We start from the raw sequence: 531711 nt of genomic DNA on the forward strand, positions 1-531711 counted from the left end.
TATGTATAAATACAATTTCTACTACATACATTCCTATTAAGTAGGTAATTCCTATATATGTTGGGCTGTACCTGCCTACCAAAGTATAAGCTCTAACTACCAACGGCAACATACGATCCGACCCACCTACATATATACCCACCGCGGTAGGTACTATAAACACTTCCCCAACAAAAGCTTCAGTGTTTTGTTTATCGCCTAATAAGACTAAAATTAATGGATCCTAACATAATAGAAGTTGCAAATGCCACTGATTTCATAACCTCCCAAGGGACACATAGCAGCATTGCCCCAAAAAATTAATATTCCGAAGCTTACGAATTCCCCCTGTATTGTGTGAAAGTAGAGTCGAGAATCGTTTAAAGGGAGTTTGTGTTTTGCTAATTTAAGCGAAAAATATATACAGGGTGTGTAGATAGATTTCAATTTTCTGGGCGTGGTGAATCAAGCACCGTGACGCGATGTATTCAAGGCGCTAAATATTCGTTGGCGAAACTGCACTATAAATTAAGGGACCTTTAGGAAACTTCGTCACTGTGAGTCTGATAGCGATAGAGTCCGTAGCTCGAGGTGCTTGATATCGAGTTATCGATCAGTGGTGTCCGTGGTGTAGGAAGACCCAAGTATGTTCGGCGAGGGTAAATATAAATGATGCATGGCTAGCATAGCGTGATAGTTCAAAGTACGTACGAAGGCGGCGGCGGCGTCGGCATAGTAGCGGGCCCGGTCGAGCCGCCTTGTCATTACGATCATTGTTCCTACACAACTTCTTCGCTATATGTGTGTATAATTGGTGTACTTATAGTATTGGTGTAAGTAGTTCCTAGTGTAACGTTTACTGAAGTAAATTTCTGTTGTTGCAGGGCCGAGCGCCTCTGAGCCGCGCTCGCCAAGTGCCTACTCGTCTAACTCCTCCAGTATGCTACTGCTGCAGACACAGGTAATTGTCCCTATGTGTATATGTGTAACAAATAATAATAATCATTTATTTCATGTAACCATAAACTAATAATATCGTTAATAATATTTTGTCTCATCGTAATACCCCATAGATCTCGTTTTCATTCTACTTACGAAGCGTAAATGAGAATATGTTTACATATTTAATACCCATGTTTCACAAGCGGGACACATTATGATTGAACTAGTTATTTTAATGAGAGATTGATTACGGTCGGAGGGCCCCTAATAGTGGCAGCAGTAGGCGCGGCTACCGGGGGGCGGCGCCGCGGGTGCCGCCATTGGCGGGCGCGGGCCGCCTCCGGCCCACTCGAACTCACGCTTATCGATTGTCCTTTCTGTTACAGAGCAACTACGGTTCGTCTTTCAGTGATCTACTGTCGCCTCAGTACCACGAGGATTCTACGGAAATCTTAGAAGAAAATCTCGATCCATTCCCGGACGTGGAGTTTCACGCTCCGATCCCCCCTGAAGTCAAGTCTCACCGCACCACCCCCGTGAGCGAGAGCTCCTCGCCCACCCTCGCCCCGGCCCTGCCCAGCTTCGAGGAAACCTACTCTGTTCGATACCCAAAACAAGAAATGGCTGAATTCGGACTAAAGATGGACGAAGACTGCTACAACGCGTACTCGCACCCCGGGCACGCGTCGACGCAGCTGCTGTACCAGTACCACCAGCCGAGCCTGCCCTACGTGCCGGCCACGTACTACGCGGCGGCGCAGCCCTGCAGCCCCACGTTCGACACGGGCGGTGCGCCCGCCGCCGACTCGTACTCGCTGCCGCCCTTCCCCAGCGCCATCGAGCTGCACGTGTCCACGGAGCAGAGCCGCCAGCGCCGCGCCTCGCTGCCCGTGCAGCGCTCCGAGTCCAGCAGCTCCACGGACAGCCCCAAGCTGCACGGCGCGCGCATGCACTGCATGCAGTCCTCCACGCCCAGCTCGGCCGCCAGCTCGCCCGGCGGGCTGCCCGCGCCCGCGCCGCCCTCGCCCAGCCAGCTGTGCGCCGTGTGCGGCGACACCGCCGCCTGCCAGCACTACGGCGTCCGGACCTGCGAGGGGTGCAAGGGATTTTTCAAACGGACTGTTCAAAAGGGATCTAAGTACGTTTGTTTAGCTGAAAAATCGTGTCCCGTCGATAAGCGGCGGCGAAACCGGTGTCAGTTTTGTCGGTTCCAAAAATGTTTAACGGTCGGAATGGTTAAGGAAGTAGTACGGACGGACTCGCTGAAAGGTCGCCGAGGGCGGCTGCCGTCGAAGCCGAAGTGTCCGCAGGAGTCGCCGCCGAGCCCGCCCATCTCGCTGATCACGGCGCTGGTGCGGTCGCACGTGGACACGTCGCCCGACTTCACCAACCTGGACTACTCGCACTACCGGGAGCCGAACCCGATGGAGCCGGCGGTGTGCGAGGCGGAGGTCATCCAGGAGTTCTACACGCTGCTCACGAGCTCCATCGACGTGATCCGCGCCTTCGCGGAGAAGGTGCCGGGCTACGGCGAGCTGTGCGCCGAGGACCGCGAGCAGCTGTTCGCGTCCGCGCGGCTCGAGCTGTTCGTGCTGCGGCTGGCGTTCCGCACGCGCCCCGACGACACCAAGCTCACCTTCTGCAACGGCTGGGTGCTGGACAAGCGGCAGTGCCAGCGCTCCTTCGGCGACTGGCTGCACGCCGTGCTCGACTTCAGCACCTCGCTGCACTCCATGGACATCGACATATCCACCTTCGCCTGCCTCTGCGCTCTCACTCTTGTAACAGGTAAGGATCATTGCTTTTTTTCTAACAGTACCTAAGTATATATAAATAAATCCTTTTATTAATATTAGCATCCATACTGGTCATTACTAACAGTTAATTTGTTTGCAGAGCGCCACGGGCTGAAGGAGCCACATCGCGTGGAGCAGCTGCAGATGAAGATCATCGGCTGCCTGCGCGCGCACATGCCGGCGGCGGGGGGCGCGGGGGCCGCGGGGGCCGGGGGCGCGCCGCACTTCAGCCGCGTGCTGGGCGCGCTGCCGGAGCTGCGCTCGCTGTCCGTGCAGGGGCTGCAGCGCATCTTCTACCTGAAGCTGGAGGACCTGGTGCCCGCGCCGCCGCTCATCGAGAACATGTTCCGCGCCAGCCTGCCCTTCTAGACCCCCCCCCCTCCACACCCCTCCACCCCCGAGGACCACGCCGCCTTCACACTTCTCTACTGTCTTAGCGCCGACTCCGTTATTTTTATAAGTGCTTAGAGTAACATATTTTTCTAGAATGTAGGTGGACGCTTCGTAGAGTTCGATCTCCTCCGGAATCGGTATGTGCTATCGTAAGAATCATCATTTTATATGTATAAGAAGAAGACAATGATAGGCGATTAAGAATACTCTTAACAAATTAATGTTGTAAGTTTAATTTATTGTAATTGTTAGTCTATTTGGGTGTGATTCTGTTTTATACTTACGTATTTTGAAGTCTTTGCATTTGAGTTACCGCTCGTGATCGATGGCATCTCGTCGTACAAATATTCCTATGTTATTTACTTACGTTATGCATTACTTACGTAGATAAAAAATCTAGTCAAAAGACTTAGAAACGTTACATTATTGGCTCGTGAACACCGAGCTTTTTTATAGTTAATTTTATGTAGATTTTAAGGTTTATTTGTATCGGACATGTTGATCAGTAGCGCGGCTGCAGGTGCCAAGCACCCCCGGGCCCGCCTCGGCCCGCCGCCGCCGCGCGTGTCTGGTCAAATAGTTGTTGGAAGTTACCTTTTAGGTTTAAATTATTTATATTGTAACTTTAGAAGCTAGGACATTAATGTAATTTGTTACTGTAATTAAAACCAGAGAAAAAGTTCAGCATCATTAATGTTCTTGTAACTCCTATAAATTCCTAACAACGTGTCTTAAAGAGTACCTTTTTAGATAGCGTAGATTTTCCTGTATGTTGGTGAACTTGCCATTTTATAAAAGAATATTTGTAATGAAAAAGACCACTGACGTAGTTGAATTGTATCAGCACCATAGTAGCTAGGAGAAGCGTGCATGTATGTATGGACAGTTCGCACATGTACCTCCATTAAAACAAACGAATAAAGTTAACTTAAAGTGATATTTGAGTTAAACCTAAACGCTACATATTATATTTCAATATTAATATATAAGAGGGCAGTATTTTTGTGAAAGAATAATAAATATATTTAGGTACTAATGTACATGAAAGAGTTTAACTTTACTGGACCAGAAACGATCGTATCGTAGGTTAAAAACGACAGACTATAGAGTGAACGTGTAAACGTGATGATGACTGTTAAATTAATGAAAGCACTTTTCTCTAGAGGCTGAGAGATTGGATTAATCTGTGACTGTTAATGAAAAAGTAAGTAAGTAGGCACCTATTATGATCCCATATATTTTGTACTTAGATGTTGGAGTATTGTTATTGCTTTCATACTTTTCGTACTTTATAATATGAAACCTAGGCTCTGTCTGGAGAGTATTTTTTGAATAAATTATAAATAAGATAAGTCTTACCAGGGACAAATAAAGTTTGGATGTCTAAAGAATAAGTAATACTACGTCGTTAATTATATAAATCTTTCCTTTCGGATAAAACTTAGGGTTTTATAAATGCTGGACTTTTTACTCAATCCTGAGCTCCTCTCGAACTTTAAGTTATTTTAATATCTTTGTAAGTGTCCAAAAGAGCATATCATATTTCTTGTTACATGTATGAATGACTATGATGGATGACCCTTGAGTGGCTACATTTAATTTTCCTTTGTATGTACCTAATAAATCTCGGTTGTGCTTCACCTATTGTTACCCAGAACTATTATAAGCAGGTTACTTTAATGTAAGGTAGTAGTTACAATAATTAACTGTACTTTGTCAGTAATGATACGCAAAACCAAGGTCCAGTGTAATGAAATACATTTTGTCTTGTATAAGCACGCCCCGTACCTGCCCTGAAACTTTCAGTAGCACTGTGTCTCCGTCTATAAATAATAGGTAATGCACCTTTTTACTGTTAGTAATTTAGATATTTATAAATCTTCAAAATGGGAATCATCATGAGCTTGGTGTCGCAACTGTTGTAAGCTCGCCCATTTTGCCCATTTTACCCATCAGAATCCGTAATTAGTGACAAAATGAAATAATTAACGTTATAAGTACTTTAATATTTTGATCAATGCATTTGTTTTTACAAGGATAATTCGATGTGCTTTTGTTATTTTACAAAGTTATTTTACTGTGTAAATAATTCAACAGAAATATACGGACGCATATGCGCCAATAAAAAGATTGTATTTTTATTATCTGCCATCATTTTGGTTTATCATCTAGTGAAAATTAGAAAACAACACCAAAATTCAAAACGCTTCATATGGCCCACTGCTTTAAGGCTGTCACTAAAGCTGGAAGAAAATCAGAATCTGTCAAATCTAGTGAGGGGGGGTTGAGGTATGCGGGGCGTTCTACGGACAATGACATGAAATTTTAACATAGTACTCGAAAACATAAAAGTGAAGACATGCCACTTTGTTAAAAATATACTAAGTAAGTAATATTGTTTTGTGATACGAAAATATTTATTTTTATTTGAAAGTATTTTTAATATTTAATAATTAATTATATATAAAGTCGTACCCGTGCCGATATTTATACAGGTTGTTGCAAAAAGGGTTTAATACTATGCCGAAACCTACGTGTGCAGCATGTTATTGATGTTATTTCTAAGCCAGGAAATGAAATCAGAATGTAAAAAAATCGCGAAAATATTATCAGAGTTTAATAGTTCAGGGTGTTGTATTAAACTCTGCCCCCGTGTAATAAAAAAAGTATAGTTAGCCGAAAGGGCGTTACTCAGGCGTCACTCTGAAAAACTTTTATCCTACGTAATTTTTTATATTCATGAAAAAAACGCTTCTTCATATAATTTTTTTTTTGGTCACGTGACCTTTTCGTTAGACGACCTGTTTTTTTTTGGTGTTTCAAAAGCAGAACAGTAGTTTGCAGAACTCTGCATATACAGGGTGTCACAAAAGGTTACGTAGCTGGCAAAGGGATATGGGGAGGTCACCAGAAAAATAATAACATGTAAGTACCCCCGCAAGGGAGTACATTAGTACAAGGCGAGAGTGTGTATTTTTTTTTTAAGTACTTATGTGTATTTGGGATATGATAGAAATAATATTTTTGTTTCTTAAAAACCAAAAAATTTACACCTTGCTGCGCTCTTTTGCTCACTGTAAGTACACCTACAAATATTGCTGTATTAAAAAAAACGGTTTTGTTATAACGATTATTAAAAAAAAGTTATTTTCATGTCAAGGAGTCATTTACCTAATTACGATTTCACTCAACAGCAGGTGAACTGAAAAAATAAGTTCTAGTTATATCATCACTTTAGATCGCAAACATTGTAACTCCACTTTTCTCGGCGAAAAGTACTCTTTGGTGTCAATAGAAACGTTTTTTGAATTCACATGTTTTCCTCTTTATTCGAAAAAAAAAAACTGTATTCCGCATTTTACCATTTGTTTTCCTCTAAACCCCAAACCGTGATTTTTAAACAAGAAAACTTAGTAATTATACCCTTTATTCTCATATACAACGTGCGATGTAGGCGAACGTGAACGAAAACTATGCAATAAGCCTTTGTTTTTATTACTACTTTAGTAAATTACAATAACATACTCAACAATGTTAATTTTTTTTTGCAATGTTATGTTGTTAAATTAAGATCTAATATTTTATTAACATGAAGTTACTTTCAACTTTTTTTTGCATCTATGCGTCGAATCACAGCATGACGGCTGCTGCAGCTTCCTGCTGTCCTGTCCTCCAACCAATCCCACCAGTACTGCAGGTTGCGTCGAATACGAGCCATTCTCTTCGACTTGACAAGACAGGTGCTCCCGGAAGGATCATAGATCGCACGGAACTCGTACCGTATAGAGGCAACGGACTCCTTTGCAACAGCCCCCCAGATTCGGAAGTAGCCCATGCACTGCATGGCGAGCACAGCTGCAGCAATTTTTTCGTAATGAATCATTGGGATGTCATCCCCGAAGGAGGCTCTCAGCCTACCTCACGACCTGTGTGACATTAGAAAAATGCACTGTGCTAACGCCGTTTGCGAGCTTGATTTGCAGGACCGCGTTGTATGCCAAGTTCCACAGCAGAGGGGTCCAAGACCTACTGTGGAACTCCGCAACTGAACTTCTTCAGTGAAAACAAACCCTCTCTTTTCGCATCCTTAATGTACTTGTTAGACACGTATGACCTCTGTCAATTTTCTGCAGATAAGAAGACAAGTGATGGTATACAAGAGCCGCCCTAAAGGTTCGCCCTCTAGGGGATAGAGTTGAACGCGGTTACTATTTTTAAGCAAACAGCCAGCGCAACAACTCGCCCGTGGTTCTTATCCTGCTCCGACAGTGAACGAACGCAAAGTATTGTACCCACTATTCGAATCCGCATTTCGGATGCCAAACTGACTGTCCGAAAGGTCGAAACCGTACCACCACAGAGGTATGACTCGTTCGAAGAGCTTATCAGGCTCTTACAGCAATCAGATGTGTCGGTACACTGAAAGATAATCTACAGGCCTGCTTTATTTATTTAGGAGCACTAATGGCCTCCTTTCAGTCATTGAGTCACTGGCACTCAGGCTGCGGTTGAACAGGAAGATAGACTGTCTAATAGAAACAAATCATTTTTAGGCTAGTTAAAAAAAACTTTAGGTGGGTAGTATGCCAACTAGAACTACAAATAAAACAGTATTTTTGTCTCCTCTAAAATTTGGTCACGAGGAGTTACGATGATTACGATCTAAGGTGACGCTGACCATATTTTATACAAGGTATTGAAAAAAGGGTATAAAGCTTAGCCAAAAGTGGATTTAGGTGCCATTCTGATCCACTTTTCTTCTACAATTTTGAAAATTCACGTAACAAAACCTTTTACATAGAAACTTATTCGATCACGTGACTTTTTACTATAGAGACCGAATTTATTTTTCGAGAATTTCCAAAACTTGGAGAACAAAAGTTGTTCAGAATAACCCCTGAGTCAAACCCTTTCGGCACAGTATACCCTTTTTGCAACATCCTGTATAGGTAATATCAGGTTTATAAAAGACCTGGGCCTGTAGAGTGAGACTCGGCATGGGGAGTCATAATTTATAGATCTTTTAGGTTGCAGTGGCGAATGGGCACTGGTAGCCCTGCCCTTTTCTATAACTATAACTATAGGTAATTTTATGGCAATTTAAAAATGGTATAACATTTATCTATTTGAAAAAATCATTAAAAATATACATTACCTATCACCCTAATTTAAAAAAAAAATTCAGCCCTTACTTTAAACTTATAACACCCCTCTATTTCCTTCAGGGGTTAAAAAACCTGTGTATTTAATATTTTCTTATGAGTTTTTTTTTAAAAACTAGGCTCTTACATAGTTGTACATAATATTATGCGGTATTTTATTCCACTTGTAACGCATAAAATTCATAGCTACAGTAAACATTTCATTTTTTTCATGGCGAGATACAGTCGCACTTAACCGCTTTTTTGCAAAGCTTGTTAAATAGATTTAAAAAATTATGTAAATTTTAGATCTTCAATTGACAACATTTCAAATAAAATGCTCACTGATTTTATTTTATTTTCGACGAGATATCATAAATTTAGATGACACGTATTTTTTTATTTCTTCATATTTCTATGTTTTAATATATTTTTTTAATTTCAAAGTTCAAAATATTTATAGTATGAGTGACGTCACGTCGAGGCTTTGGACAAAAATATTTTCGTTGCCTGCCTAAACTAAAAAAAAAAGTTGGATGACATTAACTTGACATGAACAAGGACCAATCAACTTCAACTTCAACTTTATTTTGTGGCAAGGACCAATCACGAACTTCCGTTATTGACAAGGACACATAAAAGTGACAGACATTTGAGTGATGTTTGTCATTGTCATTGTCAAAGTGACATAACATGTTTTTTTTTGTTCATGTTTTAGAAGTAAAAGCGCGTTTAATTATTATGCCACATCGTGATGTCACGATTGATAATTTAGATTTTTATGTTTTTCTCTGAAATAAATCAATATAAAAATCGGAAACATTTTTTCTTGTGAATATTAGAGCCATATCTCTAAATGGTTTTCGAATTTCAACTGTATAAAATTTTGAAATGTTGTCAATTTTTAAAAATACTTACTTATTTTTAACAACCTGTAGTGTACAGACTGCCACATCTTAAAATATATATATATTTTTAATTAACTACGGTTTTTGGTTTCAAATAAAACAAATTATGAACTTACTTTTCAACACCCTGTATATTGTGTAGCTTACCTACCATACACAACCGTTAAAATAAAATAAATTACCCCTCAGAATATAAACAGGCTCGCGCTTTGGCATACTGCATTGACCGTATAGTTCTTATTCGGAGAATCTAATAAGTGTCACTATGTGCAATGTTTACCTTTATCTATGCATCTGTAACTCTATAGTAAAAAATGTAAACAAATCGAAAAGGCGAAATGTTTTCTAAGAATTTTCGGCTTTTCTGCATCTAAAATGATTAGAAAATTAACTTTCCATAGCAAATGCATATGTATTATAATACTTGTAGTCATAATTTGTTGATTTAATCAGTTTTTGTGAAATATTTGATAAAAAATAAAATGGCGTGGGTATCGCTCCTAACAGGCCGCCACCAGGGCGACGACTGAAGAAATCTGAAATCTGTCACGGTGTCATCATTTTTAAACCGGAATTTATTAGTTTTTTGCAAAAAAAGTTGACTTCTGGTCCATTAAATCCAACTCTTTAAGGTAACTTTGTTAAGAATTTAATTACCTACACATACATATAAGATTCCATGAAAATGGGCCCTCTGATTTCGAGGGTTTTTTCATAATAAGTCAAAAAATGGCAAAAGACATGGTGTGTTTGCAATTTTTTTTAACATACTTATTATAATCCTGCACCAATTTATAAGCAACTAACATGTTCAGTATACCCTCTGCTACAAAATATATTTTTATCAATGTGATAGAAGCCACCGTTTTTCCAATCTAATCAAGTATATCAAGCCGACTTTAGCATTTTAGCTTTAGGGATCCCCTTAAGGCGCAGGGAATTATTTCTCATTACCTAAAAATCCCGTGAGAAGTACTTACCAATTATTATATTCATTAAACAGCGGAAGGTCGATATAGGATAAGTAAGTACCTAACTACATTAGGTACCTACTAGGAGTAAATCTGGATGAAACTTGACTAGGTTCTACGTGATCAAAATACCTACCTAGTATTATGTAGGTAGGTAAGTATAAATTATAATACATATACACATCCAAACCCAGAGTTATCCGCAACCGCTCACGAATGCTACCCATCCACTGCGGCAGCGGATATCTATGTGGTTTCAAGAGATCCTAATAATGTAGAGTGGCCCATATTTATAAGGTACAGCACATAGTAGAACAGTGCAAACTAGAATTTTTTTCTCATTCCGTCCATAGTCCTGGCACTCCCGACTGTAAAAAGTCCATTGTAAAATGGCCATGGTAAAATGATGTAATGCCATTACTAACTAGTCAGGAATTTCTGGAGTGGGGAAGGTAGGTCTCAAAATGCTTGTTAGAGAAATCATCCTCACGAAGTCACGACCCATTACGTCCCCTCTGCTGGGGCACGGGTCTCCTTCCAATGCAGATGTAAGGCCTAGTCCACCACTATACTCAGTATAGTGTTCCTAGGCCAGCGTGGTGGAGTATAGTATACTCTCTACCGAGAGCTAGTGAGTCTCCCAACCCTGTATGTTTCCAATTGTTCAGAATAATAACGTCCTCACACTATCGACCTACTATCACCTCGACTACCGACTAAGCTACTCTGTGGACTAAACTGACATTGACAGCTGGTGACAGCGGTGACGTTTACACTTGTGTTATTGTTGGGTGTGTTGGTGTTTTGAAGATTTATTTTAATTTAACTTAAAAACCTAATTAAATTAATAATAAAATGGTGTAATTCCTTGGTCAACATTATCATTCAAGATAAATTTATAAATAATTCGAACATGACTGATTCACCGCACGACATAAAAGAAGTTTTAGACAAAAATCTAGAAGATGACGAAGTTCAAGAAGTCTTACGAAATGGAACAGATCTTAGGGAGTATGCACTGCAAGTGGACAAAGGTATCAAGGAAGCTGAGAAAAATTCTGTTGCAGATTATTTAAAGGAAAGTGAAAATATTGGTTTACTTCACCATCAGATAGAAGACTGTGACGATATCCTGGCTAAAATGGAAAGCATGCTTATGGTTTTTCAGGCAAGTATACATAGTCTTAAGGAGTATCTGGCGAACAACTTAATCCATAATATGCGTTAAGAGTACACAAGTAAATAATAATTAGTATTTCTGTTTTAGAATGACCTAGGAAGTATCAGCAATGAAATCATAAGCTTGCAAAAACGCTCTGTTAGTATGTCCGTCCAACTATCCAACAGACAGGTTCTGAAAGGCCCTCTTTCGTCATTCATTGAAGATATAGCTGTTTCAGAAACATTAATACTGTAAGTACCTAAATATTGTGACACATTTAATGTTATTGAACCAAACATAAATTTAATGCATATATTGTAGTAGTGGTAGTAGGTAACTGATCATTGTCGTTTTTTTTTGTAGAAGTATCAACAGTGTTCCTGTTACTGACAAGGAGTTCATGGTGCAGCTGGCCATCCTGAATCAAAAACTAACCTTTATGAAGGAGCAAGACTTCAAAGAGACCAAGTCTTGTCACGATGTGAAAGACGTACTGGAAAAGTTAAGAATTAAAGCTGTTTCAAAGATAAGAACATATATTCTGGAACAAATCTACAAGTTCCGGAAGCCCATGGCCAACTATCAAATGCCGCAGAATGCCATGTTAAAATACAAGTTTTTCTTTGAATTCATACTGACTAATGAAAGGAACATAGCCCAGGAAATATGCAATGAGTACATAGACACGTTGAGCAAAGTGTACTATTCCTACTTCAAGTCTTACTCCTCTAGATTAGATAAACTGAAATATGAAGAGATGCCGTCCCGTGACGACCTGATGGGAGTAGAGGATGGCTCTAAGGGGGGCTTCTTTCAGAAGTCTAATCTGAAGAACAAGAGTACAATATTCACTATCGGCAACCGAGGAGACATCTTGGCACAGCAGCTGGAAGCACCTATCATTGTTCCTCATGCACAGCAAAAAACAAAGGTATTGAAATCTTGGATACTGTAACACATTTATTGTTGAAAAAAATATTTTATAAGTACTAAATACTGCAACAATTTAGTAGTCTTTCAATGTTTTCAATGCAGCACTATGGGGTCCATTGCTATCCTCTATTTGGCTTCTTAAGGTCTTCGGATTACATTTAACCAATTAATAAAATTCCATGTAATTTTTCCAGTATTCGTATGAAGCACTGTTCCGCAGCCTGCAGTATGCGCTGGTGGACAACAGCTGCAGAGAGTATCTCTTCACCACTGAGTTCTTCCATGTGAAAGGAAATCATGCCCAGGAACTGTTTGATAGAATACTTGGAAAAACTCTATCACTAATGGTGGTATGTATTCTATTTTACTTTTTGAAGTCCTAAATTAAAATAAATAAAAAATGCAACAGCTGTATTTTAAGATTTATCACCACCATCAAACAAAAGTCCATTGCTCTCCTAAAGCCTTTCCAAAAAGCAACACAACACTCTGTGCTCAGCCTTCCTCATAGAGTAGAGTAATACAGCATTTTCCATTTAATGACGATTAGATACCAGACAAATTTTCAATTAATAATATTCGAAATACCTATTAATATGTTTCTTGTTCCAGAAAAATGTAGAGAACTATGTTTTGGAGTGCTACGATTGTCTAGCACTGTTCCTGTGCATACAACTAATCAACAGATACAGGTGGATGTGTCATAAACGTGCAGTAGCAGCTCTCGATAGGTAGTACTCGATAGGTCGATTACTTTAAATTATGAGATTTATAATCTTGCTTTTGATTTCTCCTCCTCATTACCAAGTTTTTGCTCATTTTTATTATAATTAAATTCTATAAATAAATACTTATTCATCATTTGTTTCAGTTATTGGGACTCCCTGCATAGTATTATATGGCCGAGACTAGAGCATGTATTGAAAATGAACACCCAGAGTGTAAGGGATTGTGATCCTGCCAAACTGTCGAACAAAGAATTAGGCCCCCATTATGTAAGTTATTTTCATTGCCTATTGAAGTTAAACAGCGCCAAAAGTAAAGGTGTTGAAGAAAGGAATACCATGCCACTCTTTCTTTTATCCACTTTTCTTGGCTTCACGATAAAACTTTTATTATCATTCTTATTTCAGATAACTCGCAGATACGCAGAGTTTTCGGCGGCAGTGCTGAGCCTCAGTGAACAGTTCCCCTCAGAGGAGCTGAGCAACCTCTTACTAACGCTACAAGAGGAAGTCCAATGTTTCTTACTAAAAATGGCGGCGGAGTTTCATCAAAGGATCCAGCAACTCATATTCTTGATCAACAACTACGACATGGTACTGAGCATTTTGATGGAGAGAACCAGAGACAATACAAAGGAAGCTGAGAGTTTCAGAGAGCAACTGCAGGCTCGCAGCGCGGAGTATGTAGAGGAGATACTGAGTCCGCACTTCGGAGGGATCATGCAGTTTGTGAAAGAGGGAGAGCACTTGGTAGAGAGTGACAACAAGGCTGCGCTGGCCAATCTCGAGAAGAAGTCTCTTTCTCTAGTGGCTTCCTTCACCGCCGGGTGGAAGCAGAGCCTTGAGGAAATACACAGAGAAGTCCTTGTCTCTTTCCCTAACTTAGTCACCGGGTCTGGACTCCTGCAGATGGCGCTCACCAACTTTGTTCAGTATTATCACAAGTTTGTGAAGTTATTAACTCCAAATGCTAGAGCGCAATTAGTCAACATTCACGTCATTATGGTAGAGATAAAGAAATATAAAACGAACTATTAATTTATGTTGTTATGTATGTTGTATGTATATTATGTTTTACGTCGTGATAAGTGAGTATCAAATAATCAATAAATTTTGCAATGCTTACTACTAGCGTTTTAAAGTTTATGCCCTCTTTACAAAATAAAATATTGTATGTCCTAGGCCGTAGGCATTGTATTACAAATTACTACTTTTACGGCAGAGTAAATAAAAACAACTCAGATTGTTTTATTACTTTTTATATTGTTTTTCTTCGTTTGAAGAATTTAAAATCACATTCAAGTAATTAGTAGCAGTTTCAGTGTGCTTCCACATTAACACATACTTAAAATATAAGGCTTAAACTAACAGTAACTATTTACAATAACTTAAAAGCATCTAGATTTTAAAGCTTATCTTTACACTGGTCCTTACAGACTACTTACACGAATATTCTCGACTCAAGTCGATAGCGTTATTCGATAACAATATGATACCTTGATCAGCGCCGCTGTCGGTAAAGTCAGATACTAACAAAACGCATACTAAATCCAGTGCCTGCCTATCGACTAAAGTCGTCAATATTCGTAAAACGCACAGTGGTGCAATTTCCCCACTTTACGTGATCTTGGAGAGCGTTCGCGTCCACACTTTGATTGGCTTCTCTCGCACGAAGTCGGCGAACCGCTGCTCGAGCTCGTACGATATCGGCCGCGGCGGCCGCCACGAGAGCAGCGCCTTGGTCACGCGCTGCGAGTTGTGCTTGTTCATGTACAGCAACGCCACGAAGATTGATTCTTTCGTTTCTTGCGAATCTGGAAGTGTATAATAAATCGTAAATATCATTTGGAAAGGCTACATATTGAACACGATAATAATATGGGTATTGTCTTGTACGCCTATAAAACATGTTACAAAAGGATTGAACTTAGGGTCAATTTATACTGGGGCAGAGTCGAAGCGCAGCGAAGCGTCAAATTCTTCACAACTAAAGCAAAGCCGCACGAATGGTTAGTTGCGTTGGTCACGCGTAGACGCGCGAATCGCGAAGAATGCGCGCGACTTTTTAAAATCTCAGTAGCGTGTGCGTTATGCTGTGGAGTTAATGTTGTATTTGTAATGTTCAGTATTGAATATACGCTTCGATGCGCTTCGACTCTGTACTAGTATAAATTGACCCTTAGGAAACTCGCTGACTACCCTCAGCGATCAGGATCAGGGTTCTCCGGAAGTTTAAGGTACAGTTTATAGGTACGTCACTCAGGGAAGCACCACCTTTCATAATCACGCAATGCTGGGCATAAGCCAATTTCGGAATCATACAGCTTATAAGCATCCAGAAATAGTTAGCAATCTGCATTATATACCTAGTAGCAACGTAAGATTTTGCCGACATAAAAAGAGCTAAGGGCGAGGATACACGTAGATACCAAATAGAATACTCACTAGTATGTTCCAACATGTCGAACAATTGGTTCATGACGATTTCGCAGTAGACCTTCATGTCGGCGGGGAAGGGCTTCATCAGCGGCCCCAGCGTGGAGACACAGAAGTTGCGCACTCTGGCCGGCGTGGCCCGGTCCTCGATCAAGGGCATCAACATACTCTTCACGAGGAATTTCTGACACCACTTGGCCCCGTTCCGCTTCCCGAGGATGATCAGAGACAGCCTCAGCATTTTTCTCTCGATTGGTATGTCTGAAAGAAAGTAATAAGAACAATGGGTTAATCAAAAAAACAGCATTCGTTTCAGTGCGTCATAAATAGAGAACAATCAGGCCAAGATTTTATCAGACTGAAATGAATTATGTAGTTACTTACCACGTAACTGCAATATCGCTGTTTTGAGACATTCCAATATTCTAGTCTCATTCCACTCAGCCATATCATACGAGTAGCGTTTGCTCAGGAGGTATCTGATCTCTTGCACCCGGTTGAACATATCGTCGCACTTGTAGAAATGTAGCAGGTAGACCATACACATGACTAGAGGGGTCTTAGCTGCAATAGAACATACATATTAAAATTTATTACTAAATACCTACACTATCATCAAGTCTACTTGGCACAATGTGAACATTTTAGCTTATTATATGAAAACATGAAACTTACCTAGTTTTACATAGGCGGTTGGAACGATATGGCCCCAGACATCCAGACACTGTTTTATTAGTGGTATAGCCTTGAATGAAATGCAGTACATGGCATCCAATACAAACACTCTCAGTCTGTTCTTAGTCCTCAAGTACCGACACAACACTGCGTAGAAGTGAGACAAACTATCGATAGTGTTAAACTCAGGCGTGTGGTTTAACCGGAATATATTGTATTCAATGTTCTTCATTATTTCCTCTGTGATGTTAATGGAAGGCCATAGCTTTCTGAGCTTACCAATGACGTAGAGTAGTACTTGTTCACTCTTGGTCATGGGGGGAGAAGGCGGGGCACATGTTTTGGAAAACAGTTCAGTTTTCCTTTCCGGGTTTCTCAAGTACTGCATGAGGCCAATCAGGAAATGTTTATAGTTCAAACATTGTATGCTGTCGACCAGTTTGTCCATGGCCTCTTTGCAATCTCCCTCTGTCTCTATAATTTTCTTAATACTATCCTCTATGTTATTGCAAATACTGTTGGTTATGTGTTCTGTAAAGTAATATTATTATGTTTAATTAGATAATTATTATATATGTAAGTCTTTAATATGTAGAGATATACATAAAAAAGCTATTTTGTGAAATCTACAAAAAAAGGGGATGAAAAAGTCAGAGAAGTGATAGCAATGGAGACGGCTATCAATATTGGACTATGTTGGGCTTGGGCGTAAGTGAGAAACATAATTATTTTAAAACAACTAACCTGGTACTTTCTTCATATTTTTCCAGCATGAATTGTTGGAACCATATTTATCAATCATTTTACACAAGATACTATCTTTAGGCTGAACGTCAGACGAATGCTGGTGATCTTCGGTTTCAGAAGTTGACTTCAGTCTTTTTTTAATAACTTCTAAATTAGCTTTCGGCACTAAGATCTGCACTTCTTTTAATACTGGTGAATGATCTGTATTATTGGTTTTGTTTTCTTTATCCTTTCTTCCTTCATCGGAAACAATTACATTAGAACTTCGCAATACCCGCTTTGGTGTGAAGTCCAGCGTATCTGTACTGTGACGTTTTAATGAGCTTCGCCTACTTTGCGGTGTGTTTGGTGCTGTTCTTCTAGCAGCATCATCAGAAAAACATACTTCTTCTACTTTACAATCACTACTAGTAATAGATTTTTTTTCATTTAACAATAATTGCCGTCTTGTTTGTGGTTTATTCCATGGCGTTTCTTCAACGGGCTTCGATTTGTCATCAGTACCAGCTATAGACTTTTTATCAATTAAGGATTGCCGTCTAGTACGTGGTGTATTCGGCGGTGTTTTCTCTGCCATTCTCAATTTATCCCCATCAGCACTAGATTTTTTGTCAGTTGATGAGTGTCGTCTTGTCTGAGGTTTATTCAATGTCATTTCTTCAATGACTGTTTCACAAGAACCTACCAAGTTTAATTTATCACCGCTATCAGTAATCGGTTTTTTGTCAAACGATCTTCGTCTAGTTTGAGGATGATCTGAAACTTTTTCTCGAGCGGCTTGTTTACAACCAACTACTGGTTCCAATGTATCAGTGTTTTTTCTAGTAACAGTTTTTTTGTTGGTATAACACCTTAGTGGAGTTTGTGATTTATACATTGGTAAATCTTTGGCTACTTGTTTAGAATTTCCTACAGATTCCAATTTATCAACACCATCAGCAATTTTGTTTTTATCAGTTAATGATTGTCGTCTAGTCTGCGGTTTATTCAATGTTTCTTGCACAGCTTGTTTACAAGTAGCTGACGATATTAATTTATCACTAGTCGCAGCATTTACTTTTCTGTCGGTTAATGACCTTCTTCTAGTTTGTGATTTGTCGGGAATGGTTTCTTTGACGGCTTGCTTACAAGCAACTACTGATCCAAATTTATCACAATCCATGGTTGGTTCGTCATCACAATCATTTCCAAATAATCTTTTTATAGCACTTTCTACTTTACTTCTGCTTCGGGTAGTCACTGAACCCGTAGGCGAATTGATTGTAGATTCTCCAACTTTCGTTTTTTCAGGTGAACCTTGCAGGCATGTTGATGTCGTTGGTATTGCACTTTCTTCCTTCATGGATCCTGATATAGGAACTGGACTTTTTATTCTAGCATGGGGTAATTCGGCATCCTTAGATTTAGTATTTTCTTGTGTGTGGTCTTTGTTATTCTGTTTTTGTTTTAAATCGGTCTTATCAATTTCTACATTCTTAGATTTACTATTACCTTTCTTAATAATTTTATTGTGTTCCAACATCTTTTGTTTTTCTCTAAATTCGGCCACGACAGACGCAGCTTTTTGGTAATATGCTTTATTACTAAGTATTTCTAAAGGAGCAAGTTTACTACTTCTCTGGGGCAGTGCTTGTAACTTTGATTTTGCCTTTTTAACTGGCAAATCATCAAGCTTTATTTTATTTCTCGGCACTAATCTCTTCCTTAATTTTTGCAACTTACTTTGTTTCTGTTTTTTAACTTTATGATTGTTTTCTATATTATTGTTGTTGGATTCATCTAGATTAGTATCACAGTTTGTTTGAAGCGATGAATCCACAGGTTCCAATGTGTTATTTGTACTGTTCACATTGTCTTGGTCAGAACTGTTTGGGCCATCACTGCAAGGTTCATCGAACTGAAATCCGTCAACGAGTCTGGGTGGCCGTCTATCACTGGGATTGCTTACAGGTTCTGGTGTTTGATTTACATCACCACAAATTATAATGAGATCAGTTTCTTCCTCAGACAAATGATCTTCACAAGGAATCACTAATTCTTCTTCATGCATTTCTTGGATTTGATCACTATTTTCTGGCTCTACATTATCTGGATCGGGCTGTGTATAGGTTATATCAGGTAAAGAATTGTATGTTGCATCAAAAGTGTTTTGTATTTTTGATACAGTCTGATTATAAATAGTGCCAAAATCATTTGCATTTTCATGATCATTTGTTGGTAAAACAATTTCATTTTTGCTGTGAGAACTAACCCCATCAAGCTTCATTTTTTCATTCATAGCAGAATAAACTATGGGCTTTACAATATCTGGGAGAGATGCTTGGAAATTCACTAACATTTTTGTAAGATCTGATATACTCTGTAATATTTTGTCATGTTTATTAACATTAGGTATTTCCGGGCTTTCACAGGACTCTCTTTGTGGCGGCATCACTGGTAATCTAGGGCTCAATGGTAAAGGAGTAATTATATTATATCGCAGGCTCATTTTATTCAGTATATTGGATACTTCAGCATCATCTATACTGTTTTCGTCACATAATGTATCGTTACTGTTCAATGTTACACAGTGTGCCTCCTCATTAACTTTTTCACAGCTTTTAGATGCCAATTGGCTAAACTCTACTTTGCAATTGCTTAATATTGTTACCGGTTTTTTATTACTTTTCACTGGACTTGTTTCAACCTCTACACTAGCACCTTGTGTCTTACATTTGGGGGATGTCATTAATTCATTCTTATTATTTATCTCAATCAGGTCTTTATCAACTGGACTTGTAGTTCCATCATTAAAGTGGACGCGTTTCAGTTGCATAAATTTATCTGCTGTTTGTTTCACTTCTGGGATTTTGAAGACTTCATCATTTGATACAACAGGGCTAGCTTCATTTGCAACCTCACGAACAATACCAAGGTTTTCCTGCGATGTTGAAATATGATTGCTATCTATCAGCTTATCTGTATTAATGAGATTGCCAGTCCTGCAATGGTCATGAGATTTATGAGTGTCATCTGAAATCTGAATAGGGGAATCCGGCCCTATAACCACTTGTTTCTCTAACGGAATATTGAAAGTTTCATTTGACGTAATTTGTAGTGTGGATTTACAGTCATCATCAAGTATGATGTTAAGAATGTGTTCCTCTCTTAAAATTTGCATATCATTTATCGTTACTTCGGTATCCATTGGACTAACAGACCTACCATCGTCTGGACTATCATAGCAATCATTATTGTCGTCATAATATTCAAAAGGAGAATCTCGCCCTCTCAATGTATCTGTACCTTGTTTCACTTCGGGAACTTCGAAAATATCATTCGGCATAATAAGGCTTGTATCTTCATATTCATCTTGGAGATTTTCAATCTTTGAGATTTGTTTGTTATTTATAATTCCTTCAGTAGTCGTAAGGTTTGCTTCCCCACTTGTTACTTGCTTGTTAGTGATTATAATATCAGTATTGATAGGACTATGGTTACTGTCGTATTCAGGACTGTTGAAGCACTTATCATTGTCATCTGAGAAGTGTAGGGACGATCCCCGCCCTGTGTCTTCACTTCCAATAACTTCATTACTGTTTTCGGAATTATGATCCATGATGTCATTTAATACAGCAACCTCTGGTCTTTTTTCTAGAACAAAGGACAAAAGTCACTTATAATAACTTTATAAATTCAGAGCTAAGATTACAAAACAAAAAAGTTGCATGAGAAAGTAACATATTGTAAAGGTGTTGGTTGATAAACTATAAATCGCCTGAAAGGAGCCTGAATGCATAGTAGCCTATGTATTTTTTTTTGTATTGCTGTACTTATCATAGAACAACGAGGACATGAGTGTACCCTCTACTCATTGTGCTGTATGGTTAAAACAAACATTACATACCTTCTTGATGCTCAGTAAGTGGAGTTGGAGTGGGAGATGACGGGCATGTTTTTATAGTTGATTCTTCTTCTTCGGGTGAGTTTGGCACCATTTCAAAGATAATTACTGATTTGCATTCTAGCAACTCATCCTGGAGATAAAAGATTAAAACATTATCTATTATGACGATCATTTTATTTACTACCAAATATAGTATGGGGTTAAAAGCAGCTAAATGAATCAAATTATCATTACATGACTAAAATATTTACCTGGACTGGAGGATGATTATCATCATCAATTCCTTGCCAAGAGGCTTCTTCCATGTTATAGTGTGGGTTTGCTGTTTCTTCTTCTTCGTCTTCTTCTTCCTCAATAAAGTCATCTCCTTCAGCTTCTGAGAGCTCCTTTCCTCCATTATCTTCTATACCATTATATTTCTTCATTAAAACCTTCACCTCCTCATCTATTTTTTCTGCAAATATAGCAAAGTCAATAATTTATTACATAAATTTTATAATAATGCATGAGAATTATGTATGTAAAACATAATATAGTAAACATGTAAGGATTACTTACTTTTTCCTAGTGCAATTTCTTTAAATAAAGAAACATCCTTTTCTAGATCAGATTTTTCTTTTTTTAATGTTGATACTTGCCCTTCTAAATTTTTTAAACTGTTTTCAAGAGAACATATTTTCTTTTCAGAATTCTTCTTACTACATTTTTGCAGTTGGTTTTCAATTTCCAGAGATTCAATTTTAGTCTCTTGCTCTTTTATAAGTGACTGAAAAGATAATGAATTGTATTAAATCACACAAATATAACAAAAATAGTGGAAGGCATGTTAAAAAGGCATCCTTTATGTTCATTTTGATCTAGGTTTCAATTGGTTTCTTACCTGTAATTGGTTAGCATGACTTTGTATCCCCTGGCATCTGCTCTCTGATAGTAAATACTTTTCTTGATATTCCTTGTTTTCTCGGACCAATTTGTTATCTTTCTGCAAAACGGAAACATATTTTTTTTACTATATTTGTTTTGTTTCTTACAAAATGTGAAGAGGTAAAATTTTTGCACATAATTTTTCTAATCACAGCTACTTAGTTATTTCGCATTGCTATATAATTACATTTGTGTATGTTGATAACAGACTAGTGCAACAGAGAATGCACATGAAAGATTTAGCAATAAAAGATCACACAATTAAAAAAAAAACTATATACATATAAAGTATTCTGAATGTATACAGCAACACATTCTGATAAAAATTACACATTGGTTTTATCTTGCAACAACAGCATTCAAACATTACATATAGGTATTGGTTATTATTTACTAAAACAAACTTACCTCCTCCAGTTGTGCAAGTCTGTGTATAGCGTTGTCATAATTGATGCAAGCCTGCTTGCACTCTTCCCTTGATTCCAGAAGCTGTTTCTCCAATTGATCATTCTCTTCCTTTTTCTCATAATATTTGCGAATGAGTGAACTGAAACATTGCAATCATAAAAATCACATTCACAAACATAGTAGTTTTAACAGCCTGTGTAAAATAAATTGATTCAAACAATTCACATACTATAGGAAAAGCCTCTGCGGTCTTGTCCTCGTGAGTCTCTTATATTAAATCAAGAGAATAAAACTAGACAAAATAAATAAGGCATGCAGTTTTGCTGATCCTTCTAACAACTATTCTATGTGTAACTATATCTAATCTAGACATATAGGCCTCTCCCACATTTTACCGCAACACTCATAATCAAAACATCTTCTGCCTGGGTAAGGATATAACCTGCACCTATCTAAAGTTCATGGTGGTGGTTGTACTTATTATGTATGTTTAGTTAGATGTATTTTATTTAATACTTTTACATGATTACGGTGACCAATAATATTAAATTACTTACTCAACTGCAATTGTTCTTTTCTTAGCAATGTATACTTGTTTTTTCAGTTTATCCAACTTCGGAGGGAGCTATAAATACAAAAAAAAAACAGTACTTAAATAACATAAAATGTTAGTGAGATGTACAGTCATGACTATTGCAATCACTATCATAAAACATATGTAATTTTTATTTATTTATGGAAATATACGTAGAACAAGTCTAATACATTTATATTAATCAATCAATATACAATGATAATGTTAAATCAATACTTGTATTGATAACCAAAACCTACCAACATGTGTTTTTGTTTTGTTCAATAACAACATCCCAAGTAACCCACTGAACATAATTGATAAATAATTAACGTGTTATTGTTATTATCAATAATATCACTCCCATAAACTACTAAAAACGATTTAAAAACAAATATTGTGAAAATCATATAACCTATACTCACCACTGAGGCATTATTAGTTTGATGTAAAAAATCCAAGTCAAAGTCTAAAACAACATCACCAAACGAAGACGCCATTATTAATATACTAAAATACAAGCAATAAATCCTTTTAATAACATTATTCACTGCATTATTTAGACTATTTTATCGTTTTAGAGCGAAAAATAACGCCGGCAACAGAAACAACCACACGCACTGACATGACATGACAGCAGACAGAAATCAATACAAAATCTTGTTCTGTGAACAATTCACAGATAAACTTATCGCTCCACAGATAAAAAATCCTGGCGAGTCTCAAGGTGCCGACACATTAGCGGACGTGGCTTACGGACGCGGCTGACAGCCGCGAGCGACTGATAGTGTGCACGGTCTTTTGGGACAGTTCGTGCCAGATCGCAAGTCGCGGACGTAACCTTGAGCTGACCTTGAGCGGTCAGACGTCTGAGAGCGATCTGGCGAAAACGTCCGCGTACGGTGTGCACGGGTACGGGGCGCGTCCTGCGTCAGATGGACGCGCACAGACTAAATAGAGATTGAGGACGCGGTCCACGCGAGAGGTTGCTCTCTTTTGGGCTGACCTTCAGATTTCAGACGTCCGAGAGTGATCTGGCACGAACTGTCCCAAAAAACTTATCAGTCGCGGGTGACAGCCGCGTCCGATGGTGTGTCAGCACCTTGAGGAGTTGATATAAATGTAGAGGCAAGATGCAAGGTGATGCGCTGGTTCGTGCGCCACTATCCGTAGGTGGGAGTGCGTGCGGTCCAACAAAATGTTGGTCCTCAGAATATTTTTCATTTTCGTTGTGTCATAGACTCAGAATAATAACGGCCTCGCTCTGGTGAAACTGTCACCTGTCAATGTCACTGAAAGTATTGTTGTTATTGTTTGTTTTTATTTTAAGATTTCAATCTTTAACAAATTGACGAGTAAATAATAAAAATATAGCTAGTTATAAATACGTTTTTGGTGTATTGAGCGGCTTTGTTACAAATATTTTCAAGTGCCCTATCAAGAAGCTTTGTACATTGCGCACAGTCGATACGTAGGTATCAAGCATTTTCAAGATCAAGGTTACTGTTAGCCCAGAGTTCATCGTCATCAGCACGAACCACACGCTACCACTGAGAACAGGTTTGACCAGTTGCATATATTAATATTATACACATTGTAATTCATCAAAGAGTAGTAAATTTTCAATTAAATAACTCATTGGTTTTCATCTTTGCCTACAGATGGTTTTCACAGAAAGAAATAATATGATGCAGACAAGTTTGTATGGAAGAGTCAGTAAGCTATTAGAATCCTATGAATGGAGTGACTGCAGTTTTTCAGTCAGTGGAAGGAATTTCAAAGCCCATAGACTAATCATGGGCATTAGCAGTCCTGTATTCAAGGCTATGTTCTACGGACCATTGTCTACCAGTGATGATATCATCATAGCAGATATTGAGCCAGACATATTTCAACTGCTAATTGTTTATATTTACACAGACAAAGTGGAAATATCATGTATTGAGCATGCCTTTGAATTACTTTATGCTGCAAAGAAATATCTGTTGGAAGATCTAAGGGAAAAATGTATTGACTACATTAAAGCAAATCTCAGTGTTGATAATGTGATATCTGTATTAAACTTCTCTGAATATATTCAAGAAGATCCACTGATTACAGATTCCCTTAAACTATTTTGTGAACATGCTAAATATTTATTCAATGAGAGTTTGGAGAACATCACAAGCTCAAGTTTAAAAATAATTCTTGAAAGCAATGACATCAACATATCTGAGAGGGATCTCATTGTATTTGCATTTCAGTGGGCTAAAGTTACCTGCTGTTCAAATGGAGTTGCTGATACATTTGAGAATAGAAGAAAGTGTTTAGTAGATAATCATCTATTTAAGTTATTAAGATTTTCAATTCTATCTGATAAAGACTTGGAGATTATTCTCAATGAGGATACCAACGCAAAAGAGGCTATTGAACTTGCAGAAATCACTAAGATGAATATTTGTAATTTGAATGATTCTAGTTGCATTAAGATGACAAGAAATGCTCTTAAAGTAAGGGAGCATATCTGTCACCGCCGCTTCCTCAGGTCCTCTGCACCTCTGATTGTTGATGGCCAAAATAATACAATCCATGTGAAGATGCAAGTTGACAAAACCATCTTTATCAATTCACTCTGTGTTCCTACAAGAATGTCTCCACAAATTAATTTCCACAGTGATAATGCCATGTTGTATTCAGAACAATTTTCTGTGACTGTAACTTGTGAAACTGATAACTGTATTATTAAATCTACTAATTTCATGAACACAGTTGAATATGATTCAAATGTTTTTATAGAATTTTCTGAACCTTGTGTCTTACAAAAGGACAAGTGGTATGTAGTAAACTTTTCTTGGCCTAGTGGTGGGTGCTACTCCAACAGATACATTGTGGTCCAAAGAGATGTTGTTGTGCATCAAAAAGTTAAGTTCCACTTTGAAGATACTGTATCTGATGGAAGCTTCTTAGAAAGTTTGAAATTTTCCTTGTAAAAAAATTGACTCATGTAAAATTATGGTATCTTTGTAGAATCTCCCATTTTCTTGATGGTTTATACATAGAATATTTAAGGGCTCATCAATATTATATTGTTAGAAATATCATTTAAACTTACTATATTACTGTACTTATTTAATTTAAAACATAATAAATTAATTCACACAATATTAAAACCCAAATATTTTAGTTTATTTACTAATGGTAGCCAGCCGATGTAGCCATACCATCCATACCATAATAATAATATACTCATATAAACGAGTAAGTACATCCTACAATACGGAATCCCCATATGACCCAAGTTACGTTCGCACTGTGCCTGTTTCTATAGGAACCTTCTATGTCATGGAAATTATATAGGTAAATATAATTATAATTCTTATACCTAATTTATGTTTAACGATAAACTTGTTTCACGGGGAAAGACATCTGACAGGACCCTTATTACATTCGAATAAGGGCAGTTTTTGTTTGTATCTGATGTCTTTCCCCGTGAAACAAGGTATAATATAGGCGTAAGTATTTGAAATAATAGTTTTGTTGGATGTTTGATTAATGTTTTGTTATTAACAAAGAAAAAAATACGACAAATAGTATTCAAAACTGCAATAGTATAACAAACAGAATATCACAATAAAACTGATGCACTATTTATCTAGTGGCGGACCTTCAAACTTTTTTGTCAATAATATGATTCGTTCAGCCTCACGGATTCCGCTGAGTCTAGCTCCGTGCACTGTTGCGAAGTATCCAGGTACAGTGGCCTCGCCGGCAAACAATAGTTTCGGTGCCTGAGGGTCGCAGGGACCCGGCACTGGAGTGCCGAGTTCACACTGATGACTTACTGTAGAACAACAGCCCATGTATGAGTATGCTCCACAAAAATGCGGGTCAGACGCCCAACGAGATCTTAGCATCATCTGAGGGTATGGTAGACATGGGTTACCAGTAAATCGTCTCAATAAATTGGTTATTCCTTCTGCTACATCACCGTCGGCCATTGACTCCATCATCGCAGCTTCTTGGCCAGAAACCGTCGCGCATAGTACATGCTTGCTGCCAGACATTTCATCAACCGAACAAACACCACGAGTCCAGTCCGATCTGTTGCACAGCTCTTCTGCAGACCAGGCCATTTTTAGACTCCCTTCCTGAGAAACCCAGAATGGTTCTACGTATTCAAGGAAAATTTTATTAGTTAATCCATATCCCAAATTGGAGATGGCGTCCATTTTGCATACTGGAAGAGGGGGAGCGAACAACTTGTCTGCTTGGCATTTTAAGCACCCTAGTGACATTGTGAGAATCACGTAATCTGCCGTCATTTCTTCGCCATCACAGCATTTTATAAGTACTCGGCCGGCTCCAGTTTGCCCATTTCCCCATCGTACAACGTTTACTGCTTTAGTGTATCTAATGCTATTATCAGGTAGACCTCGTAACAAAGGCGCCATGACAGCCACATAGCCCACAGGTACACGGACGCTTCCCCCCGGCAGCTCTATGTAGCTCCCGTACTGATCTGCACTGATGAGAGACAGGTCTTCTCCGCATCTATTCCTTAAAATGTTGGATAATCCAAACATCACTCTAGCAGCATCATAACGTTGATCTTCAGGAAAGTTGTGAAGTTCTTGTTGAATTCTTAAACCGATGAAATTTAAAAGTGTACCGTGAGATCTTTCTCCTCCGAGTCGAAATAAATTGGCGGCTTGTTGTTCTATTTGCCGAAACGTATGGTAAGATGTTATAGTCACCGGCAAGTCTATAGCACGGCCTTCGCTTGTACAAAACAACCCACGGGAAGCGTCTAAACGTGTCAATGGTGTTTGCAAGAGCTTATCTGAAGATGCCAAGGTATATACAGTATTTGGCAAGCAAGCACCATGAATCCATTCTGCTCCCATTTCAATCACAGCGTCTCCGAGCCAACAAGAATGTATTCTTCCTCCTGGCCTGTAAAACACAATCTTTACATAAGTAGGTAAGTACACCACCCGTCGCTCCATCATTACAAAGGGTGTAGAGGAGGTTCAACTGGTATGCAATCACGAAACTTTCAAGATACAAAGCTGCACCAAGAATTTTGGCATTATGTTGCTAAGTATACTTAATAAGTAGGTAGTTACTATTAATAATGGTAACTACACCGTAATAGCAAAATACCTACTAGTAACCAGTACCTACCTAACCTAAGTAGGTAGTTACTTTATACACCCATATAAACATGTACCTACCTATGCTAGTAAGTTATAAATACATATTACGAATTTAAAATAAGAACCTTTCTTTAGCTTCTAGAACGACAAAGTTTCTTATTCCGCATTGAGTCAGCCGGTGTGCTGCAGAAAGGCCAGCCATTCCCGCACCGATGATGATGATGCGTGGCTCCCTGTGGCACGGGTCGAGGTAGCAGGAGTCTCTGATGCACTGCTCACGCACTGAATTGCTCATATCTCGTCTGAATATTACACTAGGCTTTTTGCCTAAATATCCCAACCCCCTCCTCAAAAAACCTAAACCGAAAGCCATTTTATAAAGTCAATTTAATCATTCGTTCTACTAAGTATCGTCTTTCATCATGGTTGTAGTTGTTTTCAACCCCAAATTTGATTTATTAAATTTATAAATAAATACAATAAAATTTACTGAATATTCTTATGAATAAATTACTAAAATGATGATTGATGACAGAATTTTCTTCTGTTTGAGGTTGAGTTGATGTTTTGACTTTTACCAAAATAGCAAAGACAAGAATCTGCTTTTATTTGTTAAATTGTGCACCTAATATGCTTGCAAGCTTGCAAGAAATTTGATTCCTTTTTCCGTTGCTGGTATTCGCCATGTATCTAGAGTAGTTCGCTCCGGTCTAGCTTGTCAAGACCAACCCATTTTATCTGAGCTTTACCAGTAGGCATCCTGTACGCGTGTGTCCGTGGTCTGCAAGTGGTCTAACTGTGAAGAAGTAAGGTGACTGTGGTGCAGATACCTACTAACATCAATACCAATACACAGCCAATACATAGGTTTCTGAACCAAACGACTCCAACCCTGGAATGTAGCGTGAAGTTTCCTTAGCCTACTAAAAAGCTACTAAAACTAGGTACCTAACTATTAACTATGCACTACCATTATGTACCTTTCTACATAAAAATTAATTCCTCGCGGTGCGGCTGTAAGCTCCATATAACGTCAAACAGTACATAACATAAGGCACATAAGCTCTCTAATCTGTGCGTCAAACTGTGCGGCGTGCTTAATATAATAAGAAAGATGAAGATGACACGAGGAACTTTTTTCCCGACAAAGTAATTTCCCGCGCAATTTTTTTTTGTTGTTGGTACCGACATTCGACTTCCCGTTTCGGTGAGCGTGTTTCAAATCAAAGTTTTGTTTTGAGGTGTGATAAACAGTACAGATTTTTGCCATTGTGAAAATGATTTTAGTATTTTTTTCGACAAGTTTCAAATACTTTTAGGTTGGCTTGCACGTTTTATTACTTATATGGTTCAGATGATCAGTTATACCTATGTAGTTAGTTTTGAAATCGTTCAGTAGAAAAGCAGCTATTCCTTTTTTGACTGAGCAAAACTAGGGGTTACTTTGTGCGTAAACGACATAAACACCGGTAATGAATGTATGGCCCGTGTCGGAAACTCGGTATAATGTCAAAGCAAACCGTACCAAAACGAAGACGAAGCCCATTCGTTGCTTCGTTGCCCCAGCATTAACGCAACGTCAATTTAGACATAATCTGTGAATCTGTGTGTTTTTTTTTAAATACTGAAGTGTGTGTGTGTGTGTGTCGGTCGGTCGGTCGCGGGTTCAAAGTCTGAGTAGAAAATTATTACATTATTCCTAGATAGTACTGTTATTTAGCTTAAAAATCTTATTAAAAGTATAATCATGGCGAACCACAAGTTACTAGGTGCACTAAAATTCTTGAAGAAACGAGAAAGCTTAAAGTTTGTAAATGGTAAGTGTGGTTTGATCAGCTACTTTCAAAGTAGTTTGTTGCTGTCTACGGAGGTTTTTAGGCCTTAATGCTTAATGAGTTACGTCTAGCATGTTACATGTTTTTCTATTTTAGGTCTGCAGACGCGATCATACGCTGCTGGTGCCAGCCAAGTTCATACAAGGTGCAAGAATGTCAATGGCGTATACGTTGTCACTTTAGACTCTCCCAATGTTAAGGTAGGTAAATTTGAAAAAGGAATAACAAATGCCAAATACCTACCTATTAGCAAAATCAAAAGATAAATCTCAGATTAATGGAACATAAATACTTTTAGTAGTACATAATATTATTACTTATATTATTAGGTAGGCTCTTCAGAAATCCAAAGGGTTTTTAAGTTAATGAACCACATATCAAGTAATTGGCTGGAGGCCTGCCTTATACCTTAGAACCATTTGAAGCCTTCCCATCTGTTGTTTCAATGAATTGCGCAAGTGACATGGTTTTGAATTAGGGCCAGCATGCATTTCTCTGATGGCACTACAATGTTCCTGCAGGCTACTTATACATATAGGAATAATAAGGTCAAGGCCTTAATAATCAAACTTTACACAAAATTTCAGGTTAATTCATTGAACACTGCGGTTATGGATGAAGTGAGAAATATTGTAAATGAAGTTGAGTCAAATCCCGCCATTGAAGCTGTGGTTCTGATTTCTGGTAAACCCGGGGTCTTCATAGCCGGAGCTGATATTGGCATGATTGAAAGCTGCAAAACAAAGGAAGAAGTTGTTACATTATCAAAAAGTGGTAAGTACCTATACATTTAAATCAACAACATAATAATATTTTTTACTTAACTCTGTATAAATAGAAGAGAAGATCAGAAACTATGTATAAGAAAACTGATAGCAAAAATTTTATGAAAATTCATGTGAAAGATTAAAAAAAAAATTACAGAACAAATTGTTTGTATAATAATTATGTAATTATTACTATAAAATGACAATTTAGAATGAAACCTTCTAATTACATAGGGCTATTCTATTTAATTTTATAGACATAAATACACACCTTACAATAATAATTCTATTACAGGTCATGAAATCTTCCGCAAGATAGAAACCTCACGCAAGCCCTACATTGCCGCTGTCCAAGGCTCCTGCCTGGGAGGTGGTCTGGAGACGGCCCTGGCATGCCATTACAGGATTGCTGTGAAGGACAGCAAGACTGGCTTCGGTCTACCTGAAGTCATGCTCGGCCTTCTCCCTGGCGGTGGTGGCACACAAAGGTATGACTTGAAATTTTGTTACTTGGTACTATATAAATGATCTGAAACTACTACCTATGAAGTTTCTTTAAACTGCTTTGATGAATATTGAAAAATTTAAAAGGTCAACATTTTATTTGTTCAAGTAAACAAAAAAAAGGGAATTGTAACAAAAAAAAATATAAGCACTGTCCCAATCCACAATGATACTTTTCAATTAGAATAAAATATTTCCCAAACATCCTTTTATACATTTTATGTTTGTTTTTGTTTTTTTATTTATCCAGAATGCCCAAACTCACTTCTATACCGACCACTTTGGACCTAGCACTGACCGGCAAAACAGTTAAAGCTGATAAAGCGAAAAAATTGGGAATTGTAGATCTGATAGTCTCTCCTCTAGGGCCTGGTGAGTTCATTATTCTTTTCTACTACTATACTACTGACTACTGTTATGCATATACACATGCTAGAAATTTCATAATTTTAATATAGGCTAATTTTAGACTGAACTCATTATTATACCATGACCTAACTTATCATAATTGTCATAATCTTGATATCTCGTTATTTATCAAATTTATTTACAAATTTTAAACTAAAATACACGAATTTTATATATCCTAACCTTCAATGCAAGCCATTATTATTTATTGCAATTTAACAGAATGTACTTATTTTCACTCTAAAAAGCATCAGTATAAAGTATTCTGTTTGTAGGCAACGGAACCCCAGCTGAAAACACAGCCAGATACCTGGAACATGTTGCTGTTATGGTCGCCAAAGAAATAACTGCTGGCAGAATTAAGATTGACCGCTCAAAGAAAGGCCTTGTTAACAAAATCACAGAGACTGTTATGGGCTTTGACTTCATCAAGGACATCATCTTCAAGAAGGCCAAGGAACAGGTCATGAAGGCTTCCCGCGGACTCTACCCTGCACCATTGAAAGTGAGCATTATTTTTAAATAATGTCATTAGGCAACTAGCATTCTACATTGAGGGAGCACACTTACTGAAATACTTCATAAATTATTTATTTAAAATGGAACACCCGTGATAGTGTGAACTGTACTTACTACAATTTTATCCACTGAGTGTAATAGTTCCTGCCCTTTTCTTACCCTTTCTAAGCACATTGTACTCAGTATTACCTACATATTACACTGTGTTGAGTGTAGAAAGAAAACTCTTACAATAAAATAAGAATTTAAAATTCAAAACCCAATTTCGAACGAATTTCAACGTAATTGAAGTACAAACGGCGGCCTATGAACTTGTAAGGTAACCTAACCTAAAACAAGGGCTTGATGTGTGCTATGGGGAGTTTCTAAAGCTGCGTACAGACCGGCCCAACGAACGCCCAACGATGGATATTTATCATACATAATACAGGGCAAATTGCAGCAACGAAGGTCAACGAAACCCGTTCGTTTGGCCGGTCTGTACGCAGCTTAAGAACAATTTGTTCCTTGACAGAGAGGGACAAAACAGTTCAATAGCTAAAATAACCTAAAACTTTTCTATTAATAAGGGTGAGTTTAGAATGTTTGTTCCTTGACAGAGAGGGAGAAAACAGTTCAATAGCCAAAACAACTTTTCTATGAATAAGGGGGTTACTCTCTATTATAGATCCTAGAAGTGGTCCGCACAGGGGTGGACAAGGGCGCGGCGGCGGGCTACGAGGCGGAGGCGCAGGCGTTCGGCGAGCTGGCCATGACGCCGCAGAGCAAGGGACTCATCGGCCTCTTCCGCGGGCAGACAGAGTGCAAGAAGAACAGGTTCGGCAAGGCACAGGTTGATGTGAAAACGGTAATTATGAATTTTGATTTTATACCTCCCATTTTTTTGTGCAGAAGAGTTTTTACCTATGATTCCAATAACGTTTTTTTTTGGAAAACAAGAATATATATTTTTGTATAATTAGGGTTTTTTATGAGCACAGTATTCTATTGTATAATCTGAGAGAAGCCAAAGTTCCTGAGTGTGGCTCTCTCGAGCCAGAGAGAAACCTTTATACATATCCCCTTAATATCAGCTCAGGCAGCCTATCATAACGCTCTATCGAGTGGAACCTTTATACATATCCTCTTAATAGCAGCAAGCCTGAAAGCATAGTAGTAAATCCACTATTTATTCCCAGATCGGCGTGCTAGGCGCGGGCCTGATGGGCGCGGGCATCGTGCAGGTGTCCATCGACAAGGGCTACCACGTGGTGCTGAAGGACGCCACCAACGCGGGTCTCTACCGCGGCGTGGGGCAGATACAGAACGGACTTGTGAATGCTGTGAAGAGGAAGAGGATCTCTTCGTGAGTTTAAATGCTAGTTACTAATAGTGTAAAAGCAGATGTTTGTGATGGATGTTTGTAACTATTTCACGGGAAAACGACTGGGTCTGTTGAAATTTGGTATGCAGTAAGCTATATAACATATAGGGGAAGTAAAGCTCGCGGAAACAGCTTACGAATATCTAAGAAGCTCGACTTGGTGGGGGCTCGACCAGATATTAAAAAAAAAAAACAAAACAGAATTGTCGCCTCAACGGGTTACATATTCATTATGTCCAATTAAGGATCATTAGTACCATCTCTTTCCATTTAAAAATGTGGGTCACTGGACTTCGCTTACGGACGCTACGTTTCCTTTCGAGATATACGAGATTTGTAACTTATATACCTAATACTTAAAAAACATAATTATTTATTAACACCTACAACTATTTCAGCCTACAAAAGGACATGTTCATTGGCAAGCTCGTCCCTACCCTCGACTACGCTAAGTTCAGCACCGCCGACTGCGTCATCGAGGCCGTATTCGAAGACATCAACATCAAGCACAAAGTCATCAAGGAGATGGAAGCAGTAGTCCCTAAACACTGCATCATCGCGACCAACACCAGTGCCATCCCGATTACTAAGATTGCCGCTGGTAGTAGCCGCCCTGAAAAGGTTATCGGTAAGTGGAGTAATAAACCATGGGTCCCAATTTGTGGCCCCAAAATCGATTTTAATGCATCGCTAAGAACTCTTCACAATCCTATTACATGGCAATAAAAAACGCATTCTAAAGCCTCGTACAGACCGGCCAAAGGAACGCCAACGAACGGGTTTCGTTGAGCTTCGTTGCTGCAATCTGCCCTGTATTATGTATGATAAATATCCATCGTTGGGCGTTCGTTGGGCCGGTCTGTACGCAGCTTAATAGGAGGTCCATTCGTTTCGGAGTAACCTATTATAGAGCCAATGTACTAAAGTTACATGCAATTAAGACATAAAGTTAGTTTATCACCATTTCGTTATGCTTCTTTTTTATCTAAAGAAGACAAGACAAGAAACTTCAAATACCCTAAAGCCGACTCTAACCTACACCCGTCCCGCAGGCATGCACTACTTCTCCCCCGTGGACAAGATGCAGCTGCTGGAGATCATCCGGCACCCCGGCACCAGCGACGACACGGCCGCCGCCGCCGTCGCCATCGGGCTCAAGCAGGGCAAGGTCGTCATTACTGTCGGTGATGGACCCGGGTTCTATACCACGAGGATACTGTCCACTATGCTGAGTGAGGCTGTCAGGTGTGACATACGCGATTATACTCTAGCTTGACAAAAAACTAATGAACAGAGCTCGAAATAGAATGTGCTTGGCTGCAGCACTCTGAAACTTGTTTATAGTAAGCTGGTTTGACAACATTTTAATAATTCGATGGTACGCTGGTATGCTGAGCGAGGCTGTCAGGTATAAGCATACGCGATTTGAGGGTGATCCATGCGGAAAATTTAGCATATCGGAGGAAATGTTAGGCCATCTGTTGAGTAAATACAAACAAATAATATCTAGTAAAAAACAGTTTCTTAAACTTACACGTGTACCAGAATTTGTTACAGATACATAATTATGGTAATAGGTTTGTCTTAAATTCAGACCCAGTGCCGGCATAGTTAGTCTTGGCATTAACTTCTATGCCTTTTAACACACATTTATTTTTAGTTAAATACTTATGCAGCCTTGGAATGCATAACCAATTTTAATTTCATAGTATTATGTAAAATATTGAATATGTTATATAATAATTTAAAAACAAAGTAAGTACCGTCACGTCCAAAATCAAGATTCGCCAGGCTGTTTCTTGATTTTTGGTCGAAACCGAACCTTCGGTCGGACATGACTCAAAAGCCTTTTTTTTACGAATGCTAAGTCATTTAGGAACGCCGTCTTAAAATTACTGATAAGATGAACAAGACCAGCTCGTTGCTGTAATCACCTTACCTGATGTTATCAGTTATCTCAAGCCCTCTTTTTACCTCCAAACTTCAATTGACCGCTCTAACCTGACCCCTCTCCCTTCAGACTGCTGCAAGAAGGCGTGGACCCCAAGGAGCTGGACAAGATGACGACGCAGTTCGGGTTCCCGGTGGGCGCGGCCACGCTCGCGGACGAGGTCGGCATCGACGTCGGCTCGCACATCGCCGCTGACCTCTCCAAGGTTGGTTTCCTCAACCCGCTTTAACGATTAAGGCGGAGGAAATGAGAATATTCTATTGGTTTCGGACCTTTAGGGCCAGAATACAACAACGCGTTGCGACGTCTCTAGCATCGCACAAAATGTACGACTGTTTTTCAGGGCAAATTCTGGAAAAATACTGTCGCAGGTTTTTGCGATCCCACTTCAACGCAGTGTTGGTCTGAGCCCTAGTCAAAGGCATTTTATAGGTCCGTAATTTTTGTCCTCATTAAAAAAATCATTGATGTGGCAGCTACCGTAAAACCCTTTATTGTCATATTCATATTGGAAATAAATATTATATTGCGGTTGCATAATAATGCTATCCATTATTTATAGAACCATATTTTTGGCGTCAGACCAATATTCTTTGGTTGAACTCAGTAACCCAGTCCATTCCTTTATGAGCCATAAATATCAGACGTCACATCAAATGTATTCATAACATGGGTACTCGTACTATAATAATAAAGAGCAGTAAGACATTTTGGAAAGATTCACTGTATTCATGTCTATGCTGAATATAGATAACTGGGATTACTTTTAGGTCTCATGAACTCTACTCTAGACCCATCAACTTTCCCACTAAGAGTAAAATAGAGCTATGGAAATTGTACCAAATATAATCCGTTCCTCAGGCATTCGGCGACCGCATCGCTGGGGGCGACCTCGGCATCATGCAAGACCTGGTGAAGGCAGGCTTCATGGGCCGCAAGTCGGGCAAGGGCTTCTACGTGTACGAGAAGGGAACCAAGAACCGCGACGTCAACCAGGACGTCATCCAGCTGCTGAAGAGCAAGTACTCGCTGGAGCCCAAGGGAGCTAATACGGTGGAGGACCAGCAGCTTAGGATGGTGTCGAGGTTCGTTGTTTCTTCTTCTTTTTCAGCGTATGTCAATCGATTAAAGGGTATAGACCTGAATATTACGTCGAGTTCAACAGTCCTCCTGAGTAACACTTATTTTTGGAGCTACAGGTCGGCGTGGCGGTCTTTTGGATCGTAGAGTGACGCCCTTCCCTTGCCCACCACTTGACTTTTTGATTCAAAATAATTAAAACAACAATTTAGGAAAAAATACAATAATAAGGTGCAAAATGTGGTCTGTAAAGAAGCCATATGCCTTCCTTCTATTAAATCGAAAACAACATGACACGGGCTACAATATACCTAATGATGACTACAAAGCACTAACCATTACGAGCTACAAACCTACAAAGTACTACCTTATATTTCAGATTCGTGAACGAAGCAGTATTATCGTTGGAGGAGAAGATCCTGCACAACCCGCTGGAGGGCGACGTCGGCGCCGTGTTCGGGCTCGGCTTCCCGCCCTTCTCCGGGGGACCATTCAGGTGAGGGTTATTGTGTGTAATATCTGCCACCGCGGTGTGGCATCTTTTTTTTTACTGTGTGCGATCTGCTTCAAACACGTTGATGTGATTTTTTCATAGTAGATAAAGGGTGTCACAGGCTTTGCTTTGCTTTCCTGGTAGTATTTTAAACAATGAAAGACTATAAATGTATATGATTGCTACTATTTTGTTTTTATTATTATTAAAATTATTAATTGTACATAAAATTAAAGTACTTTTTAAAACATAAGATTTTTGGTAGTTGGTCTGAGACTGAATTGAATGTTTTTATATTCCTCTAGGGCCGATTTCATTTAGCTATCTTTATTTCAGATGGGTGGACCAATTCGGTGCTGACAAACTGGTGAAGAAAATGGAAGAGTTCCAGGAACTGTACGGAGCTCCCTTCAAGCCTGCCCAGACCCTCATCGACATGGCCAAAAACAACACCAAATTCCACAACAATTAAATATCAGTGCCTTCCCTTTCAGTGTGTAGTTGAGATTTTGTGATGGTAAGAGTGTATGAGATTTTTAGAAAAACAAATTTTAATATTTTATAGTCTATTTTACTGTATTGTTATCATATCACTTTCATTTAATTTTAGAAGTCATAAATGAAAACTGATATCTCATCCGAAATCATGACAATCGAAATATTAATCAAGCTTCATTTATTTCGACTATTGTCTTGTGTTATTATTGTTGCTGCGAATGAATCTGTAATTAAGGTTTAAATGTGAAAATAAAACTATTTATTTTACTTGATCTATGTTATTTGAATCACCTAGGGAAGCAACTATAATAGCAGCGTTTTACCTTACCAATAAAACGCATATTAAATACTTACCTTATTCGAGGCTTAGCCAATTGAGATAGACTATACATATTTCCCGCTCTAAACCACGTGATTCCCACGTGATACCCAAGTGTTGCTGTCTCGCTCGCACACCTCCCACCCGTGTTTCCCTCCACCTGGCAGGAGCGCGGAGCGCCGTCCGCCATTGCGTCTCTATTATAATAACCAGGCAGAAATTAATGCTAAGCCTCGAATAAGGTAAGTATTTAATATGCGTTTTATTGGTAAGGTAAAACGCTGCTATTAAATAGCTTGCCCTTATTCGAGGCTTAGCCAATTGAGACGTGTTTGTTATCGCCTGGTGGAGGGAGATGCCAATGTGATTAAATACCTAATAAAATATGTAAGTAGGTATTATTCGATTTCCTATAACCTAATAACAGGGTGTACAATAAAACTAGGTCGATGTGTATTACTATAGGTGTATAATCAATTATTCCAGTAAGTTAATGACAGTGACAATGAGAAAAGGTATATCAGCCTAATAGGAACTTCATAAGACAACAAGAAAGTAGCTAATTTAATCAAGCATTCTAGCGTGAAATAAGGCCAAAGCAAAGCAAGCTCTAATTAGTATTAAATAATAATTTTATAACAAGAACAATAGCAGCATGGGCAAGTCATAACAAAAATAGGTTTAGAGCCAGGCCAAGGTAAGTTTTTATAGTATACTATGGGTTGATGATACAATCAATTATGCGTAGCAATATGATATAGAATAAAATTTGTATGAGACCCATGAAGTAGGTAAGTGTAGCAACTGTATATAACATAGATGTAGTGAGAATAATGAATTTAACAATAATTCTCAGAGCAAGGTACGCTTAAGCAACACTCTTAAATAAGATAATTATTTTTAGAAAATCAGAAGTAACTAGGTACTTTAAAAAGATTACAGTTAATATCTGCTTAATTCACAGATAGTGTTAGGTTACGATCTTGCACATTTTTGACAAAATGTAGGTATTTAATACCGTATGATCCATCTAACTAATCTAATTATCAGGACGAAACAAGTTTGTGATACTGCATACTGAATTAGCAGGTAACACTTCTCGTCTATAGAACTTGGCAAAGGTGTTACCAGACCGCCAATTTCCTCTGGCTAAAATATCGTCAAGTGGATAATTGTCAAGCCAATTCCTGGAGGCAACGGCGGAGCGTACACTACCCGGTGTTGCGTTAAACCGGCTTCCGTCAGCAAAGTTTTTATCCAACCTGCAATTATAGCTCGGCTGGCGGCTTTAGGTTTACCTCTAGTGGAAATAAATAAATTAGAACATCCAGCCGCATCACGTCTCTCCTTAAGCATGAGCACAGTCTGTTTTATCCAGAAAACCGGATCTAAATTTTTATTTTCACTCTGAAGTAATCTCCATCCTGATTGCCTTACTTTAGAGCAATCCGTCTTAGACCCAAAAGCAGGCCATAGCGTAATTCCAGTATCGTCTACTTTGTAATGGTCTGAATCCACACGTAAGAGGGTCAAGTCATGAACACGTCTCCCTGAACAAAGTAATAGTAGCATAGCTGTTCGACTAGATGCTATGAAATTCGTTATATTGGGATCATCTTTCGGATTCCGAAGATATTCAACGACTGTATCAATGTTCCAAACTGGTAATTTGTGTGGAGTTGGCCTTTTTAGGGAAATAGCCTTCAACACATGTTGTATAATCGGATCAGAACTTAATTAATTTGAAATTTTTGGATCGGTTAGGGTAGAAACAACTGATTTATGGAGCAAAATAGTGTTGTACGACAAATTTTCTACTAAGTACAAATCAGACAAAAATTGGGCAACTTGTGAGGCAGAAGGATCTAATGCATTAACCTTATGCTTTTGTGACCACTTAGACCATCGTGCCCATGCAATTTTATATGTCTTTAACGTCGATGAACGCCAAGAAGATTTTAATAAATTTAGCTGCTGATCATTCCACCCTACAAGGCTTTTAGACCACCCCCACATGTCCATACTTCCAGCGTCATATTGTGGACTTCCCGAGGCGCTACTCCTGTGGACGTGTCCACTAGATGGCGGTGTAGATTGTGTATTGTGAACGGTGCCGCTAATGCTCTGGCCTTCAAGTCCGCTCTCCAAAAGACGCGTTCCCAGCGAGGACAAACTATCAGATACACGCCAGTGGCTTGGTTCAGGTGAGCTAGTACCCTGGGGATCAGAAATGATGGTGGAAATATCCACGCCCGGGAGAAGTGCCATGTCCGAGAAAATGCATTGTGGAACAACGCTCTGTGATCGTTCAGGTCTAGTGAAACATAGTTCTCTAAGACATGGGCCGTTTCTGAAGCAAACAGATCTACTAGAGGCATCCCCAGTTTCTTGAAAAGCATCTCTGTACATTGTGGTAGTAGGTGCCATTCGGGAGGACGTCGATGTCTCGACAGATGGTCTGCATGTGCATTGTACTTGCCTGGTAGATGATAAGCGGTCAAATTTATCTGATTGAAGTCTAGTATTTGAAAAATTTGATTCGTGTAACTTAATAGGGGTAAAGATCGAGTTCCCCCCTCGTTCCGAATATATGATACAACAGTCTTGCTGTCGCATTGCAGAAGAACTGAGCTGTGCTGCAGGCGAGGACCATGCTCCTGTAAAACTTTGAGAACAGCTAACATCTCCTTGCAATTGCAATGTAGATATGCTTCGGTCAAGGTCCAAGGTCCCGATATTGGAATGTGGTCTAATTGACCTGCCCACGCTTGATCGGATGCGTCCGTTGTCAAGAAATGAGTTGGGGGCGGAACATGAATCTGAGACACACGGTGGCAATTCTGATACCACCATATTAGATTGACTCTTACTTCTCCTGGGAGATAGTATAGTTTTGTGGACGGTTCCTCCGGTAGGGAATTCAGGAACACTAATAGATCTCTGTAATTTAAGCGACCTCTTGGAACAGCAAAACTCGCAAAGTTTACGACTCCGATCAGACTGCGTAGGGCCCGCGAGTCTATTCGATTCGTCTTTAGTATTTCTGAAATCCTTCCCCTTAGGGCGCTGACTTTGTCTTGAGGTAAATACTTTTGATTTTTCCACGGGTCCCAGTGGACGCCTAAAAACGACAGGTTCTTTTGGGGGATTAATTGTGACTTCTGCACGTTCACTAGAAAACCTAAGTGATTTAGGCGATTTGTCAGCAGGTTTACATGCTTGACCAGCGTGTCCTTGTCCTGGTGCGCCAGAAGATAGTCGTCTAAGTATACTATTATTCGAACTCCTTGGTCTCTTAGTGATTGGGCGATCCAATTCGTTAAGCAAGCAAATGTTTTTGGTGCTGTTCTGAGCCCGAACGGTAGGCAAGTCATTTCCATGAGTTGACCCTTGTAAATGAGCCTTAGATATCTCCGATGACTCTTGGAAATAAGCTGGTGGAAATAGGCCTGGGATAAGTCCACCTTGCACAGCCAGTCTTGCGGTTGTAGGAAATCCGGCACTTGGTACATGTTCAGCAATTTGAACGGTGTGGTTAGAACATAATCGTTCAGAGCCCTTAAATTGAAGATTGGACGAGCAGAGCCGTCGCTCTTTGGCACCAGAAACATTCTTGAGATGAAGCTTGGTGAAAGGCTTACTGGTTCGAGCACATCCTGAGTTACCAGCTTTTTTTATTGCCTTTGTCATTTCGACTGATACTGGTGTAGCGAGATTGGTTTGATTGAGGTTTGGCATTATTAAAGGTGGTTTTTGCATGAAAGGTATGCGATACCCTTTTATAATCTGTAGTAGATGCGATGGTGCACCTAGGTCCACCCACCGTTGGTAATGGTGAACTAGCTGACCCGCCTTGAACGGAGTCGAGTCAAAATCTCCTCCTCTTTCCTCCGCGGTTGTCCGGAAAGGGAGATGCTCCTCGTTTGCGGACAGTCTTGTTGCGGCCATTTGTAGTTAATTGTTGAGGAGCCCGTGAACGAGAAACATTGTTCGATGAACCTCCGCGGCTGTCATTATTATAACGTCCTTGCGAAGGACGATTGTATGACCCATAGTGGTTAGCACCCTGCGAGGGAGCATTGTAACGCTGGAAACCAGACGTATAGCCTGTATGCCTAGAACCCTGCGAGGGCATGGCAGACGGCGTAAACCTTTGCGGAAGGTTTTGATTCTTGGCAGTCTTGTTTGTTCCTGCTTGCGGAGCAGGGTTTTTGCTGCTTGATTTAGTCGGCCAAAAAGCTTTTCTTACGCCTCCAGCCTTTTCTACTGTGTTTGTGAATTTCTCGGCATTAAAAACATGTTGATTGGATGGTGGAATCTTTCGAATGGCAGCCTTCACAAGTGGATCACGGACCGAGTTCGTTATGCCGTCCCTCCTCATCTGAATAATTTCGGCCCTGTGGCCACAAATTAATTGTAAAAGGTCTGCAGAAACTTTTGGAAATTCTCCATTTAAGAACAACTCATTTAATTTTTCACTAAATGTATCAAAGCTGGTATTTTCATTGTTACGATACCATGACAACAGACTACGTAAACTAGTTTGCAATACTTCGCGTTGCTGAAGCGCACAGAACGTTAGGGCAGCAAAGGTTTTATCAGAATAGGCTAAATTGCGAAGTGAATCATAAGCTTTAACTTCTTCGTTAATATCTAATTCAACGAAACCAGGTGAGAAATTATAGTTATTTTGGGTATCGGCATAACGAACTTCACACCATTCAGCTGTGTTAAAACGCTGCAGCGTATCTAAAAGCTTCAGATGCTGCTCCGGCGCTTTAGGAACTGCGGGTTCCTTTATCTTGGTGGTAGCTTCCAACTGGAGCGACTCCTCAACAGTTGGGTTGGTCTCGTGGTTGTCGCTCTCCGCATACAACTCGCCGCTTACATTTGGATCCACCGACACAATATCTTCCTCCATATTTACACCGGAATTCGACATAGGGTGCATATTGGACAAGTATTTCCGGAGCTCACTTACCTCCTTAACTAGTTCGTTAACTCTTCGTTCACCATGGCGCTTGGTACGGCGGCGACGGCGACGGCGGCGTCGTGACTTCTTGCCCTTGCGCGAGGAATCGGATGAGCTCTATGAGGAGGTCGTAGAGCTGGAGCTGGAGCTGGCGCTGCTGCTGGACGAGCTGGAGCGCGTCCGCTTGCGCCGCTTCTCACGCACTGACCCAGAAGCCATAGCCTCTGGTTGTAGGTTTTGAGTATCATCGGTAGGATTTGAATCCATATCCTAGTTTAAAATACAAAATTATAACACAATATATTCACTCGTAACCTATGCTTCACTTGGGCGTAACATAAATAATAAATGTTTGCATTAAAACACAATTATTTTATCGAACGGTAAAACCGTTAGTTAATACATACTTACAAGAAAGAAATTTGCTTCAGGTTTCCATTACCGACTGTATTTCTACAGGAAAATGTAAAACATTCCTCCAAATAAAGTTTTCAATTCGCAATCGCGATAATAAAAATAGTGGGTAGCATAGAAAAAATAATTATTTGAAAATTTTCAACGTGTTCCAATTTCAAAAATGTATAAAAGTGGAATTAGGTCACCGCTGTGGCGACTTTCGAATATAGAATTTAATTTTAGCAAATCTTTAGAATTTGAAAAAGGAATGCCAGCATTCGTAATAAAATAATTTGTTTCTACTCACGGAAACTGAAGAACTCACTTCCACAGCCTTTTAGAAATACAGTATCAGTGCACTTCAATAAATTTCTTGATGATGTATCTATTATTACACTTTAAATGAAATATAAATTTCAAATTTGTAAAGCGGTTGCTAGACTGAACCGGCGCTTGCGGGAAATACGATGCCAATGGCGGACGGCGCTCCGCGCTCCTGCCAGGTGGAGGGAAACACGGGTGGGAGGTGTGCGAGCGAGACAGCAACACTTGGGTATCACGTGGGAATCACGTGGTTTAGAGCGGGAAATATGTATAGTCTATCTCAATTGGCTAAGCCTCGAATAAGGGCAAGCTATTTAATACTTATACTATTATTAGGGGATTATGGATTTATGCAGCTGTTGGTTTACGTGCGACACGTTGCGAGATTAGTGAGCAGTGCACCCTAATCTTGCACTGAATACAGGTTCTGTTGAGGTAGAATCTACCTTGAGCTGGACCTGTAGCGCTAGCTGGCCTTGGGCAGGTAAGCACGGAAGAATTAATGAATGGATATCGTTATAGGGGGAATAAATTCAGAGTATTGAGCAGCTTTTTCTTCACTGGGTAGACCTTGGGATAGTAAAATCCAGTCTGTCCTACGTTTCACTTACATTTTTACTCCTAGAAAAATATAAACAGTAGGCTCAAAAGATTGAGTGTCCAGACCCACACTATAAAAAAAATGATTCGACACAGATTAACTGAACTGACGGCCCAAACGTCATGCCCTGTCACATGACAGCTATTTGTTTACGTTTTCATTCAAGAGATTTACCTGAAAATCAATAATATGAATTTTATGTAAAATTTATTAACTAATGCGTTCATTATTTCTTGATATTATACTACAGGTGACTCTAGTTTGTTACGTTCTACAGCCTAAATCAATATTTTATGTACTTAAACTGTGTTACAATGAAAATATAAAATACCAATTTGTTTTCAGGAAACCCTAAACCCAAATATTACCATGGCATGATACACACAAGGAATATTAATTACCAATGGCGTGAAGTCATTTGGAAGCACGTAACAGCATTTCCATTATAAGAACTACACTTCATAACTTATTAGTTTGATAGTGAATAACCTCACTACTTAAAAATGCTTTTAAAAGTAGAATCAATAAGGAATAAGTCTTTAAAACGTATTTTAGAGCACAGTGTTTACATATTAATATTATTGGTTTTCATACCAACTTTCTTGTTTTTTGAAATTCTTGTTGTGTTGCCTACAGTGGCAGAACAATGGTCAGTGGCATACTTTATACATTTGATATGTATAGCATTTTTGTTAGTGAATATTGTAGGCAACATGTTGTTTGGCATGCTGGTCGACACTAGTATAAAAGGGAAACTATTAGGTTCTGATAAGACTAACTGGTCATTTTGTGCTGCATGTGAATGTCTGAGGCCGCCTCGATCATGGCACTGTGAGACATGTGACATATGCATCTTGAAAAGAGATCATCACTGTACATTTTTTGCTTGTTGTGTTGGGTATTTCAATCAGAGATACTTCATTAATTTTGTCTTGCACATCTTTGTAGCTATGGTGTATGCATTCTATTACAATACAAGATATGTGGCCTCATTTATGCCCTGGGACAGTGGTTTACTAATTATTAAGTTTATATTTCCTTTGTTATGCTTCATGATCGATTTTGGTCTGAACAGTCTTTATGTGTTTCTCATAGATATTAACTTTATAGTGGCACTTTTCACAGGATATTTATTTCTCTTTCATAGTGACAACATTTTGAAAGGAAGAACAACTCCTGAGGCCAAACACAAAACCAATCATGATAAAGGTTGGAAATATAATGTAATTGATGTGTTAGGTTCCAGATGGTACTTGACTTGGATATGTCCCTTCATTAGCAGTCCTCTCCCTGGTAATGGTATTGATTGGGAAGTGGTAGATAAGCAGGAATAATTCCAAAATAATTATAACTCATAAAACATTAGACCTCAGATGTGCCTTATAGTGAGTTTTAAGACTGTTGTAAGCAATCAGCTTTTCTGTGTATTATTTTCAAGTACAAATTTTAATTTAAGTTATACCTACATAAGCATAATGTTGTACTTAATAAATATTTAAAAATATAATTATCTGTTTTAATACAAACAACATGTACAAGTCATAAAATGATTTATTAAAAATACTTACTAAACTAAACCTTCGAACAGAACTGAATTATACATAAAAATAGTTTATACATTTATTCATTTGATCATATAGGAGATTTCATATATAACAACTAACACTTAATTATATCATTGGAATTATGTCAGATTATTCATTTAGTATTGTAAGTATATAAAATATATTCTATTTACAAGGAAATTTTCTAATGATCTAAATATTTCGTCATGTCAGTTACTGTCGGTCCGTGGGTAGTATTTGTGCTAAGTACCTGGTGCGTATTCGCTCTGACTGCGCGAGCGCCGCGTCTCTTGAAACACCGGAGTGCTCCGCGTCTGAGTCGTCGTTGTCAGCGGGTCCGTCTGGCTCTGATTGCTCTTCGTTGTGCAGTAGGTTTGCGGTCTCATCACCCTCTTTGAATCTATAAAAAGAGTTGAAACATTTTGTCAGCTCAACACAGTAAGAAAATACAGTAACTTCAAAAGAGGTTTACATCAGGTTTATGGGTTTGTGTCAACTGTAAAGAAAGAATTCCATCGTTACTTACTCTTTGATGCAATCTCTTTTGCTTGGAGACATGTTGAGAACACCATCACCGGCCGAGTCTACTATGTAAATAAGTACCGCAGCAATTAGGGATACTGAAACAAAAATAAATTTTATTAAAATAGATTTTTAAATCGCGGTACAAAACGTCGCACGCACACGTTAATGGATTAACATAAATACTGGAAATGCGTCGTATTATGATTAGTAATTCTAAAACAATAGACCGAGCTCTAGTAGGTTTTCAAAATCAATCATTTAAAAAAAAACTATGTTTGTTTTGCTTACTGAAGAGACATCCGAGGAAGAACATTTCAAGCATCAAATATCCGTAGTGGTCCACAATCACTCCAGCCAATATGATGACTGTGGCCAGTCCTAAGTTCTGGACAGCTTGACATCTGTAACAAATAATTAAATATCAGGAATTTCAATTAATTCAGAAGGCTCGCTGCACTTAAAAGTCGTAATATATTATTAAATTATCAAAGACTTTTAAAGATAAAGTCTTGTTGCAACTTACATTCCGTATGCCGTTCCCAATTGACTTTCAGGAACAATCAAAGCTACCAGCGGCCATAATCCACTCGCAAGTAGCGAATATGACACTCCCAATACACTCTGGAAACAATATTGTTATTTATTATTTCAGATAATTATAATATGCAACTACCTAAACACAATCAAGTAAAGTACCTACAGGTATTAAATTTTATTCCAACACTTAGCTGAAAGAAATGTAAGCTAAATCTCTTATCCATTACCGTATTCATTTATGTAAAAAAAATCAAAACATTACAAAAAATATTTTATAAAAGGGGGGCACATAAGTGTTACTCACAACGCCAATATACGGATTGAAGAAAGTAAATGCCAACATGAAATGCGCGCCGATGGTGCTGATGATGCTCAGGATGACCCACATGACGTTGCGGCCCGTCTTGTCGATCAGGATGCCGAAGAAGGGGCTCAGCGCCGCAGATATGAAGTACACCATCGAGTTGGCCGTGTTGGCGTCTTGCGGCAGAAAAGCGAACTTACGCTCGAAAAACAATCTGCGAAAAAGGATTTCTTGTCGTAAACGGCAGGTGATATCGATTATTTATTTATTCAAAACTTTATTGCATGTGTAAATATATTAACCCTGAACGTTAACGTATGTCGGAGTGACCTAAAGCATTGTGTTAATCTGAAATTGCATTTCAGGTCTTTTTGCGCCTTGTGCGTATCTTAGAATCCAGTGAGGTTAAGCAAAAGGGTCCTTCTAAGACATAGTTATGGACAGCATGAGTTATGCATAACATTGACTGCGGTACTCGATTTAATTCAATTCGAAGTGACTATTTTCAATATAGGCCATTTATTATAAAATGCTAAACACCTAAATAATATGTAAAATTATGCTGTTTTATTCATATCAATTGAACTACATTGGTCAAGGAGCAATCAGAAATCTGGTTATTTTAGATATCGCTGTTATTTTTAGGCCGTGCAATATATGCCCACGTGGATTCATTAACTTAGAATTTATCTTTATTAAATCTTTATCTATTTATTAAATTGGACTTTTGGAAATTCGCAAATAAACTAAGCCTCATAATTACTATAAATTCACTCACTTCCCCAAAGCGATGAACGGGAATATGGCCAGATAGTACGCGACGCATATAACCGACACGAGCCAGAACACCGACTTGAAGTGCCTCACGTCCATGAGGTGGAAGGGCTCGTCGGCCGCCTGCCCGTCCGCGCGGCCCAGGATGCGCTCGGCTCGCAGGTCCATCCAGCCCAGCAGCAGCCCGCACGCCAGGGACAGCAGGCACGTCAGGGAGGCTGGAATGGGAAGTGGTTCTGTTGTATTATCGTGGTAACGTTTGTGCACATTCCCTTGAGGTCTAAAACAGTCTAGAAAAGCTTGGACCATTTTTCTCATCATGCTGGTCCACTGTGGGTTGGTGGGATCACACATCTAGTGTAGAGATGACTAGCGGTGCAGGTATCCTCTAGATGTCTTTATTTGATGTTATATAAGTTAAAATTTATTTGTAAATAATTCATTGTGAGGATTTTAACCCACATACCGCGTGGCGGCGTTGCCGACGCGATGTGGTTGCGATGTGATCGTATTACACAGGTGGTCGATGACAACGGCAAAATGTGGCACGTGTGAATTGGATTATTCATTTTCAATACAAAATATACGCCCGACCACACGGCGTGGTTGTGGTGTGGTTGTGGCTGTGGTGTGGTTGTGGTACGTCTGAATTGACCCTTACACCCCACAGTTGTTTTGGGAAGTGGTTGGGTGTAGGTTATATTAAAGTATAGATAAAAAAATACGCGAATTAACTGATTATATTGTTATCTTATTAAATTTTGCAGGATACAGCTGTTATGTGATACCTATGTTCAGATTATCTCTTTAGGTGTCTGTTTATACCATTTGGAAAGGTATAATAAAGATATTCCTGAATATTTTTGTATGGTTTGATAGTTATAATTTTCCTTACTCATTTAGATTTACATACAGGATTTGCACATCAATTTACTTACCCAAAAACAGAACCACGCCCAGGTGTTCGTAGCCAGAGTAATAGGCTCCTACCCAGTTGTAGATGGGTTCCATGATCCAGAAGTTGACGGTGCTGCCGAACCTGGAGAAGGACAGCTGCAGCCCAAACACCATGTTGAGCTCCTTGCCCTTGAACCAGAGCACCACATAATTGTTCACGGCCACTTGCAGAGATTCTCCACCAATTCTGAAAATGTGATTGTGGTTTGTAAAGCTTATTAAATGCGGAATTACTAAAGTAGAATACACTGAAATTTTATGTTCTTACTTTAAAATATAAAGATGCAGGAAAGAGTTTATGTTTCATAAAATAAAATTGGCTTACCCAAAAATAAATCTGCCTAAAATCATAAGCCAGTATGCATTTACATATACTCCTGTTGCAAACACCACTGCTCCAATAAATACAAAGGTCATGTAAATGATTGTTCCCAGCCTAACACCAAAATATCTGTAAATTTAAAAATAACATAAATAAATACTTTTAAACTATTTCCAACAATGGTGCATTTTTATTAAGTTTAATTATTACTATTAAGTTTAATTTAATCCAGTGATATAAAAGAGGTGTAAATGATTAAATTATTGTAATCAAAGCATTAACATTCATAATACATAAATAATAGTCTAACTGTATATCAATAAGAATTTAAAGTATGTGTTTAATCACTTAGTGCAGTAGAAGATTGAGCACATGCATTTGATTCCTACACTAATTTATCCTTATCAATTTGTGTCAATACATAATAAAATTAGATGTATAAATCATACAGATGTTCATAGCAACACTCATTTACTTATAATGTAACCTACTGTTATTATATATATATATATATATATATATACTGTTACTATAACATTATACAGACCTGTCAATTAGATAACCCCCAATGAAACATAATATAACATTTGGCCAGGAGTATATTGAGTACAACAAAGCAAACTGAGATGTGTTTAAATGTGAGTCATTCTTGAAGTTATCCGCTAAAGCAGCTGGTGAATCATAACAGAAATAGGAACCTGGAAATTGAAAACATGCATTTCTTGTTATTTGTATAATATGTGCATAAACATAAGCTAGGGTTAAGTCAGTAAATAGGTGACAAAATCATATGACAAGTTTCAGAAGCTTCAGAATGTGGCTGTGAATATCATGGATCCTCAAAACAATTCATGGCATTATTAGGCGCACAGCATTACTTTGAATATTGTTAAAAATGATTTAAAATATAGCAGTAAACCAAGATTCCACAATAGTAGGTGTAGGGGAGACAGAGGTTCCCCCTACAGTATTTAGGTCGGGTCGTGATGGAGATTGAGTGAAAGACGCCTGTTACAAGTCTATACAATCACTGCTTTATTTCTATCTTATTACGGTATTTAAATATGTGCATTACGTGCATCAGCATCATTATTACTATCTAATGTTATTACTAACTAATCTAGTGTACGATTGTACGTGATAAACCGTACAGTAGGCGAAACTAATTTAAGAACTTACCAAAACATAGAAAGCACATTAACATCAGGGCTATGAAACGGTGAACTTTGTTGGCTGGATGGCACCATGATGTTGGTGCCACCTGCGGGCTCCTGCTGCTGCCTGATTCAGGATTGTCCATATTTACACAACTAATATAAATATTTGAATTAAAACAACATCAAGTCATAGCAATTTCTGTAACAAAGAAAAAACATTTAACTATCACCATTACAAAGAACACCAATTGAATCAATAACAGGGCCCTCCCTGACTATCGCAAAAGGGAGAGCTTCATATTACATGTAATTCGATAACAATAACATCATAGCTCCTTCATTATGAATACGCCTACGTATCTTATCAGCTATTTAATATAAATTTCGACGTACCCAGCTTATTTTTTATACATTTGATGGAGATGATACAGTGATTCCGAAACGCAGAAATCCCAAACGATCTATTGGTTTTTAATGTGGCATCCCGTATTCAAATTATCTGCAAGAGGAAATGCAAACAGGCACAACAATTTTACAAAATAATCACAAAACAAAGCCAAATCGTAAACCCATCAAAAGTCAAAAGGTTTTTTTGTTTGTCGCCGATATACTGTGTCAACTGTCAAAAAACTGTTCTGTGGGGACAGATTGTCAATCGGTGCGCCTTTAAAAAGTTATTCGCTACGAAATGAACGGACTCACAAATAGAGTGTCGAGATCAGAATAATAATACCCATACAAAAGTTAGATTAGTTTAGTTATAATAGAGACTTTGATTATAGGATTATAGAGATTTCGAAGCAAGGAACATAATACTCTCTACCGAGAGTTTCGGAGCTTCTCGTCAGAGAAGTAGGTACTTATGTTCCTTGCGTTGGATTAAATAACGAATGGTAAGAAAGGATGCATCCTTTCCGCAATAAACGAATAGCGGCCAGACTGGTATAAATGGTATTAATGGTGGTAGTAAGGCGTTTTACCAGTGCCACACCATGCACTGCCAAGATAACCAAAAAAATTCTTCTGCGCATTGATCAAGTTACTTTATTCCTAGTGGTCCTTCTTATGCCGTACGTAACTTTAAAGTTGCTTCTAGGACATCCGGATTTTTGTAATTTAAATGAGCTTCATAACTATGAGACCTTACAAACTTCTTAAGTCTGTTGCAGCCAGCTTTCAGATTTTAAGAGATACGCTGCGTTACGTACCTACTTAGCAGCATTACTTAACACTAAAGCTGTACTAAGATGTCAGTGGCTAATTGCATAGAATCTGATGTAAGATTTATAAGGCTGTTCCTTGGGGATACTCCTTATGTGTTTGAGACGAACAGGGTCATAGTAATGTAGCATTTTATCTTTTATCTTTTTATCTTATTCCACAGCAATTTGAGCCACTTTATACTTCTGCAGGTAAGTAACAAAATATTATTTAGTGTGAACCTATGATGATAAGCTAATTTTCGATGATATGTTGAAATAGTTAACACATATTTCTTCTCGGTACAGTCACACTCGGTACAGGAGCAGGTGCATATAACACCTGGGTCAAAAGTAGGTGTAGCGAATAGAGTCCTTCATCGCCTACCCAGCAGGTGTTTTACCCATCCTGCCTTACCTAATAGAAGACTACGGTTTGAGACGGTTTAGCGAGAAACACTTTTTTCGGAATGTTTGTGTAGAGAGTACTTTTACCTTAGGTTTTAAGCAAAAAACCTTGGTTCCAATAAATAAAAAATCTACTTAAGTATACATATTATACAGTTCATGTGGTATGTGATGTATGTCGGTAAATTTACTTAGTTAAGTAAGTAAGTACTTAATAAATATAATATCGTATTTGGTATTATCTAATAAAAAAATGATTTAATAAGGTAAGTATTTATTCTTATTATGGCAGGTACTGTTGTATGGCAATGTGACCTCCACATGCCGAAAATATGATGGTACTTAAGTATTATTAAAGTAGATGTAGTATATAGGGTGTGGGGTCATCGAAACATAATTTGTCAGCGGATCATGCAGCTGATGTCATCGAATGACGAGTTCCGCGGCGTCCCGCGCATTGCGGCCAGGGCGGGCGGGGGGCGCTCGGGCGGCGCGGGGCGGGCGGGCGCGGGGTCGGGCGGCGGCGGCGCGCAGTGCTCCTCGCGCAGCGGTCACCGGAGCGGCGTTCACTCGGCGGCGCGCCGCGGCGCGACATGCCCAGCTGATGTTTATTTATACCGCGAGCTCGGCGGAGGGCGCGCGCGGGAGGCCCTCCCCTCCGCGGCACCACCGCGTAGCGTGATGCAGACGAGCGAGCGAGCCGACGCCGCGCACGCCGGTAGCGGCAACAACCCGCAGCGCGGCATCAACGGTGGCCGCTTCGACTTTGACGACGGTGGCACATACTGTGGTGGCTGGGAGGATGGCAAGGCCCACGGTCACGGGGTCTGCACCGGGCCCAAGGGGCAGGGTGCCTACGCTGGATCATGGCACTTTGGATTTGAAGTCTCCGGAGTCTACACCTGGCCCAGGTGAGGTGGTGCCTGAGCCCGGGCCTCGCACATGCTCGAGCGCAAAACCGCGTCCGAAGCCGCTCCAAAAATAGGCTGCTATTAATAATTGAGTTCGGTGTTTCGCTAGAAAACGCGTGTAACGGCGGTGAAAGTGCCGCATGGCCTGCGAGCGGGACTGTTCATATCGATCTGTGATAGCGACACATGATAACAATATCACGCACTCCCCGACGGCTCTATCATTGTTGCCATTTCCGAGCTACACCAGCCGTTACTAGGTGCACCTGCTTTCCAAAACCAGAGGAAATCCATAAGTTATAACCATAACATTAATTTGCTTCTATGTATACCTAACCATACTTAAGGATAATAGTTTCATCAAGCCTGAAATAAAATATTATTTTATTAGTTGTAGTCACAATGTATCTGATACTTGAGGCTTATTAATAATTTATGTATTTACCCAGAAACAGTTTAAACTTACAGTAAACAGTCAAATACATGGTAATACTAATGTACATATAGTTTTCCTGAAAATTTCTGACTTCTCAGAGCTTTTATTTCACAAAAAATGTAAAGCAGATAGTAGGTACAGTAACTGCTTTATCAAACAAAAACATTGGCCCTACCGAGCCACGATCTGACGATTGTGAGATAGATATCTACGCATATCCTACAACATTTAGCAGTATCTAGTATCTGTTGCCAGAGCTTTCGTTTAAATCGTCCAGTTAATGCCAAGCACTTTCATCGGGTCATCGCTCCATCGGATCTAGAGCCGTGGCGGGCTCAGACGCCTGACCTCCATTCGAAGACGCCTCATCTCTCTCTAATGATATTTACTAGTCTAGAGCCTTTTATTGCTTACACGTGTTTTTCAGATTGCATACTCCGCCCTCAATATCGATCTGTACTTACCTGAGTGCTCTACTATTGCATCCCGCGAGCATGATATTCCTTTTCATGTTTTTGTTGTGAAAGATAACTTTTCATATACAAACAACCTAATGATATGATTTTTTCCTGGTCTAGATAAGCCAATAATAAAGTGCTAGAAAAGTATTTAGCAGTATTTCCTAGCACCTTATTATGGCTTTATCTAGACCAGGAAAATTCATATCATTAGCCTGATACTAAAGTAACAAGTTGTAATTTCGGAACTTCCACAATTTTGACATATTTTTGTATTGACAGAACAGATCCTGCAACTTTCCGATAAACTTATATAGGGTAAAAAAATATGTGTGTTATTATTCATGCTTCGTGAACAAATCCTTATAGGTCCAAATTGCTAAGAATCTAAAACCAGACAGATAGCCTCTAACTTCCTCTAGTTTACTTATTGCACACCAACAAGATTTACAAATGTATGTTTTAGGAAACATTCAATCTTCGTCCTTATATTACTATACATAAGTGACGATTAATCCATCTCAAACAGCTCTGTTTTTTTACACCCTTTGGCCTGTATACGGGTCCAGCCAGACTCGTCCCATTCCACACTCGACCCGGCCACACTCGACCCGAATTTCTAAAATACGATAAGGTCTAGGTACTTTTGTTGAAATGTATGAAATGTACTGTCAGCCACAAGAGTTTTTTTTACTGAAATTATAGTTAGGTGTTTTATGTGCTGATTAATTCAAACAAAAGTAATAATTTGTACTTTTAATCATTTATTTATCATTTTCTATAAACATTATTAGTAAGTAACACATGTTTTGAATTATAAACGTAATAAGTAATAATAAATATTAACAAAATAAGTAACTATTAATAATTATGTGTGCTAAAATCACAGTTACACAAAATATGTTTACAATGAAATATGTATAAAATGCTTTTTATAAAATCCGTTTGCTGTTTATAAAATTATAATTACTTCGCAGTAGCTCTTGCTTATCAAATGTATAAATTACAATACAATTAAGTGCGCGAAAGAGATGGATGCAGGCCATCCAAATCTTGACCATTGTTATCGATAACCCGTTTATTTCAGGCTAAAACAATGAGAAGGGTAAACTACCTCTTTATGTTACTGAGGTCAAACTTAGGCTAGTTTAGTCAACATACTTCTTAAATTTAAGTGATAATCACTTTATATACAATCAATTAAGAAATCCATAAACATTTTCTGTCGGCTGTACTTTGCGATAAGAAAACAAATACAAACAAAAATGAACCTTATCGAAATTATGAAATTCGGGTCGAGTGTGGCCGGGTCGAGTGTGGAATGGGACGAGTCTGGCTGGACCCTGTATACGGGTCCAGCCAGACTCGTCCCATTCCACACTCGACCCGGCCACACTCGACCCGAATTTCTAAAATACGATAAGGTCTAGGTACTTTTGTTGAAATGTATGAAATGTACTGTCAGCCACAAGAGTTTTTTTTACTGAAATTATAGTTAGGTGTTTTATGTGCTGATTAATTCAAACAAAAGTAATAATTTGTACTTTTAATCATTTATTTATCATTTTCTATAAACATTATTAGTAAGTAACACATGTTTTGAATTATAAACGTAATAAGTAATAATAAATATTAACAAAATAAGTAACTATTAATAATTATGTGTGCTAAAATCACAGTTACACAAAATATGTTTACAATGAAATATGTATAAAATGCTTTTTATAAAATCCGTTTGCTGTTTATAAAATTATAATTACTTCGCAGTAGCTCTTGCTTATCAAATGTATAAATTACAATACAATTAAGTGCGCGAAAGAGATGGATGCAGGCCATCCAAATCTTGACCATTGTTATCGATAACCCGTTTATTTCAGGCTAAAACAATGAGAAGGGTAAACTACCTCTTTATGTTACTGAGGTCAAACTTAGGCTAGTTTAGTCAACATACTTCTTAAATTTAAGTGATAATCACTTTATATACAATCAATTAAGAAATCCATAAACATTTTCTGTCGGCTGTACTTTGCGATAAGAAAACAAATACAAACAAAAATGAACCTTATCGAAATTATGAAATTCGGGTCGAGTGTGGCCGGGTCGAGTGTGGAATGGGACGAGTCTGGCTGGACCCCTGTGGTCTGTATACTGTATTGTTAGGAAAGGTAGGGGTACTTATAGTACTGTCTGAGCTATTTTTTTAATAATACCTCATCTTCAAGATTTAAGGATTTCTTGTAGTTACATCCACCGCAATCTATTAAAGAAAACAGAGATTTGCTATTCATACCTAAACCAATAACCAATCCACGTGATATAATTATATTGACAATATTTTAACTGTAACTAAATTGACTGAGAAAAAAATCAGGGTATTTGCAAAGGTTCCACACAAGTGAGCCAGGTGTAGAACCTACCACACCAACTCCAAATACCTAGTAGCACAAAAATTATCGGTACCTTCTATAATCTTAGACATTTTCTTTTCAAAGTTAGGGGATGTTAATGATGACAATTATGTACTTTAACAACACTTATGGTATGTTTTTCATCAAAGCTTACAGTCAGGAATATAATTATGAGGTATTTCTCTAAGAATCTGTGGTATGGTATGTTAGAACTTTAAACTCGAAAAAATAATATAAGTACTATTGTCGCATTATGTTAGTTCAAATATTTTATTTTCCAAGGGGCAGGGGACTTTTCCAAGGATCATGGGACACTTGAGGACAGACGTAGTTGCTGCTTGTACACTAATGCACTTTGTTTAATGTTTTTTTAAACTACTTTTTTACTTATTTATCCTTTTTAAACTAGGCAACAGACGTTATAAGGAAGGTTAAAGTAAGACAGCATCAAATTTCGAATCGATAAGACTAATGGAAATTATAAAGTTAGATTCCCTCATCAGCCTATTAAAGAGCTGACAATGTTCAAACGGCTGAACAGGTCACCATTACTTACCATATAGTTTCAATATCCTTGAAGTAGGTCGGTACGAAATTTTAAGTCGATCATAAGAAAGTTTATCAGATCTCCTCATGCACTAGAAAAGAGCGTGATAATCTTGAAACGGCTGAACCGATTTTCATTAAATATAACTATGAACTTTCGGGGTAACATTGTAGGTACCCTAAAAAACAAAACGAAAATCGGGTTGAAGTTGAATTTCATGATGTTTTTTTTTTCTCTGTGTTCACGTGACTTTTTTAGCGCACGTGAACTAAAAAACCAAGGAAAAGCCGCATAAACTTTCACAAACTGTGTTTTACTGAAATATGTATTGTGTTGCAGGGGCCTTTGTTTCTTCAAAAAACCGACTCAAGTTCGTAGACTGAGGTTTTTAGGGTTTCATCCATCCCATGATGTGAACTTACTAGTTAAAATCGAAAATGTATAATACGTAGGTAATTTTATACCTCAGTAACTCTAGCCGAGTCCTAGACATTGGACGATCAAGCGTGACCCGTCTATAGGTGCACAGAATCGATGCCCGGCAGGTAGCTAGATATTCTAGGTAACCTAGACTCCGGCTAGGTCAGGTTACTGTATACAGTGCGAACTGAATGCTTTATACACCGCTAGTTATCACATTTTATGCTATAACTTCGCTTGGATATATTCCGTATCGATTTTTTTTACTATTCGGAGCGTTATGAAACTAAACGAAGTACCTATGTATGTAGGAGCTTATCTTGAAACTGTAACTTATTTTAATAAAATATTTTCAGATTTAATATTTCAGAGGATCCATAAATTAATATAGATTAACATTTCTCCCTCATTCTTATTCTGCGCCCGGTGCGCAGAGCGGTGGTAGCTCAGTCGGGTGAGCGCCAGCTTCTCAATCAAGAGATGCTGGTTCGAATCCCGGCGCTGACATGTACCAATGAGTTCTTTGAATTTATGTACAATGTATACCATCGCTCTTACGGTGAAGGAAAAACATCGTTAGGAAACCTGCATATCTAGATTTAGCACATCAATCTAAATATGTGAACCCACCAACCCGCATTGGACCAGCGTGGTGGGAAATGGTCCAAACTTAGGAAGGCAGTTTAGACCTTGGGGATATGCACAAAGGTTCCACTCGAGAGAGCCAGGTGCAGGTACTTACACCCCCACAGAGAATAGAATAGAATAGAATATTCTGCGCCCCATATTCTTGAATACTTACGAAAATAGGAAAGTAAATAACGGTTACTAAAAATATTTAATCAACATATTTTTTTAATAAATAAAAACCCTGATTTAGCCACGTGCTTCTACAACAAGGTTACGACTTGTTGACTGTGCATGCTTGTTGCCTATCAGCTTACATCATACAACAGTGAAAATCGATTGCCTACATAACTTTTTAAACAAGGGTAGTTTATAGCATTGAACTTCTGTGCCTATTAGAGGTGTATACTTATACGTAGCTATAGCTAAGTGTATGATTGGTCTGAGCTTTTAATGTCAATTAATGATTATCACATGGATGACCATGACCCTTTCAAGCATGAAACAAGCATCTACATTTGTTTTTATATACAGGATGATTGGTAAGCCGTCGTAGGTATTCCTTTAATTCCTCCTATCATATAACCTTGTAGGTAAGCATTATAAAAAAGCGTTTCAACTATTTTGAGGCACTAAGTCTTAACTTAAGTTGAATAAGTATAACTTAACTTAAGTTGTATTTAATTATTATTAATTGATTGTTTGAGGTGTTACTAATTCATGCAAAACAATAAAAAAATTGCTAAGTAGTCTTTTAAATTTTCGCTTTTAAACATAAAATTATTTCAAAAACAAAAAAAACACTCAAATATCTCAGAAATGGTTGATTTTCGGATAATACATTATACTTCAATCGACTGCAAATACCTTCCTCTACCAACTATTTAAAGGAATACATCGACTTACCAATCACCTTGTATACTATTTCCCATGTAGTACTTAAGTAGGTAGGTAATATATTTCTCATTCTATCAGCTTTACCAAGGGATTTTTTTCCTTACCCATAAAGTTCTAGAGTCGGTGACCTACGTATCACCATAGTCATGAATTGGAAGGAGATTGGAGTTAGAGTGGTTAGCACCACAAGCAAGCTACTCTACTACTTTCCTTCCGTCACATGCCATGACATGCCGCTCCCACCCACTCTTGTACTTCAAAAATATAACGCAGGCGCCAGCCATTATAATAACGGCACCTCACATCAAGTATTCTTGGTGGCCAATTTCTAATCAAAGTCGGAAAATGAACATGAACTTTAAAAAAAAAATGCTATATGTTAATTATTTTCAGTTTTTTCTACCCTACATGGCGTTTATATACACGACTTTCCTCTATGTAGAGGAAAGTCGTGTATATAAACGCCACTTTTCGGAATAAATGCCGAAGTCAGGAGTGGACGAGATCGATTTAGCACCTAGAAACGTACACGGTCACACAGCAGGCTAAAGTTCGTCTGAAAGACGGGAAGTCTACATATACATGTAGGGTAGAAAAAACTGAAAATAATTAACATATAGCATTTTTTTTTTTAAATATATACATGTAGGGTGGAAAAAACTGTAAATAATTTACATAGCTTTTTTATGAAGTGATACATAGCATGGATTTAAGTACTCTTATTATTGCATTCAGACTTCGGTCCCGACATTTGCACTAAATGAGTTTGCATATTATCGGTCTTATTCATAAAAAAACCTTAAAGTACGTTTACTGAGCTCAATAACTACGGAACACTTTAAGCCTATTTGACGTTTCTTAAAAATCTCTATTCATAATCGTTCCGTAAACCTTCAATAACTAAAGTGATGCTAATAGATTTCACAGACCAAACATTTTGATTTGCCGGTTAAGTTGCCGGTCTGACGAAACCATAAACAAAAATAGCGAAAACTTTCATTCATTTATCAATCTCTATTATCTATGTTAGCCACGGCGCGGCACTTAAAAAAGTTTACGTTGGCTTAAAGGCGCAGTGGCCAAGCCAAAACCCACAAAAAACATAATTAAATTTTTACGTTACCATGGCAACTTATTTTCAGCAAATATTAACTCACAACAAATGTCAAATCGTCAATAAAGCAGAACAGCTGTTGACCGGCCGCCATGTTTTTGTACAATAGGAGGTTTTACGGAAGGTGTATAGTAGGGTCCAGCCTACTTTAGCATATCAAGGTTTTACGAATCAGTTGGAGAGTTCTTTAGCGCTATTGATCGTTTATGAATAAAGTTTTTTTGACATTTGCTTATAGCAGGCCTATAGGTCTCCCGTAACTTTTTATGAATAAGACCGTATGTGTATAACCGCACGAGCTTAATTTCCCGATAAAAAAATACAATGGGAATTAAGGGATCACAAAATCTTCCTAGTTCTCCATAATTAATAATACCGCATTTAAGTACGTTGTATAGTTATAAAGATCTATAAGCTTAATACAATACTTTATACTACACCTACCTTCAATAGACAGTGATACCACATAGTTTTTTATTTTTATTTTCCGTGCTTTCTTCAGTACACGCTTTCAAGTCTTTCAACTTCTGGACTGATCTAGTTCCTTCCCCCAGCTGCTCTGACAAAATTGAAAACGCCAAAATAGTGCTTACTCTGATCTAATAGTACTTATATTATTTATTTATTTATTTCATTGCAAAGTTTACAAATTATTTTTCGTTTAACCTAGTGATTGCTTGGCCTATAAGCTACTATTGAAGTTTATCTTCGTTTAGTAACAATCATAAAGTAAAAGCTCATTACGTATCATCTGCATATCTGCATGAACCACTCTGACAACTGAAATAATAAACCCAGTGCAGTGGTTGACAAAATATACCCCGTATTATAATGCATGTTTGTTTTTGTCCTCATTTATTATGATATAACATGTTTAGCTACTTTTGTGACGATATTCTCTGAGTCATACCCATGCTTAATGATATTAAAATGCGCTTGGACTTTATACGGCTTTTGTATAACCTTCAAGGTATGTACTCGTAGGTAGTTGCGGGAATTGGTGAGTCACTAAACTTTCAGGATGTTCGTAATCACAACGTGTTTATGCCAATCTGAAATATTCAGGTAGGAACTACTGTAAAATAAAACTCGATTTTAATAGTCAATGCTGTTAAGAAACATAATGATGATAACTTGATGATTATGATGCAAACTGCAGATGTTCGTTTATTTTAAATTTTCAATTTACCTATAAATGTATAGTATGTATAGTAGTATACCCTCCTCAGTTGCCGCTTCACGGGTTCGTTATTTACGTAGATAAATGTCACTATATCGCGATTCGCGATAAATACACCGCTGAGATTGGAGGAACGCGCATTAAATGACCCGTAACGCGGCCGCTGTTGATTTGAAATCTACACGTCTATCTAATCAAACCAGCACTGAAATATTCACGATCATTCTTCATAACTATACAGACCTACCCATATTGCCAGTTTGAAATACCTAGCTAGGTATACACTCATTAATATGAAATACCACAGCATAGAGGAAAGGAAACATAATCAATAACAGGTGCTTAGCCAAATGAGTCGGCCTGATTCCGGACAAGGTCGGTTCCCATTATGTGTCGGTTGATTTAACTTGCATTATTCAGTTAGAGCGGCGCAAGTGTGTAACTGTGCGGTACAAAAATAACCTCACGCGGCCCGTGCGTGCCTCGCTCTCGGCCGACCCATTATCTTGCCGCGGGGAATAAAGCGAAATGAATCTCAGATGTGTAATGTCTATGGTATGCTTTGGTACGGCTATAAACCACCGTTTCCTGGTATGTCTGCTGTACATCAAGCTATACGTTCGATTAGCACGTTTAGTAACTGCGATAAACTTAATCACTGAAACAAAGTATGTACGTAACTACGTATGTACGTGTACCTTCATAGTTACTTATTCTAATTGTAAAATTTCTCTTATCAGCGCGTTCGGAGCAGTAGCCTCGTCAATAGGGAACTAATAGTAAATTAAAATGACGTTGACACGCTAAGCTTTAGTGAGTTTTATTTTAGCTCAGCTGCGAACGTGTGTTGAAGCCAAAAATAATGACTAGATTTCATCTTCAGCTTCTGAACTGCTTTTACTTTCAAATTATTGGAATAAAGATTGAATTCTTTCATCACTGAACTTTGTAGTTTTCGGACAGTTAAGTAATTAATTTCTTTCATTAAAATATGTATTTAAAAATATAAGTAGTTAGATCAAACCAAACTACTTACAGATATTATTTTTGATGTTAAAGATATTAAAAAAATATGAGGTAACGATACAATTTTAAGTGTAGAACTAGAATAAACGCAGCTCCTGGCCCTAAATTGTAAAATTATATACTTATATATAATTAGGTAATACTGAAAGGTACAGAAAATTGTCTGAACTTGTACCTACTTATATATATATATAAGTAGGTACAAGTTCAGAAGTTAAATTTAAATTATATATATATATATAATTTAAATTTAACTTAATAGATTGTTCAAACAAACAATTTACCGATCCGATTTTAATGAATATTGAATACACTTGTGAAACATGAATGTACCATAACGTCTTATTTAGAAGGGATACTGTTGTTTTGACCTTTGTGAGTTAACGTATAACGCTTTTCTTGGTGCCAATAGTTATTTTTCGTCGCGTCGGCGTCGCCTATATGTTTTCTCTTCTAACTATACTATAGGTACTCTTTAACTGGGTCAATTTAATTTTCATATAATAAGTATATCCTGAATACATACACTCGTCAATCAATATGTGATGTTCAATTGAATATAATTACTTACTTAGTTATTAAATTTATGCTTTCATTCATTCGTAAGCCTTATTAATTCCAATTCAACCTTATTAAAAAGTTGCTTAAAAATACAGTTTTTCAGCCATTCAACCACTTACCTATATAGCTATGTACCTATGTGTTTAGTAGTTCGTGATGTATCCAAACATCTCAGTCTCACTTTACAAATCCTCACTATACTTTTCCATTCATGAATGACGCACATCTATTTCCCTTCCAGTGGTAGTAGGTCTAACGTAGTTTTTTTTTCCTTCCAGTGGCAGCTCATTCGAGGGCCAATGGCAGAACGGCAAGCGGCACGGGCTCGGCGTGGAGACGCGCGGGCGCTGGCTGTACCGCGGGGAGTGGTCGCAGGGCTACAAGGGCCGCTACGGGGTCCGCCAGAGCACCACCAGCAACGCCAAGTTCGAGGGCACCTGGGCCAACGGGCTGCAGGATGGATATGGCTCTGAGACTTACGCGGATGGCGGTAAGTCACATTTGTTATGAAAAGCCTGGCAAGTTAGTATAGAGATGTTTTGTTTTCTGGGCTGGCTGGCCTACTCACGCCTTTGAGAAAACTGTTTGGGTCCATGTAACTATGAGGCCATGTATTAAGAAAAGTGGCGCCCCTATTCATTTCTGTCTTTCTTGCCAGGCTGTACACGTATGCGTATACGAGATTAGTGGTAATATTTAAAATGAAAAGTTCCTATGACTCCTTGATTGAAGGACGCCTACGCTTGATAAATTGAAACACCGATACTTCGAAAGCAATTATTTACCTACCTGTGTTATTTACAAAGGTCGTGACAGTTTATAAAGCAAATTGGTCACAAATTTCGGGGGGAACGGTGTCTTATCACGATTTTCACGCAGTATGAAAGTTCAGAGTCTAATTTAGTCGAAACTGACTCAGTAGGTATCTTGGAAAACTGTTGACTCATCCCTTGTAGTATACTTACGTATGAAATAGAGTGTAGTACGCAGTAAGTTGGCGCATGACCTACAATAATTAAACACTTACCTACCTAATGACCTGCACACATGGCATGGCGGAAGCACTGGCGTGCAAGTTGCTTACATTCCGAATTTATTATTAACAACACCATGAGTGCAGTAAAGAGGGCTGCTAAGTAATAAAAGGCATAAGTACCTAATTATGAAAAAGTCAAGTTTCCTAACATATATAATAGTCTGACAGACCCGAACAATAGAGTTTTCTCAGCATGGTTTCAGAATCCAAAATGAAACCTGGGATAATGGGATTGTTGGTCGTAACCGTAACCTAATCAATCGTAGTAATTAATAGCTATGACCGCACTAACCTATAGTGGAGTCGAGTGGTCTCTTTTTATTCGTGAATTTTATATAAACTTACTATTTCACATGGATGCTAGTTAACCTGAAAACAAAGTTCCACGCTTCTAGATTTAAAAACATATACGAGTTCGCGTTGATCTATATCGTTTACTTGTCTAAAGTCTATGTCTAAAAATTACGAATGAAGAGAATTTTCAAAATCCTTTATTTACTCACTAGCTGTTCCCGCGCGCTTCGCTTCGCCTTAAAAAGTTTTCCCGTGGGAATTCCGGGATAAAAAGTAGCCTATGTTCTTTCCCAGGGTCTACACCGTATGTATACCAAATTTCATGCAAATCCGTTCAGTAGTTTCGGCGTGAAAGAGTAACAGACAGACAGACAGACAGACAGACACAGTTACTTTCGCATTTATAATATTAGTTAGGATGGTGTAAAAATTAGGTCATAAATACCTAATTTTTACGTGAGCTGAATCTTTGCTGAATCATTTAAACAACTTTTGTTTTGAGACTTTATTAAATTCGTTTGAAATACTCTTCTGCACCTTTAATTGAGTGAGCGTTACGTATATACAGTTAGTTTTTGCATGTGAAACGGCAAACGAAATACTGCAGTTTCACATTATGTTTTTACAAAAACAGTCAAAATCTAAAAAAAAAAATATCAACACCAAAATTATCGTTGCTCTTAAAATTAGACAGTTTAATTAAATATTAGCAAATTTCGTTCAGTGTGGGTTATTACGGGCTGATAGTGATGATGATGATCATGATAAATCGATTGCTGTTCCATAGACATCTAAATAGACTAAAATACCTTCTTTGTTTCTTTAGGCAAGCAGATGTATATTAGTAGGCAGTGGCTTCAACTGTTAAATTTAGTCGCAAAGTATGTCTGCCAAGAGATTGAAGTAAAAACCATTTAGAATTTCGTTCGTTGTTTGCAATATCAATTTGCTAATGGCACATCGACATTCGTTACCAAGAATTGGTCCGTTTTCTACGTAAAATAGTAAGGCACTAATGAGTAAGAAGCCAGAATTGAGACCGAGAATTAGTGAGGCGTCATTATTTCTGCGCCACCTTGAAAGTCTTGAAACAAAATCTTATTTCGAGACTTGTTGAACTCACGCAACAATGTAGTCACCGGCCCGCCGCGGAGAAATGCGATCATGACTCACTATAAATGAATTGTTATTTTATATTTGTCCTAAAGAAGCATACATACCTAGGTAGTACTAGAAAATAATTATTACGAAGACGATACGTCATCACAAACTGCCTTAAGAAAACTGAAAATAATGTAGAAATAGAAATACACTTTACAACTCGCTACGTCATCTTATATATTTCAGCAATACTTCTACATTCGCCTGATTTTTTACTAATTAAAAGTTTACTTTACATGATCGAAGATATCGTGTTTGTTCTAAACTTTAAACGCCGGTTCATTGACGATTATAATAAATCAACATCTTAAACCAGTGCAAATGTTAAACAAGTCTTGTGTAAGTTGGTACAGTTTAAATACAGCTCTACATAAGTCGGTCAAAGGAGTGTATAATATCGGACCGGCAGATCCCGTTCCAGATACGGATGCAGTAAGCATTTTTCACAGATTTAATTGGTGAATGGTCGGAGACGGCTGCAGCGGCGCGCGGCCCTCGCTGACGAATATAGCGCACGCGCGCCCGCCACTGGCTACTCAGCCACCGATCATTCTCTCATAACTTGTATTCCGAAAAGAGTCGAACTTACCATACGAATAAAAATATCAGTATGTTATAGCAAGCTTTTCAAGCTCGATAGCAGTAGCACGCAGTCTGTTTCGCTATACTTACTTACAATATATTATAGTCTAAAAATAAGCTATGTCATCATCCACGTTATAACAAATGGCAGAATCCCTGAAGTTTTCCATTCATACAAGTATGCGTACGCATTCCATTGAACTGGCGTGCGTGTATGTTTATGACTGTGAATTAGCCATAAGGAATTTTTGATGGTTTTCCCTTATGAATATATTCGCGCTACATTGATTCAGTGGTTATTAAAATCTACGATTCCTCTCCTACGAATTAACTATTGCGGTGCGCGGTGATACTTAACTATAATTACATATCAATATTATTAATGTTCAAAACTTCAAATGCCCAAACCTTAGCCAAAGTATTATTTGACAAACAAATAGCCAAAACTGCGCCTTGTGAATGTATAAAAATTTAAAAGATCTGAACAATGTATTTTGTGATAAGACACGCGTTAACTGGTGCTTGATAAATTATCAGATTAACTTCGCTATACTCTCGGTTTTGAAGATTTTGAAGAGCTTGGCTCTACAATATCACCTGATCAAGATCACGATAACAATTTACCTAACATACTAGGTCACTGAAAGAGACTCCTTTCATGCAAGTCAAACTAAAATTCATTTTCCATAGAAACTTTGTTGGTCACGTGACTTTTTTAATATGGAGAATGTTTTTTTTTCGCGAATTTTGAAATTCTGATTTCAGTTTAGGGCTTAGATATACCATGCTGCACATGTAGGTTTCGGCTTAGTATACCCTTTTCGCAACACCCTGTATACCTACCGTTAGTTGTGTGTTAAATTTATTAAAGAAAAACTAAAGCATATTATTATTTAAATGATTATAAATTATACTAATTATTTAGTTTTAATTATATTAATAATTAGTATAAAGTTTAAACTTAGGTTGTGTAATTGTATGGTTTGAACCTATAGGTTCAAACCTATACATACAAAAGTATACTTAGTTCGTTCACGAACAACTTGTATTTCCTTGACAAACATTGTTTTATGTAGGTAATTAGGGTAAAATTACTCTACCCCACCTATTTCTCACACATAGTTTACTAACTACTTATGCTAATTGCTATCCTTGCCCCTATTCTGTAATTATACTTCGTACTTGATTCCTTGTTAGACAAGAAGGTACGGTTCCTTGTAAACAAGTACGCAGTTAAATTAAAAATATAATGATAGGAGAAGGAGCCCTTTTAATGGTAAAATGACCTAGATATCCATCCGTCTCGTATATCTGTCGGTGGTTTGCATTTACAGACGGCTCTATATCCGTCTCGTTCTTGCCCATTTTCGTTTCTATCTTTACAATAAATATAAAATACAGGCAATAATAAACATTAAATCCACCAATTTGTCTTTTACTTCCAGGCACATACCAGGGCCAATGGTCGCGCGGCATGCGGCACGGCTACGGCTCCCGGACGTCCGCCCCGTTCGGGTTGGCGTCCCACTACCGGGGCGCGGCGGCGGGCGCGGCGCGGGACGCCCGCGGCTCCATGTCGTCGCTGGCCGAGGCGGGCACCCCCGACCCGGCAGAGCGGAGGACCACCCGCATGGACGACGCAAGGGGCGGCTTCGTGCTCAAGGCTTCTTCCGACGAGCCCGCCGGCCGCAGGGGGTCGCTCGTCGAAAAAACTAAGAAAGGACTTTTCTCTGTGAGTGCCTTTGGTAGCCACAGCCAGTGAAACAGTGATCAGTGTGAAAGTTAAAAGTGGTTTGCCGGTGAACTTCACATGGGACGTGACCACACCGCGATGCTATTTTATAAGATTTCAGTATTTCAGCTAAGGCGGACTAAGTTAGGCCTTCCTCTGTAGTTTTTTTAAATCTGTGCACCCTATAGATTGTGTTCACTCCAAATCTATGACAAAAAAAAAATTAAATCGTTTATTCATTTTCAAACAAGACATATACATTTATGCATAACACCCCAAACAATACAATTGTTTCTCGGGGTAGTACACTCTAATTAGCTAGCTATTTTTATAACGCTTAAAGTAGGTATAAATACAATTAAATTATATGAAACATGCAGCCAGTTATGTACTATAGTTTATACAATCCCAGTAAAAAACACAAGACAAAATGAATATATTAAAATACACTTACGGAAGCAGCACTTATATAAATGCCTGGGAACTACGTTTTCTTGACGAAATACGAAGTTTCGAAAAGTTGTATGTCTAACGGAATCAAATAGAGTGGTTACCACAACAGCTCTCGGAAACACCGTATTTGGTCAATCCACCAGGGTCACTCTAGCTTACGAAAAACAGACAAGCGATAGATGCCATGCAATCGATCGTAATTAGCGCAGACGAGCTTAAAAGTTCTGTTTTTTCGAAGCTACAGTGACTCCCCTGAGGTCCCCCCTGTAACGTTCCTTCTGTTTCCAGAAGCTCCGCAAGCAGCGCAGCGCGGGCGAGCTGGACAAGCGCGGCACCAGCTCGGTGCGCTCCGGCGGCTCCGGCGGCTCGGGCTCCAGCTGGGTGTCCTCCGTCGACTCCACGCACTCCGCCATGACGCACGGCTCGCTGCACACAGACTCTAATGCCAGTTTTATGGTCGAGGTACGGTGTTCCGACGCATGGCTAACGAGATTTTGAAGGGGCCCGTAACGAGCATATTCTTTGGCCCTTTTGGTACCTCATCTCATCCTCCCTGTCTAAATATTCTGTTAAACATCCCGTGTTACAGCACTTGTGGATTTGCCACATCTTCGATGTTAGCTAACTATTTAATAAATACACGAACATTTTTAGTAGATCTAAAAACGTTTGTATAATGACTTAATTTTTCCAGGATGAACATCTGGATGCAAGCGTAACAGAGACATACTTGGGGGAATGGAAGAACGACAAGCGCACGGGGTTCGGGGTGAGCGAGCGCAGCGACGGACTTCGCTACGAGGGCGAGTGGTTCAACAACAGGAAGTACGGCTACGGAGTGACCACGTTCCGCGACGGCACGCGAGAGGAGGGCAAGTACAAGAACAACGTGCTCATCACGAGCCAGAAGCGCAAGCACATGTTCCTGATGCGCTCGGCCAAGTTCCGCGAGCGCGTGGACTCCGCCGTCAACGCCGCGCAGCGCGCCTCCAAGCTCGCGCTGCAGAAGGCAGATATCGCCGTCTCAAGGTAAATATAATATTCTTTTTGTATGGCCATAGTTTCAATGGTTTCAATTTGGTAGTAATGAATTAAAACATTATTTTTTCTTCTTTTGTAGAATGGCGGTGGCCCGGGGTAAATCGGAACAAGCCGACGAAGCGGCAGACCAAGCAAAAGAAGACTGTGATATAGCACAAGTGACTGCGAAGCAGTTTGCTCCAGATTTTAAGCACCCTGGCTTTGATCGAATAGGCTTAAGAGATAAATATAGACAGAAAACTTTCGACCCTCAGGTGACGATGCCCGCGCCACAAGAATCAGAAACGATGTTAGATGGAAAGAGCATTCCAAATCATATCCCTCCGATGCATGCACAGGTGCCCCAAATGAATAAACAAATGTCTAACGCTGTTGGTTCTAGAAGGCCTTCAAATCAATATCCGAGACCGCCACAATCGATAGACCCACGACTTGCTAACAGTCCTAACAACTATAACACTGACAACCGAGCATTAGGACCTCCCTACGGCTCGGGATACAATTCTAATCAAGACACATGGGCACCCGGCGCAGCTCAGCCCTCGGCAATGGACAATAAGATGCCACTGAATGAACAGCAGCCATATGGAACAACACAACCTGACTCGCAGCAGCAGCAGCCTCCATACCGTAGGACAGATGGGATACAACCACAACAGAGCATAGATCAAGCCAATCCACCTTTTATGCAACAATCAAGACGACAATCGGCCGCCATGAGACCCACTTTGAATTCCAGAATCGCTCAACAGGAATGGAATCCTACTCAAGGAACTGTAAGAAGACAAAGTGTATTAGCACAGCCGACGCTGGACGCGCAGGGGAACCCCTACCCGGACGCCGTGGCCGCCAGCTACGGACGCACCGAGCTGCGCACCGGCGCCGTGTACTCCGAGCAGCCCGCCGACCCGTACCGCCAGAACCAGGACCAGGGCGCCGGCCAGGGCTACCGACCCAACTTCGACCAACAAGGCTATCGACAAGACACTGACTCACAGATGTATCAACAAACGCCATCGCAGCCCCAATCGTATCGACAGATGCCATCGGAGCCCCAAACTTATCGACAACCGACGTCACTCGACCAAGATATTGCGAACGGCACGCAAAACCTCCGACAGAATACGTCGCGGCCGTCGATAGACTACTTCGATCACTACAAGAGGCCGCCGAGCCGGGACGGCAGCGTGGACCGGTACGGGCGGCGCTCGCGGCAGGCGTCGGTGGAGGCGACGCCGGCGCCGGCGGGGGCGGGCGCGGGGGGCGCGGCGTCGCGGGCGGGGTCCCAGGCGCCGCAGCCCGCGCCCGCGCCCGCGCCGCTGCTGGGCTCGCGCGCCGCCACGCCCGCCGCCGGGAACGGCCACCTGGCCTCCGGGCGCGGCTCCATATCGCGGGCCACCTCACGCGAACCCGCCTTCGAGGAGTCGCTGATGCGGAAGAGGAACCTGGGCCAGGACATCTCCCCATCCCTGTACCAGCCGAAGCGTACAGAGAGCCTGTACGTGGCGCAGAGCCCCGCGCCCGCGCCCGCGCCCGTGCTCGGCGGCGGCGGAGGGGGCGGACGGAAGGTAAGAAATACAAATACATTACATGTCCTTAAGTACACCCTTTAGGTTCTGGTTCCATTAATTTGATACAATTATAAATCTATGATCGCGGCTAATTTCGGATACAAATACTTCATCTTTCCAATTATTCCTACACTACGCTTGTGTTGTCCCAATGAATTTACTCGTATTACTATGACAGCAATCTGTATACTAATATACAGATTTAGTACATGCCACTAATATCTTCTTATTAAGTTTAAAGCAACACATTGTGAGTCTGTCTTTTACTAAAAATAAACTTTGAATCAACAAGCCTACGAACTCATGCTACGCAAGGTCTGCGTAGCGCGCAGCATCGTAGCATATGCTACGACATTTCGTAGCATCGTAGCATTTAAGTGCAGTGCTTATAATATAAGTGCTTCATTTGTTTGAACTTAATAAATTATGATGTAAATAATATATATAACTGCACGCATTTTAGCATACGGAAATACGGTGGTAATTATAACAGTATTTAGCCTTCGGGATGTGACGCTTTGGCAACTTTTTTATATTTAAATATTTTAATAAATTACTTGTAAGTTGTAAGACTTGTAAGTATATATATATACATATACAGGTTGTTGCATAAAGGCTATGATACTAAACTGAAACCTACATGTGCAGTATGCAGTATATCTAAGGCCAAAAATTAAATCAGAATTTCAAAATTCAAGAAAAAAATTTATTCATTTTTCATAAAAACTTTGTTGGTCACCTGACTTTATAAAGTTGATATAAAGTTGCGGAGCTATTCATGAATATTAATTAGTGGGAATTCGTGTCAAAAAGACAATAATTATTAAGTTATCTATTCAAATCATAAATGAAAAAGCCTTAACCCAGTAACGGTTATTATATTAATTATACTTCAATCTATTTTTTATCACATGTTTTATGTTACAAGACGATTTCACTTCTGAAAGTGCCCACCCACTATCGAGACAGTCGTCAAGCTTACAGATGTGTTGCAGCAGTTTAGATGTGTTTTTTAAATTTATAAAATTGCAATAATTTACCGTAGAATGGAGAAAAAATTAATAGAATTTGTACATGTGTTGGATGTTTTACCCTTGTGTTTCATTATTATAATTTTGTAAATTAAGATTAACGAAAAATTATACAGATTCTCTATGCAGTTTTTATTGAACTCCTAGTTACCTACATTTCGTATAAGCGCTTAACCTTATAGTCTGTATATCTATCTATATCTCCGTTGATGTATACCATAAATTCTTTATTCTATGCCCCAAGGCAATTTAAACGGAAGCCTATGAGCTCATACTTCTGAACATATTATGCACATCTGGTGAACGCGTCATAAACTGGGAAGTTTTATGGAAGTTTAGCCAACGGTGTTTTGACTAAATCACTCGACAGAAATATCGAAATCGCTTGAATCTGCCACGACATCGGCCATCTAGGAAATATTCAGTATTTTCAGCTTCAGCACTCATCTTGCTTTTAAATGTAGGGGAACGTTTCGGTGATAGGTGATAGCAAATTGAGCCTTATATAATAGTAGTACATAGATACAATAGAGAGGGACAATGCGCCACTGCGTGGGCGCCGCCCGCCCCCCGCGCGCCGCCCCCACCGCCGCCCGCGGGCTATTTCTATATCGAGACAGTCGCTCGCCGCCGCGCGCCGTTCTACCTCTCCGCTAAAATTAACCGAAAACATTCTATCACTTTCACGAAAATTTTCAATTAAAATCGGTCACGGCTACGAGAATAAGTGATACCAATGACCAATATGGCGGACAGATAGTGAATGTCCGTCGGTGTTCCATAGGATAGTGTTATAAATTGGATGTGTATTTAGAAGGATACGTATTGCACGGACGCAGCCATGTGGTACATGGGCGCGGAGGAGGAGGAGGACGAGGACCTGCTGTGCTCGCCGGCGATCCTGGCGCGGCGCGCGTCCGAGAGCTGGATCAACGTGCCGCCCGTGGAGGTAGCCGCTAGCCGCGTGCCCTAGCCGCACCGCGGGCGCCAGGCTGGTCACTGACGCGTGTGTTTGTCGCAGATGCTGAGCGCGCCGCAGCCGCTGCAGCGCAAGAAGTCGCTGCCGGAGGTGCGCGACGCGGCGGGCGCGGGCGTCATGTCGCGCGAGGAGGTGTCCATGCTGGGCTCCGCGCGCCGCGAGGAGGTGCGCCGCATGCAGGACGAGTCGGAGAAGCTGCGCGCCAACCCGCTGCTCTACCTCGTCAGTCCGCAAGTCAAGGTGAACCTTCCGCTTCGCTACAATGCCGCAATACTCTTTCTCTGCTTTTCTTCTGTTTAAATTCTTTTAAGTTTCTTTTTTATATGTTTGTCTATCAAATAAATGTTTTTTTCTTCTTCTTTTCTTTCATATTCTTTTCCGTTTAATAAGCACGTAACGTTTCGCAAGTGCCGCTAAACGTGTGACTCACTTTGGCGTTCAATCTCAATCTGAATCCGTCCCAGACGACCTTTAACCGTGGCGCCACTATAATTAACTCGTGTATGTTTTCAGGACTGGTTCTCCCGCCAGCAGCTGGTGATCCTGGTGCTGTTCATCAACATCTCGCTCGGCATCATGTTCTTCAAGCTGCTGACGTAGCGGCGGGGGGCGCGCGCGCGCCGTCTGTCCTACGCAACACGCTACTGTACATATTTTGAATCGTTATAACTTTGCAAATAGCCAAACATGTTTCGATATGCAAATGTTTAAAAAAATATTACTTGATCCTTCTTTTGATACGAGTTACATTTTAAATATCTAAATAAAAGATTTTTACCATTTAGTAGTCGATAAGGACTTCGGTTTGCTAGTGTATCTTATTTATGATGTCGTGTAATATTGTGGAGCAGTACACCGCCGCCGCGGGCTGCACGGACTACGCTGAAGAGTGATACATTCATCACAATGTACAATATTTTGTGCCACTTCATAGATTCTATTTATCATTAATAGCCTTAACATATGGAAGTGAACACCGCATTTCCATATTATATACAGAATACAACTCTACATTAGAAAAGTTATCCAATCATCAATTTTAATAAACTATTGCCACTGGCTAGTTATTTATGTATAATGATGTAAACAGAGTTGCACCGACATTTCCGGAACTGTAGTACTTATGGCGGTACCTACAGATGGTATAGGTACGTAGATAGCTCGAGAAGTGTTTACTTATGAACAGGAGATGAATTGATTGATCGTTTCGTAGGAGTATATAAACCGTACTCGTAGCTGTACAGCTATAAGCTATGTATAATATTTATCTCTGATAATATGCCTTCGACGTGAAATTGTGACTGTTATATTCTTACATGTGTATATGAATTAGGTACTGGCTATTGGTATAAATGAAACATGTACATACCTACAACGAAAAATGGAGCAGTGCTATGAGCACACACGCAGATAGCTGACGTCGTTTAGCGAATACTATGCAGAATTAATACCCAATGTAAATTAATATAATTTATTTATACCATTAAAAAGCTGGAAAGTTATGTAAAGCAGCTTTCCAAAACAAGAAAGATAGTTGCTTTTTATAAAGAAATGTTATTGTTTTGTTTTATTGTGAAATTCTATTGAAATTTTAAACTAAGAGCCCCAATTTTCTTCATTTAAAATGTCTTGGGTGCTATATCATGTACAAGTATAAGTAACTTAAGTGATTATGGAAGCACAAATAACAAGAATGTAAATAAATTATTAACCCTGTTATATGAGTATAGTTAGATGCTAATATTAGTGGGATCCATGAAAGCTTTTCATACGGAATTGTAATATCTGTGTACTTATAATTATTAATATTTATTATTGAAAGTCCCACAATTTTTACGAAAAACGTTTTTTCATGAAGTCAATTCTATAACCAGTTTTTGATAGATGAAAACTTTATTATATATATACTTATCTTATTGAGTAAATAATCTGGGAAGCGCGAGTGAAAGAGAGTGTGCTTAATTTGGTATTTACTTGTATAATGCATTAAGTGAACGGAGATACAGTTGGTAAGACAGTTTTCACACTTTCATTAAATATTATATGTTTAAACACATAAGTTTTAAATGTAAGAATTTTAATTACTTGTATCAATTTTATCTTCTACGTTTCACAATTAAAATATTTTAACAAAACTCGTTCTTTGTTTATCATTACTTCATAATCCAATTAGGATTCCCATGATCATTTTCATTAAATTAATTCTTAACTTTTTTATCTAAGATTAAGTTTTATTAGTTACATAGTACTTCTTGATTAAATTATAATTATTAATGCCTAACTAAAACTAACGAATATAATCTTAACTTAATTCTTTAAATTTCAAAATGTTAAAATCAGTAGAATCACTAAGCTAAAAACTTAAGATATATCACATTTTCATCCTAAGGGCCCGCAGGTACACGATATCTATAATTCTGTTACACCTACAAATATTACGTCAACTGTTACATGTAACGTTACACGCAGCTGACCATAATCTTTAAAGTGAATACTATATCTACAAGTACCAAACATAATCTAATTATTGACCTACTAAAATAGTGACATAGGCAATATTAATTTGTTCGCATAGTTAAGTTTGGCGGGTAGGTTACGCGTCTATAAACTTGATCAATAAGATTATACATTGTAAGGCTTCTCCCGCCTACAAAGTCATTGAATACTGTTTGTCGTGAATGGACGTGTGCATAGGAAATGTCTGATATTACTAGTGAGTTAGTGACAAAACAAGAATAATGTCGAAGACTCGCAAAAGGGTGCAAAGTGACAACGTACAAGGCAATTTTTCGGTTTGTATCTCAAATTATATTTACTAATACTTTATCCGTTTGTTTCCATATTATATTTTATGGTTTTTGTAGGCTTTTTTATTTTGGTTATAAGTTGCAGTGATTGACTATAGTAGGCAGTACTCGTTACAAAAAAAAATACCTCCAATAAATGAAGCAAAATCTCATTTTATTCATAGCATTCTGAAGTTTATATAAAAGTAGTATGAAACGTTTTCAATCATTACTTACATACATACTTCTAAAATTATAATATATTCAACGGAACTGTACCTATTTAATTCACATCCCACCTAAAACCCCATCACTCGATCCAGGCAACCGAAGCCAAGGAGGATGCCATTGACCTGGACGACCTGCTGCCCAAGATCGGGGAGTTTGGCCTCTACCAGAAGCTGCTTCTATGGCTGGTGTGTCTGCCCGCATGTCTCCCGTGTGGCTTCTGCGCTTTCAACCAGCTCTTCATGACGGACGTGCCCGACCACTGGTGCAACGTGCCCGCACTGCATCAGTATAACTTTACGGAGGAGGAGATTAAGATGATGGCTATACCTAAAAAGGTTTGGGTGGTGGTCTTGAATACTATGTTTTTGTACAAATTAATAGGTCATTGTGGTTGTAGGTGTGAGCATGATGATAGTTATAAAAGTGAAAAATGGTAACGATCATATAAAAGACTTGCGTCATTTATTCTCAGATTATGTTCTTAAAACATCCTTTTGTAAACCGAAAGAGATACACAAAACAATTATTACTTAAGAACCCAATTACTTAGTTTAACTGCTTGGGTACTAAAGTACATGTAGGTGAGTAGAATTGAAATATATTTAGGTAGGTAAAACTGGTAAATTTAAACTCCTCATCTAAAACAACTTCGTTTAATAAAAACAAAAAATACCGGTAAACTTTCAATGCATTTTGAACCCTTTTCCCTCGCGCTTTGAACTACTCAATTATTTGCACTTGTACTTGAATGTGACGTAGGCAAATTGCGAGCAAGAATCGGAATGACCTATTTATTGAGTTCACCTTGTTCGCTCTAACATTGAAAGAAATTAATGGTGTAAACCTACCTAATGTAGGTGTACGAAGTGATTTCCACCGAAATGTTAAAGCTTCACATCCTCAACTCGACACAACAATGACAAAAGTTGAAGTATCGCTGAAAATATTAGCAAAAAAACAAGCGAGCCTAAAAAACCTTATCTAAAAATCAACCCTGTTTTTCTCACTTGCAACAGAGCAACAGTACATTTGAAAGATGTCTGCGGTATGCGGTGAACTGGAGCCAGGTGTTGGAGGACGGTGGGCCGGACATAGGCCCCGGGATGAAGGACATAGGCCCCGGTATGGAGGACATAGGCCCCGGCTGGCCCGTGGAGCACTGCCGGGACGGTTATGTCTACAACACCACGCTGGTGTCCTCGTCTATCGTTATTGATGTAAGGAAAATAAATAAGCTCATGACTATACACGTCCATTCTAAATTCTTGAAAAAAGGAATAATGAAAAATGATTTAGATTAGTGAGCTCAGAATATAGAGGTTTACAAATTATTCTTAAAAGTTCATAAATAAGTATTTGAGAAACTTAGCATTCAGCAACTACTTAAATCGATTCATTTGGTCACCGCAAACAGTTTAACAGTAGTAGAGCTAAGACTAAGCAATGGTATTATGATAAATTAATGCAATATTATTATTTCAGTTTGACCTAGTTTGCGACTTTGATGTGTACCCCACGCTGGGCCTAGTGGCGCTAAACGTCGGTGGGCCCATCGGAGTATACACATTCGGCTTATTGAACGACCGCATCGGACGGAAGAAGTCATTCTTTGCGTGTCTCACCACTCTACTGATAGGCAGCTTCATGACTGCCTTAGCACATGAGTATTGGTTCTGGGTGTTAGCCAGATCTATAGTGGGTCTCACTATACCAGCCGTGTATCAGATACCGTTTATAATATGTAAGTTTCCTTTAAATAATATTTAAAATGATCAAAATATCTGTGGCAAACAAGGCCTACGACTCGTAGGCTACGAACTGGCTACGACTCGTAGCTCGTAGCATCTCGTAGCAGGGTACTACGCGCTACGATGCGTAGCCCGTAGCAATGTCGCAGCTTTTATTTTTTGTGATGGATCATTGTTATTTATTGTAGAAGCTAGGTAGTTTGAAAATATTAATATTTGTATTGTAGTAGTACCTATCATAAAATATACATAAATTAGTAATCAATTCTTACAGCGCTGGAGCTCGCGGGGCCAAATTACCGATCATTCGTCACCGTAATGACATGCGTATTTTACACTCTGGGCCTAATCTTGCTGTCGATCGTGACATACCTTCTTAGAGACTGGCGGAAACTGGCCTGGGCCACATCGGCTCCATTTGTCCTGTACTACTTCTACTGGTTCGTGCTGCCGGAGTCCCCGAGGTGGCTGCTGATGAAGGAGCGGCTGGAGGAAGCGAACACGATATTGAAGTCTATAGCCCGAGTGAACGGGAAAGAAATGCCAGAAGAGTACACGGCGAGGCTGCAGAAGAAGGTGATGGAGCAGAAGGAGCGTGGCTTCGTGGAGGATCAGTCGCCGAGCGTGTTCGCGCTGTGCCGCACGCCCAACATGCGGCTCAAAACTTGCCTCATAACACTCAACTGGTGCGCGTCCGAGATGGTGTACGTCGGGCTGAGTTACTACGGGCCGGCCATCGGCAGCAACCAGTACATGAGCTTCTTCCTGTCCTCGGCCGTGGAGATCCCCAGCTACGTGGTGTGCTGGCTGCTCATGGACCGCGTCGGCCGCCGCTGGCCGCTCTGCTTGTCTATGGTCATCAGCGGTATATTTTGTATCGCTACTGTTATGTTGCCTGAAGGTGAGGTCACTGATGCATCATTGAAATACCCAATAGAAAAATGTACTTGCGATGATCATGGTAATGTGTAACTTTCATGTTTCAGATGCGCAGACGGAGACTCTCATATTGTATTTAATTTCGAAGTGTTTTATTTCCGCATCATTTTTAATAATTTATCCGTACGCGGGAGAGTTATACCCGACTGAGCTGAGAGGGGTGGGAATCGGGACATCTGCTTATATCGGTGGTTTGGGATTAACAATAATCCCCTTTGTGAATTACTTGGTGAGACTGTTTTTTTTCGATATGAATAAACATTCGACAAATTGAAAATGCTAAGTAGCTCATCGTATGCTCATGATTATGATAACTCTCATTTTTAGACCGTTTCTGCACATATCTACCACACATCAATGCACCGTATCGTGAAATAAGAAATTGAGGTAGGTATCATCGTAAGATTGCAATATCATTCATTAATATAGCTATAGTAAAAAAACATCACATATACAGGATTTTGCAAAAGTGGTATAGTAAGCTTAAAGGGGATGACTCAGCGGATCATTCTAGACTAGCATCACAGAAACTATCCACTGATTATTTTACTTATTTTAAGCAAAGGGGACTTCTTACAAAATGTTTTACACGCTTTAATAATTACTTTTAAATGTAGAATATAGGTGGATATTATATTATGTTTTAGGATTTACATCTACTGCCACTAGGGCTGACGTTAGCAACTAACATTAATAATATAATATAATAATATGATCACTACAGGGTTCGAGTAACCTGGTCCTGCCGTTGGTGGTGATGGGCGCGGTGTCGGTGGTGGGCGGCCTGACGGCGCTGAGGCTGCCCGAGACCCTGCACTGTCCCCTGCCTCAAACTGCCGAAGAGGGGGAGCTGTTTGGGAAAGACTGGACTTATAAGGACTGCTGTGTGTGTGGTGATCAAAGGTGGGTTTTTTTTTGGGCTGGGACTTTGAGGACTTTTTAGGCACGGGAAAAAACAGATAGGCATACGAATTAGGAAGCTACTTAGGTATCCTATACGTATAAACGTGAAAGTTTGTTACTAAGGATTCCATGGATGATTGCCTACCTTCGCTAGGAGACGGCACTAGAAGAAGTATGGATGGATGAATGTTTGTTAGTCTTTCACAAGAAAACAGCTGGAGCATTTTTGATTAAATTTGGTTGGTACCTAAGAAGCTGACAACCAGGAAAAGCAATATATGCTCATAACAATATCCAACACTTTTCATTGCCTTGTCCTTTGTAACACCGAATCATACGGTTGTCGTAGTTGCTCCGTAGTCATCAATATAAAATATTTCATTCCACAGGCAAGCTCCAACGTCGGACTCGTATGAAAACCTGGATCAGCTGGAGTTGAACCAGGCCCCAGTCACTGACCGGGTGTCGGAGATCCCCAGCATCAGACGAAGCTCCATGAGGAAGCTGGTGCGCCAGTCCAGCATAGTAGAAACCCAACGCGACTTCGACGGAAATATTAAAATGACTTATTGGTTTTAAAGTTTGAAATATTTATAAGTACCTACCTAGTTACCTATCTACGTACAGTCGATACCGAAGAGATTAAACAGTATAGTTCAGTATACTTAGTTAGAGCTTTCTTTGAAATTTTCCTTAGATATTATATTAAAATGAATCAGCTTCAACACTCAAAGTACCATACCTCGTCCCGGGTTCGATTTCCAGCCGAAACCTATAAAATTACGCTTCATAAAAGGCGGCTATTCACTCGGAACAAAGTCCTTGCTCGGAACCAAATGTGCATTCAGGAGTTTTCTCATAGTTTGGAAATTAATCTTCTAATCATCCCTCAGGGCTCAAAATAATATCAGTAAGCACACTGAAAAGTGGTTACTGATTTTTTTGCGTGAAGCTGTTATTATTCTGAAAGCACCACAATGTGATGTGTGTGAATGCAGCTTAATTTTGTTATACTCTGTGAAATATTTTTATACTCTGTTATCTTTGTGGTGACGTGTGACGTAGATTTCTTCCGTACCGGCAGTGCTTTGTGTTTTTATTTGTGCATATCTCTATCAAGAATACAACACGTATTGCATAAATCTATGTGCAGCAACTCGATTGCCTGAATTACAATGGCCCTGTCGAGGCGAAACATACTATCGTGCACAGTGCTACTTAGTGTTTTGTTGATAACCGTGTTGGGACATAGCCACTCACATTCACATGATGAATCCCCTGCTTTCAAATATTCTAAAACTGCAAATGAGAAGATAAAAGCAGAGCAGACGAAGCCTCCAGTGGACCAGTACGACTTGTACGTGAAAGCCTTGAGTTCAACCCTTTTCATAAGCATACTTCCCTTCTTCATACTATTTTTCATTCCTATTGATGGAAGCGTCGAAAAGCAGCCTCTGCTCAAAATTCTATTGTCGTTCGCATCAGGAGGTCTACTAGGAGATGCTTTCCTCCATTTAATACCCCATGCGCTGATGTCAAGTTCCGGAGAGCATGGGCACAGTCACAGCCACTCTCACTCACATGGAGCTGGGGAGGAGGCTCATGAGCCGCACGACGTCACGGTGGGGCTCGGCGTGCTCGGCGGCATCATCGCCTTCCTCGTCGTCGAGAAAACTGTACGACTATTTGATGGTGGACACGGCCATTCCCACAGCGGAGACAAGAAGAAGTCTGACGACAAATTGAAGAAGAAAGGCAAAGACAAAAAACAAGAGATTCAAATAGCTGGATACTTGAACTTGGCAGCTGATTTCACACACAACTTCACAGATGGTCTTGCTATCGGGGCATCATTTATTGCTGGACAAAATATTGGATATATCACCACAGTAACTATTTTGTTGCATGAGATACCTCATGAAATTGGAGATTTTGCCATTCTAGTGAAGTCTGGCTGCTCTCGTGGAAAAGCAATGATGCTTCAGCTAGTCACTGCCTTTGGAGCTTTCTCTGGGACATTTATTTCAATTTATCTGCAAGGCTCCGGGGAGGGTCTGGTCTCCAGACTGGTGCTGCCATTCACTGCTGGCGGTTTCATTTACATTGCAACTGTTTCAGTCATTCCAGAATTATTAGAAGGGTCTAATAAGTTATCACAGTCAGTTAAAGAAATATTTGCTTTATTAGTAGGTGTTTATATGATGGTTTTAATAGCACAATATGAGTGATTAGGTAAATATTTTCTGTTGCATTTTTAGTAGTAGCTAATAAGTTTGGCCATTAATTGAATCAAAAAATAAAAATTACATCACAAATATTATAAAATTATAGTTTTATAATTTGTCAATACCTTTCCTATTACTTGGACATAGTTAAATTGTCATTATAAATCATTTAGAAACTGGATCCATTGTAGTCAGCTAATGGGTTCTTTTAATGTTCTACTTGAGAATAAAGTTTGTAGAATGCTATTTTTGTAAAAAAAAATTGTAACACCTGCTGTTGATTAGCTCAGTGTAAACTATTTAATGACACATCCTCCATGTAGGTATTATCATTCCTATAACTTTTTATCACTTGTACATAAACATTAATTTTAAATGTTCCATTCTTTCCATTTGTCTTTATAGTGTTTTATGATATAAGTGCAAGGTGATTAATAGTGACTATATTTTAATATGTAGAACTAAGTTAACTAGTTACTATCTGTGAGCAATAAATTCTGGCTATCTTTGTGATGGAACAAATCAAAATGTAGTAGCTTTCAATAGGAGTATAGGAGAGTATTGTATAAAAATAAAGAAATATAAATTTTCAGAAAGTTTTTTATTTTATTGTTTACTTCTTCTTGGACACACCAACAGTCCTGCCTCTCCTGCCGGTGGTCTTGGTGTGCTGACCGCGCACGCGCAGGCCCCAGTAGTGACGCATGCCTCGGTGGGCGCGGATCTTCTTCAGCCTCTCCAAGTCCTCACGAAGTTTAGAGTCCAAGTTGGAGGAGGTCAGCTGGCTGTATTTACCGTCGACAATGTCCTTTTGTCTGTTCAAGAACCAGTCGGGGATTTTGTATTGCCTGGGGTTTGACATGATCGTAATGATCTTTTCGACCTGTAACAAAATAATTTTATGGTAATTATTATAATAGTGGATAATGCCAACTAGCTGCCCACCTGCTGCTCTCTTTGCTATCTCAAAGTGGGATTGCTTATTATCAAATGGTTGTTAACTTAGAGCATTATGCATTGTTGTAATATCAAAACATTTGTTTTGAATCACAACATACAATAGTTTTTAATATTTTTTTCAGCATATTTTTGTGTTTTTGTTTAATTTGTCACTCATTCCAAACAACCAAATAGGTAGATTGGCTGATCTCTTCTTTTAGACCTCAGATCAACAGTATGGATGCCAAGCAGATGCACATCTGGTTTGTAGACTCTAGATTGCATGAACAATAAGTATTTTATGAAAGAAGGCAGGTAGTTAGTTACACTTTCAAGACAAACTTTGAACTCAAGTTGGTGATGATGATTGAAGACATTATTCCAACAATGCACTCTGAAATTTGGTTTTCTTAGGCAGCCGGAACCACTAGATAGGAGGTTAACTATCTATTATCATAAATCACTGAAGTTTTAACTAGTGCTTATAAAGGTTTGTTTACGTTTTTTATTGGACAAGTTGAGAAGCGGAACTTCATGAAATAACGTGGCGTTATACTTTAGTGTACACTGAATGAAATTTATTATATCTTACCTCTTCCTCAGTGCATTCTCCCGCACGTTTGTCAAGATCGATGTCGGCTTTCTTCAGGACAATGTTGGAGTACCTGCGACCAACTCCCTTGATGGCAGTCATGGCGAACATAACCTTGCGTTTGCCATCGATGTTCGTATTCATGATACGAAGAATGTGTTGAAATTTGTCCGGTATTACGAGCGACTAAAACAGAAGACATAGTTAGGTTATCCAAGTGCAAGTATACAGAGAAATTGTGAGTAAAAATTATAAATATGATACACAGCGATAACATATAGGTCACGCAACTTAATCAATAGCATAATATTTAAGGAAATATATAGGATTTCTTACCATTTTGAAGATTTTTATCAACAAAATGCACAACAATACAACTTCGGCACTAAAACTTCAAAAGAAAAGGACTAAAATATTCTAGTCTGTGAACTACCAAATGTCAATGTCAAACTATTCATCAATCACAGAGTAGGTAACAGTAAAAAAATACTATGCTGCCACATGTAAAAAATCATAAGGTTAGCCGCACATCTGCGATTACGGCCGCATTGCGTCCTTGACGGGGTGGGCGGGCGGTCAATGGCACGCGCATCTTGATAAAGTTTATAATTTATAAAATAGTTTTACTGATTTCGATGACAGGCGACGAATAATTTATTGGTAAATCACGCTAACGGATTGCACCGCCCGCGCTCGCTCCTCCCGCTTGACAGATCGAGATCCGCTGCACCTCCACCTCGCCACTGATGAGCTGACCCAAGGAACATAAGTAACATTTTTTTGCTGATCACATCCAACCACCTACGCCTTCGACCACTTGCATCGGAAATATTGGAGGTGCAAATGCCTCTCACGGAAATAATTTCTACTCGTTTTGAATCGGTGGACGCAGTGCGTGAGCAGGTCTATGTGTCTATGGTGTAGTTTAATTAAATTTGTTTTATGGCAACATTAAACACGAAGATTCCTTTCAACCGTGTGCCGGTTTCGTCAGTTATTTAGCTCTCAATTTTTGTATTTTATTGGTTTTTTCTTGAGTTTTAACACTAAACAATACACCAAAATGCACGCTGAAACTACATTAACACTTATACAAATACTTGAAAAGACTATATCGCCTGGTAAGTAACTAAATCCTTCATGTGTCGAGCATGGCGCTTGTTCGTGTAATGTCAAAGCTGTTATCGCCAAACGTTCTTTGTAATGCGAGCTAATAATGTAGAATAGAAGCTTGTTGTGTGTAGCAGAACAGTAGCTACTGATCAAGGAACCACAGGTAGCCGCCGTAACACGTATTACCACTGCAAACTCATTTTAGAAGTGGAGTTTTCAACAATGTCATTATAACGGCTTTGTATTCGGAAGTTTAGTTTAGTGTAGATTGACACCAATAAATAACATAGATTCATACAAAAAATAATCTCAATTATGATGTTTCTGAGGTTGCCTTCTTATTATAGACAAGCATACTCTACCTACTAATAATATTTTGCACATGGGTTATTTACAGATAGAAATGAATTGGAAGCTGCTGAAAAATACCTCAACCATGCAGCAGCTACAGACTTCACCACCTTCATCAAGATGCTATCTGATGTGCTGGTGCAGGGCGGCAACAGCCAGGTGGCCAGGATGGCTGCTGGGTTACAGCTTAAAAATCATCTAACATCTAAGGACATCACACTAAAACAGCAATACCAACAAAGATGGCTAGCATTACCTGAAGACATAAGACTTTATATTAAGAAAAATGTATGTTTTTGTCACTGTTATAACATGGATAATTGTTATTTAATGTTTAAGAAACAAATTTATACATTTAACACTATACTTTTTAGATTCTGTCAGCTATTGGCACAGAGAACAGCCGGCCGAGTTCTGCGGCGCAGTGTGTCGCCTATGTGGCCGTGGCAGAGCTACCAGTGGGCCAGTGGAATGATCTCATCCCAATGCTTGTAGAAAATGTTGTCAATGGACAGTCAACTGAACTTAAAAAAGAAGCTACTCTTGAAGCTATTGGTATGTAACATTGTATGTTCTTTTCTAGCCATAATGCAGAATTATAAGTAATTGATTTGTATTTGGGAGCCCATTAGCATTAGGTCTTCATAAAATAAATTGAACTAATTCAAATGAAATTGGATGAACATTTTCATTATGTACGTAGATCCACATTGTCTTAATAAGGAAAAGTCCAATAGCAGTCTATTCCAACATAACCACTGGGATTTTCTGATTTGAATCTTATTATTTTCTCTCATAACTTAAAAAAAAACTTCACCATATTTCAGGCTACATTTGCCAGGAGATAGATGCTGAAGTTCTAACAGAGCAGAGCAATCCAATCCTCACGGCCATCATCCACGGAATGAGATCAACAGAACCCAGCAACTATGTCCGTTTAGCTGCCACACAAGCTCTGCACAACTCTCTAGAGTTCACCAAAGCAAACTTTGACAAGGAAAACGAAAGGAATTTCATAATGGAAGTAGTCTGTGAAGCCACTCAGTCCACCGACATGAGGATCAGTGTAGCAGCTCTTCAATGCTTAGTAAGTACTACAGCTTTACATACATCAGCTTTAGCTTTAGAATTATTGTCATGACTATATTTACACAAGTGTACAAAAGCAGGTCTGATTGGACACTGATATAAAAGAGCACTGATACATACCCACAGTTATAAAAGAGCACTTATTTTTTTCATTCTAGGTCAAAATACTGTCACTGTACTATCAATACATGGAGCCTTATATGGGTCAAGCCCTTTTCCCTATAACATTAGAAGCTATGAAGTCTGATATTGATGAAATATCTCTACAAGGTATTGAGTTCTGGTCAAACGTCAGCGATGAAGAAATTGATTTAGCTATTGAAGAGGCTGAGGCTGGAGAAGCAGGTATGCACAATGTACCTTACATATTATTATGCACAGTATAAACTGTATATAAACATATCATAACCAGATCATGTTAATGCTTCAATAATTAACTAACATGTTTAAACATTTTAGGTCGGCCACCAGTTAGAACATCCAGGTACTATGCAAGAGGAGCCCTACAATACCTGGCGCCAGTGCTCATGCAGAAACTAACTAAACAAGATGATAGTGATGATGAACTAGAATGGAATCCTTCTAAAGCAGCATCTGTTTGCCTGATGCTCCTATCTAACTGCTGTGAAGATGACATTGTACCACATGTTTTGCCCTTCATCAACTCAAACATCAAAAACGAAAACTGGCGCTATAGGGAAGCTGCTCTGATGGCATTTGGCTCAATCTTAGGAGGTCTTGAAGCAAATACTCTGAAACCATTAGTAGAAAAGGCAATGCCCACATTAATCGAAGCCATGTACGACTCAAGCGTAGCCGTGAGAGATACAGCCGCCTGGACCTTTGGCAGAATTTGTGAAATAGTCCCTGAGGCTGCCATCAACGAGACTTATCTGAAGCCACTTCTGGAAAGTCTGGTGAACGGGCTGAAGGCGGAGCCGCGCGTGGCGGCCAACGTGTGCTGGGCGTTCACGGGGCTGGCGGAGGCGGCGTACGAGGCGGCCGACAGCGGCGAGTCCGGCCAGCCCGCCACCTACTGCATGTCCAACTACTTCGACTTCATCATCCAGCGCCTGCTCGAGACCACGGACCGGCAGGACGCGGCGCAGCACAACCTGCGCTCGGCCGCCTACGAGGCGCTCATGGAGATGGTGAAGAACTCGCCGGCCGACTGCTACGTCACGGTGCAGAAGACCACGATGGTGATCCTGGAGCGGCTGCAGCAAGTGTTGCAGATGGAGAACCACATCTCGAACCAGGCGGACCGCTCGCAGTTCAACGACCTGCAGAGCCTGCTGTGCGCCACGCTGCAGTCCGTGCTGCGCAAGGTCACGGCCGAGGACGCGCCGCAGATCTCGGACGCCATCATGACGGCGCTGCTCACCATGTTCGCCGGCAACGCGGGCAAGGCGGGCGGCGTGCAGGAGGACGCGCTCATGGCCGTGTCCACGCTGGTCGAGGTGCTCGGAGAGAACTTCCTCAAGTACATGGACGCCTTCAAGCGCTACCTGTACGTGGGGCTCAAGAACCACCAGGAGTACCAGGTCTGCATCGCCGCTGTCGGGCTCACCGGGGATATCTGCCGGGCGCTGAAAAGCAAGGTAATGTTATATTACATTTCAAGTGCATGATTACGATATTTACACCTGTAATGTTTATGAATTAATCAGTGAACGCAAATAACTCTCACATTAAATATTTATGCTGTATTCATAGATATGGATTAACTTCCTTCGTTATTTTACAGGTGCTACCGTATTGTGATGAAATTATCGTTTTATTATTGGAAAACCTGGGAGACCCATCCATTCATCGTTCAGTTAAGCCTCAGATCTTGTCAGTATTTGGAGATATTGCACTCAGTATTGGACCCGACTTCGCCAAGTATTTCGACGTTGTGATGCAAATGTTACTGCAGGTATGAACCTTTATTAATCCAAAAATTATACACATTGATGTTAATTAATCTTATCTTTAATAAGTTACAGCGATACCATACGGGCGTTACGTACGCACAACGCTCTTATTAAACAATATAATGCATCTCTGTTGCTTCATTTGTTTCCCACTCAAGATAATCATCACAATTTAGACTCCACAACAAACAAACCATCTCTAAACCCGACACTGCCACCAATCTGATTACCACCCTAAACGCTTTCTTATGTTTTATTCTTGTTATACAACGGTTGTCTGGAAGAGATCGCTTAATTAGCGATAAGATCGCCATTTGTGCATCTCTGTTGTTTAAGTTAGATTGGTGTGCAAATAAAGATTATTGTTGATTATTTATTATAATTATTGTTATTAACAATAAATTCCCCGACCCATTGCAGGCGAGCAACGCGCAAGTGGACCGCAACGACTACGACATGGTGGAGTACCTGGGCGAGCTGCGCGAGAGCGTGCTCGAGGCCTACACCGGCATCATACAGGGACTCAAGGGCTCCACGGGAGAGGTCAGTGGGATGGTGCTGTTAGTTAATGACTAGAGGCTATTTCTGCTGTGTTATAAAGTTGTGTACTTCGAGTACACATCTAGGATATAGATGTGCAGATTGTTGCATCCTCACGGTGTTTTCCTTCCCTGTAAGAGTTGAGTTCATATAGGGTGTTTCAAAAAGCCGGGCCGTGCGAACTTTGGCGAGCTGCGTCGAGCGCAGTTGTTTACACAGCGCGTGGCGCGGCGAACCACGAGCGGAGCCAGGCTCGGCTCGGGCTAGCCCGCGTCGTTTAATCGCGCCTTTAGATATAACATGCTGCACGCTGCATGCTGGTTTCGGCTTAGTATACCCTTTTTGCACCCTGTATAATAATATTATACATGGAGCGATTCATGCGCTGCAGCCCTTCATCATATGCTTGCATTTTTCCCTTTCCATTCTAAAACACATACGTTTAAATTCAGGTGCGAGCGGACGTGGCGCTGGTGGAGCCGCACGTGCCGGCCATCGTGAACTTCATGATCCAGGTGGCGTGCGAGCCGGAGCGCACCGACGGACACATGTCCGTCATCGCCGGCCTCACCGGGGACCTGTGCACGGTACGTGTTTAGTGTTAACAGCTTATGTCCCAGTGACCCCATTGGTAAACCAGACACGGCTGTTTTTTTATTGTCTCTGTTTCTCGAACCACAATGGGAAAAATACGTCTATCAAAGCTTTCTCTCCTGAGTAGGTATTGAAAGTGATCAACTCCGGGAACTGGATTTCAGCGAAATCATTAACGTCTTTCGGCCAAAATAGCTCGGAGTTAAGGCTAAAATTTTATTGCAGATAAATCTCGTTTCCGATTATATTTATGTGTGTTAAATAATAAAATTATGTATACTTGATTCCATTCCAAAAATATTTATTAAAAAAGTAACTGAAAAAACATTACCACTTTATTCGGAAAATAATTTGGGGCCTGGGGGCGCCCATTCCACCACTTTGTCCATCGTAAAACGTGCATATGATGTGAGAAGAGACGTGTGGTGTATGTAGGCAATACTGGCAGATCTCTGGGATATTTCAACATCTTCGGCAATACAAAGGTTTAGTACCTACCACAGTCATACTAATGATGATGCATCAATAAAAACACACTGCAATCACCGTGTAACTTTTCTCGCTCTCTTATCGACAAGTTCTAGCATTTTATGTTGAAGTGACTAGTATCTTGTTGAGATGATATCCTCGGAAAACTGTGTACATTATTTTTGCTAGTCATACTTGTATTAATTAATAATAAAGTTGGTAGCCCTTATCTCGTTATCTCGACGTAGTAAATAATAAGTAGGTACCTAATCAAATCAGTAGCTTATCACCACGTGTATTTTTTTAGAAGGAAGCAACTTTGTTTTACTGTAATAATAATATTATAAACAAATTGTGACCCGATACTACATAATAACACAGCTACGTATTATTTATTTAGAATACTCACAATACACACAAAGTAATAATAACGATAGTGGATTCCCTAGCAGCGCTTAGGATACTAAGAAACAGGGACACTTTTACATAACAATTTTTATATCCATAAGTAGCTTACGCCACGCCTTACGTGCTCTTTATAAACCATTGTACTCTTACGTCCAATAAAAAGTATTCAACCGGCTTCAAAAAAAGAGGTTCTCAACCTGTAATGCTATGTAATGTAACCTGTAATGTTATTCGCGATTATCTCGCGCTCAGCTAAACCTATGTATATTGATTCGGTTTTTGAATGTATCTATCTTAACCCCGCAGGTGTTCGGCACCCGCGTGCTGCCGCTGATCGAGACCCGCCCCCTCCTGGACCTGCTGCAGGCGGCGCGGCGCTCGCGCACGCCGCGCACGAAGGTGCTGGCCAACTGGGCCACCAAGGAGATCCGCAAGCTCAAGCAGCAGGCGCCGCTCGCCAGCTGGTGAGTGTGTGTTGTTGTATAAAGGCGGTATACGGATGGTGTATATCAGATGCATACTGCACTGCCATAGATAGATATCCACGTGTACATGTTTACAGTGAGTTAAACATGAGATTTTAAACATCAAATATACCATACCGTAACGTTATCTAGATGGATTTCTAATTCAAAACAAAATTAAAATCTAATTTATTCTTTAATCTTTGATTATCCTATCTAAACCATATGTTCTGTATGTATTTAGGTATGTATGTATAAATTAATGATGTTTGTTGTGTGGTTGCAGATTTGTGTCGCTGCGCGGCGACAGCGTCCCGGCCGGCGCCGCCTGCGGCTGGTAGCGGCGGCGGCACCTCTCACATTATGTATCAGTTGTTAGGTGCATTAGTTTACACACCATTTTTATTTTACTTTGTTATTTTTATATGTAATGTAGTATAGTTAATTATTATTATTTGCATATTCTGTTTAAATTATCTTTTCATCTAGCTACTTATTGTAACTAGACTTTATTAAACTGGATTAAAAATCGGATCACAGAGTGATTTCTACATTGAGATGTGGCCAAAACTGATGCACCTATCACATAGCATTCTTGAATAATTTAAGTATGCGTATGCCTGACCATAATCTTTCCATATATATCGTAAAAAGCAGCTGAAGCATTTTCCTATTTGGTATTATAAATACAGACAGTGGCTGTGGTATCTTTACATGAGATAAGGTGATAGTTAGTCTGAAAGTGAGCCTGAATGACAGGGATCGAATGTTATAATAGGCATGCACATTTGCAAGGTGATTTTTGAATTTTATAAATATTAATTATGTTTTGTAAGTTGCCTGAAAGGTAGTATGAATGAGGAGGAGTGTACGTGAGTCTGCGTGGCTGAATGTGATCAGTGGTATTTTGTAAACTTAGACTTATTGTGTCAGTCGCGAGATGGCGCGCGAGTCGCGCCGACGTTGATGGAGGCTGGAGGACGCCATATTGGTGCAACGCTTTTTGGACATCACATTCTGTAGCCAGCTGTGGTCGCCTATAAAACATACCTACTGTAAATAATATATTTTGTAAAGTACCCCATTAAAATAGTACAGAACACTTTACTAACTTCTCAATCAGCTATCTACAGTTGTGATGGTTAAAAAGGATGCCTTCAGTGCTCGAAAAAATATTTACATTATTTGTACATATGTAATTAAAAGACTTTCTTTTACGTCTTCGTGACAAAGCGTCCTTAACAATTAAATTTGAAATCTTGAAAGTCTGAGGAATGTTTGTTATCGTTTTGTTGTTTTTGTTTTTATACATGTAAAAGCGCTTGAATCTCCAATTACACAAACGTTTTGTAATAATGTAACCTGCCATTAGTGTCTTGAAATATGAAGATTCTAAACTTGAATTAAACAAAACATGAAGTTGTACATTAAATTTCAAGCCAATGTAATACTCTGAAAATTTATTGCTGGACAATAATTTTTCGAATGTACCTAGTTCTAAAGTTAATAATGATTTGCAAACAAACCTTATGTTTCGATAGTTAAATTAAACCAATACCTTTGAACACTTGAAGATGAATAAATGCAATTAATAAGAGTATCGTAGCGCTAATGTATCTATTACTTAAGGATAATTGAGTGTTTGCTAGTCTGCTCGCAGCACTGACAGGGGATGATGTATGCAAGGATTGTGCAAGACAAGAAGATTAATACTACATATCCAACATGCTTACTTTGCTCAGAACTATTGTTATAATGTATGATAGGAGAATGTGTGAGGACTAGTGCCATGCCGTGAAAGGTTCTCAAATTAGAATCGTAGAGGCATTGAGTCAATGAATACCACCCACTTTTCCTGCAATATCTAAAATATTTTTGTCAAATTTTTCGTTATGTTTTAAACTGTAACCACTTCTGTAACTGTTCCATAATAATAAAACATTTAGTGACTTCATAGATCTTTTATTAGAAACCCGTATAATATAATTAGATTGCCTTGTATAACAGACAATCTATAAAATTCACTATTGTGTTCTAAATTTTGTTAGATTCATCTCTACATTAGTTATTCAGCTTTCTATAGACGGGTTCCCCTCATCTCGCATAATCTTTATTGACCAAAACTCATTTCGCATAACTCGTATGGTCTAAACTTTTTTGGCCGAACCATCACTTTGCCAAGACTTATGTGGCATAAGGCTCGTTTCGTCTAAAACTCTTTAGGCACAATCTTTAAACACCTAAATTTCGTTTGCTCAAATTTATGTTCGTCTATACCTATGTATAATCTTGTTTCTCCTGTTATCTTAATAAATAATATATTAAGTAGGTATGTAGTAAATGTACAAATTGTGGTATTTTTCTCCTATATCCCGAAAATCACGATATTGAATGATTAAAAAATCGAAAGTTAACGAGCAATATAATTATTACAAACCCCATGAGATCGAAACCTTAAGATAGGTGCGACGATGAGCAAAGCGGGGAGGAGCGTGTTAGGTGCACATGTTCATCAAAACCAAAGCGGAGCGTTTTCCAAACAGCGGAAACAATACAAGGCACCAGTTTGCGCTATAGTGAGACGCTCCGTCAAAGTTAAAGCCAATCAAATATTATTTCTTTTTATAAACCTATTATTAGGCTATTCAAGATTTGGCCATACCATTATTAGGCTAAACAAGATAATGCGAAATAACTTTTTACTAATCGAGATTTTTGCCACACGATTTTCGGCGAAACGAGACTTTGACCAAACGTTACTATGCAATACGAGATTAGGCAAATAAATCTTAGGCCAAAAAAGGTAGAACCGTGTAAGATACATTAATTAGGTTCTGCTCTACATTAGTTAGATTATGCTCTACATTAGTTCTTTATTACCTACAGCAGAATTCTATTAGCAGAATCTAATGTAGAACAGACCATTAGTCATTAGATATTCAGCTTTCTACACTCGCGAGCAACCAAATCGACTCAAGCCTTGACGGCGCAAACATACATTAATACAAGTAAAATTATGAATAGAAATAATAAAAATGATATGTCATTTAAAAGCTTAAGATGTCAGCTTTAATTTGATATCATTATTATTGAAATCCATTCATCATTTTTGAAATAAATGATGTCTGAACGCAATTGTAGGAAAAACGGGAATTTAGGAAAAAAGGGTATGGGTATCGTATTATACAAATTAAACAAAAAATGTTAAGATAAAAATTTATTTATTTAAATCAATACTTTGTATTGCCCCCTCTTGCCCTAATTACAGCCTGCAGCCTGTTTCTCATAGACCTTATCAACTTTTTGACAGTTTCCTGAGGAATGCCGTCCCACTCCTCTAATAAAGCTGTCTTCAGCTCGTCCACGCTTTCAATGAGGACTGCAGTTTGCACGGTCATGTGCAGACTTCCAGCTATTCTGGCTCCCTTGAGGATCTTGCTGGGGGCATACTTCAGGCGGCAGGCCATCAGACCGGGCATCTCCTTCTCTGCCAGCATGATCTCCTTGCGACCAAGCTCGGCTAACTTCTCATTGGCTGAAATAAATTTTGTGGGTCTTCAGGTATTTTGGCTCAATGATTTAAAAGGATTATTATGTTTGCTGTTTACTTGTTATTTTCTTAACCTTGTAATTCCTATTAAGAATTTGGTGGCTGTTAGCTGTTGGTTAATATGGTAAGAGAATGCTACTGATATTTTTGTGATCATAGGATGAAGCTTTCACAAACTAATTGGTACATAGCTTAACTGTATTACCAGAAAAGCATATTCGGTATGGTATTTGTTAATGATTTATGTTTTAAAATTAAAACTTTGTTTTAAAACAAATATGACAAAACCTCATGATCTTACTCTCTCAAACACACAAACACTTTTTATACAGTCTATATGGAGGTAGGTACATAGACTTCAGACAATGTCCTACATAACCAAGTAAACCCAGAAGTATGCTCTTCTGAATCTATCAATATTCTCTTAGTCTGGAATTCTCTACAATTTTGTATTGAAAATAAATTCAATGTATTATGGTGCAATACTTTGTTTATAGCTTTAGCAGCCTTTTTTTATCTAGACTCTTAGGAAGAAGGACGGGGATCTATGATAGTACTGATGAATAGCTCTTTTTACTAGCGATCTAGACTAGGAAGTTTAAGTATTTATAAATAGTTCATCATATTGAAATTGGATCTAAGTAAGGTACATCTTTGTAATCATGATAAAAGATGGTCTTATCAATTTCACGACAGCTATAATACGACATAAATAATAATATAGTAAAGGATTGATTGACATCCACGAGTTTAAGATAAGAGTCATCTTGGAAGTCCTGAAATAAACTGATAGATGCTGTGAACGCATGGTAATTATAACCTATTCCTAATCAACAAATACAGCACTTAGCAGGACAAATTTTCCACTCATACAAAAGTAAATATATGTACAGCAAGAAATAAAGAAGAAACATAAATTAGACGACATTATAAAAGAGCATTACTTAAAAAATAAGGCAATAACACGAAATTCCGAATATCTTGATTACAACAGTAGTAAATAAATAACTTACCGATTTTGTAAGAGGGCTTCATTTTGGATATTGTTTTACTGGTATTGCAGTAATATAAACAGATTTATTGGCTTAATTTATTATTATTATTTTAGCCCACACTTGAAACCCGGTTGCCGCCCGCCACTGAATTTTACAGTTACAGAATGAGACACAGAATAAGAATCGGCTAGTTTTATTAACATTCTGTCAAATTTGACATAATGAACTTAATCTATGTGGTCGACAGCCATTATACACAGAAAATCATTTCCACAAAAGAATGTTAAAGGCGCCGACACACTAGCGGACGCGGCTGTCCGGGGGGGACTCTACACGTGTGACCCATGTAAAAACGGTCAAGCCAGAATCTACACTCCAGAAAACATAGTTTTAAGAAATCTTTGAATAGAATTGCAGTCTTTTTTCGAATCAAATGATTTTTCATTATTTTCTCGTTTATCTCGAAAACCGAAAAGAGATACCGAAAAACTAATGAAAATTTGGTACCCCCTACGAGGAAACACCCCCGCAATAGGGGATTCTCTACACGTGTGACCCATGTAAAAACGGTCAAGTCAGAATCTACACTCCAGAAAAGATGATGATGAAAAATGATTATGAGATTGATGTAGAGCAGAACCTTACTAATAAAGAACTAATGTAGAGCCTTCTAATGTAGAACCTTACTAATAAAGAAGTAATGTAGAGCAGAATCTACCTAACTAATAATTAGCCAATGTAGAGCAGTATCTAACTAATGTAGAGCAGAACCTAAACAATGTAGAGCGTTATCTAACTAATAAAGAACTAATGTAGAGTAGAATCTAACTAATGTAGAGCAGAACCTAATTAATGTATCTTACACGGTTCTACCTTTTTTGGCCTAAGATTTATTTGCCTAATCTCGTATTGCATAGTAACGTTTGGTCAAAGTCTCGTTTCGCCGAAAATCGTGTGGCAAAAATCTCGATTAGTAAAAAGTTATTTCGCAGAATCGCGTATTTGTACGATTCTACTCTACATTAGTTCTTTATTAGTTAGATAACGCTCTACATTGTTTAGGTTCTGCTCTACATTAGTTAGATACTGCTCTACATTGGCTAATTATTAGTTAGGTAGATTCTGCTCTACATTACTTCTTTATTAGTAAGGTTCTACATTAGAAGGCTCTACATTAGTTCTTTATTAGTAAGGTTCTGCTCTACATCAATCTCATAATCATTTTTCATCATCATCTTTTCTGGAGTGTAGATTCTGACTTGACCGTTTTTACATGGGTCACACGTGTAGAGAATCCCCTATTGCGGGGGTGTTTCCTCGTAGGGGGTACCAAATTTTCATTAGTTTTTCGGTATCTCTTTTCGGTTTTCGAGATAAACGAGAAAATAATGAAAAATCATTTGATTCGAAAAAAGACTGCAATTCTATTCAAAGATTTCTTAAAACTATGTTTTCTGGAGTGTAGATTCTGGCTTGACCGTTTTTACATGGGTCACACGTGTAGAGTCCCCCCCGGACAGCCGCGTCCGCTAGTGTGTCGGCGCCTTTAACATTCTTTTGTGGAAATGATTTTCTGTGTATAATGGCTGTCGACCACATAGATTAAGTTCATTATGTCAAATTTGACAGAATGTTAATAAAACTAGCCGATTCTTATTCTGTGTCTCATTCTGTAACTGTAAAATTCAGTGGCGGGCGGCAACCGGGTTTCAAGTGTGGGCTAAAATAATAATAATAAATTAAGCCAATAAATCTGTTTATATTACTGCAATACCAGTAAAACAATATCCAAAATGAAGCCCTCTTACAAAATCGGTAAGTTATTTATTTACTACTGTTGTAATCAAGATATTCGGAATTTCGTGTTATTGCCTTATTTTTTAAGTAATGCTCTTTTATAATGTCGTCTAATTTATGTTTCTTCTTTATTTCTTGCTGTACATATATTTACTTTTGTATGAGTGGAAAATTTGTCCTGCTAAGTGCTGTATTTGTTGATTAGGAATAGGTTATAATTACCATGCGTTCACAGCATCTATCAGTTTATTTCAGGACTTCCAAGATGACTCTTATCTTAAACTCGTGGATGTCAATCAATCCTTTACTATATTATTATTTATGTCGTATTATAGCTGTCGTGAAATTGATAAGACCATCTTTTATCATGATTACAAAGATGTACCTTACTTAGATCCAATTTCAATATGATGAACTATTTATAAATACTTAAACTTCCTAGTCTAGATCGCTAGTAAAAAGAGCTATTCATCAGTACTATCATAGATCCCCGTCCTTCTTCCTAAGAGTCTAGATAAAAAAAGGCTGCTAAAGCTATAAACAAAGTATTGCACCATAATACATTGAATTTATTTTCAATACAAAATTGTAGAGAATTCCAGACTAAGAGAATATTGATAGATTCAGAAGAGCATACTTCTGGGTTTACTTGGTTATGTAGGACATTGTCTGAAGTCTATGTACCTACCTCCATATAGACTGTATAAAAAGTGTTTGTGTGTTTGAGAGAGTAAGATCATGAGGTTTTGTCATATTTGTTTTAAAACAAAGTTTTAATTTTAAAACATAAATCATTAACAAATACCATACCGAATATGCTTTTCTGGTAATACAGTTAAGCTATGTACCAATTAGTTTGTGAAAGCTTCATCCTATGATCACAAAAATATCAGTAGCATTCTCTTACCATATTAACCAACAGCTAACAGCCACCAAATTCTTAATAGGAATTACAAGGTTAAGAAAATAACAAGTAAACAGCAAACATAATAATCCTTTTAAATCATTGAGCCAAAATACCTGAAGACCCACAAAATTTATTTCAGCCAATGAGAAGTTAGCCGAGCTTGGTCGCAAGGAGATCATGCTGGCAGAGAAGGAGATGCCCGGTCTGATGGCCTGCCGCCTGAAGTATGCCCCCAGCAAGATCCTCAAGGGAGCCAGAATAGCTGGAAGTCTGCACATGACCGTGCAAACTGCAGTCCTCATTGAAACTCTTATTGAGCTGGGAGCTGAAGTAAGTATACTGCCATACTTAGCACCTTTTTGGACAGTTAACCACCTCAATTTCAAGTTATATGATTATGTAATAGTAAAAAAAATATAACCCAAATTATAGTAACTCTTTGGGTATGAATATAAATGTTAAAGGAATTGGAATTCATAATAATATACAACATGTATTCCTACAATAAGTTATCTTCATCAGCAGGTTAATTACATCTATATCAGAGATAATACATACTAGACAGTCTCAAATTAACTCTAGGGGTTTTAAATAGTTTAAAAGTCCTGATACTGTTTAATTTGGTTTGTTGTGATATGATGCAATACCTACTACTCTTAATCATTTTTATTATTCTTAATAACATGTTTTTGTTATATAATGGATATGATGACAAACAATTTATTATTTTAGTATTGATTGCACCACTATGATTTTATAATGAGTTCACCTTTGATCTCCCTTTGGTATGATAAAATGTTTGGTACAGATACATTGAACATTACTCATTCTTATGTTAATATTTTTCTCTGTTTAGCTCACACTGACGAACATCTGTTATCTATTGTGTAATCTAGATAACTAGTTACAATATGTAGGTATACTAGAGAGTTGCTCATTTGTGCTAATAAAGGATGACAAGGCTTTCTAACTCTAACCTTTGATAAATATAAACCATAATCATCTGTTCATAATCATTAAGTTGAACTTAGGTGGTTAGTATTTAGTTACATAGAATCCAACTATTTAAATATTACATCTATACACTACACTAATACTAAGAGGAAATGCCTACCAGTCCCTGAAATTCGAATGTGAATTTAATTTTATTTCGTGAATTTACTTTGAGTGTGAATGTGTGTGTGGTGTGGTGTAGAATGGTTCTACATCCTTTTGTTATCAGTTACTATTTATCATAGAATTCCTGTAGGACGCCGCCGCCGTGACGGGGCAATACGAAGCTCGCGCAAAATAGACTACATTCATGTTAATGCTTTGACTTGGTATTATAGTTACTAAAATAGTAATTATTAAATTGAATGTATACTTATAAGTAGTAACACTTGAAATATCCTGTTCCAGGTGCAATGGTCCAGCAGCAACATCTACAGCACGCAGGACGAGGCGGCCGCCGCGCTCGTGGCCGTCGGCATCCCCATCTACGCCTGGAAGGGGGAGACTGAAGACGAGTACACCTGGTGCATCGAACAGACTATCGTCTTCCCCGATGGAAAGGTATATCTTGCAATTATATCCTTTTGTTTTATGATCAATAAAATTAGGCAAATAAATATACTTATAATTTTGAAAATTACATTCACTTTGAAATTTCAATTTTCAGCCATTGAACATGATCTTGGATGATGGAGGTGATCTTACAAACTTGGTTCACAAGAAATACCCTCAATACTTGGAAGGCATCAAAGGAATCTCTGAAGAAACCACCACTGGTGTCCACAATTTATACAAAATGTTCCGTGAGGGTACTCTGAAAGTACCTGCAATCAATGTCAATGACTCAGTGACAAAGAGCAAGTTCGACAATTTGTATGGTTGCAGGGAGTCCCTGTTAGATGGAATCAAAAGGGCCACTGACATTATGGTAGCTGGGAAAGTTTGTGTTGTAGCTGGATACGGAGATGTTGGCAAGGGCTGTGCTCAAGCATTCAAGGGATTTGGAGGAAGAGTTATTGTTACTGAAATCGACCCTATCAATGCCCTGCAAGCAGCCATGGAGGGATTCCAGGTTACAACAATGGAAGAGGCTGCTGATGTCGGACAGATCTTTGTTACCACCACCGGAAACTTGGATATCATCACTAAGGACCATTTCTTGAGGATGAGAGATGACGTCATTGTATGCAATATTGGTCACTTTGATTGTGAAGTTGATGTAGCTTGGCTAGAAAACAATGCTAAGAAAGTGAACATCAAGCCTCAAGTTGACAGATATGAACTGGAGAATGGCAACCACATTATTGTTCTTGCAGCTGGTCGCCTTGTCAACTTAGGATGTGCCACTGGCCATTCATCCTTTGTGATGTCTAACTCATTCACCAACCAAGTCTTAGCCCAGATTGAACTGTGGACCAAAGCTGAAACCTACCCTGTTGGAGTTCACACTTTACCGAAAAAGTTAGATGAGGAAGTTGCAGCTCTACATTTGGACCACCTTGGAGTGAAACTTACAAAACTGACCGAGAAACAAGCCAAATACATCGGAGTTCCTCAGGAGGGACCCTACAAACCAGCCCATTACAGATACTAAGACAGTCATATATTTTAAGCAGAAATTACACTTAACCAATGTAAGGTATACAAAATCTTTTTTGGTATAAGTAGGCCGTTATTGGCTTTACTCTTGTACTTACCATTACTATCAATATCAATTTACTTCGAGTTTCTCAGCTAAACTGAATATTTGATGTGTGAGATTGAATAAAATATTTTTGGAATACATACCAAACAGTATTTATTTTATGTTAACTAATATCATTATTACTAATTAGTACATGCTAGAAATTGTTTAAGATGCATAATATTTCAATAATTCTTCATCTTTAGGTTTTAGAATGCATTGATCCTTTAAATTGATAACCCATCCAGGTTCTAACCCATAAAATATTTGCCTTGGATCTTTTCTCTCACTCAGGACAGTGTACATGGGGTCATTTTCGATTTTAGGTAGTTCATAGCCATACTTTTGAGCCAACTTCAACCTTTCAAGTGAAATTTCCTCAGGATTGGCCAAATACCCTCTGGTGGCTGCACTTGAGTAGTATTCAATAGCATCTGGAGGTGGTATCATTCGTCGAGGAATAGCTTGGCCAGTTTCAAAAAACTTCTTAGGGTTTTTCAAGAGTAATAAACTATGTGGGTCATAGTAAGCTGTAGTTATCACTCCACCATTCTTCTCAATTGCAGCTATAACTTGTTCACTCGCCCACTGAACTTCAATGTTTATTTTTGATTTGAAATTGTCAACTCCTTCATCAGTTAGGTTGACACCAAAATGTTTTTGGTCAGGGAAGATATTGTACAACCCAGACCTCATCAAAGTGGCCACATCCACAGGTTTTGAGATGTCAATACGATCTGTATCTATAAATTTCTGCAGTTCACTCAGGGATAAAGGTGGATATTGCCTTTTGAGACTGAAAAAGATTTTAAAATGAAATTTAATACTTATTGATGAGCATTGACTTATATATTTTATGTACATTACTAGCATAAGGACAGAAAGAAAGTGGCACCCTCTGCTGGCCCTGAAATCTCATATATCTGTCATAATTGGTTTAAATTAGGGCCAGGGCAGGTGAACTTTTCTTACGCAAAATGTTCTGACTAGCACATTTTTCCTTTTGAAATCATTGTGATTGCATGATGGTAGGTAGTATTGGATACCTTATTTATGAAATACTTCGCACAGTACAAGTGCCATACAAAAAAAGAATAGTAATAGTAATACTTACTGGTGGCCTCTGTAGTAATGTTCTTGTGGAACTCTGAGGTAAAATGGATTGTTTCCAGTCTCATAGCCCAGCCTCATATAGTTTTGTCTCTGGCCTGAGCCCTTGTTTCCGCAACCATGTTTGTCACCGCCGTGTTGTGCACGCCCACGTTTTTGCTGAAAACAATTTCATGTGTTTATGAAAAATGCACATAAATATTTGAAAAAATTTGAGTATCGGTTGACTTATGATGGGTATGGTATAAAGTTAATGTGAGAACTAAGCACATATCTAATTACAATCTCTAGCATTGTGGTAAGTATTTCAAGGGAGTGATGACGCCTCTATGCATAAACATTGCATGAATTTATAACTCTACAGGTACTTACAGTTCGCTTAGAACCTGGGTTATCACGAATGTTGGCCAGTGAAATTCTGGGTAAAGATCTAAGCATACCCAAAGATTTTTCAACTATTTGTCGAGAACCCATTTTCAAATCGTAGTAACCTAATGGCCCCAAAACATTAAAAATACACTGTTTTGTATATCTACAAATTATTTTATTTTACAGGCATTTGTAATATTTTGATATTTTAGGTTAGAATTTAGTTTTAATCCATAGACCAATATTTCGATTACATTTGACAGCTCGGAGCTCGGTGATCAACAGAATAAGAATTAAGAAATACTAACTACAAAAAATTAAATGGCACTTTTACTTTGAAAATAATATACCTAAAAATATGTAGAATGAGAGTTGCATGGAGTTGGTGTCGCAAGTTTGAGGCAAGGCCATGCTAGGAATAGGAGGCATTGGATCATTAATAAAGGGGTAAAATTCTTATTCCAAGCCATCCACACAGACAACAGACACAGAACACCTTTCTTGTGTGTGTCACGTTCACAGTAGCTGTCACCTGTCAATAAATCAATAACAACAAGTTGTCACTTGTCATTGTCAGTCAGCCAACCAAATATTCTTCTACTTTTATTGTGATTTTTAATCGTGATTCCTTTAAATTTCCTATAATTCCATCTTCAGTGTGTACTATGGAGTCTGTTTATACTACCAATCCTATACGGAAGAAGATTAACAAAATATTTGATAGTCATATCATTACAGACAATAGCGAAGCTCTCAATACCTTGTCTGGACTTTGTTTGAAAAAATCCAATAATACCAAAAGAGTATTAATAAATGAAATTGAAAAAAGGGATATGCTTGTAAATAAAGCCGTTCTTACAGAATACAATAAAGTAAAAGAAAAACTGAATATACTATTGAATACCATATCTTCTCTTGATGAATCTGTTAAAGATATGTCTAGCAGATTGAATGATTCTAAAACAAAAACTCACCACCTCATCTCTCAAACTACGCGGCTTAAAGATGATAGCAAGAAAACAGAAAAGAAAATATTTTGGGTGAATACATTTGTAAATAATTTCCAGTTGTCCCCTGAACAAGCTGAATATCTTTATAATGTGTCCATCAAAACACCTCTAACATCTGACTTCCTAGTGACGCTTTCTCATATTGAAGGTTTGTATGACAAGAGTAAAATGCTTGTTAAATATTGGTATCAGACTTCAGCATTTGATATCATGGAAATTATTGGGCTGCAACAAGAAGTTGCCATGGAAAAACTATATCATTGGACCATTGGTGCATGTCGAGGCATTGACTCCCCAAATAATGCTTTAGTACCAAAAGCAATAGCAAAGTTTCAAAATCGCCAAGTGCTGTTTTCAAACATTGTGGATGAATTTGCCACAGCAAGAAAGACAATGATTGTGCAATTGTTTATTGATGCTCTCACTAAAGGAAAAGATGGAGGCTCAAAACCTATTGAATTCTATGCAAATGACCCAAAACGCTACATAGGAGATATACTGACCTGGGTTTATCAGATCATTCCAGTTGAGAAAGAAAATCTTTCTATTCTTTTTAAACACTGTGAAATGCAAAATAAAAATCAACAAATAATAGAAGTGCTCACAAACATCATGGAAGCCATCTGCCCTCTGCTGAAGGTGAGAGCTGAACTCATCCTTAAACCAGATAAAGATCCACTGGTGCTGTGGTCCATCACCAATTTGTTTATCTATTATAAAGATACTATAAAAGCAACTGTTCCTAAAGGTCATTTAGATGAAACTTTAGAAGACCTTGTTAAAAAAAGTGAAGATGTGTTTATTGTTGCATTAGATAGTAAAATTGAAAAAGAATTAAGCCAAGGTGTCAAAGCTCCTCCATCAGACTTAAGTCCATCAAGTGTAGTGACTGATTTGGTAAGTTTCCTAAGAGATTTGTTGGCAGTTATGAATGTTTCTAACAACATAAATACAGCTGATAAGAAAATTATCATCACCCACATGTTGGACCCACTCTTGCAAGCCATCAACGAAACTGCCTGCCATCTGAGCTCTACTGATATGTCAGTTTACATGTTAAATTGTATCTATCACATTCAATGCACTTTATCTCTGTACACAATAATGGATGAATACAATGAGAGGCTACAAGCACAGTCTGAAGCACAAATTGATACTTTGACGTCTGAACAAGCCAGCTATCTAGTGGCCAATTTAAATCTTGGGCCTATCTACACCATTTTACAAGAAAAAGTGAATGGACCCCTCTCAGCTATTCCTGGCATGGATAGTAATACTTTAAAGGTGTTCTTAAATAAGTTTGACATGTTCTTGGTCTCTCCAGACTTATACACCTTACAGCAACTAAATCTGCTGTTAAGTCACAAACATCAATCATTTATTACGAAGAGATCTTTTGAAGTTATACTTGCAATTTATGAACAACTATACACAGCAGTTCAAAATTCAGCAAACGGCTACAATGAACCTCAATTGATTGTGAGACGCACTCCTGAAGAGGTTAAGAATTTACTGATACAAAAGTAGAAATTAAATAGGACAGGTACAGTCAGCAAATATGTATTACCAGCTAAGGGTGGGTTGCACCATTTAACAATTACACACGTCAAATCGTCCGTCAAAGCATTAATTATGCTTTCATCACCGATTCTTAGACGGACGATTTGACATTTGTAATAGTTAAAGTTAAATGGTGCAACCCACCCTAAGTGCCAATTTCTCCATTCTCGGTTAGAGCATAAGTGAGTAGTGGTTAACTTTTCACACATCTTTAATGAATTTTATACGGAGATGACGTTTAATTTATATGTATATCAATCCCTGTCAGTTAGATAACCGACAATGGAGAAATTGGCACTTAGTGAGCTAAGTATCTAAATGTCAAGCATGTAAAATACTAGTATAATATTGATAGATATTCTACATATATCTACTCTAATTGGATTCGTCTACGTCTATAGGTATTACACCTAGCTATGGAACTGCTTGCTTCGGGGCTGAGTCATTACCTTTTTTGTTGACTGTGCCTATATACTAACTAGATAGATAGTCCGGTAAAGTTTAATTATATTATAATTATCATTATTACTGTATTAATAAAATAAATGTATAATCATCAAAACATTTTTGTTTAATTTACAAATAGGTAATCCTTCTGGCACCACACTTGACTATTTTGGCAAATACGAATAACCAAGTGGGGTGGTAGTGGTAGTCCACAGACCAACTACGTGTCCAGACATGACTGACCGTATCATATCATAACGGCGCGGCGTATCGAGATCGCGTATCATTAACCGTCCACATTATGCGATCATGATACGTGTCGACGTTACGCGGTGATCGGATCGGGTAAACTTGAGCTTGAAAAAAAAAAGCGAAACAAGAGTTGTTGTCATACATGCGGCACACGAAATCGGTACCTACAAGCATAGAATAACAAGTACAGTCTACGCATAGGGCATAGGATAGGCAAGGCGAGCAAGGTCGTGCGGTTGAATCGTGATCATGCCGCAAAGGTCCAACTATATTATTAATAAAATTTATTATACCATGGGCCCAACCAAAGAGTGCCCAACGGAACGGCCCAAGCATCAATGACAGCTGTCAAAATGACAAGGCATAAGGCAAGGAAAGTTTTGTATACGCAATGTTGATTTTGAATTTCTTTTTTATTTAAATCAATGTTATCAAATAAAGTAGTACATTTATTGAAATCTATAAGGTCTCCTGTGTTAAATAGCATCATGGCAAAAAGTTCATTTGAGTATGTGAAGAATTTTGAGTTGGACGATAAATTAATCCCAAATACATGGATTGTTGTTAGGTTAGATGGCAAGTGTTTTCATAAATTTTCAGATGACCACAGTTTTGCGAAACCGAATGACTTACGTGGATTAAAATTAATGAATTTTGCTGCTTATTCGGTGATGAAGGACATAAATGATGTTTTGATGGCTTTTGGTCAAAGTGATGAATATTCTTTTGTGTTTAAAAAAAACACAAATCTATACAAACGTAGAGCATCAAAATTACTAACGACGTTGAATAGTAAATTTTCTGCCTCATATGTATATTATTGGAATAAGTACTTCACTGATGAAAAGCTACAGTATCCACCAACATTTGACGGACGAGTTATAATGTATCCTTCTGATCAGAATCTAATTGACTACATGAAATGGAGGCAGGCAGATGTTCACATAAACAACCTATACAACACCACTTTCTGGAACCTGGTGCTAAAAGGAAACTTAAGTCCTATGGAGGTTAGTATGCTGTGCACAAAAGGAGCCTCTTCAGGTGCTTCACCTGTTCCTATCACACATTTGGTGCACACTGGGCATTAAATGTTTGACACTAATCTGACTGACCCATCCTGACAGGCGACAGACCCTATTGTGGCTCTTGATTTTCTCACCAACCTGAAAATTATAGAGGTATCTTTTTATATTTTTAAGTAGAAAATCAGATTACTACATACATATAAGAATAATACTCCATGCTTCTACATTATATCTGCTTGTCACAATTATTTAATTTTGCAGGCTGAAAAACGATTATGTGGAACAGTCTCAGCAGACAAGAATGAAATCTTGTACAGTGAGTTCAAAATCAACTATAACAATGAACCAGAAATATTCAGGCGAGGGACTTTGTTGCTTAGAAAGGTGTTGCAAATGGATTCTCAAGAAACTGCCAGCATCATTACAGATGTACATGATGATATGCTAAAGGATAAGTTTTGGAAAAATAATTCTACTTTGTTGTTAGATAAGTCCAAGCCACTTGTGTTAGTGGAAGCTCCCACAACAGATATGGTTCAAGAACAATTAGCAGGCAGAAACAAGAAAAAAGAAGCTAACAGTCATATATTTATAAAACAAGCAATAAACCAAGAAAGTTAATGTAAATAATAAAAGTAAAACATAAGAATAATTCAACACGATATTTTATTTTTCTAATACAATTTACACAGTAGATAGAATGTTTATAATATGTAATAAAGATAACAATTATTAAAATGATAGAATAGTTTTACATACCTGAAATTTCATTCAATGTATGTCAACATCTAGGTACATGTGCACCACAATACAATACTAGAGTGAGTAATGTAACTTGGACAACAATACATTTATAGCAACGTTAATTTCGAAATAATACTGAAATCCATAAAAGGTATGTTTGTGCACAAGATAGATAAAATATTACGGAAACTATATCAATCTGTATGTACAATCACAAATAGTTACTTGATTCTACTTTATTTAGTCAGCAAAATAAAAATATGGACTAAAGCTTATTTTGTAAATTTTATACTTTTCATATAGATTGTACACATATTTAATATAATATTGATACAGGAAACAACCATGGTTAACATTCATAGTTGCTCATCTAGATGAATTTAAATTATAATTTACACCTCATTCTGATATCTCTTGAATGTTTCTTGAAACTGACATGCATAGTATTCATATTAAGGATCTTAGAATATGGGAATGTAGTTGTCAATTTTGGCGCGGTGCTTCTGAGAAACACACTCGCTGATCCACACGATGTTGCGGCACTCCTGCTCCTTCAGCTTGAGGTATGAGTAGAACACTCCAAAGTGGAATTGTTGCAGGAAAGCATGCACATTCAAGTTTACCTGTAACAAGCACATGAAAACATTGGAGAAGTGTCTAGATGTGAAATTTTGTACTCAGATTATTTTGAATTTAAAAACTTTAAACACCAAAATTATGTACATGGTCCCCATCACAGGCAGAAATATTAAAAAAAAATTACCTCATGTTCAAAGAACTTGTCTTCCAAAGTTTTGTCCCCAGCATTGGACCCTGCTCCTTCAAACAATGCAGAATATTCAGCGTAGTACTCGGCAACAGCCTTCACTTGCTCATAGTCATCAGCACGGGCCAGTGCAGCCAGACCATCAGGGTACAGCTTGCCACAACGAGGGTACAACTTCTGACGATCATCCTTGGACAATTCAGTGCCAAATGAATTGATGGTAATAATAATGGCACGGCGATCAGCTTCAAACTAAAATGTAAACAAATACATAAATTAGAATTCTGCCTATCTCATATCACAATATGTATAACAATACTAATAAATTAATATTTACAGCCAAAATTTCACACATCACATCAGCAGTAGACCCTCCAATTGTCTTGCAAAGATCGTAGAAGGCCTCCAAGTATGCCTTGTACAGGGTGTTACGGATGATCTCAATGTTCATCTCGTCGAGATCCTGCTCACTGATGCAGTCCACGAAGAACGGAGCCAGTGGAGTGTCCACCAACACAGCATTGTACAGCTCAGCAGGAGTTGCAGCAACATGAATAGCTTCCATCTGCTCAAATGATCCCAAAGGGTGACATTTCGGGATCAGTTCCGAAATTGGCCTTTGATGCAAAGTACCAGTGATCAACAAAATAATGTTGTCAATCATGTAGCTGTATGTAATGAAGTCCAGGAAAGTAGACATGGGCTCTACAGAGTGGTTCCTGAGGTGCTGAAACTCGATCACGAGCTTTTCACGCAGCTTATCATCAATAGTAGATACGGACAGGGGGCTGGGCTCGTTTGCCAAGAATGTTCCATAGTCTGTGCCTTGAAGGTGAAGTTTTAGATCTGCAAATTATAAAATTATACGATTGTTAGATCCTGTTGTACCATAAGACGTGTCCGTTGATTGAAGTCACTGTAGATTACAGAAAAAGAAAATATAAGATGATTTTACCTTCCAATGTTTCGCACTGAACCAAGTTCAAGTAGTCCGACTGCCTCAGGATGCCACATTTGAAACCGCGGCACAAACCTTCCAAGTAGCCACCGTCGATGTTAAAAAGACACCCCTTCATTTTTATGATGGATTCCTGTCCGTTTTTATTATTTTTACGGAAACCCAGCTCCCAACGTAGAGGAAACAGACAGAAACAGAGATCAGTCGATCATTCATTGATCATATGATTAGACCATAGACAAAATGTTGTCATAGTTTTTATAAGGGCGGGGCTACACTTGACGTTTTTCTAAACTATCTATAAAACATTGTGGTTAACCGTAAAATGAATAAAATTTTGATGATTTTGTGTGTTGTTTCCCCGATACCTCGCTTGCACGCCTTATACAAAAATATTTGGTGCAAACTTCGAATGCTTTTTATTCTATCCTTATTCTAAGAATCTGTTTGGACTTAACGTCAAAACTACTTAATACCACAGAGTATGACGTAAAACAAAAACATAACCTCAATCAAAGTCTTCAAATCATAGCGATTGCCCAATCAATACGAAAATAAAATAAAAGTTTACTACTTTCACAGTAAAATCAAAATGATCCGAAATCTTTTGAAATGTACTGTGCGAGGAAGATATACGAATTGGGCAGTTAAAGGGGCAGGTAGATATCCCGATTTAGTATTGCGTCTTTCCGAGTCGTAAAAATGTAAAATAAATCCTGTTTGTTTGGTTTTTTCAGAATCCAAACAAGCGGCGCTGTTTTTAACAAGATCTCATGGAACTAATCCGGAGACTGCGAAGGGAGACGCTAAAACAGAGTCCAAAAGATTAGCTGAATTTAGAAAGAAACTGAGGGAAACCACTTCTATCACTGATCTTGGAGAGCAAAGTGAAGCAGCGCCAAAGGAAGATGCGCTGCCGCCGTGGCCGGAGAACACCAACCCGCACACGGGCGAGGTGGGCGGCCCGCGCGGCCCGGAGCCCACTAGGTACGGGGACTGGGAGAGGAAGGGCAGAGTTTCAGATTTCTAATTAGCACCGAAATACTTTATCATGTTATTTTGTATAGTAAATAATTTATGAACATTAGTCCTAAAAATATTTTAAGTTTTAGTGCAAAGCCAAATAAACAATGAAATAAACTGCTTATGGTTATATTAAACCGATTGCAAGTTGGCAAACAAAATATGAAAAAAAAAAAAAAAAAAAAAGTTTTAGTGTGTATTTTTGTAGTGTAATTTATTTGATAGCTTTGCTTTATTTAAATATCTAATTAAATTTTAATGCATATTCAGCCAGAAAAAAAATATATATGTTAGGAACTAAAATAGTATTGACTTATTTAAATGTTGAAGAAAATTAAACAATGTGATATATTCATATGATACATTATTTTATTTACTTCCTGTTGATTTACCAATTGTTTTAGGCATCTTTTTATTAGTAGAATCTTCTAATTCTTTGGATTTGTAATAATGTGGAGCCACTTCAAGAAGCCACTTACTTTCAATTTCTGTAACCTGTCTCATGAATTCCTTAGATGTGAAAACCAGCTCATGGTAAATGACCCACCTTGGCAATTCTTCAAACAATGCACTGTTTGGATGAATCATAACAGTCTGAAAAAAACAGGGTGTTTATATTATTACAAGCTCACAAACATATTATAACTCATCACATTGTTACATCACTGCATCAAACTGAAACACTTTCTTTTGAACAATTTTTTAGATTTCTTGATCCAGCTATAGAATTAATATAAATATACTAACTTAATGATAAATATCGCCTAATTATCTACAGTGGAAATTTATATAGGATATAGAATAAATGTTTATGTTTATTATGCTTCTTGAGGAAAGTTCTTCAGTTTGATCAGTGCGAAATTGCTAAATATCATTTAAAAAAGATATGCACTTACTTGGTTGTGTTTGACTGTTTTGTAATGACCACCTTTAGAAAACTTAGCAATGTGGTAGAAATATCCCGCTGTGATTGCTTTTCGTATGCTGGAGTCATCTGCAATACCAGACACCATTTCTATTTCAACTCGATCCATGAGGCTGACCAATTGTTCTCGCACATCTCTGGCTCTCTTCATTGATCTGTGCTGTATGAAATTTTCATAACACCATTGTATGGAAAAATCTGAATCGACCCATTGATTATAAACATTCATCAAGGTCAAATGATCACCAGTGGGATGGAAGAAATTCTTCCTTGCTGTGTCGGCATGAATTATTTTGTCTTTCGGTCTGTAGAAAACTGAACTGTTTACTGAAAGCATTGCAGCAATGGTCACCACTTCTTCAGAGCACTTGTACCTGTAAATAAAAAAAGTTAATGAATGAGCCATGAACACAGTTCAATCAAAGAAATAGTTATACACATAATATATGTAAGTACTGGAAGGTAAATTTTAGGCAGTTAAATTCAAATAGACATAAATTTCAGGATTGAGAGTGATGAGTGTAACATATTTTATGTAGGTACTTACTTTTCACTAGCTAATAACATTTTAGCTAACATAGGGTCAGTGGGAAATTCAGCCATTCTTCTTCCAGCCTTTGTCAACTCACCATGGTGGTTGAGGGCCCCCAGGGCATACAGCTGCTCTAGAGCTAAGACTAACGTCTCGTGAGGAGGAGGGTCTAAAAAGTCAAAGTGTATAAGGTCATTGATCCCCAGCGCCTTCAGTGTGAGTACAGCATTGCCCAAGTTTATTCTCTGTATCTCAGGCACTGTATTGTCTTCAAGCTCATACTTGTAAGCCCATGCTGTGTAAAGCCGGAAGCACTTCCCAGGGGCTACTCTGCCAGCTCTGCCAGCCCTTTGATTAGCTGAGGCTTTTGATATGGGGACAACCATCAAACTCTCCATGCCTGTTTTGGAATTAAAGTTGTTTTGCTTGGCAAAACCAGGATCAATTACATAAATTATATTGTCAATAGTCAAGGATGTTTCAGCAATATTGGTGGCTAATACAACTTTTCTGGCTCCTTCAGGAGTTGGCTCAAATATTTTAGCTTGCATATCACTGGGTAGATTAGCATAGACAGGTAGGATCATTAGTTCCTTTACCTTCTTTCCCAATCTTTTAGTCCTCTCCTGCAACATCTCTACGCAAGTCTCAATCTCTTCCTGACCAGTAAGGAACACAAGAATGTCCCCGAGTGGCTGAGTGGCATGTATCTGTAGCACTGACACTACACAAGCATCCACATAGTCTGCCTCTGGAGCCTTTGTGTAATAAATGTCAACTGGAAACCTTCTTCCAGGTATTCTAAATATTGGTGCTTCATCAAAAAAGGTAGAAAATTTTTCAGCATCTAGAGTAGCACTGGAAATTAAGAGCTTTAAGTCAGGTCTGAATCTAGTGATGTCTTTTACTAGACCAAATAATATGTCAGTGTGCAGGGTCCTCTCATGAGCTTCATCAATGATCATGACACTGTAGGAAGCTAGATCAGGCTCCGACAAGAACTCTCTGTGTAGAGTACCATCTGTCATGTACTTTATGACAGTTCGGTCAGAAGTGCAGTCTTCAAAGCGGATACTGTATCCCACTTCATTCCCAAGCTTCACATTCATTTCCTGAGCGACTCTGGCAGCTACAGACATTGCAGCAACTCTCCTTGGTTGGGTGCATCCAATTTTTTTACCATCATCTGTAAATCCAGCTTCATGTAGATACTGTGGTATTTGAGTAGTTTTACCTGACCCAGTCTCTCCTTCAACTATCAAGATTTGATAATTTTTAATGGCTTCTATCAAGGAATCTCTGAAGGGAAAAACAGGAAGGGACTTCTTGGTTTCCTCTATGGTCATCCGGAGCTTCTGATACTCAGATTTTTCTTTATCTTCTTCTTTTACTTTTTCTTTGTTGCCTTCAAGTTGAAGAGCCTGAATAAAATCAATCTGTTCATCCAATAGTAATTCATATTCATCTTGGGCTTTTGCATCTTTTGCTCCAAATTTAAAGAATGCTGACTTGATCTGTTCCTGCTCCCATTTCCGCTGTTCAGAGTTCGGCATCTTCTCATTGTCATCCACTTCAATGTATTCTCCTGAAAAGTAATTTGATATGTTAATGAATATTCTTCCTCTTATAAAAAGTAAAGTAGATAGTAGTAAAGTAGTAGACTCGGTGACAATAAATAAAAAAATCTTCATAATTACTAAATTATACCCTTTAAAACAATATTTTACCTTTCTGTCCTTTTCCCAGGTCTTGAGGCATATGATACCTGTGGACATTTTCCAACTCTCTTGCCTTTTCATGTTCTTTAGCTAATTGAAGAAGATTTTTCTTGTGCTCTCTTTCCTTCCTCTCACGAGCAGTAAGTCTGTAACATAATTTTTACATTTAAGTAACATATTTTTGAATGCCGAATCATAAGATACATATCATTTTCTCATCATTTACATAGCAAATTGATTGTATACTACATAAAATGAACAATTTTTTTCTTTAAAAATAACTGAAAAAGTATTTAGTTAACATTTTTGTGAGGAATTATATTGTGTTATAATTATAAGTGTTCTACTAGATAGTATCTTACATGCTCTCATCGAAGAGGTACTCGTCGTCCGCGATATCAGCTTCCAATTCTATGACTTTATCATCCTTTCTTTTCTCTAAATATTTGCGGCGAGATTGAACACGAAGTTTAGGTAATATTTTTTCCCTGTCTTCTGCTTCAAGCTTCATACGCTTAGCGGCTTCTTCGTACGACCGTTTTGATGCATCGGCCAGTTTCTTAACCTTCTCTTCGTCTCGTTTTCGTAATCTTTTAGCGAATTCATCTCGTTCTTGGAGATCCTTCTTTCTACCTTCTTCAGCACTATCAGAGTCAGACGATGAATATCTTCTCTTGCTTGATTTATCCATAATTGAAATGTCTATTTACTCTAAAATAAGAACAATTAAATTAGATTCGTTTCGTAAATATTTTCGTGTTTTGGAAGCTTGATGCAGTTTTTTTATTCACAGAGCAACTAGAACTGACATTGACATTTTTGTCATGCCCTTGCAATAATCTGTACAGTCAAAAATCGTAGAATAATCATTAGCAAAAAAACTTATTTGCAAGCCACACAGTAAGGGCATGGTAAGGGCTTGGCTTGGGATTATGTTCATTAAACTTGGCGCAAATGGACCATCGACCAGAGCCACTGATCGCCAGCGAAGGCGACTTAAGCGGTTCACACACGGAGGGTGGAGGCGGTGAGGCCTGTCCGCGCGGATCAGTTTGCCAGAGTCTGTTGTCGACTCTGGCAAGAATGGACGTTACAGATTCGGAAGTTGCTTTACAACATCTACACTCGCGTAACACGCGCGTTCGCGGCGCGAGTGTAGATCGGGATTAAACTGCAATATGACTGCAATCCATGCCATCGAGATCTTATGAGAATGAGATATCTATGATTTTGTAAAGAGCGCTAAACGTCAAAATACACATGTATTTATTTATTATTTGCCTTCTTTGCTCATTATTTGATTTGATTATTAATTTATTATTGAAAAATGCACTGTCTAATTTCTCTGAGAAGGTAAATTATTTTACCTTAATATATTTTATTTCCAGCTTGCTCTTTATTTCCGCATAGAGATAGTAAATACTTACCGATTACCAATATACTTTCGTCTACTGCTGAAGCTTACTTGGTAGTGGCGCGGCAACGTAATAAAAACTATAAAATATGTGTTAACTAACAACACTCTGTCCGCGGCCTTCCTCATCCATAGCCTCTATCTGCTACCACCTGTCTGGAGACACTGAAGACTGGATGCGTGGCAAAACGCAGATGTGACGTATGTAGGACTGTAGGAACTGTAGACGGTACGCACGTAGCAGCTGTAGTACCTACTCACGTACTCACTATTTAAAGGACTAATTTATGAGGATAGGCTAACTCGTTTATTTAAATTACAGAATGAGGAAAATTTACCCTGCTATACCTAAACGGTCCCTAGGCATGAAACAACATTTGAATGAATACTATAAAATCATTTATGAGACCACAAATTTAAATATGTTTAGTCCTACGGCGGAACAGGTATACTTACTGAACTTTCTTTGACGGTAGTTCTACGACCATCCTGCGTACTTAGCTTAGCTGTAGAAACTTACCAAACTAAATAGAAATCATTCTATTAATGATAAACGATTAGCTTTTTATAATGAATGTACATACATAACCTACATACTTAGATATAAAATAATGCATGGTGCATGGAAATAAGCTTTTCTAAATGACGTAACAGCAAAATCATACAAATATTTGACTGTATGATTACCTACGCATCTAAACATCCTGCGTACCATGCATCCAATCTGTCCAAGATTGGACAGTCAGCAATCTCATAACCCACAATACCTATTCAGGTTCTAGAGAACAAGCAGTTAGACGGCAAGACGTGCCTGATCACGGGCGCGTCGAGCGGGCTCGGGCTGGAGGCCGCGCGGTGCCTCGCCGCGAGCGGCTGTCGCGTGCTCGCCGCCTCGCGCAACACGTACAAGGGCCTCAACGCCACCAGGGACCTCGGCAGCGGAGACCTGATACAGGTCATGGAGCTGAACCTTGCGTCGTTGAAATCTGTGAATAATTTTTCGGAGGAATTGATTCGGAATGGGAAGTTAGTATCTACGTACCTATTTGGTTGTTGTAGAGATTCTTTATATCGCTACACATGCTCCAAGGTACCTACGTCAGCGGGTGGAAACGGTACATGAGTCACCATCATCAATCCATAATACTTATATAAGCGTTCAGAGCTGGACATTGTAGGAGCTCCAGCTCAGCAGTCCAGTGGGCTAGGGGGCTTTAAATAATACAATATATTTGCCTGTACAGTTCATGACCAAGAACCACATTCATCTTTTCATGATCGTCTACCCCAAAGGTTATCGGTTCTTCGACACAAAGAGCTAATATACGATCATAACCATCAGCACCAAACACACGTCACCATATTACCCGACTAAATACAAAAGTAACCTCACCCCTCCCCCAGTCAATTGGACATGGTGTTGCTGAACGCGGGCGTGTTCGGCGTGCCGTGGGCGCGGACCGAGGACGGGGTGGAGACCATCTTCCAGGTGAACTTCCTGGGCCAGCTCCAGCTGCTGCTCAGCGTGGAGCGGCTGCTCGCGCCCGCCGCCAGGGTCGTGTTCGTCACTTCTGAGTCACACAGGTTATGATTTTTCAGAAGCTTTGGGGAGTTGTATGCTGTTGTTAGTTGAATAAGTAATTATGGTAGAAGGTTAAATATTTGGGTCTTAGAATTTGGAAACAAAATTTTGTGTCCCAGAATTTAATGTAGGTAAGATGCAACAATATACTTAGGTATACTTCTTGAAGATTAACTCTTGTCGACATTGAGCATTCAATCTTGTACAGTAAAAATATATTCATTTTATCTAACTGAAATTTTTAAACATTTTGCAGGCGAGTGAACTGGTCACCCCGTGACCAGATCTGCCCAAGAGAAGACATGCTATCGCTACCCGAACACGAATACACGTCTATAAAAGCGTACAACATTTCCAAGCTGTGTTCCTTCCTCGCCATGCAGTACCTGGCGCACCGCTGGCGCGGCTCCGGCCGGGGCGTGTTCTGCGCTCACCCCGGAACATTTGTGAAGACTCAGTTGTGTAGACACTGGTGGGTGTATGAGGCTTTGTATACCTGCATGAAGCCCTTCGCTAAGACTATAGTAAGTTATTTTTTAACTAATTAATATTTTTCTTCATCATCCATTCTATCGTCCACTGTTGGGCATAGGCCCTTTATTTGTACGCCAACCTTTTCGGTCATGTGCAACTCTTGTTTACTGCTTCCCCGCTACCCTGCAGATATCATCTTGTATCACGTATCTAAATATCACGAGCTGAATAATCGCAATACTGAACTTTACTACCTCAAAAAACCTCTAACCATTTGACAGCCGCAAGCCGCGGCCACGCCAGTCTACTGCGCGACATCGGACGCGCTCGCCGGAAAGTCAACGCTATATTACAAGGACTGCGCCCGCCGCACCGAGAGTGACCTCGCACAGGACTCGCAGCTCGCCTTCCGCGTCATAGACCTGTGTCGCAGCATGCTGAGCGACCGCGTGGGGCAGGCCATAGACAACGCTGTCAGACCAGAGACAGCAGAGGTCAGAGACAAGCAAGAGGACGAGGGACTGGCTGCTGTGTCTTAATTACGGAGTGGTTTCTGATTGTTATGAGTTTGAATATTTTGCTACGTTTAGATGTACGTGTAAGAGCGTAAAATTTTGTTTCGCTGCATAAGATGGTGGTGCTAGGTTACATTTATCTTAGTATATTTTATAATATGCTGTATTATACAGGTTGATTTTTGTTTTTCATTGGGTAGTGTTTTATGTTAATAATAAAATCCCACCCCATAATGTTTATGACCCGAAGCAATGGATAGTTAATCTTAATATAATAAATAATAAAGTCCATAAATAGGTGTATAATTTTAATTAAATTAACAATAATTTTAATAGGTAAGAATATAATTATAACTTAATTGATAATACAGGTAAGTATTTTAAATAGTTCTAATCAATCTTATTTAAGTTTGAAAAATTTAATATTTTGGCATTTATTCATAAAATATTATAAATCAATAAAATATTTAGTTAGGTACCTCTATAGTGGAATTCATATTCAACGTAACTTTATATTATACCAACTGCTCGAAAAATAATAATGTAGAAAAATTTATACTAACATAGCCAACGAGAAAAAGTAACAAGTCTATAGGCACTTAATAAATTATTGTTATTTTAACAGTAAAATAAGTAGTTATACGTATTAATCAAGACTCATTGAATAATTCTACTTCTTTAATATTACATTACAGTAACAAAACAGACAATAATTCACAAGATAAATGCAAGTTTGTACTCAATACGGCTAAGTACAAATCAGTCTAAGCGAAATACAACTGACTCAACTTTTGTCATTCTTAAATCATAACGAATAATATTTAAACGTGAATATCCATGTAAAATTACTGATGAAATACAATAATAAAATCATAACATACTGAAAAGCTAGTAAACCTAACACAGTTTATAGATACATATAATAGTTTTCATAGGTTGTTATAATTTTAAGGGTCGCTTCTCGAATTTGATAAAAAGTTGGACACAATACTGATTGCTTAAGCCTTAGCTAAGCTAACACTGGCCGACAGGGCATCTTGCCAAAGCACATAATGGGCGATACCAAGAAAATTTCACGCTGCTTACTTATTCAGCGGTTTAAGCCGTAACGAGCTTTCCTGTCGGTCAGTGTAGTTGATTCAGGCAGCTTTTGAGATTCTTTTCGAAATGAATCAAATCAATTAATAAAATAAGAAACCGGCCAAGTGCGAGTCGGGCTCGCGCACAAAGGGTTCCGTAGCAGCAATTACAGTTAAATCAACCTATCTCAAAAACTATAAGAGATACTTTGATCAAACCAAAAATCGTTGAAAGAGTTAATTAGCATGCATCACCTCTATTTTTTTTAGAATTTTATACCCCGTAGTTATAAAAATAGAGGGGGGGGGACATACTTTTTACGACTTTGAGAGCTGATATCTCAAAAACCGTTCACTTTAAGAAAAATGTTTTTTAGAAAACTTTATATCATTTTAAAAGACCTTTCCATTGATACCCCACACGGGTATGTACATCGAAAAAAAAAATTTCATCCCTCAGTTACATGTATGGGGGGCCCCACCCCCAATTCTTTTTTTTACTATTTAGTGTCATATTTTTGTAGCGGTTCATACAACACATATTCCCATCAAATTTCATCACTGTAGTACTTATAGTTTCCGAGTAAATCGGCTGTGACAGACGGACAGACGGACAGACGGACAGACGGACATGACGAAACTATAAGGGTTCCGTTTTTGCCATTTTGGCTACGGAACCCTAAAAAAACCTATAGCAAGGCAACTTAGGAGATAAACTGACTTCCCTTTATATATTTTCTACCACATGCACAACGTTTCCATTCGCTCAGAAACCTTTTTTGAGATCTCCCAAATCCGTGGGGAAAGAACAGTCATGTCTATAGAAAAAGTTAACTATTCCTTTTCATGATGTGGAAGGCCGTCTACTCTGCCACACACACCTACCGCTAGCATCTCTCTACCACCTCAACTTATCTCACATCACCTCCTGTGCTCAATACAGCAGGATCCGCTTCTCGACCTGCTTCCTGCAGATGGGGCACACGGTGATCTGGTCGCCGCACATCTGGCACATGCCGTGCCCGCACAGGAAGATCATGTTCTTCAGCCGGTCCAGGCAGATCGGACACATTGTCTGCAATTTGAAAGAAATATGTCAGTATTTGATACGTTGAAGTGGGGGTGGTTAATTGAGATCCTGGGGTTATACAAGGTTAGCAAGGCTTACCTAAGCTTTTTCTTAGTTGCAAAATTATAAGAGTTTGGTTATGGTACTATTATGAGACTACAGACTCTACATGGATTATGATTAGGCAATGGGGCATCTACAAAATATATCCTACCATTGCTTGTGTACAACAACGTACCTGTTCCTTAATATCCTGCAACTGCTGCTGCAGCTTCTGCACGTCGGGCGCGGGCGGCGCGGCGGGCGGGCCGGGGGGCGCGGGTGCGGCGGCGGGGGCGGCCGGGGGCGCGGGGGGCGGGGGGCCCGAGCGCGAGCCGTTGTTCATGAGGTGCGGTGCGGCCTGCGCGGGCGCCGGCTGACCCTTGTTCACCGTCAGCTGGGCTAGGTTGCTGCTGCCTTCTTTTTCCACTGGAACTGGAACTAGGGATAAGATAGGTTTTTGATGAGTAACATAACATAAGGCGTATAATATGCAACACACCCCTTCCACAAGGCAAGAATTCCAACAAATGTTCACTGGTAGATGGTAGATGGTAGACCTTCCTCAAGCAAGCATTACAGACGCAACTTGCGCGGTTGTATGAATTACCACATGGATTTACGCAAGCAGCCTCCTCCAGTGATCTAATTAGATCCTCCTGTTTGTTGGGTCGTATTGCCTATCCTCATTTACGGCTGGCGCACCCCAGCCAGACAGTGAATAACAACATACTACTCCTTAGCTCCATGGGTACATCGGTATTTGTCATCAGCACTATAAAGCTGCGTACGGACTGTCCGTACATTGGTACGCGTAGTCGGTTACGCGTGTCCTGGAACACCATGTCCGTAGGTACTAGAAGCTACGCGTACATTCAGGTGGAACCGCTATCAGTCGTTTCATATGCCAATGATGTCGATTCTGAAGGCAGAAATTCTAAATTTAGAGCTGTCAAAACGTTAATTTCTTTGTTTAAAATTCGACTCTATGATTGTTTCCGTAAATGTCATTTTATGCTAGCAATTTTTTTAGTTTGACAGCGTTAAAATTAGAATTTCTGCCTTCAGAATCGATATCAATGTACGCACTATCCGTACGCAACTTAAAGCCGCGTACAGACAGGCCCAACGAACGTTTTTCGTTGACCTTCGTTGCTAAATATCCATCGTTGGAATAACCGTTGGCGTTCGTTGGGTGTTCGTTGGCCCGGTCTGTACGCAGCTTAAGAAGACTCTGAATACACCGTATCACTCACCATCCCTCTGCCCACTGCCACTGGCTACAGGCTGCAGCGGCGCGCGGCACGTGACGCACTTGCGCACGAGCGGCGCGCAGCCGGCGCAGGCGCAGACGTCGCCGCACGGCGCGCACACGGGCGCGGCCGGCGCCTCGCCGCACACCACGCACGAGCCCACGCGCGCGCGCGACCGCACGCCGCCGCGGCAGATCAGGCACTTCTTCACCTGGAGACGAGATATTATGGGGTCTTATATGTAGTAAACTTAAGCATAGGGCGGAAGTACGCGTATGCTCTATGGCTCCGTGGAATAAGTGCCAATATAACAGACACGTGTTTATTGAAGGTAATTCCACATTTCTTGGCCGTAGTAACTGAACTTGTGGCCCTCAGCCTTCCTGCAGCGCAATAGATTCTGAGCAGTTGAGAACTAGGTAGGTGTTGTGGGTAATTTTACACCTTTCTTGGCCGTAGTGACTGAACTTGTGGCCCTTAGCCTTCCTGCAGCGCAACAGATTCTGAGTATTTGAGAACTAGGTAAAAGCCATCTGGGTTTCCACTACGGCTGACATCAGAATAATAATATTACTATGCTTTAGGTACTGATAAGTAAACTGTAAAACGACGCTTACCCGCGCAGCGCAAGCGCTACAGCAACAGATATGTCCGCACGGGCGGAACAGCGTGTCTCTCTTGGCATCGGAACACACGAGGCATTCGTCCGTCGTGGGGTCGGCCACGGGCCCTATGTCCACGACAGCCGGCGCGTCGCCCGCGGCTGACGTGCTGGCGACAGGGACCACTCCGCTGGGCCCGGCCACGCTGGTGCTACAACTGGGAACACTGGCTAAGCTCTCCTCAACTGACGCCTCGGTCGGCAGCCCAGTGGCGCCCTCTTTGCGGCACGTTGTAATGGTCTTGTACAGGTTCGAGTCGGGGCACAAGTCTAGCGGTGTTTGGCCTGGAATTAAAGTTATTGTTATGTTTATTTTTAGATATGACTGATAGAATGCTGTAACTCACTTTATTTTGTTCCTACAAATACCTACGTAGCCTATACGTACGTATTAATTTTTATCAGAAGGTTAACCTCATTTCAAATTACTATACCTACCAACCGTCTCCCCGTTCCACATTGTATACAAAATTTATGGAATTCATTAAGTGCCTACGTCCCATGTGTAATGTTTTGTTATTATGTAGACACAAAAGATAGTGTGCCGAAAACTTTCCATTCGGGTTCAGTTTATTACGAGAGAGAATAGGTTCGGAATACAGAGCGCGGTATCTAGGGTAATTAATTGGTACCTAATTATGCTAAACAGTAATTAGAGGGTACTTCTGCGCTAAATATATACTACCGCCACAATATCCGTATTATTAACGTAGACGCCGGCGTAATAAAGTACCCTTGTGAATATTATTTGCGTTTTGTGGAGAGTCTATGCTTCGTTTTGTTTGAAGAACTTATTTTATAGATAAAAGTAAAAATGAGAGACCTAAGATGCAGTTACTAATATAGTTCTTAAAAACTGCTAAGTAACTGAAGTGGCAATGGGCCGACCTTATAGGTATTATCATGTCAAGAACTTCATAACAGTTGTGGTTGACGATTTATAAAGGAATGTATTCGGGAAACTTAGCGAAGGACGCTTCAGCCCGCTAACCTGCGAGCCTGCGACCTTTGACAGGCAGTCGGTAGTAGCTGGATGTCGTAATATTACCCAAAAGGGCAGGAGACCACGTCGTTCTCCACCCATACCCGTCCAATAAAGTTAAAGTAACAAGGACGCATATCTCTCATATTCGTATGTGTGAGCTTCCATGCATTTTACATTGTTGCAATGGCTAGTAGCTTCCTCACCTTTCTTGTTCTTAAGCGTGAGATCAGACCCGTGCGCGGCGAGGAAGCAGGCGATGGAGGCGGAGGACTTCTTGTCGTGGTGGTGCAGCGAGGGCAGCAGCGGCGCGTCCGGCGGGTCCTGCAGCCGCCGCAGCTGCTGCAGCGTGTGGTGGCGGAGAGCCTCGTGCAGCGGCGTGTCGCCGTCCTGATAATACAGAATTTATGAAGGGACTAATTCGACGGAGATTGAGAGAGAACAGCAATGTTCTTCGCTGCTATAAGAATAGAAAAAAAGTTAAGGTGTACTGGAAAAAATGGCCCATGCTGCTCCACTACAGGCCATCGCCATTGTGTACAGGGGCTAATGGTATATGATGGTAGACAATTGTTAATCGTGATGCGCAATCGGGGAGTTGTCGGTTTTAGGGCACAATAAACACAGTAAGGGCCCCTTGCACCAACATATTAAATCTAGATTTAGTGTTAAATCTCGATTTAGTGTCAAATTTTATATGGACTGACGTTTCTTAAATCGACGTTTCACACTAAATCTAGATTTAATTTGTTGGTGCAAGGGGTCCTAAATACATAAATAAACGTCCGTCGTAAGAGGTTTTCCAGGCAGCAATGAGCCATGCGCCATTGTTTGAACACCAAGTGATTGTGGATGTGACCTACAGATGAGCGTTGCAAAACGTGGCCCATCACAGGCCACTGTGTACTGGAGCCTTAATTACAATAGTTGTTATTGCGGCTCTAGGCCCTTCTTCCTCAGATCTCCTTCCACCTACCTTATCGCAGATGTTGAGGCTGGCGCCGTGCGCGACCAGCAGGCGCACGATCTGCGTGTGCTGGCGCTCCACGGCCAGGTGCAGGCTGGTCTGCTGGCTGGCGTTCTGCAGGTCGGGGCGCGCGCCGCCGCGCAGCAGCAGCTCGGCCACCTCCACGTGGTTGTTGAGCGCGGCCAGGTGCAGCGCCGTGTAGCCGTCGTCCTTCGCATCGTCCACTATCCACGGCCGCGGCAGCTTGCCCAGGATTATCTTCATTGCGCTGCGGAATACAATCAGTATTTTGTGTTATAAAATCAACGATGCCATGTTTTATATTAGTTTTAGTTAAAGATTTGGGTAATTATAAAAATCAACGATGCCATGTTTTATCTTAGTTTTAGTTAAAGACATCATTAAACTTTCAACCGCTTCGTTAAATCATCTCTAACAAGCACGGTCGCGGTGGTCTTATAAATCTATATTCTGACGGAGGTCAGACAGCATTTGTTCCTAATTAACCTAGACCTAAATCAGGGACCAATCTAACCGAGGCTGTGGGTAGATAAGTCGATAGAAAGACCCTCGGCAGCCACATAAAGTGAAAGTTCTACTCAAAGCTGTGATAGTTATTTTTACGACTGTGAAAACATTTATAGTTCCCAATTTATTACTCGTTACTGCACGAGCAAAGTATAAACTAGTTTGGTTCGGGACGCTCTGTGTAAAGTCGTAAAATAAAGTGTTTCACTGTGTCCGCGATTCAGAAGCGAAATTCATGATATTCTTTAGGGATTTGGGCGAATATTGCGGTGGTAAATGATGTATGCGAACAGTTCATGTCGCAGGCATGTGGCATGACTCACCACGCGGCTGACTAGCAACAGTAGCAATCTCACGAACATGTGTAGGTACGCTGTTATTTCTTCATGGGCGATATCACCCACTGGGTCCATAAAAAGTAACTCCACAAACCCCCTGCCACCGTCTATTATTAGAGTTAGCGGCCACATTTTATAAGATAGGCCAAGTAGTAACTTGAAGGAAACGCACATTTTATTTAGGTGCGTGATGCTAGTCTAATTCTGGTTTGATTACTCGTCACGTCCCCTGGTCGACATAAACCACATGTATCCAGAGCGGCTAGCGAGGGTGTTCAACTCTACACACAAATAGCATAAGAGGTTCGCGTTAACATCACCTAATCAAGATGCATTAGCGCTGCAAGCTGATTATACGGAGCGTGCGGAGGCGCGCGGGTTCGACTCAACAACGTATTCAAAGTTCGACATGCTTAATTGAGTAGATTGAGTAATAAATTAGGCGATACTCATTTTAATATGGAATGTAAGTACGGAACGGGTGAGTAAAACGTTGGTAGTAATTAAATAAGGTCAACGGTTGCGGCAGCTCCGGGTGCGCGGGCGCAGTGTGCGCGCGCCGCCCGCCGGCTGCTGGCGCGGCTTGCTATACTTCCTCTGTACAGTACTGTCACTATAACTAAACCAACTGAAACTGGGATTGATTTAAAATAAGTGAATATTTGTGAATACATACTTCAATCAAGATTTTGTTTTACATGATTTTCCGTACTGAAAATGTAGTGAGTGTAAAATAACCCAAACATAATTAAAAACAAAACAGTGAACGTCTCGTCTGTTTAAAAGAATACATATAAGAAGTAAGAAGAGATCTAGGGACTAATATTCAACAATTTAATGCTATCAACATTTTGAGGAATATAAAATATGTATTTTTGTATGGCGGTTGTATTGTATGTCTACGCTGTCGTCTGCTGAAGTGGAAATTATACGAAAATGATATTGACACGAGCGGCTGCCGCCTGGCGGTCGCCGTCACTCTAGCAAATTATAATTGCAAACTACCACATACATTTATACAGAAATAACAGAAAAGATACGCACGAAAAAGCCCTTCATTTAAGTTTTCACATACCTATAACCTACCTTAGTAACGACAGTCTTTAAAGTCGATTTTTGCTCTATAGCCGACCCACGACCATATTTTTTGTTTGCTTTAATTTGCATATGAGGACGAAGATCACTTTGTGAGCACATTGAGAGTCAATATTGTATTTGCTTTCCTTTCTACCAATGAAAGCATCATAATTAGCACAGTAGCAATCAATGCAGGCCCATTCATTACACTAATGTGCTGTGGTAAATTGTATGTAGTGTGAAGGCATAGGTACATTATATAACCTCTGTACGTAGGTAGTGTAACCAACTGTACTATGGACGTACCGTGGTTATTATAGTTACGTTAGGTACACATTGCGATTGATCAGCCAACGACCGCATGAGAGTCATAACACATTTTATGGCATGATACTGATAGTTATTTAGTATGTGGCATATTACATACAATGTATATGCTACAGGCATGCCATGAGTGTTTATAGAAGAATCAGAGCAGCATGGATGTAGTGGGGAGTGGCTCGGCCGCGCCACTATGCGCACAATGCGAGTCTCGGCCGGGTCCCAACGCCGGGGCATTCCTAACCCTTGCTGAGACAAGGGAGATATTAATCAGAGCCTTTATTTATCTTTGAAGGCATTCCTCATTATTTGAATACGGTTCTTGGTTCTTGTACCGATACCGTCCCGTCCGCACCCCAAGATGTTGGCATAAAGAATGTGTTGATCACATGTTTTCGTTGTTGTGTTTTTGTACGAACCATACAAGGCGGGCGAGATAACTAGACACCTGGGTTAAATGACATTTGTCTTTAGTACTGACTGCAAAAAAAGTAATATCGATATTTAAAAAAATATTTATTTTCTTCCTCTTTGCTATTAGTATTTTTATAATTAAGCTCGGAAAAATAAGAAACCTCCCCATACTGCGCAGTTTTAATGAATAATTTAAAAATAATTTTATAAAGAAAATTGTTGCGAGAACGAAAACATAATATACATGTAGCGCCCCGATATTTGAAATTTGGGAATGAAATGCGGGTTATCAAAAATCCCGCATGCGAAAAACATACTTACCTGACTTTTGTTATATTGTAATAAAATGTATAAATATTTGTTTATACAGGGTGTTGCAAAAAGGGTATATTAAGCCGAAACCTACATGTGCAGCATGGTATATCTAAGCCCGTAACTGAAATCGGAATTTCAAAAAATCATTCTCCATAGTAAAAATGTCACGTGACCAACAAAGTTTTTGTAGGTTTCGGCTTAGTATACCCTTTTTGCAATACCCTGTATAAGTTCTGACTGTCCACGACGCAGGCCTAGCCTAGTGTGGTAGCCCTGTTTATATCACCACCTTTTAATTTTTACCAAACACTGCAACTTTTTGTAACTTTCATAATCTTTAGTTTAAATAACTATTTTTCATATTTTTCATCACGACCCCACTGCTGGGGCACGGGTCTCCTTCCAATGAAGGAAGGGTTTAGGCCTAGTCCACCACGCTGTCCAAGTGCGGTTTGGTGGACCCCAACACAAGCAAGCTTGTGCTGAGAGAGTTGTCGGGTAAGTGGGCAACCCGACTGTCAGATGTTTTCAAACCGCCCGAAGGCCTCTGACTAGGCTTAACGACTGCTGCCGAAGCAGCAACCGGGACCCACGGCTTAACGTGCCGTCCGAAGCACGGAAGCGTCCAGAAAAGCACTACTTGAAATTGGTCACCCATCCAATGGCTGACCGTGTCAGTTGTTGCTTAACCTCAGCGATCAGTTACGATCACTGAGGCCCGCTCGACTACGGACGCTTCAAATTATCATATTTTTACATTTCAAGTATTCAAGTTGTTACCTACTTTTTAAAGTAGTAACAAAAAAGTATGCGATATAAAATATTTATTGTTAATCGTCTGATAATTCTTAATGCTAACGCTACAAAAGGACGAGAGCGGGGCCTCGCGCGGGGAAGAAGGCGTGGGGTAGATTTTTGGGCCAGGTGTCTAGAAACTTTGCGCGGGTTGTAGTAACAATTTTATTGATGTAGATATTTATTATTTTTTTATTGTATTTGTATAATAAAAAACAGTATCTTTTTGGTTCCATAAACAGCTTTATATTTTTATATCACGTTAAAACATAAAGAAGCTTTATGAAGAGAGGCAAACGGAAGGCTCTTTGATAGGATTTTACTAAGTTGTATACGAATTTTCTTTTCAAGTTTTAACATACTTTATTCTAAAATGTATTATTACCAAATACATTTATTTACTTTTCTGGCCTATAACGTGGTTGGTATTGCTATCAAAAGTATATCATCGTATTAATTAAATGTCGGTTTGCTATGTTTGTACATTGATTCTAGAAAAAAGAATACTGAGGACAGAGTGTTATGGTAATCTTTTGAAGAGGCCTGAAGTCCAGGAGTCCATCTACACGGTTGATTTCTGATTATGTAGTTTGAAATTGAGGAACTTATAAAATAGGCATTGACATAGTAACATAAAATATCACTGGAAACAGGGTCTAGTAAATAATAATGAGACTTCGTGTTTTCCGTGAAGATAGTTTTCAAATATCGTAAATTTTCAGAAGTATTGAAATAGTCAAATCTACTTAATTCTATCATAAATATTTTGCAATTCATGCTGTGAATATCTATGTAGTTTACGTTAAGTACATATGTTAATATTAAGTATGTAACCCTTGCTAGTGGTCCATAAGAAAATCTCTAAGAATCATACAATTTTATAAGCAACTAAAAGGTACGAATCTACCAAAAAAAAATCATCTGCGAGTATTCCAGAAAGCGGAAGCCGCTTGTAGGTATTAGTGATTACTGAGGAGGGTAATGAATAAATAACGAAGTCTTGAGGAGACACAGTTTATAAAGTGGGTCGGGGAATAAGCGGTCCAAGTGATGATATTCGTACCGCGAGCTGGGTCCCCGCGGATCCCGAATAGTAAGTTATGGAAATGTGCGATTGGGGCAACAGCGGGCACTAGTGGCCAATAACAATGTCGCATTAATATTCAACAGGCGCTCTTTGGACGCGCACGCTCGCGATCAGCCAGCATCGCCACAATTCTTCACTCAATATCTGGAGTTCTGGAGCGTCTTCATTGCTCGGGGAAACGTAATGAACGTCCACGTGCTTACTTAGCCGCTGGGCGCAGATCGTGCCGGCAAAAGGCGGTGTACTTGAGATACAGAATGAATTCTTTTAATTTAAATATTAATAAAATGCTCATTTCTGAAAGCCTCTTGAGTTATTTTGAAAATAATTGAAATTCCTTTGTCTTTTTACGTAAATTGAACAAATACCTTTATTCACTGGCACTGAAAAACCTTTTACCCGCGCGACGACATTGTAGCGCATGAACGCTTTTTAATGACTCAGCCTGATTCAAGCTTCGAGCCATCGCATCCACCGATATCTGTTCCTGACGTTTATTTTTTAAAGATTTCCTATTAGAAGAACCTGTACAAGTTCCTATTACATAAGCTAGTATATAAAAAAATGCTGCATGCTACGTGAATACGAGTGTACCTCTATCAATGTGGCTATTTCAAACATTGTACAGAGTCAAGGGATGTTGCTTTCAGACAGACAAAAGATGAGTTGGCTGTGGTCCCACTTGTTTGTCTGCAAAACTTTGCCAAAAATTCTTTTATTGAGTGAGTGAACGTCCGCTACATTCACAGAGGTACGGCGGACTCGCCGCTCCGCTGCTCTACAATACAATGTTATCTACTTATTTTTAGTTCGGTTGTATCTTTGTTTTGTGAAATAATTACAAATATTACCATTAATTTGACTATTTTAACTTTCTGGAAGTAAAGTTGATTCGTGGTATGTCGGAGGGTCAGTGAACGCTAGGCATTGCCAGTCCACGAGTGGAGAACTATGTATAGCCCCAGTACCCTGCGGGAGGTGACAGTGGTGGATGGTGTTGGTCCTAATAATAGGCTCCCCTCCAGCGGGCGCGGGGCACATGTGCGCGCGCGCCGCTCGGCCCGCAGCCCCGGCGTTTACACTTCAGTTTATTTTGAAAGCGGTCGTCATGCGGTACGGTTCACGGTGCTCCTTACATAAGCGTCTGCGAGTCCGCGGCGCCGCTGCAGCCGCGAAGCTGCAGCCCGCGCGCATTTGAGTAACCGATCCGATGGTCGCAGATCGTCCGTTCTATTTTGGGAAAATACAAATTTGGAATGGATGGTACTCGCGTTCCTCGACGAACCTCGCCGGTCGAGTCCATTTTTAGAGCTGATCTGCGCGTGCGCAACGAGCGAGCGGTCGCCAGTGCTCCGCGGACTGCCAGCAGGCCGGTCGCCGCCGCCCGCCGGCGCCCGCCGCCCATCGCCGCCGCCCACGTGCCAGCACTACGACACCACGCACATCAAGAAGCCTAGCGCTAGTTCCGTGCTTCCTTACTTCCCATAGTGCTTATCGATCGTATGGAATGTAAAGAAGTATGGAGCTGCGCGGGCGTGACCCCATGCGTGGACTGCTGCTCAAGGATTGTGATGGAAGACACCTCTTATAAAGATATTCAAACGTGTTTAATGTCTCGAAAGTGTTTCGTTGAACTGAATTTATATATTTTGATTTTTGTGTGTTGTCGGACTTCTTGAAATAGTGAAAAAAACCCAGGATGAAATACTTCCATCAAATAATTCGTACGCAAACTGTCCACTGCACGTAATGTATGGAAGCCATAAATCACAAAAAGAGTGTCTCAGATATTAGTGGCAGAATCGGCGGAATGTAGATCAGGGTAGTGAATGGCGGAATAATTTGGGGCCAGTCGGTGTGGAATATGGTTAAGTATATTTTTCGGTAGCGAGCAAGTTGTCGTAAAGTAACATCTGGCGTAGGTAACAGTTCTGACGGAGGCAACATAAATAAACGCGCTGAAGTCGACACCGCGGCGGGAGGGCTGCGAGTATATTTAGACTTCTAGCTAAAGCTAGCAGCGGCCCGCACTAAAAACATCCGATCTAGGCTGCTAATGTACCTACCTACATCTAACTTACAGCTCTTACAGGCGTGTACAGATGCAACACGCATTTCATCCTTTTTTATAATTAATTCTTAGCCTAAGGAAAAGAACACAAATATGCACACAGAATGTGCAAAGTTCCATAATCCATATTAGACACCCTACAAGTTTAGGTGGGTCCGGGCGCTAGGTATATGGTTTAATGATTGCGCTACATGTGGGGGCGGGATCAGGCGACACACAACAGGAGCAAAACTCTAATACCCGGGATTTGCTTTTGCAAGCGAATGCCATGTTCTTATTTTTGTTCTTTTCCTTCCAGCAGTGACAGGGTATTAAATCTCAATTGTATGGAGAAAATGGCAATTTTTACAAACGCGGCGAGACGATGCAGCTAGGATTTTCTTGTGCCGAGTTATGTTATGTTTTATTGAATTCTTTTGCATTGTTTTTATAAATTAACGCCGTTAATTTAAATTGATTAATAAAGTTAGGATAATGATTGCGTTAGATATCTAACGTCGCCTTAAATTTTACTTCTTTGATTAATTTATTTTCAATATATTTTTTTTCATGTAGGTACATCTTGAAATATCTAGTACAAGCTAGGTTTCTGAAATAAAATGACCCTACTAAAATCATAACTTACAATGTAGTTCTTATAATAGTTATAATAACCAACATGAACCAAAACCGATCTTCCCGTGCATGGGAAATACTAACACATCCCTGCACTAACAAACCAATTAAGCTAAACGTCTTTATTACAACCAGAATAATAGGACAATACAGATTCCCATGATTTAGCCAATAAAAGTAGGTACGTGTACATTGTGTAGGTAATGATGAAAAGGACGGATAGCAAAAAAGTGGAAAGAAACAAAAAGCGGGGTCTGGCTGCGCCTGCGCCACATCTGGAGACACACTGCATCTCATTATGCGGCGCGGCCGGTTCCCGCTACACCCAGCGCCTATTGTTCCAGTAAACTCTACAACTCTGCTCCATTTCTTTTATTGAAGTTTTGGTATTATGAACGCAGTAATTATGACTTTGAATTTTGTTAGTTTTATGTTTTGGACTGTGGTTCTAATTATAAATTTTAAAAATATCAGATTTGTATACCGTTTGAGATACCGTAAACAGTGATGCGAAAATTAACAACTATCATCGCATCACGGCTAAGGTACTAAGGCAATTTTTCACTATTTCTAATTACACAAGCAAAAAGCTCTCGCACTGAACACAATAATATAATAATATATCTATAATCAAAGCCCTTTTATTAATAAACATAAGCACAATGTGATACTGGATAAGTACAACAAGCTTTTCGAGTATCTTTTAAAATGTTTTGTTATGTTTATTATTGCAACACAACAGTGAATCCTTGCAGAGATCAATTATCCAATAAAACAGTAGAGGGAAACAAACTGTTTTTTTTTAGGTAACTTCAATCTAAACATAGAAGCATTCACTGCCCCTTGAATTGAAGAAGAGATTAAACCAAAGTATGACGTCCGCATTTCTTTTCATCTAGCCTTGATCTAAGAATTGTAAAGATCTAGGTTAGGTTAGGATCGGGTTTTGGAGCTATTGGGAATGAGGTCGAAGCTCGGTCGCGGCTGAATGGACCGCGGGCGCCGCGGGGGGAGGCGCGGGGCAGGGGGAAGGGGGGGGGGGGGGGAGCATGACGTGACCGATCACAATGTCTTTAATTTATAAGGGCAAGGATTCGATGCACATACTTATGTTTTATAGAGTCTTAGGATTTTTACCAATATTCAATGGAATGTACTTAAAGGATTTTAGATGTGTACTGGGTGTTCGAACGAGGGGTAGTCTACCTTAGTGAAAAGAGGGTGAAGTATGTCGTCACTCTGTAACAATTTGTGTAGTGTTTTACTTTGTGAACCTGCATTTAGTGTAGTTATATTATGCACATTGAATTGTTATACTTACTTATTATGTATTTTTTCTAATGAAATCGGATCAACAAATAATCATTACGAATATTTATAAAATAACAATAGAGATCACGTTTAATATCCTGCCATGTGAATGAATAGAGCTGTGCTCATTGTTGTATCAAAAAGAATGTCGGAATCAGAAATCTAATTGCTCAAGAGTTTGAGTAGGTAAACCGTTTGAGATGTTAAAGGGTAAGAGCGCGGCGGGGTCCCTTCTATTGTTTCTTGCAGGAGGGGGCAGGGGCAGTGTCCACACGGCGAGACTGGGGCAATGACAGCGCGCACGCACTGTGATCAGTGATCACAGACCATCCCGGCGGCGGCGGCGGCGGCGGCGGCGGCGCGGGCAGCCAGGCGCGGCGGAGGAGTGCCGCGGCCGCGTCACCACATCCGACCCCACACTTCCACCCAGCGCCCTTCAATAGTGCACGCCTTTTACTATCACACAAAGGACTTCTATGAGAAAGGGATCTCGACCTACCAGTTTGTTCGGAAGGTTAACTCTTAGAAACTGCTTTATGTGAAGACCGATTATAATTTATTCCTGCATTGCATTGCATGCAACGTGTATTCCCAACAAAAGAATTTTAAACTATGACAGGGTTGTAATGAATACTAGACAAAAGCCGTTTCATAGTAGAATTACTTGTAGTGTGGAACTCGGTTGGTTTTTTTTATTATTTCGATGACGCATGAATGAATTTGCATGTGTAATAATAGTTGACCGGCCCAGCTCCGTTGTGTCGGCATAGATGGCCAACTAGTCTGTGAGAGCATCTCACTTCAATCGAAACGAGTTATTATCATAAAAATGTCATAAGTATATGGGGCATGTTGGATTTCGTGGGTGATGCGCGAAAATAGCAGCCAGCCGAGGATCTGGCGCGCCTCCAAGCCGCCGCCGCCGCCGCCGCGCTACTGACGTGCTTTAGGACGCCGTGCAAATAAATCTGAAAATTGTTGGAAGCTCCTAACATGGTTTCGAGTAATTTGTAGCTACAAGTAAGGAACAACTAAAGTTTTTGTTAAGATTTATATGCATACGTATGTATAAGATATGTGTAGTTTCGCTATTACATTGCCATACCCGACCATAAACTAAATTATGTGTGTTCGGGCAGTGGAGTGGAGAGACGGCAGTGAAAATAGCAATAGAGAATATTCAATACCGCCCCAAGCAGTGTCTGATGTGATCGTGAATATGTCGATACGTATGCTAATGACTGTGTAGAGGTACAGTATAAGAATATGTATCACAATATCTTATGAATATATGGAAGTAGCCAGGCAGGAATACGAGTGAGGCAATCGAGTATTAAAATGTAGATTCGAATTGAACTGATATTTGGACGTAGGAAACATAAAAAAAGAAACAGGCGGATTCACCGACATAAAATAAATATGCATGCCCTCTGCCCCGGTAGTTAAATGTTTGGAGTTCATGCATGAATCAGCTGACGTAAGTGTAGGTATCAGAACATCAGGAGCGAGCGAATTAAGCGGTTTGTTGGTTGTAAGTAAATGGAAGCGCACAGCTGTGGCGCCGGGAGGAGAGAGAGAGTAGTGAAATATTTAGAGCGGTTGAGTCTTAAATGAGTAATTAGGAGCATGTGTGACTGCGGCCCGGACCCCGCGCCGCCGCCGCCGCTCGCCCCGGCCATCAGTAACGCGCCGGCTGCTGCCCCGCGCCGCTCATAAACCGCTTCCCGGAATTATCTTTTCTAAATAATAACCGCAGATATATTGTTGGGTAAAGGCGAATAGACCCAACAACGTCTATTAGGGTCATGTGACTGGAAAACGGGGTATAATGCTCGCATTTATTTGCATAAGTATATTATGTTATACCACGTACACGTGTATGGAAATATAGCTACAATAATATCATAAAAACGTCTAAAATAATAGGTAAGTAAACCAGCCGATTGTAGGTATCATAATCCGTAAAAGAGACACAAAAAACGGATTAAGTATATAGTTATGCTAACGTTGAACCAGTACGTTATACGTATCATCATCAGCCCGTTATGTTCCATACTTTTCATAGATAGATATAGGCCTCTCTGAAAAAGCGCCGCCAAAATCATTCATCGGCCGATAAAGATCATGACATTCTTGACGAAGCTTTTCATATGTAGCCCAGCCCAGGTGGGTTGCTCATGGCGAAGACGCTTCTGTTTTTTCGATGCTCAGTCTGAGAAAGTCATATTCCAGCTCAACTTTTGCATCGGTGCATCAGCAATGCTTGTTGACCAATCACGATTTTAATCACCTTTGTGATGTATAGTCAAGTTCATACAACTAGTTAGGCTACTAATCACAAGTATTATTTATTCATTAGAGATTCGATTTCGCTTGATAACTATACTTATCGTCTGTGAAGCGGAGCTGATACAATGTACCCGACATAAGATAATTTACCTAATGTAATTCTCGGGGATATAGGTACTCGTAATTCCCCTGACGTTACTGCAAACTTATTTTGTCAAGAGAATACAACTATCCTAGACAAGTACAACCTCAGACTCGAACAATACAACACTACCGCTGACATCGAGCCATGGAAGAGTTTAATTACATTCTTATCTATCTCGGCAAAGCTGTACTTTATTTGGAGCTTAGTCACGTCTAGATTTAGCCCATATCTGACCGTTCTATTCTCCACTTTTATTGTTTTTCGAGATCTCCTATAAATACTGAATAAGCTTTTGTTGAGAGAGGATTTACGGGGCAGCTGCACTTCGCAACAATACCGACTTATCTAAACACATCATATTTGTTTCTGTAATGGAAGTTTTCGTAGAGCAGAAAGAATGAACTTATTTTTACTGAAAATTATATTCGCACGCTTATGTAAGTATCCTGTTTTTTTTCATATCATATTCATATTATATTTATATTGTACTTAGTATAGATTGGCATATATCGCTGGTGTAAAATATTACAAGTCTTTGTAAAATACTGAATACATTTTGAAGAAAAAAGTTAAATGAAGCAAGACATTCCCCGCGCCGCCATACTTGAATGGCTCCAGTAATCAAGGTGACCTAATTTATTTGCACAGAGACGTGCGCGAGATCCTGAAAACTGGAGTCGAGATAATGATGTGAAATGAAATAAGAGAGAACAATTTACTTTTGTCATAGACAGCAACAAATTCGCTGGCGTTTCATGATTCGCTGCCTCATTAATTCTAATTCTTTTTAGACAAGCATACCTTACATTTTATTTGTATTTATGTCCGTCGAGATGATTGCGTCGCGACTGCGAGCGCTCGCCTCTCCCGAGAGTTACATTGATTTAGTGCTCGTGAGTAATGTCTACATTGATACTGGGAGCTCAAACTCTCTGCAGGCTTTCAAAGAATCACTCTAATGAAATTATACCAATGTAGCATAGGCACGTACTGCAGATTGAATTGATGTTCCCTTAAATAATAAATAATAATATTATGTGGTGACACATCACACACGGCCATCCGCATAAGCTAAGCAGAAACTGTAATATGGGTATCGGACAATACAATCTTTAAACAAATATCTGCCCTGGCCGGGGATCGAACCCGGGAGCTTCGGCATAGCAGTGATTTTCACTAACCACTACCATTTGGTCGTCAAAACTCGAAATAAAACTAGCAAGACAGACCTTGGCACAGGCTTTTACTTTATCGTAGCTGAAAACAATTTTATTTGCCAAAGAGTTACCGTATAACTTTTACCCAACAAATTACTTAGAGGTGGGTGAAAGAGATCCTAAGTCAATACGATCAACTTGGAAAGTGGAAGGCAGCCGTTGTACCGTGTGCCTCCTGAAGCGTTCAAGAATTTCAGCAATCCGAGATCGAAGCACACAAAAAAAACGAGCTAAAGGTGCCGTTGTTTCAACAATAATACTTGAACAATCTGAGAAGTAATGCAATAAGCCACTGAGATGGAAACGACTCTCATTTCTTCGCAAAAAAGGCGTCTTGATGAATTGAAACAAAAATGTATCCCAAGAAACCGTACGATAGGAATAATCCCGAAAGCGACCGACACAATTTTTCATTTCATTCACGTTCCCCTGCGATGAAACTTTTTCTCTGCAATTTTAGTGTGGATGGGGGGAGTGATCAGGTGGGAGCGTTGCCAGTCCGGGCACGTCGCCGCCCGCGCCGCCGCCCCGCGCCGCCCCGCGCCCGCTGAATACAAACTTCATTAGCCGTTTGATAATTAGCCCGTTAGCGCTGCCCTGCAGGGTTGATACTCGCACTTGCGCCAGCTGATTTGCACTGCGTGATGTATGCACTGAAGGGTACGTGCTTATAGTTTAGATATAGTTAAGTACATCTCATTGTTCTGCACATAAAGTTGAGAACCTGTACTGTAAACTTTGTGAAGGAAAAAACTTAATTCTTTTAAACTTTCTTAATGTAGAGTCTGGTCCGTGTCTTCGTAGAGTGTGTCTAGTTTTAAGTTTTAACAGACGGTGTCTCTTTTTTGAGTAAATAAAATAAGTAAGTAGGTAAGGTACTTATGAACTTAAATAGGTAGGTACCTTTTTGTGTACATATTTACCTAGATAAGATTTTCTTAAAAAACGAGCATTTACTCATATATCGATTAGTTCGGACAATGCATGTGCATGGTTGCCACAAGTCTTAGCTTTCCATCAGCCATAATATTTACATTCATAGTAGATACTTACTATACAGGGTGCAATTTAATCAGTTATTTTATTTCTATAAAGCTATTTAAATAGGCTACCATAATTGAACCCTAACGTGCGCTCTTAAATATTTAACAATAACACGAATAGAAACTGAAAATAGCTCGTCTTTTCCTTCCTTAAGATTCCATTCTATAAATAAAGTCTGTTACGGAGCAGTCACGCCACTCGGGTGCTGCGCTCTTCAATCTTGAATCCGGCAGTCGCAGCGCTTAGTGTTTCATTCCATGGACAGGACACAACGGACCAAGCAAACTCTAGCTCTGCAAATTCCAAGCCACTCTAGAAATTCTAAAGCAACTGGTTCGCCATTCAGACTCTATGTCGCTTGAGGTAAGTGCACAGTCGATAGCTTCATTAAAAAAAGCAAATGGAGAAGCTGAAGCTCAACTATATAGACATAGTTCTCTTTTTGCTTCGTGGCTACGGTTGTTGTTCAGACCTGGCTTATCTCGACGTTTAGGATGGCTATGTAGTATTTCCACTATGTACTCGTTACTACGAATTGAACTGTTACGACAGTAGAGCTGGAATGCACAACACAAAGAAATCTATCAATAACATGGGTGAAACAAAAAGTAGAAAACCAGCACCACTAAACTGGCGGACCTGTAATTCATCACAGGCCCGGGCGTGACCCGACAGAAAGTTAAACATAAACTGGAAAGGAGTTTAACTGATGAAACGCTCCACTTCTACTGGGCACCTCTTGATTGTCTCTCAGCATTAAAAAGTTACGCAAACAAAACTTATACCGAAAAGGGCAATAAAACAAGACAATGAAACGGGGGGAGCGCGGGACGTAAATTCGGAACAAAAGGGCGAGCACGGACGAGAGAAAACTTAGAAAAATTAGGAAACAATGGAGCAGGAAATGTGTTTGCACGAGTCTTGGCCGCCAGAGCCGGGTGGCGGCGGCGGCGGCGGCGGGCGGAGAGGCATAACTCATATGACATTGCTTTTGTTTACCGGCTCGTTATTTATTCTCTCGAGGTATTCCTAGCTTTTACAATTCACAAAAACTCACGAGTAACCCGTTCATGCGGTATGTATGTACTTTTTAGGCAATTTTTTGGGGGTATGTAATACGAGGTGTAAAAACGAACCATATTACATAGACGAGGTATACACTCTACACACCCATCGCACCTATCTTTAGGCTTTGGAGCTAGGGGTTTTGACGGCGATGGGAAATTCAACACATATTATGTCATAAGATAGTATACGTTATGAAAATATACATGTTGTTGTTATACGTTACGTTCATTATATTCTGTTGTGAACGTTATTAATGTGATATTACCTATATATTTTGTATCTATTGATATTACATCTTACGAGAGATGGCCTTCATTTGGAATAGAAATACCGAATATGAACTTTTGCAGTAGTTGTCAGATACGAATATAGACCAAATAAATGGAGATCGGTAAAACCAGCCCAACATCCGAATTTAAACGAAATTTTAGTACATCCCGACTTTGTGCCGTTCTCAGTGAGTAAAAGACTTTGAACATACGGAAGCACGGGGGCAATTTCTGCCCAATTACTGGCGAAGTTCGGGCGAATACGAAATTATCAAAAGCTGCCGAATTTCGAAAGTGAAATAGATGGTGGCCGTGCTCGTAGGCGGATCATAAAACTTAATGGCAATTACATGGCTAATTACGGTTTGTGATTCTACTTTTAATTACCTAGTTTAACATATATCTTCTATTTATGATGTCAGTTGAAAATATGCCCGCAATCCAACATAAGCAGCAATTTGTAATAAGCAGCCCCGAAAGTTTCCCTAAGTTTCCACCTAACGTTATACGGTAACATCAGCTGATGGTTGCGTGCGGCGGGGCCGGGGCAGCCGTCTGCGATTTAGCGACTATTACTGAGCGATCCCTGCAGCTACCAGCGCTGATCGATGGAGGAAATTTCAATTGATACGCCTCGGCAGCCGCGCGCCGAACGAAACATGTTATTTTTCAGCACCGCCCGCACAGCTACGGCGGAAGCGACTTCTTTCAGATTCCGATGTGGAAAATGAAATAAAAGTAATACCTGGAGTCGTTGCGGAAATAGTGCAGCGTCATGATTACAGCGCTTCTCTGCGAGAATGTGTGACGAGTGAAATGTTTGCTAACGGGTAATATTGCATTGAAGGATAAAAGGTATTATGAGTTATAATAGTGATTGATTGTATGGATCTAAGTAACTTAATTCACTATAGTAGTTTTTTAAAATTATTATTTAGATATAAAACTACACAACGATACCGTGGGTCACATCACTATACCGATCACCTACTCAACGTATACCTATTAACCCATTAAAATCAGACGGACATATATGGTGTACTTGGCAGCAATATATGGAGTAATCATCTAACTACCGATCAACGAGAGCTGATTTTCCACATTTACTTGTAGCCTAGGCTTAAAAGATAACCTATGGGATGGAGTAATCATAAGGATGTATTTACCCAGTAGAGGGAGACAAAAATACCACTAAAATATTCATTATAGCATTGTTCGGAAACTCACGATAGAACCAATAAATGTACCTACTTGTAATCCATTTATTTCCATTCAGAAGAATTTGCTATTGTATAAGTTCAGGCACTGAGGGCCTATCACGGGCTTACGTGGCAATTCGATACTATTTTCGATACTACACAAACATAGGGAAAAAGAACAGTGCCAACGTAGTTTCGGTCTTTTAGAATTGCAGCCACTAACCAAACCAATTTTTATTCAGTGATAAAGGTGTCCTATATGAGGGAAAAATATATTAAAAAATCTAAACCACTTTTAAAAACGATTACTTAGCTCGAGGGAAATATTTAGTAAAGTGCAAAGACTTGATCTTTCAGCACATATATCTTCGTTCTCCCATGCCTCATAATAATAAAGTTTACACCAGGATATACTGTAGTGCTGGGCTACACATTAGTATATGTTTCATCAATGGCTGCTCTGGCGGGTCATGGCGCCATAGAGATTTGGCCATTCTCCTTCGCCTTACATTTTGACAGTGACAGTTGATAATACGCAAAGTAAACGGAGGTTCGTAAATTTTATAATCGCTGCACTGACCTTATTACATAGGTTAGTATAAAAATATGCGACGCACATAATTTGAAAGAGAGAGAACATTTGGAGGTAACACATCACCATAGACAAGTGTTGTTACATAATTTGTTTAATCAATCTTTTAAAACACACACAAGTTCAAGAACAGTGGACATATTTATGTAGAAAGATATCGTACTTTTGCTGGTGGATATGCATATGAGACAGTTCGGGTTTTTTTTTCAACATTTGATAGTAACAATGTCAGAAATGTCCACATATAAACTTCCAACCTAAAACAGATTTGGACCTGTTTTAAAACCAATATTAAAAGGTCGTGAGAATATTTGCGGGATTTTACAAGTGATGCGATTATCTATTTGAACATTCTTTTTTCAATTTACTATTTCTATACTTTATAATTAAGTAAATTTAAATTTAATAAATTAGAAAATCACGTGACCTTAGTTTCTATACCAAAACAAAAATAAAACGCACATTTTCTAAATCCAGAATTACTTTTTGAATAAAAAGGGTATTGAACATCGGTAAAAAAAACTGTTTACCATACCTTTTTTCAACATTTTGTACGAAATAAGCAGAGTGTGTGTATAGTAAATAGAAATGGCAACAAACTATTCCACTGAAAAACTGTGTCCTAATTGATTAATAAAAAAATGCTAAAAAAAGCCTGTAGCCCAACTGGATCGAAATATCGGAATTTATGTAGCTGCTCTAAATCCATTGCAAAACGTTTCGTTTCGAATGATTGGCAAAATTAAGGCTGCCTCAGAGCTTTTCGCAATACAGCTTTTTGAAACGTTTCATTACCGAAACTATTTCAATATCGACATCGGTACTGGGCATTAAATTAAATGGGTTTTAACATTATTATTACTAAAATACAACTTATTGTATTCCCAGCTATTCAAACATTCCATGTTAGTAGCTCATAGAGCGATGATTTATTCCCTCGCACAACGTGTTCGCATCGGCGCAAAACAAAATTTCACCAACCAAATTCAGTCTAACATTGCACATTTGCCACACCGCATAAAACCACAGAGCAGATAGTATCCAATTGTAATCGACTATCGTGGTTTTGTGTAGTTAATTGATCAATACTTACGATTATTGCCGACAGTGGCTACACACGCGGTTTGTAATTTGGAATTTCGATCGTAGGTAGATAGGTTTATTTTTTATCGTTAACGGAGTTTGCAATTTGCAATGAAAGTGGATGGGACGGGCGGGCGGAGCGTGGGCGGGAGCGGGTATTTCGACGTAATTAAAACAAACAGGAGGCCCGTAACCAACCACTCCTCTCTAATTGTGTTCGCGGGAAATAATCACGGGAGTAGTGACAACGTCGCGGCACCGGCTCTCCCGCCGTCTCCTCCACGTCATCAATACAATCATTTCCAAGTTAAATTGGAATGAACTATGTAACTTGATTCAAAATAAAATGATATGGTACTATCTTTGATTTTCTGGAATATCCTCATAAATAAGACCATAACCAAGTTTGATCACACGTTTCAAACGCTGTTTAAACTTTGTGGTAATAAGGTTAAATGTCCATGCATTTACATATACATAACACATGTCCAACACAAAGTAAAAAAAATGGTTGCAGCATTTCTTTTCACTTCAGCGGATTCAAATTAACATGCCATTATTATAACACTCGTCTTTTACGACCGCGATAAAATAGTTATAAACTTATATATTCTATTAATAAAATCTGAAAATATCACGTTCAGGAACTAATTCATGAATAAAATGAAGTAGCAGCTTTTTTCTCTTTCCGGTCGATAGTCTAAAGATAATAAGTTACAAGCTTGGATATTTTGCTCTTAATATTTTTATCAAATTCTGGCGGTGTACCGAAACGTGTAATTCATTTGCCACCTCCTGTGGATTTCTGGTGATGACTAGGCTCCTGTAGGCTGCACTTGCATGCCTACCTGGTATTCATCTATTTCCTGGACCAGGTGGACCAGTAGGTACTAGGAAAGTACATGATCAGGAGACCATGGCGCCTGGATGATGTGTCTTTAATATAGTTTTCCGGTTTCTTTATTCAAGGTTATTTTATACTAGTACTAGTAGTAGAATATAGTGGGGAGGTAATTAGTCATAAATAAAAGTAGTACTAAAATAATACATGTTGTGACTATTATACAGTTGATTGTTTAAATTATGATATGTGATTGAAAAGGTTGTAGGGCGAATTTGTAAATCAAGAAATTAAATGTTGTTTAGTGAGTCTCCTCCTTTTGACTCAAAATACCCCTTTACCAAAACTCCCTGTAGATGTTGCGATAGATCAGTGTATTTGTAATTTCATGTCTATGTCAAAACATTAGTTATGCTTGTGTAAGCAGAATTCAGGCACTGATACCATGAATCCTGATGAGATGTCATAAAACAAGAGATTCGGGACACGTCTGGTGGGGCAAATGTTTTTGTTTTTATCAGTTTTTCGACATCATGAAAATATTTCATAGATATGTAGGTACTACTCCGTGTATAAACTTAATATACGTTCTTGTAGCCCCATCCCGAATTTATTTACGACGTGCTTCAGATTGATTACGAAATATTTGACAGAATCCCACCCCATGTTTTGTATATGTTAAAAGTTTTAGAAGTTATTTATGTAGAAATCATAATCATTTAGGTATTCTAAGTACTAACCTCATTTTGAGGCACTTAAAGGGACTAATATACAAAGTATTACATAAAATGTTATATTATATTATTGTTTTTTTACAAAAATCATCCTAATATACCTACTTAGTGAATTTTTTGTTAAAATTATAATACTTACACTTATATTTTCAAAGAACTAATAAGTCACTTGATCTATAATTTTTATAGGGGAAAATTCCAATTCAAAATCAATTTGTGTTAAAAGGCATTGAGATTGAAACCTCCTTTTAAATTAATCCATTTTAAATCATCCTTTACAGTGGGACATAATAATTATAATATATTATGTAATTATCATAATCATATTGTCAATGAGTGGTTTATTTAGGTACTAAGTTAAGGCATAAACCAAGTTGAAATCACACGAGCTCTAGACGAATTGGGCTGCTCCGGATGCTGAATAGAAACGTTGCGAGTATTGAAGCTGTGCCTTATACTAATTGCGTGGGTTTTATGGGTTTACGGTGAGTGTGTCCATTCAGTTGTAATGAATGTGTATGGCGAGGGTGCGCGGGTGTGCGCGGCGCCTGCAGACGCAGCAGACAGAGCGGCTGGGCGGCGGCGGCGGCGGGCGGGGCGGGGCGCGGGGCGGCGGCGCGATGCTGTGCGCCTCTCAGTCGAGACGCGAGGCCCGCCCGCCCCGGCCGCCCGGGCGCCGCGCTGCCGCCCGCCCGGCCTGCCGCCCCCGCCGGGAGATGCTACATCATATCAACGAGATGCACTACCACTTTTATAAAAGGGCAATGCACTCCTAAAATATCTATCTTGGTCTCGGGGATTCTCATGCTAGCGCCTACCGCTAGTCGTTAAGTATTTTGGAAGCTTTCGGCTGGACCGGGTAGCAGGGGCGCGGGGTGCGGGGGCGGGCGCCGGGCTGGGGTCGCGGGGCGCAGGGCCCCTCGCGTCGCGGGGTTAGTAGGTTCGCTAGGTCGCGTCGCCGTCGGTCGGAATGCATTCGCGAACGTTAAGCAGTGACCTGAGGTTCCGTCGCGTTTCTCACCTGCTCTGCGAACACTTTTAACTTTAACAAGTAAAGGTGAAAAATAAAACCAAACGCCTTTCAAGATAGACCGTTTCCAAAAATTCTGATTTCCAAAAATCTACATTTCCAAAGATTTTAAACCGTCAATGGGTCAAATAAAGCGAGATGCAAGGTCACGTCAGGTGTCAACGAACCTTTCGACGGTCACCTACGTCAGGTCGATGACGTCGCGATTAACCTATCTCTTCAAAATGTTCCCTTTGAACAATCAGCTTTAAATAATTATGAAACGGTCTTTACCAAGTGTATGTGGATTTATTTCGGGAACGCGTCGATGATAAGAGAGAGATTGAGTGTCGCCGTGCGGAAGCCGAGAGGGAAGCGAGCGGCGCGCGCTCGGAGGCCGCCGCGTTAACCCTGCCCGAATTAGTGCAGTGGACGGGACGGAAATAGCGAGGCGGCGTGTACGGTTACATGCGGAGACGCCGGCGGAGCGGCTGCGAGCGGCGCTGGCGGGTAAGCTAACACTGCGTCTGATTGCAGAGCGCGCTGCCCGAGCCCTATATGTGTCGGGCGCCGCGACCGCCGCCGCCGCGCCCCGCCGCTCCGCGTCGCACGCGCCACACCACGCTATTTTGGGACTACGCTCTTCCTCCACACAAATATCTACACAGAATGTACAACTACCAAAATAACAGGAATGCCACGATGATACGTGCTTGAATGATATATGAGAATGTGTTAGCGAAGAAAATAATTTACATTTAAAATGATCACATGATGTTTAGCAAACTGCATTGATTTAGAGTGTCCGACGCGGTGGGACGGCCTCGGGAGCGGAAAGACACTGCGAGCGCGGAGGAGTCGGCGTCACCGGAAGACAAAGCTTGGCGACTGAAAGTGTAAGGCGTTGTTCGCTTTAGCTGGTTGACTTCGGGTCAAATTGTCTTTATATCATTTGGTCCCCTTCAACCAGCTGTAGTTGACATCTGCTTCGCTTTCTATATTGATGGAAGATCAAGAAGAAACCTGCAACGATCATTTTACTGTTCTTATATTTGAAATATATTATTTACCATTTATTTCCAGGTCTTCAATGTAAAGTTGCAATTTTATGTCTTGCAATAGGTATTTGTTTAATGCTGAACATGTCCATCTCCCTAGCAGTCTACAAATAATATAAGACATTGTTTTTTTGGTCGCATAAGTGGCATATTATTACTGGTCTACTAAAAGTAAATTAAGACTCTCCCAAATGTTAATGGACTGTACAATGAAAGCCAAACTGATTATTTCGTGCTTTATGTTAGTTACATTGGGTACAGAGAGTGGTGGTCGTGTGTGAGATTTATTTAAAAATAATAATATTATTAATTTTAAATATTATTAATATTAAAAAGACGTGAGAGCCTAACGTCCTCAATTTAAAATGACTTCCAGGGTCGTCGATTATAAGCAGGTAATGCAAAAGTTGAATAGCCGAAAAGGGTTTTTCAGAGGGGAGAAAGTTACAAACGATAGATTATTATAATCTCGTATTACTTATTAACGGAGTGTTATAAGGCTGAAAGAAATTAAATGAACTCGTCATTGCCTGGCCTCAGTCATAAACTGAATTACGAATAGAAACTAACAGGGCAACTGATATGCACCACCACTAGGGGTCTCTTAAGGGCACACAGGGCTCGCAGGGCATGATGTGAGATGGAACATCAGTTGTGGAGGTACACAAGCAACTCACATTCTGTGCATCTGAAATTCCCCATCATAGCCACGTTGTCCTTGCTTCGACGTTACTCGCAGTCGCGGATAAACATCGAGATTGATTATATTTTTTTTAAACTACCTACCTTATGTCCCACTGTTGGGCAAAGGCATCCTTATGTTTGGTCCAACTATCGCTACCAATTGATTCAATTATTATTTTTAAATCTACCAAGTTAGACAACAAAATAATTAGTTAATTATGTTTTCAGAATTTCAATAGGAGATAGAAGGTTTAGTTATAGTAAGGTTTAGTAACTGAATGCCTAAAATGGAACCCTAATTCAGTATCGAAATGTGTGAGCGCTATTCACAGTGGATTTATTCCAAAAGTACTACACTTAGGACTACATTTATACAGCTTTTCAATTTTCATATATAATGAAAACAGTACAAAATTAAAGGGTAAAAAAAAGGGTAAAACAGTAAAAAAACATTCTCTATAGTAAAAAGTCAGTGACCAACAAAGTTTCTATGGAAAATGAATTATTATTTGAAATTCTGATTTTAGTTTCGGGCTTACATATACCATGCTGCACATGTAGGTTTCGGCTTAGTACACCCTTTTTGCAACATCCTGAATATGGACATGCCTGCATACAAAATAAAAAAATAAGCTTAGACGTGCGATGTCATATTTTTTCTTATTAGGGTGCCTAAAAATCTCATTTTTACAAAGACATTCTTTACGAGTAACAGACACTTCCAAAGTGGTGCAATGTGTTTAACTCTATCTCTAAATAAAATTTAAATTATACCTACCTATGTATATGAAATCAAATTAGGTTGAAGGAGTTGTAGTAAGTTTAATAATATAAACATTATGAAAAACCAAATTATTTATAGCAGGCAATTATATCATAAGTACCTACATTCAGATTCATCACTTATTCAACGTAAATTATTTTTTACAGCAATTTGTTGATTGTCTAGATTATTAGTGTACCGCCAATTCACACAGGCTCGGCGGTCACTGAGGAAAAGAAATGGCGAAGGAAACTCCTCGAGCATTTACTCGTAATCTTAACCTATCGCATGTACGAGTACTGATGCTTGGTTTGACCAGGGACCCTGTGGGAATTTGATAAACTGCTACTCTTAGTAAATATTGAATCATTGATTAATAAGCATGTTGTAAAGTTAGCAAAAACTGATTTCTTATTCTAGTACATAAAACTGAAACTTACAGTAAAGATAAATTGCCTTTGATATATGCACTTTTATTTTCTTTTTATGATCGTGTTCTACATCATCTCTGCAGAAACTTTTTAAAACGATTTGCTGCCGAGGCATCTTTGCAAAATTGGTACTACTCAAACTTCAAACTATTTTTATAAATTATACATTGCGAAGAGTATGATTGGTATAGGTATTACAGTTTTAGGTTGGTAACTCGAACGGGAAAACGAACCCCATATAAAAGTATGCATAAGTCCAGCAAAAAGCTTTGAGGTTAAGAGTTATTTCTGATTATTTAATAATGTCCTCCTTCTCATTTGAGATCAGCCATCTACGCAGGAGTAGATTATAGTGCCCAAGTGTGCGCGCAGTACACAGGAGCACTCTCTGTTCCATTACTCTCATAGCCCAATGGGACGGATTGACCGACACGACTGGAGAGAGCTACGCGCAGGGCCGACTGATTTACATGCCCATCCGACAGCATGGATCGTTTCACTGTTTCGGACATCAGGTGATCAGCCTTCTGTGTCCTAACCAAACTTAGAACCACAATTTAGAAACACAAATTGATGGTCCCACCCGGGAATCGAACCCGGGACCTCTGGGTCATGAAGCGAAGCTTCTACCACTAGACCACAGAGGCAGTTGATTATTCTCACAGTCTGATTATTTACCACATCGGCATCAAGATAAATGGTAATATAAGTCAACTTTAACGTCAAACAGACCAAACTCAAACTATAAGTAAAATCAGCGCATCACATAAAAAAAACCGTGGTTAATCAATTAATAATAATGGTAATCTTAGTAAATATGGTTATTATAGTTTATGGCGGGATGGGAAAGGCCGAGGACCGAGTGTTGTGGAGCTGCTTGGGGGAGGCATATGTCCAGCAGTGGATAATTATTGGCTGATGATGATGATTATTATAGTTTAAAAAATTCAATGATTTTGCATCGAAGTTTTCGTTTATCTGATTAACGCATAAGTAAAAAGTTTAGTTTTCTAATATGCATTATATCATCGTATCATCGTAAAATATACAGGCTCCGATAACGTAGTATATTGTTAGATTACGATAGGCTCACAGTAAAACCTTGTAATGAACATAATTCCACGTCTCGTTGGGCGCTCGTATGCCGTGCTGTAGGGTTCGATAGTTTTAGTAGATATTTTTTCAGTAAGTCTCCTCGGCTTATGGGCCTTAGCGAAAAGGAGCTTTCAGTAACCCGTTGGTAAAGTCGTTTGCGTCGGTGCTTTAAACGTATCGATTGAGCCGGTGAAGGTTTCTCAAGTCTGCACGCGAGGGACGGATCATAACGCACGGCGTACTTTGATATTATAACAAGATTAGAACCTGTATCGCGACGCCGCGCCGCGCCGCCGCCGCCGCCGCACCGCCGCGCCCGCCCGGCACGTTCCGCCAACATGCCCCAACTCACGAGTCCGATAATGCGACTACCTCTACAATAGCTAGGTATCATCGCTTTTAAAATAAGCTAGCTCGCGAAATAATATTTCAAGAAATCCCAGGAGAAAGTGAGGGTAGAAATGGGCTATATTGTAGGAAAGTTTAGTAAGAATATTCTTGGATGAAGATAAAGTTTTATAACCTTTCACCGTGGAGACTGCACAACTCTGAAACTTGCTTCCTACAGACACCAGTAGAGCCCCTATTTGCAATGTTATTGCTGCATAAAAATTTTCTTTAAGGTAGTGGGCGGTAAGGAAACAACTAAGAAAGAAAATGTGTATGCTGTAAAGTGTATTGTGTTTGTGAAAGTGTGTTTGAGAGGCGAGATAAAAATTCCAAACGTTTTCATTGTGTGTACAAAATGTGCTTTTACGTTATGTTTGCGACAAATGTTGTGGTTCGGAGCGACATTCAGAATATATATTGCGGAGCTATTTGAAATACGCTTAGTTTTTGTTAGGTTGGTGGCTCGTGCAAGTGGCAAGTGGCGGCCGAGCAGCCGGCGCCGCGGGGGCCCGACGCGGATCATAAATCAAACGGCTGCAGGGAGATCCAGGATAAAAAACTATGTACATACAAAACCATAATTTTAACGGAGATAATATTTAAATTCAGTCTGATGAATATTTAAAAGCGGGTGCGCGGGTCCATTTGATTATACCAGTTCGTGCCCAGTATAAGGCTTTGCGAAAAGTTCATTTAATTTCGACAGTTTATAGGTCATATAAAATTATATTACTTGGCTTTTCTAGATAAAATTGCTAAAGTTTGAATCCAACTGGAATGATTTAAATGTTAACTGAATAGTTAATTTTTTATTATAATAATTAATTTAATATTATAGTTTTATATAGGTACCTAGGTATGTATAACTAAAGCTACTTTTATTTTTAAGTTATGATACCAAGATATCTAACTAAAATGGTCATCACTAGCTAGTCGGTCATCGTTACCAAGATTAACTGTAACATTTATAAGTCACAAAAATAGTATAAATTAAGATACGAGATTAATAAGTCGCGCGGTTAAGTAAGTAACTCGCGCAGGCGGAGAATATAAAGTATTTGTTAGTGTTTCAGAATCGGTGGCGTGTTGAGCGGCGGCATTCAGGTCGAAACAGAGCTTAGAAGGAAATCACCTGGCAGGCCATTAACCTAATTCACGAGCAAAGACAGCGCGGCGTTTCAGCCGCTGGCTTTAATATCGCGCCGCTGTAATAAGATGGAAATAAGGCGGTTCCGGCAAACCGCGCCAATCATTGCCTTTCGCTACTCGAAATAATGGCGGCGGCGGCGGCCTGATGCTTTAGAAAATCCAAAGTAACTAAGGTAAAAAGGTATATTTTAAATTTGATTAAATTTACTTTTATGAAGTCAAGTACTTTTTTTCTAACACTTTTACGTATTAAGTTAGGTATACCACCTATCATTAGTTTCACTATAGTGAAAACAGCCATTAAAAGTAAAATTTAAAATAGCCTCGCATCGAACCTCATCAATAAGACGGCAGTGTACTTTGAAGCTCTTGAATACAGATAAGCTTCGAGAGCTATCAATTTTAAAATCTAAAAATCACACGTGAAAGGTGAATTTAAAATGCAAATGTATTTTACGTAGTTTGAGACGCAGCGGCGGCGAGTGGCCGGGGTGATCCATTTCGAAAGTTTAGAGAGCGTCGTACTGCTGAATATTTAAAAGTATATCTTATTGGAGCTGCCGCTGATAAAATATTCGCGGGCGCATCTCGGCGCGCGCCGGACAACTGGCAGCGAGCACACTCGGAGAATACCGATGTCTCGCCCCGCCCGCCCCGCTCGCCTCGTATTCAAATAGCGTGCACATACAACTCCCAGGACAAATTTCTCTATGTGTTACGTACAAAGGCTCTACGTGCCACTAGTTTCTCGATTTATACTCGCATCCCACAGTCACGTATAGCTGTACAATATACCCGCATCTTATTTTCCTCCATGTCTTTGTTAAGATGTAATAAGCTTTGATGAATTGTGTTACTTGTATGTTACTTATGAAGATTTTCCTATAACAGGAACTGTCTTATTAGACAACAAAGAAACATGATATGTTGAGGGACTTACTTATACAATGTAGAATAGTGTTTAACTAAGCATACCTGAAAACAAAGAAGAGAAATATGTTAATATTTTGCAAAATTATAATACTTCAGGTTTGCGATGGTATTTATTTATCAATTTAAACATTTGAAAGTGTTGTGTGATTAAGGGCCAAATTCACCGAAGTAATTAAACGTCGTTAGAAGGATCGAAAACGCAGTTTATGCTCTAAACGAGCTTATACGCTCATTTCGATTTTCACCGACCAATATTAACCAAGATTAGAGCAAAACGCAGTTACAGCTGTAACTGCTATAAATTGGCCAGTTAGCGTTGCTAAACGCAGTTATAGAAAGCTGTCATTGTCAAACGTCATAAACAAACCACTGAGCAAATAACAACGCTTTGTCAACGACATATATTATTTTTTTGTTTTATAATGTGTCAAAACGTTTTGTTACTCCATTGCTCGAAATCAAAATACGCAAAAAGTATGTACGGCGCGACGCAATAACTAAACGCATTTCAGTGTTGCGGGCTCGTCTGTAGCTGAAACACCGGTGACGTAAACGAGATTAAAATAGCAACGATGAATTTCAGGTTACTCTAAACGCAGTTAGACGAAATCAGCAATCGTGATTAATGAAATCGTAGTTTAATATAAGTTAGATTTCTATGCAACCCGTAAATTTGGCCCTTAGACAACTTCAACATATGACACAAAATCCCAAGATTGTATTTACACCTTAATAAGTTTATACTACTTCAAAGCGCAGCACAAACGGTGATAATTGAGCTGCAGTTACCTCGTGAACAAGTTTAGATTGCATCTGTAGCAAACACACCAACGACTTTCATACATTCGCCGACCAAGTCAGCGCTATGTGAATTTAATTCATTTTCAAAGTTGGCGCAGTGGAAACTGTCATAAAATTTCATTAGTCCGGGATTAAAGCACAATGAGGCGTTTGAATTAAATATTGCAGGTGCGGTGCGTGTCGACACAGCGCCGCAGCGCCGGCGAGGATGTAATTACTGCTCCGGCTGTTGAGACTTTTTAATGCTGCGCTGAATCACATTCGCAGCGCTCGCGCTAAATGACACTCAGCGTCGCCGCGCTCTCAATGTCGTAAGTGACGCTGCGGTGAAGAATGCGCTGCGTTTGCACCTCGCATTTTATGCAGACGTTGATTGTAATTTAGACTTCATGATAGCGATTTTAATTTCCCGAGTAGAAATCTATGCTTATTTTTTGTACTTTCCCTTACCATGAATATGATATTAAAACTAAATATTTTTATGAATGAGTACATTAAAACCAATAATCATAGTCGAATGTAAATGAAATACTTAAATATTGTAAAGCCGGCCACAGTACGACGCGTTTACACGCGCGCCAATGCCACTTCCACGTGCGGTTTGGTCAACACATAGCTGAGTGCTACGCCGTGCTACGATCCACTTCGTAGCAGGCTACGAGTTGCTACGTGGCTACGCCGCTACGGAGATAGCTTATCCATTGCTACGGAGGTTTGTATTGCATGAAATTAATTAATGTGTCGCGTAACTTAATAAATGAAAAAGAAAAAAAATAATGAAAAGGCTGAAGAGATCAGTGCGAGAGGTAAAAATGCTACAGTTAGTTTTGGACCCTTATGGGTAGCAATATTAAATACACGAACTCAGTTAAAATATTATATAGATTTGAGACCAAAGCTAAAACGAAAACTAACGAAAATGACACCAACATGCTATGAAATACCCAGTTTAAGTAGTACCTACCTACAAAAGTTTTCATGTTTGTACCTCTACATCAGATTTCCCGGCGTTTCGACATGACTTTGCGAGGTTCTACGGGTTTCAAAGCCTTATGTATTTAACATTATGCTTAAATTACTTACCTACACATCACATTAATGCCAAATTTAACATGCATATGCAGAAGCCCAGTAGATAAATGTAAATTGCACTTGCAAATCAACCAACACCGGATCGTTTTGGCGTCGGGGGGAGGGTGCGGGCAGGGGGGGGGGGGGGGGCTACGGTACAGAGCAAGGAGTTTAATGGAATTCGCATGTATGTAAACAAGCGGCGCGGCTGGAGCCGGGAACGCACCTCCGATCTCGAGCCCAAGGGCCCGACGCCATCTACTTATAAATTAATTCGCGGCGATATGAGTGGATCGCCCACTTACCGCTAACGGAGATTGTGATGAGAGCACGTGTTCATGTTAAAATCTTAAAAAGTAATGGACGCTGCACGGCACTGCACTAAAAAAAAAAATATATATGAAACCAACATATACATGCAGCTTACTGAATTCCCACCTTTTTGCCTTTATCGTAGTTTCGCAAATAATAAGTAATAACACAATCATGTGATACATTATCTCAAAAACAAATACGTTATATACTTACCAACATGTCTGCCTAGCTATGGGTCTCTATACAACCAATAAAGATTTTTTCTAATTTAAGGTTTTTTTAGAATTATTGACAAGTTTTATTTATAAGCTGAATTCTGCAATGGACCCCAAAAATAATACATACCAACTGGATCAGCACTAAGTATAATCATATGAAGCATAAACTCTATCTAGCATCAACCTAGATTCTACCCATAAGGAGAAATAGGTGTATGAATCGAAACACAATAACGAATGGCTTTGCCAACGCTATAGCCCCGGCAACAAAAGCTATCTCAATAAATGTTGTAGGTAGAGAATCAAAGCTCTATATCAATTACACACATCAAAAGCTTAGTAAAGATACAGACCGGCAGCGAGTATTTATGAGCTGGACGAACATGAAACCATACCAATTCTATTTGATTACAAGGAAATATATTTTTCGATTGTGGTTACGTTAGGTACTAACAGTTATGATCATCATCAAAATAAAATCGATTATGGGTAGTTCAATATTAAACAAACATATATATATGGCTATATTATGTACTGCATGTTAAATTAGAATTGTGGTAAGTACGTCTATAAATCTTTAACAGACAGTCTCAGTCTGTGAGAGCAACTTTTAAACTAGACCTCTTTCACATAACTCCAAACCTCCTTACGCCCAGAGCACTACTGTAAACTGTAACCTTGTGTGTTTTCCGTAAGTACTTAATGCCACAAAGCAGCTCAAACGAAACATGAACATGCCGGAGTATGGGGGCGGCGCGGGCCGATGTCGCCGTGACGGGCATCGCGGAGCGAAGCAACATATTATAACATCCTACACATTATGTACTTACGAACATCTGCTGCTTTGGTTTATACTCTATGCATACTAACAACAAATTTATTTCACAAAAGTTATTATGCAAAGAGCGGTGTAGTGTATTTTACCTGTAGTAAAATAGTACAGTCGTATTAAATATGCACCAAGCCTGAGTTAAAAAATAAATTGTATGATATGGTAGCGGTGACAGCTATGCATGAAAATAAGATTTTATAAGGTTTGGCGTGAAAAATATCAGAGGGTACCAGGTAGCAGACCTAAAGACTATCTCATAATGTATTTGCAGCTCTATAATACATAATGCTATATGTGGAAAGCGGTGCAGGTTGTTCTTTGTTGTAATTTACCCATAGTTAAGTATCATACATAGTATTTTTTCTTGCTTTGTTAATAAAAATAAAATAACACTACAGTAATCAAATATATATTATATCCGAACGCTGTCACCCGAAAACGGGAACAAATGAAGATTACAAAAGATTTCAAGGAAAGTCATTCTTAGGGTTAAACGAGATTGGAGCGCTTAGAATTCCTTACATAAGCGTAGTGCTATTATATCGGGAAAGAGATCAGAAGTTAATCTATCGGCAACATTCTGAGCATTTTTCCGGAAGGCAGCGGCGCGCCCGGCCACCCTACACGCGACCGGCCCAATCCCGCCGTATACTCTAATCGATTACTTCCAAATTGCATTTTTAAAGCTAGCTCTAAATTGTCATTTCAATTTCTCACTATCACACTACTTTGAATATACCTCTAAAGCTTAAGTTTCTATCGTACTCGTTGGTTATATCACTTATATGTATGTATTCTGTGGTGCTTTAGCAAACAAGTGTTAAAGGGAAGCCCTATTTAAAACATTTTATTAATATTTCTAAGCAGTTGCAAAGTTGTCCCTGTCCGCAGCTGTGTTGAGTCAGAAAACAAAAGTTTATCGACGCCGCCGCGGCCGCGCCATAACTTTCAACCGGCGAGCTACTCCGCCCTACCGCCTACGCCTATATTGTATTGGTACTGTCGTGAAAAATCACTAAGGGTGTTTGGTCGCCGGCCTCGAGATGTGATAACAAACAACTCCCAGCCAGTTCGCTTCTTCTTCTCTTCTTCCAAACTTGACAGTTGTTGCTGTCGTAAAAATATAATGTTATAACTTTTATTTATGACTTTTGTGCGGAAACAAGAGCCAGTAGTCGCGCCGCCGAGGCCCATCACGCGGCGACGCGGCACCCATCTCACATTCTCATTATACCCACTAAAGTTTTAAAGTTTGTAGCTTTTACTTATCTTTCTCAGTAATTTCGCACTCTCTTTAACAGCATAATGTGAAACGCTGAACCAGCATCGTATTAGAATTCGTAACAAGATAGCAAGAGCTTAATTAGAGATATATTTGGTTTAGATGTACGCAGTAGGGTTAACGTAACGTGGAGTGTTTGTGTTGTAGGTATTCATGAGTGAGGGGGGCGGCGGCGGTTGCTTGCCACAGGGAATAGATTCCTTTAGGCACATTTATGGCTAATATATTCATGAAAGTTTCACAAAAATATTTCTGCGCACACTCGCGTCCGCTTTGTTTATGAGTGTCGTCGTGCGAACGCACACGAGTGTAACATTATATGAGACAGTTGCTGAGACAAAGATACAATAACATGAAGCTATGTAGATGACAGTGAGGTTTTTTCTTGCTTTCACTTGATGTATTCTGCATGTAAATACACAACGCCCACTATTTCAAGTGAAAACAAGAGCACCATAAGTATAGCACAAACTCGATTTAAGAAATACGATGATAAAAATAAAGCTTATATAATAATTTACCTGCCTTACTTATAAGGCCATGAAAACGTAAATTTACACTTGTAAGGCTTTGGCCGGAGACCCGCATAGGATTTGGCCCGGAAACTTGTAAAATAAACATTGTATAGGAAGGAGTACATACAGGTAAATTGCAAAAGGAAGTATGGAAGCGAGGCGGGCTCAGTGAATAGATGCAGGGAGCTGGTCGCAGCGGACAGCGTTCGGAAAGATTTGCTCGGCGGCGGCGCGGCGGAGGACAAAATAAAATAGCGGCGGAGTGCACGTCAGCAGCACGCGCGCGCCGCAGCGCACGCGACGGCCGCGCAATTTCCGCCCGGCTATCAGATGCGCCGCCCGCCGCCCTCTACCCACCTCCAGAGTGCAAAATATACAATGTTGCATTACTTTTTCTAATGGAATACGTAGGATTTTCCTCTAAATACACGTAGCAAATGGACTAGCCCTGAAAGGTAGAGCGGTATTTGGTACCTGAGAGTTTTGCAACGCGATAACTTTTCTTCACTATGTCTGGGCGTGCAGCTTTCTTAGCTGGAATGGATTTAATAATTATGGGGCAAAGTAGCAAGGCGTGTGAGGTCACGGCGGAAGGAGGGAGTGGGGCTGGGCGCGATTAAATCGCGGGCGTTTCGGCATGTTGCAGGAAGTGGGTCAAGCGCCGCCGCGCCGGCTATTTATTGCGTTACAGCGGAAGTGCAACCGCTATACGCTATTTTTCAGGTACAACCTTTACTCACGAAACATCGCAAACATCTTTGCAAGCATTGCAATCAGCCGTAATTGCCAAAAGCTAATTCCGTTTCCGGTTGGAGGTATTTTATCGAACATTGCAAGTGGAAAGGGTGTAACTGTGTATGTAGTGGAAACTGGGAATATGCCTAATACTGAATTAATAAACGAATTTCATATATATATAAAATGCATTTAATTATATAAATACCTTTATTAAGGTTCATATCCTTGTAGTGATGAGCAACTTTCGGTGTTATAGTCCGAGTCTACATTAGCGACAAAGAACTTATCAACGAGAAAACGTTCGTTGGATTTTGACGTTAACCTGGAGCAATTCGCTAACAACCAAATAATTGACGGTCGAATGGCGTAGTGGTTAGTGGCCCTGACTGCTATGCCGAAGGTCCCGGGTTCGATTCCCGGCTGGGGCAGATATTTGTTTAAAGACTGGTATTTGTACTCGGGTCTTGGGTGTTGATATTTATATTTAGTATCTATCTATCTATGTATTTGTGTAGATATATCAGCTGTCCGACACCCATAACACAGGTTCTGCCTAGCCTGGGGTCGGATGGCCGTGTGTGAGATGTCCCCACATATTTATTTATTATTATTTATTTATTTATTTTATAATTAGGATGAAAGAACAATCTTAACCGTTCGCCAAACCATTCAGCCAGGACCAACGAATCCGGTTCTTTTGCGTGTGTACTCAGCATTAGAGGCGAACGAGCATGTGGAAACGAATTATTTTAGACCCTTTACAGAATTAATAAAAACTTTAGGGTATGAACTTGTTAGTAAAATTTTAAGTACAGTAACGTCAAATATATGACCATGGAAAATAACAGAAGAAAAATATCACCAAGAAGTAATTTAAGTACACAGTATTACAGAGGGCCAACCTACTGATACATATAACGCTCACAGTAGGCACTCCCGACAACATCTCATCGGCAATATCGAGGCGGGTCGCTCGTGTGAACGCGCTCGTAGCCGGCTTGGATCGTCAAAGGCATACCATTAAAAGTTCTTTTTGTTCAGTAACGGGGGCCACTCGGCGCGGCTAAGTCTTAGAGAAGCGGGCAGGCGCTGCAATTACAGACAAGTGCCTTTAAATGAATCGAGCTCTCGAGCACGGCGCACATCACGCCCCGCCTCCGCTCCATTGTCCATGAATTTTGCTGATAATTTGAAAGCTATCGCGGATTTATCGATCTACATGTAGCTATCTGATATTTCAAAGACACTACTTGAATTTAACTTCTCGTAGCTTGTACTTTAACATAAAATGTAGTAGTCTTCCCCTTTAAAATAAATTTCAGTTTCAGTCTGCTACGGCGTAGTTTATTCGACGTTGAGCCCATTTTGTGTAATTACAAGTTCTATTAGATAAAATGGTCACATCCAACATTAAATTTTACGAGTATTAAAGTTGGAGCATAACTCGGTGTACATTAGTTCCTCTTGTCCGAACCCCGACATCCAGCCATGCATAAAGCGGGCCTGAGCGGTCGCGGCACAAAATACATTCCATTAGTGTTTCTATGCGACACAATTCCTATTGCTTGCGTTGATGTGGGCTAAATAATATTTACCTACGGAATTACTGCGAAAGAAACGACCGAGAAAAGATTTATTTTTCATGCATTATTCATTCGTTCATCCTCGCGTGTCCTCGTTTCAATTTGATATTTTGGCGGCACGATAATGATATTTGCCATAAGATCTCGTTAAAGAAGATCCTTTTAAGCTAAATAAATATACTTCTTTAACCAATAGATTCACGACGCATTTATTTATCTCTTTATCGCACATTTTATGTCTCAAATAAGAGGAATCCTGCCCTAGCTCTTTTCATTATTTCAATAATACTATATTGTGCATTAAATTAAAATTAATTCCATTTCCAAAAAATATATCTAATATAAATAAATATACCTTAGAGTTCATAATGTTCAGTCCACAATGTATGTGTATCGGGTTATTTGATGTATCAACGCGGAGAGGCCGGCTCTCACAAACACGGCACGATTAGTGCATAAGCGCGACGGTCACTGTATGCCAAGATATTGATTTTGGAAAGAGGCCAAAAAAACTCGGAGCCGAGGCACGCGTCAACCGCCACGCTGTCCGCTCCAAGTTAACCCTTTTACGAATATTAAATTCTGTTTTGCCACTTCGCGATTTCACATTTCCGCTGAAAAAATATGATCTGTTCCGTAGTAAGCCTTTGCATTATTCACTGTTTTTAGCGGAACGCCTGCCGCTCCACGCCGCAGGCCATATGAACGCTGTTACAGCGTTATCTTTACACATTTTACTCATATTCAAATAATGAAAAGTTACTTTTTACTCCCCACGATCTCAACACATATATCAAAAGACAAGATAAAACTCTTTCCTAATTTTGATTCTTAATATGACTAATATTTTTCAGTTATCTCTGTACCACTTGATCCACGGCTATGTGTGTAAACAAAACTATAGCGAAAACCGCTTTATTATAAGAGCATGCAACAATAATAGTATAAGTAAATAGTATGCTGTCTGTTTTCCAAGAAATAAATAAAGTGTACGACTACGAGTATATAAATGACACAGTACCTACCCATAATTTGGTGGGTGAAATTGTTACACAGATACTCCTGATAAACAGATTATGAAATTTCATTTGAGTTTAAATTGTTTGAACCTTTAATTACTTTACGGAAACTTACAAACGCGTTCTGTGAAAGGGTTAATCCGAGCTTTGCTACGAAAATAGAACATTTGCTTGATTAAAGACAGGAGTCGTGTACTTTCTTAAAAGGGGTTGTATCTGCTTTATCATCTACCTATCTGATAAAGTCTGAGTTACTAAGTAGGTAGAAAGATAGATCAAACGACTTACATAGCGACTTTTTTTATCTAAAAGAAATAAAGGTTCTGAATAGTAATGAATGTCGCAGTGAGAAATATGAGAAATAGGGCGGAAGATGTGCGGGTGTGCACGGCGCTTCCTGCGGGCGGCGCTTCTTTCTCAGCGAGCGGGCCGTTTCCGTTTATCTTTGCTCGTTTTTTGGTTGAGTCAGCTCAGTTCGTTTCTTTTCTCATATTCCGTCGCTGCACTTGGCGCATTGGAGGCGCCCGCCGCACTCGCCAACTAGACTACTGGATATCGGACATCTCACAACTTTGTGTCCCATTGTACACGCTCACAAAGGACGTCTCTACTTTTCTACTCACGAGAAAATAGACAAGAAAACGAAGCTCTTTAGCGTCGTCTTATTAATACATTACTGTTACATCTAAGGCACGTTTAGGACCGGGTCGGTGTGTGGGGAACACAACGCTAGTTTAACAACTTAATTTGTAACACGTAAGTGGTATCAGGAATAAGGCATTGCCTGGGATCTCGAACAAGACGAAATAAAGTACATACGTACCTAAGCACATAAGATCCAGTCTGAGACGTTTAATAGAGGAGGGAATAGTGGCAAGACACTTGTCGTGTAATAGCTTCAGAAGTTAAATTAATGGTTCTATTAGAAGCTGAAGGTATATAGTTCGTCTTTTCAATTTAAACGATTTACATGGAATGATTGTCAGATCATAATATATATGTATTGATAGAGTATGATTCACTAGAAGACATGATGGACGCTCGTCTCGTGTGCGCCGGGGGCCGAGCGGCGCGGGAGCGGGGAGCGGTGCTCGCCGCTTCTCCAATTACTTTAATTAAAACAATAGTACGCCACCAGTGCTTCGTCTTACCGCCTCTGTTTCCCATTTCCCTATTTAAATACCGACAACGAGCTCTCTACGTGCAAGATTTTACCAAGTCAGCAATCTATTTGAACACAGACAATTCATAAATGTGAACTCTGCCTTGTAACCGTGGTTTTCGTATTTAATTTGCGATATTATTTGTCTTAGTAAAGGAGCTAATTAAATGAGTTTGCAGAAATAAAGTTGGAGCTGAACCGTAGTCGTTAATACTGATCTGTTTCTGGAGTCGGTAAGGAGGTTTGAAAATCGATTCTTGGCGGGGGCTGATTCAGCGATGAGCGCGGGTGGTAATTTACTCTCGAGTTGGCTGAAGGAGACACCTGTCGAGCGGAGTGACGGTTGATAATGCGACGCGACGCGGCGCGGCAGCGCGACCCGCCGCCGCCGCCGCTGCCGCCGCCGCCGGATAATGCTGCGGGCTTGCTCTTAATTTACCCGTTTGTCAATAATTTATATAACAATGCATGTATGATGTATAAACTTTTAAAATCGCGTTCTTTTTATTATTATGTTTCCGATGGTAAAAATTTACTTGACCAAGTTTTGGCTTATTATTTTGCAACACCTTGAAGTAACTGTAAGAGAACCAAGAAGGGTCTAATAAATACGTATTTTTTATCAGTGAACCCTCAGTAGCTCAATTTATAGATAGATCTATAGAATATGATAGATCTATACGTAATATTGTTGGTTTTTTTATTTTTAAAGTAGTCGGGCTATTCATATACATAGTTTTACCGCGTATATTTAATCATCCGAGTAATAGACGTGAGTTACAAGTATTGGTTTCTTGGAGACATAGCAAATAGTCAGTTTCAAGCACGGCTTAGGTATGTAATTTCAAACAAGCTAAGTTGCTTTGTTAGTTGTTCCTTACAACTTTTGGTGGGTGGAGTGAAGTTGGCAAAGCCGGGCATCATCTGTGAGGATTACGGTTCACTCGAGGTCAGGAGCGGCGGCGGCGGCACATCCACCCAACATATCCCTTGAATTCAGCTAACTTTAGCAAGTTTCTTAAGGATGGTTAGCGAAGTTCGACTTGCACGCGCCTCCACCGTAAGCCGAGGATCTGCGACTCGGGAACATGATCCAATAAAGAAACAAAGCACGCAACTAGCCCACACTCTTCAACATTGTTTGCTCATCGCAAATTCCAAAGACAAAGTCATAACTTATAAAACCCATATTTACCTAAAAGTATGATGGCATCCCGAAATATTACGTCGGATTTCTCGTATTGCAAATGAAACAGAGAGGCAAGAATAACAGTTCATTATCAAAAGTTTGGAGCAATAAATGCCAACAAAGCGTGGTTGCATGCAGAAACGTTGTAGCAAGCAGTTAATTGTTCTGAAGTTGGAAACTTTATTTTTCCACCACTTTTTCTGACTACGTTAATTTCAAAGTAGAATTTGTAGGATTTATGGTAAATGTAGATGACTAAACGGGAGTAGTATGTTAATAAAAGCAATTTAAAGTTTCTTTCGTTATTTGCAGTAAAGTTGTCTTAATCGTATAAGTGCGCGGAGGCAGTGGAGTGTGTTATTGGAAGGTAATGGGAGCCGCTCGGGGCGGGCGGGCGGCGCGGGGAGAGGGGTGGGGAAGGGCTAAACTTGCACTCTTTAACAACCGCGCCCTGATACCTGGACCCCGAAACTCGCCGTATCTACTCAAAGTTTCCCTCAAATTTTATGACTTTAATCAAATCGTTTTAGGGTTGCCACGAGGCTCCTTTACGTTTGATTGGACCAACGCCCGCCGGGAAGCGCTGACTACCTTTATTTTCTGACACAAAAAGCAAACTGAAATTGTAACAGTTGTACGTTATCACACACGCTGCCGGGATCGAAGGAGCACGCTATGTAATAAATTACTGGTCCGCGTTATTAGGTGTTCATACAACTTCCTGCCTTGGGACCGCTCGTAAACATTTAATTAGTGAAAGGCGATACCGCTCTCTTACTTGCTAACAGCGCATATTAGCATCTCATTAAGTAATATAAAAAATGAGGTAGGTAGGTCATAATAGGAAATGTTAATATTAATGAGAAATACCTACTATATGTAAATTTGTACATCAATATAAAGGTTCTAATACAGTACACAGTTATCTCAGCGGGACCCGGCTATAGTATTTCATATCTAAGCAGCGAAGTTATTCAAAATATTGCATAAGTTACGTCCTAAGCTGGTCGTAAAATGGTATTACAGGCGTAACGGTCGGGGCAGGGCGGCCTCATCACTTAGGCGCGTGCGGGCTGCACTGCCTTTCAATAATCCTATAAAATTTCCTTGTTCACAGCGTTCGAGCCCGCTACCCTCTAACAATGCACACGTCAATATTAAATTTTTGGCAACAATATATCGTCGCTCAACTTTCAAGAGTAATAACCATCCTCGCTGCCTCAGCATCAGTCTTGACTTCGAGCTTGAAATGAAAAATGTTCGACGTACATAATATGGCGAATATATTATATTCATGCATCCACCGATAGCGGGCTCGTAAATTATTCACATAAACTTAACAGGTTTTTTACGCGTCGTATGGCTTTCATCAAGGAGCCTAAATAAATGGGAACGCCCATAATGTTGGTACTTTCACGACATGCTCTTACCCTACGGGAATAATTTTATGAATAGAAGTATTCGAGAAGCATAAAATGTGTCATGATGAGATAAAAGTGGGTTGAGTGGAGCAAGTTGTCACGCGGTGATGAAACGCGGCGTGGCGGGCGCCGGCGCATGCATGTTGGATGAGCGCCGCGCCGCGCCCGCCTCGCGCCGCTGTACAGGTGTCGTCTAACTTATTTTTAATGCACCTACCTACTGCAATTTTCCTCGCGAATCTAGGAGACTCCGCCGTAAAACATAGTTTTTTAGTATCACGTAAAGTTTATACCTAACTTTATGTATAAATAACAGCAAAACCAGCCATGTTATTTTTATTAATATTATGCTCTAAGCGATTCTTTCGGTAAAATAAAGTTATCGCTCTGTATTATAAATAAGCAAAGCACAAGAAGCAGAACTCACGTACTCGATTTAAAAACAAGTGCTACGGGCCGCGCGTAGCGGGCGCTACGAGTGCTACGAGCGGCGTAGCACATCTACGAGCTACAAAGTGTGTACTTTTACTCGCAAAGGATATTGGATAAAAAGTTATATGTGAGTATTTTCGTTATTTTATATACATACATATATTATAGTGCAGTATACCAATGTTCCGAGATTTACAGCAAGAGTATTTCCATTACGAATCCTTACTTCACGTAGAGCACGTAAATGACTAAAAAACAAATGAACGTATTTCCCCACTGATTCAAAGAAATTAAGGCTAAGAGAGCAAACGATTCAGAATAGATTCGTTTGAGGGTCGACAAGGATAGAGAACAAATTAAAAGAGCACAGGAACGCTAATTCCGTTACGATTCGATGGACGGCAAAAGTCGGTGTCCGTTTGGACTCAAAGCCGGTAAAGCGTAATTGCGACTTCACTAAGCCGGGCTCCGCGCCCCGAGCCGACGAGAAGGGACCTCTCGGTAACGACTCATATAAAAGCGACTATAAATTCAACAGGATGAACGCACTACTTACAGCCCATCGCAGCCGCCGCCGCCGCCGCCGCCGCCCGGGCACGCCCTCGCTACGTGGACGATACTCAACCTATCATTACCTTTTGGATTTCATAAGAGAATTTTGTGAAAAAATACAGATACATTTCTGTTCACATAAAGCTAATTTCCCATTTAAATGTCTAAAAAATATAACGAGAAGCAGCAAATGGAGAAGATAGTAATGTGAAACAAAAAGAAAGCTCGAGGAAAACCGGTTAATGTCGTTACTTTGGATACACATGTTTATTGCTATGAAACATGGCAGAGCCTTATAACAATCCCTTTCACTCTCCACAAATTGGAGAGAGCGCGTAAAGGAAAACATGGCCATAAATAAAACTGGCAGATCAACGAGATAGACGGCCATTACACGATATAACTCACGACTTATATGCGCGATATATCCTTCGCTTCAGCAGATTAACGGAACGGGACAGGGTTTGTTTGCAGATATCGACGTAGAAGCATTTTGGCAAGTCACTGCTAGTAAATTTATTGTAGGGTTCGGGAGATATCTTCTTACGGACTCATTAAAAAGGAGACACGTCGTACATAAATCAGGGCAGGCTCGTGGTCCCGGGCGCGGGTTGAGTTCGGCGCTTATCGGCTGCAGCCGGCAATAGCTCCTATCCGGTTCCGTCTCGCGCCGTGGCAGCCATTGTGCGCCGCCGCCGCCGCCGCCACTGCTCCGCTAAACAAACTCACACCGCTCTTATCCAATAATTCTCACTTCCGACTTGTCATCCGCCCGACACCACCGCATCCCGATCCATCGATCTCAACCACCTCTCATTGAAACGCATTACCTTGCGTAAATCATACTGAACGTCACGCACACACAAATAGTAATATTCCAATAAATTTATAGCTGTGCGAGCTTTGTTCAATTAAAATTAATCGCGATATGAATCACGTATTCAGCTTGATTGGTGTGAGCGAATTATTGTTTTTATTATGTGTACGGTAGTAATAAAACTACTTAATTACTCTCTATCAAATACATTATATTCGTTTCTATTCTCAAGTTTCCCGAAGTGTCTCAAGTTGGATACAAAAAGACCAGTAGCTGGAGATGCTAAATCATTCTGAATGTTAAAAGTTTTCAGTACATTTACGGCACTTCACACGCAGTTTAACTTGATTAAGTGACAAAACTATGAAAACACGAACGAAATGTTTCAAAAGTCTGCCGATTTAGATGCACATTTATGCATCGCGATTGCGACACATAAATACATATATTTTTTGATAATATTTATTGAATTGCTCGATTTGTTGTATTCTATACTGTCAGGTCATTATCAATTGTGTATAGAATCACAAAGATAATAAACAGATGCCTCCTCAATAAGAACAATATAAATATGAAATTGTACTGAGGGCAAAGTTTCAGCTGGAATTCGTGCTTGTTGTTACAAGTTTTCCTTTTGTGAAACAACGAAAAACAGGTGTGGGACCGACAGCAAATAAGACAGTTGTAAATATGTTCAAGCACAAAATAAACAAAATCTGATAAAATATTTTTTTATTAGTACAACTTGTATAACCTCTATGAAAAATAAATTGAGCACTGAAGAGATGTTATGCAACTTTAACTGGAGTTACATGAATATCACCAGCATATTTATACATATTCGAATCTAAGAATAGAGCAAAATGAATAGCTGATCAAGTGCAGTTGATGGCATCGGACATGAGGTGTTGCGAGGCGGCGACCTGCGCGGTCCGGGGCGAGGCCCAACTTCTCAAGGCGTCTGGAAATTTCTAACATTACGAGCACCCGCACCCCTTGAATTATTGGACTTACGCACCCACTTACGAGGCGACGTGAGTGTAAAGTTTAGTTTCTTGTTTGCATGGGATTACTCCGGTGTGGTTACTTACGCTCGTATATAAAGACATTAAGTATTCGAGTTCGAGTGGCTCTGTTTGCGCTACGAGGTTGCGCGCGGATATTGGTTATGCAGAATTGTTAAGTGGTGCGGCACGATAGGAAATGAAATGTATACAGTACGAACATTTAGTTGGTGATATGACAGGCAGTGCGATGCCTGTTTCAGAGTGAGCGAGCAAATGATGATAATTGGCCTGCAAACAAGAACGCGCGCGCGGCACGGGTGGCCTCCGTCATATCTCTTTTAATTGACCGGCGATTTCAATTAATGCACATCGCCGACTCCGCGACTACCAGCCGCCGCCGCCGCCGCCGTCGGCCGACGTCAGGCAGCGACAACAGCGCATCACAGATTCACTCAAAATGTCGTTGGCAGTTCACATCCGGCGAATTTATGACACTGTGGACGGCCAATAAATGCAAATTTTATGGTTTACGGCGGATTTAACGGCTCTGAACTCTTTTTACCAATGTTGTAAAGTATTTCAGCAACAGAGGTCAGACAAATTCCTCTGTAATATCATGCACTTGCACACGTTAACGGTGTAAACATATATGCACACATAAACATACTCCAATAATTCAACCACTTCATCCACTTTTTAATATTATTCACTCACTTGCTCACTGCGGTCACCATAAGTTTAAGGCACTTCTAGCAGACATAGAAGCCTCAAATTTGACATAAATAGTGTATCAACGATCAACGGAAAAGCGAACAGTTTTTCAATTTCAGTGGAGTTTTCAAGATACACTTACTGCATAAATAACATGGCCATCTCGTTCAAATATTCAGGATTATTTATCTTAAGTTACCATATAAATACCTATAAAATAAAATCTTGAATAGCTGAAATAAATATATTGAATGGGCAATCGCACTAAAAAATACAATTTAATAAATTTGTAAGATTCATAAAAAATATTGTCAAGCCGACTAAGGTAATTTGTGTTCCATTTAATGAAACTTAGATTAAAGGAGATGCGGTAAAGTTGAAGCTTCTTTCTATCTTTGCGACTGTTAATAAAGGTAGAGGGGGTGCGGCGCGGGGGAGGGGAGATCAGGCCGCGGTCTGCCCGAGTACTGATAAGGCTATTAAAAGTTACGCTCGCAGGTCAACGGCTGAATTGTACAGATACGGCCGGCCGATATTAAAGAAATCGGGCTGCTCTTGGAAACAAGCCACCGAGCTACAGAGATTACAACGACGCCGCTGCACCCGACAGAACCATACTGGCCTGGATAGATATTGAATAGATAACATTCTATTTTGTATGCGATAGTAAAATTACGATTATAAAAATAAAAGGGTAAACTAAACTGCCTATCAACTCTACGAAATTATTTCCATTTAGTAAATAATCAGATATATGAAACATAGAGGATAATATGCAAATGCACATTAATTTAAATTCGTGTAACATAAAATTATACGTCCGGGAAAGTTTAGAGAGGAAATTGTGTTCAAAGCAATTATAGTGAATAGTGCTCACTTCAGCAATGGTAGAAATTCGCGTATAAATCGCGTCACAGACCACAAACAAAAACGTGCATGTGGACCGGCGGCGGCCATTATTTTCGACTGCATAATCGCTTCGTCCGACGCCCGCATCGTTTCCCTTGCTATTTTATTTCCTCCCCGCATGGTTGTATTTCGAATAGGCGAACCTTTTTCACTACGGTCTTACCAACGAAATTAAACCATGTTAAATTCTATTTAAAGTCTAATTCCGGTTACTAGATTCAACGCAGCAATGAGACCGGCGACAGACCAAAGCCACCGCGATACAATTCGGGCACAATGTGTGCATGTGTGCGTCCGCTGTAACTGGATTAAACTCATTGTTACATACGAGTTGAGAGGACCGAGGGTCCAATCAAACAGTTCCCAGTGAAAAGTCTAAAGAACAAAGTGAAACAACTTTTAATTTACAAAAATATCCAAAATATCGCGCGCCTCCACCGCCTCCCCTGCCGCCTCCTCCGCCGCCGGCAACGCTTCTCCTACTCATAGCTCTTCCGCTTTTTTACACATAGCTTGCACCTATATTCCACATGGCTTAAATCATCATCACCTACTCTCCAATTTCTATGACAGAGTGTCTGATTTACTCAACGCAAATCCAAACGATATCTTTATAATTCTGGGTGATTTTAATGTTTCAAAAGCTATCTGGTATTATGACGAGGAGATTTGTAGTATGAATATTAAAACTCAAAATGATATGTGTGCTATATTAACAGCGGACTTTATGAACTACTCGTTGCTTTCCCAATTTAATTCCGAATTTAACGCTAATAACCGCCTACTTGATTTAATTTTTAGTAATCGGGAATGTACTGTTTCATCTTGCTCTAATCCTATAGTTCCGGAGGATCCCCATCACAAAGCTGTTGAAATACACCTAAAACTCTCGCTACCCAGTCCACTAAAAAATAAAACTTATACTAAGAAAATCTACTACAAAGCTAACTTTGAAGCCATAAAAAATGAACTCGATTCTATAAATTGGATTAGTATTTTTTCTCACATAAAAGATGTAGATCAGATGACAGATTTTTTCTATAATGCCCTTAATAACATTATAAATAAATATGTTCCTACTCGTTCCATCTCCAGCAAAACTAAACATCCCCCCTGGTACACAGTACCACTAATTAAATTATCAAACGAAAAACGTAAACTGCATAAAAAATGGAAAACTTATGGTAACCACACTGATTATCAAAAATATTCAACTCTTAGATCTAGGTTTCATAAAATGGAACGCGAATGCCATATAAATTACATTGACTTTGTAGAAGAAAATATTAAAATTAACCCAAAATACTTTTGGACATATACGTCCATGCAAAAAAAGCCAATGATTCAATTCCGGATAGAATGATTTATCAAGGCAAATATTTAAGCAGCGGTGATGAAATATGTGAAGCCTTTAATACTTATTTTCACAGTGTATTTATCTCAACCCCTAACTCATCGAGCTCGGCAGAGCAAGCGAACCCTGGCGTTTCCGTTGTGAACCTAAGCTCGGTCGAGTTGGACTCGAAGTTAATAATAATATAATAATATAATAATAATAATTCTTTATTTCGGATATCAAGATCCATATAAAAACACACACTTTACAAAAAATAATAATAGTAATTAAAAAAAAAAAAAATACATAAAAATATTAGAAACTAACTAAATACCTACACCTAAACATATATAAACTAATAATTACAAAAGGCATGCAAGTAAAAAAGTAAAAAAGTAAAAAAGTAAAGTAATACTCAAAGAACTACAATCTGTAAACATACACAAGGGTGCAGGTTTTGACGAAATCCCTCCCATTCTTATATCTAAATGTGCCAAGGAGCTTCTTACACCAATTACTTTAATATACACAGCTTCTACCGCTAGTGGTGTTTTCCCTAGCCGATGGAAAGTAGCGTTGATAACTCCCATCCCGAGAAATAAAAATAGAAGTGTTGTAACCGAATACCGACCCATTTCTAAATTGAGTATATTTGGAAAGATATTAGAAAAAATCGTAACATCTCAAATTTCTTACTCTGTCCGTAGCCACATCACAGATAGGCAGCACGGATTCATGAAATCACGTAGCGTAGAATCAAATATGGTTACCTTCACTGATTTCCTCTGTAATGCAATGGAAGATAACCTGCAGGTTGATGTCGTGTACACCGACTACTCGAAAGCGTTCGACAAAATCAATCATAACTATCTGTTAGATAAACTTTCAATGGCCGGTGTACATGGCAGCCTCCTCAGGTGGATAGATTCGTATGTTCGTAATCGGTCACAGGCTGTTTATATGAAGGGGTACTGCTCAGGCTTCCTGAATGTGCCCTCTGGAATTCCGCAGGGGTCACACTTAGGGCCCCTATTATTTTTGCTGTATATTAATGATTTAGGCGACAGTCTGAGTGACACAAATTTTTTACTATATGCAGATGACACAAAGATATTCAGAGCTATCAAAAATGTCGAAGACTGCCATCATTTGCAATCAGATCTCACAGTTCTTACAAAATATTGCTCTAGTAATCAGCTATTTTTAAATGCTGAAAAATGCTGCATAATGACTTATACTCGAAAAAGAAATGTTATAAATTTCGAATATAAGATACACAACCTAACGCTGAGACGCGTCAACACTATTAGGGACTTAGGAATAACTATGGACAGTAAACTATCTTTTAACTCTCACATAGACTCAATTATACAACGAGCATTAAACAGTCTAGCATTTATTAACAGAATAAGTAAAGCCTTTCGTAGTACTGACACATTGAAAATTCTTTATTTTGCCTACGTTAGATCATTACTAGATTTTAGCTGTATAATTTGGAGTCCGAATTATGATGTACACATACAACGAATCGAAAAAGTTCAAAAAAAGTTTATTAAAATTCTTAATTATCGTAACAATATAAATAATATATCCTACGAATGCTCACTTAAAAAATACAACCTACTTTCTTTAAAAAACCGCCGTGTACAATTTGATTTAGCTTATCTATACAAAATACTGAACAATATGATTGATTCCCCAACACTATTATCCAAAGTTACCTTTGTTGCCCGTAGACGAGTGCCCGCCAGGTCCTCTCGTGCCCTGAACCTGTTTGAGCCACCTCGCTTCACCAAAAACTACACTCTTAATCACTTTATACCGAGATCACTAAATACCTACAATAAACAATTCTTAGATTTAGACCTCTTCAATGTATCCTTACAAAGCTTCAAGCATAAACTATACATGCTATTATGTAACAAAAATTATACCGTAACCTCTTAAATGTACCTAACTATATAACATTACTTATGTGTTAATTGTGTAATAAAAGCTGCATAGGATCCTAATAACTTCCCTACTATGTATTTGTAGTGCCATTTACTTTGTTTATGTACCTTTTATTATTCACTTACTACATAGGTAAATACAAAAATTAAATCCAGTCTATTTAATTAAGTATATCCTGTTTGATGGCTTACCTTACCGATCCCAAGATTAGAACTTAGTAATAATCGTAGGGTCAGACAGGACAACTTACAAAGTACAAAATGTAATTTTTCATTAATACCTGAACACCCTGCTTGATGGTTTACTTATTCTTAAATACCGAACCCAAGACTATAATTATTTATATTGAATCGTAGGGTCAAACAGGGTTGCCTTCAATAGGTATTTACTAATTACCTGCCTTCATTCCTCAACAAAAAAGAAAATAACACAAATCTGTTTCAACTGTTAACTGTAACTGTACCTACCTGTTAAAATATATTGTACCTACTTTCATACTTGTAAGGTTGTAAGTAATGATAATTATTATAATCGTGCCCATTCAGACAAAGCAGACACAGAAAAGTTGTAGGTAAAACCATAGTATAAATTTATGTACCTATTTGAGTTCATAGAATCCTCATAATTTTTTGTGTTACCTATTAATACGTTATGGACATAAAACTTACACTTAAATTACTCTGCATACATATAATAAATTACACCAACCTACAACCTAGTAACTTTAATTCTACCTCATAAATAACTCATCACATACTGACTAATTTAATCATTATTGTATGTTGCTAAAGGTTAGAATTGCTTGTATCTTTCATCTTATTCTCTTTATGAACTAACTATTGTTTGTCACTTAGCTACCTACTTGCTTTACTATCGAGAATAGATAACGTTATGTCTGCCTTTTCAATATGAGTATCTTTCATATACCTACATACCTACTCAAGATTATAATTATCTACTAGTATTCTTATAGCTAGTTGCTAACAAACACTTTAGGTTTGTAATTGCCCAAGTACTTTCAAACTTTACTTTAAAATGGAACTAATAAGATTTATATCACGCATTGTGTGTAAGATTTGTATCACACGGCTTTAACCGTCATAGTAAAGTTCCTATTACTTTGTGGTAAAATAAATAATAATTATAGACAATACCATGTACTAACTGGCTATACATACATTGTCTTAGTTTAGCACGCTCCGGTGTTAGTTGTAACCGGTTACCGGGCCTGATATACTTAGTCGTATTTTTGTATACTACCCTCCTAATATATTAAGCATAATTATGTATAAGAATGTATAACTATGTACACTTGAACATTTTTCTTTTATAGTAAAGCTAATGAACGACATACTGTTTAGCTAACTGTCTAATAAATTATGTACTTACTTAAGTAACCCTAAATGCTCTAAATGAAAGACTATTTAGTAATTAATATTCGGCTCTTTTTGGTCTGTATTAGTTTATTAGAGATAACTAGCATAGTATATGTCTTGTAATGACTGTTTGTAGCCAAAATAAAGAAAATAATAAAAAATAAATAAAAAAAAAAATAATCCAGAATCACTATAATTTAAAACCGAAAGCGTAATATAAAACGGTCGGTAGAGTAGAGTACACCGTACGGTTATTCAGTGGATAAATGCCGTCGATACTGATACATATATATTAATCGGTGGAGATTGATTTAATCCGTCTGAACTGCAAGAGAAATGGTTAGCTGCAAGCATGTCGACATTTATTTAGTATCGCTCTTTATCTAGAGCCGACGGTGGCGGCGGTTTCGTCAACTGCATTAATTTAGTAAATTGATTAGGACAGGAAGTTGGTCGCAGCCTGAAAGCTTATACGGCGCTAGTTCTATCCACTGCGGATTCGGATTAATTGCTCACTTAGCGCGACTTGTAATAAAGTAAATTCGGCATCGTGATTCGTGTAGTTAGTTACGCAGTCGTTTTAGTTGAGCAAGTTGTCGGAGGAGTGGCGGGAATCGGATTAGTCAGTGTAGCCGCGCCGCGCTGCCTCGGTGTTGGCTCGGCGACGCTCAGTATGCGCGCCGCGCCGCCCCACGCTCCGCTGAACCAGAATATTTACATTACACAGCGCCACTTGCATATTCTTAATTAACAAATAAAACATTCGTGGGACGCTTGCAAATCTCATGTTATAGTTTCACTTTTTCTTTATCTTAATGGCTTGGTGTACGAAATGTGAATGTAAACCTGAAATAGTTTAGAATGTAATAGAAGAGAATATATCTTTAAGGGTTACGTAAATAACAGAAGAGAGAAAAAATACTTAATTATATATATACAGGGTGTTTTGTTGTAATTCGCGAAAAAAAAATTCATTTTCCATAGAAACTTTGTTGGACTTTTTACTATGGAAAATTAATTTTTTTTAGCGAATTTCCAAATTCTGATTTCAGTTTCGGGCTTAGATATACCATGCTGCACATGTAGGTTTCGGCTTAGTATACCCTTTTTGCAACACTCTGTATACACTAGAAACAATGAACAATAGGCAGCCTTATCACTAAACGCGATTTCTTATAGGCAACCGTCAGTTACAAAAAAAAACTAAAGAAATTAAAGGGCGCGGTACCTACTAATATTAGTAAACTATACATAACTATACATCATACTTTACACAATGATCTAAATTAATGTAAATGCAAACTTAATTAACATGTACCATGTTACTTGTCCAACAACAACTGAAAATGTAGAAATTTTTGCTATCTCGTAAGCAGAAACTTTTTACGGGGACAAAAATATGTTGGTGCTTAATTGTTGGAATGCAAACGGCAAAATCGAGCGAAGTGCGGTGCATGAGTTATGGCGAGAGGCTGGCGGCGGAGCGAACTTTGTGATTCACTGCTGACTTGCGAGCGAGCGCCGCGCCGCCGCCGCCAGCGCCTCCAGACCTCCATTCAGTTAATCTATATTCTCGCATATAACCAAACCGCACATTACGCATAATTCCTTACTAATTCAACGAGATTGTGTGCTATTACTCGTACATATATGTAAGCCGCCGTAAGTAGCTCGGTACATAACCGACAGATTATCTTGATGGCTCAGCTCATCTTGTTTCAATTTGGGCTCCTTAGGGCCCACGATTTTGTATAGATAAATAAAGTACGTAATAACGAAACATAAAGGAAATGAAGTGAAGCCGCTGCGCGCAGGAAGCAGAATAGAGCAATCAGGCGGAGAACACTCTGACACAGCAATTTGGCCGAGCGCCGCCGATGTGTTTTGATAGCGCCGCTTTGTGCGCCCGTTTCTTGTGCGCTTATAAAATATATTTACGACTCCGGTGAGAATCGAGTGTCTCTCACGCCGCCTTAATAACCTCTTCTCCGATCCGCCGAGAACAACCTGTTTCTAATACGGGATATATTTTAACCTTAATATTTTTCCACTCAAATATGCTTGCAGTGAAAGCACAAAAGCGATTTATACAACGAGGTCGGGCAAGTTGAACGAGGTCAAAGTGGCTTGTTTCAATGGGAGTTATAGGTTTAGTGCTACGCAGTATCCCTTCGCCGGAAATTAAAATCCACACAAGAGATGAGCTGCTGCTGAGTTACGAGTGTCGCCTCATTGGGACTGAGATAGGATCATTAGAGCCGGCCGTGTACTGAATCAACTGATTCGCATCTGGGGTAGGTTTGATTCTATTTTAGCTGCATTTAGATTCATAAATATGTGTATCAATGAATACTTAAGAAATAATGAATTTAAGACTTTAAGTACAATTATACAACGTGCTCTTACGATTTAGTAAAATATCGTGAGGAAGCCTGCACATCTAGATTTCTAGATTGGTATTGATATGTGCACTTATTTTATAAATAGGAATGATTTTATTGTTCATGTGTATTGAAAAGGCTCTGGAACTACTGAAAGGATGCGAAGCTCGAGCGGAAAAGCTATATGAAATAAAATAAATGTACCTATAGTATCGCTGGCTAGGAGTCAAAATACACAGCAGTAAATTGACGTATTGTGATACGAGGAGGGGGCGGCGGCGGCGGCGCTCCAGCCATTCACTAGTTTAGCGGTGATGAGCGTCATCTGCTATTCTGTTTGTAGATTACATGCGATACTTTCATTATTTGCAGTATTGATTGGTCAGAATCAATCGCGATATGCAAATATTTGCATCATCCGCTGACCGGCAGGCCCAATGATTTACGGGTGTCGCATCGCTCCGTTATGCAATTACGATAGCTTATTAAAAATTAAGCGCAGCATGTGCACTGGAACGTACATAACTTAATATAATAGAGGTAGGTACCTTCGTTAGCTACCTATCATGGAAATGTTTAGAATGGCTGAAAATTTACAAATTTGAATATAAATATAATAGGTTCTGTCGAATTCAGGAAAATATGAGATAGCACGGAGTGAGTAGATGGAGGCAGGAGGTGTGAGCGCGGCGGGGAGCCGTGCGCGCGGCGTGTGTGCCGCCGCCGCCGCCGCCGCCGCCGCACCGCACACGCCACACCTGGCCTCACAAACACGTACTGCCACTGCACCGAGGGTTCATAATCAAAACAACAAATATTCAATTTACGCCCAGATACATCTCATGTTTACATTGCATACCCGTCGGTGTACTATCAAAAACACAGCAAAAAGCCACAAGCGAAGCTCAGCGTACGTATAATGGCGTATATAATGTATGGTAATGAGGGCGGGCGGCGTCACGCGCCGGACCGCAGCCGCCACAGTCGCGAGCGCCTAACGAGCGCCTCCACATTTTCCGTAAAACCACAATCGGACCCAATGGCATAAACTGCCTGATTCACCAATCAATATTTGCTGGCAGTATTGGAGGCCTCAGCCCGAGCTTGATTATCTTTTAAGAGAATGGATTCGCTTATCTGTTTGTGCACTATACGCTGCGTATAATTTCCACTAGGTATAAGCTTCTAAGTGGATGGAGCAGGCAAGGCTATTCGCGATAATAAAAACAGTGCGGCGCTACAAAAATAAGAAAAGTTAGCGCTGGGCGCCACGAGGCGCGGGGTCGGCGGAGTCGAGCGCCTGTTTACTACCCTCCCCGGGGAATGTTTATTTCGCTTTTGTTTTTAAATTTACTCCACTCTTTCATACATTGGTCGCAAGTTTTGTCTCGTCTTATTACTTTGAAAAATTCAATTACTCCCGGATAGTTCCTCGGGGTAATGTAAATGGAAAACAACGTACTTGATATTATCCTGTCATCTTTGTCAAATAATGTAAGAAGCCAAAACTAGTAGAGACACGGATCAAGGATTCTAAGAAGGGATAATGCGAAATAAAGTCGGCGGCTGACACTGTTTTTTGTCGGGAGCGCATCATCCATCACTCGGTGTCGACTGATTTATGGCAGCAGTGGAGCGGGGCGACACGAGCGCAGCCTCCTCGCGATGACGACGCGATTAGCAGCCGCCCCGCGCCCCCCGCGCCCCCGCCGCCGCGACCCGCGCTGCTCGCGACAGCTCAAGCCACGGCTTCACGACAACCACACTAACAACACGTCATATAGCTGACAAATCGAGGTGGCGGCACTAGCAGACTGTAAACAGCTTTCGCAAGTACAAATCTATATCGCCGAGTTCAGTGTTGTTTGAAGTTTTACAGGGTAGTTATAAAAGATTTTTGAATTCTCTCCAACATCTCTACAATATGAGCTCATTGTGCCGATATCGGGCCGTGTTCCCGCGAGAAAATTGCGAGTATTTATCATGAATGCGTGACGTTTAAAATTACCGACCGCCCGCCGCCCGCCGCCGCCCGCCCTGCCAACCTGCATAAATCACACCTACTACTAGTTCAGCCCGCGAGCTCCTTCAGTTACTTGGACACCGTGAATAACCATTACATTTTTTGACATTCCTTTCCTATTTAAATAAAGTATTTAGCTCCGCATGAAAGCCTCATAACAAGCGAGGAATGTGCGAGTATGTGGCAGCGAAATCCTTTTCAGGATACATTTTTCACCATTATTCTCATGTGTAACATAATTTCAGGTCGCGGTTAGCTGATATTTTATGGCGCGGTTATCATAACATTTTCCGTTGGTTTTTATTAATTGGAATACTTTATCAAAATACGAGTGTATAGGTACAGCATGTTAACATGTTTCCGTAACTACTTTTGGTCACTATGGTTCTTTAACCATATATTTTTAACTAGGTATATTGTATAACACAATAGCCAATTTCAACTTACACTTATTTGGGGGAGGAAAACTTATGGTTATATGTTTAACCGGTATGTATGTTCAGGATAACTGCCTGAACATGATCATCTGGAGAATAATTTCAGTTTTATAATAAGTGGAATTTTTAGAGGTGCTACCAGAGCGTGCCCTGGGCAGACAAATATACACATATCTGAGTGGCAAATCCTTACACCGTTTCACAGATTTCAGTTCTAATGGCTGTCGCAGATACTAAGAAGTGAGATTTTAATTTTTAACAGTCATTGGAAAAGAGAGGTCTCAATTCGTACACTTGTCCAAAATTAATAATGCACATGCAGATCTTCACACCCGTATCATTAAATCGTAAGAGCCTTAAAATAACACTTGCATTTTGCACCTTTTTCGAAAGAAATAGGAGTCAATATCATGTGTCACATAATCGAAAACAACCGATCTGTCAAAGATTTCTATGCGCATTATCAATTTTGGAGCACTGTATGTATGTTTTTTTATATATGTTCATTGATATCTTCGCCAATAATGGGCTGATTTTGAAATTCCTTATTTTGAAGTAGTATTCCTAAACAGTAGTATAAAAGCTATAATAAAATAAAATTATAGTACCTACCTACCTGATTGGATATTTTTGCACTGTCACATTGAATTAATCGGTTGGTTTTTTAAAATTAGTTTTTAGATTTTTTAGAAAAATAATCTTCAGTTTTATGTAGCTTTGGAATGGGTGGGCCGATTCGTATGTGTTGTTTTGTAGAAATGCATTGCCTCCATTATGTCTACTAACCCGCTGGCTGGTGAGTTAAAACCATGGAAGTAATAATACAACAGGAATGCGCACTCACCAAAATGATGCAAACAAAAATAGACCAAACATATTCAACTTAAGACTTATATTTGAAGTGAAAGAGGCCGCGAGCCGATAGAGAGGGTTACCACAGAGCCCTTCCTCTCTTTCTATCAATTGCCAGGATTTAGTTGTGTAAACTTTACTATTAACTTAACTGTAGATTTTGTACGAAGAGAGCTATGCAAAAAAAATATTAAATTAACTCATAGACTACTGTATATCATATCATTTTCAAAAACAAATTTATAATAAATCATTATAAACATGTAATTTTAATGAAATATTGGGTATTTGTATGAATAATAATTTCATAAAAAATATTGGTAGTTTTTCTAAATACTTTACGACAAGACCGAAGTTGTCAAGATGACGGATGACGTTTATACTGTTGTGAGAGACGTTATGGGTAGGGTGACCATTCATTCGTACTTTTGAATCACTTTCCATTAATTAGGACCTGTTTCATTCAACTTTTTGTTTTATTTTATACCTAAGTATCATTAGGTATTAATGTTACTGTTATCTTATAAGGCTGGTAAAGAGTTATGAGCTGTTGATTTTTTTGGTGATAGATATGAGTATTATAAGATAATTTATCAAGCTTAAAACCGGCGGAAGCACTTAGGTTGAGATATTTTTTTTGAAATCTTATGATTTTCATCAACTACACTTTACTAGACTATGTAAACGGAACACCCACAGAGTAAACACGTTTTAGGTACATAGTTGCGTTTAATGTTAACCTGTTTTGACAATCTATACAAATTTTACCTTCACCCCATTTGTTTACTTAATTGTCATATCAGCAAAATACATTCGTACCTACATTGCAATAAAATTATTCGAATCATAGGTGACTTTGAGACCATCGACACATCGATAGATTAGAAGTGATGTCTCATGAATTACCTAAAATGATGGTCACCAAAAATAGAAAGAGATGGAGGGCTCCGTGCTGACTATCTCTGTCAGCTCGTTTTTTTGGTGCAGTGCGCATTCCTGTTGTATTATTACTTCCATGGTTAAAACTTTTTTTATATAACATATTTTATTAAAATGGAGAGTTTGAACAAATATTTTTCATATTTATCTGTCAAAGTCGCGTATTTGCATACGGCAACGTTCAATATTAATAGCGTTTGTTATGCTACAGTTAAATTTCTGTAAATAATAAAGCTGGCGCATCAATAAATAGATGGAGGCTGTAGGGTGTAGGTATAGGTGTGGCGGGCAGCGCTGCAGCCGCGGTCTCGGCGGCGCAGCGATCGCCTCCCTCCTGCATTTATTCATGTCGTTACTGCTAACGATAATTTTATCGTGTGCTCATTTGCCGGCGCCAGCATCGCGCCCATTCGTCAGCGCGTCCAAATTGACAATTTGCGCAACACTAAAAACTTTATTGCAGCATAATTGACTGTTATGTAATCCGGCTACGCTATTTATAGAGCGACTCAAGGACTTGATGCACGGACTCCCATTTAGCTTCATGTTATTTTAAATTAGCTTCGTAAGCTGGGCGTGTATTTTGAAACAGTTTAACACTAATGCGAGCAGTTGCGGTTTAAAGAGAAAGTCTCTAAGTGGAATCAAAATCATTAAAGCAAACTGAACTCCGAAAGTAGCTGCAGTGAACGGAGATACTAAACTATAACAATAACGATAACAAAAGACTGTCTCAGCGTTGTTTAAGCAGAATTGTTTTTAATGCGAGACGGTAACGAGAGTGTCTTGAAATTTTCTCTTATAACGATGTAATTGAATACCGCAGCGCGCAGCCGGCGCTGCCCACTGCACGGCGATGGCATAATTGCACAAACTTTCATGTGCTTCGCATACATTTTCATAATTAAACGGGCAGTTCCCAACAACTGGCGGAACTAGCTAGGACGTTATTTACAGTCACTCGGCGAAATAAAACTAGTTTGTCTTGTAGTCGTTACTGCTCCTATTTCTTTTCATAAGTTTGACGGAAGAGCTTGTAATACAGCCTATAAGTAATAATACCAACATTATTTCTAGCACTACTGTTAGGTATGTTTTAATGTTTTTATTTACGTTCGTGTGGGGAAAGCAAACGAATTATGGCACTTTGCACAGAATACTTTCGGAAGGATTAAAAAGATCACGAATTAACAACAGACGATGTGGACTCGGGTCGGCTAATTAGCCGGGGGAAAATTTTGTACGGAAATAATAACACATGTTTCTTCACATTACGATTGTTATTGCGAGAATTATGATGAATTTAATTAAAATATAAGACTACGGAAGTTGAAAAGAGTGAAGCGTCATATCAGTTAAATGTCACATCTCCTCATGCAGGATTGTGTCGTGGCCGTGGCGGCGGTGGTGGCGCTGCAACTTGTGGCACGACGGCGACGTGGCGCCCAGCCCCCGCCCCGCGCCCCGCACCTCCCGCCCCGCACCCCGCGCCGCTCTAATCCTCTTACTGCGGTCGAAGCCGACTGCCACCAACCGCTTCACAAAAATCAACTTTGCATTAATTACAAGAACACTCCTGCAATAACATCGCACTTTAAGATATGCAATGAGGCGTAAGTCGTACTAAAAGATAAGTAATTTAGGTAGGCGTAGAGAAAATTTCGACTTTACGTTGAATCTCGTTAATTCTTGTGCTTGACGAGATAAGGAGTAAGTTTGTGTGTCAAGGACAAGAAAAGTTACATAGCGGCCTTATTTTATTACTACTTCATCTAACGTTTCATATAAAACGGAACTTTTATTACCTACTTGCAGTGAAAGTTCAGCATATTAAGCAGCGGGAGCTACTCAAAACGATCAGTTTTAAGACAAACATCCTCACAACGGGATAAGCCGCGGCTTAAATTAACATAGGTTATTACGAGTAAAACTCAAAAGGCCTTCCAAACGGGCCTCTCACAAACCCGAAATAAATATCTTACTTTTCCATTAAGGACATAAAAGCAATTCGGCGAGAGCTGAATAATAACGAGGGGCAGCATTGTCCGGTCGTGGCCTTCTCTGAATTTTATTTGCATCGTGGGGCTCGTCTTAGCTTAGGCGTGGCCCGAGGCGCTTTCGATTGCCCCAATAACCGCCATTGTGGCGCGGAACGCGGCGGCGGCGGCGGGAGCGGGGCGGCGAGCGGCCGAGCACAACTTCCAAATTGCATGCGCCCGAGAAAACTTCTACCTTTGAGAAAATTCCAAACGCTCCAGCGTGCTCTCAGCGTAAACTCGCAATAACCAGATACGTAACCGCCGGAATTGCCAATCGATTTCTACATTATTGTTGCTGAGTACGGCGCGGCACCGCCAGCTTTGCGGAACGAGGTAACTGCATTATATAAGAATCTCGGTACGATGCCCAATGAAAACCACGTATATTTAGTATAAAGCTTTACCTAATACCAAAAAGGACAGATTGGTAGTTTACCGATTAAAAAAATCTGTTCTGGTCTCAGTGCTGAGTTTGCTGAAATAATAAGGGTTTTGCACTTTCAGGGCAACTTAGGCAAAGTTGAACGTTGACGATTTTCATTAAATTAGCACAAAATGTTTCCAACATAATTCAAAGAGTTCTTAGTTAAAGACAATTAAGTTAAACTTTGCTCTACTAAAATAAAGCGCGGACGGTAGAGATTCTCATTTTAAATGTAATAAATTTGACCTTTTGACTGTTCGTTGTCTTCAAAATAATGTTTTTATTTTCGAACCGTAACAGGTTACAGGTGTTTCCCAACAGTTATTTCTGCTGTCACAGTTAAAAACAAGGTGCAGCCACCCATTACCTTACGAATACTATATTTTTTGATATAATATATACTTACTTACTACCATTTTATTCTGCAGTTAGATATGTTTAATATTTCAAACATTTAAATCTGCCAATAAAATTAAAACAGGCGTTAAGTGTCTACTGCCAACGGTTGAAGAGAGCGATGATTTGAAAGTGAGTTGAATCCCAGCGTAATATGCATTTAAATGGAAAGAGAAGCGCTCATGAAAACAGTGTTGAATCCTCCGGTGGTTCGTTCACACTTAATTTTCTTGGAACACGGTAGCGGTAAGAAATAAAGTTAAAATTAAGACGCGAGTTTATGGGGCGTTACGTGGGAGGCAGAGATGAGGAGGTTACCGGGGCCGCGGGGGCCGCGGGGGGCGCGGGCGGGGGCCATTCGCATTCACCGCGCGAGCGCGCCGCAGATAGCGGCAGGCGAAACACGTACCACACTTCCACTAACTCCAACTATTGACAATATTAATGCACGCTTACCAGGGACAAGCACCGCCTACTCAATAATCTTCCCAAATCTTCCGAGGTGCCATAAAGGGAGCGATTTGAAACCGAGCACGAGCCCCGGCATGTCTACGTGGAACAAAGGGCTATATCATTATAATGTATAGACGCAGTGAAACGAGACTCATCTATTGCCACTAATTTATACCATTCCAAAGAGAAGTGTTCGAAGTAACGCAAATATTAGACGGAGCCGCAGGACGAACCCATGACGACGGCTGCCATTAATTCCAGAATTGAAATCTGAAATTGCGGCGCGGCGGCGGTGAATTTACATTCATCGCGGTAAGAACTTAAATCAGGTTCTCAGTTACAATTCAGTTGCAATATTATTTTATTAAAATATGTAAATGACGCTATTTTACGACGCCCTAAGGTGATTGCGGAAAAGCCAGAGTTCCTTTTTATTTATTAGATTACGTAAGCAGCTATATATTCTATGTAATTAAAATAAATCAATTTATTTTTAATCAATACTTCTCTATGGTTTCGATCGAGTCTCATTCGTAGCTATATTTGTGTTGCGCCCACACGGGCACGGCGCTCGCGGCGCACATGTGTTGAGTCTAATCACGTCTCTCGTCTATAAAGTTAGAAAAACGCTACCCGCAGATTCTACTGATTCCGAGCACAAAGCAGTTTTCAATTTATCGAGAATAAATGCTCCGGTTGGCAGCTCAGACACCCAATTACCGCGCACAAAAGCTGATTACAGCCGCGCGAGTAGGCGCCGCCGCGCCGCACCGCTCAGCTTAAGGTGCACGTTTAACTATCTTCTAGTGAGCATTTCAATTCAGGCATGAGTCTTATGAAAAAAAACGCAGGTTCGCTAGAAATGTTGCCTGTCAGGTCTTGCGAGAGAGGTTTATGCAAAACAGCGTGGAGCGTGTCGAATGCGATACGTAGAGAAAGAGGCAGGTGCGAAGGCGGGAACATCCATCAAGGAGGTGAGGTGACGTGATTGCAATAAGCAAGCAGCGGGCGAGTGCGCTGCAGCCCGCGCCACTCCGCGCCACTCCGCGGCACGCCCTGGGAAATCATCACTGCTGCGAGCTGCGAGCTCTGCTACTACAAATGATCAGACCTGACACCCTTATCTCTACTTCATTACATACTTATCCGTCTGTACAAGTATATAACATAGACTCGGAGATACACCGTATTTCAATTCCGTTTGAGTTCAGAGCCAGCAAGGTGTCGATGCGTACTTATAATCAAATCCTAGTGTAATGCAGCCCGCCCGTGTACGTATTGTAGTCGTCGTTCATTAGCAGTGTAAACGTACGCCGCGCGCCGGTTGAATTATGGCGGCGTGTCATATGCTTAAGACGTATGCAAACAAGATTTATGTAATTAATTTAGGAGATAAGAGCGGGCGACAGAATACACATACGTCACTGAACACAAAGGACAATGTCACGACCGGTATACGATTTCTGTATAACGTCGCGTAGTTTTTAGAGATAAGTAAAAACAATAGAACCTTTGTGCTTTGAGTCCGCTACTTAGGTGCATAAATAAGCTCGTAAATCCTCTGATATCTAAACAAAAACGATCCGTAATAGTGGTCGTATATCAACCGATTTAATTGATAGGCCCACAGAATGAAGATGTTATCGGGATTATTAATAAGAAAAGGCAGGATAAACGGAGCCGGGAGGAGTGAAAGGAAAACATGGGGCAGAGGGCAGGCGGGCGGGGGCGGGGGGCGCGGGGGACTGCTACGGCCGGAAATATTTACGTTTATCTCCGGGTAAACGGCTTCATCGCAAGCTTTATTACGACATCCACTCACGTAATCCTCCGCCGGCGTCATAACTCCTCGTTTGTACGATACTATGTAGTACAGCGCTTTCCACTAGCGGCCGGAGCGGGGCGGAGCGGGTGGAGGCGGCGTGACGCACGTGGCACCGACACGCCGAAGCGAACAAACATTATTTTCCTTAAAAAACTATCAATACTTTTGTAACTTTTATTTAAGTTTAGTTAAAAGTTAATTTTAGTTAAACATCTCTCGCTTTAATTGTCTTTTATATTATATTCATTTTGATGTAAGTACCTATATATATATAAACTTAAATAATAGTTACAAATAGTATAGTAATTATAGTTATATATATATATATATATATATATATATATATATATATATATATATATACATATTCAATATTATGGTTTATGGCTATTAGTAGTAGGTGGTAGGAGTAGGTACACCGAGGACCAATGCTGTGTTTTGCTAATTTTATTTTTTCTGTATCCCATAACAACATGATTATTATATTATATTGGTATCTAATTCAACATGAATATTCGCACAACAAGGTCTCACTCACAATTTGAAACAGTCAGATGTTTTACAGTTGAAGGATTAATTTGGGAGCATCTCTCGAGTCTCGGGGGGGCGGGTCGACCTCGCCGTAAATGAATATCGGATATGGAATCCATAAATACTCAATTCTAAAATTTTCTCCTCGAGTCATAAAAAAGAAGGGTAATCCGCAATCGGCTTATGCCAGAGGTATTTTTAAACATTTTCTCCCCACAACCTGCGGAACGTAAAACCAAAAATAATGTATCCGTCCACCTATGTACATAATTATAAAATGTATACATTAAATTAAAATAATAGTCATTGAAAGTTCTAATGAGACCATTTCAGTAGCAGTTGATTGTGCTTAAATGGGGCGCCACTACGTTCACACTTGTGGGCTTAATGCTCGGTGCTATAGTCCGGACAAAATAAAGAGTTCTCCCAGAGCAAGGTGAGGATAGTAAAATGGCTTTACGGCGGAAACGTAGTTACACTAAACGTGCGAATGTTGAATAGCGGAGCAGAAAGGGCGAAATTGAGCGAGTGAATTGGTAGTGCTAGCTTAGTGCAGCCGCCGGAAGTAGGCCTCTAGCCGCCGCCGTATAATAGCTTCTAAATTGACCCTCCACTTTGGCCTCGCCCGCGTCAGCATTATCGTAATATAGCAACCGCACGAGACATAACTGGGATATTGCGCAGCGAGCAAACACGTCCTCGACCGAAACTTGTACCGCCGCCATCTTGCCATTGTCGTTCGCTCGGCGTAATCCCCTAAAACCAAATTAATTTTCATACAAAGGCTTTCGCACGACGTTACATCGGAAGTTCCGGAAGTGTTATTTCCGTTAATAGCGAAGGCAACCGTGAACCGACGCAGTGAGTATCGAAATAGTCAATAAATACATAAAAGGGACGAGCACCGGCTGAAGTACCGGCGCTGTAGAGCTTGAGCCCAGTTTAGATTAGATCAGGCCTTCGAAATAACAGTGAATGAGGACGTGGATTAACTACGGTCCGGGCACTCGGGCCGCGCGCCTAATGGGCCGGCGTGCCGTAATGAGAGGCATGGGGACGCCCGCCCCAGACGAGACTACCTATTTCTAACAAAACCTTCGCATAAACTTGCCTATTTCTTTTCAGCGAATAATTTTCCTCAACACTGATAAAATATTTCTCATCAACAAGACAAGATTGTGAGTAATTAGCGACTCGGTGGTCCTGGAAGTTTTCATTACGCGGGTCCGGGGGTGTGAATTATTATTTCTAGCAGTGATCGGAATTCTGATTAGTAAGCAAAATATGCAAATCGGGTGGTTGAGTCGCTCGCCCCGCTCCGCTAACCGCCATCGATTCCATTCTCTGCCGAAAGGTCCCACCGGTCCACGACGTAAGGGTCGAAATTCATTTTTCAATGTCAGAGAAGAAAATTCATTAAAACTTTGAGATTACTAATGGCTAAACGGACGGAGTAAAATTCGCTCTTAATTTGTACCGAAACTTTTTCGTGGATTTAAAGAAATGTTTCTAAATGACATTTCAAATGAGAAAGATGGGAGAGGTGCTAATGATTACTGCTTCGTTTGTTCTAACGAAAATTACGACCCCTCCGCTGAAATCTGGCATTTTACAATATTCCGCGTCTACAGGGAACTCCGACCCGGAAAACTTTTTACACTTTCTGTAGCCGCGCCCAAGTTTTACCTAATTTACTAAAGCAAAACAGCGGAGCGAGGCGCACTGTATTTTTTTGCAGAGTTTAATGAAAAGGAGTAGAGAAGTAGAGACTAAAGTTGTAGAATAAATCAAAACATAGTGTTCCGACCGGAACGCCTACACCTACAATCTGCCTACATCGCCTCGGGGATCCTCGGCAATCTTCGTGCCTCCACCACTCGCGCGATGCGAGCTCCGAGACATCGCGGCGCGGCACACACACTCGCTCAGCCCTCCGCGACCGCGCAACATAAATTTCTCGGCCTTTTGCACAATCAGCGCCTATTTTAATTAATACAGTTTTGTCTAAATTCTATCTGAGTTTCATTGAAGAAGTTAGGAATTCCCAGAAGCATAGCACCAGGAGCCTAACACTCAACTAGTGGTCCTTCGTAATACCTACGCGAAAGGACCGAGAAGATTCGACTGCGTTCGTCGTCGCTTGTGGACCTTGGACCGTGCCACGTTCGCCGAGACAACTTGGAGCTTGGAGAACACCTGAAGGACGGTCTACCCTGAGGGACTTTGGTACACTGAGTGAGTCCGTTCCATATCCTTATATTCCTGTCATTTTTTCCCCATCCATTTTTCCAGGAATTTAAAATATTGCTATACGGATCAGGCATGTCATTGATCTCTTTCATAAGCTTATTATTATAAGTAAATATAGCATAATCATTTACACATCAGCTGTTCATTCATAATAGCAATAAAATTCAACGCACTTAAAAACCCATCAGCACCTTTTGTTCGCTTATCAGCTAGCCGTCGTCAATGTCAAGGTTAAGCGTGTTTTATGGCTTGCATTGAATAACATTCTCCAGTTATAGATACACACAAATACATTTATTGTATCTATTATTCACGTAACTTGCTTATTAAAACATCTTTTTTAGTGTAGAATTGCGAAATACTTTGTTATTTTATACTTGTCTTGAATCGTATAACGTGGCTTGTTACGTTATACGTAAATTCCTTTACACATTTATTTGTGCATTTCTCTTAGTAATACATTAATAACAGCTGTCTTACCATAACTATAGTAGGTTTATTCATATTTGTGGCTTATTTTTTTTCACGCTCTTTATCGTACACTTACAGTGTTACTCATCTTAGGTACTTCTTTGTATGTGAGTAACTTAACTTATTTGCTTAACTTTTAACTGCTTAATCCCGCCTTTCTTATAGCTTAGACATCTTTCTTTTGCCTTAAATCTTCATTATGTCTGTCGCTAAATTGGGGGAGCTTGTTAAGAAGCGTGGAAGCTACAAAGCAAAAATGACTCAGTTCATGACCTTTTTAAAACTAATGCCTGATAGTGGTCATTCTCTTACTCCATCCCAGGTATTAGAATTAGAAATGCGTGTCAGTAGATTGGAAGTGCTGTATAGTGAATTCGACGCGTTACAGACGGAGCTGGAGCTGTTGTCGGAGGACGTGGACGAGCGGTACAGCGAGCGCGAGCAGTTCGAGACGCAGTACTACGCGCAGCTGTCCCGCGCGCGCGAGCTGCTGGCCGCCGCGCCCGCCCCCGCCGCCCCCGCGCCCAGCCTGGACGGCGCCCGCTCCAGCGGCTCTGGTTGCAAGCACGACTTCGTGAGACTTCCCAAGATAGACTTACCTCACTTTGACGGCGACTATCAGCACTGGCTCCAATTCCGAGATACGTATATTTCTCTCATACATAATAATAGTTCCATATCAAACATTAACAAATTCCATTATCTTCGCGCAGCATTGAAAGGTAGTGCATCAATTATTGTGCAAAGTTTGGACTTGACGGAGGCGAACTACGACATTGCTTGGCAGTTACTCAGCGAACGGTACGACAACACTCGCCTTCTCGTCAACAATCACGTCCAGGCTCTGTTCAATGTTGAACCTATCCAACGGGAATCAAGCCAAGCCCTTAGAAATGTCATTGATGTCACCAACAAAAATCTGCGTGCACTGTCTTCACTCGGTGAACCAGTGGATAATTGGGACACCTTAATTATCTTCATCATGACCAAAAAATTAGACCCCTCGACCAACAGGCAATGGGAAGAGTTCAAAAATTCAATAAACTCTTCACCATCTTTAAAACAATTCACGTCATTTTTGTCGAATAGGGCAGATCTAATCGAAACTTTAAACGACAACAGCAAGTTCGTAAATAAAAACAAGTCGTCATCATCATCATCAGCCACAACTATTAGTTCCCATCAGGATTCCAATAAACAAATAAAAAACTTTCATTCAACAACAAAACATAAACCATTTCAACATAAAAACAAATGCCCTATGTGCTCAGATGCTCATTTTCTATTCACTTGTGAATCTTTTAGAAAACTCGACATTGAGGCAAGAATAAAGAAAGCTTCTGAGAGCAATGTTTGTATGAATTGCCTCAGGCCAGGTCATTCTGCAAAATCATGCACGTTGTCTCATTGCAAATATTGCAAATATAGGCACAACACCCTGCTTCACAGGGAAATTTTTCAAGAGAATGACAACGGTGACAATGTAGCATTGTCCACCAACATTATTTCTTCTCCAACATCCGCATGTAACAGAGGTATTGTCCTGCTTTCCACAGCTATGGCGAGAGTTGCCGACGTCGATGGGAACCTGCACTCTGCTAGACTTCTCCTAGACAACGGGAGCACCTCCAACTTCATCACCCAAGACCTCTGTTGCAAGCTGGGCTTGGTAAGACGCAGCACCAGCTCCACCGTCTCAGGTATAAATGATCAAGTTTCTAGCTCCTCTGAAATGTGTGACGTAACTATTTATTCTTGCGTGGGTGACTATAGGACAAACGTAGGTTGTTACATTCTACCTAAAATCACAACTGCTCTCCCTGGCTCTTACATAGACACACAGTTGATTCCCATACCGCCAGGTCTTCAGCTAGCAGATCCTACCTTCAACATACCTTCAGTTGTTGACATCTTAGTTGGCGCTGAAGTATTTTGGGACGTCTTAGGTTCCAACTCAATTAAGCTAGGTCATAAACAACCTAACTTGCAATCATCACAATTCGGTTGGCTTATATCAGGGTGTGTACATACATCAATGAATCGTCATCAACCCCCAGCATGTCACTTTCTTTCGACTGAAGAGTCAGACCAACTTACTCGTTTTTGGGAGTTGGACTCGGTACCTGCCGGAAAGTGTTTCTCCAATGAGGAACAAGCCTGTGAGGAACTCTTTCAGAAAACCACACGTCGCGACGATAATGGTCAATTTGTGGTAACGATACCGTTGAAAGACTCGCCTGAAAGCCTAGGTGACTCTTATACAATGGCTCAGCGTAGATTCTACGCCTTAGAGCGCAAGCTGGAGCGCGATTCTCTTTTAAAGGACAGATATTTAAAATTCATGCATGAATACATCGCTCTTGATCACATGTCAGAAAATACATTGCATCATTCTTCTGATAAAAAATACTACATGCCACATCATGGGGTGGTTCGAGAGTCCAGCACCACCACAAAATTGAGAGTCGTGTACGACTGCTCAGCCCGTACCAGCTCAGGCAAGTCTTTCAACGATATCCAGATGGTAGGGCCAACAGTTCAGGACGACTTGCTATCAATCTTATTGCGATTTAGGCAACATAAATTTGTTGTAACGGGCGACGTCGAAAAAATGTACCGTGCAGTTTTAGTAGAGCCTCATCAGCGCTCGTTACAACAAATATTATTCAGATTTGACAGATCCGAGCCCTTAAAATCCTACACTCTTAAAACTTTGACTTATGGAACAGCTGCAGCCGCATATCTCGCAACCAAATGTTTAACGTCACTCGCAGACCAGTCTACAGAACCAGCAGTAAGAGACTCTATCAAGCACGATTTTTACGTAGACGATTTCTTAAGCGGAGGAGACACAGTAGACTCAGTTGTCGAGCTATGCAATGGGGTTGTTCGGACGCTCGGATCAGCAAAATTTAATCTTAGAAAGTGGCAGTCAAACAGTAAATCAATATTAGAATCAATTTCAAATTTTGACAAACACAACATAGAAAAAACCCTCAACTTAAATGATGCTTCCCCCAGTAAAACTCTCGGCCTGTATTGGGATTCTAATTTAGATAACTTGTTTTTTACAATTGAATTGACTGTCCCAAACAAAATTACAAAACGTACCATACTATCAATTGTTAGCCAGGTCTTTGACCCCATGGGCCTAGTAGGACCATGTGTGGTACTGGCTAAAATGCTCTTACAACATCTGTGGATTCAAAAATGTGATTGGGACTCTAGCGTTCCCACAGACATAAAACTTAAATTCAATGATTTTATTCAGTCACTTCCAGCTCTTAATTCCATCCGCATTCCTCGCTGGGTCTTATGTGACTCTTCAGTTTTAATTGAATACCACACCTTTACAGACGCTTCTGAAAAGGCATACGGGGCGTGTGTCTATTTAAGAGCAGTAGCAGTCGACGGCTCCGTCAGTGTTCGCCTGCTAGCATCAAAAAACAAGGTTTCACCCATCAAAGCATCCACGATCCCTCGCCTAGAGTTGTGTGGCGCGTTGTTAGGCACACGTCTCTACCTCAAGGTACGCCAGTCACTTACCCTTCCTTTGAGCCACTGCTACTTCTGGTGCGACTCTACCATTGTGCTGGGATGGCTGTCTGCGTCACCGAGTAGACTCAATAGTTTCGTCCGCAACAGAGTGAGCGAAATTCAAGAAGCTACGATCAACCAGACGTGGAGCTACGTGCCGTCTAAAAGCAACCCGGCTGATTTAAACTCACGGGGGATGAAAGCTGATTCCATTGGCTCTTCAACTCTTTGGTGGTCAGGTCCCGATTTCCTCAAACATAAAGAAATCGATTTTCCCCCATCTCCCCTCTTACAAAATCATGTACTGCCTGAAGTTGTGATGCACGCGGATGTTGCAGATGAAACCAATGACTGCAGCTCTAATAATTTAATTTCTGCCCTCATTCATAAATCTTCATCAATAACAAAGTTAATCCGAGTTATTGCTTACGTACTCAGATTCATTCAAAATTGTAAATCTAACCCTAAAAGCTCAGGCTCTTTAACATCTTCAGACCTTCAGTCAGCAAAGACCCTTATCATCAGATCTGCCCAACAGGAAATGTTTCCTGATGAATACAAAATCCTTAAAAATAATCAAAGCTTGCATAAGAAAAACAAATTAATCAACCTTTCCCCATTTATTGATTCGCAGGACATAATCCGTGTGGGTGGTCGCTTAGATAACTCACACTACACTTATGATGTTAAGCACCCCATACTACTTGGCAGTAACCATCATTTAACCAAAATCATATTCGAAGCCATGCACAAAGCCTTGTTTCATGCTGGACCTCAAATATTATTAGCCAACATACGACTTAGTTACTGGCCATTAAATGGTAAAAACCTTTCTAAGAAGATTGTCCGCCAGTGTGTACGTTGTGTACGCTTCAAGTCACAACCTATCCAAATCAAAATGGGGAATCTACCTACTGACAGAACACATCTTGAGTTCCCATTCTTAAATGTAGGAGTAGATTATGCCGGGCCAGTGCTGATAGCAGACCGCAAAGGTAGAGGGTGCAGATTGCACAAGTCTTATATATGTGTGTTTGTCTGCTTTGCAGTCAGAGCCGTCCACCTGGAGCTGGTGTCCGACCTCACTAAGGAGGGATTCCTCGCAGCCTTTTCCCGTTTCACGGCTCGTCGTGGCAAATCTCAGCGCGTCTACTGCGACAACGGCACCAACTTCGTCGGAGCGTTCAACGAGCTCACACGTCTTCTTGAAAGTTCCTCCAAAGATATAGAGGCAGACATTGCCAATCATGGCATCGATTTCAAATTCATTCCTGCCTACTCACCCCACTTCGGGGGTTTATGGGAATCAGCCGTAAAATCCACCAAACATTTGCTTCGTAGAGTACTTAATCTCACTCATTTAACATATGAAGAGCTCTCCACATGTCTGATTCAGATAGAGGCTATTTTAAATTCCAGACCCTTGACGCCTCTATCCTCCGATCCTTCTGATCTTTCTTACTTGTCCCCTGCCCATTTCCTAATTGGACGGCCACTCACCTCAGTCCCTGGTCCTCAGGTCGCCGACGTCAACCTTCAGCAACTTGAGCGTCACGAGAGGATTGAGAAGTTGCGTCACCATTTTTGGCAGCGTTACGCTAACGAATATGTATCTCTTCTCCAGCAACGCACAAAATGGCAGACAGATGGACAAGACTTGAAGACCGGCACCATGGTCTTGATCAAGGACGTGAACCAACCCCCGCTACTCTGGCTACTGGGAAGAGTGACCGACGTCAAGCCGGGTCCTGATGGCCGCAGCCGAGTCGCGGAGATCCTGACAAAGAAGGGGACCATCACAAGGGCATACAACAACATATGCCCCCTTCCTGTTTCAACTTCTTGAAGACACAGCTCTTCAACCCGGGGAGTATGTTCCGACCGGAACGCCTACACCTACAATCTGCCTACATCGCCTCGGGGATCCTCGGCAATCTTCGTGCCTCCACCACTCGCGCGATGCGAGCTCCGAGACATCGCGGCGCGGCACACACACTCGCTCAGCCCTCCGCGACCGCGCAACATAAATTTCTCGGCCTTTTGCACAATCAGTGCCTATTTTAATTAATACAGTTTTGTCTAAATTCTATCTGAGTTTCATTGAAGAAGTTAGGAATTCCCAGAAGCATAGCACCAGGAGCCTAACACTCAACTAATAGTAAAGTATAATATTCATAGGTGGCAAGTGCAGTGCACATATTAAAAGTAATAAATCTAGGGCTGAGTTGAAGTGGAATCAGGCAGCGTCGCGTCGCCAGCGCCCACGCGCCGATATTAGTTTACTTTTCCCCTCAAACTTACTTTATTAGTTATCCACCCGCGAGAGCGCCGCTGATACTTTTTCAAGTTATTGAGAAGCCAAGAAGACGTACCGAGTAAGTAGGATAAACATGCCAGGCCTTATTGCGATACTACCTTTGAGAAAACTTCATATAAGTGATATCTTCTATCTGTGTCTCTCATAGTACACGAATATTTATGTGCTAGAGGGCAAGTCGGTACTGATCGATATTTGAATTAGAGCAAGGTGTAAAACAAGGGAAGTAATAAGGAGTTATTAACATATATGCAAATGCAGCTGCGGTACGCCTGCACGCCCGCCCGGGGGGGACTCCCATCGCTCCCGACTAGATACAAGCTTCACTAATTTAACAATGATTCTCTTCTCTCCAACTTACTGTACTAGCATTTATCGTATTGCACAGTAGACTGGGATAAGACATTGCGCTACATTAATGTCGGCAGACCGGCAGATTTCAGAAATCTTATAATGAAATGTCTTGGGTTAAGTAATTAATAGGTTGTTTTACGAAGGGTCGGTTCGTAGTAAACACTGAAATGGTTGAGACATTCCAGTAAGTTTGTTGTTATTGGATATTTCAGATAGAGGCCGGAGTCGAGGAGACGCCCATAATCATTTCGCAAAGGATCGACGGCCGAAGTTCCGTGATGAACTGAAAAACAGGTCAATGCTCCGTTGACAACAACAGCTTTGTTAGGGAGGTTTTTATTGGCACAAATATTGTCCAAGTGGAGTCGCGCCGCGCATTCCTCGTGATTTAGTGTGGTGTTTACGCAAGCCGCCCCCGCTACCGCGCCGCCCGCCCCCGCACCCCGCGCCCCGCGCCCCACCGACCCGCTAACATTTTTACAACGCCACTTACTGAAAATCGCCTATTTTATAGACTATATAGTAACAATTTCAACATTCATATCTATAATAAAATGGCGATTTCAGTTTAAACTTTCCTATAAAGCTATTATTGTGCAATTTCATTCTTGAAACCAACTTTGTTACCAATAAAATGGTGAATAACTTGGCCGGAGTTCACGTGGCTAAACTAAAATTCTCAGTTTAAAGCTTTTGAATAAAAACGCTAAAACGAACAATAAAACCTGGGAGGCGTTAGTGAAGTTTACATGTTAAGTTTTATCTTTAAGTGGTAAAGTTAGGAGCTACATTTTCTCGGCAGAGCTCGGCTGGACCTCGACAGTCGGACGCGGGAGCACATTACCACAAATCTTTAACTTTTTTTTCACCGGCGCTCGGTCCGCCTAGGAATATAAACAAATCTTTTCCTAAACGATATCAAAGCGCATCGGATCAAGAAACCGGTAAAGTAAACGGAAAACTAATTAGGGCGCCCAATTCAAACAACATAAATTAAAGGCAAACAAAGGATGCGTACCAACATCGATTTCAATGTAAATAAACAGTAGATACTAAATAAATTAGAATTTACCTGCTGAAGAAATATATCTTAATAAATTGAACAAGAAACATTCCTAAAGTGAAACTAATGTTCTTTCCTTTTATAAATATATAGGTACTTTATACATATACAAATAGCTAAGACGTAGAGGTATTATATAACCTGGTTTTATTGCTTCAAACATGAACATAACTTTTACATTTGTTTGCGGTCATATATCAGTGTAGTGTAGGTTCGTTGATCTTTGCAGCGGTTAAAACAAGACACTGGGTAGTACGTACAATAATAATAAATAGGGCGGGGGAATTACGTCGGATCTAAGCTCGGGTTATAAAGGAAGGACGGAAGAAGTGTTAGTGCTAATCCTTTTATCTAAGCGCAGCAGGCGGCAAGCTGCGCCTCCTTACCGTACCTGCCGCGCCACACTTGCCCGGACCCACACTAAACCTGCCACCTTTTATTGCCCCAGCTTAGGCGTTCGACTTTTAAAAAGATCGGGTTTAATGTCTTTATACATGTGAGTATTTTAACCCGGTAATGTTACCCTACAACAAGTGCAGCTGTTGCGAGTATTCCACTGATATAGCTATCAGCACCAAGTGTTACAGCCGTCTTTCCCACTATTACAATTATCCTGCACCTCGTGCGGTGCTAGTGAGAATCGCAACACATTGCATGGTCTCAAGTAATAAATACTCAAAGTGCTCTTCAGTAAATAGAAGTAAGTGCAGTCTTAATCACGACGCGATAACAAAGGTACATTAAAAAGGTCTGGCGTGACAACAAATCTAAAGGAAAAATCTCCGCCTCTGAGAGCCCAACGGTGATAAACGAGAAAAACTTTGGAACTAAATGGAGCATTCGAGACGTTGGTGCGGCGTTGCTCCCGTAGAATAATACTTCTCTCGAAGAAATAACACTTATAGTCGACTACGCTTAAAATCAAATGTTCCAGCTTCTTCCAAGTTTCTAACGATGCCGCTTGCCACGTTTGACAAATATCTACCGGAGGCAGACAGCGTGTTTTATTATATTGTGTTCTTTCCGTGTTCTCATGCGTATGAATATAAAACCCTGCGTGATCCTGATTGTTTCCTCAGAGACTCCTTGATTGACGCCAGCTGAGGCATTAAATTGAGTGTCCCGCACGTCTTACAGCCAATCTCCTCCTGACTGCTCAGAGCCGAACCTGATTGGAGCGGCGTGTCTGCCATAGATTGCGTACAGAGTTAACAACGTACCTCCGTCGCAGTGTCGGTCTGCTCCACGAGCCAATTATACAACATTCAGACTTATTTACACGTTCGTGCTCACTGGACCTTACCTGAAAATAAAAATAAAAAGTGTTAATACGCAGGATGGTATATTTTTGCATTAGTTAATTATTTTAGGAACAATAATAAAAATGCTTTTAGCATTCATGGTTTAAAAATACAAAAAGTGAAGTCGTCGGCGGGTCGTCGGCACGTCGGGGCGAGCAAGGGGCAGATTACTCCAATTTACATTATTACGAGTTTCCAGGAGCTGGGTCTGATGAGGTTACGGCCGGCCCGGGCGGCGGCGGCGGCGGCCGGGCCGCGGGGCCACGAGTCCCGCGGGATGCGCGACGCATCGCTGGGATTATATTATATGAAAATAATTGTTGCACGGCGTCGTGACTTCATGGACTCGCGCCTAAATTATGACGCAAAAGGGCGGTCATACCGTTGTTTTGTTGTCAACTTTTGTAATTTGAATAATTTTAACTCACATCGTTGGGACGCTGGAGCTAAATTTGGGTCACTAATAAATAGTCTAAACAACAGCCAACAAGTCAGCTTGAAATTTAGTTCATGTTGGTTTAAGTTTTGAAATTGTGAAGGGCAGTAAATATTATATAATATTATTTAACATGAGATAACATAAATGTAAAAAAGCGTTGGAAATTGTAGCAAATGCTAGCGAGGTATTTGCACCGTGTATCAATCAGCTGCAATGAATAGATAATGGCTCGGCAAGATGGCGTCGATAGTATGTTGGAGTGTCGCGGATCGGCACGCGCGCGCTCGTCAGCGGCTCAGCGCCGCCCACTTACTGCATCCAAAGGAACAGATCTCCGTAATACTACATCTCATCTCTATAAATATTGCAGAAGACCAATAAGATATTAAAGAAAGCTTCTCTCGATATACATACACAGCTCAAACAACTGATTAACTGAAATTTCAGTTATAATCAGTTGTTTATAGAAAGTTTTCAAAACTCCCATCGGATAAAGCTAAATTATTAACCACTAACGAGATACTAAGGGTGACTTGCATAACAAAGTTAAATAAAATTAAATAGTTTGTCTCTTGCTCTGACAGTATAATGTCAGAGCAAGAGGTCATAGATTTAATTTTGATTAACTTTGTTATGCAAGACGCCCTAAAAATAGGATTTTTTATTTGCACTGAGTATGATTTTTATCACTGGCCTGTCGAATGTGTCATTTTCTAATTAGAATTATACTGTTACTTACATAATATGTGTGAAAATAATAATTAAAAATCATTCATGCCAGTATAATACAAACGCATCGACGCATTCATTGACAATAATTATCAGCCAGCTGTTGCTAACCATTGTAACAGGTGTCATGAAATATATCACTAAATCAATCTACGTAACGTGTTAATACGTATTTAGCGGTGCAAACGTACAAGGCGTCACTCCGCACGACCCAAGATTACTTGGTGTTAATATTGACACACTTCGTGCTATCCGCAAGCCGTATCCGTGTCTACTAGGAACATGTCACTACTGATGGGTTTACGGAGTAAAAAGAATCACTTGATAAAAAAAAACAGTAATAACGCAAGGAATTTTTACGGTACGGAACGAAATGAAAGGGGAAATTTAATTAGCTGAAATTCGTATGTGTATCCGTATTTGCAGAATTCATTCCATATTATAAAGGGATGTATTTTGTAATGGTTCATCCTTAGCATAATAATCATATTAAGTTTCCGTGCAAAACAGGTGAGTGCAAATTAAATGAAACCTTTATCATCTAAAACGTTGAAATAGAAACTGAATACAAGCACCTGTAGAGGTATACAGGAAGCCATTGAGTATGCATGTACTGCTTTCATTAGTTCACGCTCCGTAAAGCGCGTTGGAAAAACTCCTACTTTTATGAAAACGAATTCACTCAGAGGGCAATATCATAATGGAGCGGCGGCGGCGGCGGCGCGAGCAGCGCGCCGCGCCCGCGCTGCAGGCACACCACGTCTCAGTTTAAATGCCCAACAGCCAGCTAATAAAAAAGTTTCCCATTTAATTTCAATCGATTTTGTAATTTATTTCAAGAAGAAATACTCGCACCACCGCCGCCGCCGTGACTGTACAGAAAGTGAAATAGGGTAATGCTGTGAAGACCGTTGAAGTGATCTCATTTGAACAAACTTTCTCTATCACCCGAATTCGGGGCGTAATTTGCGAGCAGGGAAAGTTCCACCTTATCACAGACTTCCACGTCGAGTGTTTTGTTGGAATTCCTAATTTTCTCGCTGGATACCAAGTTCTTACTTGTCATTTTAATTTATGCGCCGCAATCGACAATCGTATACATTTCAGTATCCTGTTAGCATTATTTAATGTAAATGCTACATGGATTATGTATCCGTACGATTTAAGATACTTGAGAGAGTACTTTTATGAACGTAAAATATTTTAGCTTGTAGCAAATTGGAGAAATACTCTCCAGGCTGTGGGTAACTAGCCAACGTCTCGACTCGGGTACTCTCGACGAGCAATTCTGAATATTCTGCTGATGCTTATTTATTTTTATATTATTCAATTACTTTGATGAAAATACAAGTGAATTTATTTTAATACCTATTATTACAATTACCATAGCACATAAACTAAAATATATTTTATATTCTAACCAGCCATGTTTTTTAAAAAGACGTGGTTATTGAAAATTGAAAACTGAAATGCCCGAGACTGAAATATTCGGAACTGATACACGTAGAACACTATGTAGTTGGTATTATACACAATAACAGCAATTTATAACTTTGGCGAATACAGTGAAAATGGTAATTGTCTATATTAGAGTTGAAATCGCAGTGGGAAGCGCAAACAGACGAGTGCTCTGTCGGTCGGCCGGCAGAGCGCCGTAATTGGGAGCCGAGTGCTGAGCGCGCGATCATTAGCGTCACTCACAAACTGATGTCACACACTAATCTTTTTAAAATCAGTTGTATATTTTGAAAAAATACGTTCCCTTGATTGGAATCCATCAATTTTGTTTAAATAATGCAGTATACACGTAACATCGTTGTCGTAAAAAATCTATCTCACCGGGCTTTAACACTTTATTCGATTTTGAATGGGCAATTTAAAAAGCCTACGTGCTACAGCGTAGCAGCTACGCGCTACGCGCTACGGCGTAGCTCGCTTGCGCTACGACGACGTAGTCACAAAGAGTAAACGACACCGAAATTAATTTAATCCATGTTTACAATTTTATATAACTTTTTAAACTTAACGATGCTTATTAAAATTAGCTCATGTTTTATTAAACTTTAAAATCCTATTTTCAATATAAATATTTCCTAACCCAAGCTCCGTGTAAGATTTGCAAAGTAAATTATGAGATTGAAAAATGTCCCCTGAGCTTTTTATTCGCTTTCATAACGATTTCATTCATTTTAATTGAAAATATCTTAGATTACGTTAAGAACAATTTTATTTATAATAAGTATATCAAAGATGTTGAAGAATACATGTTTGGAAAAAGCTATGTTTCTGGTAATTAGGCGGCGGCGGGCGGCGTGTAGTCGGTGCTCGCATTAGCAAGGTCGGCGCAGAAGGCTCGGCCGTTCAATTTGCCGGTTCACTTGACACAATTCGACGCCTGCTCGGGGACAATCGCACTCAAGCCCGTCGACCTCCTTATCTCTCGCCGAGGTAATCTTTCCTACCCTTAGCGGCAATAACTCCGAGTGGGCAGGATTACATGCCCTCCGCCCCCGTAGGTAAACCACCTCTACACACGTTATCGATTTAAGCATACTACCGCCGAGCTTTCGATAGTCACATCTATTGTAGCAATCTATTACTGAACATTACTGAATCTGGGGTGCACCTCACTTACCGAAAATGAAAACCAGTTTTCGTTTAGGTAAAAATATGCAACAATAAATTTGAAGAAAGGAATCTCTTGCGCTCGACAAGTGCCATAAAATATAGATGAATCGCTGGAATAGGAGCCGTTTTCAAATAATTTCGTTGGCGTGTAAATCCGTGCACGTAAATTCCGACGCTGTCTGCGCACGGAAATTGAATCGTTTGAGACCCCCGCCAATATATAATTTTTAGCAACAAACCACCGACGACCTTTCATGAATGGTAGGTACTATTTTAATAAAAACCTGTGCTCTTATGGTAGAGAAAATATCGTGAGGTTGACTGCATACGGAGATTTTGGATATGTACTTAGCTTTTGTGACTTCTACTATCTGAATTGCAATAATTATTTCAAGCATCATAGTCTACATAGGTAATCTTTGTTTAAGCAGAAATATTTTACCACTACAACATAAGAGGTATATTTAAAAAACCGCAGTACCCAGAAATAAGTGAGCATTGTCATAGGGTCATTCAATATGAAGCCCGTTGACCGGCCAGCACTGCCCAGTACGAAGTCACGGGTCCGGGGATATTTCAATTTGGAGTTGGGCGGCCGCGGCCGGCGGGGAGCACGGCTCAGCGGGCTGGAAGCCTCGCCAAAGAGCAAACACCGCCTCCGCAATCTTGTGCCACGCGGACCGTGCGCGCCGCCGCCGCCGCCGCCGCCGCCGCCACACGAGCACTGCCCAACTACACGATCAAATACACCTCAAATGAAAGCCACCGCGGCTCGACTCGAGTGGAATACGATACTGCTTCTGATTATGTGTGCTCTTCGATACGGACATTAGCGCAGCGGATTTTATTCATTTCTTTTTGACCGTTCGCAAAAAATAGGGGTGTTAAAAGATACATTTTAAAACTATACCTACTTTTGTGGTGGTGTTTAGTTAAATGTCCTGTATTACAAATCAGAAAAAAAAGAACAGACTCTGATGTGTTAGGTAATTTATAGGACTCAATCTAAAAATATTTGTCCTAATACATATGTAATAGAAATATATAATAGATAGGTAGAACACCACTATATATCACCGCTGTATACATTTATACTCTGTATTGTGTCGGATGTTACTTTGTCTGGAAAACTTACGTTTTGAATTGTCATTTCCAGGGTAAGAAAAACAATGAGAGGCGCAAATCAGCGGCAGGTGCGGCTGTATTGAATGGAGCGGCATTGCGACACCGCATTAATCACCGCCCGATCACCATGAATCATACCGCGTCAAGAACCAGCCAACCTCCGCCGCCGGGATTACATTTACACGAACCAGATATTATATTCCCTTTCAGAATATCTAATGCTAATTTGTATAGCTCGAATTGTTTTTAATGCTCATTACAAAATGTTCGCTTTCTTTAGTGTATTTAACTTTTTTGCTTTCTTGTACGACTTTCCTCAAATGCGAGGGTTGTAATCAATTATTTAAAAAGGATACCTCGTAAAACTGTAGCAAGAGCAGGAAGCTACTTGCGTTTTGTAATTCGAAGAAGTCGTGGGTTACGCCCTGCGGTCACCGTCGCTAGTATTTTCCTCTCATTTTCTTTCTTTCGAAAAGTAACGAACTGTGTAATTACATTACGGAGTGGAGCCGGCGACTCCACGCAAACGCGCAGTGCGACGACTTCGCTTACAATTTCTTACTTTGAGAACTTTTCAAACACATTTGCGTGACCCTTTGCTACGTAGCTATAACTTGGTACAGTGCGCCTCACGAGTAAAAACGGCTTCAAAGGGACTTTCTTACTTGAAATTAGTTGGGTCTTATGAGAGAATTATGTTAAAAAGAAAATATTATATTCATAATATACTAATTGCTTTCCTTATTAGTCGCATTCTCTTCTCGCGTAAATCTTTTTTAATCCATCCATCCAGAGTCCATCAGCACTAACGCTATGATATATTATCTAAGTAAAGAATATAGATAAATGTGCGTTCGTAAAACTACAATAAATCCCGAAGTAATATAAACGCGCTGTCGACATCGGCGAGCGAGTCGCGGCGCGGGGGGGTGCGGGGGCGGCGGGGGTGCAGGGGGCGGCAATTTTTCTCTCCGCTGACAACATGATGTAACGCCAATATCGCACGCTGAACGATTAAGCCGCGCACGCCGATATTTCAGACTTGCCCCTACTAACTGTCAAAGTGTCGACAAGCTCTCGCTCTGTGCTTCGCTTACGTACGTACACAGCACATGCAATAAACACTTGGAGCGCTACACTAACTGAAGTGTATTGCTGAATTCGTAAAAAAGCAACCCATATTGACTGTGTAAAACATTTCCAGCTTTAATAAGTAATTCTCGGAGTAACGACAATTGTTCTTCAGGCAGTAAAATAAAATGGGTATTCTTGAGCTTGCGCTCCCGGTCGGAGGCAACGCTTCAAACAGATAGTTGGTGAGTCGCATCACGCAGGCGAGCAATCACTCGATAATAAACGTGAAGCGCCTGGCTGGAGCGGGTCGAGTGCGCGCTGTACAGCCGCACGTAATGCTGACGCCACGCTCAGCCCGCCGCCCTCCCCGCACCCCCACTGATACAATGTACGACAATCCAATAGCACACAGCCAAATAAAAACAAAAAGCAGACTGTTTTCCCATTACAAAACTCTATCGATACGAGTGTACAAAGTAAAAAAATCCAGTTAGGGACACGGGAAATTATTATCAAGATTTTTTACTTCGTTATCATCTAAAAGATCTTGCCGGCAAAATACATTGAGAAGAAAAGATAGTAGCTTTGTAGAAACGTAAATAAAGAAGAGCTCCCTAAGACTGGTAATGAGAAACGATGGCGCCCGGGAGTCCAGCTCCGGCCTCAAAAATATCAATGTCATGTTGACTGATGGCTGAATAAAGGCCGCGTCACGCCGAGCTCTGCATGCCAAGAGCCATTGAGCACTCTTTGTACCCTGACCCTTATTAGATAGATTACATAAAGGCGTGCCGAGCAAAGGTAAGTGAGGTAAGCTGAATCTAGGAGCTTGAGTGACAACATCATAGTGCTTCGAACAATGAAGCGGACACATCATGTTAGGAAATTAGGTGACCTTTTAATACTGGTGTAGGGATCGTGTCGCCTATCTTTTGTGTTTCGTCTATAATTCATACAGAAATCCTATTTATGTGCAGAAAGAATTTCAATTCAGGTATAAATCGTTTTAGTTCACTGAAGCTAAGCTTTATTTAAACGTGCATTTAACTTTTCCACCTGAAAGTGCCCATTCGTATGTGTCGAAGCGATCGAGTGAGAATCGACGTGCCTGAAATTATTTTGCTCAACGCCTTTGCGCCTTCTTTTTGCTGATACTCATATGGGATTGTTAATTTTAAAGCTCTTATTTTGGAAGCGATCCAGCATTGGAGATCGGGAAAAAACGCATTAGATTTTTGCGCTTAACTCGCTGAGGCTTGACTCAGTCAAAAGATATAACATTAACAAAATGTCTTATTGAAGAAATCCGTGCCCTAGTGGAAACTGCAAGGCGAGTAGTAAACAAGAAAAAATTGATTGTTGCTATTGCAGTCACGTCGCACAGTTACTGTTTTCACGTCTGACGTAATAACGTTAGCAACAAAGTTATGTTACTTACGTGACCCGTTTACTGCCTCCTCGCCGGACTGTTGCTAATTTCATCACACCAACAATAGATAAGAATCAATCAACTAATTAATTGGAAGCCGACAACCACGTTGTGCACGTGACTCAAACTGTGGTGGAATATTATCTGATTTAAGATTGAAATGAAAACACATACTATTTATAACCGACGACATAGTAAACGATAATCAAACAAAAAGTGAGTAGTTGATCGCTAGTAGCCCTTGTGTCGCGTGTGATGGATGGCGGCGGCGACACGGCCCGCTCCGAATATTTCATTAGCCACTCCACTCCGACACGGGGCTTACTGCTCAAACGGGGGCCTAAACTTTCAGACAGCTACAGTCGGAAATCACTGCGAAAAGCTACGTGATTTGGATATTGGTAATAGTTACTAACAAAAATAGTGCTAGTTACATCTGTTAGTCAACAATAAAAAAAACGAATAACCATGACGATAAAAGTGTTATCGAGTACAATCTATGCATACGCAAACAAGACGCATATTCAGCTAATGCCTATAAACTATACTGTATATGCCTATATGATATAGTTTAGAGAATTATGAGTTAATGACTTCGACATCGACTTAAAAACGAGTAGCTGATAATATACAATGTACGTAAATATGAACACGTAGCCACACCACCCAACTTGGTCACTTTAACATGAAAGTGTACAAACACTTTTGCATGCCCAAACTTGGTGACCCCGACGTGATATTACATTGCACGGGAACTGTAAGATAAGAGAAGCAAACACAAAATATCGGGACAAAAAGCTTGTCGGAAAATGTAACGTTAGTTGATCGAGTAGTAAATGGTAGTCATACAAAAGAGTGACCGGTTGATCGCAGTCGGCGAGTGTCGGCCGTGATGGATGCGGTGTCGGGATCACGCCGCCGCTGCCGCTGCGAATATTTCATTAGCCGCACTCGGCAAAGCCGAACCGTGCCTACAGGCTACCGGGCTTACTCCGCTAATTAATGTCTATGTTTACTACTACTAGTGGACAAGTCTAAACCATAAAAAACTGCTTCTGCGTTTAAAATCCCTCAGAACGGCGTGACTGGAACTTTGAAGCTTAATTTCCAATGTAAACTCTGTGTCATAAAGTACATATTATTATAATTGCACCGTTTTACTAATATTCCTGTACCTCCTGTAGGTCAAAATGATTTGACCTTTATATCTACATTCGCGCTATAAAGTACTTATGAAATAAATAAATGGGTGAATAAATAAATGTTGGCTACTTACATTATATATTTAAACATACATATATTCTACTTTGTCCAGTTCAAAATGATTTACTGAAAACGTGTGTAAACCACTGAGTTACTGTATGCATACTTTATGTTTAATGGAGTGCATGAAAGGAGTTTCCTCAAGTGACGTATCAACTGTACATTATAATTATACGTTCGGCGCACCTTTCCTTCTTTTGGAAACGCTACAACGAAATGACTACCTATTATATTAAACGAATAAACTTATGATGAAGTTACTTGGAAAATAGCATAATATTTATGACAACTTATTAATAATTCTATATTGTGAATGAACAATACAATAAGGGTTTTTCCGTTACTTGTGAGTAGAAATTGTAAGCCGCTTATGATTTTCCCTGAAAAGTAATTCAATATCTCGAAATAAAAAACCTTGTATGTGGCCTCAATACCCAAAGGATTTCCATCCTTGTATTACAGTGATATGTTTGTGCAGAATACTATTTTTCTAAAGCCGGGAGGAAATGTGTGTATAGCACGTTGCATCTCCTAGTTTGGTGGAGTGTAATCTCAAATAGAAGCTGTAGAAGTGTAAGTAAATAGTGTGTCATATGTGTAAGTTAACAAACGCCTCCTTGGGGTAACGAACAGTATCTGAGCGGAAAGTTTCGCCGCCGCCGCCGCCGCCCGGGGGGCGCACGTGCTGCAACTCCGGCAGCGAGCCGCGCTCACCGCTCATCCCGACTTTATTACCCTACTCATATTTGCACAATTCGAGTGGGTGTTAGACCCAGACTACGTATGAGCTCACAGGAAACGTCTCAAACTTAAAACTACACGTATTCACGACGAGGACGACGAGTTGCCACTCGGAGTCTTACCTTCTACTTTACTTGAAATTAATAGGTGCATTTTTAAGTCTACAGTCCACGCCATCTAATGAATCGTTAAAAGAGAACAAACGGTTTTTAGAAGCGCTAGGCCAACTCGGGTGATTAAGTGTCTCATTTAAATGCAGTAGTCCCGTCGTCTCGAACGCAAAGGGAACGCGGCACTCGCGGAAAACGGAAGACGAGTCTCCTTTACAAAAGGAAGGAGAGGTATTTAAATTAGCGTAGTCGCTGAAAAAGTGCACTAACAACATTAGCGAGGGGAACAATGGCGGCGCACAAAGAGAGTTCCCGATCCGCCGAGTGGAGTTGTGTGCTGTGTCGCACGCGTGCGCTAATGACGCGCCGCCTAGCACGCCGCCCGCGTAGCACATCGCCCGCGTAGCACGCCGCCCATCGTAGCACGCCGCCCCGCGTAGCACGCCGCCCAACGTAGCACGCGAGCACGACTCGCGCCAAGTCCCTACACTCGCGCCAAGTCCCTGCAAAATGAACAACTCCCACACACACCAGCCTGCAGCTGCAACTGTTTGTCTCGAGCGTTCTAAGTGAATTTTAAAGTCTGGTTATGTGTTTCTTCTCTAAAGTAGGCACTAAGTTGTTAAGTACCTTCGCATAAATCTCCTCCCTTAGTTATATGAAGAAGAATCTTCTTATTTCCCGGCTAATGTGAAAGTTTTAAAGTTTCCGTTGATTTTTCTCGTAAGCTTATAGAAAATTAAAAGAAAGAAAATATTTTATGTTTAAATCTTGTTGCGAATTTCCTCAAATTAACATTTGAATAACAAATAATACGGAAATCGTAACGAATTCTGCGTGCGTAAATTCGGGCTAATTGTGTACACTGACCTAAATGCTAATTACAGCAAACAAACGGATAAATTTAAAGTTGAGAAGGCAACAACGTACATAAATCCGCCGAAACAAATTAGGAACAACATTAATATATCCTCTGTATCCTACAAGTTTGCCACAATAAGCAGAATGTATTAGTGTTATTTATCTTGGCTCGAGCGGGAGGAAAGTTTTAATTGCAAGCGCCGATACAATTTGCGTACAAATGAATTTATTCGGTGAATGCGAGTGCAATGGCGTGCGGGCGGAGATGCGCGGCGGATTACCCGCATGTGTGCAGCCGCTAATTGAGCCCCGCCGCCGCCGCCGCCGCCGCCCCGCGCCGCGCGTCACCAGACCCACACCCACGCGGAGTATGTACTAGCGGCACTTTTACCCAAGCACGCTGAATGTACACTATATAGTGTGACTCTCTACAAATCACTAATCAACTACCGTCATAACGATAATCTTCTCAACATACACGTAGTATAATACCATGTAATAACCATTAAACGGCTTACATCCGGCTTATAGGGTAGCTTCGCCACGGTGAGCAAAGCTAGCTGATCAAATCTTCATTAGTACAAATACCTACCTACCTTTCAGATTTTACTCTAGCATAATAATAGTAGCAAAAACTGACATCGTTGTGAATTTAAATATGAACATCGGAAACAAGAAAAAGTTGAAATGCAAACAACATACATAATTTGCTGAAGCTAAAAGAAATGTTATGAAGGAAATATATTACAGAAGGGAAATGGAGTTGATATGATGTGATTTGATGACATAGCGAGCTGTCAACATATCATGCATATAAAGCGCTACCAAAACATTGGAGCTGTATATGGATATGGGAGCAATAACGTCATGAAATAGTGAGCCGATGCGTGTGGGGGCAATGAGTGGGAGAATGAGAAGGCTGCATTCAGGCCGGCGGAACGGGCACAGCAGTCGGTATCCGGCCTAACAAAAGGGTGATAGCGGTGCGTGCGTAAATCAAACGTCGTACAATAACAGGAGCCTACCCTCCCCCTCCCCGCGCCCGCCCCGCGGGCCTCGGCCCAATAACCAGCGGCCGCTACTCATAAATCTGCCACAGTGAAATGTGCTCGGTGGCGGAGAGCGCGGGCGCCCGGAGCCGCATCATATCTGTGCCAATAGGTCCTCGGGCCGCTGACCCCCGCGCCGCACCTTCGACAACTGATCTGTGATCTTGGACTCGCTTCCGCACGCATCCATCCGCTTTTTTATTACCGGTCATTAATTTCATGTTAAAGGGACCCTCGTCCTGTTATTGAGCTTATTTACGATTAGGCTTACGTTATAAAAGCATTTATATCGAAATAAAAGGTTTATTTTGTAGCTCAGTGTAATGTAGAAACAGACATAAAGCTATCTTTATATCTACACGAAGCAGTCGACGAGGGCATACCATTTCTCGTTCGGACGGTAGACGATACCATCGCGCGTTCGCTCTATCGCTGCAATTAACGCTGCACAATGACCATATAAATCTCCTGTGAATACAATGTTCCTCCTATATCCTGAGTTACCTAGACTGAATCCGGTGCAGTTTCTAGCCAATTACATAAGCGGAGTACAAATGGCATGTAATTTTTCAGAAGCAGGATAAAATGAAACCAATTAATAAATACAAGGCTCGATGTTAGCAGGAGCAGAGTAATGGCTGGGCACAGCGCCGGTCGAAGGCGCTTTGCTTAATCTCACCTATACGTCTCGAGTCGAAGAACAAACAAGCCGCGAGTTGAGATATGGCCGCGAATAAATCAATGTTACGACGCGTTAAAATATTTAAGCTTTCGATTAATGTTGACATCAGCCAACGCGACCTGATACAGGCAGGGAGCGCCGCCGCACCTGCCTCCGATAATCAGATATTTCAAGAATTTATATTGACAAAAACAAATAATGATCCATTTAACATGCAATCCCTTATTGGTCCCTATAGATAAAGCTTATTTTGTAATATAAAGTAAGTGTGTTATGAATGTTGTCTGTTCAAGCAATGTATATTTTCAGATATGTGTGCATCGCGCCGCATTACGAAGCGGGGTTGATTCAACTGCACGAGTTGGAATGCATTTACATACTCAAACACCGATCACTAACGCTCGGCTCGAACGTATCTCATTGAATTATGGCATCTAAATTCGCAGAATTTGCTTTTAGTGTGAAGTGAAGTCAAATAAAGACACGAGTGGATCGGTGTGGGTGTGCGGAATGTGATAAAACTTGAGGAAGCGGTTCGGCAACGATCGCGAGTAATTTATATACGAGAATGATTAGTCGGAAGCTTATCGCGTCCCGGTAATGTATCGTGAAAGTGCCATAGAAGTTTTACAAGGGCTCGTTAGGGGTGCTGTAACGATAACCGCGAGAGATAACTGTTTCTAATCAGACGTAATGACGCGGCGTCGCCTGCCCCGCCCCGCGCCACCCGCGCCCCGCGGCAGGGAGGCTGCTCCACACCACCGCACCGCGCGTCTCTAATTTCATTAGCTAGATAACACACCTATCTCCCATCCTTGCAGAATAACCTGCATGTCACAGGTAAGCAAGCGGTCGAGGGTTACATAATTGCAATTTCTTTGTGAAAATATGAATATTATACAAGCACGTAAGCTCAGAGCTCATCTATTCACATGGTTAATTATTCATTATTATGCAAAGTTTTCTTTAAAAAAAACATGAATTAAAGAGATTTTTACTAGAACAGGCATCGGACTAGAAAAAAAGGATTGTTAATCACCACAACGTGAATATTCGACTATGGAATACATAGATTTCATCAATTCAAAGAACTGGTTACTTTTTGGAAGTTCCCAGAAGCAATGCGGATTGGGTCCTCAAGATTGCTCGATATACTACGCACTGTCGAGGGAAGTAGTAAAATAAAACGATTTTACATCTTCAGGGGGAAAAGGCGTTTTTGTCAAATGGGAAAAGTCGCGAGACTCCTCATTCCGCGATAAAATCGAGAACGTTTTACGAGCATTTTCTATTCGATTACAGTTAAACAACAATTTGAAATTTCAACGACTTTTAACAAAAGTTTACTCATCAGGTGTTTTTGCATTTTCAGGTTTTGCTGAGGCGTGAAGTTGTAAAATTGCCTAAGTACCTATGAGTTATGAGCATTTTTCTGACTATTACCTGCCTACCATGGAAAAACCCATCCTTGACTAAACGGCACTGATCTACTTTAAAAAAGATGATCACAAAATGGCGTGGTATTCACTGCCTCACACTGCACTGCCCTGAAACCAGGCGACATCGACACGCAAACGGAGCATCAGCATCAATCGCTCACATGAATCTGCAAAGAGAGATTTAAGAAGCTTCTCATGGTAATGATGCAGTCGCCGGCTGCAGAGGCCAGTGTAAGATGAGCTGGAGCGTGGCTGGCGGTGGCGCGTGGTGGCCAGGTCGAGGAGCTGCTCGCGGCGCTGGCTCGCTGGCTGCGCCTCGCCGCATAATGAACCGGTCACGTAGCCACATTTCCTATTATTTCCGTGGGACGCGTCGCGTGACTGGAATAAATGCGGAGCCGAGCGAGCCCCGGGCCGCGCCGGACCCTCCGCAAATAAACCGCTTCACGCATCACTCAACAGCGGAGATTCATTATTCTAACGCGGCCCGCCTCGCCAATCCTTATAATAAAATGGACCGCTCTCTTTGATCAATAAATTCTATTCCAATCTATTTGAAAATATGCCGCTTTATAACTTCGTTTTGTTTAGACGCCTCTGGTATTAAAGGTATTTTTTGTGCCAGTGAATAAGATAAAAGTAATAAAATTGAAACTTTCTTTATAGACAGTATTTAAAACCAATTTATGTTTATAGCTGAGTTTTATTGCTTATATTAGTAGGTCGTTCGAAACTTTGCAAATAAAAGAAGCATAGCTAGAAGCTTGCCCATTTTTGTGATTTAACTGGTATATTTAATGTACACTGAAAACATAAATAATTAGAAGTTCACTTTACCTCCGTATAAAACAATACTTTTACATTACATCCCATACTTTAAAAAGTAGTAATGTAAAAATAAATTATGAAAACGTACCATCCGATGTCCTATTCCTCCTCCGATTGTCAGGAAAGTGCTACGGCTACGACACAACGGGCTACGAAAGGCGTAGCACTTCGTAGCAACGATGCTACGAGTTTATGTCTTTAGTTATTGATGGAAGATGTTAACCAAATTAAAAATAACTATATGTATTTTAAATTTTGCTGTATAGAACTTTTAAAAATAATTTTAAAGTTTTGTATATTTTAGGATTAATATAAACTTTTCATAACTTTTCTCTTTTATGTGAAAAGTCGTTTTAAACACGTACCGTACGACTCAACCAGATTTCGGCTTAGCGTTTGAGCAGCCATTTCTAAGATATATTCGGGTCGGTTTTACGAGATTCGACAAAAAGTTATGAAACGAGCGGCAGCCGCCCGCCCGGTGCCGCGTGATATTAAACGAGTTAGGCGGATTATTCCTTCCCTGATACAAGTTACATCGCCAATTTCCTTTACTGTAACGACATTTCTTTGCACGCGGTCCTCTATGATCAACTCCATGTATCCTAACATTTCAGTTAAAAAAATAATTTAATAGGTACTTTAATATTTTTAAAGTAATCAAATAATACCTAAATTATTTCACTTAGGTAATAAATAACCAATCAAAGTAACACAAATATACCTACACATTGTAGGAAAAATTCCCGAGAAAAGAAATATATTCTTTCATCGGTAATTAATCTGATAAAACATTTAGCTTTCGCTCAAGTACTGTTAAAGGAAACGTGTTTACTGAAATCAACGATTTCATCGTAAGTTGCTATTGATTTTCCCGGCAGCGGCGGCGGCATCTTCTGTCATTCCATTATTTATGTTTATCCGTACCGATTAGTTTTATTTGCCGAGGAAAAGCGTTCTAATTTATTCCGTAAGTACTTGAATATATTAACATATTGTATTGGTATTGAAATGGCTGGTTCGATGTGGAAGCATGAAGTTGGAGCAGTTGCAGAATGATGCGAACATAAATATGTAACGTTTTGAATTGACATGATCCGTAGGTTTTATGTATGAGAGCAATAAAGTGCGGGTCCGGCGCCGCGGTCGGTCGCCAGCGCCGCCGTATTGTGTCGCAGATCTCGATCATAACTGGCCATTCTCCCGCCCGCCGCCTCCGACCTAATGTTTATTTCAGGACAACTCTACCGTATAAATGTTTCACTCAGATAACTATAACCGAACAATACGGGTGTCCACAACAATAGCGTCGGAGTGCCGTAATTATTATACGGAATAATAAGGAAAGGAAACTGCCGTGATTACTTAGCAGGACTTCCTCCCGCACGGTGGCTAGACACGATTTACTCTCCTTAAGTGAACTGCAATTAGTGAGTACTGTTTCTGTGAAATCTATGTGTGTGGACCTGCCCACCCGCAGACCGAGGACCAGCGGCAGCATTGTCTAAGCTTAGAGCGTGGTCGGGAGATTAAATTTTAAGGAGAAATGCAAAAATATTCCCTTCGGCTGAGATAGCTGTGTAGGTTATATTACATGCAACAATGAGGTGGAGTGCTTAGAATACACTTTATTTGTACACCAGAACAGAATAATAAAATTAACAAAATGTAACTTAATTAGGGTACAAAAGGCGGTCTTATCACTAAAAGCGATCTCTGCCAGACAACCTTTGGATGGAGGGAAACAGAGATTAAGATTGGGTGCAGTGTACATGTTAAAAAGGAATGTAGATTATTTAATATACTACACAAAATATTACAAATATACTTAAACAGAGGTAGGTACATACTATATTACATAATAATACATATATATTATATAACATACATACAATATATAAATATAATAAAAATACATACACAGTGTTAAATTGGATTCAATGCTTATTTATTTTATTTATTTATTCGTCTTACCTGGCATTTCCCCGCAGTGCGGCCTGGTGCAGCGCGTTGAACCCGTCGCTGTTGGTGAGCGTGACGTCACCGCCGTGCTCCAGCAGCAGCGCCACCATGTCGTCGCGCTTCTTGGAGATGGCGTCGTGCAGCGGCGTGTCGCCCTCCGAGTCCTGCAACACACACGCACCGTCACTAACCACCCAGTATACACCTCCAGGGACAAAAGAGCCACTCATCTTCACGACTGTTTAAGCCCGGAATCTGTGGCAGCTGCGAAAACGACACCCGACTCCTGAATTATAAAGCGTCGCCCATCTCGAGTATTGCGACAATTTTCTAAAACATCAAACCGCCCCAATGAATAATTGAGGCGTCGGAGAAGGCGTTTAGGGCGTGGATTATGGCAACTTGCATATTTTATGAGACTCTCTGAGTAGTAAAGGCTATGCTAACGGCGAGGCTGCCAACGCCTGGTGCGGCAGCGGAGGTTCGGGCGAAATCAGAAACGGTGTCGAGTTCCGCAATGTAGGGCGGACGGGAGCGGCACAAAAAGCGCGACCACAGCATCATTATGATAATCACCGCCGCCGCCGCGCCGCCCAAGCCGTCTCGCTTTGTGCGCGTGCATTAAGAGAGCTCAGCATTGTGCTCTGTCATTCCGCAATTAATTTGTAAGAGACCGTCTCGAGGAGTGATTTTCATTCTCAAATAATAACAAATGAATGAGAGCGCTTTTAGTGAATTCAGAGCTGACGAACATTTCCGGCTTATAGATCAAAATTCAATGGAGCATGTGCCAAAGTTTTAAAACTTTATGTAAGAAGAATTATACAACTCGATACTATATAGGTACCGATATTTACTTGTATTCTCATGCATGTATATTCTTATGCTTATATTTTAGTTTGTAGATATTAAATTAAGTATACTGTAGGTCCAACGATTGTCTGGCAGAAATCGCTATAAGCGAAAAGACCGCGTTATGAAACGTAATTAATTTGTCATGTAAAATGTTTATATTTTTTTTTGATGCACAACTAAAGAATACTTTACCTATTTATATCAAGTTATCAAGCAATCTTGGCCCGTATATTTGGGCGTGGAAGATGATGGTGCCGAAATGGGAAATCCATACAAAGTATAGTGTCGACGCACCTAACGCCATCTGTTGGCAGCCGCGAGAACTAACGATGACCATGGAAGGGATGCGCGAGGGCCGGCGGCCGCCACCCTCCTACCAGCACCGTCACTCTCTCATCTACCTCGACTTCACACATTGCCAATTACCTTGTACCTCTGTATTTTTGAAAAATTATAATAAATTTAAATTCAAAATTAAACAAATACCAAAATTCATTGAAGAGTTCCCTGCCCGCTGATAGCTAGCCTAGGATCCAAGTCAGTAGCCGCAACATATTGGTCCTTCGAGCCGGATTCATCGCAGAACCAGCTCAGCATCACGGTCAGGCCAGTAAACCCTTCCTTCCCTCCTCAACCATTCTTCGATTTGTGCTAATACAGTGTTTATGTGCAAATTCCAGTGATTACCTACATACGCGCGACCGCTACGGCTGTCCGAGCGCAGACCGCGCGCCACGTGTCGAACCTTCTAGAACAACTGTGAGTACTTGCCTTCTTTCTTTCGCAATCCACCAAAATGCCTAAAAATAGTGATGAATCAGTAGGGAGTGATAATGCGGAAGATATTATTAGGGATTTAATCAAAAAAAGAGGGGTTGTTAAGGGTAAATTCACATTATTTTCAAAACACGTGCAATCTGTAGATGGGGAAACATTATCAGAGTTACAAAAAGCAGAATTACAAGAGCGGTTAAATAAGTCACATCCGTTACTTGATCAATTTAATGCTATTCAAGATGAATTAGAATTGTTAGTGTCAGAAATTCAGTTAGAAAAGGAATTAATTGAACGGGGAACCTTTGAGAACCAATACTATGCTATAGTAGCTAAGTGCAAGTGTATTTTAAAAGAATCCTTGAAACCACATGGTCAGAACAATACTTCTAGAAGCATGATAAAATTACCTACTATCTCATTGCCTTCCTTTGACGGATCGTATGATCAATGGCTTGAGTTCCGTGACACCTATTTGTCGTTAATTCACAATAGTATTGATATTGATAACGTGCAAAAATTTCATTACCTACGTTCATCATTAACAGGTAACGCGCTTCAAGTAATAAAATCGCTCGAATTCTCTTCTGATAATTACGTAACAGCTTGGGAGTTATTGCAAAATAGATACAATAATAATCGTTTGCTAGTCCACAATCACGTAAAGGCTTTGTTTTCAACGCAATCATTGCATAAAGAATCCGCACCCCATATACGCAAATTAATAGATAACGTTTTGAGAAATATGCGCGCTCTAAAAACTTTAGGCGAACCTACGGACTCGTGGAGTACCCTCATAATATATATAATTGTCTCAAAACTAGATTCTGCAACTGAACGGGAGTGGGAACTTTATAAAGGCACTATAATTAACTCTGAAGGTGATTCCGATATTAAATTGTCGCTTGCTGATTTAATTAAATTTCTTAAAGACCGGGCCGATGTACTGGAAACGATTAACTTGTCTCAACAAAATAAAAGCACACAAAATGACAATAACTCTAAAAAAGTTACGCCCAATGTACAAAAATCACACAGTTATGTTGTCACACAAAAAAATAATACTAAACAGCCATTAAATTCATCTCGCTCTAAACGTTATTCATGCATTATGTGCAACGCAAATCACCCGCTTTACTCTTGCGAATCGTTTCTTAATTTATCGATAGCAGATAGGGTAAAATACATAGAAGATAAAAACATTTGTCGCAATTGTCTGCGCGCCGGTCACGCGGTAGTCGACTGCTGGTTCGGGCCGTGCAAACAATGTAATAAAAAACACAACTCATTAATTCATAACGAATGTGTAGACTCTGGTGCATTAATATCTTCAGCAGTTCTCACTTCGCAAGTGCAACCGCAGCCCGAGGCGGCTACGGCAGGCTCACAGCCATTGCAATCCGCATCTCACACAACGCACACGTTATATAACGTCAATAATAACACAGATCAAGTGTTATTGTCGACGGCATTAATAGAAATCGCGGATTGTAATAATAAATATCACACAATTAGAGCTCTTTTAGATAACGGCAGTCAACAATGCTTTATCTCAGAAGCTGTATGTAAACAACTCGGCATTCCATTGATACAGTCCACTGTTCACGTCACAGGTGTAGGTAACTCCGTCACCCAGTCCACACTATCATGCGAGGTTCAAGTACGATCTAAAACTAGTTCATATCTCACACGCTTTAATTGCCTAGTTTTATCCCGTATTACCGCGCAGTTGCCATCGATAGGCATCAATCATAACTTGCAAATTCCAGAAGACATTCCACTAGCAGACCCAGAATTCCACTCCCCTGGTCAAATAGATTTATTGATAGGAGCCGATAAGTTCTGGGATCTATTAAATGACGGTTTAATTAGATTAGCTAAAGGTCCGTTTTTGCAAAATACAAAGTTAGGTTGGATAATTTCCGGTTCAATCAATAGTAAGCACTCGCGCATTAATCGAGTGCATTGTAACTTTACCCAGACCTTAGACGCACAACTTAAGCAATTTTGGGAGTTAGAAGAAATTACTTCATGCAATAAACTCACAAAAGATGAAGCGGCATGCGAAAAATTATTTAAAGAAACGACTTTACGCGACGATACGGGTCGTTTTTCAGTGCGCATACCGTTATGCGAATCAGCTGATGTATTAGGAGATACATTTAGTTTAGCACAAAATAGGTTTTATGCCCTTGAACGTAAATTAAACCGATGCGCGCCCGAATATAAACAATTGTATGTTGACTTTATGAGCGAATATTTAAACCTAGGTCACATGAGTCTAATTGATGAGTATGCTAAGCCATGCTACTTTCTACCACATCACGGTGTCTTCAAAGAAAGCAGTAGCACTACCCGTCTGAGGTGCGTTTTCGACGCAAGTGCAAAATCGTCATCAGGAAAATCGTTAAACGATATTCAATTAATAGGGCCTGCTTTACAAAACGATATTTTCTCAATTTTATTGCGGTTTCGACAATACAAATATGTCGCATCTGCCGATGTGGAAAAAATGTATCGACAGATTTTAATACAACAAGACCAACGAGATTTGCAATTAATTCTTTGGAGAGAAAATCCATTTCAGCCTTTATGTGTATATCGTTTGAACACAGTTTCGTATGGCACGGGCTCAGCCCCATGGCTTAGTATGCGTTGTCTTAAACAGCTCGCGGCGGAATGCACGGATGACGTCATCTCACGAGTCATCAATGACGATTTTTTTGTCGACGACTTAGTAACAGGACATGATGATAAGGAACAGCTGTTACAAATATGTAACGGGGTTTCAAATGTATTAAAATCGGGCTGCTTTCATTTAAGAAAATGGATTTTCAATTCAGACATTCAAAATTCTCAAAGTATATTTTCGTCTAAAGATCTATCGCTCGGTGATAATTGTCAAACGAAAACTTTAGGTATGGGGTGGTTTAACAATTCCGATGAATTAAATTACTCGACAAGACACGTTAAAGACATAACTCCTGTTACTAAACGCACAATTTTGTCTACAATTTCACAAATTTTTGACCCGCTAGGTTTGCTGGGCCCTACTGTCATTATAGCTAAGATTTTAATGCAATCTTTATGGCTTTTGAAGGTCGGCTGGGACGACCCGTTACCTACGAACACTTTAATAAAATGGCATAATTTTGTTGATAAACTAAAATATTTAGAAACAATTCGTATACCTCGTCACATTAAAGGCGATAATTGTTTACACACAGATTTACATATTTTCTCTGACGCGTCACAGGCTGCTTATGCGGCGTGTGCTTATGTGCGTACCTACACAGATAACTTACCTGTAACAGTGCGATTGTTGTGTGCGAAAAGCAAAGTAGCACCCGTAAAACCGGTTAGCATTCCTCGTTTAGAACTATGCGGGGCGTTACTAGGTGCACGATTATACGCAAAAATCACTGAGTCACTCAGATTAAGTTTTAATAAAGTGCATTTCTGGACTGATTCGACTATTGTGCTTGGGTGGCTTCGAATGTCACCAAGTTTACTTAAGACATTTGTGCAGAACAGAGTAGTGGAAATCAATGAATTAACTGGCGATTCGCAATGGTTTCACGTGGCCGGTAAACAGAACCCGGCTGACATGCTGTCCCGCGGGCTCGCGCTGGACGAGCTGCAGGCGGCGGGCATGTGGTGGAGCGGCCCCGAGTACTTACGTGATAACAACTTTAACCCGTCACAGGAGAACGTCACAATAAATACTGATAACATCGAATTACCGGAATTAAAGTTAGAAAAAACAGTATTGGTGAGTCACACTCAGCCTGAAGAGTTTCCTTTTCACCGTTACTCATCTTTCGTTCGAATGCAACGCATAACTGCATACATTTTGCGTTTTGCACACAACTGTCGGTCGAAAATAAAATCAAATCATATAGTCGGTGAACTAACGGTAGACGAGTTAGATAACTCCACTAGGTGTTTAGCTCGATTGTCTCAACAACAATCATTTCCAGGCATTGCAACTGATCTAACTAACAAACGCAACGTAAAATTTCCTAGAAATATTTCTAGTTTAAATATATTTCTAGATCAACATAACCTCATTAGGGTCGGAGGCAGATTAGGTAACTCCGAATCTTTTTCATATAACAAAAAATTTCCAGTTTTGTTATGCTCAAAACACAACTTTACTCGGCTGCTATTTATACATAAACATTTAGATTTGCTTCATGCAGGGCCTCAGCTGTTACTAGCCGCTATAAGGGACAGTTGGTGGCCGCTTAGGGGACGCGACTTAGCTAGACAAACAGTTCACAAATGTGTTAAGTGCATGCGTTTGAAGGCAAATACTTTACAGATTCAAATGGGTAATTTACCTACTGAAAGATTAGAACCTGGGTTTCCTTTTATGCGCTGTGGCGTTGATTATGCTGGGCCATTGTTCATATTAAATCGCAAAGGAAGAGGAGCTAAATTAGAAAAATGTTATATTTGCCTATTTGTATGTTTTGCGACTCGAGCCTTACATTTAGAATTAGTAACCAGCCTTACTACTGAAGCATATATATTGGCAATTAAAAGGTTCATTTCTAGGCGTGGGAAACCCCTAGAAATCAATTCCGATAACGGAAAAACGTTTGTAGGCGCTTTAAAAGAATTTTCAAAATTTTTAGACTCAAGTCAAGGTGACATAATTAATTATGGAGTAAATAATCACATTAAATTCACATTTATACCACCATACTCACCGCATTTTGGTGGATTGTGGGAGGGGGGGGTCAAGTCTTGCAAGTTTCACTTACGGCGAGTCGTAGGGAATGCTAACTTAACGTACGAGGAGATGAGCACAGTATTGGCACAAGTTGAAGCTGTCCTCAACTCCCGACCCATGTATCCTCTGTCCACAGACCCCAATGATCTACTCCCACTCACACCAGCTCACTTCCTCATTGGCCGACCGCTCACCGCTCCAGCTGGCGAAGACCTGACGGCTACTCCAACGCTGCGCCTATCACGCTATGATCGCGTGGAGCAGATGCGGCAGAACTTCTGGACGAGATGGTCGAAGGAATACGTTTCTGAACTACAGAAGAGAACGAAATGGCAGACACACAAACACACCCTGATTCCTGATACCCTCGTCCTAATCAAGGAGGACAACGTACCGCCACTTCAATGGCGCCTGGGACGAGTGCTGCAGACCTTCGCCGGGGGCGACGGCATCTCACGCGTGGCCAGCATCAAGACGGCCACAGGCATCATACAGCGGTCATTCTCCAAGATATGCCCGTTGTTTCCTCAAGAAGATGACCCACTGATGACCCATACACCTCTTTGGAACCAACCGGGTGCTTCCAAGGCCGGGGGCATGTCGACGCACCTAACGCCATCTGTTGGCAGCCGCGAGAACTAACGATGACCATGGAAGGGATGCGCGAGGGCCGGCGGCCGCCACCCTCCTACCAGCACCGTCACTCTCTCATCTACCTCGACTTCACACATTGCCAATTACCTTGTACCTCTGTATTTTTGAAAAATTATAATAAATTTAAATTCAAAATTAAACAAATACCAAAATTCATTGAAGAGTTCCCTGCCCGCTGATAGCTAGCCTAGGATCCAAGTCAGTAGCCGCAACATATAGCATTAACACAGATTAGGCTCAACACGAGCATGCATGTCAATGAAACGTTGTCATAGACATAGCAGACACCATTCAGCGAACAGTAATTTAGTGCAAACTCAACCGCAGGCTCGCAGTAATTCCACGCAGAATAGCAGCATTAAATATTAATCGCATTGGCATATAGGTAGTGATTACAGGCGGTGATTCACGCTGCCGCCGCGGCCGCGAGCCTCCAGTAAACAATACATGACGCTGCTAATTCACTCTTGATTTTGAAATATGTTACCCTACACACATTCTCACCACAATGCAAATGGACTATTGTGTCAAAAATTGTACACAGATTCACATTAAAACCGATAGTGATAATTTTGTTTGAATAGTTTTTGACCAAAGTTAATATTAGTTAAATATGCGAAAAGCTGTTGAATTTTACCGACTATAAATTATACGTACGTAAAATTTAACGTTACAGTAGGTGGAAGATCAGTTGGAGAATATATGATCGATGAAATGCGAGGTGAAATAATAAATATGATTTACGCTATAATATCCGGGATGCAACGAGGAGGGGCGGGGGGTGCGGGGCGCGGGCAGCACCAGATCCCGTATATTTTAAACCTGGCGAGGTGGTGTCAGCGAAGCGCGTCGTAACACGTTCGCCAAGAAATTCTAATTTAAATCCACAACACGTGAGAACCTCAATCAACTTTTTACGAGCCACTAAAATATCCATATGAAATGAAACAGCACAACTGTTTTCGTATAATAATGGAATGCCCAACAGCGGAAACACTCGTGTATATTTTGGAATATAAAACGCCGAGCCAGAAATTTATGTAGGAAGCTAACCGGGCACACCGAAACCGAAATCAACCCATATTTATTTCAGGTTTTATGATATCACAAGTGTGCCTTTGTTCGAGTAGAGCCGGCTGTGAGCGAATCAACGGTATAAAGAAGTTACAGACAATATGGGTTACAACAAAGTGTGTAATAAAACAAAAACATCCTCACGGGGCTGACAATGAACAAAACAAAACAACAAGGTAGGTAATTACTCAAAGATAAGAAGAGCGCGCGGGACACGAACAAAAGTAACCCTCTTTGGGAGGAGCCGCTACGGGCCTCGATGCCGCGGCAGATACGCGCCGCCGCCGCCGCCCCGCGCCGCCTCCGCTACGCCGCCCGTAAAAAATTCGTTAACCTTGATTAAAATGCCAACGCGTACCATTATTATGGATGAACAAAGGACGACAGGTTTATCACGAGAATTAATGTAAGCACTTAAAATACGTCTCTTCAAAATTAGAACAGAAGTGTTCCATTTTACATGAATCCTAAAAAAGTAATATTTTTAACGGTAGGTATATTTTCAAGATATTTATTATTTACAAAGGGTGGACTTAATGCTCAAAGCACTTTCTACCAGCCAGCCAAATATTCATGATAAGATACAAATATATTCAGTTAAGCATACGATAAAACATAATAATTACAATAATTCCATCCAATGAGTGCGTAGTGGAAACATACGGAAGCGGCGAGCGGGCGCGGGCGGCTCGATAATGAACAATGTCAATGAGATGCAAATCCCTGTTTATTCATTAACGTGAACACTCCTGTTTGATTTTAGACGTTGAAGTCTGCTGATTTATGATCAACTCCTATTGCAGGTTTAATTAAATGATAACAATCTATTTATTCGCTATTCTACGGCATTTTGTTACAAACTGAGTAACTTTTACAGATTAATTCAGAAGCAGGTATCATACAATAATTCTTAACATAATTATTAGGTATATATTGGTATCGATTCTGAAGGGCACATTCTAATTTTAACGCTGTCAAAAAACGCTTACATTCTCTCTAAATTTATTTGGCATTCTGAAGGCACCGTTTAGGTCCAAAATTAGAGACGTCACTTTAAATTTTGAATCTGACAGCGTTAAAACTATTCAATTTAGGATAGATGGTCTGAGCGGGTATTCTAAAGGTGCCATTTTTAGCGCTGTCAACTTAAAATTAGCAACTTTCTTCCTAAATTTAAAAGGGGTCTAAACAGGTGCCTGCTAAAATTATACTAAAATTTCTAAAAGTAAAATCGTGAAATATATGGGAAATTGTTGTTGTAGGTTCATAAATATGGATTTAACTTAGAGCTGATGTGTTGTTTAAGCATGTAAAGCTAATTGCAACGACGCTTACTTATTATTTTTGGTGAAACTACGATGTGAAAGTGACTCTGTTTCGTCATATTATTATTTCTGATCTTTGGACTGAATGAATGAAAAACGTGTTACTGACAAGGTAGACATGAACCGGGTTGCTTAAAAAGAACTTAAGTTATTGTTCTAGATCTAATAAATTAATCAACACACCTACCGATCTACTTCAGGAATTACACTAGCCCTAACACCTCGGCTTTCCTCTTCCAAACGGACCGGCTCAACAACATACATGAGGAACACCTTAACTCACCTACCTGTGTACCTATCTAACTCTCTACTTACCCCTTTCAACTTGTAAGAATATTTTACTTAAAGTGTTCTCTGCATAGCTCAAATATTTAACTACCTATTTTGTTACAGGAAAAAACAAGTTATACCTAGGTTACCTTTTATCTGAAAAATATGCCTGACTTTAAGAAACTATATACTCACTACTATATATACTTTTTATGAAAGAAGAAAGAAATTGTATGGACGTAAAACTTTATTTGGGTAAATAACACACACAATACAAACTGGTTGAGTAATTTTTCTGACACCAATATACACAATTGCTTGATTTCATTTCTGTATCTTATTTCCATTATCCTTCCAGTTAGTACGTAGGTAACTAGGTGGACCGATGGTAGTTTTAGTATTGTTGTCCCAGAGAGGAATTAATATCTTGTATCCAGCGTTTCATGTTTAGTTTATGGGTGTGGTTGATTTTTCATTTTCTTTGTTGTTGTCACTGAAAAAATAAAGTAAGTATAGGTAAGTTGTATGGATAGTTGACAGAATAAGCTTATCCTTATAGGTAGGTACCTATTTACACAAAACTTTAAATATTAGAAACGAAAACACTAGAACACAAACATAAGTAACCAGATAGTTAGTAAGGTTACTTAGATTTTACGTAGGTTACTTCCTAAAATAATTCGTAAACTTGCACACAAGCACCTTATCGATTTCACAATTGAATATTGCTAACACAAACATATTAATTTATAATAAATGTTTGTTTTGTATTGTAAAGACTTAACAAAAATACCTACTTTTAAAAAATAGCGGCATACTTTTCGGCGGAAAATTCAATATGGCGGTGATGTGATGGCCACTGATGGCGCCGCGCCGGGGGCGAGTCCAGCGCGCACCGCGCATGCGCCATAGAGATGTACCTAGTCCAATGTTACTTGCTTCCGATCTATGCTTGAATGAAAAAATAATCGATGCTGGATCGATTCCTGGGTAGGTACTTTTATTATAATCATATGCGTTTTTGGTAAATATAAATTTAGGTATAGTATATAGTATAGGTATTTGTGCTTGTGTAAGTATTCGATACTTTTCATATTCTTATATGAATATCATCCCTTACACAGTCATCTACTTAAGTATACCTACTTATAACGTAACATCATCACCAACTATTAAACATTTAAGTAAGTAAGTACTTATATTAAATATCGTGGATAACGTGATAACACATAGATGTAGAACTTAGTACCTACATACTTTACTGAAAAACTATTGTTTAAAATATTCTAGTGCAATAATCGATTATATTCGATTATTCTCACAATTTTATCAACTTACCCCATCTCTACTCTATTATATTTTTTTAAATCACTCGGAAATGTCCATAGACCACCATAGAAGCATTTTCTAGCCAGAGTTACCAGTTGAAATAATGAATTATGAATATGTTATATAAATATTTGAAATTATCACGAAAACCAATATAAATGCAGGGTATTTAATTCTTTTCATTATTTTCACCTACTATTTAGAATAATTAAATTTATTTGGAGTCCTTTAAGGTTAAAAAAGTTAATCGTTATTTTCGATTGTAATATCCTTAAGTACATGGCCACACTCATTTTAAAGACGTCAAATGAGCCTTCTAAATTTAGTTGACCGTTAAAATCGTTGCCTTCAGAATAGCAAAAATTAGCGCTGTCAGTTAAATTTAGAGATTTTAGCTCATTTTAAAATTAGGAAGTGCGCCCTTCAGAATCGGTACCATTTTCCTTTTTAATTATTTATTGTGTATAAGTTTATAATTGTAGCTTCCTAGTTTTTATATAAAGCAAACACAAACGGAGACGTTTTATAATAAAGTAAAACAGTAAACTGGACCGTTACGTGCGCACAAACTTGGAGTACCTCGTGTCACTTCCAGCAAACTAGATAAGATCTCAACTATCTTGAAGGAAACCCATTAAAACTGGAAACAAACTAATTCTGTGCCGTAAGGAAAATCTAAATGTGAAATGTTGGCGAATTAATTTGCCTATGGCTGGGAGCGGAAATTGCAATACCGCTACAAAGCAGCGCTTACGCCAAATCGCGGCCGCCCGAGCCTTCATTATTGACGAGGCAGAAAGAAAACAACTAATTGTTAAATTCCAAGCCATTAAGTCTGGTATTACGAAAGGATTATTCACGGGCCATATAGCGCGGCATCGGAGCGCGCCGCCGCCGCCGCCGCCGCCGCCAGGGAGGCCCTACACACCTACGACCTACGACGCTACGTTGTGTCCTTTTATTTCACGATTCTGGAGATATTATTTATATTTTGAGCCTGATTTTGATTTCATAACAATACAATACTCGTATACCTCGTAAATAATACTTTACAAACCAAACTTTGAAATAAATATTACTCAGATATCACTGCCATCCAGGTTTCACTGTACTTACAGGTATAGTGTACATTGTAAATACATACATAGGTAGGTACATAACAGTATAGTGGGTTGTGAACACACGGCTCGGCGGCGGCTCCAGTTGCGGCCCGACACGTCGGTGTAAGTGATACTGATGCTGACTTACGGCGGCGCCGCACCCGCCATTTACATCCAACTCTCGTTACAATGCGATACATTACGCGCAACCGAGAGGAATACCCCGATGGATGCCATCGCTATTTATGACTACGCAGTTTGAGGGGTCTACACTTGAGAAAATATTTCCAAATTCTAACTCAATAAACACCGAATTTGTACTCCATAAAAACAACGCAATAAAAGTAGTTTAGAGCCATTCTCGTGCACACGCTCGGAATGGCAATATTCAATATAGGGAGGCGATTTAATGGCCGGATTTTTCAGACTAATTTACAAAATGCTTTGCTAACGCCATAATTTTGGGGATGGAAATTGAAAACAAGAGTTAAATCGAATTGCATGTCCGACGGCAGCCGCTGTCATAGCGTGGAAATTTGCCAACGCACCGCGTCCGGCCGCTTTTAAATTTATGGAAATTATTCGACACAAGATAAAACTGTTTGTTGAATGTTAAATTTAATGCGCAATATTTAGTTAATATTTTAATCAAATTTGCTACTCGTCCGGTTATTAATTACAAATTGCCACGAAACAGTGAAACCCGACGAGCGGAATCTGAACTAGTGCAGCGAACCCTCATCAGGAGCCTGATTGATAGTGCGGCGTTAAGTACAAGTCGACCGGTGATGTACAGCGCTTCACTAGACGTACATATATTACAAGTAGCTATATACCTACTAATACTCTAATCAACTGTGGAGCTATTTCCGAGTGGAAATCAAAACCTCATTCTTTTAGAATGTTTCAATAGCGTAACCACGCAGTGCTTTATTATTCAGTCGGACCGCATCGGAATGCGGCAGCGTGTGCTTTCGATATCGGAAAACGTTTAATGTACTCTGAGAGATTTAGTGCTGAGCGCTGAGCGAGCCCGCTCCGCCCGGCTCAGCCGCCGCCGGCGCGCCTGGACCATTCCTAAGTAAGCGCACTTTATTCCTCTTCACACTGAACAGATTTGTACGCAAATATTTGGATTTTTAGCCCACCATTTGCAGTCGCATGTAGGTAGTCTACCGATAAATACTTACATATAAACCAGATGTCATATGGGAATACTTAAATGGTACAAGTATATTCGGTTGGGCAGTTGCAATATATAATTGAAAACTGAATGTAGGTACAAATAAAGCGTGAACACCGAAATAGCTTAGGCGCCGACCGACCCACCCTCTATCAAAACTGGGCCGAAATAATATTCGAAACTAGTTTGAAGATATATTTAAATAACATAAGTATCTACACACTTTGGCTGAGCAACAGTAGCAGGGGACAACTATTTCGTAAGATGTCGGCAAACAACACACAACCTTTAGCGCAGTGGACCCGGCGGCGGCGCCAGTATCGGCCCGAGTTTGCAAATGTTTGTTACTTGACAACTGTCCCCACTCTCACCCTCCCACTGAAATTTATCGCAGAAACTTGAGGCATGCAATTCAACAACAGCAGCTGTAACTGCGTTTTCTAATTCCTTTACAATGATTAGGAATTCCGTTTGCAGACTGCATAAATGCAATATTAAACAGGAGCCGACCAATGAGCCGTTTTCCTTGACAGCTGTCAGTTGAGTTTTTGTTCAAGCCGATAGATGTCGTAACAACATAGTGTACCGAACGTCAAATATTGCACACAGAAAGCAAAGAGGTTGAAGTATTAAACACAGAATAAGAACTCACTTTTTAATAGTACTTCTATTTAGTCTAATTTACAAGCTAAGAATGTGTATTTTTCAAGCGTCGTTGCTATAGAGAACGCCTGAGGGCAGATATAGAATTTCCTCTGTGGAAATAAGATGTGATCTGACACTAAATCTGTGTTCTGAGGGTTTGACAGTTAGTACAACACAGACAACGCCATCTGTTTCTCCAAAAATGAAAACTTTTTTTTAGCAAATGGCTCATTATTTAATTTTTACCTAAACAAACACTGTATTTGTTATAGAATTTAAAATGTTTTCCCTACAGAAACTAACTGGATTAACAACAATATCCTTCTGTGTTTAACAATTAATAAACTTATTTACTTTTGTTTGTCGCATTAATTGAATTCATCATCGAGGCGGTTACGAGTGCTCGTTGTATCAGAATTCAATTGAAGCGAGCCCGTGTTATTGCAAACATTGATGCGAGTTCGCAAAAAGCGACGGAAATTAGCCTTCTGTTTCCAGCCGGCCCTGTCGGCGCACGCCGCGCGGACCCCACGGACGCCAATATCAATCTGGACCTCCATATATGTGCATTCGCAAACTAACCTCCTCAGGCCTCAGTGATCGTAACTGATCGCTGAGGTTAAGCAACAACTGACACGGTCAGCCATTGGATGGGTGACCAATTTCAAGTGGTGCTTTTCTGGACGCTTCCGTGCTTCGGACGGCACGTTAAGCCGTGGGTCCCGGTTGCTGCTTCGGCAGCAGTCGTTAAGCCTGGTCAGAGGCCTTCGGGCGGCTTGAAAACATCTGACAGTCGGGTTGCCCACTTACCCGACAACTCTCTCAGCACAAGCTTGCTTGTGTTGGGGTCCACCAACCCGCACTTGGCCAGCGTGGTGGACTAGGCCTAAACCCTTCCTTCATTGGAAGGAGACCCGTGCCCCAGCAGTGGGGACGTAATGGGTCGTGATGAATCACACATGTAGCACTGCACTGGCAATACAATTACAGTGTTCAATTAATGAACAACGGTGCTTAAGTCTTGATTCAGAATTTCTAATGAAATATTTGCAATAATTCACGAGGAGCTTCTACAAAGTAGCTTTCTAATTAACTTATAAAACGTTTTCCTTAGAATTAGAAAATGAGAGCAAGCTGTGAAGCTAAAATTGCCACTTTCTTCCATTTCATTTCTAACGAAAATCTTAAGATCCAGATTATTGTACAAGGAGCGGACTACTAATAAGATACAATTTGTGTATATAGCACAAATAGAATGCGAAATTCCACAAAAGGTATAATTTTTCTCATGGGATGTGTCTTGGGGAAATTAATCAATTTAATCAGTAGGTAATGAGTTAAGAGGGGTTTAATTTATTTGCTGCTTGTTAAAAACATACCACACAATTACTCATTTAGTACAGTTTTTAAAATAATATAAGCTTGCTACGTTTTACTTGAGAAGAAAGATATTGCCATTTTAGTACAAAAGGAGCTCAATGTAAAACTGTTTGGAGGAAACCCTGACAATAGGGGATTACAAGGAAACTTACACCTCCTCTATAAAAACAGAGCGTGGTTGTATTTGTGCAAAATATTTGGGTCGGCAATTTCAATAACAGTTTGCGAAGTTCCGGCTCTCACATAGTGATTGTTCGTGAAGGAAAGTATTTATTACCTGAATATTGCTCGGATGCGAATGTATTTGCCGAGATTACGGCGCGACTGGGGAGACCACACTGGACAATAAACTTATCGACAAGTCGTGGCAACAGGCTATAAGGAAAATATTTATGAAGTAGTGAGTCGACGCGATTCCCATTAGCTAATTATTGCCGGGCCCACCGAGGCCCACACTCAATAGCTCTCTCACGTTTGGGTCGACCTTAACTTATCTAAGTGAATCATGTTTGCTTTCACTAAAATAAAACATGTCAAACAAACAGTAACCACTGTGTGGTGGTAGGACAGTAGATAGTATCAAAAATAAATAAATTGTATCTTTACAAACATTGACTACAGAATGGTGTATTAAAATAAGCAGCATTTTATGATTCTGTATTCAAATACATTCAATAAATTCATTGTTAAATCCGGGACGATAAATTCTTTTTAAACAATCAGTGCTTAATCCGGGCACAATAACCCATTTAAAGCTGTACCGATAACTGATGCAACGAACAAGGCAGTGCGACAAGCGACTAGCGCGCGATTACAGTTTAACAGAGCCATCTCTAACCGAATTGGCACGTTTAATTGAACGCCTGTTTCGACCATTAGTGCAGCGGACAACAGTTATTGGCAGTGGAAGGCCGTACGGGCACAGAGGTCGCTACGCCGTGCCGTAGCGCTACGGCCCACTGGCGTAGCAATGACCGCCACCTTCGTAGCACATGGCACGAGTTCAGACAGTTTCACCAACAAATCGAATTCTGTTGTAAGTAACATTTTACAACAGCTTTGTGGATACAACACACTCGGCAACAAAACATTACAGCAGTGAGAAGATTGAATTTCTGTACGAGTGCGAAATACCAAAATAGCAATAACCCAGACAAAGTACCAAACATTTATTGAATTTCTGGCTTTTCGGGGTTTCCTGTCATGAAATCGGATGCCATACGTATCTTTCAGCAATAATCATATTGTCAGAGAAATGTTTTGGGAAATATCACTCTGTATGTGACTAGCCCAATAAATCCCTTAATGGTGTCGTAAAATTTCAGCGGTATTATCTTGGGAAAACCCGGCTGTTTTACATTCACCTGCAAGGTTTCCCTCCACGTCCAATTTATGTTAGTGGGCACAAAACGAACGCTGACAAATGTGAAAATAAAACGAACATACGGTTTATCTCCACGCTCACCAAGTTGGCTTTCGTGCAGGCGCACGGGTTGCGGGCGGGCGCGGGCGGGGGCGGGGGCGGGGGCGGGGGCGCGGGGCCACCCCTCGCCGCGCCCGCCGGGGGAGTCTTGTTTCATAAGAATTCACGCAGTTTTGATGAAGATTCGACAAAGGGTAAGTCATATCCGCTATTACAGAATTAAGCTTCCTCTCTTTGGGCTACAGTGTATTTACATTCCACTACAAGACTTCAAGTTAATTAATGTTTGCTTAGAGAGCCGTAAAGATTTAATCATACATACCAAATATACTAATTTCAAGATTACGCCTGCAAAGATGCTAGACTAAAAATAAAATAGGTAATATACATTTAATTATTGGTGAAAAACATGACATCCTTCTTAGTAATTTTAATCATTAATTAGTATTATAACAGTGTTTCATAAAAACGAAAGAAGGAAAAATTATAAAGTAACAACTAAATTAAAAACTTTCTGGGAAATTAGCTAATTGAGGTCCCAAAACCGGAATATTTTTCGCCAAACTACAAGTAGGAGTAAACTAATATTTCACTTTGACTGTTTACTTTACAGCTTTAACGAGGTCGGCTAGTGTTGGACAATAAGGGACGCGGGCGACATAGTTGCACGCATTCATTACACACACCTTTACGAACTCCAATAAAAAGTGACCTTTCAGCGGGCCTTAAAACGAGTGTTAAAGTTAAACAATCTCGCAGAAGAAGGGTTGAGCAATTACGTACTAATATTCAAGTTATCACCTAGTAAAGTGTGAAATGTGAAGCAGACAAAGGGGTCGTTAAGTCGACTCACAATGGGAAGTGATGACGGGGCGGCGGCGGCGGCGCGCGGTCATTACTTAAACACGTACGCTTACATACTCCACACCATGCTGCCTTCATAAAGCACTTCTTCATATCGTTATCTTTCAATCGGCTCACTACAAAGGTATTTTCATCACACATCTTCGGAAGTGGGTAGGAATTGCCTGAAAGGAGGGATGAAAAAAGATTCTTTTCATCTTGTGTTTTTTTCTTACTAACATTGTTTTATAGGATGCAACATTATTTAAAGCGATATTCACCTTGTAATTAATGTGAGCGATTGTTTATACACACATAATACCTACATATTATACAGAAGAATACATTTAATATTTACATGTTTATGTATAGTACTTTCCTAGTATTCATAATAAAAATAACAGTATTTACTTCGGGTGAACCCCTCGGGTAACAATGCACTATCTGCTGCCTTCGCTACTAGCTTTATGTTTGTGACAGTTGCATTCTATATCAGTAGCCTCTATTCTTCTTTATACAGATTTAAAATACCTTTATAGCTATCTCTATGGGTAAGTATTGGAAGATCGAAACTAAAAATATCAAAACTCATGAGCTCTTAATAATAAAGTCAAAATTGATCGATGCGTTCCGCGAATAATGCCGCGGCGATTCCCAGTTCGAATATTGCATTGCGAGATGCAGAGAAATGGTTGCAGCCCACATTTATTATGGAAACGTCTTAAAAGCTCTGGACTCTCCAACCACTCGCACAGTTCTGCACTACTTAGGTATCCGCTGCGAAACTTAATGGAACTTTTCCCAGGTTGTCGCATGTAAAAGGAATTTTAAAAGATCCCTCACATAGTAACTTTACAAACAACGTTTCCAACTTCGAAACGGACGTGTATTGATACTTTTGGGAAAGGTTCACCTTTTTGTGCGAAACTTTTTATGCTACCTCTTCGACAACACAACGTTTCACTTTTGGCAAAGGCTGCGGTTATGTATTTTTACAATAAAAATACTCTACGACGATATTTAATCTCAATTTGACCACTGTAGAGCACGTAGGTGTTCATTAAGATGTACACGAATATAAACGTGGAGATTCAAAGCTCTTAATTTACACGAGGGAGAAGAGATAACGAGAACGAGCGAACGCTTAGTGCAGGCGGAGGGGAAGTGTCGCCACCTGCGAGCGGCCGCCACACTTTTCATAACCACACGTGTCGTCTAACTTTATTCACCACCTACAATTTGTTCTGGAAAAACTGCCGGCGTACGTACCACCAAGTCTCAGCGACGGGGAAAAGTCCGGAAAAACTTTCTCTGATTCGAAGATATTAATCTGTCGCTTCCAGTTGCGTGAAGTTGGGCTTCAAATTTGGCGATGGAGTGGAATTTTGTTAGTTTTATTTGCAATAATTTAACGTTATAATAGAGTATTTTGGCGCCGGCTGAGGTATTTCCCATAGTCCCCGAGTAATTACACGGCATTGCTCACAGAGGGCGAGCGCGGGGGCGGCGCGGGGCGGGGCGGGGTAGCAGCCGCACTCACTACGGTAATGTGCCGTCGATGTACACGGCTTCGGGATTTTACGAGCAACGCTCTAGACTGCTTCAATTCAACTCTGTAAGTATCTCCTACCAGGTACGTTTTCGGAAGACCAATTATGGCTTCACTAAGAGCTTTCTCTTCCTATTTAGGTTTAGATCCTATATAAATTAGAAGCATTTTGCGATACATTTACTTAAGCGAGAAAGGCCCCGTCGACGTTTCATACAAAAGTTTCAGCATTGGAATTTAAATGTATTTAAACAGATTGTTTTTACCCTAACATTTGATTAAATCTTTGCCCAATGTGGGATATAAACTCTACATTTTCAAATTCTTAATTTCTCCTTCGTTTTAATAGTTACTTTTATATTTTACAGGAAATCATGATCAATTTTTTCATAAGTATTTACTTAAACAATTTGGCACAATAATATATGATTAAACGAACTTACCTAAGTGAAGTTCGATCAATATTATATGAGTGGTTTCATTTGAAGATATAAATAACTGTGTAGTACTTTGACCTGTTGGGCAACAATCGCACGTTTTAAATTCACTCGATTCTAATTCGATAACTACTTTTTTCCCATCACTACTACTCCCTACGCCCTGACCGCCCAGCTTGCTGTCCTCATTCTTTTAAAGTAAGTATATAACCTGAAATCGCGTGTCTGATTCAAAACTTTGAATGGGTTTTGGGTGGGAGGGTATTTATATCTTCAAATGAAACCACTCATATAATATTGATCGAACTTCACTTAGGTAAGTTCGTTTAATCATATATTATATTTCGTGGTTTCATTATCGATATAAATAACTGTGTAGATGTTCAGAGCCAAAGTTTTGATTCAGGTCATTTGTTAATAACTGCTAGTTTATTGCTAATGAAACACGAGATTCTAATTCATAATCACAATGTATTTATTTTTATAAATCACATAATTATCATCGGAGGTAGGCACATAGGTACATAAATCAAATATTTACATTACACCCTGAGGTAGGTAATAGTAAGTTCTTAATTACTAAAATTTTAGTTTTAGTTACTAGGTACATAATATATTTATATTATATTAGTGCAAATTGAAACAGATATCAATCGTGATTAACTGGAACTATTATTGGGAATACAAACAGCTTTAGCAAAGTTGCTTTGTTGAAGCAGTGGTCGTTTATAATATTTTGCAAAGGTGGACGAGGACGCAGTCCAGCCAGCTGTTTTCCTGATGAGATCGAGAGAGAGGCCAGCGGAGTGCGCGGCGGACGTGGCGGCGTGGCGCGCGCTGTGCGCGCTGAACACCGCCGCGTCCACCCCGCTCTCCTGCAACACTTGCTTGATCCACCTGCTTATTGACTGTGCTGTGGCGTTCCTATGAGGGCGCTTCACAGTTATTAAGAGGTGGTCTGAACTTGTTGATCTCAGTTCCTTTGTGAAGGATATGTAATCAACAAGTGTCGTCGCTGGACAGATATCAAGATTATCATTAAAATATGGAAGGTACAGCACTGGTTGGTCGCGTCCTGGTCCTGATGTTTTAATTAAATCAACAATATTAATTTTAACACCGCTATCACTGATTATAATGTTACTCAACTTAATCAACGAAAATGTTTGTACCCTGTGAGCCGTACAAAGAGCTAATAAGCTTACTAATTTCTTAGTTAACTTCTCTAACGAAAGTTCTGTATGTGGAGTCCACTTGGATATGTGACTCAAGACTATTTGCGGATCCCAAGTGTTCGCATATTTTGGTAAGGAAGGTCTAGACCTAAATACACCTTTAATCAGTCTTTTTATAGATTTATCTTGGGAAATATCATTTCCTAGTAACAGAGACAATGCTGACCGAAAAGAGTTGATAGTGCCATAGGATGCACCGTTGTTATATTGATCAGTGAGAAATTTAATTATAATTGATGTCGAAGAATCAAATTTTTCATGATTATTTGTGTAACAGTATTGCCACCATTGATTAAAACAAACGCTATATTGTTTTAATGTGCTTTTTGACAAAGAAGCTATCATTAGGTCGATGGCCTCCGGTGGGCATCCGCGGCGAGAGAACGCGAGCCGGAGAGCAGCGCCGCCCCCAGGGTAAGCGTCTGGTGCAGTGGGTGGCGCCGTCTGAAACGGGATGATAGCAGACTTGGGTTTGGATGCAAAATTACTATTTCAGACACTAAAATGTCCATTAATTTGGGATATCACGGTTGTCCTGGCCACATAGGAAATACGAGAATTCCCGTAGCTTCGTCGTGAATAATTTTCTGGATACAGTTCAAAATTAAGCAGAAAGGGGGGAACGCATAAAATAGCTTAGGCTGCCATGAGATTGTAAATGCATCTACGGCTACCGCATCGGGATCTTGATACCACGACACATAATCGCGACATTTGGCGTTAGTGCGAGAAGCGAACAAGTCTAACTCGGGTCTGCCGAGCTGTTGTACGATATACTCGAATGCGGAATTTGATAACTCCCATTCTACATCGGAATTTATCTTTCTCGATTCTTCGTCGGCTTCGACATTTTCCTTTGTGTTAATGTAGGAGGCGTGTAACCAAATATTTCGCTTTTCGCACCACTGCCATATGTCACGTGCAAGTGCATTCAAATGTGGGAATTGAATGCCACCCATTCGATTAATGTAGCTAATTGCCGTAGTGTTATCTACTCGAAGCAAGATAGAACAGCCGAATCGGTTTTTAGCAAAGCATTTTAAAGCAAAGAAAACTGATAGTAATTCAAGGTAATTTATGTGGTAGCCTAATTCTTCATCTTTCCAGCCCCCATTCACACGTGTGTCATTAGAATATGCCCCCCAGCCTGTGCGTGAGGCATCGGTGTATATAGTTAAATCAAAGCTAGGTTGTTTGATAGGGTTATTTACTATGAGCACATTATTGTTCCACCAATAAAGATCCTGCAAAATTGTAGGCGGGAGATCTACTTTCTGATCATACGACTTATACTTTTGCAGCAATAAATAATTTTCTCTTTCTAATTTATTTTGGTATACAACCAGCCGTATCGCATAGCTGGGCACGCTGACACAAGAGTACCAATTAGTTTGGAGAATTCGCGTATTGTAACAGTGGGCAGGCTTAGAAATTTTTGCACGAGTTGCAGAATTTTTTGTCGTTTATCTATAGGTAAGGACAATGTCATGTCTGTGGTGTTATATATGAAGCCCAGAAACTTACAGCTTTGTTGAGGTTGCAGGGAGCTTTTGTCATAATTTATTACAAAGCCAAGGCATTCTAATAATAATATGGTTTCTCGAACATTAGCAATGCACTCATTATAATTGCGACCTAGACACAGAAAATCGTCTAAATAATGGACAGATTTATATCCTTTTGATCGTAGATGGGTAACTACTTCCTTTGTTATCTTAGTGAAGCACCTAGGTGCTATGGCCAGCCCGTAGGGCATAGCGTTGAACTCATAGGTATACGGTTCGGCGGAGCCGGGTGGTATGTACTCAAAACGCAAGTATTTTCGATCTTCGACAGATATAGGAACAAGTAGGTATGATTCCTTGAGATCGATATTCGCCATGTACCAGTTTGGTTGAAGCAATTTGCAAGCAGTTCTAAAATCTTCCATTTTAAAATGATTTTTAGGTATAAACTTGTTTAAAGATTTTAAATTAAGAATAAATCTTTTGCTGCCGCTAGCCTTAAGTGCTAAGAAAGTTTTAGAAATATACTGATCAGGTATTGGTTCAACGTGAGATATAGCACCTAATTCTAAAAGATTATCAATAGCCAATGACATTTCCATTTGTTCTGTAAGAGACTGATGGTTATTAGGCTTCATTGTTTGATAAGGTTGTGTGACGAATGGAATAGTAACACCTGTTTTAACCCAATTTAACACGGTATTGTTGTTGGTGATATTAAGCCAGCAATTATGATAAAAGGCAATACAACCAGAATGTACCTGCATCAGGGACGAGTTGGGACACGCGACCTGCCCTGCGGCGGCGGCGGCCTGCTGGTCGCGGGCGCCGGCGCCGGGCGGCGCGCACTGGGTGGCGGCCTCCGCTGTCCCCCGCGCCCCCCCCGGCTCGGTGGGTATGGGTACCGAGGAGGGCCCGTCCAATTTCCCTGGAACTGGGAAGGTCTGGGTCCTGAGTGGCTGGACGTGGTGGCTTTCGGAGGTTGTGGTGTCTTCCTTATTTGCATTCCTTGTTTTTCTATAGTATTTGATGCTTTAATCTTCTCAGACAAATTATTACCAAACAAAGTTTCGTCCCGTACACTGTCTTGAATGACGTTCAGGAATGGCTTAGTAAGCCCAGATGCGAGCATTTTGATTCGGCCTTGTGTCTCCATAAAATGCAAATCGCATAGCAACCGACAGCCATCACTTAATACTCTAACGGCCTCCACTTTATTATTTGTCGTCATCAGCGTCGTCAGTGCTCTGCTGATGGCCGTGATGCCCGCGCCAAGTTGTTGCTGGGCAGACTCCACTTTTTTTATCACGTGACTTGACCATCTCGTTGGCTGTCGGACTTCAATGTTAAGTTTCGGCGCCTGCAGCAGTGTGCAGTTGCTTGGAACCAAGTACCTACTGTTTTAAAATTTTGTCCTTCACTTCTTTGGACATACCTTTTTTAAGTAAGGGCTGCCATAATTGGCATAAAGTTTGGTGTATTTCCTCGCCAAACGTAGGTCCCACGTCCATAGCTTCCCCGAGAGCTTGTAAAATATCGGGGTCTACGTCCTTCGTTGAAGTGGTGGGTTCGGCGCCCGTGGGCTGGTCGGCGACCGCTGGGTCTGTGGCCGGTGGAGGCTCCGTGGCCGACGCTGTTGGCTCGATGATCAAGTCCACTGCGTCTTCTGAGCGCGGCTCCGCGGAGCCAGCCCTTAAATCATCTCGGAGATCTGGAGGAGGGTCCATGGTCTCGATGATAGCCTCCTGGTCTCGGTCGAGCACCAGGGTCTCGCTCCCTGAAGGAGAAGAAAGGGTAAATCAGATTTGATTTGAAAACGCCGTGTTCATAAAATGAATCTATGGCGGGTAGTTTTGAAATTTTATTTGCCGTGTTCAATTTTGAATCTATGGCAATATAAAACCGGCATGAACGTTTGTAACTAAACAGATCATTGTCGGCTAGGTTTCAGTAATTGGTATCACAAGCACTTCGGAACACTTAATAATATTGTATATGGGTACTTACTGTAGTCATTTTCTGGGAAATCATCCGAAGATGAACTCAACCGCAAACGTCGTCGTTTCCGTCGATCTTTATCCATGTACTTTTTAATTTTATTGTTGTAATAGTCAATCCTTTCTTCGTAGGTTCTTTTAGACATTTTTAACTTGTTGACTGTTGCCCGCACGGAAAAAGAATGAGGACAGCAAGCTGGGCGGTCAGGGCGTAGGGAGTAGTAGTGATGGGAAAAAAGTAGTTATCGAATTAGAATCGAGTGAATTTAAAACGTGCGATTGTTGCCCAACAGGTCAAAGTACTACACAGTTATTTATATCGATAATGAAACCACGAAATATAATTTGCATAGGCAAACTAGTTTCAGATCTGGTTATTGATGTTTCTCCAACAATAACCAGATCCAAGGTACCTTCTGTATTATTATAGTGACCCATTTAGCCACAGTATAACTGCAATCCATTTCCAGCACTAAACATAAAACGTTATCAGTGTGCAATGAAGCCGGCAACCTCGGCAGTTTGTTTCATACTTTAATATCAGGAAGATCTTATTACTTTGTACCATGCTGTAATATTTAGAGGTTTTTTGAAATGTTAATTTAAAATATATCAGCTTTCTGCAGATACATTAAACTGTGAAATGGAAGACCTATTTGCAATAACAAACCGTAACTCAGTGATTGAAAAAGAAAATTGTTCATGTTTGGATACGGGGAGGGAATTGAATAGCGAATCCCACTGATAGCGCTATGCTAAGCAGTGAAACGAGCTCGATATTCCGATGATGGCGGGGCGGCCGCCGCAGACTGCACTTATAATCTAATATTCGCAATTTACGAGGATCGCAGCGGCGCGCCCCCGGGACCCATCGCGCTGTCGCCGCGTCCTGCTGCCTGCTGCTGTTCACTCACACCCTCCAACCAACACACGACTATTACCCATATCCCATAAAATATGATAACACCGACATTGATTAACCATTTCTCAACAAAAGTGCCGTCCGCAAGCTCTCCGGATCCTCCCATACGCCGAGGTAAATCTCCAATATCCGATATGAACGGCTTCCGAGGTTTCTTATGAAAATGTCACGACACGAGGCCGTTATTTTCAGGACTCCGCGATAAACATCGTGGCATTATTACAAACGCTGAATAGATTTTTACGACCGGATCTTGAATCTAAATTGACCGCTGTAACCCAAACAAACAATACGAGATAACAAGGCGACCCCGCATACAAAATCAAAATACCCACGGCGAATATAAATACAGTACAATACAATAGCGGGGTCGACGCCGGCGACATATTTACTCTTTGAATCCGGAACGTGCAAACTTGGCATTTCTATTACGTGTCTGTTAATAACGTTCAGATAGGCTGTTGGCAGGCCGCAGGGAAACTTCTTAAGAATGAATTAAACACGAAATGTAAAAAATGCGTTCCTAAGACTAATTGAGGCATCGTGGTCGTTGTCAGCAGTAGTGCATTAAAGACAATATTTTACGGAATTGGGGCTCGGCACCAGTCGGCGGCTGGTCGAGGCGAGTCGTTATTCGGCGAGCCCGGGGCGGGGAAAGATCTATAAATTACTGAAACGACATTCGCTCCGCGCCAGATAAAGCTACGCCGCAAAACAATGCTCCAGACGAATGCCTCAAGTCGTTAGCAAACTGGATCGTACATCTTTATGAACTGTTTACTTTACGTACCTACTCTCAATTCTGAAACAACGTCAGGTTTTCCTCGAGATAGACCACTTAAACTAAATATGAGCATTCAAAGCTGTACTGTAGCACTGCACTGGAACATTTCCGCTCTTACGACCCGTGAGCGCCATTCGGGGAATTAACTAACCACTTGTATAGCTACAAAGAAACAAATGCTACAGATTCACTAATATTTTCACCTAGTGCTGGTTAACCTATTGTGTATTTAATAAATAACCATGACCTATATGCATTTATTAAATGTCATTCAAATTCCTAAACTCCTGATTGAATAGGTACCTCACAATAATTCTGAAAGGCCAAACGGATGTTGTAGCCGCAACGAATAATAAATGCCACAATTCTGTAATTCCGAACTCTTGTTACAGAATTTGCGTTCAAAGACGAGCGTTTCTGAACTTCCAATAATTTAATAAAGAAAGTTATAGAGTTGGAGAAGCGTGAGCTCGCCACAAAAAGCCGAAAACTTTGATTCAATTAAAACGGAAACTTGGTCGAAGAAGTTAGCGGCGCGCGTGGCGTGGCGTGGCGTGGCGTGGCGTGGCGTGGCGTGGCGTGGCGGGGCTCCCGCGCGCGCCTCTAAATCAAAAGTTAAGCCTCAGCACCGGACGTCATAACCGCTCCACCCGGACACCGCGACCATTCACACGTTATTCTCATTTCATTCCACGACAATAGCCTACCAAAACAAAGGAATTCCAAAACAAAATCAAAAGGATTATACAGGAGGTTTTATTTAACGTTCAATGTTGATTCGACAATACTGTTTAGGTCGGATTTGGTAAAAAGGTTTCAGGTCCAGTGGGACGCGGCTATGTCGCCTGCGAAAGTCACAGCAGGGAATAAGGGGTGACGAGCATTGTTATGCAAATTGAGGTCGTTATTCCGCGATGACTGAGGAAAGAGAGCGCCGCCGCGCGCCTCCAGCGCCGCAGTACCGGGGCCATGCTTTGCATAATTGCTAATACAAGTACAGCGGATGACTGTGCGTGCGCCGCTCGATACGCCCCGCTCATCTTCTGCAACTTCTATTTGAATAGATAAGAAAACTCCCCGATAAATTACTGAACATTTGCAACTGCAGTCTAACACTTGAAGTCGGATTTTTCTCTTTAAAGGAGTGACTACGGATCTTCTCCGATCGGAATTTGAAAAGCAATCGATACACCCGTAAGTTCGACAGAAGCATCGTTTAGCTGCAGTATCTTTCAAGCGTAGTACAAGGAGAACTGGAAGATATACGGATAGACGACAAAAAAGTGGTTATCTATATACCTAAAACTAAGACTAGGGACTAACTTTATACTTCTTACACAGTCATATTTAGATTGACATCGGAAAATATATAATATCGTGTTATCAAGGGTAATTTTATTTAAAGTGAGATCCAGAGCGTAAATGCAGAAGGAAGGCCGATGGGAATCGTCTATATAATAGACCCTGCACCACTGTAGTACGTAAATGTAAAGGCAATTCCGTACATTTGACAAACTTTAATCCATTCGATATGATACTGCCTGTAAGTAGGTTTATATGTATACAGCCAGGTAAGGAACCTCGACATGAATCCTGAATTATGAATTCTATGCGAGCATCGCTTTGCAACTTTTCGGGCCCTTAAAGCTGATTCTTTGAGACTTAATCTGACCTGAACGCCAAGGGGAGACCATTATTCACGGCATAATCGACGCAATTTTTCCGTGGTTGGACTAAAATTACCAAAGTTGCGGCTATCATATTCATATTTTCAGGAGAATTATCCAATATAACAAGTTCTAACAGTAAGAAGGAAGGACTTTTAAAAGGAAAAGTTAAGCGAAAGCACGTAATGGCTCATCCCGCCGACTGCCGGCCGGGTGCCCGCGGCGGCGGCGGACCACCAGCCTCAAATAAGTTTCTAATTGCTTATATTAACAAGTTATATCTTCTAGTAATTAAGTCTGAAAGTCGAGACCGCACATTCCAATACTTCTGTAGACTAAAGAGGAAGTATGAAAGTAAAAGACCGATGCGAACTCTCGGATATGAACTGTGACACTTTATCAGACCGCAGGGTAGAAAATGTTCCATTAATTATGCGTGCAAAGCTCCTTTGAGGAAGAGAAACAGAAGACGGATGCGATATTATAACAAACTTTTGTTTACTAAGTACGTCGGTAAGTTTTAGTGAGCGCTCCAAACTATGTATAAGGAGCCATGTACGAGTATTGCGTAGAGATGTTGTGAAACAGATATAAATAGACATACAGGTATTCGCCACCATTTGATATGAATCTTGAACACGTGAACTCACGAGGCGAATGTAAGTAGAGCAAGTGAGTGTCCTTTGATGGATCTACAAAGGTTACTACTACCACAACCCATTGAACTAAAGCGTTGAAATGCATCCGGGTGGAAAAGTCATGAAAAGTACCCTCTTTTCTTTTTACGGGCGACGTAAGCCTCTCGAAGAGGTGACAAAACGCTCACTCGTGGAGCGGACGGGGCCGGCAGCTGCGCCCTAATAAAAGTGTCGAGGCAGCGAGCACCGGCACTTCACACTATTGTACACACTACTGCGGCGAATACGAGATTTCTGCTTCACTCATGTGTCACATCACCCAAGCAGACCTCAGTTTTATTACCATGTTTGCTACTATAGTTGACCCTATAAGTACTCAATATTTTGCCTGAAATGGAAATAATGAAGCACATTAAATTATCATTTTTATTCAGTATAAAATATACCATGTTGGCAGACAACACAGTAACAGATTTTGTATTTATGAAAATTTTTGCAAGTAAAGCAAAGGTAGCAAGCATGCAGCCTCGATGTGAATGCAAACGCGACACAGAAGGAATAGTAATGCGCTTCACACCTAGAAAATTTTAATATAAAATATATTTTGTCGGCTTCAGCTAAACCTACATACTGCATACTTCACTGTAGTTTTATAACTGCGGTGCAATATACAGAATTTTATCTGTGAACTTTGTGTAGCTATCGTAAAAAAATAACATAATAACGGGCACTTTTTAAGAAATATGAAGGAAATGGGCACGCCATTCTTGCTTTCAAGTTGGCAATAACGCGCTGGATATGGAGCGTGGTGGTGGCGTTACCGCGGCAGTAAATTAAACACGACAAGAACCTCCGCCGAGGAGCTGCGAGCCTCGACCACCTGCACATTAACACAATCCTCCCGAGCTCTACAGGAACCGACACTTTTTCAACGACAAGTTTTAAAACTTTACGTAAAATCCCCATTTAGCTGCAAGGTGGACGCTAAGACTAAGTTCAGCTAGAAAAAAATACGTGAAAAAGTTTGCTCAATTTTGTATATCGCGCTGGGTATGTTTACGAGGCAGGCGTCTGAAATAAATAAACCGATAGTAAACACAAAAGGCTGGGATCTTGGAAAATGTATTCTCACGCCATAACTCACCGACGACGGCGGAGAGTTGGAGAGAAAAAGGAAAACTTTTTCAGTCGAAAAGGATTACGCAGTAGTTTACGGACATTGTAATTAGTGCACGCAGTATAAAAGGGAAAAAATGGAGGGAGGCAGGTGTTCGGAAGTAAGCAAGCAGTAGTTTTTGTAAAGGGTCAAATTGGGCTGAAGTAGGAGGGTGTTAGCAGAGAGAGGGCGCGCGGGCGCGGCGGTGTCGACGCCGCAGCTTTAGTTCGGTTGTTACAGTTACAGCGAGGCAAAGTTACGAGAGTTGAAAAACTACCGAACACAACACCGTGTTAGTTTGTTCAAACAGGGTGCTCTGCCAACAGCGATCGTTACCAACATTATATTACGTACTACAAATGAAGCAAAATAAATTAACGAATAATCTCTCACTTGAGTCTCTACCACTTGAAATGAAAATGATTGATCCTTTTTTGTAGATTTTCGCATGAGCTTTCCTTTACTTATTTATTAGCTTTTGAAACAGATTACGGTTCCAGTGAACCATGCACAGTCGAAAAGAGTGACATCTTTTACAAGAGGGTATGAAAGTACAAAGGCTTTGTGGCGTACGGTCTCGGTATAAAACGATGGCCGGACCTCAGTGGGGACGACCGGGGCGGCCGGCGTGGGGGCGGGATACAAATTAAAACATTAACAATAGGTAATTCTCTCGTGGCTAACGAGCGGCTCGCGCCATTATCACCGACCAATGAAATTGGATTATTATATTATTATTAACAAACCAGTGTGTATACGACCCAATCCAATTATTATATGAAAATAATTTCGTTTCCGATTCGTTTGTTTGTGAAACGGTGTTTATTTAATAGTTTTTGTTAGCTTTCAGCATTAAGCTCAATAAAATTCTAACCTTGTGGAAAACGTAGCATATAAACTTTTTCATTGCAACTTTCTGCATAATTAATAATTTTACAACTAAGATGCTTCGGCACCTGCTAATAGAAATTATCCGCAAAAATTAAGGCACGCCTGAAAATAATGAGTGTTCATAAAAACATAGAGGAGTGAGTTGGTAGACGGCGCTAATGAGTGGGCATAAAGCGTAACGTCGTAAAGGCAGCGCATTAAGCGCTCCGCCAGAAGCTGCCCATAATCTATTCGTAGCTATTTTAATTAGCATCGTTGTAATAATACAGCGGGGGCGAAGTTTTTGTGGCATCTCAGCGGCTGGCGCCGACCCAGCGGCCACTCTCGGCAGTCTCCAGGACTCACAATACTTGAAATTACTTCGCGCTTTCTAAACTTATAACCCCTATCTACGGTGATTTATGATTTTTGTCAAATAAAATGACTACTCGCGCAATAAAAAAACTTTACTTACCTACCTACCAGAGAATAGCCAGGCAAAAGCAATAAACGCATACTTGACCTCTATCCTAAAACCTTTTACACTAAATAGAACACAAAGGGACTATCAAAACACAGGTAGTTTACCCTGTACAAAGGGGAATATTTACCCCCACACTCTGGCCGGGCAAGTGATAGTTTGAGGAAAGTTTCAGGACTTAACTAGATAAGTATATATTAATATCGCCATTTTAGTGAGCACGGAACTATGGCGGGTCGGTGCGCTTGTCCACACCGCGTTAATTAACTACGAAAATTTAATGGAGAGGAAACTTATCGTTTCTAATACTTTATTGTGCCGACTCGACGCCGCCGCCCGCTATCTGCGGGATATTGTTTAATTAACGTTATACCGGATTCCGAATTACCGTTATTCAATTACTCGTTTGCAGCTGAAACTGGCGAACAAATGAAGCCATTCATGTAGGGCAATAAATATAATTTCTGCTACATTCATATTGCACCTATTACATTAGTAAAATTGTTATTAGGCAAATATACACAGACTAAAATGAAAATAAGTACATGTTATAGCTGAGCACACACGGGCTCGCAGCTCCTAAGTATCGCACTTTATGAAGCCGTGTTCGCCAGTGTTATTAGTAAAAGCGTCTAAAACATGTGTTGCGCTGATATTGTAATAAACAAGCGCGCGACGGCTCCGGCGCTGGATACATACATTCAAGAGGTCCGACATTAAAGTGCAGTGTATCTCTTGAAACTAAATCTGGTCTGGCACGATAGCGCTACAATCGCTTTCCTAGCGGCTCTTGTTTCACCTAACTCCTGCTCCCGCCACCACCTATAGATAGATGGCGCCTCCCCTTGGCACAATTTAAGGAATCCTTATTTACTCGAGCGCTTTTAAAACTCCTTCCTCTTGTCTAAACTTTTCTGCGAGACGTGGCGTAGTATACTTAGTAATGTGTTTGCGCCAACTAATTTAAGGCCCTCAAGGTGCGTTCCATTTTAACTTGGGCGAGATATAAAATACTTCAAGAGATTATTCTTTTTTGTTATTTTAACCTAGAGAATATTTTATTACTTACTTTGGATTTGGCTTCGGCGAAATGCTAATATTTAATGCGAATTAATTATAGGTTCATTTGCGTTTTATTAAGAAGTGTCTAGACCTTTTCAAGTTGTAGGTGTGGAAATTAATAATGTTTATGGGTAGCACGATTATTTGTAGGTATAACATAATCGGCAGGGCAGATGTAGAATCGTGTTCGGGAGGTAACGAAGCGCGGCGGTGGGGCCCACGGAGGAATGTCCCTGAGGACGACATTACATTTCGCTATAAATTTCACCAGCCGCCCGTCTTGGAACACGATCTACTGGCGAATCTCTCATACAAAAGTCTTTTGTTTTTACTGCTGTCGGTAGGTATATTCAGTAGAAGGACACTTCTGATATTAAAAAAGTTTTCTATAAGATCCGAAAGTCCGGCGTGCGGACTGAGACTTCCATTGCAATTAAGTTAGAAACTACAGAGGCGAAGAGTGAACGGCAAAGCCACGTAGCGCCGGCGTCGAATCACAAGTGGCTCCCGAGTAACGCGAGCAAAAACACTTCATTATCTCCGCCTCAATGAAACACGAAGCTGTAATACGTATACGTACGGCGCTCGAGGTCTACACGGCTAACACAATACTTAAGCTCGTTAAAAATAACATCAGTATATTTCACCGGAGATAGTAATCTGTTCGCGAAGCCGGTAACAACGTTGAAATAAGTATCTAGTCTAAACAAAGACAGGTGAACATTTGTCCGGTAGAATGTCGTTCCGGCGGGTCAGGTGGCAGTCGTTGAAAGCGCTGAAAGCGTTCATAAATTTGCAGGCGAGATGCGAAGCTGTTCAGCGCACGGGAGCACAGGTGGCGCCCGCCGCCGGAGCCGGCCTGCTAATACGACTGCATCATTATAAACTTAATACATGTAGCACATGTTAGATACATCATATTATTATTGTATTGTATTTTCTTGTGCTCGAAGTTCAATAATCCCACTACATATGTATGAATGTTCATTTGTTCATGTACATACATATATTTTGTGTATTAGAGACGCAATCGAAAATAATATAAGGTTGTATTTGTAAAAGCCAATCATATAAAATTGAAGCAAAAGGAGCGATCAAACAAAGACAAGGAATCAGCAGGGAGGGTCAGCGGGTGAAAATCAGCTAACGAAGTAAACAGCCGGGGCGAGCGAGTCTCGGCACAACGAGGAGGCGGCTGAGCAATCCCAAGACAAAGAGCTGATGAATCTCGATTGTTGTGTTCCAATGTTTCCTCTACACATGAAATTTAAACAAAGCGAGCTCAACATCTATGGCCGTAACAACAATGCAACAATTTAACCGAATGAAACGTTGCACGTTATCAGTTCTATATCCATACAAGGTGATATATTGCCAAATGCTTTTGTTATTAGGTACTAGTCAATATTTTCACATAACATAAAGCGATACGAATGTTTTTGTACCTACTCGATTGTTGGTTTCAGTAAAATAGAATTTCAAAAGATAAGAATCCACAGAGAAATGGAGCTCTGCAAAAACAAGCGAACACATGTGATCTATGGATCCCAATACTTCAGGGAGCTGGGAGCGGAAACATCAGTTCTAGCGCTCGATACGTCACGAGATCTTGATTGTTTTGAATGACAACTCCAATTTGAGCTCAAAGAGCTCCCCCGTGAGCGAGCTTTGTCGGCGGGCTCTATTCGGACGCGCAATTGTACCACTGTCTCTGGAACTACGAGTATACATACATACACTCGAAGGATAGCGAACTGGGACAAAGCATCATTCGTTTAAGGTAGTGCGGGCACCGAATTGTAACTATTTGCTCGGCTGTGCATGAATTACCCGGGCGGTGCGAGGTGCCACAGCGGTACCTATTCCGCATTCCGAGCATTCGCCTGCGACTGCAGCGCTGACCGATACAATGTGGCCCGGAGTTGCGGCATGCCGGCTCCAGGCCACTCGAGCCCGTGTGTACCTCAGTTCTGTTCTACCTAGCTTTTTGTTTACTTTGTTAACCATGCCCATACAGCGTGAAATGAAAAAAAGGAAAAGTTTGATTTAATTCGGGCCGGTATTCGCAATGACAACGGCGGGAGCCGCGAGCCGGGAGATGGGCAGAATGGAGCGATTACATACAACAATTACTGTCCCCTCACTGTGCGTGGAAACAACATTCTACGTTTACGGTCCTGACTTCTTATATACATATAGGTACTTAATAATATATAAGGTGTTGCAGTTAACCGTTTATCTAAAAAAAAACATTTTCTTAAAACAACTACTTACATCCATTTATTTACGATGTCCAAATAAGTAAAGATAGCTTTAAGCAATAATACCTATGTGACCATTATCTCAAATGTAAAATTACCCGCCTTATGCATTTACCCACATTATTATTTTGGGCTGAAAGTCATGAAAAGTTGCTAAAGTATATTGGGTTTTGATATTCATTTTCTCTTCGCAAAAAGGGGAATTCGATAGGCAACTGCAACAGCGTGAACGCCATTGATGCATGCCATTGTGAAACTTGGTTGCGTCAATTTACTATGGATTCATTTTGTACGCGTCGAACGTTGGGAATTTCGGCGATGCCCGATCCACGCAAAATATGAAACAAAAATTCGATACAGCGCACAGCAACTACACGTCACAAAGCAAGAATTTCAAAGAGGAGATACGCGAAAATAAAATTGGGGCGCACACAGTCGCTCGCAATGTATGAACCTGACAGAAAGTTTGACAATGAATTGTGTCGCAGCGAACAAATCCTACGTAAGGTAAGGCAGGAGTGCGCTCCCTAAAGCAGAAGACAGGAAGTCGGAGCAGCGCGCGTTATTTACGAGTGCAGGTTCCGGCGGCGGCGGCGCGCGGCCCGGCCAGCCATTACCAGCGAGCTGTCGCCGACACCCGCGCCGAGCCATCTATCGATTCCTTTGTGGGCCACTCAAACTCCGCACCAGGGTTTCTTAGTCATCGAACATTCATAATTTATTGCTTCTAAAAGTGAAACCCTAAAAGATATTTCATGTAAATGTGTATGGGAAAATTTATGTGTTAGCCGGACATATTGAAGGATTTTTTTATCAGGCACAGCAAACTTGGAAGCGTTCTAAGGACATAAAACCTTACTTAGCGAGCCACAAATCCTCGTAACGCTAAGCCGAGATAAAACACTAAGCTCGCGGCACAGCGCGGCGGAGCTCGAATTTTTCACCTGCGCAGCGCCGCCGCAGACTTAAATATGTGTGTGCCGCACGAGATATTACTCGCCGGCGAAATATGACTTTTATAATGAAACTTTAACCTGGAAGCGTTTCCGGACCGGCAGCTTTTAAGAGATGCTTTAAGAATATAAAATAAGCACTTATTCAAATTTAAGTATGTTCGTCGTGAGTTGTTGGTAGACGACATGTGTCCGAATTTGAAAGTGGACATGCAAAGATTAATGTTGGCATGTTTTGCATTCAGACGATTTCATTAACCCAAACGCATAATACTCAGAATAGCTTATTATTTACTTATTCATGTAAACAAATATGTAAACGATATTAATAATTCTTAAATCCAACTCCGTTGCCACAACAGCTTTGAAACGGTTTAGCTCAAGGCGCTGAGGCCGAACGGGAACGGCGGCGGAGATCAGCAAACAGAGAAGAGTAATAAAGCCATTAATTCCGCTTAACGTGCAAATAACATAAATCAGAGTGTGCGTCGCGCCGCCGCCGCCGCCGCCGCCGCCGCCGCCGCCGCAAGCCGCGGCCGACGCCGGCGATATACGCGCCGTGTGTCAGCGCCCGAACAGCTCTACAACCTCCAAGTAATTACTAATGCGGCAACGTGAATACACGTCCCCCGAGTCATCGCTCGCTCCAGGTATGCTACTCATTATAGTCCCTCAGATATATGTACACACGTGTTATAAACACCAAACTAGATACCTCCTTTAAAGATCAAGACGCTACGATTATCTGAAACCTTTGTTACAGTACAAGTTCAGGTCCGACAGAAAACTGTTGAACCACCGTATAAACTTTAACAAGGTTTTTTATAGCTTCAGTTTTAAAAAAAGATTGCAGGAGGTACTCTTACCTGAATTATCATCTCCGCGAGAAAGATATAAAAGTTTCGAACTTTCCAAAGCTGGAAACTAAGTAGAAAATGAGAAATTCCAAAGAACTCTACAAAGCACTAAAGGAATGGAAAGTATTACGGCAGACAACAACAATAATATTAAAGGCAATAGCTTCGCTTGCCAGTCGGGCTCGTACCGAGGATTAGCGAAAATTTGATTTCGATAAGACGCTTAGTTGAGGCGCCGGGACTGGTGAAGTGCAGCCGACTCAGCACGCGCGGCGGCGGCGGCGGCGGCGGCGGCGGGGACCCTCCGCGCTGCCCGACCACTACATGCTCGACAAATAATTGACAACGCTAAAAGAATCTGTAACTATGAATTTCCAAGTATAATAGGTACAAATACCAAAAAGATAGCAGACCCAGTCTAGGCCGTGGCTAATGTACCCTTCGCAGCCCTGTGCATAAATTTTCTTCTCTACGATACGACCTTTACATAAGCTGGATAAACTGCGTAAGAATATAAATAAACAAAAACTGCCTACAAGACGTTAACCATTTGGATAAAAAGGTCGCATTCGAAATAAATTACACCCAGGGGCGTATTTAAAGATTGCGCGCCCTGGGCTCCTGTAGTTTTCCGCCCTATCAAGGAATGAAAGAAAACAAAAAGAGCAGTTAGTGTAGAGTACCTACCGACCTACATATGTATATAAGAACATTGTGGTGATAGATTTGCATACATAAGGATAACTTCCGAACAAAAAAAAAAGATTTTTCTGGACAGACGAGTACATTTTAGATAAAATAACTGTGGTATACTGATATTGCAACGCACTCCTCGTATCGTGTACTGATATTGGAACGCACCCCTATGTCTGTCTCTTTCTATTTGAACTGTTAATAGCCATGTGTGTGCGCGGTAATAAAACCTTGATTTAATTAATTTCAAAGCGTTTTACTCAGTATATTTTATTGGCGACGATTGAGCAAAATCCAGTGTGCAAAGTGAGCAATAAATTTCAGTGGAAAACAAGTTAAATTCCTAGAAAAAGTGTAATAAAATTTGCCGGCATAGCTTCGGTGTGAAGTTAGTACGAATCATTTTCGCATTGCTGCCGAGAATTGCCGCGAGGGGCCGCACGTCAACTGTCAATTTAATCAGTAGTCTGTGGATCAACAAAAAAAAAAACAAAACAATTGTGGATAACTTCACTCATGTTATGACGAAAACAAAACAATTCAATGTCAAAGTCAAAAATTGAATCGGAATCGGAGAAATTTGAAACTGAAGAAGAGAGTAAAGACTCAAGGATTGAACAAGTGAAAGCAGGCAAACGCAGTTTTATTTACAAATGTTCTAAACAAGAATTAGAACAGATTTGCAAAGAGGAGAAATTGGATTTCTCGGGTCTCAATGTCGATGGGCTGCGCGGCATCCTAAGCGAGCATTATAAGAAAAAGCAAGTGTGTGCAAAAGGTCAGGAAATCCGTATCATGACTAACTACGGCGAATTAAAGCCATTTGATGGGGAGAAGTTCGAGGTTTTCCATCAACAACTCGATTCATTTATAAATTTGAATGACATTAAAGAAGACAAAAAAGTATCCCTGTTAATAACAAAGTTATCACCACGGACATTTGAAACACTTACGCATTTGTGTGCTCCGGTGAAACCTAATACCCTATCTTATCAAGAGCTGTGTGACAAATTAGAAAACAAATATGTGAAAACAACATCAACTGTTCTGGAAAGAGCAAAGTTTCGACAAAGAAATCAACAGCAAAATGAATCAGTAGAGGATTATATTTTGGAACTTAAAAAGTTAGCTGGAAAATGCCAGTTCAAAGACGTTGATGATCAAATAATGGAAAAGTTCACGGAGTATCTTCGAAGATGATCAAATTCGAGCTTATGAAAACAGGAGAGCTGAAATTAGAAACCTGTATTCAGGTGGCACAGGCGGTGGAGGCTGCATTAGTACAATGTGGAAGTGTGGAGACACAGCCAGTCACAGACATCTTTTACAATCAGGATAACAGGAAAGCTTGGAAAAATAAGAAACCTACAAATAAACCTTCAATTAATAATAACAATAAGCAGAATGGTAGCCAATGCTTTTGCTGCGGGAAATCAAACCATTTAAAACATGAATGTACTTTAAGGAAGAAGTACTGCTCCGAATGCGGACAACAAGGCCATATATTCAGAATGTGTCCAAGAAGGCAGAGACAAACTAATGTAGTTGAAACCGAAACTGTTGAAGATCAGAGAAATGATGTGGAGTTGGAACCAAATCCTTATAATGAATATGAAACTTATTCATTCAGAAGTGTAAGTAGGATACCACCTCACTATATGTCAATAAACATGAACAATCATGATGTACCATTTCAGTTAGACACAGGGTCAGAAGTGACTGTAATATCGCTAAAAGACAAACAAACATACTTGCATTCATTTCAATTGGAAAATTGTAATGTAGTGTTTAGAAACTTTGACCAAACTTTAACTCATCCTTTAGGGGTGATATCAAATGTTACTGTAAAACATAATGATGTTTCAAAAAACTTGAATGTCTTTGTAGTAAATAATGATTCTCCTCGTGTCATAGGTAGGGACTGGCTTAAGGCATTAAATTTATGGCCCCCATACTCCCAAAATAATGTCAATGTAGCAACTAATCAATTGCAAACTGTTTCAGATGCCCGACAAGAAATAAAAAACCAGTTCGCAGATGTATTCACCCCAGGGTGGGGTAATTTTAAAGGAGACCAAATAGCACTCAAATTAAAACCAGACGCAAAACCGAAGTGTCTACCTGTACGACGGGTCCCATTCGCGCTGCGAGACAAGGTAAATAATGAAGTACAAAGATTATTAAAAAATGGCAGAATATCAGTAGTTGAGCAGAGTGAATGGGGAACCCCTGTGGTACCAATCCTAAAACCAGATGGTTCAGTGAGGCTTTGTGGTGATTATAAATTAACAGTAAATAATTGTTTAGAAGTGGATCACTTTCCCCTACCGCATGTGGAGGATATTCTAAATACATTACAAAAGGGTGAATACTACTGCGAACTAGATTTAAAAGAGGCATACTTACAAGCACCGCTTAGTCCTGAAAGTCAGGATTGTACAACTATTATCACAGAAGTAGGGACATATAAATATAACTATCTTCCGTATGGTGTGAGTTCTGGGCCTGGAGCTTTCCAGCGGTTAATGTTTAAAAAACTAAAAGACATACCAAATACTGTTGTATTTATAGATAATATTTATATAAAAGGCGATAATTTACAAGACACTCGAGAAACATTATGCAAAGTGCTAAAAAAATTAAGAGAATGTGAATTTAAATTAAAGCCAGAAAAATGTAAATTATTTGTAACAAGCTTAGAAGTTTTTGGATACTGTGTTGATAAAAATGGTGTTAGTATTATTCCATCAAATATTGAACCACTCTTAAATACCAAAACTCCTACTAACTTAACTTTGCTGAAGTCCTTTTTAGGCAAGATAAATTATTATAACCGTTTCTTAAAAGATATGGCGAAAATAATAACACCATTGTATGAATGTACTAAAAAAAATAGATTTAATTGGACAACTGAGTGTGAAGAGGCTTTTCAGCTAATAAAAAAGAGGTTGGCATCGGCGGAAAATTTGAGACATTATAACCCAGATTTGCCGCTGATCCTGACCTGTGATGCCTCCGACACAGGGTTAGGTGCTGTATTATCTAATAGAGATGAGAATGGTACTGTAAAACCAATTGCATATGCCAGTAAAAAATTAAGTGAGGCAGAACAAAGATATTCCACTATAGATAAAGAAGCTATGGCAGTTATTTTTGGTATTACCAAATTTTATAATTATATATATGGAAGGTCATTTGAGCTAGAGACAGATAACGCAGCCTTGGTTAGGATTTTCGGTCCCACCAAAAGCATACCAAAAATGGCTGCCAAAAGACTGCAGCATTATGCCATATTTTTGTCAGCTTTCAAATATAAGGTGAGGCACATTAAATCTTCGGTTAATCCCGCAGATTATCTATCGAGAACTGTAAATGAGTCGGTTTGTGAGGATAAAAATGTACATTCATTATTAACTGATAGTGACTCATGTAGTTTCTTGCATATCAATACCTCTGAAATGGAAATATTAGATTGGAAACTTATTCAGGCTGAAACAAAAAAAGATGTAACATTAACAAAAATTATTAGATGTTTAGCTGATGGTTGGCCAGAAAAAAAATATGTATCCGAAGATCTTTTACCATTCTATTCCAGAAAACAAGAGTTAACGGTCGATAGAGGATGCTTGTTCTGGGGATACCGTATAATAGTACCTACCTCAATCCGAGAAACTTTACTAAAGGAGCTACACAAGAGCCATTTTGGAATGAAGGAAATAGCTCGGTCTTACTTTTGGTGGCCAAAATTAGATGCAAATATAGAAAATATAGTTAAGAACTGTATTGTTTGTTTAGAGAATAGTAAAAGCCCTGGTAAAATTCAAAAACCATGGCCCGTGCCACCTTCAGCATGGTATAGGATACATGCAGACTTTTTAGGGCCGTTCTATAATAAAATGTATCTGGTCATTGTAGATAGCTATACAAAATGGCCAGAAGTATTTGAAATGAATAATATAACATCTACAAGAACTATTGAGATATTGAAAAGGTTATTTACAATATTTGGTATACCAGTACATTTAGTAACAGATAATGGGCGATCGTTTACTAGCATAGAGTTTCAGGAATTCTGTAAATCAGCACAAATTAAACATACATTCTCACCACCTTACCACCCAGCCACTAACGGGGCAGCTGAACGCTTTGTTCAAACATTTAAATCGACTATAACAAAAATTGTAGAAAGTGGTCACAGTATGTCATATGCTATAAATTTATTTCTGATGGACTATAGGAACACACCTCAAAGGACAACTGGTATCACCCCAGCTCGGTTAATGTTAGGTAGAGAACTTAGGAATAGATTCAATTTGATGCGTCCACCACCATTAAGGGAGGAAGTAGAGAGAAAAGTACAGAATAGGGAGCAAGGACATAGAAATGTAAATTTTGAAATAGGCCAAAAGGTCATGGTTAAGGATTATAGGCAAGGAAGTAGGCCATGGGTTCAAGGTGTAATAGTGGACGAATCTATACCTGGTGTAACATATCTGGTGGATGTAGGAGGTTGTCAGTGGAAAAGGCATGTAAACCAAATGTTATGTTGTGCGGATAATTTATTAGAATAAATTTAAGAATGTACTATTTAACCTACCTGTTACTTTTAAATTTGTTAAGTACAAACTAGATTAAGCATAAAAATACATTTAAGATTGTATAATATAACCTACCTGTTACATTTAAATTTGTTAAGTACAAACTAGATTAAGCATAAAAATACACTTAAGATTGTACAATATAACCTACCTGTTACATTTAAAACTTGTTACAAATGTAGATGCCCTAAGCATTAAATGTAATCCATTTATAACTACCTAAGTTAATTTCTGGTGTTGTGGGATAGAATTGGTGCGGGAGAGTGTGGTATACTGATATTGCAACGCACTCCTCGTATCGTGTACTGATATTGGAACGCACCCCTATGTCTGTCTCTTTCTATTTGAACTGTTAATAGCCATGTGTGTGCGCGGTAATAAAACCTTGATTTAATTAATTTCAAAGCGTTTTACTCAGTATATTTTAAAAAAAAACCGACTTCATAAAAACCACGAAAAAGTAAGAAATAATTTAAGGTTATTTTTTTAAATTATTATTTTATTTTATTGTTTTTATTTTATTTGCAATATTTGTAAATCAAAATTAAGATGCAAATGATACTCGTAACAATAAGTCCTACTAGTCAATTTGATACGAATTATTCAAGCCTAAACACGAGGTAGTTGCTATATATCGTTGAGGAACTCTCCCTTGACTGCCTTCCGTTTCCATTTTCAGATCAACTCAAGGTCACCATCATATTTTTTGTTATAAGAACTATATTTACGTTTTAAATTTCTTTAGAATCGGTTAATACGTACCCAAAATGGAAATTCATACCCTGTTTTTACCCCTTTACCCACCCTTGAGGGTAGAATAAAATTCTGAAAAAAATTGGGACCACCCCTGAGCTCAATCCAATACATCAAAAAAATAATTTTCAAAATCGGTCCATAAATGAAACTTCTCCCGAAACAACCTTCTGCAACGGCTTACGTCTACCAGCTGAGGCCCCTCTCCGCAAGTTCTACGAACAAGTAGCCTAGCACTCTGCTTCTCAGCTGCCGAATTTGCCTGCCCCATATGGGCAAGGTCCGCGCATGCTGGAGAAGTAGGTAGATGTTGCTCTTACGACACAGTTCGTATAGTAACGGGATGCCTCAAACCGATACCGATCTACAAAGTCTACTCTCTGGCTGGGATAGCACCCCCTAGCATACGGCGAAAAGTGGCATGTTCTTTACTCACACACTGCCGCACCTTCCTGCTTTAAAAGCCGCAAAGCGTTTCTAAATAGTGAGGTGTCCTTAACGGATGAAAACCCACAAAACGCAAGGCTAAAGCTCTGGGAGGAAAAGAAGTTAAAGAAGCCCCAGGATCCTTTCCTACCTCTTGAGGAAAAACTTGCTCCCAGTAACAGTCTCCCCTGGCACATTTGGAAGACTCTAAATCGGTTGCGAGCAAAGGTAGGCTGCTGCAAGGACAATATTTGCAAGTGGGGATAGACACAAGGTATAGACCGTTGATACCAACCTATGCGACTGTGGTACCGCCCCCCAGACTATGGAGCATTTAATCTCCTGTCCCCTGTGCCCTTCCACCTGCACTGGGGAAGACTTATGAATTAGAAAATTCGTATGTTCCTACATAATATTGTGTATAAGAACATTGTTGTGATAGATTTGCATAAATAATTATATCTTCCGAACAAAAAAAATATTTTTTTCTGTATAGACGAGTACATTTTAGATCGTTTAGAAATAAACTTGCGCAGGGCGACTGAGTGAGACAATTTTTTTGTTTCTTTAGATTTCCTTCAAAAGAAAACCAAGGCGGAAATAAATTAGACTATTCCACCGGTTCAGAAAAGAACAAAGGGCGGCTTTGATACTTTAAATCAAATTTCTTCAGACATATGGAAAGGTGGCTCAGGGCCGTTCTAGGCTTACGTCCTAAAATATTGTTCTGTACTTTTTTAATCCTCCAACCCAAAGCACAAGGGCGGCCCGCCGGCCGCCCTTGGCCGCCTGCCGCCCCGGGCTGTAGCCCTTTTAGCCCTAGGGTAAATACGCCCCTGATTACACCCCAATTCAGCCGTTTCAATTCAAATTGAAAGAACATCTTCAGATAGAGATTTTTCTAGCCACAGCGGACGAAAGAATACAAATAGGCATATAAACGGAAATGAAATGGCTTCATGAATCGTGTGGCCGAGTCACATTGAGGCCTTTATTTGCAGGATAAAGATAATTCTTTATGATAACAATAGCACTATATTTTATTCAGAGCTGGCTTTGTTCAAACAAAAACCCATTTTTCAAATTTTCGATATCGTATAGGAAAAGCGTCATACCTCAATAACTAGTATGGACAGGCAATCTTTTGTAGATATTATTTATTCATTGCATATTCGCAAGCCCATCACGTCCGCAATGGATAGTGCGCATAATTTTTACACGGGTACAGTGTAGCGCCACACAACGATACCAGATTATAAAACAAAACGACCTAAATAGGACCCGGAAAATAGGAAATAGGGCTTGGGTTAAAGGCTCGTGGGATGTCCGACCCGCGACTCGAATGCCAGATGAGTGAGTGCCAACCCTTCAACAAAAAGTACACATTCAGCTCCTCCCGCCCGCGCACACCCCACTTTTATTATTAGAGCCAGCGGAGGCGTCAAGGTGTTATTGAGGGCTTGTTTTTACATTAAAAACAAAGAGTAGTGGCGTAAGCACTCTCCCGACCAACTTTCAAGGAGGACTTTCCTATGTGTGCTTAGTTACTTATAGCTGTGCGCGTTGTACGTAGGTATCTATTTGGGCTAAGTACACAACTGCACATCGCCCTGAGCATCGTTCGATTGTTCAACAAAGGCGACTAGCAGGAAATGTAGTTCTTCCTGCCGCTTATACGATCGCATACAGAAACTTGGACCTCGAGCCGCTTTGTAACAGTCGACTTTCGCAAAGTGGCCTTTTACCTGTATTGTACACGTCAATACTTGGGTATACTCTTGCATCGACCAGTCTGGGATATTTGCTGAAGGCGATAGATACATTTTCATATCTAAATTCCTAGACACATAAATTCTCAAGACCTCTTTATGAATTGGGATACAATTTGATTTACACATACATTTCGTGTCCCCAATTTGCTCTATTATATTTTCTTCCAGATAAACAGAAAAAGGCCCTCTAAACACAAATAGTGGAAGGACGAGTGGAGTAGTGTGTTATGTGACAATTCAATTATCCTTTAGTCAGAGCGGCGCAATCTCGACGTCTCAAAACAAAGACCCTGCTAATAGTATCGCGCCGCGGATAAACATTGCGACTCAGAGTTGTGTTGAAAAAAATAAAGGCTGCGACGACGCCCGAATAGATGAGCGCCGCGATAAACAGGGAGGATCCGCGCGGGCGGGGTCGATAGCGAAATACATTATTCGACGATCCGAGTGTTCCGATTCAAATTGAAAGAGCACCTCCGACATGAGATTTCTCAGGCGGCGAGTGGGCGCAGAATATAAATCGGCACATAACCTAAAATGGAAGGGCTGTGAATTTCCGTCTCGCGGTCGGCGACACGCGAGGGTGTTTTCTTTTAAGAGAATGACGAAAATACAAATAGCTGTTTATTTCTTATTAGCAAATCTATTATATTATTAAACGAGTAGTCTCACGGAGATAGATCCGGAACTCTTGTAAGACTATTTCTCGCAAACTATGCTCCTATTTCGAAAGGAATTGCACGGATAAAGCGTTCATTTGAAAGAAACAAGCAAAGTTAGGTAGCGCTGGCTGATGGAGAAGAAAAGCTTCAGCACTTTCAAAGTCTCGCTTTGAGTTTAACGCAAATTAGATTTCAATAAGAACGTCTGCAATATTGACCGTCGTCGCAGCTCGTCGGGACTTGAGACAGGCACCGGGGCCGGATTCACTGGGACCTATCTCTCTCTAAATTCTCTCATTTTAACTCTTACCAAATTGAAGTAGAAGAATCTTTATAAACGTGTTGATATTGAGAACAAATATAAAAGATGTACACGATGGTTATAGACAGATAAATAGATAAAATATTCTTGATTTGAAAAAAAAACGAGAACATAACTTAAATACATATAGGTTATATTGGTGTTTATTAGAAGAAAGAGTTTAACATTTTGAACTGGAAGACACTCATGAACGAAGAGTAATCCTATCTGTAAACTTTGACACTCAGCGACAGAGTTGGGAGTTTTGGTGATCCTGCAAGGCTTTGCAACTTTATTTGATACTTGCTATTAGCGATTAGAGAACACACGATAAAACTTTGCTTAGTAACGAGATGAATAACTACCGCTCCGCAGTTAAAGTAGGATAAACTAATAAATTACCGGCAAACTTCTGATGTGAACTTTCAAGCGCTCCCTACCTAATGGGGAAGCAAGCATCGTGATACTGATTACCTACTTCCAGCTTTTGTAAGTACCTATTTTGTGTAAAATATAACTAGTATTTAAAGAGGGAATGTTGCAGATTAAAAGATAACAAAACACATAATAATATTGGAAGGCAAAATGAAGCTCTTTGACTTGTTTTCCTGGTAGCTAAGGAATAGGCATTCTTGCACCTAAATTGAAAGTTATTGTATGTAAATAGAGTCTAAGGAGGCTATTTAGCAGGTTAAGGGTGCTATTGGGTGGCTGCGGCCGGCGGCCGGCGCCCGGGGCGGCGGCGGCTGACGACGCTAACTTCATTAAGCCGAGGCGCCGCCGACGCAGCGGGCTGAATCAAGGTGACGCCTTCACAATGCTCCATTCAGATTTAAATAGCTTTACACCCAATTGCCCTTCAATATGCCTCTTTGAGGTAGTTATTTCATTAAAATTTACTTCTCACCCCGCTCTTTCCGGTGAATGCATCGAACTTCAACGAGAATTTTCCGAATTTCCATCGGATCAAGAATTTAATCGACAAGTTTTAATTTTCATTTTGCTGATTTGCAGAATCAGAACCTGCATATACGAAAATGTCGTCGCCACGAGTCCCGAGGCCTTTATGCGAGGGTTTCACCGATCGATTTTTGCCGATACATCGGCTACAAACTCTTTCCGGTCCCAATCTTGAAACTTCGTCAATTAGTGAGTTTTATCGTTGCATGCGGCCAAAAAGTCGTATGACAGCACACACACATACATATGTCGGTGGGAGAACAATGCGTGAGTCAAGTGTCGAGGCGAGGGGGGGTGCGGGGTAGCCGCGCGGGGAGGGGGAGCGGCAAATGGATGCCAAAGTTTGGCAATTATGGCGACCGCATGTCTGAGAGCGTCGCAACACTCATTACTGAAACTCGACTCGTCTAGATTAAAAGTCGAGACGTGGGTTCTGGTCGTGCGAGTGTGCTCGGAGGCCTACCGCGGACTGATATGGGACCGAATGTACGATGCAAGTAACCAGAGAAGTTCAGACGAGGAATTTAAGTCCAAGTTAGACATTTCACATTCAAATTGTCTAGCTTCATGACTATCTAGCTTCCGAGATATCTAGCTTTTACTAGAACGACCACAGTAAGTAGAGGTGCACAACTGAAGTAATGGAAAATAATCAGACTCTTTCATTGTAATAACAGTTCTCATAAAATGATATGTCCGACCATAAAGGTAAAAGCTCTAAATGGGTTTCTTTTTCTGATATTGCGGTAGCTTGTCTAGTTGAGATTAATGCGAATGATGCTATAACATAACTTTTGCATTAGGTCTCACTTGTTTAAATTGTATGAATAAATAAATGTTCGTGGAAAATAAAATAATATTTTTTTATATTTTTGCAAGTGCCATCTATGAAAAAGCTTCAGAACTTGTAGGTCCGCATCTCTCTCTGCTACTCTGTGTAAAACACAATACAGTTTAGCAAGTTTGTGGAAACCCTACCCTACCCTTAGTTACCGTTTTAAATAATACAATGCAGCGCCACCTGTTGTAACAGTATGAAATAAATGACGTAAGGAGTATGCAGTGGCAAAATAGAAACGGAAGAGTCAGTTACTTGAATCTTGGCAAAATAGAAACGGAAGAGTCAGTTACTTGAATCTTGGCATAGGTATCTATAGGCTCTATAATATCGTGCGGATTTGATCACGCATGCGAGTTGCGCGCCATTTTCCCGCGTCCCGCGTGCATATTCCACGCATAATAATAAATGCTTATATGAAAAGAACACTTGCGGTCGTAACCCGTGCAGGGAAATCACGCATGCTTGATAAAAGTCGCACGATATTAAAACACCCTCAGAGCTGCGGGTCTGAAGCTTAAGGCTGCACAGTGCCTTGTTTTGTTTTTCAATCTTTACCAATCACTAACCTGCAAACTGGGATGCACTCCAAGCTGCAGCAGCGTCCTGACCACCCCCAGATGCCCCTTATTGACCGCCATATGCAGCGGCGTCTGTCGCCTCCTATTCCTTGCATTAAGGTCAGCTCCAGCCGCAGCCAATGCCTTCAGAGCGGCGGGTTCATCTCCGAAGGCGGCGTGGTGCGCGGCGCGGTCGCCGTCGTCCCTGTCTTCAGCGTCGGCGTCTGCCCCGGCCGCTACTAGCACTCTGATCACTTCCACGTGCCCGTTTTGGGCGGCCGCCTGTGGAGAGGAATGGTGTTAGGTATGTTTTTGTATTTTGTTGTAGATTCTAGACAAAGCTGGGTTATGGTGCTATCTTTAAAAAAATTGAGGTAATTTCAGCTGACGCCACAGAATGCTGAATGATTTTATGTGCCTTTTCGACACCAATAGCGTGCATTTGTCTATGTAGGTAGGTCATTATAGTATTGTTTTTGTGCCTAAGTATCTGCCTACCTCTGTTAGTTTACCTATACTTAAGTACTTATTGATGTTTCATCTATACATTCTATTCTTCATGTTCTTCTCAAAGTGGAGTCTAGTTGGTGCAATTTACATACCTGTAAAGCAGTATGTCCGCCGAACACGCCATTGACGTCTGCGCGCGCGCCGTCAGCCCGCGACAGGATCTCCGCGCAGCGCGCCGCGTCGCCGTTGGTCGCCGCCTTCACTAGTTCCTCGTTAGTGTCGCCTGACACGTGCGAGTCGAATAGCTTCTTGAGTAACGCTGATAGACGCTCTCCTGGTTAACAAGAGAGATATAAATTATTGAAAATAGATAAACATGAAGAAAAGTCTACGAATGTGGGCCACGAACATGCTATTGTCGCGTGGAAAGCTACTTGATTCCGATTGGCCGACGGTCTTAGACAAGTAGTGGTTACACGGGGAAAGACGACTACAGAGTGTTGTCACGCTCCTAAAAGAAGAGGCAGTCTAGCAGTGGACGATTAAACATTAGCTGATGACAATGATGAAGAAAAAAATACTTGGTACAAATAGACAGATATAGCTAAGCAAGGTAGGATAAGGAAAGCTTCAATGTCAACAAACCAAGTTTTCTTCTCATATCTTACCTGAAGAGTTCCCAGGCATGCTGCCGTCGGAAGAAGCGACTTTGGTGACGGCGTTGGGGTTGTAGGTCCACGACATGTTGCACACCTCCACCTTGAGGTCGTTGTCGTGGTAGATCTGCTGCACGCGACCTATCTTGCCGAGGGTCTGCAACAACATTTAAAAAGAATAAGTATCAATGATATTCTAGAAACTAAATAGCTACGCTTTCGCCATCGCATCTGGCCGTATAGAATTTAGAGGTTGCATTTGACTGGCTAGCAAGTAAAGTACCAAATAAGTATGTAGCTAGAAGAAAACTTCTTGTTGTCGCCATCTAATACAGCTTGGTCTTATCTGATAAACTATAAAGTTCGATTCGTTAATTCTCCTGTGGCTTTTTTTACAGAAGTTGCAATAGGCATGATTCTTTCAGCCAATATCTGATACATGAATAAATTCATTTTTGATCAAGTTACGTGATTATACCAGGGTAGTATAAACTCACAGGAGCCATCGCCTCGGCCCACTCAGCACAATCTCCTATACTTTGTAGAATCTTGTGCCGAAGGCTGGGTAATCTGAGACCAGTTCTAAGTACCAGGGTAGTATAAACTCACCGGAGCCATCGCCTCGGCCCACTCGCCGTGGCCGCGCTGCAGCACCTTGACCCGCTCCTGGTCGGAGCACACCTGCACGAGGTCGCCCACCGCGAACCCGCCGCCGCCGCCGCCGGTCGAGGTAGAGGCGCTTAGGTTGCCACTGCATACCTGTTGCAAAATGTTTATTTTATTTATTTATTTATTTAATTCTTTATTGCACAAATCCTAATCCTAACTAATATTATAAATGCGAAAGTAACTGTGTCTGTCTGTCTTTCTGTCTGTCTGTCTGTCTGTCTGTCTGTCTATTACTCTTTCACGCCAAAACTACTGAACGGATTTGAATGAAATTTGGTATACATATGGTATGGACCCTGGGAAAGAACATAGGCTACTTTTTATCCCGGAATTCCCACGGGAAAACTTTTTAAGGCGAAGCGAAGCTCGCGGGAACACCTAGTATAAAATAAATGTACAAAAGGTGGGCTTAATGCTAAGAGTATGTATATGTATATTAATTTAATTGATTGTCACCCTATGTCTTGCTATGACCAACCCTATACCTGTAAGCAAAGCATAAATAGTGCCAGTGTTGAAGCGGCTGCGCTACTTCTAGGTCTACATAGACCCTGTGCTGCAGTGACTGCACTATCTCCAGCTCCAGGTCTACGTAGACTACACCGGGTTGTGTGGCATCTTTATCGATGTAGATAAACACATTTATTTCTGGCTAGCAATAAACGCTAGCCCCACTGATCACTTCGTAGAGTTTAAAGCGAATCGCGATATAGTAACGTTTGTCTACGTCCTTAACGCTACGTTCAGCCAGATCAGGCGATGGTCACTTTACCCCGATCCACGTTTTCTTTTAGTGCAGGATATTTCAGTAGATTCGCGATACATTCTCCTGGAACCTGGGTCAAATCCGGACTCCCTACCTTAGTCAAGACAGCAGGGTTGAAGGTCCACCTATTGGCGCTCGGGTAGGAGACCACGATGTCGTGGTCCTCGTCGATGCCGACGACGGTGCCGGTGGCGCCGAGGCACTCGAACATGCCGTCCGTCCAGCCGCCGCGCCCGTGCTGCAGCGACTGCACTATCTCTAGCTCCAGCTCTACGTAGACTAGACTGGGTTGCATGGCATCTTTATCGATGTAGATAAACTCATTGAATTTTTACTGATCACTATAATGATATTTGTCTACGTCGATAAAGCTTCCATGCAACCGGGACAGGAGATAGTTACTTTACCCTGAGTGACGTTGCATGGCATCTTTGTCTACATAGATAAACTTGTTTAATGCACGTTCCATGAATGACTTTGTAGAGATTAACGCGATTCGCGATAGAGTGGCGTTTGTCATCGTCGATAAAGCTACCATGCAACCCGGACATGATATAGTTACTTTACCTAGAGTAACATTGTCTTTTAAAGCATAAAATTTCAGTAGATTCGCCTGGAAGACGGGTTCAATACAAGAATGCCTACCTTAGTCAAGACAGCTGGGTTAAAGGTCCACCTATTGGCGCTCGGGTAGGAGACCACGATGTCGTGGTCCTCGTCGATGCCGACGACGGTGCCGGTGGCGCCGAGGCACTCGAACATGCCGTCCGTCCAGCCGCCGCGCCCGTGCTGCAGCGACTGCACTAGCTCTAGCTCCAGCTCTACGTAGACTAGACTGGGTTACATGGCATCTTTATCTATGTAGATAAAGTCATTTAATCCTTAATGATCGATTTATATAGTTTAAAGCGAATCACGATATATTGACATTTATCTATGACGATAAAGCTTTTATCTATGACGATAAAGATACCGTGCAACCGGGTCAGGAGATATGTAGTAACTTTACCCCGAGTGACGTTGCATGGCATCTTTATCTTCGTAGATAAATTCGTTTAATGCTCATCCCATCAATGACTTTGTAGAGATTAACGCGATTCACGATAGAGTGACGTTTGTCTATGTCGATAAAGCTACCATGCAACCGTGACAGTTGATAGTTAAGTACTTTACCTAGAGTCACGTGGATTTTAGAGCAGGATATTTCTTCAGTAGATTCTTCTAGAACATGGGTCAGATACAAGAATGCCTACCTTAGTCAAGACAGCGGGGTTGAAGGTCCACCTATTGGCGCTCGGGTAGGAGACCACGATGTCGTGGTCCTCGTCGATGCCGACGACGGTGCCGGTGGCGCCGAGGCACTCGAACATGCCGTCCGTCCAGCCGCCGCGCCCGTGCTGCAGCGACTGCACTAGCTCTAGCTCCAGCTCTATGTAGACTAGACCGGGTTGCATGGCATCTTTATCAATGCAATAAACTTATTTAATCCTTACTGATCACTTTGTGAAGTTTATAGCGAATTGCGATATAGTGACATTTGTCAATGACGATAAAGCTACCGTGCGACCTTGTCAGGAGATAGTAACTTTAGCCCGAGTGACGTTGCATGGCATCCTTATCGATGTAGATAAACTCATTTATTGCTATTACCAATGATTACTTCGTCGAGCTTAAACTAAGTGACGTTTGTCACGTCGATAAAGGTGCTGTGCAACCGGGAGTTACTTTACCCGAGTGACGTTTTCTACTTTTTAGATGAGGAAATTTCAGTAGATTCTTCTAGAACTTCGGTTAAATACAATAACGCTTACCTTAGTCAAGACAGCGGGGTTGAAGGTCCACCTATTGGCGCTCGGGTAGGAGACCACGATGTCGTGGTCCTCGTCGATGCCGACGACGGTGCCGGTGGCGCCGAGGCACTCGAACATGCCGTCCGTCCAGCCGCCGCGCCCGTGCTGCAGCGACTGCACTAGCTCTAGCTCCAGCTCTACGTAGACTAGACTGGGTTGCATGGCATCTTTATCGATGTAGATAAACTCATTTAATACTTATTGATCATCTTGTCAAGTATAAAGCTAATCGCGATAAAGTGTAATTTTTCTATGACGATAAACCTACCATGCAACCGGGTCAGGATCACTTTGTCAAGTTTAAAGCGAATCGCGTTATAGTGACAGTTGTCTATGACGATAAAACTACCATGCAACTGGGTCAGGAGATAGTAACTTTACCCCGAGTGACTTTTAGGTCATTTCAGTAGATACACCTTGAACATGGGTCAAATACTGCGACTGCACTGTCTCTAGCTCCAGCTCTACGTAGACTAAACCGATTGTGTGGCATCTTTATCGATGTAGATAAACTCATTTAATCCTTACTGATCACTTTGTCAAGTTTAAAGCGATTCGCGATATAGTTACATTTGTCTATGATGATAAAGCTACCGTGCAACCGGGTAAAGAGACATTAACTTTACCCTGAGTGACATTGCATGGCATTTTTATCTACGTAGATTATCTCGTTTAATGCACGTCCCACCCATCAATCATTTTGTAGAGTATAACGCTTTTCACGATAGAGTGACTTTTGTCTACGTCGATAAAGCGGCTGTGTAACCGGGTCAGAAGGTAGTTTACTCTGAGTTGCGTAACATGGGTCAAATACAAGAGTGCCTACCTTGGTCAAGACAGCGGGGTTGAAGGTCCACCTATTGGCGCTCGGGTAGGAGACCACGATGTCGTGGTCCTCGTCGATGCCGACGACGGTGCCGGTGGCGCCGAGGCACTCGAACATGCCGTCCGTCCAGCCGCCGCGCCCGTGCTGCAGCGACTGCACTATCTCTAACTCCAGCTCTACGTAGGCTAGACTGGGTTGTATGGCATCTTTATCGATGTAGATAAATAAATTTAATCCTTACTGATCACTTTGTCAAGTTTAAAGCGAAACGCGATATAGTGATATTTGTCTATGACGATAAAGCTACCGTGCGACCTTGTCAGTAGATAGTAACTTTACCCCGAGAGACGTTGCATGGCATCTTTATCTACATAGATAAACTAATTTAATGCACGTCCTATCAATGACTTTGTAGAGATTAACGCGATTTGCGATAGAGTGACGTTTGTCTATGTCGATAAAGCTACCATGCAACCGTGACAGGAGATAGTTACTTTACCTAGAGTCACGTTGTCTTTTAGAGCAGGCCATTTCAGCAGATTCACCTCTGGAACACGGGTCAATAACAAGAATGCCTACCTTAGTCAACACAGCGGGGTTGAAGGTCCACCTATTGGCGCTCGGGTAGGAGACCACGATGTCGTGGTCCTCGTCGATGCCGACGACGGTGCCGGTGGCGCCGAGGCACTCGAACATGCCGTCCGTCCAGCCGCCGTGCCCGTGCTGTAGCGACTGCACTATCTCGAGCTCTAGGTCTACATTCACCTGGAATATGGGAAAAAGAGAATACATTAGAATACATAAACAAGTTTATTATATAAGTCATAAGATAAGATAAGATAAGATAAGATATTCTTTATTTGCACACAAAAATATGGACAACAATACAAAACTTAATCTAACACATATGTACAAATGGCGGTCTTATCGCTAAAAGCGATTTCTTCCAGACAACCTTTGGGTGGAAGGATATTTAGATGTAAAGGGTAAAGTGTAGCAGGAATAAAGAATATACCATAAATATTTAATATACCAAAACATACTACCTACTATATATTTACATACATAATTTATATACCTAGCATCATAATATATAATATATTAAAATATATATTAATATATAATAAACTACATACCATGTATTTTATTATATATTAATATATAATTATTATTATAATTGTCATAATTATTTTGCACTATATCTGACTAACATAACTTCAAAATTACTGGTAAATCCATTAAACTTTAGATTAAAATGGGTAGGTCTGTGTATTTACCTAATCTTCATTAAAATCTATTGTTACTTTTGAGTGCTTACCTATCAGAAAGATATGAACCATTACTTATCTTCTATATAAAATGTACTTACTTGGTCACCAATTTGCAAGCCATGAGGACCAGAGCGTCCAGGGCCCAGTTCCCCAAGCAGAGGCAAATGCTCCTTGTAAACATTTTGTCCTTTAACATCATTGACAACCTGTAACCAAAGCAGTCATTTGTATTCTTCATTACTTAATTTATTAATCATGTAGTACTGCTTAGAATATACTAGACAATAATTGTTTCAATTATAAATAGTAAGAACTTTGAAATAAATGAAGAAGGTTGTTAAATAAATTCCAAACTACAGAATAATGAAAAATATTTACCTTCAAATCAGCCATGCCTTCAAAGCCAACCCTGTACAAGTTCTTGGCACCATTATCCCAGACAATGTAAGCAGCTGATCGTGGGCTGGCTGCTGACCAATCCTGCACTTCATTTACTTTGCCGCGCCTCCCATTGCCTCCGTCCTGGTCTTCCCACTGCCAGTCAACCTAGAATTCATAGTGCAATTATTGAATGTGAGTTTGAGTTAAAAAACTTCCTCATAATATATATTTTAATGTAAATGTTTCTATTAAAGTGTCCTTTTGCAGAGAAAATGTACTTACTGAGAAGGAGGATGGTGATAAACCTTCTGTTTCTCCTTATACAGATCCATTTTCAATTGATTTACTTGATATTTATATAAAACTTACCCCTCTAACAACTCTAGCTCCAGGGAAAATACCGCGAACAGCCTGTTTTTTGCTCTTCCGTCTCGGCTCCACCAGACACCGCTGGGCACCGGGAGCACTGATCCTGTAGAACCTATGCCTCAGCTGGTGCTTGTCTCCGTGGTAGCAAACTGAACACAGGTCGTAGTTACTACATTCTGCACATTTCCAACGAATACCTGAAGATATATATTATTTTTGTTAATAAATAAGGAACATTTAAAATAATGGGGAATATTTCCATTTGAAAAGTTGTTTCCTACTTGTTTAGGTATTATAATAACTGTTCCACTATTAAGTGATTTAGTTAAGTTCACTTCCTGCAAGTTTTTATCAAATTAACCTGGTTACTTTACATACTTTGTACCTAAATATACAGTTTAAAATCTTACCAAAAATAGGTTGTTGACGGCATGTGTCACACATGGTGCCTTCATGTTTGACCCCAGTAGGAGCACTATCGAGGATCCGCAGATCGTATGCTCCAGAACATCTGTAGTTAGCAGCGGTCCCATTGTCCCAGACCACGACTACTTCCTCTGGAGATTCAAAATTACGAACAGTTCCAACGTGGCCCTCACCTCCATCCTGAAAAATAAGTCAAGCAGTCCATGAGAGCAATTTAAGTTTACACAAAACATAAAATAAATTTAAAACGAAAGTTAAATCTTTACCTGTTTGCCCCACTTCCAGTCTGGACCACGAATTACTCTGGCACCTACTCCTTCCATCATAAATCTGGTCGCTCTTGAGGGATTAGAAGATGCAGGCACATTCGACTCCATTTTACAAGCGATCTAGTGCCTCTTCTTAGAAAATAATCGCATTAAAATTAAAAATAACAACAACAAACTCCAAGAGGGAGAGGCAGAGGCAGCAACTTTTTTGACAGTTTGATTGTCAAATTTTGACAAGTACAATGACCTTTTGCCTCCTTTCTATTCTGGAGTCTGTCAAATTCTAAACACTCTTATACTGTCTCAATAGATCACAGACTACAATATTTATTGACATCTGTGACATTGACGTTTCCCGATTTCCATCCAAGTTTCGTTATTTTGTGTTCTCATTCTCACAAGAAAATGTTAATAAAAACATAATTAATCTTATTTTAAATCAAGGTTATTACTATTATGTAAAATCCACACCATCAGGTTACTTCTGGTCATAATGAATTCTCGACAAAACAAGTATGAGAAAGCAAGACGAAGATTGGCGGCAGTAACGTTTTTATCAAATATATCATTGGATGGGACATTTAGAGACACCGAATTATGTTTATCTTCAAAGAGTTTGAAAAAGAATGAGCCCGAAGTTGCCGCAGTTGGCGTTCACAGTGATGAAGTGGTGGACGGTGGCAGGGGCCGCAACAAAGCCCCGCCACTGAGTCCAGTGCACAGGAATGGCATCGACCATCGCTCTCTGCAGTCGGACACTGAATTTACATCACCTGCTGCATCACAGCAAACACACAAGGAGAGGTCAGTCTCATCCTATAACTTATCTTGTTACAGTGATGTAAGCAAAGCAACATGCTTGCAACCACATCAGTTCCTTAGGGGGTTACAGTATCATTTAGAGTCAGACTTGCTTCAATTTTGAAGAGCTGAAAAATTGTCTAATCCATACAAAATATGTGTCTGTTCCAGTTGTTGTTGGGAGGATTAAATTTAACTTACTAATAATTTATTATATCAGTCATTAACTCATATTAATATTAACATTTTAGGTCTGGTAATGCAAATACAGAATATCATAAAGAGAAACATGCTAGCACAAAGGGCAGAAAAGCTCACATGTCATCATTAACTGGCATTAACACTGATGATAAAAGCAGTAATGAGAGCTTAACATTTGGTAAGTAAAAAACATCCATAATTACATTAAAATGACTTTTTATCAAACCTATTACTAAATCCTTACTTACTTACATACTTCTCTCATATTTTAGGTCGTTTCCGCACAAACAGCACATGTGTATCTGAAAATCAGTCTAAAAAGATCAGAGTTGTGCAGCCATCAAAGGGTGTTTCATTCAGGGATGAAAGACTCGCATTCGCAACAGCACAGGGGCTGCCATGTGTCATATTCAGTACTATACCATATTCAAGGACAGTGCGCTCATCAAGGTAACAAACATGTTTACATTCAACTTATAATAACAAAAGTCATGAGGAAATAACAAGAAAGTAATTAAACACTCTCTATAATAACAATATCCTATGTACAACTTAGGCACATACAGGATTGTCCTCTACCTATGATGATCAATATTTTTAATTGTTTCAAATCAGGGACATCTAGTCTTATTGTATAGATAACTAAATTATCTATCTATCCAATAAATAGAGAACTCATTAATATTTGTTATCCTTATTATCTTTCAGAGTTGATCACAGGAAGGATGGTGTACGAAGGCGCAACACATCAGGTCCTCGACCGCTGTCAGCTATCACAGACAATGGCATGGATCCTTTTGATCTGTTGGGTCTTGAGAGGGAAGAAAATGGACAAGATATCTCCTACTCTAAGTTACTTATTCCATCTCGCTATTGCTCCAGAGAGCAGTATAAGAAAATGTTTGAAGGGGACTTCAATGATAAAGCTACCTGGAAAATGTTCAATCGTCATCCACATGTCATTGCCAGGTAATATTTTGCATTTTTTAATTTATTTTGTGATTACTTTCCATTCTGAATATTCATTTGTTGTCTTTTAGCATGTCTTCTGATAATCTATGTTGTAAGGTGATCATTGTTCTGGTTGTTGTGACTACATGCCTTTAATGTGCATTTCATCTATGTTTATACTAAATGTAATGATATGTGTTCCACAAGTACGAACATCAATGACTCATAAAGACGAGACAGGTGATATAATCTCAGTCATCCCAACTATCAGTGGTGTCCTACGACTTTTTTGTTTCATTTCCTCTGCAATAAAATCATCATATTCATAACACCCATCACATATTTCAATTTCAGGACTAAGTTATTGACGAGGCACAAGGATAAGAAATGGTAATAAAAAGCTATGTTTAGAAATGCATCAATATGGTTAAAAGGTTACTGATAATGCTCGCTTATAAAAGTTATTAAATTAATCATATTATGATATTGTATGTAAACAGAATTTATGATTAGTTATGTAGGAGTGCATTACAGTATTAAAGGTGGTAGATAGAATACACGTATAAACTTTTTGCTAGTAGATAATATTAATAATACATATAATAGTTGACAATAAAAAAAATATATTATCCAGTTAATTAATGATGGGATTTGAATTTTCTGATTATTTTATTTGCCTTTTGCACTCGGGTAAATACAATCACCATCTTTAATTCACTGGATTTTCATGAAAATTTTGTTTATTAATGCAGTTGACCAATACCTACAGTATTATCCTATCTATAAGTCTGTATATTATTATTATTTTGAGTAATATTATTTCGGGGGGTAATAGTTTGATTTATCTTGTTATTTTACTTACATGTATTAGCATATCGGGCCAGGTGTAATGTATATTATCTAATTACCACAGTTTGCAAGTATTGTATTTATGTAAATTACATGATGCTATGTATAATTATGATTGGCAGAGGAGCTAACATTGCATGTATGCTAGGCTTCATTTCGCAAAACTGAATTGAAAATTACTTTCCCCATTTGTTGTGCTTTGATTTATCTGATATCATCCATCCTCTCATTTTAAATGTAGAAATCTAGGAACATAATACTGTGAAGAAGCTAAATCTGGAGTACCCATAGACTTATAATGTGTCAAAGTAATAATTGAAAATAAAACATGTCTACTGCAATTGCATGAGTAATTCCGCACACAACTAACACATGTGTAATTCTCAGGTGTATCTCATACGAGTCGTCTCAGCGCGCCACGACGGCCGCGTCGCCGCCGCACACCACTATTGACAACAAAGCATTCGACTGGGACGACGCTCCCGTCATCCCACAGAAATACGTAAGAATCTACCTATAGTATCCAAGACTAAGTAGATTCTTCAGAGGCTTATCCCGTGGAGAGGCCTAGATAAAAAATATTGCGCTTACATTTTTTATCATAAAAAAATACGTAATTGCAGCTACTTTGTTCTTCTTATATGGTCGAATGATAAGAGAGAGGAGTCTTTGCACAGGTTAGCTGCAATAGTCGAATAGCTATCGAGTGTCATAGCGCGCACCAATAGCTGTTCTGACACTTCCGCAGTCTTGAAAACGCCTTCTCCCATTGATCAACTTACACAACATTTCCCTCTCACCAGGTGCAGTACTGCCCCAACGTGCTCGACGACCCGGAGCTGATCGCGGGCAAGCACCGCACGCTGCTGACCTTCACCTCGTACATGACGTCGGTCATCGACTACGTGCGCCCGCAGGACCTCAAGAAGGAGCTCAACGACAAGTTCCGGGAGAAGTTCCCGCACGTCAAGCTGACTCTGAGCAAGCTTAGGAGGTAGATTAGTTATTACATCCCAACCATCTACCCCTTAGGTATTGCCTACCTTTAGGTATTGCGCTCGAGTGTAACTTAATAGTAGCTACAGTACAGTCACCAGTCAGTATATTACCTACATTTAAAATGGACAACATTTCATTTTCTTTACCCTATATTTTTATTAGCTATTCGGAAAGTTTATAGAAAATTAGTGGACCCGTATTTTTTTATTTTGTATATACATTAATTTTTGCATGTTATTTTTAACTTTAAAGTTAATTATTTTAAAACCGGAAGTGACGTCACATATTAGGCTCAATTTTTATTTTTGTCTATTGCCTGAGTTTCGAAAAAAAATATAAATGACACTGACAAGTGACATTTAAACTTTGTTTACATGCCAACCAACAAATGGGTCATATTAAAATGACATTGATATTTCTGATGATGGAATGTAGGTACTTATCATGTTAAAAAAATAAGCAGAAGCATTTTTTCAGCTGTGTAGGCGGTGGCATGCTCTGGGACATATTATATAGAGGTCATCTCTTAATAAAAAATAAAAAAAATAGTACGAAAGTGTCAGAACAGAATTAATGAAAATGACCCAAATAAACAACAACGTCACGATAAAACGTCAACGTCAATCAAAAATGAAAGTGACAGTTACTTTGTTTTTAAATCTATGGGCTTTGATCATCAAAATGCATCGCACCTGATGCATGACGTCATCAGCACTTTTTTACTATTTTATGATTTTCTCGAAAATGATACATCCAAAAAATACAAAATCATTTTTTTTGTGGCCTTTAGAGTTAAATCTCGAAATGGTTTTCGATTTATAGCAGCTTAAGTTTTTTGAAATGTTGTCCATTAGAGTAAATCTACGAATTTCACATCTGTCTCGTTCAAAAACATGACTTATTGAATGTGACCACATCCACATTAGTATATCTTTCACCGACTTAGAAAAAAGGAGGAGGTTCTCTATTCGTCTGTGGTAGGTATCTATTCTTGTACATACCTTTACCATTCCTTAGCATTACTTATTATGTTGGCTGAATACTTTATGTGCAAATATCCTGAACGTAGACTCTACTATTCTTCCATAAGCTTCAACACTCCATTTCTTTACAGCATAAAGAAGGAGATGCGTAAAATCGCTAAGCACGACTGCGGAGGCATCGACCTGCTGTCCGTCGCGCAGGCCTACGTGTACTTCGAGAAGCTCATTCTGGCCAATCTCATCAACAAGGACAACAGGAAGCTCTGCGCCGGCGCGTGTCTGCTGCTGTCCGCTAAACTGAATGACGTGAAGGGAGAAGCTATGAAGGCGCTGTTAGAGGTATCTTTAATGACACTTATTTTCCAAGAACTAGTGTTGTATTTAATAAAATAATAAATAAGTTATGGGATGGAGCCGATTCTGAGGCCACAAATTTTTGTTAAGGACTATCATAAGTTAAATTTGGAATATCGAACATGAGATTTACGCAACCAATCGTAAAGTCGAAATGATTTTGCCCATACTGAATTAAAAATTCGTTTTACACCATCGTTACCTACTAGAAACCGGCTTATCTTATTGAGACAGTCCCCCCTAGCATCCCAATCGTTTTATGTATTTCGGACATCTTTTAACAACGCTCTCTTTCCGCAGCGCATCGAGACCACATTTCGACTCAACCGCAAAGACCTGATCCGCTTCGAGTTCGCCGTCCTTGTGGCTCTCGAGTTCGGGCTGCACGTGCCTCCTTACGAGGTGTTCCCGCACTACCAGCGGCTGCTGCACGACTCGTGACCCTGGCGCCGCGTGTCGCTGGAGCCGTGCGTGCGTGTCGCGCATAGGAGGCGCTCCAGCATCGTGGACAACTGGCGCGCCGGCGCGTGGATGTGAGGCTGTCCGCGTATGTAGTGTCCTTGTTTGTGGTAGGTAGAGCCGTTAGAGGCGTGATTAGGGAGGATTAGCTAGAGTAGGTAATATGGTCACCTTGTTTAACTCTTAAATCGCCAATACACTCAGGAGCAATAAAATAGTTACACTTACCAAATGCCAAATGATCCCATTTTTTTTAAACATTTAATTAAGAATTTGATCAAAATATTTTAATTTTGAGTTGGTAATATTCAGACGCGCTGTTAAATGTAGAATATTGAAGCCGGAGGCGGCGTCATCAAGCTAGTCTTTTCCGTTTAGGAGTAATTTATTCTATTTTCACTGGAACTTTTAATTGGTCGTGAGTGTATTTACGGTTTGTTAGCCAATATTTATAAAGTTTTATGTCGACCGTTCCCTTGCCTATTATTGAATTAGACCACCGCAGCCGATGAAAGTGATTGTATGGAATTTAAATTGTGCAGAGGCTTTTAGAGTAAGTAAATTAAATTATTTATTGAATTAGTGCGATAATTATTAATGTAAATAAGCTAGGAATTTATTCGGCGTAGGTTGACCCAACCAGCCATTTTTAACAGGAATTCATAAATAATTAATTACAGTGTATTTATTCTTAAACTGTAACTTAGCCTTACATACTAGTTGAATTATTTGGCTAACCCTTGGTCTATAATTTTATTGAAGTTACGGATCCGCAAACATACTCATTCATTTGATAAACTTGTTTTTGTTTCTTGTGAAAGTTTATTCATTGAATTTATTTAATCCAGTACCCCTACTCTTGAAAGGCAATGTAATGCGTCTGTCTTGCGTTCTCAACATTTAAAAAAACTTAACTTCTCTTCAAAAGCGTTTTTACAAAGAGTAAAAATACTATCATGATCAGCTAGGTAATGCCTTTTTGAGAACTTAGCACTAAGAACCAAGTACCCAAATGAAGAATTTATTTTACATTTTTTCCGAAAAAGGCTTTTTTGTAAAGTAACTTCTAAATTGTATGCATTATATTCAGGTTCTCAAATAGGCATTATCTAGCTGATGATATTAGTATTTTTTCTTTTTGGAAAAACGCTTCTGAAGTTGATTTTTTTAATGTTGAGAACGCAAGACAGACGCAATACATTGCGTTTCAAGGGTAGGGGCAGGTACTACTTAAGGTAAGGGTGAGTAATGTTGTTCAAAATGTTGCCAATATTCTTTTAGAAATAAGATTGGATGTTATATTTGATTAATTAGGTATGCGTTGAAGCCCCATGGTCGTACTTATAAAGGCACTTATATAGTATTGGTAGATTCGTTATTATAGGTATTTTATTGTAAAAAATGCACAAATAATTATTATCTAAACATAGGCGTTCCGAAGTTAGTAGGCATCGTAGTATATTAACTATTGTCTATGAGTTCTCGATTCCCTACAAAGATTATACTGATTATTACATATTATTATTTTTATTATTATAATGACTATATCGTAGCCTAAATCTAAATCGAAATCATTTACCAAATTAATTATAATGGTTACGACCCCCAAACATTTCAACAGTAAGTACTAGTAAAAAAAATATTAAATGTATCTTTAATTTACTGATCAATGGATTTATGATACAACGATGAGGATTTGTTAGTAAGTATTATTTACCAATATTTATTTAAAGCATTTCAACTGGTAATTTTAGTACGTACCTATTTTATTGTTGTACCTATTTATTAATTTATTATACTTACCGAAATCAAGTTAATTATTAAATAAAAAAGATACCAAACTGTGATAACCATGGTGTGAAATTAGATGAAATGAATATTAAAATGTATATTTATTTTGCAGATACAAGTAAAATGTATAGGTATAGTAATGTTGAATACTTCATTGAATACGTTAGTGGTTTGATTAAGTAGGTTATAGATACTATGATGTGGTTAATTCAAAATAAGCCGTAATTCTAGCTATTTTTGTTTTAAATATAATACATAACCTGTCGGTAGTTTCCAAGTTTATGTAAAAAATTCTACTCATTTAGTTTCAGTGCAATGGTGATAAGTTGGTAACCGATACGTTAAACGTTGAAAACCATTTTAACAAATTTTAATTTGTGTAATGTTGCACCGACTAGTACCTGATACTCGATATTGAAACATGTGTGTAGGAAATAAAAGTACGAAAAAAGTGTGACATGAAGCCAAATAAATTTATCGCTTATTAACTGTAATGTTACGTTAATGTTTTATATTTAACAATAAAGCCTTTGAACACTAATTACTCGGTTTCATTTAATTATCTAGCAATAATTAATTACTTTGCTCATAATACTAGAGATTGCTAAAGCAGTGAGTTGTCGGTTCCGGGCCACTGGTGTTGCAGCGGTGATGTTGGCTATGCATGAGGCAGGTATGCTACATACATATTTGAAATTTCAAATATCCGCTCCTGATTGCCAAACATACAAATAAACGTAATTCAGTCGAAACTTCAATCACGCGTTTAAATACGCAGGGCGGTGTGGAGCGCGGCTACTACTTTCCTATAAATCGAACCGGCCGGTTCTCAATAACTTGGTACAATGAGGTTTCGAGTAAGTATCCGTATGCACGCGAAAGTGAAAGAGATAACAGTGATAGTGAGAGTTAAATGTAAAACAAAAGAAAGGTGATAGAATTCTAGAACGTTCCATATAGTGAAGTGTGTTTTACTTGTAGGTGATGGTGGTCCTAGTGGTCCTGGCGGTAGTAGGCGCGGCGTGGGCCGTGGAGGTGGCGCCGGCCGCGGAGACCGAGTCCCCGCGAGACCTGCTGCTGGATGCACTTGAGACGGCCGCCGAGCCCGACCTCGACAACGACTCCTCCTTCTGGCGCTGGTGGAAGCCCTGGAAGAACTGGAAATGGGGTTAAATCATAATCCATAATTTTGTCTAGGCTTAATCATAAGTTTGCCAAGCACTTTTTGTTAATATACTTAATTTCTATAAGTAGTTTACTTTAGTACTGTTTCTGATGGTATTTTTTTGTTTTGTTACTAGGTCGTATGTTTGAAAATCAGTTATCACACTCTTCTGATATGGCGAAGAGTGGTGCTATGGGACGTCGGAAACCTAAGAAGAATAAGTTTAAAATAGTTTTCAAAATAAATCGCTATGAGTCAGCAGATAGATAATCATTTTAGTTTTATTTCGTTTTGTGCTTACTTATATACCTACCTACTGTAATATTTGCTGTTTACCTGCTATGAAGTTAGGTAGCGGTAGTAGCCATCATATTATACATATATAATTCTAGTGGCGGGGGTACCTACCTAAGTTAGGAAGGTACATATTATTTATGTGGAAGGCCTTAGAGCGATTCCCCACGAGCGCCTCACCGCTGACCGCAGGCCTTGAAAAAGGGCGAGTTAGGTCTGTCCGACATTTTCATATTGTTTCTTTATCTGCGCGCATTTTGCCTATACCTACAACATCATCATCAGCCAATGCTATACCGAAGTCACACATTTGATAGCCATAAAAAAAAACTTATTGATTGACATTTGATTGATTGACAACAAACCTAATTAAATGAAAATTGCATTTTGTAAACATATTAAATTCGAACTACATGAGCTGTGAACTGGAATTTAATTAAAATGTATTATGTGGATGAACAGAAAACCCTGACCCGGCGTAGTAGCTCGCTGGTCGTGGAAAGGATCCAGGAGAAGAGGGAATCTGAAGCTCAGCCTCAGCCATCCGCTAGAGTGGAATCCACTCCGCGCTTACAAAGCGAATCCATTTCCTCAATATCTTTCCAACCGAGGATCGATGTACGAACGGAAATTATTAATAAAATGTTCGAGGCCATGCTGCCACACATTATTGAGTCATGGGAGGTGATCAAACCACTTGAGGAGCCATTGGGTTTAGTTTCCGAAATTAACATTCCGACGTTGCCAATTGCCACTACTGAAAAGCCCGAGAAGGTTGAGAAAATGACGAAGAAAAGGGGTGAGAATGAAAAACCTACGTAGTTAATGCCAAAAAGATCTCTTGATAACAAACTACCGTTATGTTTCATTATGTTTCCTTTTTACAACAGCGTCAAAACAAAAGAAAAGCCAAGTAAAATCTGAATCAATTCAAATGGTGAATATAGTTAAGTACCTAACATTAATTAGATACTAAATTGACCAATGTATGTAGGTACTTATGTAATTTTAACAATTTAAGTAAACTACCCCTTCAGTCGCCGAGTGAGCCGAGTTTGTCGACCATTCCCAGCGAGCGCGTGGTCATCCGTTTCCGGAACGGAAACAGCTACGAAGGCCCCGTTTACATGAAACGCATGCACGGCAATGGACGTTTCCAATGGGCTGATGGTACTATTTACATGGTAAGATAATTAGATAGCTTCAATAATAGTGAAACAATAGTGAAACTCATTTGGGCAAAGCATTGCACTCCAACCTATATCTTATTCTGACAGGGAAATTTCGAAAACAACGTTATAACGGGCCTCGGAAAAATTCAGTTCAAAGACGAGACATGGTATGAGGGTGAGTGGGCCGACAACATCAGGCACGGGGCCGGTCTGTTCGTGGATTCGCGGCAGCAGCGCTCCTACAGCGGCGCCTGGAGCCTCGGCGCCAAGCACGGCCGCGGCGTCATACACTACGGGAGAGACAATTTCTACGACGGAGACTGGGATAATGTGAGAATTGTTTGAGTAACTTATGTTATAATATCGATTATCGAATACTTAATTAGGTTTACCTTTGTGCGTGCTTGCCATGGCTATGACTGTGACAAAATGTTTAGTCTTCATATTTGCCAAAGCTTCGATGTATTACTTAACTAACTTACGTAGAATTATTTTAGTAGGTATATGTAATCTAGACGTAACATGCTTAGCCCTTGTTAATATTGTGTTGGCAGAACACCCGCAGTGGATTCGGGACCCGCGAATACTGCTTATCAAGTGGATACAAAGGGGAATGGAAAAACAATGTCATGGAGGGTAAAGGGTTAATGATATGGCCGAACCACGACGTAAGTTACTGCACTTACCCTCGTTTAGTTAGGTAACCATAGGTATCTTTTCATTTTTACAGCATTTTTCATAACACACTATTTCAGTTTTACAGAGGTGACTGGAAAATCGGGAAGATGTGGGGCTACGGTGTGTATACGTGGGATGCCTACAAGAACATGTCCATGGCGCATCCCACACTGAGCGTGTACCGCGGCGACTGGGAACGCGGTATGAGGAACGGATACGGAATACTCGACTTGGGATTCTCTCTGGGATCCCAGTACAAAGGAGAATTTAAAGACAATAAAAAGCATGGAGTAGGAAAATTCATCACCAACAACGGTTTCATCATACAAGACAGACATTTGTTCAATAACGATACTATGGCGTCGTTTGCTTCGGAGAAGGAATCCGACTATATTAGCTACTCCAAAAACGAAAGAACACCAATTGTACTCAATATGTGTGACGGTACAGTGGGATTAACTTACCATATAAATGAAGCTCTTACAAATATTGCTAAGGACGAAAACATTAGAGCTGATATTATTAATGAATACATAGAAAACAATATGGGTGATTGCAAGCTCGAACCGAGCTACGTTCGTAGACAAACGGACATCCCCTTAAATCTTGAAGACTTCGTGCAGTTTGAAGTCAGATCCTTACAGAATGCTTTGCAATGCTACCAAGAAGAACTTCAACGTATTTATAACCAGTACGCAACTATTTGTAATACTGAAGAAATTGGTTTTACCCCTATTTTAATCCGATTGTATTTATGGCAATTATTCTACGATTGTGACATTCATGATAAGGGACTGACTCTTGTAACTATGGATAGAATGTTTCACCGCAATCCCAAATGGATGGCGAGAAGTTTGCACCACCCATTTGAAAAAGTTTACTACTGGCAGTACTTACACAATCTGGTGGCTGTCGCTTGTAAATTGTATTGTGACACGAAACTACCTTCTGCGAAGCCAGATACAATCGTGGCAGCTGCCTTCAGAAAATTCATGGAAAATGACTTGATACCTAGTGCTGGAAAGTGTAAAGGTAAAGGAAACCACCATCAATACATACAGTATCCTAGGTACAAATTATTAAGGAAGGCGGTAAGTACATATACTTACCTACTTATATCATCAGATAGACATGACGCTTCTTCCAATTCCAGGAAAGCTAGTGAACGGCTACGGGCGGTCGATCCCGCTGAAGCCCGTATACCGGCTGTACCGGAGCCTCGGCGAGCCCCACTCGGTACGCGCCTTCCTCCGCGCAGTGCGGCGCCCGCGGCACCAGGCGGCGTGGAGCCCGCAGCCGGGCCTGGTGGATGTGCCAGCTGATGCGCCACTTGTCGAGGGAACCAACGCGTATCGTGTCGGCGACGAACTGCACTTTGTCCCGAGTTAGTAGCTTACCCGTAACTTTTGACATCTGAATTCTACAACAATACACTTACGGGCAAAGAAAAAGTTCCATTGAGAAAATCACCAAATTTAAAAAAACCTTCTTAACGGATACAATACAATACAAACACTCACACCTTGTACGAATGTATTCCCTTTCGGGGTAGGCAGAGGTGCATTGCTGCACCCACTTTTCGCCAGTGTTATGTAAGTCCCAATGTAATAGGGGGCGGGCCGATTGCCATTTTACAGGCACATCCAAGACCCGAGAACAAATATCTGTGTTTAAACAAATATCTGCCCAAGCCGGGAATCGAACCCGGGACCTTCGGCTCAGTAGTCAGAGTCACTAACCACTACGCCATTCGGCCGTTAACGGATAAAACTAACTTAATGCCACCTTCTGCAAAATTTTAGTAGGTACCTACATTTTACGGTGCACCAGAATATTAGTTACCAACTAAAAACGTAAATATTTGGTACTTACAAATCCTTACTAATATTATAAATGCGAAAGTAACTGTGTCTGTCTGTCTGTCTGTTACTCTTTCACGCCAAAACTACTGAACGGATTTGAATGAAATTTGGTATACATATGGTTTAGACCCTGAGAAAGAACATAGGCTACTTTTTATCCCGGAATTCCCACGGGAAAACTTTTTAAGGCGAAGCGAAGCTCGCGGGAACAGCTATTTCTTATAAAACGTTTAAAAAAATAGGGCCATTTGGTGGTGGTATATTATGTTAGTGGAACTGTTTCCTTGCACGTGAGTGTAAGTATTTTAAAGTGGGTAGGTACAGGTAGGTACACAAAGTTCATAGTTAAGTAATACGTGAGCTCTCATCAAAAGATACGTTTGCTGCACTGTACTTACCTCATTCTAATTTTCAGATAAACTATATAACGATATTGATCCTGAACAATTCAGCACTCCGAGCTCAATGGACTTAAAATTATTCAATTTTGGAAATTTGACTACTAAAAGTATGATAAACATTTTTGCTGAAATATTTCCCCAAATGTTGGAAAATGGTCACATCATGTGCATCGACACGGATCTTACGTTTTTGGAATTTTTCGAAGGGTTTATAGCTTGCGCTGAGGAGAGTATCAGGGTTAAAGACGAAGAACTAGAATGGAGAGAGAAGTTTTCCAAAAGTAAGGCGGGTTCTGTCAAAGGAAAATAAAGGATCTCTATCTCTACATAAACACTTAATTAGTTAATACTGTCTTTTTCTACTCAGTGTTTGAATATAAGTACCTAACATAAATTGCCTTGTTTTTATATCTACCTCGGTAGTTACTTTTTTTACCTATATTTCAAATCATTATTGATAACAATGTAAGATTCTGAAGTGGTGTGCTCGGTCTCGGACTAGCTAGAGAAGTTGGTACTTTACCTATACTTACTTATGTTCTTTGGACTCGCATATAAACTAACTAACTCGCATATAGGTACCTAAAGGTAAGTAAGTATAGACTACAACATTTTGTCGAGCATGTGTAACGTTCGTACGAATGCAGGCAAAAGCATGATAAAAAACATTCGTAAAAGGATGATACTTATATATTTTTATTGCATGTTGTGTAATGTACCTGTTGTGTGATGCCAATAAATAAATAAATACACTAGAACATATCAGAGAGCGGCACGTTGTTCTGTTACAAGTAAATGTTGTAGTCGGGTTTGGGGTCGGATACAGTATTAGGTACTTACATTATAGTCTATATTAGAGATGCCACGAATATTCGGCAACTATTCGGTATTCGGCCTATTCGGCCAGTTTTTTCAGTATTCGGTATTCGGCCGAATAGTGCGTACTATTCGGGCCGAATACCGAATAGTAAATCATGTAAAAATGACATGTTATTTTAATCAAAATTGTGTATTTATTTCCAAATCACAACATTTTAGTACTTACAATTAATCAGTAGTAAGTTGTGCTCGATAAAAACGAGCATTTCAGCATTTTTGGTAGCCCACTATTGCGCTTTTCATTGTAACCATCCTCAGAAAATAATCTCTTACTATAAACGCTACTTCCAGGTGAAGAAAGATAAGTTTTTGCAAATTTCAAAAGGTTCGGGTATTGTTTTTTGTTTGCTGACCACCACTTGTAAGGATCGGCCATCCGATGTAGGCGAACTATATATTATCAAATAAAAATTCAACTCGTTTGCTACAGCATTCTGCCTCCTAATAATTAGCATTTCTCATATAATCTGTAGCGACTTCTTCAAAGCAGTTGCAGGAACAAAAAAACAGGTTGTAGCGCCGAATATTCGGCGGCCGAATATTCGGCGCTTCGGCCGGCAGCGTCGCCGAATATTCGGTATTCGGTATTCGGCCAATTCACTATTCGTGGCAACACTAGTCTATATCTATACTCACCTTAAGCCGATACCTAACTGTTGATGTACAGTCACAGACGAGTTCTCGAGAGGAGACCAATGTACAGTCAGCTGGTAGCTATACAAATTTGAACCTTGTCAATCTAACAAACCGCCTATCCATTCATTGAAGCATTGACGGCTCGTCAGTTTGACAAGGTACAGAAGTGTATAACAACAAGATAACAACTTATGCAGCTGACCGTACCTAACTAATACGTACAGAAAATAGGGTGTATTATACAGAGTGTTGCAAAAGTGGTATAGGACTAGAATATTATAGTATGATTATAGTTAACTGCGTATAGGTAGGGTTACCTAAGTAGGGTGAAAAAACAGTATTAGCCTTTATAGTTTCAGAATAATAACCACGTCGATTACAGCTCGTGTATTTACGGTTTGTGTCATTATATGGTCATTATTGTACGTTGTTTATGCTAGGTAAAGGCATAGACTAGAATATTATAAGCACAGATTATAAGGTAAAGGTAAACAAAGGAAAGTACCAGTAAGAAATTTGATAAAACTTACCTATATAACTAGTTATATTCCGCAATTTACTAGGAAATCTTTAACGAAAATACAATGAGATCAACACATCCGACCGCGAAAAAGCCCCCGCAAATAATATTCACCAAAAACACGTATAGTCCTGGAGTGAAAGTGGAAAATTGGGACTACAGTCGTTTTGCTGAAGTTAAAGACAACTATGTATATCGCGACCGTCTAAGCAATCAAGTGAGCACATACTGTCGGCTAGGTACTCAAGACCAGCCGTTTACTACTGAAACTAGGGAAATGCTCGCACAGATTCACACTAAAACTGACCCTGTGTACACCTTCAAGCCACTCGTGAACTTTACATCTTATCCGTGTACTGAGTAAGTATATAATAATATGCAACAAGTTAGCCTATAAATAGTAAATATGAAAATAGGCCTCGGTACCTACCTACAAAAATAGATTTATATTTCTACCTACGCGCTAGTCTTGTGGGTACCTAGTTACCCGACTTTGAAAATGCTACAATGACAACGATACCTAACTGACCTGTACCTATTATTTCAAAGTTAAGACAAAACGGCTTACCAGCCACGAGGCCCGATAATGCATATTTACCAAGTATGTAGGTATATGCAACTATGGCCATCATTATTTTGTGCTATAGAACAAATATAGGTAGGTATTAAATAGATCTTACCTCATTGACTCATTGCAGTACGCCTGGTAGAAACAAATTAATGAAGAATGCTAATTTGGCTCAACTACCTCCCGACTACGGCGTTATGGATTATATTTCAACACACCAAGATGACTTTAGGAACCCTTACCCATGTGTTATGAAACCGGTAAGTACTAAAACTAACAACCTAAACCTTAAAAAAAATAAAAAATAAATAAATTTATTTATTTCAAAGCCAAAAACATAAGAAAAGGAACAATCTTACAAAGGTTCATAAAATAAGTATAGGCTGTACAGAATATGCTTAAATCGTGTCCCCTGATTCCCAAACTAGGTAGAAACCTGTACGATGAGGATCAGCGGTCACTCACCGTGCTAACAAAGATACAACCTAAAAGTAGGTATATCAAAATATATGCAAGAAAGTTATTACAAACAAGGTTAAGCAATAATTAAGAGTAGGTACAATAGCTGTAGGGTACAAGTAATATATGAGTAAGTGTGTGTGTGTGTGTGTGTGTGTGTGTGTGTGTGTGTGTGTGTGTGTGTGTGTGTGTGTGTGTGTGTGTGTGGGTGTGTGGGTGGGTGTGTGTATGTGAATGTGGATGTGTCTGCGGGTTGGGGAAATTGTAATATATATGTACAAGAAATTATACTTTAAGAAAGTATGGATTCAATCTCATCATAGTTCATAGGAAGGAGCCATGATTTAATTTTATTTTTACATTCATGCAAAGTACAGGATATGAGGTTTAGGGAATTGTTTATAAAATTATAGATCCTGGCACTTTGGCAATAAAATTGTCTTTCAGCAAATCTAGTATGCGTAGCTATGTCAGGAAAGAGAGGTTTTGGTCTTCTACGGGAAATCGTATCAACTTGAGCAGGAATTGAAGTATGTCTGCGAAGTGTAGATCGTAATAAATATAGTTTTCTTACGGTTAGGAAAGAAAGTTCACTATATAAAAGTTTTGTGGGATACCTGTAAGGCTTTCGGAACATTACTTTAAGCACTGCTCTCTGTGATCGTTCTAAATTAATAAAGGTTGTCTTACAAGAACCTCCCCAGGCCGGGATGCAATACGTTAAAATAGATTCACAGAGCGCTGTGTAGACTATTCTTAAAGTTTCATAGTCTGCGGAGTTTCTGATTTTTTTAAAAATATAAATCAGCTTCCTGGTTCTAGATGTCAGATAATCAAGATGTTTATAACCTTAAACCGGTAGGAACTAAAATAAAACAGTAGATTTTGTAGACGTAGCTCCAATATTTGCTGCTTACTGAGATTCTTTGTTATGCATCGCAGCTGACAATGTCGTCGCCACCTTGGATGCTTAACCGTGTGGTCCGATCTGGACTGACTCTGAAGCAGGAGTCGGTGCCAGACGCCGGGGACCACAAGTTTCTGGACGACGGCGACGACGCGCCCCTGGACCACATCCGCCGCATGAGGATGCCCCGACACCTCTCCTTCAACCCCGCCTCCGGTCTACAAGACTTCCCCTGTCCAAACCCCAGAGAATGATAAACACGGAAGTAATGGTTTTATCAATATTTTATTTATCAATGTCAAATCAAAAAGCTATGTATACAAAACACAACAAAATTAGAACGATGAAAAACAAAGAAACTAAAATAATTTCTAAATTAAGTATGAATAACGAAAATCTTAGAAAAACTAATTTTAACTGATATTTTATGAATAATTAATAGAAAATTAACGTAGACGTAGCTCTTTCGATGTTTAATACAAGGTATCACATTAAGTGCCATGTAATAAATGACTAAAATTATATTTGTTTCCTTCACACTATGTTTAAATTTGAGAAACTTTTATAAATTACTGAAATGCCGACATTAGTCTAAAAACTATAATATTTAGTAAACAAACAGATAAACTTAAAATACAACAGTAATTGAACATACAAGGTTGTGTTAAACTTATCACCACATTGGAAGATATTCATAAATTTTTGCAACTTACTGAACTCACACATAAAAAGAAAAAACATAGACTGCCAATAACTTATACCGAGGCTTATACCCTGCCGCCATTCGAGATATTACGATAACCGAGTTTCGCCAACAGTTGGATTAATGTTTGAATCTTGTAGCATTAACACGATTCTAGAAAAGATTTCTTGCTAAACTCAGTTGTCCAGGCGGCCTCCATGGCATATTAAATTAAAACATAATGCCTCTTCTAAAATAATACAGGTACAATGGCCTGCACAGAAATATGACCCCTCTTGAGTGACATTGCTACTGAGAGTCTACTGTCAGGTTTCTTTGCAGCCCACTTTACACCATAAAAAAGTAAATTTATGAAACACTCATAAACCTTTTAAATAATATCAATAGTAGTACTTACACTAACCAATGCTATTTGTATTTATATAGCAGTTCCTGTAGGATTTTTGAACTGCATCCATATTCATACTAGAATCTATAACTACACTTGTTTCTTGTTAATTCTATTTTGTACAAATTAGAAAGTGAATTGAGGTATGCCAGATTTGCGAGTTATACAACTTTAATAAGATTTATATATTTTTAACATTATATTATATAATAAAATCTATTTGCTTGAGAAACGTTTTTTTGATGATTACTGATTATGATTAGGTAACTGTTTTCTGATGAAACTCAATTAAATGAGGTACTTGGTATGGGTTACAAAATTCATTTAAAGACTGCACTCAGTCATTGAATTTATTAGTATAGTTACCCTGTTCCCTAAACTCTTACATTATATGAAATAATATTAGCATTTCAAAATAATATACAAAAGTAGTATTGTTTAAAATGATTAAATTGAAACTTTCAGTTCAAAAATATTGTCCATGTTTAGAGAACAAAGGATATTGATTAACAAAAAAAATATGTATCACTACACAGGTCACCATAAGATAATCAGTTCTAATGGAGTGCAATATAATATATGTAAATCAATTAGTACGCCTTCTTTTGAATCCCTTGCCCTTCTTTGTTTTAGTTTTCCTTTTGTTTGATTGACTATTTTTGCCTCTGCTGCCAGTTATTTCATCTGCCAACATACCTACAGTAGTCAGCTTCCGTCTCCGATTCTTCTCTGCCTTAGTTACAGGAAGCCTAGTCAAGTAATTTTCTTCATACTCAGTTCTTTCTTGCTCCTGCTTAGATATTGAATGTTTAACATGATTCCCTGTTGTTACTTCCATTGGGGCATCTGAGTATTCCTCACGGAGTTCACGCATCACACTGGAGTTTAAGAACTGCTTTTTAGATCTCTCTTTGTTTCGCTCAGAGTTAGATTTAGATGTTTCATCATCAAAGTGAACGGCTGCTAGTTTTGGAGGAACATATAAATTCGATTTTGCAGATTTCTCCTTAATTTCTTCAGCATCTGCAGCATCACTGGAGTCATCCTCACTGTTGTCTACTTTGCTCATAAGATTTTGAGGATTTGCCCGGTAAGCCTGTGGGTCATTTTCAGTGGATGCCCCAACCACAGCTGATTTGACAAGCTTATCGATTTGGTACTTCAATTTGGAGTCAATAGGACGAATTTTTTCAAGTACTGTGCGTATTTCAATTAGTCGGTCAATAGTTGGATCTGACTCTATTCTTTCTCCTGAGCATTTTCTTAGTACAATAAATGTTAAATTTATTAAATAGCTAACTAACATCTGATATTTCATTTCTAAGAATCCAAGGCCTTTGTCAGTAGACAGTTCACCATTTTTTACACGTACTATCATATTATCAACAAGTTGAATGACTTGGTGTACATTACCGTTCATCTCTTTCAGGAGATTCATTGCTTGATCTATGTCTGGTTGCTCCATTTCATCAGTTGCCTGTAAATTAGAAACAAAGCATGTATTACTGATATACACCGATTTACTAGAATGTAGCAGAGCCTCAGGAAATACCCAGTTTAAAGTTAAAATTACATTTTGATGATTTTTACACACACAAATAAGTATAATCGTCAAACCATGGGACTTTCAACATACAGCGCATCTCAAACGTGGTTGAAGTATGATTATGTTCAAGTAAGGTCATTATTTTTACAATTTCCCTAAAACTCCCACATGACACTTCTTTCCGAAAAGTTAAAATTATGAATGAAAAGCAGTTCCAATAGTTTTTTTATGGTTCTAGCTGATTCCACAAGTCACAAAATGAACCTTGAACCTCTGAACAACACGGAATTTATTGAAGAGTTATTACCTGGACCATGTTGATGTGCGTGCTGCCTGCGTGCTTAGTTAACCTCACAAAAACTAAATAATAAAGTGTTCAATAATTTTAAATCATGTAGATCAACTGTAGCTGTCGCACAATTTATGAAATTCAATCAATACCTAGTTTTATCGGATTCTTTTCTGAAAAAACTAAATCCAATACTCAACAAAATAAAACCAAAACGACGCCGTTCGTAAAGTCACAGATTAACATTGTAGAGCAGGGAGCAGTACAATATTAGTCTATGTTGTAGAGCCCCAGCCAGAATAAAGGAACCGACACTCTAGCGGACGCGGCTTAAACTGCGTACAGACCGGCCCAACGAAGGCCAACGAACGGGTTTCGTTGGCCTTCGTTGCTGCAATATGCCCTCTATTATGTATGATAATGTGTACCCGGTGTGTACGCAGCTTTACAGACGGGGCTGTCAGCCGCGACTGATAGTGTGCACGGTCTTTTGGGACAGTTCGTGCCAGATCGCTCTCGGACGTCTTCGTCGTTCAGCTTTCAGACGTCCGAGAGCGATCTGGCACGAACCGAACTGTCCCAAAAGACCGTGCACAATATCAGCCGCGTCCGCTAGTGTGTCGGTGCCCCGACACCTTCGGTAGTATGTCGGTTATTTACTGTCATGTCAGCTGTCACCCACAGACAGATCTACCTACCACAAAGCTGTCAGGCGCTGTCACCGCATCGCAATCGCTGAAATTTTTTGTACCTAGTTTTAATTTTTAGATACATATTAAAGTTTCTTTTAAAGGGGATTTATTAATTGTTGAAACAAATGGAATGAACAAATATCTAAGCGTTAGGTTAATTAAAATACCTATATAGCGAAGATGTTATTAGTAAGTAATAGCCCTTTTTTACATAATGTTTATTGTGTTAAAGATGTTTGTTTACTAATTTTCTTTTATTTCAGTCCCAGTTGCATTGGTTTTTGGTGTTTATAAATGGATTTCTTTACGTTAATGGATTTTATATACCCGGAGTGGCTCCAGTGGCGTTCAAAAAGGGCCAAAAAATTGAAGTTAAAGCTGTTAAGATGACTAGCACCCACACTCAACTTCCGTATGAATACTATTCACTGAGATTTTGTTTGCCGAAAAATGGTACAATTGTGTATAAATCTGAAAACCTGGGTGAAGTATTGCGTGGGGACCGAATAGTAAACACTCCCTATGAAGTTCACATGGCAGAGAACATTAAGTGCCGACTACTCTGCCATAAGAAAGATGAACCTATTAACTGGAGTGTGGAAGAATCTGAAAAAGTAGCTAGTCGTATTGAACACAAATATTATGTGCATTTGTAAGTTTTTTTCAGTTACCTATGTGTTTAGTTAAGTATAAGACTGATAACACTTTTAATATTTTATTGTCTGATCCCATTAATAAAATATTATTATATTCCAGGTTGATAGATAATTTGCCAGTTGCCACCAGATATATAAATCCTGAAACCTCAGATACATCCATTGAACAAGGATACCGACTTGGATTCATGGCAAAGGGAAAAGCTTACATCAATAACCATCTAAAATTCTTACTGAAATACCACAAATATAACCAGTAAGTTATAACAATAAATAATTATAATGTGTAGGTAATGTTTGTGTACACTACACACCATAAAACATAAAAAAAAAAAAACGTTTATTCATTTTCAAACAAGACATACATTTATGCATTACACCCCAAACAATACAATTGTTTCTCGGGGTAGTACACTCTAATTAGCTAGGTATTTTTATAAATGCTTAAAGTAGGTATATTAATTACAGGTTAAACTTATACACTTGTAGACATAACATATTGTAATGTAATGTTTTTAAGTTAAATTACTAAATATATTTTCAGTGATTCTTATCGGGTTGTTGGCTTTGAAGTTGAAGCTTTATCAGTAGATAAAGATGAGATGGTATTCATAGATGACTCCTGCCTATTGCCATCTGAACGGCAAATATATGGTGTTGATGCCAAGCCACAACTAGTCAATGAAGAATCTGGAACTAGACTGTTTTTCACATATTCCGTGGAATGGGGAGAGTCGGACATCAGCTGGGCTTCTCGGTGGGACATCTACCTGGGAATGGGAATGAAAGATGTACAAATTCATTGGTTTTCTATCATCAACTCTTTAGTAGTGCTATTCTTTTTATCAGGTGAGAATGATTTAGTTAGCTAATTTCTTTGCTCTTATAATATTCTGTTCTATTAATAATTTGACAATTTGGTTATCAGGTATACTCACTATGATCATGGTGAGGACACTAAGAAAGGATATTGCCAAATACAACTCGGATGACATTTTGGATGACATGGTGGAGGAGACGGGTTGGAAGCTGGTGCATGGGGATGTGTTCCGTCCTCCGCCTCAGAGAATGCTGTTCGCTGCTGTTATTGGGAGTGGCATACAAGTTTTTCTGATGTCACTCATAACCATCTGTAAGATATAACGCTATTTACTAAATTATGATTGAGAAATGCAACAATAAAATTAGACCTTGAAACAGGTGCAAAACTAGTTGTACATTGTACAACCAATGTTGCTAGTTGCTAGTGTATAACATAGTTTCCGCTATTCATTACATATGATTGTTTTCAGTTGTTGCAATGCTTGGGATGCTGTCACCGGCCAGCCGTGGGGCTCTGATGACTGCTGCCATCCTCCTATATGTGTTCATGGGATTGATCGCGGGCTACTACTCCGCGCGACTATACACCACCCTGAAGGGCAAGCAGTGGCGGCAGGCGGCCTTCCTCACTGCCACCATCTATCCAGCCGTTGTCTTTGGCACCTGCTTCTTCCTCAATTTCTTCATACTCGGCAAACATTCCAGTGGGGCAGTTCCATTCTCCACAATGATGGCACTTCTCTGCCTCTGGTTTTGCATATCACTGCCATTAGTATATTTAGGATACTACTTTGGATGTCGCAAACAACCTTTCCAACATCCAGTGAGAACCAACTTCATACCTAGAAAGGTCCCGGAACAAGTGTGGTACATGAATATTTATGTTTGGTGAGTATGGCATTGATGAAATTATAACTAGACGACTTAGGGAATAGGCAGCAGTAACTTGATAATGTAGCCTGGTTCTGCGGGTTCGAATCCCGCGCATTCCAAATTTGATACCTATACAAGGCAAGGCCTTGTGTAGTAAATCTATGGTGTAGGTACTAAAAGTTAGTACGAAATTGAATCTTCTCTATACTTCATTTATTTATCATTGCACTTAGCAACAACTATTCAATTATTTTTGTTTATTGTTTCAGCATAATAATGGCCGGGATTCTCCCGTTTGGAGCAGTATTTATTGAATTATTCTTTATATTAAATGCTCTTTGGGAGAACCAATTTTACTATCTATTTGGATTCCTGTTCCTCGTATTCTGGATACTTGTGGTGTCGGTGTCGCAAATATCCGTCGTGATGGTGTACTTCCAGCTATGTGGAGAGGTAAATTGTTATACTCTCCTCCTTTAATTTATCAACTTTAATTACAAGTAAAAATTCATCGAAATTCTCTATTTTGTTTTTTTATAAGCCTTATAATAATGAATGAAACATTGATAATACATTGTATATTGTATTGTAAATATGTTTGAAGTCTTTAAAATTGCGTTTCCATTTTCAGGATTACCACTGGTGGTGGAAAAGCTTCATTGTTTCTGGGGGCTCGTCCGTGTACATATTGATATATTCAATATTTTATTTCTTCACGAAGTTAGAAATAACAGAATTTATACCTACTTTGTTGTACATGGGCTACACAGGTATTTTTTTATATCTTATACTAATTACTTTTAAAACTCAGTGTGTATGTGCTGTAATACTGCCTCTGTCTAATCATACTTCGTGCTAAGCTAAATAAAAGATTGTCTGGTAGAGATTGCTATTCAATTCAAATAATTTATTTCAGACTAAAATTCCATAAATTAACAAGAAGAAATAACTCCGTATTTTTGTACTATTTTATTTTAAACTTGACGCAAAAAGAGAGTTGTTATAAGTTTAACGAGTTTTTGTGAAATTTTTCAGGTTTGATGGTGTTGACGTTCTGGCTCCTAACGGGAACAATAGGATTTTTCGCTGCATACACATTCATCCGAAAAATATATGCTGCTGTAAAAATTGATTAGAAACTAGTATGATACATAACTATAGAAAAATATTCCAATGAATTAAAATTATAAGTGAATGCTTTCTAAACTACCTACTATAAATTTATTTAAGTATTTAGGTATAGTGTTGGTCTGTACCTGTAAGTATGTTTTTGAGCATGAAATATTGTAAATAATATTAAAATGTGTGATTGAGTTAAAATTTTATCCTAAAGATGGTAAAGTGGATATTTAAGAATCATGACGATTGATAATAATTATGTAAGAAATGCACGTACTCTTCCTTTATCGCGCGCAATAGGCATTTGTATAGTTATATCCTATTGATTAAAAATTGGTTTTATAAACGTATATTATGTGTAGACTTTATTTACTACCCTCACATATCCTTGGTGATCATTACAATTCATTGTCATGGATAGTATAGTATTCCACTCATCATCACAATCCATCACGTCCTTACTGCTGGGGCACAGATCACCTTGCAATGAAGGACTAAGGGATTAGGTATAGTCCACCACACGTGCTCAGTGCGCATTGGTGGACCTCAGCACAAGCTTGCTTGAGAGTTAACGGGTAAGTGATACCTACCCGACTATCAGATGTTTTGAAGCTGCCCGGAGCCCTCTGACTATCGCTGGCATGCATCGCCCGCTGATCCGAGGACGCGGCCAAAGTGTTCAGAATAATAATATAGGTTCGAGCTTGGATTATGCTGCCCAAAATTAGGGTTGAGCCAACTTATCCATTACTGATTCCCGAATTCAAAACTATTGAGTTAAGATACGGAATGTTGAAAAAAATATCAACAGCTGAGTTATTGACATAGGTTAGGTATAGAGTTTGGTTTGTCTTGTCTATTGATTTCAAAACGTCAAAAATGACCGGGCGAGAGGAATGTCATTTGTTGTCTGATAAATAAATTTAAGTTAATCGTTTGTAGATATTTTATTTTCTTGTAATATTTCTTGTACATAAGGATATAATGGATACCAAAGTAGCAGTCGTCACAGGAAGTAATCGTGGTATTGGATTTGAGATTGTAAAAGGTTTATGCCGTAAATTCGATGGTGTTGTGTACCTCACAGCTAGAAATGAAGAAAGAGGAAGACAAGCTGTGAAACAGTGTGAAGAATCTGGACTCCATCCCGCCTTCCACCTCCTAGATGTCACCAGTGAAGAGAGCTTACAACAGTTTGCCGAACACATCACAAGAAATCACTCTGGCATCGATGTATTGGTGAATAACGCTGGCATATTGGACTTCGATAAATCAGTTTCAAATTATGAAGACAGTAAAAGACTCATAGATACAAATTTTATGAGCTTACTCACAGTGTCGAAAATACTATATCCACTTTTAAAAAACGATGCCCGTGTTATTAACATCAGCAGTGATTGGGGTTTGTTATCTAACATTAAAAAACAAATTTGGCTCGATACATTAGTCAAAGAGGATCTAACAGTAGATGAAATTCTGCAGTTTGTGAATGACTTCCTGCAGGCAGCAAAAAATGGGAAGATTCCATTTATTTCCTATGCTGGGCATTATGGTGACTACAAAGTATCAAAAGTGGCAATGTCAGCTTTAACATTTGTGCAACAGAGACAGTTTTTAAGAGAAGGAAAAGATATATCAATAAACTGTGTTCACCCAGGTTTTGTTAAAACGGATATGACTAAAGGCATGGGGGACTTCACTCCGGAGCGAGGTGCCCACGCCCCCCTGTACCTGGCCATGGACGCCCCACAGACTCTCAAGGGAACATTTATGTGGCACGACTGCCATCAAGTCAACTGGGACGACTGAAACAACCCCAAAAGCATGTTACTGAAACTACTATGTTGAGACAGTGATAAAAGTGTTATACACTCTAAATCATTCATAATATATTTTATCTTTTTCTGCAATCACTTACTTCTTTTCATTCCTTATTACCTTTTTTTTTGACTAAATATTTATACAAAATTATATTCTCTACCCCCATTTGACAGTTTCCATTTCATAATATTTACAAAATAGATAAAAACAAATATTTAAGTAGGTACTTCATTTATCTAAAAAAAACTTATTATTATGTACAGACGAGGGACAAGGCGAGCCGCGAGCGTCTGTTCACACTCGCATCTCGTCGCTCGCCTCGCGACTCGTACGCGAATGTAAATGGGCTATCAGAGTTGCATTCCATCATTAGAATATTAGGAATACTCAAGAAATTAGTTATAAAATCTGTCAAACAACATGTGTTAATATATTATTATAAGTGGCCTTAATTGAGCCTTTATCAATAGATTACTGAATAGCTAATCATAATGCCCTTTTCCAGTAGGGTTTAGTACGAACTTCAAGATGACGGAAGTCATGTTCGACAGTTGCAAAAATCAAACTTGTAGGCACAGGAATCCCCTCGAGCTCGGGCAGATAAGGACTAGGACGCTACAAGATCGAAACGAGACCACGTACCTACTGGCGAGCGTAGCGTGGAACGCCCTCCGGCCCTGTGCCGCTGCACCCACGACCTCACACAGGCACAGGTATCCGGTGGTGTCTGTACCACGGCTGAGGCCGAGGACAGTGTCCTGTGGCGCTTCCAGTTGTGGTTGTGGACGATGACAGGCCGATGATGAAGAACTGGACCGTTATCAGGTATTCTGAATAGGACAATTATACAAATACAGCAATTATGAGAAATAATGCAACATTAAATTTGAAAACTTCATAAGGTAGTTATGAAAAAATATATTTACTTACTCACATCGAAAACACGAGGTCATCCCAACACTTCTTATAGGAACACTTCTTATTCTGGTTAGGAACCATTTAGATAACGGTAAGTATAAAAATTAAACTGGCCAACTACGATAAGGTAAGTAAATTAGATGAATAGGTTAACGATTTAATCTGGCCACGCCCAACTTATAGGTTTCCCATGCATCCAACCAGTAACGTTACTCGGAAAGATAAACCCACTCAGAGTAGTTGAGTTTTCTAAGGATTCAGTTTACATTCATATAGAGAAGGGTTAAGTACGTATGTAAAAATAGGTGGGTAGCTGGGTAGGTACTTCGTAGAGCTTCAACTGAAGCCGGATTATGGCTGTGTAGGCAGCGCACAATAAATAGATGCAATGCATTAGTGCTAAAGGGTTAAATCGGGTCAGTAAGGATTATCTGAGAACTTTGTTGAATGCCCCTACTTATTAAATTATGTACCTAGGTATGTTAGGTAAGTATCAATACCTTACATATTTAAGTACATAATTAGTTAGGTAGGTACGTACAATTCTTGTAGTGCTTGACGGAGATGAATTTTATGCAGTGAAACTGCAAAGAAATGATAGACTTTTAAGTACTTAATAATTTTTAGCAAGTAAGTACCTAAGTACTTACTTAATAAATGTTGTTTAAAAATACCTAAGTATGTCTCAAATGGTTTATGGTTTTAACGTAACCTAGGTACTTACTTACTTACTTACATAACGTAGGTACACGGCCAAACCGCTAAAGCGTTTTTTGGTTTTAATCAACAGGGACATCGTTAGGCAGGTACGTACATTCAAATACATACAAACAAACAATAGGTATCAATCACACAGAATATCGTCCATATTTTGATTTCATAACGTAGTAAGTACAGCAATTACTCTTTGAAGGAATCAAATGAAAATGCTATGACAAACACCATTAATCCTAAGTGAATATGGTGGCGCGGGGCGGCTCTAGCATACGAAAAACTAACTTCAGAGCTTTGCAACGCTAACTACGAATCTATTTTGATGTATTAAAAGTACCGATTGCATGACAACTCTCATTCGTTAGTTTTTTGTTGAGCTAGAGTACCTAGTTAACCCTCCAGGGCAGTTCTTTAATATCACTCGGGGCTGATTGTTTATATGGCGATGTCTACTAGGCAGGTACCTACGTAATGTTGATATTTTATCTTTTGATGGTCTGCCGTAGTATACAATCGGTTGTAATTATTGCTTAGGGGACGCACGGACGGGTCTGTTGAATAAGTTACCTTTATGGACTTTGATTGCAGGTGGAGGGAAGAACAGATAGAGGGAGCTAAATCTGATCGCAAGGCGTGTAGTTATTTGTTTTATGATTGTTAATGATACACAATTACACATGACCTACTTATATAAGGAGGTACTTACCTATTGTATGAAGATGAGTGCGTGATCACTTCGTAGGAAAGGCTGCTCTTTTTATAAAGATAAATGAACTAGTAAAGAACCTTCATACTGTACCGGCATTTGTAGCGCCGATATATACTAAGTAGGTCTCCTAGCTGGCATGATGATGTGACTTGTCTTGGGCAACAAATAAGTCTTAATACCGACTTCTAATTTGGTACAGAGACTACAGAGTAACAGAATGGACTATAAAAATAAAATTGAGTACTTAGGCGTACCTATATATATAATTATAATATTAAGTACCTTTATTACATAGTTAGCTGACCGTAAGTCTAATATTTCAATACTTATCAAACTTACATCTTTTGTTTTACTTAGGAATTTCCCATTTTCCACGGAAAACTCATGGATGATCGTATGGTGCCCGACAAACTGCGTGGAGTGATGGCCTAGGTCATATACCAAAACAAAATAAAGTATGTTCCGTAAAAATCAGGGGTTCTCAAATCATGTAGAATTCAGTATTTTTATTTTTCAATTTCATATAAATCTAATTTATGGAGGGAAATCAAATAAAAGTTTTATCGGCTGGGTCTAATCTTTTATTTTATTTAAAACTGACCTTATTCATAAATAACTTACATTTAAGATTATTAGTTATTACAATAGTATTTTTATTTAATATTTAACACATTTGTTTTCACTTAGTACCTAGGTATCGTTTTAAATTTAGATTTTGATAGTAAGGCCTGTTTCATAAATCGTAATGTCGGTAAAAGTTCCATAGGCTATAAGTATACCTACACGTAAACCTATAAAATGCAGAACTTTATCTTAGTTATACTAAACATGGTCTTGTTGAGATGAAAGATCCAGGTAGGTTGATATCATTTATTACGAGTACTTAATAGGTTGAAAAATTTTAACTAAGTTCTCTAGATATTCGGGACATGACATCAGGGGGATTGCATGTGTTTTAAATCAAATAACTGTTTACTGAAACTTCTTAAACATTTATTATAAATTGGCCTTAATCTTGAATGAAAAGCAGTAGTAATAATAATATAATAATATAATATGTGGGGACATCTCACACACGGCCATCCGACCCCAAGCTAGGCAGAACCTGTGTTATGGGTATCGGACAGCTGATATATCTACACAAATACATAGATAGATACCTACTAAATATAAATAAATATCAACACCCAAGACCCGAGAACAAATATCTGTGTTTAAACAAATATCTGCCCCAGCCGGGAATCGAACCCGGGACCTTCGGCTCAGTAGTCAGGGTCACTAACCACTACGCCATTCGGTCGTCAGTAGTAGTAGCTATAGGTATAATCATGAGCTTCTCGAGGTGAATTCGAACATTAGTCGGTCGTAGACGATGACGATGGTAAGCTAACATAAAGACAACTCTTTGGTGTTCTAGCCGTTATTGCATCACGTGCTTTAAAATCACCCGAAATTCTTTCATTCTTTTAATTAATCCTTACGTCTAACCCTATAAAAGGCTATGCCGAATTTCTCACATCTCATCTCAATATCACAAAGACGTCACAAAAAAAACATAAAGTGCAATTACATTATTAGGTAATAATCCACATAATTTTAATATACGACATCATCAATGCGCATTTTTAGGTAATATTTAGAATTTTGCCTTGACTAAACTACTTATCTTAAATTCTGTTATTACTACCTATCTGACTAAATTAAATAAGTAGTCTAAAATTTCAGTCACAATGAAAAATAATGTCTACAACTATTAGTACATAATAGGTACTTAGGTAGTTGAAATGTACCCAGTTGCTTCATCAAATTATTAAGGCTAAAAGTATAACTAAGTTTCAAAGTAAACTGGTATCAACATAATAGAGGTATGAATTTTCATTCGTAGTTGGTAGTTATTTACTGAAAAAAATCTAATTAGGTAGGTATTCATGTAAAAGTTATAAAATGCAACTGGTAACAAACTTGGTTGAAAGCACAAACAAATAGGTAAGTAGTTAAGTAACTAGTTATCCAGACTTATGTCTGGCTCATATAATGACCTGTAGGTAACACAAAATCATACCTACTTTACCCAAGTACGATAAAGGAATGATAATTCTCGGTAGATATTTATAAAATAAATTCTAGGTCTCAATTTCTTAAATTAATTACAATAGAAAATTATACCTAATTAGGCAAAATATTTACATAGACAACTTATAGGTATGCCCATAAATCTTTACCAACCTAAGTTAACTTAGTTATTAGACTTAAACACGTAGATTTATAAATAAAGCGTTTCACACTCGACTAATCAGACACTTTACTTTGGTTTTAAAGACTTTACAAACTTATAGCTAGTAAAACATGACTTGTGTGGTCAACTCACAATCAGTACTAATAGGTAAACATCTACTATCACGCAAACCGGACGGATGCTGGTAATAAATAATTGTAAATAGCTCCCCCATTCATTCATACTCTCACACCATCTCACACATCTTTACAGGCATCACTAAGGCACTTGGGCGTGATAAGGTAACAAGTTAACTAGGTATATTTACACAAATCTGCGTACAGCCTCTTATGCTACTGCTCATTGGTACAGAGACAATTTTAATTTGTACATGGCATGGCAAATCCACTCTTGATTATTAAACTGACATGTGCTGTCACTGGTGTATTTTCTGTTTCAGTTGGCGAGCGCGTCGCTGAAGTAGCGGTAGGGCGGGCGGGGCGCGAGCGGCGCGGGGGCGGCCTCGCCGTGCTGCGAGTCGCGGTGGCGGCGCAGGTCCACCTTCCTCTGGAAGGCCTTGTCGCAGAGCCCGCAGGAGAAGGGCTTGTAGCCCGTGTGCTTGCGCATGTGCGTGATCAGGTTCGAGCTCTGGCTGAACGCCTTCGAGCACACCACGCACTTGTGCGGCTTCTCCCCTGCAACCAACGAAATGCATTTGTTAGCTACAGCTTCTATAGGTAGTGTCAATCTTTGCTAATTTAAATTACTTATCTGAAAGTGAATGAAAACCACGTCCATATCAACATCAACTAACCTTTAGGGCTACTGACAAGTTGATAATAATTTTAGAAGAACAAAAGTAAAGTTAGTTGTTTAAGGCAGGACTACGTTTGGTTTTTTGCTACGCGCTCGTCCGCGGCACGTGAAGGCTCGTGAAGGCTGCGAGGCTAATTGCGGCGAGCTGCATTTTCGAATATTGATGATGAGGTATTTATCGGGAGGACAGCCTCCTTGTATGGTGGCTGTAAATCATTCGAAGCCCGACTCCGACAGACGAGACGAGCCACCGACGACAAATATGTCGCCACTTGATTTTTTAAAGCGGAGCTTGTTTACCGCACGGCGGCATCAATCTGCACGTTCGCTATACAAAGATATGGCAGCGAGGCTTGATGCTTACGTATTCGGCCGGTTCAAAATAAAAAGTTGTTAAAAGCTCAGTGGCTCGATTTTAATAAGTTGAAATCAATGAGATTTATTATTATTAAAGATAAGAGCGGAGCCTGGGAACGGGTATGATCGATAAAAAGAGGATGGTCGGGTGACGGCGACCTCGGCAAGGCTGGCTCATTGACGACGGCGGCTGTCGTCCACTGCGAGCGGATTTTTTGCTCATTGCAAATTCATTAGCGCTTCGTGAACCGGCTGCGATTTGACGTCGAAAAGGTAATTGCACAGCATTTTAATGTTTAATTCCCGCGACATCGCCACGACGACGGCCCACGTCGATTGCTTTTATTGGATGTATACGCCTCCGATTTAATGAACTTGTCTCACTCCGCGACTGCAGGCTAGCCCGCGGATTAACTGCATTTTACACGATTTATTAGGCATTCATTTCAATATTTATGACTATTGACTTGATCATTCATTCATTTTATTGGTATGGAAAGGATCTAAGTAGTTAGATACATTATAATCTTGGTTTAAACTATGTATGTATAACGAACAACTATGCCTAAACGTGTGATAGAGCTTTTGACTTAACAAAAGCTCTAAGGACATAATACTATGAATTATAAATGCAATCCCACTAGCCTACTGCACGCGTTCTTCATAAAGGTGGTGTTTTTCACACCGCCGAGACAAACTTCGGACAGGGTGGAATAATGGGCGGCCGCGGTGACACAACAACATGTCATCATAGGTAACTAGGTAATTTCACTTGTCTCAGATAAGTTGTTAAATTATAGGCTAGTAGTTTCTGACTGTGATTGTCGGATCGATGACTGGCCTGCACGAAAAGAGCCTCAATACAACATATCCATTATACATAGAGTTACTTGGTACGTAACTTGACCAATTTATCCTCTGTTAGATTTTTCTATTCTGTTAACAAGTAGGTATCTGAGCTGTTTAAGCTGCTGTAACTCAGCATACAGGATTTAACTTGAAATTTACAGCATATATATGTTGGTCAACAGCTATACCTTACCACCACCGACACAAAATGAAGAATCAACAACTCTCATCACCGTAATCGGTTTGGCCAGTCAGAGTGCTGCTAACGTATTATCGTAAAAGGATATACTTATCGTAACATCACTCGAGGTGGCTCCTTCGCCCAATAGATCCACTGAGCAGCATTCATCGAGATTACTAACCTGTGTGTATGTAGGTGTGCTTCTTCATGTCCGACTTCTGGTGGAATCGCTTGCCGCAGTACTGGCAGGGGTAGGGCCGCGTGTCCGAGTGGATGAGCAGGTGCGTGGACAGCGTGCTCGACCGCTTGAAGCACTTGCCGCACTGCTTGCACTGCGAACAACATTACATCATTTTAATTAACAATACTTATTAATGTTACTTACATTGTATTTAATAGATACTTAATAAGGGGTATGTTCTAACTACAGTGTATCGATTCAGCTGGGAAAAAAACCAATGAAAAAGTATTGTTACGTTTCTTTCGTTCCACACAATCTTCGTTTAAATTATAGATGCCAAGGGGAACGAGCGTGATAAAAAAAGAGTTTAAATAAAATATGTAAGACCCGTGTAATTACTACGTTCCGATAATTAAATGATATCCAATTGAATTTCTAAATAGTAGAACACTTTCTAGAGACATATCGTTGTTTTTAAGGTAGTTTCTTACAAAAAATGTATTTTACAGAGCCTCTACGTAGAGCTTAAATAGCGCAATCGGGTTTATGGCAACAGTTGACAGCGACATTCGCCATCACTCACGACCACTCACTCTGCTAATAATAGGCGTCTCAACCTTTAATTTTACTATTTCTTTGATTTCCTTCTTTCATATTATACACATGCTTTACGTATTTTTTACAGCCCAGTAATTAGTTTCAATCAACGGGTTATTATTTTACACGTACCTCGGTAGATAATTGTACGATAAAGGATTTTTCTTTGCCGTAGTTTGAATTTTGAATTTAAAATGTTATAAATGTTCCCTTTGTTATTCTTTTTTTTTTTTTTTTTTACTTTATATACATACTTAGTACGTAGGTACCACTGTGAGTACGTATAAGCTACCCTACGTAACCTACATAATATTAGAAGGTGGGAAAATACGGAAGAAATTTAGTTAAATTTTATACTTATAGGAACAGAGGTCTACCAGATATTTGATCAGTTCTCGTAGCAACTAACCCAGTTGCACGCCACAAGCACGCACAGATTAGACATAATTACAATAACAAAGAGGATTCCGTCTTGTTCACACATTGCTATTGAATAAGACAAAGGAGCCCTACAGTGCCGGTGTTGATTTATTTGATCAGTTGTTTCTGCTGGAATGTATGGAGCCTCATCATACACGTGATGTAGGTTTGGCGCCAGGTTTTTACATTCGGAACTTTTTTTCGTGAATAAAGTATTCCTTTGAGACAATTTAGATTTTTAGTTAAGTAAGTACTGATAATTTGTATCCCTACGACCGTGTGTGTACAGGTTATAGTGAAGGTTCACGGTATGTGGCGAGCTAGCCTGCGCGGGCCGGTGACAGTTGGCGGCAGCTGCCGCGTGCTCCCAAATACAAAAACTGATACTTTTTTAAGCGGCTTTTTTACGTCCTCGATGCACTCGCTTCAGCATAAACAACACAGGTGCTGGGGGTGATTGCCCACAATATGGTTATCGCTTTATTGTTATTTGTGGGGAGGCATTTTTTAAGGATTCTAGCTGTCAGTTTTTTTTGTACTTAAGAATTTAAAAGTAGAAACAATCTGTTACAGTCTTTGATAGACACAGTTATACTTAGATAGCTTTTCATTCAATATTTCAATAAACGGAAGTTTTTTTTTTCTAAGTAGGTACTAGGTATAAGAAATTGTTAGTTTTTAGATAAGTGCAGAGAGAGGGTAGGGTAGGGTCGCGTGGCGGGCGCGTGGCGCTCCCGCTACATGGCAGGAATGAGGCCGGCAGCTCGGCCACATTACACCCGCCGCAGTAATTGTTACAGCCGCAATAAATTAGTTTGTCACTGGCGCACTTGAGCCGGTAAACCTCAACTCAATAACAGTTTTATAGGAAGGCGGCACCTCCGAACCGGATTCGTTTATGCCTATCAACGCCGCATCGGCATCGCCGAATGAATGCTACCACTTAATTTAATGATAAAGTGTGGAAAACGTCGTCTGCCGTTGCAACGTTTTTATCGCAGTATGACACAAGGTAATTATTCGTCCAATTATAAGTTGCCGCGCCGTGATATTAAAAGTCGGAATTTTGATTAAAACCGATGCGGATTTTTATAACGGCTGCGGCTCCCAGAGAAAAAATTAAAAAGACAAAAATGGTCAGAAAGAAGAAGAGCAAGAAGAGTAAAGTGCGCGGCGACGCGCGTCCACTCGCGCGGCCCACTCATTATAGGCATGCCCAGTTTTTGCTATTTGATTTATCGACAACTAAAACGGAAACTGGTTGGTTATTTTAAAACGTTTCGAACGGAAACTGCACAGTTATCTGCGAGCCGTAGGATATGTGTGTTTATTAAGATTTGCCAACAGGTTTGTGGGTTAGTAGCGTCCTTGCATCTGCTTATGTCCGTGCGTGTGCTTGTTAAACTGTTTACATACCTGGAATGTTTTTTCACTTTTGTTTTCGTTCTTGGCGAGGAGTGAGAAGCTGATGTCGGTGGGTGCGGCGCGCGCGGGGGGGTGCGGCAGCGGCGCGGGCGCAGAGGGGCAGCGGCGCGGCTCGGCGCTGCGCGCGCGCTGCTCGGGGCTGCTGTGGCAGCGCTTCACCAGCTCCAGCGGCGCGGAGTCGTCGTCGGCGTCCCACGAGCCGGGCGGGGACTCGCCCCCGCCGCCCCCGCCCCCCGCGCGGCCCTCGCGCTCGCACGCGCTGCCCGGGGACCAGATTTGACGGTTCTTCGTCGACAGGTTCAGTGGTAACTCTTCTTCATCATCTGCAGACAATATTTTTCCTTGTAGCTTTGTTTGAAAAAGCAATATTTGAACATATTTAAACGATAACAAAAAGTATTTTTCTCTTTTGTTTGCTGACGCACGAAATATTATGCAGCTTGAATTATTAATTATCTATGTACTCTGGATAACCGTTTGACTCTCCAAAGTCATAAGAGACGAATGGGACGTCTGCAACTCTGCACCTTAAATTAATTCAAACAATTCTTACAGTAAAATTATATGTAATCATAGGTCTGCGTATTACATACTACAATATATTCAAGCGTGAAAATCTTTGATCACATAGTCACAGCTGTCTCCGACAGTTGCGTCAATGTTTGAGTTAGAATAGAATACCTACCACGCGGATGTATGTAAGTATATATATGTATAATAATTATTTATTTATTACACATTCGTTACACAACTTTAAACCTACATACCTAGGTGCAATGTATGTAAAGATATTATGATTGTTTTCTATGAAAAAAAATGTAAATATTGATTTTCCACTGCCGCTGGTGATAAAGTATCTACCACCTATTATACCACCATCTGGGTCAGACTAGCTTTATGTAAATAGCTACTTACAAGTCGTTACAATATCTGTCGACCAAAAAAAATTCACATGCTATGTATGACAATTTTACAAACTCGTTCCTCTTATCGCTTATCATCGAGCAACGACCGTAGCCGCGCCGCCGACGGATAACGCCTAATTTGAATAAACAATTCAACGTAGGTATTACTAGAGTATTTAAAGCCAATCTAACATCGACGAAGTCCTTATTCCTTCCGTCTCAGGGTTCAAATTTCCCGAAGACGTCTCGTAGTATATGATGACGACTCGGAAAGCTGAAATACACCTCGGAGGTAAACGACTCAAAAACGAGTGCCGCGCTCGTAACTACCACTTACGGCGCGCGTTTCGCAGAGTTATTATTCGGCACCCCACTTACACTGATAGCTATTCTAATTAGGATGAGCATATCGCTTAAGGAGGACGAGGTGAGCAACGGTGCGCGATTGCTTTGCGTACAGCGTACGGCTTTAAGGCTTGATATGGATCCCTAAGTTAAGCAGGTAGAAAGGTATGCTTAATTTACTAGGCTCGTAAAAATATATCATTCTTTACAGATTGATCTTCCAATAATACGTACGTATCTACTTAAGAAAAATATTCATACTAGACGATTATCTCAGCAGCAGAGCTATAAACACAGTAAGCACGTACCGTCTCTGGGCGGTGTGTGGCGGGCGTCGTGCACGAGGGCGGGCGGCGAGGGCGGGCGGCGCAGCAGCAGCGGCCACACGCCGCCGCCGTACAGCGCGCCCAGCCCGCTGCAGTACATGAGTGCGCCCAGCTCTGTGGAGGAAGTGGTGCTGTTAGAATAATATATGTTCAGTAGTTAGTATTCTTAAGAGGTAATGCTAACATGCTACTCTTTGACCGCTACTTTACCTGATAGAAAAGCGGTAACTCAAGCGTACCTACTATAACGAAGCTTTTTTTTTTGTCTAGGTAGGTAGGTACTAGAGTTTACACATGATTATAATATGACTTTAATTTAACGCGAGTTTCAAATATAAAAAAGAAAAGTTATCGTTTTGTAAAGCGGTTGAGATTCATGAGAACAGAAAATTATTCTTGAAACTAAATAACAAAAAAGACGAACAAATGGAAATAATTTTGACTAGAAATCCTTGAACAATATTTCACAATACCTATGCAATGAGTTTCGTCTGCAGTGTGTTTGCACAGATTTTCAGTTGTCTGCAGCCTGACGCAAGTTAGGTACATACGAGTAGGTACCAACAAGCAGAGGACGCGACCTCTCGCAAGAGACAATACAAAAATTTAAATTCAAATATCGAACAAGCCTTACATTTTTAAATGTTAAATGGAACTGCATTTGTTGAGACTGAATTTGAACAAGTGGATCTTTCTGCTGTAATAAGTACCTATAAATGCAACCTACTTGTTATATTCTAGACTTGTGCAGTCTGCAGCACTGGATTCAGTATAAATATAAAACGTGAATTTTCTGTAAACTTTATTATAGATTTTTCTAAATTTACAATTCCAGGACCAATATTCCAAATACTAACCTGAAACCTGACATACTTCAGTTATTTGTATAACTACCATAAAAAATACGAAATTAACCTATCAATTAATAGATTGAAAACCAGATTTGATAAATTTTAACAACACACTCCCAGTTACGAGATTTCCATTTGTTCTCATTTCACGCAATAATTACATTTGTCACACTCCATTATTCATGACACCTGCAATACAATCAACCCATTACTCATCCAAACACAGTATATATTCTATATCTCAGATTGCACCACCCAGGCCTGCTGCTCCAGTTGACTCGGGAGCTAGGCTGGCTGAGCTGAAATTAAGGGGATATGTACAAAGGTTCCATTTGAGAGAACTACGTTCAGGAACTTGCCCCATCTAAGAATAGAATAGCTCCTATTTCCTTACCAGTAGCTCTGGCATACTGCTTGAGTGCGCGCCCAGCGATCTCCAGATCTCCCAGGTGTAGGAGGTCAGCGGGCGAGCGCGGGGGTGAGCGCGGCGAGGCGGGGGGTGACTCGCTGCGCGCGGGGGAGGGGTAGCGGTACGCGGGGGGTGGTGCGGGGGGGAACTCCGCCAGCCGCGGCAGCAGCATGTGACGAGACATCTGAAAAGGGAACACTAATGTTATTGCTGGGAGAAGAAAGGGAATGCAGAAGGTCTTTGACAGGATAATTGGCAGTTTCTTTACAAAGCGAAGGTCTACAGAATGTTCTGAAAGTGACAGCTTCGTGAAGCTGAAAGCTATAGTAAGCCGAAAAGGGGACTCATGCTGAACTCTTTTTTTAATACCCTTTATAATGGGTATTCATACCATTATCTCCTTCAGGAGTTAAGTAATAATGTACTAAGTATAAAATTATATCACAATCTACAATTACATAATGTGTAAATAAACATAATCCTACTACGTATCTAAGTATAGGTAAGTACCTCATTGTACCCTGAATAAAAAATCAATGACATTCAAATACAAATCAAATAAAAAGCAACCAATACTCGCGTGCCTGCCCTAAGAACTAATCAATTCAATATTGGGAAGTAGATCTGTATCAAGATGTCACAGCTAATTCATAGTGAAGGCGAAAGTTGTGATATGATCGCTGCCTATCCGTGCCGGCCGCCATTACCCCAGTACCGGCGACCGGCGCTATTTGTCCGCACACTCTGATTACTCGATTCACTAAGGGCCGCGTCGACAGTATTAAAAGCTCAATCAACTAAATGAAGAATCACAATAATGGAAGTGGCCACCGCTGCGTACGCGCATTAATAATGCAAACGTCCACACAATCTTCATTACGGTAATACGCATTAACCTTCGCGGGCCTATACAGGGTGTCGCAGAAGTGGTTTACTAGGTTCTACCTTTTTTGGCATAAGATTTTTTTGCCTAATCTCGTATTGCATAGTAACGTTTGGTCAAAGTCTCGTTACGCCGAAAATCGTATGGCATAAATCTCGTTTAGTAAAAAGTTATTTAGCATAACATTGTTTAGCCTAATAATGGTATGGCCAAATCTTGAATAGCCTAATAATGCTATGGCATAGGTTTATACAAAGTAATAATATTCGTTTGGCTTTAACTTTGACGGAGCGTCTCCCTACATAGTGCAAACTGGTGCCTTGTATTGTTTCCGCTGTTTGGAAAACGCTCCGCTCCGCTTCGCTGCGCTCCGCTTTGGTTTTGATGAACATGTGCACCTAACACGCTCCTCCTCGCTTTGCTCGTCGTCGCACCTATTTTTAGGTTTCGATCACATGGGGTTTGTAATAGTTATATTGGCCGTTAACTTTCGATTTTTTGATCATACAATATCATGATTTTCGGGATGTAGGAGAAAAATACCACAATTTGTACATTTACTACATACTTAATATATTATTTATTAAGATAACATTAGGAGAAACAAGATTATACATAGGTATAGACGAACATAAATTTGAGCAAACGAAACTTAGGTGTTTAAAGATTGTGCCTAAAGAGTTTTAGACGAAACGAGCCTTATGCCACATAAGTCTTGGCAAAGTGATGGTTCGGCCAAAAAAGTTTAGACCATACGAGTTATGCTAAATGAGTTTTGGTCAATAAAGATTATGCCAGATGAGCGGAACCCGGTTTACTAAGCTGAAACAGGGTGACTCTAGGAGTGATTCTGAACGACTTATGTAAAATCGTGAAAAAAGAAATAAGTTCCCATTGTAAAAAGTCAGGTGACCAACAAAGGTTCTATAAAAAAGGTTTTTTTTTTAAATTTAACATCCTGTATTTGGAATATTTACTATGGGTGGATTAACGTAATTGCTTATGTAACAAAATCTAAATTAATGATGCCATAATTTGAGGGATGATTTGGCGAAATTGTTAATTGTTATCGCGTATAATGTTGTCATTACGATTGGTGAAACCTTTACCCATCCCTGTTTTACATTAATTAAGATGATAAGACGAGTAAGGCCCTTATCAGATTTTTCCTCATTTTACCTAGTGTTTATTATCAATTGTTTTTTTTACTTCTTGATAGAAAACCAGCCCTTATTGGTATTATAAATTGAAGCCTCGGATTTTTAAATGCATATGCTAAGAGTTAACGTTTTTTTTTTAATAAAAATGTAACTGCGGCAATTTTTAATAAGCAGTTGCATTATCAAAGGGGCAATTACATACAATGACAGTATCTTTGCACGTGCTGGGAACTATAGCAAATGGTGAAAAAATCAATCTTTGCTCTAATTATATTAATTGCTTATGTATCTATGAAACTAGGGAAGGACCTAAGTACTCCTTTTAGTTAGCTTCAGTGGGGCACTCAGTAACTGTTTGGACTAAACTTCAGAGTTGAGTAGCGGGAAGCTTATAAGTACAAGTTAAGTATCCACTGAAATGAAAACTTCGGATGATGTTAACTGCTTATCTAAGTTGATTGGTGATAGATACTGTAGGTATAGCTATTATGTTCAACGTGAAATGTTAAAAATATTTTAATTAAAGTAAACAATTATTGATTACTTCAGTACTTGAAATGAAGATATGATGCTCATTTTCAAATATAATTAATATAATTTATTATAAATGAAAAAGTACGTTTATCAAACTACGTATACCGAATTTGGTTTGTGTTCACAGTCACACGTGGCGTGGCGGGAACGATCTTCGCAACAAAGTCACATTGCACTGACTTGTAGGTTACAGATGTTTTCAGTTTTCACGGGTGTAGTACCAATAGTATTATTATTTATAGGCTATTTAAATAAAATACTCGCAGTTCAAAATTAGGCCTCAATGCGTACCAATTAAGATCAAAAGTACTGGTAGCTATTTCAGTTCACGAAATCAAAAGTGTTCATAATTTGCAAATTTCAGTATGAATCATACCGAAGGTGTTCATATGAAATATGGTGTGTGTTCTATAAATTGCAATTATTAAATATACATTTGTAGTACGGGAACATTTATTTATTCTTTTATAAAATAACTATATTGTTAACTTTACATATTAGAATTTTATGAGCTTCGTAAAGAACGTTAGAACGATAAGATTGAAAAACTTAGGTAATGTTACTAACGGGTAAATCCATGCTGGCACGATTTTAAAACAAGCGTGCAACTCGTTGTACATAATATAAGTGTTAATGGCTTCATAATATAATTCACATTCCCCGATAGTACCTACATACACGCATGCTACACGGGATAAAACCTACTTCCCTAGATGCGCCCAGATGCATGCGCGCTTACTGTACCTGTCAGCCAGGAATGTGGACACTAGGTCCACTAGCATACCTAGAATATTGTACAGTGCCCTAGCTTTACGTAGGACTCCTAGGAGTCTGTAGGATAAACTGAATAGCATGCGAAGCCCGCTTGTTTTGTTTTTCATCTGAGTGCTTTCATTAAGTTTTATTTTTCATTAAGTTAATGAGATACTCTGAACTACTAAATGGCTGAAAAGATTTTGATGTAAAAAGTTATATAAGTTATAAGAAAGAAAAATAAACCAAATCCTAAGTGCGACGGTGCCAAACCAATATTGTTCTAATTCTGTTTTAAAATAATTTCGATATTTCGCTGAAATCCTGAAAATTATTATTAATACTAAGTATGAATAATAGCTGAAGTGTATTGAGGAAGTATATACTAAGCACATAATAGTATATATACATATTGTATTATTTATGTAAATTGCACAGCTTTATGTGGACAGTTGGCAGTAGAAACCTTCGCGAGTGTTGCTTCATATTTTTTACAGCTTCTATTGTTTTTTATCTGATTTAAGTGGGTCGGAATAAAGTACGACTGATTTGAGGACTGATTTAAGCTCCTTTTACACAATTGATTAGTGCAAGTGACGAGTAGAAAGGCATTTAATTATAGTAGATAAAAAATTAGCAGAAACAATTTTCAATATTGACATGCAAATAAGCAATAATAGGTAATTCCTAGATTTGATACTTAGTAATACTTAATATTAATTATCGTATTAGACATACCGTATTTAGATTAAAAAAGCATAGTAAGGGTTAGTATTAATTAGGAACATTCAATCAATTATATTAATTTTAGGCAGCTAACTTAATAATAATTGTTTAAAAATGCAGTTTTGTCAAAACATGGAAAAGTGCAGTAAAAAGTTGGGCGGGCGGGACTTACCGTGGGCGGCGGGAACTGAAACTTCCTTATAGCAAGTCACTTTCAGGCACTCAGTAGTTTTCAATGTTTATTTAGAACTTGCGGCCGGCACAATTAATTTTCATTTTATTATTATTGACTTGAATGTTTTATAATATTTCCGTGTGTGGTGCGACAGTGAAGAGTGTCGGGGACGGTCGGAGCGGTGTGTCGCGCGCGGCGCCTGCCACCTGACTGAAGGCAGCGCGGCGAGCCCCGACCTACCCGACCGAGCTCCCACAGCCACGTTCCTTTTTCAAAACGGCACAAAAACTGCGCCCGCTGGAGGCTGCGCAATAAAGAAATGATTTGATGAAACAGCCACTTGACAGGTGGCTCGCGACGCGCCCTGGCTTCCACACGATCATGTGTTGAACCTGTAGCTCTGAAGAGCTTCGCAACAAAAAGTGAATGCTGAAACCGTTTACGAAACGTTTTACGCCTTTCATGGACCTATCACAATGCTTAAAACCGAACACGCACAGTTTTATATACGGATTTCACGGTGTTTACCGGACAAAAGCTGAAAAATTTCAGGCTGCGACAATTAGTCATGGCACACCTGAAATAACATGAATGCAGTTAGTTGAGAGACGAGATGCCTGAAATAAGTGGCGGGCGCCCGGGGCTCGGCTCATCACCGCCACGTGATTGTAATTGTGTGTCTCGAGCTCGGTGAAGCTTACAGCTCATTTTGCGCTTAACGCTTTAATCTGCGCACTCTAATCGGCGCAGTAATGACGCGCTCGGCAGCGCGCCCTGCGCAGGCGCATCACGGGAGCCCGCGGGACTAGGACCAGCTAATTGTCAGTTGCATTACACTGAGGCTCAGAAAAATTGCTTTTTAGTATTAATGCCCTGAAATAAGCGGTTGCCGGCCGGGTGACATTTAAACTATCCTATTATGGATCGTAACAGCTTGCGGCTTATGAACTCCGCGTAATAGCGGTGCTGTTTGGAAACTGCATAATATCATGTGATAATGTTATATGCATTCTAATTACTAGACCGTGCCATCTTTAAATTAATAGTTTCATTTTGTAAAGTTTCATTACCTGGCTTCATGGAATCTTGTTGAAGTGGGTAGTCATTATTAATAACAAGATTGTCTATAAAAATATATATGTTACTTACAAGTATATATAGTTCCTATAGCTAATGCTATTTTGTACTTTTGGAGATTTCTGTTTTGCCAAGTGCAAAACTTTTTTTAGTGTGAAATATTTTGCTTCTAAGTACATAAGCTACTATTTCAATTAATATTATTCATGCTATCGGTCGTTAAAATGTTAAAATCAAGTAGGCGCCTCGACAAAATAAGCTTAGATTTAACTTGTCCGAGCGTTAGTAATCGTTTGTTTACTTTCAGTAGCTGAAAGTTGGATAATCTGTGAATCCCCGCGTTGAGATTAGAGCGGCGGCGGCGGCGGCGTTAGACGCGAGGCCCCGCCCCCGGCGCGCCATTGGTCCACGGGCGGCGGGGCGGGGCCTGATTAGAAAACACTTAGAAGGCTTTTCTCGGCCAACACTATTTAATTCATGATACCAAAATACTACGTCGAAAACATTGTCATGTCAACACACTCCGAAAGATTGCTTATTCTAATTAGTCTTAAGTGTTTAGCATTATTTGGCATGCCATTGATAAGAGTGGGTGATATTCAAATTATTCAACTTGATTAACATGGATTTTGCGTTTAAATTGCTTTTAAATAAGGTTTCGTCTTTTGTAAATTTTATTTTGAGTAGGTTGGTATAAGATAACAATTACGAACCTGATCGAAGTTACGAACAATCAAATACAACATTCGAAGAACGACATGACTGAAAGGATATTTTAATTCGATTAATCGAAATTTCATATATAGCGCGATTTAGCTCAGCGATACGACGTTATTAGTAGCTAAGTGATTTGACACATAATCGCATTGTAATTAGGATTTAACACGTCGATGGCTGCATTAGAATCTCGGGAAGTTTAGCGGTTTAATCTGCTCTGGTTACGTTTGGGGAGGTTGTACGGTTTCAGGATAGTGCTTCAGCGGAGGGCTCCGGGGGTTGAAGCGAGGGGGGAGCGGGCAGGAGTGCACTCGGGGAGAAAATATACATAACGGCAAGCGCGTGCCGGCGGGCGCGCGGGCGGGACGCGGGGCGGGGGCGGCGCGGGGCAGGGCGGCGGGGCGGGGGCGGGGGGGCGCGTCACGGCCCGTTAGCGAGGATGCGCGGCGCGTGCACATGTCGCCCCGGCACGCGCTCATCCACTTTTTATTCACCTTTTTCTGTTACTGTTTTTGTTTTCTCCCTTTGTTCGAATTTTGATTCGAAGCCTCTTTTTCGAGGGAATTAATGAGGCCGGATTGGAGATATCGCGATTGTATTTGTGATTCACGAAGGTGTATTTTTTTATAGCGATGCCGCTATCAGGAAAAAAAACATCTTGGGACAGCCCGTCCTGGTGAATGTAACGGTCGCAGCCGAACGCATTATGGGGGTGCGGAGCAGTTGTGCCGCCTGTATCACTACAGTGTAATTTATTCCGCTGGTCCCTCATCTATTCAGTTAAGCTTAAGGCATTTCGCATACCACTACTTTAATGAAAACAAAAGCAACAACTGCGCATCATACATAATCAAAGCCTGTATCTACTGAGAAATAAAGCAAAACTTGTAGTTAATAGCAGAATCAAAATAGAATGTTTGGAGGGAGGCTTCAGCTGCAGAACCGGCCGCCGCCGCCGCTTGCTGTTTCTTAAAGTCAACTTTTATTAATTGGGCAGATGAGAGCCGCGCGCCTGTGATGAATGTTTCTGCCTTATAAGGCCCGCAGTTCGCGAAACCTTTTATAGATTCTCAATTAAAAGTGTCTATTATAGTTAATAGGACGGACGGATGGACATAGTGGCGTTTAAAAACAGGAATATTTGCTTTAAATACGGGATAAAAAACAGGTAATATAACGGAAAGGACGATTAAGTGGAATAAAATATAGCATGGGGTTGTGAGCGGCAGGTGCTACGACGGAGAGCGGAGCCCAGTGAGCTACGGCGCCCGCGATAGACGCTACGAACCTCGCACGGATAAAACTATCTAATCTAACGAAGGAAAAAAAATGTCTCCATGACTCCGCTGATGTCTTAATGATGGACAATTTTATACACTTATTTTGTTTTAACTTATATTTTTATATATTACAAATAAAATGCAATAAATTTCGCAGATTTATATTTCGCAGAACAATAATATGTCCTCGATTCCATCACCTACAAACATCGATATCGGTAGAATATCGACAAGCCATCCCGGGGCAACCCTACGGCACCCTCAAGATTGAGGGAGCACCCGCCGCGGCATGTGCGCCCTTAACGGATTTATTCAAACCTCCTTGCAGTGCGGACACCTAACCTCTATGCTAAATTAAGAAAAAAACTCATCAGTTCATTGAACGGTGTTCGTTTTTTGAACGTCTTTGAGAGCTTTCTGGGTGAGGGGGTATTAGAAAGGAGTTTGGAGTTTTCTACTGGGTTAACTGGTTTAAAATATTATTTAGGAGTTGTTGAAATTAAAGAATTTTAAGCTTAATAATATTATTAACAAACTGTAAGTATTTTTGAAAGTTCCTGTGACAAGCACCAGATTTCTCCTAAACGGAAAAGGAGCTTTTTCATTGATCGTGAAATTGCGGTATGTTTTATGCACTATAAGTCATTTGAGTGATAAATTAGCCAAATTTCATTTTGAAAATTCGAATTTGCACTTGATAGGTGAGGTCAGGGATAACATACAGACTGGTAGTAAGTAGGTGTACGATCGGCGCTGGGCCCGAGTGGCTCGCAGACTGCAGGGAAACCGCATACAGACAACATTCTTGATTTATACGATCACATCCTTATGGCATTATTATAAAATTTATTCTTTAACATGTTCCATAGCATCAGAGATATCATCATCATCACGACCCATTACGTCCCCACTGCTGGGGCACGGGTCTCCTTCCAATGAAGGAAGGGTTTAGGCCTAGTCCACCACGCTGGCCAAGTGCGGGTTGGTGGACCCCAACACAAGCAAGCTTGTGCTGAGAGAGTTGTCGGGTAAGTGGGCAACCCGACTGTCAGATGTTTTCAAGCCGCCCGAAGGCCTCTGACTAGGCTTAACGACTGCTGCCGAAGCAGCAACCGGGACCCACGGCTTAACGTGCCGTCCGAAGCACGGAAGCGTCCAGAAAAGCACCACTTGAAATTGGTCACCCATCCAATGGCTGACCGTGTCAGTTGTTGCTTAACCTCAGCGATCAGTTACGATTACTGAGGCCCGCTCGACTACGGACGCTTCGAGATATATTTCATTTAAACTCAGCCGAAAGAGTTATGTTCAACAAAAAGATGGGTAGCCATAAATTAGTGTTAACAAAAATGCCTAAGGGTTCAAGTGTCACGATTAAAATATGATTATGCTTGCGTGTTGAGATAGCATAACCATACATACTGCTACTAAGTAATACCATAAATAAAATAAATCTGATTTCAGTGAAAACATTCAATTGCACCTTGTACTTTTAGGTACATGATAGCTAGATTGTAAGTGTTTATCTTCAATTAACTTGAAGGTGAAGAAATGGTACCCGCAAATAATATTTTGGTGCATTGTCTGCGAGGCAACAGTTACCTCACAACACAGGCATATGGCGTGCGGCGCGCGCGCAGTCGCGGGCAGAAACCGTAAAAGCTGCGCGGAAACCACGTCTGTGTCTCCACCGTCATCTCCAGCGCACAATGCGGGGCGGCGGGGCGGCGGCGGGGCGGGCGGTGCCGCTCATTACTCGCGCCGCGCAGTAATTGCCGCCGCTGCAGCCCGCACAATGGGCACATGGCCCGACTCTCCACTCGGAGGCCGCAGACTGCTGTTCGCTTTGCGGTTTGCGATTACTGCCTTCGTAATACCACCATACATGAAAAAATCTTTCATACCATTCATTTCACTCTCATTGCGCGCATCACAATGAGCTTGCAGTAAAATAATCTATATTAAAACGTGCAGCATTTAACATGGTTTGCGGTATGCCCTTGCGATTTCGTGGCTTCAATGTGTGCGTGGACTTTTCAACATTTAAACGCATATGCTTGACTTTTGATTATTGGAGGCTATCAGGGGCTCACATAGGTATGCGTACGTGTACTCTTTGACAATTTAATAGCATATGCGAGTACACCTGCTGTTGCAAAAAGTAGGCGCACGCTTCGGGCGCGGAATTCGTCGCGTCGCTCCTAGCCGAGCCGGGGCTTCACTCTGTACGCTATTTATCTGGTAATTGATTGGAAAGGTGCACTATTAAGTGTTTCACTTGCGTTTTTACCAGTGTTTACCTTATAGGGCGCTCTTTGTCCTCAAAGCGAAGGGTTTGGTTTACATTTGTAGAGGCATGTGCGATAGCTATAGGTTACAAACAGACCAAGATTGTTGTTTCTTAAGAAAGTATTTTCAGCTTTAATGTAGTACAAATACAAACCATATTATTTACCCTAAATTAAAGATCCTCATTGGTCTTCCCTGATTTCAGATATGAACATATCACCAAGTAAATCCTGTAATTTGCAGATTTTAAGAGTATGTTCAGTTCTCTGAATTTATAAAGGTTGTTACGAGTACAAGACAATCAAGACTCGAATATCTTAATGAACTGTCAGCGATGCGAGTGCATATAGGGGGTGATATCATTATCCCCGTGTCGTCATAAACCACTGCGTGGTAGCGTATGTTTATAGGTACATGTTCATTTATTATGGCGATACGAAATCACTGTCATACAGTAACGAGACTTCTTTAAATGGACAAACCTGATTTGTTAAAATATTTTATGGTTCCTTGTACTTACTAGATACCCACTCTGAGTCTTGGAACCTACTGAACTGACATAGCAGCTCGGTCATAGCTAAAGCAGTATCACAATCACCACATAGTTAAGGTATAAAACAATATTGCTTATCGCGTCTGAAAAACTTTCAGGTCGAAGCGAAGCTTGCGGGAAAAGTAAGTACACTATACATATATATTTTAAAGAATTCAGTAGTTGTTTGTAGGTAGATATCATCATATCAGTGGAAGCTTCTCAAAGCTCTCAGAGCTTTCACATTATTTATAGATTATAATTGTTTTGTGTCTACTTATTGTTATTTTTATGGTGCAACTAAAGCGTGTCTTTTTGTATTATACAGTGGAGATACCTCATTGCGGGGCTATATGCGCAGGCGCAGTGAGGAGCCGCTTGCCGGCGGACACGCGCCCGCGGCTGCGGTCGCGCCGCTTGTCCACTGTAATGAGTATTTTAACTACTGTTTGTAAATCATGCCTTTATTCGCTCTTATGACCAGTTAGGACGCAGTTAATGCTCTCAGCTGCGGTTTAATGAACACATGAACCGATTTCCTTTTAATAAAAAAATCGTTATTATAAAATGCGGTAGGTATTAAAGTCGCAATGCTTTGGTTTTTTTACGGCCGAAGATTAAATCAGAATTGGATGAATTTTGAGGTTGTAATGCGATATTCCGTTAATATTCAAGCAGTAGGTACTTAAGTGATAGTGATTTTAGCCTACGCCCACGGCAACGCCGTTCACCCTCACGCTAATTCTTATCAGATCGCGTAACTTTGGCATTAACGTATTCACGTCGAAATCTCCATGTTTAACGAAGCGCGTGGCCACCACCGGCCCGGCCAGCTAAAGCTGGAGCTACAATAAATTTCAACAGTCTTGTGATTATTTTCTCCTTTGACACCCCACACCTGACATTGATTATAGATCTACATAACTTGTAAGTACTGACTCTGGGTCGTAGCTCAGTTCGTATCGGTGCTACGTACTAATGAGGCGTTAAATTACCTACGAATAACTAACTATGTATCTACTTAGTTATTAGGTACTTTTTATTAGCAGTCGTAGGTAGGTCTCTAGGTAGGGGATAAAATATGTTAGTGTAGCGTTTGTTTATTAAACTTGTGCAAGCGGAGCTTTCAGACAAATCTTATTAGTTTGCATCGTATTACATTACAAGGAATGTGGTGTCAAATGCTAGCATGAAGAGTTAAAAGATACTTATAGCTTGCTTGATGTACAATCTAATCAAATCAAATGTGGTTACTATCATTATATTGATTTACGGAAAATCTAACATAGAAATTGTACGTACTTGCGTGACTTTACATGTAATTTGTATGTACATATGTATGGTAACATAATCTAAATTTTTATATTTAACAAAACTCTGGCACGTACAAAAATAAATAGTAACTTACGTAGGTAGACAGTACATAGAGTTTGCTGCTGTAAACCGTTTCTAATTTAAGTGGTATTGTGTGTAAATACACCGACGTTGACAAGGAGGGCTGATGGCGGCTTGCTGAAGAGGCATTGTTTTAGTGTTAAAACTGGTTTTAACTGCCGCGGTTCCGTTTATGTCCACTGGATTTTAAATAATTACATATTTAAATGTCTTTAACGATATTTTTATTTTTACCTTTACGTACTTGCACAGCATAAATCAGAAACTCCTAGTACTTATGCTTAATATACGAGGAATCTAAGGATAACATATCTTTGAATAGCTTTGGTAACCACTTACTTAAAACAGTTAATGGTTTACATACTCAATAATATTATTATAAAAAAGAACACGCCCTGAACATTCTAATTACTTTGGCTAAACTGTCTAAAAATCCTGTTTGTCTTGTTTCTTTTTACCAGTGGAATCCAGGCTGAGATTTGTATAGTGAATTGATTTAGGTCGCGGTGAGTGGCGTAGTCAGTGCGCAGCGGGCCGCGGGGGTGAAGCGCGGGGGCGGCGCGGGGGGCGGCAGGTGGCGCGAAGGACGGGCCGGGAGCGCCTCGCAGCTAATTGATTCCAATCTGAGGCCCAAAACCTCGATAATTCACCCTTTGAGGACACCACTCTCGCCCGACCGCAATTACGCCAACGGGAACCTAACCGCATTGTCCCGTTCCTGTTTTTAGGAAACCCGTTATAAATTGTCTTTTCTTTATAATGCAAATAATTTGCATTCGAACAGCATTTCTGGAATATTTTCCATCGATGATTTCGTAAATGAAGACCTCTCGGCGATACGTCGACTTAATGAATTTCATAAACGCTGTTGACAACCGCTCGTACCTGCACAGTCATTAAGTAAATGATTATGTTTAAGTTTAATGAATGTTTGACACTTTTAATGATGACAGAGGAGTTAATTGAAAAAATAATGTAGCGTAATCCGTTGCTCACACGAGGCCGCGTTGTTCTCTGATTAAACCTAAGATTAGACCTTAGATTTTAATTAAAAGAAATATAATACAAAAGTTTCAGTAGGTACTTAAATAAAACCAAAATGCAATGTAGGATAATTGTAAAGTTTTACACAAACTTTTTTTGCAGTACCGACGATACGTGGTCGAAGATTTAATTGGCAACATTAATCCGCAGACACGGTCATTTCCTCCGCACGGTGGCTGTTCAGCAGGCTCCGCCGGTTTTATTGTGAAGTTTACTTTAATAGTATTATTAAAGCGGTTGAAAATTGTCGTATTAATCTCTGGCCTGGCCGCGCGTCGTGCCCCGGGCGGCGGCCGCGGTTCTCAGTCGACATCAAATCTCTTGTTGGGAATTAAATTGCGATATCTTATTTATAGTATCGATGCTCGGCTGTATGCATGAAAGATTGCTTTTTATTTAGTACTCGGGTAAGATGTAAGCAGATGCTAAATATCGCGGTACTTAATAACAAAATTGTTATTGTTCACTTGGCACGAGCATGCCTACTTAATGTATGAATTAAACGATGCTTTAGACGTCTGATTATAGTTTCATAGAAAACAAGCAGGTGAATCTAACCGCGCGAGATAAAGCCACTAGCGCAACTGCCTAAACATCAGTTATGGTCGTCTATGATTAGCATAACAAATGGTGTTTTTAACGGAATCCGTAATGTAGATAATCAAGTAGCATTTGCCATATCAGTGAGCGAGCCGGCGCACGACGCACGCGCCTGTAATTGCGCGCAAAGGTCGCACGCGCACATTGCGCGCGCACTTCCTGTCAGACACACTTTCCTTTTTAACGCGGATGATTTCGTACTTTTCGTACATCAATTAGGGTAAGGATTTTGTCGCGTTTATAAGCCAAGGACAGAGTAGATGTTGCTCTTAATAGGGTATGAATAAAATGGATATGGATAACGTCTAGCAATAGACGATTACAGGCTGGATGTAATGATGATATGGAAGTTTGTAAAAGTAACTTGGAGCTTTAATTCAAAGAAACACACAGTTTGGGAAAACTGTAATAACTCTTCATTATTGTACCTAATCAGAACTTAAACTCTGATTGAACACTGCGATAAAATTAGTAGTCGATAATAAAGAGAAAATAGTAGAAAATATAGTAAGAACATGCAGGAAGGGCCCACATGCGCGCGCTTCGCTGTCAGTCTGTGCCCTCCCCTCCCCCCCCCCTCCCTTGGCCTCGGGCTCTCTTCGCAGCAAACGAATATAAATTATCATTCAGACAGAACCTTTTTTTATTTTAGTTTGTGCTACTGAAAACCCTTTTTTTCGCAATGAAAAATTAATTATAAATCAATTATAACGAACCTTAGCCTCTATAATGGTTTGCGGTGGGCAAGGCAAATTAGTTTCTTCCTTTCTTATGTACAGTATAAAGGACCTGGGATTTGTGAAATATGTTTTGATAAGTAAATAGAATGGATATTTCTCTACTTATTTAAATAAGTTTATAATTTTATTTATTAAGTTTATAATTTTGACTTGATACCATTAAGATAGGTGTTACTTAAGGCTACTACTTACTGTTTATACATGATATTCATGATTTGGAACTAAAATGCCAATTTATAAGTAGCTTACACTTAGTCAACAAAAATAATAACTTTATTTGCAGATAAACGACATGGCCTCGGCACATCGCATGAAACGACTGGCTCTAATGAAAATGTAAAGTACTAATTATAAATGTTGTTGGTTGATAATGTCACCGTGTCGTTAACTAATTCAACTACATGGAATTTATAATGAGGTGTATTTCATGATCTATATTCAATTTTATTTATCACTTTATCTAGACTATGATAACTAGGCATCATATGTCTAGTCTAGACACAATGTTAAACAGATGTTTAGAGCTTTCAAAAACCCTGTATGAATTTTTCAAATACCTCTTATTGTTGCTACCACCCGTAAACCTAGTTTTTACTATATTTTGACAATACAGAAAAAAAATATTGTTGTACCTACCTATGCCTATTATAATACATAATAATATATTTTTTTATAATTAAGCGGCGGCGGGGCATAAATTAATACAGCTACATTTCAATAAAAGCTGAATCGTAATGATTGCCGTATATACAACGACATGTGACGCTTTCATCTGTTGTCTTATACCATACATCGCAGGCGACACTCGCGCACCGTGGCAGCCTTACAACTGGAGTCACACATGGAATACCCATTCGCACTTACAGCTAAATATAGGTTAAAGCACACATTATCGCGACTCGGTGACATCTGCCAGCGCCTAAAGCCCTCCTTTTTATTACTGTACAGGATAGAGATACTCATAAAAATATTATACAGAGATTATAAAAGCAACTAAGTAAGATATCAAAGGATTCTAAAGTTTTCACGATTTAATTTGCATGTTTATTGAGAATCGTATTCCGATATGCCGTTATGGGTTTACTTTTTATTGCTGATATTCTGTAGAAGCAGTTTTTATGTCGGCTGGTAATTAAATTGTACACATTAAAGCCTTACATTTCACACAAGGCTAAAAACTTGATTTCATCTAGGTAGGCTTTGAATATGTTTACTTATCCATTTGTTACCATATTCAAACTGTTTAGGAGTAATTTATTGTCGCTAGAACTTTTCTCTTTCTCGTGAGTACACTCAATTAATACAACTAAGTTAAAAACAATAAATTTGCCACCAATAAATAGTAGTATTACGGTACGACAAGTCTGACAAAAAATAAACATATTTTTAATGAGCGGCTGTGAAATAAATTGTACGTTTTTCGTACTATCATTCATTTCATTGTGTAACGTTGTATAATTGTGGACGCGGCGCAGGGTGGTGGAGGAGTGGTTGTATGTATTTTTCACGAAATTGCAAGCTTTTGCAGGCGCAATCACTTTGATGCATTTGCGGCTATAAATAACCTTTCACAGGCGCGTTAAATCGAAGCCGACGAGCCAACGAGCCAAACGCCGGCCTCCGCGCGCGACCACTTGTTACCAGGGAATTATATCTACTACGCAATAAATAATTTACTCTTTGCTACTATGTAAGTAAATTAATTAAATAGTTAGAAACGTACACTTTGTAGTACCTAGCTACTTTTAATAAAGCAGTTTAGTGATCTCCGCAAAGACATAATACGTAGCTACCGTACTGTACACCTAGCATACACTTCCGAATGGTTTTAATCATAACGTTCATCTTCATCCGTACTATCACAAAATTATGATACTACTTACATAGTATGTACATATTACATAGTAAATTATTGCAATGAAAATACTACTACAAAACCGGGAAAAGCGATAGAGCAAATTCAACTTTTCTTGGGACGCTATCCAGAGTGCAAAGTGCAGTCGACCGCAGGCGCTGGAACTCGTCCTGTTGCACCTGCGACAATTTTTATAGTATAAATTTGCATTAATTCATTTAGTCCTGTTCGAGCGGCGTATAAATGGGTTAGCCGGTAAGTGGAGACGGTACCTGATAGCCGCTCGTGTAATTGCAGATAGGTGACGGCTAGTTCTGCGAGGACTCTGCCTGTTTAATGCTCTCCTGGTACCTGTGCTCATCTTTATTTGAATTGTTATCGTTCTATACCTATGGGTTAAATACGAAATAGTACTGAAACAGATGACAGGTAACTAGAATATTCCCATTTTTTTAAAAAACCTTCGTATAATGAGATTTTAGTCACAATATATCTTTTAGGTCGGAATGGCAAAGGGCCATGAGTATATAGCCCTCACCTTTTCAATCGTTTCCAAATATCCGATAAATTCATTCAAACTTAAGTTATTAGTTAAATAACTTTGTTTTTACATGAACCACAAGTCCACAAGAATCCAGACGGACCAGAGCAGCAATGAAACTGAAAGTGCAGCGGTACGGGAAGGCCCTGATGGCGTTAATTGGCGGTTGCGCGGCGGCGGCGGGGGGGGGCGGGGTGCGAGGGGCGAGGGGTGCGGGGGTGCGCGGGCGCAGCTTCCGCCGCGACCGGTCTGCGCTGACCCATTGTCCACTGATGTCTTACTGTAATCTTCGCCACAGGAAATGACGCTAATCACAGAACGCACGAGCATGGCTGTTGAGTGTGGATTAATAAGGGGTTTACGCCAGTGGGTCATTTTTAAGTCAATATTCCTAACGAGATGCCTTTTAGTATGTTTGTAAGTTATAGTAGTGGATAAGGTCAATGCGAGAGTTTTTTTTATTAAATATACAATTGACAAAACGGTAGCATATACGTACTGAATAGTTTTTATTCATTAAAATACAATTAATAGTTTTCCCACATGCACCTTAAAGACGTTACGAAGGATCCGGGCTAACGGCGTAGCGGCGTCCGCACGTGCAACAATACGTTATTTGAAGTGTTTTCCCACGTGAAAAGGCTTTTAAAACCACTCTACTTACTTTATAAAATTTATGGGATTCTCGAAAGTCAAATATTATTAATTATCTTTAAAACCTCAAAATATTCAGAAATATTGATTGTATAAGAACTAATAAATACAAAATTTAACCAACTATACTTTAAAAATGTTTTCAATATCAAAAAATAATTAGATATCATAATAAAAAACAAACTACCACAATGTTTGTAACAGTCGGATTCGTAGCACTTGGCGCGCCACGCGACTCCCATACAAAAGACATCAACGCAGCTCCGCACTTACTTTGAGCCGCGCTCAACAAAAAACAGCTTTCACCTCGCGTTTGAGCCATATGTAAAACAAAACCACATCAAGTTTTTATGTCAAGCCATTTGATGTGATAAAAAATATGAAATAAAAGTTTTTTGATATTCAAAAAAGCGTTAGGGTAAGAATAAAAAGTTGGTTTGGGAGACACGGTTGCTTAGCTTCTTAGCTTGGCACGGGACAGCGACGCGCAGGGCCATATGGCCATCCACATGCTCCCGTGCTCCCCTCCCCTCCCCTTGTCTCATCACCCCTCCCCCCGCACTCCGCGCGTGCTGAACTCGGCCAAATTGCAGGTTATTTGGCCTCATTGAATTAAAACGGCACCCTAACCCCCGGGTTCAAATTGCTGACAACCCGGTGTTAGACCAGCGACTCCTGTGACACCTTGCCGCGATGAAAGTTATTTGTACGAATGTGTTTTATTATGGTTGATGCATCAAAAAAGCTACCTGCACATATAAACGGAAAATCTAATATACCACTGACCCTAGAATACTTTACCAGAATGAGGGACATTTAAAATATGGCGATATGTAATAAGAAAATCAACCACGATTCCTTCAAAGACTTAAATGAATATTTAGATATTTGAATCAATTATTGGTATTAGTTATTTAAAACCATCACTAACTATACGTTCTGTATTGTTTAATCAATAAAGTACTCGTATAAATATGTAAAGCACAGATATATTTTCAGTGAGTACATGTATATAATACTGGTAGTTACCAACTACATTCACAGTACATACCTATACATATCTGGATGCGCAGGTGCTTCGGCCGCTAACCGTTAAATTAAATGCTTTGTTTAATTTCTTGTTTATTTACCGACTGGTTCACATTTTATAAATCCTTTTGGTATCCAATGTAAGAATCAATAGTTTATAAATATCAAATAGGTAATGCTAGAGAGAGATAAAGAATGTTAAGAAGACAAAGACGGTAAAGTACCTACTTCAGCGATTTACATCACGATAGAACCAAGACACTGAAACAATTTCATTAGTATAAAAAATCTATTCAACTGGAAAAAAAAAATTACGAAAAAAAATATATCTCTAGGTGATCGTAAGTTATGTTAAGAGACAGGTATATTAAAACAAAATAAGAAATATTACAGTAAGTAAGTACCTATCAGTAGCGAAAAATATAAAAATAATACTGGTGGATTTTTAGCCTGTATGTAAATATTTTTTTTCAAATTTTCATACTTGTGTAAATTTAAAGCCGAGTTAAAATCTATACGGAAAGCCGATAGGAATTGTGTTTTATGGACTATTTCAGTTTTCATGATCTGTAAAAAACGTGGAAAATGACTTTTTGTGGTTTAATTGCTTTTCGCAGTATGGCAACAATTTATTGTTTGACGTTTACAAATGCATTTAGGTCATTTAAATGTGATGTCTATAAATTTTCTTAGCATGTAATTTTCCAGACCGTAAAAATATACTTATACCTAGCTGTATCTTTTGACAACACATTTTACAGTGGTATTTTCCACTTCTATACATTACATATTCACACTCGCCTGATGAAACCGATAATTAATAGACCGTCAACAGCATGCCTTGACTAATGCCAAATTCCCCATCACCTCTCACCACGTGACGACATTTTAATTGTTTGACTTTGTTTTAGATTGAGGCAGCAGTCGGGCCGTTATCTGATGAATAATGTCCGTTATGATTGGCGAGCAACAGTATGGCGCGCGCGCCATATGTCGCGGCACGTGGCAGAGCTTCTGCTCACTCAGGGATGAACTGTATACACTGAATGCATTAAGTTTGGAGGTTTCGGACATAGATGTATGATGTAATTTTGTGGTGCAGAGCTCACTTAGATTCGATTTAATAGTTGATATTGTGTTTCTTAATAAATGCATAGCCGCATGATCACTCTCCTGACTATATTGTAGTCTGTTGTTAAAGCTTTTTGTAAGGTTTTCCGTAAAATAAAAAGCTCTCGTCTTTGATCAGAGTAAGATTCATATAAATGAAATTAAAATTAAAAAAAAAAATGCTAATGTATCATTTTACCACGGTGGTTTTACATTACATTTTGATATAATTAAATTATTAGAATAATCGAATGCATAGGTATTTATTTAGATTAATCAGCATATCCACGACTTTCGTATATCGTTGGCAGGGAAGCCAGTGCGCGCGCGCCGCCCATCCGTCAGCGTAATCGGCTGTTAATCATTTTTCGGTCGACGGGGTTCATTGTGCCCCTCCATGGATTATAATAACACAGCCTATTGGAGCCGTGCAGAATTTTTCAAATTGCATGCCGCGTTTGCTTAGAGACACACCAAATAAGCGGATGATTTATAACGTGTGGACAACATGTGGTCTCATTTGTGTATGACTGAGCTCTGTTATTTTGCTACTGCATGTAATCTAGGTACATACCTACTACCCACTCTCCGACGTCTTACAAAATTATGTTTTAGTCCTCAAAACCACAAGTGGTCGTATTTTAACAGCGTAGTAAAGGAGTTATAAATGTGTCAGTAAAGTGGAGATAGCCCCTATCACTAAACTAACCCACCATTGACATTGAACTCTTGAGTTGTCACTTCACCTGAGGATAGTGGGGAAAACTTTGCTTTGTCATACAGCTACAGCTTGGGCTATCTATAAGTGTGCCTTCCATCCAAGCATTACCTACCTAACGATGTCTCCCAAATAAACAGATCTGCATTGAAACTGATATCACTCTTGTACCACCTTTATCACCCCACTTCTCAGCTACGTAATCTTTTAGGACACCCTGCATACAATGTACCTACTAGGGCATGCAATACCGCAATACCGGTATCCGTAATACCGGGATCCCGGACAAAATTCTCGCTTTTTTCAAAACCGGTATTGAAAGTTAATACCGGTATTGAAGTAATACCGGAATTGGACTTTTTTAGGCTATAAATAAAGCGATTAAGATTTAGTTAGCCTTGTGTTCCTATATACTGTGAAAGCGCACTTGTTCCCAACCGTTTAATGCAGTTTTCGGCTGCTAGAAATCTACTGTTGACCATGCGCAAACCGACACCGGATGTAAAAAAATAAATTATTCTAAAATTTAAACTGTAAATTTAATTCACGTAAAAATCTACAACAAAATACAGAATATGATAGCATTTTCTTGTTTTATTTTGACGTATACGACCTTTAAACACAGTATATGCTATTTATTACAAGGAAGTCTAATACCGGTATTAATACCGGGATCCCGGTATTGAGTTGTAATACCGGAACTCAATACCGGTATTGAAAATTGTTCCGGTATTGCATGCCCTAGTACCTACTTTAATTTCTGGGAAGGCAGGTACCTACTTGCTTCCAGCTCCAACCGGCCGCAACTAGACCTCCCGTACTACCAAACAAATCATGACTTTAAATATCATCCTATTCACTTATCATCATACTCACGAGCAATCAAAAAGTTCCAGTGACAAAAGCAACAAATTACTCCTAAATTGCATTAAAATATAACCAACACAAAACGTAAGTAAATATTTCATTCAAATTAAAAAAAAATGGGCTATTTAGTGTCGATATTGTGTAAGCGGAACGTTTTCATTGCTCGTGAGTGTATTTCATTTCATCACAAAGAGGACTGTTGTAATGGTGTCTCCTACCAGGCCGGACCTCCCCTCGCCAGCAGCGGCAGCGGTCGTGGCCCGCCGCGCCGCCCGCATGCCGGCGCTGATTCGCATGCCCCGCGCGATGTAGATTACACCCGCGATTGCGTCTAACACGTGTAAGTAGGTTTAGGCACTCTTATGTGCATAGGTATAGTTGTCCACAGAAGAGCTAACCTTAAAAAGCGATTAGACTGACTGCATGTAGTCTATAGTGTAATCGCTGCTTTAATAAACACATTCGCCCAGAGCAGCATAATCTCTACATGTATTATTTTGCCTGTAGATCTACTGTAGATGGTATAAAATAACTTACATTTTCACTTTCTGCAATGGATGTCCACTTTCCCACAGGAAACTAATTAAGCTGTACCCAAACAATGAAAAAAAAGATAACATTTAAGTGCCTTCCCTGACCACTGCCCATTTACGAAATTAATGCACCCCATAAAACTAAAACCTAATCACAATCCACTTTTTCTATTACGATTATTTGAGAAATAGATTCAATATGTGACAGTCTCGATAAAATATTTCGCAAGAAAGGAAGTGATCAATTTTGTGTTACTATTGCTTGGGGCTAAAACAAATATGTAATCTATATTGTTTTATTGCGTAGTTATTAGATGCGTCGTGCACCTGGGGCGCAGGTGAGGGGTCGCGGGTTCGACGCCGGCCGGGCACTCGGTGGGAACAACCCTCACCGACCATGGTGTTAATCGTTTTAGAACATTGCCGTTAATTGAGTCCCTGATAACAGCAATCATGTGAGAACCAAACAAATTGAGTTTCTTTATGATAATGGCGCTGTGAGCTTATGTTTACGACTGTTGTTCTCTGCTTTATAGCTAAGTAATAGGTCCCCTGTTAATTCGGTAAGTTACCAACATGTAATCTCGAGTATTAAATCTATGGTAGTGAGTGGTACAGTCATTGCTATAAATACAAGTACCTATACCTACTTCTGTACCAAGTAGTAGTATTAATTAAAAACTGACAATTACGTAATCGCTTATTAAATAAATATGTATTTATTTCGAAAATTTTGGTACAAAAGTGTATAATACATAAATGCACAGCATGATTATCTATATGTATGTATCTATCTACATATTTAATAAAAGCGAATATATCTTATTCTTATATATTTATAAAAGCGAAAGGTACATACCTAGTAGGTACTAACGAGGATTAAAAGAAAACAATTCTCATAATATTTACTTCCTTTATTTCCGATATCAATGTTTATCACGTGTAGTTGAGAGTGTAAGCAGGCAAGCTCGCCACCCCCGCGCCTCAAATTCCGGACACAAGGTACAGTATAGACACGCAAACTACACTCTGTAACCCTAAGCTCTATAATATTTTAACTGTATTACTGTACAGTGCAGTGCAACGATGCAACCTGAAGGAAACAGCTAGTCAGATTTCAGAAGGATTTCTTTCCATTTGCAAACACGACGTGGTTTAAATGGTTTCGATACTTGCTCGACGATAAAAACAATTCATCTGACATAGCAACATTTTCATTTCACTTATTTAAGTTTTTATCCTCTATCAGATGGCATCGTGGCACTGGACCAAGCATAAATAACGTCGTAACAGCTGATCATAGTAGGTATAGTTAAGCTGGAAGGGTGTTACAGATTTTAGGTAGATACAATATACACACATACGTTGTAACTTGCAAATAATACCCAGCATGAGGTTTAGACGAGCTATCAGTTAAAATACACTACAGCAATTAAAGGTTTACAAGCTGTGTCGCTGCTGCTCGCTCCACCGTTCATTACAAACGTAATGAGAGTTAATTAAATATATTGAACAAATGATAAGATCGATTATTTCATCATAACGAGACAACAGCTCAGTAAGTAGGTAGGAATACATGTTTCATAGTGTTTGTTGCAAATAAAAGAACAAGTATCTCGAATTCTCGACGGAACGAATTGCAGCTGCCTCTTCGCGTCGGTACAACATGTTGTCTACTAGACTCGGTCACAAACAGTGCTGCACATTATAAATACATACATTTTGATAGTAGTTACAGTTGCTACCTACAAACTGTGTGATTACAATGTTTCAAATCTTAAAAATTCATATTTGTGTCATTAAAAAGGGCCCGTTACAGCCCACTTCAGGCATGGTAATCATATAAAATATGTATTCAATACTTGCATTTACAACATACCTTAAAATAGATAAATGATGATGAGACTTTAACATTGTATTTTGGCTTTCAGTTTCATTCTGTCTAAGAAAAAATATTGTAACTTTTTATGACCGGTCAGGTGATACTTATTTTGCACTAGGTATATATGTAATTAGGTAAATACTCGTATCATCTGAAATAAATCTTTACATATAGGTATTTGATATTTCTTTATAATACCAACGGAGATCAATGTATCAATATCAATATTCACCAGTTGATGGTTTCAAAAATATAGACATTAAATATAACATATTTTTGTATATGTATGTCTTAGGTAAATACAGATAGATTCGAAGGAGTCTTGACCACGTAAATATTTTTTTAGAGATATGAAGATTATCTATGATGAAATTAATATGAAATCGAAATAGGAGGAAGTTTTTTAATAAACGCAAAATGGCCACTACCCTGCATGAATGATTTGTATTTTAACAATTCGGAGCCGACTGGCGAAACTTAATATAGGTACCTAGTTTAAATAGTAAGAAACCCTTAATAATAACAAAAAAAATATGTACCGAGAACTGGAAAACTGGATGTTCAGGACTTACAAATAAATGTATGTCTATAGCAATGAAATAAATCAAATAACACCCGTGTTGGTGCCTGCAGAGTACAGTTCTCCCATATTAATAATGCGCATGCAAGTCTTCGCAAACTGTCGTATTCCCGGAAACACCCGAATCAGTGCCTTAAACATGTTACCTTGTTATGTAAGTTCTTTTCTGTGTTCCCACTTTAGCACTTTTGTTCGCATTACTGCTACACTATTTCAACAACTTTATTAGTACATGTTTAATATATGGGTGAGAATAGTAATAGCACATACACAATGTAAATGTACATAAGTTTTCCGGTTCGGGCTAGCGACAGAATAACAGCGTCACGGGGCAGTTCTGTTCCGTGACAACAACGCTGAGTCGCCCGGCCCATTCACACTAACCACAACTACTGTAAACCGCCTGTAACAGTAATTCAGTAACTTATTATACAACTACCCACACAATTGTGAAAAATAATGATGTGTATTTCTATTTTAATAATGTTCCAATTTATTAACTGTGTTCATGTCATGTATGTAGGTAGTTAGTCCAGTACAAATTTAATGTTTATGTTTTGTATTGTATTGTGTATGTTTGTGAATTAGTGTGAATAAATGGTATGAATTTGAATTTGAATTTTAAACAAAGCGCTTGCATTTTGATCCTTGTTCGAAAGAAATAGTAGTCAATATCATGTGACACATAATCGAAAACAATTTGGGCTGTCGGTGGCTGTCACCGATCAGTCAAGGGTCTCAAGGTCAAGATCAATATTACTTTTGTGGAATTATAAAGAGCTGCAATTACACATCGTTCTTGTTATTTTTTTCAAATGTGAATTTAATTTCAACTTTAAATATTTTTGACGATGCCATAGTATGAGGTACATTTAAGAATAAAATATGCGTCACATTGATAGACTTCACTTTGCCAATAAAGCCACACCCAAAAGACCAAGTTTGTAATTGTAATATTATTGTGAATGATCAGCGCTGTAAATACTTTTGAACTGAGATTTTAATGTAAACATTTTTATTAATGTGAAATAATCAGTGCTGTAAATACTTTTGAACTGAGATTTAATTTTTTTTATACAGGGTGTCCCAAAAGTCAACGTCATCCCTTAAAGGGCTGATAGGTCAGCTCATGAGAGGCCAGAATATCACAATATGACCTTAGTAAAAACTCTATAATTTTCGAGATATTGACACTTTTATAAATTTCCTGAAAATCGACACCTTGGATCAGTTTTTTGCGTGCCGCCGGTACAAAAATCCATATTGTTAGAATTTGTTTGGTGTTGCATCACCCTGTATAGCACTGCTATTGATCGCAGTCAAAAAAAATATCGAGTAATGCTGTATGTTTAAAAAAAACACGGTTTTCAAAGTCATAAAAGGTAATCGTATTTTTTATAAACAACTTTGACTCTACATACTGTAAAAAAATATACCACGCAAACCTGGCAACTTATTTGAAAAGATTGCTCATTTAATGCAGTTTCCAAAATGGTATGAAACGTTGCTATTGTTTCAATTAACAAAAAAGTTATTGCTATTTTAGTACAAAACGACCTCGATGTAAAATTGTTTGAAGGAAATTTATCTGACTGAATTTATTAAGGGTAAGTCATGTTGGAATGAGTAAAAGTAAAATAGGTGGTGTGGCCGGGAGTGGGAAAAGAGACAACGTTGTCACAGTTACTAAAAAAAACGCATTTTGAGTATGTTTCTCGAAAAAAGTGGACTATAGCAACTCCACATTCCCCATAAATGTAGCGCATGGTAACGTACATTCCTGAGTAGTGCTAATGTGTGATATAATGAAGTAAAACGCTTACACATGTACATTGTACACCCATATTATCCAAAAAAGGGACAGATCAGTTTGTCATTAACATTACCTCTAATTACTTGTTATTTATTTTAAAGTTATTGTTAAACAAAACCAAACTCTCAAAAATATGATTATGACAATTAATGAGTTGTATTTTTTGCTGATTATGTACTTAATATAATAATGTGGTGTTATAATTTTGAGAAATAAAAATAAAAGTCAATAAATGTTTGTTTTTTTTAAATAAGGTGTAAAAAACGCAAAATATGTTTTATAACAGTTTGGTAAGTTTTTTCTTAGCAATTTTTCCGTCATCTATGTTGCCACGGCTGACCCCATCACCTATTTTACTTATACTCATTCCAACATGACTTACCCTTAATAAATTCAGTCAGATAAATTTCCTTCAAACAACTTTACATCGAGGTCGTTTTTTTACTAAAATAGCAATAACTTTTTTGTTAATTGAAACAATAGCAAGGTTTCATACCATTTTGGAAACTGCATTAAATGAGCAATCTTTTCAAATAAGGTGCCAGGTTTGCGTGGTATATTTTTTTTACAGTATGTAGAGTCAAAGTTGTTTATAAAAAAATACGATTACCTTTTATGACTTTGAAAATCGTGTTATTTTTAAACATACAGCATTACTCGATATTTTTTTTGACTGCGATCAATAGCAGGGCTATACAGGGTGATGCAACACCAAACAAATTTTAACAATATGGATTTTTGTACCGGCGGCACGCAAAAAACTGATCCAAGGTGTCGATTTTCAGCAAATTTATAAAAGTGTCAATATCTCGAAAATTATCGAGTTTTTACTAAGGTCATATTGTGATATTCTGGCCTCTCATGAGCTGACCTATCAGCCCTTTAAGGGATGACGTTGACTTTTGGGACACCCTGTATAAACCTGTGTTTGAAATCCATTTCTCCTTATAATATAAACCTTGTGTTATTTAAACCTTCTTTCATCCATCTTTACATCAGCTTCAGTAAGACACTTGAAAAGTACCTACTGTAACATTTTCGAAGTAAATTTTAATATTATGGAATATTATGAATTATCGAATCAAATTTCGTTACTGATAAATCAATTATCTCTTTTAGCACCAATTACATAATTCTACTAAAATTTCATGAAGAAAATGCACTTAACCACTCTAAATACATAATAGTTTTCTAACGCTCGGGAATACGACCGTTGCCGAACAATGACGAAGATTTCTATGTGCATTATCAATTTTGGGGAACTGTACTTGCATTGTCTTATGTACATGACTGACATATTTTTTTCAGCCAGATGGGTAATTAGGTAGACCTTATTTTGTATATATTTCCGTACCAAGGTGAATTTAAATTAAATCAATGGATGAATACGTTAAAGAATAATGACATATGCCATATATTTCAAATTAACAAAATAATTATTAAAATATTTTTATTGAATCTTTAAACACGTCATCAAGCTCGTGTAAGTCCCGACATTGCATCGTGGTTACAAGTAATAAAACCAACACAAAATAAATTAAACATAAGTGAAAATAGCAAAATACGCGACGAAACTCGTAAAGTTGGTACCGAGTAGCGGCTCGTAACATTCCCGAGCAGATTCTCAACGTTTTCATTGATTAAGTTGGATTCTGTAACCGGTTTCAACGATTTTATATATCGTTATTAAACGCTGATCGTAAAGTCTGATAACTACAAGGATGTTTATGTTTAAGCATTTTATTACTTGCGAGCACAACCCAGGTTCCATATTAAAAAGGAATTGATTAATCTAAAGATAATATAACAGCCCAAATTTAATGGTAACTATAAAGGAAACCTAGCCAAACTAAAATAACAAAAGTTTAAAAAGGAACTAAGAATGAGTTTATGTATATAAAATTATATATCTTAAGGTAGAGTCAAAGGGAGGATTGCTCTGAGATCCCAAGTAATATCATAAAATACATAGAATGTATTATACATCATACTTTACGTAAGAATATATTGATTACGTAGATATCGTGATAAATATGTACTTTGTATTGTATCTACTTTTTGACCAGTTCGTCCAAGTTATAATCGATCTCAACTCAAATAATTTTAAGACTTCTTGTGAATATAATACGCTAACAAGTCAAACAACCAGTTCACATCGACCAAGTCCAAGAATATTACCATGCTGTTGTTAACTTCAGCCAATGTCTTACGGAAGATAAAGCCTGGTAGTGTTATAGAGATAGTGCTATATAGTACATTGTCTCTAGAGATGCACTACCCACTATTATCGACACACATCGGTTATCACTTGGTCGTTCCGTCAAAACTGTAGATACATTAAACCAGTCAGATTAAAGTTTTGGCAAGTAAAGGCAGAAAATATATTTAGCTGCCATCAGGCTAATACAAAACTTTAATCCAACACAAAAATACATATTTTTCTGCACCCCAAATATCTTAAACAGTAAATTATACTAATATCAAGCCTCGGATTAAGTTCATATAAAGTACGACTCACATATATGGATACAGGAACCTAGTACATACATATAATTAGTGAACTGGGTAGTTGTATCCATACACGGTGAACTACATTATACAAGGAGCCGCCAAAAGTTGAGACTAGGTATAAACTGAAATTTTACTGCTATGATATGGTATGAGTAATGTTACCATGGCTATGCCGTGGTAATTATGAATCACAAAGAGATTTATAGAAAGACATAATTTTGAAATTACCGAATATGTAGTCTCAGATCTAATGGCGACGTAATTACACTAACAATGAGCACTAGTATGAAAAAATATTCTCTTCTAACTGCGAATCAATCACAAAATACATAGTTCAACTCCTCTAGGTGGGTATAAGATAAATTTTATCTAAGTATACAAAAGCAGACGTAATATGTATGTGAATATACATTTTCAATATAAGTAGGTAGTTTATTTAAAGACAGGAAATACGACGGATTAGAATGATCTATGATAAGACCGAGTTATTTCACTATGCATAAGTAACCTGTTTACATAATTCATGAATGAAGATAGTAAAAATGTTCCGTTTACAAGGAAAATATACCAGTACCAAAGCGATAGCCGACGCAGTGCCTAGTAAAACTGGAGTTTGGATAATAAGCATTTACTGTTCTCCAAAACAGAATAGGTACAATTATAATGGTAAATATGCAGAGTGAAAATTTACCATCAGAATACAGAATATACAAAAAACAAACCTCTCTGCACCACAACGATACTCATACATTTTCCTTTGAAACATCCCAATTAGTCTACAATATAGCGGATACCTTAAAGTAATTTAGAAACTTTGAACAATGTAATATCTAATTCAGCATTTTTGGGTTTACCCTACATCAATAGTTCCCATAGAGAGAACTGCAGTTGCAATTTAAATATTGCTGGTATTTACTTGTTTACGAAAGACGTTAGCCTCCGAACCGCTGATTTAGTTGTGCCCTTGGTCTTCTTCGTTTGTTCCTTCACGCCTCTGAAACAAAAAGTTGTGTGTTAGTAGTGCCAGTTATTTATTGAATAAACAAAGAACTACATACATAGTGAGAAGTATAGGATCAGTACAGTTTGTAGTATATTACAATGATGTTGGCTGAAAATTGCTGGTAGATTAACTTTGGCAGCATCATACTGTCACTCAACCAATCTTATACTTGATTATTACTTATTCATAGTGCTTTAAGGGTATTACTAGACCTGAATTGCGCCATCATTAGAAAAAAATAATCTCTAGAATGGTTCTCGATGTTTCAGCCAACGACTGCACACAGTGCGGCGGATTGTGTGCTGTTGTGTATGTAAGAAAGTGGATCAAATAAACGCTTATCTATCTATATATCACTCACAGGTATCGGGTGAGGTCCTCGATGTCCACGAGCATGGCGTCCTGCCCCATGTGCAGCTCGTCGCGCGCCAGCAGCCGCTGCACCAGCTCGCCGTTCAGCGCCGAGATCTCGCCGTGCAGCGCGTTCACTATCACCTGTGGGGACGGACAATGGGTTAATTGCTTTATCTTTAAGTGACGTCAGCAAAAGACATAGCTAGGTAGACACCACATGCGGAATTTATACTTTCAGGCTAAAATCTAATATAAAGTCTATAAATTTTTCTCAGATACCAAATCTGATCTGGTATTAATATTTCACTACTTGACTTTTGCACTTGTCAATTTGGTATCTGAGATAAAATACTTTACTGTTGAGTATTAGCTAATTAGATCTTGTGTGTCTTCTGTTTCTGGACGTAGGGCTCTCCCAAAGCGCGCCACTGAATGCGATCTATAACTTTCCGCATCCAATCATTACCAGCCACATTTCGTCAGTCGTCACCCCATCTAGCCGGAGGGCGTCCTACACTACGTTTACCTAGTCACGGTCTCCACTCTACAACATGTTTACCCCATCGGTTATCGGCTTCGACAGATGTGACCAGCCCACTGCTACTTAAGCTTACTAACTCAGTGAGTGAGAGTCGGTGACTTTAGTTCTCTGTCGTATCACTTCGTTGCGTCTTCTTTCCATAGCTCACTGAATGTCATTCAGTTAATGGACCAGCCCCACTATAAGTATCCACGTTTCAGTCCCGTATGTCATAGATATTGTGTGTATCGATTAAATATACATCAAGTCATCTAGGTTACATCTGACTATGGGAATCAAAACGCATTTTGTTGACGGTAGGTACAGTCTACGAACCGTGGAACTGGCACTGGTTATTACAACGTTTTGCTATCGATACCGCGGCTTATCGTAAAGAAATGCATAAATGGAATCACAGTGTTTGGAACATACCATAGAGGCCACACTGTGCTTAATGGACAACATTTCAAAAAACTAAAGCTGCTATAAATCGAAAACCATTTCGAGATTTAGCTCTAAAGGACACAAAAAAAATGTTTTTGTATTTTTTGGATGTATCATTTTTGAGAAAATCATAAAATAGTAAAAAAGTGCTGATGACGTCATGCATCAGGTGCGATGCATTTTGATGATCAAAGCCTATAGATTTAAAAACAAAGTAACTGTCACTTTCATTTTTGATTGAATTTGACGTTTCATCGTGACGTTGTTGTTTATTTGGGTCATTTTCATTAATTCTGTTCTGACACTTTCTGACTATTTTTTTATTTATTATTAACAGATGACCTCTATATAATATGTCCCAGAGCATGCCACCGCCTACACAGCTGAAACAATGCTTCTGCTTATTTTTTTACATGATAAGTACCTACTTTCCATCATCAGAAATATCAATGTCATTTGAAAATGACCCATTTGTTGGTTGGCATGTAAACAAAGTTTAAATGTCACTTGTCAGTGTCATTTATGTTTTTTTTCGAGACTCAGGCAATAGACAAAAATAAAAATTGAGCCTAATATGTGACTTCACTTCCGGTTTTAAAATAATAAACTTTAAAGTTAAAAATAACATGCTAAAATTAATGTATATACAAAATAAAAAAATACGGGTCCACTAATTTTCTATAATCTTTCCGAATAGCTAATAAAAATATAGGGTAAAGAAAATGAAATGTTGTCCATTAAGGGCGTCCTCAGTCGAAGTCGAACCGTTTGCCTACTCTGTACCACGTATGCCTCTTTATGCTTGATCCATATGAGGATGTCCCTTTCGATGCAAAAATAAATAAATCATTGTGGTTAAGACACAATTAGTACGGGCCAAGTAACCTTAATGAAATGACAAAGTGAGGTCAAGCATACCGTGGAAGGTAGGTTAGGTATTATTGTTGTTTTGTGTTTAGCCAAACAAATCCATTGTAATATTACCAAGTACTTAGACCGTGAGTCAGCCAGCGAACTCGCGAGCCGACAAGGTCAGCCATTATCGTGAAATATAAAGGCACTCATTCATCATACAACATGCAAACTTGTTGAGATTTTATATATTGTTTTAGGAAAGCATTTAGGTATTGCTTGTAAAGGCGCCATCATAATGTTTTTCTACGGGTCAAGTGCCTTGTACCCAATAAGCATTTCAATTGTCTGGCGTTATAAAAATAGTGATATAGATTTTTCAAATAACTTAAGTAGCTCTTTATTCAACTATAGTTTAACTGTTGTCAGACTGTTTTCATGCTAGCTACTCGACCCATAGATACCTTTACTTAATTTTGGGGAAAATATAGATTGCGTCTAGTCTAGAATATTTATTCTTATATAGGAATATAATAATATTAATCTAAAAAAAATATTACGTTTCTACACACTGCAACCTTTTAACACTAATTTATGAAACAGTAGGCTGGCACTTCGTTCAAAGAAAGACATAGCGTGCGCGCGTGTTTGAGTTGATAACGATGGAATCGGGCCAAGAACGACCGAGGCTAATTTCTGTCGTAAACGGTCCACGACGAAAATATACCTTCTCATACATGTGAATTGATTATATTTTCCATGTCCAGCAGTGGACTGTAGGTATAATATAATAGTATAATATTAGTACTTGGGACATAATATAATATGAATGGTTTTATATTCAGCCCATGTCCAGCAGTGGAATGTTACGGGTTGTGTGTGAGGGAGTTACAATCTTACTAATATCTATGATAATAAAAGTATAGCTGTAAATTAAAGAAACTTCAATCTGCATTAGCTAATATTTATGAACTTCTGAATCTATGTGTTTTGCTGCACAGTCATGGTAAATTAACTGACGAAAGGAACGATATAATCAAATCTCAAGACTCCCATATTGTCATTCCAGATTTTTTTAATGGCACCGGTCTTGGATGTGTGCCAAGGATGGCTAGACTAACACAATGGCGTATAGTAACTGCAGCCCGGAAGTGAGTACCTTAGTAGGTACTTCCTACTAATATTATAAACGCAAAAGTTTGTAAGTATGGATATATGGATGTTTCTTACTATTTCACAGGACAACGGTTGAGGCAATTTTGATGAAATTTGGCATGAAGGAAGCTGACACCCTGAATTAACATATAGGATACTTTTTATCCCGGAATTCCCACGTAAAATCTTATTAAGGCGACGCTCACGAAAACCACTTGCTAGTCTTTTTCATAATTTCAGAACTATAGTTCACCTGTAGCTGCGCAATGTTCATGTCGGTGAGCAGGTGCCTCGACACGCGGCGCCGGTCGGCCGCCAGCGGAGCGCCCGCCGCCTCCATGCTGCGCCGCAGCATCTCCGTCACCGGCGACACGGAGCGGCAACGTCGCTCGCGCTGGAAACACAAGGAAAGGAAATACTTGAGACTTGAGGGATGATGGCACGGAGCGGCAACGTCGCTCGCGCTGGAAACACAAGGAGAGGGATTACTTGAGACTTGAGGGATGATGGCACGGAGTGGCAACGTCACTCGCGCTGGAAACACAAGGAGAGGAAGAAACCTGAGGTATGGTCTGTGGTATGGTGGAACTGAGCGGCAACGTCGCTCGCACTGGAAACATAAGGAGAGGGAGAAACTTGAGGTATGGTGGGACTGAGCGGCAACGTCACTAGGGTTGGAAATACAAGGAGAGGGAGAAACTTGAGGTATGGACTGTGGTATTGTAGAACTGAGCGGCAATGTCAGTAGGGTTGGAGACATAAGGAAAGGGAATACTTGAGGTATGGTGGAACTGAGAGGCTACGCCACTTGTGTTGGAGATACAAGGAAAGATATCAGTTGAAGATGTATGGGACAAAATGGCAGTGTAAATTTGTTTAACATCTTTTCAGCATACTGTTTACATAACTAGACATAGAACATAATCATTTAATTCCTTACCTCCATCTCAATTCGAGCCAGTTCTTTAGCCTGGGCAAGCGCCATCCTGGCTTCTGTTTGAAGAGTTGCTTGTAGCGCGAGGAAGTCAGACTCTCTCACCTCAACATGCCCCAAGGACTGTGTTGATCTCGACTTCTTTGACAGTGACAATGATGATGGGCGGAGTTTTGCTCCTGAAAATGTATTAGATTAACATTAAAACAGATTTAAATTATCTTATAAGCAAACATTGATATATGTATAGAGATATTTTATTTATAGCTTTGATGGTGTCTCTTTCCTGGGCTAGACAAACTGAGTAAGCTCTATGATTTAAATAACAAAAAACTAATATAGTTTATTTTATTATTTTTAAACAAATGGTTAAATTACTTAAAAATTACCCTTAAACTAAGGATGTCTTGCACCAACCTTCAATTAAATTTTTCACCAATCTTTAAATTATGTTAAAATCTGCCGCATTAGATTTTAAAATTGTTTTGAGGGTTGGTGAAAGACGAAGATACCCTAAGCAAAGAATCAGATAAGTATATATTATATGAGCCAAACACCATGAAATATAAGCAAACAACACTATTTTGTACAGTTTAGCACAACACAAGGGCACTCACCACTCTGCACAGTACTGATCCTGTCATTTTTGGAGATATTCACAGACAGAGGCCTAGTCTGATATGGATGATTGTTCAGACTATAGTTAGACTTGCTGAAGATGCTTGATTTAGACAGGTTTTTATTATTATAGATGAGATTTCTTTCTGCATCAGAGGTCTGGGATTCATTGTCTGATGCTGTTTCATTCATGAAACATATTTGGAGATTCTTTCCTGTGTAGCCACATCACAAAATGGTTTACTAGCTGAACACAATATAATGATACAATATGGTCCACCTCTTATTATATTTCCATGTAAAGTACTATTTAAAAAAATCATATTATTACAATATTACTTTATTAAGTACTTATTTAAATTAAGGGAAATTACTAAATTTGGTACTTTACATAGTAATGTAATGAAATGAAATTTTACTGCAAACATAGCAGTGTGAAAGGTAAATAGAAAAGACAATTAGTTAGGCACCCATTACCACATGAAACAAATATTTTAATCTGTAAAATGTACACAACATATTACATTGAAGATACTGACCACTCTGTAACCGAGACTGTAGACTGGGCTTCTTGAGTGGTCGGTCCGTGTGTCCCAGACTGTAGTAGTCCTCCGTGTCCGCCCCCATGGCCAACCTCTTCCTGATCTCCTCACGGTCATTGCGTTTCTGCAATTAACAAGTTGATTTGTTAAGACCCAAACAAACAATAAACAATGATAACCTTGGGGGAAATAAACTCAATTGCATACTTCATTGTATGATGGCGTATCATAGGAAATGCTAACAATGCGTGTGAATTTATCTAAAATATTTGGATTATTGTCAGTGATCAATGGCCACTCAATCTCGGTCTCTGCACACTCGGCGACCCCTACGGCTCTAGGGCTCAGAGCTGTATAGTCGCACTCCTTCGTTGGCTGCTTGCTCTCTGCTTTCATAAGCATCTTTGATCGCAGCAGGTGCCAGCTTCTTTTGATCCCAGTTTTCTCATTTATTTGTTTATCGTCACTTATGTTTTCAGAAGTTTTACTCAACCTCCTCTTTATATTGCTCACTAAATTCTCAAACATTATAAAACTACTCAGTCTTTTCGTTATTTGGCTAAAAATATGGCACGTTTGATTTTTTTGTATCACAAAACTTCGTAAACAAAAAATCTAAGCATGTCCTGTCACTACTCCTGTCACTTTGACATTTAGGCCAAGGTAAGAGGGTGCGTTCCATTTTTTATCAACTCTATAAAAATATTATCCAGAAAATCAAATAAAAGGGTAATAAAAACTTTATTTTATACTTACAAGGCAACAAACATTGTCCAATGATTCATGGTTATCGTATGTTATTGTGTATAAATCCAGTAGGAATCGAGTGTCCTTTTTGTAATGTCTTTGTTCGGGATTGAAATACGGCATGGAAGTCATCGCGGCACTTGGTTTTGTATAACTTTGACTGGGTATAAGTAAAACACAAACACTTATCTTACACCGTTAAATTAAACCTTAACACAATCCACGTTGGTGTAGCACAATACAACTCGGAGACTGTCTGTCTGGCTGCTGAGGTTGAGTCACCGTAGAAAGCTGGCTCTACTACGTGGGTTTGTATTGATAATTATCAAACAGTTACACATGGTTGCAGGCCGATGTGATGTGGATGTGAATGTACCGTTACCGTTACATTGACTGGCGCGTGGATTTAAATAGTTCTTTGTGCTTGCGTAGTTAGCCCACTGATAAACTCGTGTGGAATAAAAAAGATGTAGCAAAAAACTAACGTTTTGGCTGTTTTTCGCAAGTTTACTTAACTAGACTTAGAACGTTAGAACTCTACTCACTCTTCTTTCTGCTTCCTTTGCTGCTCTCAAATGGCTTTCGATTGTATCTATGTCTAATGTCGGCAATGCTGTTTCTATATTGTACACGTCAAAACTTCCTGTAAAAAATGTTCAGCTTGAAACAGTGACGTATAAGTAGTTACACGAATAATGGAGATTAATGCAGGATTGATGCCTCAGGTGGGTATGATGACCCAGTAGCTTGGCATTATAATCAAAGCTTGACATATTATTATACACAATATCGGTAAGTACATAGTTATTAAGTTTATTTTAATTGCTTTACCTTGTTTTGACAGTACCATACGGACAGAACGAGAGACATAGATTGAATGTCGACATTAGGTTAAATTTAATTTCTGCATTAGCATACTATAACTCAGGCTACGTTCCCAGTAGACAAACTGAGTTAGCGGTGTATCGGTTTTAACTATTTAGGAATATGCTGAGTGTTCAGTCTATAACATTTGGTAATTGTCACTTAAATTAGTAATGAGAATGAGCAAACAATTGCGGTGGTAGCTTAGTCGGGTAAGCGCCCGCTTCTCACGCAAGAGATGCGGGTTCGAATCCCGGCGCTACATGTAGGTACCAATGAGTTCTTTTAACTTAAGTACAATGTACACTATCGCTCTTACGGTGAAGGAAAACATCGTAAGGAAACCTGCATATCTAGATTTAGCACATCTAGATATGTGAACCCACCAACCCGCAGTGGACCAGCGTGGTGGGAAATGGTCCAAGCTTAGGAAAGCAGTTTAGACCTTGGGAATATGCAAAAACTTACACCCCCACTGAGAATAGAATAGAATAGAGCAAACAATTAGTATACGTACTGGGAACGCAGCATTTTTTTTTACTTTTTTTTAAATATAAGTAACTAGGTATACTTTAATTGAGGTACAAACACACAGTAAAGTAACGTTCTCTCACTACTCACCTAAATCACAATCTTCACTGTTTTGGACGGATGTGTTGTGAGCATAACAGCTACTTGAAGGAAGATCGCACTGCCGGTCTTTAGATATCCTGGGGTTACTGGAAGAAGATATCATTTTTTATTATATTTTTTACCTAGTACCTACATTATTAGGCATAGGCACATCACATTAGCAGGAATTGTAATTTTAACACCACGCCCGGATTGTTTTATGTTCGACTTTACTGAATGAAGCAGACTCGGTTGGGGCTGAACATCTACTATACGACTCGCCTACACGAATTATCATGAAAGTACTGGATTGTATGAGGCCCATTGCATCATTTACCATTTCAATTTAGACGGGTACGCTTATGATGAGTCAAATCTGTTAAAAATAGAAAATGATGGTGTGTGAATGATCTTTAAACCTACGTCCGTCGGTTGATACGTGGATTTTATACTTAACATAAAATTTATTCTCTGTTATATCCTGTAAGTACCTCAATAGTTATTATATTTAAATTCATTATAACTTAGTATTAGTGGCCCAGTTCTGGGCATGTATTATTTAGGGACAAACAAAGGTTAGTTTGCCGACGACACGATAAGAAGAAGAAGAAGATAATAACTTAATTTGACTTACTTTCTACTTCTGAATTCTTGTTTTCTTGTCGGAGCATTATTCTCCTTTGTACTTCTGCTTATTGAATCTTTTGGTGACTTTTCAACTCGCTTCGTATATGGCTTCGTATTTTTCGAGGCATTCGCTATTTGATTACAGTTTCCATCAGTTATTGTCACGGAATTTAAACCACTTCTATTTGGTGCGAATAATTTCTCACGATCTCGGAGTTCGTCTAATTTTGGAATGATTTTTCTCAGTTCTGTGCTAAGCTGTTTTATTGTGTTCTCGACATTGTTACTAAGTTTGTCTGTGTCATAATCTTGTTCGCTTATATTAATTTCCTCCTTTCCATCTGACAAGAGAGCATCAGCAATCTTATGGTTGACATTACTCTCTATTAACAAAAATGTAGGTCTGCTCTGATTCATCTCTTTTAAGGCATTTGATTCATTTTCCTTAACACTAATTTCCGCTATCGATTTATCATCAACGTAATCTGATTTGTGGCGACTGTTCACTTCATACTCGTTAATATCACACTGGGTCGCAACCAATTTTTTTATAACGTGATTTACTACGTCGCTTATGTTGTTTATTGTATTTTCTATAGGTTTAGTAACATTATCTTGAATATCTTTTTTCAATTCTTCTATTTCGTCTTGGATGTTTATATTATAATTTAAAACATGCTTTATTTCATCCTCAATTTCTTTATTGAAATCTCCGATGATGTCTTTTGTGTTAAAATTATTCTCTATATCTGTAGCTGAGCAATTGTAATCAAAGCATAATGTATCAGAATTATTGTTATGTGATAACGTTTTTAATAAATCAGGTATATCGTTATGAATTTGATTGTTTTGCTCTTCTAGAATTTCAGTTATTCCATCATTTTGATTATTTAATAGCGAATCAGTAATAATGGTATTGTTGTTGTTATTCACATTGGATAACTCAATACTCATTTCATTTTGTTTAATATCACTTTCATAGGTAGCATCAGTTATTTCTACATCTATATCGTCATCAGTCATATCATTTTCAGATTGATAATAATTCTCTATGTTTGATGAGTAATCCTGAAAATATAAACAAAACTTGTTTAGGAATACATTTTAAAAATTAATTCACTCTTACACTGAGTAAACTAGTAGGCTGATAACATAAAGTTGGTCATGAAATATCACGTTAAGAAACAGCGTGTAAAAATTCAGTGCCACAGACAGACACCCATCTTCTCTTTAGAGAAGTAGGTAAATGCCCCTCGAGTTCGAGAGTAGGTAAACAGAGTCGTGGCTACTCACAGATGCCAATATGCATGCTCGGTTGCAATATAAAGGGTGTTGCAAAAAGAGTATACTAAGCCGAAACCTACATGTCTAAGCCCGAAACTGAAATCAGAATGTCAAAATTCGTGAAAAAAAAACATTCTCCATAGTAAAAAAGTCATGTGACCAACAAATGGTTAAAGTTTCTATGGAAAATGAATTTTTTTTTCGCGAATTTTGAAATTCTGATTTCAGTTTCGGGCTTAGATATACCATGCTGCACATGTAGGTTTCGGCTTAGTATACCCTTTTTGCAACATCCTGTATTGTCCGGCCTAGTTTGGGGTCGGATGGCAGTGTGTGAGAAGTCCCCATATATTTATTGTTTTAGTGTTCACCTGTAAGGTATGTGCTAGGTGTTGGAACCCCGGGTAGTTGGGGTTCACAATGCCGCGGGGGCCTTGCAGAGAGCCTTTGTCAGACGTTTCTTCGGTATCAGAATGTTCAAATGCCCTTTCCTCGTCGTCGATCGGCGTTGACAATGTTGAAACATTACTGTTTGCTGAAATCGTTGGTTTAAGGGTTAGTTACTATCTTATTGGTCATCTTAAAGCTGCACGAGGAAAGTTGTATAACGACAGAGTGTTTTGACCTACTGTAGAGTCCTTACATGAGGCCTATATCGAGGAGTAGTCAATAACAGGCTGATGACAATGATTATCATTGTCGTCATGCCGATAGAGACATTATGAACTACTTACGAATCGGAAAGTTCCTGAAAAAAATACCCTTTTTCTATACAGCGTTGGTACGGTACGCCTATGACTTCAATTTATTATTTCTTGAGAATACTAAGGAAACTTCAATAGGACTTACCAATAAAACTTTCACATGAAGTGAGAAAACTTTCTGTGGCACCCTCCAGGGTTGCGAATTCTGTTTTATTGCGCAAATCCTCAAAGTTATGGTCGTCGTCCTTGTCGAGTCTGTACTGCTGGTTGCATACTAGTCCACTCAGCACACTTGCTTCTGTTCGCAGGCTATCAGCTGCATTTGTTCCCACACTATTCGTCAATAGCTCCGATCCGCTCCGATAATTTGTGTTTCGGAAGTGATTCGACTCAAAATACTGCAAAGTTTCTAATGTGTTGAGATTATCGTAGTGATCTCTAGATTCTAAACTGCCTATATCAGACCAATTCCTATTTTGAGGTCGTCTATTTATATCTGATGAGTTGATCCGGTTCAATGTCTCTATGTTTCCATTGTCAATCAGTTGTTTCAGCTTCATGTTGACTACCTGCGAACAAGAGAATACATAATTCATTAGACTCAATTTACATTTTCTCTGGAGATGGAGCGGTGAGTTTTATTGAGTGAGTTTATACAAAAGCAGCAGCGAACTGGCGGCGATCGCCTGAGTAAACAGTCGGCGCTGAATAGCGTTTACTCGAGGGGTTTATAACTTAGTTAAGCTGGAACTTGATTGGCTGAATGTAGGAATTCTCATAGTACTGTTTAAACGGTTTGTTCTGAAATATCACATATATATTATATAATTGTGGTAAATTAATAGATATGTAGCATTAGTATAGTATATACATATATTTCTTCACTGAAGAAGCCCTCCGACAGTAAGTGAAGCAGGTGTTCATTTGAATCTCCAGTTAGCAAATGCAAGGCTGGTAGGTATCGAACCATTTTCCAGAACACAAAAATCTGGCAACAGTGTCGATGACCCGAATATTTAGATCCACAAAAGAGGTCACCAAGCTTCTTGGTACTTTTGTCATGTCTAGTGCCTCAGGAAAGTTACGCAAGCACTCCCGAAGTTAAAAATATTTTTCGTTTTAACCCGGCTTCCACACGAAACCTGAAAGAAATTGCAGATTTTAGGTATAGTTATATACCTATTTTGTAACCTATGTACCTACTACATATTGATTGCTCTGCCCCTAGTATTATACCCGAATTTCCAACCTTTCAAAGTACTTTCAAAGCAGTTTCAGTAATGAACAAGTGTTGTCCGCTGCGGACATTTGAATCACCGTCTCGCCGACATCGACGTGCCGCCTAGTCCGCCTACACGTGTCTTGCATAATTAATTAATCACTTCTTTGCCGGGATTGGGCAATGGGCATTGAACCTGTGCTAGGTATTTAAATTTATGTTCTTAACAGATTTATCGAAGCTGGAGAGTCTAGTTTTGATAGCAGTAACCACTTTCAACGACAATTTGTTAAATAAAATCTTAACAGCCGGTAAATTTTATACAGTACAAAAAAAAGTTTATTCTTTTTTGTTGAAGGAGGAAAAATAATACTTATAGGAATAGCTTGCGTATACCTTAATATCATCGTTATACTCAGTAGATATTACATATATGTACCTAGATGCGCGTACCTTCACCATCGCGACAATTTCATTTTATTACGCACATTATGAGCATGTTTTTCGCATTATATTGATACGAGACGGTATTTGGGATCAACCGGATATTGCGAGCCTCCGCCTCCAGCTGCGGAACCCGATCCGATTATACACAGCCGACGGCGGCGGCGCGGGGCTTCAGCCGCCCCTCCGCCCCTCTTGTACACGCTACAGTAACGATGAGTTCATCTTTAAAGTTATCATAAAATCATTGTTATAACTGCCCTAAATGTTACAAGCAAAAAGAAAACACCCTGTGAATATAATAACTAACAAGTTATTTTATTTGTTATAAAGATATAAATGCAAAAAAAAAACCTCTACTACGAAAAAGGGAACTCCTGTAACGCAGGAAATAACACCGTTTTAAAGGAAGAATGAAAATCTATTCACATGCTAAGTAAAAGTTATAGGAGATGGTCGCCAAGTAAACTATTGTTAAAGCAATCCAATCGAAGAACCTTGGCCGCAGCGATACAATTATAGCGTGGGTATATTGAGCTTAAGCGACTTTTGTAAAACTTTCTAATATTAAAACGTAAATAGCAACGTTCGATAAAATTATTAAGCTAAGTTTCTATTGGAATTGCCTAAGTTTCTGCACGAGGAGACAAAGTTTGTCGAATGAAAGCCGAAGATAAGCCGAGAAATTAATTTGTAGAAATATCTAAAGAAAATCGTAATTTCAGAAGCAACGCAATATGTTTCCAGACGTAACTTCGCCTTGTTTTCTGGAGACGTGCTCTCCTTGCCGCTCTCCTTTCCTATTTCCTTATTTGGAACTTCTGTATGTATGCAAATGGAGCCAGTGTATTTGGCGTGCTTGACGTTTTAATTTAATTATACAAATAAGCAACCTATATCACGGACTGGATTTATGGTAAACTAAATAATGACCAATATAGGTACCTACTAATTCCTCATGTCATTTTTTTATTTATTTTCTGGTGCTGCTGAATTTGAGTACCGACACTTTGTTGATATTATCTTCAAAAGCATGTGTAGACCCTTCATTGCTGATACACAATAATTATATGTACTCGTATTACATACCTACTAAAGAGAGAGAACGAATTCACTTTCACGCGTGTAAAGATTTTCGAAATCAACTTTATGCAAGTGTGATCATCCAACTGGGCTTCAGGGGGGAGTCAGTGCCTTAATGGCTGAACTTTTAGTAGAAGGTAGTGCCATCTCTTTATATTACTCTTACTACCAAAAAAGATGTAAGATGGCGTTATCAACAAGACCATAGAACAATAACAAGACACATAGATAAGTAGTATTTGAATGTTAACATTGTCATGATCTATGGCTTTTATGAAGAAATTGCGTGTCAGTGTCAGTTCAGTTGTCTTACAATGTCTCGCAAATAACATTTTTGTAATAAAAGCCTATACTCTCGGTATATCGTTATTTATAAATTTTATATACCTACAAATAAAAATAAACATGGTGTGTCAAGAAAAAGCATCTTTATCCGCAAAAAGTGTTTTTATGAAATTCTTGTGACCTGACAGATTCCATATGGATCCAGATCCAGGCAAAGAGCGATCGACATCTTCATATCCGCTGAAGATTAAAATACTATGTGTACCAAACTGATAAATGTCGTCAAAGATTTGCCTCGCGAGGATAAATGATGCACTATTGGACGAAATGACTTTATCACCACAAGTGACAAGATTTGCTTCTCTTGGGAAACATAAACTAGCAAAACATGAATTGGTTTTCATGGTGAAAGGAATACACACACCCACTCGCATATTATTTTACAAGTGACATGAACAAAACTGAACTGAAACATTGTTATATGCGAGGTAATAAAGAATTATATAATAATTTGTTTTTTTATTTATTGTTGCATGTAGGTAGGTACATAAATAGATTGAACTTAAATTTAGCTGATAAATGTAATAACTGTTGTGTGGTGTAACTACGTCAACGCAAATATGTCTTATATCTTTATAGATTGAAGTTAATAGCCGGATCCCCACCAGACGATCTAACGCGATCCGATCGCGCGATCCAAGGAATCTTACATAGTTACTAAACTTCTTGGATCGGGCGATCGGATCGCATTGGATCGTTTGGTGGAGATCCGGCTATTAACTTGTGATAACAATATCTATATATACAGGGTGTCCCAACAGGGCACCCTGTATGTATGTACAATGAGGTTGAGCAATATAAAGAGATGGCGTTGTAGGCTCAGTATGACGTATAGAGTATGACAAAAAACTCCTCCAGATGGCACTCTTTCCACAATTGTTTATTTTTTCTCTATGCTGGGCTTCCATGTAGGGCTGTAGCACAGATTAAACATGTGTACTGTGTACCAGTAGACACATAAGTAGGTGCCTACATGATATGAGAGTAGAGAGTGTTGTGGAGGGTGGAGGCAAGGCACGGCGGACGTAGTGCCGTGTCGGCACGTGGCTCGCTGCCAGCAAATTGATTTTTTCCTCGGAACTAATCTTGTTAACGTAAACACTGTGTTTTTAAAACGAATACGAAGCACCATTTTTGTTAATCCTTTGCTGGTAATCTACTTTTTTATCTAGGTTCCTGCGAGTATTACAATTACAAAGCTGTGAGTACTAAAAGTAAGATATTTTGTACAATAGCTCTATTCTTCTTACAGGCTTCAACAAATTTGTCAATAGGATGTATTTAAAATGATATCTTTGATGATGATGATGATGAAATCCTCTTATCCCTCATCAGGGACATAGGGCTCGAAGAAAGGATTTCCACTTCTCCCGATCCTGCGCGGCCGCTTCCAGGTCGTCCCAGCCGAGACCAGTTGATGCAGCCTCCTTTTCAACTGACCGCCTCCAGGTGGTACGGAGGCGACCCGGCCTTCTCTTCCCCTTCGCTTGCCATTTCAACCCTTGTTTGGACAGGTGATTGTCTGGTCTCCGCAGCACATGCCCAATCCAGCGCCATTTCCTGAGTAGGATCTCCTTGTCAATGGGTGTCTGGTCAGTCATCTCCCACAGTCTTGCGTTAGATATGGTTCGTGGCCAGTAGATCCCCAGTATGCGCCTCAGACATTTGTTCACGAACACCTGAAGTCTACTGGTTACTTCATTCTTAACGAGCCATGTCTCGCACCCATACAGGAGGACTGACTTGACATTGGAGTTAAAAACTCTGATCTTGGTACGCCGAGTGATGATGCGAGACGTCCAAACAGGCTTCAGTTGCGCATATGCAGCTCGGGCTTTGTTGATGCGTGCTTCTACATCCGCCTCCGCTCCGCCCAGTGGGTCCACGACGCTCCCCAGGTAGGTAAAACGCTGCACTTGTTCGACAACGTCGCCGTTCACATATACGGGGGCTGAATCGGAGGTATTTAGGCGCATATCTTTGGTCTTGCTACAGTTGATGCGCAGGCCTTCCTCAGCAGCAACGTTTGCGAGGTCATCGGTCTTGGACTGAAGATCGTCACGAGATGTCGCGAGTAAGCAGAGATCGTCGGCGAAGTCTATGTCTTCGAGGGTCTTATCCTGAAACCATTGTAGTCCCCTCTCTTCTTTACTACTCACTCTGCGCATCACGTCATCCAAGACTACAAGAAAGAGAAGCGGGGACAGCAAACAGCCCTGTTTGACTCCGGCAGTGACTGTTATCGGTTCTGTTAGTTGGCCTTTGTGCATCACTCGGCAAGAGGAACCCTCATAAAGGCATTTGATTATTTGTATAACCTTGGCCGGTATACCTCTTCGCCTAAGGATTCGCCAAATGCTAGACCATTTCACCAGATCGAAAGCTTTTTCGAAGTCTACGAACAGAGTATAGAGTTCTTTCCGCATTTCATTGCACTGCTCCAGAATCACTCGCAGTACGTTGATCTGGTCGGTGCAAGATCGCCCCGCTCTGAATCCACTCTGTTCGTCCCTCAGCGTGTAGTCAACTGATATGATATCTTCAAAATGATATCTTTAGAGATAAGAAATTTAATATGTCTTCACCATGACAGAATAATGTCAAAAACGGACGTAGAGCAATAGACCGATATCATCAAGGCAATGTTGAATTCACATAAAGGTACGTATGTTACAATCACAACAGAAAAGGCACCCAAAAATGATGATGGAGACTAGGTATAATATACTGTCTATATTTAGTTTACGTCTACCTACATATCTGTTTTCAACTAAGGGATTATTAATAAACCTACCCTTTGTATTGGATATTGGATTTCATTGCTGATTATTCCTAAAACAAAAGCCAGCCTGAAAGACTCAGGCCGCTCGAACAAACACTCAGTAAAGACCTTCACAAGAGTGTCGCATCGCAAACAACGTTGTATTAATATAATTAAATGGTTTATTTAGGACCTAAATTGAACTATAAATATTCTCCAAATTACCGGACCCGCCGTTAAAAACCTAAAATGCTGACGAAAATTCATAATATTTGACATTTTATAAAGTGTATACATTCAAAAAGTATTTTTGAATATATCGTTTAAAAAGCGTCCGCAGTCCAGCTGGCTGGCACGGTCAGCCATTGGATGGGTGACCGATTTCAAGTGGTTCTTTTCTGGACGCTTCCGTTCTTAACGACACGTTAAGCAGCAGTCGTTAAGCCTAGTCGGAGGCCTTCGGGAAGCTTGAAAACATCTGACAGTCGGGTTGCCCACTTACCCAACAACTTCAGTGCATTGTACTCATTCAAAAACGGCGATACGGCTCGCAACCTATCACGTGAGTACAAATGTACAGCGAAAAGCGGGTGACTCGGAGAAAAAACGAATTATCTAAAACTTTAAACATTTCTAGAATATTGAGATTTGACCCCACATGGGGGCTTTTTCTCGATGAAATTACTCGTAGAATCTACCTTTAAAGTTTGTCGGGTTCGAAAATCAACACATTGTAGATGAAAACCTTTTATTTATAGTCACGTGACCTTTCACGACATTCTACGTAAACTGTATGTAGGTACAGTGAGCAAACGAAATCACAAACAGCTTGTTTTAAAGGGTACCTATATGTTGAATAGTCTCGACTCTATCGACCTACAATTAAAAATAGGAACAATTCTTGTTAGTTTATCATTACTTACATAGAAATACCTCTTACCTGTCCATGTCCGTAGCACCCTGTATATACCAGAGTAAAATAACCTGTACGCTGTACGTGTGTGTTTATTTAAAATGGTAGGTACTGAATTGTTTTAAACTACAGGCGAATGCACACGACGAGGGAGCGGCTTAATAGAGTGTCGAGTAATAAAGTAGGGTTAGTGAGAGTGGCGGCGGTCGCCCCATGACCCACATAAACCTTCTAGTACGTAAACAAACTTATTTTATACCATCTATAAAGTAGCTAACACGTCATTCAGAGGCAAATTTGTTTAGGTCTCGACCTTCTTTGTTCATTGATTGATGACTTGAAAACCTGTAGGTATAGGTCCCTATGGAAGTTTTGGAATGTATGTCTGAGTACATTTGGTAAGTAAGACATCGTTATTTTTGTGACCACCAACAGTTGTTAAGAATCAAAACCTTAGTATACTGCTCGGGGTAGATAGAGTTGCACATTGCACCCCATACTTGAGGGTCTCGTAAACCTTGTCTATCAAGGCCCGGTGTGGTGTCGTTTGGTATCTGGTAAACATACACCAAGGCGCTACTTTAAAAGCTGCACCTGTTTAAGTAATAATTATATAAGTACCACTTTTTATTATTTGTACCTACCTAAGTATAAGTAAATAGTCACATTATGGATTGGATGGTTTCATTCCCCGCGTGAGGAGAAACAAAGTGCGTGCTGTAACCTTTATTATTGAACGAGCTCGACTCGGCTGCTCCATATTTATAACGGCATATCACTCCCAAAGGAGAATTTAGTAAGAAAAACTTTTCTTACTTACCTACGTAAACAGGTGGATTTATTTCTCTCAAGGTAGAACAATATTAGCTTTGCAAGAATATAAATATTTATAAGTACATAAATGTTTATGAGAAGGAAAGGGAAATCATTTCTATATTTAAAAACCGAATGGCGTAGTGGTTAGTGACCCTGACTACTGAGCCGATGGTCCCGGGTTCGATTCCCGGCTGGGGCAGATATTTGTTTAAACACAGATATTTGTTCTCGGGTCTTGGATGTGCCCGTAAAATGGCAATATGCCCGCCCCCTATTACATTGGGACTAACATAACACTCTGGCGAAAAGTGGGTGCAGCTTCACCTCTGCCTACCCCGCAAGGGAGTACATTAGTACAAGGCGTGAGTGCGTGTTATTTGTTTTTTTTTATTTAAAAATATACTTAGTATGACCCTAAGATTGAACAGTAGTTTCTGTACTAAGTAATCACTTCGTAGGCAATTTTTAGAGATAGATATGTATACACATGAAAATTAATTATTTATGCTTTTATAACCAGGCTTCTTTAGAAAAAAATGATCATGGAAGCAGATATTCTATTCCTATAATATACATAAGTAGTAAATAATAAAGATAGCACTCACATAAACGCAGCATGTGCGGTTAACTATCGATCGTGTCGTTCGATGGCCTAGCTTCAGTAGAGTAGTGAACGAACCAAACATTCCGTTTTATTCTAAGTATACTGCCAGCCCTTTTCTGAGGAAATTACTACTCATTTTTCCGATAACACAAATATCTGCTATTATGCTCATGTTGTTGCCAGGTTGATACTACGAATGACTCCTATTCATATACTTTCTAAGAAGCTTTATTATTTAGACTTTTGCCCAATATTGATTACAGGAGAACCTTTGGAGCGATACTCTGTATTTATAGTCCGGGTATCGTAAGATCCAATATGAGTATATATAGAGTAACAAGTAGAGTCGTAGACGGGGTGGTTCAATGTAGGCGCGGGCCGGCATCAAATATTTACAGAGACATGTATTTACACATCCTCCCGCCAGGCCGGTGGACCGAGCGTATGCTCCCGTGGTGGTGCCCGTTATGGAGCCAACTCGATATCAAATCAAATCAAAAATAGCTATTTGGCTCAATATGATTATCATACAGTACATAAACTGTATCTAAGTAAGTATACAGGGCGATCCGTCAGTCAACACCACGTATTTATAACACTGGATGGACGTAAATACAGATTATTCCCGTTTCGTATTTAACTAAAAAAAATTAGGCCGCTTTAAAGTTTATTATACCATGGAAAGCATACTTTTATAATTTAGCTGGATAACGTTTACGTAAGTAACTCTAAGAACTAGCTATTCCCGCGAGCTTCGTTTGTGGGAATTACGGGTAAAATGTCCTGTGTTTTTTACATGGCCAATATACATTCAGGGTGTCAGTTTATTACATGGCCATAAAAAATACAGCTTTTTTTCTCTTGAAAAATTAACACACCCCCGTTACTTACACACTTTCACGTCCATAATGTAAGTAGGACCGTAATTTTGTAAAAATATAGGCTACTTAGATTATGGTACCAAATACCTACATAGTAACTACCTATGACCTATATTTTGTAGAGCAATTAAGTATTCCTAAACGAAATAGAGGGTTAATATATATTAATAACAAACTAGCCGGCCAACTAAACCTCAGTCCATCGTCGGTCTATGTTTAGCTAGGCACTTACTACGATTTATAATGTCGGCAGCTATGATTGATGTTCAGTGTATTGAAAACTAATGTATGAGTTGATATACTTACCTACCTCTATAGGGCATCCTCATATTTATAGGGCAGTTAGCAGCATAGTAAATGAATTATTATATGACTGTATTTATATTTTACAAACAAACGGAACAGAAAGACCACTTATATCCCATTCCACGGGGAAAGACATCTGACAGAACCCTTATTACATTCGAATAAGGATAGTTTTTGTTTGTATCAGTTGTCTTTCCCTAAGTAGAAGTACCTATAGTACCTACTTATAGTGTTCAAGTGTTCAGATCTTTAAAAAACCGAAATAATAATTAGGTAAGTAGTAAGGTAGGTATAGTATAAGGTATTTAGGATTAATATTATAGTACTGTAATAATTATTTACTTGGGCATAATTATACAGTATAGGTTACCTACCTTCTTACATTTAAATATGGCAACGTTATTCTTCGCTTAGTTTATTTTCGGTTATGAATTTTATGATTACCTACTTCATACATAATTTAGAACTAGAACGTAACGCACGAAATTTACTGTGCCATAGATCATAATCTTAACTGAGCCATTTCTCTAATGACTCGCTTCGTAAACTAACTTGGAAGCAATGACGTTTCATGTTTTTGTTAACTTTGGTTAGGTATAATTAAGAAATTTTTCGAGGGTGGACAATAAAGTTTACTAAAGTTGTGGTCGGCCTCGAGCAAGCGAGCTAAGTAAACTGAATTAATGTTAACTAAGTAATTCTAAAGTAAACTGGCGGGTTATTTTCGTCTCAACTTCTTATCCATAAAATTATTATAATGTGTCCTAGTCCTAATACGCGCTGAGCTATTGTATGCTATTGGCGAGCTTTTTTTATTTTCGTATGTTTACTTAAATACTCGTTCTTACAATAAACTCTTTACCCAATCATGTGGGAGAAATTTAGAAACCGTGTAGGCATCACTGTAATCTTCAAATACTACTTAGTATCGAATCGAAATTGTTCGTGACTTTTTTTCTTATAGGTAGGATTAGACATTTTTCGTAGACCTCCCATCTAAATTAGAATTCCACAGCAGCCCTTTGACATTCTGCTTGGTATTGATCGTGACCCAGCCGCGTCTCGTCTGTGCAGAGAATGCACTCAAATAGGTACATCTATTCTAAAACATATTTGGTAAAGTTACGTTTGGTAAAGCAGAAAATTAAAGTAATGTGCCCGTCGAATCAATATAGGTACCTAAACCTATATGGAAAGAACGTCTCGAGTATTGAGCGTTTCAGTGGAAGCGGTCACCAGGTGACATCTAATCATCTCATCTCATCTAAAAAATAAACGCACTTGTTTTTTAAATTTTAAACTAATAAATTAGTGTAACAAATTTGAACGAGAGGTGGTGACCGACGAATTAATCTGACCAGAGTGTCGAGGTTGTAATCGACTTCTGTTCATGTTTCATTTAAGTATTTTGTGTAACTGCATCCGCACAGTGCACTTGATAGTTAGTGACTCAAAGATCCTGAAAAAACGGGATATTCCATTTATCCAATCCAGTTTGAGTATGCCTATCCACTGTGCAGCGGCAGCGTATAAATTTGTACATGGGCTGATGGCTTGAACAAAGAAAATAATTCTAGATTTGAATAAGTTATTTATGCATTGAATCAGAATTTCATAATTACCTACTCGTGTACCTATTTATGTTAGTAAGTTAGTATGTACAGTTCGTTAGTAAAAGAGGTTCTTTAGGCTCCACAAGTGACTTGTTATTTTTTAAGAGTTACATCCCGGGCTGACAGCACCTCGGATGCCAATTAAGCTTAGAGTACTCTACAAAATCTCTCTAGCTGCTATTTAGTCTGTGTAAACATAAAAAAATATGTTGTATTTTAAAAATAATTGTTAATCACCAATCTAAACCAAACCCTCAAAAAAACAATCCTCACACACATAAGACTCGTACATTACTTAAGTAATACGACGTATGAATAAGTATACCTATTATGTTTTTTTTATATACTTTAACTTATGATTATCACTAATGGCTCTTACTAGGTTATGAAATGGTCAGTGAGGGCGGTTTTAGGGTGAGAAAACCATTTAAAACCTAGTTAGTGTTTTCTTTTGTGCATTACAGCAACAATATTAGTCATATTTAAATAAAATAGTATTGTATGTAAAGCCTTGGTTCTGCCGCTTCTTTTAAGGTTACATTCGTTGAGATATGTATCATAGTTTTACCAGGGCATTAAAATGAAGGGTCAAAAACATTTTTTGGCTCTCCTGAAAATTTTGTCTCGTTGGATTTTACAAATAGCGTATCAGACCAGGCGAGTCATAATTTTAAAGTTAATTTTGGATAGCGTAGCAACAAGGTACCAATAGAGTAGCAGCAATAATATCCATTTGCATGTTTTGTGTGTCGGTGACAAAAGTACACTAGCGTTTGCCACCGCGGTGTTGTTCTTAGTAAGTAGTCGTGTGAACCCTTTAAGGGAATTGGAACAAAATAGTTTCGTAGTTGGTAAGGTGATCGGCATTTAATGAGCCGTTCCTTCGCCGCGGAGGGCTCGAACTCCTTCTAGGTCAGCGCCCATTGTTCGCGTGCCCGTAATGAGAACATTACCATCAATCGGTTATGGCTTTGGGAAATTGCCGTGGAAAACTAGTGGAAATTCTTATTATTTACAGGCTTATAACCACAGATGGTAAAAGAAGTTTTAAGATTGACCGATTGGTGTTGATATTTTATAAATTCGGGTTCATTTTATTATCAATCGTAATTAACCACTATTTTTACGGTTAACTTATGTTTTTTAACCTTATGTGGATTTTTCTAGCATTACTTAGAAAAGTAGTTAAAATTAAATTATTTGAAATAATAATGCTTAGCTGATGTACAATACTAGCTAAATAGATTACTCGTAGGTATATATGTAGAAAATCAATGCCTTATTGAACTATACCTACATGCTTATATGGTATGAGTACTAGCATAATTTATTAGTTAATTGTGCTAAGTTTAGTAAGTAAATATTTCAGTCTTTACTCTGAAATTATACGCTTATTTCCTGAACTATCTATCTCATTCAACATTGTCACCGGCCGGTCTGTGATACATATATGTATTAGGTATGTAGAGGTAAGTATGTAATACCTATACAGATTTATATATTCCTTCCTATGTAACTGCAACATTCAGGGCACGACACGTTGTGACGTCGGTACATTTACATAGATTTACGTTTTGTAGTAGGTACGCCTGCGACGAATAAATAACATTGAAGTCCAGATGCCGATAGATTTTATGATATCAGCCTTATCAGTTTTTTTTCTGCAATAATGTTAAGTAAGTACAACTGTAAGTACCTGTAAAGGGCGCCATCCTTGCTACAGCCGGGCGCACTCGCTGAATAATAAATGCAGCAAGAGCAAGGTTATCTTGTGTTGGCTCCACTCGTGCCGCGCTGCACGCCGCCGTCGTTCCTGCGACGCAGTCACTTCCCACGCCCCCACACGCACACCACACGGACACCGATGGTATTATAAACGTTTACGTCACTCAGCCTGCCGATACTATAGCAATAGAAACAGTAAGTAAGGAGACAGTAGTGAGGAGAAGGACGCGCGCTCCCCCTGCCGGCTCACTGGGAAGTGATCGCGTGCCGCCGCCGCCGCCCGCCCGCCCCGCCGCCCACCACGCTAGGGCGGCTTTATACAGCGCTCCACATTAAATCGACAAAAAAACAATAGGACTGAAACCATTAATGACATTCAGTATTTAATATTGACTTTTAAATTGCAGCTCTCAATATGTACACGAATTATTGTATAGATGTTCTTTTCTATTACAAATTACATTTCTTTTAATGGCCTTACAGTTGGAGTTATCCATTAATGGAAAAGGAAGGAATATTTATGTAGCAACCATTTTAACAGATGCTGGGTTACTTAGTATAAATTCAGATGTAAAACAATAAGGGGTTTGTTTTTCTTAATTATACCAACCATTAAGCTTTTGGAAGAGGTCGTTTCCAAATAATTAAATTTCCTTAATCACATAGTTAAGCTTTATAGGAGTGAGAGAGGTATACTTCCTAAATAAAGAGATGTTTCACAGCACTACAGCCTAGGCCGCAACGCGCAAGTCTAGACTCGTATACATACAGATATGGGGCTGTATTATTGTGAACCGAGAACCTTTGTTCACTCTACTTCAAAAGAAATCTTGCTCATTCGCTGCATTGTTCTAAGTGCACATGAACTATGATTATTTTAAATAGCTTGCGGTTACATTAAAATGAGTTCTAGTGAATAAAGATTGAGAGCTTTATTCTAACTTTTCTGGGATTTAATGTAGTCTCAATATAATAATGTAGTATTAGAATAGTAGAAGAGTCTTTGAAATGGGTTGAGTAGTTTTTGAGCTTCTTCTAATATGCATATGTATTATACTTTTTTATGTTGTAAGTAGTAGTAAAATATAGATTTAATAATAGACACGTACTCTTTTATTGCGTATTAGAATCAAACGAACGAGCACGACTCTATCCCGTTGTATAAATAAACGATTGCGTGACAAACAATCCCGTTTTGTTTTCCGATTTACATTGACGCTCCTGTCACCAAGTCTACCAACGCTAAGCTTGGCTTGTTTTAAATTAGTATAACAGTTTTCATAACAAAACAGCCGTTATCCGCAAAGCTAATTAGTCCACCGCTCCACAGCGGCTTCAACATGTTACAGCGCTTCCTGTATTTCAGCGGAAAGCTCCAACCACCGGGTTCAAGTTTCCACAACAAAGTTAAGACATTCTTAGTCTAGTTAGGGATGCTTTGTTTGTATTTTATTCATACGGTTTCTTTGTGAGAAATTCTTTATTTTACACCTAGTTAACACCAACCAACTAATTCATTAACTTTTTAATGACAGGTATATTGAATAGTATATACCTATCTAGATTGTCCGACTTCTCTAATCTACCTGCAACTTGCGTACAACTAAGTTAGCGGTTCCACACGAGGCTGTATTTATTATGCGGCTGGCTTTCGGTTGGTTTCAGTCTTATTACAGACACGGCCTTGAACTGAAAATCTTCAATGGGACCGCGTGCGTACAGTATATAGCTACTTATGCGTACCTTTGTCTTATTTAAATTATTAACCAGTAGCTTCAAAAAATATATAAAACTTATACATATAGCTGTCCGATACCTTTTATATAGGCTCTGCCTAGTTTGGTGTCGGTTGGCTGTGTATGTAATGTCTCCACATATTATTTCTTTTATATTATTTAAGCTTAATCATTATGAATTCATGATAGTAAGTAAATGGAAAGCTTTGTGCTTACGGTGTCTACAAAATATTTTATCGAATCGGTAGTTGTATCAGTATATACATTATACTACTCACTCGGTGGCAACCAGACTCAGAATAATAATATGTTGCTAATGTCGCCCTCTAGCGCTATTTTACAAAAAGACAAAGCTCCCTATCAAAGAGGCTACAAAAGGGAGGTCTAACGTACGGAGGTTATACAATATTTCTGAAACTTTCCAGCCAGTCTTGTGTTCGCTAACCTCCTCATAGATGGCGCTACCGTGCTGTGTGAAGAATGGGGAGGGGGGGGGGAGTAGTAGTACACTAGGCTCTGCATTGTTCTATGCATTGTGCATTGTGCCTGAAAGACCTGAACCCACAGAATACAGGTCTGTGCCTGAACCTATTTTTACCAGTTTACTTATTACTTACTTACCAAATTAAAAAAATTTAAAAATTATAGATTAAAAAAACTTCGAACCTCAGATTCTTAGATATGCTTAGGCTCCTATGTTACTACGGATGCGATAATTAATATTTTCTCATTCACATTTGGCAAAACAAACCAAAACAAAGGTTCCGTGGATTTAGAAATAAACCCGAGTGTTGCGTGTAATAATCTGGAGGGTGTGTCGCTTATATTTACGGTTACTGCAACGCCCGCCGCCGCCCCTCGTATAAAATTATAAACTCGGGCCGTAGCGTCTAGCGTCTCGCTAAATTACTTCATTCTCAAGGATTATCTTTTGTTGTTATTGTGACGACCTTTTTGTGAAAACTTTTTTGGTTGCTAAACAATGTTAGCGATTCAATTCTTTGAAATATTTTCTCTAAAGAGGAAATATATATTTTTTGCGATGCGAAGTGAATTTTAAGTTTTACATCATTAAAATTAATATCATTATATTGTTCAATCACTTGAACAGCTGCTGGTTTTCATCCCCTTCATTTCAGCTGTGGGTTAAATAAAACTTTCCTTAAGTACCTGCTATGTAATATTCAGAAGACTATCCACGACCCAAGAGGTTTCAAAGAGAATTGCAAGTGGATTTTACTGCATAAACTTTTGAGAGATCATCTTAATACGGCATTGCTCTCTCACGTACGTACTATAGCACTCCAGTCAAACGTTTTCAGAAGAAAAGGTATAGTTATGTGGGGACTTGGGACTGACTGAGCCAATTTAATTTCAGTTCAATTTATTCTATTTTGTGAGAGTTAAATTTTGTAATTTGGGTGTATTTTTTTCAGTTTTAGTGTGCTGTCGTACTGTATTTTTTCTCCGTACTGTATTCGTCGATACACATAAATGATTTTTTCACAATATTTACGAATGTATTGTAGGCTTATTGCTCTGGCATATTTGCACTTACATTTGAATGTAATAAGATTTGCTAAAGTTCCACAGGGTGGGAATAAAAAATTTAATAGAGATATTTAACTGCCACTCGACATCAGATTACTTTATTTTTAACATCATCATAGTAATGTACGTATGATAAAAATGGTACTTAATTCGTAAATAATACTTTACAGTCGACATAAGATTACTTAATACATTTTTCATCATCATAATAATGTATGGTAATTAATACACTTTTAGGGTGACTTGCTCCAAATATTTAAACGAATCTAAATCTATTGCTCTCTTGCTTTGACAGTGTACCTACTAATAGTGTATGTAGTAGGATAATAATAAATCCCTGACTTTTTTAAAGAGCCACTTGCTTACCTACTTCCAATACGTCTACGAAACATATTTCCAAACATAATTCTAGTAGACGCTGACGACTAACGAGATTAGAATCGATCATTACCCGAACACCCTGTATGGCCCTGTAGACGCCGGGCGGTCGTCGCGACGGCACTAATGCCACAAGCCTCCCCCCCCCCCTGCCTCCTGTTACAAACCCCCTACCCCGGTGACTCTCTCCGACGTCTGACTGTTTATATTTACCTAATAAAATACTTGGAACTCTTCTTGACTGGAATTATTTCATTCCATTACTTACTTGATATGTAAGCTTAAAAATATTATAATTATTTTATATAATTATTTACTTTTCAATAAACCGTTGGGGTAGACGAGTTCTCGAGTGGAGACCACGAACAGGCAAACGCAGCGTGGGACGCCCTCCTGCCCGCTGGACTGACGACCTTAGGCGGGTGGCGGGTAGTGGTTGGATGAGGAAGGCCGTGGACCGAGTGTTGTGGCGCTCCTTGGGAGAGGCCTATGTCCAGCAGTGGATGATTATTGGCTGATGATGAATAAACTTATTCAAAAAAATAATAATATACCTATATCCTTTTTTAACCGACTTCGAAAAAAGGAGGAGGTTCTCAATTCGACTGTATGTATTTTTTTTTTTTTTTTTTATGTATGTTCAACGATTACTTCGTCGTTTACGGACCGATTTTGATAATTCTTTTTTTGATATTCTGGGCTTATCTCAGGGGTGGTCCCATTTTTTTTTCAGAATTTTATTCCAACCCTAAGGGTGGGAAAAAGGGTAAAAACAGGGTATGAATTTCCAATTTGAGCACCAATTAACCGATTCTAATGAAATTTAGAACTTAAATATAGTTCGTATAACAAAAAAATATGATGGTGACCTGGAGCTGATCTGATGATGGAAACGGAAGCCAGTCAAGAGAACTCCTCAACGGTAAGCAGCAACTACACCATGTTTGGACGTAAATGACTCGTATAGACTAGCTAGTAGGACTTATTGCAGCTTGAAACCAATTCTATTAACTTCAAAAATATACCAGGTATTAAAATTACGGAAGTAACAACAGTCATAACTTTAATAATTTCTAGTATGAATTGACGAAACTGGTAGCAAATACTAATTTGCCTATATATAGTGCAGAAAAAATCTTAATACCGCGATGAAGAATTTGTTAACGTGTTCGGACGTAAAGATGTCGTATAGAATACCTAGTAGTAAGACTTAAATTTAATATTAAGTGGTCTAGCCTACTTAGCCTAGCAGGAATAACATACACTAATTTGGGTATGTAATGTAATGTGCTGAATAAAACCTAATGCCGCGACGCGTACCACGGTTTATAACAGTATTGTGAAATAAGAGCCAATCCAGAAATACAACCATACCGCGATGTAGAATTAACGCTCGCAGTGCCATCTAGGGAGGGAGCACAGAACCTAAATATAGTTATTATATTTTATCATAACAATTTGATTTAATAATGGAAACAAAAGGCATTCAGGGGGAACCCCTCAACGATAAGCAGCAACTTTGTTTGGACTTTACTGATTGAAAGCAATAATAATAATATGTGGGGACATCTCACACACGGCCATCTGACCCCAAACTAGACAGATAATTATAATATGGGTAACGGAGAGCTGATTTTTCATCGCAGAAGAAGACCCGAGTACAAATATCAAACATCTGTCTTTAAACAAATATATACCCGGCCGGGGATCGAACCCGGGACATTAGGCATAGCAGTCAGGGTCACTAACCACTACACTAGGAGTAGGACTTATTGATATCATTCGCATCAATTATAACATAATATTATTATGTGTTGATACACGATTTGACTTATCTTTTACTTTACGATTAATTTTATAGAAAAAAATTATTACCTAAGTACCTACTATAAATTTGAAGACAATTTACTTAGGTTAGGTTAGGTGCCTGTCGAATTACCTATAATTATGTGTTATATATACGGCATTAACGGCTTTGAAAGCTTTAATCGTGTTATATTATATATACCTAAATAAAAATGAATTGATGATCGTTAGTCTGCTTAAAACTCGAGAACGGTGGAACCGATTTGGCTAATTTTGGTATTGAAATGTTCGTGGAATCCAGGGAAGGTTTAAAAGGTAAGAAGGGTAGGGTAGGGTATTGTGAACTCGGGCCTTAAATTACTTCTTTTAATCGTCTTAATCTTTCCATTTCTCGTAGTGCTTTTTCGTCATGTGGTCTAGTAAGTAATTTTCTTGGTTCTAAATCACAAAGTGCAATACCTTCTAATGTCTTCACCCGGCTAAGGGCAACATACACTTGGCCTTTGGCAAAGTTTTTCTTTCCCAAGTCAATTACAGCTTTATTTAAGGTGGTACCTTGAAGCTTATGAACAGTTACAGCCCAACTCAAGATTAACGGTAGCATTCTTCTTTCTACATCCCCGTAGCCCTTGTTAGCTTGGAATGTTGCTGTTGAAGGAGCTATTGCCACTAAGCCTTCACTGTCTTTCACTTTGATGCCAATGGTCTCATCGTCAAATTTAACGTAAACTGCATCAGGCAACTCACCTGCTTCTAACTGATCGCGACGAAGGGCCGGCCACTTAAACTTGCAAATGATTCCCATCGCACCGTTCACGAGACCCTCAGTAACTGATATGTTGCGCCTTAACATTACCCTGGATCCTTTTCCCAGTTTTAGTACGTGCAACAAACCACCACAGTTATTAACGTCAGCAGGAATTACGTTACATGGTGGCCGTTTTCCGTACGTTGCAGCCTCTCGAGACTCATCGGCAGCGTGCATGGTGTAAACGCGACTGGACTGTAATAATTGATCCGTCATTTTACAGTTATATTCATCTACCAATCTGATGGTAGGAAAAATTCTAACTGCAGCGCCATCCGCGAAATCACCAACCTGTTCAACTCGCCGTCTTTCACACAAAAGTTGCAATTGTGAGATTGTGAGCTCACCGAATCGCAAATTATTTAATAAATCCACGAATTCCTCGTCGCTACTTTGACGCATGTTGATGGTGAGTTCGCAGAAGGAGAACTGTTGCCATAAATGTATTTCTGCGTTTGACCACAAAGGTTGATCGAAGCACCAATGCCCTTTAACTGGCGGTAACTGCATTATGTCGCCAAATAACAATACATTTACACCTCCAAACAATAAATGATTGTTTTTGAACTCCTGCAGGCGTAAATGGATTATACGCAAATTTTCATACGACACCATCGATATTTCGTCAATCACTAACCATTTTATGTAACGCCACTTCCGTCTTTCCCGTTCCAATGGCTGTCCACTCATTTTACGATAAGTCATCGTAGTGGTCTTTTCAATAGGAAGTGAAAATACCGAGTGAAGCGTTCGACCAGAAATTTGGCGCGCTGCAACACCCGTCAAAGACGCCACTTCAACAAAATTTGGTTTCAACAGCACGTCCACCGTGGGAGCATAGCAGCGTTTAATATGCTCAACAATTAATTTTAATATAAATGATTTCCCGCTACCAGCTCCACCCGTGATAAATAATAACAAAGGCTGCTGATTTTCATCTAACCTGATATCTTTATCAATGGAATCTGACACCTGTTTCAATAAATCTTTTTGTTGAACATTGAGGCTTCTGATTCCATTTACAAAAACTTCATCGGGCATAGCAGTGGAATCATTATTGTCGATAAAATCATCTTGATCTGCATATACATTGATCTGGTCCTCGGCGTATATGTTTATATTATGTTCTCTAGGGTCGTTGGTGCTTCTGTCATCGTTCACAGTGTTTAGTGCTACAGCTTGAACAAGAGCTTGTTGTATAATTTGCTCAGCATGGGCAAACTGCTCCACGGATAAATTATGTAAAAGAGGCCTTAACTCTGATTGTCGGCGTAAGAAACAAGCTTCAGCTGTTTCGCCTTCTTCCATGAGTTCACTTTCATTGCGAAAAGGGATGTGACACACAACCAGATTGTAAAAAAACCCTTCTCGGTCACTATTCAGGGTATAGTACCGAGTGCGCAAAACTGCGGCCTGATTCCTGATTCTCATTCTGGTCTGATCCAGTAGTTTTATGTAACGTGGGTGTTCGTTCTCCTGATCTCTTAGCTCAATGTCACCGTCATCATCGGTCCACACTGTACTCGAAACAGTTTCGTAACGAACCGAAAATTCAGCCAAACTTACCTCTTCTAATTCGTTTGGTCGTTGCTGGTAGCGATCGAATATGTTGTTGAAAATCGATGTTTCATCTTCACCAAATCGTAATAGTCTGTAACGTTGTTCCGGACGACAGCTATTGACGAAGACTGTTTTTCGAGAACACATCTTTAGAGGCAAGTGGCAGAGACGATAAGCCGCTTCTGGTGCACTAACTAAGCGTTGTCCAAGGATCGCCATAGAAACCGAAAACAATTGCTTCCATACATCATTACTTTGCCGTTTTGCTTTCTGAACCGCTTCCCTCACAACATCGCCACAATCACTGGGTTCACATTTGCTTGCATATTTGGCAATATAATATGCAACAGCTGTTACATTTCCACAAGGTTGTATATCCATGTTTGCTCCCCAAATTTTTAGAAGAACTGTGTTATAGTTGTTAACCATAACTTCGTCTGCATTTCTCTGCAGTATACAAAAACGCCCATTATTACGAAGGGCGTCATCAGGTTCTAAGCAGGTCGTTGTATCACTTGTAGGCCTCGGAAATCCAAAACGACACACACCAGTATTTCTATCTTTATAGCATGTTGTGGAATGTTTGTGAATTTGCAACCTTTTAACCAGCTCAGTATTATCACCGTTAAGTGAGCATGACACGACCTGATCGATTATTCTAAGCCCTTCAGGACTATCAAAATCTGGTACAGTATTACACCACAAAAGCATATGTAAATGGGGGCTCCCTCTGTTCTGGAATTCTATTCTGTGCCAAAAATCTGTAATAGATCCTCCTAAACAGTCGGCATTCATTTTTAAAAATCTCATTAATGCGTTTACCCTAAGTGTGAACTGTCTCGCTACAACAACTGGGTATTTTTGTACAAGTTCGAGTCGTTCATCAAAGGGAATGTCTTCGACAGCGTCAGGCATTGCATCAGGGCGTCCATCTGCTATGAGTAATGCTTTGATCATGTCTGGCCAGTTCAGATCGTTACATGAAAATGTTACAAACCAAGTTGGAGGGCCAAGACTCCGCACCATAGCAATTAACTCAGAGCAACATCTTTTCCAGTATGCAGCCGAGCCTCTGATATTTCTCATCGTTAGGTGCATATTATCGACGAGACCTTGAGGTGTATGTTCACCTTGTTTCATTCTACATGAAACGGAAACACTTGCCTTAGCTCTAAAATATTCAACCACAGACAGAGCAAAGAATAAATAGTCGTTTCTTTGGAATCGAGGATCGTTGCTCATAATTCGAGCTTGGAAATAATCAAGAGCAGTTATACTGATATCTCTATCTTCACCAAAACCGTTTCTACCATCGGGGTAAAGAAAATACCAACAAAGTTCTTCCATCCTTTTTTCTCGTTCAATGTTAAGCGGTGGTGCAGTTTTTCTTTGGACATCAACAACTCGGAGTGGATCATCTAAATTATGTCCATTATTAGCGTTAACAATGGTATCCAAAGTCGGTACGTCTTCGTCAATAGAATAAAGTAAACTTGTCGAACAAATTACTCGTTTTTCTAAATTAGTTGTATGTAATCGTAGATGCGTTATCGGGGTTGTGGAATTATTCGACACACTCGGAATAGGATATGGAGGCAACACAATATCTTGGGAAGTGTCTGGGCATTGTTGAATAACCTGGTTTTCATGTGTAGTTGTAGTATCATCAGATGATACAGGGATAGGACCTTGAAAGGAACAGGTATAAACAAGTGACTCTTGAATGACATCGTGTTCCACTACGGGTGATGAATGAGAAGCAACCTCTTGCACTGCTTCTCTCTTGTCGGTGCCAATAGATATAGGTGTATCTTGGAACGTATCTACAGGGGATATATTGACAGGGCCTTGAGGGGAGCATCCGAAAATAAATGACTCTTGCGTTACGACGTATTCCACCACAGAAGGTGCGTCCAAATTATTACAGGGTGGATCATGTAATGATTCGTGGTGTGATGCTTGAGAAGCAACTACTTGCTCTGCTTGATTCTCGTCGATGCAAATTGAAATCGGTGTAATGCAGTATGTGTTGAAAAAACGATCATCACCTTTATTTACCTTTAAATTGCGACGTAGGATTGCGAATAATTCATCTATGTTGACAAAGCGCATGCAACACGCAGTCCCTCTGGATGACGCTTTGTAACCCTTTGGCCCCCGAGCATGAGAATCAAATAACCAATAATATGTATTGCCCGATATGCTTTGGCAAGCAATAGCCACAGAAACTGAATTGCTTGTAAGAATTCCACATTGGTGATCCCTAAAAAAACAAGCCAAGGCATTTTTTAAATTTGGGAATCCTTCCTCGCTCTGATCTTTATCAATATGCCCATCAATCGAGACATTATTCTGAACATTAACATTCACCCAATGCCCATTAAACAACAACCGTGGCAGGAGTTCTCTCAACGCTAAATATTCAACGTTTTGTTCTCCAGCATTGGGATTTTGTCGTGCTAAAATGCATTCATGATAGTATGTATCTCCAACTATCAATATATAGTCGACATCACTCACCGTCCATGTATTTGCATCTGATAATGAAAAGGCGACAGAAGCAGTTGCTGCGATACCAGTACACTGCCTTCCACGAGAGTCTATGCTAAATCTGTCATTACCTTGGTGAAAAGAACCACGTAAAATAGATACATCATTATTTATGTGTACAAGCCTGCTGGGTTGATTTGATTGTATCTGCTGTACAGTGATTTGCTGAGCCCTATCAGTCTGCACTTGGTTGCCATTGCTATCATCATCATGAAATTCAGCAACCTGAAATATCTGTGAAATATCGTTGTCTAATATACTAGCAAAGTTTGGTATGACGTCTTGATATAGGTTGTTATGTAATAGTAGCCATTGTAACGCAGTCTTTACTCTTTCAATGTTTAAATTAAACTCTCTGTGTTGTTGCAAGTTCTCCCGAGTTTCTACTACAACAACCAATCCTGCATTGCAGAGAGGAAGTGGTAATTGCTCAGCAATTTCTACAACGTCTTGTGCAAATAAAACCACTTGTCCTTTACACCAATTTTGACTGAACCTATTTTGTACCTTAATAATTTTTAGAAACGGAATTATTCTTGTTAGTAAGCGTTGTTCTACATCTGACAAACTAGCTATTTCTGGTGGTATTGGTGTAACGTCCATTTTGTTCCAATATGCTTTGGAAGGCACTTTACGTTTCCTCACGCTGGTAGAGCATCGCGAACATGTCACAATATTATTCATTTCTACTAATTCACTAGGCAGTAAATCTTGTCTGCATGATGTGTCAAGATAGCATCTCTGCTTAGGATATAATAATTTTCTACATATACCACATGGAACATCAGCAAATTCGTTGATGGCAGATAGAAAATTATTTTCCCCCAGGAATCTATTTCTGCGGGAAGTTTCACGCATATTCTCCAAGCGTTCTCTTCTTTGCTCTTCCGTTTCAATTCGACTGTTCTCAAGATTACGCTGTCTCATTGAAGTTAGCCTTTCAGTGCGTTGTTCGGGAGTTTCGTTACTCAACCGTTCGTGAATAATGCCGAGTCGATGTTCGCGTTGCTCCGGAGTTTCGTTACTCAAACGTTGATGGATAACATTGAGTCGATGTTCACGTTCCTCCGGAGTTTCGTTACTCAAACGTTGATTGATAACATTGAGTCGATGCTCGCGTTGCTCCGGAGTTTCGTTACTCAAACGTTCATTGATAACATCGAGTCGATGTTCACGTTGCTCCGGAGTTTCGTTACTCAAACGGTCACAAATAACGCTCAATCGATGTTCACGCTGTTCAGTCATCTCTTGTGATAATCGAGAGCGCATATAATTTCTCATCTGAGACAATCTTGCCTCACGAGTATGTTGCGATTCTTGAGAACGCGATGCAGCATTTCGCTTTAAATTTTTGGATAAGCGTTCCTTCTTTTTAACTTTATCCTCCATTTTTCTGCTTGCTTTCATGCGGGCTGCATTTTTGGTTGGTCTCCCCATAATTTCTACTTATGATACAAACAAAACTTTGTTAAAAAAACCTTCAACAAACAAACTTTAAAAAAATATTTATTATGCACGTACCTATACTAACTTTACTTATAACTACGCTTATCTAACAAAAAACTATTCATTATAAACTTAATGACTATCACAAAACAGCAAACAGAACAAACTTTTTAAACTTTATTAATATACTTACAAGTACCTATACTTTACTTATGACTAAACTAATCTATTAATTCTAAACTTAATTACTAGCACTAAAAAGCAAAAAATAAACAAACTTTTTAACAAAAAAAAAACCGACTTCAAAAAAACAAAAAGATGAACACTAAAAAGCGAAAAATAAAGACTAAATATTTCTTGTCGTAACCTGTTAGGTACCTATTAATTTAAGTAAAATAGAATATTTCCACTATCGACTTATCTGTTCGAAGTCGGTGCCAAGCTCGAAATATAACACCTACTTAATAGGTACTAAGCGATACATGTATACCTACAGCAAAATAAAATTAAAAGTGGAATATAAATCTAATGAAATATCTACTACTAATTTTGTAAACTATCAAAGACTAACATTCAACTTAGCATAGAAATTTATCAACAACGTAACGTAAGCATCGATTTTTTCATAATTCGGGACGTCCGTTGACAGCGTCTGCCCGCACGTGTCTGCCCGTTTGGGTTGCGTTGCTCAGAACCAGCCCCACACCGGCGCAAGCGTTAGGTAGGTACTTATGTAAGTATGTCTCGTGCGCGGGAAGAAGATGATTGTGGATACTTCCATATTATTATAGTGCATTGGCGTGTGTATATTTATTCTACCTATCTAGGTATTCGGCTTGGCACCGACATCAAGCAGATAAGTCGATAGTGGAAATATTCTATTTTACTTAAATTAATAGGTACCTAACAGGTTACGACAAGAAATATTTAGTCTTTATTTTTCGCTTTTTAGTGTTCATCTTTTTGTTTTTTTGAAGTCGGTTTTTTTTTTGTTATTCATTACTAAATTAAACTTTTTTTGTGTTGCTACGCAGCCGCGTAGCTCTTTGCTCGTAGCACTACGCTACGAGCTACGGCTGCTACGACTCGTCGTAGCGCTACGCACGCAGAAAGTTATAAAAAGTATTGAATGATCGTATCGATGTTATTTTGTTTGGTTCGGGTCCGATATCATATTGCACTCCTAACATAAACGAGGTTTAGTGCTTACTCTAGATATTTCACTAAAGATATCGATATTAGGGCTGTAAACATGTACTTAACGTTAACCCTTATAAAAATGTTATAGTTCTTGGCTTACTATATATTTTTTAGATCCGAACTATGTTTGTATAATGATTACTAAATGATGGAGTGTTAATTTTTCAATAAGCTTACATTCAATTACATTCTTTTGGATTTCTTTAAATGTAGCCTTTGTAGAGTGTCCCACTGCTAGAAGTTAACTTTATGAAAAAGATAATGAAACGAAATTACTTTATCATCGAACCTGCTATTTGTATCGCATATTTATATCACGAAAAGGGCTAGTCGCTAACACTTGTATGTTTAATACAGTCCACTCTGCTACAGCCCAGTGATACCACGTTTGTATGTTCACGGACGGGATTACTCCGGGGGGTTAGTTATAGACGACGATCCCTTACGTGCGCTTAATTCAATCAAAACTCCCTACCCAAGACACGGTACGGGAAAAACTACCAAATTATGCATCGTATTCGTACATGTTTTATGCAGAGTCTTGAGACGAAGGAATTTATGATGTCTTACTTAGGGTGGATTCGTCCAAACATCACGTTACACGAGAATAACTATACCGGAATAAAATTTATACGCGAGTAAATATCTGGGATAAGTAGATTTGCATTCTACCAAGTTATACCATGATTAATTGAATGAACGAGGAACGAAACTGTAATGCAACTAAAATAAAAATAGCTGCGTTTCAAAGCATGCAATAGAAATGACATGCCAACTTAGTTTGAATGGATTATAATAGTATAAAATTGTTTATGTTTTAATATTTTATTCGCTGTTATTATTCTGAGAATTTGCCTTTTAACGTACTTTTGTTTATGTTTTGACAGATGTGTTTATATGTCATTATGACGGTTTTCTAATCAGCTGATGTGCTGCCGCCATTACAAAATTACTCTCGGATAAGCTCGTTACACAGTCAATTTTGGCGGTATAACATTTTATTCTTGGGATAAGCTACTTATCTTGGTTTCAGGTTTGGTAGAATGCAAAATCTGCTTACTCGCGAGTAACTGGTAGTTTACTCGTGAGTAAAAAGTTACTCTTCGTTGGTCGAATCCGCCCTTACTGTTACAAATGACTCCACTTTTGATTAGATTAGATATAGGTATATTTATACCGCATTCCTAAACAGAGCGACGATTACGGAAATATACATGTATATAAGTTTTCTAACATGATTAAGGTATCGCGTCCCTATTCCGAGGTAAATCACAACATTTGAAAGTAAGTAAGAAAAATAAGCATTTGTAACCATCAATATTGATGTGAAATATTGTCTTCTGTAAGAATATACGTTAAATTTTATATTTCTTAACACAGATTCATTGATAACACATTTATTATACTTAAAAAAGTATAATTTATTACCCATGTCGATTTACCCTAATACCGAGGTAGGATTATGGTTTCTTCCATATACCGAGGTAGCCTGTTCCATATTCCGAGTTAGTCCTGTCAGTGGCTCCATGAGTGTGGCCATGAACGTAAGGAAATTACAATCGAAAATATCGATATACTTTTTTAACCTTAAAGTACTCCAAATAAATTTAATTATTCCAAATAGTAGTTGAAAATAATGAAAAGAATTAAATACTCTCCATTTATATTGGTTTTCGTGATAATTTCTATTATTAATGTAGCATTTTCATAATTCATTATTGCAACTGGTAACATTGGCTAGAAAAAATATTCATAATGCTTCTGTGATGTTCTATGGACTTTACCAAGCGATTAAAAAAAAAATAGAATAGAGATGGGGTAAATTGATGAAATAGTGACAGTAATCGAATATAATCGATTATTGAACTCGAATGATTTAAACATTTTTACTATAGTTTTTATCTAAAGTAAGGTCTAAATTTTTTCCACGATATTTTATGTTCTTACTTAAATGTTTAATAGTTGATGATACGTATTAAAGTAGATGTGTAAGGGATGAGGAAAAGTATCGAATACTTACAAAAGCACAAATACCTTATCAGTACTAATTTCCGATGAGTACCTAATGTATTTACCATAAACGAATATGATTATAATAAAAGTATCTACCCATTAATCGATCCAGCATCGATTATTTTTTCATTCAAGCATAGGTCGGAAGCAAGGAACATTGCACTAGGTACATCTCTATGGCGCATGCGCGCTGGACTGGAGGCGCGCCGGCCCGGCGCCATGTTCAATTTTCCGCCGAAAAGTTTGCCGCTATTCTTTGAAAGTATTTTTGTTAAGTCTTTACATTAGAAAACAAACATCTTTTATTAAATTATTATGTTTGTATTTGCAATATGCAATTGGAAAATCGATAAGGTAAGCTTGTGTGCGAATTATTTTAGGAAATTACGTAAAATGGAAATATTTTTATGTTTTTATCAGTAATTTGGCATCAGTTTAGTTGCTTACCTAGGTTTTTGTTCTAGCGTTTTCGTTTCTAAACTCACTAAGATTTGTGAAAATGGGTACCTACTTAGAAGGATAAGCTTAATTCTGTCAACTATCCATACAATTTACCTACTTACTTTATTTTTCAGTGACAACAACAAGAAAATGAAAAAATCAACCAGACCCCTAAACCAAACATGAAATGCAGTATACAGGACATTCATTTATCTGGGAATTCTTCGATAACAATATTACAACGGCCATCAGACCACAAAGTAGAAGGATAATGGAAATAAAATACAGAGATGAAATTAGGCAATTGTGTATATAAGTGTTATAAAAACTCAACCGTCGTGTGTGTTATTTTATTCACCCAAATAAAGTTTTACGTCTACAAATTTCTTTCTTTCTTCTTTTATAAAGAGTAATAAGTAGTATCTAGTAGTAGTTTCGTAAAGTCAGGCATATCTATCCAGACCCCTTTTAAATTTACGAAGAAAGTCGCTTATTCATCTTGAATTTATGGTTTGATGACGGCATCGGATGACACTGCGAAGGTGTGATGTAGAGTCATATTCCGATTTCCGAGGTACCTCGACCTACCTATGTAAAATGTCATTCTCCATATTAGGGGTTCAGCAAGTATTTTAATAATCCATATTTCGAGTTATCAAATTATCGATTTTAGAAACAACATAGATATGTTACTCAAATCATGCATAAAATATTGGTAAAAATATGTATCACTTACGTTAATAGCGATAAAATAACACTGTTTTTTATCATTTCAAATATACATAGGTACTAAGTTAAGGTTTTCTAGGTAACCATGATTTTTGCGTCAACAATTATCGTGTCATATTAAGATTCCTAGAGGATATTTTGTACCGCCGAATTAGGTTATAAGCTTGTCACGTTCATCATTATTATTATGTAATCAAGCATATACTTCAAATGTTATTATTTGTAAAGTTATAAGCTAAAAATCATGACATAGTATTTTTCCTTATACCGAGGGTACCTCGGAGTTAGGAACAACGTATAAAAATCAGGCCATTATACCGAGGTATTTTGTTTTTGAGTTTAAAGGGGTTAAATTAGTTTAAAAAGAGTTAAAATTTAAATTTAATGTAAGTATAAGCATATAATAAACTATATATAAACTATTTACAAAGTTGAACGTCGTATAAATATTAAAAAACACAATTATTAAATATGGCTGACCTTACGTAAGCCGGGTCGCGTTTGTATGAAAAACATGGCGGCGTCGCCCTCACGGCACATAACATGAGTTTTTAGTAATTTTAGGCAATTTTAAACATATTTACTACATCAAGTAGTTTCAGTTAAAGATAATGAACGATTAAATGTAATTTTAGAGTATCCAAACCTATTAAAATGAGTAATAATCATGAAAATAAATATAACTCGAAATAAGGACGCCATTTTGAATACCGCGAAATATGGACTCTCTACCTTATATAGTTTTTGGTCAAACCTTCTTCTCATAATAATGTTAATAACTTGCTCTCTCAAGTGAGCTTCGTGGTTTTCTCGTGAAGGAAGTTTTTCCGGCTCTACGCATTTTTATGGTATTAATTATATTTAGTATGATATTTTACTAGAATTTCCACCGGTGAAGTCGATGGCATTGGATACTAACCTTCGAACTGTGTGTCGACTCGTCACAATGTCTTATCATAATTCTACAGTCAGTGCAAAAATGTTGCTTACTTTCATACAGACCGTTGCTTAAAATAACACCCAGTATCAAAGAAATAAGATATTTCGGAAATAGTTTCCAATTTCATTCCCAAAATTAGGGATCTTTTTTTCTTAACACGTCCTCAAACAAAATCATCACAATGTGCGAAGGTAAGCATCCTATCTTCGAAAACCTCTCGAGATTTTGGTTAAAAATAGCGAAATCAGTAAAACTAAACCTTTTTAGGGGTATGAAGGTAAATAAGACACTGCGATTGGAATAACCTGACCGAGCACCTTCAAACTATTGGTATAGTAATATAGGACCCCGAGATTCCTTACAAGTAGATACACGAACAAGTTTTTTTTTACAATATATTCTCAAAATTGACTAGTTTTTATTTTATATTCGCCATAAAATTTACGAACGTTTCTTACTGGATATATAATCCTGAACTAGGTACGTATTTAGCGCCTTACTATAACTGAACTTATCTATTTGGCTTAATTTTCACAAATCACGTACTAAATTATACATGTTTGAACTCAATCTGAAACACCACAGCAAAGTTTTCGGTCTAACCTCAAAACACGAGTCAAGTTAGTGTCATGCATGCGGTTCATAATTAGGTCGCAGCTCCACAGCGTTCATGCTCATAATAGCGGCGGAAACACAATGATGACAATAGCCTGCTGCTCTACTAGCGGGGAACAATAGATACAACGTGTGCTGGGTAGGCCAAGTGTAGGCGGGAATATGGAAGGAGGAAGCTGTCATGTTTATACAATGTTTTTTTTTATATTTTCTACGTGGTTTACAAATGTTTCAGTTCATCTGCAAATATCTGGAGTGCTAGAAAAGGTGCAGGTAGTAGGAATTCGAATAACTGCGTATTTCGGTGCTTGGCTCCACGAAATTCTGATGTATGATGCAACCTGAGCGTGGTCAGCTTAAACATCAAGTACCTTTGTACTAAATACTACAGACAGAAACTAGAATAAAGTTAAGTATTAGGTATCATAGTTACAATTCTGTGGTATCACTAAAACTAAAAGCTACAGCAACTTACAGGTGATAATAATACATAGAGACTACGCTAGGTCCTTATCATCGAGTAAGTTAATGGGCGCCGCCCGCCCCGGGCCAGCCGGTGAGATCGCGTGGCGGGCGCAGGCCCCGGCCAAACGCAATCGACTACAAACAACCTATTTCACACGCTCTTGTTCTGTAAATTAGAATCATAATCGCTTGTAATACCGCTGCAGGTATATTCGCTGACTGTGAATATGTTGTATAAGTATTCTCTAGGGTCATTTCAGGTTAGTGCCTTCATTCACTCGGAAATGAAACGCCGACACACTCCACGTGGAACCTTGTCGAATTACTGAACACAATTAGGTGGAAGAAGTATTTAACTCGTAGGTACTAACTAAGGAGGTAAGTTTTCCAATTTTTGACGCTGATTGGACCACCATTGTGAACAATATGCAATTACGAAGTTTTTGAAAAAATAACTTAAAACATTTCTCTGTAGTACGATGATTCTTACTTTTTATCATATTCTCATTTTACTGGCTACGTAAGCGAATCTCCCAATTCGTTTCACTTTCCACGATTTCCATATTGAAGAGCGGAAGCTGCGTGAGTGAAATTGGCTCTGCAAGTTTATTGTGGGCGGGAGGCAGCGCCATCCATCACGGCCTGGATATGACGCGAACGAGCTTCATGCATTACTCCAATAACGGGGCTATGTTTCCATACATGTAGGATTTGCTTACACACGTATGTGGCAGACACTCTGTGAATATGACGGCAACTACCTATAAGTACAGTGCCACAAACTTATCTGTTCCGGTGAGAGCGAACTAAATTGATCCATATCTCATAACTTACCTATGAATTATATATTGATATAGATTAGATGGATTTATTAAAACCGAAAGGGTGAATTACCACTACAGGCTAACTTAAAATCTTATAGAATCAAGAAATATTAGACATTTACGTGAGCTCTCACCGGAACAGATAAGTTTGTGGCACTATACATAATATAATAAAAAATAGGACTTAAATAATATGTGTTTTCAACTCCAAACAAGGCAGAGAGCCTGTAATATGGGTGTCAAACAGAAGATTTAGGTTCTTAGGTCTGATACCTAAGGGTTTGATAGATATAATCGAAGGATAGTTTGCAGAGAACTGTATTTTTTATAATTATGAGCAACACGACTTCAAACGACAACCGAAGAGGCGAAATAATGTATTGGCTATGTATAGATTAGTTCAGAAAAAGTTATATGATTGATGACTAAGGTCTGCGATGTGGGGGTGTCGGAATACCATTCATCTTACCGTACAGTCAGCTAGAGAGTCTTTCATGTTACTTTTAGGTAAAGTATGAGTAATGGCGTAAGAACTTCTAACCAATTTTATACTTACACTGCACAATATACAAGAGCAGTCTCTATTTCATTATTTTCTAATCTGATTTGCCAAGCTGTAACTGTAACACTATAGACCTCATAATGGATTACAACGCGATCCCTCCAAGTAAAAAGCTCATACCGCATCGCTACAATTTTGAAGACCCTTAGTTAAAGAATATAATCGAGTAACATCTCCTAGTAGCTGACCGTACTTGTACCGCCCCCATTAATTTGTAACACTATCCGCACACGGGGTTGACAGGAAACCTTTACCTAACTAGTTTAGTGCCCGGACTTAAATAGGTAGTTATAGGAGGTATGAGAGAAATGAGATTATAAGCCGAACATGTGTAGCTGTACCAGCTAACTACTCGTATATGAAACCATGAAAATACAAAAACAAAAAGGCTTCAAGTTCTCTGTTTTGTTATACTTAGGTATATTATGTATTGTTTAGTAGGTAAGTATCTAAGGTAATAATCATGTCTATGAGGGAGTCTCAGAGAATTCAAAGAGCTTTCATCTAGAATGTTCAAAGACGCCATCGCATCGAGCCACCTAATAGCTTTATTATCCGGCCATAATGGAATCCTAATTACTTGTCAAGTCGCGTAATTCAGGTTTACGAACTACCTAACTGCTAACTAATTGAAATAGACAGTTGCCTTCCCAATCGAGATAACATTAATGAGATCCTACGCTTATTATTGCTGGTTTCGCCTGTTGTTAGCCAAGTATTATTTTATATTTCTACTTAGTGAATCCATGGTTGCACAAAAAAGACTTGCCGCGTTAATAAGTTCATGTTTATACCTATGATAGTAGGTACCTATATATTTGATTAAGTTTTTAATTCATTCATTACTTGAAACCCTACCTAAACCGTGGCCACAATGGGTACAACTACAAGGTCTCAATACCGCACGGCTAATTTTACAGGCAGAGATCACAGCCGAAAACACAACTTGGTTTAATTTTGTTACTCAACTAAGCTCATAACTATAACAGAAACTTGTTTTAACTGGGACACATAATGTGTGTGTGGAGTCTGGGACTCCTTTAATTATTCTTTAAGGCCACTACACGTATAAGCTTTCTAAGCAAAGATGTAATAACATAAATGACTATAAAATAGGGGTAAAAATATGCAAGCAATCCCAAATAAGTTAATTAGTAAAAAAATCTACCTTACGGCCGCTGTCAAGTTAAACTATCAATATAAATAAATCTATCCATATCCATACATATATCTAAGTGGTAAGTAGGTAGTTAAACAAATTGAGGACTTAAAAAGAAGACTGAACAAGTCCAAACTCCGAGATCTATTTTCAGTCTGACTCCCGACCTTATTTTTGGACCTTGTTCTAGAAACTCTCAATTACGGCAGCGCTGTCTCATCAGATTCTCCGAGGAGCAACTTCCAGAGGAAGCGACGAACAAATCAGCTGAAACAATCTGAGCAGCCTGGAGATGTTCCTGAGTGGTCACTCTATATGACGAAAAACGAAGTTTCGGAGCGCTGACGCGCGAGCCACGACTCTCTCTCGTGTATTTAACGTACTGATTGCACTACAGCTCTCGTTCATTCGTTTTTCGTTAGTATAGAGTAACCCTCCTGTAACTTGGCCCTCGCCAAACTGTTAGCTCTGCGCTTGTCGAATACAAATGTGAAACGGCTAGGTACCTACTGCTGAAATATCTATCGTTAGCCTAGACAAGGCTATTTAAATAAAACATGTAGGCTGATTTATTTTTACATGGCCGCGAACGTGTGCGGTTTGCCTAAAACCAAGTGAAGACTTAGTTAAGAAGGTACCTACGACTGTGTGTCATTGTGTATAGTACTAGAGGTACAGGCAATGTAAAGTATGCCTTGATTTGTATATGGTCATGGCATGAGTAGACATTCATGGTAAACTCAGAATGACGAGTTGAATCACTATATATTTTATGTGTTTTCTAATATCCACTCAATGACAAGTTCAAATGATTGAGACCGTCGTCAATCGGCCATTTATGTCTCGGTTTAGTGAACACCACTAGTAGTTCACTTATTACAACTGTATTAAACAACTGTAAAGATGCCATGTAAGTTATAACTATCATTCCGGTAATGCACTGTAGCCACATAGCCGCGTAGGCTTTCGTAGCCATTACCATTATCGTAGCGAAACCAAGTTATTATTATTACACACATTCTCTGGTCAACTACTGACTTCATTAACATTTCATACTTCTTTTATACACTCACAACTCTCACGAGCAATGAAAAAGTTTCAGTCACATATGGAATATGTTAATGGCAGGTGGAACATTTTCAATGCTCGCGAGTATTATATAAGTACTTACATATTTTTTCATTAGTTCAGTAAGTATGTTATTACATTATTTATTATTAAACCGTAGGTATCAACTAACAATCTTTGAGTCTTTATACTTGAATAAATGAATTTAATTATTATTATTACTACGAATGAAAACGAACTTTTCCTACAACTCATTAAAATTCTCGGTCTCACACCGTTTTAAATCAAAGCGATGACTCGAAAGAAATGTGTTTTAGATGAAGGTCGTACATTCTACGGCGAACAAGCCAAAAAGTAAGCGAGGATAAAATGCTCAATTCTCCCTCCTTTTTATGAAGGACTTGATTTATTTTAGTGTTTTACACCGAGTACTCTACAGCTTTTTTGTACCCATTTTCTTTTATGGAAACTGCATTTCCTGTAAATTTCGTTAAATGTAAGTGGATTAAGTTGGCCACAAGATGGATGTAAGTATGTATATATGTAAGTTGGCCACAAATTAAGCATAGGTAGTAGGTACGACTATGAAGTATTTTCATAATTTAATAAAGGTTTTACCTCCACTATTATTTCAACCACCGATGTATTTACATCATGCAGCAAGTCGCCACCGAACAACAAAAAATAATCACAAAGATACTTACACAAGTTTCACGTACAGCAAATGAACCTTCATAAATCCACAACTAATAGAATGAATACATTGAGCGCGCACGTGTGTCCGACTCGGCAGTGACTGACCGGGACACGCGACCGGGTCGTACGACGGTCTGCTTGGCACTGCCGTGCCCGGTACTGTCTGTACTGTTCCCTGTATGGCTGCGCCCCTGCCCCACGCCCCCTCCTATCCTAACGAAGGTTACCTTCAGTTGCGAAAAATGGGGGTGAAAATATTCGCTGTATAAAAAGTTTTCCTGTAAGGCCAGACATATAAGATGATTATACCTTGTTACCTTTCACATTTTTAGGTTAATCTTTAGTTTAGGTTAGTCTTTAGTTTAGATTAAGTACTTAACTTATCGTGTTGTAGTATCGTTTAAGAATGATGTGGATACCTATAATGAGGCATACATATCAGTATTTTATAATAAGAAATACCTTTGTATTGTTCTATATGTATGCTGTTGGTGTTCCTTAATAAATAAATAAATAAATTATATTGCACTGAAAACTTATCTAAGACTGAAAATGATTTAATTTCACGTATAGCAAGTAGCAAGTCGTTGCAGCAAAATTTTGCATAATGCATAATGTACGAGTATATGGTCAGGTACTATAGTTTGAATTATCAAATACTAGCTGTTCCCGCGAGCTTCGCTTCGCCTTAAAAAGTTTTCCCGTGGGAATTCCGGGATAAAAAGTAACCTATGTTCTTTCTTAGGGTCTAGACCATATGTATACCAAATTTAATTTAAATCCGTTCAGTAGTTTTGTAGTGAAAGAGTAACAGACAGACAGACACAGTTACTTTCACATTTATAATATTAGTTAGGATTAGGATATTCAAATAGGTAGGTAACTAGGTTGGTATTTAGGTAATGCGGATTCGCTAATGATCACTCTTATCCTACAAAATATGGAAAAAAATATGGTATAGAAACTAACTAATTAATTACAAGAGAAAACATTTGCAGCTAGCAGACAAAAGCTGAATGCCATATCCCAGTGCATAGTACGTTTCGTACTTCAATGTCCTCCCTACAGTCGTGCCTCGAAAACAGTCCGATAAGAGGCATTCGGCCGGAAACAGGAATAAGCTGGAAAGGCTCGATGCAGGATTAAAGCCTTCAGTAGGGGCGATGGAGGGGGCATTGCGGCGGAGGCACTTTAAACAATTCCCAAGTCCCTACCTCATTTTCCGCATTGTGCGTTTTAGAACATTGCATTGAATCAGTTCCTACTTATATTTCAGTGGGTTTATATTTTAAATTGATTTTACGTAATACCGTGTTGTGTATAAGAGCGTGTTATAAACCTACGTTTTGAAATTCTTATTTCATTTTCGGGCTTAGATATAACTAACATGCTGCACATGTAGGTTTCGGCTTAGTAAGTATACGCTTTTTACAACACCTGTACATACAGAGTGTATCCTGTACATACATGTACATACAGAGTGTACTTATATGACATGCCATTTATGTAATGGATAACTATATAAGTAATAAATGATTATTTTTAAACATTTATTTTTCATTTCTAAGGGTGCTTACGTAAAGAATCGGGTTCCCTGTATCTACCCGTACCGGTAACTTGATTAGGTATCGCTCACTGAGAAATTTAAAACCGTGAAATGCTCTAGCGCACTCGCTGAAAGATAAACAGCAGGTTACCGGTACGGGTAGATACAGGTAACCAGTATCTCTATGTAAGCACCCTAATGGTGATATACATTGGTTCAGTGCCTGGACGCAGTAAGGCAGATTTCACGACACAGTCGCATTGGACTTGGTTGAAAATAGCGTCCAAGCGGGATCAGTACCAACATAGTACTCTACTGGGTCCAGTCACTGAACCAATATAAACTATCTCTAATAACAAGCACTATTCCTGCCATCATTACTCCGCATTCTTAAGTTTGTGTTAGTTCCTAGTGGTTAATAGGGTTTCCTCGGCCTCTGCAGCCATTCGCCACGCAAAATATGATCGCTGATAGTCACAAATTAAATTCTAACTAGATCCTAACCAACAACAAAAACGCTTCTCACCTACAAATTTTCAGTGAGAGCAACAACTATGAAAGTTTTCGAATTCGTTGAAGCTGACTACCTAAGATCTGTCAAACATGTAACTCGTACTACCAAAAAGCTATAATTTACACGTAAACTTATTTCGTTTTTTAAAACTACGATTTGAAACAACTCATACTACCAATTTTAGTTTATGATAGTTTCCGCTAGAGGCGCTGCTTGTAAATGTATGGAAGAAAACTGAAACTATAAACGTTGTGTCAACTATCAACAACCTATACTAGACGTACTGTATACTGTACTGAAACTATGGAAAATTTTGTACTTAAATTATAAGTATTTCTAATAAGCATACTAAACACCATCTCTATGCCTGGATAAGGGTTTTGAAAGTAACGCTAAGGTTTTAATTAAACGTTAAATACAAGTTAAAAAAATTTGTTAAATGGCGCGAATACTTTGATGAAAGATCTACAACGAAAGGCATTTGGTATAAAAGCATTCAGAGCGAGCCTCCTCGTATCCCATGGTTCTTGTGTGCTAGATTGGGTAGAAAACAAATAATTGTAGCTCATAGGATGCGTTCTGGCCATATACCATCTAACAAATTTGCTTTTTTAATGAGAAAGGTTAACTCTCCCAATTGTGAGGTATGTGGCAAAGAAGAAGATTTATACCACTTATTACTGGAATGTGTCCGTTACGCACCCAAAAGAAATATGATTATTCAAACTTTGCAGCTGAACGTTACTGATGTTGGTGTGTTTCATAATATTCTGGCTGAACCCACTTCGGGAGCAGCTAGAATGTTATATTCTTTATTAATGTAAATTGAATTATTAATTATTTGTAAATGTTAGTATAATAGTCACGATGGGACTGTCATCGTCACTACATAGTGTACAAAAGTCCCTATAAATAATAAAGATTATAAAAAAAAAAAAGGTTTTAATTAAAAAAAATGCAATATATATTACATTACTTTATTAAATTTTTGATAAAAATATTTTATTCAATAATTTCATTCAGTTTAGTACCTCTTTAAAATCAGACAGTGAAAAAATGTGTACCAGGTACCAGTACTTTTCAGTTACGAATTCGTCGTTATACACAGTGCACAATACAATTTTGACATTTGACCCTGCTGTATTCAAGACTCGATGAATAAAGGCAAACAAAATTCTGTTTGAATTTTATCACGGACATGGTTATATTGAGGGCTGGATTTTGATATTATACATGATAGGTATAGCTACCCTATACAAATACTTACAAACAATTTCATAATTTAAATCAACAGCAAATTTCACGAGCTAAAACAGTGTACAACGCAAGTAGACTCGTAGTAGGCATTCTGTTCCGTAGACGTGTGCATCTGCGACAGGTGGACATCCGTGACTTCCGCGACTCCAAAGTCGTAGTGTGCATACTTTTCTAGTATGCGGGTCGCGTCGAAGCTCTCACGAGGTCCCGAGTTGCGGTTGTCCGACTCATTCGTGCGGCCTCGGTGTCTTGAGTTCATTAGGGTTACGTGGATTTTCACGTTATCTCCACCTTTTTCTTTTTCGGCGAAACCTGTTAAGATATATATGATGTGGATATAGGTTGATTACTAGTAAGCGTCTATCACTATAAGTAATACTATTTAAGTAATTGAAATATTGCTGAAGCGGCATAGAGAGCGTAGCTAGTGCAGACAACTCATAGCTAAATCATTATCAGTTAAAGTTAAACAACCTAGGCAGTGCGTTTTAAACAGAGCGATTACCGATCCGACTCTGCTCCCATTGAAGAAGTGAAAGACTGAAAGGCACTAACTCTAACACGTGACACTAACCTCCTTTGTAAAAATGGTTCTGCAGGTCATTGCAGAGCTTCTGCAGCAGGCCAGCCGGCGCGTTGTCTTCCTGGACCTGTCCGTACAGCACGTGCACCGACGTGGGGTCGTCGTTCATGTACGACACTCCCTTCAGACGTAACTTCAACGGTTTATGCTCTCGTAAAGTTGGTCTGTAAAATAATTTAATTTTTAGAGCTTTTTAGTTTTTATTACTAAACCAACCCATACTAGGCTCGCATGGTGGACTAAGGTCTATAACCATTCCTATTGCCTCCTTGTCTATTAATCATGTTTCTGTAAAATACGATGTGTTTTGGTCGGATCACTATCCTTTGATTGTGGAGTGTAAATTAGATGTAATAGTTCCTAAAGCGTGTAATAATAATAATATTTTAAACTTTGACTGTAAGAATAAAGTAATTTGGGGAAATAGATCACAAGAGCAAATTGAAAAATACAATTTATTATGTAATGATAGGCTAAAGCAAATTGACTTTCCTTCTGAATTTATGTGTTGTGCTTCTCGTTTTTGTAATTGTTTAGAACACAGGTTGGCTATTGATAAATTATATAATGATATCATTGAAATTTTGCTGGATGCCGCGCGTCAGAGCTATATTAATAATAATAGAAACGGCAATAAGAAAAGATATGTGACAGGCTGGAACAGACACGTCGGTGACGCACACAGGACGGCTATAGTGCCACAATCTTATCTGTTCCGGTGGTCAAAATGTGAACTAAAGAGACGTCATTGTCAAACGACATTTCATACTCTGTGCGTTATTTGAGTTGTCAATTTCTGCGAAGAGGCTGACGCTACGTTATTTAATTTGTTTTGTGATTTGCGGGGGGAAATAATGCCAAAAGCGCTGAAAAGTGATGCAAGAAAAGTAATACTAGATATATTGGCTTTTATGCAGGAAGAATAACGTATTTCGGCGCCTTTAATTCCGTTTGAAAAATTGGAAGAACGAGTTGCAGCGGCTACAGGTTAGTGTTGCCAAATATGACGAATAATTTTACCCATATATTCACATGTAATTTTATGAATATTTTCCCGAGAGACCCGTACCCCAGCAGTGGGGACGGGATGGGTCGTGATGAAAGTAAATAATCTTTATTTTTCTTTGATTACAGGTGTGAGTGACGCTGCGTACCTATACCTTAGGCAGTATACCAAGCAGAATTTCTCGCACCTGCAGTGATTTTAGACGAAATAATGATGATTAATGACATCTTCTTCTTCCCCTACAAGTATCAAGGGTTGGCTGGAAGAAATGGATTGTTGGCATTTATCCTTTGTACATTGTCTGAATTTCTTTTAATTTTATGCTCTTGTTTCTTGTTACTTTAGAAAATGTAAAATAAAGTGTTCATAAATAAATAATAATTAAGTACTTAACAGTTTTTTTAAGTCCGTCTATCTCGTTATTCCCACGACCCACAGATATTACCTACCTATATCATTGTAAAATCTAGATTTAATGTCTTATATCAGAACTAATTTTATTTCTGTTCGCCGTGGACAATTTTTTTATACTTACAACAAATGTCGTTTGATATATTACATAAATATCCTCTTTCATTTACTATCGACCCTATATTTTTATTTATCTATACTTATGAATGTACCTAATTAAAACAATAGGTAATAGCAGAAATGCATTGTTGTTTAAACCACGGCAAAATTTAATCGATGGCATCACTGGATGCGACGCCGTCACCGGAACAGATAAGATTGTGGCACTATAGGCTTTTGTTTAGGGAGTGGCTATGGTGCGGTAAACCTACTTCCGGTACTGTATATGAAAACATGTGTAACAGTAGGAGGGTTTTTAAGTCACGTTTGAGGTGGTGCCAGCAACATGAAGAGCAGATACGGATGGATATCATCGCTACTCAGCATGCTCGTGGAGATTTTCGCAGTTTCTGGAAATCAACCAACAGGATGACGGCGAGGCCGGGGCCACCTGCTTGTGTGGACGGGGTCAGTGACCACCAGGGTATTGCTGAGCTGTTTAAAAAACAATTCACGGTGGTGTCGCCGCTGGGCCCGTCGCAGCCCTCCTCTGATGCTGAAGGCCGGTGTGACTCGGAATTAGATATTATTTTTCGTGCAAAAGACATTAGAGATGTCATAAAGGGCATGAAAAGAGGGAAATCCCCGGGTCACGACGGGCTCAGTATTGAGCACTTCCTATACGCGGGTTCCCACCTGCCCAGGGTGCTGGCCATGTTGTACACGCTCTGCCTTGGCCACTCTTATCTGCCAGTGGACCTTATGAAAACGGTGGTAGTCCCTATCGTTAAAAATAAAACTGGTCTTGTGTCCGACACGAATAACTACCGCCCGATATCGTTGGCTACAATAACAGCTAAAGTGTTTGACAGTCTGCTAAATACACAACTTAACAAGTACGTGAAAATCCATGATAATCAATTTGGTTTCAGGCCGGGATTATCCACGGAAAGTGCTATATTGTGTTTGAAGCAGACTGTTAGCTACTACACTGAAAGAAAGACTGCCGTGTACGCGTGCTTCCTGGATTTATCAAAAGCGTTTGATTTAGTCAGTTATGATATCCTATGGGAAAAGCTGCGTAAAGAGAAAGTACCTACCGCACTAATTTCTGTCTTCCAATATTGGTACGGAAAGCAGTCAAATGTGGTGAAGTGGATGAACACTTTTTCGAGACCGTACAGGATGGAGTGCGGGGTGAGGCAAGGGGGGCTCAGTTCGCCCTCCTTGTTTAACCTTTACATAAACGCCCTTATTGAGGAGCTCAGTGGGTGTCGTGTCGGTTGTCACATCGACGGGGTTTGCGTCAACAATATTAGTTACGCGGACGACATGGCTCTGCTGAGTGCCTCGCCGGGCGGCCTCGCACATCTCCTGGGTATCTGCGAGAAATACGCAGCTTCCCATGGGCTGTTATATAATACGACGAAGAGCGAATGCATGGTCTTCGGGGCTGGTTGTGGCTATGCGAATAATATACCACCTTTTAAACTGAATGGTTCCGTCTTGAAACGAGTCCATCAGTTTAAATACCTCGGTCACATAATCACATCTGGCCTGGGGGACGATGCCGATATTGAAAGGGAGCGGCGTGCGCTGGCAGTCCGAGCCAACATGATCGCGCGGCGCGCTGCACCCGCCAGGTGAAGATCACGCTGTTCAGGGCGTACTGCACGTCCCTGTACACGTGCGCGCTGTGGGCGAGCTACACGCAGCGCCGGTACAGCGCGCTGCGGGTGCAGTACAACGACGCGCTGCGAGCGCTGCTGGGGCGGCCCCGCTGGTGCAGCGCGTCCGGCATGTTCGCGGAGGCGCGGGTAGACTGTTTCCACGCCACCATGCGCAAGAGAGCCTCCTCGTTGTTGTGCCGAGTGCGCGGCAGCACCAACACCGTCCTGAGCATGATCGCGAGTAGGCTGGACTTCCTGTACATGCGACACTGTTCCAGCCTGCACGCTCCAATGTTAAGAATTGAATGATGCTCTGACGTGATTGTGATATTTAACTTAATTTATTTTTAATTTTATAATGTTTGATTTTGGTATTTTTAATTATGATATTTTTAATGAAATTTTATTTTAATTTTAATTTAATGTAAATGTAATGTTATTATTTATGATTTTATTGCATGTGTTTTAATGATTTTTTGTAATTAATTATGGACCTTGTTGTTTGAAATAAAATGATTATTATTATATATATTATTCCTGGAAGGAGACCCGTACCCCTGCAGTGGGGACGGGATTGTGATGATTATTGTAGATGTAGATGATACGGCTATGGCAACTTCCATTTTTTATATTAATAATTTGTTATTTTTAAACTTATCTTACATGATAATGGTATCCCTTGCTTCAGTGAGGAGTTTGGATGCTTGTAGCCTCTCTTCATTGTCCATGAGACACATCACTGATATGGTCATGTGAAGTTTATGAGGTTTTACAAACACTGATTCCTCTATGCCACGGTCAGAGAGCTCATGTAGAATATCTTCCTGAAATATGTAGGTAAGTAAAATAATATTTTTATTAACACTATTTTTATAAGGTGGCAAAACAATATTTACTAACACAGAAATCGTTAACAACTTGGTTTTTGGTGAAACATAATCAGATATTTATCTTACCTTAAACTTGTTATAGTTTTCAATGATCTCTGGACTAGTCATTGGGATTGACAGGAAGTGGGTGGGTCGTTGCTTCATTCTGCTGGACATCACTATCATATTGATTCTTCTCCTGGCAGCTTTCACATTCTGTATAGGTATTTATTAATATTTATGGTATTTAAAATAAAAGGCATGGAAAAGAAATTACTATTTTAAGATGCTGGAGAAATTAGAATGATATTAGAAGAATAAATAAAAAGTATTTATATACTTACTCCTATGCTAGAACCCACTATAAGCACATCTCCGGATTGGCCTTGTCGGGGAATCTTTATCTCAGTGCGAGTGTCTCTTTCAATTCTGCTTCGGGTAGCACCTTTTTTTCCAATGAGATAACCCATATAATGCCTAAAATATGTAGAATAAGAGAAATTATCAATAACCAGGGCCATATATTTTTATACTTTATGCATTAAAAATTATAAGTTTTATAATTTAGTCATGCATTCTTACAGAATACAATAATAAGAGTGACAAAACTTTATTGAGTTTCCAAAATTCTATGTAGAATTATTCGCTGAGCTTCTACTTATTCTTGTTGTGTCGATTGCACTATTAACATACAGGAAATTATCTAGTAGAATGGCATTATCTTCATATAATCATAATACTTATGAAGAAACATACTGGGGCACATGTAAACTTGTACGATGACGGGAGTCACCAAATGATTCTATTTCATAATCCTCGTTGCCGGTGTCACCATCCTCCGTATCATCAATATCGTACATTTCTGTTGTACAAGAATAAAATAAAAAGTTAGAAATAGTAAATTCATGTGGGCACTCTGGGATATTATGTAGAATATTGTGAAATAAAAGTTTTCTAGAATAAGAAGATAACAAGAAATTTTTCTATTCTTATGTGATATAATAAATAGAATAAGATGAAACTTTAAAATACCTGTTAGCTAACCATACATGTCAAAGAAAAAAGATGTTTCTTTTCAGTATTACGTATTGATGTAGTACTGTATGTCACCATCATCATCATCCTCCTATAGCAGTCCACTGCTGGACGTAGGCCTCTCCCAAAGCACGCCACTGGATGCGATCTTTAGCTTTCCGCATCCAATCATAACCAGCCACCTTTCGCAAGTCGTCACCCCATCTAGCCGGAGGGCGTCCCACACTACACTTCACTACGTTTGCCTAGTTGCGGCCTCCACTCCAAAACACGTTTACCCCATCGGTCATCAGTTCTTCGAGAGATGTGACCAGCCCACTGCCACTTAAGCTTACTATGTGAAAAGTAAAAATTTAATACCTTTGCTTGAAATCTGTAAAGGAGCATAATATAATAATTATTATTTACCCTGCTCGTAAACTTCGTGTTCTTGAAGAGATAACGTGTTTTCAGCCGTCGAATCGTTGATTCTGTAACATCGGCCTTCTATCCACATTAATTCAGGTCTCAAGATATCTGCCATATTATTCCTTCTAATTTATTTTTCGAACACAGTAATATTCATGCATTTTTTCCAATATTTGTTTTTATCATTTTAGCATGTTCCAGCCATTGACTGACTGACAACTGACATCTGTCAATTTACACAGAAATACATAATTACACAGACATTGGCAGAATTTTCTAAAAGCTGCGTACAGACCGGGCCAACGAACGCCCAACGAACACCAACGGTTATCCCAACGATGGATATTTATCATACATAATACAGGGCAGATTGCAGCAACGAAGGTCAACGAAACCCGTTCGTTGGCGTTCGTTGGGTTGGTCTGTACGAGGCTTAAAAGGTACTACATCTTTGCCGAAAAGCTGCGTACACACCGGGCCAACGAACGCCAACGGTTATCCCAACGATGGATATTAACATACATATTACAGGGCAGATTGCAGAAACGAAGGCCAACGAAAAACGTTCGTTGGCCTTCGTTGGCCCGGTGTGTACGCAGCTTTAGGCCGTGTCCGCACCGCGAATATTTTTCAAGCGAAAACGAAAATTGTATTGTAATTAGGTTTAGGGCAATTTGATCACTTGAACTTTCTATCGTGGGATATTTATGCACAAAGGTTCCAGCCTCCGGGTGCACGTGCAGAACACCTAAAATAGCAATAAATAAAAAAATATCATTATAAACAAACAAAAAACCCGACTGCACGCTAAAAAGATGAAAACAAGCCCCAATGTTAATGGAAAGTATCGCAGGCGGGGACCAACAGAGGGTTCACCATTTAGCTGAATGTTACTTAGATATAGGTACCTACATACATTGTGTGGCAGTCAAGTTGGTCCCCGCCTGCGATACTTTCCATTAAGATTGGGCTTGTTTTCATCTTTTTAGCGTGCAGTCGGGTTTTTTGTTTGTTTAGGTATAATGATATTTTTTTATTTACTTATAACTTTTTAGTTGTTTTTATTTTATGAAATTTTATGTCAGTAGTTTTAGTTTATGAACATTTTTTGGTGTTGTGATTTAAATACTTACCTACAATATGCATATTTTTGTAATGTGCTAATCAAGCCCTTTCATTTGATACCCCACATGGCATAGTTGGAAAAATATTATTTTTCAATCATCACTTTATGTCCTCTAGAGGGCGCTATGTACATTTTAATGTAACGTCACATAGCCTATAACCATCGCGCAATCAATACGCTTCTAACGATACCTCATACATCAAAATCTATCAAGCCGTTTAGGCTACAGGAGGGAACAAAGAAACAGACAAACATACATGCTGTTGTTGACTGCCGAAGGAGGAGGGTAATGTTTTTCGTTTGTATGTATGTATGTATACAAACATACAATCGAAAAACATTACCCTCCTCCTTCGGCAGTCGGGTAAAAAGAATGTAACAAAAAAACAACTAAGGTAGTAAAATAATCGGTGGTAGCTCAGTCGGGTAAGCGCTCGCTTGTCACGCCAGAGATGCGGGTTCGAATCCCGGCGCTGACATTGAATTTAAATACAATGTACAAAATTGCTCTTACGGTGAAGAAAATCAATCGAGAGGCCGTGGGTTCAAATCCTGGTCTGTACCAATAAATTCTTTCAATTAAGGAGTTTAATTATAATAATACCACGTGCTCCTACGGTGATGGAAAACATCGTGAGGAAACCTGCACATCTAGATTATAATATCGCGGGCTTCATGCCAGAGGGGCGTATCTGCATCGACCCTACTTTTCAGGAGAGCAAAAAAACATCATAACTTTGTTAATAAGTAATCTAGCTTGCTATAATTTTGCATATACCTTAGTTTATTTAGTTAAATTTTTATAATATCTGTGCTTTAAGTACATTTTATGGCGTATACGTCTATCTGCCTTGACGGAAATTATTGTATTGCTATCCGTTTTTTATCATATTGTGTATAGAAATAATGGGCGTATAAACAAACTTTTTTATTTGTTACCAAATTACATTATTTATATTTTATTTGGTTTAAACTCAAATCATTTAATATACTGATAGCAAAATATAACCGAAAATCTAACTGCTTCTATTTTTTCGAATTTTATACGCCCTTTTGCCATGGCGTAATTTAACGGATGTTCTCAATTTAAGAGAGATGATACGCCTTTAAAATAAATAACAATCTATTTATAGTGCCACAATCTTATCTGTTCCGGTGGTCAAAATGTGCAACTAACGAGACGTCATTGTCAAACGTCATTTCATACTCTGTGCGTTATTTGAGATGTCAATTTCTGTGAAGAGCAGCCTCTACGTTATTTAATTTGTTTTGTGATTTTCTGGGTGAAATAATGCCAAAAGCGCTGTAATGTGATGCAAGAAAAGTAGTACTATATATATTGGCTTTTATGCAGGAAGAATAACATATTCAGGCGCCTTTAATTCCGTTTGAAAAATTGGAAGAACGAGTTGCAGCGGCTACAGGTTAGTGTTGCCAAATATGACGAATAATTTTACCCATATACTCCATGTAATTTTATTAAATATTTTCCCGAGAGGCCCGTGCCAGTGGGGACGGGATGGGTCGTGATACTCGTGATGAAAATTAATCTTTATTTTTCTTTAATTACAGGTGTGAGGACATGACATGATACTTTAAATCTTAGGCAGTATACCAAGAAGAATTTCGTGCACCTGCGATTTTAAACGAAATAATGATGATGTCATTGTTTTCCCAACCTATCAAGAGTTGGCTGAAAGAAATTGCTTTTTGGCAATTAGCCTTTGGAAGGAGACCCGTGCCCCAGCAGTGGGGACGTGATGGGTCGTGATGATGATGATGAATTAGCCTTTGCACACTGTCTGAATTTCTTTTAATTGTATGCTCTTGTTTCTTGTTACTTTAGAAAATTTAAAATAAAGTGTTCAAAAATAATAATTAATAGTTTTTTTAAGTCGTATCTCGTTATTCCCACGACCCACATATATTAAATAAATAAATAAATAAAAATAAATATTACCTTTACCATTGTAATCTAGATTTAATCTCCTATATCAGAACATAATCAGAACTAATTTTATTTCTGTTCGCCGTGGACAAATTTTCCATACAACAAATGTCGTTTGATATATTATATCCTCTTTAATTTACTATCGACCCTATATTTTGATTTATCTATACTTATGAATGTACCTAATTATAACAATAGGTACCTAATAGCAGAAATGCATTGTCGTTTAAACCAGAAATAGGCAAAATTTAATCGAAAGCAACACTGGATTCGATTACACCGACGTCACTATAAGGAACTATTAAATACATGGTAAAGCTGTAGAAAACACAGAATAATTTATTAAAAACAATAAGAGTACAAAATAAAACAAGAATGACTGTTAAAACAAAATTTACTCTAAATTAAGTGAACATAAACACAAAAAACCGGCCAAGTGCGAGTCGGGCTCGCGCACAAAGGGTTCCGTAGCAGCAAAATTACAGTTAAATCAACCTATCTCAAAAACTATAAGAGATACTTTGATCAAACCAAAAATCGTTGAAAGAGTTAATTAGCATGCATCACCTCTATTTTTTTTAGAATTTTATACCCCGTAGTTATAAAAATAGAGGGGGGGGGACATACTTTTTACGACTTTGAGAGCTGATATCTCAAAAACCGTTCACTTTAAGAAAAATGTTTTTTAGAAAACTTTATATCATTTTAAAAGACCTTTCCATTGATACCCCACACGGGTATGTACATCGAAAAAAAAAATTTCATCCCTCAGTTACATGTATGGGGGGCCCCACCCCCGATTCTTTTTTTTACTATTTAGTGTCATATTTTTGTAGCGGTTCATACAACACATATTCCCATCAAATTTCATCACTGTAGTACTTATAGTTTCCGAGTAAATCGGCTGTGACAGACGGACAGACGGACAGACGGACATGACGAAACTATAAGGGTTCCGTTTTTGCCATTTTGGCTACGGAACCCTAAAAACTCCTTATAGAAATGACAGAGGGCTGAGGTTGGAACCTCGCAGAATGCAGGGGCTTTCTTTGATGAACTCTTTCTTCAAAAAGAAGCCCCAAAAAAGGTGGACCTCGTGCAAGCCGAACTCTGTCACGAAAAATGAAATCGATTTCATCATCATGACTGATAAAGAGGCATATATTTAGAGATATATCAGAGATCAATCGGTTTAATCACCGTATACTCAGAGGAACTCTGAAAGTCTGAACGGCGACTGATGAAGTCCACCCTCTGACCAACTCTCCCCCAGACCATTGCCGGGTCCGAATGGTTTCAGCTGGAGCTTAAACATTTATTTGACGTATTGGAAACTACTACAGACATTGAAGAATCCTGCAACGACGTGATCAATGCAATACATAAAGATGGCACTAGGTTCTGTTCAATGTAACACACTGTAATGAAGTCTAAGCTTTCCGGCGAGACTCTTTGACTTACGGAGACCTAACGGCTTGTGCTGGACCATTCCGTCAGAACTAGAGGCTCTCAACAAAATGATGGTGGTTTAACACACTGCGGATTGAAGAAGCTATTAAACAAAACTGGGGATCGAATGTCTTTGCTAAGCAACTTGAAGGGACCCTAATGACAAAATTGTCAACCAGCCGTAGCAAAATCGACGATTCTAAGCTGGAGATACTCGCAGCGATCAAGGACTTCTATGCCCGATTGTACGCTTCACATGCGCAACAGCCAGAACCCCAGATGTGTAGGTCTATTGTTTTTCAAGAAAGGAGACAAATTGCTCTTAAAAACCTATAGACTGATCACACTCTTGACCACGTGAATAAGATGTCTATGTACATTTATAACAGTCATCACGAGACTTGATTTGATGAATTTCAGCCGCTGGAGCATGCCGAATTTCGTGAGGGTTATAGCACCGTAGACCACATACACACAGTTCGGCAGATTATACAGAAGAAGGAAGAATATAATCGGCCTCTGTGTCTAGCTTTCGTAGACTACGAAAATTTGGACTCCGTCGAGATTCGGGCTGTTCTGGCATACTTGCAGATATGTCCAATAGATTGACGATACATCGAGGCACTGAAGTGCCTAATGACGCTGAAACGATTACTGTCCAAGTATAGAACCAGCCACTAGATCTATCCATAGGCAAAAGGGGCGTAATTTCTCTGATACTGTTCCGTGATGCATTGGAAGATGTATTAAAACTCTGGACTGGAAAGGACTAGGCATCAATAGCAACAGTGAAAGCATATTTTCATTTTATTTTGTTAACAATATGCACATACGTCTATATGACATGGCGATAATTATTTGAATGCGCCCCACTGATGCTTATACGCCGTCTATACGCCTCTCTGACATGGCGAAATTATTTAAATGCGTCCTACTGATGTTTATACGCCGTCTATACGCCTTTTTGACACGACACAAAATTATTGATACATCGTATACGCCTTTATATTATTTATTAATATCTCAAAATCTACTTAACTGAAAATTTCAAAAAAATTACAGAACGTGTATTACTAGTATGGGAATTGATTGGCATGAAAAACGCAAAATCGATTTTTTGCGCTTACGCCCCTCTGGCATGAAGCCCGCGATATGTGTATCCTAAGTGCATTGTACTTATTCCTAAACGGCGATATGGTTCGCATCGTGAGTACAAATGTGCTGCGAAAAGTGGGTGGCTCGCTTGTGAGCCACCTCTGACTACCCCTTCGGGAATTATAGTCGTGAGTGCACATATGTATTCTAAAATTATTAGTTAATATCTCAGAAATGGTTCACTTTCGGATAGTACATACTTACATCCCTTATTGAAATCGACCTCTTCTATCTCCCCTCCCTGTAAGTAGGGGAGACCGGGGACAAAAGTAACAGTTTGTAGATTCTGTCTGATTTCTCGTTATTAATAACATTTACGATAAAATAAATATAGTCACATAAAACTTTCGTATATAGTCTACAAATATCCATTATAATTTTACTTAATGCATCTCAAATTTTAGAATTTCTAAAGCTTCAAAAAAAAAAGGGAATTCGTTACTTTCGACCCCATGGTCAGGACGAAAGTAACAAGGCATGGGTCGAAAGTAACAACCCATAAATTCTGCCCAATGTTATAAATACGATTCAAAATAAAGAACAAAAAAAACAATCAAATTATTTAGTTAAGAAATCTTCTTAAAAAACTATCGAAACTAAAAAAAACTTATGACTTATTGACAAAACAAAAAAAAACTTCTTAATATAAACTGTAAATGAGATCCATCATTTAAACTGACTAACTGATAAGAAGTTGTTTTATTTGTGCCATAATATACAATGCTATGACACAAATATCTAATCAAAACAACAAAAAATAAAAAAAAAAATTTGACATGGCAAACTTACGTAAGTAATTCGTTACTTTTGTCCTGCCGCGAGCTGTTACTTTTGTACCCATCCCCATTTTTGAAATATCAGGCGACATAACTTTAAAACAGCACGTGTTATTCGAAAACAATTTATGACATGGTACAGACAATCTTATAATGAATCAATGAACAAATAGTCATATGGTTCTTGGAACCTTAATCCTACGTAAACACTAAATGAATAAACACCAAAAATCTTACTTTGGGTGTGTAAAATCACGAAATGCTCACTAAAACAACCTTGCACTGCGGCACGGGCGCGGAAAATGATATCATGCGTGGGGGGCATCGCATGCTGACTACCAGCTGTCGCTTGGGACGTTAAGACCATTGGGGAAGTCCACAGAGTCTTTGTTACTTTCTACCCGCTGTTACTTTTGTCCCCGGTCTCCCCTATACTTAATATTTTTATGGATGTACCAATGTATAGGTGCTAATCAACACTATAAACACTACTCTATGTAGGTACCTAACTACCTATATCAACAGTAGGTACAGAATTTACTGACATAAGTAAATAAAAGCTGATAATTATATGATAACTTATCTTTTACTCCAGTTTAAGCCGAAGTGTGATACACTGTGAGCGTTAACGTATATTTAGTTCGACTGCATACCTACTTAAATGCATGAAAACTAAAACTTGTACTTACCTATCATGAAGTGACTTTCATAATTGATTCCTGCTTAACTGATTTGTCTAAGAAAAAGTGGATAGCAGAGGTGGAAACGGATTAACTATTCAAATTGGATACCTTCAACTATTAATTCGTTTAACTACGATGCCTAATAATGTTGAGAGACCAACTGCAACATACTATAATACTAATTATGAATATACATTCATACAAAATAAGGATAGCGGTAAGTTTTCCTTTGACTATGGAGTTTGGACAGAAATAGAGCCGTTTGAGAAATAAAAAATAAATGATCGTTTTTATTTTGTATTGACAAAAAAATGCGTTGGTGTAGAAGTGTAGAACTAGAACTCAATCCAGTGTCTCAGTGTGTGTTGGTTTACCAACAGTGGATCAATGGTTTATAAAAGCGCTCTTCAATTTTCTTCCTTTCTAACATGTACTTTGTACAGTCCAACTGTTAAGTCCTGAAAACGGAAGGTCTATTATATTTATTTATGCACAATCGCGTTAAAAAGCCAATATAAATCGTTATTTTAAGTTATTTTAAATTTAAACCTGTCTGATAAAATACCTACATGCTGTCAGCATGTATTTTATCCTACAGGTAGCCATTAACCAGGCATTGTGAAACAGGCCCTTAAAGTTATAAATGTTTTTTTTTTAAAGGTAAAGGATAATTTTATGTGTATAAAAAATCACAGTAAATAGGTAACAAATTTTATATAACGAAACAATTAGATATTTCGTATATTTTCATTCGATACAATAAAAAATACTAAAAGTGATCAATATCTTTAAAATGTAACGGCCCATAGTCGCACTACACGACAAGAATGTAATATGAGCCTAAAAGCATCATCAGCTGACTGTCATCTTTCATTTTGACACTTGTTTGTTTTCATGTTTTGTTGTTCGACCCGACCCGATAAAATTTAAAGTTTTTCAATAATAAAATAATCTAAATTGAGTATGTATTAATTCAAATACTTTAGAAGACATACTTTTAATTATAATTCAATTATATTGCCTTCTAATGCACTGCCACACACTTCTATTGGTTTTCTCTTCATCATAATAAAATAGCATTTAAACTGATTCAATGGTCTTGTACTTAAATCTCCATATCCTTACTTATTAAGTTAAGATGAAAACCACTACAAATTGAATATGCCTTAATATATTTGCTGACTCCCTTTGATTTTTACAGATGGCCCCAAAATGCATGGTATCCGACGCGTAATTACGTTTTGTATACTTACCACACTCCTGCCGACAATTCTTATCATCCTACCACTATATTTGAGAAACACCAGATATGCAGATGTAATGTATAAAATATCAGATTCAGAGGTTATCCAAATTCACAAAGGACAATCATCCATATTTTGTGAAAAGCATTCTCTGAGAATGAATGGCCCATTCAATGCTTTTCAAATGAAAGGGAGGCCTATTCTGTCTGAAAAAAGAAAACATATTCGCCTCAAAAAATCAATGACCCTACCGGATGATACACTGGAGTATTGGGGTTTTTATCTCTTCAAAGGTGCCAAAGTTGAACTGAAGGCTTGTTCAAGGTATGAAGGTTCAAAAATACTGGTTGTTAAAGGTGACAATATTTTAAATACCTGTGGAATTTTAGAAGACTCTACAAACAAAGCAGACAGACACCTCATTGAGAAACCTGAGCATGTTTCAGTGACATTAGAAAACCCCCAGAGGAAACAAGAAGAAGCTGAAGAAGTTTTTAATACACTTGATGATGAAGAAGATGAAGCTCTATTAGCTACAAGGAATATTATACAACATGACATTAACAAACATTCCAAATTTAATCACCCTGGTGAGAACAAACATCATGATGGATCTTTAAGAAATATTCAGAGTACTGTAAATAAAAACAAAGTTAAAAGAGATATTAAGTCTCCACCACTTCACAATCCAAATACTGTGCTAGATGCTGGTGTGTATCATGGAGGAAATGCATTCAATAGCACCACCACCGACTCATCAGTATCCAGTTTTGAATTAAGTCTGCTAGAATGTTACAGTGGCAATATGCTCATAAATGAATACTTTCCCTACTCAACAAAATGCAATGGTTCAAATTATTTGGAAAAAACTACTACACTGAAAGTAACCCATGACGTTTTACAAGATGGGTACTATTATTATATTTTTTATAGTGACAATGATATAGTACAAAATGATATTCATGCCATTTTTGATATTTATAAACCAACATTCCAATATACAAACATGTCTGAGTCCAAGGTCTGTGTCAATCAAACAGAGTGTGAATTTGATGTAGCATTTTTTAGTGATGAGCTGGTGATAGTAGAAGTGCCAACAAAGGATGGGATCAGAAGTGCAGAGAATGATTCATCCATTCTCACTTCAGTCTGCCATCCGAGAGTTAATGTTTATGTCTTCTTTCCTATTGCTGTTCTCATGATGATTCTACTATTTGCATTTTTATGATATTTAATCAAGGTTTGTTTATATTACATTGTTATAAAAAGAAGCTTTATGAGAAGTGTGATATTAATTTAATACTTAAATAATCTCATGTTATTTAGTAGGTATACTGTTTTTGACTATCTATAGTTTATGAGAAGACTTTCTTGTACATCTATTTTAAGTACCTGTGTTAGAGTAAGTATATTTTATTGTATAAATGTTGTAGACAAGTAACTAATAATATGAAATAATAATGTAGTTTTAAGAAATGTGAATTAAAGTTTGTAAGTAGGCATATATTGGTTTCTTTAAGGCATACTTCCCTATTGGGTCTCAAAATTTTATCCTATAAGCTATTGCTAATCTATCCCTATGCTATTATCCGCGGGGGTGTAAGTATAACTACACCTTTGTGCATATCACCAAGGTCTAAACTGCCTTCCTAAGATTGGACCATTTCCCACCACGCTGCCGCTGGTACACTGGGTTGGTTGGTCACACATCTAGATGTTTTTCTTCACCGTAGAACGATAGTACCTACCTTTGAAATTAAACCTTGAACATATGACACAGGGCTTAAATATCAATGTCTAGCATAGAGTCGAGTCGCCGTTCGCTGAGTTGTTATACTGTGCGAAGACCTTATAGCGGTATTTGATGGATGTAGTACCTAGATAGGTTTCCCAGCCGAGTCCATGCAAACGAGGAAGCTCGCTCACTATCTGTGTGTCCTCGCCAACCTCATAAGGAATCCGATAGTCACAATGCTTTCCCGTCGGCACTGGCAGGTCAATGTACCCGGTCGATCGATACTGTGGGACGACATTGAACTGCCGACACGTCGACGGGGTTTTCTATCACTCGTGAGAGTTGCGATCATCACCAGACATCAGTCTGGTAGTGTAACCGGTATCGTCGTCCCCCGTATACCTACCTCCCTATCAACTAATGGTATTGAGGAAAAAGTTAAATATATTATGTTATCTCTTGGCTTGGTAGGTAAATCTTGAATCCTGATATTAATAAAAAAAAATCACTGACTTTCATTTATCTATTAGAACTCTGGTATGCCTTCTTGTCGATACCATTATTAAACATAAAATATCCTCAAAAGTCACTAATACTTTGAATAAAATTTATTCCAAAAATATAAATAATTCGAAATGAACATAATTATAAACCATGTAGAAAACATAATTTCAAAATCGAAATGCAAAAGTAAATGGGATAGTACAGGAAAACAAGAAGGACCTTGTTATAAAGGAAAGTAATGAACATTATTAAGGAAATTTTGATTTATTATTTCCACATAGTTGTGTCCAAAGTGCGTTCAACAGGCTCTGTAGGCAGATCTTCTGTAAACAAAATTATTCTATTTCATTACAATATTCGCATAAAGAGGTTCCGATCGGGAATGGAGTGCTACAGTTTTATTATATCAATAACAATACAATTATGATATTTCATTTATTTATTCACCGTATTACAAAAACAGTTACCATTATGTACAACTGGAAAGAGATACAATACAATGTTTCCTTCTAGCAGTTTTGTGATTGAAATAGCCTCTCCAGTACCCGATGAGACCCCTCCGCAGACGGCAGAGGGGGCTGCGCGGAACGGGGGCCATCCGGCCGGGCCGGGCTTATTCCTACGTTAATATTTAACTTATATTGATACGTCTATTATAGTATAATGTATTCATTAATTAAACTAAAACGAAAATATCGGTCCAAATAAAACAAGTTCCAATAAAATGGGCACAGCGGTACTTAGGAGGCGTCTCCTAATACTCACACCGTATAAATATCGCAATAGAACGCAGGACACAAAGAATGAACAGATGGCGCAGACCCCTTAGATGAGGTTGGCCACGTCATTGGGCATTTCCGTGATAGTTGTGTGGTAGAAGTCCTCGATGTCCTTCAGTGCTCTCTTGTCAGCTTCAGTCACGAAGTTGATAGCAATTCCTTTACGGCCGAAACGACCACCTCGACCAATTCTGTGAACAAAAACAAAAGTTTAGGCAAATAATTTTTGACGTTTCCTAGTTACCTACGTATGTCACTCCATCTACACTACATAATGAACATATTCCTTACCTATGGATGTAGTTCTCGCGGTTAGTGGGCAGATCGTAGTTGATGACGCAGGAGACTTGCTGCACGTCGATCCCGCGGGCCAGCAGGTCGGTGGTGATGAGCACACGAGAGGAGCCCGTGCGGAACTGCCGCATGATCACCTCGCGCTCGCGCTGGTCCATGTCGCCGTGCATGGCCGACACCGTGAAGTCACGCTCGTGCATCGACTCAGTCAGCCAGTCCACCTGCGGATAATAGTTACATGTTTGTTATTATGTCGTCTCCAATTCAGCTCGTAAGATTTGGCATTGGTTGGAAATATCTGCTAGGGTAACAAAGACTAAGAATACCAAAGTTTTTATCGGTCTAGTAAACTCAGGTTTCTTTGTTTATGTAATAGAAGTAGTATAGCTATATTTTAAGACAAAAAATTTCTCTTAGATTTAGAATATAAAACAATAGGCAGCCATATAGCTAAAAGTGATCTCTTTCAGGCAACCTTAGGTTGAAGTCATACAAATATAATAAATACAAAAGAGAAAATGTATACTCCTTATATTATAATAATAAATACTAGTTTGTCAAACATGTGAGGTATTTTATAATTGGATTGCTATGGAAAGCCAGTGCTTCTGACTAAAATACATAGTGTGTTATACACACTTAATGCACACACTGAAGATGACCTAAATATAAAGGTGACTCATAGGTGTGTCACTCCAGTCAATGACGTTTTATTTGCATTTGATGTGATGTATTCTTTAGCCCATTACCCATTTCTGGTTAAAAATATTATGTAATCAGAAATGATAATTAGGTACTTCAGTAAAATCGTAATCACAAATTTTAATAGGTCAGTTGGTCAAGGCAAAATTACAAATCTCACTAGTTAAAATTTTAAAGTATGTACTTTTAAAATAAATAATGGCTAATCTTCACATGCGATCAGGTAAACTGGTAGGTACAAAATCGTCAATATGTCAGGTCCATATTTCATTCAAGAAGATGATGTTACCTCACCTCACAATAAACAGCATAATAAATTAAAAATAACTTCATAATAAATTATGTAAACATTAATTACCTTGCGGCGAGTATTGCAGAAAATGACAGCCTGGGCAATGGAGAGAGTGTCGTACAAGTCACACAGAGTCTCCAGTTTCCATTCCTCTTGTTCAATTGAGATGAAGAATTGTTTGATACCTTCCAGAGTGAGCTGAAATAAAACAATTAGGTATTCATGAATAATCTGAAAAAGTTTGTGATGCTTCATTGAAGAGGCTGATGTCCAGTACAAGGAGATTGTTAGCTGATGGTGATGAATTTTTGAGTTAAAAATAATAATGAACACCAGCCACACACTATTGCTGTAACTCGTACTTAGAAATATCTCAGTACAGAGTGTCTGCATCTGCATATGATCATTCATCATCACGACCCATTACGTCCCCACTGCTGGGGCACGGGTCTCCTTCCAATGAATGAAGGGTTTAGGCCTAGTCCACCACGCTGGCCAAGTGCGGGTTGGTGGACCCCAACACAAGCAAGCTTGTGCTGAGAGAGTTGTCGGGTAAGTGGGCAACCCGACAGTCAGATGTTTTTCAAGCCGCCCGAAGGCCTCTGACTAGGCTTAACGACTGCTGCCGAAGCAGCAACCGGGACCCACGGCTTAACGTGCCGTCCGAAGCACGGAAGCGTCCAGAAAAGCACCACTTGAAATTGGTCACCCATCCAATGGCTGACCGTGTCAGTTGTTGCTTAACCTCAGCGATCAGTTACGATCACTGAGGCCCGCTCGACTACGGACGCTTCTATGCATATGATACTTTGATTTAATCTCCTAGCCTCATACCAAAAATATGTTAATAATTTTTTTGGGAATAAAATAAAGAGAAACCTTACCTCTTCCTTTTGCACAAGGATGCGGATGGGCTCTCTCATGAAGCAGCGGGACACTTCCAGCACATCATCAGGCATGGTAGCCGACAGCAGGATCACTTGAACATCCGCAGACAACATCTTGAAGACATCGTGGATCTGGTCCTTGAAACTGGAATTTTAATAGCATTTAATAAGATATAAAGTAAAATATTACTTGGATAGTTTATATTACTTGGATAGCAAAACATAAAGATTAAGAAAACATAAAGCCCAAATAATATTCAATTAAATGTAGAAATACAAAATTTTAGATTTAAGATGATAATTGAAGCATGACATTGTAATAAGATGGTTTATACCATCATGTAAAAAATGCTACAGCACCGAAATATCAGAACCTTCATAATTGAAGATGAGTCATATGAACATGATCTGATTATTAGAGTGGAAAATAACTAAATATCTTCAGTTACAAAAAATAAGTATAAAATCAGCTTAATTTGGCAGCATTTGTAAAAGAATATGGAAGCATAACATAAAAGCAAATAGAAACTCACCCTCTGGACAACATCTCGTCAGCTTCATCCAAAACAAACAGCTTGATAGTGTTAGCACGCAGGGCACGACGGGTAATCATGTCGTACACTCGCCCGGGGGTGCCCACAACCACATGTACTCCGCTTTCCAGCTGACGCATGTCCTCACGGACATTAGTACCACCAATACAAGCATGGCATTTAGCATTCAAGTGATCACCAAGAGCTATCACCACCTACAACACAATCACAGTGTCATTTTAGATAACAAGCATAGCCACACAGTGAATTAGTTAATGTATAGTTATTCAATAAAAGAAAACCACTGACATAATCAAATTATTACCTTCTGAATCTGTTGGGCCAACTCCCTGGTAGGGGCCAGGATAAGAGCTTGGCACTCACGAATACTAGTGTCAATTTGTTGAAGAATTGAAATAGAGAATGTAGCCGTCTTGCCAGTACCAGACTGGGCTTGGGCTATAACATCGCGCCCTTGGATGCAGGGCATGATAGCACGCTGCTGAATAGCAGAGGGCTTCTCAAAACCATAGGCATAGATTCCTCTCAACAATTCTTCTTTCAAGTTCATGTCATCAAAGCTTTCCACGACCTGATGCCAGTTAGTGTCCAATGCACCTTCAGGTTGCATTCCCGGAGGTCCATCGTAGTTTCCTTGATCCTTAGAAGGCCCATTCTTGGAATCCTCCGGCCAATCTTCTGTCCTGTGAAAGTAGAAAGCCGCATCATAACAAAGGATAACAAAAAAACCTACGGTATATTTCAACAAACTAATCATACAAAAGAAGACATCGAATAGGTTATACTGAAGTCTACGAGAAAAATCAATTAAAATCTGCACAAGGAGTGCTCCTGTCAAAATTGGCATATCATGAGATTAAAATATCTATGTAATAAAGTTGACGAGGCGAAAATTCTCTACAACTCCTGAAGGCGTGTATAGATACATTTATGCTACTTTTCAGAGAAACCGATAAAACACGTGCGTCAAGCTGAATTATGATGTTCTTTATTCCAGCGCCATGTTGGCAATCGGCGACCATGAAAGAGAATAAAAATTACGCCTCACAGCAAGAGACTGACTCAATGAACATGCAATAACTTAATATCTGAGTAAACATAGAAAATCTTACATAAAAAATACAGTCGTTTTAGTGCGAATTAGCAGAGAAACAGAACTTACCTTCTTTCAGGTGAATAAGACATGTTCCAATCGCGGTTGCTGAACGGAAAAGAACTAGCAAGGTCAAGTTGAGCTTGAAGTGAGCCTTTTTTATGTATTATAGAAAATGCACTTAATTTTTTTTATTTTTAATACACATAAATTTAATAATTCAAATTATGATTTTATAAATGTCTATATATTTTTAACTACGCCGTTTCACTTCAAAATCGATTTAAATAAAATATTGGGAAATCACGGACCGGAAGTACGACTCTGACAATCGAATAGTTTAAAAACCGGTTAAAATCGTTTGTTTATTGTTATTAATTCAACTGGCAACATTAATAAAATGTAAGTCCTTCTTCAGAGATTCGGCCAGACAATGATGTTGATTCGGATCGGAGAAGGTATAAAAATGCAATGTGAAGTGAAACTATGAAACGACGGAATGTAACCACCATGTACCCACTACCCACCGACCATTAACGACAAGACTATATGGTTATAATAGACTGATCGTATTTTATTGACAATGAAATAAATGATGATGGGCACAAATCTATCCCAGATAACATGTAAGCTTGCTGCAAGTTTGTTATTTGGGTGATATGTAGTTGCAACGTCAAATTGTCTATATCAAGTTTATTTCAAATTTGCTGTATGCTTGTGAAAGTAAGTTTTCTATGTCAAGTTTATTTCAAATTTGCTGTAAGCTTGTGAAAGTAGTGGTTAGTGGCCCATATGGAAGCTGAGACCAGCAGCAATAGAAATGAGTGATACGTCGTTGAAAAGGTATTTTTTTGCAGAATATGAATAACGGAAGCGCTAGTCCTGCGACACACTAGCTGACGCGGCTTACTGACGCGACCGATGAGTATTACGTCGCGACTTACGTCGACGTAAGTCGCGGACGTAACCTTGGGCTAACCTTCAGCTTTCAGAAGTCTGAGAGAGATCTGGCACGAAATGTCTCAAAAGACCGTGCATACTCATCGGTCGCGTCAGGAAGCCGCGTCCGCTAGTGTGTCGGCACCTTATACTAATTATTTCACTAAAAGGCTAAACCCAAGTTCTATGTGTGAAGCCTTTGAGCCGTTTACCTTGACAGCTGTCAGTTGAGTTTTTGTTCAAGCCGATAGATGTCGTGAGAACATAGTGCATCCATGGAAGTAATAATACAACAGGAATGCGCACTCACCAAAATGATGCAAACAAAAATAGACCTAACGAATTCACCTTAAGATTTATATTTGAAGTGAAAGAGGCCGCGAGCCGATAGAGAGGGTTACCACAGAGCCCTTTCTCTCTTTCTAACAATTGCCAGGATTTAGTTGTGTAAACTTTAGTAGATTTTGTACAAAGAGAGCTATGCAAAAAAAAAATTAAATTAACTCATAGACTACTGTATATCATATCATATTCAAAAACAAATTTATAATAAATCATTATAAACATGTAATTTTAATGAAATATTTGGTATTTGTATGAATAATAATTTCATAAAAAATATTGGTAATTTTTCTAAATACTTTACGACAAGACCGAAGTTGTCAAGATGACGGATGACGTTTATACTGTTGTGAAAGACGTTATGGTTAGGGTGACCATTCATTCGTACTTTTGAATCACTTTCCATTAATTAATTTAGGACCTGTTTCATTCAACTTTTTGTTTTATTTTATACCTAAGTATCATTAGGTATTATTGTGACTGTTATCTTATAAGGCGTTATGCGCTGTAGATTTTTTTGGTGATAGATATGAGTATTATAAGATAATTTATCAAGCTTAAAACCGGCGGAAGCACTTAGGTTGAGATATTTTTTTTGAAATCTTATGATTTTCTTCAACTAGACTATGTAAACGGAACACCCACAGGCCACAGAGTAAACACGTTTTTAGATACGTTTAGATACACGTTAAGAGATACGTTTAAGGAAATAGCTATACTAACTGTTCCATGCCAATATATCTATGAAAATATTATGTATGTTCGTAAAAACTTAAATTCATTTAGTAAAGTAGGAGCCACTCACGGTATTGAGACCAGAAACAAAAATAAGTTGCTTTTCCCCACACTCAGACTTTCGAAAACAAACACATCATTCATGGGGAACTGTATACGCTTTTATAATAAATTATCAAATGAAGCAATAAACCTTACTGAGCAAAAATTTAAGAATTATGTTAAAGCTACATTACAGTGAAACTATAAAGTCCTGAAATTAATGTTTGAGGAACTAAAATTTTCAGGAGCCTGGCACCATTAGAAAAGAAACATAAAAGTCATAACAATTGTTTATGTCAATAGGCGGTTGGCAGTTTTTTTGAATTTTCTTATTAATTATAAGGATAATCTAGATAAAAGCAACAATTTACGCTTGGTTGCAATTAGGAAGATGAAGAAAAATATTCGTAGTCAAGCTAGTGAAGTTATTTATCGAGTTTTAATACAATGTTTAGCGGAACATCAAGCTGGACACATTTTGTCGAATTTGGAGTTTGTTCGATGTTTACGCTCTTACAGCGTCTATGACGGGTATGTAGCATTGTACAAATTGTAATAACTCATTTTTTATTAGTACCAATGCTTCATTTATCGATAAACCTAGGTTTAGAGCCCAAGTCGAACATTGTTTACATACCACTGATTGTAGGTTTCATCTGGTTTCAGTTGAGTCAAACCTTAACATTTTGATACTTGAAGATATTTTTTTTGTTTACTTACTAAATTCACATTGTGTGAATTTGGGGGGCATTGTGTAACTCAAAAAGATTTTTTTATTTTATTTTATAGTTATATCGGACCAGCGTGCCAAAGAGGGCAAAATATGGAATATTTCTAACTCCTGGAAGAAACAGAACTGGCCGTCCAAAAAGAGAAATTGATGTCTTTACTATGTGTGCCCTTCGTCAACAGATCCAGTTTTTTTATACAGTTGTAATAACGTTATCTAAATAATTATTTATTGGTTTCACTATTAGCCTTCATATTAACACCTTCTAGCTTTTATAAGAGCTTTTTTGTGGATGGTAAGTTGTTTTTAAAATACATAAATAGGTAGAAAGTTAACAGGCAAAATTTCAAGTATCAAAGTCAGTTATGTTTCGCTATATAGGGTTGCTACATGAAAGATAGCAGTGCCCTCATTTAATTTCAGGACTTTATAGTTTCACTGTATGTAGTAAAGCTTACTATAGTATAAATGATTATTTAAACGACAAAAACGCGTGGTCTTGTCCACCTCAGCTAAGGCTATTGAAAAAATGAAATGGATATAGGTACTTAAGTAAAATTGTAGGTACTAGATATAAGTAAAAATTGTAATAGATTATAAGGAAAAAGTTGAAAAGATGCTCGAGGAGTTTCTTTCGCCATTTCTTTCCTTCTCAATGACGGGGCCTTTGTGAAATGGTGGTAGATGACTATCGACAAATAATTGTAAAATTTTACGTCGATTAAACCATTTGAATTTGAATTTGAATTTAGGTACTTACATAGTTGCATTTAATGTTAACCTGTTTTGACACTTTCTTGTCAACACTACACCCAACTTAATTTTATTTACTTAAAATTATATTTTCCCAAATTTCAGCTTTCCTTCCAATGAAATACAATCCAATAAATACATTGTATTATACTTATTATAAAAATGTGTGTTGTTTGATTTCGCTCATCTTATTATTTACGTCAACCCTAACTCTTTAATTAAAACCAATCCATTTTAGTAGAATTTGGTAAAAAGACAGATTGTTGTTGCTAGTTAAAAAAAAAACACGCACTCACGCCTTGTACTTGCTAGTTCAAACCTTGGGAATATCTAATTGATATGGAAAAATAACATATCAATTAGATATGCAATGTAATACATTGCAGTTTGCGCTGCAACAACTCATCTATACAAATTTTACCTTCACCCTATTTGTTTACTCAATTGTCATATCACCAAAATACATTCGTACTACATTGCAATCGAATTATTCGAATAATAGGTGACTTTGAGACCATCGACACCTATTCGCGACATGATAGATTAGAAGTGATGTCTCATGAATTACCTAAAATTATGGTCACCAAAAATAGAAAGACATGGAGGGCTCCGTGCTGACTATCTCTGTCGGCTCGTTTTTTTGGTGCAGTGCGCATTCCTGTTGTATTATTACTTCCATGAGTGCATCTGAGTTGTACCAAACGTCAAATATTGCACACAGAGAGCAAAGAGGTTGAAGTATTAAACTCAGAATAAGAACTCACTACTTTTAATAGTACTTCTATTTAGTCTAATTTACAAGTTCAGAATGGGTATTTTTCAAGCGTCGTTGCTGTAGAGAACGCCTGAGGGCAGATATAGAATTTCCTCCGTGGAAATAAGATGAGAGCTGACTCAAAATTTGTGTTCTGAGGGTTTGACAGTTAGTACAACTCAGACAACGCCATCTGTTTCTCCAAAAATGAAAACTTTTTTTTTTAACAAACGGCTCATTATTTTTAAGCTGCGTACACACCGGCCCAACGAAGGCCAACGAACGGGTTTCGTTGACCTTCGTTGCTGCAATCTGGACGGATTAGCGAATGCCAACGATCGCTCGTTGGCGTGTGCCGGCGATCCAAAGCGTGGCGGCAACATCAAAGAAATCGAGCTATTTGAACGAACCCTGTTTGGACGGTCGCCGAAGGCCAACGAACGAACGCTCAGTTGAAGCAAAAGAGCGTAGCGTGTAGACGTCCAATTTGATAATTACTTGGATATTTCCCGCCATTTAGATCATGCAGAAAAACAAAGAATAGAGTAACAACGATATGTTTTCAATTATAATGATGTTGTCGTCGTCCATGATTAAATTGCGAATGAAAGAGAAAAGAGCCGGAATCATGGGCCAACGAACGTTCGTTCGAGCACTAATTGTATTTGGACGTATTAACGAACACCAACGAGCATGCGGAGGCCAACGCTAGCGAACGATAAATATCCTTCGTTGGCCGTTCGTTGGCCCGATCCTGTACGCAGCTTTACAACGTATTCCCTTGGCCTTGTTATTATTATGAGTTAGTTTTGATGATCTATTAACCTCGGAATAATAACACTTTTGCTTAGGCCACATAACCACCCACTTAAAATTCTATTGTTTCAACTTTAAAAATATCAATAGTTATAATCATTTGAAAAATAACAATAGTGAAATTTTATGTTACCTCGTATAATAGTAATGTTATTACTGATGGTGCTGTTTTGAATCGGTAATTTTATTCGGTAAAACCCGTTTTTGTCTCTGGTTTCCGATAAACGTCACGTTGGCAGCAGTGGGTGAACTTCCGGTAGTCTATGACCACGCTGCCATTTTGAAACCGCAGTGCTTTTTGTTCGTGTGGAGCGTTTGCTCGTTGCGAGAAGAAAATTGTTACAATAGTCAAGTGTAGTTAAATTAAACGAACTCTTTCAAAATGAGCTGGCAGGATTACGTCGACAAACAGTTAATGGCATCCAGATGTGTAACAAAAGCTGCTATAGCCGGTCACGATGGAAATGTCTGGGCAAAGTCGGAAGGCTTCGAAGTAAGTTTCTACGTGTACAGTGCTCTGAGAACAATATAAAAGACTGTGGATTGCGGTTTGTGTAAAATAATAATCGTTTGTGGTGAAAGTGCTTGTTCTATCAAATACACGACGGATGACGAATTCTTATCCGCCGGTAACTGCACAAGATGGCGACATGCGGTAGCAGCATCAGCCGATTCGTATCGGAAATTTATCTCATTTCAAGTTTAACCAGCAAGCCATATTATACGGCCCTACTTACTTCTCTAAATCTACTATAAGAACATGAATTTTCATTGTTTATCACCTGATTGTAAGTTACAGTATCTTTCCATGATAGGCCATTGTAACCGGCGGCGCCGGCCGGTTTGTAGGTAGTAGGTACCTATCTACCTAGTTTCAATATTTGATGATACATGCAACTTGCTGATCAAGCGACGTTTATAATAGGCAGAGTTCCATGCATTCATTCATTTGCAAAATATATTATCCTCCACCACTCCTCTCCTCTATCCTCCAGCTGTTTATTTGATGGTCAGCAGAGAAAATCAAATCTTGGCAGAGCCATGCCAGAGTAAACAATTGCTCTCTGATGATGATGATGAACCCTTGCAAAAAAGTATTGGTATTTCTTATAAGATAACCTACCTTCCTGCTTTACATAGTTTCAGCTATATTAGATAGGTAGGACTTACCTACTTATAGATTAAAATATTTGACCACAATGAGTCATTTCAGTCAAATTATACAAAGGAATTAGTGCAAATAGGTAGAAATTATTTTCTAGTGCAGTCATAATTGGTGCATTATAGTTTAATGTAAGCAGAGGTTATTCTTATTAACATAATAATATATACAAAAAGATATCTTGTATGCACTGAATTATTTTGATTAATGGTTAGTGATAGTGGGTCATCTATTATCTAGTTAGATTTTAATTAGTCCAGTCGAGCACCGCGGATCAGTTTTCGTTTATGAGACAATGTCGGAAAGCTTGTTATATGGTTTTCTTTACTATTTAACTTTGCCGTAGTAAATATAGGTAGCTAGTTTACGTACATGGGATAATACCTTTGTAGTTAGCTTCTTAATATGAGTGTAGACTACATCATTTTGTCGAGCATTTCTGTGTAATTTAACGTTCTAACGAATAGTACTATACAGGCAAAAGCATGACAAAAAGTTCGTAAAAGGATGATACACTAGCTAGAGCATTATCAGAGGGCGGCTCGTTCTGTTACAAGCTTGTCTAAGGTTACAAATTAATGTTGTAGTCTATACTCACCTTAAAACAGCTAATCCGTTCTACTTCAGTAGCAAATAATATTATCAATATCATCATACCTGTAATTTATAAGCGCGTGTAAGGCGCGATATTACGTGAGTCGTTTTTTGTAATTTTCTGACCCCTGCACATGCCCCTCTTGGTGCCGAGATTTTGCAAACCCCTTCCTCCAATTGTCTTGTCTTGTTCTCTCATGAGATTTTACAAAAATGTGTATCTAACTATCTAGTGTAAGTAAATGTGTTGGTATGGCAATAGACAGACAGCGAACAATGTGATGATCCTAAACGACAAGGCCGTAAACTATTAAGTGATTAACAACATATTCTTTTGGGGATCTTCAGTCTTGAGTATATGACAAATAAGTTCGTAGGTAATCAAATAATTATTTTGAGTGTTTAATGCGTTCTGCATGAATATTGTCCACGGATAAAATTGGGAAACTAAGCTTATTGCGAGTTGTATGTCCATTAGTGAAATCTTATTGAAGGGGCAATGACCCACATTACCCCAAGCACACCCGCCCGCCCCAGCGGGAGGTGAAGGTCTGGTGGGACACCACCTGTACTGTACAATAAAAAATAAATACCTAACTACTTACGCATATCAGAGGCCTCTGATAAGGACTTTAGATTCAGAATCCTAGCTAATATTATAAATGCGAAAGTAACTGTGTCTGTCTGTCTGCCTGTAACTTTTTCACGCCAAAACTACTGAACGGATTTGAATGAAATTTGGTATACATACGGTCTAGACCCTGGGAAAGAACATAGGCTACTTTTTATCCCGGAATTCCCACGGGAAAACTTTTTAAGGCGAAGCGAAGCGCGCGGGAACAGCTATACATAATAAGAAAACGTATGTATCTCGTACATACCTATACATATTTAAACTGTTTATTGGCATTCATAAGTATATGATTTTTGTAGAAGACTTTTTTTATTATTTTATACTTTTAAATGGCGAAAACGAAAAACATACACTTATGTATAACGCCTAGTGTATAAATGTATCAGACACTGGTAAAACCAATTTTGACGACCGAATGGCGTAGTGGTTAGTGACCCTGACTACTGAGCCGAAGGTCCCGGGTTCGATTCCCGGCTGGGGCAGATATTTGTTTAAACACTGATATTTGTTCTCGGGTCTTGGGTGTTGATATTTATATTTATTATCTATCTATCTATGTATTTGTGTAGATATATCAGCTGTCCGACACCCATAACACAGGTTCTGCCTAGCTTGGGGTCGGATGGCCGTGTGTGAGATGTCCCCACATATTTATTTATTTAAAAATATGTTAATAATACTGTTAATTTTACGTGTCTGTCGGCCGGTTCGTCGTTAAAACCGTGGACAAAATGGGCACCATAACATTTATTTATCCCTAGGTATATGTTAAAATACATATTGAGATAATTTTTACGGAACTCGGACTCAATCTAGATCAGTGATTTTACCACTTTATCACGGATAGCAGACAGTCTAGCCACTACATTTTATCTAGCTTTCGTTAATTTATATGAGCTTTTCGATTATTCTGCTGAATCACTGTGTAATTGGAGTAAGCTTTGGATGATTTCATGTGTGTATGGCTAGACCGGATACCATGTGATTCTAGGTGATAGGTATTGGAATGTTTCTTTTAACGCTTTATACAACGGTCAGCAACAGGCGGACCGCGGTCCGTTTGCGGACCGCGAAAGGTTGAACCTCGGACCGCCAAATATTGTAATGTAGGCATGTCAAGTATACATATTTATTTACTTTGAATATGATTGTAATATTTTGAACCAATAATTAATCTGACGACCGAATGGCGTAGGGGTTAGTGACCCTGACTACTGAGCCGATGGTCCCGGGTTCGATTCCCGGCTGGGGCAGATATTTGTTTAAACACAGATATTTGTTCTCGGGTCATGGATGTGTCCGAAAAATGGCAATAGGCTCGCCCCCTATTACATTGGGATTAACATAACGCTCTGGCGAAAAGTGGGTGCAGCAATGCACCTCTGCCTACCCCGCAAGGGAGTACATTAGTACAAGGCGTGAGTGTGTGTTTTTTTTTGTTTTAATTAATTTGTTTTACAACATCGATATCGATCAAAAACATCGCGCCGCCGCCGCGCCGCCCGCGCCGTCGAGTCGCCGCGCGCGCTTCATAGGTACTTATAGCTTCTCCGATGACCATAATAATTATAATGAGGAGAACTCTGAAGAAGACATTGCAATGTTTACATTTTTTTTTCTTAGCAATGATTTCGCCACAAGGTTCCAAGACTTTGCAGAGATGGGAAGCTATCTCTGTTTCTTAAGTCACCCTTTGAAGTTGATGCAGCCGCCGAATGGACAGATGTGGCTGCCAAGCACAAGTCCTTGCTTCCAAGTTATTTAATCTGCCAAAGGCGTCACTTCAAATGGAAATAATCGATCTGCAAGATGTGTCTTTGCAAACATATAAAAAGGTGATAACTGAAGAATTTTGGGTCAAACATGTTCCAGAAAATATCAAAATTGCATAAAACTTGCCATCAAGTTGGTTACTATTTTTGGTTCGATATAGGTAATATATGCGAAAGATCTTTTTAAAATTTTGTTTTTTTTTTTTTAAATAAACATTGTTTTTGTTTAACAGACACTCACTTAGAAGACACTCTTCGAATTAGCTGTTCTTCACGAGAACCAAACTATAAAAACCTGGCTCAAGACCGCCGATACAATTTTTCTCACTAATTTTAGTAATAAATAGCTGTACTTACTCAATTATTATCAGTTTTTTTTTCTGGACCTTTAAAAAATTTTCGACCAATATCCGGACTCTACCTAAAACTACTTGCCGACCCCTGGCATAGAAGATTGAATTAAATTGAATCAAGTTAATTGAATTCATAATATCTGTTTCATCACAAATATTTTGTTTACATAGTTCAAAATAAAACAAAATGCAATATGCTCACGACTCATCACGACTGTTATCTCCGAAGTAGTCAGAGGTGAGTGAGGTGACGTGCAAGCAAGTCACTCACTTTTCGCAGCATAATGAAACATTTTAAATAAAATTATCACTACTATTTATCACAAAAAGTTTGATACGGTATTTGGAACATATTTAAGGTATTTAATTACACTATTTTAGTGCCAAAAAAAAAACGTCCAGACAAATACCTAACCCCTTACTTTCGAAGTGACCTCTTATTTTGATTCGACCTTTGGGACCGTTTGTATCTTAAGAGTAATAATGATTTTCAAATATTAATATTAGCTTTCTTCGCACCCATAAGAAAAACTGGCCAGTAACAGCTTTCCTATTGGCTATTGAGTTTCCGTGGTTGTTGAATGGGAACAATCGATATGTTTGAAGGCCGTATGCATGTGTCAAGAGCAAGGTCAGTATTAATGGACTAATTAGAAGACCTTGAAACCAGATAGAATCTCATTTATTTTAAGTTCTTCGTTTCTTTTTGTTGATTTCTTAATTTTATTCATGATGCGTCTGGCTTATACCTGTGGACAATGAATCAAACCAAATTTTCGGCATAATGTAGAGTAAATATACGGCAAGGCGATAAGGCAATGGTGTTATTTATATGTAGGTATTTCATGCGATTGTCAAGTCAATCTATTTATTTAAAAAAATCATTTTTGTTTTATATTTATATGGTCACTACAAGATTGTGTTAGGTTATAGAATAACGTTATAAATTTGGATAATAGACCCTTAAGTAGAGAGTTAATACATAAACCGACTTGGTGGATAGGATATCACAACTTTTCTGTTTTTGATGGCATTTTATTTACTGCGGGTCCTGCAGCCGATTAACCTGCAATTTAAAATCCTATGAGTATATCCACAAAACTATTCAATTGCAAATATACTTATTTTTGGCTTTATTGAAGCGTTCACGTACGTAAAACGAAACTGCTAATCCCCATTGACAAAAGTGTAATAAAGTTACTAGGGTTTGGTTTTGTTTCCTTGTCTGAGCTAGACTACTCACAGCTCGTTTCATTGCCAACAGATATCAAAAGATGAGGTGGCGAAAATAGTGGCAGGTTTCGAGAATGAATCGCTCCTAACGAGTGGGGGAGTGACGATAGCGGGATCCCGATACATCTACCTCAGCGGCACAAATAGCATCATCCGTGCCAAGCTCGGCAAAGTCGGCGTCCACTGCATGAAAACACAACAAGGTAAGCATGAGCTACAAGCGAGTGGATCTAGTATCACTCTCTACCGATAATTAGTAAGTAGGAAATAACCAATACAAAAAAGGCTAACCAGTAATTAGTAGATAGTTATGCTGATAGAGATATTTCAATTTTTTAAAACAGTATTATGAATTATAATAATAAATATTTAGAGCTGTCACTCGACTTTTTCCATTCTGTTCTATACGATTTTTAAGTCGCGCTATTCGTATAATTACACCGCGATATATATTTTTTAATGCAATTCACATATGTAAAATTGTGCATAGCTTTAAATTTAAAAGTGGCAACTTCAGTAATCAATCTCACTTTACTATACTGATTCCCAACTTATTGTGAATAGTGTTTTCCGTACTTCTAAAGAGTTATGTATATTCATGTAAGCAAGTAATTTTTGATAGTTTTCCTGTTCAGTTTTTGTTCAAGGTAACGCTAATTATTTGAGGTACGATACTTATCTTATTTTTTGTTGCAGCGGTCGTAATTTCTCTGTACGAAGAACCCATCCAACCCCAGCAAGCCGCATCGGTAGTGGAGAAGTTAGGAGACTATTTAGTTAACTGTGGTTACTAAGAGGTAAGTCTGCACATAAAGATAATTTGTAATAGCAATAAACATAATTTCACCTTACTTAAGCGCATCACAGATTGTCACGATAATACTCTTTTTTTTATAAGAGTCGGGCACATAAACATTTTTATATTAGCATATTACAGAGTATCGCTCATCCTATGAACCGTAAAATATTATAGTATGTTCTCCGTCTGTAATGCGTTTTAGGTGAATGTAGGCATGTTTGGAAATCGGTATACTCCATGTTATATTTCTTGTTCACAGATCGAAGAACGCCGTGATCTAAGAATACTAAGATAATATTTTTTCCACATGGAAATAAGTAATTGCATTTTGTATATTCTATAAAGTGATAAGGACCGTTCATTTGTTTTGATATTTGATAAATTATGGCGACATCATTGTTTGATGCGTTTAGCAACTGTATGCAGATACAATTACTCTTTGGATATTGGACCCCTTTTTATACGCTCACCGCTTCCGCGGCGTAATTGTCTCTGCAGAATGGTCTTAAATTGTATTTTTTAAATTAGCTTTCGTTGACCGGTAATAGTGAGGCATACTCGGCTTTGCAAGCAGGTCTCAAAGCATTGTGTATAGAGAATCCTTTTTAAGTTTCTTGTCAAGCATCCGCGTACTACATACAGCGGAACCCAAGCTCGCCCGGTGCGTGGCCACTGTTTACTGTGTGCGTATCTCTCTAGATACTAGTCGAGCTGGATCGTGAGTTCACGCAAACCTTGTATTGTTTAGTACTGATGCTTGACGAGAAATTATTTATACCACGTAATGAAATTACTGTAACAATATACAAAATATATATAATTATGCATTCGTGTAAGGGCTTGTTACGAATTGAAAGACACTGTAACCCAAGGAAAGTATTATGATTTTAAATGAAAATCTCTAGTCCCACTGGAACCATCGTATGTGTAACCCTCACGAGCGGGCAGCGGCGCCACCCCGGTGACGCTCGCGAGCCACCTTGTGTTGACTGACTCAATTATTGGACCACTTTTTTTTCTCTAAATTATGTCTAAATTACTTTGCACGGAACTATGTTTCTCTGCATTTTATCTCTTAATCCTTTCTGAACGAAACAGAAGTCGCATATATGGTGATTCGGGTCGCCACCTTCTAATATTTTGCTATGCTTCCTTTTTATTATGCTGCATTTACATGTCTTGTGTAGTAAATAAATAAATCAAGATTTCGCATTTTGTTCTATCTCTTAGCTGCCGGAACTTAGAAGCGCTCAATGACCCTGTATCCTTAAATAAAGCTTGCAGTAAGCGAAAGGGTGCATATTGTTTAATATTTGATATTACTACTATAGCTTTGTACATTGTTTCTGATAAGCGATGGGAACTGTGTCTATCTAATAATAAAATGATTTGTATTATATGGAATTGTTTTTCTAATATTCCCTCCTTAATTTACGTTAGGGTTTGAAAAAAACTTAGAAAGCTAATTAACATAATTTATTTCTTTAGACAAAATCTACAGTTATAAGAATTAAGTACACTCGAATACAAGGATTGGTATAAAACTTTTAACTCGTAGCAATAGCCTATTAAGGATCTTGGTTCTTTTAAACACACTAGGAAGGGCACGTTACTTATGTCTAAATCTTTACAAAGTAAAGGTATTCTCAAATTAGTAACAATTCTCTTCATTATAAAACACGTTCGCAAGAACATAAGCAGACAAATTAAATATTGATGCATAACAATGTTGCTTTATTTTGCATATGAAAGGTAATAAACAAGTAGGTATATTAGGATATTATAACCTATCTTCTACATGGTTATCTACATTTCTACATTTTAATACAGGTTTACTTACGCATTATTATGTGTAAAAAACAAGTTTTCGTGTAAGAAGGTATAGAAGTAGGTGTTCCTATACTCGTAATCTATATAGCTCAATGTCATACCGTATAACTTGGGGGTAAGTAATTCATTTATAATTTTTATTCATACTTATATTCAAGTTTTTTATAAGTTCATTTTTATTATGCGTTTTCTAAATTAATGCACGATACAATAACATTTCACTAGAAACGTTATCTATGTCATCATAATTACAAGATATTTTATTACCCATGACGTGTTTGTTTACAAATCTTGGAAATAAATTGAGTAGGCTATTCTCCACATTATAAGTTTCTTTTGTTGTTGTAGATATAATATTAAATGGTATTGCTGGTGAATTTTTTGTAGGTATGTATGTAGGTATGCGTAATATTTCATTGTGATAGCGATATAGGTACCTAAGGTTTGCAATGGGCACGTTACTACAATCATTATTGATGTCTCGAGTTCTTACAAAAGGAAATAACAATACATTATTATATACAATCCTAAAAAATATAGAATAATCGTTACATAACTGAGTTAATGGTAAAAATGTTTATCAAAGAGTCGTTTACATTGGTAGGTACGATGCAATAGTTTAGTAACACTCATAGTTGAATGGAAGGGGCTCAAACGCTGCGGGACGTAATTGTTTCAAGGGTGTTCCAGCGAGTAATGACGAGATTTCTTCCACAAACTCCTGAAGAATCCTTTTCTTTGTTTCTGGCCCGGGTGATCCTCTCCTGTTGGCAAAGAAAATAATATATTAGTATGTACTTAGGTACTCACTAAACATTTAAAACTTATTGTATGTAGATACGTTTTCCGTCGATATAATGTACAAAGTACGTGCCCGTCGCCCACACATGTTTATAGCAATGGTTTCCGGCGCGGAGTTACATCGCCTCAGTAGTAGGTATAAAGACCGCTTTTCAAAGAATTAGTCAGTTTTCGTGCAATGCATCTATTCTATTGGATAGGTGGGGTCATGAACCGGCGGGCGGCACAGGGAGTGCGAATGTCAAGTGTACGTGAGCGCGTGGCCGGGCGGCCGGGGTGGGGGCGGGCGGCGCAGTGCAGCCGCGGCCGCGCCGGTCGATACCGGGGGCAGGACAAGGACAACCCACCCAGACAAACAATTCCAACGGTTTCCTATAGGGTTGGAAAACCTTCTTTCTCTTTTCTAAGATTGGGCATGTGTCTTATCCAAAACCAGTCGCCGCCACTACTACTATTAGGTATGGAAAAGTAGTTACCTACATGCTGATCCACGACAGCCACAAAGGAAGAAATTGTAGTCTGATCAGCAGTAAACACGAACGCCAAAAAACGTTAGCGTTGCGTATGCGCCACTTGACGTGGTTCCAATCTGATTGAAACCTGTTTACATGTAAGAAACGTGACTTGGGTAAAATGAATGATGAACACTCACTGAATATGACAGTCCTTGTAACCCTCGTTACGCGGAAGATGCCATGTTTAATGATGAGATGAGACAAGGGACACGAGGCTATCAATCACCGGATGGGCTGTGAGCGGAGCTGTCGACATCGGAGGTCGCCACTCCTCTTCTTTATACGAGTAGTTATTTTAACTACGTTACTCATACTGTGCCCATACTAAACATAGTTACCCATACGGCCCATACCATAGCATTTTATAAAAAAATGTAAAAATCATAAGTGGGTACTTCAAAAAATGCTTTACGTGACAACTTCTTGTCTGATCGAACAGTACAGACACCTTGTCGTGTCGGAAGCATGAGTTAGACAGCTTTACAGTTAGCATGAGCTAAGAGCATAACTCCTCCTTCCTACACAGTCAGTGCTCAAACTTAATTAGCTGCACTTTTTACTTAGCTGTTGTTATAAGAGATACGAATTAATTTTAAGCGCATGAGACCGTGGATAATAGGTTTGAATTCAGTATGTTATACCCGTTTCTTATTTAGCCATGTGGTGAATTATAATTGCAGTTGCAGTCCTTTCTTTATCGCATTAATGATTTGTAAAGAGTCAGAACATCTGCAACTTTCGGTTAAGATCATCTTTATATTGAAAAAAACTATGTAATAAGAGAACGAACAGTTTTTAGGGCAACCCAATATAGCGCGGCGCGGAGGTATTTTCCAGCGGCACACATGCTCGCTGCCAAAAATAGTTGCTGGATTTGCTGCGCAAGCGCAACTGATATTTGACGCCACCAGGGGAGAGAAAATCCTGAATTGAAATAAGAAACAGGGGAGGGTAAGTGCCTGAATTGCAAAAAGAAAAATAAGGGAAAAAATTAATTCTGGGTCAGGTGCATAAGAGATTGAAACGTTAATAAATGTCTTTATTTGCAGCATTTAAGCCAACAATAATAGCTGAGATTGGCCATTTAATAATATTATTTTTATAGAATACATTGGCTGAGTTAACAAGTTTATATTGTTCTTCAATTCTACTCCACTACTTATATCGTTGCTCTCATCTATTTTTACCCAGCGCAGTGTAGTGGAGGCCGCGACGTTCAAGTTCAATTCAACAGCTGAAGTCCCGTTAATATACTTCTCATATCTCGAACGAGAAAAAAGGTAGATTAAAAATAACAAGGGTACTTAATTAATTATTTTCAATGACCTTTATTTTTAACGCAGATGCCGCTGCGTTTGAAGGGAAATGCGATTTGTAACTATCAGTCATGTTATTTGTGTTAAGGTACTCTACTAACTACTCATTTCTTATCAGTAGTCAGTTGAGTTCTGCCTAAATAACACCGCCATAATGATAATACTGCCTACAGCGCGCTGTGACCCTAGAATTTCACGTGATAGTGTACTCTCTACTAAAATGTACCTATACCATCACAAAGCCCAAAGTGTGTTCCGGACCCCATTGTCGGACCCTACATAACTAATGTCGGGTGCATTATATCGATCCATGTGTACTGTGTAGGCGTTCGTTCGTTGCTTGTTCGATCCATGGGCATTTGTTTACTCAACTGTTGTGAGTGTGACGTGGTGTGGCTCCCATGCATGAGTCACGCGAATTCTGGCCCTGGCCATGAGCCCGCCATCAACCACATAAAAAGAGTCGAGTGTATTCGGGTAGATCGTTCGTTACTCATGAAAATACATGGTAAGTATGACAATAGGTCGTTTGAAGAGATTTTACTGATTGTACTTTGTAAGTGTACGGAATGTATCGGAGTAAGAACTTAATTATGGATCCGAAATAATTTTGAATTTTATGACTCTGAGATTTATAAGGAACGCATTAAAGATCACTTGTAATACCTAATGTGAGGACCGTAAAGCTTAACCCCTGGCAGCAAAGCATATCGACAGAGGCAGAATAGATAGAGGCCAGAAATAGCTACAAGAAATCACGGACACACGACGTATAATAATTGATCGTTGATCCTGGCGGTGATTCGGAACGTCGGGTGACGATGTCCCGAACCAGGTCACGGAGCGGGGGCTGTCCGGGCGGCGGGGGGGCGGCGCGGGGCGGGGGTCGTCGACTCGGCGGAGTGAAGGGCGCGGGTCGGTCGCCACGAGGTGCGTTCGCTTTCATCGGCGCGCGACGCCGGCTCGCCGTATTGATCGCAGCCTCCGCCTCTCCGCAGACACACGGATCCCGATGTTCTCGAATTTTCCGGCCCAGCCCGGCGGTTTAGGGACGGCAAAGTCGTTGCGGAGTTACGGACAGCGTAAATTACGGTCTACGATCGTGCGTGATGGTAAAACTGCGATAAAATGTACCTACCTGTATAACAGTATAACCTATTTTATTTATGGCACTTACAATGTTATTGAATTTTTATCGGTTTACTTATGATGTACTTAGTGTAAGTAAACTTAAGTACAAGTGTAGTAGCTAGAAGCTACCTATACCTAAGTCCTATGGACTACAATTTATGACTAACAGAAATACCGATGTAGAGAAGCTGCTTCATAATTATTAAAAATACTTAGGTACTATTAATTGATGCAAATAATGTGTATTGTATTGAATTGTAACACCGAGAACCAGTTCAAGCGACTGCTGTGTCGTATCGTATATCGCAACGCAAGTACCTAGCCAGGTCGTCAACTCGTCACACTCGTCGCCCGATAATACTGCGCCTGCTCAACGAACGCACTTCGCACTAATTTACTTTACATTTACATGCATCACGGCCACACCAATCACTACAAATAAAATGAACAGTACTGTCCCAATAGATGCCTGGAAATATTTCCAAAACCTTTTAATTAACTATAAAATTATTGGAAAAGTTGTGTCAAAATTTCATGATGTGCTACAGTGAATCTAGGCTGCGGAAGAGCTACTACTACAGGTATTCGCTAATTGCACTGATGTTATACCGGCCTACATTTTTTTAAAAGGAAAGTAAGCGTGAAAATACCTATTGAATTAGCAACGGATTGATTTTGAGATCTGTTTTTGGCGATACTTATAGATTTGATCCATATCTACTAACTAGCATACCCACGTCAAGTGTAGCGAAAGTTCGCGAACCCCTACCTAAACTACATCACCACAAGATTCTCAACATACTTAAGCCTGTAAGGGTAAAATCCGATTGCCCGATACGATTGTATGTATGCAGTTGGTATTTTCTTTTTCAATCTACTCACTCTTATCTAAACGACGTGTTTTGTCTTCATAAAATGAATCACAAGTCCATTCCCCTCACCTTGTTGTCAGGTCTTCTGACCTCCTTATCTAAACCCAATGGTTCATGTTATGATTTATTTGTTTTCCCATTTATACTGCATCTCTACATTGGATTTAATTTATAATTCGAAGTAACTTATCTCAAATGCAAAATATTGCTGTTTATGTATTTAATTCCAGTTAATAATGTTTATAATAACAGCTTTATAAAGTGCCAATAACACCAACTGTGAGGTACGAGATAAACTGCTGATGATTCGCTAAAGTTTATTATGCGTAGCCATATTTTGAAGCGCATACATCAACAAAGTATAGTTTCTGATTTTTAGGAAAATAACTGCTAGAAAAAAAACGAATAACCAGCCACTAGGCAGTCCGTCGGTAGGATTGCGAGCTGTAACTTTCTCGAGGTAACGGATCTGCCGCAGACTCGTCAAACCCGCTGATCCGCCGCCGACGCCGCGACGACCCACTTCAACACAGCACGTCTACACACGACCAGCCACCACCAGATATTACCAAAGTAACGTGCACTTGCCGATTTAATGCTGGAATACTTCGCACTTTACCCTAGCATTACGTGACTGCGTCATTGAAAGAGATAATAAGATAATCTCGAGGATCAATGATTGGCTTCGATAACAGCTAAGTGAGCTTATCCGCTCTATCCGATGCAATGGAGCACTGAGCACCCACCAAGATACTCGGCGATCCATCAGATCCCCAGCACGTGTCGCGTCATCATTTACGCAAGTGACAGGAAGACCTTCGAAGGTGAACGAGGAAGCACAAGGAAGAGTGACCGCTAAGCGAGCGTGAATAACTAATAAGTGTAGTCAGCCCAGCGTTTAATGATAGACAATGAGTCACTTTCGACGTCGCTCGTCGCGGCTAATGGACGCTTTAATCAGGAGCTCACACTGCCCATGGTGTGGAGACCACGCCCACGCTGCCCAGCCATTCGATTACCAAGAATTAGCTTTGTTTGACCACAAAGTAATGGGCTGATGATTTCATGATACTTATTACTTACTATTACTAAGGAAGCAAACAGTACGCACAGGTAACCAGAACACGAGTTTGCTTTAGCTTTACTGTTGTGTTAATGGGAAGGACGGTTAAAGATGGTCGAAGTAAGTTTAGTAGTTTGGCAATTTTGGCATCAAAATATTTTAGTAGAAAGTGACGCCATTTTCAATCTACATAAGTACATCTAAAAGTTCGGAAAAGAGTACGGAATTAATTAAGTAGATATCTTTTAATTATTAATATGATTGATAATTGCCACGTTTTATTAATCAGCAACCATGCAACCAAGATACCAAGTTATGGTTTGTTTTTTTTTAGACAAACGGTGTAGTTCAACGAACTCGCGCGAGCATCAAAATGAGCGTTCCTATTAAATTGATATTATTACTTGCTTATAGCCAAGCAAACTCGTTATCGCTAAGCAGGCTGAGCGCGGCGCAAATCTCTCCGATTTATGAACAACGTGATATAAATCTTACTAGTCAAATTCTATCATCGACTTGAGAATTCTCGAGCCTCGAGAAACTTCAGAGCTTGCATATTTATTTCTATTAGTAATGCTGCGATTATATAGAAAGTAGAGAGTTCAGTTATCTATCGGGCTGCTCATACTTCCGAACCAAAAGAATTTTAATGGTCAATGCTCTCAAAACGATCATCTACTATGTAGTGTAGTTGCAAACAGACACGTAAGCTTATTTATTGCGTTGCAATGTTATATCGGGAAGCAGTGAGTCAATGAAGAAATCAGCAGAAAAGATCTTATTCAGCTGTGCTCTGTGGCGGCACTGGAACATGTCCAAGTGTTGCGAAGGGAACGACTTGTTGACGCTCCAGACAGGAATAACCATGGAACTGGGTGACGCCACCCCAACTACCAATAACCGAAATAAATTTGTCACAATGATACATAATATGTTGGGTATATACTAATTACTCACGCATACATATTTTTTAAGACCAATGAAGTAAAATTTCGAAAGCTACGGTAGAAACAGGAACTAATAAAATGATTTACAGAGTGAAAGTTACGAAAGAACTGGTCCAGAGGAGTGAACTGGAGATCGATTGTAGAGTTCTTCTTGAACCTCTTATAGAGCAGACGTAAAGCCATAAACTGGGAATGCTCTTTATTTATGAAAAATGAGGGTATTTAGGGGCTCAAAGACATGTGTTAATGTGCGTTAAGTACCGAAGTGGCGGAGATAAAGAGCCGGGCGACGACGCCGACATGGTCTGAATACCACGACACTTGCTCACCCCGCGTCCTCGTGATAACGCACGACCATAATGACTATGGACACTCAAACTCATTATTGAAGGACCTACCTGTACCAGTTATCCGAACATTAGTTAGGTACTATACTTAGGAACGTGTTGCAGGCAGGTAGGTAGAGTTACGAAAAGTTTTCGATATGTAAATTTACGAAACGCATGTAATGCTCTTGGAAGGTTCTCGACTATTGTAGGAATAATGAATTTGTAGTTAGTTGATGTAAAGTACATATATGATGGTGCGTTGTAACTTGTAAGCCTAATCTTTGATAAATTAAGTAAACTCGATCATTAGCTGACTGGTGTGTGATGTCAGTTGTCAGAAGTGTGATAAGATGATGTAATCAGTTACATAATTTAGATCTATTTTTAGATGAGACTTTTATTTAACTTTGATTGGCCACGTTATAAATATCAAAACATCTAATATTTACTTACAAAATATAAAGACTGTCGGTATAATTATAAATGGTTGCAGTTGCAGCAGTATCCATTTTATGCGGGATATTGCCTACTGTACTAACTATAAATCTGACTCTACTATCTCTACATCGTATACTATCTATGTAAGTATTGTAATTTATTGTATGTAACAATAACCCAGTATAATTTTATTTATGTATATAAATGATGATGGGTAGCGGTAGCTAACGCTTGAATTTGTCCAATATGAACAGCGAATTTAATAATAAACACTCGCATATCGCCGTCGTCATCCGCTTCGCATAACAAAAACAAGCGCTGGGAACGAGTTACACTCGGCCGTCTATCGATCGTAAACTGGTGTACTTACCTATACCTACTCAAGATTCAATGTCTACCAACACTGTTTAGACATTAATTTCTGCTATAAAGTCAATTATCAATTACGTGCTCGTAGTTAAGTTTAGTTCAAGAATTTCATTTCTGTATTTCGTCCGGTCGATTATCTCTGGAGGGTTTTTTAATTTCCGCAAAAATGCGTGGGGTAGGGAGCTGCGCGTCTCGTGGTGCCCCTGCAGAGCGGGGTGTGCGGGGCGCGCGGGGCGGGGCGGGGTCGCGGGGCTGTCGCGCATGCGCCCGGGGGCCCCCGGGGACCGGCGTCTAGGGCGCGCCTCCACCATAGACAGCGCTATTAATAAGCACTCATTCAAGCTCTTCACGCTATCATTGCCATGGCAACGCTGCGATCGACCATCATTGAATTATAAGCGTATAGATTGGCTGCACGGGCTGGGGGATGCTGATAAAAGCTCTGTAATAGACATCACAAAGGCACTAACCGTTAGCGGAGCGAGCAGCCGGCGACGTGGCTTCCTTACTCCGCGCATTTTCCTTCTCCTTGCCGTTATTACCTGAAACAAAGAACGTGCGATATACAAACTGAATACAAATTCGATGTTGTATTTTCTGCAGGAAAACCTGACGTTTGTTGGATGAGGAATTTCCCTGTAGATACGACCAATTAGACCCAGCAGACCTTATTGAGATAATTTTTGAATACTAAAAACAAATACTATTTAGGGTTTAATTAAATGCATTATTGCCTACCCTATGCTTTAGTGAGATGAGTTTATCACAAAACGATACATCTTTAAATCAGTTGCTCAGCATTCTCGAATACCCTATGATCTACCTACACCTAGTGTTAAAAGATTATACAACCGAACCGTCACCAGAATCTCAGATTCTCTCCGGGTTCATTTTTGCCACGATGAGTTCGGCTGCAGCTACATCACTGCTATAGGTATAGGAGTGCTATATCAGTGCTATAGCCGACCCGAGCGGTCCGACCGGTTCCGAGGCCCTCTCGTGTCGCCGGGATCATTCACCCGGACCACATTAAAAACCCTCTTCATCTTATTATAATGTGCTCTTGCAGATTCACAGTGTAGCGTAAACATCGCGGAATGGTGTGAATTTGGCCGTTTAAGGGTAATGCTCTGTGAAATTGTGGCAGGAGCGAGTGGTTTGCCATTGTTTGCCGTCTGTCTGTAGACCAATTTCCAAAATCAGAATAGTTTAGTTACGCAAATATGGGAACGGGAAGTCAATCCAATAGTAGAACAAGTACTTACATTGTTTAGTTAAATAGGCAGAGCTTTTAATTTTAAATAAGTAACCAAATAATAATTCTGCGTTGACCACAATCGAATATAACTTTAATTAGGACTTAATTCAGTTACAGAGCTACTCTATTTTCCCTAATGACACGACTCGCTGATTGCGCAAAACACCATGTTTATATCAATCCCTGCGTAGGTACTACATCACATACTTTAACGCTTTATTCAATTTATTTCCACTATATCCATATTCATGTATTTCATATTCGATTGATAAGCGGGAGTATTACATGTTCAGCAGTGGACAGTCCGTCTATGTGTGTGTATTAATTAAATTCCGGTACGGTACCGCTGGACATCACTGCCTCTGGTTAAATTGTAGATTGCGAGAACCAAAATTATAAGTTGCTACCCCTACCGATCGATGCCCGAATAACCCGTATCATAGTAAGTATCCGTATGAAAAAATTATTAGCATAAGAGTGGGTTTTAAAAATGTATAACAAGTGTCACAACAAAATTAAATGTTATACGCTCTTTATACGTAAGTAAATTTTATTACTCGTATTATGTAAAAAGAAAAAAATCTAAAGTAAAAGATGAGCCCAGGTTTTTCTTTTCAGAAGCTGGATACATTTTATCTAAGTAGGTAATAAGTTCTTAATGTAAGTATATAAGTAATAGTTAAAACATTTGGTTTAATTATAGTTGCCTTAAAACCATAAAATTACAGCCTCTAACCAATTTCAAATGATATAAGTACTTAAAATATAATAAGAGTGATATATTAGCCCAATTCAATAAGCCCCGTGGTCTAATCGAAGTGGATGGATGTGAGGCGACGGCCGCGGCCTTGGCGGTGTCGATGACTCCGACCTCAAATAGCCACCGACCGACGCGACGCGCCGCGACGACCATCCTCGGTATCTACGTTTGACTTACCAGGGTTTACCCTATATACTGACGAAAAACGAACGAACGAGAGCTGTCGTGCAATCGGTACAACGAGATAGACCGTCGTGGCTCGATGTTTGTCAAATAGAGTGAACCTCCAGGCCCCGCGGCACTGGTCCGTTATCGACGTCGATAAATGTGCGTTCCACGATAAAACCGAATTTATCGCCGATCGCGATATATGTACAAGATTGTAGAAGCGTTTATCTAAGTCTTAAACGGACCCGTGCACCCGTCCCGGGGACACATATACCTTTAACTGAGTAGGTAGGTACGAGGTATTATTATGGCAACAGTAACTTATCTGTCCGGCCATAAACAAAATATTTGCTACGGATGATTCTCAAATAAGAAAACGGATAGTTATTTCTACATAAATAAAATATCGTCTTATCACAAAAAATATACGAGTACCTACACACACTAACTTATCAAACCTGACAAAATAGAACAACGCGGACTCGGGTGTCCTGACAATGATTATGGTTAACTATGTAGGTAATAGGTATTGAGGTTTGTTCTATTTCATAGGTAATAATATATTACTAATTATTATTAATTATTACATTGTCATATTTTATGAGGGTACAGAATATTTCTCAAATTCAGCCACCTACCATCGTTTTGTACAATGTACATAAAATATAACAAATATATTATGATATGCCAGACATACACACATACACACATACGAAGCAGTCACTCAGACAGGATTGTTCAGTCAAGCAGGAAAACCGATATGTTAAAGTAGGTAAGTACCTACTTACAAAATAATGTACTTGGGTTTATCGAAGTATATGCAACGTATATTAAATTGACATAAATGAACGTTGATACTAAATTTATGCCCATACTTACTACATTTTATTGTTACACCACAAACGAGAAATGTTATATGAAATATGATTTCTAGGAAATACTGAAGCATAAACATATTGATAAATTACACTAGGCTGCAAAAATATGTTATCACATTTTAAAATAGGAATAACGAACAGTTAAGATATTAAAGAACTATTTGTTTTCCTAAATTTTCTTTATCAAATTCTTATTAAGTAAATCCTATTTTTTTTTAATTGTTTTTATAAAGTTGTCTAGGTTGAATTGAATATTAGAGTGCTATTTAATTGAACTAACAGTCAATTTAATAGGCTGGATCGCATATAACACTGATATTAACATAACACATATGTGCGTGCATTATACTTAGGTATAAGTAAGTAAGTAGGTTCATTTATTATAAATTGCAACTAAATACTTGTGCATGTGGGTGAGGGTCAGCCGTGAGTCGCGGCTGGACAGACAGCAGACAGGTGGTCAACTATATATAGCTCGACATTGCCACTGCGCAGATTGTATTACCCTTTTTGCCCCTTCTAACGACCTGTTAGCTCGTATATGATTGTAAAACTACACAGTTTGTGATGCTAATCGTTTTCACAAGTAGCTAACAACAATACATGGTATAATTCAATTGCGTGTATCAGCTTACTTGCTGACATTACCAACATTGACGCATGGTTCATCGCGGAAGATTTAAATTTTAAGTAGGTAGCTGGTTATCTGGTAATTAAGTACAGTGATGTACGGACTAAAGTTTAAAATACATGCGTCATCGTCACATCAGTCATCGCTAACAGTAATTAGCCACCAGTGGTGGTAGCACAGATGTTGAGCAGATAGAGAATGTTACACAAGAGTAATCCCGCCATAATCCAAGTGTGGCGCCCACCATATCGGATTACCACGAGGCCGATCGTGTGATATGAAAGGATACATGATGAGGCTGAGCTTGGTATTGTCGAGTGCAATAATATCTTAGCAGGTACAGTGACAATGTTAACGCCTATCATCGAATGATTTTTGCGCAGGAGGATTGCGTGGCTATTAAACAAAGTTTAGGGTTGCATTTATGTACTTAAAATAAAGACATTTAATTCCCTAGCTTTATACTTTGTACACTTTGTGTCGTCCGTAATTTACGAGTGTGACACTCGTACAGTGACTACTACACCCTTATATCGTATTGATGGTTACTGCAGTTATTTATAAAACAACCATAGCAGTTATTTTCAAAGCAAAATTTACTATTAAATAATAAATTCACTAATCGGATTTGTTGGCGACAGTACACAAGTAGGGTTTCTGGTCGAGAATTCTCGAGCTCGAGAAGATTCGAGAAATTCAGCTTGGTTCGAGACGAGAAAAAAATCTGAAGACTCGAGAATTTCTCGAGCCTTGAGATAAAAATTTAGAATTGAATTTTCCTGCGCCGTTTAACAAAACACACGCATACCATGCGCGTGTATTATGATTTATTATGTTTCATCTCCATTTAAGCTAGTGCTGTACTGATAATACCAATAAAATATTAAAAGATAACTACTAGGTAATAATTACGTACTGTTTCTTAGTTCAGGTGGACCAAAAGAAGTCATCCGATGTTGTTTGGCTCTCATTTTTTTTTCTAAATGAAAAACTTCATTCTATTTTTTGATTATGTTTATTTGAACCTTTACAATTTTATTGGTAAAGTCGAGAAGATGATATGAACCAAATGCACCGTCATAATTGATTGCCAAACAGGCTCGTTTTATGGCATTTCTCATCACTTCAGCGAAAACTTCGGGCGAGAGATTCCCGCACTCGTGTCGAATGTTGTCCTTAAGGGCTTCCAGAGACACGAGCTTATTCACATAAACACGGGACTTAAAAAAACCTTAGAAAAACTGTCTGAACGTTTAAATCGGGCGATATTGCAGGAAAAAATTACAGATAAAACGAAAAAAAAACGACCCGAAAACTGAATAAAGATTCTTCCGAGTTATTGGGGAGTATATCACTCCCCGGCTTCTGAACTTGCATTCTGCATTTGTCTAGTCCACCAATATCAAAACTGATTTGAAATTGGCGGCCATTTGCACAAATTTAATGAGAGCAACTTCCAACAGGGTGATTACTTTTGGCCCACCTTGTACTAGTAATAAGTAGCTTGACAGCCAATAATGAGTATTAGTAGAGTATTTTCTTTGTGATTAAGTTGGCAAAGTAAAAAAAGGGAATTTTGTGTTTTTTTATTTAAATTAATGCTTTTTTCTAAAAGTCTTCTTACAAAGGCTCGAGACTCGAGAAGACTCGAGAATTTGGGCTCGAGAATTCTCGAAGCTCGAGAACGAAAACAGGTCGAGAAATCAGAAACCCTATACACAAGTGAGTAGTAGATGTTATGTACTTGTCGATATCCTTCTCACCATATGGTGCCGATGTCTGGCTACAACGGCTCTGTCGTGACCGCGACCATAAAAGGGTTAAGAAGTATTTAGATCGTTTCTTTCTAGATTACTTGTGATGTGTGTATTCTGGATTGACAAGCTTTTTACAAGATGTATCTTTTACCCGTCACTACTTTGTAAGCGAAGAGATAAGTAGGTAGGTTTTCTATTAATGTGTTGGCTGATAGGTTACCTCTACCACCAATTCCTAAATAAGCGTTGTAATTATTCGTTACGCACAATGTTGGATTTACAAACATGGAGGCTCTAGTTTAATAGATAGAGCAAGCGTTTAAGACACCTACTTTACTTGGTATTGTATATCGTTTATGCGAAGCCTACGATGACGCTCGCCAGATACTGATGGATGTCTATTGTTACAGCTGTTTATCTGTTTGAAATAAGATATTCATTGTATCATTCTATTAGACGCTGACGGTTATAAAAAATCATAAATAATATTAACATAATAAGTACCTATACATTATTATCGGTTTAGATGAAGTTTATGATTCTGTCACGGGAATTACAGACTGAATCATGGTTTCTGGTACTTAAATGTTGTTGCGAATATTTCTGGTTGAAATTCCGATGCCGCTTTGAATATTGGCGTCCGTCAACATAAGCGCGATAACGTTTGGGCGCTGGCACCGCCGGATATGCCGTATAGATAGATTTGTTCGGGAACGGATGTGCCCACATTTGCATGCAGCGGGCGAGCGCTTGTGTTGTGCCACACAATATTTTTTTTTTTTTTTTTAAGTTACTGACAAATAAACCTGTGTAGCATCTACGTAGCATCATATCATCATCTGTCTGTACTCTGTACTATAGGCACTTATTTTATTTTTTAAAGACAGGTCTGACATTAACTAAGCACCATGTTAGATAAAAAGTGCAGTTTTTGTAAAACTGGTGTTTATTTCGATAAGATAAGGGCTTTATGTCGATTAGAGAGACTTATCTCATCCGTCCGTTTGATAAGCAGTTTTATCAGTGAAATTTTACTGTGCAAGTTTATAATGGGAAATTGCCAAAACCATTTTAGTTTGCATTTCCATTTCTTTTATGGTTTAAGTATTTTCGGTACATTTTATTATTATGAAAAGTTATTTTAACAGCTGCACAATGAACCTTTAGCACCATTCTCTTCGCCCGTCACTGCTTAGTTATTGAGTGTAAAATATAAAACTGGCGATATTCCAAAGAATTTTCTTTTGTGTTCAAAATATCTCATCTCGTATTTATAATCGTAATAGGTATGTCTTTATCAGAAAGAACATAATATAATACAAACATAGGTTCAGAAAGTAAGAAGGGCCCACTACTCAGCTGTAGGTACCTACTTATCTATTTATCTGAAAAATATACGCGTCTTACTTACGTACATGACTGTAGGTATAATACTACTGACGATTTGAAACCTAGCCTGAAGAAGATGAAAGACATTTGTAAGGAGTTAGTAGAGCGACATTTATCTGCGCCGGTTATGGCCGTGGCCTCAAACTAACCACTCGGTCGCCATCTTTGGATGAACCGGTTTCGACGAGACACCAGTCGGTCGACACTTCACTCACCTACTCTCTAATGCCATAAAAATATCTAAATGAGCTTTAAATCTTTTAAGTAAATGTGAAATCTGACGAGCAAATACGTTCATCAGAGCAGTGATACCGTAATTTCTATTATACTTATACTGATAGGTAGCATATTTCACAGTAAATCTATAATACTTACATTTAAAATACTTACATGATTTTACCTTTTTACTCCATCTCCAGGATGGTATTTTTTTTCTCTTAGGTACAGTTAATTGATTGATGATTAAGACATTATAGGGTGGTGGAAAAGGGACAAGGTTTAAGAAACGGAGTTGTACTTGTATGTAATTATAATTTTCCAATTGAGTAAGCCAGGTGCAGTAACCCCTAGAAAAAATGCATAAATCAGTCAATCTCAGCTTCCGGTTAGATCGTTCCTAATACTAAAAGGTTTTATGAACCAGTCATATACCATGCTTTCGCTAGTATAATTTATAGGCTGTCTTATGTATCTTACCAGTCAGGTGAATTTATTAATCAAAATCATTTTCAAGTGTGTCGAACGCGCCAAACAACGCCAAAGTTTATACTCAGAGAAACCTAGAAGTAGTCCACTCCACTCAAAGCCAGACGTATTTATTTATTAATAATTATATCCTCTGTAATAATACTAATAACAATAAATAATGGTTGACTCATTGAATGAACAAGAGCATCCATCTCTTTACTTTCGCGTCTCGTCTATTAATCACAGATATATGGGTGGATCACCGTTCACCACCCACCCTTGTCTCGCACGTGTTTACACTTGGACTTCTGTTTGAACCCGCAATTAAATGTTTTTCCATAATGTGTAATTTAAGTTGATGACTAATAAGCTACATTTGATGACGGTGAAAGTTAATATTCAAAGCTTAGTGCACATGGGGCTTCATGAGTTCTTGCGTATGACAGATTCCATTGTATGGTTTTATCCTGGCAATATTTTATAGAAATGGAAATAATCTAGGGGACAAACACCTACAAATAAAAATTTGTTATGTTCGAAAATCTACAGTAAGTTAGATGTGTAATTAAATTAATGGATGTCAGGTGTCGATAAAAATGAATGGATGTAAGGTGTCGATACATCATCGTGTAAGCAAGAAGTACTCATGTTAAGGGTACAATGTAGGGGGTAGGTACATACGGGTTCAATCTTCATTGTGAGCGTAAGTTGGAAAGGGCCCAGCCAGACTAATTATGTCAGTTATTAAAATTCCGCATAACATTTTCATTTAGGTCCAATGAGCATCGAACCTTGCTCTGTATTTGTCAGGGAGTGAGTCACATTGCACACGACTGCTGGCTGCGGGTGATTCACAAGTTTGAACCATAAGATTATGCACATAGTGATGATGTCGCAGGTAACAAAATACCTTTCTATTGTATGCTATTTGCCATTGTGCAGACGATTTTAGGCCCCTTAGCGATTGTTGAACGCTTATTGTTATACTGGAATGGCTCCAGCTGCAGTGCCGTGCTATCGCAAACTGATGTAACGTGGATGTAACCATGAAATGTTTCCTAATAGTCGGTTCTTATTATACCTATTTTACAGTTGAATGTCAACTAAAGGCATTGACTTCATAGATAAACAATAACAAGTTCGATACAAGGTTATCGGTTAGTTTATGACGTTATTTGTGATATTAATTAATCGTGAACCGGGGTGATTGCACAAATATTAAAATTTAATATTAATGAGTTTATAGTTACTTAATACCTTTCCTGTAACTTATACTTATTCGAGTAGAGCAAAACATTGTGTATACACATGCTATACATAGCCAAATGAAACAAAGGCAATGTCTAGTTGTACATGTACATCACCGATTATGAAATTCAGGCTTTGTAATACTGGTAGCGCCATCTAGTTCAAGCCATTGGAACTAAAGTGCGAATGACGTCATGTTTAACGGATAAAAGAGGTGAGTCACGAAAATGTTGATATCACCAACTAGTTAAATTAAAATGCCATCGCCATAGCGAATACTGGGAATACTAATAATTAGAATATTCCTGGTATATATAAGTTAATATTAATAACGCAAAAATGGTCTTTGTTAGCTGAAATGAAATTAACTTCTAACTAGTACAAGCATAGATACCTAATTACTTACATAATATTATGTATTGTGAGGAAGGATGTAAAAATTGGAATATGCATGTTCTGAACAGTTTCAGTTGTAAGTAAGTAGGTAGGTACCTATAGCAGTTTTGGAAAGAACGATTTTGAATAGGTAAATAGGTAAGTAAGGTCTGTTTTTTAATATCAGATAAAATTACTAAATTGATAGATTCTGAATGGTTAATCAACAGTCGATTGTCCCGCGATTAAGTGAGCCAAGTGAGGTATCGTTCTACAATATTGGCCGTTCAGAATCTGTAAATTTATGTATCTGAGATAACTAAAACAGAAATTAGGTAGTAATATGCCTTGCAATAATTTCTAGAAGGTGACAGAGGGCGTACCTACCTACATACCTACACCATCGGGGAAATGAAGATAGCCCGATTTATGCATATTCATTTATTCATTGCAACTACACTCACGGGAAATGAAAAGTTTCCACTGAGAAAAGCACCAAATTACTCCTAAACAGAAAAGGCTATCTTAATGAAGCCTTCTGCAACATTGAAGTACATTTAACAGAGCATCAGGATATTACCAGCTAAGAACGGTAATATTTTGTTAAAATTTTAAATTAAAATTAAATGTTTGCAAAAATTCGGGTTGTTCTTAAATCTATATAAGTATCCTTAACATAGCTCCCTGTAGAGCATAGCAACATTTATTTACTTAATCTTCCGTCTTCCACTCAAATTTCCTGAAGCGTTAAAGTTTAAAATTTAAACTATTTAAAACTTTAAATTTTTGGACTATCATTGTAACGTATAGTGCACTGGTTGCCACAATGATAGTCCGAGCCAAAAACCTTCTACGCGTATGCGTAAATTATAAAATTGCTTTATAAAGTAATGGGTATTTACTATTTCTAGGTACCTCTGAGCTGGGAGAGTCTAATATAACACCAGTGATTACTTCGCTGATATTATGTAGGGTCGTAGTGGCTACAGTGAATCAGTGGTATCAGATGGTACACAGTGAAGCATCGTTATTTCCGTGCGAAAACATCAAATATAGGTTATTTCTTCACTATGCATGCGTTCTATTTCTATACAATACTCATATACATATTTGATTTGCAAAACATTGAAATCAGATATTTATTTTGAAAACGATAAAAAAAGTATGTCATAGGTGGGTCCCACGATTGCTGTTTTGGACAGAGGCCTTCGGGCAGCTTGAAAAACATCTGACAGTCGGGTTGCACCCGCCAACTCTCTCAGCACAAGCTTGCTCTAGGGGCCTACCAATCCGCACTAGGCCTAAAACCCTTCCTTGGAAGGAGACCCGTGTCCCAGCAGTAGGGACGTGATGAGTCGTGATGAGATATAAGTACAAACGTTAACGTAACGTAACGCTAGGAATTTGAAAAATGTTTATTGATTGCAAATGGCTAGGCTAGGCTGGCTCTCTGGCTTCCACTCGAGAGAACCACGTACAGGAACTTCGCCCCCTCTCAGAATATATAGAATAGAATAGAATTGCAAATGTGTTACAGTGGTCACATACGCTCCAACTGTGCTGTGTGCTAAATTATCTCCGATAGCACGGTTCCCCAGGCTTCCTTCTGGAAGCACAGTTCCGTTGCTTCACCTAAAGAATGCTTGTCCGATAGCGCGGTTTGCCACAAGCAGTCAAGCACTTTACGATGATCATTAATTCACCGATATCACTGATAGCAATAATTCTTCCTTCGTTGTAGAAAGAGTAACCCATCCTACATACCTAGTGTACCTAAAGTTCATTCCAGTGTAAAGAATTTTTAATAATATCTAAGTACGTATTTATGCACATTATTATTTATTATTTACTTTGCAGTCTGTTTCTAATGTTGCTATGTGTACCAAATATCTATAAACCTATTAAAACGGTTTGTTTACCTACTTGTACAACATTTTTGGCAAATCTTCAATATCTGTTTAATCTTAGCATAAAATCCTCTAAATATTTTCTCGATTGAGTAACTAAATCTATAAACAGTTCATTATGTAACCAATAGGTATACAAAAAGCTTCTCGAAAAATAATACGGCCGATGCGCGATGAATGAAACAGGGATAAGTAGTTGAGTATCTAAAGTTATTATGAAAATAATAAATGATGTGTTATATTTAAAAGTACAAACACGGGACGTTACAAATACAGCATTAGGTAGGTATATTGGGACGTGTGCCGTGCTATCCAACTTCCTATTTCCGGAATACCTAACGTGTAATTTTGTAGATCCAAACAATAAGCGCATGCATAAACAGAAGCCAAATGAATGTGAATGCTCAATTACTCACCCTTCCGTATTAGTAAGCTGGTGACTCTCCGCAGCGCCTCTCGCGGCGACTTCTGGAAGAACTTGGGCGTGATGTTGGGCGGCAGCGTGAGCGGCTTGCGCGCCGCCGCGCCGTCCCAGCCCTCCGCGCCCTTCGCCGACGCTGTTAGTCGGTCCAGGTGCTCGATGGAAGCCGGCCTGGTGCCAAGTGATATAAGTGTTTAGTCGAATGGGGTATCAGGGAATGTGACAGATTCATATAGTGAAATGGGGTATCATGGAATGTGACAGGTTCATCATTAGAAAGATTAATTTTGATTGGGTTTAGTATGGTGAATAGTTGAGTATTGAATGCCAGGGCGTTAGAGTTGGCTTCTGATTTGGTACCTACCACTAAATGTGTTGCAAAATTACACTATGTGTATTTTGTAATCATATGGCATCCCAGAGGTACAGAGGGTCACCACTAACGTCTCCACTTCCGCCTATTTTAGCTAACTTTTGGTATCACTCCACCAAAGTCGTAGTCGTCGTAGTTTCGTATTGTCTTCGTCTAGAAAGCTCATAGGGCTGATCTCAATGGTTGCAATTTTTTAACCAATGGTTGAGTTAACTACGGATAAAGAAATCCGACATTTATTGACGTACACTAGCAATTTTTTCGTCAGCCCTTTCGTCACTCTCGCAACCAAAGAGTAATACCGATTTCACGATGGATTCAAAATGTCTTATACCGTAACCAGAATAAAACAACCATGTTCAAATAAGACAAGCTTTAGTGCCAATTTCTCCATTGTCGGTTATCTAACCGACAGGGATTGATTAATAAATTAAACGTCATCTCCATATAAAATTCATGACAGATGTGTCAAAAGTTAACCACTACTCCCTGGTTATGCTCTAACTGAGAATGGAGAAATTGACACTAAGAGTGGTATAAAAAGGCAGGCATACTAACCGGTGTCGTTGTCTAGGGTACCAGCCGCGCGCGGGCCCGCCCATCCTCAGCAGGTCCGCGCCCGTGGCCACGCCGCCCGGGCCCAGCAGCGACCCGCCGCGCCCGTAGCCGCCCAGCGTCACACTGCTTCCTGCAATAGTACATGGACACGAGATTTTAGTAGTAACCAAACAAATAGGTACCTACTTAATTTAAATTAATAGAAAAGGTGCAAATTTTAATATATTTTCTTGATCTACTGCTGGACAAAAATCTCCCCTTACTCACTAGGTATTTGTCAGAAATCGTCTGTTACAGGTTCTATATTTAGAGTTTAGAGGTTTGTTGGGAGCTTGGGAATAATACATTGCTAAATCTGTGTGCATATTTCCTCTCCTAGACGTGAATTTGAATGTGATTTTTTATTTGTGAAATATTTGTGAGCTTTCTTTCGCATAAAGAGGTTCAAACTAAAGCATAAAAGTCATTCGTACCTATAGACTGTATCGAGCTCATGGTATTATTCCTCGGCGGGCCGGTGGAGTTGCGCGGCGGGGTGCGAGGCACGTCGCAGCCTCGCGCGAACACGGGTGTCTCGGGCAGGCTTGCCGAGGTCTGTAGCGGGCCGCGCACGCCTGCCGCGGCCATCGCCTCGCGATTCTGCCGCTGGAGGGTGCGCCGCCGCGCGCCGCTCGCTCCCATGTCTGTGGAAGGTAAGATATGAGATTTAAATAATAGAGGTAAATAGGCAAAAAAATATGAGAATGGCCTCCATCATGGTCTGTCTATAAGTTGTGGCTGCCAATACCTTCCGGCTATATCCAACACCAGCGGCGATACTATCTATATAGGATTCATGTAACTTTGACCTGATAAGAGACTCTATGTATGAGGTGTATATGCGGAGTGATGCGAGGGCGGATGGAATGTGTCAAAAATGCAGGATGCGTCGACGAGCTTGGTCGCCTTTTGTTACGGCAACTATCATAGATAGATACATATATACAGGGTGGCCCAAAGAGTGACGTCCAAAGGAAAATGTTTGATTCCTGAGGTCAAGGGGTAGCCAAATCACCCCCATGTATGTTCAGCAATTTTTAGTAGTTTAGGAGTTATGATTTTTTTTCCAAATTTTCTACGAAAATCGACCTCAGTGGATTAATTATGTTTTATTATTTTTTGGATAATTTTTTTAAAGCATTTTTTATTTTTGTGTCATCCTCTTAAGTTGTTCTTTTAACCATAAAAGTTTCAGCTTCCTAGCTGTAATGTAAGTTAGTTATTTTTTTATCGAAAGTTCGAATTATATCATCGAGCTAGACTGCTCTGAATTTTCTACTTGAAAATAAAAATTGAAAAAGATATTCTCATGGTCCCTTATTAATTTTAAAAACTCCGCAAGGTTCCAAAATTACATAAAAATAAAAATAAACTATTGCTTAATAGGGTATTATTTGCAGAAAAAAGCCTTCAAAGGTACCTGGGTGGAAATTACCTAATTAGTAAATTGTTTCAGAAAGTTGAAATATTCCTGTTATGTCATTACTAAGGACTTATTAAGTTAGAAAATGTGTCAAATTAAAGGGAAAATTAAATAATTTACTTTTTTTTTTTAATTTACGTTACATTTTTGAATGTGAATTCTTAGAAAAATGTTTTAGTCTGAGTTGTAAGATTTATGAAATAATTTTTTTATTAATAATAAGTAAATAAACTCTCATAATTATTTTACACATTTACTCACAATAAATTTTCAAAATGGCGACCTCCCATAGCAATACACAACCTACATCTACGCAAGAAATTTTCTTTAAGTCAAAAAAGTGACAAATGTAAAAAAATATGACATTTGTCAAAAGGTTAAACATGTAAAAAAAGTACCTTTTCTCAAAAATGTGACATCTGTCAAAAAGTTACATCTGAATGAAACAGAGAAGCGTATAGGCGACTTAGCGACATAAATCTTACTACTCAGACTAAAACATTTTTCTAAGAATTTACATTCAAAAATGTAACTTAAATTTAAAAAAAAAGTAAATAATTTAATTTTCCTTTTAATTTGATACATTTTCTAACTTAATTAGTCCTTAGTAATGACATAACAGGAATATTTCAACTTTCTGAAACAATTTACTAATTAGGTAATTTCCACCCAGGTACAGTGGCCTGCGCCTAAAAGTATGCAGGCACGGTCCGCACAGTGATGCCATCTAGTAAAAACCTTGTAACTACAACGTATTGGACGTGTGTTTTGATAAGTGCATGTTGTTGTTCTATAAGTAAGAGTGTTTGAGCAGTACGATATTGTTTGTATTCGCTGTTTTTACTACTGTGTATATTAGGTAGTTAATGTCTTACAATTTCGTCATAGTGACTGTGGCGTAGTTGTTAAGGCGTGGCGCGGCGGTGCCGCATGAGTTATTACGAATTTGTTGATACTTACTTCGCATCCTGTTATTGTTTTTTGTGACTTAAAGATCATATGATAGAAGTTTCCTTTACTGTCTTTTGTTAATTTTTTAATTCGATTAAGGGTTTGTTAGTATTTAAAAAACTAAATTAAAATTGATTGGTAATCAATAACACACTTGATGGGATCAATAATCAACAATAGTTAGTAGTAGTCAGGTGCAATGTAGCGGACGACTAACTAAAACTTGCTTCTTTTTATTTATTGAGTTGTTCTCATAAGATTGAGGGTAGAACTATATAATATATTAAGTATATGTGATCATGACTCCCAAAGTTCTTTGAGACAATACAACACTTGCGTTCCACTCAACGTTTTATAAATCGCTTTGGCTTCTAAATATTACTTATCGGTGCTTACTACTGATATCAAGAATGTTAAAAGGCATTTAAAAATAAAAACCAATAGTTTTACTATTTAGTGGAGGACTTGAACACAGGGACCTCATGCCGCCGCATCAATTCATGAATGCTTAACCAATCAGACTATCACCGACCATGATAGCGTTCTCGAAATATGCTATCACTTATTATTACCGCCACCGCCCCGTAACTTATATTTACAAGCTGGATACTAGATGGCATTACTGTTTCCAATTCGCCTGATTACTTTTAGGCGCAGGCCACCGTACCTTTGAAGGCTTTTTTCTGCAAATAATACCCTATTAAGCAATAGTTTATTTTTATTTTTATGTAATTTTGGAACCTTGCGGAGTTTTTAAAATTAATAAGGGACCATGAGAATATCTTTTTCAATTTTTAATTTCAAGAAAATTCAGAGCAGTCTAGCTCGATGATATAATTCGAACTTTCGATAAAAAAATTACTAACTTACATTACAGCTAGGAAGCTGAAACTTTTATGGTTATAAGAACAACTTAAGAGGATGACACAAAAATAAAAAATGCTTTTAAAAAGTTATCCAAAAAATAATAAAACAAAATTAATCCACTGAGGTCGATTTTCGTAGAAAATTTGGAAAAAAAATCATAACTCCTAAACTACTAAAAATTGCTGAACATACATGGGGGTGATTTGGCTACCCCTTGACCTAAGAAATCAAACATTTTCCTTTGGACGTCACTCTTTGGGCCACCCTGTATAGCAGTTGGTCGCTATTTTCTGCTTCTTTCATGAGCAACTGTTAAAAAGTAATGGACTAAGATTGGGATTGGGCATACCTGTAGGTAGTGTTCTTCTGTCGGTGGAGCCGCTCTTGAAGTTGCTGCTCCTGCGGTTCTTGCTGTAGCCGCCCTCCATGGACCTGGTCTTGAGGCTGTTGGTGGACGGCACTTCCCGATGCGGAGGCACTGCTGGCGGCTCTGAAGGCCTGGGAAGTAAAATAGCAAGATTGTTGCTGTGAACAAACATTTATGGGTGTAGGTCTGACGATGATAGCTAAATTAAGTAATATTCTGAGCCATGCATGGGATGGTCACAACCGCACATTATGCCTATCGGGTTTGCCTTGGCAGAAATCATTTGTTGATCGGTCGCGGATCGAATAATTTCGTATTTTATTAAAATTAAAACAAAAGCTAGCTACTTGAAATAAAAATAAAAGCTTCTAATAACGACATTAGCTACTAACTAACCTTCTTCTTAATTCCATGGTCGGAGTCGGCAGAGTATCACATTTCTTCGGTTGCCTTCTGTCCATGGGGTGTTGCATAATCTCAGTGTACTCATCGTCCACCTCCTGCACGGGCGAGGGCGGCAGCGGTGGGAACTTGGGCGAGTCCGGCGAGAGCGGCAGCGGGCCGCGGTCGCGGGGGGCGGGGGACGGGGGGTAGTGCTCCACCACCTGCACGTGCAGAGGGAAGTCCCCGCTCGACACCGCCGAGTCCGACGACGACGGCGCGCGCATCATCACCGGCACGTCCTTCGCACTCGTCGACTTGTGCATACTATTAGTACGCCTCCCCGACGAACGGTCCCGACGGTCCATCGACCGCTGCGTCTGTATCTCATTGTGACTCGATGACTTCTGAATGTCGTGCCTCTTCTGTCTCTCCCTAGAACTATAACGGTAATTGTTTTCTAATATATTTTTCGACACATCATCACAATATTCGTCCTTATGTATATTCCAGTCTTTCGGTATGTAGGGGGTAAAAACTTTTTGGTCCCGTCCTTGATTAAGAATAGCGCTAATATTATTTTCGATTTTCCTGAGCGGCGAGGTTTCTCCGCTGGAGGCGGGGTCGGCGGCGTCCGGGTCGTCCTCCTCCTGCACGGTGGTGATGCGCGCGGCGCGGGGCGGAGGCGGGGAGGCGGCGCGGGGCGCGGGCGCGGGCGGGGGGGACCGCGAGCCCCCGCGCGCCGCGCCCGCCCCCGCCAGCTCCGGCACGCTCTCGCTGCACTCCGCCGCCGGGGACTCCTCCACTTTCCCTTCTTTCATTAACGATTGTATGTTATCAAACGTAGAAGAATACTTTTTGAAATCTGTAAATCTGTTCTGCGGTGATAATTTATTCTGCAGCACGCTACTTTTAGAAGAATGGACGCTTTTGTCGCTCGCCGGAGTCTTTCTACTCTTTGGACTGTGTCCGAAATATTCCGTAGCCGCGTAGCGGTCGGGTCCATTGTTCAGATCTAAACTCAGTCTAGACTTTGGCGACGTCAGCTCCTTACTTAATCTAGAAGTCGGGGTGCAGAGATCTATGCTATATCTAGAGTTGGGCGTGTTGAGCTCACGGCTGAGCCGGGAGTTGAGGTCGGCGCTGTAGCGCGACTGCGGCAGGCTGAGGTCGGAGCTGCGCCGCGACGCGTACGACCCCACCGAGCCCGACCCGCTGATGGAGGTACTCGACCCGTTCATGGATTTATCCGTTTCTAAGCTTCTATTTAAACTATGACTCTGTAGAAGATTATTCGTATTGCTCGGTTTGCTAGGTGTGGTTTTGTTGAAACTGGGTAGCTGTTTCCTGTTTTTGCCCTTCCTAATGACATAGGTGCCGGTGGTGAGGTCGAGGGCGCGGCGGCCCTCGGAGTCGGCGTCGGAGAGCGGCGAGGCCAGCGGCTCGCACTGCGCGGGCGGCGGCGGCGGCGGCCAGAACTCCTCACCCCATTCTTCGTCTTGTTGCGGAATAGAACTTGTGCTGGAATGCGACAAATCTCCAGATTTTCTTCTTCGTCTGCCAATTACCTAAAAATTACATAACTGTTAGTATTTTGTACTTACGTAATAATTAAATTCGTACACAAGAGATTGCGTCTGGCATAAACATTAAGCTTACCTTAGTGCTTCCAGGCGTCAGTAGAGGATCATCACCATCGAGAGACACTTCCCAAGCAATGGAATTGCGTTTCGAAGGCGTGGTGAGGGCGGGCGGCGGCGGCGGCGGCGGCGGCGACTCCTCCAGCGAGTCGTCCGAGAAGTGCTCTTCGTCGGTGCCCCTCGAGCCTCTCTTCAAGCTCACGTCCTCCGAGGATCCTCTACACACTTCTCTATGCCTCTCCATAGAACCGGCGAGAGTACGCGGAGGTATTTTACCTTTAGGCGACAACGCCTCCCCGTCGGCCCTGCTGTCTCGTTTAGCGCTGTTCTTGCGGCTGTCCGAGTTTTTGGTGTTTGACGGCGAGTGTTTCGGTATTATGTACGTTGGGGAAATAGATTGTTTGCTGGCGAACTGTTTGTTGGGTCCGGGGTATATGGTGACGGGGTGTTCATTGTAGGGTTTGTCGTTGAATTCGGTGGAGAAGCCCATGAAGGGGAAGACGGGTGGGTTCTCTAGGCTTGGGGACTTGGTGATGGCAGCCTGGCGGGGTGGGAGCCAGGCGGCGTCGGGCCTCGCGCCGTGCTGCAGCGACGCGAAGCGGCAGGGCGGCGCCGGCGGCGGCTGCAGGTGGAAGCCGTTGCTGTCTCCCTCCTTTTCCCAACCGTAAGGCCTTTGGTGTCTTGTTTTTGGCTGGAATGAAAAATAAAACGTTATTTATAGCTCAAATAGTTCAGTTGCCCTCAGATTGCACCACTTTGTGTGCAGTGTTGCATTTTCTGTGAATAAGTTACGTTAATATCGTGATTATTTATACACTATCTATACTTACAAATGTGGTTTGCGTCTGTGTAGCAGTTGTGATTCCGTTGATGCTGATGATGGAGTCAAGTTTCTCTTCTGCTTCACTGTAATCTATTTTCCCCGGGCGTTTTCCTGAATTAGCTGGTGACACCCTGCAAATTTATAAAAATATATGTTTATACTCAGATACAACTTAGAAACCGATGTAGGTACGTATGTTTCATCCAGTCATACAACGTTGGTTCTACTCGTACATCTACAGACATACATGTCAGCAACAACTGCTGTATAAGGAAAAAATCAAAGAGGAGTCTTTTGTGAAGAAAAGGCTTAGAAGAAACACAGTGACCATCACTTACTTGGGCAGCAGCGTGGCTATGATGCGCTGGGCCTCCTCGGGCGGGGGCGGCGAGGGGGGCGACGGGGGCGAGGGCGGGGAGGGCGGCGAGGGGGGTGAGGCAGGCGAGTGGGGGGAAGGGGGCGCCGCCGGCTCCTCCCGCTCCTCGGTCGGACGGAAACCCAGCGCGAACTTCGCCCTGGAAACACAGAATACATATATTTAATTTATAAACCCTTGTTACACCTACCGAGTATGTAGAGTGGCGAGAAATCATCCTCGGCAGATCCTCGACCAATCAACGACTAGCAATGGAACGACTGCTCGGCCGAAGATACTGTCTCGGCCACTTTACTATGTGATCAGGAAATTAGATAAGAACTCAGTCTAGGTGGTACGCTGATGATGAGAGCATAGGTATTCATATTTAGGTATAGGAACCCTTGGATCCCCCTAAGCTCACCATATAGATGCTAAAAAGCGGCCCGCTATGGTTCTTAGATAGGTTTGTAGAGAATGTATGAAATGTAGAGAATGTAGAGAAAGCCAGGTATATCAGCAAGCCAGGTAGGCCAGCTGAGTTATGCTGCCATCTGGTCAAATCTAAAATTATATTACACTGCTGCTTGCGTGGTAATTCCACCCGGCGAGTATAGGTGTCGCCACAAGTCCTAAGACACTTTTCCAGTGTTCCAAAAAACAACTTGTGCTGACCAACTTGAGACCCTTGTGTGAAGTGCGTTTTTACCTTCTCAATATTTTTTGCTAAAGTACGTAATAGACCACTCATAGAAGTAATAAAACTAATGAGACCACGTGTAGACTGAAATAAACGGATATTTATGGTAGTTATTAATATCTATACTTGTATAGGGATATTCTACCTGCACAAAATAATATTATTATTTATCGGAAAATTTCCTACCTATTATAATGGACTTAATTCTTGCTAATGAATTTCACGGTATGATGAATGTGAAAAGCATTATGATTTTCTATATTTAGGCGGCAGACACTTCGCTCCACGTTGATTGGCTGGCATTCCCGGCCGTCCGTGGATTACGCTAAGTTATGCTATTAACTTCGTTAATTGTCCCATCATTTACCTGTCTCGGAGATTACAGGGTCTGAAGGCCTAAATCGTACGAGTGCCTTTTAAATTACTGTAGAGATTAGGTATCCATGTTGTGGCTGTAAGTACATTCGTTTGTTGGATTTGTTATGAGCGTACATATTTACATTGCATACATAAGCGCAAGATAAAATTTATTATTTGCAGAAGATGCACAGTTTGTTTATGATTTTATCTACTAATTTATCTCTTATTTGAATATCAAAATGCTTTCATTGTTTTGCATAGCACGATAAAAATAGTCAATGTCTCTCTCGTAGTAAGTATTTTTAGTTTCCTTTCTGATAACCGACTTACGCCCGGTCTGTCAGAGGGGAGAGGCCGTCCATCCGTGGCTGGCGTAGCTGGAGTGCATACCCTTTGGTAGGTACTTTCGAAAACAGACCCGAGTTTCACGTAACATATCTTCAAAACACTGACCTCCGTCCGTTCATGCTCATATATCCGTCATCCTCGGACGTGTGTCCCGCGAGCGGCGAGTCGTCGTCCGTGGCGGGCGTGGCGGGCGTGGCGGGCGTGGCGGCGGCCTCGGAGCGCGCCTCCAGCGACCGCGGCTCGCCCTCGTCGTACTCGCTCAGCACCTGGTCCAGCAGCTCCAGGGAACGCTGCACGTCGTCGCAGCCCCTAGAACGAGAGAGATGGAGATTTAAAATATATGGTTTATTGAAGAATGAATGTTGCCACCGCGCGGGCAAGAAGTTTTTGAGAATCACGCTGTGCTCACCAGGGAGCGCTCAGTTTTTAAGGGAGGGTCAATACAAGCTCACGTCATATAAGTATTTAGTTTAGGAAAGAGAATAATATCATGATACAGCACATGATACCCATAATGCACTCTAATTAGAAATAAATTTTCTGGAGAGCGTAAAAGCTCAGTTTGGCGTGATCGTGGAGCCAGCCGGTACATCTGCATTTCTCCCTTCCTAGAAATTCCTTGTGCCTCACGTTTCTGCATCGTCGAAGCTTATAATATTATGATGAAGTGAAGTACTTACTAGTAAGTACTTAATAGTAACTTGCACAGCCATGAATGGACGCTTATTTAGTAGGTATGTAGGTATAAGTTGCTTCAATTGAAATAAAGTACAAGTATATATTTTCAGCCTTTTTTATTTAGGTGACCTTAGTCGTAAATATTGCACCAAAGCCCGTTTGGGTTCCCGGAACTTGTCAAGTATTACGTGCCGATATTCAATCAACCCCTTTTTACCGAAACGGGTCAGTATTTATTTCTATTAGGTTAGTACAGCAGGTAAACCGCGTATACCAGGAACGACCGGATAAACACCCAAATTTATTCCTTGCTGTACCGCTGTACTCCCTTGAGTAGAGGTAAAGGTGCATTGCTGCACCCGCTTTTTACCAGTGTAGTATTTTAAAGGACCTATTTTCATCCTTCAGGCCGGCGGAAATAGAAATGCATGGAGTAAGTAGTCGGTATTAGTTTAAATAGTTCACCAACAAACCAGACTAATGTAATGAAGCACGGCTAAGTAAGTTCCGCAGTCGGGCGGTCGCAGTGCAAATAAGTCAGCCAGGAGACGCGAGTGGGCTGCAGAGCCAATTCACCGAGATAATGGCAAATTGAAGCCATTTCCTTTACGAGGATTCCTGGTCTGGTCAGGGCTTCCTTAACTGCGCCATTAGCCACCACTAAGTAAGAAGATAACGATACAGTTACGTCAATTTGTACCTCCACTGATTCCATTAGTCCGATGTTATTGAGACAAACAACAGGTAGACAGGATAAATTTGTTTTTTAACAGTCTACTAAATTGATGGAAGATTACGAAGTTGATCCAATTAAGGATGGCTTAAAGTTTAAAGGATATTTTGTTTATTGTGAAGATTTATTTTTTATTTCGAAGAAACTAAGTTTACCTCGCCGTGATTATTTATTTACTCAGATAACCACTTAGTACTCGTAACTACTAACATACTACCAAGTTTTCTAACATCTAAATACTTAATGTGTGACATTTACGTGTGTACCACCGAGTGGGAGCCAATACGTTGTTATTTCCAGTAGCTAGCTACCTACATACCTAAGAAACGGTAACTTATTTAAAGGTCATGATTACTCATGATACTAAACAATGAAGGTACGATCGATTGATGTTAAATGTTAGGGGACATTTTATATACTTAATAGGTACCTATATCATGATAACATTTCACCTCACTGACCATTATAAATGAGCCACTATCGTTGCTGACCTGAATACAGCAGCAGCATCTTTGCCTGAATATTACTTACAGGTCCATTAACATGTCCTCCAGTGACAGGCATCCACCTGCGAGCTCGTCCGTCCACTTTCAGAATTCATTATTATTTCACAGAGAGCGTCCTACTCGGTGTCTCGAAGAGGCGGCGGCGGCGGCGGCTGAAAGCAAGCCTTTTATAGGGGCGCTTCTCTCGATATGCTCTCGAGAAGCGAGGCGTGTTGTTCACTATATTTGCTTCACAAGTAGGAGATGCTTTCCATTGTGATGCCGACTTTATTAGCCCGTATGTTCCGTAAACCTACAGAAATGCAAAGTTACAAGTTTGCACTCAACTTTGGATAGGCATAATTTAACTGCTTTGTGCTGAAATGGTTAATTTACAGACTAGCTTTGCTTACAAAACTTACACCGATAAGTTTAGTAACAATCTAGTAGCTTCCAATTTACAGAAAGTTTATTCGCGCGATAAGGAAGCTAGAACGCTAGTTCGTGGCACTCGAACACCCGAAGGCAAACTAAATTAGCGTGAAAACTTCATTAAAAAGGTTGAGCGGTCTGCGCTATCGTGATCTCGCTGTCGCCGCCTCGCAGCTGATCTCCATCGAGGGTCCTTTAATGTTCACCTCACTAATGATCACCGTATTTTTCGAGGAGACACGACCAATCGCTTCGCATTTCTTTTAAAATTAATACAATCAGTTTAAACCCGAGTCTGAGGCAAGAATCGAACATTGCGGGGGTTTTGCTAATTGTACTCATTTTCGATAAGAAATATTTTCGGAATGCGATTTGTAACGCAGCTGTGATTTGGTAGTTAACGATTCGAAGCCCGTTTAAAGAATATCGGCAACAAAAGGCGCTTTATTCTGCTTTGAAGTCGCAGCTTATAAAATGAGTTTAGAAGTTTTCAAAGTACTCATGAACTTGCAATATTTCCCACACCTATATGGGTCTGCAGCCGGTCGTACTCTAGTGCTCAGCAGTGCTGGGGCGGGCGGCGGCGGCGGGGGCGCGTGCACACACGCACGGGGCTCGCGGGGGCGGCACGAGAGGCGCAGGCATTGTAATCGTATCGTCGACGGCGACAAAGCAGAGCACTCAGCAAGAGTGCTGTAGCGGACGCGGCCTTTGTTTTGTTCCCTCCATATCGCTACATTCGAAGCTTTCAAGTGGAACATGTAATTAGGTTCTTTGCGGGTATAGAAAGTTACACTCATCCAACTCAGTAAGTTTAAACTGCCAAACTATTATTATCTGCAACATAGTTTCTATTCTGTGTAAAAGCAAATGATTGTAAAACGTATTTATAGAAGGGACGTTTTGCTGTGATTTGCGTAGGCTTAGGAGTTGTAGTCAGGTGTAGGCGCGGGACTCGCGGGGTAGTATTATGCGGAAATGAGTGTAGCGAGGCGGAAATGCAGAATGGCTCAGGGCCGGGCGGGGGCGCGTCGGGCCGACGACCCCGCGCGCCTCGACGCCTCGTAGAGAGTAAGAGTTGAATGCCAACAACCTCTCAACAACAATACCAGCCCTGCAGAAAAAGCGGAATATCAATCACTAATAGCGTTCGCGTACGTAGGGCGGAGCCACACGAGCAGCCTATATATAGATCGACTTGGAACTTTCTTTAAAATATAGCTGCATTCTACCTTCTACTACAACAACGGGCAAAGTTTCGAATAGTTGAGCGAGTATTTGGTTGGATTCCAGTTAGTTTTTAAAGTGCACGAAACTTGGGCAATTAGTCGATGTTGGGAGTTAGGTGTTCCACGATGTTGGTTTCAAGATTTCCGCTAGCGTTGGAATCACATGAGTGCTTTTTTGTTAAAATTTTATCTCCAGCATTTATTATTATTATTATTACCTAATAAATATTGGACAAAAACACAAACTCAACAAAATAAAGAAGCCAATTTTCCCTAGCAAAATTCATATTAAACATGAATTTTCCTATTAGGAAATGATAGGAGACGTGACTAAAATGTAAGCAGGCATCTTTTCTCATAATCCTTGGAAAGTGTTTCCTGTACAGCACTGTACCTGCTACCTGCCGGCCCGCGCTACGGGAGATGGCTTATATTGGGACAGGTTATTGAAGGTAGAGGTTCACGCATAAGTATGCACTATCGGAAAATATATTTCTTGAAGAATGTTGTGGGCTTTATTGAAAATTCCGTAAATCAAAATACTATCTATCATAATAGTACCTAGCACAGTTTTGGGTGAAACAATGGAAATGCGACCAAGAAAGCGTAAAAGAAATATGGAGTATAATTATCTTAAAATTATGGTAAGGTTGACATTATGGTTTAGTAAATATTATTGAAAATGTCTAGAACCGGAGCTCTCCTCGTATCCCCTAGTCCACCGGCCCCGGTGAAGGTAAACATAAAAGGCTCTTCGAGTAAACAAGACGTCGAGAAGCAATTTCCAGTGAACAGGCTCTACACTGGACACTTGATTGAAAACTTCCTTCGGTATATTCAAGCAACACTTTAGAATATACAAAAGTTATTATAATGTTATGTAAGGTAATATTGAAGTAAATTATATAATCGACCACGTTTAGATTGTAATTAGAATAAGTATCGGTAACATAACGCTATGTCTAATTATTATTATTAATATCATATTACTAACAAACTATAGGTATACCTAATTATGTAGTGAACGATCTTCGAGCGACGCACGGTGGCGTAATTTGTACGTATCAAATTGAAGATTAATCACATTATGCACTTGGCGATGAGTTGACACGTCTCCACATATTATGTGGTATGTGAACACGGTAGTTCAGGCAGTGGATCAGTGGCGGCGTTCCCCAAGGAGCGTTCAAGGACCGGGAGCATTGTGCCGGCGAGTGGCGCGGAGTGGTGCAGTGCAGGACTAATTGCAGGCCACGAGGGCACCCGGCAGGCGTCTTTACGTGCAGCTCATTAGCATTGCACCATTAACAGTTTGTGTCGCCGTCGCTGAAACATCTACGTTTTTTAGACAAAGTTTTTACTGTTATTATACTTCCCTTCCACCTTTACTCGAATATACCGCAAGCTTCTGCGTTTGTTTACTACATAAACAAAGTCAGCTTTTCCGTAATATTTTATCGGAGCTTTAATGTGATTTTGGGGTTTAATAGCCGCGGTCATTGGCATCAGGGGAGAGTTTAATTTTCGCCCTAAATCATTTAGCGGTGTCACTGAAATTTTGCGGCTACATGAATGCAGAGTTACGTGAGCCGCCTACGGGACCACGGGACTGGAGGCAGACGCAATCATTGTGTTTTGTGTCTGTCACACACTACATCCTATTCATCTGGGTTCAGACGCAACAGCTCTCTGTGACTGTTATTGGTCGTTAGTATGATTAATAATATAAATAATAGGCGGCGCGGCGTGCAGGCAATATGCCGAGGTTGGCATAGTCGACTGGCTTTGTTATTGGATAGATTTTGAGGATGAAAAAAGGATGCAAGTTTGGTAAAGCGATTAATTGCCAAAAAGAGCGGAAGGATCGTCTGGTGCGGGTCGGCGGCTATCGACCCGCCGCGGCGAGACGCCACGCGACGCGCCGATGAAAAACTACACGCTTTTTGTTCTCAAGTTCTCTAAACTTTTCCACCAACTTGCTCCGGTCCCACAAGTTTTTCGAGTATGTACATGGAGTTAATCTTTTACTTGTCTCGGAAGTCTAAATACCTGGATACTGAAAAATATACGAGATTGGTACGATTAAACTCAAGAATTCGCGTGTGCACTACCTTAGTAGCTAGTTATTTATTTACGTATACCTGTGAGATGGTCGGTCGCAGTTAAACATTAATTAAATGTAAATTGCGAATAATCAACCCGGCAAGATATCGTTAAACTTTGCAGGGGTAAATTGAAAACAAAAATAACACCAGAGAGGTGTATCCTAATATCAGACCCTTCGCAAAGGTGCACCGTGCGCCCGCCCGCCGCTGCCGGCTTACTGCCAGCTTAATTAATACCTACACTTCTCTCTACTTTGTAATTTAAACACTCTGAAACGTGTACATTCAAATAACCACAACAGCTTTGGATACGCTACATTTAGGATCCGTTTAATCATACGATATCGGCTACATTGACATTTGTTGCTAATTTATGCGTTTGCCATTGGGCAACGAAGACAAAGACATGAAATTGTTGAAGCACAATGCAGTTTGCTTTAGTTAAAGATAAAGAGAGACTTTGGCGAGGGGGGCAGCGCGACAATAGCCGGCGAGCGGTGCTGGATAAGCAAATGTTGCGCCCTCGACAATGAGGCGAGACCGGCGGATGCCGCGGCGCGGCTGATTTATACGTCTGGCGGTCCAGGCGCGCCGCGGTGCTGGAGCTATCGCATGCAGCAGTAAGCATTATAATAAATAATAAATTAAAACACAAAGCTGTTACAGAATCGCTCAGCCCTACAGAATAAGCCCTCGAGGCGCGCTAATACCAAAAACAATAAACAAGGGATGTTCCGCCCGGGCTCGCCGCCCCGTTCTCGCAAAACTGTAACCTTTTCTTTCATCATGGCTCCCCTCTATGCATTGTTTCCAAAATGTATCACCAAACCGTATAAGTATGCAAATTAAATAGCACAACATATCAAAAGGGATGCGATGCACATTGCGAATTTCAAACGAGAATCGCACATCGCACATGTTCTTTGATAGGTTAGTCTAGCTCGAGTCTAGACTCGGTCTTCGCATAATAAATAATACAGATGCAACTGCAAAGCCAGAGTTTTATTATACAGGAATACCAGATTAAGGGAAGCCTTGCCGTGACTAACAATATTTCACAAGGATAAATTCGGTATGTAATGCTACTTTACTGTACCTCTTTCCTCTCTCGGGGCTGTCTAGCTACAATTTATCAGAGACTAAAAAGTTTAAAAAGGGTTGCTTTATGAAGATGTCGCATTAAAAATCGATATAATCTCGGTCGTTTACCTTCCACCCCACGCGTCGTTGCAACCCTATCAGTGTCGCCCAGCACTCAGGGCGCCAACACACCGCTCTTAAAAAGCGGTGGATAAAATTTGGGTCCTTACCGACCCCCGCGGTGGCAACATATCTGCAGTTAATTATCTACGTGCGCAGGGAGCCGGGGGGTAGCGGGGGGCGCGGGGGACTCGCGAGTGCCCTCTCCCTCCAGCCACGGCCGAGCAATGCTGTCGATGGCGGGCCCCCGTAATTAGTTTTAATTAAAAGCTAAACGAAATAAATGTAAATCGATATTTTACATTTGATCGGTAATTACGCTGCAGAGCGGATTTACTAAGCGGTACTCAGCTTCTCTATCTCTATGTATGTTTTGGTTGGTTGATCGAAGCCGTAATTACCGAGTGGTGCTCCGGGACGTGATCGCACGGTCCCATACGTTAGGAGGATTCATTCGACGAATAATTCCATTACTGCCGTCTACTTCGGCTGCCTTGTACGTGGGTAAAGCTTTTCCTGTGTCATTATTATTGAACACAGACACAGAAGGCTGCTTTGCAAAGTGTTTAGTATACCTAAGTCTGTTTGAGAAAATATCGTGTCGGTTCTCTCATCAAAGAAACTAGGTAGCTACTTTATCGGAAATAGCAAAGCGAGTGAATAAGAGTTTCAAATAAATAAAACGGTCAAAGCGCCCACGATGTGTGTATGTAGTGAGGCCCGGGTCTCCTATTTACCGCCGTAGGTCGCGACCAGCGTCACGCCGTAGGCCGCGTCACGATGCTCATTACATGTACGCGCCAACGTCGGCGTGTGAGGGAGACCGCATTAGTACATTTCTATAGTGAGCATTGTGACGCGGCCTACGTCGTGACGCTGGACGCGACCTACTGCGTAAATAGGAGACCGAGGCCTGAGTAGGTAGTAGCGGTGCGCGACGTGAAAGAGAGTGGTGTGAAAAGGAGAAAGTTTCAGTGCAGCGGGGGCTGAAAGTGTAGTCAGCCCTTCACTCGAGAGAGTGTAATTACCGTCTTTAAACGGATAAATTGGATTAATCACAGGTCGCAGGTTCTAATGGAATCTCACTTTACGACCTCCGAGCGTTTAAAGTGTTGACACGTTCAATCCCCGGCGCTGTCGTCAAATAGAGTTGGAGTGCCCCTGCTGTAAGGTAATGTAAATAGAATTTAAGTCGGTGGTGATTTTGGTTTGCTGGTGTGATTTTTGCTGAGTGGTGTTGCTAGTGGGTGCAGTGGGGCGGGCGGCGCGTCCCGCTAATTAGCTTCGACGTCGTCGGCCGCCGCCCGCGGCTAGGGCGGGCGGGCGCAGGCGGCGCGGGCGGGCGGCTCGGCGCGGGGCGCCTGATGTTTGCTCTCATCATGTCATGTCACTGTTTATGACTTCGTTCAAGCGTGTCTGAAGACTTTGCATAATGTTTTAATTTAGATAGCGATCTTATCCAGCTACTTTGCTTTCAAATTTGCATATTTTCATACAATTATCAATGTATTTTTAATAGTAAGTAGGTAGTATGATATTCCGTTTCATATTAATAAGTGAAGTTACCATAGGTACGTACAGTCTGGCTCTAGAAGCTGTATGTATTTCGCAGAATTTCACTGTAAGGATAAAGCGTAAATGATGAGACAAATCTCTTGTCGGGGCTGTAGTTGTGTACAGAAGCGTTTCAGTTCCGCTGCCAGCGGTGTCTGCGACATGCAGCAGCCGAGCCGCAGAGACAATGTGCGACACACACACACACACACACACACACACACACACACACACATGCGCACGTGTGACGTATGTCTGCGGGAACAAACTACTATTTGTAAAGAGTCTCAACTTGAGAGTGCGTGCTCGTTAGTTGGAGAAGTTAAATTACCGCACAATATTCAAGCGAATGTTCCACCCTAAGTAACCTCGCTTCAAACTGTACTATTTACTTACTTGGCTTCAAAACTTTTAATGGAAACATCACAAATGTATAGAGAGAGCAGCCGGAGTCCTCATAACTCGCAACTGTCACAATCTATGATCATTGTTAAAAGTTTGAAAGAAATCCACGTAGCGTATGTTGTCTACTCGGAGGAGTGTTCGTACGCACTTCGACTCTGCAAATATTAGCGCGAGTTCACTATAAAAGGAAGCCTATTACCGTTTCACAGGCTTTTGAGGCTTTTGTTTGTGTGAAGTCTGCGCGAGGGCTGTGGACACACTGGCTAAGTCAATAAAGGCTGTCGGGTGCTTTGCGGATGCATAGCATATTTTGAGGGTTATTTCGTAAGCGATGATGGTGACATTCGCAGTTTGTCAGTTACAGTTTTAAGATAGCCCTGTCACGCTCACCGCCCATTGCACTCGGACTACAACAACTGTCAAAATGTACGTACAACAATGCACCTTTGAAAGGTGGGGTATTAGGTTGATCGATAAAAATTATTATTTATTTGACACACAGAAGGTTATGACAGAAAGTTATGTACTAACACATAGGTAAAAAAATGCGGTCTTATCGCTGAAAATGTTTTTAGGAACATAAGTGCATTTATAATATCCATCCATCTGTGCTATAAAGTCGTGTCAGGTGTGTACGCACACTAAAGGGTTGGTTTGGACAATTCGGACGTTCACTTTCATCCGCCCCCCCCCCCCCCTCCCCTCCTCACCCCCGGGCTCAGCTGGGGAGCTTGTCTAACTTTCTCTATCGATTTACTTTATTAAAATCACGAACTTTTATCATAAACTGAAGTTAGAGAAGAGATACGTGATAAATAATATGTGAAATATTGTTCGGAAAATCCTAAACAAGGGTATTCACAGTGGAGATAGGTATTTACATAATTAATATTATCCTAACCATTGGTATTATGTTATTGTTCTACTTAATTTACAACATTATCTACGGGTTATACCTATTCATTTCATATTTTTGAACTTGAACAATTAAATCCGTAGACTTTTAATAACGGTTAAATCGTATTCAAAATTCTTCTAATCCGATTTAGATTTATGTAGTCTAGACCGAACAGACTGCTTTTCATAGCTATCAAGCGGATACTACTTACCTACCAAATACGAGCAAGCGGCTTACGACAAGTATACCTGGGGAAGTCAATTAATCATTTGACCGCTACAGGCTGGCGTGCTTCGTCCGGTGAGCTTTTCATGCTCCGACAACCCTCAAAACAATAGCGCTATTACATTTTCAATAGGATTATCGTATGCACGCAGCTTACAAAGGGTTGCACGATGTGCACAGCATCGTATAACAACAGACGGCCGGCGGAACCCCCCCTGAATCAACTTCCATTATGAAAATTGGCAGGTTGTTGCAGTATTAGCTTTCATGGAAATTTTATGAATAACTTGCATGACGTTGGTACGTACATAGACTGAAAATATGGTGCAAAGTTTGAAGACATTGTTATAATCCGATGTAAATGATCTTCAGAGGTTCTAGTGTAAGTCTTTTCATACCCTTCGAACAGTGAAAACTATCAAATGTTTTATAAATGCTAGGTGACGATTCTCCTGCGCCATATAATTTTGCGTTTCGTACATTCCCAAGTAGCAAAAATATGTGCAATAAAGGTAACGGCCACGTTCCTGTTTTGCTAATATGTGCTGTAAAAGTCCCGTAATTAGTCGAATAATGGTCACGGCAGCGCTGTCTCGACGCGAAAAGGGCACAAATTATACAGCAATTCAGTGCTATGAAAGTCGAGTGATTGTAACCAAGAAGCTTATATAGTAGGTTAAAAGTCGAGTAAAAGTAAACTGTACCCAATTTAGGGTTGTCATAGCAATTTTGTTGCAGCTTCTACACTAAGGGTGCAGTAACAGCGATGTGGTGCTCATTAATCGACTAATAAGTAGAATAATAGCTGTCGAGTTGCTACAACTCTTCATTTTTGTGGGATAAATGCAACAAAATTACTTTTTCCCCACTATTTAGCGGAATTTTAGTCACACTGTTGCAGAAAAATATATGGAAGAAAATCTGTGGATTATTGTGACTGATCTATCGTAATGACTGATTACAAAAGCATAAAGGTAAGTAAGTCTCCATTAATAACTAAATGAGTTATTACTAGTGCAATTTCTATTGTTGCATTTTACACATTCGTATACGAAAAATCTTAGGCGCATTTAACTTTATCGATAAAGTAATAGGAATTCTTTAACATATGTTTAAGGGCTACGTTAAATCTTTCTTAAAAAATAGTAAATATGGTCAAAATTAATTAAATAAATTATAAAAATAAAATAATAGCCATGTTTGTTCGTATATCGCTATTACAGCACTATTCATCGATTTTTGATGCAATAATAGTTACTATGTTGCACTTATAGCAAAACAAGCAGCCATCATTAAATAAATTTAGGGTTCCTCAATGCAAAATCCTTAGCTTGACTAACCCGAGTTGGGGTGAATGTCATTTGATGTATTTTATTAAATGTAATTAATTAACGATTGGTTCATATTTGCTTCATTTCATACTTAATGATAAATTAGCAACTATATAATTATAAAAAAAACTTCATTTTCTTCACACGATGAAAAATTTATTACATTGATTTTCAGAATAGAATATAGCAAACATTTAAAAGTGATTGATTGATTGCAAAGCAAGCAAGTATACAACTTGAATAAAGCAGAAAAGATACTAATCACGCTTTTTTTCCAGAATGGTTTTCAAGATTGTGCAGACAATTGAGAAGGGAGGATATGTTTTATGGACCGAGACACCAGGCCCACGATTTCTTCAGTTGTTTTCTGTGGAACAACGGAACCACTTGACGTTTCGGCCATCGCACTTGACGAATTTTGAGACAAATACTTTGTTTGAACCTTAGTTTGAATTTTTCCGTATCTTTGTTTTAATTTTCTTTTTTAATTTCCATGACTTGTAATCCATTTTATCACGTAATAAAAAAATGAATGTGCAATGGAATTATTTATTTGCTTGTCACATTAAAATACTATAAACTGTATAAACGTAACCAAAATGCTGTTACTGAATTATTTATCGAATTAATGTGCCACAATAGCATTTCAAATAGAATATTGAGCTATTACAGTTATTTGAGAGCTTTTATTCGAAATGTCGATTAATGAAGCTATAAGAGTTACAATGATGCAGTATAGTAAAATAAAATCTTTTATTCAGCAAATTAGATCCAAATAATACAATGATGAGTAATAGTTCTATAATAGCAACCTGAACAATCAATAAGCGAATTAATAACTCTTAAAGCTCTCTTTCAGCACTAATGTGTGCGTTAAATAAAATAAAGCAGCTTTTATAGAAATGTCGAATAAACGGGCTATATAGGTCGAATATAGGTCGAGTAGATGTGTATTCGACATTGTTACAGCGCAAATTAGATAAAAATGCTTATTAATAGCTGTACCACTTTTATGGCACAATCTAGTAAAATGTCAGCCATTAATCAATACTTATTCGATTTTAAGTGCTATAAATGGGCCCTTATTCGACCATTTTGCTTGTTGGGTTGCACAGCCACAAATGTAAAAACTCGCACTACGCATCGCATACTACTTTTATTCGTTACGTGGCTATCTAAAAATATGACGAACTGACGAAAATTTCGAATTCGAATTCAAATAAATTTCAAGTAGGTATTGCTCTTATCAAAATTCTGTAGACCGTGCCTTGTCTGTCAGTTTCTAATAAACCTGACCTTTTTAAAAATACCTATAAAGTTAGAATTTTATTTTAAGCTATTATGTTTGTTAGCAAGATAATTTTCATGATTATGGTCAAAGTAAAAGGGGTTTCGGGGCAATTTGGTAATCCGTGCATAACAACACTTTCGTTGATTAAGGAAACGCCTAGTAGCTCACAGCACGCCCCCCTAATGCGCAAGGTGCGGCGCGGTCTTATTAAATTGCACATTATTACAGTAAACCACCAAATTGCGCGGCATTTAAGTTAAGCTAAAATCACAATATCCTAATGGGTATGTGTATGTTTACAGGGTGTTGCAAAATTGGTCAGTATACAGAGCCTAAAGGAGTATTATGCCTTATGGAGAGATGAGAAAAAGTATTTGCTTCGCCATAGTAAAAAGTCACGTGACCAATAAAGTTACTAGTTATCGAGAAGCGAAATATTTTTTACACATCTATTTGAACAAAAGTTGATCAGATTGATCTCCTGAGCCAACCCATTTCGGCTTAGTGTTCCACTTTTGCAACACCTTGTATGCTCTTCTATGGCTTTCACTACCTTGTTATCAGTCTCTGATGTAGACTGGCACAACTACTCGTATGCTCCTAGGTATTTATTTAGTATATATGTAGGTATCTTGTTTATTTCTCTGAATTCAGAAATAAGAATTAGTTATGCAAAGTATAGTTCAGTAAAGCTTAAGTAAAAATCTGAAAATTCCAATCAAACGGAGGAAATCGCGTTTTCCTGTGTGAGAACAGTCGGAAATGACGAATACCTGAAATTTTATTGAATAACTGAGATGTTCAATCGGACGACAACTCATAGGAACTCCCTAGAATTCTACAACCTTTGGCTCAATAAAAACCTATGAAATCATACTTTGGAAGTTTTGTCATGAAACGCCAGCATCACTGTAGTAACGAAGATATTACCCGCAATAAAAATATAAAGGTGCAAAAAGCCCAACACTATTAATTACGCGCCGGAAGGTCAAACATCGGCCGACAGCTTCCAAATAAGAAAACTAATTACTGAACTTTTTGTACCATGGTTAACGTAGGTATAAGTACTAGAACCACTCGAAAGGGTTAGGGTACGGGGCCTAAACAAATCACCAGGAAAGCCAACCTTTCACATGTATTCTGTCCTGCTGAATAGAACATTGTAAACTCTTTTATAATCCGGCCAGTCCTAAGACGACATTGGAGAATGTTATGTCGCTGTCGGTATTTTTTAAAGTATTCGTATACAAATATGAGAAACGAAATGGTGAAAAAACGATTGTAAAATATAGGTTGTAAATATCACAAGGTTGTTTTGTTCTCGTACTGTATGTATTTGTGACATTATATTGGTATATAGTTAAACGATATGTATTAATAGTACATATATAACTACGTACATAACTGAAATAAAAATATTGGTCGATCGTTTTTCTACTCCCTAAAGCTCTCGCAATCTCAATACCCTACGTATATTTCCACGCCCATAAAAGAACGGAGCTGAAAAAACGGGACAAAAGGAAAAATTATCTAAAAAGATCTGTGAAGTGAGGTAGAAAGCAACATAGAGCCGCATAGGATTTTGTAATAGCTTCCCCCTCCGCGCGCGGAATTTGCATCTCATGTCGGCCCGCTCGTAAATACACCCGAATATGTACGGGAAGCACAATCTTCAATGGATTCCCTCCTTATTCCCTCACTTCGAACTTATAGGCTTACTAGGGTTTACTGTCAAATACAGATATTATAAACTGATACAGACCAGCAAAAAGTTAATAAGTATAAACGCGAAGCTCCGGGAAATTTATTGTCGCTCGACCTCCGCCGAGACCTGCGGAAACTGCTACACAATTGCTACTTGCATTTAAATTCTTTATTTTACAGACGAACCGTAAAAGAAAATCTTTTAACCCTTACTTTCTTGCTTTAAATGCTGCTTAACAGCATAAAACGGAAGTGACTATAAACTGTGTGCTATAAAGTTGGTAGTATAGGGCTCGTTTTAGGTGGTAAGTCTCTAGACTTGTGTTTGAGGCACAGGCTGCGATGCTAATGGCGAGCAAACGCGGTTATAATGATTAAATATGCAGCAGACCGGCGGCGTGTCGATGTCGCAGCCGAGCTGAGCCCATCAAAATACACTGACACTGTTTTGCGTTTACTATTAAATTCATTTATTTCAGATAACTTGATCCATATTCATGACTATGTTTCGCCAAAACTGCTGTTTAAAAATATTATATTTTTTTTCCTAAATCATTAAAATGCGCGAAATAAGTAACTTTATACTAATAAAAATAACATTTACAGGGTACCACTCGCCAAGTACAGCTACTAAAGACAAGCGTGACTTTTCAAGAGTACTCGAGAGCCTTTAGGAGCCTGGTCTGCGCCGGCTGGTCACTGCGGGCGCCGGCTCTTTGATCGAGTGGCGTAATAGGGTCCCATGCATGCGAGCCAACCTTTACGCTACACTGATCCACTTCTAAACAGCTTATGAAAGAAAACGTCTAATCCGACCTTTCTTAGAATAATCACGAGCCGGACCCCCGAAAATATGAAAGGGCTATTCATTCCCGCAATCTCGCCTATGGATAGTCAGTGTTTTAATATACCCTGCCCTGCAATTTTTGGTAGGTACATGTATATTTGTATAATGTCTTTGAAGAAGTCTCTCGGTCACCCTCGGCGCATTTACCTACGTTCATTATGGTTATACCAATCTCAACCTAAAGCAAATATATAACCAGTGCTTCAACGGGCATCCCTAAGCAGATAATAAGGTAAAAACGTGTAGGGGAGAAACGGAATTCTATTTCTAAAGAAATAATGGTTCTGGGATTACGTACGAAGGCAAACTTGGGCTCCCGCAGTAAGAATCTGCTATTGATTAGAATTTGGTATTTCAGCGTGGCTTCTTGTTATTTATAATGTAACCCCTTTGTTAAAACTCAGTTATTTGTAAATAAAATGTTGTGAAAATTGGGTCACTTATTTTTTATGAAGGTTAATATAACCGGTAGAGTGCTATGCGAATGGCGAATACGGCGATACACATTGACCCACAACCGCGCGGAGGTGAGACCTCGCGCGAGGCCAATCAAAGTTATGAGCGATTTCCTCACCACGTGAGGGTACGTGCTGATTTACGACGGTCGATCCCGCACTTAATAACACCTTACAATGCCCGCCGCGATTCATGCACGATTTATGAATATTGTTTAGATTTGTGATCGTGTAACGTTATGTTCTCCCTGTGGTTTGCATTTCACTACCAAGTGGTATTGTGATAGATAGCATAGGTATTCTTCTTCAACAGTAAAATATATTTATGCTTAGGGATTCCATGAATAGATATAATTTAGTGAAGGATTTTCAGAAATGAGATCAAATGGCGTCACTCCCGGCTCCCGGCGGACGCCTCGCATCAGCCCCCGCCTCGGCCTCATTTGAAGCCGACGCCTCATCCTATATTAAAATATTTCCCCACCAAATCCCTTGACAATTTACGCCATGATATTCGACGTTTCACTACACAGTGCACATACCTTCCCTGTTTAGCCTTTCATGAGCTTACGTTGCGTAAAACTCCCAACTTAAGATGGGAAGCATTGAGGTAAAATAGAAAAAGGAAAACTTTTGAAGCAGGTAAAAACAATGGACTATGAAATGAAAATGCAACTCGCATAACGCGAAGAATCGTAACAATATGCTCAAAAGTTTAAAGTTATTCCAGAAAACTGTCAGCAGGAGCTGAAAACGCAAAGAACAAATAAAGTTCACTCGAGGGGCACGAGCGAAGTTGTGGGCAACAATTTAAAGTTTGTCCAAGTGAGAGGTAAGGGCAGGTGAGACGAGGTGAGATAATGTAGCCAGCCGCCCCCCCGCCCCGCGCCGCGCCCCGCGAGCCCTGCGGGACCCTGCGCCCGGAACCCGCTGATAAACTTCCTCGGTATTCGGTAACCGCACCACTGCTAACTAACTGCTGCTACCATAATTCCTGCCAAGTTACACTTATCTCCTCACTAGCATTCTGCATTATATGACTGACTAGCTGTTTCAGCTCATTGCTTTTAACTCAATACCGCTATCATGGAGGAAATAAGTTGTAATTCGTGACTTCAGGTTCCAAATGTTTCAGGACTGTCTCCGTTTATGTATTTAATATTACCCAGGTTACTGTTACATTAGTCTTAATCAATTATAAATTCAACAAGATCAATACAGACTACTTGTGTATAATATTAATAGGATACCGAAACCAGGCGAGTAACTAACTATTTGTGCACAGTTAAGCGGAGCCACAAATCTCTGGAGTGTTTAACCCGTGGCGCGTTCACCGGCGGGTGTAGTCTGCAAAGTTGGTAACCGCGACGGAACAATAGATAGTGCAGGAACAGAGCCCTGCACACCTGGGGCTGGCGATTGAGCTGCTCACTTACTTACAGTAGCATAATTGCGAAGTGTATTGATGAACAAGCAATACACAGCGCCTGAACTGCTGAGAGTGATGTGTAGAGCTCACTTTTCAGAGTCCGAATACTTCGGTACTGTGTTTTTATTGTGTGAGTAAAATTTTTAACAACTCACTGAAATTTATTGAGTAGGATTCAGTAGGTGAGGAGGTATGTACTTAAGTTATTGGTTTAATTACGTAATAAAGTAATGTTTTATCTGTGGTTTGTGTACATTGTACAATATATTAGAACTATCTGTTCTATCCATTTAATAATTAATTGAATACTACTGACTGCAAAGACGACGAGGCAAAGAGACAAAAGGAAAAATTACTTATATAAAAATATACATTTCTTTTCTAAGGGCGAAGAGTAAAAAGCTATGTATGGAGATAAAGGAATATGTGTCAATTACGTTAAGTGCTAAATCATGTAAGGACGGCGTCTGAGGGCCGGCGCAATTTTGTGAAGTACGTCTTTAACATGTCCTCAACATTATAGGAGCCAAAACGCGTCCATCATTAAGTCGTATGAAAATCGGAAACACACGTAAGTAAGTGTATACACTGCATCACAGTTTATTATACGTATCCTATGTGCTCAATTAGAAATCATTGTCTTTGTAGTTTCAAATTGTTCCCATGTGGTTTCTGCATTTATTTTATTGCACTTTCAGAACATAATAGAGACGTTGATTGAGTACGAGTTTTCAATACGCCCTGAAAATGTAGTAGATACGAACAATAGCTTGATTGAGTAACCAATAAAAACAAAACACCAGCGTCAGGAAACCTGAAACTGGGGTAGTAGTTCACGGATGTGCATTGTGCAGCCTATTAGAAGCAATCAACATCTGACCGCCCGATCCGACGCCGGCTTTGATAATGGAGGTCAGAAGCTGTGCGCAAACCAGCCCCGAGCCCGGTTTAATTGCCAATAGATGTGTTAGTATTCTGTCTAGAAAAAAAACAATCGATTACTCACTCTGCTCCATTTTTCCCTCCTCTCTGCAGCATGCCCGCGCGCGCCATGTTACTGCCGCGACCTGCGCGGGGGAAAACAAACCATCAATTAAGTACAAGATGCCTGGGAGACCTCCGGCCCTCACTTCGAATTACGGGTAAAGGCTTTCACGGCAAAAAATATTCCTTTGGGTTCCTTCCTATATCTACAAGACGAATCACTTATTCAGCAGCGTGATGGACGTTTTATTATTGTAATATTCGCGTAATGGATTGCGTGAATGTAAAAAATTTACGCGGTGGTCGTACAATTGTACCATCAAGAAAATATACAAGCAGACTCGTCAATTGAATAATTTAAGAAGCTATCCCTTTATTTTGACAAGGAAAACGGAATTAATTGTGATGTGAAATCCGTTCGGAAGAGGTCACAGCGGTTCAGGAAATTATTTAAATGAGATTTTTCGGCTGAGATCCGGCGCGTTGTTGGTCCGGAACACGTTGCCTGCGATTTATTAATAACAGTGCTATTTTCTGTCATAATTTTTTATTTATAAAATGTTGACTCACATATTTTTATATAAAAACTATAAAAGTCAACAAGCGTGAAAATATATTGAATAAGTACATGCTAAATCAACTCTCTGCTGCTTTTTAAATTGCCTTAAACAAACTAAATCACCTTAATCGTTGCTATATTAAATTGTAAATTGTGGCATTTAATTTATTACAGAGGGGTGGCTGCGTCTAAATTGCGACATCTGGGACAATAGGTAAGACGATGAGATGAGTTAAAATTTATGTGATTCGTTTTAAAAACGATCACTCTTCTTAGAGGCGGGATTGCGAAACCGTTGAAAGTCACAGATAAAAGAAATGACGCAGCATTTGTTTTACGCCGTCATAAATTACAGGCCCAGTGTGAATATCAAGAATAGGAGGGACAGCGCCATCGAAGCACCTAGAGGTGGTAAAAAGGCTTTTATTTTATCTTAGCAATTTCGCTGCCTTTAATTAATCCGCCTTTCTATACAATATTTTATTCCGTGATAATATGCCCGCAGTGGTAGTTGTTTTGGTACTTGTTCCTCCGTGGTGAGCTAACGTTGCACCGCCATGCAATGTCACCATTACGGACTTAATGCACACGCTGCAAAAATATTTCTAACAAATATCATCCCTAATTGTCCACAGTTGAACAAAGTCCCTTCTCAGGCATCGCCAGGACACTCTGTACACGGTCTTCCTCATGTATCTACAATATACTGAATGATGAATTCCATAATAATGAGCCGTTTTCCTTGACAGCTGTCAGTTGAGCTTTTGGGTAAGCCGATAGATGGCGTGAAAACGCAGTGTACCAACTGTCAAAAATTACATAGAGAGCAAAGAGTACTAAACTCAGAATAAGAACTCACTAGTTGTGATTAAATGTCGGGTGGTAGCGCGAGCCATCCTTCCGAGGCTCAGACTGCATGTGGCTTGGGATAGTGCTAAGTATTCTGTGAATAGTTCTACCCGCGCCGTCACGTAGTGTTCTTTTCTCTATGCGCGCCGTTTGAACGGGTGCTGCGTGCGAGAACTGATTTTCTATTTTTATTTATTGTATGATCCTAAATAAGATCCCAAAGAAATACTTACAAGACAAGATGAGAATGTGTGCCGTCGCAACTTGTAAAAATAAAGGACATCATAAATTTCCAAATGACGAAAGCCAGGCGCAACAATGGATTAAGGCGACTCGGATAAATGTGCGAAAAATTGATTGGAAACTGCGAAAACATTCATGGTTGTGTTCGGATCATTTCATACCAAGTGATTTTCATTCACGTAAGTAAGTTAAATCATTCGCGGTAATGTAAATTAACCATTGTTACATAACATGATATATTATGTAGGTACCTACCTATCTAACATAAGCACTCAAACAGGTAGGTAGAGTTGCCCAACATGACCCACCAAGTCAGGGATTAAATTCATTAAAAAGGATTTGAGCTGCATGTAGGTACTTATAGCTTTTCACATTTTATATGCACTAGGTTGCTTGCTCAGTCAGTACCTGTACCTACCTATATTTATCATATAACTGAACGCTGAAGCAACAGTGACATCGACATCATAGAGAAAATAATACTACAATTCTACCTACCTACGTCACTTTCACATTTAGATAGCCTCACAGAATAACATATTGTGATCTGAGTGTGTTCTGAGGGTTTGAAAGTTGGTACAACCCCAGACAACGCCATCTATTTCTCCAAAAGGAACTTTTTTTTTTTTTTAACAAACGCCTCATAGAATGTCAACTTTTGAACAATACGCCATGACAGATAATATCTCATTACAATAATATAAATTTTGTAAAGTCATAATTATGGAATTTGGCTAGTAAATAATTCAAGTCTCGTGAAAATCAATCTGAATTACCATGTAATTAATAATCCTACTTTATCCTACTATATTCGTTATGTCAATGGAACATTACGTTTCTCTAATAAATATTCATTCCGATTTAGTACAAATGGAAATAGATATTCATAGTAAAATGAAAATCGAGTCAATCGAGTAATTCCTAATTTAGATTTAAACTTCATTTAAATATAGTACGAATATTTATTTCAGTTTGAATTTTGTTGTGAATTCTATTATAATTAGACCTAGCTACTAATTTTAAAAATATACCCAGTTTAGCAATTGAAGCCAGCATGTGATTCATAATGTCTTGTAACGATCAGAAATCTGGGGTGGGAAAGTGAAGTTTCTGTTACAGGTAATTCACGATTTAACGTTGTACCGTGGTAATCTTAAAGTAGAACCAAAAATTAAAACCTTACCCTGACATTCGGTCTGGTGGTCTGTAATGCTGAATTTGTGGTTGGCTTATTCCAGATACCTGAAAAAGAAAAAAAATATATTAAACTGACCGTCTCCGGTAAACATAATTACGAGTAAACCAATATAGCTATTGAATTATTACGTGAAAAGTGAAACTGTTTTTTTTGACATCTCGATGAACACTGTTCGCTCACTACGTATTTACTGTGCAGTGTTTCCGCATTAAACGTTTGCGAATAATTTATGTAAGGTTCACTGTGAAAGTATCCTAAATTGGGTATTATTTCACAACATTAATTCATATTTTAATTGATTCTATTATGTTACGAGGAATAGTGGCAACACTGCTCTTGAGGGAGACTGACATTTGATTGACAGAAGGGAATAGATGTCAGGCGAGATGTCAGAAAAAGGAGGCAATTGGGTTTTTGGGAGGAAAAATGGTGGTTCGAGGTGTGAATTATAAAAATGTAAATATTTGCTAAAACTATGAATAATGCTGAAAGTCATGGAAATAAACCTATATCGTGTACGTTTGGTGGTTTTACTATAGATCAGAAGTGGGATGAGTAACCTTCTCCCATAAATTTTGTTGTGATTCTTGTTGTCGGCATTTGGCCGAGATGAATGATAATATCAAAATATTGTGTTTTTCATCAGTAGATGACACGCGTATAGTAGTAATGTTATGTTATTATGTCGTGTAATACTAAGGAAATGTTCGGAATAGTCATATTACTCATATTTATCATTTTCGTAAGATTTTTATTGCGATATGCTAGCGACATCTATAAAATAAATATAGGAAACTATCCAGATTCAAATGACATCTGACATTGACACTGACAGTTTGATCATCTGACAGTGTTGACATTACAGGGAGCGTTCAAAAACGATGCCTTGATTACTTTAAAATATTAGCATTATTATTCTGAGTAAAGTACTATTGGGTTTTACGAATTATTAGTTTCTGCAAAGATTTCCCGATGTTACGCTTACTACCTATCGTGTGGTAGATATTATTTATAAATACTAGATAGCCTAATATGATAAACGTGAGTCATTGTTATTGACTATAAGTCTTAAATTAAATTCTCATAAATGATGATTATTTATGAAAATGTTCTATGTTAACATTAGGTGTAACAAGGGTATGATAATACCGTTGGGCTCATTAAACTTACTACCGAAAATTACTATGGGTCATTACCTATATAATCATTTTATTTTAGTTGCCAAAGATACCAAATATATTAAGTATTGAAGACTGCTAAATTAGGATTATCTATTTAATATCCACCTTATCTGTCATCATGTATATTATAATTAATGTACCCTGAAGGTTATACATAATAATATCTGTGTATAAAATTATAATAAGTATACCTACTAATATAAATTTATTCCTTTTTGTTTGAGTTGGAGACAAGACGAGAAAACTGGACCACCCAAGATATATGGGATGCAGCAGATGCAGTTGAAGATGGACAAAGATGAGGCTGCGGTACGGCTGTGCCTGGGGTGCGGCTGGGGCTGTGCCTGCGGCTGCGGTCGTGCGGCTGGGGTTGCCAGCGTCTACATCTCCGGGTGCAGGCCTGGAGTTTGAGCCGTGGTGACAGCGGCTGTCAGGGCTGTCAACATCAATATCAACCGGACCAAGGCTGGAGGAACAGTGGAGGAGATGGCTATCAGTGGTGTCAGTACCCAGACCGAAGACACCAGACCATACCATACCAGACCATACCATACCAGACTGAGGCGGGAGTCTGAACTTCGGTTCGCATGCTCAATGGCCGACGGGCTGCAGTGGCGACGCTGTCATCAACAGGACTGGAGCTACATCTACAGTTGCATGATCACCATGATTATTATAAGGAGCACCGAACTGGGTGTTATTTACATATTATTTAGTTAGTTTTGATCAGGTGCATAAAGTTACTCGTAATGTAGGTTAATAAAGGTATGAGGTACCTATGTTATGGTTATAAGGAAAGGGAAAATTAATTTGAAACCTGGATGAATTCCATTGCAATGGTATTGTTACTTAATTTTGAATGGTGGTTGCACAGTTATCTTGCAATGTTTTATTTATACTTAATTGCTTTTTGATATAGTGATTTTGGAGGTTTTACAGTTGCTTCAAGTTTGATGATGGAATGTTCATTTGAGGAAGTCTTGATGGTTTTGATTGCATTGGCTGTGAGTCACAGAAGGGTTGCACTGGAGGAGTAATTAATTTGTTGGTCGGGCTTTGTTTATTCCAATTAAATATTAATTATTCTAATGTAAAAAGGGAATCTTGCGCATAATAATTGCGTAACTAATTTTGATATGGAATTGGAGTAAAGTCACAATAGGTATAAAAGTACCTAAGTGCTTTGTTCTCTTTTGTGGTGTACCTATATTAAACCGAAACGATAATTATATTCTTAGAGTCCTCCTCTTAAAATATGTCATGTGATATGGTGTCATGGGTGCTATAATTCATTTTGTGATTGAATGATTCTTTGTTTCATAAATGTACTCAGTTTTACAAGGGCATCATTTGATTTTGATTCATTATCTAAAATATTTGATATACCTACCTACTTCAGCTAATGACATTTACTTGAAAGGAACATTTTTGTTGTTTTCAGTATTGGTGGGGAATAAGGTGGTAAAGAAGGAAATAAAGTGACCTGGCAGGGACTGATGTCCGGCAGGGCGAGACTCTTTGGTTTTCCATCCGTTCTCGACCACGTTGAAGGGTTCGTGTACCTTCTGTAGACCTTTAGTATGTCTACCCCTACCCACTCACATAGAGGTTATTGTTGAGTGGGCCTGTTGATTCCATGAAGATGGGGTAGGTGGAAGCGAATCTTGTATCCAGCATCTGTGTAGTAGGTACCTATCAGTCAGCTGTTGTCGACAGACTTGAATGACGCTATGTCCTAACAAGTATTCAGTAGGTACCTACATATATTTACTTGAGTTAAAATTCCTAAGCCATTATTCAGTCTGTTCGCAATGATTTCAAATGAAGCTACAATACGGAATACTGTATGCCTTTTGTCATTGCCTTGCGATTCTGGGACTGTGTGTCATAAATACTTATATGTTGCATTTCAAGTGTTATAGTTGGATCTAATAATTTTATTTTATTAATAATATATAAAGGATTCCAGCCAAATTAAGGTACTTATAGGTAATAGGTATATAATTTAGTATGGTAGGTATAGTAGATGAAATGATGATGATGACTCTACTTTTTCTAATGGGTAAAGTATGGATCATGACTGTGCGCTAATAGCATTGCATAATTAATTATCGGATCTATTTCACCCATACCTATAGTTTATCTAGTAGGTAAAATCTTATGGACTAATGTTATGATTTTCCAAAGATAGTTAGTTGGGGGCCACTACAACTTGTGGCAGTCTATGAGGGTTTGCAAAGTTCTACTTATAAGAAGTTACGTAATATTCAATTGTTGTAGACTTGGCATATAGTGACTTAGACGGTACCTATCTAGTATTGCTGTTATAGGTGGTTAAAGGTGGCTTACATTGAAGTGACGACCGGATATTGAGAGATGGATTAGTTTCTGTTGCCTAGGGAATTTCGAACTTATATTGCCATGTGGCCATTGGCGAATGGCGGTTGCTACAACAGGACTCGTGTGTTTTTCGAAGTTTCCACAGTTCAATATTCTGACCTGCGGATATTGCTGGATGCGCTTAATGTGGATATGAATATCATGAGGTATGTGAACATTTGTGAGTGTGAGCGTCTGGAATTTTACACGGAGATGGAGTTGAGGAAAAGATGGATGTATCTATTTACTACATGTTGTAGTTAATGTATATTCGAACTGTTGCGTAGGAGAGTGGAGTTTTCAACTTATTAAAGTACTCTTTATCCAGGGAAGTTAGACCGGCTTCGAATTAAAAACATGATTAATTACCTACTTATTAAATTTTATGACTTGGATATATAATAATATGTCAGATAGGTTTTGCCCGTTGGTTTCTGCTGTGATTATTATTATTGTATACCTACTAAATATTCTCTAGAACATGATCATTCTATGGAATAGTACAATCAGTCGAATTTGTCTTAAATTGTCGTTTTTATCTATTTGTTTGAACAAAGTTGACCTATAAGGACAAATGAGACTAGATTATTTTGTCATGATCATACAAGGATGAATGGATTGATGGACTAATATGCTGAATATCGTCATACATGGATGGCAGCTCGAGGGGATGGGTTATCTAGATATGGAAGCTTGTAGTATTAAAATTTTGTGATTATAAATATTCAACTTAAATGGGATTTACATTGATTAGCAGTTAAGTACTTATGTTAAAATTAAAAGTTATGGATAAAGTTGGAGCGGTATCGAAAAGTCAAAACAAGGTATCTGAAGGACTAGGGTACCTAGTTATTTAATATTTATTTTAAATGGGATTTACATTGGTTAACAGTTATGTTAAATCAAAAGTTTTGGATAAATCTGGAGCAACTTTTGTTTGAATAAAAATATAGGGCAACTTGTTACTTTCCTTTAATAGATTTGGATAAGTACCTAAGCTTAATTCTCTCTGCGCTCTCAAATGCTCGTGAAATGATAACTTCATTCAGCAAGGGATTTCAGGGATTACATTGTATTGTATAGGTACTTACCTAGTTCCATCTTCGGCAATTTGCAATTACCTACTTATATGTAATTATAATAGTTTTGGGATTTAATGGTATCTTTTCAGTTAATAGCAGATTGCATCTGATATATTTTATGTTCATGATAATAGGTAATAATTAATTTGAAAAAAGCTTATTATAAAATTGATGATTACTTAGAGGACGTTAATGCATGGCTGTGATAAGTACTTGGCTCTGCTCATATTATAATACTTAATTATTATTAAGCTTATAAGTATTGTATAAGTACCAACTAGTTTTAAGTCTTTTTTTGAAAAGATGGCTCAGGAGTTTCTTGCCTCCGTTCTTCTCCTTAGACAGAAAGAGCCCCCTTATCCGAACGGAGAGTAATTTTTTAAAAAAAATGTACACGATAAAAAAAAAAATGACTTTGACTTTGGATAGACATCAAAATCCACAAAAAAAATATAATAATGTAAGTTCTTTTTCTGACATCTCAGGTTAATTGGTACCTAGGTTTTTACTTACGATTGCTCCTCTGATATATTGCATTGTTTAAACATTATTTAAGGATTCTTATAAGTACTTAATACCAGTTATGGAGTGAATCACTTTCAGAGTTTCATATTAATGCGTGACATTGTAGTTTAATCTGTAAGGAGTAAGTAATATATGTTTTGATGGATATAATAATAGATATGGATTGATGCAATTTTTATGGATGATTTGAAGAATAACAATTACAGCAAAACTATAAAGTCATGGAAACGGAAATGGAACCTAACTAATTGTTAAAGACTGTATTTAAATCGATTTATTATTTTTATCTAAGAACATATCCGTTAAAAAGCTATTATCAATCGGCATGTTATTTTTAAAATAAATGTACCTAACTGTAAGCAAATAATTGACAATGATAAAAAGTCTTAGCAAAATCGCACTCTTTATTGTCAGGACTTTATAGTTGGTCTGTATCAAAGTATGTTATGTAAAAGTTAATCATGGAACAAAACAAAGATCCAGAAGGTTGTTATTGTAAAAATACTTAATGGATGAATTTTATGGAATTAATATTAACATTATATACTTAATTATTTAATAATATTGATAGATATGTATATGGATTGATGGATTTTAAATGGATAATTTGAAGAACAACAGTTATCAAAGTAAAGTTAATGTTATTTAAAGTTAATCATGGTATTAAGATATGGACCAAGGATCCAGACGATTGTTATTGTAAAAATACTTAATGGATGAATTTTAAGGACCAAGGTCATTTAATGAATCGATGTTGAATTATGATGGATTAAGTTCAAGCTCTAAGAAGATGTAACTTAGTAATATCTTAGTCCTGCAAGAATTGGTTTGCAGTATTGCAAGAATGGGTTTGCAGGACTAATGAGTTTTCTATCAGTACAGCTAGAATTGATGGGTTAGCTGGTACTGGATTCCCTGCAAGATAGGAATAATTGAAGTCTGCTAGAATGGATGGGTTAGCAGATTTTGATTTGTTAAGTATCCAGTATTGCTAGAATGGATGGGTTAGCAAGTACTGGATACACGATTCTCTACTAGAAATGGATGGATTATCAGATTGTTATCTCTTCGTTTACTTATATAAAAATAACGTCTTATTATGGCCATTTCTTTATGAAATTGTTATTACAATGTACAAGGAGTAGTAATTAACGTTTACAATTTGCACTGATAACTGTTGATTGATTGTTAAGTCATTGTTTTTTACAAATATTTTGTCTGATGTTAAAGTTAATAATTTCATTATATTAGTGTAGACCTTAATGATATTAGGTATAATTAATACTATCGATAGTCAGTCTCACTTGCCGAGTGTAAGGTGCCTTTGTATCTACTTTGACCCGTGTATGAGGACATACACGAGGTCAGGATGGACGAGTGTAAGGTTCACTGTGAAAGTATCCTAAATTGGGTATTATTTCACAACATTAATTCATATTTTAATTGATTCTATTATGTTACGAGGAATAGTGGCAACACTGCTCTTGAGGGAGACTGACATTTGATTGACAGAAGGGAATAGATGTCAGGCGAGATGTCAGAAAAAGGAGGCAATTGGGTTTTTGGGAGGAAAAATGGTGGTTCGAGGTGTGAATTATAAAAATGTAAATATTTGCTAAAACTATGAATAATGCTGAAAGTCATGGAAATAAACCTATATCGTGTACGTTTGGTGGTTTTACTATATTTATTACTCTGTCGAATTTTAAAATACAAAATACATTAGCGGTTTGAAGGCCGGCGGCGTGATTCATGTGATGTGCTGCGAAGTGGAAACGATGTATTTGAACAGCCCCCGGCTGAACCGATATTGAGGATGAGCTGGTGTCCCGCTAACATCAATTCCGATGACCTATAATATGAAGACCGCTCAGACTCATCTCCCAACAGGTCGCTCGACAGATTGCTAGTGCGATCTGTGTAATGTAAATAAAAATGATCGCACTGGGTGGCTTATCAGATAGATTTCATTTCGATTCAATGTTGGATGCAACCCACCCTTGGTTTATATAACTAGTCCATAACTTTCTCCAAGATAAATTTCAGGACATGTTATTTCAGTCTCTATACAAAGTTTTATGGAGTAAATTTACAAAAAGTCTATTTCATGTATTCTCGACACGTCTGCTAATAAAACTTAGAACTTCGTCAGAGGCCAACTTCAGAAGCTGCTCATGAAGGAGCATTTACGACCCCATCCCATAGTATTGTGGCTTTGTGCGTCACACCTGCGCTAGTAATAAACTACTTTTAGTAATAGTAATGAAACGTTACAGCTTACGTGGCTGCACAACTTTATATGCGGATACGTAGGGCTGCCTTTATTCAGACGCGGTAACAGTTGGTAAATGCTCGTTTATTTTCAAAATGCGTCGCATTGTCTTTTAGTGCCGACACGCCTCCACCATATAACGATAGAGTTTTGGAAGTAGAAATTGTGGGCGTTGATCCATCTACCTACTTATGTTTTATTAATAAATATATTCTTAGGGAATAATATATTGTGGCCAAATATTAGGCAACTTACTCCTATATTGTTCACAAAATTAAATATTTATAACGCACATTCATAAATTACATTCCAGTGAATTACACTACAGTTCCTATTCACACACGTGTGAGTATGCACAATGTTAATATTTGCGGTATGACCAATATTGCTGACCCATATATTGCGAATATATCAAAATTAACATTGATTTCCTGAATATTGAATCGGGGATAGCGAGTGACGTCAATAAAGCCGTCATGTGTGCAATATATCTACAAATCCCATTGGAGAATACGTCCGCACATATATCCTGCTGTCTTTTGCCCCAGTTAGCGCACAATGGAAACAGCTATTAGGTTCGACGATGTGTGCAATCCAGTTTAGTTGTTGCCAGTTAAACTACATAGAAAGGGAGAAACAAAATAAAAGCGCAGAATCCAGCGGCACCGAGGCGGTGTAAGTACGTGGCCGGAATACGCGGGCCTATGTCCGCCGCCGCCGCCGCCGCCGCCGCCCGCTCCCGGTGGCGACGAGCGACGACGCCAGCCGAGGCCAATGAGCCACACTACAGTTTTATGTTCCTATGTCCCAGTTCACTGTATGAACTGGGTGAGCGTTTCCTGCAAATGCACATATTATAGGTTGTTGCAAAATTAAGCGCTATTCTGACTCGACCGTAACATAATGTTTTATTTATAGTCTTCCTCAAAGCACTAGGTAAGTATTATACTTACTTATTGATGATGCTCCGTATTTATATTTTTTTTGTACTTAATATTATTTCAAACGAAGATTCAAATCAAAGCGCAACAATGCCTTGTCTTCCAAAGCTCTCCCTTGGTAATTAATTTTAAAATTTGACTGTCTACGCAGTCAACACAATGGAAGTAGCTACGATCAGAGCAATTTTGAAGTCTGAAACAGAAGGAAATGTTTCTAGTTATTGTTTCCTTATTGTAAGTGAAATACTTAATTTGAAATTTGAGTGAAATAATATTGGGGTCAGGGCCGGCTTTGTGAGACGGAGGCGCTATCGTGCGGATCGTGCCGCGCTGCAGGCTCCGCCGCCGCCGCCGCCGCCACAATCAGATTTGCGGACGGCACCAGCTCTGCTGCTCACTAAATAATTGAGCTGCACTTCCAGCACATTAGCTTGAGATTATGTGACAAACTGACATCTAATAGAGAGATGGGTAGCCATTACTGTGTAGACTGTCGAGTAACGTCTTTTGACCTCCAGTAAGTAACTAAAATATATAACGCCTTCTATGATATCAAAATGATGTACTTACCTTGTATTTAAAATATGCTATTTCGAAACTCTGGTGGAAAATAGCGAGTGTCTCGATGCGGCCGTTATCAGATGTCCGCGAGACGGCGCGGCGGCGGCGGCGGGCAGCTGACTACGAAAACTTATTTACTTTGCTTTCAAAGAAATTTGCTTATTCTACCACCGCCGGGACCTATTCCAATAACTTCAGAGAGGAAATTAATTTCCAACTTGCGATAAAAATAACGAATTCAAGATAAATTTTTAACTTTTTCAACAGCTTTCAGCAGATAGAGAAAAGTTGTTGAGACAATAAATACGTTTATCGCAGAAGGATGACGGTTCGTGCAGATTACCTGTTTTGTTTAGTGGAGTTTCTCGAACCTGGCTATAAACATAGCAGTTATTTGAAAGTGGACGCGTTAAATGAGCTAGTAAAGTTTTTATAGGTCGATCACAGCGAGGCCAGGCCGCGCCGCCGCCGCCGCCGCCGCCGCCGCCGCCGGCCCGCGTGGCCGTGCCGCCCGCTCGTAAACTGAGCGAGCCTTTATGCTTTCTTCAGCCTCAATGATAACTTATGTATTTAAAACCCACTGCTTTGGAGTTAAGCCCCAGCCTGTGTCACCGTCGGCAGCCATACAGCTGCGCCGCCCGGTAATGGATGTCGTTACCGACAAAGTTAGGTAGTGTTGGCGAAACATGTTTATAGATGTTGTTTACACGGCCGAAAAACAGCCACATTGTGCTGTGTTCAAAGATGAGATCAAAAGGTGTCTATCAAAGCCGAGTATGAGAAAACGAGTACTCCTGAGAGTGCCGGGGGGTGGGGGGCGCGAGGGGGTGCGCGTCTGCTAGTTGACATTACACACACAAGGCCCTCCGGCCCTGACGCCCAAATGTAAATCACTGTTTTGTTTTACAAACATTATACCATTATGTCTTAAATAAACTTTCTTAAAGAACCTTTTAAGAAAAATACTTATATTATGATCGACACGTATAAAAAGGTATGCATAAAAGCTTATTTATTGTGGTACCTCCCCGTACCTGCCTTAACAAGATTTTCTAATAATATGGGTCCAATAAGTACCTACGGGAAAGACACAACAGTTATGACAAGATCTATAACATACACATTTCAATACAATTACATAGTTATCATAAATTAATATTATAATTGTCTACGAAAGCTAGACATTGCAGACTACCACTGAAGCTTGTAACTCTACGCCGAGACGAGAGTGTCGGTTTCATGTTAATTTAACGTAATTTTGCTAAAATTTACTCGTACAAATTGGTGATGGAATGGAACTGATAGAACTAATTAAGAGTTACTTACATAAATGTAGCTTAACATATTTTGCAACTGTGCTTTGGCATAATAGATTTCATTTATTTCAAATAATGGTTGATTGCAAATGATCGTAGTCAAGATTCAAATTTCAAACTAAAACAATATTTTGATCTTCCGCAATAAAAGAAAGTTCTTTCACAGCTAGCGAAAGTTCTTCAAATAAATCGCTCTTAAACGAAACAATGTCTGTATTGTTCACCTTGTTTGTGGCTCTCATGTGAAGGCCATAATGATGGCGATTTACTTTCATCCTAAAACGCTCCTCCCACGTTCTAATCCAATAAAACACAACCATTTGAGGATCGCCTCAGAAACAAACATGAAAAATAACCTCATATTGCGCAACAAGTGCAAACCGCCGCAATCTGTTAAGGTGCAAATTGGCATTTAAACTTCATGGATAGAATAGAATAGAATAGAAAAAGTACTCTTTATTTTGCACCATTAAAGAAAACATTACAATATCACAACTTATATATAAAACAGTACAAAAAGGCGGTCTTATTGCTTAAAGCAATCTCTACCAGACAACCTTTGGATGGAAGAGACAATACTGAGCTGTACATATAGGTCCTATTTAAATTTTCTAAACGCACTTTTTCGTAGTCGTAAAAGGATAAAATGACAATGTTATTTGTGTCGATGTCGGAAATGGAAGCTCCAGATTTCATAAAGCCTCGAATTCACTAGGGCACAAGTTCTGAGACTGTTACATAACATCTACGGTGCTTGTTCTCAGAACATTTTGGTAACATGTCGTGATACAGAAGTCGCGCACGCGTCCACACTCTGCAACAGCGGTCGCTAGACCTAGTAAAAAAAATATACTCTATGCGCTAGACTGATGTCGCAGGAAGTTCTGTCTCGCGAGCCAAAACACGGAACCTGTTCTGCGACACGTAGATGTCGCTGTATAGTCGCGTGCGACGTCGCAGAACAGAGCGCGACGTCGCGGCGACACGTAGACGACATGTGCCTAGACAGGTTCTGCGACAATTTGTCGCCTAGTGAATACGAGGCTTAAGATAGCTGAGAGCGACGTCAAGAATATCATCAATCAATCGACATAGATAAAATTATATCTACTTAATAGAACTCGCATATTAATTTAGTTAAACAATAAAATATCAAAGGTATATTTTCAGAATTTCAGACAGGATTATTTTAATTTTTCATTGAAAGCTGTTCGTCGACTGATGAGGTGGGTGGAGTAAGCCGCAGCAAAGCTTATAATTCGCTTTCATCCAAACAGCAGCCTATTGATTTTAATAATAAAAAACAGGAGTAAGATTGATGTTGAACATATTAAAATGTTTATTAATTCCTTGTAATTCGGTATTATTTTTTATATAAGTAGATATAAGTTTCAGCTAATTATTCCTAATTAACGCCGAGTTTAGTTCCCGACGGAACTAAATTTTAAACTGAGATTAATCCTAAATCTGTGTCTGTCACTTTATGTCCCTATATCTACTGAAATTATAATAGATATAAGTAGACGTTAGTTGAAATTTACTTCGTGCAACTGGGCATACTCGTAGCTGCATAGGTTTGATAAACTGCTGGTAGCCGGTGTTGTATTAATCTATAATTTTTATGACAATCTAGTTTAAAAAGGTTTAACGTTATTCACTTTCATTTATATCACACTTAATGGATGTATACGGTTGTGATGAAGTCGTAATCATCTAGGTAAGGATGTAATTAACCTGCCATAAACTAAGCCTTAAACTTTAATTGTTTTTAAATGGAATTTTATGGAGGACATGATGAAATAGGGGGGATACTTGTATAGCTTTGATGAGTTTGGATTGGAATATGTAATCAACACAAAATCATCGAAAAAATGAGTAGTAGGAGTTCCAAGGGTCCGAGTGCTTAAAAAAACATTTTACGGCAAAAAGTTTGTAATTAAAATGTTTTTGAGGATAAAATGGAACTGGTACAGAGAAGGGCAACATTTATCACCATAAAACAAAAGCTGTAAAAAGCGTTGAATTAACTTTATGAGTGTTTTGCGTTGATTTTATTGCAAGTGCTTACGTCATAACGGCATAAAACCATGTCGTGCGCGTGTTGTGTTGACTGACACATCTTTACACCTCTTTGGTATACAATGCTTTAGAATACCCTATATGCGAAGCTTCCCAATATACAATAAGTGAACACCTAGATGAAATTTAATAGCATCAACTATTTTATTGTGTCAAACTTGTGGCACTCCCTCGGAGATGCCTTTAAGTCCAGCAGTGGATAATTATAGGCTGATGATGATGATCTGAAACTCATCCACCCGCTCTTCCTTCAGATCGGTTACGAATCTGAAAATAATATACGTATAGATATAGTATGTACCTATATCATTCTTTATTTTCATACGAGCGACCGGTGGCGTGCCTTTGAGCTTTGAGTCTGAGTCCGTCTTTTCCGCAGCGTCTGAACAAACAAACCGCTTATATTCCTCATTGAGCTCTGTCGCTAGTTTTCCCAGCACTAAAGGGTTTAAAAGAAAATCAACATACGTAAATAAACAGCCGATTGAAGCACTTCTGGCACTAAAAAGGTCTATCGAGTGGTGGAACGAGGACATGGCTATATTGAAAGCGCCAAAACAAATTAGCATATCAGAGAGACATCGAGTGACAAAATGGCACAGCCGGGGGTGTTCGTCTACTTAATTACGTAGGAACATGGCGATTAAACAGCTTCTACGTAGATAGCAAGTAGATGAGCAGGTAGCGTAGTCGAGTCTTAATTTGGCAATCAGGCAGGTGGTATGTAGTATATACTCCCGCACTGAATTGATTAAGACGCGGAGTAGTGGAGTGTGTTGAGTGGAACGTATGGAGAGAACGTTAGGTACGTACGTTTGAGATGACTGTTATCTCGCACTGAGGTGAAGATTTTGTTATTTGCATTAGCTGAATAAATTTGATTGCCTTAATACGTTTCATCAAATACATTTATAATGGCCAACATTATAGAGCTCTGGTACCAATCCTCTGTCATCATACTACTGGCTGCTACCTGAGATCATCATTTAAGCGGATCGTGCGGTATGGTATGCCCCACATTTTTTTTTCTGTCTGTGGTCTACACTCGAGACTGTCAAGCATCTAGCGGTTATTGATTCTTCAGAGGCTATAGCTTAACTCCACTATTAGGTGGCGCCTATCCATCGCGAGCTTAATAAAACGTGACAAGTATCGCTTTGAAACTATTGCAGCAATAAGCTATTGACTCGTCGAGACGGGTGCTCTTTGAAGTTTTGTTTCGATCGTTAAATAGATAGAAAGTGGAGTTCGTCTATCTTGTCTATGCTGTCGCGTCGGGGCGCCCGCCAACTCTGGCTCCATAAAAAGTAATGGTCGTTCATTTAAGCGTTGCGCTGTCAAGTGGATTAGGGCACTGTTCCCCTAACCGTTATTTCTGAACTGTTTCTGCAATCGACTCAAAGTATGATGAGGGCATCCTAATCTTTGTTGTTATAAAATAAAAATACCAAAGCACTCGTTTATTTTCAAATTTGATATTACAATTAACTTCTATGATTAATATCCATTTGACTCCTTATTTTAGTGACTCTGCACAGCCGCGGCAGTAACTTGTACCACAGAATAATAACTAGTACCAGCTTGTACTATTAATCAGTTTTTGGTGGTGGTTTTAGGCCTCCTAAACAAATAAAACCGGTGTAAAGTAGAGTTTCTGTTGGTCTAGTAAAGTAAAAGCTGAACTCGAATTATAGTAGAAAGCATCTGCCGCTTTGTAGCAATCGAATAACGTTGACAAAGGCGTGATCTTCATTAAGATTATCAGTTTTGTTTGTCTAAGGAATCGAGTTGGCGCCTTGCAAATCCCCGAATAGAGGAAAAGAGCAGAACAATGTGTTTGTTATACGAGTAATAAGCTGTATAAAGGCTATAGTGGACAGTATGGCGGAACATCTCGCCAGTCGAGATGTCAATGATAGCCTCTTCCGCCAAATCTAGCGCAGGATCTGCGGGCTTAAGGCTCCTTTAGGCCTTGGTCTCCTATTTACTCCGTAGGTCGCGTCAAGTGTCACCGCCGTAGGCCGCGTCACGATACTCATAACATCTACGCGCCAACGTCGGCGTGTGAGGGAGACCGCATCAGTACATTTCTATAGTGAGCATTGTGACGCGGCCTACGGCGTGACGCTGGACGCGAACTACGGCGTAAATAGGAGACCAAGGCCTTACACAAGACTGACCGTTAGGAGGCTCAGCCGCGCGGCTTCCCTTAATACCCAATCATGGACGTCACTTACACAGAGATTTGTTCGTAAGAACCGTGCCTAATGAGATAAAAGCAACTTTTCAATTAAAAGACGCTGAACCTCGGAACGCAATCATAGGTTTCTAACTCAACTCTCAAGTAGGTTAAGCATGTCAACTTTTAATTTGTAATCGAAACTTTAACGTCTGACGATCTACACTATCACGCTGGTAAGGTTAGTAGCGATTTTAAGAAGAATTATGAAACAACTTTTATTTTTTTGTATTATTATCATTAACTAGAAGAAAGAAAACAACACCCACAGTATCATTTCATAATTCATGAATTTCACAAATATAAATTTAGGATATAAAAGATATCTAAGCTGGTGTTATCCACCTGACGCATTAGGATAAAAGCTGGAGTATCTCACCTTGGGATTTCAGAAATGTTTCGTCTCTACCGGCGGCGGCGGCGAGCGGGGAGCGAGCGCGACGTCACTCAAACGATCCATTACACCTGCCCTACTCTACGTTTCTGTTCCTTATTGTTGCAAAAACGTACCCAACAGCGTATGTAATCTACCCAATTGACAGACACGAAGATGTAAGAAATGCAATAAAAAACTTTTATCGTGGGATTATGTTTAAATCTTGTTTGCATGTCGGAGAGATTGCGAAGGCGACAACTCTTCAAATAAGCCCTATCCTAAATCTATCGTCACGGGTAAGTTATAGAACGGGCACCAACATAAAGCACTCAGGCCCGAAGTGTCCTGGCTGATACGGAGCCAGGATTGCCTGCGACTGGCGCTGCGCCAAGCTCCTTTAGCGGTCACATACTGCTACACAGAATATAAAACGTTTTAGAACACGATGTTGTATACAGTTTTATGAACAGTCTGGATTTAAAAGGAGGAGCACAATAACGTTGTTAGTTACGTGATTATACGGCAAGAAATTCTCCGTAATTCGGCGGAAAAATATCGGAAAATGCTATGACTACTCCAGATTTTATTACGTATATAAGATTTGTAGATAGCGAATCTGCCTCTCATGGTCTATCTTCCGATTGAGTACTGACAAAGCAGTTCCCAATGCAGTGTTTCGGAGGAGGGTGGCGTCGTGAAGAGGTCTTGAGGCTCCGCGACAACCCTGAAGGACCCTCGACGCTGGAAATATCAATATCGCGCCGCCGGAGCGCCCCAGAGCATTCTCTAAGAAAAGCCACACTTAGGAAGTGTCAAGACTGAAGATAACTTGTGGTAATTACGGCTGTATTCCGAATGCCACCGAGGCGGAACCGTCGCTTCTGTTACATTAGTGTTAATACTCGTGCATTTGAGTTGCTTGCTAACTTTTAAATAGGAATGTTATTATATAACTATTTTTTGCAAAATAATATTATTGGCGGAACTTAAATATAACTAAGTACCTACTTAATTATATATTTTATGATAAAAGCTTCATCATGTTCGTAAATACATTTCATCTGCTTGGGCAGCATATTATTATATTGGACATTGGACTAGATAAAATGATCTGATATTCCAGACATTTCCAAATTCAGTCACGCGCGAGGAAGTCCTATAAATGTAAAGAAAAGAAGACGGTATTATTTATGTTTCCTATTACGATCGCGTGGGAAATGGTATAGGTACTTATGTAGGTACGTACACTTTGTTCACAGTTATTTTACCTCGGACATAACATTAATTTCAGTGACAGTGACTTTTGCTATGCTATTTTATAATTATTATCAATAGGTACATGTAATATTTTCAAAACCTTATCACCTTACTTGAAAGTTTATCATTATTTTATTTATTTATTTATTCTTCATTGCACAATATACATTATCACATAGAGAGCTAATTAATAAAGTGTAGAACAAAAACTATTAACCTAAATAATCATTGAATGTAACATTACAACATAAATTACGTATTTCATATGAGGCCTACACAATAATAATAATATTTGTCATTTAATAAACTCAAACATAAAGTTCGCATAGCTCTCAAGTGCGCAATTTAACCCTGACGTTTTTAATTAGGTACGGACCTAATTACATACATTTATGGTCTGTTACACATTCCCTATTGCACGCGGTCTAGCAGTCTGTGAGAACGGTCTGGAGCCGGCACATATCGAGGGGGAAAACACATACAATAGTCGTTAGTAACTACGCGCGCCGAGCTTTTAACCGCATCGCATTATGAGGGTCACAGATCCTGAAATGTAACTCGACATAGTGAAGGCAAATACAGCCACGAGTTCGTAGCTAATATTTGTTATTCGAACTTAACAAACTTCACCAAACCCTGTCTAGCGACTTCGAACCGGGTAAGAATCCCGCGGGCGCGATCACGCTATTCACACTCGCTGCCGGGGTATTGACACTGTCGAACAAGCCTGCAACGTTCACGCGTAACTTATGTCAATAACTAACGTGGCAATAACTACTAATCATGTAATAAATAACTCATCATGGCTTTCTACTAGTAAGTAAACATTAACTAGACATCTTCTAGTAGGTAATATGCAATGCACCTTTTAGTTTGCATGACAAATCACAAAACTATATCACGAATCCTTTCACTTAAATGCGGATCGTGCGACTTAAAGCCAATACCTACATATGAATATAAAATTCAGCCAGTAAAAGTTTCTTTTAAACAAAATTGGATATCGGACACGAATGTGCAAATCGAATTGTACGACAAGAAAAGTTTATCGTTTGCTTTCTGTGCATGCGTGACGAAACCAATAAAGGAGGAAAGTTTGTTACACAGAGACAAAGCTATGTAAGGTTCATGCAAATTTTGAAGAAAAGAGTAATATTTTTTCAGCCTTGAAGTGGCAATTCGATTGCGATTCGTGGTTTATCGATGACGTCAATCAAGCGAAGCGGCGGCGGCGGCGGCGGCGCGGGGCTGGGAGGGCGAAGCTCCACTCTCACTGCGACTGCTACATTCACTGCCACTGCCAATTAACATCTTGATGCCTGATGTTATTGTTTTTTTTTACTTTTTTGAAAGTAGCTTCAGCCCACGAGATTCGTATTTAAAGCGTTTCCCGTAGTAATTTCGGAAAAAAGTACCCTGTGGCACTTATGGATAGTCTTTATAATGGTGAATGTGTTTTTTTTTATCTGTTTTTGAGTTTTCTTGGCGACAAACATATTTATAATAGGTAATTACCTACTTAGACATCTTTCGTCTTAATAACATTAGTAGGATGTATGATTAAGCACACATAGCCATTTGATCGGTAATCTTAACCTTAAAATCGATTATTAAAGATACGACTTTCAATTTTACTACACTACTATTTCGTATGTGTATCATTGAAATTTAAATATTGAGCATACAATGAACAGTCCGTGAAAGCTTTCAACTATTTTAACGACGTACGTGACAGTGTGAAGGTGAGCGAGATTGGATCCGGCTCAGAATCATGACGATTGTTTCATTCCGCGGGGAAATCCGGTCTGAAAATCACGATTTTTGTCTGTTTTGTTTCATAGGACAGAGTTTGAGCAAGGAATGTTGGAATTTAGCATCGCCCAAGAGAATTCACTGCGCATTTCAAGCAGCGATACGGCAATCCAATCAAACAATACCGTAATAAGATGAGGCCAATCGTAGCCGCTTTGTTAAACAAGTGGGAACTGGATGGTTATATTTATAACCTTGTCTTGAGTGGGACTGCAGCGAGCCACGTTGCAGTCGCTCAAATGCCGACGAGAGCCTGTGGTTTTCTACTGGCACTTTCAAAAGATACTTGGCAGTCTTTGAAATGCATATTGGGTAGAAAAAATCTCACCCACTGCAATTATTTGTAGGAAAACGAAAGAGAGAGATTGAATCTTCTACATTTAATTATTTATATATCCAATGTAAGATGTTACCATACTGTATGGTTACCGTTGACTAGAGGTTGTTAGCACAAAAAATCAAATCAATATAATTAGGTTTACGAAATTGAACTATTATTCAGCGATGTCGTGCGGACTGTAACAACTGTGAATGTATGAAATGAAAGAATAATAAATCACCATTTTCACAGAATACCAGATTTAAAGAAAAATACAAAAACTAAACAACTGCGCATAATTCAATGTCTTAACTAGTTGGACAATTATTTGTGTGACTTCTGAGTCTCTAACCAGTAGTGCTAATTGTGTACCTATTGGAAACGTGACCAAGTAGCTACATAATATTATTATGTCTAATGTGTACACATATAAAATACATACATACAGAGTAGATATTATTAATTTTGCTCCACGTATCGTTTTTGTTTGCGGTAAGTCAAGGAGATTATTTAAATTGCTACTTGTATTTGAAGACTCAAGTGAAAGGAAGTATTTCTGTATAATGGATTCACTTGTTTTGTTTGAATCAATTTCTGGAGCCGTTCAGCCTCTTTGGAAAACAATGGTACTGTGTTTGTTTGTTAAAGAACGATACAAATGTTTCATCTGTAACAATTTGATATCTGATTTGCTATATTTTATTATTCTTTTATTTCCTTTCCATTTTTTAGTAGAAATCATGTGTTTATATTATTATTTATGTGTTAAGATTACGTCATACTCATATTAGTATATCATTATTATTATTATGTATTATCATTATTATGTAGAGGTAATAGACACGGTTCTTCTGTCTACTCTAGTCTCCAACCAAGAGATTTATTATGGAGTAACTGTGAATATCTATCGAGTATAATATTAATGACAGTCGACTGCACGTCGGGTTTTGAAACCGATCACATTTATTGTCGATGGTTCAATAGAGGTTCACTCCTGCTGCGAGTGGCGGCAACGAGCCACCGCTTCCGCTTGTACCTCTACCCACCTTCATACACTCTGTACACCGACCTGTCGCGCGACCAGTCGACCTACCTGCAACTGTAACCAGTTATCCGGCGAGTAGTTGCAGGATCGGTGTAGTGCGTTTATCGTGTCTAGACGAGGCAGCGCCGGATCTCCATCGGACGTCGTAAATTATGTGACGGGGCGGCGGGATCTTTACAGCATATTCAGCGGAGTTTGATTTCCTGCTTAAATCTAATTTACGGGTAGTACCATCATCATTATTAAGAAAGTCGCCCCTTTCAGTATCTCCCCCTTCTGCTGAAAGTTCATAAATCTTTAATGTCTTACTGACCAATCTCAGTGCGATTTTGTCGCAACTTTAATGTTCAGTCACTTTGTAAATAAAGGGCAGTTAAATACTTAATCAGATTTGGAAATCAGCGTTTGATTCTCTATCAACTGCAAGTTTATTTCTATTTGTTTTAAGTACCATCCTATACCTATCCAGTGATCCATGATAGGTATACGTCGTTAGACAACTCCATGTGATAACTATCTCTGTGATGTGGATGAGGGGTCCTATTCCTGTAGCCGGCCGCCCGGGCCGGGCTGGGGTCTGTAGTCCCCGCACGCACGCGGCCCGGGCGGGTCGCTGACTCGTGAGCCGCCTTCTAATCTACCTCCGCTCTGCTTTAAATTTCCTGAATAGACCCCAAGTGTCATTCGCTTACGGGCAAATTAAATGATTAGCGGAATAGTATTCTTGAATTGTTAGTGCCAATTTCTCCATTGTCGGTCATCTAACCGACAGGGATTGATTTATAAATTAAACGTCATCTCCATATAAAATTCATGACAGATGTGTCATAAGTTAACAACTACTCCCTGGTTATGCTCTAACCAAAATTACGTTTAATAAGTAAAAGATTACCTATATCTATGCAGACGATGAATCTATACCAGATACCCTACTACTAGGTAAGTACTAGGAATACAAAATATAGAACAAAAGGTTTCATAAATTTAACTCAACCCAAATTTCGTTATAAGATAAATATACTTACTTATTATGATTAAGATAATTTGTTTACTTTATAGATAAGTACCTAAGTAAGTAGTATTTACTTTTCTGCATTTCATCATGGGTATTAGGATTAGGTATCCATTGTTCAGGTTATCGCGGCTGGTTGTGCAAATGCACAGCACACGGAGGCCGCACGGGCTTTCAACTGAATCGAATTGAGCCTTTGTACGCCGCACTCACACTCGCACTCGCACACTCGCACTCGCACACTCGCACTCGCACACTCGCACCCGTGACCCGGCACACAGGCACTAGCCGACTCTATGAAAAGATTTTAAAATTCAATAAACACCTGTCTCTATGCGACCACTATTTTCATTTTTGTGAACTTTCATTACTAAATATTTTCAGAGATCACGGACCGCAGCGGCAATGAAACTTTTCAGTTTCGAACAAAAACACCGCCACATTGTTGTTTTACACAACATTTTGAAGTTAAAGTTTTAAATACAGTGAGAGGAATAAATGAATTTCACTTTTACGTCGGCTGGCTAAATGTAAATTTGAGAGAAATACTTTTAGGAAACTGTTCCCGACACTTCATTATTCAATCCGGCACGTTGAACCTAATGGCGAAATGCTTTTAGTAGTTGCTTGCATTATATTCAGAGAAATGCATGAATTAATGTGCACCGTGCAAGTTCCTCACAATACAGGCAGCGATTAAACGTACCTATTCTAAATTTCAATTTTCTCCGCGCAAATGGCTGGAAAAATTGCAGCGTAGTGTGTAACAAAGCAATCTAGATTGTGCGGACAATGCGTTTACGCAACTCGTTAGTAATTTGTGAGATGTTAGCATTCATCGGGCGCGGAGAGAGTGCTGCTAAGTGGCGGCGGCGGTGGCGGCGGCGGCGGCGGCCATCGCGGGTCATCGCGTGCTGCAACCTTTCACCAGCTCGCTGCCGCCGTACCCACGAGATTGCTATTATACCGCTAGCCTTCAGTTTGATACGCATCACACAATATATGTAAGTATACAGAACTTACAAATTATGGTTTTGTGTTTTTAGTCGGGAAGTAATGAAACGACACGTGCGTCTTATCCCAATATAACGCATGCTACTGTAAGTACATACGTTCCTGAAACCCGTTCCCATCATGGTTAGAAGCAGGTGTAAATACGTGGAAACAGCACAGCACCCGTTTTAACGCGTACCTACATTAAAATCTAACACGGCGTTTATGTAAATTGCTCGTCTTTCACGGGATCGGAAACAAAAGCACCCTGTTTTACGCCGCGTCTATCCTTTAATTATGTAGCTAGTCGACCGCGAATAAACGACAGTCATTGTTGTGAGAGAACGATGCTCCGGACCCGCGAAAATTCGCAAACAAACCATTTTACTTTCACTTGATCAACCGACAGAGCAGTGGGCGCTGAAGAATAATAGAGCGGCTAATGGCCAGAGTTATGTTAAACGTTTAAGTTGTGACCGTGGGAGGAGCCGCTTTTAAAACGTCCACTCTGCGGTTAGGTCGTAACAAGCAACCTGACACTTTAGTTCGCAGGAATTAGGGCATAACATAACAAATTCTGGATAACGTATCGACCGAGTAATGGCAAAAGAAGGTAGTGTTTGTCGCGCAGATAAGAATTACTTTATGTGCATACAAGTAGTCTACTTCCGTTGGTTTTAATTCGTCGGTACGAATCACAAGTTAGTGCTGAGGTTATTTTATCTGAAGTGTACACTACCCGGCGATTTTAGCGAAATCTTATTTTTCATATTGCTAACAAATTAAAAATACCCAAGTGTATAAAATTCCATATTTTAAATGGCGATAACCTTCACATAAACTGAGCAAACACAGTCCAATTAGCGGAGGTCTAGCTGTAAGCTGTTACGAAAGTCATTCATTGTAATATTCAAATAAGTATCCACCCACCTATTTACAAGTGGCGAACGATCCGACAGTAACATTATACCATAATTCCGCAGTCCATTTAGGCCTCGTCGATCGCTCCCCAGACAGCAGGCTCGTATAAACTGGAGCATTTCGATCGTGGTGAAAGCTGTAGGAGTACGTATAAGGTGAAAGGTTACACGCGCTAACAGCCATGCCTCATTCGAACTGGAGCATTGCTTCAGTACTAATGGCCAGAAAACAAAGGGATCCATCAGGCGGTAGCTCCCACTCCGCACGCGGTTGTTTAGAGTAGAGTCCATTTTGTTTAGCCATATAAACCATATTACTTTAAACATTGATTGCGCAATCTCAAAGATAGCGAACCCTAAATACCTGTTTCACAATGTCAACATGTCTGTATTTGTTAGAGCTTTTAGCTGAAGATTCACTTCTAGAGCACACGTGTTGTGTCCAAGCAACAAGTAACCTTTTGAGGACCTTTCCTCTTGACTGTTCGCTTGGTTCCCCGTGGCTGGAAGTCGGGCAAGGTCTCCGGCGCACGAGCCCGAGCGCTCGAGTAATGTCCCGGAATCGAATGACAAGCAGCGGGACGTCCATTGTGCACACTCACCGCTGGCAGAATAGAAATGACAGCATTATTGTCCGGGAAACGGGATACGTAGAGGCCAAGGCCTTAAATACAGTTAAAGTACGCGAATTCATATTTAAATTGTCATGCGGTCATACTTTATGAAATTCATGAAATATGATACAAATTATTACTTAAAGCTGCATTTGCACGAATTTAATTAAAATCTCGAAGAGTTCATAAACACAGACCGCAACGGTTAAATAAAATTGTGTCCCTTTCTAAATAATCCCTAAAGCGACTTGGGATTAATTTTAATATGAAGGAAATTTTATATTAAGTGAAACTTCATAACGAATGAGAAAGCGATGGAGACTCTTCTGAATTTCAAATGAAAGACGAAGACGTAATCCATATTTCCGAGGGCAGCACTTGTGAATCTTGTGATGCCAGCGGGGGGAGGGGCAGGGGGGCTGCGTATTTTCCGTAATGACATGGTTTGATTTAATCTCTGGATGCGTCTGGTAACTTCATTAATTAAATGCTGATATAATTTGCCTGAAAGCTCTAGAATATTGAGACCTGGAACTATATGAACAAACTTTTTTGTAGCGTGTGCGGATTCAAGGCAAAGTTGCCAAAACAATAACGCTTGCATGAAGCGGAAACTAAACTAGAGATTAACCCGCCCAACTAACATCGTAGCGTTAAAAAAACTCTCATATAACTTGTATAATGGTTCCATTCGAAAATTAAAGTGTTAAGACATAGCTGTATAAGAGTGTAGGAGAGTGCTCTAACTCACTTATAACCACGAAAGAGGCCCACGATTTTGAGAGTAAAGGCTTTAGAAAGTCTGTAAAACGGTGTCATTGAAGTGTTTAAGTTATAGAAAGCCTGTAGTACGGTGTCATTGAAGTGCTAAAGTTACTATAGAAGAGCGTTTAATCACTCTCAGCTAGAACTTTTACCGGTATAGTTGTAGTTGTAGAATGGTTATTTGACACCCTGACTCTTATTTGTTTGGTAAAAAAGGGTTAAGTGAGTATGTTACCGTTTTTCGAATACACTTTTACCATACAAGTTGTATGTGTTTGAAAATAATAGTGTCAACAGCAATCATACGCGACAGTATTAAAGTGACAGTATTGATTAATACTAAATAACAGTAAATATAATATATAAACTTGACTTAACATGTTTTGTGAATTGAAAATAATATGCCATTGTAATTTTACTGTAATGTATACCATATTTCCCACCTCAATTTTAATGCGCTCCGAATTTATTAAGGATTTCAAATGAAACATAAGTAAATATAAAATAGACGACTCAATTTTGTTTTTTTTTGTATCCTTGCTGTATGTCCATTAGTTTCATAAATCGATTGGCATGACTGGAATGACAAAATTCACATAAATAGGTAAGTATTTTAAAGCAAAATATTGTTTATCCTAGTAATTTATAGGTTAGGTCGCCAATGCAAATGGCGAACTTACATTTAAGACATATAGACTCACCTAAGTCATCTATTACACTTTTTGAAATAAAACACCCTTAGCCAAGGGTATTATGCGGTCTTCGTCGATCCGCACAGTCTTGCTTAACACCGTTACTTTTACAGTCTACTTGCCTAACGCAATAAGCGTAAGTTAAGTTAACCTAAAAGATTAAAACTGCATTGTTGAGTTTTCCAACACTGTAAGAATCTTGTCTTACTGCACTCTTGACAAAATCTCTTTTATAACCAATTCCTGCAGCCTAAATTCAATATGACACCTAAAGCTTTATATGAGTATTAAAGGAAACCACTTAACAACCATAAGTGTTAACAGGTGTCAGTGAGCACTCTTGTATAGCTTTAGGTTCTAGAAACAGTTTAAACCTATAACATCTTAATTATAATTGCTTTGACTAATACCATTTTAACACTTAAACCTGATGTTAACACTAATTTCATTTTTTAACTCATCTTTATAGCTTTATGTTAGAACTGAGATAATTATAACACAGTTATACAGGTTAAAGTTATAAAAATAGCTGTAACTGAGGGTAAAATGTTTGTTGGGCGGTTTCTCCAACGACTTATGAAGAGATTGACAAACTTGAGACACTCACACGCTGTGTGAAATGACTTGTAAACGTTAAACATTGCATTAATATTGTGCATTTGCGTGTTTGCAAACTTTTTCTCAATTAACAGCAATAAAAAGATTTGAATGGATTTGTAGTGCTCTACATGGTTGGATTGGTCACACAGAACAGTTCACATGAAGCCGACTCCACAGCACGAGGCTAAACTGCTGGCTTCTGACTACAACTGCATGTAAAACGGAGCAAGTTTTGATTGCCCCGGCCCTTGCCTGTGACAGCTATAACCGACAAAGACCCGGCTGTTCCTAGTAGCTGTTGTCTGAAATTGCTATGAAGTTGTTAAATAAATTAACCCTTTACCAAATTCAATTATTTATGTACCTACATTCGGACCGGACTGTAACGCTAATGAAGACCCCTAAAATTTTGTACTTAAAATATATTTTATAAAAAAAATATTTTGCTCTGGACTCCGCAATGATATCAAACTAACCCTGTTACGGTTTCGCTATTAAATTACGCAAAATGCTTACTCATGGTTTACATTTTGCAGGACTAATTACAACATTTATCTTGTTTTAAGCGACGACGTTGTCACATTTGTGGTGAAATTTTGGGAGTTTCGCTGGATTATCTTGATGCTATTTCGAAACAAATGCGGATTCTAATCTACACAAGTAAGGTTAGTACCTATAAAAAAGTGGTTTATGTTAGGTTAACAGTTAATAAGTGGTTCTCTACAAATAAACGTTATGTACCCAAAGTACTGACTATAATTATGTATAATTGTATAAGCACTATAAGCATAAATTTGTTACGATGTACAGAGTCCCAATACCTACTCCCAATGCAGTGAGGTTTTCTTTTAAAAAATTAATATTTTATTTGGATAAAATATATCTACATTATTAAGGTGGTTGACTTCCCCGTCAGGTGGCATTGCAAAATTCCACCCTGTATTTAACAGAAAAAAAAGCAAACATAATCATGTATTGAAATGTAATTATTTGATTCTGGCCAAACGTAGGTATTTGCGGCACACATATAGGGCCTTCCTCACGCATTTCCGATTACACGGTATTTAAGGGCAGCCCACCACAAGCCGTCTTTAGGCTAACGGGGTGTTCAAATAGCGAGTGTCTATGGCGTGATGCCGCGCCAGGTGATCACACCCAATTACGTTCCGATCAGGGCAGCGGCGCGGGCGTGCGGTCTGCCTTAACTGGATTACTGGAGCCAGCCTGCGGCTGCGGCCGCGGCCCATTCGCTTACGATGTTTTGTTTCTATTTAGGACGAATTATTTTTTAAAAAACTACGTTTTTTAAAAAAACTGATGTGACCTGATTTTACTAGAGTTTTTTTTAAAGCAGTTTTTATTTACTGAGTTTTAACTATGCTATCGGATTTTTGATCGAGTTTATTTTTTGCACGGCAACGCAAAGCCCCTGGACCTGGTGATCGACACGAACTGGCTACCTACTAGCCTAGTATTAGATCCTCGCGCCGTCTATACCAGCCGGATGGTAGCTATCGGCATTAGATCCGAGGTGTCGGTATTAGGTCTCCATTAGCCGCGGAGTGGCGCAGTCGGTACGACCGAGGGTCGGAGCGCCGCGCCCGCCGACCTGCAGCCACCTCGCATAATTCAATACAAATTCATCTGTCCCGAGGCTGACGCAGATTATCTGGTTACAAGCCAAGATGGAGTTTCGTGTCTATCTAGTTTGCAACATTCGCAGTGATATTATTATTAAAGTAAGTAGGTATATAACAGGTTTGAACTTTGCGAACAATGGTATTTTCAATTTAGCAACATTCCTTTCGTTTAAATATTCTTTATATTTCTCCTAGCTAGACATTAAAGCAAAAAAAATGGCAGATACAAATGAGACTAGACACAAAAAGCTTGTAACGGATATCTGTGATTTTTCAGTAAAACACGCGGATGGAAAAACCTGGTACACGGAGCTCGTCAATATTAGCTTTACTTTATTTTTGTAGAGATTTCCACGTCCGCGTCATTGAGCAAACATACCTCTACATACCTTCGTGCATTTGATGCCTACCTACTAAAACGCATAGCGTATACGTATTTAAATAATGCTACAGTGTGATATGATATTTTCATATGATAACCTACATTGTTCATGATATCCAAAACAGTTATTGCTGCCTTTAAATTTGTATAGTAGTAAGAAAATATAGAGCGCACCCAAGTAGCTCGTGACTGATTTTATTATGCAAGTATACAAACTATACATGACTAAGTTATAAATAAATTGCCGCAATACGAAACTTGAAGGGGTTTCAGTGACCCAATTATTGAAGAAGGAAACGAATGGCCAAATCTTCACCGAATTCGTGCTACCACTGTTTGTTACAATTGTCAATACAAACTTACATAATTAGGTACTTTACATGCCTATGGGTCTACACATTAGCTATTCCGACTAAGTATAATTCGTAATAACGACATGAAAATGCATTATTGTACAAATAAGAAGGACGGCACGAGGAAACATCGACGTAAACTATTTGTTCCACACATTATTGAGCGGAGATACGAAAGCAATACATATTTTCTGCGGTTGATAGGGTTGATTGATTATGGCGCAAACAGAAAATCGTTGCGAGCAAAAGCGATACCCGCCCGCAGCTGTGGGCTACAGTAAATTGAGTGCAAAATGTTTTTTATTTACAGATTCTTCTCAATCGATCAATTATAGTATTGTTGACTACTAAGATTGAAAGAGACGAGCTAAAGATAGTCTATAGCAACGGTCGGCAACAGGCGGACCGCGGTCCGTTTGCGGACCGCGAAAGGTTGAACCTCGGACCGCCAAATATTGTAATGTAGGCATGTCAAGTATAAACAAATACTTTGAATATTATTGTAATATTTTGAACGAATCTAACTTAGTACCTACATAATCGCCGCCGCGCCGCCCGCGCCATCGAGTCGCCGCGCTAGTACCATAGGTATAGCTTCTCCGACGACCAAAATAATTATAAAAAGTACAACATTTTTGGCATATTTGAATATCGAGCAGTGGTGGTGTAATGGATAAGGCTTCGTCCTCTCAATCGAGAGGCCGTGTATTTTTGGCCGATCTTAGCAACGAGTTCGCCACAAGGTTCCAAGACTTTGCACAAATAGGCAAGCTATCTCTGTTTCTTAAGTGACCCTTTGAAGTTGATGCAGCCACCGAATGGACAGATGTGACTGCCAAGCAAAAGTCCTTGCTGCCAAGTTATTTAATCTACCAAAGGCGTCACTTCAAAATGGAAATAATCGATCTGCAAGAAGATGTCTCTTTGCAAATATATAAAAATGTGTCAACTGAAGAATTTTGGGTCAAACATGTCCCAGAAGAATATCAAAATGGCAAAAAACTTGCCATCAATTTGGCGACTATTTTTGGTTCGACATACATATTATGCGAAACACCTTTTTAAAATTTTCAGAATTTTTTGAAAAACAAATATTGTTTGATATTAACACAGAAGCTCACTTAGAAGACACTCTTCGAATTAGCTGTTCTTCACGAGAACCAAAATATAAAAACCTGGCTCAAGACCGCCGATACAATTTTTCTCACTAATTTTAGTAATAAAAAGCTGTAGTTACTTACTTATTATATCAGTTTTTTTTCTGGACCTTTAAACATTTTTCGATCAATATCCGGACTCTACCTAAAACTACTTGCCGACCCCTGGTCTATAGTGACCAGTAGGTTACCAGCCAATGGCACAACAAAGGACGGGGTTAATTGAAAAATTAATTAGAAATAGTTTGCGACGGCTCTGTCCGTCTGCCGGGCTCGGCGCGGGCTGCGGTGCGCCGCGCTGTTTGTCTAACCTGCTGCCAGGCAAACGCAAAGACAAAAGCTCCATTCGTTTGAACTGATATTGTAGCGGTCTACATATGGAATGTACAAAGAAGATAAATGGAAACTCACTTCCACAAAATAGGAAAACAACGACGAGAGCGTTTTCAGTGCTTGTTGCAGTTTTTTTATGCTATTCTCATAAGAAGATTAAATTTCACTCCACTTTCAAGGTATCTATTACAGTAAAGTAAAAGACACATCTGAGCTCCAAAACTTGCTAATTCAAATAGCAGGTCTCAACACATAAACGACAGCTCAGCAAAGTTACTCAAACTCTGAAATATTTAGATCTCGGGGGTGATTTTCCCTTCGTTGGGCTAAAATGCAAACCGGCAAAGTTTTCCCCTAAATCAGGTGCGGCGCGGGCGTCCCTGTGAGTCGAGCGAGCGACAAACACGTGCTACACGACCAAGTTGGATGTCGCCGGAGGAGGTCCACGCAGCGAGGAGGCGCCGGCCTCCCGACTTCCTCCGCGGAGGCCGATCTCCGAGACCGCCATAACTCATCTTTGCGTGTACTGACTTAGTAAAGGCAAACAAATTAAGCCGTCTCTGGTCGATGCTTTTAATTAAGATACAAAATTACGGCTGCGATTTTATTCGACTGATTTTATATAGATAGAAAGTAGCTATTAATAGGTGTACCTCTATATCTCTCTTAAGCCTAATTTCTGCACCGTTTACATGCATACAAAGTATTTAACTTGGAATGGGTCAACTAGTTACATAGAAATTATGAAGATGACGGGGAGAGCCCAAACTTTCATCACCTATTAACTGCTGAGAGAAGTTTTTTCAATAAACAGCTGGAAGCGGACGCGGCGGAGGGTGCAAACAACAATAGAGCAAAGCAAGCGAAGCGGACGGCCATTATCTCACTCTAACCCAGTTCTGGTGCGGTGAGTGAGTGTTCAGGGGCTAAATTGCCAACGAGTTGTAAATTTACAAATGAAGCGAATTCGCGAAAAACCTACGGCGGCTTCAGTGGCGCAGAATGGAAACGCTGATATCGTCTCCCGCGGGCGACAGCCTCCAAGTGACGTCACGATGCTCGTTTTTCCACTTGCTAATAAAATGTGTTTACAATTTTCATTCCACTTCCAGCAGCCATAGAAAACCGTTCCGTTTTAAATTTACCTGCTGTACTTTTCATTTTATTTAACTCGCACGTCTCCTATTTGTAACGTGTGCATAACATAGTGCCACAATCTTATTTTCCCCGTAGAAAAATAGCAAAGCCGTTTAGGTGCAATTGCCGTTTATCAACGATTTTGTATGCTATCACACACAATAAGTACTCTAATAAATAGAAAAGATACTAACTTTCAGCTTGGTTTATTCGCCCGGGATACGTCCTGAAACAAAAAGACAATCCTATTAAAATTATTTTCCATAACATAACACATGTTTATAATAATAAGAGCTGCTATTTATAAAACAAGAAATTAATTTCACAGGATATTTATAAAGCGGGCGGATGTAATAATTGTCACACGCTTCCTTCTGCTACATGTATCGGCTTAAAATTCTCTCTATTAAAAATCTGTATACACTTTTCCACTTGATTAAATGCGGCTACAAACTAAAAACTATGGCATTAGCAATTCAAAACCGCAAGTGGAGGAAATAGAATACAATTAAGAGGCATAAATTAATTAGCATTATTGTCTATAGGTCGTCTATTGTGGAAGCGATGCGCAGTGGGTGTGTGCAGGAGGGTTACTCTATACCAGTGTTTTTCAACCTTTTTCATGACGCGACCCCCCTGGTATTAAAAAATATTTCGCGACCCCCTTGACCCTTCGGTTTTTTACCATGTAGGTGAAGGGGCCAAAAAAATATTTGAGTTTTGTTTTATTATCTACCATTTAAAAAGTCCTAAATATAGTTAAAGTTTCTTATTAGTTATTCTGTTCAATACAGGGTGTTGCAAAAAGGGTATACTAAGCCGAAACCTCCATGTGCATCATGGTATATCTAACCCCGAAAATAAAATCAGAATTTCAAAACTGACGACCGAATGGCGTAGTGGTTAGTGACCCTGACTACTGAGCCGAAGGTCCCGGGTTCGATTCCCGGCTGGGGCAGATATTTTGTTTAAAACACAGATATTTGTTCTCGGGTCTTGGATGTGCCCGTAAAATGGCAATAGGCCCGCCCCTTATTAGGTACATTTATTTATTTATTTAGTAAAACACAAAACGGATTACAAATAATACGTCACAATAGTATTATTATGCATTTACTATAAAGTTTTGTTCAGAATTGAAATTCAAAGTATGTGTACATTGGGACTAACATAACACTGGCGAAAAGTGGGTGCAGCAATGCACCTCTGCCTACCCCGCAAGGGAGTACATTAGTACAACATGTGAGTGTTTATATTTAAAAAAAAAAAACAAAACTCGCGAAAAGAAACCCTTTTTGCAACACCTTGTATAATTCAATTCTGTGATTATTAACAGCCTCTGGATTCACTTTGAAAAATCTGAAAAGACTAACTCTTTTCAGATTTTTCAAAGTGAATCCAGTTCAGTTTAGTTAGAGTCATTTTGGAAAACCATTATATTTTAATAAAGTTAATGTTATTTTCTGCACTCATAAGCAAACAAGACCTGAATCTATCAAAAAACCTTCTCTAATTTAATAATTTTAATAAGAAGTAAGAGTAGACTCGAGCTAATTGTATTCTTCTCTTGATACCTACTAGAAATCTTTTGTTGATACCTACATATAAGGTCTCAACAAAAGATTTCTCGGGAAAACTACAGATTTTGGCCAGATTTAGTAGTAATTTGCTAAAAAAATCCATGCTGACAAGGATGGAATAAATGCTTATGATCGCTGATCTATCTAATAAAAAAATATTAATTATCTTTATGGTTTTTTTTTCACTAAAGTACCCAGTTTTTTCGACCTCTGACGACCCCCCTACAGAAGCTTCGCGACCCCCCAGGGGGTCGCGACCCACAGGTTGAAAAACACTGCTCTATACTGACGAAACGAACGAACGAGAGTTGTCGGCAACGAGATAGACGTCGCTCGCGCAGCAACGTTATGATACTTCGTTTTTCGTCATAGAGAGTGACCCCCCCAGAAGCCGGGCCCACGGGAATTAGCGGTGGCGAGCACACGCTGAGATTTCCTTTACAGCCGTTTAGTGCGCACTCCACTAACAAAACGTCCTCTGGCCGCCTTCTCTTTTTACCTCGGTTCGAGTGCCGTGAATAATAAAATTTAGTACAATAGCGTGGGCTCTCGACAGGTCCCGCGCGGCCCGTGCGGCCGTTCTACCCGACCTCCCAAATGTTTCATTGTTATACGATCTTTACGTCGCAAACCCGAAACATAACCCATGTTTTGATCACAACAACTCAGCAACAAACTATCAGCCTTGATCATAACACTCAAATCAGACCACTTAATACAGTCTTCAGTGTATTAATGTATCTTTATTGCCCTAATTCAGTTACGGAAAGACGGGGAAGTTAGTTATCGAGGAGGCCATTAATTTAGTTCATATTATCAGAGATCGGCTTCGACGTCGCTTTATGAAGCTGCCACATAAATAAAACTCCCTTTCCATTAGTAAGTAGAGGACGACGGCCGTATGAACGTATGAATGAGTCGGCCTCACATGCCGAGGCCTGGGAGGGAGGCGCGGATGCCATCAATACCTGTCATCGGGCGGCGAGTAGCCAAATTATTATGAATGGTCACAAGATACTGATTCGATCTTCGATCTCCGAGGATCGCTCGGATGCGATGACCTAATTCGCTTGAGCTCGACAGGAGCTTCGCGTTACAACAGGAATGTCGGTGTCTTTGGTGAGCACTAAACAAAGTAATTTATGTGAGGACTATAAAAGTTTGGTAGTTACGGGAGCTATGTGTCAGTTTTATGTGGTGTTTATTATACATCATAATGCATGTACGGGGCGAGATTGTTGGCACCTTGGAAACTTGGTTACAGTTCAAGGCAACGGCAAGGTTGGTAAAATGGCATCAACATGTGTGAAACACTACCGCATGGTATTTTATGTTTTCAGGAAAATATTCATTGGTATGTTTTTGTAATAGTTACTGTAGTATATTAGCCAATTCAGGTCAGAAGCTGTGCAGGTATCTAACTGATATTTACTTTTTTGAATAGAATAGGGACAATGACCTAAATGTATGACGAAACTTTTATAGGTCGCTTGGCTCCCAGGAACCAATGATTGGAAATTCCTATGTGCAGCCAGGAGGACGGCGTTTTCATTGAAATAGGTTTTGTATAGAGGTTTTATTGCAAAAAAAGTCATTAGTAATGTAGGTATCAGATTTATAGGTCGGTTGAGGCCGGGGCGGCGGCGGTAAGCCACTAATAATTTTTTGATTGATGTCGGCTTGTACCACATGGCCCACGCTTTGATTACGAAACCATTTTATGAATGAAAATAGAAATGTTATCGCAATATTTCATGTGAGGTATGGTTATTACTTAACTTTATTACTAATTAGAGTAGGTGATAAATATGCTGTATCAAGTGAATTTGAATAGTCTTAAGAAGATAAAATATTATAATTTTATCATCCATTTGCGAGTGAACCGTTAAAATGTTAATGAAATGAGGTAAAAATGCAAAGATATTTGATATTCAAATAAAAGAACAATAGGTTCGCTCGGAGAGCGGCAAGGTAGGATTACCTACTTGTGGCTAAAAGCATAATTTGTTGAGGAAATTTTCTCCCGACGAAGGGAGAGCCGGAAAGATTATAAATACGTAGCTATTACTATAGATGGCTTACTAAACGCCCCATTCGTTAAAACTTTTTGCATTATTTAGCGAGTGGGTGGAAATTGTATCCACATTACCTACTTGGTTCGAGGATTTTTTCAGCCCCATGGTTCCTCTTTTCGCTTGTCCTTTGTGCATATTCTATGAATCGCAGGAGAGGATCATTATAATTTTTCGTATAATACGAAAGTACAAGTAGCTCTATATCTCCCGTCAATTTTGAAAATGTGAAAATTATTTATACTCAAATCAGATTATCCTCATATAAAAAGCTTCTATTATAAAAGTGTCAATCGAAAGGTTCACGCGCCATTGTCTCAAAAACCAGCAACATTTACCTATGTCCTAACTTTTTCCTAGCTATGGACGAAACAAAAAGCTGAAATAAAGACCTCTCACTAAGGTCAGTAAAAGCAGCACGTCTACAAGCCCTGATTGTCTTCATCATAAAACGCGTCACGCGCCCCTCTCCCCGCGGCCCCCGGAGCCCCCTGCCGAGTGCTAGGGTGAGACACCCGACGTCTGGCCCAACACCTGTATAAGTAGGCGACCGTAACTGCACGCTGCTACGAGACTGACAGCCGTGCCTAATGCCAGCGTGAAGCGCTCATGAGCGTATAAGTTCGCAATTGTAGCAGAATTCATGATTTATTAGGTAATAATATTACAAATCTAAATTATTAATTTAAGTTCATAACTTCAGAAAAATCTTGTATTTAATCGACTGAATTTAGTCACAACAACTAACGATCACTGATAAACATAGAGGCCGCGATTCCGTATGCCGATGCCATGTAGCGATGTCAGTTCAAGCCGCGGGCACGGGAGGGGCGGGGAGGGGTATCCTGAACCTGAAACTGAATGTATGCCCGCCCCACAGTATATATGGGCGCCAAGTTTACGTAACAGCCGGTACGGATCGCGTCCAACCAATTTATTGTTTTGCTGTGCCTAAATATCAACAGTTATTTTTGTTTTGTTAACCTATCTCCGGAACAATAACGAAACTTGTACCGAAATTGGCGCCGGATATTTAGTTTCTGTTCTGTTTTTGCCGCCGCTACGAGTTATTTGTTATCACAATGTTTCATTTCCTCCATACATGTTTTTTGTTATTGATCTGTTGTTATGATTACTGACATATAAAAAAATGAATGAAAACGAGATAAAAACTTTGGTTAAAGCTAACTTTACTACAAGTACCTACAAGACGTGTAGGTACGTACTGTACGTGGCGTAATATACTCTCAATTACTACATTATTTAATGAAAAATATTTTCTTTTTTGCTAACGTAACAATGCGAAATAAACTGTAGCAGGTTCTCGTACCGAGGCGGTGTCGTGCGCGAACTCGCGTGCGATAAATCGCATAAGCCGGTCCGCCGCCGCCGCCGCCGCCGCCGCCGCCGCCGCCGCTCGCTGCCAATTTACCTCCAACTGCTATAACTTGATTGCCGCCGCGCCCGGCCGAGACGACGATGTGCCGCTTTTCGATTTGTTTATTTCAGGTTACTAAGAAAACAGCGCCTACTTGTGCACGCACCGGTACCTTAATTCGATACATAATAATGGGCACAGAGACGCAATTCTGGGCCTGTAAGTATCGCTCCTTCTTTCTCTTTGCCACTTCCGAGACTACTTCGAGGAAATAAAAGATAAAAAGGGCAGGGAACGGCAAAATTTGGAGTTAATTTATGAATTACTCTCAAAAGTATATTAGCATTGTTGGAACGTTCTTCATAAAGGCCCTTCTGCGCAAATAAGAAAACTTGTCACGAATTTCTCATCTTATCTCGGTGTTACTATTGCCCTGTAATAACAAAGTTGGAAGTGGGCTTTTAAATTCTGGCTGCTCCTGGGCCGAACATTAATGACCGGCGCCGCCATTTTGGAGGGCTGCTTTAACGAAAATTCCCTATTCGAGCCCTTGGAAGGGAAGTAATGCATTTCCCTTTATCGTCGCGTAGACAGTTCGCGCACTCGTCGACAAGGGGACCGGCTTTTACGATTATTGTACTCACGTGGTGACACGCGACTTGCCGCCGACGAAAAAACACCACTAGGCCAATCACTGCGAACATAAACTACACACTTTCCTTCCTATCGGGAAAAACGGAATTGTTGATAGTGTGGGGTGTGTTGTGTGAAGTGAAATCACAGATGGCTGATGTATAAATATATATATATATATTTATACATCAGCCTGCCAGCATATATATGTCGCAGGCATCTGGTTTAATCTCCTGTTTGATTGAACCGCTAGCCCGTTCATTGGATGACGCTATTCAGTTGTATGACTAGGCCGAACGTTGATTGTACAAGCGTCATAAAACGTCCAACTAGTTAGCGGACTTAAAATCAGTCAGGTGGTGAATAAAACAAATATGGCGTCTAACAGCGAACAGCTGACACAAAAAGCACTTGTATTGTTATTTTTTGCAAATAAATTAGCTGTAAAGTGCGTTATTTATGTTAAAATAGTGTGACAACATGGATTTACCTATTATTACACCGCCGGCGGATAGTTTCAAAGAAAAAAATGTGCTGAAACTGGATAATTATGAACAACAATATCAAGGTACGTTTATTGTTATTGTTTAGTTAATTTGTGAGATGAGAGCTTTGTAACATAGTCTTTTTGTTGACTCTTGTCTGGTCATGTTCATCCTAACCAGACATTACAAAGTTGCTAAGTATACTATATCCCATTTAACGACTTCGCTGAATAACGTTCAGTCAAGACGATGGACGTTACAGTCAACCACTTGACGAGTTGTTCTTTAGTCATTCAACTGAGTAGCGTCATCCAATGAACGGGCTAGCGGTTCAATCAAACAGGAGATTAAACCAGATGCCTGCGACATATATATGTCGCAGGCATCTATATGGTTTGCCTGCGACATATATATGGTTTAATCTCCTGTTTGATTGAACCGCTAGCCCGTTCATTGGATGACGCTGCTTAGTTGTATGACTAGGCCGAACGTTGATTGTACAAGCGTCACAAAACGTCCAACTAGTTAGCTGACTTAAAATCCGTCAGGTGGTGAATAAAACAAATATGGCGTCTAACAGCTAACAGCTGACACAAAAAGCACCTATATTGTTAGTTTTTTGCAAATAAATTAGCTTTAAAGTGCGTTATTTGTGTTAAAATAGTGTGACAACATGGATTTACCTATTAGGTATTACGCCGCGGGCGGATAGTTTCAAAGAAAAAATTGTGGCGTAACTGGATAATTATAAACAACAATATGAAGGTACGTTTATTGTTATAGTTTAGTTAAATTGTGAGATAAGAGCTTTGTAACATAGTCTTTTTGTTGACTCTTGTCTGGTCATGTTCACCCTAACCAGACATTACAAAGTTGCTAAACTATATCCCATTCAACGACTCCGCTAAATGACGTTCAGTCAAGACGTCGAACGTTACAATCAACGACTTGACGAGTTGTCCTTTAGTCATACAACTGAATAGCGCCATCCAATGAACGGGCTAGTGGTTCAATCAAACAGGAGATTAAACCATATATATGTCGCAGGCAAACCATATAGATGCCTGCGACATATATATGTCGCAGGCAACTGGTTTAATCTCCTGTTTGATTGAACCACTAGCCCGTTCATTGGATGGCGCTGTTCAGTTGTATGACTAGGCCGAACGTTGATTGTACAAGCGTCACAAAACGTCCAACTAGTTAGCTGACTTAAAATCAGTCAGGTGGTGAATAAAACAAATATGGCGTCTAACAGCTAACAGCTGACACAAAAAGCATCTATATTGTTAGTTTTTTGCAAATAAATCAGCTTTAAAGTGCGTTATTTGTGTTAAAATAGTGTGACAACATGGATTTACCTATTATTACGCCGCGGGCGGATATTTTCAAAGAAAAAAATGTGGCGAAACTGGATAATTATGAACAACAATATGAAGGTACGTTTATTGTTATTATTTAGTTAGTTTGTGAGATAAGAGCTTTGTAACATAGTCTTTTTATTGACTCTTGTCTGGTGATGTTCACCCTAACCAGACATTACAAAGTTGCTATACTATATCCCATTCAACGACTTCGCTGAATGACGTTCAGTCAAGACGTCGAACGTTACAATCAACGACTTGACGAGTTGTCCTTTAGTCATACAACTGAATAGCGCCATCCAATGAACGGGCTAGTGGTTCAATCAAACAGTAGATTAAACCAGTTGCCTACGACATATATATGGTATATCACTTGTAAAAATATAATACGTAAGTAGGTTTATGTATCGTGCTAACTTCAAGCAAACTTTAACCATAACGTTCTTCATTTTCATGTTAGTAATCTGACTTTAGTAAATACGAAGACCAATGAATCAAGACTTTGTAACAAAAGTGTAGCATTTGAACGGCAAATGACGCAAGCTGTGCTAGTCTCGAAATGTCAAAAACGTGAATTGCGACTTGGAACCTACTAGCAGCACATTGCACCGGAAACTCAGCGGCTGCAGCGTGAATTACGAGTATTTTTACACAGATGTTGAATAACATTTGTAATTTATTCGCCGGCGAAAGTACGAAATGTTCCCATGCGAAGAGCGCGGCAAAAAGTTCACTTATTAGATAATGATAAGGCAATAAATAATATGCGTAGTGTAATGATATGATTACCGGAATGCGTCGCTCGAGCGCGTCGCGCTGCGAGTGCAGGCCAGTGCCTGACAGTGCACTGTGGGAACAACTGTTTGTTTTTGATTTGTTTTATGGATAAGCAAATTCGGATTAAAATATAAATTCACTAGAATTTATTGAATTAACAGAATGAAACTAGGTAGGTATTTTATTATGAAACCGCCACAAACCATAGTTTTGCTACATCCTTCAATTGTATTGTACCCACAACCTCTACTACGTACATAGATACTGTAATAGCAGATTTCAATTCCACACACAATCTGCTGCGGTTGTTATTTCATAACGGAATTTTATTGTCCAGTTTATTTGAGATCCAATAAAACATGTCTTTCCCAATTTGGGTAAACTATTCTGGGCCGAGGTGAACGCACTCTGCGGTCGGTTTCAGTTATCATTAGATAAAAGTGTCCACCGCGGTGAGCGGCTGCCAACGTGCCAACAGACGCAGCCATTCACTATCTCTACCAGGATTACGCCAGTTACAATGTTTACAAACACTGAGGATAAACACACACACACACGCACTCACGCCTTGTACTAATGTACTCCCTTGCGGGGTAGGCAGAGGTGCATTGCTGCACCCACTTTTCGCCAGAGTGTTATGTTAGTCCCAATGTAATAGGGGGCGGGCCTATTGCCATTTTACGGGCACATCCAAGACCCGAGAACAAATATCTGCGTTTAAACAAATATCTGCCCCAGCCGGGAATCGAACCCGGGACCATCGGCTTAGTAGTCAGGGTCACTAACCACTACGCCATTCGGTCGTCAGTCAGGGTCACTAACCACTACGCCATTCGGTCGTCACTGACTGAGTCGACGTCGTCGACTGAGGATAAACAAGCAAAATATGTCTGGGAAAGACTCAGCTAACACACATGGAAGGTGTTCCCATAAGCTAGTTCCGTCGACAAATATTTGCGAATTTCCGTAAGCAACACATTTTTATGCCATCAGACTATGAGACCGGTTTAAAAATGGATATTGACGCAACCTCTATTTAAATATGCAAATTATTATGTAGGATGACGTGAACTAGCTCACGATGCAAATGAGAGATTGGATTAATAAATAAGGTAGTGGACACCAACGCTGTGAATTAAACATTGAGATGAAAGTTAAGTTGGTCGCCGTTTTGTCTCCTTCAATATAGGGCGGTCGTGCTGGAGAAAGTGTGCGCGTCGTGACGGGCAGGACGTGCTGATCGCACCGACACTAATACTCCACTCGATCGATAGTTATTGCGATGAATTATGAAGCCGCTCAGAGAAAACCGCTAGGGAATCGTTTGCAAATCCCTCCTTCACTAATCCCGCAAACTATTGAGTGAGACTGGAGTGCACTCAGAAGATTCAGAAGTTGCGAGTTGTATTAGCGGATGGATATGAATGCGCGGGCACGGGCGGCGCGGCGCCACTCGACCGCCTGGAAGCTCACCATGACGAATAAAATATGTATTTAATGTCTGTATTGTTCGGCAATATACATAGCAACACATATAAAAAACACTTATGTATATAACAATAGACCGCCTTATCGCTAAGAGCTGACTCTTACATGCAACCTTAAATAAAACTGTAAACTGTCGTCAAAGCGTGTTTTGAAACTATACAAGGCCAGAACGCACCCATAGTGTACTAGCACTGTATAGTTTCAAGTGAAAAAAATAAATATTTTACTTGAAAATATACACGATTTGTGCGTACTAATCGCGTATACTTTCAAGTTGGGATTTACTGAATCGTACTTGAAAATATACATTGCTATTACGCATATGGCTTGATTGGCGTACTTGTCGCATATAATTTATACCTACATGCTGATTCTAATTTACTTAACTATTTCGGTAAATGTAAATGACTACAATTGACTTGTTCTGCCTGTCATACCTATAAAATGATAATAAATGAAGATGAACAAGCTCTAATTTGATTGATAAATTGATATTTATAGCAATCATACTTGCAAGTAAGCATACCTACTAATATCTTATTATTTAAATGAATTAAGAGTAATACCTACTACACTCCTGAACGGATAAGACTAGCTTAATGACGCCGTCGGCAATATTAAAGTGCATTTAACAGCGCATCAAAATATTATTATAACCAAATAAAATAGTATATTTTGATCAAATTTTTAATTTAATGGTTTAAAAAAATTAGGGTCATTTGGTGTTGACTTTTTGCTACTTGGACTTATATTAATTGCTCGTGAGTGTAGTAGGTATTACTCTATAGACCTATTATAGACATATTTTTCATCAAGTGTTGAATTCACCGTAATTGTCTTTTATGAATTGTTCTACACCCTCTTATGAGATAATTTTTACTATTAACAACAGTTCTACAGTTTAATATCAATTTACTTTTTAACTTACGGTGTAAACAAAAAACACGTTAAGAAATTAATACCAAGTGCGGAATGATGATGCAATGTTTAGAAAGCAATAGACTTATTACTATTTCGCTTGAAAGAAAGAGAGAGCAACAATTCAAAAGGGCTACCTGGTAACTAATCACGTATAGTTTCAAGTGCTCGCATTGCCGCTTGGCGCTTGAAAATATACACGATTAGTACGCAGTGGTAACTGCTGCAGTATATTTTCAAGCCATAATTTTGGCCCAACTTACTTGGAAATATACGCGATTAGTGCGTAATGGCCTTGTATACTTTCAAGTAAATCATGGCACCATTTTAATTTGAAAATATACGCGAGCAGTCCCAACCTCTGCGTTCTGGCCTTGTATAGTTTCAAAATACGCGTCGTCAAAACTAAACACTCCCTCAGTCACTGCTCATTCGATACTTTTAAGTAATAAATCTTAATAAATTGATAAGTACCTAACTGCTTTCTAACGTGTAAAGTTGCACTGTGCTAAGTTGTCAACACACTACAGGCTGTAAGTGGATACCTAGAATTTGTTGGTTGGAGTTTCTCTATGTTTGCTATATTATAATTACATAAATGTATGAGAGTTGGAAGTTATCGAGAAAATAGAATATAATATCTTGAATCTACGTCAAAACAATGTAATAAATCGGATATTTCATCATAACAGAATACGAGTACCTATACTAGCCACCATGCAATACGTTTTAATAAGAGACGTCAGCGTTTAAAATTGAAACAAGAAATACAAACAGAACCGAATAGAAACATCCGGCGGAAAGCAATAAGACAATCGGTGGGCTCATACCCCTCAGCACTGCAGCAAGATAATTACCGACGAATCATTTTTATCTTTTTGTGCCTCGTCCAGTCGTGAACGAAGACGGAGCATAGCGCCGGCAAAAAAGAAAATAAAACCCTATGGGAACTAAAACTTGGCAACACCTGACCGAGAAATGCTTTCACGGAGGTTAGCCGCTCACGTCCGTTGTTTATCAATGCAGTTGACATTTGATTAGTGGGAATAGCTAGAAATCGCCGGGGTGCTTTCCCTTTCAATATTCATGACATGGAACTTCATACAATGCATTGGCAATGTATCACTTTCACGTTTGATTTAGTAGGTTTTACTTGGGTGTTGAGGGAAGTGTAGTCGGTATGGAGATTGCATATCCGCAGTTGCAGGACGGCGGCGGCGGCGGCGGCGGCGGCGGCGCGGCCGGGCATCGAACCAGCGCCTGGACGTGACCTCCGCCGCGTGTGAACAACGGCACCCTTCATTATTATTCAGAACAGGGCTCTCTTATCCGTATAGTATACGCTCGCAATTTTATTCCGTATCGTATTTTTGTATACAGTTAACTGTAAATTGAAGACGCTGTGTAATAATTGCTTTGATTGAATGTGGTGCATAATTATCTACAGATTATCAGTACATAAAGAAATCATTTGTTATTTAACTGGTTCACCTAATAACAAGGTAGGCACATAATATTATAAATATCTGAATAGGTTGATTCGTGACGGACAGTGTAACATAAGTGCCAATCAAATGTAACAGGGTAATTACACGGTAATGAGTTGAAATTACAGCCAGGCACGCCACACACTCATAAAGCACAAAAACATAAACAAATTGTCATAACATTACATTAGCGTAACAAACGATGATGAAATGAGACCGATAGAGTCGAGAGTGTCGGAGATACGGTGATAAATACACGTGTAAGTTATAAAGTACCTGAGTAATGTTAGACTAATTTAATGATTGGTGGAGAATCGAAGATTTGATTGGGCTCAACACACTGACAAATTACGAAAATTTTCATTTTAGATCTTATGTTGATCTTTCTTTCAGACTTCGCTCGCACAAAATCATAATTTACCTAAGTATAAACAGCTGAACTTATACACAGCAAAGGAATCGTCTTACAGTAACCTGCCCTACAGGGTGAGTTGGAACAAGACATGACTTCGGGTGGTTAAAAAGATAAATAGGTGTGTGATGTCGGCAACCCAGGTTAGCTACGTCGGGGGTCGATCACGGGTCAATCATTGTTACACCTGGGGCTCGGTGAGTCGGGGCGCGATACGCGGCTGGCGCGCGCGCGATAATTTGTCACTCTCGACGTGAATGCCCTTTACTAACGTGTTCAATAAAGCTGAAGCCGCAGCCATAACCTTTTACACACATCAATATTCGATAAGGCATTACCGTCGCTGAGTACATACTGTGCGAGGGTTGTAGCTTTTGATTCTAAGCTGAAATTCAAATCTTGTGGTGGTGGTTGTTTAATTTGTGTTTGAATAAGTTTAAATAGATGGAAGGTGTCTTTGTATGGATTTGTGTTTGAATAAGTTTAAATAGATGGAAGGTGTCTTTGTATGGATTTCATTATAATAAAACGAAGTAAAATACCTCAATTGTCTACAAAATTCCCACGAATATCTCGTCTCTACGCATAGCAACAGTTTTCGGTAGATTTAACTGTCGTGAAATCTATTGTAATTTGTAAGATTTTATTCTCACACATTGTTTGTTAGCGTCAAAATAATTCAACAAGAAGCAGATACATACAATAGGTATCTTCTTTTAAAGTTATTTCATTGTAATTAAACAGTGTCTAAAAATAAATATACGATACACCGTATAAAATATCCAAAGGTTCACCTATTAAAAATCATTTATAAGAACGGAGAATGGCCAGATCTGGCAATTTTGTAAATGTGATAAAACATCTAGAAGTACTACCATCCGGGTATCCGGCTCGAAGGACCATGAAAAGGCTCGTAGCCTCAGTAGCCTGGATCGCTGGTAGACGCACAGATTATTGATAAGCTATTAGACAACTGAATAAATGGTTTGTTCACTTTGTAAATTTTGGTTTTGTTTCAAAAAATACTATGATTACTAATTTAACTAATTTACAATATTTGTCTGTAGATGCCTGTCTGTCTGTAGATGTATGCATGTAAGTTACTTGGGTAATTACAAATTAAAGTTCAGGTACACTCATTTGAAATTTTGTATTTACGTAGGTACTAAGACTTTTTTACTAAGAGTTTAAGAAAGGCACTGATAAGGTATACGCTACGAAGTAAAGATAACAAGAGTAATAAATCTTTGCAAAGTTGTACATGTACTTAATATGTATGTAGGTATGCTGATAAAGCCTTGACACGGTTGGGGTATCCAATAAAAAACTTTGATAGAATCTCTTACTTTTGTTTACACGTAAAACAATGTCTATAAATATTTTCATAATAAATATTACCTACTTAATATATTTTTTATAAATAATTATATGTCATACATGCATATTTAAATAAAATCGAGACATGTGGTAAGACCTAGTTAATCTCCCCCTAAAATGACACGGCTGGGCTAGGAATATCTAGATCGAATCATTGACTAACTACGAAGAAAGTTTTAGTGAGGCGTATGTAAGTATTAGGAATCTAGGTAATGTTGCGAATATCAAAATCCTAACACAATCATAGACTCCGCTTCATTGAGTCGGGTTGATGTCAGCAGCCAGCATGATATCATTTTATATAACCTTGTCGCTGTTTTCTATGACACACCTTTGTTAATTTAGTATGTGTGACGTGCGAGTCTTGTGACAGACGCTCAAAACATCTTCCTAATTTAATTTAGAACTTAAGTAGCACCTTACGTTTAGATTTAAAAAAAAATGACAGTAAATATTTACCCAAATGATCGCAGTTACAAAGTCTGAACAACAGTACCGCGCACAGCAGATGGCACAGACGGAAGGAATAGATCGATTTTAATTAAAAGCGACAAAACAATGGCTCTATTATTCCCATCGTAATACAGCCACAAGAGACGATTGTCTCCCACTGTCGATATTGTTGGTGCCACTGGCCTACGAAAGCGAAAATTTTGCTGTTCGAAGAATTCGCGACATTTTATCGTGAGTTGCGTTTTTGAGGCTGCAATTGCATGCGAAGCAACGTGATGTGATTGAATTCTGAAATTAGATATTCGATTCTGAATTCTGTCCCATCTCTATTAGCGGTAACAAGTAAGCGGCGCGTGCTGTTTTTTTAATGAGGCCTGACAGCACAGATTACGTGTTACGATTATTCGATTACGTATACTATCGACAACCGTATTCACTTCAACAGACAATTAACTTACTTCACAGGTTACTGACCTCGGTGTAAACAGAAACGTTTTTAATGCACTATTAGGCCATAGCTAGTAAGGCATTTTATATTTTGTTGCGTGACTACCTACAAAAACGGAAAGTTAATCTGCGTGAAACCTTTCTCACGGTCTTTACGTTAAACCCCGTGCTCGGTGAATTATCTTTCAAATTACTGTGTCTAATAAAGCTATACGTCCGCGTGAATGCATACACAAATGCATAATTAGGCAGTAGGCACCCTAAATTATTCAGCGAGAAACTTATATAAAACTTATGTAAATTTTAATAGCAAGTTGGTAAGTACTTACACCTATTTGACATTACGTTACTCCGAAAAGTTACGCGTCATGAAATTTGCTAGTGAATAAAATTACAGTCGTAGTGGTTGACTCAAATAAGTAAATAAAATTAATTATTTATTAGGTAGGTCTACGCTCTAACCTGCCCACACATCACACAGTACCATGACTGACTCATTCAACATCTGGTACCACTTTAGTGTTGCAAGCTTCTGTACTACGTCTCTAACTACAATCTCATAATAACAGCTCTTACTCATATACTGGTTAGAATTCAATAATGTATCGATCTCGTCTAATCAGCACAATCACGAACACCATCCCCGATTAGATAATAATAAAACCGACGGTAAAATAACTGAACACATAACGTATATCATGAAAGCAACATCGTTCAATGGGGGTTTATTTCGAAATTTGACATCCGTCAGCATTTGTCTAAGTTTTGGTGGTTCTCAAATACTTATTTATAACAAACCTGTAATCCGTTCGATATCGTGATCTTGTTTGCAACATTCACAGATCGATTTATCGACCTCTATACATGGCAGCCTTTGTTGAGATCGTGCATCTCGATGAGTCATTGCCAGCATTAAGCCACTTCGTGGACCGTGGAAAGATCTATACATTTCCGAACATGATTTACAACAGTAAGTAAGTACGCAATAAACATACTCACTAACTCTACATTCAGGAATCCTCCAATGTTGACAGTACTTAATTGTAAAACTAGAGAGAACTGAACTATTTCAAAAGCTGTCTAGTTTATAGTACCCTTTTGCAGTTTCTCTTGATATACTTTACTTCATCCTATTTACGATATATAAATCCCCTAAGTGCGAGGTGTTAGGGATACTAATCCGGTATTTATCTTCATCCCACCCTTCAATGTTCTCTAGTAGTTGCTGTAACACGATAAAAGAACCAAATAGGAACCCGGCTACAATAAAGGGGAGGTGAGTAGAAGAATAAACAGAAATATAGCAAAAGTTTAAATTATAGCTAACTGTTGATTATAAACCCCAATAAAAAAATCAATCATACATAAGTAGATACTTTAAAAATATACTTGAACGAATAGGTATTGATTTAAAACCATAAGTCATGCGATTTAATAGTTATGTACATACACCAATGACAAGTGAACACTTATTTCGTATCATGTAGGTGTATGGAAAAGTGGAAAGTGAGAGAGATTAAAAGGTTGCATTGGTGTAGGAGTAACTAAGTCTAATTTCGGGTAATGTCCGTTATGGACGTTGATAAACTCGTTTAACGCACGTTGCACCAATCACAGCGCTGTATTTGTGGCGAATCACGATATAATATGCATTATTATTGACTTTTATCTCCCTCAATAACAGACCCGTGCAGCGGGCACTGTTTTTTTCGTTAAAATTTGTAGCTGGCAGAAATTAAAAGGTTCGTAAAGCCCAGTTTCTGTAAGCTCATTAAGCAATTTACACATCTCTTAAATTGTAGAGCAGTTAAACATGTTGTTATTGACCAGTGCCACTACATACCTACTTAGTAAGTGTATCCGATGAGCCGTGACCACCGGCTATTTTCCATAATAAATAGGTAGTGGAGGAGATCTGAGGCCGACGAACCACAGTTACTCGTCATAGCCGTTACGCTCGGGAAACTTGCCAAACGGTTATAATAATAAATCTCTTACCAATTTCATTTTAAATTGGTCATTAATTGGTGATGCTGATGTGCGAATTATTTCAATTAATATATTCGTGATTGCATATTGATAAATGCATGCTGTGATAATCACTAAACTTGTGATAGCTCATTGAACGTAGCCTTAGCGGCTACTTTTTCTAGATGAGATTGAAGAAATTTATATTTTGAATTTAATTAATGATATAATATATCAACAACAGGCGTGGCCACATATACAAACCTAGGATTCATTGTTGTAATATTCCGTTGTTTTTGGCTTTCAACTATGCAAGCACTTTTATGTCTTTTGCTGTACTTAAGTTTTCATTAATAAATAAATGAGACGACCTTGAGTGCACGCTTCGCTTCGTGCGACGGTTCCGGTCTGTCTCGCTCCAGATATTGATCAAGATGTGTACTAACGATTACTTAAACAGTTATAATTTGCATTATCGCAATCATTACCATACCAAATTACCAATACAACGCATCTGCGTCAGCTATTAGCAGGGCAGGCTCGGAATACGAGTGCGTATTAAAGTCTACGAGTATTAAGTCTGTAGTTATAATGTCTTCATTTAGATTTGAATTCGTTTATATTTGTGCCACTTCTGAGCTTACATATCTTAGCCCTGTATTGTATAAGTAGAACTTACAAAGAGAATCTAATAGATTTGTAAATCGCCGTTGATTCGAAATTGGTGTGATGAACTTGTACATCAAACATGGGGGCTAATCATTATTAAATTAAACTAAACAGTCAAGTCTGACAGAATCAGTGTCATTAGCCGTTTTCTCATCTTGACAGCTATTGAGAGGAACATGACGAGGAGCCCCGCGTAAGCCAATTAATCTATTGACCTGACCGCACTAATCAATGTGATAAACAGACGACATTAAAATGTCCTTGAATCTACTCTACATGACATCGATACAACAGCTTCTAGTGTTCCATGCATGGCAAACCGCACAAAATATGTCCATTTTATATTATTATAGATATACTTATATTAATAGGTATATTTTATAAAGAACCAGCTTAAAAGTATCATTCAATACCTGAAAAGGTGAAAGAGTAAAGAGCGTTTACGAACGATAAAGAAAAGGGATCTTTTAAGGCCATAAATAATGGGATTGGATGCGGTCATCCTTTTATCCAGTAACTTATGGCCTTCAATCTGGAGCAGTCAGCTTTCTCTACTGATCTTTTTACATTCTCAGATGAAATAGTAAAGATGCATATAGCCATATACCATATATAAATAGCCACTACACCAGCTCAATAATAACTTCGTGTGTGACCTAATTTTACTATCGTTAAAACTTATTTTCGTTGGTCGGAATCGAGTTCTTTACACAGTTGTTTTGATTTTATTGCTGCTGTGTTTGAGCTGATAAATGTGTATAACTTAATATACGACAAAAAACCAGAGCATTAATGGTTATAGGTGGCCACACCCCAACGAGCGTCAACAGCAGCGATATTAGTTAGGGTGGTCATGTTCAGCCTCAATAACTTGTAATTGATTTGCGAAATCCCCCATCAAGGCTCATGCATCAGAGGGTTAAATTATTCGAACACATCAAGGGTCAAATAAGCCAAAAAGGCACTAATTTGCCATGAGGACTAATGTGACATGAAATGCACGAAGGTATGAACGTTAGAGATTCGTAATACTTCTATGAAGGTACAAATACAAAAGAACAATAATAATTTACTGTCTAAGGCGTAAATTATGAAGAATATAAGTAATCCAATTTTCCAGACCTTAAAGTTACACACTGTTCCCTGTATTTGCCATATTTAGCGTGCATTATACAAGTGTATAAGTAGCTGGAGTACCGACCGAGACTCCTTAGGGAGGCTTACATTCTAGACTTTGAATTCAACGCACATTAGCCGGAACGATCATATCCCTGTAGGATTGCATTAAATAGTGAGAACCAAGGCTATTTCTATGATGTAGCTATGAATACTAATTATGTAATTTAGCAAGTAATAAAACTGAAATAACCTAATTTTATGTAGTTACCTATACGTTTAATTTTAATGATGTCTCGTGTTCCTTTTTAACGGTTCGATGTATATCGTAAAGCCGGTATGATGATGGGGACACGTGCTGATGGCATCATCTGTGACTCATGTCCTCGTAACTCTTTTAACTACGCCGAATGGTGCCGCGGGCGGGCGTTTGTTTACATACATGGACGCTACTCCCACTTCCGCGACAACACTATTTTAAGAACTCTATATTCCTACGAACCAGAATATAAAGATGGAACAAAAATCATCTGTCTGGCGTATATAGCGTTAACTTCGAAGATTAATAGGCCTACGATTCATTGTAATTTCCCTGGAGACTAATGATGCGCTGGTACTGTACGCTGTTTTAGCTCCAGACAATAAGATAGCTAATGACAACACTGTACTGAAGCCAAAGAAAATTTAAGTTTGCGTGCCCAAGTCGTATTGTGAACGCCTAGCTGGCGACTGAGAAATCGTGATTAGATCAACAGATAAAGACTGATCGGAGAAATCAATAGAGCTAGCTGGCTAGCTAGTAGCTACCTATTCTACTATACTTATTTAATTAACTTAATTAGGCTGTTACAATGTGAAAGAATTTAAACCATACAGTAATAAATAAGGGAAAACAACAATAGTTACAAGGGTCAGAAAACAATACTTTTTTTAATACAATATGGTTTGCTTTAGAAGCTAAAGTAATACGAAATTGCAAAAAGTTGAGAAATAAAACATAAACACGTAACATTCATAAAAATAAATGTTGTTGCAAACAGGAAGTCTCGAAAAGTGTGACATCAGCAACATGACACCCTGACCCGGGCTTTTAATCTAAGCATACCTAAACGAATTTTAAAATTACCTATAATGTGTTCTTCAGAAAGATTTGTACATATTTTGTTTCATATTTCAGATTATTGGCATGATGATTGATTAACGAGATACGTAAATTCATCGAGAGAGTGAGATATCAGAATTGCCGTACTAAATTGATAATTTCCTCTTTCTATAACATTTCAATATGATCGATATTAATTGAAGTCTACGGAACCGGTTACGATGTTAGGTAATACAGTTACAGTTACAGCTGTGTCATGTATGACTTATCTTACGAAGAAAGTTGATATGTCTGCGAGCGACGACCTCATCGCGTCACTATTGTAGGCCGTCGACGACGCTCATGAAATATGAATACCTCAAACACTGAAAGAACGTCTAGATTGTGTATGTTAGCGTCCTGAGTCCTGTGGCAGTCGCGAGCCAGACCCAAGTGGCCTTTGTGATACCTATATACTATTCCACAATTTACACCCTTGGTGATAATGATACAAATAAAATATTATTTTATGTCATCACACCATTACTAAACGCTGTAGTAAAAACAAACTATTCATACCCTTTCTTGTAAAACCTGTCCGCATTGTCCAGTCACCCTTTGATCTGCCTTTGAAGGTAAGACCGGTCCATTATTGACCATACAACCGTACTCGAGCATACACTACGAGTCTCAATTTTGTTTCTTTTACTTTTCATGAATTATAATTGTTAAGTGTATGAGAACTTCGTAGTTAAAAGTCATTATAATTCTTAAATTATTTATTTTTGTACAATTATTTTAATTTTTCAGGCAGGGGTCTTATAATTGAAGTCAAAGCTCTGAGGATCTTAGATTTTCTATCCTGTATTAACATATCAAAGCATCACAAACTAAAGGGATACCTATTCAAAGATTCTGAATCACATGAATAAATCCCTTCGAACTTTTTGGGTCTTCGAAGTGGGAACAAATAACAGCTACAGATTTCTATGAATGTAATAGTTTAAGAATTAAGTCTTGAACGCCCTAATGGATTGCTTTCTTGTAAGATAAGTTCGCTCATTTCGATATGAGTATGTTCGAAGTTTTACATTAGATATGTATGTAGCCAACCATCCCTTATATAAATATGTAGACGTTCAATATTGTTTGTCAAGAATCCACTCGGAGGCTAGATGTTTTCTTTAGTTTCGTTCTTGTTTGCTTTCCCGAGGGCCAGCGGGGGCGGCATCGCTCAAGCATTGTGACACGCCCGTCACCAGAACTTGGCTTTCTTAACTGTCTGTTTTGAGTAGGTGGCGAAGATAACCTTCAATCCTAGTGGGAACAAAACGTTACTTCGGAAGAAGTTTATCAGTTTCTATTTCATCATGTAAATATTCAAATTTCTTGTTCCAAACTCTATACAACAGCTTCTTTATCCGATTATGTGTTATTGGGATTGCCTTTAGCTTGATACTTTTTAAAGGAAGGTGTAATAAAAAATATGTACGTACATTGTTGACCATCTATTAATATTTAGGTACATTTCGTGTAGTTTCTGAAAATTGACATCAAGTCTAATCTAATACTGATTTCATAGTTGGTATCTACATAGCTAACCTGATTTTTTACCTAATTATAGGTAAGCTTTAGTGTAAAAAGCTCAACATGCATTGAAAGCAAAACCGAACATGCGTTGAAGCAATTCACAATAATATGTTTGTTCTTCATACCTCAGGCGTCGGTGAACGTTCTATTTGAAGGACCACGACTCACGGCTGAAGGGGGTCAGCATGCTCCAGAGTAGTGTGAATATTCCCAAGGTAAACAAATATTACGTAAACACAATCCCACGTACGCACGTCATTCGATCGATTTTCAAACTTTCAAATACGACGCCCACTTACGTTGCTATTGCACGAGGAAGGCTCTCAAGGAGTCTGAATGCGCCCACGCAATATCCAAGGCGCAACTCGTATTGTTCATCAATGCCCTTGAAGCACTGAAGGAATACAGGTTATGTTGTCGATACGAAAAGCTAAACAACTCTACAGCACTGACAGTTCGAACAAACAATCACAGGTCAAGTTCACAACGGCTCTGGACGAGGAAGATCGAAGATCTTGCCTCACTGGGGGCTAGATTATTGTTTTTGAGCGTCTGTTACATTGATAAGTTGTCACATCATGTTTGTATGCGCGTTAGCGGCTAACGATCACGTTCGAGTGGTCGAGGGGAGAGTGCAGCGCAGTCCCCCGCGGCCGGCGACTGACTGGCACTGGCGGAGCACCGAGCGCCGCGCCCCCCGCGCCCCGCCGCGCCGCCGCCGCCGCCGCCACGCCGCCTTGCGCGCGCCTTCGCAAGGACCTCCACTCCACAACACACACCTTCTAAAACATTGAATGGAACCTAACTGTTACAGTATTATAGACCACTTTTACAAGTGAATAAAAATCAAGAATAATTTAATGACTGTCTGATTTACCTATGTACTTACTTACATTAAATACTGATGAAATTTTCAAGACGCCGAAAAAACTTGATAGGAATTAAAAACTTGATAACAGTGGCTTTATTGGGTTTCGGTCTGATTCCCAGCAACACCTATCTTGTTTACCGAGAAAATTTCAAAACCAACAGTGGAAAGTAATCTCCTTATCAGTGCCGCACACTCTTCCTCTATAATAGACGTGGAATGAAAACACCTTTTGTGGTACGCAAATTTGATACAGAATACGTAGCTATTGCAGTAGCCAGTGAAGATGCGGGGAGGGATTGCGGCAGTCACTTGATCCTGTCAGGGGCAGGTGATTGAGCCGTCTCATCGTCTGTCTTCGGGGGAGCGGAGGGTGCAACGTTGCAGGCCGTCGCCTGTCACCGACACTCACCGTCATTTATCAGAGCTCCCAACTACTCCCAAGGGTTTGGAAAGTGGCGGTAATAAAATTCATAAACCCTATTTGAATAATGGTGAAGAGATCGATCGGTACACAAGAGTTACCTTTCCTATATAGGAAGGTATTCTCTTGCCATTATTTATATTTTGGTATGTGAGCATGTGAATATAGGTAATTTATCAATTAATATTGGTTTATTTTCATCACTGAAATAAAGCCTCTGGAAAAACCAAATGAAGAGAACGAGAATATTTTCAAGGTGTCGAGTTTCAATATCGTGCCAAGGATGGGAGAGTCAATGAAGTTTTGTCTTCGAAAGAGTCAATAAGTTATTAGTTAATGGCAGGTAGAAAGGGTCGCGGCTCGCGCCAGGTAGCGGCTAGTCGGAGTTTCGTTGCGTGAGTTGAGCTGACTGAGGTGCTGGCTGGCTTTAATACAACGTGTTGAACCGAACTCGACTCTTCCGAGAAATAGCCCCGGGCGCATTCGATGACCCTCTCGTCCGCAAACTCAAGTGCCCAAGTCGCCGACACTGTGAACAGCTTTGAGACTTTGATGAAGTTATCTATGTATATTTACAATAATATGACTTTTCGAAATGGTTTCACAATATATAGCCATATAAGTACGACAGATTTAACTGGCGGTTTTTAGCAGTAGTTTACCAGTTAGAGTTTACGGAGAAATAATTGAGAAAGCTATAATAAAGTTACAGCTTTTTTATTTACGTAAAAGCTATAGTAGCAAAAGATATAGTTATTAGTACTAGACATGATCCGCTTGGACGGGCCACGGCCACGTTTTTGCGCCTGGGCGATGGTGGCGGCTACTGCGGCCAGCTTTAACTCGATCAGCGTGGAGAAAATAACCTGCAGCATGCTCGAGATTTGTACTAGAGCTGTTACTCACGTAAAGTTTCCTCGGCCTGGGGGTCACTCTATATGAAGATAAACCAAGTTTCAGAGCGCTGCTGCGCGAACCACGACCCTATCTTGTTGTACACAATACAATATAATACACTTTATTAGCACCAAGAACAAAAATTACAAAAACTTAAAAATAAAACAAGTAGGTACAAAGAAGTACCAGACAATTTTTATGGAAGAGAGTGAGTTTTTAAACGATTGTATTGCACGACAGCTATCGTTCGTGAGTTTTTCGTCAGTATAGAGTGACCCTCCTGCTCCGGTTATAACCGTCTCCAGCCACGGCTGCAGGCAGTGAATACTTTATACTAAGTGGATTATCGTAAAGTTAGCTCTCTAGCATAACTATTTTCGTCATGCGGTGAAATACCAATAACTTTTATTTGGATAGTTCCTTGTTTTGTGAATCGGTACATACAAAAACTACATAATATATTAAGTTGATATAAGAAAATTACTTATTTATATGTGTGTAGTGTATACTTAGTGCCCTTCAGCTCTAGCTAGAGTTACACTAATTCGTGTATTCAGTTACTTCCCGGCTGCCCTTGTTGGTTTCGTATTGTTTTCCTCCCATGTAATTTTATATGTCGTAGATATGTTTATTCTGAAATACCAAGGTCCGGCTACTACACATAAAATATATTCCTTATAGTATCAATACTGTTCTTTGGTTTTTCTCTAAATTTAAACAGGTTTCTAATCTGAATTGATCATATTGCGTGGCCCGTCGGGCATTGTCGTTAGTTATTGTAGTTGCAATGTGGAACTCAAAATAATATAACTGTATATACTTATATACAGTACTTTATTCATTGTAGTTTTGATTCTTCTTTCCAGAACGATTCATACAAAAAGATACGAGATAACACTGCTATTCAGGGGAATAAAAATCGTTCAAAGTTTACAATAGCGTTTGCTGAAATAAGCGCAATATTTTTCGGTCAGCATTTTATTCTGGCTGGAACTGATACGGGAGTAGGAAAATAAATTGAGTCGTCTGACGCAGGCACAGCGTAATGTACCTTCTAGAGTCACTGTGCGGTTGCCACAAAGAAGTCAGTAGAGTAAGAACTCGTCTTTACAGCTACACTGACAGATGTCTACCTTCTGGGCGATACATTTTGGAAAAAATACATATAAATTTAATATAACATATAAATCTATCATAGTGACATATTTAAATAGGTATATTATGGTATCGATTTCTGGATCGTTATTGCTTAATCAGTTCAAATGAGAAAGCAGAATGGCCACTGAACGTAATCCACACTGTGCTTCAAAGGCCATTGTAGGAGTTTCATTTCATTCAGAAACGTTTTGATGGTTTTGATTGATTTCTTGTCCCACCCAATTTACCTAGAGCATCTCGTGTTTATTGAAGAGGACGGCCTATTATCGATGAAAGTTAAATTAAAATTGTTAGTGGCTACGTATAATTGGTATTCTGATTGCATGCGCCGCACATATTACGATGTATAATTGGTCATAAACACGTCCGGATTACATAACAGTTACGATGCGCGCTCCCGCGGCATAGCAACTAGCAACATCGTGGAGTCAACGAGGAAGAAGGAGCGAGGCATGTGAAGTTCCCACATTACGTCCGATGCATCGCTACCTGGGTTTGTCGAGAATGACCTCTGCTTGACATCTTAGTACAAATTTTATAACTTGTTCAATAATTTCGAACATGTTGTTTTTTTTATAAAATTCCTTGAATTTTGTATTTTCTTCTATGTATTCCATTAATGTAATATAATTGCCACAAAAATATTATAGATAGGTACCAACTAATGTAATTATATGATTCTGTAAGGATTAACTCTACCAGCGTCGTGTATCTACCTAACTTAGTTAATATGTATGTAGGCACAATTTGACGTCCCCGGCCTCAACGTCTCGATGCAATCCATTCGCCGCCGCCGCTGCCGCCGCCGCCGCGCACCTCATCAACAGACCATTTCCGCTTCACACTCAGCCTAGACACGTCGCCTGAATCACTAACGAACAAACACACCAAAACCTATTCATAGCACAAACACTAATACAATTATTTCCCCCAAAATGTTTTCGTTTAAACATGCAAACATTCTGTAACAAAATGCAGACTGTTTACTGTGTTTACGTTAGCGCTACTGAAATAAGCTGTTTCTAAACTGTTGTTGCATTGTGAGCGTACAGGGCGCACAGCTCTCATTCATCTTAAATCTTTTCAGAAGCTCAGTTTAATTCGGGCGAGACGAATGCAACGCCGTCACAACATAAAAACCTTCATTTGCATTGGTTGCTGCTTCGCTGCGTGTACGGAGGTACAGAGACAGATGCTGTGCTTTCATTCAGGTGCCCACTAAACTTGCTTTGATTATGTGTATAGTTGTGTAGATTATTGCTTTCGTTTAGAAAGATGCCTTCTTTCAGGATGTACTCGTGGTGTAGTCCCCGAAAAACTAAACCATATGAATTGACATGGTCCAGTCTAGTACCAAACTAAATAAAATAAGCCGTTACCTTACTAAATAAGCAAATATTTACATCTTGGTTTGATAGCAATGGCTGCATTAACTACTCGCAACCTGAAATATATTTACTGCATGAAAACTGCTTCATACCTCAAGCCAACAATTATGAATCATAATGAGGAAGCAATATGCAAACCCCTAGCTACGAATCTTTTAAGCTGTTTTCCTTTCAATGGAAACCTCAAGGCACTGTAGGCTGCACAGCTTTGATTAACTCGTGTGCCCCTCGGCAGCCACAGACTATCACCATAGCAAAGGCATGACATCTGATGAAGGTGCCCATACACTACTTAATTACCTTTGTAGAGCAAGTTTCATAGTCATTTTATTTAGTGCACTTTCTGTTTGTGTGATGATGTGTTAAAAGTATCTTATACGATTTATACGGTGATAAATAGAAAAAGAAATCAACGTAAAGTATTGGTTCGTCGTAACAAGCTGTCATAAAAACTTATCAGCTATTCCATCGGCCGTCGTGGTCAATCACGACGTTTCACTCCTGCCCACCTCCCCTTCATCTAGGCAGAGGGGCCGAAGTCGTCAAACATTCAAGTACCAGCATCAAAACGATTTCCGTCTCAGCGATATATAGAGTCTTTTTTAGGGGTAAAATGGTAGGCCTACACGTTTTTTTTTCTCAGTTATTTATCGATAAACTTGTTTAATGCGCGTTCCACCAATCCTATCGCCGTATTTACCGCGAGTCGCGATATTGTGTGACGTTTATCTACGTGGATAACGGACCCGTGCGCCGTGCTGCAGAGACAGTGCAAAAATTAAAGTAAGAACTTATACTACTCGTAGTGTGTAAGTAGCATTATCTTATAAGTTTGTCTCAGTAGCAGCATGAGTCGTCCACCTGCTCCTGAACTTTTACTCTTTAAACTTGGCGAAACAAAGACATCATATTTTCTTACCAAGCTTCTTAGAAACTTGGCTAAATTGCTAACTTTAAAACTTAAATCTTGAACAGAAATATAAGTAGTAAGTAAGGAAGATTTATACTTTGTTAATAATAATTTTCGTTGTCATGGAAAAAACTTGTTTTTTACATAAAGCTTTTTTATTTTATTTCCATACAATAAGTACCTACCTATTACAAAAATATATTACAAAAATACTCACCTCCTGTCTGTTTAATGACAGGATACGACAAGGGTAAAAAGCTTTTCCATTTTCCGTATTGGATTAATTATTCATTTATGGATTTTTTTAAACTCTAAAACAACCCTGATACTTTTACAATAAAATAAATAACCTTATGAATCAAATACATAATAGGTAGATTCTTATCGTAAGCTTTAAAAGCTCTCATGGAAATTTCGAGTTAACTAACATTAATCGCCTATTAGATATCTATATGATAAATATTATGTAGACCACTCAAAAACATGCGTACCTACGGTATTACATTCCTGAAGCTTTCCTTCAATCGTTACGAGGCTTGCATGTGTGGTAGGTAGGTACATAGTTAAACTAATAATGTTTTACATATTAGCGTTAAGAAGTTGTTTTGTTTTTATAGTTTAAATAAGTTTATATATATCTGTTTTCATGTCAGAAATTTAAAGAATGTGAGTTAAAGTTTGAAGCATGTTTAAAGTTTTCTTTTTCCTGTAATACTAAACTGTATTTTTTATTGTGATTATTTGTATGTTTTGTTATGTGCCTAACAAGTGTTGAGCAGAGCATATCTGTAATTGGTACATGTTATTGATAAGTACCTCTCTAACCTTTCTTTTATAAGTGTTTTGTAACATGTACTGTTGATGTGCCTTATATATAAATAAATAAATAAATAGTTATATGCATTTTTCTTTATGCTTATCAAGGTACCTACCTACTTTAAGTCTGACAAGAAGATCATCCATCAAAGCACAACTTTGTTGGGGAATGCCGTCAGCAGCTTGTGTTTGGAGCTATAAATCATGGAAATACCTGGTTTGTGTTGGGTGGTTGTGGATATAAAATGAAAATCTGAGTTTGTGTAATGCGCCCTGCTGCCGCCACCGCCGCCGCTCCGGTGCTCTTGACGCTCTACTGGCTACAAACTACTCCTAGAGGGTTACTCCAGTATACAAAAACTTTCGGAGTGGTGCTGCGCTAACCACGACTATATAGATCGTTGTATTAAAAGTAAACATTGCTTTTCAGGTTTCGCTCTTTCGTTTTTTGTCAAGCTTGAGTAACCCTTCTGTGACCAAACCAAACAACTGAAACGAATACACTCAAGCGAAGAAATTGTTGAACGTGTTTCTGAATCCGATGTGGCCGAAAGAAGGGAAGCCAGTGGAATCACATGAACTATAATCTGAGTTAAAAAACACCTAAGTACAAAAATAAAATAATAATTGACACCATACATTAAAAAGTGTCGAATCACATAGGTACATAGAAGACTGCGACACAAACACATACCTACGTACTTACTGATAACAATCCTATTTTCAGTTTTTGATTAAAAAGGAAACCAATATCAAAAATAAAGCGGAATGGCACACAGAAGGCTACGATTGTCCTCCAATGACCCTACTTGAAGGAAATAAGAAATGAGGAATAATGACGCACAAAACTCATACGGGTATAATGTCCTGCTTATTCATATTCTTGCTTTTCATTCTGCCTTCATTAGACGGTTTTCTCATACTTATCATTTGCAAAAAGAAACCTTATGAAAGAGACATCAAACCAAGTAGGTACGTATAATATCAGTCTTTACAATTTATCTTCTTTTGGCATACTGTGGCTGTGTAATCTTTTCAAAATATGTTTGTCAAACACAAACATGTAGTTTTGTTCAAGGGCAGATGCTCTATTACGCGTCTTGTAAATTATTATTTTGCATTTATGCACACGACTGTATTTCCCGAAGGGATGACACGAAAGCGAGCCACCAATTTTTTTGCAGTATATTTGTGGTCACGTAGGATCCGTCGCGAGCCAGTATTGCCGTTGGAATGAGTACAAATTAATTAAGTACTTACGAGGACATGTTATGATGTTTCAATCTCAAATTCAGACATCTACCATCAGTACCTTCATGAACTTAGTTTACTCAAGATTTTCTTGCACATTCAGTGCTAAATTTCAGAGCTAGCATAAGTAATGACTAGATGAGGATGGATATAAGTTACAGCTCAAAGAGGTAAGGTAAGTGAGTATAATGGCGGCCACAGCACCGAACCGCCCAGTGTGAATGCCGCGCTCGCTGCTCGTTATCTGGTGAATACCACGTAATTGAGCCCGCTTCTTCCACCGCTCCCTGCCGTCTGACCACCGAGGGGTTTACTGCTACTTTGACATACATAACGTATTAATTTGTTCAGCTTTTCGGCGATGACAAATACTAGAGCCACCGCGAGGAGTGAATGATAGCCGGCAGTCAGATTAGTATCAGCCGCCTATCGAGTATCATACCTACCTATTGTCACTGTGGTGCTATATTTGAGAACATGAAACACACAAAGCACAAGGCCATTATTGTCCTGTTCTGAGTATAACAGAATTATACATACTCTATCACCATTACATAACAGATAGTAAATGGCACGGCAATTCTCTGGAGTATCGTGTTCGTTAATTCGGAGTATACCTCCAGTCCTGCAATCAACTATGTGCTGTAAATTTTCTGAAAAGTACTTGGGTTTTATAAAATCTGGAAAGGTCGTTTTCTGGAGTCGAAAACGGTTCATCGATAGACGATAGACCCATAAACAGCTAGACCTAGTTATACATTGTACTTAAATTCTAAATAAATCATCATAATATAGTATAAACATATCCATAACATTATTTACTCTGAGTAGCTACCTGACAAAACATATTTCATATTCACGGTCTGACCATTCAGGCAGGGCCGACCCCATCAGAAAGGTCTAAGACAGTGCGTAGCATGGCGACTTTCAAAAAGGGTCTTGGAAGTATACCTTACTGAAAATTTAATCAGAGAATTTTTAAGTAATATTCCGCATCTTAGTGTAAGGAGAGTCCTTTTTCTTTGGGTCTTTTAATTTATTAATGTTTCATCATTCCGACCACGCCGCAGCTGGCGGGACAGCGAAAGCTCTTTATTTTGCAATAAAGTGACAGAAATTACGATTCTAAATTATTACAAGTGAGAAAATGGTAAGTATACCATATATAGATACAGGGTTTATTACATAGGGCTTATTATCATTCACGTTTGTGATTGGTATCACCCTTTATAATTTTTAACAAATAATATACGTACTACGCCACCTAGTTTACACGATTTATAATTGAGATCTGAACAACTTTAATAGAAAAAACCAATACATTTTATTTTATAAGTCCGTTTGTTTTCTTTATTTTGTGAAATTCAGGTTTATTCTGAATTCAAAGGGATGGTCGATCGTGCCCTATCGTGTCAGCCACGACGAGTAAAAAATGACGCTGCCTCAGACTCAGGTGAGCGACATCACTGAGCAATCTTCAGAATAAAATTGAATTATTTATCACATAAAGTGGTTTTAATAATTGAATGACCAAACACGAATAGCAATTCCATTCCAACATTAAATCCATCATAAATATAAAAAAATAAATGATTTGCTAAGATATCACGTAAGTAGCGTGAAGAGATAGATAAAGCGTTTATTTGGTTCACTTACATACATAACAAATCACTAGTAAAGTAGATAAATTACACATAAGTATTACTTTTTACTAGGTATAGTACCAGGCTATAAGTTGTGTGTTGAAGCGGACCAAAAGGGTGAAGTAACTCAGCGTGGGTGTTTACTCCCAGGAGCAAACCGCAAGTAAATCACATCTTCTTATTACGTTGCTTTAAACTTCATCTGTGCTGCCACAAAAAACTTTAAACACTGTTTAGCAAGAGTTTAAAACGAAATTTGACAGATTTTGTAAGCGTTTGACAGCGCTAAACACTAGTTAAATACTGTCTAAGTTTTTGTGGCCCCATAAATTCTAAATATTTTGTATTAGGTTCTGTGTGAGTACCTAGTTCAATAGCAGTTTAGACAGGATACATTTCCGGCTCATAGACAGAACAGATAAGGCAGAGCTCCCACAGCAGGGGTCGCCACAGTGCCAGACGCACGACCCAAATTTATTGCTATCTGCCGACGCAAGTGGCCCCATATTAACATTACCTCGTTATTTATTATCACACAGTCTGCTACGTTTATCACTACACGGGTAGAGTTCTCCATTAAGTTTAATTAAAAGCGCAAACAACAAGATGTAATCTCATTCTTTTCGCTGGCTTTCTTTTCAGGACGCATCCTGCGCTGTATTTATAACGCGAGGATTTCAGGAGCGGAACAATGTGCATATTCAACAGCGCCACGCGACGCGACACTAGCCGTGGGGACACTGCCTGCTCTTATTTACAGTTGTAATTTTAATTTTATAATGATTTCAAGTATCAAATGCAATGTACTTCTTCTTCCATTAAGTTCAGTTTCCGCTAGGGTAGAAGGTTTCATACCTGATAGGTCTTGGTCACTCCTAAAGTATTAATCCCGAACTAACGACACAATCTAGAGTTGACTTCGTGAATATAATATGTTAGTAAAAAAAAACATTGACGTTTAATTTAAGCCATGTTAACAGGAAATCTCAAATCACAACAGTCATGAAAAAAATTGTACCATCACGGTGCTACTACAACAATCCTATAAGCACGTATCAAGAATTTTTCGAAATAAAGTCATGGTTAGCGTACTGCTGAGCTTAGCGCGTTGCAATGTCCGAAAAGAAAAATGTGGGGCGAGACATGGGGCGGGACGGGCCTTCAGAATAGTGGGGGTCGACGACCTCGGGCCCCGCGATCTATCTACCCTCGCCAGATCTCCGCGCCTACAGGTACCCACACCGTAAGAAAAATCGAGCACCTACCTACCATACATTTAGGGGGTTTGTTACCTACAGATTTACTTATCCAACTCTACATTTAATACGGAAGGACGGTCAAAGGGTCCTTATAAATCACGAATCTTGTTTTATCACGGAAGTTAACTAAGTAGATACAAACAAAACAATTCAAGTTGTTCGAAATAAACAGCATAGAGCAGTTACAGAAAATGGAATGAAGAGATGTTTTATTTTTAAAGGACGCCCGGAAATAAAGGGGTTGTTTCGATCACAGACTCGACCATAAATCTGTCCCGGGAGACTTCTTACATACCAACGCCATCTATTATTCAAAACGACTACTTACAGCAAAATGTGAGACAATCATTAATAATAACAACCCATAAAATACCCACACTGAAACAACTTTGATTGTTTCACGCCCCATGAACGTTTTAATGAAATTTTATTCAGTAGGTTTTCTTTTTAGAAACGTTTTCGGCCATTCCTTTAACGTTAGTAGGTATACCTATCTATGTATAACGAGATGAAAAAATATTGTATAAGTAGCTTCTTAGCTAAGAAGATTTCTTAAAGCCAAATTTTAAATCAACGCGGACTCGGGTGTAGTTAACTCAACCATTTGACAAAAATCGCAACCATTAGTTAAACCTGTAATTTTATAGTTAAAGTAGACTACGGATCAAAAAGTGGCCCTTAATCAAAACTACGTTTGTGTAAAACAAAACATTGAGTATAAAATACTAAGGATACCGAACTAACATGAACGCTATGACGAATCCTTGCACTCTTACTGAAACTCGTAGGTATATTGTACAGAACGGTTTCAGGCGAGCACGTTACATGCATGTCAGTGAGTAGCGTGAAACCGTGTTCATTCCATATGATAATTCCCAGCTTCTAATATTAGCTCGGTATGGAAATGCCGGATTTGTCAGCTTAATAGAATTCCGATCGCGCTCTGAGAGGCGGATTATTAGGCTTCCAATCCACGCTTTTGCAAAGCAATAAATGTCTACTGTCTTCCACTTCTGGCATTAACTGTCCGTAGTTAATATTTGGGCCATATTCATAATATTATATTTTAAGCCCCCGGTATATGGCATACTGTCCTAACCTACGGCGCACAGACTTGGCAATCTGCTCGACAAACTGGACGCAGACAATCTTGCTAATTTAATGAACACTTCCCTAATCGAGTGACGCGATGAAATCTCTCGCGCGAGAAACGATGTTACACAAGCTGTTAGTAGTCGACGCTTTTTTATAGTAGAGCGGTCGTCATTTTTCACTGTTTACAAAGTGCTATAGAAGTGTCGCCCTAATTTCCTAAATATAAAAAGACACTCATTGAAATTTATTACCGCATTAAACTGTGAGTGCGCCACCGCAACATTTTATTAGTTGTTAGCGCTTCGTCTCGTAAAGTTTGAGTTTTCCGTACAGCAAAAGCTGCCGAGCTCAACCTTCCAGCCAATTTGGCAATGTGAGGTCCCCACTGTAACTTTGAATCTATAGTCATACCAAGAAAGACAGTATCATTAACTAGGTCCAATTTATTCCCATCTAGAATAATGTTAGTATCGCATTGTCTAACATTCGGCAGTGTAAATTTAATACATTTCGTTTTCTTAGAATTCAATAAAAGATTATTTATTTAAATAAATAAATGCAAAGACATAACATTAAACATGATTATGTAAACGTTTGTGTATGCTTGTTACTAAGCCAGGAAGTTGGCAATGAATTTGTTACTATACCAGAACTTACCGGATGCCAAGTGTCTCTAGTTCTGCTAATGACGTAATAATTTCAGAGTTTCTTACTAGGAATAGCTACTGCGATACTGAGTTTTAAGTTATTAAATAAATAAATAAAAGTATTTAGTATCTATAGGTAAATGATCTCAAAGTAGCATTATTTTGTACACATGTTGTCGCCCCGGCGCGGTACGTTATCGAATATAATGCTCTAAAATCTCGACGGTGTAGTTTTGTAGTACAAAATAATATTGAGGTATCACTGTAGTCGACCGAATGGCGTAGTGGTTAGTGACCCTGACTACTGAGCCGATGGTCCCGGGTTCGATTCCCGGCTGGGGCAGATATTTGTTTAAACACAGATATTTGTTCTCGGGTCTTGGATGTGCCCGTAAAATGGCAATAGGCACGCCCCCTATTACATTGGGACTAACATAACACTCTGGCGAAAAGTGGGTGCAGCAATGCACCTCTGCCTACCCCGCAAGGGAGTACATTAGTACAAGGCGTGAGTGCGTGTTTTTTTTTTTTTGTTTTTTTTTCACTGTAGTCGAAAATAATATTGAGGTGAGGTATCATTATATATTAAGTTTAATAAACTTGGAGTCCAAGTGCCTATTGGTATACAATGTAGATGTAGCGGCTGATAGTGTTTATGATCGATCGCAGTTAGTTGATCCTGCCATCTTCATGACTAATTACTTACAGCAAACTGACCTAAACTTCAACTAAGTTAGTGTTTATCGAACTTAGTAATATGATTGATGAAAGATCCGTATTATGAGAATAGGCCATTGTATAGGTATTATAGCAAACCAAATATTTCAATCACTATTGTTTTTATTCTTGCAACTGAAGGCGCGGTCATATATTTTTCATTCGACATATTAAATACGAACAGAAAAACAATATTTTTTCGCTTTTCCACACATGTGCGATAAAAGTATCGTCCGCAGATTTATTGCCGATACTTATGGGGATGATCGTGGCGGCTGCCAGTAAAGGCAGTAAATTATCAGCGGTTGGTGCCAGCCCTTTTGACACCCACGTACCAACCTTACTTATAAATACATAATACTTAACTTACAGCTTTCGTATCAATATTCAATTTGTTAAGGGGCGCATGAGATATTGATAAGTACCATTTAGAGGGTGGTCTCATTTAGTATAAATAATGACGCGGCTCCGTGTTATGCCGCGTTGGATACCCTGTTCATGGTTTGTATACCTTCTCCCCAGAGCGTCGGTGTAACACGTTCCCATACCTTGGCCCAGCTCCTTAATTTAATAATTTCTTCTCGGGGCGCCATCTGGGGTTGTTCCATCAGGTAAGGAGGTATTTATATTGTATGTATATTACTTGAATAGGTACCAAGTAAGTACGTAAAAAGTATAAAAGCTACCTATTGTACTGGATCTGGGATGAAGTTGGCTCGTGTGCCTGAGTTCCGGGAGGCCCAGTGATGGATCGCGCGGCCCTTGAATTCAGACTCCATTTACGTCGACGTCGCTCGCTGTAGTCGCTGACTCGTGATGGATCGACAATACATTCATGCTACGTTTATTTTAACTTTTTTATGTCGCCGATACCTACAAATCTTTTGTTTCAGTCGTGTACCACATATATTAAGTTTCATTCAGTACATCAACTAAAATCGTTACTGAATTGTATGAAATTAGAATTTCAGTTAACAAGCGTACCACGTCTTTCCTTATTATCGTATTTACAGGCCGTTATCTCCAGAAAATTAGCCCCATATTATGGTGACCGGTGCAATATTAATATCGGCTACTCCCAGGTGTGTACCTAAGCCAGAACCTACCTACATAAAAATGGTAGCAGACGAGTCGGGCTATTACGATTACGATAAAGACAAACAGCGTAAGGCATGTAAGGGACTGTAATGTAAGGAAGTAAACTTAGTTCGTATGTTTTTCCTTGTAGGTATCCCTTATTAATACTTATTATTACTGCACTCATTTAATTATAGCTACGAAATAAGAATGTTATTCAGCGATTATTACATAATATATTATTAGTGTACAGCATACTACTCTTAAATCTATCGAATGATGATGATGTGATGACATACTAGATAGATATTTACTACACTAATTCAAAGTCTCATTAAGAGTTATGTTTGAGGTTTCTCTGAAAGCTTTTGAATTGCCTCGCAATCGCACAATATGCTTCGCAATCATTACGGCCTAATATGACCACTATACCTGTGTAAAGTCAAAATGAATTTAGCAAGATGAATGTACCAACGTGCGGTTTTTTAAAGTGACTGGCGTAGCGCGAAAGGTGTTTTTCGCCTTTCAGTTCTGAATTCAACTTTCTGGCATTGATGCAGCGAATGACTGTCGCTTTGAAGCTGCTTCGTTGCCCTGAATATAGGGCGCAGCCTGCTATATATCGTAATGAGGTTAACAAGGTGGGTTCTTACCTAGTTTTATTTTTATTCACTCGTACACACAGAAATAAAATAACAGCGACACTTCTGTCGCTGTTAATTACATTGTGCCGCCGTCAAGTAGACGCTGACCTGGATCTGCATCTGAATGGAAGGCCGATCCAATCTCCCGATAACTTCACTCCTATCTTAATAATTTCCAATCTCGCAGTTTGAATGTAAACAGAGCTGCAAGGATTAAGTGATGATTTCAATAAGTTTTCCCATTGGAGGAGGCGATCGTATCAGGCGTGCTAGCTGCGAATGTGCTCTCTTTGGGCTTACAGGAAGAAAGACAAAGATTATTTGAATATATTTTCCTGATCGTCAGTTTATGGATACTAACTACCAACGTAATGTAGAGTTGTATTTTAAAGAAAAGAAATAGTTTTTTTTTACATTATTCTCCATGATGAGGTCGTTTCTGAATTACAGTAAGATATTGAAGTTGGTATTAAA

The 531711-nt window shown here is 39.2% G+C and overlaps 37 protein-coding genes and 1 long non-coding RNA gene across 53 annotated transcripts in view; 24 read left to right on the forward strand and 14 right to left on the reverse strand.

The window, feature by feature from the left end:
* LOC105387334 (probable nuclear hormone receptor HR38) overlaps positions 1 to 3311 on the forward strand; it is a 10101-nt gene extending 6790 nt beyond the window's left edge. For both annotated transcript variants that reach the window (XM_038121235.2, XM_038121236.2), the window contains exons 2-4: positions 864 to 940; positions 1308 to 2709; positions 2818 to 3311. In XM_038121235.2, the coding sequence (XP_037977163.2) occupies positions 864 to 940; positions 1308 to 2709; positions 2818 to 3086 (1748 nt within the window). In that variant the 3' untranslated portion in view covers positions 3087 to 3311. The remainder of the gene's footprint in view (positions 1 to 863; positions 941 to 1307; positions 2710 to 2817) is intronic.
* A 7583-nt stretch (positions 3312 to 10894) lies between these two features.
* Positions 10895 to 14075, forward strand: LOC105387333 (vacuolar protein sorting-associated protein 52 homolog). Its single transcript, XM_011558042.3, has 7 exons — positions 10895 to 11298; positions 11398 to 11543; positions 11656 to 12223; positions 12420 to 12575; positions 12838 to 12956; positions 13097 to 13220; positions 13359 to 14075. Exons 1-7 carry the CDS (start codon positions 11044 to 11046, stop codon positions 13986 to 13988), a joined length of 1998 nt encoding a protein of 665 aa, XP_011556344.3. The 5' UTR covers positions 10895 to 11043; the 3' UTR covers positions 13989 to 14075.
* Positions 14076 to 14193: 118 nt separating this feature from the next.
* Positions 14194 to 23236, reverse strand: LOC105387332. Its single transcript, XM_011558041.3, has 12 exons — positions 23026 to 23236; positions 22584 to 22651; positions 22027 to 22165; positions 21575 to 21676; positions 21253 to 21460; positions 20946 to 21148; positions 20695 to 20824; positions 16806 to 20441; positions 16062 to 16592; positions 15771 to 15950; positions 15396 to 15647; positions 14194 to 14764 (listed from the first exon to the last, which is right to left on the reverse strand). The coding sequence occupies exons 1-12, from the start codon at positions 23098 to 23100 to the stop codon at positions 14568 to 14570; spliced, it is 5721 nt and encodes a 1906-aa protein (XP_011556343.3). The 5' UTR covers positions 23101 to 23236; the 3' UTR covers positions 14194 to 14567.
* A 641-nt stretch (positions 23237 to 23877) lies between these two features.
* On the forward strand, positions 23878 to 25685 carry LOC105387331 (BTB/POZ domain-containing protein 6-A). Its single transcript, XM_011558039.3, has 2 exons — positions 23878 to 24160; positions 24262 to 25685. Exon 2 carries the CDS (start codon positions 24262 to 24264, stop codon positions 25567 to 25569), a length of 1308 nt encoding a protein of 435 aa, XP_011556341.3. The 5' UTR covers positions 23878 to 24160; the 3' UTR covers positions 25570 to 25685.
* A 434-nt stretch (positions 25686 to 26119) lies between these two features.
* On the reverse strand, positions 26120 to 28309 carry LOC105387330 (spermine oxidase). The gene is made up of 2 exons (XM_011558038.3): positions 27861 to 28309; positions 26120 to 27532 (listed from the first exon to the last, which is right to left on the reverse strand). Exons 1-2 carry the CDS (start codon positions 28106 to 28108, stop codon positions 26224 to 26226), a joined length of 1557 nt encoding a protein of 518 aa, XP_011556340.3. The 5' UTR covers positions 28109 to 28309; the 3' UTR covers positions 26120 to 26223.
* A 1050-nt stretch (positions 28310 to 29359) lies between these two features.
* Positions 29360 to 37420, forward strand: LOC105387328 (trifunctional enzyme subunit alpha, mitochondrial). Its single transcript, XM_038121169.2, has 14 exons — positions 29360 to 29552; positions 29667 to 29770; positions 30158 to 30344; positions 30633 to 30825; positions 31092 to 31213; positions 31525 to 31754; positions 32436 to 32615; positions 32947 to 33113; positions 33530 to 33759; positions 34184 to 34376; positions 35152 to 35287; positions 35944 to 36167; positions 36542 to 36658; positions 36992 to 37420. The coding sequence occupies exons 1-14, from the start codon at positions 29483 to 29485 to the stop codon at positions 37125 to 37127; spliced, it is 2289 nt and encodes a 762-aa protein (XP_037977097.2). The 5' UTR covers positions 29360 to 29482; the 3' UTR covers positions 37128 to 37420.
* A 6470-nt stretch (positions 37421 to 43890) lies between these two features.
* On the forward strand, positions 43891 to 45260 carry LOC105387327 (probable palmitoyltransferase ZDHHC24). The gene is made up of 2 exons (XM_011558035.3): positions 43891 to 44015; positions 44111 to 45260. The coding sequence occupies exon 2, from the start codon at positions 44269 to 44271 to the stop codon at positions 45097 to 45099; it is 831 nt and encodes a 276-aa protein (XP_011556337.3). The 5' UTR covers positions 43891 to 44015; positions 44111 to 44268; the 3' UTR covers positions 45100 to 45260.
* Positions 45261 to 45298: 38 nt separating this feature from the next.
* LOC105387326 (major facilitator superfamily domain-containing protein 1) lies at positions 45299 to 50500 on the reverse strand. The gene is made up of 11 exons (XM_048630507.1): positions 50300 to 50500; positions 49929 to 50105; positions 49297 to 49447; positions 48753 to 48878; positions 48409 to 48614; positions 47475 to 47688; positions 46697 to 46910; positions 46379 to 46476; positions 46144 to 46256; positions 45857 to 45950; positions 45299 to 45730 (listed from the first exon to the last, which is right to left on the reverse strand). Exons 2-11 carry the CDS (start codon positions 50047 to 50049, stop codon positions 45544 to 45546), a joined length of 1524 nt encoding a protein of 507 aa, XP_048486464.1. The 5' UTR covers positions 50050 to 50105; positions 50300 to 50500; the 3' UTR covers positions 45299 to 45543.
* Positions 50501 to 51909: 1409 nt separating this feature from the next.
* Positions 51910 to 74116, forward strand: LOC105387344 (junctophilin-2). Of its 2 annotated transcripts, XM_038120932.2 has the most exons (8): positions 51910 to 52424; positions 62377 to 62588; positions 66617 to 66903; positions 67645 to 67818; positions 68051 to 68385; positions 68477 to 69965; positions 72021 to 72218; positions 72492 to 74116. In XM_038120932.2, exons 1-8 carry the CDS (start codon positions 51925 to 51927, stop codon positions 72576 to 72578), a joined length of 3282 nt encoding a protein of 1093 aa, XP_037976860.2. In that variant the 5' UTR covers positions 51910 to 51924; the 3' UTR covers positions 72579 to 74116. The 2 variants fall into 2 exon arrangements, with proteins under 2 accessions (XP_037976860.2, XP_037976861.1); XM_038120933.2 differs by lacking the exons at positions 51910 to 52424; positions 62377 to 62588; positions 66617 to 66903; ... (1 more) ...; positions 68051 to 68385; positions 68477 to 69965 and adding an exon at positions 71119 to 71948.
* A 99-nt stretch (positions 74117 to 74215) lies between these two features.
* On the forward strand, positions 74216 to 79528 carry LOC105387343 (carcinine transporter). Its single transcript, XM_048631156.1, has 8 exons — positions 74216 to 74770; positions 75088 to 75330; positions 76012 to 76212; positions 76478 to 76736; positions 77018 to 77644; positions 77730 to 77911; positions 78407 to 78585; positions 78975 to 79528. The coding sequence occupies exons 1-8, from the start codon at positions 74717 to 74719 to the stop codon at positions 79162 to 79164; spliced, it is 1935 nt and encodes a 644-aa protein (XP_048487113.1). The 5' UTR covers positions 74216 to 74716; the 3' UTR covers positions 79165 to 79528.
* A 101-nt stretch (positions 79529 to 79629) lies between these two features.
* On the forward strand, positions 79630 to 81402 carry LOC119694559 (protein catecholamines up). Its single transcript, XM_038121144.2, has one exon. The coding sequence runs from the start codon at positions 79761 to 79763 to the stop codon at positions 80811 to 80813; it is 1053 nt and encodes a 350-aa protein (XP_037977072.2). The 5' UTR covers positions 79630 to 79760; the 3' UTR covers positions 80814 to 81402.
* LOC119694560 (40S ribosomal protein S18) lies at positions 81393 to 82832 on the reverse strand. The gene is made up of 3 exons (XM_038121145.2): positions 82678 to 82832; positions 82342 to 82527; positions 81393 to 81693 (listed from the first exon to the last, which is right to left on the reverse strand). Exons 1-3 carry the CDS (start codon positions 82678 to 82680, stop codon positions 81424 to 81426), a joined length of 459 nt encoding a protein of 152 aa, XP_037977073.1. The 5' UTR covers positions 82681 to 82832; the 3' UTR covers positions 81393 to 81423.
* A 445-nt stretch (positions 82833 to 83277) lies between these two features.
* Positions 83278 to 91238, forward strand: LOC105387324 (importin subunit beta-1). Of its 2 annotated transcripts, XM_038121034.2 has the most exons (11): positions 83278 to 83462; positions 83852 to 84093; positions 84180 to 84360; positions 84633 to 84892; positions 85053 to 85239; positions 85354 to 86495; positions 86642 to 86812; positions 87231 to 87353; positions 87803 to 87937; positions 89127 to 89284; positions 89571 to 91238. In XM_038121034.2, coding segments are annotated over exons 1-11 (2658 nt in total). In that variant the 5' UTR covers positions 83278 to 83404; the 3' UTR covers positions 89572 to 91238. The 2 variants fall into 2 exon arrangements, with proteins under 2 accessions (XP_037976962.1, XP_037976961.1); XM_038121033.2 differs by lacking the exon at positions 89571 to 91238 and having other exon boundaries at positions 89127 to 89288.
* Positions 91239 to 95556: 4318 nt separating this feature from the next.
* LOC105387322 (adenosylhomocysteinase) lies at positions 95557 to 99301 on the forward strand (the record flags this gene model as incomplete). The annotated part of the gene is given in 4 exon segments (NM_001305489.1): positions 95557 to 95644; positions 96673 to 96863; positions 97935 to 98087; positions 98194 to 99301. Coding segments are annotated over 4 exon segments (1293 nt in total). The 5' UTR covers positions 95557 to 95622.
* Positions 99302 to 99307: 6 nt separating this feature from the next.
* Positions 99308 to 100950, reverse strand: LOC105387323 (39S ribosomal protein L15, mitochondrial). Its single transcript, XM_011558031.3, has 3 exons — positions 100693 to 100950; positions 100325 to 100479; positions 99308 to 100006 (listed from the first exon to the last, which is right to left on the reverse strand). The coding sequence occupies exons 1-3, from the start codon at positions 100792 to 100794 to the stop codon at positions 99379 to 99381; spliced, it is 885 nt and encodes a 294-aa protein (XP_011556333.3). The 5' UTR covers positions 100795 to 100950; the 3' UTR covers positions 99308 to 99378.
* A 291-nt stretch (positions 100951 to 101241) lies between these two features.
* Positions 101242 to 103821, forward strand: LOC105387321 (conserved oligomeric Golgi complex subunit 6). Its single transcript, XM_011558028.3, has one exon. It carries the CDS (start codon positions 101355 to 101357, stop codon positions 103224 to 103226), a length of 1872 nt encoding a protein of 623 aa, XP_011556330.3. The 5' UTR covers positions 101242 to 101354; the 3' UTR covers positions 103227 to 103821.
* Positions 103822 to 104302: 481 nt separating this feature from the next.
* LOC105387318 (probable tRNA(His) guanylyltransferase) lies at positions 104303 to 105643 on the forward strand. Its single transcript, XM_011558026.3, has 2 exons — positions 104303 to 104968; positions 105248 to 105643. Exons 1-2 carry the CDS (start codon positions 104384 to 104386, stop codon positions 105605 to 105607), a joined length of 945 nt encoding a protein of 314 aa, XP_011556328.3. The 5' UTR covers positions 104303 to 104383; the 3' UTR covers positions 105608 to 105643.
* On the reverse strand, positions 105636 to 107700 carry LOC105387320 (V-type proton ATPase subunit d). Its single transcript, XM_011558027.3, has 4 exons — positions 107452 to 107700; positions 106834 to 107342; positions 106494 to 106748; positions 105636 to 106353 (listed from the first exon to the last, which is right to left on the reverse strand). Exons 1-4 carry the CDS (start codon positions 107570 to 107572, stop codon positions 106192 to 106194), a joined length of 1047 nt encoding a protein of 348 aa, XP_011556329.1. The 5' UTR covers positions 107573 to 107700; the 3' UTR covers positions 105636 to 106191.
* Positions 107701 to 107948: 248 nt separating this feature from the next.
* Positions 107949 to 108837, forward strand: LOC105387317 (succinate dehydrogenase assembly factor 4, mitochondrial). The gene is made up of 2 exons (XM_011558025.3): positions 107949 to 108113; positions 108192 to 108837. The coding sequence occupies exons 1-2, from the start codon at positions 108047 to 108049 to the stop codon at positions 108482 to 108484; spliced, it is 360 nt and encodes a 119-aa protein (XP_011556327.3). The 5' UTR covers positions 107949 to 108046; the 3' UTR covers positions 108485 to 108837.
* On the reverse strand, positions 108825 to 112460 carry LOC105387316 (pre-mRNA-splicing factor ATP-dependent RNA helicase DHX16). Its single transcript, XM_011558024.3, has 5 exons — positions 112015 to 112460; positions 111662 to 111798; positions 109950 to 111519; positions 109374 to 109776; positions 108825 to 109071 (listed from the first exon to the last, which is right to left on the reverse strand). Exons 1-5 carry the CDS (start codon positions 112341 to 112343, stop codon positions 108847 to 108849), a joined length of 2664 nt encoding a protein of 887 aa, XP_011556326.2. The 5' UTR covers positions 112344 to 112460; the 3' UTR covers positions 108825 to 108846.
* Positions 112461 to 112862: 402 nt separating this feature from the next.
* LOC105387315 (WW domain-containing oxidoreductase) lies at positions 112863 to 115932 on the forward strand. Of its 2 annotated transcripts, none has more exons than XM_011558022.3 (6): positions 112863 to 113005; positions 113389 to 113512; positions 113842 to 114092; positions 114471 to 114650; positions 114905 to 115172; positions 115404 to 115932. In XM_011558022.3, the coding sequence occupies exons 1-6, from the start codon at positions 112980 to 112982 to the stop codon at positions 115659 to 115661; spliced, it is 1107 nt and encodes a 368-aa protein (XP_011556324.3). In that variant the 5' UTR covers positions 112863 to 112979; the 3' UTR covers positions 115662 to 115932. The 2 variants fall into 2 exon arrangements, with proteins under 2 accessions (XP_011556324.3, XP_037977330.2); XM_038121402.2 differs by lacking the exon at positions 112863 to 113005 and adding an exon at positions 113189 to 113295.
* Positions 115933 to 117403: 1471 nt separating this feature from the next.
* On the reverse strand, positions 117404 to 265429 carry LOC105384093 (E3 ubiquitin-protein ligase MIB1). Of its 4 annotated transcripts, XM_048632070.1 has the most exons (17): positions 265204 to 265429; positions 264922 to 265117; positions 264512 to 264708; positions 264140 to 264307; positions 263860 to 263967; positions 263070 to 263255; positions 258989 to 259138; positions 258392 to 258536; positions 257876 to 258057; positions 257283 to 257555; positions 209756 to 209907; positions 121697 to 121955; positions 120927 to 121110; positions 119695 to 120023; positions 119081 to 119288; positions 118024 to 118265; positions 117404 to 117791 (listed from the first exon to the last, which is right to left on the reverse strand). In XM_048632070.1, the coding sequence occupies exons 1-17, from the start codon at positions 265312 to 265314 to the stop codon at positions 117651 to 117653; spliced, it is 3231 nt and encodes a 1076-aa protein (XP_048488027.1). In that variant the 5' UTR covers positions 265315 to 265429; the 3' UTR covers positions 117404 to 117650. The 4 variants fall into 4 exon arrangements, with proteins under 4 accessions (XP_048488027.1, XP_048488033.1, XP_048488045.1 ...); XM_048632076.1 differs by lacking the exons at positions 263070 to 263255; positions 263860 to 263967; positions 264140 to 264307; ... (1 more) ...; positions 264922 to 265117; positions 265204 to 265429 and adding an exon at positions 261626 to 261852; XM_048632088.1 differs by lacking the exons at positions 263070 to 263255; positions 263860 to 263967; positions 264140 to 264307; ... (1 more) ...; positions 264922 to 265117; positions 265204 to 265429 and adding an exon at positions 261068 to 261231.
* LOC105381412 lies at positions 184536 to 190403 on the forward strand. The gene is made up of 2 exons (XM_048632141.1): positions 184536 to 186512; positions 189399 to 190403. Exons 1-2 carry the CDS (start codon positions 185012 to 185014, stop codon positions 190193 to 190195), a joined length of 2298 nt encoding a protein of 765 aa, XP_048488098.1. The 5' UTR covers positions 184536 to 185011; the 3' UTR covers positions 190196 to 190403.
* LOC105389963 lies at positions 210879 to 216371 on the forward strand. The gene is made up of 2 exons (XM_048632067.1): positions 210879 to 215144; positions 216247 to 216371. Exons 1-2 carry the CDS (start codon positions 211395 to 211397, stop codon positions 216325 to 216327), a joined length of 3831 nt encoding a protein of 1276 aa, XP_048488024.1. The 5' UTR covers positions 210879 to 211394; the 3' UTR covers positions 216328 to 216371.
* Positions 265430 to 265635: 206 nt separating the features above from the next.
* On the forward strand, positions 265636 to 271891 carry LOC105384078 (CDK5 and ABL1 enzyme substrate 2). Its single transcript, XM_011554243.3, has 9 exons — positions 265636 to 266010; positions 266259 to 266386; positions 266481 to 266658; positions 266917 to 267177; positions 267514 to 267549; positions 268396 to 268510; positions 268812 to 269002; positions 270122 to 270329; positions 270645 to 271891. Exons 1-9 carry the CDS (start codon positions 265700 to 265702, stop codon positions 270783 to 270785), a joined length of 1569 nt encoding a protein of 522 aa, XP_011552545.3. The 5' UTR covers positions 265636 to 265699; the 3' UTR covers positions 270786 to 271891.
* A 2471-nt stretch (positions 271892 to 274362) lies between these two features.
* LOC105384092 (radial spoke head 10 homolog B) lies at positions 274363 to 278513 on the forward strand. Of its 2 annotated transcripts, none has more exons than XM_048632128.1 (8): positions 274363 to 274852; positions 274944 to 274999; positions 275091 to 275237; positions 275331 to 275555; positions 275780 to 275893; positions 275981 to 276935; positions 277057 to 277287; positions 278181 to 278513. In XM_048632128.1, the coding sequence occupies exons 1-8, from the start codon at positions 274495 to 274497 to the stop codon at positions 278474 to 278476; spliced, it is 2382 nt and encodes a 793-aa protein (XP_048488085.1). In that variant the 5' UTR covers positions 274363 to 274494; the 3' UTR covers positions 278477 to 278513. The 2 variants fall into 2 exon arrangements, with proteins under 2 accessions (XP_048488085.1, XP_037976670.2); XM_038120742.2 differs by having other exon boundaries at positions 274944 to 274990.
* A 1660-nt stretch (positions 278514 to 280173) lies between these two features.
* On the forward strand, positions 280174 to 283458 carry LOC105384075. Its single transcript, XM_011554241.3, has 3 exons — positions 280174 to 280561; positions 280900 to 281029; positions 282171 to 283458. Exons 1-3 carry the CDS (start codon positions 280266 to 280268, stop codon positions 282387 to 282389), a joined length of 645 nt encoding a protein of 214 aa, XP_011552543.3. The 5' UTR covers positions 280174 to 280265; the 3' UTR covers positions 282390 to 283458.
* Positions 283285 to 285318, reverse strand: LOC105384077 (neuroguidin-A). Its single transcript, XM_011554242.3, has 2 exons — positions 285080 to 285318; positions 283285 to 284703 (listed from the first exon to the last, which is right to left on the reverse strand). The coding sequence occupies exons 1-2, from the start codon at positions 285086 to 285088 to the stop codon at positions 283813 to 283815; spliced, it is 900 nt and encodes a 299-aa protein (XP_011552544.2). The 5' UTR covers positions 285089 to 285318; the 3' UTR covers positions 283285 to 283812.
* Positions 285319 to 285761: 443 nt separating this feature from the next.
* LOC105384074 (transmembrane 9 superfamily member 4) lies at positions 285762 to 289573 on the forward strand. The gene is made up of 9 exons (XM_011554240.3): positions 285762 to 285942; positions 286017 to 286405; positions 286510 to 286665; positions 286954 to 287258; positions 287338 to 287541; positions 287702 to 288119; positions 288374 to 288557; positions 288736 to 288874; positions 289140 to 289573. The coding sequence occupies exons 1-9, from the start codon at positions 285934 to 285936 to the stop codon at positions 289238 to 289240; spliced, it is 1905 nt and encodes a 634-aa protein (XP_011552542.1). The 5' UTR covers positions 285762 to 285933; the 3' UTR covers positions 289241 to 289573.
* Positions 289574 to 290088: 515 nt separating this feature from the next.
* On the forward strand, positions 290089 to 291136 carry LOC105384073 (carbonyl reductase [NADPH] 1). The gene has a single exon (XM_011554239.3). It carries the CDS (start codon positions 290208 to 290210, stop codon positions 291030 to 291032), a length of 825 nt encoding a protein of 274 aa, XP_011552541.3. The 5' UTR covers positions 290089 to 290207; the 3' UTR covers positions 291033 to 291136.
* A 3557-nt stretch (positions 291137 to 294693) lies between these two features.
* LOC105384072 (zinc finger protein 79) lies at positions 294694 to 308012 on the reverse strand. Its single transcript, XM_038121316.2, has 6 exons — positions 307491 to 308012; positions 303248 to 303446; positions 301985 to 302116; positions 300418 to 300749; positions 297985 to 298135; positions 294694 to 296295 (listed from the first exon to the last, which is right to left on the reverse strand). Exons 2-6 carry the CDS (start codon positions 303444 to 303446, stop codon positions 296057 to 296059), a joined length of 1053 nt encoding a protein of 350 aa, XP_037977244.2. The 5' UTR covers positions 307491 to 308012; the 3' UTR covers positions 294694 to 296056.
* A 22007-nt stretch (positions 308013 to 330019) lies between these two features.
* LOC105384071 (schwannomin-interacting protein 1 homolog) lies at positions 330020 to 377899 on the reverse strand. 4 transcript variants are annotated; one of them, XM_011554236.3, is made up of 12 exons: positions 377786 to 377899; positions 342666 to 343089; positions 342188 to 342351; positions 340540 to 341600; positions 339915 to 340012; positions 338975 to 339072; positions 337680 to 337806; positions 337140 to 337355; positions 336529 to 336701; positions 335842 to 335982; positions 332625 to 332758; positions 330020 to 332254 (listed from the first exon to the last, which is right to left on the reverse strand). In XM_011554236.3, the coding sequence occupies exons 2-12, from the start codon at positions 343078 to 343080 to the stop codon at positions 332173 to 332175; spliced, it is 2709 nt and encodes a 902-aa protein (XP_011552538.3). In that variant the 5' UTR covers positions 343081 to 343089; positions 377786 to 377899; the 3' UTR covers positions 330020 to 332172. The 4 variants fall into 4 exon arrangements, with proteins under 4 accessions (XP_011552538.3, XP_011552537.3, XP_048488060.1 ...); XM_011554235.3 differs by lacking the exon at positions 377786 to 377899 and adding an exon at positions 355202 to 355498; XM_048632103.1 differs by lacking the exon at positions 377786 to 377899 and adding an exon at positions 355202 to 355498 and having other exon boundaries at positions 342188 to 342347; positions 342662 to 343089.
* A 2904-nt stretch (positions 377900 to 380803) lies between these two features.
* Positions 380804 to 393081, reverse strand: LOC105384070 (activating signal cointegrator 1 complex subunit 1). 2 transcript variants are annotated; one of them, XM_038120753.2, is made up of 7 exons: positions 393061 to 393081; positions 386489 to 386594; positions 386077 to 386209; positions 385820 to 385948; positions 385527 to 385687; positions 381669 to 381841; positions 380804 to 381406 (listed from the first exon to the last, which is right to left on the reverse strand). In XM_038120753.2, exons 2-7 carry the CDS (start codon positions 386590 to 386592, stop codon positions 381138 to 381140), a joined length of 969 nt encoding a protein of 322 aa, XP_037976681.2. In that variant the 5' UTR covers positions 386593 to 386594; positions 393061 to 393081; the 3' UTR covers positions 380804 to 381137. The 2 variants fall into 2 exon arrangements, with proteins under 2 accessions (XP_037976681.2, XP_011552535.3); XM_011554233.3 differs by lacking the exon at positions 393061 to 393081 and adding an exon at positions 387176 to 387395.
* A 1135-nt stretch (positions 393082 to 394216) lies between these two features.
* On the forward strand, positions 394217 to 398485 carry LOC105384069. 2 transcript variants are annotated; one of them, XM_011554231.3, is made up of 2 exons: positions 394217 to 394532; positions 395517 to 398485. In XM_011554231.3, the coding sequence occupies exons 1-2, from the start codon at positions 394451 to 394453 to the stop codon at positions 396785 to 396787; spliced, it is 1353 nt and encodes a 450-aa protein (XP_011552533.3). In that variant the 5' UTR covers positions 394217 to 394450; the 3' UTR covers positions 396788 to 398485. The 2 variants fall into 2 exon arrangements, with proteins under 2 accessions (XP_011552533.3, XP_011552534.3); XM_011554232.3 differs by lacking the exon at positions 394217 to 394532 and adding an exon at positions 395203 to 395276.
* Positions 398044 to 402685, reverse strand: LOC105384068 (eukaryotic initiation factor 4A). Of its 2 annotated transcripts, XR_005254862.2 has the most exons (8): positions 402469 to 402685; positions 401611 to 401989; positions 401286 to 401500; positions 400750 to 400897; positions 399932 to 400063; positions 398869 to 399092; positions 398564 to 398768; positions 398044 to 398121 (listed from the first exon to the last, which is right to left on the reverse strand). XR_005254862.2 is itself a non-coding variant. In NM_001309116.1 (7 exon segments), coding segments are annotated over 7 exon segments (1266 nt in total). In that variant the 5' UTR covers positions 402492 to 402520; the 3' UTR covers positions 398224 to 398623.
* Positions 402686 to 407777: 5092 nt separating this feature from the next.
* LOC105384065 (profilin) lies at positions 407778 to 415456 on the forward strand. Its single transcript, XM_011554228.3, has 4 exons — positions 407778 to 408003; positions 413290 to 413461; positions 413955 to 414055; positions 414317 to 415456. The coding sequence occupies exons 1-3, from the start codon at positions 407893 to 407895 to the stop codon at positions 414050 to 414052; spliced, it is 381 nt and encodes a 126-aa protein (XP_011552530.1). The 5' UTR covers positions 407778 to 407892; the 3' UTR covers positions 414053 to 414055; positions 414317 to 415456.
* Positions 415457 to 416281: 825 nt separating this feature from the next.
* Positions 416282 to 517124, reverse strand: LOC105384066 (serine/arginine repetitive matrix protein 2). 2 transcript variants are annotated; one of them, XM_038121176.2, is made up of 14 exons: positions 516569 to 517124; positions 465152 to 465210; positions 462340 to 462400; positions 444438 to 444641; positions 442908 to 443084; positions 442577 to 442700; positions 441766 to 442437; positions 440122 to 441674; positions 439708 to 439856; positions 436552 to 436761; positions 436079 to 436208; positions 435143 to 435318; positions 424139 to 424210; positions 416282 to 416651 (listed from the first exon to the last, which is right to left on the reverse strand). In XM_038121176.2, exons 3-14 carry the CDS (start codon positions 462384 to 462386, stop codon positions 416563 to 416565), a joined length of 3603 nt encoding a protein of 1200 aa, XP_037977104.2. In that variant the 5' UTR covers positions 462387 to 462400; positions 465152 to 465210; positions 516569 to 517124; the 3' UTR covers positions 416282 to 416562. The 2 variants fall into 2 exon arrangements, with proteins under 2 accessions (XP_037977104.2, XP_037977105.2); XM_038121177.2 differs by lacking the exons at positions 462340 to 462400; positions 465152 to 465210; positions 516569 to 517124 and adding an exon at positions 446275 to 446409.
* LOC125490482 lies at positions 454757 to 456147 on the forward strand. Its single transcript, XR_007267689.1, has 2 exons — positions 454757 to 455250; positions 455886 to 456147. It is a non-coding gene; the product is annotated as an uncharacterized LOC125490482 (long non-coding RNA).
* Positions 517125 to 531711: the final 14587 nt, after the last annotated feature.

This window comes from Plutella xylostella, chromosome 4 (genome assembly GCF_932276165.1).
Source record: "Plutella xylostella chromosome 4, ilPluXylo3.1, whole genome shotgun sequence".
NCBI classification, from domain to species: domain Eukaryota; kingdom Metazoa; phylum Arthropoda; class Insecta; order Lepidoptera; family Plutellidae; genus Plutella; species Plutella xylostella.

Coding starts and splice junctions, on each gene's coding strand:
- LOC105387333 (XM_011558042.3), top strand. CDS start 11,044: ATGACTGATTCACCGCACGACATAAAAGAAGTTTTAGACAAAAATCTA. Junction 12,576..12,837: donor AAACTCTATCACTAATGGTG/GTATGTATTCTA, acceptor TTCTTGTTCCAG/AAAAATGTAGAGAACTATGT. Junction 13,221..13,358: donor AAGAATTAGGCCCCCATTAT/GTAAGTTATTTT, acceptor TTCTTATTTCAG/ATAACTCGCAGATACGCAGA.
- LOC105387332 (XM_011558041.3), bottom strand. CDS start 23,100: ATGGCGTCTTCGTTTGGTGATGTTGTTTTAGACTTTGACTTGGATTTT. Junction 22,652..23,025: donor AAACTAATAATGCCTCAGTG/GTGAGTATAGGT, acceptor TTGTATTTATAG/CTCCCTCCGAAGTTGGATAA. Junction 21,461..21,574: donor GTCATGCTAACCAATTACAG/GTAAGAAACCAA, acceptor TTATCTTTTCAG/TCACTTATAAAAGAGCAAGA.
- LOC105387331 (XM_011558039.3), top strand. CDS start 24,262: ATGGTTTTCACAGAAAGAAATAATATGATGCAGACAAGTTTGTATGGA.
- LOC105387330 (XM_011558038.3), bottom strand. CDS start 28,108: ATGGCTTTCGGTTTAGGTTTTTTGAGGAGGGGGTTGGGATATTTAGGC. Junction 27,533..27,860: donor GTTCTAGAAGCTAAAGAAAG/GTTCTTATTTTA, acceptor TGTGTTTTACAG/GCCAGGAGGAAGAATACATT.
- LOC105387328 (XM_038121169.2), top strand. CDS start 29,483: ATGGCGAACCACAAGTTACTAGGTGCACTAAAATTCTTGAAGAAACGA. Junction 31,214..31,524: donor AGTCTCTCCTCTAGGGCCTG/GTGAGTTCATTA, acceptor TTCTGTTTGTAG/GCAACGGAACCCCAGCTGAA. Junction 35,288..35,943: donor TCGCCGCTGACCTCTCCAAG/GTTGGTTTCCTC, acceptor TCCGTTCCTCAG/GCATTCGGCGACCGCATCGC.
- LOC105387327 (XM_011558035.3), top strand. CDS start 44,269: ATGCTTTTAAAAGTAGAATCAATAAGGAATAAGTCTTTAAAACGTATT.
- LOC105387326 (XM_048630507.1), bottom strand. CDS start 50,049: ATGGACAATCCTGAATCAGGCAGCAGCAGGAGCCCGCAGGTGGCACCA. Junction 48,879..49,296: donor GGGGGTTATCTAATTGACAG/GTCTGTATAATG, acceptor TTAAATTTACAG/ATATTTTGGTGTTAGGCTGG. Junction 46,257..46,378: donor TTGGGAACGGCATACGGAAT/GTAAGTTGCAAC, acceptor TATTTGTTACAG/ATGTCAAGCTGTCCAGAACT.
- LOC105387344 (XM_038120932.2), top strand. CDS start 51,925: ATGCAGCTGATGTCATCGAATGACGAGTTCCGCGGCGTCCCGCGCATT. Junction 67,819..68,050: donor ATGCCAGTTTTATGGTCGAG/GTACGGTGTTCC, acceptor TAATTTTTCCAG/GATGAACATCTGGATGCAAG. Junction 72,219..72,491: donor TCGTCAGTCCGCAAGTCAAG/GTGAACCTTCCG, acceptor GTATGTTTTCAG/GACTGGTTCTCCCGCCAGCA.
- LOC105387343 (XM_048631156.1), top strand. CDS start 74,717: ATGTCGAAGACTCGCAAAAGGGTGCAAAGTGACAACGTACAAGGCAAT. Junction 77,912..78,406: donor TCCCCTTTGTGAATTACTTG/GTGAGACTGTTT, acceptor TGATCACTACAG/GGTTCGAGTAACCTGGTCCT. Junction 78,586..78,974: donor TGTGTGTGTGGTGATCAAAG/GTGGGTTTTTTT, acceptor TTCATTCCACAG/GCAAGCTCCAACGTCGGACT.
- LOC119694559 (XM_038121144.2), top strand. CDS start 79,761: ATGGCCCTGTCGAGGCGAAACATACTATCGTGCACAGTGCTACTTAGT.
- LOC119694560 (XM_038121145.2), bottom strand. Junction 81,694..82,341: donor GAGAATGCACTGAGGAAGAG/GTAAGATATAAT, acceptor ATTTTGTTACAG/GTCGAAAAGATCATTACGAT.
- LOC105387324 (XM_038121033.2), top strand. CDS start 83,405: ATGCACGCTGAAACTACATTAACACTTATACAAATACTTGAAAAGACT. Junction 83,463..83,851: donor TGAAAAGACTATATCGCCTG/GTAAGTAACTAA, acceptor GGTTATTTACAG/ATAGAAATGAATTGGAAGCT. Junction 84,361..84,632: donor AGCTACTCTTGAAGCTATTG/GTATGTAACATT, acceptor ACCATATTTCAG/GCTACATTTGCCAGGAGATA.
- LOC105387323 (XM_011558031.3), bottom strand. CDS start 100,794: ATGGGTTCTCGACAAATAGTTGAAAAATCTTTGGGTATGCTTAGATCT. Junction 100,480..100,692: donor ACCCAGGTTCTAAGCGAACT/GTAAGTACCTGT, acceptor AATTGTTTTCAG/CAAAAACGTGGGCGTGCACA. Junction 100,007..100,324: donor CATTACTACAGAGGCCACCA/GTAAGTATTACT, acceptor AATCTTTTTCAG/TCTCAAAAGGCAATATCCAC.
- LOC105387321 (XM_011558028.3), top strand. CDS start 101,355: ATGGAGTCTGTTTATACTACCAATCCTATACGGAAGAAGATTAACAAA.
- LOC105387318 (XM_011558026.3), top strand. CDS start 104,384: ATGTTATCAAATAAAGTAGTACATTTATTGAAATCTATAAGGTCTCCT. Junction 104,969..105,247: donor GAAACTTAAGTCCTATGGAG/GTTAGTATGCTG, acceptor TTAATTTTGCAG/GCTGAAAAACGATTATGTGG.
- LOC105387320 (XM_011558027.3), bottom strand. CDS start 107,572: ATGAAGGGGTGTCTTTTTAACATCGACGGTGGCTACTTGGAAGGTTTG. Junction 107,343..107,451: donor TCAGTGCGAAACATTGGAAG/GTAAAATCATCT, acceptor TATAATTTGCAG/ATCTAAAACTTCACCTTCAA. Junction 106,354..106,493: donor ACAAGTTCTTTGAACATGAG/GTAATTTTTTTT, acceptor TGCTTGTTACAG/GTAAACTTGAATGTGCATGC.
- LOC105387317 (XM_011558025.3), top strand. CDS start 108,047: ATGATCCGAAATCTTTTGAAATGTACTGTGCGAGGAAGATATACGAAT. Junction 108,114..108,191: donor TTGGGCAGTTAAAGGGGCAG/GTAGATATCCCG, acceptor TGGTTTTTTCAG/AATCCAAACAAGCGGCGCTG.
- LOC105387316 (XM_011558024.3), bottom strand. CDS start 112,343: ATGGATAAATCAAGCAAGAGAAGATATTCATCGTCTGACTCTGATAGT. Junction 111,799..112,014: donor TACCTCTTCGATGAGAGCAT/GTAAGATACTAT, acceptor ATTATGTTACAG/ACTTACTGCTCGTGAGAGGA. Junction 109,072..109,373: donor AAACAGTCAAACACAACCAA/GTAAGTGCATAT, acceptor TGTTTTTTTCAG/ACTGTTATGATTCATCCAAA.
- LOC105387315 (XM_011558022.3), top strand. CDS start 112,980: ATGCACTGTCTAATTTCTCTGAGAAG. Junction 114,093..114,470: donor GAATTGATTCGGAATGGGAA/GTTAGTATCTAC, acceptor CCCCTCCCCCAG/TCAATTGGACATGGTGTTGC. Junction 114,651..114,904: donor GTCACTTCTGAGTCACACAG/GTTATGATTTTT, acceptor AACATTTTGCAG/GCGAGTGAACTGGTCACCCC.
- LOC105381412 (XM_048632141.1), top strand. CDS start 185,012: ATGTCTGTCGCTAAATTGGGGGAGCTTGTTAAGAAGCGTGGAAGCTAC. Junction 186,513..189,398: donor CACCAGCTCCACCGTCTCAG/GTATAAATGATC, acceptor TCTGCTTTGCAG/TCAGAGCCGTCCACCTGGAG.
- LOC105389963 (XM_048632067.1), top strand. CDS start 211,395: ATGCCTAAAAATAGTGATGAATCAGTAGGGAGTGATAATGCGGAAGAT. Junction 215,145..216,246: donor AGTTAGAAAAAACAGTATTG/GTGAGTCACACT, acceptor CTCTGTCCACAG/ACCCCAATGATCTACTCCCA.
- LOC105384093 (XM_048632070.1), bottom strand. CDS start 265,314: ATGGAGTCGAATGTGCCTGCATCTTCTAATCCCTCAAGAGCGACCAGA. Junction 209,908..257,282: donor GAGTGCATCCCAGTTTGCAG/GTTAGTGATTGG, acceptor TGTGTGTTGCAG/GACTCGGAGGGCGACACGCC. Junction 120,024..120,926: donor CACGCTTAAGAACAAGAAAG/GTGAGGAAGCTA, acceptor CTTTAATTCCAG/GCCAAACACCGCTAGACTTG.
- LOC105384078 (XM_011554243.3), top strand. CDS start 265,700: ATGAATTCTCGACAAAACAAGTATGAGAAAGCAAGACGAAGATTGGCG. Junction 266,387..266,480: donor TAATGAGAGCTTAACATTTG/GTAAGTAAAAAA, acceptor CTCATATTTTAG/GTCGTTTCCGCACAAACAGC. Junction 269,003..270,121: donor ACTCTGAGCAAGCTTAGGAG/GTAGATTAGTTA, acceptor ATTTCTTTACAG/CATAAAGAAGGAGATGCGTA.
- LOC105384092 (XM_048632128.1), top strand. CDS start 274,495: ATGTATTATGTGGATGAACAGAAAACCCTGACCCGGCGTAGTAGCTCG. Junction 275,238..275,330: donor CTGATGGTACTATTTACATG/GTAAGATAATTA, acceptor TTATTCTGACAG/GGAAATTTCGAAAACAACGT. Junction 277,288..278,180: donor CGAACTGCACTTTGTCCCGA/GTTAGTAGCTTA, acceptor TCTAATTTTCAG/ATAAACTATATAACGATATT.
- LOC105384075 (XM_011554241.3), top strand. CDS start 280,266: ATGAGATCAACACATCCGACCGCGAAAAAGCCCCCGCAAATAATATTC. Junction 280,562..280,899: donor ACATCTTATCCGTGTACTGA/GTAAGTATATAA, acceptor GACTCATTGCAG/TACGCCTGGTAGAAACAAAT. Junction 281,030..282,170: donor ACCCATGTGTTATGAAACCG/GTAAGTACTAAA, acceptor TATGCATCGCAG/CTGACAATGTCGTCGCCACC.
- LOC105384074 (XM_011554240.3), top strand. Junction 288,120..288,373: donor TACATGAATATTTATGTTTG/GTGAGTATGGCA, acceptor TTATTGTTTCAG/CATAATAATGGCCGGGATTC. Junction 288,875..289,139: donor GTTGTACATGGGCTACACAG/GTATTTTTTTAT, acceptor GAAATTTTTCAG/GTTTGATGGTGTTGACGTTC.
- LOC105384073 (XM_011554239.3), top strand. CDS start 290,208: ATGGATACCAAAGTAGCAGTCGTCACAGGAAGTAATCGTGGTATTGGA.
- LOC105384072 (XM_038121316.2), bottom strand. CDS start 303,446: ATGTCTCGTCACATGCTGCTGCCGCGGCTGGCGGAGTTCCCCCCCGCA. Junction 302,117..303,247: donor GCAGTATGCCAGAGCTACTG/GTAAGGAAATAG, acceptor CTTCCTCCACAG/AGCTGGGCGCACTCATGTAC. Junction 298,136..300,417: donor AAAGTGAAAAAACATTCCAG/GTATGTAAACAG, acceptor TGTTGTTCGCAG/TGCAAGCAGTGCGGCAAGTG.
- LOC105384071 (XM_011554236.3), bottom strand. CDS start 343,080: ATGAAGCTGAAACAACTGATTGACAATGGAAACATAGAGACATTGAAC. Junction 342,352..342,665: donor TTCATGTGAAAGTTTTATTG/GTAAGTCCTATT, acceptor CAACGATTTCAG/CAAACAGTAATGTTTCAACA. Junction 332,255..332,624: donor GAGGACCTCACCCGATACCT/GTGAGTGATATA, acceptor TTTTTGTTTCAG/AGGCGTGAAGGAACAAACGA.
- LOC105384070 (XM_011554233.3), bottom strand. CDS start 387,290: ATGGCAGATATCTTGAGACCTGAATTAATGTGGATAGAAGGCCGATGT. Junction 386,595..387,175: donor ACACGAAGTTTACGAGCAGG/GTAAATAATAAT, acceptor CTTGTACAACAG/AAATGTACGATATTGATGAT. Junction 381,842..385,526: donor GCAAGGGATACCATTATCAT/GTAAGATAAGTT, acceptor ATTATTTTACAG/ACCAACTTTACGAGAGCATA.
- LOC105384069 (XM_011554231.3), top strand. CDS start 394,451: ATGCCTAATAATGTTGAGAGACCAACTGCAACATACTATAATACTAAT. Junction 394,533..395,516: donor CATACAAAATAAGGATAGCG/GTAAGTTTTCCT, acceptor TGATTTTTACAG/ATGGCCCCAAAATGCATGGT.
- LOC105384065 (XM_011554228.3), top strand. CDS start 407,893: ATGAGCTGGCAGGATTACGTCGACAAACAGTTAATGGCATCCAGATGT. Junction 408,004..413,289: donor CAAAGTCGGAAGGCTTCGAA/GTAAGTTTCTAC, acceptor CATTGCCAACAG/ATATCAAAAGATGAGGTGGC. Junction 413,462..413,954: donor CTGCATGAAAACACAACAAG/GTAAGCATGAGC, acceptor TTTTTGTTGCAG/CGGTCGTAATTTCTCTGTAC.
- LOC105384066 (XM_038121176.2), bottom strand. CDS start 462,386: ATGGCGCGCGCGGGCATGCTGCAGAGAGGAGGGAAAAATGGAGCAGA. Junction 443,085..444,437: donor ATGAGCATGAACGGACGGAG/GTCAGTGTTTTG, acceptor CTGTGTTTCCAG/GGCGAAGTTCGCGCTGGGTT. Junction 436,209..436,551: donor GAGCTCGATACAGTCTATAG/GTACGAATGACT, acceptor GTACTATTGCAG/GAAGCAGTGTGACGCTGGGC.